The sequence below is a fragment of the Mauremys mutica genome, chromosome 8, assembly GCF_020497125.1.
Source record: "Mauremys mutica isolate MM-2020 ecotype Southern chromosome 8, ASM2049712v1, whole genome shotgun sequence".
NCBI lineage: Eukaryota > Metazoa > Chordata > Testudines > Geoemydidae > Mauremys > Mauremys mutica.
In genome coordinates this window covers 2,485,467-3,055,229 of record NC_059079.1, presented here as the reverse complement: position 1 = coordinate 3,055,229, position 569,763 = coordinate 2,485,467, and the positions used below count along the sequence as shown (strand labels likewise).

General features: G+C 50.9%; 8 protein-coding genes, 1 long non-coding RNA gene, 11 other non-coding genes and 1 pseudogene across 42 annotated transcripts in view; 11 read left to right on the top strand and 10 right to left on the bottom strand.

Annotated features, from left to right (window-relative positions):
• The window catches only part of PLK3 (polo like kinase 3), an 11,649-nt gene extending 1,156 nt beyond the window's left edge, over positions 1-10,493 (bottom strand). Inside the window, exons 1-15 of the mRNA XM_045028229.1 lie at positions 10,176-10,493; positions 8,579-8,686; positions 8,337-8,453; positions 7,302-7,431; positions 7,098-7,185; positions 6,457-6,552; positions 5,278-5,476; positions 4,610-4,736; positions 3,947-4,056; positions 3,625-3,742; positions 2,913-2,996; positions 2,272-2,434; positions 1,502-1,631; positions 1,072-1,182; positions 1-480 (exon numbers count right to left, since the gene is read on the bottom strand). The exon at positions 1-480 is cut by the window's left edge and continues 1,156 nt beyond it. Of these exons, the coding sequence (XP_044884164.1) occupies positions 286-480; positions 1,072-1,182; positions 1,502-1,631; positions 2,272-2,434; positions 2,913-2,996; positions 3,625-3,742; positions 3,947-4,056; positions 4,610-4,736; positions 5,278-5,476; positions 6,457-6,552; positions 7,098-7,185; positions 7,302-7,431; positions 8,337-8,453; positions 8,579-8,686; positions 10,176-10,403 (2,004 nt within the window). The 5' untranslated portion in view covers positions 10,404-10,493 and the 3' untranslated portion in view covers positions 1-285. The remainder of the gene's footprint in view (positions 481-1,071; positions 1,183-1,501; positions 1,632-2,271; positions 2,435-2,912; positions 2,997-3,624; positions 3,743-3,946; positions 4,057-4,609; positions 4,737-5,277; positions 5,477-6,456; positions 6,553-7,097; positions 7,186-7,301; positions 7,432-8,336; positions 8,454-8,578; positions 8,687-10,175) is intronic.
• A 9,586-nt stretch (positions 10,494-20,079) lies between these two features.
• LOC123375389 (SLIT and NTRK-like protein 6) lies at positions 20,080-33,953 on the top strand. The gene is made up of 3 exons (XM_045026219.1): positions 20,080-20,097; positions 22,200-22,348; positions 32,478-33,953. Exons 2-3 carry the CDS (start codon positions 22,330-22,332, stop codon positions 33,734-33,736), a joined length of 1,278 nt encoding a protein of 425 aa, XP_044882154.1. The 5' UTR covers positions 20,080-20,097; positions 22,200-22,329; the 3' UTR covers positions 33,737-33,953.
• A 4,240-nt stretch (positions 33,954-38,193) lies between these two features.
• BEST4 (bestrophin 4) lies at positions 38,194-54,336 on the top strand. 2 transcript variants are annotated; one of them, XM_045028897.1, is made up of 10 exons: positions 38,194-38,756; positions 42,430-42,607; positions 43,179-43,273; positions 45,760-45,993; positions 47,352-47,506; positions 47,662-47,739; positions 48,484-48,642; positions 50,582-50,662; positions 51,874-52,028; positions 52,868-54,336. In XM_045028897.1, exons 1-10 carry the CDS (start codon positions 38,654-38,656, stop codon positions 53,268-53,270), a joined length of 1,641 nt encoding a protein of 546 aa, XP_044884832.1. In that variant the 5' UTR covers positions 38,194-38,653; the 3' UTR covers positions 53,271-54,336. The 2 variants fall into 2 exon arrangements, with proteins under 2 accessions (XP_044884832.1, XP_044884833.1); XM_045028898.1 differs by lacking the exons at positions 42,430-42,607; positions 43,179-43,273.
• Positions 54,337-59,147: 4,811 nt separating this feature from the next.
• LOC123376785 lies at positions 59,148-59,279 on the bottom strand. The gene has a single exon (XR_006581955.1). It is a non-coding gene; the product is annotated as a small nucleolar RNA SNORA35 (small nucleolar RNA).
• A 957-nt stretch (positions 59,280-60,236) lies between these two features.
• RPS8 (ribosomal protein S8) lies at positions 60,237-66,203 on the bottom strand. Its single transcript, XM_045028734.1, has 6 exons — positions 65,939-66,203; positions 65,215-65,321; positions 64,697-64,796; positions 62,924-63,099; positions 61,717-61,846; positions 60,237-60,401 (listed from the first exon to the last, which is right to left on the bottom strand). Exons 1-6 carry the CDS (start codon positions 66,186-66,188, stop codon positions 60,292-60,294), a joined length of 873 nt encoding a protein of 290 aa, XP_044884669.1. The 5' UTR covers positions 66,189-66,203; the 3' UTR covers positions 60,237-60,291.
• On the bottom strand, positions 60,639-60,709 carry LOC123376771. The gene has a single exon (XR_006581942.1). It is a non-coding gene; the product is annotated as a small nucleolar RNA SNORD38 (small nucleolar RNA).
• On the bottom strand, positions 62,520-62,592 carry LOC123376770. The gene has a single exon (XR_006581941.1). It is a non-coding gene; the product is annotated as a small nucleolar RNA SNORD38 (small nucleolar RNA).
• LOC123376773 lies at positions 64,879-64,984 on the bottom strand. Its single transcript, XR_006581943.1, has one exon. It is a non-coding gene; the product is annotated as a small nucleolar RNA SNORD46 (small nucleolar RNA).
• Positions 65,392-65,476, bottom strand: LOC123376769. Its single transcript, XR_006581940.1, has one exon. It is a non-coding gene; the product is annotated as a small nucleolar RNA SNORD55/SNORD39 (small nucleolar RNA).
• A 3,065-nt stretch (positions 66,204-69,268) lies between the features above and the next one.
• On the top strand, positions 69,269-69,384 carry LOC123376759. The gene has a single exon (XR_006581930.1). It is a non-coding gene; the product is annotated as a U5 spliceosomal RNA (small nuclear RNA).
• A 2,708-nt stretch (positions 69,385-72,092) lies between these two features.
• Positions 72,093-72,256, top strand: LOC123376748. The gene has a single exon (XR_006581924.1). It is a non-coding gene; the product is annotated as a U1 spliceosomal RNA (small nuclear RNA).
• A 3,608-nt stretch (positions 72,257-75,864) lies between these two features.
• Positions 75,865-76,028, top strand: LOC123376747. Its single transcript, XR_006581923.1, has one exon. It is a non-coding gene; the product is annotated as a U1 spliceosomal RNA (small nuclear RNA).
• Positions 76,029-78,234: 2,206 nt separating this feature from the next.
• On the top strand, positions 78,235-78,398 carry LOC123376746. The gene has a single exon (XR_006581922.1). It is a non-coding gene; the product is annotated as a U1 spliceosomal RNA (small nuclear RNA).
• A 9,684-nt stretch (positions 78,399-88,082) lies between these two features.
• LOC123375673 lies at positions 88,083-90,756 on the top strand. Its single transcript, XR_006581554.1, has 3 exons — positions 88,083-88,929; positions 89,145-89,307; positions 90,054-90,756. It is a non-coding gene; the product is annotated as an uncharacterized LOC123375673 (long non-coding RNA).
• Positions 90,757-92,890: 2,134 nt separating this feature from the next.
• KIF2C (kinesin family member 2C) lies at positions 92,891-143,248 on the top strand. 5 transcript variants are annotated; one of them, XM_045026781.1, is made up of 22 exons: positions 92,891-93,050; positions 98,037-98,131; positions 101,121-101,228; positions 101,542-101,590; positions 104,116-104,163; positions 105,253-105,375; positions 108,940-109,053; positions 110,643-110,743; positions 111,956-112,051; positions 113,916-113,970; positions 114,065-114,227; positions 114,585-114,675; positions 119,157-119,220; positions 120,152-120,243; positions 120,482-120,624; positions 125,382-125,586; positions 130,239-130,349; positions 132,791-132,858; positions 138,173-138,284; positions 139,220-139,336; positions 139,716-139,836; positions 142,567-143,248. In XM_045026781.1, the coding sequence occupies exons 1-22, from the start codon at positions 92,987-92,989 to the stop codon at positions 142,644-142,646; spliced, it is 2,220 nt and encodes a 739-aa protein (XP_044882716.1). In that variant the 5' UTR covers positions 92,891-92,986; the 3' UTR covers positions 142,647-143,248. The 5 variants fall into 5 exon arrangements, with proteins under 5 accessions (XP_044882716.1, XP_044882715.1, XP_044882717.1 ...); XM_045026780.1 differs by having other exon boundaries at positions 92,892-93,050; positions 139,713-139,836; positions 142,567-143,246; XM_045026782.1 differs by lacking the exon at positions 104,116-104,163 and having other exon boundaries at positions 92,892-93,050; positions 139,713-139,836; positions 142,567-143,246.
• Positions 110,159-171,805, bottom strand: ARMH1 (armadillo like helical domain containing 1). 9 transcript variants are annotated; one of them, XR_006581553.1, is made up of 14 exons: positions 170,625-170,686; positions 164,525-164,746; positions 163,707-163,775; positions 162,669-162,835; positions 161,563-161,759; positions 159,788-159,872; positions 151,386-151,508; positions 149,578-149,650; positions 148,329-148,458; positions 147,501-147,578; positions 145,541-145,658; positions 144,059-144,130; positions 141,932-142,004; positions 110,159-110,211 (listed from the first exon to the last, which is right to left on the bottom strand). XR_006581553.1 is itself a non-coding variant. In XM_045026788.1 (13 exons), exons 2-12 carry the CDS (start codon positions 164,728-164,730, stop codon positions 144,081-144,083), a joined length of 1,296 nt encoding a protein of 431 aa, XP_044882723.1. In that variant the 5' UTR covers positions 164,731-164,746; positions 170,625-170,686; the 3' UTR covers positions 141,831-142,004; positions 144,059-144,080. The 9 variants fall into 9 exon arrangements, 8 of the variants coding, with proteins under 8 accessions (XP_044882723.1, XP_044882721.1, XP_044882720.1 ...); XM_045026788.1 differs by lacking the exon at positions 110,159-110,211 and having other exon boundaries at positions 141,831-142,004; XM_045026786.1 differs by lacking the exons at positions 110,159-110,211; positions 141,932-142,004; positions 170,625-170,686 and adding an exon at positions 171,677-171,805 and having other exon boundaries at positions 144,028-144,130.
• Positions 146,484-146,638, top strand: LOC123376753 (annotated as a pseudogene).
• On the top strand, positions 152,605-152,718 carry LOC123376761. The gene has a single exon (XR_006581932.1). It is a non-coding gene; the product is annotated as a U5 spliceosomal RNA (small nuclear RNA).
• On the bottom strand, positions 156,534-156,721 carry LOC123376755. Its single transcript, XR_006581928.1, has one exon. It is a non-coding gene; the product is annotated as a U2 spliceosomal RNA (small nuclear RNA).
• A 74-nt stretch (positions 171,806-171,879) lies between the features above and the next one.
• On the top strand, positions 171,880-184,434 carry TMEM53 (transmembrane protein 53). Of its 5 annotated transcripts, none has more exons than XM_045028340.1 (4): positions 171,924-172,024; positions 173,633-173,670; positions 174,626-174,738; positions 178,496-184,433. In XM_045028340.1, exons 3-4 carry the CDS (start codon positions 174,640-174,642, stop codon positions 179,150-179,152), a joined length of 756 nt encoding a protein of 251 aa, XP_044884275.1. In that variant the 5' UTR covers positions 171,924-172,024; positions 173,633-173,670; positions 174,626-174,639; the 3' UTR covers positions 179,153-184,433. The 5 variants fall into 5 exon arrangements, with proteins under 5 accessions (XP_044884273.1, XP_044884275.1, XP_044884274.1 ...); XM_045028339.1 differs by lacking the exon at positions 171,924-172,024 and adding an exon at positions 172,037-172,080; XM_045028338.1 differs by lacking the exon at positions 173,633-173,670 and having other exon boundaries at positions 171,880-172,024; positions 178,496-184,432.
• Positions 184,435-206,599: 22,165 nt separating this feature from the next.
• On the bottom strand, positions 206,600-534,222 carry RNF220 (ring finger protein 220). Of its 6 annotated transcripts, XM_045027125.1 has the most exons (17): positions 534,115-534,214; positions 526,699-526,796; positions 519,530-520,269; positions 392,389-392,463; positions 324,340-324,469; positions 303,416-303,461; positions 287,861-287,956; positions 279,354-279,396; positions 268,360-268,481; positions 267,207-267,339; positions 246,889-246,985; positions 245,665-245,751; positions 243,790-243,845; positions 241,663-241,741; positions 224,336-224,444; positions 222,917-222,991; positions 206,600-210,043 (listed from the first exon to the last, which is right to left on the bottom strand). In XM_045027125.1, the coding sequence occupies exons 3-17, from the start codon at positions 520,152-520,154 to the stop codon at positions 209,972-209,974; spliced, it is 1,845 nt and encodes a 614-aa protein (XP_044883060.1). In that variant the 5' UTR covers positions 520,155-520,269; positions 526,699-526,796; positions 534,115-534,214; the 3' UTR covers positions 206,600-209,971. The 6 variants fall into 6 exon arrangements, with proteins under 6 accessions (XP_044883060.1, XP_044883054.1, XP_044883056.1 ...); XM_045027119.1 differs by lacking the exon at positions 392,389-392,463 and having other exon boundaries at positions 534,115-534,209; XM_045027121.1 differs by lacking the exon at positions 392,389-392,463 and having other exon boundaries at positions 268,438-268,481; positions 534,115-534,206.
• Between the last annotated feature and the right edge of the window lie 35,541 nt (positions 534,223-569,763).

Genomic DNA, 569,763 nt, shown 5'->3' with positions numbered 1-569,763 from the left:
CCCCCCACACACCTCCCCTTCTCCTCCATGGATTGAAGCAGTCAGCTGACGAACGCCACGGCAATGATTTCAGTATAAACAGCTGGCAGGCATCAGAAGATGAAGGATGCTGAGGCCAGCTGCTGATAAGCCAAAATATCCAGAGGCCTCTATCTAAGTTCCTTCCGCCCAGCCATATTTAGCTGGGTAGGAAAGTTCTGGTGGGCAGCCAAAGCTGTCACTCATTCCACTGACACGACGGGGGAAGGCTTTCGAATCCAAGGAGGCTTCTCCCACGGCCCCAGCTTAGGTGTCAGCCCTCTCCTGGAGGAGCTTGAGGACGTACTTGAGCCGGTATTGGAGCTCTGGAGAGCAGCCCAGCTCCCTGATGCTGCTCAGCTTGTACGTGTAGGAGCTGCGGTCCTTGGTGACGTAGGTCAGGAGACAGGAATGGTCTGGCTTGCTGAGGATCACCTTGGTGTGATCATTGTAAAAGTTCACCTAGGAGAGACAGACGAGTTACTTCTCCAGCCTCAGGCCGCCCCTTCTCCCTGACCCGTGACGGAGCTTTGCCTGCTCCACACCCCATCCCATGATCAGGAGGGCAGCCCATGTGCCATGACTGGACCGAGCAGCAGGGGAGCCTCCAGGCTAATGAAAGCTGGGAGGGAGGCCCGTGGCTACGGGTCCCATGCTGGGAAGCCATGGGTTGGCTACTCAGCCAAGGAGCCCCCTTCCCCTTACAGAGGTTTCCAATCAAGAGGTTGGAAGAGACCAAGCGGATGTTGCACTGCGCCTGGTGTCTCTGGCTAGGAGCCCCAGAGCTCTGGGGGGAAGACTAAGAAATCCCCCATAACTAGAACTGGTTCCTAAGCCCTGGGGTGAAGACTCCAGCCCTGAAGCAGATTCTCTGGGTAAGCGAGGAAGCCCTGAAAGCAGCCGCTCCCTGCAGGTGAGGAAAGCAGCCATCAGCAGAGGGGTGGGGGCTAGCACTGTACAGCCAGCCTTGGGAACCCCACCCAGAGCTCTAGGGACTGGCAAGCCAGACAGACGCCATCTTCCCCCCCCGTCCACAGGACCCCACGCACGTACCTGGAGCGTTCCGTTGCTGAAGAGCATCAGCAAGGCCTGGTCAGTTTTCACCCACTGCAAGAGCAGCAGAGCAGGATGCTCAATCTCGTCTATGCTGGGCAGGTCTCCCCCCTAGGAGAAGAATCCGCATTAGCCACCGATTCCTGCCTGAGCAGCAGCCTCTCTGCAAGCTGGGTCAAGGGCAAAACCCAGCTAGCGTCTCAGCCACGCGCTGCGGCGAGGCTTTAGACAGTGCGCAGGCCAGGCACGAGCCACCAGCTGAGCTCCCCACTGAGCACGCCCACAGTGCATTCCCGGGGAGCACGCCCGGCTGTTTCTCTGGGTATTTATGCCATGCCGCCTGCTGAGCCAAGCCACAGGCTCCCCTTTCAGCAAGTGAGCTGGCTCTGCCAGGAAACCACCCCTCCAGGACAGCCCGGAGGCCACTCACCTTCATGAGATGCTGCTCCATGTAAGAGGCAAAGTACCGCAGGACGCTCGTCTGGCTCTGCAGCTGCTCTGGGATGGCCGACATGGGAAAGGCGAAGTGTTTGCTGTTGGTCAGGTTGTAATGTACCATCCTGGGAAGGGGGAGGAGACCAGGTGAGCTTCCATCTCCAGCAGCAAGTCCCTGCACTGCCACCCGTGCAACGTGCATGGGCTCCACCATCAGGTTCCAGACCGGGGGAGCCCAAGTCACCCTCAGCTGGTGGGGGGAGAAGTGTGTGTGTGGGGGGGGGGTTTCCAGTGTAAGCAGCAGAGCCAGCAGTAGTCTGGCAGCCCCGCTAGAGTCTGATCTTAGACCTGGGGAGAAGGGCATCAGCTCCCCTCGCCCAGCCAGGTCTCCGCTTGGAGACTAGGGACAAGGCTCACAGCCAGCCAGGTCTCTGGCAGCCACGAGACTCATGGGATGGAGCAGTCCTATCCCCTGGGACCTGAACCCGCTCCTTGGAGTTCACCCACTTCGGCACGTACAGTTACTGCCTCCCGCTCCCATCGGGCCTGTAGCCATGCTCGCCCTAGCCCCTGGGGAGGGGAAGGCTGCGGTTCTGCAGAGAAAGCCCTTCCAGGAGAGAGAGACAGCTCTCTCTTGACACAGACAGACACTTTCTCCTCCCCTTCTCACTTTGAGTTCTAAGTGCCCAGCAGCCAAAAGCCAGGAGACCCGTTCCCCCCCCCCACGGAGCAGAGACATCCAGGCAGCCCATGGCCTCCACTTACTTCCGATCGGCCGACAGAGCCATGTGCGTCCCGTCGTTGAAGAGGACCCCGATGCGGTGGTTGGACAGCTGGTAGCCGAAGCCGTATTTGTTAGAGTAGTCCACCCACTTGCTCACCCAGGCAAAGTGCTCCTGGCAAGCCAGAGAGGCAGGGTTCCGCTGGGCTGGTGGGGGCAAGAAGGGATTGTGAGTGGGGCGACACCCGGGATGTGCCTCACAAAGGAGGACAGTAGCAAGCACTGGGTGGCCTGAACCTCTGCTGGTCCCAGCAGGTGGATTTGGAGCCAGCCAGGTCTCCAAAGGCCCAGTCCTCTGCTCCAGTCACATTACCCACCCCAGCCACCTTCCTCCCTAAGCCTATTAGGCCAGGCAACACCCCCAGGCTTGAAGATGCACCGGAAGTAGCCAGTTCCCTACAGGAGGCACCAGTCTCCATTCTGAGTGTCTTACAGACACTGGAGTCCCACAAGTACCACTGGGCAGCCATGGGGACACATCCCCGCCTTAGGGTTCACACTCCAGAACCATGGAAGCCTTTTCTGGCCATGCCAACACCCGCCTCGAGGAGAAGCTACTGCCTGGCCCTCCTGTGCTGTCCCATATGCAGGGTTAGCAGGGGGATGCTCTGAGAATCTGCGTTACCTGGCGGCATGGAGGACAGGCAGCTCTTCAGAAGCCCGATGGCAGATTCAGTGACAGCAGAGGCTGTGACGCACTCTTCAAATGCTGCAGAGGAAGAAAAAGATCCATCAGTAACGCCTGAGCTCCGGAGGCAGCTCCTAGCCTGCAGAGAGCTGCCCATCAGCTCAGAGGCTGACGGACAGGTAGCCTGATCGGCTGCCGCCGAGGAGCGCGCTGTGTCTGAAGCCAAATGAGATTCCAAGACACAGGAGGACGTCCCCTCCCGACAAGGCAAGGGCGGGATTTTATGGAGCTGCCACAAAGCTACTGTTCTGTTTGAATTCACAGCTCTGAGGTCAACAGGGGAATAAGGGGTTCAGTTTAGGCCCCTGTTTTCACAGCAGGAAACCACATCAGCCGGAACCAGGGAGTCAAGCATGGGAGGAAGAGATCTGGGGTCTACAGTAACTTGTCATTCAAACCCCACACCCTCAGCTGGGCACAAAGCCTTCTCTAGACATGGTCCTCTCCTTGCTGGGAAGAGCAGTGTCAGCACCAACCCCCGTGGGGCAGACGGGGATCAGTGTCCCTCCCCCAGCCCAGTGCAGCTCCTGGGTCTCCCCGCCACTCCCACCCGGCAGGCCAGCGGCGGAGCTGCAAGGCGCTCGAGAACCTCCGCACAGGACGGCTCTACATACAGGGGCCGCTCGAGGCAGGCTTCCGCCTCGCTCACCTTCACAGCTGCTGGCTGCTGTCCCCCTAATGGACCTGGAGACGGACTTCCGCGAGCCCTCTTCTGCCAGCGTCTCCACAGGGCTGCAGCTGGCGCTCTGACATGTCAAGGGGGTCACCTGGAGAGAGGTTGTACATATTGACACCGTCCCACCTGGGGCCCCATTCCAGGAGCAGCCCCACCTCCTCCCACTTTGAGATTCCACCTCAACCTTGCTGCCCTGCCAGGACACTGACACTTAGGGAAGAGCATCCTTGTATCTCGGGGAGCCTCGCTGGCTCCTTGGACAAGGAGTTACTCCGTTCACAGCCTCCATTCTTACCTCATTCCCTTCCATGGTTTTGTAGCTCATCTGCCTGCAGATGGAGGTCTTCATGAGCCCAACCACCAACTTGGAGATGTCATCCTTCTCTTCAGAGGGGCCGTTCTTAACTAGAAGGAAGGAGGAGACGTTTAGTGGGCAGACCCAGCAGACGGTCAGGGAGGCCAGCAGAGTTGGTGGGTCAGAGGATAGAGATTTAGAGTCCTTCCGCTGGCCCTGGCCGAGAGCAGAAGCAGTTTGACATCTTGTTTACATTCTTCCACCCCCTGATTCCGTTCCAGTTTTGCACTTCACTCAGCTGGCCCAGCGAAACCAGGCTGGGCAGTTTTAGTCAGTTTCATTTCCTGGTTCTCATGCACCCGCTGACCTTGCAAAGTTGCAAGGGAACATTTCCATCCCCAGGGAGAGGGATTGGAATGAAAATTTCAGCTCCGAGCACGTTCTGCAGAACCTACAGAACGGGGCCTCGCCTGCTCGGAGCAGTGCTCTGTTCAGCAGAACGCTGGAATAAAAGCTTCCGGGGAAGATCAGACCCCAGATTTCCATAGAGAGCAACTGAGCTCCAGGCAGCTAGATGTCAGGTGTGCCATCCTCCATCAGGTTTAACTGGCTTCATGCTACCCAACAACAAAAGCCAAGGCAGATGAGAGGGAGAGAACTTACTTTTGGGTTTCTTTTTCCCAAATAGCGTCTTGGTGACTTTTGCAAACAGATTCTTTGCCGGGTTGGGAGGACTCAGCTCAGGCACCATCACACAGCTGCTGGGTGGGAGCTTATCAGGTGTGTACCCCTGGGGAGACAGAGAGCGTCACTGTCTGGTTCAATGGATCACACGTCATACAGCAAGACAACAGCCCCCTTGGTTTGCTGGCAGTGGCCACCTTCTCTCCTTTGACAGCCAGCGGCAGCTCACTTTTCTGGGGAGCTGCATTAAAAGGGCTACACTTGGGAATCGTCCAGCCCTGAGACGCAGCCTTCGCTTACGTGGCGCAGCCACATGGGCCAGGAGTGCAGAACAGCCAAGAGCGACGCAGCTCAAATGGATACAAGAGGATTTAGAAGGCACACAAAGGCTACAGAGCCAGTGATGTTAATGGCCAATGGGCCAGGCTCAGGGACAGCCGTCACTTGCAGGTTGGTGTCTCCAGCAGACTGGTGTCCGTTGCAGCCTGCAGGGACACTGGGTCATGGGAAGGGCACAGTGTACGGAGACATACACCCTGGGAGGTTTGCCACCCGAGCAGAGACCAGGCCCACTCTGCTTTCATTCTCCTCCGATTGGTCGGAGGGGGTGAGGGGGGAGGGTAGCTGCCCGCAGCAGAGCCACTCACTTTGGTGAAGAATTCGTGGTCCAGGATCTCCTCCAGCGTGAGGCGGTCGGGCGGGTTGCGTTTCAAGATGCCCATGATCAGCTGCTTCGCTGGCGTGGAGAGGAAGGCCGGGAGGGTGTATTCCACCTGCTTGATACACCTGTACGTCTCCTTGAGGTCTGAGGTCTCAAAAGGAGGGTTCCCGCACAACAAGGTATACCTGGAAAGAGAGGTGGTGGGAGTGAGAGCTGGGCACACGTCCCCTGGCCCCCTGACCGCGCCCCGGCCTGACTCACCCCCAGCCCAGCAATTACAAGACACAGAAGTTATTCAGGCGCTGACAAGAGGCTGCACCTGGCTTTAAGTGCCACCTATGCCAGCAAACACCACCCTCTGGAGAGCGAGAGGCTGCAGTCACATCCGGAACGTGCCTCCCTGCCATCCTTAACGCAGCAGAGATAAGGGAGCCTTGGGAACCAGGAATGTCGGTTGAGTCACTCTATATTTAGCAGGGGCGGAGCTAAACTCTGCCCAGGTCCCGCCCCCCCGCAGCTGAGCTCACTGCTCTGCGAGCCCACCTTCCGCCTGCATCTGTCCAAGCAGCAGAGTGAATGGAAAGTTCAACAGGAAGCCTGTGGCTTACCACGGTAAACAGCCGCGTGTGAGATGTTTACAATTTGCACTGCGGGGAGCAATAGCCGCCCATATAAATAGATCAGTGACCGCCCCCCGCGCCTGACATTTTCCATTGTTTCCACCTCTGAAGAGAGGTGTTGTCTGCAGCGACACGAGACTCTGTAGCACCCGGGGGTCCTGTGTCGCTGGGCTCATTGGATGACACCCCAAAAGCCAGCCATTTACAAGCACGGCAGTTCCCCCCTTAACTGCCAGCCCTGCAGACGTGCCAGGTTCAGTCCAGCTGGGCTTTGCTTCCAATCCATGAGCAGTACTAAAACCTCTGCAAGCTAAACTCGGCCCTCAGCAAGGCCTGAGCAGCTCCCATTGCTCTCCGTGGTGTCTGACCGGTACTGGTGCAAACCCTTCTGCTGCTGAGCCGCAGGCCAGAGCAGAGACCAGCTCGCTCACCTGTGCTGGGGAGCGGCTCTGGCTGATTACCCAGCCAGCTGCCCAGGACAGCATCATTCCAGCCCCTTTTCCCGCCAGCCCTGCCCTGCTTTGCAACGAGAGCTGGGAACTTACACGACACAGCCCAGAGACCACACGTCTGACTCCGGCCCGTGGCCCTGCCGGTGGAGCACTTCAGGAGCGAGGTAGTTGGGGGTGCCACATATCGTCCTATGGGGAGAGCAGACCACGGTCAGCAGCGCGGTAACCAACCAGAGCACAAGTCAGCTCTGCCCTGGCTGGCGTCCTCCTCCATGCAGCCCTCTGTCCGACGGGGAAGGAGAGCAAGCCCTGGGCTCCAGCATGTACCTTCTGCATCCAGAGCAGCAGGACTCCATCACTCCCATTCTCAAGGGAACGCACTAAGCACCTCGCCCCATCCCTTCAGGGTCCACTTTAACCCCCATGATCCCTCCCCCTGCATCCACAGACCACCACTCCCCCTCCCCACTCTACCGACCCAGCACCAAGCTCCCTCCAGCCTCTGATCCCCGACACAGCTTCCCTCACCGGCGCCTGAGTGTGGGGCCGGGACAAGGAGGCACCATCCTCCCTGTGCATTCCCCTCCCCTCTGGCCAGGCAGGGCCAGCAGCTGATTGCAGCAAGGTAAGAGATGGAGGGTGGTGGTCGATTTCCCAGGCAGGGTATGGGGCCGAGAGGAAGAATGAAGTATCGGGGAGGCGAGCAGGAAAGCCTGGCACATTAGGAGACTTACTTTTTCTTCTGGTCCATAGACTCACGCCGGGCAGCAAGGCCGAAGTCTCCAACTTTCAGTTCCATGTTGTCATTGACAAAAAAGTTGCCTACAAACAGAAGGGAGGCGTTAGGATCCCAGCGCAGGGACGGACCCTACCCAGGGTTCTCCTCCCCACCCCAGCCCCCCAAACAGGCGCTCAGGGTCTGAGGTCACTGTACACACCCAGTTTGAGGTCCCGGTGGAGGATGCCTTTGAGATGGAGGTACTTCAAGGCTGATATGATCTGTTTGAGGTAATACCGCACCTCCGGCTCCAGCAGCGTGTGCCGGGCTTTCCAGATGTGAGCCAGGGACTGTTAGAGAAAAGCAAAGCAGTTAGCGACGCTGGGCCAGAAAGGCACTGAGGACGTTCTCAGAGGCCTGAGACACTCTAGTGCAAGCAACAGTTTGCAGTGTGCAGACACCTGATTTTAATCTGGCTCTGGTACCACCAGGGCTGTGGGTTCGATTCCCGTATGTGAGTGTTTGTTCTCTGGCCAATGTTACATCGGAGGTCAGACTAGATCACCCCAGCGATTTCTTCTGGCCTCGGGCTCTAGAACCAAGAGGTGCCGCCTGCTCCTGGAGCACAATGTTTTGTCAGGCCGGAGGACCCTAAGTACCACCTCTGGTGAAGCCACGGCCGTGAGCTGCTCATTTTACACAGGGGCTGTTCTGAGAAGTCGCCAGCGTAACTGGCTGGTGAAAGCCTGAATTGGTCACCTTGGCAGCTTTGGGGTACTGAAGGATTTTGGGTCAGCCCCATTGGTGTTTACAGGCGAGTCCATGAAGGGAGTGAACTGCTGGCAAGAGAGCCGACTAGAACGGTTCAAGCAACGTACAGGATCTACGAACAGCCCAGTCACAGGGTTAGCGTGGTTATGCAAGACCGGCACGTGGCGTTTAGCTAACTGGTTACCCAGCCGATGACACATGAGCAAGGACTGGAAAATGAAAGGGGCACATCTGACAAGCAGCTGAGTCTGAATTCAAGCATCCGTTAGAAAGCGAGATCTGCATCCGTGCATGAGTGAGTCAAGAGGGGCTGCTGGGACTGAGGGAACGGAAACACAGCTACGGCCTTGTCTACGCTAGACAAATCAGAGAGATTTGCTGCACAGTCCCCCCTTAACACGACTGACACCTCAAATCCACACTCCGGTGATCCCAACAGCATCATGCCAGCCCTGCCGCCATACGGGGCGAGCCCACCACTTACCTTCCTGCTGCAGTGTTCCAGGAAGATGTAGATGTTCTCCGAATCCTCAAAGTGATGCGAGAACTTGACAATGTGCTTGTGATGCAGGTCTCTGTGCAGCTTGATCTCATTCATAATCTGAAAAGGAGGAAGGAGCCCATCAACCAGCAGCCCCATCACTATGCAAAGACCTTGCTCCAGGCAAGCTTGAAATCTCTGCCCTCCCCCAGAGCTGATCGCTCAGCCATCACCTCCATGCATACCTTCTCCCGCTGGTGTGGTTTAGCCACTCGGCTGTGAGGAATAACTTTCACTGCATAGGTTTTGTTGCTGTTGACGTCTGTCATTTCATAGCATCTCGCAAATCCGCCCTGCAAAGGAAGAGGCAGTCATTACCCATGGGTCACCCATTCGCCAATCCTCCCCTCTGCTCTCAGGGAAGTCACCAGAGCACTCAACACATGTCAGTGACTCACTTAGTCACAGCTCCACCCGGTCAGGATAGAACAATTGCCATCTGACTTCCTGGAGGTTTTCCCAGGAACACATGGGCTTTGAAGAAAGGCAAAATATCTGGTTTCCTGTCATACTAGAAGCCCCATTATTAAAACCTGGAGTGACAGCCCTGAGTCAGGCCAGTTTCTAAAATCAGTTCCTGTAAAGTCTGTATCATGCCTCGCCTCCCACCACACCATCAATACTGCGAGTCTTCTCCCTGAGAGCAACTGGAAAGTCCTGCACATGGGAGGGAAGTGAGAACAGGCCGAGATTTTAGACCACAGGGAGAGAAAGAACCATCCAGGCAGGTTTTTCTGCAATGATGCAAGGCATAAAGCCACAGAATCCCACACCATGCGCCCGCCTTGCCATTGGTGGAGCAATGCTCTGAAGGGTAAGGAGAAGGCAGGCATGAGGGATCAGCCTCTGCCCCATAGCACCAGCAGCCAACGGGCCCAACCATGAGGCACTGGCCAGGGTGAACAAAGAACTCAGCACTGTTCAGTACTTCCCCACCCCGCGGCTGTGAGGTCACTGGCAGGGCTTTGAAACAGAGGTGCTAAGAGGAGTTTGCAGAGCTATGCTGAAGGCAGCATTTCACCAGAAGCCTCCGATTGCTCCGCCCGGGGGAGGGGGGGGGTGTCTCTAAAAATAATGAGTTATGGAGTCCTAAGAGTGAGAGGATTGAGCCGGGGACACCTCCCTCCACAAGCCAACTGGGGTCACCCCAGGCAGTGGAACCTGGGTGTGTCTCAGCCAAACACCTGCTCCAGCCCCTGGATCCGGAGGAGGCTCCCGGAGCAATGAAACCGGCTCTCAGAAAGAGGCCAGGCACCGCAGGGGCTCCTCGGGGGCGGGGGAGACAGGGAAGGCCCGGGGGAGATTTGCGGGATCCCACCCCAGAGCAAATCCCTAAAGCTACCAGCGGGCAGCCGAGCCCGGGGAGAGCCCGAGTCTCCCGATGCCCAGTGCCGGGGGGGGGGGGGGGGGCCGGGAAGGAAGGGGTGACTCACCCGCTCACAGCCGCAGCACCCCCCCCCCGCAGGGCCGAGCACGCAGGTAACGGAGCCAGGCTGCCCACGGAGGGCTCCACCCCACACACACACACCCATCGGCCGGCAGCCCACGAGCAGCTCCTACTCGCGCGGGGGCTGGGGCGGGATCGGAGAGCAGAGCCCCGGCCAGGCCTCGGGGGTGGGTCCAAAGTTTCGCCCCGCGCCCGCACGGAGAGGCCAGGGGAAGGGCCCTCTGCCCCCACGGGCGCCGACCCGGCCACAGGCCCCCCCCCTCCAGCAGGCCCCCCGCCGCTGCGGGACCCCCTCCGCGCACGCCCCGCGCCGAGCGCCCCGGGACCGGCGGTACCTTGCCCAGCAGGCGCCCCTTGCAGTAAAGCCTGCCCTTGAGCGGGTCGGCGATCATCCGGGTGGGCTCGGCCGCCCTGGGCTGCGGCGGTGCCGGCTGCGGGGGCTCGGCTCTGGCCCGGCTCGGCTTGGGCTGGGCGGCCCCGGCAGCGGGGAAAGGCTGGTACGGCTCCGAGCCCATCAGGCTGCAGTGGAAGGGGTGATGCTGCGTGTAGCAGGCGAGCTCCATGGGGGGCGCCGACCGACCGACCGACCGCGCCGCCTCCAGCCCCTCACACGTGGCGAGCCGCCCTGGAACTTTCACACACTGTAGCCGCGCAGCCAGGGAACCCCGGAGTCTTTAATCAATGAAGGGACCTGACGTCACCCCCGTAACCCCGCCCTCCGGGTGGGGGCGGGGCTGGCTCTTAAAGAGACCGCTGCGCTCCCAGACAAGGGCCGAGGGGCCTGGCGGGCTTGTCTCGGGCCGGGAGAGGCGCTTCCATCGAATTCCGACCGAGTGAATTGTTCAGGGGACACGGGCAGCGTAGAAATCCCCCGCCCGCGCCCGCGATTATTACATCTGGGGGGAATTTTAACCGCTGAGATTTGAGTTTCCATTGGCTGTGCTGCCCCCTGCTTTCTTTTCCCGCTGGACCCGGCGGGGAGTGAAAATCAGACCAGCCGGTCCTGTGCTCAGGGTCTCCTGCCCTCACTGGTGCAATTGCTGCGGTGTTTGGGTGGCAAAAACCGCGGGGTATTTCCACTGCCATGCTAAAAAAAAGTGTTAAACCAAATAACCTCCAGGTGGGGATTAAATCTGACCTGACAACCCCCCTTTAAACCCAAAGGAGGAAAATTCAGTTCACAAGGGCAGGCCTAGAAACTGCTGAACCACTTCAAAGAAACCAGCACAAAAAAGGCTGCCGATCCATTCCCTGGCAAAGGGCTGCTTCGGGGGCCGGACTGCAGGATCCCCTCTGCTTCAGAATGAAGATGCCTCGGGGAGCTGACCCCACTGCGGCAGCATTCCACGGGGGTGCATTATGCTGTCACCCTGATCCAATCTTACAGAACGAGCCGCTTACATGGTGCTTGGCAGACTTAGCTCAGCTCCACCCCCGCTCCCACTCTTTCTCTGACCCGGTACTAGCGTAACGCTGGTGTCGCCAGACACTGGGGCACGAAGCTGTTCAAGGAGCCTGTCCAGGAAAGACAACACAGCGCTAATGACATCATGTCAGATCCCTGCCTTTATTCCCAATGACGCAGGGCCCAGCCTGCATGTCCGAAGAGTCTCAGAGGGCTCACCGCCAGCCATTGCACCGCAACGCCCAGCCCCCTCCCTATCTGTACCATGTCAGCCAGCAGGGCTCCCCTGCGGGGGAAATGCCAGACATCACCCAGGAGGGCACAAGGAAATCCGTGCAGAGAAGGGGACACCTGAGCATTCCATAGCGGATCCCGAGTTACTGACGGGCCCGGGCCTTGGCTGCCATCCCTGTGCTGACGGCTCAGTAACAGAATCACACATCTCTCGGCGGCATGAGCATTGGTGGCCTGCGGGCAGAGGATTCCTCGCCTCCTTCTCCAGCTAGGGAGTTGCTCCCGATGTACAAGATCCCCAGTGTACAAGATCTCTACCTGGCCCAAGATTTTGTCACCAGCAAAGCTAGAGGCCCAAGTGCACGGAGCTGCCGATGGTAAGCAGACGCTGCCCTCCAGTAGCGAGTCAAGGTATTCCCTCCCTGCTCTCAGGAGCTGCCTTTCCCAGGCAGGCTGGGTTTCCACCACTGCTGCTGCAGCTCGCCCCCTGGCTGGACTGCTAATTGCCACAGCTGGCTGCGAGATTAATTACCCTCCAGAAGGAATCAGAGCCGGGAAAGGGGGGGCAGGATGTAGAGGACACAAAAGGGGCTTAATTGGCTTCCCAGTCACGGATCAACACGAGGAGAGGGCAGGTGGGGTCCCAGGAACCTCTCTTCTAGGGTTCAAAGAAACAAGACTTCTCAAGGGAGCATCACTTACTTCACCCCCCTCTCCCCACTCCCACTGTTCTCCTCGCTTTCCTGGACCACCCCAAGTTTCCAGCCAAGGATCCCCTCCAAAGAAATTGACCCAATGTTGTGGCCTCCACAGCTCACCGGGCAACCGAGAAAGTGTCAATGGCCCTTAGTGCAAGTGAATGCGAAGAACCAATTCCTTTGCCTTTCCCAGGCTCTGCCCCTGACTCACTGTGTGATTCTGGGGCAGTCTCTTCCCTGCTCTGTGCCTCTGTTTCCCCACCTATCCACTAAGGGACCTCCCAGAGGGGACGGGAAAGGCTGCTCTTTGAGGCTGCAGAGAGCTACATACTAGAATGACTTTCTGCCTAGCTCCAGCATCCAAGGAGCTCAGCACTTCGCAAGCACAGACGCATTTGGCCTCACCCCCATTTTAAAGATGGAGAAAAGGAGACACTGAGCGTTAGCAATGATTCTTCGCCGTCTCTCCCCCTTGCTCTGTTTCTCTCACATTTCCAGCTGTCACACAGGAAACGAACATACCAGCCACCACCACAACAAATACGAGGGAGCCCCGCCCTCGGTGAGAACAGATGCCGAGGGGACCTTCACCACTTCACAGAAGCTAACCCTCTCCACCCAGCCGTAACCACCCCCAGCCCCTGTTTCCAGGCTCGGGAGGGGCAGGAGGCGTCACGGGGCAACCCTGCACTTTCCGATGGAAGCCCCAGCTGCGTGGAACGTTCTCCACAGGGAGCTGACTTGACAAGACAACAGAGCCCCAGCGCTGGAGGAGCCCCGGCAGAGCTTCATTGCCCATAAGGGGGCTGGAGCCTTTCACCCTTAAGATCAGGCTGGGCCTATATCCGTGGCTGCTCAGTGGCCTGTGGGGGATGGGAGTCCGGAGTCACAGGCCAGCTCCTAGGGGCAGCAGAAAGGCAGGCCCAGTGCTTAGGGCACTAAGCTAGGCCTGGGAAGACCTGAGCTGAAATCCCTGCCCTGCCGCAGCCTTCCTGCATGACCTTGGCCAAGTCACTTAAGCCCAGATCCTCCAAGGTAACTAGGTGCCCAGTTCCCATTGGGTTTTAGCCTCAGTTCCCCATCTGTCCCCTGGCAATGATAGCAGTGCCCTGCCTCACAGGGGTGTGAGAGGGTTAACAGCTGTCAGGTGCTCAGATGCCCCAGTAATGGGGGTACACGGATAAGTACCTAAGCCGGAGGCTTGATCGCCAATGTCCCTAGCAGAGAGGTCAAGGACTGAATGGGCCGTGGAGACTGAGCTTCCCTCCGGGGCAGGGGTGCAGCTCAGCAGGGCACTGGGCTCAGGTCAGAGCCCCGCAGGCCTAGGAAGGAGGCAGGAGGAGGGGGCCCCGCCAGCCTCGCATCGCAGCATTTGGGAAATGGAAAAGGGACCACTGGATCTCCCTGGATTGCCCCAGCCCAGGAACCTCCCCCCAGACAGGCCGGCCGGCCAGGCGCCTGCAGCCCCCAACGCCCCTGTCTGCTCTGCTCATCAATCGGCCTCTTGGCAGGAGGGGGTGACCCTGATACCACCCCCCGCCCCTGTTTGTTTCCTGGCCATGGCATAACTGGGCTGGGGTCTGAGTCACAGGCCTTGGGTGCCCTCTGCTGGCTGCTCAGAGCCCAGCACTGTGCTCTGGGTTCGCCTCCCCTTCTCCTAGTCACCCCGGGGGGGCTCGGGGCGGGCTCCTTCCTCCTGGGTGCGTGGACCCCAGAAACACCCCGCTCTGCTCTTTGACCCCCTTGCGTAGCCACTGGCCAGTCGGTGCTGATCCTGGCTTGCAATCGGGACGCTCCCCTTCTCCTCCCAGCCACGGCTGGGGAAGCAGTTCCTTAGCCCAGGGGACGGCAGAATTTCACACACCCAGTCGTCCCTGGAAACCACAAGCCTCGGCCAGAAGTGGGTGTCCAACCCCGGGGCCCAATCCTTTACGTCAATGGCAGCAGGACCGGGCCCCAGAACAGCATCTGTGACCGCCCGGCCCAATAACGCAGCCTGGTGTCAGCGATTTGCCATTGCCGCTGCACTCCTGCCCTTGGGGGTTGAAAGCTGGAGATGGTGCGTGAGTGTCACTGGGGCCCAGGCATGCGATTCCCCTGGGAGCACCCTGGACAGTGCTAGGATAGGAGAGCAGGTCTGGGGCCGCCTCCCAGGGCTGAGAAGTTCCAGCCCCCTAGCAGTGTGGCCTCCCCAGTTAAAAGACGCCAGCTGTGCCCAGAGGCCAGTGCTGGGTTCATTTAGGGTGGGCTAGTTCTTGACTGCAGAGGCCAGACCAGGACTTAGAGAGGGTGTGTGGTGCCGCCATGCAGCACAAGATGGGCTCCTCAGAGAGTGCCACAGGGTCGGCCTGTGTCCAGCAGCCTCAGGAAAGAACCCTTCTCGCATTCGCTCCACCTGCCTCCTGATGCCTTTCCTCCCCGAGGGACACTGCAGACACTAGCCAATGGATCACCTTGGCCTGGGAACCTGGCTGGAGGACAAGGGGTGGTTCGGGTGAGGATAACACTCCTGAGAGCAGGAGGCCAGAGCTCGGCTGGGAGCCCCAGGCCAATGGAGCTGTCACTGCACTGATCTCTGCCAGGATAGGACTGACCCAGGAGATAGGCAGCAAGCTCTGTGGAGTGGGGAGCAGCCCTGAAATCGGTGGTGCCTTTAAACATATGGCCTCTAGTTTATTCAATAGGTTTTTTTCTGTCCTAGGAGCCATTTTTCGTTCATTTTTAAGCCTCCCCTTAAACTGTTCCAATCCGTTCCCATTGACACGAGTTAGGGGGCCGTGTTGTTACCCACCCCACCAGCAGGGGGCGTGGCACAGCTGGCAGGGCACATGGCAGTGCTCATGTGTCAACGACACGACAGCAGTTTCATTCCCGACGAGGGTTTCCCCTGGGTTATGTTGAACCCTTTCATTCAGCACTTTTGCCCCCTTCTTCATTAGCTACATGCCAATGGGCATTAACGCTGTGAGGAAGGGTGGCCCAGCGGCTAGAACAGTCGCCTGTGACTCTAATGATCTTAGTTCAAGTCCTTGCTAGCCACAGACTCCCTTGGCTAAGTCCCCTGCCTGTGCAAAGGGGATAACAGCGCTGCCCTCCCTCCCTGGGGTGGTGGTAGGATAAATACATTAGAAGTGATGAGGCAATTGGCTGCTCTGGTGAGGGGACCACAGAGAGATTGAATTAACTGGTCACTGATTGAATCCCCCTCCTCAAAGGAATCCAAGCCAATGAAAACAGAGGATGGAGCTTGTATTATTATTGATACAAATGTTCAGTTCCTGAGGTTTTGATTAAGCTGGATGGAGGCTCCGATAAACCCGGGACCGTGTTACTCTCCACATGACAAAACATGGCTGAGCCAGGAGTCCTACGAGAACAGTAGACAAGAGTCTATAAAATCCAGGTACCAGCACGGAGCCTAGCACCTGCAAAGCACTTTCCATCTTCCCAGCACCGAACAAGTGTTACCTAGTTAAATCCCACAGCCGCCTAGGAGGTAAGTCTCAGTGTCTCCATTTTACAGAAGGGGAAAATGAGGCATGAATAGATGAAGTGATTTGCCCAGAGACAAAGTGGGAGCCAGTGCCAGGCCTGGGCTCCCATCACTAGGACTCACCTCCCCATACAGCTCAAGAGCAGAAGGTGTAAAGATCTGGTGATGTTTTAAGTGAACCCGGAACACAGAACCGGGAGATGACATCTGAGTGTTTGAAGGGTCACACGTAAATCCCCCCGAGGTCAGAGGTCACGCCATGGCTTCGGAGCAAGGTCTTTCCCCCAGAGTTGCCGTAAGGATTTGGATTTGACCCCTAGCCTGAGTGTTGGGTAACTATAAAATTCCACATTAGGAGGAAAGAAGGAATCATTTCCTTGGTGGGCTGACCTGGGGTGAGGGCACTTGGTTCTTTAAGGCTGCTCAGAGGCGTGGGGTGTTAGAGTAAGTCCCAGGGGAAATGGGAGGGTGGGCAGAGCGATGCAGAGGAGGTGGTCAAAAGCACCTGACTGCGATCTCCACTGCTACAGGGGTTTGCAATTTATCATATGGATAACACCATGTAGGTGACTGCATGCATGAGACAGCACATAGGCATCGTGCTGCCTGGTGCGGGGAGGAGTCTGCTCCTGTGTCCGCATGAGTGTGTTTGCTGTTGGCACCAGCTGGGAGGAATGAAACCAGATAGTGTGCAAGGCATTACTGTCCTCTGCTGGAAAGACTCAGACCTGCTGTGCCTGTGTACAGGAAGCACCCCTGCCGCCTTGCTTATGTTTTAGATTTGTGGGTACTGCTGCCCTCTGGTGGAGGGACATAGGTCTGATGTGTACACGCACACACGCACACCCACACACACACCCGCGCTGGATGGAATCTGACCTGCTGGGTGTATATGTTTGCAGAGCTGCTGGGGCCGTGTTGGTCCCAGGAAACGAAAGAAACCAGGTGGGTTGGGTCATATCTTTAATTGGCCCAACTTCTGGTAGGGAGAGAGACGAGCCTTCGAGCTCCGCAGAGCTCTTCTCCCGGCGAGTCCTGCTCCGGTGCCCCAGCAGCTGGGAGGGGAAGGCTGGGTTTGGTTTTCCACCCCCTAGCATCACACTGGGGCAGTGAGGTCTGTATTGATTCAGAGGGGCTACTGCCTCGTATTGCGTCACCCACCCCCTTCCCGTCAGCAGCCTGAATATTCTCCTGGTCATCTCCCATCCAAAGGCTGCCCCTGCCCAGGCCGGCTTAGCCTGCGAGAGCAGACAAGACCCCAGCGTGAGGTCGAGGGGCTGCACGTTACATCAGCAGGCCATGGCTATATTCAGACGTAGCAACAACCGGCTGGAAGGTGCCCTGGGGAGCAGGGGGGCTGGAACAACTTGTATCGTGAGGGTGCTGAGAGCCATTGAACTAAGCTGTAAACCCCGTATATGATGGAGACCACTTCCAGCCAGGGGGTGTGGCAGCCCCCCTCGTTCCAGCACCTGGGCCTGGGAGGGGCGTTTACAAAGTTGTATGCTGGACCTGGACTCTGGCCTGGTCGGCCCGGCCCCCATTTCATAACCCACCTTTGCTCTTGCTTCACCAGTTTCCACACATCAGTGCATCAGCCCCAGGGTCAGTGACCATTAGCTCCCTCTGCTGGACACGGTCCACCCCACCCCATGCAGGGCCCTTGTGGTTCATCGGCCCCCAGGGCGTGAGGGCAGAACCGTGTTACAATCAGTTTGTGGCGGGAGAGCTGGGACATAACACGGGGGCCGGGGGGGCCTCGCCTGAGCCACAAGCATCACCAGACCATGGGACTCAGGCGAAGCCAGCAACAGAAACAAGGGGGAGGGAGAAAGGAGGAGTGAGGCCCAGCTCCACCCTGTCAGCTTCTAGCAGGGCCCATGCAGGGGGCAGTTAAATATCCCAAGGCCCAGGTTGAAAGGAGGCAGGGACCAGCTTTTATTTTAGAGTCAGGGGAGATCAAGAAAACAGGAAAGGTGACGTGTCCGTGAGAGCAAGGGAGCGGGTAAGGGGGGGGTGCACCTCCTTGGCATGTCTGGGATCCACCCACAGCTGCACAAAGCACTACGCTGCCCGCACCTGGTGCATGCAGAATGGCAGCCGGGGCCATCACCAGGGAGACAGGATGTGGTTTCAGCCACTCTGAGCCCCCCGCCAGGCGCCTGATTTCCATGGGGAGGACACAGGGCATTCCAGACCAGGGCTGAGGTTTTCAGGAGGGAGTGCCCCTGTCCCAGTGCCCGGCTCTCATGGAGAGAGCAGCCCAGGAACCCCTCTGGGTGGGAGGGCAGCCTACAGAATGAGGGTAGTACCCTGACTCAGGCAGCGCTTTTCATTCCCGGAGCTCTGCATCCCTTGCAAAGCTGGGGCAGGATCACTATCGCCCTTGTACAGCTGGGGTGTGAGTTCTCCTGGGCCACCCAGCGACAGAGCTGGGAATGGCCGATCAGGTAGAGTAGAGGGGTGGGCATCACCCCTGGATACAGCATCAGCGAGGCCATTACTGGCTGCTGCGTCCAGCTCTGGTGTCCGCACTCCAGGAAGGATGGTAACCAGTTGGAGAGGGGTCAGGAAAGAGCTACAAGGACACTCTGAGTCTGGAAAACCTGCCTTCCAAGGGGGTCTGAAGAAACTCAATCTAATCCCCAAAAAAATCAAGCGGGGACTTGCTCATGATCTACAAGTACCTCAGAGGGGAGGCGATTTCCGAGACAGCCAAGGGCTCTTTAACCTCACAGGAAAAGGCAGAACGAGATCCAGTGGCTGGAAGCTGAAGCTAGGCAAATTCAGACTAGAAATAAGGCCTGATTTCTAACAGTGATGGTAATTAACCATCAGAACAGCTGACCTAGGGGTGGGGAGGAGTCTCTGTCATTTTAATTCTTTAAATCAGGCCCAGATATTGTTCGAAAAGAGCCGCGATAGCTCAGCCACACGTCGCTCGATGCAGGGATCGCCGGGCGAGGCTCTAAGCTCTGTGTTGTCAAGGAGGTCAGACGGGATGATCCGAATGGTCCCTTCTGGCCTTAAACTCTAGGAATACCCAGGATCTGGAGTCCCAGCCAGGCTCTAACCACTCGGCCGCATTTGCAGGGCTGTGAGGAAGGCCTCTCTGCTTCCAGCACTGAGTATTGCATAGCAAAAGCTGTCCATCGGCAGCCCTTGTCTGGTGCCCTTCTCCATAATATCGGAGCCCCCGGGAGGGAGGGCAGGGCTATGACCTCGTTGTACAGATGGAGAACAGAGACTGAGGGCTTGGCTACACTTACAAATTTGCAGCGCTGCAGCAGGGTGTGAAAACACACCCTCTGCAGCGCTGCAAATTGCGGCGCTACAAAGCGCCAGTGTAGTCAAAGCCCCAGCGCTGGGAGCCGCGCTCCCAGCACTGTCCGTTATTCCCCACAGGGTGGTGGAGTACGGACAGCGCTGGGAGAGCTCTCCCAGCGCTGGCACTTTGACTACACTTAGCGCTTCAAAGCACTGCCACGGCAGCGCTTTGAAATGCAAGTGTAGCCAAAGCCTAAGGGACATCCCCTGGGTCACACAGGGAGACTGTAGCAGAGCAGAGACTTGAAACCAGGTTTCCTACACTAGTGCTCTACCTAATGCACCACCCTTCCTCTCTGACCCTCTTCCTGTAACCTTCAAATGCCTGTTCCCTGCATCACACCCAATAAGGAACTGGGGCTGTTTCTGTTTCACCCGCCCTGAAATCCCCAGTCAAGAGAACGCTCGCTCGGCCTTTGGTTGCTATGGAGTTTGTTTTGTTTGCTGCCTGCTGCAGACAGAACCCGGCTGCCTTTTCGCAAGGCCTGTTGCTCATCTGCTACCATCAGCTCTTGCTGCTGACCCACCTGAGCTCACGAGGCGATAGAGCGGATGTGTCGGCAGTGTCTCGTGGGGACAGTCACGGGGTCATTCAGGCAACGGGAAGAGAAATAACACTGGACAGGCAGGTGGGGTCTAGTTACAGTAATGAAACCCAGTCACTTTTCAAACATGAGTTAAAAGCTGTTTCAAGACCAGGATCTCTCTGCCAATATCTGCAGCTTGACAACCACATTTTCCTGTTTTTTAAAGGTGTTTTTCTCTCCCTGGCTGCTGTGAAACAGAACCATGCAGACAAGACGGGAAACTGACAAACCACCTGCCTCTGCAAAGGAAACCGTGAAACTGATTAGACCCAACATGTAGCCAGTGCACAAAGCTAACGCACTGGAGAACTGAGAGATTCTGCCCCCCTTCCCCAACCTCTTTCAGTTATAGTGATCTTAGCTGTCACTTGTAACAGCAGTAAGGGGGAAGCCATGGGCCATGGCCCCACTGCGATAGGTGGTGCACACACAGAACAAAATCTCCAGGCACTGCACCTTTTTAAGGGTTACATTCCTTTAATCGTAAAAAGCTCAAAAGACGAACAAACCAGTGTAAGTGCTAAATACTATTACACTTGCAGGGGTACCTCACATACGTCAAATAAATAAACCCTTTAAAATATTGGCCCTCTAGCTACTTTTGTCTTAAATGATGAGCCATAACAACCTCTTAGCACAGTTTATTCCAGGCATGTACTGTGATCTCTGGAATGCTTATAGGTGCTTAGGAGGCAGAGCTCTTGGAGAAAAGGCCGCAGGAGCATTCAGCTCACACCAAGCCTCCTCAGGCTTCTGGAAACATTTAGCTTGCACTGAGCCTGCTCAGACACAGATCTCATGCTAGACCGGGTCTCCACTTAAAGTTTTGCCGGCATGCAGTGCTGGTTGGGTACCATTGTTTTTATGACGTAGCTGGGCTGGCAAAAGCCCTCGTGTAGATGCAGGTATATTGGCAAAAAACCGCTTTTGTCTGATTTCAAACTGGGATGAGCTGTGCCGACAAAAGCTCCTTTTTGCTGGTATAACTGTGTCTACACTAGCAGGATTTGGAAGGTGCAGACAAGGCCTGTGAGTACAGTCAGACCCACACCAGTATTATACGGGCTCCATCACACACTCACTCCCCTGCTAGTCAACTGAGGTCTGATTCCCTCCAGTCTTGCACAGTCACTTACATATGTGCAAAGTGGGTGTCAAACGCTCCTGGTTTGATGCACAAGCTTTGCACAGGTTTAAAGGATGGTTTAAAGGTTCAGGACGCTGGGGCACCCTGAGCCTCGGTTTACCTAGCTGTACAGTCATTTTTATCTGCCTCCACCCAGAGTCATGGTGGGAATCAACATTTTATTACTTGCTGGAGCAAGGATTTATTCGTTATTACGTAGTAATAATCTTCCTTATTGTTCTGCTTTGTTTCCTCAACCTGGGGTGCTTTTACCTCTCCAGTTCCAAGTGCCCCTGGGCTTTTGCTTGTACTGGGAAAAAGCACAGTCACAATAGACACAACGGGAGGGAAGAATCTTTGATCTATTTGGCCCCGATCCTGCAAGTGTTTACATTCACATTTAACTTTCCCCACAGGAGTTAGGCCCAGATCCTCACAAGGATTTAGATGCCTAACTCTCTTCGCTCAGCACCGAAATACCACTGAGGCCTTAGTCCCACTGAACTCAACAGAAATACTCGTGTGCACCAAGTTAAGCAAGTGGGTGTTTGCAGTATCAGGGCCACAGACAGAAGGACACCCCTTGGGTCAGCAGCCAGTCAGATCCCGCCCCCCCTGCATTTCCCAGAACCAGGAATGGAGGGAACTAGAGATGGAGAAACTCCCCTCAGAGCTCCTCCTGGCCCTACAGCGCAATTCCAAGTGCTCTGTCCAGCTGGTCTATCCCAAGTGATGGGGGCCCAGCCAGGCCCTCCCCCAGGGCCGCGACTGCCACACCCCAGAGCCCAGCGTAAGTTCCCCTGCTCAGTTCCCCTCTCCCCCATTGTTCCTAGTTACGGCCCTTTGCACAGGAGCACCAGTGTACACAGAGATGGCAGCAGTTCCCCAGGGTTTAATTAGCCTCCCCAGAGCAGATTCTCTCCAGGGCTCCGGTTTTTTACACACACACCCCTCAGTCACGGAGTTGTGCACGTTGCCTGGGCTGGTGTCCCCAGGCTCTGGGTGGGTTCCCACTGAAGGTGAAATAGACCCACAGAGACACACACAGCTGCTTCCCACCACCCACAGGGGGTGGGGGACTTCAGCCAGGTGCCTAGCAGGGCCGGGGTGCTGGAGGGAGAGAGGCTGGAGAGTTGGGGGGCTAGAGGCTGAAGCTGAGGAATTCCGGCGGAGGTTGGGGGCTGGGAGAGGAGAATGCTGGGGGCTGGGAAGAAAGAAGGTGCAGGATATCGGGGGGACTGAAAAAGGAGGGTGGTGGGGCTGTGGATTAGGGACGGGGCTGGATATTGAGGGGCTGGGGAATCAGAGGAAGAGTGCATACGGGGGGGGCTGGAAAAGGGGGTGCTGGGGAATGAGGGGTGGATATGGGGAGGCTGGATGGGAGAAGGGGAGTGCGGGGGGAGGCGGGGAAGGGGTCCAGGGGACTAGCTCTGGGGCACCGGCCCGGGAAATCCCGGAGGGCGGGGAGTTACTTGCCTCTGTTCCGCAGGCGGCCCGAGCCCAGGCGGAGCCACACCCCGGGAGGGCCGGCCCGACCCGAGCGAGCGCGGAGCGCAGCCCGGCATGGACACCTGAGACGGGGCCCCGCCGCTCGGCTCCCGGAGAGCCCCCGCGGGAGGATGGGACCCGCCGCGGGAGGTGAGTGAGGGCCGCCCGGGGGCTCTGTCCCGGGACCGGGGTCCGCCTCCCTCCAGCCCCTCTGCGCCGCCCGCCCCATCGCCCCGGCTGCCCGGGGACTGCGCGCCCCCCTGGGCTCCGCGGGCGCGGAGCGGACTGACCCGGCCCTGGCCCTGGCCCGCTGCCGGGGAGCGGGTGCGCTCGGGCTTGGCTGGGTCCGTGATCCGGGCTTGCCAGGGACAGGGGCCTGCGCGTTCCCTGGGCTCCATTCACAGGGGCCGCCTGGTCCCTCCAGCAGTCCGGCGCGGAGCCCCCTCTCCCCCGTGCCACCCTGGCCGGGACTCCGCTCCCCCGGCCAAAGCCGGGCACCAGCTGCCTTCTCAGCGCGGCCCTGCCTGGGGAGCTTGGGCTGGTGACTCAATAGGGGGCGCTCGTCCTCCGGGGTCCATACCGGCTTCAGGGTCCCAGTCTAGCCGGGGGCTGGGGGGGTATTTTGCTGCTAGGGAGGAGATGGGAAAAAATCCTTCCTGATCATCAGCAGGGTTTAATTTGTGCCAAGGCCTGGCAGGTCAGAGCCCCGGCACCTCCGGGCCTGGCGGTTCAGAGCCCTGGCACCGCTGGGCCTGGCGGTTCAGAGCCCGGCACCTCCGGGCCTGCCACATGAGTTATGAAAATAAAAAAATGGCTTGAGCCCCAGCACCTCTTTCATTACAAGTTAAGCACCATTCCCACTTCTGCCGCTGACTCATTTTGTAACTTTGAGCGAGTCTCCGTAACTGTTAATTTCCTACGTCACAGGCGGATTTGAAGCTACATTCGGGAATGTTTGTAAAGTGCCTTGAGACCCTTGGGTGGAAGGTGCTGGTGATGTGCAAAGTGCATCCTTGCTGAAAAGGGATGTAGGACTTTGGGGCTGCAAGAACGTAGCCGTCAGAGGCCAAGATTTTCAAAAGTGGCTAGTGATTTTGGGGGCCCAACCTGAAACACTTCAGGGGGCCTATTTAGAGTGACCAGACAGCAAATGTCAAAAATCGGGACAGGGGATGGGAGGGTAATAGGAGCCTATATAAGAAAAAGACCCAAAAATCAGGACTGTCCTTATAAAATCCGGACATCTGGTCACCCTAGGCCTATTTCTCAGGAAGTGCTGAGCACCCCCTTGTGAAAAACTGGCCTCTTCAAAAGAAATTGCAAGTTTGGCTGCCCAAATCACTAGTCCAGCAGTTCCCAAAGTGTGCCACCAGCAGATGGGGTGGCGGTGACCCCTCATGTATGTAGGATGCCATTTTGTGACCTCGCACGCACCATCCATGTGAGACCACAGTGCACGGAGGAGACCATTCTGCTCTACAAAATGGCGCCCTCCGTGCTGTCTGGGGTCTTGGGAGGAAATAATGAATTACAACAGGGTCGTGCTGGTAAAAAGTCTGGGCTGGCCTTACGGGTGGGTGACTGCCCAGGGCACTGTGGTCAAGAGGCAAGAAATAGGGCAGGCCTGGGGACCAAGGCCGCAGAAAGAAGCTCGGGGCAATGTGCGGGGAAGGCAGCAGAGCCTGGGGGTGATGGGGACCCCAGGGAGCCAGCAGGGGCCGGGGAGCCGGAGAGCCAGGGGCACCATTTCCCCTAAGGCCGGCTCTGAACCCCTGGCCTGGTCACTGCTGAAAATCTTGCCCAGTGTCTGTGAAATCTGACTCCAACCGGGTGACAGCCTTAATGATTTTTCATATATACCCATGCACGAGTCGGGCAAACGCTGCTCTCAGTTACTCTGGTGCAAACCCAGGATCCGTGTATTCTCTAGAGCCCTTGTGACAATGGCTGTGCGTCTGGGCGGGGAGGGGATGCAGTGAAAAGTGCTTTCCTCAGCTCAGAGACCAGGCCCCCCGGGATCCGAGAGAGGAGCAGCAGCGCAGCATGCTGTAACCAGCCAAGGGGAACGGGCTGCGGAAGGGGCCAGTTCTGCAGTTGCACATAGCGAGTGGGAGTTCCAGTTGGTGCTTCAGAGGCAGGAGGGAAGGTACCATGAGCTGGCTCCACTCCCCCTGCTCTGGCCATGCTGGCTGGCTGTGTCGGGGAGCGGTGGCACACAGCCCCATACGGGGCCTACAGAGCCAGAAGGGACCGTGAACAGAGCAGGAGTTGTGCTGATCACCATGAGCTGGGGTCCAGCTGCACTCGGGTTGGATACCCCGTTGCTGCTGCACTCTTCCCTGCTGTGTCAGCGAGCTGCTTGTAGCTGCTGCCATCCACGACCCTGCTGGGTGTGTGTGCCACTCTGTGCCACGCATAGGGGGAAGAGTTGAATTGGCAGGGGTGTCACTGGGCTCTAGCAGAGGGGACAGCACTTCCAGGCTTCTCATGGGCAGGGCTCAGAGAGGAACCAGAACTAGGTGTGGGGACTCGGTGAAAGCTGCTGAGCAGGCTGAGCTGCTGCTTGGCATCACAGAAGATTGGGTGAGGGCTGCCCAGATGGTCTGACCAGATCCTCAGTAACAAGCACCTTTCGCCCGTCCATTTCCCTGCGGTATCCGGTTCGTTCTAAAGCCTTCCTTCAGGAGGTCTGCTTTGTATCACCAGTGGAACGAGTTTGGAGGCCTCAGCTGAGCGATTCATGGGGGGAAACAGCTCCCCCGCCGTGTAACACAGTCTCCCTTGAGTGAATTGGGGATGGGGGGATGTGAGTTAAGGCTGAAGTTTGTTGGCGGTAACTGCTTGGAAAGCTGCAGCGGCAGCCTTGCCATTTGTTTGGGACAGTCACAGAAAACCAATGTTTCTAGGCGGGGCCGGTGCGCAGTTGGCATCCCAGGGGCCAGGCTTGGATCTGTCGGCTGAGTGGGGTGACCAGTCCACTGCCGGCACAGTGTCCCGTTCAGGTGATCAAAGCCAGTGCTTGGCCCTGGGCCGTTGCCAGGGGACAGGCCTCGCCAAAGCACAACAGTGTCACTATAGCAAACAGAAAGGGACCTGCCTCGTGGCTGAGAGGGATTCCAGCGCTGCCGCTGGCTCTCCCCTCCCGGGAAAGCTCCTCGCCTTGAAAAGCTGCTAACAGGCCGCCCAGGGCCCCCCGTTTCCTGGGAGAGCCTCAGTTTTGACAGATTTGTACCACAGCCTGCTAGATCCAGCCCAGAGAGGAAGAGAGCAGCGCTGGGCCATGGGGCCTGGTTCTCTTATGGGGCAGGACAGGGCAGGGAAACACACCAGGAAGGCAGCTCAGGGGCCCCTTTCAGAGCCCATCCCCACAGCTGCTTTCAGTGTGAATTTCCTGCCGGTGAAAGCGGCTCCGCTGGCAGCCCGGGGCTCTCGGTGTATCCATGGCCAGGTACAGCCAGGGCATCGGCAGTGGGCTCCCGCCAGCCGCGACAGCGTCGGTCGCTCTCCTTGGCCTTTTGCTGGGGCTACCAGCGCGGGGTGGGGGCGTTATTGCCAATTGGCTTGTGCTGGATTGGAACAAGCCACCTAGTGGTGAAAGACCCCTGGGGCCCCCGGCCTAAGTCCCATGTCCCCCAGCCTCGGGCTCGACTGGAGTTGGAGGTGAAGGTCTCTGCATCCCATCCTGGTCCCCTGAGCCATCCACCCGCCCAGGCACACACACAAACGCACACCCCTCGTGCACACTGCCTCTTAATTAGCAGAGGGAAAAGTTGCTGAGTAACACACGGTCCCTTGTGAGACCCCCTCACAAGAGTCCTTCCCACAGCTGGGACCAAAGCCCCGTTTTCCCACGTCGAACGACCGAGCACTCGCCACCCCGGCTTCCAGAACGGGCCTGCTCAGGGTTTCAGCCATAAGAGGTTCTTGGTTAAAAACCAGGCCTGGCCTTTAAGGAGAGCAGGGCGGGGAGGTAAAGCCGACTCATGAGCAGTGGCCAGGAAGGGCCCAGGGAGTGTCTGGCTGAGCAGCAGTTCCGCTGGGGATGGTGTGGCTGATAAGCAGAGATTGTTCATTGTTCCACCCCTGCTCAGACCAGCTGACGGTAACCGGAACACGGGCCAAAGTGCTGCCGTTTCCTGCCCCGCACAATGGCAGGGAACGGAGCCCGGGGCCCTGTAATGTCTCCAGCATACAGTATTATTCCAATGCATGGTACCGTAGCACCTAGGACTGGGACTCCATGGTGCTAGGAGCTGTACAGACGCAGAGCAAAGGGACGGCCCCTGCCCCAGAGAGCTTACAGTGTAAGACGAGAGATGTCAGGTGGGGTTGAGGTGAACAAAGGAAACACTGGCCAGTGTGACAGGCAGGGCTCCCTGCACACCAGCGAATTAGCTGTCGTCCGGAGGCATCATGGCAATGGTGAGCTGGGAGGGATCTAAAGGGGGAGAATGAGTTTGTTTTGCAGATGTTCCCAGGGAGCTCCTCCTAAGCACGGGGTCGGGGGCTGCCTGGGGGAAATCCCAGGTCCTCATTTGAACGCTAGCTTGTATGGGCTGGAGACACAGGCCGGGGTGTGTAGCAGAGACATTCTGTGTGGACCTGCCGTCATCCCTCCGCCTGTTGTGCCTTGGGGCTGCCAGGGTCTCTGAGCCTTGCCCATAGGCGCCGACTTATATGGGGCTCTGGGGCTTTAGCCCCAGGAATAAATCCCAAGCAGGGGCTCTGCCCCACCAATGTTTTTTCTCCCCTGCTTGGAGCGCCCCCCCGCCACCACCGCCGCCAGGGCTGGAGAGCTTCCCCCCTCCCCTCCCCGCCCGGCCCCAGAGAGCTTAACTGCCTGAACGCAGGCAGCTGCGTCTGCGTGTCTCAGTCTCCTCCTTGCCGCTCAGCTGCCTAGCATAACAGCAACAGCAGTCAGCAGTGAGTGCAAGCTGCTGCTGACTGTTGCTGACTGTACCGTCTCCGAGTGGAGGGGGAGGGGGGCCCGCCGTGCTGGTGGCAGCCCTCTCCTCTGCCCCACCCCGGAGGCTGGAGGCTTAAACGCAGGCATGTCTCTCTCCCTTGCCTTGCCTGTTGCCTCTGCTGCTGCCGGCTGCTGTTGCTTGCTGGAGCACCGGCCGGGGGAGGGGAGGGGGCTGTGCCATGTTTGGCATCCCTCCCCTCCCCCTACCTGGAGGAGATGCAAAGGGCACTTCCGGCCAGGACTCAGAGACTGGCCTCACCCACCTGAGCAGGTCCTGGGCTTCCGTGAGTGTTTGACCCTATGATTCCCCCCCAACCCCCACTCCTGCCCAACGCTGGGGAAGGGGCAGCCCCATGCCATCCCCTCCCACCGTCCCCCCCCCCCCCCCACTGAAGCTACGGTGAGGAGCTGCAGGCTGCAGCAGGGGTCAGGGAGGCAGGAAGCCATATGTGAAGGCAGTGCCCCTCCCCTCCAGCATTCATAGGGGGATTCATAGACCTACCTGAGCAGCTGGGGCTTGGGTGAATTTTATGACACCCTGCTCCCCTGCCCCATAGCCATCACCATGCAGACCCCACTTCTGCCCCATGCTGGGCAAGGGGCAGCCCCATCCACAGTGAAGTTATGGTGAGGGGCAGCAACATGGAAGGCCACCTGTGATGGCAACCCCCACCCTCTAGTACCCATCACAGGGGAGGTGAGTGGGCTTTCTGGACCTGAGGGGCCCTAGGAAGGAACATATGCAGTGACTGTGGTGCAGAGTGAGTGTGCTGTGGGGGGCAGGGGGGAGAGGAGGGGTCCCTCCCCTGGAGCTTGCTGCTGCCAGTGGTGGTGATGGGGAGTCCTCTCTGGCCCTAGCCCTGGGGCAGCCTGTCTGCACCCCAAGTTCCTCATCCTCAGCCCTGCCTCACCCCAAAGCCTGCACCCCCAGCACCGAGCACACTCCTGCACTGTGAACCCCTCATCCCCAGCCCCACCCCAGAACCCTCACCTGAGGGGAAAAACGTGCAACTTAAATTTGGTGGTCAGTTTGGAGTATCATTGTATTTAGCACAATATTTGATTATTTTACACCCTTCAAAGTATGTAACTGGTCGTATGCAGGTGTTTTCTCTGAATACTGTCTGTGTGCCTCAGTTTCCCCAATGCATTTCTTAAGGCTCTAGATGGTGGGATAAGGGGGTGTGATTGTTGTAAAGCCCTAGAGGGCCAGTGTGATGCTGTCTGCACAGAGAATGGCTGACACCCTGTCTCCAGGCAACTGATGGCCTGGGCCACTCTCCTGCAAGGTGCCAACTGAAGGTGTTGGAGAACAAAGAGATCAGGTGGCCTCCTAATGCTTGGAAAAGAGACAAAGGCCAGAGGAGGGAGTGTCAGTGCCTGTGCAGACTTCTGGGAAGCGCATGGTGTGGAAGGGGATGCTGGGATGCTTTGGAACAACTCCATACAAAGCCAGTCAGGACTCTGGGGGAGCCTCCTCTCTGAGCATACTGTCTCCAGGGCAAGAAGCTTACACCTTCCTGGGTCTGACCTCGGAGCATTCAGCATGCCCTTCCACACTGTGCACTTTCCGCAGCGAGTCTGCCCAGGCAGGTCCTGGGGCAACCAGAGGTCCCTGCACCCCAACTCCGCAGTCAGATGTGACTCTCAGCCAGACAGTAAAACAGAAGGTTTATTAGATGACAGGGATACAGTCTAAAACAGAGCTTGTATGTACAGAAAACAGGACCCCTCAGTCAGGTCCATCTTGGGGGGTGGGGAGCCCAGACCCAAGTTCTGGGCCTCTCCCGATTTCCCCAGCCAGCTCCAAACTGACACTCCCTCATCTGGCCTTTGTGTCTCTTCCGGACAAGGAGGCCACCTGATCTCTTTGTCCCCAACACCGTCAGTTGGCACTTTGCAGGGGAAACTGAGGCACCCACACAGTATTCAGAGAAAACATTAAGAACATTCCCACTTTGTCACAACAGGTGCAACAAAATTTAATACCGTATATTAGGTATTAATAGACAAGTGCTGCTTCTGACTTTCCACTTTTAATTGACCCTTGTAATCTTGTGGTGCTGACGCATTGTAGCTTCATTTTATATCAGTTTACAGGGTGAGAGCGTGGGGGGGGGCACCATTTTGGGCCCCACCAAAAATTATACGAACCTGCCGCCTATGGCCTTGCCATAAGGAGGCGTCATGGCAGAGAGTCAAGGGGGAGGGAATGAGAATGAGGGAGGGGCAACGGGAGAAGAGAAGCGCTGGGAGCGGACGGAGAGAAAGAAGGGGTGGAGGTGGGGGGAGAGGCAGGTGCGGAACCAGGACCGCCAGGTAGAATCACCGTCCCACCAGCCTAGGGAGTCATGGATTTGGGGGTGACGTAGTGGGGTCTCTGGTAACCCCACTGCTGAGGGCCATCCCGGTGTGGCCTGGCGGAGAGAGAGCCGGGGAGAGAGGAAACAGCGACCGTGGCTTGGGGCTCGTGTTACCTTCAGCACCGCGGCTGTGGCGGGTCTTTGTCTGCAGCCCTCGGACTGACACCCTGGCCCCAGCTGTGCTGCTGGCTCCGGAGAATGAGCCGATGCGCCGCAGGTCCTGCTGCCTGGGGCTTTGATTCCCAAGCATCTCCCGCCTCGCCCTCCAGCCGTTCGGCTCCTGAGCCTTTCCTGCATCTCGGGCATTGTAAAGCATTCGGACACACTCTCCCCCAGAGCCCAGCCTGACAGCCCAGGGAACTGAAGACCTGCTTCTCCCCAGGACATGGGTAGCGACAGGAGGAGCTTTCCACACACACCCCTCTGCCAGCCAACCTCAGCCCTGACCCGAGGCTCCTGGGCACTGGACTAACACCCACCAACCTGTTCTGCCCAAGCTCCTGACCAGACACCAGGAGGTACCAATGCCCAGGTGCTGGTGTCTGGGCAGGATTGATTGGAGCTGGAGGTGAAATCCTGAGTCACCCAAGCCCCCCGAATGCTTCCTCAGTAAACGTCTGACCCTTAAATGGGGAAACAGGCCAGGGCACGGGCCTCCCTAGCCCCACAGGTCTCTGCCGGTTACTCCAGACGAGGGGACCCAAGCAGCGCCCATATAACTCCAAGCACTGCATACAGCCGCCTCCTGGGTGGCTCGAACCCACTCTCCGGCAGAGACCTGTGGGACTGACCTTTTCTTACCCTGCCACAACGCTTGCATAGCTTGTCACGCCAGTAAAGCGTCGCTGAATTGATTTGTCCTGCATAAAGCCTGGCATCTAGATTTCAACACCCCGCTACCCCCGCTGCACTGCCGTGGCCCATCAGTACAAAGTCCTGCCCACTGAGTTGGCCGTTTGTCCGTAGCAGGGCGTTCTGGGATAGTTGGGATCCTAACAGGCTGTGGGGTGGAAGAGAAGGTAGGGTCAGACCTGTCTGCAGTGTTATCGGTCCCAGGATATTGGAGATTCAAGAGGGGTGAGGTCATTTCTTTCAAGGGACCAACTGCCTGGTAAGAGGGACAAGCTTTCGAGCTTACCCTAGACTCCTTGAAACCACAGGTTTCTCTCCCAGCAGGATCTAACTCAGCCTGGCATCTTTCTGCAATTTACTGTGTGTGTGTGGATGAGCCCTTTGAGTCCATGGTCCTGTCGGAGCAGCGTAGACGCCGACGACCCCAGGCCACTGGTCCTAGGAATCTGGATCACTCATTGGCCAAGTATTGCAGGGCCATGGGTATCCAGTCAATCTCTGTGCCCTAGGGAGGGTGATTCTCACACGCTGCCTTTGTGGTTTGAACAACACACGCCCCTTTCCAGTACGAGAGCTCACATTTGCCCAGCCGTTGCCTGGGGAACTGCTCTCCTCTGGAGCAGGTGTAATCAGGGTGTTCCCCAGTGCTCCTGAGCGCAGAGCTGAGTACCTGGTGCAGGTAACTCTTCGCAGAGCAGCAGGATCTGGCCAGGTCAGAGGCAAGGCTCCTACCCATGTTTGTTTGCGCCAGGGCTGGGCTGCTTCAGAAACTGTATTAGACGCTTGACATCAGCTGCCTGCCAGAACCAGCCCGGGTCTCATGCTCAGTCAGAGGGAGGTCTTAGATGGCCACAGCGTGCTGGGGGCAGGTGGTTTCATTCTTGGGAAGGGGCTAAAGCAGGTGGGTGAATTTAGTTAGTAGCTGAAAAAGGAAAGTCCCTCCCAATCAGCCAGTTCCCCCTCACCTCTTCCCCCCTTTCATGCCAGATGCACCTGGGAGATGCTAGTGGGTCACAGATATTTAGGGCTCAGAAGAAGGACAGGGGGTCACCCCAACCCTTTCCTCTCCCCTGCTGCAGGATGTTTTAATGTGAGATGCTAAAGGTGGCACAATTTGGAAGATGTGACCAATAGTGTATCCCTCAAATTATCTGTAAGTAGCGATAGTGGCTAAACATGCATTGCCAATAGGGGGCGGTGTGCTGCTGGGGGGGTGCCATCTTTCCAATGACATGTACAAAGGAGGCGCTGAACATTCATTGTTGTTAAAGATCCCACGGCACATTTCAGAAAAGCAGCAGGGTGGGTGGGCCTTTGCTAAGTTCTCATCTGGGTACCTGCACACTGTTTCCCTGTATTTCAGTTAGGATAGGAGTCTTTCTCACCTCCTAGCTTAAGTTGCTTTGCAGAATTGCTGTACGGTATGGGGTTCCACCCCAGAGACAACTACATTCCAGGGCTGGGTGAAGTGAACCTTGTACAGACCAAGTTTGGAAAGTTTTTGAAGGGAGAAACTGTTCTCCAGTAGTTAAATTGATCCATTAAATGCCAACCTGAGCCTGAGAAGGAGCCAGAATTTACCAATGTAGATTGCCAAAGAGCCACAGTAATACCTCAGCAGCCCCCCATCAGCTCCCCCTTCTTCCCTCGCCTCCCATCCACTGGCAGCCCCGCCAATCAGCACCTCCCTTTCCCTCCCCGCACCTCCCAATCAGCTGTTTTGGGGCATGCAGGAGGCTCTGGGGGGAGGAGCGAGGGCACGGCAGGCTCAGGGGAGGGGCGGGAAGGGGTGGAGTGGGGGCAGGGCCTGTGGCAGAGCCAGGGGTTGAGCAGTGAGCCCCCCCCCGGCACATTGGAAAGTTGACGCCTGTAGCTCCAGCCCCGGAGTCGGTGCCTGTACAAGGAGCCGCATATTAACTTCTGAAGAGCCGCATGTGGCTCCAGAGCACCAAGTTGGCCGCCCCGGCATTAAACGGGTCGACCTGCAGGCTTACTCGGTGATCGGTGTTTGCTGTACAAGAAATGTTATGAGTTAGTTACAGACCTCTTTGTACTCAGAAGAAATCACTAACCTGTTTTCCTCTCCTCTTTGCTGTAGGTTGCGAGCTATGGGCATTCATACTCTGGGCTTGGCTGTTGCTTGCCACGCAACTTGCTCTAGGAACTGTGGAAGAAGCCTGCAACTGCAGTACACCCATGGCCTTCTCTGAGCTTCAGGCAGCTCCAGCCCTCCGGACATGCTGCTTGAACTTCACCGGGACTGAAATTGACTCCCTGGACTGGAGCCTCTTTGGTGGAGTAACAGGCCTGAGAGAGATATACCTCTCGCACTGCGGCGTGTTGGACATTGTCAATGCATCCGCTGCGCCCGTCATGCTGGAGATCTTGCACTTGGATCACAATCAGTTGGAAAAGCTTCCAGAAAGTTTCCTAGAAGATGCCCCGCGATTGAGGGTCCTTCGTTTGGACAGCAACAAGCTTTGCAAGCTGCCCAAATCCTTCCTGAGAGCTTCCACTCAAATCCAAGAGATTAACCTTGGCTTCAATGACTTGGCCTCCCTTCCCTCCGGTGTCTTTAAGCCCTCTCTCACCAGGCTCAGCCTCACCAACAATAGCTGGGATTGCACCTGCGCCTTGTTCGGTGACCTGGAGAAGTATCCCCGAGAGCCATCCAGCGGGGCCATGCAGGGCCCTGCCGTGGTGTGCAGCACCCCAGAGCGTTACCGCAGCATGGACATCCGAGATATCCGTAAGCAGGAGCTCTGCCGGGCACAGAGCTTGACCGCCCTCTTCATCTGCCTGCCCCTGGTGGTCATTTTAGCCCTGGTCGCCTGGTGCTTTTGCAGGCAGAAGAGAAAGACGGGCTACACCCTCAGCCGCAGGCCGGAGTGCCACCTGGCCACGGTGGAGAGGAACGGTGCCAAGGGGCTGGCAGAGCCTCCCCACTACATCCAGGGTGAGCTGCCCACTGCCCCCACCGAGAGCGAGAAGAACATGCTGCTGAGGAACCAGATCCTGCTGAAGCCCTCCACCGCCCTGCTGGGGAGCAACAGGGACCTCTACGAAGAGGTGGAAATCAAGCTGGGGGCCTTGGACAATTCCTTTGTGCTGGTCAACGAAGGGAGCCTCAGCCAGGAGACGGGCCCCGAGGGGGCACCGCCGGTGGTGGCAGCAGCACAGGAGCTGGGGGGCAGCGACCCGGAAGCGGAGACGGTGAGCGTGACGGACGTGCTGAAGGACTCGGTGGACCGAGAGAAGCTCTACATGAGCCAGGCGGTGGATTATTACAACCTGGTGCCTGCCATTGAGCTGGAGGACTCCGACCACCAGGAGTACGAGAACATTGACCTGCACTGAGGCTTGGCGAGTGAGGGGTGTCCTGGGAACCTGGGGCCGTATCCTGCCCTTGCTGACACCCAGTGCGCTCCCGGGGGTGGGAGAGGGTGGGAGCTAGTGCAGGATGCAGCTGGAGGGCAGTGAATGGATAGCTTGTCACTCAAACAACCGTTGTCATGTCGATCCATTGGACTGGAGCGAGAGCAATTGTACATGAGGTATAAATGTCTGAAAATGACTTAGGCTGGCTCATTGCAGAGCGGGACGTGCTGCCTTCCGAATTCCCCCCCCCCCTTTGCCTGTCACGGTCCGGTCTTCCCACACACTCCCACCAGGCAGGAGTGTATAACACTGTCTGTCCCAAATGCGGAGCCTGAGTCTCAGCACCCCATCATAGGCTCCCTCGGCTGCCCACGACTGGCGGTCAGGGCCAGCCGTCCTTAGCAGGGCTTCGTGCTGCTCCCTGAATGCCCTGGAAAACCATCCGACCCTCTCAGGTGCGGCGCGGCTCCCCTCCTCCTGACGAGGGGGTCGGCACCATGGCGGCCGCTCCTGCCAGCCTGGGCACGCAGTGGAGGGAGCGTGTCGAGGAGCCGCAGCACCTCTTGCTCCACCGCGCGCGCACCAAGCAGGGGGCACGGAGCCGTCAGCGCGGCCCCGCGGGCAGGAGGCAGCCAGAGACAGGTCACGGGCATGGGGAGCGGGAAGCCCTTGGTCGGCCGAGCCCCAAGAACGAGGTGGTGGCATTGACGGGTTGGGTCAGGTTTTGGTCTCCCTCAGGCTTGAAAATTAGACCCAAGCAGGCCTCTGCCAGGTTCCCACCCCTGGCCTGGGGTCTGGGTAGAGGCCAGGGCACGGGTTCTGCTCCTGCCTTCGGGGTGCAGGTCGGGAATATCTCCATCAAAGCCACTGGGGTGACCCGGCAGCAAAACCGGCATGAGTGGGAGGAGAATCAGGCCCTGGAAATCCAAGGCTGCGCTGCTGGGGACAGAGCAGGGTCACTGGGGGAAGAGGAGGGACCCAACGGTGAGGTGTCTTCACAGCCCTTGCTGTCCAGAGACGGGCAGTGCTTCTCAGAGAGTCCCTGCAGGGCAGAGAGGGAACCGGCCACAGCTCCTGGTACCCCAACTCAACGGCACTAATCAAGAACAGTGCCCGGGGGCACGAGGGTGGCAGCAGACCTGAGCTCCCAGCTCCTGGCCCTTTAACATCTGGGAGGTGAGTCATTATTGTAAAACGCTGGAAAGACGCAAAGCAGGACAAGCCAGCTCCCCGCTCCCCTTGGCTCAGGCTAAGGAGCTCAGGATCTGGCCCTGCGTGTGTGGTTTATGGGGCAGCCGGTCACCACGCCCACCCTGCTGCCGCAAGAGTCGCTGACAACAGCCCCATGTCCTGTGGCTCCAGGGCTCCCTAGGCCTGAGCATGGCAGGGGTGTGGGCTAGTGGCCGGAGCACAGGAGTGGGAGCCAGGAACACCACATTCTAATTCCTCTTCTGCCACTTCCTGTCTGGGGGGCTGTGGGCACATCTGCTCCTCTCTGTGCCCCTTGCTGCTCTGTGGGGTGAAGCTGACACGGCCCCCGGGGGGCTTCATTCAGCGTGCAGAGCCGTGTGACGCTGAGAAGTGCCAAGCTAAGCAGGCTTTGCAGCTGGCCGGCCCTGCTGCTGGGCCACACGGGTGTCAGCCTCAGACAAGGGCCAGATCCAGCCACAACCACCCAGTCCCCAAACCCTTGCCTGGCCTCTCTGGCTCATGCTTCCAGGGGCCCCAGTGCAGAGCTGTGTCAGGGCCACAGGCTGTGTGGGGAGGCAGGCGGCTGGTGAGGGGCATTTTATCCTTGTTGGAGTAATGAGGATCTCCTGGTTTTCCTCCTTTGAACCCCAGCCGCGTGCCCACCCCTCCTCGCTGCCACTGCCTTCCCGCCAGCTGTTGGGGACGCAGTGGGATGGGATTCCCAGTGGAGGCACTCCAGGCTGCCCTGGAACCAGCCAGAGGCACGCCCAGAGCTCCTGCCCTGCCCCTGGCACTGAGCGTGGGCCGCAGGGTGCAGACCTCACCCACTGGGACAGCCATGAACCGGCCCTGCCTGCAGCCAGCTGCCATGCTGCTGGAGCCAGGGCAAGCCAGCAAAGGGGACCCCTCCCCGAGGGCCACAGGCAAAGCAGCTGAGGATGAAGGATGGTTTTATGAGCAGCCATAATAGCTTCAACCCGAAGCCAACTTTTCTTGGCGATTGACTCCACAGCTTATCTTTATGAGGCCTGTGACACTAACAGCCGCGGCCGCTGCTGGGATCCCGCCTCCTATCCCAGGGGACGTGCGGAGGAGCCCCGTTCCCACTCGGGCCAGCCCACGTCGCTCTGTGCAGGGCAGCGTCTTGAGCCAGGCCGATGCTTTCACAGGGGGTTCAGCCTCCCTGGGGACAGCGTCAGCAGTGTCTGTGTATCCCTCCCACCGCTGCGGGCTTCTCCTGGGCCGCCCAGCCCTGCAATGGGTGACTTGCACCCTTTGCACAGGGAAGCTGTCACCAGAGCAGGCCTGCTGTAAATAAGGGCTGTTTACCAACCTCCTCTCTGAACTGTGCTCCAGTGGGAAAGAGGAGATGGGAGCAGAGGGGTTGTAAATCATCCCCCACCCAGTGCAGGGCCAAGGCAGAGTTCAAGGGCTACGTCCACTGACCCCTGCAAGCGAAGGAAGACATGAGCATAGGCTGAACCCCCGAGCCCTTCACTCCAGCTGCCACGGCTCCTCCTTGGAAGAGTCGCTGCGGCCAGTGCAAAGAATCCGGGCACGCAAAGGCTCAAGGAGGCAGAGGATGAAATGAGACGGGAGGGAGCAAGGGTTGTGCAGGGGATGGAGCAGCAGGGCTGCCCAAAGGGGGGGGGGGCAAGTGGGGCAATTTGCCCCAGGCCCCACAGGGACCCCCACAAGAATATAGGATTCTATAGTATTGCAACTTTTTTTAATGGAAAGGGCCCCCCAAAATTGCTTTGCCCCAGACCCCCTCAATCCTCTGGGCAGCCCTGTGGAGCAGTGGGTGGCAGGGAGTTAATTCCTTCCTTTCTCCAAGGGCACCAGGCTCTGGGAACTGAGACGTCCCAGGACGCCAGGGAAAGGAGCGGACTAGGCTGGCGTTAACCCCTTGTGGAGAGACGTACTGGCCCCAGGAAGGAATGGGGGTGTTACGGGGAACGTTTCATTAACATTCACTCAGCCTCAGCACTGGAAGGCCAAGCAGGTTCACCCGACACACCCCAAACCTGCAGCCCTCTCCTGGGGAACTGACTAGCTCCCAAGGTGACCTGCTCCAGCGTGGCCTGGATCTCCCATAACCCTCAGGCCGGATTCTCCCCTAGCTCCCACAGCTTCAGCGGGTGCAAAGATCTGAGTGGGGACAGGGGGAAGAAAGGGGTGCAGGATGCTGACTCCAACTGGCCTTATCAGCCATACCAGCACCAGCACTAGAGGTAAGGCAGGGCTGTGAGATGAGAAAGATCCAAGGAACACGTGCTCAGAAATCTCCGCTTGGCAAGGAGCAGCTCCCACCCCATATGTTGTTGCTTTGTTTTGATTTGAGCATTTATTTATATCCCATCAGTGCTTTCCTCCAGGGGTTTACTTCAGGGTAAGTGCGAAACATGCAGCAGTGAGGGGGATTAGCACAGCGGAGATGCTCAGGCGATACACGGTTTCCTTCCAGAAGGGTCTGAGGAACGGAAGAGTCTTTTAAACCACAGCACCTGGATAGCTCAGCTTCTTCCCCGCCTCGCAGAAATAAAAAATGGTTCACAAGATAATGCATTTAGTTCTCTCAATGCCAGTTAAATATATTTAAGACCCACAGGGGCTGCAGAAAAATATACTTAATCTGCATATGTAAATTATACAAAGAAATTGCAAATCAGTCTTTAATGGGATCTAAGACGTTTCAAAATATCTTCATTAACATGCTCTGACTAGCAGGTCAGTACCCCGAGGGCGATCCCTGCGGATTCCAGCAGGAAATGCAGCTGGAGGACACATCCAGGCAGGAAGGTGAGAGCATTACCGGGACATGGATGCCACGCTAGAAAGCAAACCCCAGAAAGCTCCTGGGCTGGCCGGACATTCTTTGTGCATCTGCCTGCAGCTGCAGTGCTGGTCATCCTAGCTGGACATGTTAGGTTTCCATCACGCCTGCTTCATTACGTTGTGTTTTGTTATCCCCCGCCCCGGCGGAGGCAGGGCACTGTAACTAGTTTAGCAGTGTGGTAGCCTCAAGAGACTGGAAGCTATTTTACATTCCATGGCAGCTTTCCTTTTTAATCTCCAGGGGAGTTAGTTCAAATCCACCGTGCTGTGAGAAACTGGCTCCTCTCTAGCACTGAACAAACATGGTCACTTCCCCCCAAGGGCACCCAACTCAGTCATTCAATAAAGAGATGCTTGAGGGATGCCAAACTCATCAGAGTCTCAAAGCCCCAATGGGTGCCTGTGAACAGAGCAGCCAGCTCCTGGGCGGAGGTCACTCTGCTGGCACCCTGCCTTGGTTTCCCCACTTTCGGGGCTCCCTCACTCACTCAAGCTACCCAACAAACTCTTCTCTGGTTCAGCTACTGCCCTGCTCCCCAGGCGGGTTTTTTAAAAGAACAAAACCATTTCCTAAAACAAAGTTTCTTAAAATCCCCATCAAGTCTGCACTCCCCATCTTTCCTGTGATGACGGGGGTGGAGGGGTGTCACCCAGGCTGTCCCTGCCTGCAGCCTCTTTCTGAAGACTCAGGACTCCCTACGGGGAGCCTACTCACTACCCACCTCACCCTAGTTCTCTCTCCCTGGGCTGCCCCCTCCGTGCAGTTCCCTGCTGTTCTTTATCAGGGAACCAGCCCCTCCCGACTCAGCTGGTTCTACTGATTAATCGCCACACCCCATCCCAGGTGTGACAGGCAGGGCTAATTAGATGGGTCATACAGGCCTGGTCCAGCTCTTAAAAGGCCAGGCTGCCCCAGCACAGTGCAGAAGAATCCAATGCCTTCAGGGTTCCTGGGCAGAGAAGTGGAAAGGTTGGTTGGAGCTTTTCTTCTGTGCTCAGTGAAGTGAAGGGAGGTGAATCTGGCTCACCAAAAATCATGAGATTGGCTTTAAAATCATGAGATTATGTAAAAATAATCAATGTGGGCTTTGTTTTATTTGCCTTCAGCTTTTTGAGCCTTTAGGGTGTGCTGGGGGTCACATTTTGAAGCTTTCTCCTCAGCCATGAGGGCTAAAAAGTTACTTTTTCTTAAAGAATGGAGGTGGAAACCATCACAGATCCACCTGACTCCAGGCGCTGGGGCTTTAAGGAAAACAAGAATTGTCATGAGACTCCTGACAAAATCATGAGAGTTGGCAACGCTGAGGAAGAATACGCCCTAGTGCTTTAGCGCTAACGCTGTGGATGCTGCTAGCATGTTCTCTCTCGAGGGCCTTGTCGGTTTAGCTGAGCTCATTTTTAAGCCATGTGTGGACACAATTACTTCAGTATAAGAGGGACTTATTTTGCTTTTGCTTCTTCCTATTCGCACTTGAATTAAACTGATACAGCAGTTCTCCGGCTGTGGGTGGGGACCCCAAAGTGGGTCACTCACGACCCCATTTTAATGGGGGTGCCGGGGCTGACGTTAGACTTGCTGGGGCCCAGGGCCAAGCCCCACTGCCCGGGGCCAAAGCCCAGCCTGAGGACTTCAGCCCTTGGTGGGGGGCTCAGGGTTACAGGCCCCCTGCCTGAGGACTTCAGCCCTTGGTGGGGGGCTCAGGGTTACAGGCCCCCTGCCTGAGGACTTCAGCCCTTGGTGGGGGGCTCAGGGTTACAGGCCCCCTGCCTGAGGACTTCAGCCCTTGGTGGGGGGCTCAGGGTTACAGGCCCCCTGCCTGAGGACTTCAGCCCTTGGTGGGGGGCTCAGGGTTACAGGCCCCCTGCCTGAGGACTTCAGCCCTTGGTGGGGGGCTCAGGGTTACAGGCCCCCTGCCTGAGGACTTCAGCCCTTGGTGGGGGGCTCAGGGTTACAGGCCCCCAGCCTGGGGCTGAGGCCCTTGGTGGGGGGCTCAGGGTTACAGGCCCCTGCCTGGGGCTGAGGCCCAGGGGCTATGGCTTTGCCCCCACCCCCCAGCTGCGGTGGTGGGGCTTGGGCTTTGGCCCTGACCCCCTGCCCAGGGTGGGCTCAGGCTTCGGTCCCCACCTCCTGGGGTCAGGTAGTGATTTTTGTTGTCAGAAAGGGGGTGCGGTGCAGGGAAGTTTGAGAACCCCTGAGCTAACACAAAAACCAAACAGCAACAACCACAAGACGGTTGGTCTGGAATAAGAGGTTTGTAGTAGTTGAATGAAATCAATTGAAATGCTCAGTTTAGGTTAAACTGGCACAATTTTAAATCATTGCTTAAAACCAGGGCTCAGAGTAGGAGGGAAATTGGGCTGGTCACCTACTCCAGCTCTGCTCCTAACCCCAAAATCCACCACAGCCCCAGAGGAGCTGGATGCTTCGGCTGCAATAGTCAGCAATGAAAGTGTTAATGTTCCAATGTTCACTGTTGTCGTTAGGCTCCAGAATAAACCCACATTCACGCCCTTAGAACCATTGTCTCTGTCTCCTTGCAGACGGGAGGGGGTGTCAGGTTACCTTCACAAGGTTTCTTTGCAACAAGAAAGGCTAGAAACTTTAATTAAAAAAAACAATCCAAATCTTAAATTCTGCTGAATCTTATGGGAGCAAAGAGTGGCACAGAGCAGCAGCCTGATCTCTCTCTGCATGACCCTGCTTGGAAGTCTTGAGCATGCACTATCTGCACATCACGGCCTGCCACACGCAATCAAAACCAGGCATTTTCCAGGCCTGGGTTCCCTATAACCAGAGCCATCTGCCACGGTTTCCCTCCAGCGTGGATGGAAGCTACAAGCATTGCCTCTGCATTAGGGTCAGCTGGTCCTCCCAGCGCCATCCCACAGTGCAGCACTTCATGTGTGGAAATGACCCAGAGGTCCCTGCTCCTGGCAGCAATGCCTGGCGCTACTGGGGAGGTTGAGCCGGAAGCCCAGGATGCATCTGTGCATGGGTCTCTCCTGAATCTCTGCTACAAGGGGAGTTAGCAGGCAATGCCCATTTGATGTTAGTGGCCATGTGCCAGGCAGGCCTGCGTGAGGACAGCAGGACAATCTGGGACTGTTGTGAGGCAGAGTGCTGGCTATACCTCGCCAGAGGGGCTCAGTTAAATTCAGAACACAACTCTACAGCCGGAAGAGGCATGGCTGGTGTGACCCTCCCTGTGAGTTCCCTGTTCTCTGCCTGGCGATAACCCCCAATCCATCACCCTGAGGAATGCGGTTTATGAGCCATGGGGAGGTATTTAAAGGGAGAACGTAAAGGCTCTGTCGCTGCCTGGACGCTGGTGGGACAAAAAGGGACAGGCTGGACTCCTGGTGCAGGTAAGAGGTTCTCCCATCAAGGGGAGCAGCAACTGGTGTGGGTAGGAGCGGGGGGTCCGAGGGCCGTTCATTTGTGAATGTCACCCTTGAAGTAGTTCTGGACTAGCAGTGTCTTGTAGGGGAGCGTGTGGGAGAATCAGCTGTTACCACTAACCGGCTCTTGGAACAGAAACAAATCGTGTGTATTCTCCATGCTAGTGTCTGAGCCGAAGCTGCACTGTTTTCCTTAAATGGTTTTAAGAGGGACTCTGGGAAGCAAGGTGGGAAGGTGGAGGGATCACCACCTTGTTTGGGCTGCATTCCCTTTCCCTGGATACTGCTAAACCATCCCAGGCAGGGGCTGACTTTTACCCTGCCTGAAGAGCAGGTGTTCACCCAACTGCACCATACGGCATGGGTATTCCCCAGAGCGAGACCCCCCTGAGTAAGGGCTTCTGTGCCCGCCAGCCTCCCTCCAAACCAGGCCCTGCACCAGTTGTGGGTTTACATGTGAAGCAGGGAGAGTGTCACTTCAATAATGGCCAGGCTGCAGCCTAGAGCTATCTATTATAGCCGTGTTACATGGGGTGAGTGGCTGTAACTCCACTGAGCGCAGCCCAGTTGTATCTGATCACAGCTGGGCTGAATTGGAACCAATCTGTACTAATAAAACTGGCCTTATGAAGAGATGCATCTGCTCAGCTGGTACTGTCTGCTAACATCAGGTACTGCTGTGCAGGTGTGTGCACTCACCTGGGTATTGATCAGCTGGTGCCATCTAGTAACAGTTGTTGCTCTGGGTGTGCATGCTCTTGCACATGTACGGTTTCCCCACCAACATCATGGTGGGTCATCACCAGGGATGGAACACAGGACCCTCAGCATGAGCCTCTACCACCTGAGCTAAAAGATGTAGTAGATTCTTAGCCTCTTATGTGGAACAACCACTAGAGGGCGACAGAGACGTGTGCGCCTAGCGTGGCTTACACATGCGCCGCCCACTGTCTGGGGTGTGTCGCGTGGTGTGCATCGAGGCGCACGCCTGCCCCTTGGTGGCTGAACGAGCATGGCTCGCAGTTGGCTGACGAGTGTGGCGTCTGCGGCCAGGGATGATTATGAGGCCAGCACTGGAAATGCGTCTGGCCGCTGGACCCCAGCCTGATGGCCCGAAGTGGGCTCAGGCTCAGTCTCTGACCTCCAGCCAGGGCACTTGAGACAGCAGAGCTTCCTACTCACAAGTGGAGCTCCAGCGAGGCGGAGGGGGAATCTCACTCTAACGCCGTCTCTCCCCGCTGCAGCCCAGAGCGGGCGGAGGCAGGCAGCCATGACAGTCTCCTACACGCTGAAGGTGGCCAATGCCCAGTTCGGGGGCTTCTCCAAGCTGCTCTTCAGGTGGAAGGGGAGCATCTACAAACTGCTCTACAAGGAGTTCCTTGTCTTTGTCATGCTGTACGCGATGCTGAGCATCACTTACCGGTGAGTATGTGGAACGGCTTCCCCACATGGGCTGCCCACACTCCAGGGACAGAACCCAGGACCTGTGGAGAAGGATTGATTTCATGAGCCAGCAGCAGTAGTAGGCTGTTCCTTCTCGTGCAGCAGTCAGTCTGTTTCACTTGCACACGGACTTGCTGGAAATACCTGTGTCCTTTACCCACTTGTGGTTGCTGCGTCTCTTTTATTAACCCCGTTTCTGCTGATGGACAGTGCCTGCCATTAGAGTATCCATCCACTTAACTGGAAAACATCTGGAAATACTAGTCTCAGGGAAAACCTGTCACTGGAGAGATCCTGCAGGGCCCCATCAGTGAAAGATCCCTGGCTTGGCACGTGACAGCCGGAGTGGAAACTCTTTAAGAAATATACCACAGGGAGCCATCCATCACAGGGTCACTGGGGGAGCGAGAGAGCAGGGAGGAGGTAGCGCTCCTGTGAAGGGGCAGTGAGAGGAAGGGGAATCTGAAGATGAGCACAGAGGAGTTGGAGGACCCAGGCAATAACGCACACCGGGGTGAGCGCCTGATCCCGGCCCTTTGTGTCCCTGCAGGCGGCTGCTGACTGAAGAGCAGAAGCGGGTCTATGTGAAAGTGGCTCAGTACTGCAACCGCTCCACGGACCTCATCCCCATGTCCTTCGTCCTGGGTAAAGTGCCCCCTCCTGGGTCTCCCTCTTTCTTTTCCATCCTTAGTGCCCGGTTAAGGCTGGAGCGAATGGATCAGGTGGGCCAGGGCATGAGTCATGGAAGGGACCCTGATTCTTTGGCCCCAGAAACACATGGGCAGTTAGCCCAGTTCAGGTGACAATAATCATTTGCACCTTTCACCCCAGGATCTCAAAGCACCTGCCACAGGAGGGGCAGCACTATCATCCCCATTATATTACAGACGAGCAAACCGAGCGCCCGGCACAGCATATCAGAGGCAGACCCAGGGCTAGAACCCAGGCATCCTGCCTCCAGCCACTTGACCACACTTCCTCCCACTACAGTCCATTCGGCCTCTCTAGTCCCCCTGCAGCATTCTCCTTCACATGTTCTGCTGAGCTGTTATGTAGCACTGCTGTTCTGCCCCAGAGGTGGCTGCATTTCAGCGACCCCCGTGGATAAGTGCAGCACATTTAGGATCCTGCAAAAATGTGAGGGACGGTTGTATGTGTGAGCAGAGGGCACGGCTAGGAGGGCGGGGTGAGAGGGGGCCCCGAGCAGGAGTGGGGAGACTGGAGAACGGGAGCGAGGGGTTAATGATTAGACATTTCCCGGATAAAAGAAGCCCTCGCCCAGCCAAAGCTTCCCCTGCTGGGAGGTGTTTGTGGGAATGCAGTGGTGCCCCTGACCAGCTCTCCCCACCCCGCTGTGCCTTGGGAACGGGCTTATCTCTGACAGGTGACTGGCATGTTATTTAGTGCCCCCCTGCCCCTCCCTTGTGCAGGAGAAATGAGGAACTTCTTTGCTCCTTTCTGAGAGGTGACTCCTGCAGCAGCTAGCCTGATGAGCTCGGGTGGCTGCCTGCCCGCCCTCGGGCTGCCCCCTGGTGCCCAGGCCTGATATTCACCCCTGTGCAGAGAGCTAGCTGGCTGGCACAAGGTGTGCGCACCAACAGGGTGAATTAATTTCACCCTGTCTGAGCATCCCTGAAAGGGATCAGCTGATGGCTCTACCAGCTGTTCCCTCAGGGATTCCAGTCTTTTCACTGCTCTTTACAAAATCTCTTCTAAGGAATTCAGCCAGAGTCTGGCTAAATGCTTGAGCTGTTCATTCAAGCCCAGCTGTAGGTTATCGGATGTCAGTCCTGAGCCTTCCGCTATTGCCAGGGGAAATGAGTCAAAGGAAAAGCACAATGTCCCTCCAAACAGCTCAGCTCCTCTTTATCTCTCCTGCCACAGAGAAATCCGTCTCCCACAGAAACCAGACAAACATGGTGACCGGGTGTCTTCCCACTCCTGTCTCTTTTCTAGCCACGAACCGCTCGGAGCCCGTCTTCTGCTTACCTACCTTGTGCAATTTATGTACAGCGGTCTCCCCACCAACCTTACAAACTTGTGCAGCTCTGTACTTACAGCTGCATGCAACCCTTAGTGCACACAGCCCTGGAGGGGGGAGATAGAAGGTTTCTGAGAGGCAGAGGGCTCTGGCTCCGAGAGTGGGTAGGTGGGTGGGTCAGTCATGTTGCTTCTCTCTGCTCTAGTCTATCCCCCTGCTCTTCCTTCCCGTGCCTCTTCTACTTTCTGGGCTCATGAGTTAATTAGCCTTGTCGTGATCTCCTGCCCATCCCCCGTTAGGCCCAGCTTTGCCAGAGCGATGGAATTAATTGATGGTCCAGTGATCAGAGTCCTGGTACCGTTGTCACAGGCGGAAACTGACAGGTCTCCTGCCTGCCGAGGAGAAAATCTCTCTCTTCTTTACAGTGTGTGGAAAGGGTGGAGCATTCCTGGCCCTGCCCCCGCCCCCAAACGCCAGCTTTGTTTCTGCGTTGGGAATATGAGCTATGCGAGGTCTGCTTTGCCCTGGCTTCCGTGTGGACCTTTTGGTTCTTACGTGAAGGGGGAACAAAGAGTTTTCGCCCTGCTGTTGCTCAGGCTTGGCTTAGACTTGGATTCAAAGGGCTGATGTTAACATGCGGGCTAACACCTTCCAACTAATGCATTGGAGAAGGCTTCTAGGGTGAAGGCCTCAGACATGCTGAACGGGTCACGTTAAGGCTAGTGGAGGACGGATAGGTTTTCACTCACCCAGTTTAGCGGATGTTGAAGGCAATGGGCCAGATTTTCAAAGAGCTTGAGAGAGGGACCTAGTGGGATTTCCAGAAGCACTTGTCAGTCTCGCTAGGTGCCTAGATTCCTTTGGAAATGGGGCCCCATGAGCCTTGTCTGCACTTGTTTTTTCAAACCTGTCCGTTAGCACACGTGAGCTCACATCCCATCTAGACAAGGCAACACAGCAACGTCCGCCACTGCAGCTCTGCCAGGCCCTCACGCTCAGCACAACCTGCACGTCACCGGACGCCATCCCTAGTTAACGAACCCATTTGCTCCTGTCTCTCTCATTGCTGGGCCTCCGATGCTCAGCTGCAGCTGCCGGCGCTGCCTCCCCAGCTAGTAACCGTGCCCCCGTGGGCTGTCTCCTTGGGCAGGTTTTTACGTCACGCTGATCGTGAACCGGTGGTGGGCTCAGTACACCAGCATCCCGCTGCCTGACCAGCTGATGTGCGTCATCTCCAGCACCGTCCACGGGAAGGATGAAAAGGGGAGGATCCTGCGGCGCTCGCTCATCCGTTACGCCAACTTATCCTCCGTGCTCATCCTGCGCTCTGTCAGCACCAGGGTGCTCAAGAGGTTTCCAACCATGGACCATTTGGTAGAAGCAGGTAAGCTCATCTCAGGGCCTGAGCAGAGCACTGATGCGTTGGTTAGTTTCCAGGCTACAGCCAGCAACTATCTGCCTAAGGCGCAGCCAAGGCTGAAGTTAAGGTCAGTGTCCAGGGAAAGCCTAGCTTGGCAGGGTGTTTTCTTGCACGGACAATTTCCTGTCCCCCTCCCATCCCGAGGGACCCACTTCTCCCTCTGCTTTGTACCCTCATGAGGCCTGATTTTACTCCTGCCAGCAGCCTGGAGCAATGCAAGGCAGTCTCTGCGGCAGCTGCAGACTCGGAGCAAGCAGGGACTGGAAGCTGAACCCAGTGCCCCAGGTGGCTGAGCAGAATGCTAGCCACAGGGGCACCCCGCCCCTGCTAGCCCAGGGAGCAATGGGGAGGGGGTGGGGCCTGGCAGAAGTTAATGGCAAAACTCGCCTTGACTTCCACGGGGCCAGGATTTCAGGGTGGGATTGGAAATCTCGGTGCTCCTGCTGGGAATCAGCCTCCCCTGCTACAATCCCAGCTGAGGCCATGGTGCCTGTTCTCCACCAGGCATAAGAGCGCGGTCACTCCTGAGCCTATCCCAGCAGCAGGCCATGATGTGCTCAGTGGTGGCCTTGGAGTCTCCTACTCCTGCCACTGAACGTAGACTCTAGGGGCCATTTCTCCAGGGGTCTGGAATCTGTGACCCTGGAGCGACTCCTTCCTGGGCAACCAGGAGGCCAGGTTAGCAGTGAAACCACATCTAGTTCATCACCAGTTACTGAGGCAGAGGGATGGAACTGGTTCCAGAGGATCCCCATGGCTGGCTGAGTCACAGAAAGAGGGCTGGACAGCTCCGGGGGTGGTGCTGGGAGGCAGAGCTCAGATCCAGCCCAAGTCTGTAGTAACTGGGAGTTGCTATCAGCTGATGGCTGCCTGGTGGCCTGTGTGAAATGAGCTTTGGTCTCAATCCACTTCCTGATAAGAACAGGGGTGCCCATCACAAAACCCACCCCACACAACCAACTCCCTTGCTGGCAGAGAGATCAAGGTTTTTACGTCACGCTGATGGTGAACCGGTGGTGGGCCCTGTACACCAGCATCCCGCTGAGAGATCAAGCAGAGAGATCAAGGACTGAGTGGGTCATGGAGACTGATCTGCCTCCTGGAGAGGGTGTCCCCCATCTCAAGATGGGTGCACCTTGATGGGGCACCGTGTGGGGAGCTTGCCCTGCTGCTGCCCGCACCGTATCTGTTCTGAGGATTGAGGGCTGCTGCAACCAGGCCAGACAGCCTGGTCCCTCTCACCAGTGCTGAGCAGGGGCCAAGCAAGGGGTTGGAAAAGGGACCCTGAGTCTCTACCCTACCTGCCATCTCCCACGCTGCAGGCTTCATGACACAGGAAGAGCGCAAGAAGTTTGAGAGCCTCCACTCGGACTTTAACAAGTACTGGATCCCCTGCGTGTGGTTCACCAACCTGGCTGCCCAGGCGAGGCGAGACGGGCGGGTCAGGGACGACGTGGCCCTCCGCTTACTCATAGATGTAAGTTTGGGGGGGACTGGAAAGTCAAGGGATGGGAGGGGATGTGGCTCTGGGGGCTTGTTGCTGGGATCTGGGGTGTCAGCTGCTGGTGGGGGGAGCTTGTCCAAGGCTGCTGTCACCCAGGTGATAACCCCCCCATTCCCCGCTCTGCATAGGAGCTGAATCTGTACCGTGCCAAATGCAGCATGTTGTTCCACTACGACTGGATCAGCATCCCACTGGTGTACACACAGGTCAGTGAGCGCCCGGCCTTCGGCTCACCCTCCATTCCCAACCCTCCACTGGGATCCGGAGGTGGGAACCACATGGCCCATGGAAACTGACCCCTCCAGCCTGCCCCATCTCAGCAAGGGAATCAAAGCGACAGCTCCCTTCCCTGCCAACCAAACACCCTTCACATGTAAGCCGCTTCAGGCTAGTTCTACAGGGTTGAGATTACCTTTTACATGCAGCATCTTCAGAGCACTTGTGGGGCCCTGGGGGCTGACCCATGGTGAGGTAGATCCATGTCTTCCTAGATACAACTTGAATTTCTCTATTACTTTTCATCCCAAAGCATTTGGCGCTTCACCCACCACTACACTGCATCCACCTCTGGGGTGGGGTGCAGCAGCTATTTAACAGCACACAGCAACATTGGACAAGCGGGGGTTCAAACAGGGAGGGAAGAAGGATCCCGTTTCCTAATGAAACTGTAGGAAGAGTGTAGAGCGGCAGCATGGAATCACCCCGGGTCGGAATTTGGCCAGTATACCAACTTACACAGCACAGCTACTCTTGTGAGACGTGCCACAGACTCTTTCACGCTCACCAGTGGTGGGATCTCAGTGTTACTCTCATCTATCTCCGTCTGCCAAACTCTATCTAGTCTCATTTTCCAAAGCAGTAGTTCCCGCTTTAGGATTTCCCATGTGCACTGGGACTAGCCAGCGGCTCCTCCCCACCCGGCTCTGGCTAACGGAGTGCCTCTGCTGCAGGTAGTCACAATCGCTGTCTATTCCTTCTTCGCCTTCTGTGTGATCGGGCGGCAGTTTCTGGAGCCCCTGGACCCAGAGCAGGATCAGGACCGGGATCTGGATCTGTACGTCCCTCTGACCACCCTCCTGCAGTTCTTCTTCTATGCCGGCTGGCTGAAGGTGAGCACGTTCCTGGCGCAGGACCCTGCCGGGCACCAGCGTGGTGGGAGATCTGACCTTGCCCCTGGTTGTCAGACTTCCATGCAGCCCCTATCCCCCCTGTGAACACGACGTGGGGCATTGGGGGATGTCAGGGGAATCAATGAGGGGCCCTTCACTTCTAGGTCACTGTGATGCTCCCCAGGGGCACCCACTGCCTGCCCTTAGCATGAAGCAGCTTTGTCTGTCTCTGCCAGGGTTCAGCTCCCTGAAACCAACAACCTCTGGCCCCGCAAGCCCCTGCTTCTGGGTCTCTGCAGACTCACCCTCTCTGTGCAGGCTCGTGCTAAGTTACACACAGCCACCCCCAAGTCCTCACGGCGCTCCTCGCAGCGCGCAGCACCTGCCCCGGACGCTCCTAGGCACCAGGCTCGCTGTCCGGAAAGAGAACAGTGCGCACGTCACCTCGGTGAATCCAGTGAGGAGTCGCACTTCACTTGACACTACGAGTTATTTCTAACACAAATACGTTTATTGGCAAAGACCCGAGGTCCAAAGAGCCAAATGAGTCATGAGCAAGAATATTAGCAGCAGGACGTTTACGCGGAAAACAGCAGGATAACAGGCTTAGCAGAGTCAAAATTTAACTGTAACAGCTCACATCCTTGTCTAAAGTAGTTTCTCATCTTCAGCGATATTTCCCAGCGTGACCAGGTCAGATTTGCAGTATATAGGCACAATGATTAAAATCGCATCAGTATATGTATTTCACAGTGATATGAATGACCAACATGATCCTGGCTTTCACTGGAGCCCTTGCAAGGCCCCAGGGCCATCCTTAGGCATACGCAACTGCCTAGGGCACTATGAAATTTGGGGCACCAAATTGCCCCAAATTTCATGGTGCCCTAGGCAGCTGCATGCTGCATACGTGGCAGCACCAACCCCAGTGACCAGCCCTATCCCTTGGCCAGCGCCCCCCTGCAAGGGGCAGGGCTGTCCCTAGGGGGTTGTGGGGCCCTGGACAACTCCCTCCACCCTGCCTCTTACCTGCCCCCCCCCAGTCCTCCGGGCCACTCTGGGCCTGTGGGGCCCCCAAAAGTTGCCCCCACAGCTTCTGCCTCCCAGACCTTGGGGAGGGGGGGTGGGGGCTGCATAGGGCACCCAAATGGCTAGGGACGGCCCTGCAAGGCCCCGTCGTTTAGGGCTAAATCCTATGAAAGCGATCTGTTAGGCGCAGCGAGTGTTTCAGCCGTTAGGAGTTGCTGACACCGAGCTGTGAACCCTTTGCCAACTGGCAGCAATGAGCTTGTGTCTCGCAGTCACAGGTGTGGATGCAACCCAGGGGAGCGAGTCTTTCCGATCTGACGGACTCAGTGAGAGATGAATTGGGATCTTGGCCCAATACCTAGTGGGAGAAGTGTCCTCCTCACGCAACTTAGTTCTCTCTGACTGGCCCCCTCTTGTGGACCTTTGAGCAATGACAGAATGGGCCCCTGGGACTGAGCTCCCCTCTCTGCCCTGGAAGGGGTCTCTCCAGCTCAGGGCAGATGTGTCTCAGCATCAGGGAAGATTACAGCACCACTTCCCATCTGTACCTCTTCTGCGGGCAAGCAGAGGCCTCCAGGGCTGCAAATCCCTGCTTAAGAGGCTCCTTTTCGGTAAAGCCTTCAAGTGAAAATCCACCACCGAAATGAGGAGAAAGAGAAAAGATCAGAAAGCAAGTGCCCACATCTCTCAGACTGGTGTATTCAGATGCATAGTCCACATCCTCATCCACATTTGTACTATGATCTCCTTGGGGAAGGGACGGGTTATGTACACACTACGCAGCCCCTAATGCGCCAGTGGCCATCATAGTAACAGCTTGCAGTGCAGCGTGTTTCACAAGCATCAGAGACCCCTTAGCCTGGTGTCTGAGTGCGTGTGTCTCATGGGGTGTTCTGCCTTCATTCTCCAGGTCGCAGAACAGATCATTAACCCATTTGGAGAGGATGACGATGACTTTGAAACTAACAAGCTGATCGACAGGAACTTGCAGGTGCGTCCCGTCCCTCCAAAGGGGCTGTGGTGTAGACAGGTGTGCCGGCCGGGAGCACATCTTCGACGCCTCGGGGGCTGTTCCATCAAACTGGAATAATCAGGGCTGCACAGAGATGCTACAGGCCAGGATTAGGGGCAGGACAGGAAGCCTTTTGCCTCCAAGTCAGATTCAAATCCAGCCCTTGTATAGGCGTTCCGAGGTTCCTAGATCCAGTGAACTGGGGCTCTCAGCAGGCAGATGTCCACATCACAAAACTGACATCACAAGTGATCCTCATTGGCATTGCAGTGGAGAAGACACAGAATGAATGGGCTGTATCTGAACTTCAACTTTGGGGTCTCTCCAGAACAGGGGTGAAGCTGAGCCCCAGGGGATGGTGCCCGTGTGACAGGGAGAAGCTAGCGCTGCTAACACCCATGCGGTGGGTGGCAGACATCAGCCTCTGGGATTAAATAGGCTGCACCATGCACCAGCCATAAAAAAATCCACAGGAGAAATGGAAACAAATAAAGGAGAAACGCTAGGAAAGTGTGGAGCCGGAGGATTGTTCCATCACAGAATGCTTCTCCCTGGTGCCCAGTTCTGCCCCCACTGCCTTTGGCTGGAGTGGGTACAGGATGAGACCCTGTGCGAATGCAGCCTCCAGGTCTGACTCTATACTCAGGCAACATCCTCACTGGAGTGAGGGGGAGTTTTGCCTTCGATGCACAAAACGTGTCAGGGTCACCCTCGTGGCCTGCCTTCTCTCGCAGCACCCCCGCATGGGCACTGCTAACAAACAGACAATGGTCCCAAGGGATACGCAAAATAGAAGGGTCTCTGCCCCTCCTGCGATCCCCTTCCGCCTGCTGAGTGCTGACCCTCCCTGCTTCCTCCCGGGATGCCCAGCTCCTACCTGAGCTGCTGCTCCTCAGGGCTCCCTCCCTGGAGCCTTTCCCCCAATCTAGATCCTTATTCCCAGTCTCTCTCCAGGCCACCTGCCTAGGGTTTGGCCCACTCCCAGGCCTACCCCCTTAGCCCTTTCTGGAAATCAACCGATGCTTCCCCAGCTGGCTCTGATAACTGAATTGAAACCCCTGATGCCAGAGCATCAGATCAGCTGATCCCTCACAGGCAAGACTGCGCCCCACTCCCCTTAAAGACCCAACCAGCCTGTGGCATGCTCTGTTCCTCCTTTTGAAGCTGAGCCTGCCCTTTGCCGCCCTTAGGTGTCCCTGCTCTCCGTGGATGACATGTACCAGAACCTGCCTCTGACAGGGAAGGACAAATACTGGAATGAATCCACAGCTCAGCCGCCTTACACCATTGCCACAGCTGCCGAGACCTTGAAGCCCTCCTTCCTGGGATCCACCTTCGATATGCGGTAAGGGCAGCAGGATCATTCAGAACGAAAACAGCAGCTTTCCTGAAGCAGCAGCTATGGCCGAGAGCCTCTGGGATTGCTCTGAAGGGTGGTTTGGACCTGAAAAGCCACTCTAAAAAGGGCCCTGCGGGCTCCCCTTTCTTGCCTCTCAGTCACACCAGATCAGATTTACTCAGTTTACAAGTAGGAAAGTGATTTTTCTAATAACTACTTGTGTCACAAACTGAGCCTGGAATCTAAGAGGCAAGCTGGGGGGTGGGGAGTTCTAGCTTGTGCCTCATCCATTTATAAAGATCTGCAGGTCAAATTCTGCCCTTAGTTACACCTAAGTGAACCCCGTTGTCTGCAGGGGTAATTGAGGGCAGAACATGAAGACAATTGGGTGCACTAGAGTAAGTGAGGGAAGACTCTGGTCTGAATAATCTGAATTATTTACCAAGCTGCATGAACTAGGAAGAACCCAGCCTGCAGTGAGATTGCAGGGCTTGTAGTCAGGGAAAACATCTCTTACTTTACCAAGCAAATTTGGTGCAGAATCATCTGGCTCTGCACTGGGAGCGTGTCTCACTCTTGATGATGCATGAGCCAAAAGAGACTCCAGCTCCCTTGGCGTTGAGCTAACAGGAGTAAAAACCGCCGCCTAGGCAGCGGCTCTGGCTCCAGGATGCACAGGAGCAGGTCTGTGAGGGAGACGGGGCTACTTTGAGTAACAATTTTTCTTATGCTAACCCCGTTCAATTGCGTTTGGGAACTTGGTTTGTGAGGCGAGGGGCGACAGCAGCCCTCGCTCCAGTTGCCAAACACAGAGCTCGTGCCCTAATCCCACGCTCCTTCCCCAGGATGAGCGACGACCCGGAGCAGAGCCAGCAGGTGGAGGCCTCACCCAGCCTGCCCCGCATGCACACGCCCTTGCTCAACCGCTTCCTGACCGCAGCCGCCTCCCCCGCCGTCAGCCTGAAGAATTTCGGGAGGAGCAACCGGGCCCACCACCACCTTTTGCGTCTGAGGGGCGAGGGCGGCTTCCCCTCTCCCAACCCCCGCCGCGGCGAGGACCCCGAATTGGTGGGCCGCATCGAGGAGGAAGAGACGGAAGATGAGGCCAGCGAGCCCCCCACACCCGGCACCCGCCTCAAGGTACCCAGCCGGCTGGAAGCCTCACAGGGGCCTCGGAAGGAGAACCCCCAGATCCGAGTGAGGCAGCCCTCCGACGAGAGCATCGACATTGACCAGTCGGCTGCCTAGAGGCAGCAAGCTCAGCGTGCCTCGTCACTCCACTCTCAGTGCGAGCTGCGCCCCCGGCATCTGCCCTCTAGGCCTGGCAGCTCTTGGGATAGTGCCGCCAGCTAAGGGCCTGATCCAAAACCCACTGAAATAAAGGGAAAGACTCCCCCTGGCTCAGTGGGCATTGGAGCAGGTCCCTAGGGCCAGAAGCCAGACTGGAGTGATGAGCTCAAATGCAGCAAAGGGTTCGATAAGGATCATGCTCTACAGAAAGCCCCATCGCCAGTTCCCCATCACATCCCTCCGGTTGCCACAGCCCAACTGTTAGATTCAGTGGGTGACAAAGAACCAAACTGAGGGACACAGGAGAAATATTCATACCGGAAACTTAAAATGCTGCGAGACACTTCCCATGAGGGTAAATAAATCTCTCCCTAGCCTCAGCTGTGTGATCCTTTGTTGCGGATGTCAATCGTTTTCAACAATACAAACTCAGGGACATCAAATGTGTGTGGCACACAGGGATCAGTCAGGCTAAAATAAGACGGGCAAGAGGGATTCTTGTCTGAATCATTCAGTCTTTCAGCTGGAGCCATCATTTGACTGACTTGCGCCTCCCTCACGCCTGCCTAGGCATTTGTTAGGTTTGAGAGGGTAAGGTCAGAAGGGACCACTATCTAGCATGAGCACATGCACCCGCCCACTAGCCTCACAACCAAAACGAGACTAAACGATTACAGCCCACAGATCGTATTACATGATATTTAAAAACAAACTTTTTAACCTGGTTTAAGCGATTTGGCGTTTTTGTAATGGGATGATGTAGTGATCAGAACAAGTTCCATGAAAATCACACAGTGATCACGGATGAGAAATCAAGCCTTCAAAATTTGGAAATGCAAAGTTCAGGATGAAAATCCTCCCCTCCCCCCGAGCTTAAAATGGGCTATTTTTCTAGCATACAGCATGGAATACCCACCCCCCAAACCACATATCACTACACAGGTGATATGGCAGAGTCTTCTAATGGGATTTTGTAAAGTCTCAATGAAATCTACAAAAAACAAGCCATGTTTGAAGAAAACTGGCTCATACCTTTAAATGTTTGTAGCTTTTAAATGAAACAAGATAAAATATTTCCATTTGGCTCCTAGTATAGAGCATTTCAGGGCAGCTGTCTCTTTTCCCAGGCTTTGTGTACATGTATAGGGCTATTTCAAAGCTCTGTTATTAATAAACTAGCATCCCCTAGAGTTTGCAACAGGTTACACACATTGTGTGACTTTGGGGAACTGCAGAGGTAGTGTGCCCCCTACAGGCTGCTGCTGCAGTAGCTACACCAGCCTGGTCCCATTCCAGATTTCCAAGCCCCAGCCTCTTTGGGGACTTGTAAACCCACATCTTGGATCTGAGATGGTCTCTCCAGTATACCCTCCTGTCACAGAGTGGGGGGGAGTCAGGGCCCTGCACCCCCAGCTTCCTGCGATTCACCAGGACTCTTAGCCAGCCAGTAAAGCAGGTGGTTTATTTAGACGCCAGGAACACAGTCCAAATCAGGTATTGCCGGTACAGACAACAGGATCCTCCCCAGTTAGGTCCATCTTGGGGTCCCAGGAGCACCACAGCCCCCTTAGGGGGTCAGAGCCCTGTCTGGGCTTCCCTCCATTCCCCAGCCACCTCCTGAAACCCTCACTTTCCAGCGTCTCCTCCCCCAGCCTTTGTTCAGCTTCCTGGGCAGAGGTGTCACCTGGCCTCTAACCCCTTCCTGGGTTCTCACGTTACATGCTCAGGCATTTTCCCTCCAGCCAGTCTCCCATCCCCCCGTGCAGATCGTCCTCCCAGGCCAACACCCCCCACTCAGCATTCACAGACCACAGTAGGAACAGTCCCAGTTCGTCACACCTTCCATCTCAGTAAACGAAGAGACCACTTAATCAAGTGCCAACTTCACATTAATTCAGAGATTGCAAAGCCAGCAGGGACCATTGTGATCCTCTAGCACAGTGGTTCTCAAACTGTGGGTCAGGACCCCATTGTAATGGGAGTCACCAGGCCTGGCATTAGACTTGCTGGGACCCAGGAGCTTCAGCCCTGAGTGCCGGGCTTGGGTAAACCCTTGGTAAACTGTTCTAATGGTTTATTACTCTCACTTATCTCCAGTCTGAATTTGCCTAGCTTCAACTTCCAGCCATTGGACCATGATAGACCTTTCTCTGCTAGACTGAAAAGCCCATTAATATTTGCTCCCCATGGAGATAGAGAAGGTTAAGCAGTGACTTGATTACAACCTGTTAGGCTAAATAGATTGAGCTCTTTGAGTCTATTGCTACAAGGCAGGTTTTCTAACCCTTTAAACATTCTCATGGCTCTTCTCTGAACCCGCTCCAATTTAAAAGCATCATTCTTGAATTGTGGGCACCTGAACTGGACACAAGAGTCCAGCAGTGATCACACCAGTGCCAAATAGAGAGAAAACAACCTCTCTGCTCCTATTCAAGATTCCCATTTATACATCTCAGGATCACACTGGGAGTTCATGATCAGCTGACTACCCACAACTGTCAAAGCTTTTCCAGAGCCACTTCTTCCCAGCAGGCCTCCCATTCTGTAAACATCACCAACAATCAACTGAGCTGTGTGTGAGTGGAGCCCTCTCCAGCATGTTTCAGACCAGGAAATAAGCAGAAGAATGAAGTGAAGCGCTGTGGGGGTATTGTGGGCAGATGGATTAGGCATAATCCCAGTCAGCAAGAGACCCGGATTCTATTTCCTACTTCGCTACTGAATTGCTGTGTGATCTTAAACAAATCTTTGCCTCAGTTTCCCCATCTGTGCAATAGGGAATATCCCATGAATGTTCTGACCCATTTGCACTTGCATAGAAAAGAGATGGGGTACTGGCAATGACATTTTTCCAGGATGCCTTTTATTACCTTAAGTCCACCTCTGGCATTTCTTTGGTGGGGGAAGGTGATTCATGCAATATGGTGAAGAGTGCTTGTGTAAACTGTATGGCAAACATCCAGGCCAAGTTCAGGTCTGCTGTAGGCAGGCACAAGTCCCACTAACTTCACAGGAGAGGTACCCAGTTACCTTAACGGTAAATTTGAACCTCCAGTGCCTGCCACATCTCAGACAGCTGCAGCTAAGGGAAAGATGGCCAAATATGCTGTAGTACTAGAGTTTAGACACACCAAAACCAGCTGCACCTCTTATTCTCTCACATAGACAGTGGCGGGCTGGGTACGGAGGACACTGGCTGGGGGTTACATGAGACACAGCCACTTCTTTTGCACATACTCTAAAGTCAGAATCCTTTTTCCTTCCACACGACAGGACTTGGTTCTTGTGCACCTAAAAGGACTCTAGAGAAATAAGTTGTACAATCACCACTTTATACTGCATTAAAAAGCAACGTCTTAAGCACATACACAAACGTTTTTGGTTTAAAAATACAGGTGGTTTAAGCCCAGTGTATACATTTGCACCTATTCCAAAGAAAGATCTGTGTAGAGAGAATTAGTAGTTCTCTGAACTATTCAACCTTTGAAAGGGAAAATAATGTAACCAAGGACTAGTCTACTGAAAAACAAGCTGGGGTGTGAATTTAAAGGGCAATAGCTTTCCTAGGCTATTTCCCCATGTAGACAAGCCCTAATTTCTTGCGTGTATGCAAGTGGTTACTCCACTCTTCTCTGTCACTATTTTAGACTGGATTTGAGGACACTCTTCACTGCCGGCAGTTCCCTCTACAAGCTATCTGCATCCTCTGTTAGAACAGCTCAGCCCTGCTCGTGACTGTCTGCTCCCTCCTGGTTAACAGTATTACTTCTCATTTTGTGGATGGCCGAGCTACATTTGCAATCCTGACCTTCAGGGTTTAGCAAACATTAAGGACGTAAGTGCTCCATGCTATGGGGTGCTCCCAGTGCTAACAGAGGTTTGTACAAAGACCAAGGGCGTTGTTATAGTTTATAGGTAAAAAATAGGAAAGTGACGCCAGCAACTGTTTATATGGCCATGTTCACATGCAGTTATTCCTTCTGTGTACATATGTTACTGTAACTAGCTGCACAACTAACACGGGGGAGTTATATAAAGATCTGCGATGTCTGGTATCATACTGAGGCATAAAGATAAAATACCTCCTTGAGAGGAATAAAGCCAGAGCCCATCTTAGAGCTATTTCAGGTTGTCTGCAAGCAGGAAAACAATACAAGCAGGCTACACTGGTTTAGTAGCTTCTCTAGCCACAGGGGCTGTGACTTCTAGCACATGGGCTAAATAAAAGCTTTATGCAGCCCAGACATTTGAAACCAATTGTGCACCTTCTCCACTGTCCCCTAGTGGATGGAATAGCTCACCACCAAGAAGGCGGTGGTCACCTTGCTAGGACACAAGAGCAAACTCAAGAAATAAGGAGAAAGGAACCGACTTGCATAGCACAAAACACTTGTTGGGTGAATTCTAAGTTCTAAGAAGTCTGCACCTTTCTTCGATTCAAACACTGAGCTGCATTTCCAGCCTGATAACCTATAGGAGACTTAGACAAGCACGTTCAAGCAGACGACTTGTTTAGTTTGATGCAGATGAGAATCTTGCGTCTCACATGGTTTTCATTCCCTAATAGGGTAATTTCAGCTAAGAAAAAAACAAACAGGAAGGGGTGCATCTTTTCACCACGGAGAAGTGACACCAAGGTTCCCTGAGGATCTGTACTGGGACCAGTGCTGTTCAACATACTGACAAGTGATCTGGAAAAGGGGGTGAACTCTGAGATGGCAAAATTTGCAGACAATACGAAATTACTCAAGACAGTTAAGTTGAAAGCTGACTGCAAAGAATTACAAAGCAGTCTCACTAAACTTGGAGACTGGATAACAAAATGGCAGATGGAATTCAATGTGGTAAGTGCAAAGTAATGCACTTTGGAAAATATCCCAAGTATACATCAAAACGATGTGGCCTAAATTAGCTGTTTCCACTCAAGAAAGAGACCATGTGTGGATATCCACAAGTCATATTGTATATTTCTCTGAAAACATCCACTCAATGTGCAGCGGCACTGAAAAAAAGCTAACTATGTTAGGAACCACTAGGAAAGGAACAGATAAAACAGAAAATATCGTAATGCCAATATAGAAACCCATGATACGCCCAAGCCTTGGATACTTTGTCCAGTTCTGATAACCGATATCAGAAAAGATATTACAACTGAAACAGGTAAAGAAGGGCAACACAAGTGACTGGGGTAGGAACAGTTTCCATACAAGGAGAAATTAAAGGCTGGACCTTTACGTTTAGAAAAGAGACAGCTAAGGAAGGATACGATAGAAGTCTATAAAATCACTTTCTCTATGCCATTCATGAATAGGGGTGTGTTATTTACCCCTTCACATAACACAAGAAACAAGGGTCACCCAATGAAATGAATAGGCAGCACACACAAAGAAGTACTTCTTCACACAACACAGTCAAGCTTGTGGAAATCATTGCCTGGGGATGTTGTGAAGGCCAAAAGTAAAACCAGATTTTAAAAAGGTCACAGAGGATAGATCCCTCAATGGCTACAAGCCATGAGGTCAGGGATGCCACCCCATGCTCTGGGTGTCCCTAAGTTTCCAGATGTCCTTAAGCCTCCAACTGCCTGAAATGGGACTGGATGACAGGGGATAGTCACTTGAAATTGCCCTGTTCTGTTTATTCCCTCTGAATCATCTGGCATCAGCCACTGTCAGAAGACAGGCTACTGGGCTAGATGGACCTTTGGCCTGACTCAGTACAGACATTTGTACGTTGGAAAATAATTTTGTTCACCCATGTTCAGGGTCTGGCACCTCAGATGCGCAATTGACAGCAACCTCCTGTCCACTGGATGGTAGGTGAAGAGAAAGGGAAGTTTGTACCCAACTATCAAAAGAGACAGACCACTGAAATAGCCTGGCCCTTCTGCTAGAAGGGAGTTCATCTTGCACTGTAATGAGACTCAGGAGGTCAAGGAGGAGACCAACCAGCCACTCAGCAGTGCAGCACCAGTTCTACCCAAAGGCTAACTTGAAATAGAACCAACTGAAATTGTAGAGTAACTTCTCGACCAAGCAGGAAACTGTAAATGTTGGTTAAATGTACTAGTTCAAAATACGTACTGGGTGTGTGGCGTTCGGAGGAGCACTACAGAGCACTCACAGCTGCAGAATATTGAGTGAAACAGCTGAGTAAGATTTTAAAAGTTACATTTGAGAGTTAATAGCACACTGTACCTGCTACAATAGAAGTTACAGTGTCCAGATAACAGTGATGGGGCAGAGAAAAAAAAGATGCCTGGCTATCGATTCTCATGTCGCAGTGTCTAAGCTGTTCCACAAACGGATGTCTGAAAGGAAAACAAGTCAGCAGGTCTCTCTTAAATAAACCCTATTAGCCAAAGCTCTCTGTATAAAATGTAAATCAATGTACAGATCGGAACCAGTGTCCAAAACAGGAAATGTTTCCAAATGGAGATTTTCCCAGCACCCAGTAAAAAGACCCCATTGGTGCCGTATTGGGTTAGCAGCTACAGGTTATTAACACCTCCTGTAACGAATCAAGTACAGGAGACAGAACAGACTAGATAGACCACAGGTCTGCTCCAGTCTAGCAATCCCCATTTACAGCAAACATAGCCGTGTATCAGAAACACCCCTGTACATCGGCAATCTAGAACAGCTAGAATTACATCAATGGTGCAGACTACAAACTGCTGCACAAACCAAGCCACTAACAACCCCCCTTTCTCCACACTTGTGTTTGCCCCATTAAGTCGCTCCTACACATTTCCTGCTAGGTCCTATCTTAGCACTGGGGCTTGCAGCTTCAGCGCTTTCCTAGGGCTGAAAGCATGGAGCGAGCAGAAAGTCCTGATTATAGCCCCTTTGCTTTCAAGTCTTTGCAGGAGAAAGGAGCTTCCCAAGCCCTGCCTCACTCCCCAAACAAATAAGCACACTACCCTTTTATAACAAGACTCAGGGGTTTTTATTCGGTCTTTTAGTTGTGTATCGTACATTCATTTGCCTTTCCTGGCCCTGATCTTCCTCAGGTAGAATTCTAGTTCCTTGCCTTCCAGAATATAGCCGTCTGCTCGGCCACACTGTCCAGGTCTGGAGGCGATGCAAGCTGCAATGAGAAGTCAGTCATTAGGTCAGGGAAAAAGAAACAGGAGCTACATTGCTACGGACTCTCACATCACAGTGTCCATTCAAACAAGCTGGACTCTTTCTTGCCCTCTACGGTCAACCTTTCTTGGCCTATTCAAACAATCAATATGTTAGTGAGCATCTCCCTGAAAGGATCCTACTCAGGCACAGCTGTGGGGCTATGCAAGTGTGAGGGGAAGATATGCACTAGTGAAGTCCTCTTCAGATTTCCAATTTTCATCATTTAAATTCAGTAGCAGAACTGGACAGTGTTCTCATCACCAGAAGACTTCAGAATACCAGGCCACCCATGCACAACGGCAGATAGGCTTAACAAGTAACACCTTTCACCTAAGAAAGCTGCTCACCGCAGAGAGGATGCACAAGCAGCCTTCGGGCTTGTCTTCAGCACAGTACTGAAGACACTACTAAGCCAAAGGAGAGCTTCTCCCATTGACTTAGCGCTGTCTACCCCGGGGGTTATGTTGGTATAACTATGTTGTTCAGGGGTGTGGATTTTTCACACCCCTGAGCGACATAGTTAGAACGATACAGGTCTGTAGTGCAGACCTGGCCGTAGGCTTTTCACAACACTGGCAAGTCTTACCAGAGAAAGGTTTATAGAGAATGATCACTAGCCAGGGCTGAGCAATTCCAGGAGCTGAACAAACATGCCAGCTGTGACGTGGAAAATTTTTCCTTTTCACCAAGACCAAAACTGCTGGACCCTCCAGAATCCACATACATGAAAGGAAAGCTGTGGCTAATATCCAGTAAAACATTTACAGCTAGGCATGGAAGGATTTGTTTTTTTTTTAAATCGGTAGATGTCCATTTCACCATACAAGCACAAGCTGATTAAAAACATTTCCAGCGAGATTTCCAGCTAGCGCTATTTTAGAACTTCTTAACAATTTGATTTAAAGATATTTACTTGGTAGATTTTGACACAATGCTCATAATTTGGGTTTTAATTAATCTCAACATCTACGGTCATTAAATAATTACTAGGGGCTAACACCCCCATAATTTCCTGCAACTGTGAAAAATTTAAAATAGATAAAAATATTTAAAAACAAACACAGATAACTGTCAAAATTATAAAAATCAAGTTCTGCCAAGCCTATTTAAACCGATGAACTCTCCCATCACTTTCAATCTGCACCTCTGCATGGCTTTATCAGGTTGGCTAATTCAGACAGGATTTTAGAAACACTAAGAAGAATAGCTTCTGCTCTGGCACCTTCTCTTTGTGCCTGTATAGTCCACCGAGTTCTCCCTCCCTGGGGACTCACCAAGCAGCTTTCCCTGCTGGAATTGTTCCTCCAGGAGGCCGCTGATCTTGGCGTTCTTCTTCCGCTCATCATATTTCTTCTGGATCTTCTTTGAACGCTTTTTGTTTAAGATTTCCTCCTCTTCAGGAGTCTGAAACAAAGCCAAAGAAAGAACTGAGAATAGGCTGCGTTTAACTGTATAGCTGTCCACCTTTTTGTTACAGTCCTAGCCCAAAACATGCCTGATCGCATGTGGAGAACACAGGGTAGGAGAGGTGGCTACTGACAGTGAATGAGTGAAAGCAATTGCCCCCCCCCATCTCCCAGCAATGACTGCTGTTAGTCATTGTCCGTGCACATAGAATAGGCAACCTCTGCTAGCCAAAACCCTTAGATACGAGGCATGAATGCAACTACAAACTCCATCCAGCCTTTCCAGTTTGTTGACAGGGCCAGGGATCAGGCTCCGGAAGGGATATGCACTACACAGGCACATGAAACACTTTCTATGGTTTGTCCTTTTGGAAGTATGAACTACCCCCCTCCCCAAAAATCAACTTAATCTCCCTTCCCCCAATCACACAGACTGGAGTAATGATCTGAATGTGTCTCCAAACAATCAGACAATGAGAACAGGCCAACCTTCACCCACTATCCAACAATAAACTGAACAGTCCAAATACTAACCCCCCCACCCCCCCCAAAAAAAACCCACCATTGCAGGCAGGACCCAAATTCCTATGTAACTGACTAACATGCAGGAATCTGCTCTAGAAGCAGAAGCTTGTTCCCCGCAGTGAGGACCCAACTTGCCCCTGCAAAGTCTTCTTCAGCGTCACAAGTTGTCATCGCTCTCCATTCAGTAGCAGAACTGGACAAAGTTATCATCATCAGAAGACCAAGGAAGCTCTCGGGGCAGATCCCTCCACTAATCTAACTCTGCCGGGTGCAAAATCCACGGGGATGGCTCTGTGGAACAACGGTTTTAAGGAACCAACATTCCCTTTGGAACAGCCATGTGACTCCAAATGAGAACATCTCAAAAAGCTAGAATTGGTCTGGAATGCGATTCTGAGATACTTTGTTTAAAACTGCTAAGCAGAAGGGACAGCAGTGACTGGTATTAAGCAAGGCAGGGACACAGTGCAGACTCTGCAATCTCTGCCCAGCAGGCAGACTGGCATGATTCACATAGCATCAAGAACGAATTTCTCAGGCCAGCACATACCAGTTTAGCGCCCTTCTTGCGTCCAAGAGGCAAGGCATAGTGGGCTTCATACCACTGTCGGTATGGGGTACTGTCAACGAGAACGATGCAGTTCTTCACCAGGGTCTTTGTCCTCACTAGCTCATTGTTGGAAGCATTGTAGACCACATCAATGATTCTGGTCTTGCGGGTGCAGCCTTGGAAAACAAGGGAATTAAACAAACTCCACACAAGCCAGACAAGCTTTTACAATGGATGCATCATAAACATGCGAAGCAGACAACACAGCATCTTCAGTGCTCAATCCATGCTGGGAGCCACGCCTCCAACTACTTGGCAAGTTTATCCTCCAACTACTTGGCAAGTATTTTCAGTATATCCTTTCCTCTCCCAGTGTAGCCTATATGGGTTCAGGAAAGAGACCTGCAAATGGAAGGCTACACACGCTCTAAATAAAGCACTAGATGCACAGGACCATGCTGGAGTTTAATCCTCCTCCTCCCCGGTCTCATTTGTGGAAATCAAACTTCTCATCTGAAAGTTATTACCACACAAGTTGCATAAATGGCAAATGCAGAGAGTCAAGGCCCAATCCTGTGAATCCTTCCTACCATGGATAATCAACCCCATGGAAGTGAATGGGACTCCCCCCCTCAGAAAGCACTACACTCTGTTTGCAGGATCAAGACTTTATTTCAGAATTCGAGCAGCAAGCTAGGTTTCCCACCCTCCACAGGCCTCTAGAGATCACAGATCACTCCACAGTGGGGTAAATCACAATTTTATGGTAGTTGTCATTTTGCTTTAATAAGTTTGCCATCCCTGGGGACTCAAGTCTTTAATTTGTCCACAGGAGAAGCACAGCAGCAATGCTGGCTTTCCCCACACTGCTCAGCAGGGCTGGCTCATGCCTGTTGGTTAGGGCATTCAATTTTTGGCCTCCTTGCTGAGATTGCTAACAAGGGATGGGGATTTTCACAGTACGGATACTTCTCCACTAGTAACTGGAAAGAGACCATTTCCCCTCTATCTCATGTGAGACAAGCCACTTTTCAGTCATCATTAACCTGCACCAGATTTACTATTTATTATTTGTATTACAGAAGCATCCAAAGAGACAGCCAAGATTGGAGTCCACTAGTTTCAACATGGCACAAGCAAAAGACACTCTTTGCCTCCAGGAGTACTGATGACTGCAGTAGAAGGGTTGTATATCCCCCTCCTCTCACCTTAATGCCTTACTCCTTTTTAAAACCTCTTCTCCACCCTCCAACCCTGTTGCAGGGCATTCTCCTTCAAAACCACTTGTTCCAGCAAACCATCAAGGACCTCACACTCTCCTTTCTCCTTGACTGTTTTCTCTTACTTTATTTAGATAACAAACACTTGGGAACAGGGAGCACTTTCTGCTGAAAGCTGTAAATCATCACCAATGATTTGACAATCATCATTTGTTTTTAATGTGAAAACTCCATGGATAGCTGCTCCCCGCCTGAGAGGAGAGCGTCTGTGAGCAATGCACTCAGTGTAACTATGACATTCCTATCACTGTGAGCTTTACAGAGGCCTCCAAGACTTCTAATAAGCCCACCTAAGGTCAAAGTTATCATCATTATTCACACTGCTCCAGAACCAAACACTGTACAGACAACCACATTGCTGAAGATCAGCATCCAAGCTGTTTGCTTGTATCATTCCTCCAGTCCAGCAGTAGCACGGATGGCTGACACAGCAAGAAAAAGACACGGTCGCTTTCTAGATGCGAAAGGCCCGCATTCTCATCTTTCTACTTACATTCAGAGCCCCAAGAGAAGTTGCCAACATCCAAGCGCAGAGCACGATATTTCTTGTTACCACCACGAACCCTCACTGTGTGAATTCGGCGTGGGCCAATCTGTGACAACAACAAAAACAGAGCTGCTAACAAAACAATAGCCTCAGGGAAGGGCAGACAGTGAGTTTCAGGTTGAAAGGCAATATGGTCAGTGTAACTATGACAGATCCTAGCACTGGCAGGTGCCGTAATTGCGACCAAAACGGTCCATAGTACCCACCTAAGGTGAAGTTCTCATCATTCCAATTGCCGTCTAACCCACTAACACTCTGAACTGATGTAATGCTGAAATCCCACAGGCAGGGGGGAAGTGCCACTGCTCAGAGGAGCACAGGCAGAAATTAAGAGTACGGATTGAGAAAGCAGGGCATTTTCACAAGCCCTTATCACTGCCGTATGAAGCCAGAAAGTAACACAGCATTTTCAAAGCTGGCTAGGGCAGCAACATCCAGTTATCCCCAACGACCAAATCCCCCACCTTGGTGTTGGCAGGAGGTCGCCCCAACTCATACTTCCTCTTCTTGTGGTAGGGCTTCCTTTTGCCCCCAGTCTTGCGTCGCTTGTGCCAGTTGTCCCTAGAGATACCTGGGTTAAACCAAAAAGCACCAGGTCAGATAGGCAGACGAGCCCGCCCGACTGTACATCAGCAAGGCTCTGAGTACTCAGCTCTCCAAGGTTGATTTCCACATGGTGCATTCGGTCTAATGCAGCAATTAGAGAAGCTTCATCACGGATACTCAAGAGCCCCCCCCCCGAAGCGTTCAGCAAACCCAGCACACGGCAACAAAGGAAACTGTCCCCTCCCAGACTGGGGCCTTTGCGAGCACGAGCCCTGCACCCCAGCCCGCGCTCACACCCACCTGGGTGCAGGGCGAGTCCGGCTGCGCTGAGGCCTCACGCCCGCTGCAGGGCCCCCCAAGCCGGGGGGCGGGGGAAGGCGGCGGCGGCGACGGGGGGGCTCCAGACCCGCAAGGCCCCACAGCCGGAGGAAGCGGGAGGGGGGGAGCTCTGGGGCTGCAGCCCCACCCCCCGGAGGAGGCAGCGGGCCCGCCCCAGCCCCCGCCGCGCTGGACCCCAGCATCCTCCCTCCTCCCAGCCCGCAGGCCCGCGGCACCCCCCACGCCGCGCCCGGTCCCGCGCCGCCGGCCCTGCGGGCGGATGGCGGCGGATGGCGGCAGGCCCGGAGCCGCGGCCCTACTCACCCATCCCGAGCGGCGCCGGCTGCAAAGAGGGGCCGCAAAGGCTCACGGGGCGGTTTGTGGGGCCGAGATCTCGCGAGACGTATACGTCATCCCGCCGAGCCCGGGAGGGCCACTGACTTACGACATCCCCCGGCGACCCACGCACGTGCGGCTGACGTAATGGCTCGGGGACTACGTAGGTTCCGGAGGGGGGGGAAGCGCTGGTAGCGGTTACTTCCCGCCCCCCTCCTAGGCCCCGGGCACGGCTCATGTGGCGGGCGGGCCGCGCGCCCCTGCACCCTGGGCACAGACCCGCCCCCAGGCCGGGGGGATGGACCCGCCGAGACCCCCTGTCGCCCCGGGCCAGGGCGTGGGCCCTCGAATGATGGAGCTGGGCCTGCCCCTTGCCACAGTGCGGGCCACGGCTCCGCCCCGGGACCCCCCCCCGTCTCCAGTGACTGCCCCGTAGACAGGCACCCCCGCGTGCCCTGGGAACCCCCACCCCATCTCCAGTGACTGCCCCGTAGACAGGCACCCCCGCGTGCCCCGGGAACCCCCCCCCCCCGTCTCCAGTGACTGCCCCGTAGACAGGCACCCCCGGGAACAGCCCCCACCGAATAACTGCCCGATAGACAGACACCCTTGGGAACAGCCCCCCCTCCAATAACTGCCGCTTCGACAGACATCCCTGTGCACCCCGGGAGCACCCCCCCTCCAATAACTGCCCCTTTGACAGACACCCCCATGCCCCAGGAACACCCCCCCTCCAATAACTGCCCCTTTGACAGACATCCCTGCGTGCCCCAGGAACACCACCCTCTCCAGTAACTGCCCTTCAATAGACACCCCCGCGTGCCCGGAGAACAGCCCGGACTAGGCCCGGCTCCCCCCAAGGCAGCAAGAACAGCCCCATGCACAAACATTGTCCTCCAGGTCTTGGTAGCAACCCTGTGACGTGCCCCAGGAACAGTCCCACCTCGGGAATATCTTTACACACCCCAGGGAAACTCCTGCTAATAGCCTGCCACACTCCCTCCATGAGCAAAAATCTCACAGGAACGGTTGACAGCCCCAGATGCTAACAGCAGTAAAAGCCAGGACAGGTTCTAATCTCCAAGGCTGTGTGTGGCCCTTTCTCAGGGAGTGAGGGCTGAGCATGTGGCGGCACTGTCTGAAGAGTCACGGTTTCATCAGGATCTGTGTTGCTTTTAAACAAATTGAAGGTGAAATGTTCTTTATAGTCCCCCATCTTTTCTGGTCTAGCACTTTGCATGAGAGGCTCGTATGAAAGTGGCTAAGAGGCCTGTGTGACCTGGATTGTAGAATAGAGTGAAATAGGCTGAGGGAACTGGGATTATTTAGTCTGCAGAAGAGAAGAATGAGGGGGGAGTTGATCGCTGCTTTCAATATCTGAAAGGGGGTTCCAAAGAGGATGGATCTAGACTGTTCTCAGTGGTACCAGGTGTCAGAACAAGGAGCAATGGTCTCAAGTTGTGGTGGGGGAGGTTTAGGTTGGATATTAGGAAAACCCTTTTTCACTAGGAGGGCGGTGAAGCACTGGAATGGGTTACCTAGGGAGGTGGTAGAATCTCCTTCCTTAGAGGTTTTTAAGGTCAGGCTTGACAAAGCCCTGGCTGGTATGATTTAGTTGGGGATTGGTCCTGTTTTGAGCAGGTGGTTGGACAAGATGACCTCCTGAGGGCCCTGCCAACTCTGATATTCTATGATTCTATGCCCTGAAAGGCATGTCCTGGCTTCAGTTTATATGGAGGTGCCATATCCTTTTGATGTAAAAAGAAATCACGAATTAAACATCTGTCCTTTAGTGTTTCCATATTAGCTCCTAACCTTTGATTGTCCTGTATTTATTGGGAGAAATGGAGCAGTGATCCTCCAGCCCCATTCAAATTCTCTCCAGGCCTGGAAACACATACTTTCATCAACAATTCTAGCTGTAGGTTAGTTACCTAAACTAAAAACGGCTGAGCAGCAAAGAAAGGGCTGGGCAGCAAAAAAAGCACCAGCCCCCTGGTGGGATCTGGCACTTTGTAACCTGATTTAAATAACACTTCAGATTCTTGCATGCAGTATAGTTGTTGCCGGGTCCAGTCCCAGGAATCCAGGAGATTAGAGAGACAAGGCAGGGGAGGTAATATCTTGTGTTGTAGACCACCTTCTGCTAGGGAAAGAGTGCAGCTTGCATTTTGCTTCTCTCTCCCCACCAGAAGTTGGTCCAATACAAGAATGACCTCCCCTGCCTTGTCTCACGTCAGTTTCTCATCAGTGCAGGTCGGGTGTTGTCAGCCACTCCAGATATTAAACTGATAAGAACAGATTTACATTTTATTAGAGAATATTTATAATAAATGATACAAAGTGTTTGAAGCATCAGTTATTGTGTCATTGGGGGTAATATACAGGTTGTGGGGGCATGTTAATGTTTTGGTGTTAGGCAGCATATACATATACACAGTCTGTCATGTCCCCAATGCGGGGTATACGGTGGGTGAGCTCAAGGTAGAGCCAGTATACAGTGAGGGTACATCACTCATACAAACGGGTTACAGATAGTCATGGCCATGAATAAGCAGGCTGAATAATGGGGCTGGGATGACCCTCACATGGTGGAATACAGTTTGGTGGGTTCAGGGCTTAGGGGATAGAGTCCGACAAACTAGAAGGCCATTTGATCCCTTTTGTTACCTGCAAAGTGAGGCTGAGTGCACAGGCAGGCAGCGCCGTCTGAAGCTGTTCCCGTGTATCAAGGTGAGCTGCAGCTCAGCGAACCCCAAGGATCTGAGCGAGGCGAGCTACTTTGCAGCAGAAGCAGACCAAGCAGCAGGTACAACGCAGGGTCGCACCCTGGCCGGCAGATAGAATCTCGTGTCCGAGATCCCGGCTCCCGTTACTTTGCAAAGTGTGTGCGTTTGCTCCGGGCTTTAGCTGTGGGCCAAGTGCCCTCTGGCTTCTCGTCCGGGCTCCGTCCTCTATGCGCCTGGGCATCAGCGGGACTGTCTCAGGAGAGCAGCTGCCCCACCCCCCGCATCATCCCAATCTCCGCCTAGCTGGGGAACGAGCAGGGGCAGCCCGGAGAAAAAACTCCTTTCAGCGAGGACGGGCCGGAGCATCTTATTTGCATACCCACAGTGCATTGCGCTCACTTAAGCGAGTCCCTGGTCAAGGGGCTGGTTTTGCTCCCTGTGTCCCCGGTTCCGATGATCAAAGTCGGTCTGTAAATCGGTTCAATGCCATTTTCTCTAAAAGCTAGTGATTTAGCGGGCTATGAGGTAGTCACCCTGACCTTACAGGTTCTCGCGTTTGCCTCCACACCTCTTCAGCCAAGCGATAAGTATACTCTGGTTTCTCTTCATATCGTATAAATCTTTCGCCTTTTACTAAAGATTTCCGTGGAGAGGAACATTTATGAGTTTCTACTCAATTTTTTGAGGCTTCACTTCGGTGAAGCTACCCTTTGTTGTTAAAAACAGATTAATGTTTTATAAGAAAGTGGCTGTTTCTGTTTTCTTTCTGATAGCCAGCAGTGACTCGCTAGTAGTAAGAGCCGACCTTTTGGTCATAAGTTCACTGTGCTAGTAACTTTTGTTTGGTTTGTTATTATTGATAAGTAGAGCACAGACAGCTCTTTTTATTTATCTTTTTAGTTTCTAGTTATTTGTCCACACAAGATCTGTAAGGAGTTATTTTATGAAAGTTTTTCTGGCAGTTCTTTGAGTTTTGTCGGTTCTTTCCTGTATTCCTTCATTTTCAGATTCAGGACATTAACCAATCCCCAGTCGCGGTTCTTTTTTCGCACACTCTCTACCTTGATCTACAGATTTTCTGTTCATATTTTAGGATAGAAAATAGAGCACTCGTAGTATGGTTCTAAATGAGGTAAACCAAAGAATTCGCTTGCAACTAGTGGCATTTTTCCCCATGTTTTTTCTATATTTGTGGTAATTCATTCGTCATTTTAGATTTGTAACTCCAATTTGTAGCTGAAAAGATGTAAAATGGAAGCAGTCCTGCTATGATAAACGCTGCTTTTCCTTTTTAGGTCCTAACTTCCTTTTGATTATCTTGCGGCAGATTTTTGTGCTTGAAGCCGGACCTGATAGACTCCAGTTCCCTGATTCGCTCAGCACTATCTCGCGTCACCCTGCTTTCAAAACGTAGTGCTTTAGCCCTGGTGGTGTTTTTGGAGGCACCTTATTGATACTGTTTCGGGTACAAATATTTTGCTTTTTGTTAAAGTTTTCTGTAGAGAAAAATATTTTTGCGTTTCTTTCTGTTTTTTTTTCAAGCTTAATTTTGATGAAATTGCTCCTTGTTATGTGCAAAAAAAAAAAGTCGAATGTAACACATGCTAAATTTTTTTGTTATAATTTCTATCATCAAAATTGGTTGGCTTCTGTGTTAATTTTTTTCTGGGGAAGTTAGAATGAACATTGAGGTAGCTTTTCATTAGGGGTCTCTTTTTGCCTTCAGGAAGCTGAAGCCTAGAGGGGGTGGAGACTGAGATGAGGGGTTTGAACACACGAAGCAGCCGGGTGCAATGCCAGACTGCACCCCTACAGGGCTTTCCTCTGAGGTGGGAGGCTGCTCGGTGCTCCCCAGCTCTACCCCGGCTCTCCGCTGGTGGGTTAAGGAGCTGTGCGGTGGCTGCAGGCTAGCGAAGCCCAGCCGCGGGGGAAGCCGCCCGCTCTTTGCTGCCCCCGGGCAGGCTGCTCTAACCACAGGGGGTGGGGCGAGAGACCCCGCAGGCTCCGAGCAGTGGCCAATCCGGCCCCGACATCTGCCCAGGGCGGCTCAGCGGGCCTTGCAACGGCCCTTTCCGCGGGCACCCCGGAGTCGCCAGCGCCCCGAGCCCGCCTGCACCGCCCGAGGTGCAGAGCCCGGCACTAGCAGGCTCCGGGCCCGGGGTCGTCTCCTGCGTAGCCCCGGGTACCCAATGCGCGGAGCTGCTCCTGGAGCAGCTGCAGGGATCCCGGGAGCCGCGCCCCGCCCAGAGCTGCATTCCAGGGGCTGCAGCTGCAGCTCAGACGCCCGGGCTCCCCGGTGCTCTCAGACCTACAGTGGATGCTTATTTGAATACCCATAATGCATTGCGCATCGTGCCCTGCGTCCCTGGGCTGGATTTGCTCCCAGAGATCCTGGTTCCGATGGTAAAACTCGGGCTTCAAGCCGGCCCGTGCAATAGGCTGTGGAAGGGGGAGGATTTGCGGGCTGCCCCTCTGAGCTTATATTGTGAAAAAAACCAGAGCGCTGGTGATTCATGAATTGAAGTTGTGCTAATGGTTACATTGCTCAGACATCTCTACGGGTTCTTTACATGGAACCTCTCTCGAGAAGAAAAAATACTGTTTACCATTTATTTAGAGCTCAAAGTATTAGAGAGATGTTCTTCCAACGGGGGCTAGTGTGTGTCCTGTATTCATCTTGCTGTTTGGTTTCATATGTTTTTAGTACTAGTGATTTGCTGAGACCTTGCATACTGTAGAAAATAACTTTCAGGTATGTATTGAGCAATATTTTTATTCTCCTCCCTGGTCATTTGTCCAGTCTTCCACTTCTTCAAACAGCGCTGCCTGCCAGTGCACTCAGCCTCACTTGGCAGGTAACAAAAGGGATCGAGTGGCCGTCCAGTTTCTGGAGAGCGGCTGACAACACCCGACCTTCTGCCCTGAGGAGACACTGACGAGAGCCAAGGCAGGGGAGGTCATTCCTGTATGGGACCAACTTCCGGTGGGGAGAGAGAGAGAGAGCGAGAGAGAGAAGCGACACGCAAGCTGCGGTCTTTCCCCAGCAGCAGGTGGGCCCCGCCGTCTCGCTGATGGCCTGGCTTCCCCGGACGGGACCCGGCTACCACGACAGGGCACGCAAGAGCGGCGGCAGGGGGAGGGGCCCGAGCGGAGGGGCGGAGCCGCGGGAGCGGGTATGCAGATCTGTGTGCGAGCAGAGCATTGTGGGAGCGGACGCAGGCTGCCCAGCAGGGCCCGACTTTGGCGCCGGGAGCTCAGCGTGGAGAAGGGAGGGGCTCCGGAGCCGCGTCGGGGCAGCTGTCGGCAGTGGGGGCCGGTGTGGGCGAGGCCGGCGGTCGGGGCGCGGCGGTCCGCCCCGTGTGTTATAAGTGAGGGGCGAGCGAGGGCGGGCGGCGGCCGGGCGGCAGGAACTCATACTTACCTGGCAGGGGAGATACCATGATCACGAAGGTGGTTTTCCCAGGGTGAGGCTCATCCATTGCACTGCGGGTGTGCTGACCCCTGCGATTTCCCCAAATGCGGGAAACTCGACTGCATAATTTGTGGTAGTGGGGGACTGCGTTCGCGCTCTCCCCTGATGATTGGTTAAAAAACAGAAAACTGAAAGTGAGCTGGTTATGCTTTGTGCAATGCAGAGTTAACTTAAAGGACAGCAGTTTTTGTTCTGTGCCTTTGGGACTGTTCTTCTCCACAGGCTCTGTACTTCTGGGCACCTTTGTCGTTCTTCCTTGTGTGGCGGCAAACAGAGGAAAAGCAAAGTTCAGCTCTGAAACTTTACTTGGGTTTTGTAAGGCTCTCTGCTTTCTTTTACAGCTGATCTGCTCTCTAGTCTGCTTTTGGGGGGGGCTTGGACCGTTGTCTTCTTTGGCTCTAAGGGGAAGCTGCCTGTCTGCTCTGCTTCTTTCCCTGCTTGTAGCTTCTTGCCCAGCCCCTCCTTCTCGGGCTCTTCTTCCTTTGACGGGAGTACGGCCTGTCCAAAACGCCTGTCCCACCCGGTCCCCTTGTCCAACAGGCAGCCTCACCCCCTGCCCTGGGGCTGCTTTGGCTTTCGCTGTCTGTTCCTGTCTCTTGGTGGCCACCCTGTCTGTGCTACGGAGACTAGGCTGTCAAAACCCCGTGCTGGAGGTGGTCTTTCCGTCGCTTTAGGCCCACCCACCGCCTCCCCAAATGCCCTTAGCTACGCTGGGGGTTAGGGTGGCGTGGCCGCGTCGCCCAGGAGCGGGTTTTCCCTTTTGCACACCCCTGACGGACAGAGCTGTTTTGACTTAACTGTTCAGCACGCACCGACCCTCGGGCCTGGTCTGCACGGGGAACGTAAATCGTCGTTATAAGTGTGTCTTTTCTCCGGGCTGCCTCTGCTCCTTCCCCGGCTGGGCGGAGATTGGGATGCAGCAGCTGCTCTCCTGAGACAGTCCCGCTGATGCCCAGGCGCATGGAGGACGGAGCCCGGACGAGAAGCCAGAGGGCACTTGGCCCACAGCTAAAACCCGGAGCAAACGCACACACTTTGCAAAGTAACAGGAGCCGGGATCTCGGACATGAGATTCTATCTGCCGGCCGGGGTGCGACGCCGCGTTGTACCTGCTGTTTGGTCTGCCTCTGCTGCAAAGTAGCTCGCCTCGCTCAGATCCTTGGGTTTCGCTGAGCTGCAGCTCACCTTGATACACGGGAACAGCTTCAAATCATGGAATATCAGGGTTGGAAGGGACCTCAGGAGGTCATCTAGTCCAACCCAATCCCCAACTAAATCATCCCAGCCAGGGCTTTGTCAAGGCTGACCTTAAAACCCTCTAAGGAAGGAGATTCCACCACCTCCCTAGGGAACCCATTCCAGTGCTTCACCACCCTCCTAGTGAAAAAGGGTTTTCCTAATATCCAACCTAAACCTTCCCCACCGCAACTTGGGACCATTGCTCCTTGTTCTGTCATCTGGTGCCACTGAGAACAGTCTAGATCCATCCTCTTTGAAACCCCCTTTCAGGTAGTTGAAAGCAGCGATCAACTCCCCCCTCATTCTTCTCTTCTGAAGACTAAACAATCCCAGTTCCCTCAGCCTCTCCTCATAAGTCATGTCTTCCAACCCCCTGATCATTTTTGTTGCCCTATGCTGGACTCTTTTCAGTTTTTCCACATCCTTCTTGCAGTGTGGGGCCCAAAACTGGACACGGTACTCCAGATGAGGCCTCACCAACGTCGAAGAGAAGGGAACGACCACGTCCCTCGATCTGCTGGCAATGCCCCTACGTATACACTCCAAAATGCCATTAGCCTTCTTGGCAACAAGGGCACGCTGTCGACTCATATCCAGCTTCTCGTCCACTGTAACCCCTAGGTCCTTTTCTGCAGAACTGCTGCCCAGCCATTCAGTCCCTAGTCTGGAGCAGTGCACGGGATTCTTCCGTCCTTGTTGAACCTCATCAGGTTTCTTTCGGCGCAATCCTCTAATTTGTCTAGGTCCCTCTGTATCCTATCCCTACCCTCCAGCGTATCGACCGCTTCTCCCAGTTTAGCATCATCTGCAAACTTGTTGAGAGTGCAGTCCACGCCATCCTCCAGATCATTAACGAAGATATTGAACACAACCGGCCCCAGGACCGAGCCTTGGGGCACGCCGCTTGAGACCGGCTGCCAATTAGACGTGGAGCCATTGATCACTACCCGTTGAGCCCGACGACCTAGCCAGCTTTCTATCCACCTTATAGTCCATTCATCCAGCCCAAACTTCTTGAACTTGCCGACAAGAATACTGTGGGAGACCATATCAAAAGTTTTCCTAAATTCAAGGAATAACACATCCATTGCTTTCCCCTCATCCACAGAGCCAGTTATCTCCTCACAGAAGGCAATTAGGTTAGTCAGGCGTGACTTGCCCTTGCTGAATCCATGCTGACTTCTCCTGATCACTTGCCTCTCCTCTAAGTGCTTCAGAATTGATTCCTTGACGACCTGCTCCATGATTTTTCCAGGGATTGAGGTGAGGCTGACTGGCCTGTAGTTCCCCGGATCCTCCTTCTTTCTTCCCTCTTTTAAAGATGGGCACTACATTAGCCTTTTCCGTCATTTGGGACCTCCCCCAATGGCCATGAATTTTCAAAGATAATGGCCAATGGCTCTGCAATCACACCCGCCAACTCCTTTAGCCCCCTTGGATGCAGCGCATCCGGCCCCATGGATTTATGCTCATCCAGCTTTTCTAAATAGTCCCGAAGCACTTCTTTCTCCACAGAGGGCTGGTCACCTCCTCTCCATGCTGTGCTGCCCAGTGCAGCAGTCTGGGAGCTGATTTTGTTCGTGAAGACGGGGGGGGGGGGGGGGAAGCATTGAGTACATTAGCTTTTTCCACATCCTCTGTCCCTAGGTCACCTCCCTCATTCAGTAAGGGGCCCACACTTTCCTTGACTTTCTTCTTGTTGCTAACATCCCTGAAGAAACCCTTCTTGTTCTTACTCTTAACATCTCTTGCTAGCTGCAACTCCAAGCGTGAGTTGCCCTTCCTGATTTCACTCCTGCATGCCTGAGCAATATTTTTATTCTCCTCCCTGGTCATTTGTCCAGTCTTCCACTTCTTCAAACAGCGCTGCCTGCCAGTGCACTCAGCCTCACTTGGCAGGTAACAAAAGGGATCGAGTGGCCGTCCAGTTTCTGGAGAGTGGCTGACAACACCCGACCTTCTGCCCTGAGGAGACACTGACGAGAGCCAAGGCAGGGGAGGTCATTCTTGTATGGGACCAACTTCCGGTGGGGAGAGAGAGAGAGAGAGAGCGAGAGAGAGAGAAGCGACACGCAAGCTGCGCTCTTTCCCCAGCAGCAGGTGGGCCCCGCCGTCTCGCTGATGGCCTGGCTTCCCGGGATGGGACCCGGCTACCACGACAGGGCACGCGAGAGCGGCGGCCCCGGGCGGGCAGGGGGAGGGGCCCGAGCGGAGGGGCGGAGCCGCGGGAGCGGGTATGCAGATCTGTGTGCGAGCAGAGCATTGTGGGAGCGGACGCAGGCTGCCAGGCAGGGCCCGACTTTGGCGCCGGGAGCTCGGCGTGGAGAAGGGAGGGGCTCCGGGGCCGCGTCGGGGCAGCTGTCGGCAGTGGGGGCCGGTGTGGGCGAGGCCGGCGGTCGGGGCGCGGCGGTCCGCCCCGTGTGTTAGAAGTGCAGGGCGAGCGAGGGCGGGCGGCGGCCGGGCGGCAGGAACTCATACTTACCTGGCAGGGGAGATACCATGATCACGAAGGTGGTTTTCCCAGGGTGAGGCTCATCCATTGCACTGCGGGTGTGCTGACCCCTGCGATTTCCCCAAATGCGGGAAACTCGACTGCATAATTTGTGGTAGTGGGGGACTGCGTTCGCGCTCTCCCCTGGCGAGTGGTTAAAAAACAGGAAACTGAAAATGAGCTGGTTATGCTTTGTGCAATGCAGAGTTAACTTAAAGGAGAGCAGTTTTTGTTCTGTGCCTTTGGGACTGTTCTTTTCCACAGGCTCTGTGCTTCTGGGCACCTTTGTCGTTCCTCTTTACTTGGGTTTTGTAAGGCTCTCTGCTTTCTTTTACAGCTGATCTGCTCTCTAGTCTGCTTTTGGGGGGGGCTTGGACCGGTGTCTTCTTTGGCTCTAAGGGGAAGCTCCCTGCCTGCTCTGCTTCTTTCCCTGCTTGTAGCTTCTTGCCCAGCCCCTCCTTCTCGGGCTCTTCCTCCTTTGACGGGAGTACGGCCTGTCCAAAACGCCTGTCCCACCCGGTCCCCTTGTCCAACAGGCAGCCTCGCCCCCTGCCCTGGGGCTGCTTTGGCTGTCGCTGTCTGTTCCTGTCTCTTGGTGGCCACCCTGTCTGTGCTACGGAGACTAGGCTGTCAAAACCCCGTGCTGGAGGTGGTCTTTCCGTCGCTTTAGGCCCACCCACCGCCTCCCGGAATGTCCTTAGCTATGCTGGGGGTTAGGGTGGCGTGGCCGCGTCGCCCAGGAGCGGGTTTTCCCTTTTGCACATCCCTGACGGACGGAGCTGTTTTGACTTAACTGTTCAGCATGCACCGACCCTCAGGCCTGGTCTTTACGAGGAAAGTAAATCGGAGCGGCTATGTCAGTCCGCGCCTTGGTCGGAAGAATTCTTCCATCGACCTAGCTCCCGCCTTTCGGGGAGGTGGATGGCCTGCACCAAAGAGGAAAACTCTCTCCAGGACCCTTCTCCGGGAACAGTGCCCTTCTGTTTGGGGAGATTATGCTGCTTTAAAAAAGAGAAATTGTTTAACTGCCTTTCTCTGAGACAAGGTTGACTTTGTATTGCTTCCCTCGTGGCTCCTTATAGCAGTTGTGTTCTGAAATCTTTAGGGTTTGACTTCATTTATGATGAAATCTTGCTGTAACTTTATTCTAATTCTCAATGAGTAACTAGACCTGAGCTGTTTGGTGTGTGAGGATTGTTTAAAAACCTGGGATTCCACTTTCTGCTGCCTTTCCATTACATTTCCTCTGAAAGCCCACCGAAAGCCTCCACTTCCCACATAACTCTCAAACCTGCAGTCATCAGGCATACAGAAGATGCTTACAGTTTCACTCCATATGAGTCCAGTTCCTTGCTGTTTCCTGTCTAACCACTGCACACATATGGTATCCCCTCCCTACCCGGAGCTGCTTCCCGGCTTTTGTGCTCAGGACAGGAAAACGAGAATGGAGAGGTAAGCTGTGCAGGGAACTCTTCCTCAGCTCGCACTCCACCCCCAAGGGCCTTTCGAGGTCATCTACGGACTTCAGGTTTCATGTGAGTTCCAAGGTTTATGGTCTCATTAATTAGCCATCTCTCCTAATGCAGGGATCCTACGGGTCAGACCAAAGATTGATGGCCCAAAAGAGCTAAGAAACAGAACTAAAGCTGAGCGCTAGGCGTTACATTCAGATGAGCATCCAGGATCTGACGGTGCCCTGGCATGTTCAACGCTGCCGAAAAGAAGGAGCTCGTCAGGTCCCTCTGCTAGCACCCAAATCTGGTCACGTCCTCTCCTCTTGGCAGGTAACAAAAGGGATCGAGTGGCCGTCCAGTTTCTGGAGAGTGGCTGACAACACCCGACCTTCTGCCCTGAGGAGACACTGACGAGAGCCAAGGCAGGGGAGGTCATTCTTGTATTGGACCAACTTCCGGTGGGGAGAGAGCGAGAGAGCGAGAGAGAGAGAAGCGACACGCAAGCTGCGCTCTTTCCCCAGCAGCAGGTGGGCCCCGCCGTCTCGCTGATGGCCTGGCTTCCCGGGACGGGACCGGCTACACTACAGGGCACGCGAGAGCGGCGGCCCCGGGCGGGCAGGGGGAGGGGCCCGAGCGGAGGGGCGGAGCCGCGGGAGCGGGTATGCAGATCTGTGTGCGAGCAGAGCATTGTGGGAGTGGACGCAAGCTGCCAGGCAGGGCCCGACTTTGGCGCCGGGAGCTCGGCGTGGAGAAGGGAGGGGCTCCGGGGCCGCGTCGGGGCAGCTGTCGGCAGTGGGGGCCGGGGTGGGCGAGGCCGGCGGTCGGGGCGCGGCGGTCCGCCCCGTGTGTTAGAAGTGCGGGGCGAGCGAGGGCGGGCGGCGGCCGGGCGGCAGGAACTCATACTTACCTGGCAGGGGAGATACCATGATCACGAAGGTGGTTTTCCCAGGGTGAGGCTCATCCATTGCACTGCGGGTGTGCTGACCCCTGCGATTTCCCCAAATGCGGGAAACTCGACTGCATAATTTGTGGTAGTGGGGGACTGCGTTCGCGCTCTCCCCTGGCGAGTGGTTAAAAAACAGAAAATCAAAAAAGGGGTGGTTATGTTTGCTGCACTGCAAAAATGATTTTCAGGAGTGCAATTTTTTTCTGTGTCTTTAGAGCAGCTTTTTTTTTTTCCATTTCACTGTTTCGTAATCTCTTTTTGAACTAGTCAGTTTTCAAACAATACCTTTGAAAAACAGTGTGAAGTTTAAGTGAAATTGGCTTTTTCTATAGGGGGAAAAAAACCTATTTCTTTAGAATTTGCATAAATCCTTATGCCAAAAAAAACCCCTAATATTTGTTAATTAAAAGTATTTGTTTCAATGGCTTATAAAAACCAACTGTTTAACTCAGGGCTGTTATGAATTATTGTATAGCCATCAAATAAAAATGTACCTACTTTTTACAATAATTTGCCTCATTGAAATGAGGCTTCTAAAAATTACATATAACTCATAAAGGTTCAGCTCTATGGAAATCTTAAATAAAAGACAAAAGTTTCAGTCACTCTGAAAAACTCCCCCAACATAAACAGAAATTAGAATAGAAGCATTAACAGCACAGGTGGAGAAGAATGAGGAGTGTAGCCTAATGGTTTCGGATGCTATTCGGTGGTCCAGAGACATTTACACAGAGCACGTCACCGGCCACCGTCAATACTAAGAGTGAGCCAGCGTGACTTCACGCACCCACAAGGGGGAAGAGACCTGTAAACTTCCCCTGTTGGACTTTATTGCCTGAGCCCTGAACCAACCAAACTGAATTCTGCCCTGTGAGGGTCCTCCTATCATCATTACCCAGTCCGCTCATTTATTCATGCCCATGACTATCCATAACCTGTTTGTATGAGTGATGTACCCTCACTGCTTGCTGGCTGTACCACCCACCCACCCACCGTATACCCCACATTGGGGACATGACAGACTGTGTATATGTATATGCCATCCAATACCAAAATGCTAACATCCCCCTACAACCTGTATGTTACCCCCAATGGCACAATAACTGATGATTCAAACACTTTGTATCGTTTATTTTAAAATATTCTCTAATAAACTTTAAATCCTCTGGACTGTATAGAGATGCTGTTTCATTTGATGGTTCTTATCTAAAAATTGTTTCACCAGCATCCCTGATTACCAGGAGAGGAAGAACTTTTGCACAGAGTAAGATGACTTTATGGGGGGAATAAGGGGATCTTCTGAATTTTTTCATTTTAGGGATCCATGATTTGTGCAGCCTACTCCCCAGAAGAGCAGTTGAACAGAAATTGGTGCATCTTTCAATGGACACTGCAATGCTCAAAGAAAGGCTTTTTAATGCACAATGCATTGGGGGTTTGCAAATGAGCTGGTACTCCCAACCTGAGAAGCAGGGGTGTCTCCAGGCCCCAGCACGCCAAGCGCGTGCTTGGGGCAGCATGCCGGGGTGGGGGGGCGCTCTGCAGGTTGCTGGGAGGACGGCAGGCAGGGTGCCTTCGGCGGCTTGCCTGCGGAGGGGCCACTGGTCCCGCGGCTCAGGTGGACCTCCCACAGGCACACTTGCGGGAGGTCCACCAGAGCTGTGGGACTGGCGAGTGGCAGAGCACCCCCCACGGCATGATGCCGTGCTTGGGGCGGCGAAATGTCTAGAGCCGCCCCTGCTGAGAAGGGAAGAGAATCTCAGCAAGGTCCCCCCAGTCTACAAGCCTGTCTGTGCCCTGCTCCAGCTCTCCCTTCTGCTCTGAGCTGAGCTGAGCTGAGCCGTGCTCATGGGGAAGCTGCTTTTAGCCTCTCAGCAGCTGCCCTGTGGATGGTTGGCTCTACTGCCCAGCTGTTGGAGGCATCAGAGCAGGTGGCCGCAAGCTGAGGGGGACATTGAGTGTGGCACCTGCATATTTACTACATAACTGCACAAGAAATTATGACATAAATAAGGGACCGAAAAATAATCCGATGCCCTAAAATGATGGGAAAAGATGTACCAAGAGCAGGAGCGGCTCCAGGCCCCAGCATGCCAAGTGCGTGCTTGGTGCGGCATGCCGCGGGGGGCGCTCTGCCAGTCGCCGGGAGGGCGGCAGGCGGCTTCGGTGGAGCATCTGCAGGCACGCCTGCGGGAGCTCCACCGGAACCGCGGAACCGGCAGAGCGCCCCCCGTGGCGTGCCGCCGTGCTTGGGGCGGCGAAATGGCTAGACCCCTGACCAAGAGGTAATATTGCAAAAAATTACCCAGAAGATTAATATAATAAAAATACCGTAAAGGTGCATCTGTCTCCAACATATGTCTTAACCACAGAATACAGGTTGTGCATTAATGCTAATGAGAATAAAGGGAACTTGCACAGCCTATAGAAAATTGGAGTCCCTTAAGTTTCCAGGGGCCTGTGATAGGGTGGACTAGGTCCTGAGGCCCCCTGCTGGAGCCCTTGTGGCCCTGCACATCCTGCCTCAGAAAAGGGCAGTAGAGAGGTCCTCCGAGCTGCCTAGAGCGGCTGTGTGGGAAGCAGCCAACCAGGGCCCAGCAGGCTAGTATAAGAAGAGCTGCTGGGCCAGACTGAGAGAACAGTTCCTTTTCCTTACTAGAGCTGGTGAAGAGTTGAGGGTGTTCTAGGCTGGCTGCTGGGCGTCTATGAGAACAAGGCCCTGAGATAAGGGTGGAGCATGTGTGGGAGCCATGATGAAGTGACCCAGGGAATTATAGTAGTAATGTAGTTTATTTAAAGGGATGTTGCAGATGCTTGCTGTCTATAGGGTCTCTTTCCTAGGACCTGGAGTAGAGGTGGGCCTGGGTCCTGCCCTCACAGCTACTGAGAAAGTGGCCTGGACTGTGAGGAACCCCAGAAGGGGAACTGAACTGTAGTGACCCAGCTGAAGTGCTGAGGCCAGATAGACCCTGAGAGGCTAAAGATATTGCCTTCAGGGGAGGAGCCCTGGGGCACTGCTCTGTTCTGGAGCAAGGACAAACTGAGAGAAACATAACAGACGGCACTGAGAGAGGCTGTTGGATTTGTACCCTGAAAGGGTTTTGTGTTGCTTTTATCTCACAGACAGGCCCCGAAACATAAACTCTTGTATTAAAGGCCCCGTCTGAGGCCTGAAGCCTGAACCAAAGTACTTCCAGGCATTGCTAAGCAAAAGCTGGGCTGTGAGCCAGAGGCAGGCCCAACTCACAGAAATTGGCAAGAAGAGGGCTGCTAGAAGCAGGTGCATCCACACATAAGTTGCTAATAAGAGGAACTTGTGCCAAGATGGCATCAGAACACTCCACAGAGATAACAAGGAACAGGCAGGTGCATCTTAAAGACAGGGTCAAAAGACAGCATGATCGATAAGATCTGTTTGAAATAACATGATCAAAGGGGGAGACAGCACCCTAATGAGCCAAGGGGCTGTACCTCAATATGTCAGTAGGGATGAGTAATCTGTCCTGTAACTGTATAAAAATAAGTCCCAGAGTGCACATCTTTGGCCAGGCTAGGGGGCAGTGGAAAGTGCCGCCACTGACTGAGCTGTGTCCATTGCCGGGGGGCACATATTCGTAGTATGTCCTGTAGAGTCTATAGGAAAATTATTACTGTGCTTTGTTTGACCATAAACCTGGCTCAGGTTCCTTCGTACCTTACTAGAGTCTTGTGGTCTTTGGGGATTCTCTTGGGGTTTGCTGTGTCAGCGATCTGCGCAGAGCTGGGGCAGCACACAGAGGGAACATGCACACAGCCTACTGTTATCATCATCGAACAAGAGCAGAGCACCACACTGGTAGCTACTGACAACATGTCTGACTCAGCAGAAGGATTGAGTCAGTGAAGACCCACCACAAACAGGTAGCGAGACCGTGCAGGGACATGCACTCAGCCAGGGGAGCACTTGCAAGAGGTGAGTGCAACCCCATTACAGGGACACAGACCAATAAGAAAAAAGAGGGTTGACATGCACATAACGTAGGTGTAGACAGAATCACATTATAAAAAGGGAAAACTGAGCTCCCTCTTGGAGACTCCAGCAGAAACAATCCCTCTACAAATGATCGAGCCATGAGAGACCCATCAGACCTTAACGCTATTGTTAAAGATGTGAGCATAACTATATTTGTAACTGGTGCATAGGTCTTTATAGAGTTTCTATGTGCTTGGGTAACTTTAATTGTAACTTTAATAAAGCTTGTAAAACAGACTAGACCTTGTATGTATAAATGTCTATGTGGTCACTACCCTTGGGCTTTATGTGTTCCTAGAGATTCTAACTCTAAAACAAGTAGCAGAGGTGACTTTCACCCTGTTAAGCTTGAAACTGTAGCCGCCAGAGCCAAACCCACGGTGGTGTAATATCACATTACAGAATTAACTTTAAATAGAATACAAGGCTATATGGGTGAATCTCTGAGGTGCTCCAGAGTCCTGACTCTGCCCCCTGCAGGTGGAGGGCCTGGGAGTTCCCAGCAGGAGCTGTTGCCTCTGGGTTCCAGCACTTTCCAAATTCCCAAACTGAAACTCCTGAAAGGTGTGTGGGGAAGCTGCTCCTGCCCCTTCCAGCTGGAGCCTGCAGCACAGTGGGGCAGCGCTGCTCTCAGTGGTGCACATGTGTAAAGTGTATGTAACCCTCACATGTCCAGTACCCCGGCACCCTCCCGCTGTGTCCCAGAGAGTTCTATGCAACCAGAGGTCTGTGCCGTAATAGAAAGCCAGCCATGTTTGGTTGGGCTTTTTGCCATCCACATACTCTTGCTGGCCAGCTGATGGGGTACTATCTACGAGCCAGGAGGACGTGTTTCTGCTCTCAGATGCACAGAGCGTATCTTGGCCTCCTGTTCTGTTTCCGAGCAGCTTCCAGGCGGGAACAGAGCAGAATCCAGCCCTAGTCAAGGAGGTTTACTTTGAACAGGCGGAAGGAAAATACAGCTCGTTCAGACGCCAGCGTTCAGACCATTGTCTCTGACGTTTCACCTGCTGCTGGGATTGCTGTGCAGCCTTGTTAGCGCACCAAGGTGGCGCTTTGCCCTCTTTTCTTGTCTTCAGCCATTCAGCTGGTAAAGGATCTCACGGCCTATGAAGTCCGGCCAGCGCTGCTGAAGGGTCTGGTTGAATTACTTAAACCGCCAGGGAAAGAGACTGCTAGAGTGAAAGGCAAAGCCCTGGAAGGTAAGAGGTCACATGTCTGCTTGGAGGCTGCAGAGTGCTGCAAAGTGGGTTGCTCTTTCTCTGCTTGCTCAGTGACTCACCAGCCACTGATGGGCAACTTTGGTACCTTAGTCTCCTTGGGTGGAACCCAGGGGTTCGCAAACTGGGGGTCGTGACTCCTCTGGGGGTCACAAGCTGCCGGCCTCCAGCCCAAACGCTGCTTCGCTTCCAGCAGTTATAACAGTGTTAAATATTTTAAAAGTGTTTTTAATGTATAAGGGGGGGTCGCACTCAGCGGCTTGCCGTGTGAAAGGGGTCACCAGTACAAGAGTTTGAGACCCACTGGTGGAACTGGCCCTCGCTAATCCATCCCTGTGCTGCCTTGGCAGAGGTCAGATGCTGCAGCCAACCTTCCGGCTGATTTGAGATGGTGACGGCTATTCAGAAGAGGAGATGCAGAAGTCTCTTCCTAGTGGGCCTGGTACCCATTGCAGTGGGCCCCGTGTGCTCCTCTTGCAGCCTGACCCCCTCTCCAGGGAGCAGTGAGGTCACCTGCAGTGGTAGGCTACGGTGGGGCGGGAGGAGAACAACAGGCTGGTGCTGGGTCCTGCTGGGAGGCTGATGCCCACCGCCACAGGAAACAAGGGGTGAGGCGCCCCCATCCCCTTCCCAGGAGGACCTAGAAACCACGTGTCCCTTAAGCTCTGCCTTGCAAGAGGCCAAGGTAGAAGGGAATCTCCCCTTTTCTTCTCCCCCCTTCACCAGGACAGCTGAGCTCCATGGGTAGGCTGGTGCAGTCCCAGCAAGTGCGGTGTCTTTAGGGTTACCATATTTGAACATTCAAAAAAGAGGACACTCCACGGGGGGTGGGGTGGGGTGTATTTGCACCAGTATCTACCAACTCATGTTGTATTAATGTGTTATTATACTGTTATATATGCTGTGCGCTACATGTCGTCTATATTGAGTATATATAAGAAAAAGTGATATGGCCTCAAAAGTGAAGTTTAATGATTTAAACTTTACTGTATTTCTTTATATGTAGTGAGTCCTTTCCTTTTACCAGTTCTTCAGTTTTCTTTCTCCTCATGTGCCTGCACATAGATCGCATTTTTCTCAGCAGTGGTTGATTGCTCTTTAAGAAGGCATGAAAGTCTTTACAAGAAGTTTGTCTGCAGTTGTACTGTACAAGTAGAATTCCTTTCAGCGACTCAACATTCAAGTTGTTCCTTTCCTTTGTCCACTGGCTTTGCATCAGTGAAAAAATTCATTCTACATTTGCATTGTGAGAGGGAATAGCAAAGAAGAACTGTGCAATCTTTAACAGTTCTGAATGACACTCAATGTTTTTGGATTTCTCAAATTATTTGGTCCACTTCTGGTGTGCTAGCAAATAATTACTGAACTCTTCATCACTGTTGCAACTTTCCGTAAACTTCTTCAGGTTGCTGACCTGATCAAAACACTTCATGTCATCAATTTGCACCCCCTTATCGATTAGGTACTTGATACAAAGTTCCACATCACTCCAATTCGGTGTCTCACTCAGGGTAATCCACCTGAAACAAGAGAAGTCTTCCAGGGGTCTAAGCCACTTCTCCAAATATTCTAAGCATCTGCTGTACATATTATCTACTTCAGCACAGAATTTGTCACACTCTTCATCAATTCCTTCCATGCGCTTTTGTGCTAGTAGTCCCTTAACTTTCAGGGACATAAAGTTGTGAGTCTCGTGTTCAAGAAGGATAGTGCGAACCAAGTTCAAATTTGTCAGCACTTCCATGACAGAATTGCTTTCCCTGTCGATTTCTTGGATGTAAGTTTGGGATACACTCATGAGTGAATGCATGTGCCAGAGGTAAATCTCACTTAATTCATACTCAGAAAGTGTCTTCAGCACTGTGGGTGGTTTGTCCTGTGACAGAAAGAATGACTTCAAGGCCGGAAACATCTGTATCAGCCTTGTAATGCCTGGAAATAATGACAGCCATCGTGTCTTGCTATGAGAAAGCAGCTTTCTGTATTCAGCATCAACAAACTCACAGTGCTCCTTCAGCCGCTCAGTTTGGCCAGTGTAGATATGAAAGTACTGGTACATTTTAAAAATAATGTTCTCAGTGTCAACGTTCATTCTTTCTGCTGCATGGTGAACACAGTTGTTCAAAATGTGTGCTGGGCAACCCACACCAATTAATGTTCTCTTCTGCAGCAACTTCTTTCAGTTTGCAAACACATTCTTTCCATCTTCATCACGCCGGAGTCCTCCAAACACTGTATTGCAGTTGTCACCTGTAAATGCAATGCACTTCTCGAACAAACCATTTTTTTCAAGCGTTTCCTTTACGTAATGAGCAATCGTGTCGGCAGTCTCATTAGGTGTGTTCTGACCTCAAGCAATTTTGACTGCAAACCGCCATTCTTCCAGTTGAAATACTGAATAATTACTGGAAATATTTTCACTGAACCGTGATTGCTTCCATCTGTAGCAACTCCACAGTAAGCTATGTCATTTTCTTCAAATGTTTTCAGAACAACATCAACAGAATGCAGTGCATGTACAGAGATAACAATTGCTTCTGTCTTGGTGCTAGCACTTTAAAATTTCCATTCTACTTCAGAATCAGGGAATGTCTTCTTCAGGAAGACAGATGTGCAATCCATTGACTTAAAGCTATTATGACACATAACAGTGTGAAATGCAAAAGCACCCTCTGCTGCAGTAACAGCATCCTCTGATTCTCTGCCTGGTGTTACAAAATAATTTGTCCATTTTGTTGATGAGCTCTCTCCTCGAACTGCTTTTTTGTGCTTGTCTGAGTCCACATGAGTTTGTAAATCATTAGCGCCTTTATTTTTCACAGAGACTTAAGTACCAGGTCTACATACCAAGCACTCAGCTTCCCATTCTTCTCTACCACTTCGAAAACACGGGAATTTCATCTTTAGTTCTGCAGTGAAGTTACACTTTAGTTTTGGCATTGTGTTTGGGGGCAGTAAAATAAAATATCAAATAAAGAGCTCTTGAGGAAACACTACCGTGCACGGTACAAACTCAGAAAAGACACTGAAATTGTCGATGTTGCACTATCGCCACTATGGAAAAATGATCGTACCTGTCTGGGACCATAGGGCTAGGCGCCAACTTCCCCCCTGCCCAAACTCCACCCCTTCCCCGACCCCATTTCAACCCCTTTCCCAAAGTCCCCACCCCAACTCCACCCCCTCCCTGCCCCATTGGACTCCTTCCCCAAATCCCCCCCAGCCCCGCCTCTCCCCTGAGCACGCCGCATTCCCCCTCCTTCCCCCTAGCCACACGAAACAGCTGTTTTGCAGCACAAGCACTGGGAGTTAGGGGGGAAAAGTGGGCACTCTCTCAAGTGATCAACTTTCTTGAATGATCAACTCTTCTTTGGGGAAAAATAATAATGGCAAAATCCCGGATGTTTTTAGATATTTAAAAATTCCTCCCAAACAGCGATTTAAAAACCAAAAAACTGTACATGTCCTTGAAAATACGGACGTATGGTAACCCTAGTGTCTTTTATGGGATTGCGGCCGCCCTCTCTTTTCCCGTCCCCTTTCCTGCGACAGGTGAGAGGAGATGGCAAGCAGGGCCCCCATGGCAGCTGGAGGCCGGACCTGCACTCTCCAGGCCTCCGTATCCCCTGCCCCTGTCCCCACTGTAGACGTACCTCAATGTATGGGTGTCACAGCTTCCTCTGATGCTGCTTCCTTTGATGCAGGCTCCTGAGTCCTGTTCACAGTGACCCTCTGGCGAGTTGCAGAGATCAGCTTTGCCTGTTTTGGGTAATGGGAACTGCCAGGCAACAACAAACATCCAGCTTGTTGGAGCCCTCGGAGCAGGAATGGGAATGTTGATGCCATTTGTGACCTGTGTGGATTTGTTCAGTTAATGCAGCAAAGTTACTGGAGAGCAGGGGATGCGGCGCTGTCTTTCAGAGATCTTAGTCAATTCCCTTCTGCATGTGGCCAGAGAAAATTAAAGATCCCAGGACACCTTTTCAAGAGTCAGGGAAACCTTGGTTTTCTGACCCACATCCTGTCTCAATGAAACAGACTGTAAGGTCCCAGGCTGTTTGAGTTGCTGCATTAGCCTGACACAGTCGCTGAGCAGTGAGAGCTCCTTGTGAAGCACTGGGCTACAGTACATTTGTATGGAGATTCCCCTGGGGATGTTGCTCTAATCTCACAAATCCTCTTTTCTTCAGGTGCTACTGCTCTAATCACCCAGGTTATAAATAAAGCTTTCTGGCAGCAGTATGGCTCCATTCAGACCCAGCCACACTCCATCTTCCTGAGCCCTTGTCGGTGTAAGTACAGCAAGCGGCTGCAGCAAAAACCATTGGGTAAGAACATTCAGAGCAAACTACAAAGGGAGATTTATACAGGATTTAGAGAAGCTGCTTCCTTTAAGGAGAAAAGGCCAGTCGTTATACTTCAGAGGGAATCTTTAGTCCTCTGCCATTGCTGTCTGAGTATTTCCCTGGGGCTTTGCAACTCCTCCATATAGACTTTGGGGGCTTTCATCCATTCACAACAGTGCTCAGGAGCTTAGAGAGAAGCACTTCTGCTTGGGTAGCAAAATCCAGACCCTCCCCTGTTACTAACAACACCTGAAATTATTCAAAGCTTTTATTATAGGTGAAATATATCAACCTTTACTCTGGCCATTAATACAGAGTCAGAATGTTCCCTCTGTTTCCAGGCCAGCATAGAGAGGGACAGCGTTAGCACCTTGCCACATACCTGGACCAAACCATGCTACATGACAGTACAGAGCCTGTTGTATTCTCAGGGAAGGAGAGAGTCTCTTGTAGTGAAATGCCTCGACTTAACAATTTTACATCGACAGCGTAGTGCATGGAACCAAAGTCAGTGTCTGACCCAGTGAATCCCGAAACTCTCTCTGTCTCCATGCTTCTCTGTAGCTCACTTCCTGTTAGAGATCTGCAGAGTCCACAAGATGGTCCGATGCCAAATTGCTCCCTTTAAAAGCAGAAGACAACACTAACACCAGCCATGTTGCTTTCTCCAGTGATGTGCTCAATAATAAGATAATGCAATTTACTGTTCCACCCTGGATGCTGCAGTCTATGGGGTAACATGGTGGGTTCGCTAGGATGTAATATGTAAATCAGGTGTTTTTATTGTCAATCGTTAAAAGAATTGTAGAGCCCCAAACATAGATGTTAAAAAGTTCACATGCAGCCATGGGCTCCCTGTTCAGTTTAAGAATAGCACCCGTCCTTGTTCATTGGTGTTAGTCATTCGCTAGTGAACATGGAAAGATGGAGGCATCACTTTGCACTTGGATCAGCACCACACCTAAGGCAACAGGACTAGAATCTGTCCCTCCAAATTGCTAGATGTGGCTCTCTCATTTCATTCCCAGGAAGCTCCTGTTGTTGTGGGAGTCTTCTCCCAGGCAGAATAGGTAAAAAAAAAGGTAATAATTGGAGATATACCAATCTCCTAGAACTGGAAGGGACCTTGAAAGGTCATCAAGTCCAGCCCCCTGCCTTCACTAGCAGGACCAATTTTTGCCCCAGATCCCTAAGTGGCCCCCTCAAGGATGGAACTCACAACCCTGGGTTTAGCAGGCCAATGCTCAAACCACTGAGCTATCCCTCCCCCACCCTGTAAGAAGAGCCTTGGAGCCTGACTGTGCTGATTTCCTTGCAGCATCCTAGCCCAGGACTCCACCAAACTGGCTGAAGAGATGATCCAGCTGAGAGTGGTGCACGGCCTTATATGTGCTATGGGGAACCAGGATCATACCACCTGCCAGAGACAGGCCAGCATCTCTCTAGAGGTGAGTGTCTCTGTGGGGGGCAATGTGGATTTTAATGTGGATTCCTCCCCATAAGCTCCTGAGCAGTGGGCGCTATTCAGATAAAGGGGATCAGTCACACTGGGGCAAGGCTGGAAAAAACGGCCATTGATGATCCAGCAACGTACCTACGGTTTGTGTCCCCTCTGCTGTTAGTGCTTGAGGACGAGCTTATCCTTCCCAAGCCCAGTTCTCCTTCTGCTTAACAGTCACGATTCCCCGACAAACCCCTTCCCTGAGGTGGAGTTAAGGGCAGTCAGTAATTGAGAAGAAACCTTCATGGAATGGGTCGCAGTTCTGAATAATACAAAATCGGGAAATTCAACATAAAGACCATGCTTCAAACCCAACCCAAAGCCTCCAGCCTAGAGAAATCCAGAGTGAAGGTCGTCCATTCCGGTTCACAGGGGGCGTCGGCGCTAAAGCCCAGTGGTGCGATGGTTAACTAGACCCCTGCCAATCACAGAAGCTGAAATATCCAGCTGCTCTCGCAGTATGGGTGGGGCCTGGGTGTTGTACTGACCCTTTCCCCATCTATTTAACCCCGGCCCCCAGCAGCGTTGGCGCTCAAAGAGGTGAACAGCAGAGTGGGGGCAATGGACAGATAAATCCCAGGTGGGAAGGAGCACTGAACTGGAGCACTTTCCCATCCCGTGAGGGTGCTGCTTTTCAGTGCAGCCAGACACCCCCCTCCCTCCTTTTGCACTTATTGGGGTGTTTTGTTGCAGTATTTTGTCCGGACATTTCCCATTGTGGAGGAGCATGTGAGGAAGGCAACAGGAGAGACTCTGTTCCAGCTTTTTATGGTAAATGGGCTTCTCTACCTGCCAGGGCTTGTTACTGGTCTGGAACATGGGTCCATTTTGCAGGGATAATGGGGACTGGCTTTCATTCCTCTAAAGCCGCAGTGGAGCTCCAGTTCCTGATCTGACTCCAGAGACCACAGGGGTCAGATCACAATGTCCTCAGTTAAATGAATTGCTTTGGTTTTGGCCCAACACCCCCGAAGACCTCGCTCCATGCAGTGGGTATCAGTGTGCACTTGCACTATCCATCTGTACTAATGAGGTGGGACGATTGGTGCAAATCACAGCAGGGCCTGAGGTCTGAAGTCTGGGGGGAGGGGATGGTTCTTTTCTGACTTGGGGTCCATCGTTAGTGTAACTGGAGTAACGCTGAGGGACGTGTCTGGACTCACGTTTGCGTGGTGATGTTGGAAAAGTGGCGAGACATGCAGGGCTAGCAGGGTCCCAGAATGAGGAGTTAGGCCTGAGCCTCCATCCGAATCTGAGCTCTCCTGCCTTGAGGTGGCTCAGGACTGAACACCATGTAACTCAGCGGAAGCCCTGTCACATGGGCCCATTAAACCTGGGCAGGACAAAGCCATAGGAAATGTCCTGCAGGCAACAATCCTGGCTCGTGCTGGACTCAATGGGAGGGACTTGAACTAGGTTTCCTGCATCCTAGGTGTGTATCCTAACCACTAGGCTAAAAGTTGTTAGGGAGGGCCTCCTTCTCCTCTCCCCCCACAGCTGTGTCTGTGGAAGCTTGCTTATAGGGACCTACTCTGGTATGTGTGTACAGACCTTTGCCTACCAGATTGGGCCCTGTGGGTGTGTGAGGTGGAAGAATGTTTGTCTACCCTGGTTTGTGCATCACAGTGCGTGTTAGGAGTCCAGACGCCTGGTGTGGAGCTACAGTGAGGTCATGTACAGGCAGCAACATAGGCACCTAAGGAACTTCTGCTGCAAAAATGTGGCTGCCGAGTGAAATTAAACATCTACAAAGTTCAGCAGCAGCTGAGTAGGGGTTTTGGGAATCCCAGTGGGGCCTGATTCTGGGATTTAGGTGCCTAAGGTGACAATTAGGTGCATAAATCCTTTTGTGAACCTAGCCCCAAGTGATCATAGAACTAGGGTTACAGATGCACTGTGCCCAGGGGATAGTTGTGGGTAATGAATATGCTGCAGCCAAGGAAATGACTGAAATGTGTTTGTTTGTGTGCTGATTTTATTAGGAATTGATACTATGGGTTGATGTTACATAATTTGTGAGTTGGGCTGTACCTCAATGACATTTTTCAGCTGAGTTCTACCCCCAAAAATTCATTGAATGAACAAATAACATAGGGAATACATAACTACTTGATTAAAAAAACCCAGTGAACTAAGAACACAGTGCAAATCTGAGGCCAGTGAAACTGTGGCAAGGCCAAACTGAAGGCTCATAAACTCCTGTAGGTGATGTGTTTGAAGGGGTTCTCCTTCTCCATATCCTGGTAGGTGGATTGTTCTGGAAGGAGTTGTAAAGCTTGAATGAAATGGTGATCCCAGTCTGGTATGTTCCCTATAGTCTGCAGGACATTGCAAGGTTGGGGAGCAGTGCTTGACCTTTGTCCCAAAAGGTGCTCCAACAGCCTGTTTGAGTCTGTATCATGTCCCTTTCCAAGGCCATGCACTCTACTTTGATGCTTTGTGGTCGCACCAGGAAACCTTCCCTCCAAACTTCTTCAAGGCCCTCTGTTGGAATGCAGTCACTAGTTCCTGGAACATTTCCTCTCATCTTTTTTTTCCAGCCTCTCTGCAGGTGCTAACTTCCCTCTTCACACAGACCGTGGTGTTACAGGTGCTAAAGGAAACCAGAAAAAACACAAGGCCTTACTGTCCCCAATCCTAGTCTTCATGCATTTACCAGGAGGATGCCGCCAGCTGGGAGGGAAGCATGGGCACTCCTAAAAGAAATCAAGTGTATCAGAAATCAAGGCTGGCATGAGAGCCAGTCTCTGGGCAGCCTCAGGAACACAGCTGGCTTATAGTAGGCTGCCTGATTGCTACGCCACCTGCCTGGAGGGAAGAATCAGAAAACCCTCTCTGAAGCCCAAGTCATCATCACACGGGCAAGCAGTGGGAGCAGTACCAGAGACCCTGTTCTTGTTGTTCGTGTTCAGAGACTTCTGCCGGAGTTTCCTTTGCTCTGACTCGATGCTGGGACCAGCTCCGTGAGTGTCCCCTCACCGTCATTCCTCTGGCAGTGTCTTGCGGAGGCGTTTGTTCTGGTGACTCCTCTCCAGATGGGACTGGACACGCTGCTCCCTCTCCCAAGGGCACTTCGTGGCGTCTCTGCCTCCTCCTCTTTTAGAGTTAAAAACTGCTGGGGAAGGAAGGATTTTTCCTTTTGATTTTTTTACAGTAATTACCCTTTTCCCTCCATTTCCCCTCGCCTGCAGGCCCGGGGCCCGGACAGAACAGGACCCCTGCCTGGCGTGGCAGCACCACGTGTAGCCGGGCACTGTGAGCGCCCCGCCCCAGAAGGACTACATCTCCCAGCGTGCACCGCGCGCAGAGGCCCCGCAGCGCTCTGAGAGAGGGGCCCGCGGCATGATGGGAGTGGTAGTCCCCAGTGGGCGCGCTAGGCCGGAGTCCCTCGGCATGCTGGGAGATGGAGTTCCCTGTACACGCACAGCATGCTGGGGGTTGTGGTTCCGAGGCCGCGTTTCCCGGTAGGCCCTGCGGCACGCCGGCGCGCGGAGTTTAAATCGGCGGCGGTTGCGGGGGCCGCCATTCCCGGCTGCTGATTGGACGCGGTACCGCTGGGCCCACAGACCCCTTCACGCCTCCCCTCCTCTAGCGGCTCCGAGGACCCCCCCCCGCCCCCCAGCGCTATGGACGCCGCGGTCTGCAGCCGCCTCCAGCCCGGCCGGCTCATTAAGATTCAGCGGAGCAACGGTGAGTGCGGGGGGATCTGAGAGGACTGACCCCCGCCGCTTTCCGTACCGCCCCCTTCGGCGAGGGGGGGTCTGGCGGGAGGGGCGGGGGCCCCACAGCTCCCCTGCCGGCAGAGCCCCGCCCGGTCTGCTCGGGGGCTCCCCGCGGGGCTCGGCCGGATCGGCGCGGAGCGGAGCTGCTTCCGGGCTCGCTCGCACCCCCTGCTGCTGCGGCCCGGGGGAGGGGGGGTGGGGTGTGTTTGTGCCCCCCCCCCCCATGGGTGGTGCTCCGCCCTAGGCCGTTCCTGGCCCCTTTTATGTTTGTGCAACTGACCTTCGCCCTAGGCGTGCTGCTTGGCGTGTACCCTCGTTGCCGTTCATCCTCTGTATTTCAGAGCATGTCTCCAGCTTGTCAAGCTCATTCTGAATTCTAACCCTCTTCTCCAAAAAGCAGTTGCAACCCCTCCCCGCTTGGTATCATTTGCAAACTTTATACAAATAGAACCGGATCCCTGCAGGTCCTCACTCAATATCCCCTTCCAGCTTGACTGAGAACCATTGATAACTACCTATGAGTATGGTTTTCCAACCTTATAGTAGGTTCGTCTAGCACAGGGATGGGCAAACTATGGCCCGCGGGCCGGATCCGGCCCTTCAGGGCTTTGGATCCGGCCCGCGGGATTACCCCTGATGGTGCTGCGGGCCCAGCGCTGCTCTCAGAAGCAGCCCCCAGGCCGGGAGGCAAAGGGCTCCATGTGCACACGCAGAGCCCTCTGCCCCCGCCCCACCCAGGGCCCGCAGCACTTCCTGGAGTGGCGTGGGGACAGGGCAGGCATGCAGGGAGCCTGCCCTGGCCCTGGTGTGCGCCACTGCCACCCCGGAGCCACTTTAGGTAAGCGGCACCGGGCTGGAGCTCAAACCCCTCCTGCCCCCCGCCCCCCAACTCCCTGCCCTGAGCCCCATCCTGCACTCCGTACCCCTCCTGTACCCCAACCCCCTTCCCTGAGCCCCCTCTTACACTCTGCACCCCTTCTCTGCCCCAATCCCTTGTCCTGAGCCCCTTCCTCCACATCCTGCACTCCACCCCCCCCTGCCCTGGCCCTGCATACAATTTCCTCACCCAGATGTGGCCCTCACCCCAAAAAGTTTGCCCACCCCTGGTCTAGCATCTGCTTCCCCAGTTTGATTATGAGAAGGTCACATAAGACAGTATCAAAAGCCTTACTAAAGTTGAGAGACATCACATCTACTGCTTCCTCCTATCCTCCACAAGGCTTGTTACCCTCCTAAAGAAGGATACAGGAACTCCTCGCTCAATGTTCTAGTTATGATCCTGAAAAAGGCGAAATGATGTTAAGCTAATCCAATTTCCCCATAAAAATTAATGTAAATGAGAGGGTTAAGTTCCAAAGAATTTTTTTCACCAGACAAGATATACATATACATACAGTATAAGTCTTAAACAAACAATACTGGTACACAGTGGTGATGATTGTGAACCTTGGTTGAGGTGGAGGAGTCAGAGGGTGGGATATTTCCCGGGGAATGCCTTACCGCTAAATGAACTAGCAGTTGAGGCAGTTAACCCTTGAGGACTCAGTCAACACTCTAAAAGGCAGAAGAAAAGGAGGGAGGGCAGACAGAGACACACATCCTGTGTGTGTGAGAGAAAAAAATGCGCATTTCCCCTTTAAGTAGCTGACCCCAGGCTTAAGTAGACTGCCTTGTTAATTAAATCAGCTTGCTGAGATGGCAGCTACTGCCTAGAAGCTCCCTCCCTCCATCCATCAGGAGTCCCCCCTGTTGTATGGAAGATGGGGTAAGTGAGATGCAGGAGCAGGGGGGAAGGGGAGACACCCTGACATTAGCCCCCCTTTTCCCCCTCCCCCCCCATACAGCAAGCAGGAGTCTCTGGGAGTAGCTTCAAGGCAGAGGGCAGGAGCAGCACGTGGCAGTGGGGGGACTGCTGCACAGGGAGCTTGGGGGAGGAGGGAGCTGGTGGGGGGGAGGGGCTGCTGGTCCACCCTAGTTCCAACCACCCACCAGCTAGCTGCAATGGGCTGCTCTTCCTGCAGGCAGTGGACAAAACAGGCGGCTGCCAAACAATGTTAGAAGGGAGCTTTTCACAACTTGAACTAGCATGTTCCCTAATTGATCAGCAATTTAACATCGAAACAACGTTAACCGGGAGGACTTTAAGTGAGGAGTTCCTGTATTAGGTTGGTTTGACTTGATTTTTTTGTTCTTGCCAAATCTGTATTGACTATTACTTATTACCTTATCTTCCAGGTGCTTACAATTTGTTGTTTGTGCCATTATTTTTCCAGGTACCAGAGTTAAGATGACTGGTCTCTAATTCCATGGGTTATCCTTAGTCCTCTTTTTATTGATGGGTACAATATTTGTCCTTTTCCAGTGCTCTGGGATCTCTCTCTTCCTCCACAAATTCTCAAAGATAATTGTTAATGGCTCAGGGATCTCTTCAGCCAGTTCCTTAAAATATTCTAGGGCAATGGTCCCCAATCTTTTCGTCTGGCGGGCACCAGATGAAGGACCGTGGTGGCGGTCAAGCATCTGCCGAAATGCTACTGAATTTTGGTGGCAACGCCTCTCAATGACGCCGCTTGTCGGCGGCAAGCGGCATCATCGAGAGGTGTTGCCACCGAAATTGGGCGGCATTTTGGTGGCTGCTCGACCGCCTGCCAGGACGTAGGCGCACTTAGATGCCCCCCATGGTGCCCGCGGGCACTGCGTTGGGGTCCCCTGTTCTAGGGTGTATTTTGTCAGGGCCTGCTGGCTCGAAGACATCTAACTTGTCTAAGTAAGGCCTGGTCTAGAATAGGAAATTAGGACAGTGTAATGACATCTCCTCAGGGGTGTGAAAAATCCACACCCCTGAGCAGCACAGTTCCTGGTGTAGAGGGCCCTAGGTCAACTGAAAATTTTTTCTGTTTTCTCAGAGTGGTGGATTACCTATATCAACAGGAGAATCCTCCCGTTTCCATAGGTAGCGTCTATGCTGTAGTATTTTAAGTGCAGACATACCTTAATTCTTAACTTGTTCTTCACCTATTTTAACCTCCGCTCCTAATCCATGTACACTAATGTTAATAATGTTAGTCGTCCGATCACTGCTAATCTTTCTGGTGAAGACTGAAACAAAAAAGACATTTAATAATTTGGCCATTGCTGCATTTTCTGTTGTCTTTCCATCCTTATTGCGTAACGGGCCTACTCTGGCCTGGATATTTCTCTTGCTTCTAGTGTATTTGTAAACTGTTTTCTTGTCACCCTGTATGTCCCTAGCTAATTTAATCTATTTTATGCGCTGTCTTTTCTAACTTTGTCCCTACATGCTTGTTTGTTTTATATTCATCCTTTGTAATTTGATCTACTTTTTAGGGATGTAAAAGGTTAACCATTAACCCCGGTGGCCCCGCGTCGGCCTAGCGGGAGCGGCCCCAGCCCTGTCCCGGCCGGGGCAGGAGTCCCGGCCCCAGCCCCCACTATGTCCCCCCCAGCTACCTTGGTTAACAGTTAACTGGTTAAACAAAATAACTTTAATTTTTTTAACCAGTATTTACATCCCTACTACTTTCTTTTACCTTTGACTCTTTGAGTTTCAGGCCATTTAAAAAAAAATCTCCTCCTGGTTAAGCCAAGATGGTCTCTTATCATACTTCCTATCTTTCCTATGCATTCAGATAGTTTGCTTTTGTGCCCTTAATAATGTCTGTTTAAAACTGCCAACTCTTGAACTCTTTATTTTTTTCTCCTAAGACTTGCTTCCCATAGGATCCTATGTACTAGTTCTCAGAGTTTGCTAAAGTCTGCCTTCTTGAAGTCCATTGTCTTTGTTCTGCTATTTCTCCTTCTACCATTCCTTACCATGCCCCACTTCTGGGAAGTAGCCTCTCTTTTGGGGGTGAGGGGGAAGGAGGAGAGCCCCATCCACTCTGGGCTGCAACAGGGACAAGTCCCTTTCTCCCCTGTCCTGTCATCACTGGATATGCAGTGGGATTGTCGGAGCTCCATGCTGAAATAGGGCTGTCATATTCACTATGGATGTGTGCATGCTCCCTTCCCCCAATGTGTGTGTGTTCCCTCTGAAGCATCTGTTACTGGCCAGTATTGGAAACAGAATACTGGGTGACATGGGCCAGTGGTCTGACCCAGTATGGCCATGCTCACTCTTACCTTTGGTTGCCTCTGTGGGACTTGCTGCTTGTGATGCCCTCTAGGGGACTGGTCTTGTTACTGACTTGGCTTTTTTCCTTTCCATTATTGATGAAATCTTTCCAGTGACACAAAGCATATATGAGACTCTGTCCTTTCCAAAGGAGATTGAAAATGAAGGGATGCTGTAAACATGGAGTTTAGCAGATTTCAGTGCAATTTAAAAATTGGTTTCTGGTCCTAAACAGACCCTTGAACTCCCCCAGGCAATCTTTGTGTGTGGTTTTCTTTTTGATGGGACTGTTTTTTCCACTTTAAAAATTTTTTTCATCTTCCCTGCTTGCTGTGTAGGAAAACCCATATAAATGGGAAAACATATACAAAGTGCTGCCAAAATAAGCTAAGTAAGTCAGAAGTCTTTCAGTGTTTGGGCTCTAAAAATAGCACATCACATCCCTGCCAGAAAAGGTGTTGCCTTTAGTGCCACAGCAAAGGGACAATAATAGCTTAATTTCCTTTAGGCAGCTGTGTCCTCAAGGGTATTGGTACTCTGAGGAAATTGCTGGCTGACAGCAGAGTTAACAGCTTCATTGCTTTTTTTGTGTGTCTTGAATGTTTATCCAATATTTATAGTATGAAGGCCATTCCCAGATTTTAACAATGGCTCATAGCTTTGGATGCAGAATACTGGCAAATTCCTCTCTGAAAAACTAGCTTTCCAGTCTTGAATTGGTATTACAGAGCTGAATATGGGGACTTGTTCTCTTCAGCAGAAGTTAAGCATGTTGTGTTGAATGACCTGATGAAATGTGAATTTATCTTTAATCCTTAGGCTTAATTCACAGTGCAATTATAAAGACTGTAAACGTTGAAAGGCTGTCTGTCTCGGTAGAATGGTCAGAAGGGGAATCAACCAAAGGAAAAGAGGTAAGTGTGAGAGGTGTCCCCATGCTCACTCAATCTGGAGTAAATCAGCAACTTTGATTGCATAGTTATAAAGCATGGGGCTGAAATCCATGACTCTATTAAATAAAGATCCTCTGGGCTTAAAGCCATTTTTCTTACATGTGTTTCATAGAATTCTGTGGCTCATTAAACTGAGGGTTAAAAATATAATCTTAGTATTTCTGTCACCTAGGACAAGGAGAACAGCTTGGGCAGTTCACTTTTTGCCTGTAGTACAAATGAGGGTCAATCCATCCTCATCCTATCCACTTGTTATAGTCCACACCTGAACATAGCCACTTTCTGAACTTCATACCCTCCTATCTCAATGTCTGTACTTCGACCCATCAACCTTTTACCTGCATTCGGGGATATTGCAGATTATGTATTCCTTATGCCACCCGATCTTAAACCAAATTTTGTACCCTCGATAATCTGTATGTTATTTCCTGATAACCAGAAACTTCTATGCTTAAACTCTGTACCACTCACTTTTTTCTTAACATTTTAATAAATTTTTTAAACCTGTTCTAACTCTTCAGATTCAAATGCATAAAAGTTGTAATATTTGGTTTGGAAATGCTGCAGATGCATTACGTTCCCATGAAAATTAAGATTTTATTAGTTTTTGTAAGGCCAAGTCTGTTTTTACAAATCCTTAATTTTGGGCCATGTTTGTCTTTGGCTCTTTAGTTTGAGAGTAGGAAAGCTGTGAAAACCCCTTATCGCTCATTGCTGTAAACTGGACCCCTATAATCCAACTAATCACAAATAATTATTACAATAGTATTGCTGACACACAGTGCCTCTGATGGCAATGTGTTCTTTTTCTAGTAAGAATAGTTGATTCAGAATAAAACTAAATGCTTATGTATTTATATGCATAAACTTGTTTTACGACTCATAAGTGATGAGTTATGACTTCTTCATTAGTGCTGTACTGTCATGCTCTTAACAAAGCCCCAGCTTACACAATCTTGGCAGCTTTATATTGGTATTCAACACCTTTAATGATCTCTTAAAAATTTTCTGGAAGAATTCCTTAACATATGGGAAAATGTGAGATTAGTTGGATACTTTGCAGCAAAGAATCCTGTGGCACCTTATAGACTAACAGATGTTTTGCAGCATATAAGGTGCCACAAGATTCTTTGCTGCTTTTACAGATCCAGACTAACACGGCTCCCCCTCTGATACTTGGATACTTTGGGCATCCCCTACCCAGTTATGCATTAAAACTATACTTAAACTTGGTGTTCCAATAAAATATCTCCATTGTCTTTGAAAGACAAGTTGAGAAAGAACTGCAGGCATTTCTAATATTCTGCCAGACATCTTCCCACTCTATTGGCTGTAGAAAAGGGTTTTCCCCTGTTTCCCATTGTTTTGGAATCTGATTTTGTAAAGCTCCTCCCAGCTTGCACAATTTACCACATTCCATTCTTTAGTTCTGCTTTTTTATTTACGCTCAGGGAAACTTTTTTTTGCTTTTTCTGAAACTTAGTGTATGTTTATAGTGAGGAGTTGGCTCACAAAATCCCAGATGTCTTTGCAATAGATGGGGAATTAGCCGTGAGGTTTGGGCCAGAGGCCAACCACTAATTGCATTTTCTGAGACTTGAAACTCTTATCAGATCTATGCTAGTCAGAAGTCTGAATATGTACCGGCAGCTATAGGTAGATCTGAAAGATGAGGTGATGCTCTGACATTGAAGCTGGGTATGCTATGTCATGCATAATCACCATTGATAAAGGTTTTGTAGGCAAATTAGTTTGAGCTCTACCAGTGCAAACCCATGAGCTTATATAAGATCAATGAGGTTGCACAAGTATCATGGGGGGGCCTAGGTTTTTGACTTGCAGAACCTCCAAAGTCAGAGCCCAGGTGAGTTTGAGGGACTGTCATTTAACAAGATCTTACTTAGAAGTGAGTAAACTTGATGATTGTCCTGGGTTTCCATAATACTTGGAGAGAGAATCACAAATCTATTTTAAAAATCTGGTGAATACTGTAACTCTTTTGTATGAGAACAGTTAATATTGTATTTTTGCTCATTTTACAGAGGATTAAATAGCGTTTTTTACTAAACCCACTAAACGGTTAATATTTAATATATAAACTTAGCATCTATTCTGCACAAGAAAGTTATTTCAATATCAAAGGCACCTTAGTTTCGGTGGAGGATGAAGTGATAATTATACAACTCTGTGGCATACAAACTCTGTTTTATAGGGTTATCTTTACACAGTAAAAATAAGGGGGAGAGGCTCAGTTTGTGCCTATTTTCTCCTTCACAGCCCAACTCCTCACTACTGCATGCGACCCCCCCCCAACACATTTGTGACATCACACTTTCCCAGAGCTGCAGAATGTTGTAGATAAAGGATTATGACTTCACTACAGGGTAAACCAGGAGTTTGGAGGTTGAGGTGAAATCACTTATTTACTCCCACTTGCAAATAGCAGGAGGGTGAATATGGGGAAAATGCAGATGAATTTAATTGTTTTGGTTTAAATGTTGAATGCTTCATTTACCTCAGTGTGAGTAGTTTTTTAAAAATTATTTCAGTAAGCACAACTATATTGTAAACTCGTAATGCTCTCCTAGAGCAGAAATCATGGAGTGATTGAGAGCTGTACTAAGATTAGCCACAAGAGATTAAAACGGTGACAAATGTGCTTTGGGTGCTTCTGAAAACACTAGCAATGGCTCCTGCGGAACTGAGTGGTGGCTGGCAGACACTGGTAGATGGTCTAACTAGCAGATTTCTATTCTAGTCAGATTAGACTGCTCAAGTGGAATTTAAAATACTAAATTACTAATCAAGGCAACCCTAATTTTCCACATCAAACAAATTAATGGCTTATAGTTGGTTGTCTTTATTTAAGGTTTATGTCAAGCTATTTGTCTTCCATTGGAGTTAGAACAGAAATTGTCTGTCTAACTAAATCTTGTCTTTGCCTTTGTAGATTGAGATTGAAGATGTGATAACAATAAATCCAGAGATTTTAGAAGAAATTCCGTCTGCTTCTGATGTGAAAGAGAACCTGCCTCTGCAGGAGAATGTAACTGTACAGGTATGTAATCCTTAAACTCTTGTTATGGTACTAAAATTCAAACAGTAGCATGTCGGATCATAAATAACATTGCAAAATAAGTACAGATTATTTTAAAAACTGCTCTGATTCTTTCATTTATCTTCATTTTAAACTTTGAGGTCTCTGGGTATGCATGTTTTTGTTCCATTTGGATTTTTTTGGGCTTCCTGTGCTGTTTTTTATAAAAACAGGCACATTCTTGTATTTGTTACCATATCTTAATTATATAATGCAAAGAGCATGGTAGATGCTTCAGATACTTACTGCAATGGCTTTTTAACTTTTTTTGCAGAAACAAAAACGTAGAACAACCCTTTCAAAAATTCCTGCTCCACGAGAAGGTAAAAATAACTCTTAATTCTTGTCTATAGTCATAAGACAAAAATAAATTATGCTGTAGATTTACTCTAATTTAGGCATACCACTACAAAATGTACTAATTAAGCAACTGTACTTTATGCTGGTTCCTTATTGAAATTTGAGTCTTAAATCATAGTTATAAGGCATTCTGAGGTTTTTCTACATCTTGGAGGGTTCCTTCCTTGGGTACCCTAATACAGGCCTACTGCCAGCAGGCTGCTTTTGTGTGTTTATGAGCTGGCAAGTAGGTTATCACAACAGTGTTGTTTTTTTTTATTAATCTCTTCTAAGTTGTATAGTTCTACAGGCTTCAGGGGAATTCTTTCTACAACTAATACTAGTAAATTCCACTTTGCAAATTTCATAATCCAATGGAAAGTGAGTGCATAGAGAGGCTCCAGAATAGGGTCAATGGTTCTTGTATCAACAGAATAAAAGGTTTTGAACAAAGCTAGTTGAAGATTGGGGTGTTGCAAGGGAAGGTGGGGTCCATAAGAGGTTATTCTCCCTGGGCTGGCAGGTATGGGGCTAGCTGGGAAATAGTTCCCTCCCCATATCTAACTTCAACTTTCAGATTGTAGTTGACTAATTTATTCCTTGAGACTTTTTGTTAGTTTGGAGAGGAAAGATTACTAGTGTGTGTGCAGTTTGCCATGTCGATGCTAATGATCACAAATGTGACTAGCTCTCCATAGAATTAATTAGCATCCTATGCTATGTTCTCCTTGCCCCCTGCCACGTTGGCTCTGACTTCCTTCCCTCCAGAAGTGCAGCAAGCTTCCTGCTTGCTACCATTTGTCCTGTCCAGTACAGTAGTGCTAAGTTCTGGAACTGGAGGCTTCCACCCCAGCTGCTACTGGCTTTCTGAACTCTCTCCCTCTCTTGGTTCTCTGTGTGATGCTGGAGATGGAAGGCAATACAAACCTTTTTGCAGGGAGTGGCAAAGCTGATGGGAACAGCCCAGGCATCCCGAACTGACAAATCCACATCCCTGTCACTAATCCAGGGAACTTTCCATAAAACTGGTAGACTGGAAATTGTACTAGGAGTTAAGTAGTGATTGTCTCTAGGCTGGTCACTCCCTGGTAGTGAATGGCTAGCTGACCAATCAAGTGCTCGTAACCCAGCCAGTCACTGCCAAATGAGTAATGCACTCCCTAGAGGTCACTGTTGTAACTCTGAAGCATACAATATAACTGAATCTGCAGTGCATGTTGCCTGGCTATTGTCCCAGGGTTTTAGTGCAATGGTTCTCAACCAGGTACTTAGAGGTCTTCCAGGGGGTACATCAACTCATCTAGACGTTTGCCTAGTTTTACAACAGACTACATTAAAAAGCACTAGAGAAGTCAGTATAAACTAAAATTTCATACAGACAATGACTTGTTTATATTGCTCTACATCAGGGGTTGGCAGTCGGCGGCATGCATGCCAAAGGCAGCACGCGGGCTGATTTTTAGTGGCATGCTGCTGCCAGCTGGGGTCCCGGCTGCTGGCCTGAATTACAGAACCCCAGACCAGCAGCGGGATGAGCCGTTCAGCCCGCTGCCGGGCTGGGGTCCTGGCCATTGGCACCTTGCCAGCTGGGGTCCTGGCTGCCAGCCCCACTCAGCCTGCTGCCGGGCTGGATGGATGGAACCCAGGGCATCAGCAGGCTGAGCATCTCAACCCGCTGCCAGTCTGGGGTTCTGTCTGCCGGTCTGGCTTACGAAACCTTAAATTAATGAAGACTTGGCACACCCCTTTCCAAAGGTTGCTGACCCCCTGCTCTATATACTAGACACTGAAATGTAAATATATTTATATTTAATTTGATTTATTTTATAAATATCTGATAAAAATGAGAACAAGCAATTTTTTGCTCAAATTGTAAGTAAGTAGTTTTTTTAAGTGAGGTGAAACTGGGTGTGGGGGGGAATGCAAGACAAATCAGACTCCTGAAAGGGGTACAGTAGTCTGGAAAGATTGAGAACCACTGTCTTTGTGTATAAAGAGAGGCCAGCTCCGAATCCAGCAGGAAAGCAAAGTAGTCTGTGTTCCCTTTTGCTAAACATCTATGCTATAGCAGCAGGGAACAATATCCTCCTATTCTGAGTTCTGCATTACATTGGTTAGAAAGTTCAACACTTTTATGTGCTCAGCCTAAGAGGTCTGCAGGACCTGAAAGGAAGCAGAAAGTCCCCATCGGTATGTAATGTGTACTATTGTATCTGCGCCTGAGGGAAGCAAAAATAAATGGCAACTTTTTCAAAGTTAATTGTAAAACTGGCTCTGCCTAAACTAATCTTGCTAGTCTTCTGAAGTATGGTATTCTGTTCTGTTAGGGAGCAGTGGTGTCAACATACTGCATGCCATTTCTTTCCGTAATGAAGTGATCAGAGTGCTGGAGACACTGGGAGTGTTTCTGGTGAGCTCAGGTTTGGAAATTGTTACACTTCACAGAGGACATAGCATTTAATTCCATCTCCAAGCATAATGAAAGTACAATTCTTTTTTGTTCCTAAAGTGGCAACGGTGACACCTAATGTGTCTGCGCCCGAGCAGCAGCAACCAGGTAAAGAATTCTGGTGTGATCTGCACTGAGCTCCATGGGCACAATTACAACTCCTGTGCACAGGGTTTATCCACAATTCTAAGGAACATTTGGTGTGCAACGGGAATCTTGTCTTCACATGAGAATGCTCATTGCTGTATTCTGGATAAATTCCTACAATTGCTAGAGGTGATAATAGATCTAATTTTTATATTGCACTCCAAATTTTTCATGTCAGACTTGCTTTCTTCACAAAAAAGGCCTATTTTAAACTATTTGAATGGATGATACAGCATTGGCATAAAAGCGCTAAAAGAATTTCCAAGTAAGAAGCTGGCCATTATCTTAAAGTAATAGATACCTAAATGTGTGACTGCTAAGACATTAATTCCCTTGCAGCTTGCATGGTAAACCTTGAGAGTGCAGCTTTTATTAGACACATGCTGTAATCATAGCTTTTAAGTGAATTTAGCATTGGCAGAAGTTTCCACGCTGGTTCTAACTGTTCTTAGGTGCCATGGTGATGGGCATGATACCTCCTCAACCCTCACCTGGAGAGACAGTGATGACAAAGAAGCTGTCTCCACGCTTATGCTGTCTTTGGAAGTTTCCACAGATACTTTAATCAAGGTGCCAGTTTTGTGATGTGTGGACTGAGAGAGACCTTCCTGTCAAATAGTCACTGGATTTACAATACCTTCATCAAGATTAGTCGATCCAGTGACCAGGAGCATGAATATGAGCCTTCTGGTCCCTTTCAAGAATGGTAGTTCAGGAATCTCGGCATAAATTAATGAATCCTAATTTTTCTTTTTAATTAAAGTGGAATAGGAAAAGGAATACATTGCAATTGCAAATCTGGAGTGAACTATTTATCTTGCACTAGTGGCATTTTTCAAGAACATTCTTCACCAAACTGATAACTTTCTAGCACCCTGCCTCATCCTAAACTTCTCTAAAGGTTCTGAGATCCTGCTGTGAATGGTATCTTTTTAACCAGGCTGCTTTCCTTATTGTTCTGTACTTTCATGATCATACTGATCTTTTTTGAAGAAACTGGCCTGCTGTTGTCAGTGCTCAATACTGACCTTAAATTCTTTGTTTCCTAAGTATTACGTAGCCGTTCTACCAGGATGTCTGTCATCACAGAATCCCAGGGCAGCCTCCAAGATAATGAGATGGAGGTGGATCCCTCCACTTCTACACAAACAAGAAACCATTCAACAGTGCCTGGTGAGTGGCGACAAGCACAGTAAAACGTGATTTAAACTGAACGTCTTGTGTTTCAAAATGCTTATCTCATGGGTGTGCAAACTGTAGAAGCAGAAAGAGCTGACCAAAATCTCTTCCCCTTTTAAACAGAGAAGGGAAGAGACCACAATAGGTCTGTGATTGTGCATTTTACATAGAGCTTCTAATTAAGAGGGATCTCAAATCACTTTAGAAATTCTGCTGATGTTGAAAAAATAAATCACTTTAATCCACCACATAGATTCACCCCAAGACATACATCTCACATCTGTTTAACAGTGCACAATACCATACGTAAGGCTAGGATGGGAAGTGAAATAGCTGCTCTCTTGGAAGTGCAAAGTGTATTTTTACCCACATGGCAATTTGGTTTGAATGGCAGGGTTAATGGCCCTACTCTTGCTAAAAGAGCTGTTAATAGTGCACTTTATATCTTATCTGAAAGGCTTAGCAAGGATAACTTAAGATAGGGATCATATTTGGGGACAAAAAAGCTGGATTGCCTCTGAGCTGTACTGGGTTGACAGATTCCATTAATTGGGGATATGGATGTACTTGAATGTAACTAAAGTACTTCAAATTCTACATCAGTATTGATTACAGGTACAGTCACATTTATTTACACCTATTGGGTAAGGAAAGAATTTGAGCCCTGCTTTGTTCTTTTGGAAATGCAGACTTAATGCTTTATTGGTAGCTACTACTGTTAATTTTCCTACACCATACAGCAAAAGCATCTGTGATGCATGTTCCATATTGGCTTTCATGATGGGCCCTGAACTTTAGAGAGGTTGTTTGTTAAAACTCAGTCTGTTCCATGCAGACTTTGGACTGTGGCGTTGAAAAAGTAGTCCAAGTGTAAAAGTTAATTTTTTAAATTAATTTTTATTTATTTTTTATTTTTGTAAATTGCCTGTTGCGCATGTGTGACAAATATGGGAACTAGTAATTGGAGTCCTATATGTGCCTCAGTTTCCCTCTGTGTGCTTTGCATTGCTATGCACAGACACTGAAAGGTTAAATCTGCACTTGGGGCAGAGCAGGTAACATGAGGTGCATTGTATCACATAAGTCTGGGGTGAAATGAATGGGTGGTTAAAGGTCTGACTGAAACAACCCACTCAGTGGAGGATCCAGAAGGGCAACGAGAACCCCAACAACTGAACAATTGACAACTATCCACAGGAAACTCTGGCAGGCAGAACATGTGAATGCAGCATGAGTCTGCAGGAAGAAGGCAGTGTCCTGAGGCAACGGGAGGCTAGAGTAAAGGTTGGCCTTTGAAGAGACCCAGAAGCTCACCTGGGATAGAATCATAGAATATCAGGGTTGGAAGGGACCTCAGGAGGTATCTAGCCCAACCCCTTGCTCAAAGCACAGGACCAATCCCCAGTTTTTGCCCCAGATCCCTAAATGGCTCCCCCAAGGATTGAACTCACAACCCTGGGTTTAGTAGGCCAATGTTCTACATCTAAAACTTACACTGATATAACTGTTGCTCAGGGCTGTGAAATTTTGCACCCTGTGCTCTGTATTAGGTCAACCTAACGACCACTGTAGACACAGCTAGGTCAACGAAAAAAGTTTTTTGGTCAACCTAGTTACTGCTTCTTGGGGTGGGGGGGAGGTGGTGGATTTACTGCAGCACAGGAAAAAACCCTGCAATCACAGTAGTAAGTGCCTGCACTACGGCAGTGTAGCTGCAGCTGTGCTGCTGTAGCGCTTGTACTGTAGGCATAACCAGAGAGAGGAAATCAGTATGGGAGCTCTGGCTTGGCCAGTATGGACTGTCTTAACCTTTGCTTCTGAATGGTAACCAAAAGACTTCCCAATGCTGTGTTCCAGTTGACTAATAAACCCTACTCTGCTTTGGTGTCACTGCAAATACATGCTGAGGTTCATTGAGCCCTGAAGAGAGCAAAAAGTCTCTGAACGGGAGTCTTCCCCCGTTAGACTCACTGGGTGGAGTTCATGTTGTGAAACGAGTGCTGGAGCCCAGAGGCTCAGTTGTGGAAGAGTTGGACCCCTTGCTGGTCTGGTACATTGAGGGGTTCCTCCTAGGGACAGTGTGAAAAAGCTGGGGCATAGCACAGATCCTGTGGCTCTGAAACAGCATGTATCGCTAACTTCAAGGCTAGACATGCATCGTTATGCAGCTGCAAAGCATTTTCTTAAGCACAGTTCTCAACTAGTTTGCGTTAAAGTTACACTGCTTATAGTAGGCAAATGCCCTACTCTTCAGACTTGTATCAGTGAGATCTATAAACTGAAAAACTTAGCCAAGGCTGAAGATACTGCATAGATCTTGAAACTTGATTTCATTTAAATCTGACCTCCTAATATGAGTCAAGCTTGAGGGGGAAAATTAATAAAACTGCTAAAATTATTCACATTTTAAATCAAGACAACTGATCCTAAACTGTGGTGTGCATAATTGAGGTAGTCGTGAGCCTACAGCTCTTGCCAGTTTCCTCTTAATAGACACTTTTTCCCCCCAGCCAGCACTTTTTTGTAGCTTCCCAAAATCATCTTCTTAAGAAAAAATCTCAAGGTCCTACCCTATTCTCATTGAAATAATTGGCAAAGTGTCCCCATCTACTTCAGTGGGAGCAAGATCGGGTCCTAGGGCTACTCAAGCATCCATAAACTACTTTAAGGCTTAAGGGAGACACGGTGGGTGAGGCAATGTCTCTTTTGCCAACAGAAGTTAGTCCATTAAAAGATATTGCCTCACCCATTTTGTGTCTCATATTTAATCCTTTACATGAGTTTATGCTGCTTAAATCTCTTAAAGACCTCTTTCCGGTAGAGGAGAGGTTGGTATGGGGTGAGAAGCACTTGTGCCTCACTTAAAAAAACAAACAAAAAACCCCCCAAAACAAACCCTTGCACACTTTATGCATTTAAATAACCTTATGTGGAAATATGTACTTGGCCTGCAATTCTGACACCGGGAAACCTTGACTTTAAGAAATCAGTGCAAAAAATCTATCTGAATACAATGTTAAGGCTGTACAGTAAGTAATAAAGATAGGAAATACAGAAGATAAGGTACAGTGCATAGAGATCTTCACTGCAGTAATCTTCAGTTCCCATGTCAAGTATTTCAGTAACTTTATCTTGAATCAAATACATGCAAAGATGTGATCATATAATTGGCATTAGTGCACACAAATGAGAATTAAGCTAAGGCTGTGTATAGTATAACCTTACAGCAGAGTTCTGCAATATCCTAATAGTGTTATATGTTGGCCTATTAAAGGAAACACTTACAAATTGTGAACTACTATTGGATTGGCAGTTTTTTATACTAAATTTACTATGAAGTGGCCAGTGGGTGCCTGCATCCCATGCAAGTGCTGCACCTCATGGGTTAGCCCTGTCTCCCTCACCTGCCATAGAATTGGAGAGCAGGGCAACTCATGGCCTGATTTCTCTCCCTCCCCACCCTCTATGTTGTCTTGGGGCCCTACAAATCAGAAGGCTGTTCTCTCTCACTTCTGAGGTCTAACAGATACTCTTCCATTGACCTGCTTCCTTCAACAGCTGGCCGAGCCCGAACTACCAGGCCACATTGTGCTACAGAACCCGTACTGACAAATGTACATGAAGTTCTAGAAGAACATCCATCTATCAGAAGCAGCTCTTCAGCAAATCCAGGTAAATAAGGACTGGCTGGCTCATTAACCAGCATTGCATCTCTAAGCAATGTCGGTTAAGATTGTTTTTCCCATATGCTCATAGGTTTGATATGACTTCCTGGAATGTGGCTTAGCAGCCAAAGCAAACATCCTGGTGACTTTAAATTTAAATATGGTACAGTTTTGATATACAAATAGATCTGCTTAGAAGGACTGGCTCAACCCCAGAGTAGCAATACAATGGCTTTCTAACTAGTTTCAGTAGCTGGTAGCTATGCTCTGTGAAGACACCACTGGTCACTGATTTTTGTTGTGGAGAATCACCCATACCAGTAAGGTGACCTCCTACCTTTTAGCTGTAGGTGCCTTAATGCTGTGCTGCTATGGCTTGGAGCCCTGACACTAGTAGCCAGCCCACAAGCATAAAGTTCTCCCCTGGCTTCCACCAGCCTAGTTATTCATTGTTGGGTGACCCCAACAGCCCTTCTAGTCTCAAGTCTACTGTAAGTTCTGTAACTGCTGGGCACTCTGACTTCCTCTCTGCTTATCACCACCCCCCCCCACCCCCCCCCACCCCCCAAAAGGTATGAACAGCTCCCAGTCATCAGTTCACTTTGGCATGCACACTCCACACAGATTGCACAGCAGAGACATGCTTGAGGTAAAAATAAAGTTCATTTAATAGAAAAATCACAGATGAACTAGTAAGGAAAGGCAAACACAAGTCACACAAAATAAACATAGACACAACTTCAGGCTTTATACTTCTGTATTGGATAAATTCCCTTTGTTCTGATGCAGTGGGTCACTTTGTTCTGACGCCATGGTGGATGGGGATGGCGTCCGTCTCTCCGTCTGGCAGTTTTCCATCAAATTCCCTGTTGCAGAGGGGATCCAGTGTTTCATGGACTGCTTCCTGCGTAGAGGCTGCCCCTCAGTTTCTGAAGCCTTTGTCCTCAAATCCCTTCCATTTTTAACAGGGTTTACAGCCTTTTTTCTTTCTCTCAGATTATGGTTATTCATAGTATGGGGAATTCCCTCTCTGCTTGATAGCTGGGGCACCTCAGTGTCTTCCCATTAACTGTAATGGTTCTGTTTCTCTTCCTGGGCTATATTATGGATCATCACTTTTGTTTGGCTTTGTGTAAACACCTGGCTTGATAGGAGCTCCTGCCTGCTGTGAAATGTATTTGAAATTGTAGTACAGTGTATGAGCACAATACTCTATGTACATAGATTCATAACCACAATCTGTATAAACATCTCCTAATGACCGTCAAGTTCAGAACACTACAAGCTTTCATGAGACCTTACTTGATATATTTATTAACAACCTTGTATACAAAACCAGATGATTCAGTGGCTAACTCCTTGGGATTCAGACCTTTGTGGTGTCTGTACCTGGATTGTCACAACTACTGGACACAACTAATAAGGAACGCTCCTCTCCAGAACCAGACTCTAGGTCACGATATCCCAGTTTGTACAGAAGAGGGTTTTGTATGCCTGTGGGCAGGGGGAGGGTGTAGATAAGTTTCTTTTAAGCAGAATAATTTGTTTGTGGTAACAACTTTCTCATAAAAGTGATGTAAATGTCTGTCTTTCCAGTTCGGAGGAAATCTAATATTGTGAAAGAGATGGAGAAAATGAAAAGCAAGAGGGAAGAGAAGAGAGCCCAGATAAGTGAGATCAGAACAAAACGGGCACAGGTGCAGTATTTGTTCAGGGAATAACCCTTAGTTCTGCAGAATAAACTTGGATAAGAAAGAAATCTATAGGATAGCGTGTTTATAGTGGTCAAAGTAAAACACATTTTGGACTAATGTGCCCAGTGTTTGGTTTCGGTTTATACTCCGTGTGGATTTTGTTTTAAAGTGTCATGCATAAGGATGTAAACAGAACCTGTCTGATCTCTCCAGGCTGAATTTGTTTAGGGGTCTCCTGGGTAGCTGTTTCTGCAGTTGAAGGCTTTTAAACCCCAGACTTGCTCTTTCAGTTGCAGGTGGCATTTCTGAATCATAGAACTGGAGGGGGACCTTGGTAGGGCATCTAGTCCAGCTCCCTGCACTGAGACAGAACCAAGTATTATCCAGACTGGCATTTTTCAAACTGGGGCCTGTGGACCCCTGGGGGTCCCCGAGGGTACTCCAGAGGGTCTGCTGGCCCCACTGATCAACTCCTTCCCCTCTCTCCCAGCGCCTCCTGCACACTGGAGAACAGCTGTTCCCTGGTGTGCAGGAGGTGCTGGGAGGGAAGGAGAGGGAGCAGAATCATGTCCAGGGCTGCTGGCCCTGCTGATCAGCTAGGGTTCAACCCTCCTGGTTTCGCCAGGAGTCTCCTGGAATCAGGCTCTATCTCCCGGATACTGAAGGCAAATGGGGAGGTTTTAGGTACTAAAAATGTGGTAGGGCTAAGGCATGCTCCCTGCCTGTCCTGGCTCCGCATTGCTCCCAGAAGAATTTACCATGCTTAAAACTTAATGCTCTTCTTACTGTTCTGTGTTATCAAGTCTTGAAACTCATCAGTATGGCAGTCAGTGTAAACTTCCCAGCTTGACTGAAGTGCTACAATGCAGACACAGCACACAGATTTGGTACTATGGAGAGGAAAACTGGGTACAAATGGAGAAATACGTGTTTTATTTTGTTTTTGGTGGGAGAAGGCAATGGCTGGGTAGAGAGGTGGTGTGCTTTTCAGCAGTTAAAATGAGTACTGAAAACTCCTTCAGCTCTGTCCCTCCTGCGGTATAGGAAGATTCCCCCTTCCAAGCAAAATGCGGTTGGAGTCCTAATCATTCCATCGGGTTATTACTAGATCCAGAGTCTTTCACATGTCTTTGCCGCATGAGGACAGAGTAACAATATACTGAGCTCTTTAGCTGTGTCAGATCAAGTACACTAATGCCTGTCTTTGCCCGGCAGGAATTCGATAGCAGCTGTCCAAACTGGGAGTTTGCACGGATGATCAAGGAATTCAGAGCTACTTTAGACTGCCAGCCAATATCTATGAATGACCCAGTAAGTAAATATTGGAATCCTTGACTGCAACGTACCAATATTGCCTGTGATTTCCCCCCCCGCCCATTGAACACTAGTGCTTAGATAGTCATTATTGAAGACATAACCAGAAATACCTTAAGTATGGATAAGCAGGAACAGTGCTACATCATGGCTTAGTATTGAGTTCACACTACAACATGGAAAATGCAAGTTAAATATTAGGAGTAACTTCAAAATAGATCAGCAGAGCAAGCTGTAAATGTAGTGGTAGAAACTGCCACCACTGGAGTTAAGACAACATTAAATGCCAGAATAACTGAAGTATCATCCTACCCTCAGAAAAATATTACTCTGATCTGTTGGTGACAAAACTTGAGTCTGGAGAAGTAAAATGTAATTTGCTAGCTGTCAACCCGTGTTCCAAACTCTTGACATGTTGGTTAAGTGCTTCTAACATGAGGAGGCTGAAAACTAAGTGGTGATATAAATGCCACCAAACTACAGAATAGGGATTTGGTCAGTCCACAAATTCTTTAATACCTCTTCTGGCTCAGCTCAGCCAGTGACCTATGCAGAATGCGGTCTTTCCCAAACAAAATGATCCTATAGCTGGACTTCAGCGATTCCTAAACTTACTGCAGTGTTAATGAAGAGCTCAGATCTAGTGAGGTCACTATGTAGTTAACTTTGCAATATGCAAATCTGGTGGTTACAGACTAATGCATCCAAATTCAACCTTAGTGTCCCACTGAAATCAAGGGAGCTACCGGAGGGCTGAATTTGGCACATTGATTACAAACATTGCAAAATATCATGTCTGTTTGGATTTTTAATCTGTTTTGGACCAGGCTCTATTAGCCCAGCACACTATGTATAAATCTTATGATATTTGCAGCAGAGTGAGCTTCCTGCAATAATAGGATATGGTCTTAGATAACCTGCCAGCAATTGCTCTGCTCTGATCAGTAGTATTAGAATAAACTCTGGTGGTATTCACAGAATAGTGATGGGGAGGAAAGGTTGGTGATATTTAGCCATTTCTACACTATTGACTTAAGCTGACCTATGTTAGGTTGATTTACAGCCATGGCAGGAATTACTGTGGTGGTTCATGTTCACACGATCTTCCTTCTGTCTGTGGTGTGCGTCTTCACCTTGAGCACTTCCACTGACTTAAGGGGACAATGTGGGGGGCTGAGAGCCAGCTCCCTGCCAGGCTGCCCCTTTCCTCTTCCCCCCTGACTCCACGCCAGGAATGGGGGCAGTTGCACCAGGCCTCTCAGCTCCCTGCCAGGGGCATGGCAGCTAACTGGACACGAGGTGTGGAGCTTCTTGCTGGGCACAGCTGTGCTCCTGGTGAGGAGCAGGGGCCAAAACCCGGGAGGGCAGCCGGGCTCCAGCGGGGAGATCTGCACCTGGTGTCCAGTTGGTTGCCCCTTTCCCAGCAGGGAGCCGGGAAGCCCGCTGTGGCAGTAGGGTTCCCTGTGGGGAGCCCGGGCGGCAGCCCAGCTTGGAACAGAGACCAGGCAGCAGCCTGGCTGCATGGAGCCATGAAATTGACAGGAATGACAGCCAATAGATGCAAGTAACGCAGTTTTTATAGGGACACTGTGTCAGCCTCACTACACCGACATAAGCCCCTCACCTTTGTGTCGATGTAGTAGGGCACTTACATTGGCAGGAGAAATGTCAGCGTACACAATACAGCCTAATTAGGTCGACGTAAGCTGCCTTATGTCAACCTAACACTGTAGTGTTGACCAGCCCCTTGTATCCTTACAGCCTCCACTGCAACACTGATTCAGCACAGGTGTGGTTGGGGGTGGGGGGGAATAGTGATACTCTGTATTCAGTCCTTCTGTAACCTATCCTTCTCTTAAAGATAGAAGAGCGCAGGATCTGTGTGTGTGTAAGGAAGCGCCCTTTAAATAAACAAGGTAAGTGTGTATGTGTATTGGCAAAATTTAGCCTGGACTCTGATACCAGTTTGATATTACTCATTCATGTTACAAATATTTTTTCCATCAACAGAACTTCACAAGAAGGAATGTGATGTGATTACAGTTCCCAGCAAGTGTGTCCTGCTGGTGCATGAGCCGAAGTTGAAAGTGGACCTAACAAAATATCTCGAGACCCAGGCATTTAGATTTGATTTTTCATTTGATGAAACTGCTTCCAATGAAGTGGTTTATAGGTAATGCATCTTCTTACATAGTAGGTATGAGCAGCACAGGATTAGCATGGTCAGAATGAAAATGTAAAGGGTTACTACCTCAGATTGTCTTAGGTTAAAGGGATTGATATTTTACAATACAGCTAACCATATTGGTTTTGATAGAGACCAGTGGACTGTGAAACATCTAACAGGAGCCATTAGCTTAGTTTCTGTCTGATCTTAATGTTTACTACTGGATCCACATCCATTTGTTGGGATTCCTGGGAATTATTTGAAGATTCTAAAGTATAGTGATTGCTGAAGCCAAGTATGGGCTAGTCAGGAGTCTGCCTCCTTTCTTTGTGCCTTATTCTTTTTATACTTTTGAATTCCTAGGTTCACCGCCAGGCCTCTTGTACAGACCATTTTTGAGGGCGGAAAGGCTACGTGTTTTGCGTACGGCCAAACTGGCAGCGGCAAAACACATGTAAGTGACTGGCTGTCTTCTAAAGGTCTCAGATATCTCAGTTTAGATAAACTGATTAAAGCACTTTTGGATACTTAAGGTAAATAGCCTTTCATCCAGCATTTGGATCTTGGTTTTTGATCGTCCTTTTGAAATGATAATAGAGAGAGGTCACTTACCTTACCACGAGGTGAGTTAGTAACCATTAAAACGTCAGCAAGCGAATAGCTGCTTCCTTTCATATTGCAGAGAAAGTAATGAGGCTGACTCTGGCAATGTTATTTAGTGGCTGAAGACCAGGACCAGGCACTGCTGACTTGTAATCCTGGCTCTGTCACTAACCTCAGGCAAGTCTCAATCTGTCTCCGTTCCCCAGCCTGTGAAATGGGGTACTAGCCTACTCAAAAGGTGTAAGGATTGTTTGTTTGTATCCTATTTTGAAGATGTACACTTCAAAGGCTCTCTCAGCTCTTCCAGAAATACTTAAAAATAAGCCTTTTCTCATACATGGATACCCCCTGATCTAGATATTACTTGTGGAGTGGGCAGATCTTCATTGCTGTGAGTTAGGAATCTTAAGCTTTTCTCTTTCACTTCAGACTTTCTGCAGATGTTCTGTGGCATCACACTCTGGTCCTGGTTCACTGCCTCCATCACACTAGCTTTTAGGTTGGGGAGCCCTTGCTAGTGTGGACACTTTTTTTTTTTTTGTTTTGTTTTTTTTCCCTACAGGATACTCAACATTAGACTTTCAGTAACTGGAACCTGTTTCCTTCCCCTGTAGCTTTCCAGTTATTAGAAGCTAAATCTGAATTTCTTTCCCCTCAGGTCACCTGTCAGAGTAGCCTAATACAACGCCTTGTGTGGTTGGTTTTTTATTTTTTTTATTTTTTTGGTAATGACTTTCCCCAGGTCATGTAGCAGAGTCGTCTAGCTCAAACCTCTAATTGGTTAGTACTAGTTGATTAGACACATGACTAATCCTGGTATAAAAGATTAATGCTAAGGAAGATAAAGGTCCAAAAAATAGCCTAGGAATTGTCTTGTGGCTTGTTGCTTCCCATTGTTGTTACCCAGACATACAAAGAAAACAACTCCTTTTGCAACTTCTTTATTTCTCATAATGGAGGTGATCCCTGGTTGTGGCCACTCCCTAAATACCTTATTGATTGAATTCAGTGGGCTCATAAGTGTTTACACCTATAAAATATGAGGTTTATTTAGCTTCATCTAAAAACTTCCTGGTCATCGGTTTGGTGCTGCTACGGTCCAGTGGCAGAATCTGATTTCACAGGCAAAGAGCTTAGGCCACTTCAATTAGCGTGGAATGGGCAGGTCTGTCCCAGCAGTGATGTTCAGCTAAGTAGATTCTACTAGGAGATCTAGATACAAATTATAGGTAAGAAAACTACATATTTTTTTTTTCGTTTTTGATCACTGATCCAGGATCAGAACTAGTGCTGGAAAAAAATGGCTGCTTGTGGAAGAACTTGTACTGTACATTGAACCCTGGCAGACCAAGATACTGGATCTTGTTAGGCTAACGGTTTATATTAAATAACTTCAGTTCCAGGCTTTAGAGGGTGTAGTGTTAATAACTGTTACAGCAATTAACTTCAGCAGCTACCTTAGTTTTGTTGGAACTGAAAGTATCGTGGATGAATGAGGAAGACGGTAGTCACAGTGACACTAACATAAGGTTCTGCTGGGTTTGGAAACAAAGGGAAATCTGCCTTTTCAATGCCACATGGAAAATTTTGCTATCTTGGAGTGCAGTTTTTTTTTTTGCTCTCTGAACAGAGGATGTCAGGTTACATTGCTAAAATCCCAAATTCTTCCTTGTAGATAAATAGTTGGCTGGAACTCATGTGACTTCCCCTTACATTTCATAGCACCTAGAGGGTCCCTTTGTCCCAGGTCAGGGGTTCCCAAACTTCTTGCTGGTATGACCCCATTTTAATGAATTATTTCTTCCCGGGACCCCCAGACGGCATGGAGGACACCATTTAGTAGAGCAAAATGGTGCCTTCCACACAGCATGACCTCTCATGCATCATATATATGCACTACATACATGCTCTCCAAAATGGTGTCCTCTGCACAGTGACCTCACACACACTGTACATGTGAAGTGACTTTGTGCAGAGCAAATAGTGTCCTCCACACATTAGGGATTGCTATGACCCCATGTGCCGATGGCATGATTGCACTTGGAGTAGGGTTACCATATCCTAGAATATCAGGGTTGGAAGGGACCTCAGGAGGTCATCTAGTCCAGTGGTTCCCAAACTTTAACAACCTGTGAACCCCTTTCACTAAAATGTCAGGTCTCATGAATCCCCTTCTAAAAATGAATATTTCCAAGGATTTTCTTCTTTACCCAAGTATAAATTATAAAAGCAGTGATTTTTGGAAATACAATTTTTTGACATGCTTATTACACACTATTTATTATTATTCGCCATTACAGTATTTTATTACATTATGAAAATGGCAACACTCTTCCAAGATCTCACTTTTGTAGCTTGTATCACTTTGAATAAGCCTGTTATAAAACAAGGCTCCTATGTTTCATCAAGGAGTACTAGATGTGAAACAACATGAAGGTATTTAAGAAGCCAACTCAGAGTTCCTCTTACACAAGCATTCAGGTCTTGAGCAGTCCATGCAAACAACGCATGTTACAACAAAGCCTAAACTTACTATTTTTAATATTATGAAGAACACTAGCTGCCTGTTTAATTTTGAAAATAGCAAAAAATATCCACTTCCCTTTCTTATAAGGAGTCTTGAAGTTTAAATTTCCTCAGTGTGTTAGATCTGCTTGCTTTGATCTGCTTAGCTCTTGGAAGTCCAAGGGCTCTGGGTTGCTGGCTCTATGGGGTCCCTATGGACAGCTCTGTTCACCATTAGGGATTTTTTTCCCCCCGAGAATCCCCTGTAACATTTCGTGAACCCCCAGGTTTGGGAACCACTGATCTAGTCCAACCCCCTGCTCAAAGCAGGACCAATCCCCAACTAAATCATCCCAGCCAGGACTTTATAACGCCTGACCTTAAGAACCTCTAAGGAAGGAGATTCCACCACCTCCCTAGGGAACCCATTCCAGTGCTTCACCACCCTCCTAGTGAAAAAGGGTTTTCCTAATATCCTACCTAAATCTTCCCCACTGCAACTTGAGACCATTAATCTTTGTTCTGTCATCTGGTACCACTGAGAACAATCTAGATCCATCCTCTTTGGAACCCCCTTTCAGGTAGTTGAAAGCAGCTATCAAATCCCCCCTCATTCTTCTCTTCTGCAGACTAAACAATCCCAGTTCCCTCAGTTTCTCTTCATAGTCATGTACTCCACCCCCCTAATCATTTTTGTTGCCCTCTGCTGGACTTTTTCCAATTTTTCCACATCCTCCTTGTAGTGTGGGGCCCAAAACTGGACACAGGACTCCAGATGAGGCCTCACCAATGCCAAATAGAGGGGAATGATCACGTCCCTCTATCTGCTGGCAGTTCTCCTACTTATACAGCCCAAAATGCCGTTAGCCTTCTTGGCAACAAGGGCACACTGGCTCATATCCAGCTTCTCATCTACTGTAACCCCTAGGTCCTTTTCTGCAGAACTGCTGCCTAGCCATTAGCTCCCTAGTTTGGAGCAGTGCATGGGATTCTTCCGTCCTAAGTGCAGGACTCTGCACTTGTCCTTGTTGAATCTCATCAGATTTCTTTCAGCCTAATCCTCTAATTTGTCTAGGTCCCTCTGTATCCTGTCCCTACCCTCCAGCGTATCAACCACTCTTCCCAGTTTAGTGTCATCTGCAAACTTGCGGAGGGTTCAATCCATGCCATCCAGCGCATGTGTCTGGGTTTCCCCGACATTTCCTCTTTTGTCCAGGGAGATTCTCCCCCCTCCCCACCCCCAAATAAGAGGAGAAACATCCAGGATTTTTCCACAGTAGAGGTTGCAGCTCAAAGAGCTGGCTCTGCATCCCGAATGATTTCTCCTGCTGTGTCCGCAGCTGCCGGATACTACCCATCCTGGCTCTGGCTCCCAGCCCTGGGAAGGGGGAGATGCAGGGAGGCACTGACGGACAGCTGTCACTGCATCCCAGGCCTGCGTCAGCCACTGTGACCAAGAGCGACATTGCCCCCCACCTCGAGATTGAGGCCACAGGCATCCCCTCTACAGTGTCCTCTTTTTGGGAACCTGAAAGATAATCCTAATTTGGAGTCGCAAGACACAGTTTGGAAACTACTGTCCTAGGTGCTGGGAAAAATGTGGTTGTCACACTGACTAGTTCCAAACATTCAAAATGAGTTAACACAACTACATCAAGCTGTAGTTTTATCCTGATTTACATTACGTAGCATCGTGTCTAGATAGTCCATTGAGATCACAGACTGTTCATGTGGACTCTTTTCCTAGAATATTGTTGGAACTACAGTTGAGTGATAGCTTGATCTGCTTGGACTGCACCTCTATAATGGCTTTTTTTTTTTAAATAGACTATGGGAGGCGACTTCTCCGGGAAAACTCAGAATGTCTCAAAGGGGATATATGCTTTTGCATGTAAGCCAACTCTTTGTTTTCAAATCCAAATTGTGTGTAGTATTTTTCCTTCATAAGACTTCAATAACTTCTCACACATTTATATAAAATAAAGGCCTTATGGACTTCAGTAAAGTTCTTTATAGGAATTCTTTAAATATTTATTCATAAACCCTGATTATCATGTGTTGTCCCCAATAAGCAGTGATAAATTTATTTGCAATATTTATGTAAATCACCAACTATAGATATTACCCAATATATAGCTTCTGGATATAATGGTATTAACAGTAACTTTTTATTAGAGCAAAAAAAAATTCTGAGGCAGAGACCTATGTTCTTTGCTTAATGTATGTTTGTTTTTTTTAATGTGCATAGGGTATTGCTGGTTCCTAACAAATTTAGTGGTAGTAGCTTGGCCCTGAAGGAAAGTTTTTGGTGTGAGGGGTTTTTTTTGGGTGGGGGAGCAGAAGGGAGTGGTGGAAGGAGTTGGATTTACTTTTGAACTCTCCCTTTCAGAAAATAGAGGAAGATCCTAGTTTGAACTCTACCTGCAAGTCTCCTTGTCTAGGAATCCCAACTAATAACACTTTAAACAAGTGATTCAAAGCTATAGAGGATTGTAATGTTATGCCAACTTAAAACTTGTCTGTATTAACTAAGCCAGAAAATAAAATCACTGCTCACTGATAACTTCAGAAGTAGCAGCTCCAATAATCCCTTTCTTTTTTTCAGTCCTAATGAGGACACAGCTGAAATCAGATTCACTTGGAGGTGTCTTATTATTCAGATAACTCCACTACTCTGGTTGGGGCATTTGTCATTCCAGCTACTAGATACTATAACCGCCTTGCTGTGAAGCATTTTGGAAGCGCCAGAGTCCCAGAGGCAGCTGAAACTGTTGTTCTAAAATCTGGTTAGGTCATGTTTTTTTCCCTCCTTTCCCCATCAGCACGCGATGTCTTCGTCCTTCAAAGCCAACCCAGGTACAGGAATCAAGAACTGGAGGTCTATGTGACATTCTTTGAAATATATAATGGAAAGGTGAGATCTTGTGTCTTGAGTTTTTTGACTATGCATTTGATACATGGTATGATTTTATTTAGCTATCTGCATGTCATTGCTGGATCATGGGCCATTTGTGTCTCTGGTATTGAATTGGAAAGTCTGGGGTATGCATTTCTCATATGCATAATTCCATGCTATGTACCTGTCCTTTAAATGAGGAAACTGTGAAATAGATTCTTTACGTGTGCATCTCCATCTCCTTGCTCAAATACAGGTGTTTGATCTCTTGAATAAGAAGGCAAAACTCCGAGTGCTTGAGGATGGAAAGCAGCAGGTCCAAGTAGTTGGCCTCCAAGAAAGACAAGTCAGTTGTGCAGATGATGTGATCAGAATGATCGAGATGGGCAGTGCCTGCAGGTTTGTCTCCCTGGGCTTCTGCTTCCTTAATGTTTTTTAGCTTTCTAGTCTTTCTTTCCTATTACAAGTTTTTATAGGATATCTATAGCCAGGCTTAAAATAAGGGGTAATGAACATTGTCCCCCAATAACAAGCATGTGACTCAGCACCTTGAATCTAAGGGAGAGGAAGAAAATCAGCCAGTGGACCCTATCCCAGAGATAGGAAAGCATGGACATGAGTGTCTTGCAATAGGTTTTAAACATGACTAGCTCATGCATAATATTCAAAACCTATCAAGGTAACTGTCTGGTTAACAGTACCATGGGATGTGTCTGTGGGACAGCACCTGTGCACTACAGGGTTCTGAGTGGGAGGCAAGGACTGTCTGACGCTAATTGCTGGTCACGGAACAAATCCAAACTCTTGAAGGCTCTTCCTATACCAGGGTTGAAAAAAACAGTGGTGACAGCATGGCTGTGCACTGCTGATTCCACACAACATGGTGGCTTCTCTGTGAAGCTCCTCTCTGGTAGCTAGTTGAGTTTTTAGAGAAGCTTTTCCTCCAGCTTATAATAGTTCAGTAGCAAGCAATCTTGTCATGACTCTGAAGAGGCTGGAAGTGCAATACAAAACTTAGTTTAGAGAAGGCCTTGTGTATCACACTGAATATCTGCATTGATCTACCCTAACCTGTTCTTAGTCTAGAACAGGGGTTTCAAACTCAAATGATCACGAGGGCCACATGAGGACTAGCAAGCCGCGCTGCTTCTCTCTTCACGCAAACACTAGCTGTGGACATTCATCCCCCTGCCTGCCTCTGCTCGAGCAAACAGTAGCTATGTTTGTTTTTTAGATAAGCAGCTCTGGGAGCCCCGAGTTCACAGCAAAACAAAGAGTGTTATCTTTACTTAAAAAGCATTATGGGAAGGTTCCAGAGGTCAGTTACAGCGTAGTAAGATTAATCACTGTTTACAGAATCCGAAGAAGTGGGTATTCACCCACGAAAGCTCATGCTGCAAAACGTCTGTTAGTCTATAAGGTGCCACAGGATTCTTTGCTGCTTTTACAGAACCAGACTAACACGGCTACCCCTCTGATCACTGTTTACACTGGCACCCCAGCGCTGTTCTCTTTATTTCTCTTGTCGAGGTGGAGTACAACCAGCGCTGTAGCCAGGGAGATACAGCGCTGTATGTGCCTTGCCAGTGTGGACGGGGAGTAAGTTACAGCACTGTAAAGCCACCACCAGCGCTGTAACTCTCAAGTGTAGCCAAGCCCTTTGTCTCCCTAAAGGTGGGAGGGGAACTTGCCAGCCTTTTCAGAGCGTAGATGGTAATGGAGGTCAGGGGAGGGTGGGGTTATGAAGGTAGCTTATCTACCATCATGCTAAATGTCCACACCCATATGTGATTGTCTCTCAGCGTGCCCAGGATTGTATGTCACCTCTTTACCCCTCACCTCCAGCATGAGGGAGTTTCTTTGGTAGCTGGGTGTCAGCTCTTGTACACACCCAGCCTTTCAACCACTCACGCTCTCCTCAGGACTCTGCCAGTCCTGTTTTGCTTTGCAGGCTATTAGGTGCACCTCAGCAGTATCAGCCTGTAGTGTCCGGTCCCTGTCACTGGCCATGCACAGTAATTACCAAGTCGGCTGTCTCCCAAAGGGAATGGTTTGATTCAACATAGGAGTCACACTTTGCTTAATACCACAGCACTGAGATGTAGTTCTAAACTGATTCTTTTTTGTAGTATTAATACAAAACCCAGAGATTCAAATGAGTAGTTGAGTAATACTATTAAGATCAGGTTACAAATAAAATATCCAATGCAATCAAGTGTACACTGAATAGTGGTTACCTTTCCTACTCAATCAACTAGAGGTCCTCTCCAGAATTCAGTCTTTGACAGAGCTGCTGGGTTTTCAGTCCATAATCAGGGTCCAGATTTTCATTAATTCTCCTGTGTCCTACAAAGGGATTCTTTTCCCTTCTTCGATAGTCCAGTAAATCTTTGAAATGTGTTCTTTTGAAATGCACCCCTGAATCAGACTTCTTCCCAGTTGCTTGTTCTCTAGTATGCTAGTGCTATGTTGAGTTCACATCCCCTCCCCATCAACATGTTTTTCATGTTGACTCTGCATGCAAATGGGACTTCCTTTGTGTCAGCTTTACCATGCTTAATTTACATTGTACAGAGACTTGCCTTCCCTCCTGTCTGGAAGAGAATCTGTTTCTTTGTTTAGTTACAGACTTTAAAGCATAGTATTAGTAGGCACACACAATTCATCATATAGTGTCAATGCATACATTTCACAACAATAGTGACAACCAGTGTGTCAGATTTCATTTGATACTGCACAAGACACTTCATGGGTAAATACTTTGAAAGCAGTGTGTTAGGTGTAGTGGGTTTGTCAGGCCTGATAGGAGTTGCTGATAGAACAGAGAGCCCTTTGCCAACTGGCATTGAGCGATTCTTAGGATAAAATAGAATAAAAAATTAATGGAGATATACCTATCTTCTAGAACTGCAAGGGACCCTGAAGGGTCGTCGAGTCCAGCCTCCTGCCTTCACTAGCAGGACCAAGTACTGATTTTTGCCCCAGATCCCTAAGTGGCCACCTCCAAGGATTGAACTCACAACCCTGGGTTTTGCAGGCCAATGCACAAATCACTGAGCTATTCCTCCCTGCCTCCCTCCCTGATCACACCATATATTTGCTGAAAACCTGTATTGCTGCCATGCAGCAAACCAAATCTGGACCTGTCAACCCTCCAGGGGTTATTTAATTAACATATACTTAAAAAATCTTTTTAAGGCTTTGAGAGCATATACAGTGCATCAGATAGCATTAGGGTGACCAGACGTCCCGATTTTATCGGGACTGTCCCGATATTTGCTTGTTTGTCCCGCGTCCCGACCAATGTTAGGTCGGGACACTGGACAAACAAGCAAAGGCTCCGGAGCCTGGAAGGGCTCGCGCCCTCCCCTGCCCCGACTCCGCCCCCTCCTTCTCCAATTGGATCCCTCCCCAAATCCCCGCCTCTTGCCAAGCAAACCATGCCCAGGAGACGCAGGGGAGCACGGGGCCGGGGTGAGTGTGAGTCCAGCCTGGCCCCGAGCAGGCAGGACTCGGGCGCGGTACCTGGAGGGAGATTAGGGGGTGGCCTGCGGGGCCAGGCAGTGGCTGTTCTCCCCACCTGGGCAGCGGGACGTGGGAGCAACTGCTGCTGCAGCTCCCACTGCCGCGGGGGGAGGAAGCGGCCAAGCATGTGGTGCCTGGCCCGAACCCCCCGAGCCCGGACCTGCTGCGGGGACCCAGCAGCACACACGCTGCGCCCAGCCGCTGGCCAGTCGCGTCCGGGCTGGCTGCCCAGCTGGTGCAATCCCGCGGCGGAGGCATCGGCAGCCCAGCCCCGTTCGTTCCCCTGTGGGACCCGAGCGGGATGGGGGGGGCTGGGCCCTGCTGCCCCCACTCCAGGGCCGCCCGCGGGATTGCACCAGCTGGGCAGCTAGCCCAGACGCGACTGGCCAGGGGCTGGGCGCGCGCTGTGTGCGCGCTGGGTCCCCGCAGCAGGCCCGGCTCGGGGGGTTCGTGGGCACAAGAGCCGCAGCTGCCGAGCTTGGCCAGCGGCCGCTTCCTCCCCCCGCGGATGTGGGAGCTGCAGCAGCGGCTGCTCTCAAGTCCCGCTGCCCAGGTGGGGAGAACAGCCGCCGCCTGGCCCCGCAGGCCACTCCCTACTCTCCCTACAGGTACCGCGCCCGAGTCCTGCCTGCTCGGGGCCAGGCTGGACTCACACTCACCCCGGCCCCGTGCTCCCCTGAGTCTCCCGGGCCTCCCTCCAGCACTTGTGGAGGGAGGAGGAATCGGGGGTGGGGGATTTATTTATTTTTTGCTCTGCCGCCATTTTTTCCCCCTCTGCCCCCCCCCGCGTCCCGATATTTGACCTGGGTGATCTGGTCACCCTAGATAGCATTTTGGGAGTAGTTAACTGCTGGACTGGATAGGTGGCTGGGGTGTGGTACCCAAGTGTAAATGGTACTAAACAATGGGTAAACTGTACCAAAATAAGGAACTTGTCTCATCTTGCAGTGTAAACATGAAACATGATATGGCATGGTGTCTGGTCTATGGTAGGGAAACTGAATGAGGGTTATAAGGCTTCAGGAGAGGGTAGGTATCATTCTAGGCATTAAATACCTGGAAGGAATCTGAGTGTAGACAGTCAGAGGCATTCTGGCTAGGAAAGCTGTTTCTGTACCCTGAGAGATCTCTAATTGCTGGCAGTGCACACTCAAACGACAAAACATCAAGGTCAGACTTCTGAGGCACCGAGGCTGATGTATTTCCTGTTACTAGTTGGGATTGGTGGTAAATTGCTTTCTGAAGCATTTTTCTCCATGCAGTCTGGAAAAATGTTCCTTAGTAATAGTGACAACCTCCATATACAGCTTCAATGTCTCTGAGAGATGTTTGATTTCAGTCTCAAAGTGCAGCCAATAATGGGAGTATCTGCAAAGGAGTATAGCAGGGAAGGATTAGGGCTTGTTTAACTCAAGCTGTGGGGAATAATGAAATGACTTTTTTAAGTCAGTTGTACTAATGTCTGAAAGTTTGTTGTTGTTTGTTAAAACCGAGCAGATAAACTAGACTTTTTACTGACTTCATTTGTGAATAGCATATGAATGTTCTTGCTTAGTGCTGGGGACCTAGGCATGGAAGATGCTTTGTGACATCTAAAATTGTAATAAACTTCATCCATCTCTCCGCTGTAGGACATCTGGACAGACCTTTGCAAACTCTAGCTCCTCACGGTCACATGCCTGCTTCCAAATCATCCTACGCAGAAGAGGGAAATTACATGGCAAATTTTCCTTGGTAGATTTAGCTGGAAATGAGAGAGGTGCAGATACGTCTAGTGCTGATCGTCAGACACGCATGGAAGGGGCAGAAATAAACAAGAGCCTTCTGGCTTTGAAGGTAGAGTATAACTCCGAGCAATGTCAATGTTAATCAGCAAAGGTTGGATGGAAATGACCTATTGGATTATCTAATCCATTTTCTTGCAATGCAGGGCTATTCCTTATAGGATGCTTTTTAGTCCATATATTTTTAAAAAATGGACAGTCCTCAAAGGAGCCCAACTCTGTCCATTGAAAGTTATGCTGCATGTCTTTCCATTCAGAATCCTTTGGTCAGGAGTCTAACAGCAGTCCCTGGGCTGACAAGGTTTAAGCTATAACAATTCGCTGAAGCTCTACCCAAGTAGTGTATTTAAAAATCCAAGCAGTTAGACACTCACTCATAAGGCGTTCCTGTAAGAGTCCAATAGCTAGAAGCTCTGAGACAGGGGCCGTGTCTTCCTTTGTGTCTGTATAGCTCTCAGCAGAATTCAGCTTTGACCCTGCTTGAGTCCTCTAGGTGCTGCTACAGTAGCTTATTATTGACTAGTTCGTCGAGTGCTTGCTCTTGTCTATTCCATTCTAGGTGTGCGTGTGCCCACGTGCACTGCTGTCGAGATTTTTGCCGTAGGGTCGGCTGTGGCACTCTTGAGTGTCACGCTCATGCATCGGTATATTAGGTGTCCCCGGCCCTACTCCCCTTCAGTTCCTTCTTACCACCCATGGTGGCTAGTCAGAGCGCCTTTTCCTTGGCTAGAGGTTTTTCTTCCCTTCTGACTTCGAGCCTTAGGGCCTTGTAAATAACTTGTTTATAGTAGTTAGAGTCCCAGTGAGGATTTCTGCTTGGACTGCAACAGGCCTAAGCCTGTTAGTGACCCCCCAGAGCAGCTGCTTGAAGTGCGTGGGGGAGTCGCATGTGAAGGACAAGTGTTGCATTTGCAACAACTTTCAGCCCAGGACCAAGAAAGAGCACGTCATCCGTCTGAGGGCCCTCCTCATGGAGGCTGCTCTTCGCCTGGCTTCTGAGCCTTCCTGTCCAGACTCTACCCCTAGTACTTCGGTCTCCGTGTGTAGCGCACCCCTGGCACCGGGATCAGCCCAGCACCACTTTCCATCACCGGTGCCCAGAAAGAAGGCCAAGAAGCATGTCTCCCCGGCCCCAGGCAAGAAAGACCATGGGGTATCAGGCAAAGGACCCAGTTCAGGCTGCTTGCCCACACTGGAGCCACATGGACATGCCTCCCCAATTGGGACCTTAGCCCCCCCAAGGGATCCAGCACTGACTCCCAGGAGTGGCAGGGGACCCAGACTTGTGGCACTCCCGCTACTTCCTAATCCCCAAAGCAAAAGGGGGCCTCAGATCCATTCTGGACCTGCGATGCCTCAAGTCTCTCAGGAAGTTGAAGTTTTGTATGATCTCCCTGGCCCCCATCGTCCCCTCGCTGATGTAGTAGCAAGAGAGCCTGAGACATAACCCCTTGTATTGGAGGCCTGGTAGCAGGTCTTGCCTCGTCACAATCTGGCAAAAACAGGGCTGATATTGCAGAAATACACATTCCTAAGACGTGCTAGTCAGAGTATTCACGCAAACGGATATCAGGATGTTCTGGTACCACTTGATATCAACGATGGTACAAAAACATTACCCAAGGATAACAGGAACACGCTGACCACTCCTAAAAGATAAGGTCAGGATGACCGTATGTAAGAGAGAGGTTTTGATCGAAACAACATATACAAGATGATGGGTGATATCTAGTGATGTCAGGGGGCAGTAACTAACTTGTTTGTATTGGGGTATAAAGATGTATCTCAGAGGGAGTATTTTTGTCCGACCTTAAGGAGGAGCGGAAAGTCCCGCCGTTCACTGAGCTGGTCAGTTGTTATGGGCATACATGTATTAATGGTCCGGTAGAGTTTGTGGGATATTAGTACCATGCTTTGTCGACAATAAACCTGGCTTGATGCCTTTGTCCTTAACGGATCTTGTGGTCATTGGGCAGTTCGCTCATGGTCTGCCGTGCCAGCTATCTGCACAGAGCTGGGACCCCCCCCTCCCACACACACCTCCCCTAACCACACTGGTAACCCTCGACTACTGATCAGGTAAGTAAACGAGCAGTCATCTGTAGGAATCGTGATCTAACATTTAAAAAGAACACAAGCTAGGGAACCCCTTAACCCCTTCCTATAAATCCCCTGGTTTTTGAAAGGTCTGGAGTGCCTCTACGTGCATGTCAGGGATCCCATCCCTCCCTGGGACCTGAATCTTGTGCTGTTGTGGCTCATGGGTCCTCCCTTCAAGCCTCTAGCTTCCTGCTCCCTTCTCCTCTCCTGGAAAGTTTCTTTCTTGGTCGTGATAACATCTGCCCATTGGGTCTCTGAGATCAGGGTGCTTACTTCAGAGCCACCCTATACGGTGTTATACAAGGACAAGTCCAGCTGCGGCCGCACTCAGTGTTCCTGCCCAAGGTAGTTTCAGTTTCATACTGGCCAGGACATATACTTACCTGTCTTCTTCCAAAACCCTCATAAATTGGAACAGGAGTGTGGCATGCATGCTCTGGACGTCAGGAGGCACTTGTTTTCTACATCGTCAGGACTAAGCAGTTTCACAAGTCAATGCAGGTGTTCGTTGCAGTTACAGACAGGATGAAAGGTTGCCCAGCGGATTACATCCTCGATCATGGCCTGCATCCGCTCCTGCTACGAGCTGGCAAAAGTGCTGTGACGGGTTGGATCACAGAAACCCCCTGGGGGTTGCCACCTGATGTGCCAAGACTACTTCTGCCCCTGCTTTCCTGCCCTGCCAGCCTGGGACTTCAGTGCCCTGCCTGGTTTGAGCCAGACCCGCTAGCCTGCTGCAGACCCAGGTCTGAACCTCATCCCTTAACAGCTGCAGGCTTAATTGAAAGCAGCTTGCAGAAGTGGTCCTGTCTTTTGGACTCAGGTGTCCAACTCCCAATGGGGTCCAAACCCCAAATAAATCTGTTTTACCCTATATAAAGCTTATATGGGGTAAACTCCTAAATTGTTCACTCTCTATACATTGATTGTGCTCTCCCCCCCTCCCCCCCCCCCGTATTAATACATACTCTGGGTTATTTAATAAAATCACTTTTTACTACTTAATTACAGAAAGTAGGATTTAGTGGTTCCAAGTAGTAACAGACAGAACAAAGTGAATTACCAAGCAAAATAAAATAAAAAAATCTGCAAGTCTGTCTAATACAGTAAGAAACTGAATAGAGATAAAAACCTCACCAGTTCCAGTAAACTTCCTTTTACAGACTAATCTCCTTCTAGTCTGGGTCCAGCAGTCACTCACACTCCCTGTAGTTGTTGCCCTTTGTTCCAGTTTCTTTCAGGTATCTTTGGGGTTGGGGAGTCTCTTTAGCCAGCTGAAGACCAAATGGAGGGGTCTCCCATGGTTTTAAATGGACTTTTTTTCTCTTGTGGGTGGAGACTCTCTCCTATGCAAAGTCCAGCTCCAAGATGGAGTTTTGGAGTCACATGGGCAAGCCCCATGTCCATGCATGACTCAGAACTACATGTAGCAGCCATTGTTCACATGGTGCACCTCTACCTCAATATAATGGTGTCCTCGGGAGCCAAAAAATCCTACTGTTGTAGGTGAAACTGCGTTATATCGAACTTGATTTGATCCGCTGGAGCGTGCAGCCCCCCACTCCCCCAGCACTGCTTTACTACATTCTATCGGATTTCGTGTTATATCGGGTGGCATTATAAAAGGTAGAGATGTACCTTGAATGTCCTCAAGTAGACTTCTTGGGTGGAGTGGAGCATTCCAAGATCCATTGTTCCCTAAGTGCTTCTTGACTGGGCACTTAACTTTGCAAATTCCTTCCTAAAGAAGCTGACCAAATGCCTCACAAAGCTTACTTAGAAATCAAGCAAGTGTACAGCCAATGTTCGTAATTTCAAGTACAAAAATGATGTGTACAAATAGGATGAATAGATTCAGTAGACCGTAACCTTTGCAGAGATGTTATGTGGCACATGTAGCATAAAACATTCCAGTTATGTCATGTTCCCATAAAGCATTATGGGATATGTCGTCACAAGTGCCTCCACTAGTGACTGCTCACAAGACGAGGATGCAGGCTTCGGCGGCAGCCTTCCTAGCCCAAGTGCCGATTCAGGATATCTGCAGGGCCGCTACCTGGTCATCTCTCCACATGTTTACGTCTCATCATGCATTTACCCAGCAAGCCCGAGACGCTGCTGGCTTTGGCAGAGCAGTGTTGCAAACCGCATGACTGTGAACTCTGAGCCCACCTCAGGGATACTGCTTGTGAGTCACCTAGGATAAAATCGACATGAGCAAGCACCCAAAGAAAAAATGGTCACCTTTTGTAACTGTTCTTCAAGATGTGTTGCTCAGGTCCATTCCATTACCTGTCCTGCCCCTCTGTCGGAGTTGCTAGCAAGAAGGAATGGAGGGGGGGGCGTAGGGCTGGTGGCACCTAATATATTGACGCGTGAACGTGGCACTCAAGAGGCCGCCACAGCCAACCCTACGGAGACTGCTAAGGCAAAAAACTCCGGCTGCACACGTGGGCACACGCACACCTAGAATGGAATTGGCATGAGCAACACATGAGTTACAAAAGGTGGGTAAGTTCTCCCTGCCCCCTGGAATTATTCTGTGGAGACTTGTCAACCAAGATGGCAGACATTACATTAATGGGATCTATTTTGCCCCTCCAGGAATGTATCCGAGCACTAGGTCAGAACAAATCTCATACACCTTTCAGGGAAAGCAAGCTGACCCAGGTGCTGAGAGACTCCTTCATAGGAGCAAACTCCAGGACCTGTATGGTAAGTATAAATGCTTTATGGGCACCTTAAAATGCATGTTCTGATTCTCTAAGTATCAATTTATCATCTTTGAGGTTCATAATAACGTGCGGGCCAACTCTGACAAGTGACTTTCTAGGTGACGACTGTGTGGTTTCATATTTGTCTTGGCGACTTCAGGCCAAATTGGATAATTTCACGAGTGAAAAGATGTTTACCTTTTTTCCTTGCATCAGAAAGCTGGTTCTTGGCTGGTGGTGATGAGCCAGAAAGGCTGTGCATTTAGGGTTTAGATATTGATTTATAAATATGTGAAATCCGCTCCCCATCCCATAGCTTTACAGGAATAAAAGTTAGTGAACTTTCTTGAGTCAAATCTCTAATTCTGAAACCGCCATGAGCAGGGCCAGAATAAATTGCTGAGCAGATTTGCACTTACTACTGAATGCTGGCTGGCTGATGCAGCAATTTGCTCGTATAGAACGTATTAGTGCCCTTTCAAAGGCCCAAGTGAAGCAGTGGCAGAGCTGGGAATAGAACCCAAGTTCCCAGTTTTAAGACTTTCTGTAGCTGTCAAAACTTTGTGCAGTGTTCTAGGAATAGTTTTGCTTTCTAGAGAGCCTTTGTCTTAATCCATCTTTTGAACGGTTTGGATGAGGTCCTATTTGGTATCCAGGAAGTGGGTGGGCTTTAGGACCTCCCCCCAGCCTAGGGGGAGGATCCACAGGTCTGGGATACCAACTAAGTACGTGCAGGGCCGGCTTTAGGAAGTGCGGGGCCCAATTCGAACATTTTCGGCGGGGCCCCGGCAGAGATGACTAAAAAAAAAAACCATGTAAAAAAAAGCCTTTCATTTCTTAGCAACCGGTTCCCTGTAAAAAGTTCTGCTTTAAGGGATGTGCCACAGTATGTATTTTTTGTACCAATAGGGTTACCATACGTCCGTATTTTTAAAAATTCCTCCCAGATGGCGATTTAAGAACCAAAAAGCTGGACATGTCTGGGAAAATACGGATGTACGTTAACCCTACCTAAAGTTCTTTTTTTAAAAGATGGGCCTGAACTAGAAATGAGCTCTGTTTCACATGTGTGGGTCCCCGCCACTCCCTGGAGGTGTGCTAGGGTGACCAGATGTCCCGATTTTATACGGACAGTCCCGATTTGGGGGTCTTTTTCTTATATAGGATCCTACTACCCCCCACCCCTGTTCCAATTTTTCACACTTGCTGTCTGGTCACCCTAGGGTGTGCACATGTGTGGGTCCCAGCTGTTCTCTGCCCCTCTCATTGAAGCAGGTGTGCAGGGTTACTGCCCTGGGAACTGCAGGGCACCAGTGGACATGGGGCTGGCTGGAGGCAGGGCAGGGGCTGGCTGGAGATAGGGTCTGGCTGCAAGCAGGGCAAGGGGTGTGGGGCTGGCTGGAGACAGGGGGATGTGGGGTGGGCTGGCTGGCTTCAGGCAGGGCCGCAGGAGGGTGCGGCAAGGGTTGGCAGGCCTGGAGACAGAGGAGTGCGGGACTGGCTGGCTTCAGGCAGGGGCGTGTGGCAAGGGTTGTCTGGAGACAGGGCAGGGGGTGCGGGGCTGGCTGCAGGCAGGGGCTGGCTGCAGGCAGGGGGTGTGGGTACAGGGGGTACAGCTCACCCTGTACGGTAAGTGCCTCCTCCTCCTCCCTCTCCCACCGGGGTAGTAGCAGCAGCAGCCCGGGGCTCGGGGGCTATTTAAAGGGCCCAGGGTTCCCCTGCTTCCACCGCCCCAGCCCTTTAAATAGCCATGGGAGCCCTGGGGAAGCGGCAGGGCTCGGGGGGCTATTTAAAGGACTGGGGCAGCAGAGGCAGCTGGAGCCCCCCGCTACCCCAGGACTCTGGGGGTTATTAAAGGGCCTGGGGCTCCCCTGCTTCTACCACCCCGGCCCTTTAAATGGCCACGGGAGCCCTGGGGAAGCGGCGGGGTTCCAGGGGCTATTTAAAGGGCCGGGGCAGTAGAAGCAAGGGGAGCCCCAGACTTTTTAAATAGCCCCCAGGGCTCCAGCAGTGGGGCTCTGGTGGCAATTTAAAGGGCCTGAGGCTCCAGTCCCTGCTGGGAGCCCCAGGCCCTTTAAATTGCCCCCTGGGGAAGCTGGGCCACCCCGGTACAGCGCACTGGCAGGGCTTGGGTGCGGGGCCCTCTTAGGCGCGGGGCCCGATTCGGGGGAATTGGTTGAATTGGCCTAAAGCCGGCTCTGAGTACGTGGGACAACAAATGGAAAAAAAACAGGATCGGGAGTGAGGTCATAGGGCTAAACGAAGGGAACCTGATGGGGACACCGAGAAGAGAACCCCGGACAATGCCCACTGCCCCTCGAAGGCGTCAAGGGAGCCAGTGGACGCCGCCCAGAGGAACTCTGCCCGGATGAGGTGTCAGGCAAAGCATTTATCAGTAAGCAAAAGTTTGATGCATGCTTATTATCTTCCCTTTGTTTTCAGATAGCAATGATTTCCCCAGGCATGAGTTCGTGTGAGTACACCTTAAACACCCTGAGATATGCTGACAGGTAATGGCCTTTCTCACTTGTGAATTTCTTCTCCCATTGCAATGGGGATCATGACTCATTAACTCCTGAGCAAACATTTTTGTTCCCCACCTTCGGTCACTCTTCAGAGCATCTTGGTTTTCTATGTTTGTTCTGACTCCAGGTCAAATCTGTTCAATCAAAATGGGCTCTAAAAGCCAATTAGAGCCTTCCTGGTTAGGGTATAATTACCAATAAAGAGAATGCAGTGAAACTTTGGTTAATGCTACCTTTCAGGTTAGGATTGCACTTTAAAAATGGCCTGAGATGGGAAAACAGGATTTGTTCCCTCTTCTGCTTCTTGCAGTTGTATAGAAGTCAGAATAGGAGGGTGGAGGGGTTTTAAAAAAATCTGCCTGCCTTTACCTTAGAGGGATCAGGAATGTGAAGTCTTGCCTTCCCTGGCCTGCTATCAGCCTTGGAGAACTCGGAAATCCCCAGGCCATGTTTGACTAGTTTTTCTTCCAGCTGTTTGTCAGGTATTAGTAAAATGAGTGTTAATTTTAAGCTGCCTGGATCCAAATTGCTTCACTTCATATCCAATGTTGGTACCAACTAGCACTTCAGGCTATTTTCCAGGGAAAAGCAGTTTGGACAAGACCTGAATTTCTCTGGTGAGGAAAAAAGCAAACTCTTGGAAAAACCCAAACCGTTCAGGCCCTTTATACTTTGTCGAAAAGAAACAAAAGGGCACAAACTCTCGTGTTTCCTTGTTGCAGGTCATCAAAGGCAAACTGCAGAGTGACTATCTAATTTAAAATTGTATTAAATGTATGTACCAGTTGTGTTGGGGTACTCTTGCAAATAATGCCAAATCTCCTGAATGGTTCCTTTTCCCTACAAAGCTGGCTAAGGGGATGTGTAGCCCATAAATCTGTGTGGTAACTTGCCAAGCTGTCTGGAGGTTTTTAAAGTTTGTAATTGTTGGCTAAGGCATTAGGCAGTGTCTAATTTGGTTGGGAGATGTAGTTGGTAGAAGATCAGTAGTTAGTGACTGATCAGATGTGCCATCAACATTAAAGTACTTTAGGTCCTGAATGCTACTGACTTTTAAACAGATACTATCCTACAGACTTTAGTGTCAATCCGGCAGCACGAACGTAAATATTTACAGCCCTCATTACCATAGTATCTGAGTGCCTCACAATCTTTAATATAGTTGTCCTCACAATGCCCCATTCAGGTGGTAGTAGTCCCACTTCATGTGGTGGTGGGGGGGAAATGAGGCACAGAGACTGACTTGCCTGTGGCACAGCAGGGAATTCAACCCAGGTCTTTGTAGTCACAATCTAACCCTAGCCACTGGATTATCTTTCCTCTCTTCCACTCAGGTCAGTGACTTGTTGAGTTCTTATTTCTCTCTAGTCTGAGAAATGTAACAGGACTGCAGTCAGTCTCATAAAGTGAGCACTGTACACTCTGATTTCAATTGCAATACAGAATATAATCTATTTGGAAATGTAGAAAAACATCCAAAAATATTTATAATTTAAATTGGTATTCTATTCTTTAACAGTGCGATTAATCATGACTTTTAAATTCTAATTAATTTGTTTTGTGTTAATCGCTTGAGTTAACTGATTAATTGACAGCATATTCGGAGCCATTGGGAAAGGAATAAATAACAAGACAGAAAATATCATACCACCGCTACGTAAATACATGATGTGCCCACGCCTCAAGTACTGCATGTTGTGAAAGCCAAAAGTATAACTGGGTTCAAAAAAGAACTAGATACGTTCATGGAGGATAAGTCTGTCAGTGGCTATTAGCCAAAATGGTCAGGGGTGCAACCTCATGCTCTGGGTGTCCCTAAGCCTCTGGCTGCCAGATGCTGGGATCACTTGATAACTGGTCTGTTCTGTTGATTCCCTCTGAAGCATCTGGCACTGGCTGTTGTCAGAAGGTAGGAGAGTGGGCTGGATGGGTCATTGGTCTGACCCAGCTTGGCCATGCTGCTACGAAAGTTGGGTCCAAATAACCTGCAACAAGAGTTTGTTTCGGAGCTTGCTGGTCTGTTGTTTTTTTTTTTCAGTAAGTCTTGGGGCACTGGGGAAGTCCCAGAAATGGCAAAACGCTAATATTGTGCCAGTTTTTAAAAGGGTAAATGGGCTGACGTCGGTAGCGATAGACCTGTCAGACTGATGAGGTGGCTGATAGGGGACTCTATTCCTAAAGAATTAAAGGCAGGTAATATAACTAATGCAAATCAATGTGGGTTTATGGAAAATAGATCCTGTCAAACTCACTTAATTTTTTGCGATTACAGGTTTGATTGGTAAAGGTAATAGTGTTGATCTAATATACTTAGATTTCCATAAGGCTGTTTAAATGTCATGCAGTGTCAAGTAAGATTAAAAACCCAGAACAGTACACGTTAAATGGATTAAAAACTAGCTGACTGATGGCTCTCAATGTAATTGTAAATGGGGAATGGTCTCTAAGCAGGTGAGTTTCCAGCAGGTACCCGTTCTTGGCCCTATGCCATTTAACATTTTTATCAATGACCTGGAAGAAAAAATAACTGAATGTTTGCGGATGACCCAAAAATTGGGGAAGTGGTAAATAATGAAGAGAACAGATTACTAATTCAGAGTGATCAGAATCGCTTAGTTAACTGGGCACAAGCAAACAATGTGCATTTTTATTATGGCTAAATGTTACTGTATAAATCTTGGAACAGAGGATGTAGGCCATACTTACAGGGTGTGGGTGACTCTCTACTGGGAAGCAGTGATCCCGAAAAAGATTTGGGGGTCATGATGGGAATCAGCTGGACCTGACCTCCTAAGGTGACACTGGCCACAATTGCTCATGGGATGTTGGGATGCATAAACCGGAATCTCAGATAAGAACAGAGGTTTATTTTACTTCTGTATGTGGCACTGGTGTGACCACTGCTGGAATATTGTGTCCAGTTTCTGATGCCCACAATTCAAGAAGGCTGTTGATAAACTGAAAAAGTTCAGAGAAGAGCCTTTGGAATGATTAAGGCATTTTTTCTAATCCTTTGAGCTCCTTGAGTCTATCCCTTTAAACTATTTAGTTTAACAAAAGGAAGGTTAAAGGGTGACTTGATTAGACTGTAAATATCTATGGGTGAAAATGGGCTCTCCAATTTTTCATGGAAAAGTCTAACATGATCCAGTGGCTGGAAGTTGAAGCTAGACACATTCAGACTGAAAATAAGATGTGTATTTTTTTTATTGGTGAGAATAATTAATTAATCATTGGAACGATTTACCAAGGGCTGTGGTGGATTTCTCCATCACTGACTAATTTTAAATCAAAATTGGATTTTAAAAAAAAAATCTGCTCTAGGAATTATTTTGAGGAAGTTTTATGGCCTGTTATACAGGAGGTCAGACTAGATGATCAGAATGGTCTCTTCTGGCCTTGAAATCTGGGGGTGAGGGGAGAAATCCCACTGATGCAGAACTTGTCACTTTTGGATGATGCCTGATGTTAAAGATCAGGCACCTGCTCTCCACAGGTTTCTATTCCTCTGCAGCAACTTTCCCCAGTATCCCATGAAAGGCCATTAATTATCAGACGTTCTGAAGGGAGCTGTCTCTGGTTCATGGATGTAGATCTGCAATCATTTTCTGAGGTGTTAAATAGAATTTTCTTTTGTCTTGGATCATCTCTTCGGGTAGACTGTGACTATTGCTAATCTTGACATGTGTTCCTACGTACTTCCAAATCTGATGATCCACTTTTGGATCACTGATCGTGATACTTGCTTTTCCCAGTCTCTAAATTCCTGTTTTTCATATACGGGTGTTGGGAGGGGATAACAGCTGCAGCTGCTGAGGTGGAATCCTCTTTCACACTGACCTGACTTGGGCCTGGTCTACACTACAGAGTTAGGTCGCTGTAAGCTGCCTTATACTGACCTCATTACATCAGTGTCAACACTACAGCCTTGCTCCGACCGATGTAAGTGCCCAGCTACACTGACATAATAACTCTACCTCCATGAGCGGCGTAGGGCTTGTATCTCTGTAGTCAGGACGATCCAGTGTCTGGGTTACACCAGCCCATGTCAATTTCACAGCTCTGCTCTGCTGCAGGGGACTCACAGCTGGAGCCACGAAATTGACAAGAAAGGCTGGTGGGCTCCCTACTGTGAACCCTATGCTGTGCTCCAGCTCGGGCTGTCACCCTGAACTGGGGAGGGGGCTCCAGCTGGAGTCTGGCTACTGCCTGGGCTCTCAGCCTCCCTTTCTCCCCCTGCCTGTTCTTAAGTCAATGCAAGCGCTCCTAGTGAGGACGCACACCACCAACAGGAGGAGGATAGTGTGGACATGAAAAACTGCAATAATAACTGTATGTTAACTTAAATTAACTTAAGTTTGTAGTGTAGACATTCCGTTAGTCCAATTTCCTTATGCCAATGCCATTCAAACAACTTCTAGGTGTAACACTGGAGAAAGGTGTTAGTGCAGTGACCATCTAGTGCCTGCTGTGTGCCCAGCTGCGTACCGGGGGTGGGGAGGGGAGTGCAGTATATGAAATATACCATGGCAGGGTTAACTGCCATAAGTGGCTTTAAAGCTCTTTAAGGAAATACCTAGATCTGGATACTGACTGCATGGAGCTGAGAAGCAGAGTTATGATGCCTTTCAGCCTTCCGCCTCGGAGCCATAACATTTGAATAAATGGTTCCAATAATCACAAATGTCCCTTGCTCAGATCATTCATGGTTATCGGGAAAAGGAGCTGGTGGGTTGATTTGGTGACCATCCCCCCCCTTCCAGGTAGATTACAGCTAATTTAGTACTGAGTATTCAAGACACAGCTTCTGTCTAAAGCAGCTCATAAAGCAAATGTTTAAGCAGTCTTTGAGGTTAGCGGACCTCAATGCTAAAGTCCTAGTTGGCAATGAAACATCAGTTTGGTGACCTGTGAGAAGTTCATTTCCAGGTAAAGCTCAACTGACAGTTTTAAGTGTTGCTGACCACCTTGGCAGTTTGTCTCTGATAGAAACAGTGGCTTGATTAGATGCAAGTCCTAGAAGCCAGGTAGACCTACACTAATGAGGCACCTTGGGAGAAGCACCTCCCAATTGTTAAGGAATTTAACCTCCCAGCACCCCTAGGAGGGTGTTCGCTACCTGTGTGTCTGCTGTGTGGTGAGAGAACATTCAGGGCTGTCAACATGGCATCTGTCTCAGAACTGAACACTGGCTTGGAGAAGAGTCTAGATGTAGCAGTAGCTATTCAAGGTGACTCTTACCAAGTAACAGTTTGGGGCAAGGCAGACTTTGTCATAACGCAGTCTTCCTCCTATGCAGAGTGAAAGAGCTCAGTCCTTACAATGGTGGGAGTGGTGAGATGCAGAATTGTATGGAAACGGAGAATGAGGAACTGGATACCAGTGAAGAAGAGTCAAGTCTTCAGCATGACGTATGTTGATAAACTGTTTGTTTAATGGCTTTCCCACTCTTTGGTTTGTTATGAAATATACTTCAGAGACCAAATAACCAGTGCTAGGTATGTACTGTGCTACAAAATGCTAGTAATGCACATTTTAAAGCAATAACTAGATGCTTTTGCAATTTTGCATCAAGAGAATAAATAGGTATATTTGTGCTAAAAAATTGGAAAAATAAAAACAAACCATAGATTGTAGTAAATGATTTGGTCTCTTACACTATAAATAAATTAAGTTAATCTGTGTAAAAGTTTTTTAGTAACCCAAATTTAATCACGGGGGGCATCACACAAACAAACACCAGAAAAATATCAATGCTCAGCTTAACCCCCCCCAAAAAAAAATCCTTGGGCATCTAAAGGAAAAAAGTGGGTGTTTTAGAAATTATAAACTCGTCCGCTGCAAGCTACTTGCCCATATAGGGTAGATTGAAGTGCAGTCAACTATAGAGATGTTCTAAAGACTACTAGCCAAGCCAGGTCTACCAGTTATTAAACTGATTTTGCTTAATACACACCCGTGGTTTAAAATTTCCTATTAATATTTAGCTAAACTTGATTATTGTGTAAAAGCAAATCTATCATTATTGTATACTTTGTTAATATAATAGCATCTTATCAAGAATATGCGCAAAATTCAATGGATGGGCAAAAATCTATTTTGCAGTCTAGTATCTTTCACACTAAACTTCAAAGTCTAAAATTATTGGTTACATTTCAGAATTATTTAAATTTGCAATATCTATTTAAAGCCACCCACACTCTCTCTCTCTCTCTCCCTCCCTAAGCCTCAGACAGTGAACATAGCCCAGCAGCTAGAAGTAACCTGCTTTGGGAACAGAATTTGGAGGCTCAAAGAACAATTTCTCTCTACTTATCAGGGATTTGTTTCTTCCCATGAACACTAGCTCTCCAAGGAGGAGGAAGAGGAGTTGTCTCCCCATATGTCCAGTTTCCGTGAAGCCATGACTCAGATTAGTGAACTGGAGGAGAAGGCTGTAGAAGAACTTAGAGAAATGAGACAGGTATGTTTGAAGATTCAGGTGAGGCCAAGTTGTCTTCTGCATATTGATATCAACTTGCCATATTTGACTAAACTGTGTTGGGTGTTCTAGGAAACGAGGGATTGTGATGCACATGGGAATTAAATGTTAAAGAATGTTCACCTTCTGCTCATTGGTGACTTATTCTAGCTGTTTCTTTCCCAACCCTCAAGGTAAACTGGCTTGTGGTAATGCCTAGCCGCTACCAGTTACAACCTTCAGATGGTTGGGGCTGGCATTGGCAAGGGACTGTCTTCAGAAACTCTGATCTGCTTAACAGAAGCATAGGATGTGCCATGAAAACATTCCAAACTTGCACAAAGCCAGTTCCTAATCAATGTCACTTTTCTAAATCTAGAAGATGACTGAACTCAATGACCTGTTGGAAATGACAGAGCAACCAGACTATGATCTGGAGACATTTGTGAACAGAGCCAGATGCTTCATAAAGGAAGGATCAAGAAACTTCATCAGCCTGGGAGGTAAGCTGGGACTACTTCAGAGCTTGCTGTCAATGCATCCCTTCGAAACCCTGTTAGTGGGAATTCCTGTGCCCTTTGTAAAATATTCTGGGATCCTTCTGGATGCAAGTCATCCTCTTCCAATGCCTCCTGTGGTGGGGTTAGAGCTGAGGTGATTGTCTAAGCAAATGGTATGTCCTGTTGCCTGTTCTTTCCTAAGCAATAGTCTGGCTGGCGTCATCCACTCACTAACTGGTTAGTACAGAAAAATCCTTTCCAAGGGTACAGTGTAACTCGGTGAGCTACGGTACTCAGCAAAGCCTAGCCAAGGATGCTGATGGTATCTTGGCTTGTCTAAGACGTGATCATACATTTTCCCTTGTCTGAGGGACCAGTGACTGACTGTTTCAAGGTATAGGAATGGATGCTGTATACCCCTGGAAAGCTGGATCTCTGCCTTCCATTGATGTATACCAGTTATTTTGGTCACTCCCAGGAGAAGAAACATCAGTTTAGACTGGGTCTTAAGTCTGACTTGTAACAGTTGCTGATATGCAGGTTCTAAACATGGCTTGTGGCCGTCTACCACAAGGCAATATTTGTAGCCACTGCAGCGAAGCATGTCTTGCCAGCATGGTGTGCACACTTCTCCTTTTTTGTAAATCCAGGCCATAGCACTTGCTGTAGGGACTCAGTTCCCCCCAATATGCGCATATAACCCAGCTCGCAGGCCCTTCTTCCCAGATCTGTGCAGAATGAATTGCCTTGTACGCTTCTGATACTGTTCTGTACGTGTTCCCTAGGCGCTCTCAGCTACCTTGATTTTTCCCACAATGGACTAATAGCAACAGTGACGCAGGCAGCATAATGTGAATGTACACGGTTGGCTGGTTGACACGTGGTGATGTTGAGGAACTATTTACATTTTAGCCGTGTTGATACCCAGGCCAGACTAATGTCAGACTGGCTAAACAGTATTGGAATACTCTTGGCTTTTTGCCCCCACTTCGATATCAGCTTGGCTTTAATGGTCCCTGTTCGGAAGTACTGGGGGCTACACCAAACCCCGAATGCTTCTGAAGGGTGGAGGCATTAATATCTGCCCAGGAGCACATGGGAATACTAGCTGCTAAAATCATGAGGGACTTGAAGTGAAATGTTTGGGGAGCAAGGTGGTTTCTGTACATGAATATCCTCAATCTGCAACCCTGTGATGTATGGCAGGATCCTGTGAGTCAGCAAGTGGAGCTGATGATTTGGAAGAGGATCACCTCCAGCAGCTAAGACCTGCCCCTAGTCGGCCTCTCCAGGGGCTGGAGGAGGCTAGGAGAGGCATGGTGCTCCACGGGCTGCTTTGTGTGGCACAGGTAGAGGAAGTAATGTGGATTGCAGCTGGGAGATGGGAACAGAGAGCAGAATGAAGAAGCCCCTTGGGCCAGGCAGGGAGCCAAAGCAGGAACTGAGAGAGTAGGACATTTCATGGTGCAATCCAGACCAGTGAGGGCTGTCACCACTTGCCCTGTACCCTGGGGTGCCTTGCTGCTGTAGCTCCCACCTGGGTTCCTGCAGGTCACAGCCTGAGTGTCTGTCTGTAAAGCCTGTCAGCAAACACCAGCCACACTCTGGCTTCCACCAGCCTTGGTTACTATTTGCAGGGTGACCCAACACGTTCCTAGTCCCAGATTTCCCCCCAGAAATGTCTTGCACTGTACAGTCCTCTCCTTAACAGTACGGCTAGGCTAGGTCCATCGCCCTCTGTGGGGATCAGTACCCAACAGCTTGCCACCTTCAATGGAGTTACCTAAATGAGTCACTACACTAGATTAACTTTGATTAAAGAACCAAACAAGTTTAACTACAAAAAGACCGAGTACAAATAATGAGGCATAAAAGTTAGAAATAGTAACAAGAAAAATAAACAGAACCTTCTAAACTTGATTCAAGGTGACGTTCTTACTATAGGTTTTCAGTACATTGCTGACCAAACTCTCAGACCAGGGTCTGCTCCCGAAGTCCATAAGAGAGGCAGGGAGAGATCACTTGGTATTTTTGCCCTTTATTTTTCTAGTTCAGTCACCCTTTCAACAGCACTTTCCGGAGAGTGACCCCTACTTACATTGCTTGCCAGTTGAGAGCAAGGAGACATGGAGTCTGGTGGAGGCGGGAGGCTTCCTGCTGTTTCTTTTCACCTGTGTATATTGAAATGCAGATTTTCTTTGTCTGCTTTCTTCTCTTGTTTGTCTGAGGACTGTTTACCTCAGTTTGCATATTACCTATAAACACGCACCCCTTTGTTTGACAGGCCTGTTGGCCCAGTTAGGTAGAGCTGGTCAAGGTGAGTTTGAACATGTGCCCATAACATTACATAGCAATAGTATATGTACACTTCACCATGATATCATTGACCAGTGAGGAGGAGGAGTTCAAACAATACCTCACAGGGCATATTTTGTACAAAGATGATTACAATGGGGGGGTGTGTGTGAATACCGGGGTGCATTTCCTTGCAGGCAGGTACGGAGAGGAGTCAGGGACTCAAGGGTCTCATCAACCACCCAAGTTCCTGCTGTATTCTTACTTCCCCCACCTCCTCCCTGCTCAGCTCCTAGCTCTTCCTGTCCCCTTCAACCCCACAAAACCCAGATTCCAGTCTCTGCACCCAGAACAAACGGGACATTGAAACAGCCTCAAACGCTGAAATCGCCATGTGTCCAAGTCAGTCTGCCACCTAACTCCCAAACTTCATTGCAGATGTCGTGGAGTCCCTGGCTCTTGCCATGCAGCTGGAGGAGCAGGCCAGCAAGCAGATGAGTAAGAGGCGGCCTCAGTAAATATACCAAAACCTGATTCACAAACGCCATTTTTCTCTTCTCTGTATGTGTCTGTCGTATGTCAGTGGTTTCTATGTTAACTCGGCCTATTTTAAATGTGATACAATAAAGTATTCTTAAGTCAGGTCTACCTGAAGACAAGAGGTCAGAATAGCAGCCTTTGACCATGCAGGCCCCGGGATCTGTTGGGACTTGGCAGTAATTGTTCTAGAAATGCCCTCTTGACTGTGGGGGAGGGGAAACTTGTAGTTCTTCCCGTCATTAGCTACCTCGTCCCCTCATTAGTGACAGAATTATCTGCTCTGCTGTAACTAGATAAGCGTGTGTATTCTAGTGTACATAAACTTTTTTGCTTCTAGATATATTGTGAAATGGTTTAAAAACTGCAACTCTAGCTGCTTTACAAAGGAAATGGACTACACTTAATTGTAAAAAGAATAAAATAAAGTCTGGTATTTTTTTAAGAAGTTTGGCTGGCAGACAAATATTCCTGGATTTATTAACTGACTTGTAGAAAATTTCTTGTCAACTGTCAGTTCTTTAAGATATTCTCTGAAGACCTTCCCTCCAGAACAGACTGGCCGTTATGGCAGAGACTGGCTTTTGGGACTGGTTGGTCATGAAAATCTTTTGACGTTTGTAATGTTTGTATTTAAGTAAAAAAAAAAATCAATTAAAGTATCTTGTCTCTTGGTTTTTGGAAGGGGAACAGGGGATGAGTCTCCTAAGCAATAGGTGGCTACAGCCCAGAGTGCCTCAAATCCACTTCAGTACTGGGTCAACTGGTTGAAACTATAGTAAAGAACAGATTGTCAAACACATGGATTAACGTAATTTGTTGGAAGAGTCACCATGCATTTTCTAAAGGGAAATGCCAACCTACTAGAGTTCTTTGAGGGGGTTAACAAGCATGTGGACAAGGGGGACCCAGGGATATAGTGTACTTGGACTTTCAGGAAGCCTTTGACAGGGTCCCTCACCAAAGGCTCTTAAACAAAGTAAGCTGTCATGGGATAAGAGAGAAGGGCCTCTCATGGATTCGTAGCCGGTTAAAAGATAGGAAACAAAGGGTAGGACTAAATGGTCAGTCTTCAGCAGGGAGAGAGGTAAATAGTGGTGTCCCCCAGGGCTCTGTGTGGGGACCAGTGTTGTTCAACACATTCATAAATTATCTGGAAACGGGTGGGGGGGGGGGGGAAACAACAAAGTGGCAAAATTTGCAGATGATACAAAACTATTTAGGATAGTTAAGTCCCAGGCAGACTGCAAAGAGCTACAAAAGGATCTCTCAAAACTAGGTGACTGGGCAAAAAAAAGCAGATGAAATTCAATGTGCTTTTTTTGCATTTATCAACACTGGAAAACAATCCCAACTATACATATAAAATGATGGGGTCTAAATTAGCTGTTACCACTCAAGAAAGATCTTGGGAGTCATTGTGAATAGTTCTCTGAAAACACCCACTCAGTGCGCAGCAGCGGTCCTAAAAGCGAACAGTGATGAGAATCATTAAGAAAGGGATCGATAAGACAGACAATATCATGTTGCCAGTATAAACTCCTCATACACTCACATCTTGAATACTGCGTGCAGATGTGGCTGCCCCATCTCAAAAAAGATGTATTGGGATTCAAAACAGTTCAGAAAAGGGCAACAAAAATGATTAGGGGATTAGTTAGTATTTTAAATCCTTCATTTGGAAACAAAGAAAATGACATTTGAAAATGTCTCTGAAAGTTATTTTCAACAACCCTTTATTATATAAACATTGAATTGGCAAGTAACTCATGCTGATAAACATATTGAGCCAAACAGCAGGATTAATATCTGTGACAAAATGTACCACACTGGAAAAATACTCTCACCAACATAACGGGAGCTGAAAGCATTTCTAGGTTTAATTTGATGGTTTCACAAAGAGCAAAAAATAATCCCTCACTTTACATAAAATTTTTTAAATAAATCTAAATAATTTAAAAAGCTTTGAGTTTAAGAAAGAGACTTCCAGTTTCTCTTGGAATGTAGAACAATTTGACACTGATCCTGGGCAAGTGGCTGGGACCCTGGTCAGGGGGGTGCTTGGCTCCACACCTAGGGCAGCTGGAGGGTCCCCTGTGGCTCTCCACAACTGCCCACCCGGCTCTTTCTTACTCCTACAGCCCAGGCTGCGGCTCTGAGCTGCCCCCACCGGCCGGAGCCGGGTCAGGGAGAGCAATGCTGGTAGCTGTGAGGCGCTGTCAGACCCTCCACCTGCCCTGGGTGGAGGGCCCAAGCAGCCCCTGGCCTGTGTCCCTGCCCCCCAGCCTCCTGTCCCAGCCCCGCACCCAGGGCAGGTGGAGGATCTGTGCTGCAGTTCCTCACAGCTGCCCACCCAGCTCTTACCATCAGAGCCCTGCTATCTGCAGAAATGGTCCAAAGATGCGGCTATCAAGCAGATTTGCAGGGCTCTAGAGACGGGCATGGCCCGAGAGGGAGGCAGAGAGCATGGAAGGGGGGAAAGAGGCAGGCAGAGGAGCTGACCTCATTCTGTTGTAAGAAGTTTTCATTCCGTGCTTCCTTCCTCTGGAAGAACAAAGCAGAGCCCTGAATCGCAGGGGGGCAGTGACACCAAGGAGATCTGGCTGCCCCTGCTGTTAATGCTAGGCAGGGTTGTATGGGGAACCCTCTAGCAGCCAGACTCTTACATGGGACAGCACCTTAGCTCCATGCAGGGACCTGGGATTCACCCTCTGCTCTGGGCTCTTGCTCCCTGGGCTGGCCCCACCCCCATCTGAGGCTCGATTCTCCTCTCCCTTCCACTGGGGTATCCCCACTGACTCTTGATTTACACCTGTCTAAGCAAGAGGAAAATTGGGCCCTGGTATCAGTCTCCCTTTTCATGACCCCTACACACCTTCCATGGGCGGCATCCCTTCTGGGCTTGCTAAACTTCCTGGGATGTTCACTTTATTCGATGCCAGAATATCAACCTGTACTGCATCCATGTTCATGTACAAGGTCTTGGCATCTCTCTAGGGGAACCAGCAAAAAAGGCAAGAGGTTAGCAGCTTACAGGGACTTGAGCCAGCAAGGGCACGAGAAGGGCCAGCCAGAGGAGGAGGAAGGGTCCTGACAAGCGGCCTCAGATGGGCAGTCTTGGCAATGAGAAGTCAGTGGAGTCCTGGCAAAGTTTCCTTTTGCCAGTTTCCACATGTCATTGCACTGAGCATAGTCCTCAGCCCAGGGGCTGGCTGGTGTGACTGATTCCTGAGCAGAAAAACCAGCAGCGGGACTGGGAGCATGTTGGATAATCTTGGCTCTCCCTGGTAAATGACTCCGGCTCTCAATGTTCCCTCTTGTTTTTTACATCCATGTGTGGAATGAATTCTGTTATGTACCAATATGGAGGTGATGTGTGGCGGGGGTGGGTCCGAGGGGTTTGGCGTGTGGGAGGGGGCTCAGGGCTGGGGCAGAGGCTTAGGGTGGGGGCCCTGGGGGTGCAGGCTCTGGGGTGGGGCCAGGATGAGGGGTTTGGATTGTGGGAGGGGGCTCAGGGCTGGGGCAGAGGCTTGGGGTGCAGGGGTGGTGGTGAGGGCTCTGGCTGGGGCTGCAGGCTCTGGGGTGGGGCTGGGGATGAGGGGTTTGGGATGCTATGGGGCTGCGGTGGGGAGAGAGGACTCCCCCTAGCCCCCTCTCACCGCAGCAGCCTGAGGCTGGGGGAGAGGTGTCTCTGTGCAGCCTTAGAGGGAACTTAGCTCTCCACCGCTGCAAGGCAGAGGCTGTTGACATGAGAACAGTTTAAGGGCTAATTCCCTGGTGAGCGGCTGGCTGTCAGGGCAGGCCCGCTAATCAGGGTGTAACCTGTGCTGCAGGGGAGATACCAAGGTGGTTTTCCCAGGGTGAGGCTCATCCATTGCACTGCGGGTGTGCTGACCCCTGCGATTTCCCCAAATGCGGGAAACTCGACTGCATAATTTGTGGTAGTGGGGGACTGCGTTCGCGCTCTCCCCAGCGCTCAGTTAAGCAAAGGAAGATGAAGCTCAGCAGTCCCAGACTCTCTTCCCTCCATCCCCTCCTGAGCACTGTGCAATCAAACGTACAGAGCCAGACACCCAGATGGGGTAAATCAGCACAGCCCTGCTGAAGTTAACGGAACCAGCTGTGTCTCTTTTCACCAGCTGAGTTTGCCATCTACCACTTCCCCCAAAAGGAAATAAAAGGGAACTGGGAAAGTCTTATTAGGCCCCATTGAGTCCAGCACGAGCCAGGATTGTTGCCTGCAGGACATTTCCTATGGCTTTGTCCTGCTCAGGTTTAATGGGCCCATGTGACAGGGCTTCCGCTGAGTTACATGGCGTTCAGTCCTGAGCCACCTCAAGGCAGGAGAGCTCAGATTCGGATGGAGGCTCAGGCCTAACTCCTCATTCTGGGACCCTGCTAGCCCTGCATGTCTCGCCACTTTTCCAACATCACCACACAAACGTGAGTCCAGACACGTCCCTCAGCGTTACTCCAGTTACACTAACGACGGGCCCCAAGTCAGAAAAGAACCATCCCCTCCCCCCAGACTTCAGACCTCAGGCCCCGCTGTGATTTGCACCAGTCGTCCCACCTCATTAGTACAGATGGATAGTGCAAGTGCACACTGGTACCCACTGCATGGAGCGAGGTCTTCGGGGGTGTTGGGCCAAAACCAAAGCAATTCATTTAACTGAGGACATTGTGATCTGACCCCTGTGGTCTCTGGAGTCAGATCAGGAACTGGACCTCCACTGCGGCTTTAGAGGAATGAAAGCCAGTCCCCATTATCCCTGCAAAATGGACCCATGTTCCAGACCAGTAACAAGCCCTGGCAGGTAGAGAAGCCCATTTACCATAAAAAGCTGGAACAGAGTCTCTCCTGTTGCCTTCCTCACATGCTCCTCCACAATGGGAAATGTCCGGACAAAATACTGCAACAAAACACCCCAATAAGTGCAAAAGGAGGGAGGGGGGTGTCTGGCTGCACTGAAAAGCAGCACCCTCACGGGATGGGAAAGTGCTCCAGTTCAGTGCTCCTTCCCACCTGGGATTTATCTGTCCATTGCCCCCACTCTGCTGTTCACCTCGGTGAGCGCCAACGCTGCTGGGGGCCGGGGTTAAATAGATGGGGAAAGGGTCAGTACAACACCCAGGCCCCACCCATACTGCGAGAGCAGCTGGATATTTCAGCTCCTGTGATCGGCAGGGGTCTAGTTAACCATCGCACCACTGGGCTTTAGCGCCGACGCCCCCTGTGAACCGGAATGGACGACCTTCACTCTGGATTTCTCTAGGCTGGAGGCTTTGGGTTGGGTTTGAAGCATGGTCTTTATGTTGAATTTCCCGATTTTGTATTATTCAAAACTGCGATCCATTCCATGAAGGTTTCTTCTCAATTACTGACTGCCCTTAACTCCACCTCAGGGAAGGGGTTTGTCGGGGAATCGTGACTGTTAAGCAGAAGGAGAACTGGGCTTGGGAAGGATAAGCTCGTCCTCAAGCACTAACATCATAGGGGGGACACACAAACCGTAGGTACGTTGCTGTACCATCAATGGCCGTTTTTTCCAGCCTTGCCCCAGTGTGACTGATCCCCTTTATCTGAATAGTGCCCACTGCTCAGGAGCTTACGGGGAGGAATCCACATTAAAATCCACATTGCCCCCCACAGAGACACTCACCTCTAGAGAGATGCTGGCCTGTCTCTGGCAGGTGGTATGATCCTGGTTCCCCATAGCACACATAAGGCCATGCACCACTCTCAGCTGGATCATCTCTTCAGCCAGTTTGGTGGATTCCTGGGCTAGGATGCTGCAAGGAAATCAGCACAGTCAGGCTCCAAGGCTCTTCTGCCTGGGAGAAGACTCCCACAACAACAGGAGCTTTCTGGGAATGAAATGAAAGCCACATCTAGCAATTTGGAGGGACAGATTCTAGTCCTGTTGCCTTTGGTGTGGTGCTGATCCAAGTGCAAAGTGATGCCTCCATCTTTCCATGTTCACTAGCGAATGACTAACACCAATGAACAAGGACGGGTGCTATTCTTAAACTGAACAGGGAGCCCATGGCTGCATGTGAACTTTTTAACATCTATGTTTGGGGCTCTACAATTCTTTTAACGATTGACAATAAAAACACCTGATTTACATATTACATCCTAGCGAACCCACCATGTTACCCCATAGACTGCAGCATCCAGGGTGGAACAGTAAATTGCATTATCTTATTATTGAGCACATCACTGGAGAAAGCAACATGGCTGGTGTTAGTGTTGTCTTCTGCTTTTAAAGGGAGCAATTTGGCATCGGACCATCTTGTGGACTCTGCAGATCTCTAACAGGAAGTGAGCTACAGAGAAGCATGGAGACAGAGAGAGTTTCGGGATTCACTGGGTCAGACACTGACTTTGGTTCCACGCGCTACGCTGTCGATGTAAAATTGTTAAGTCGAGGCATTTCACTACAAGAGACTCTCTCCTTCCCTGAGAATACAACAGGCTCTGTACTGTCATGTAGCATGGTTTGGTCCAGGTATGTGGCAAGGTGCTAACGCTGTCCCTCTCTATGCTGGCCTGGAAACAGAGGGAACATTCTGACTCTGCATTAATGGCCAGAGTAAAGGTTGATATATTTCACTTATAATAAAAGCTTTGAATAATTTCAAGTGTTGTTAGTAACCGGGGAGGGTCTGGATTTTGCTACCCAAGCAGAAATGCTTCTCTCTAAGCTCCTGAGCACTGTTGTGAATGGATGAAAGCCCCCAAAGTCTATATGGAGGAGTTGCAGAGCCCCAGGGAAATACTCAGACAGCAATGGCAGAGGGCTAAAGATTCCCTCTGAAGTATAACGACTGGCCTTTTCTCCTTAAAGGAAGCAGCTTCTCTAAATCCTGTATAAATCTCCCTTTGTAGTTTGCTCTGAATGTTCTTACCCTATGGTTTTTGCTGCAGCGGCTTGCTGCACATACACCGACAAGGGCTCAGGAAGATGGAGTGTGGCTGGATCTGAATGGGGGAACATTAGACAGGATGAAAACTACGGCTGGAGCCATACTGCTGCCAGAAAGCTTTAGTTATAACCTGGGGGATTAGAGCAGTAGCACCTGAAGAAAAAAGGATTTGTGAGATTAGAGCAACATCCCCAGGGGAATCTCCATACAAATGTACTGTAGCCCAGTGCTTCACAAGGAGCTCTCACTGCTCAGCGACTGTGTCAGGCTAATGCAGCCTGGGACCTTACAGTCTGTTTCATTGAGACAGGATGTGGAGCAGAAAACCAAGGTTTCCCTGACTCTTGAAAAGGTGTCCTGGGATCTTTAATTTTCTCTGGCCACATGCAGAAGGGAATTGACTTTAAGATCTCTGAAAGATAGCGCCGCATCCCCTGCTCTCCAGTAACTTTGCTGCATTAACTGAACAAATCCACACAGGTCACAAATAGCATCAACATTCCCATTCCTGCTCCGAGGGCTCCAACAAGCTGGATGTTTGTTGTTGCCTGGCAGTTCCCATTACCAAAACAGGCAAAGCTGATCTCTGCAACTCGCCAGAGGGTCACTGTGAACAGGACTCAGGAGCCTGCATCAAAGGAAGCAGCATCAGAGGAAGCTGTGACACCCATACGTGGAGGTACGTCTGCAGTGGGGACAGGGGCAGGGGATACGGAGGCCTGGAGAGTGCAGGTCTGGCCTCCAGCTGCCATGGGGGCCCTGCTTGCCATCTCCTCTCACCTGTCGCAGGAAAGGGGACGGGAAAAGAGAGGGTGGCCGCAATCCCAGGAAGGACACCCCACGTGCTGGGACTGCACCCACCTACCCATGGAGCTCAGCTGTCCTGGTGAAGTGGGGAGGAGAAAAGAGGGAGATTCCCTTCTACCTTGGCCTCTTGCCAGGACCGGCTCTAGGCACCTGCAAACCAATACGTGCTTGGGGCGGCACAATGCCAGGGGCAGCACACCGGCCAGTCTTCTTCCTTTTTTTTTTGCTCAGGTAGTTGCTCTTTCGGAGCTTTTGGGGTGACAAAAAACCTAGAGCCGGCCCTGCCTCTTGCAAGGCAGAGCTTAAGGGACACGTGGTTTCTAGGTCCTGCTGGGAAGGGGATGGGGGCGCCTCGCCCCTTGTTTCCTGTGGCGGTGGGCATCAGCCTCCCAGCAGGACCCAGCACCAGCCTGTTGTTCTCCTCCCGCCCCACCGTAGCCTACCACTGCAGGTGACCTCACTGCTCCCTGGACAGGGGGGTCAGGCTGCAAGAGGAGCACACGGGGCCCACTGCAATGGGTACCAGGCCCACTAGGAAGAGACTTCTGCATCTCCTCTTCTGAATAGCCGTCACCATCTCAAATCAGCCAGAAGGTTGGCTGCAGCATCTGATTTCTGCCAAGGTAGCACAGGGATGGATTAGTGAGGGCCAGTTCCACCAGTGGGTCTCAAACTCTTGTACTGGTGACCCCTTTCACACGGCAAGCCGCTGAGTGCGACCCCCCCTTATACATTAAAAACACTTTTAAAATATTTAACACTGTTATAAGTGCTGGAAGCGAAGCAGCGTTTGGGGTGGAGGCCGGCAGCTTGTGACCCCCAGAGGGGTCACGACCCCCAGTTTGCGAACCTCTGGGTTCCACCCAAGGAGACTAAGGTACCAAAGTCGCCCATCAGTGGCTGGTGAGTCACTGAGCAAGCAGAGAAAGAGCAACCCACTTTGCAGCACTCTGCAGCCTCCAAGCAGACATGTGACCTCTTACCTTCCAGGGCTTTGCCTTTCACTCTAGCAGTCTCTTTCCCTGGTGGTTTAAGTAATTCAACCAGACCCTTCAGCAGCGCTGGCCGGACTTCATAGGCCGTGAGATCCTTTACCAGCTGAATGGCTGAAGACAAGAAAAGAGGGCAAAGCGCCACCTTGGTGCGCTAACAAGGCTGCACAGCAATCCCAGCAGCAGGTGAAACGTCAGAGACAATGGTCTGAACGCTGGCGTCTGAAAGAGCTGTATTTTCCTTCCGCCTGTTCAAAGTAAACCTCCTTGACTAGGGCTGGATTCTGCTCTGTTCCCGCCTGGAAGCTGCTCGGAAACAGAACAGGAGGCCAAGATACGCTCTGTGCATCTGAGAGCAGAAACACGTCCTCCTGGCTCGTAGATAGTACCCCATAGGCTGGCCAGCAAGAGTATGTGGATGGCAAAAAGCCCAACCAAAACATGGCTGGCTGGCTTTCTATTACGGCACAGACCTCTGGTTGCATAGAGCTCTCTGGGACACAGCGGGAGGGTGCTGGGTACTGGACATGTGAGGGTTACATACACTTTACACATGTGCACCACTGAGAGCAGCGCTGCCCCACTGTGCTGCAGGCTCCAGCTGGAAGGGGCAGGAGCAGCTTCCCCACACACCTTTCAGGCGTTTCAGTTTGGGAATTTGGAAAGTGCTGGAACCCAGAGGCAACAGCTCCTGCTGGGAACTCCCAGGCCCTCCACCTGCAGGGGGCAGAGTCAGGACTCTGGAGCGCCTCAGAGAGTCATCAAGCTTCAGGATTAGTGCAAATATTAAACCTTTACCCAGTTATGTAGTAAATATGCAGGTGCCACACTCAATGTCCCCTCAGCTTGCGGCCACCTGCTCTGATGCCTCCAACAGCTGGGCAGTAGAGCCAACCATCCCCAGGGCAGCTGCTGAGAGGCTAAAAGCAGCTTCCCCAGGAGCACGGCTCAGCTCAGCTCACAGCAGAAGGGAGAAGCTGGGTCTGGTCTGGGAGCAGGGCTCTGGGAGCACCAGCTCATTTGCATACTCATGATGCATTGCACATAGAAAAGCCTTTCTTTGAGCAGTTCAGTGTCCGTGGAAAGATGTGCCAATTTCTGGTCAACTTCCCTGATGAGGATTGGGCTATACAGAACACAGAGCTCTAAAATGAAAACATTTGTAAGAACCCTCAGCTCCCCTCCAAACGTCCTCCTACTTTTATATTTAGGATTTTTTTATCCTCAGAGAGAATAAATATTTTGCATTTTACTAAACATTTCTGTGGCAATAAGCTTTTCTGAGTTTACATGCAATTTTTTTGAAATGTTCTGTGAATGAGTCTAATTTTTGTGGAAAAGTAGATAACATTTTTATTTGATGTCTATAAAATAATTCATAAAAGCTATGAGTCAAACGCTTTGTTTTCATAAGCCATTGAAAGTTTAAGTAAAATTGTTTTTCCTAGGGGGGGGAAAAAAACCTAATTCTTTAGAAGTTGCATAAATCCCATTCTGTCAAGTATCAGAGGGGGAGCCGTGTTAGTCTGGATCTGTAAAAGCAGCAGAGAGTCCTGTGGCACCTTATAGACTAACAGACGTATTGGAGCATGAGCTTTCGTGGGTGAATACATCCGGCATCCGACGAAGTGGGTATTCACCCAGGAAAGCTCATGCTCCGATACGTCTGTTAGTCTATAAAGTGCCACTGGACTCTCTGCTGCTTTTACAAATCCCATTCTGTGTCCTTGCACCCCCTGTCCACGTGTCCCTTTGGCCCACTCAGACACCCATTCCCCCCATCCTCATGTGGCCCTGCACCCTCTCCCCCTGTCCCTTTGTAGCTCTGTACCCCCTCTGCCTATCCCGCTGTGTCTCTGTGCCCCCGCTCAGCCACTCCCCTGTCCCCATGTGTCCTTGTCTCCCCTCCCCCTATTCCCCCCACCCAGCCATTTCCCTGTCCCTATCCTCCCTCCCCCTGTCCCCATGTGTCCCTGTCTCCCCTCCCTCTGTTCCCCCCACCCAGCCATTTCCCTGTCCCTATCCTCCCTCCCCCTGTCCCCATGTGTCCCTGTCTCCCCTCCCCCTGTTCCCCCCACCCAGCCATTTCCCTGTCCCTATCCCCCCTCCCACTGTCCTCATGTGTCCCTGTCTCCCCTCCCCCTGTTCCCCCCACCCAGCCATTTCCCTGTCCCTATCCCCCCTCCCACTGTCCTCATGTGTCTCTGTGCCCCCACCTATCCCTATGTAGCTCTGCACCTCCTCCCTCATCACCATGTGGCCCTGCACCTCTCTCCCCCCTGTGGCTCTGTGCCTCCACTTCCATTCAGTCCCTCCCCCAGTCTGTCCTCCCCTACTAGCCCTTATGAGCCCATCTGACTGTAGAACTGATAAATGAAATTGTTTTTAATTGTTCACTTTATTCATGTAACTTCTGTTCACTATTCACTACACTTGTCTACATTGTAACTACATTTAGCTACATTTAGCTCATGCTAAAATAAATTTGTTAGTCTTTAAGGTGCCACAAGTACTCCTGTTTTTTTTGCGGATACAGACTAACACGGCTGCTACTCTGAAACCATTGTAACTTCTGTTCACTGTGTGCCATCCACTACACTTGTCTGTATTGTTACTTCTGTTCACTGTTTGCCATATTGTAATTCAAACCCCATTTGAAAACACTCACTCCATTTTGTAAAAGCTTCCTCCAACCTTCATTTTTGCAAACCCTGCTGTACTCTTATTAGTTTAGTTTAGACGTGTGACTGAGGTATGGATGGGTGATGGAATCAACCTCCAGCCCCAGCCTGTCCTGATTAAATAAAGTTCAACCACCACCGGCTGAAGATGCAGACAAGAGCCCTAACAAAGTAAGAAGTGTCCACCCTAAAAAGAAAAGGTACAATAAAAGAAAGATCAAAGCCAGGTCCCAGGCTGAAAGTCGCACCTGCAATTGATGGGTGATCAATCACCAAACCCAGAGGCAGCGTGACACAGCAAGACCTATAGACTCTGGATTCAAACTAAAGCCTACAAAAAGGATGGGTGAGATGGAAGACTTTGGAGGGTAACACTCTGCTGCCAACATGGAAGGGCATCGGTGCAGGCCCAACAGAGACCCAGCTCGTCCTTGTGCCCGGCTTTCCTGGCCAGTTACCGCCACAAGCTACAAACCCAAGCTGCAAAATCAAGCCACGAACTCAAGCTATGTCCAGGGCTGGTAACTATGCAGCAGCTGCAGAACATCTGATGGATGTGTGTGTGTGTGTGTGTGTGTGTGTGTGTGTATATACGTATTAGGTATAATGTGTGTATAAGGATTAAGATAGTAGTTATTGGTCATAAATCAAATTGTTATCATAATAAATGTGGCATCTTTGTCTTGCCCCCTGAAAAGATCCTGTGTAGTTTTGTCCGTATAACATGACTCCCCCAGCCCCCACGCTGTCCGTCTCCTGACCTGGCCTGACAGGCAATGCGAAGAAGTTAGGCTCTCTCTTAGCTGGCTGGGAGCTGCTGCTTTGTTCAATTACCACAGCACCCTCTGGTGGGAAAAAGGCGGAACTGCAGCAACATTTTGGCAGAAACTTTTTTCTGAGCAAAAATTTTAAAAATATGTGGGGCTCATTAATTAATTATGCATGCAGTAGTGCAGAATTCCCTCAGGAGTAAAAGAGAAATGGTGTAACTCTGGGCCTTCACAAAGTTGCTACACTAGGCAAGTAGATGAGCTGCTGTAGCTATTGCTTTGGCAGAAATTACTCTGCAATATCAGTGCTTCAGGCTGAATTCACCTGCCAAGCTGTTTGCCCAGAACTTCTCAGTCATGAATTCCAGAACTAATGTCACATATTATCTATAATGTATAATCACATTAAAAAATAAATAGTTTTTGAGCAAGGCCTTTCAGCATCATAAGAGTTGTGCTATGTAACTTCCCAAAAAGATCCACCACAAAACCCAACCGCCAACAAGTGAAACCTTCAAGCACAAACTTTGTTCCTTTCATTTTCTGCACAGACAATAAACCTCATTAAATTACAATAAAACTCCTGAAATCATTCTATTTTTTACATCAAAAAGCAACCTCAGTAAAATAAGACTTCCTTTGTGTATATGTTTACCTGCTTTAACCTGGTAAATAAGTTTCTTATGTCTTTTCCTAGTTAATAAATATTTAGTTTATTATAGGATTGCCTATGAGCACTGTCTTCCGTTTGAGATCTGAGGTGCAACTGACCCAGGTGAGTGACCAGGAATGACCTATCACAGAGACAGGCTCATCTGGGTGGCCAAGGGGGCTGTCTGCGACTCCATGTTAAGGCTGTTTTAGTGCCTGAGGAGTTCACACTTGATACTTGGTTGGTGAAATCAAAAGTATAGAACATACAACTGCCTGCCAGCCCCGGGCGCCCGGGGCTCCCGCTCTCTGGGGCTCTGGCTGTACTAGAAATAAAGGTACGTTTCTAGCTTGCCCAGTTGCAAAGGAAATGTTGAAAACAGGACCTGAGAGCACCTTAAAGGTTCAGAAACCGGAAGGGAAATAAAGAGACCCCATATGACATTAAAAACAAAAATCCTCATGATTTTTAAGCCAATCTCATGATTTTTGGGGATCTTACTCATGATTTTCCAATGGTGAGGGATGGCAACACTGATAAGGATTATTATTTAGAATTTACATTACAGTAGGTTGGAAGAAAAAAACCCAAATTGATCAGGACTGGGACCCCTGTGTGCTGGGTACAGCATGACACCGAGTGCCTTCACTTGATTTTACAAACCAAGATACATGGAACATATGCTGGGTGGGGAGAAGTCTATGTAACAGGCAGTTATTTATATAATTGAGACTTTCAATATTACAGAATTTTTTTTTTAAAAATCTCCTTCACAGACCCTCAAGTCTGGAAAGCATTAATTCCTCATATTGTCATAAGGATTCACAGCAGAAAATAAAACCCCAGCTTTTTAAACAATTCTCCAGGAAGACAAAGAAACTGACATCTATAGACTCACAGAAACTTTAACAATATTTCATTGTAAACAAACCAATGCATTTTAACTACTGTAAAGATCTACTTCAAATAAGACATACAAAACAATCTCCTTACGGTAAAATTCTTTCTATTTTTCTAACCAGAATTTTCTCCCCAAAGGAAAGGTACCATTCCTAGAAATACTACCATAGCATGTTGATACATGGGGTGGACAAAGCAAGCTCCTATTCCATCACCCTACTTCAAAAATCAATTTGATGTACAATGCTCAAATAAAACACATCAGACATTAAATTGAAAACATTAGACACTACACTTGATTTTAGCTGAGAACAGCAGAGATTTAAGGCAGTGTGCAGAGGCGGTCAAAAAAGCAAACAGGATGTTAGGAATCATTAAAAAGGGGATAGAGAATAAGACTGAGAATATATTATTGCCCTTATATAAATCCATGATACGCCCACATCTCGAATACTGTGTACAGATGTGGTCTCCTCACCTCAAAAAAGATATTCTAGCACTAGAAAAGGTTCAGAAAAGGGCAACTAAAATGATTAGGGGTTTAGAGAGGGTCCCATACGAGGAAAGATTAAAGAGACTAGGACTCTTCAGCTTGGAAAAGAGAAGACTAAGGGGGGATATGAAAATCATATAAAATCATGAGTGATGTTGAGAAAGTGGATAAGGAAAAGTTATTTACTTATTCCCATAATACAAGAACTAGGGGTCACCAAATGAAATTAATAGGCAGCAGGTTTAAAACAAATAAAAGGAAGTTCTTCTTCACGCAGCGCACAGTCAACTTATGGAACTCCTTACCTGAGGAGGTTGTGAAGGCTAGGACTATAACAATGTTTAAAAGGGGACTGGATAAATTCATGGTGGCTAAGTCCATAAATGGCTATTAGCCAGGATGGGTAAGAATGGTGTCCCTAGCCTCTGTTTGTCAGAGGATGGAGATGGATGGCAGGAGAGAGATCACTTGATCATTGCCTGTTAGATTCACTCCCTCTGGGGCACCTGGCATTGGCCACTGTCGGTAGACAGATACTGGGCTAGATGGACCTTTGGTCTGACCCGGTACGGCCTTTCTTATGTTCTTATGTAGAAGCCCTCAGATGCTACATAGTTCCCCTGCCAGAGACTTGATTTGAACCTGCAGTTTATTCTATCACTGCTACAAGCCTGAACCAAGAACTTTGCCATTACTGTAAGTAACTGATTCATTTAACCAATTCTAGCTCTCATCTATATCTTTTTCCTTTTATGAATAAGCCTTTAGATTTTCGATTCTAAAGGATTGGCAACAGCGTGATTTGTGGGTAAGATCGGATTTGTATATTGACCTGGGTCTGGAGCTTGGTTCTTTGGGATCAAGAGAACCCTTTTTCTTTTACTGGGGTGTTGGTTTTCATAACCATCTGTCCCCACAACGAGTGGTACTGATGGTGATACTGGGAGACTGGAGTGTCTAAGGGAATTGCTTGTGTGATTTGTGGTTAGCCAGTGGGATAAAAACAAAGTCCTCTCTGTCTGGCTGGTTTGGTTTGCCTTAGAGGTGGAAAAACCCCAGCCTAGGGCTGTAACTGCCCTGCTTGAAGCAATTTGTCCCAAATTGGCACTCTCAGTTGGGTCCCACCAGAACCAGCATCATTACAGGCTGTCCCAGGGGAAAGGATTGGGCCCAGACTAGGAAGGAGTCTAGTCTGTGAGGGTGAGATATTATCTGTAATCAGTTTCTTAATGTATTAGGCTTAGACTTGCGTGTTTTTGCTTTTTTTTTTTGCTTGGTGACTTACTTTGTTCTGTCTGTTATTACTTGAAACCACTTAAATCCTACTTTTATATTTAATAAAATCACTTTTGTTTATTAGTAAACCCAGAGTAAGTGATTAGTACCTGGGGGTGCAAACTACTGTGCATCTCTCTCTATCAGTGTTATAGAGGGCGGACAATTCATGAGTTTAACCTGTATGAGCTTTATACAGAGTAAAACAGATTTATTTGGGGTTTGGATCCCACTGGGAACTGGGTGTATGGGTGCTGGAAATAGGTAACCTGCTGAGCAGTTTTCACTTAAAGCCTGCAGCTTTGGGGGCGTGGTCCAGACCCAGGGTCTGTGTTGCAGCAGGCTAGCATGTCTGGCTCAACAAGGCAGGGTTCTGGAGTCCCAAGCTGGCAGGGAAAACAGGCTCAGAGGTAATTTCAGCACATCAGGTGACAGTCCCATGGGGTTTCTGTGACCAAACCCGTCACACCTCTGCTTCTACAGCCTATTGCTCTGGCCCAATTAAACCGTGAGTTTGCTCCTCGGAACCAGGGTCATGGACCAGGGAGTCAGGATGTGGGTCATGATGCGCAATGCATTATGGACATGCAAACAAGCATCCCGGGTAGGTCTGAGAGCACAGGGGAGCCCGGGCGTCTGAGCTGTGTCTGCAGCCCCTGGAATGTGGCTCTGGGCGGGGCGGTGGCTCCCGGGGTCCCCGCAGCTGCTCCAGGCACAGCCCCGTGCACTGGTTATCCGGGGGCACCCAGACCGCAGAGGAGATGCCCCGGGGATGGGAGCCTGCAGGTGCCAGGCTCTGTGCCTTGAGTGGTGCAGGCAGGCCTGGGTCGCTGGTCGCTCCCATTTGCCCATGGGGAAAGGGCTGGGGAAAGGGCCGCTGAGCCACCCCGGGTGAGCTGGGGGGGGCAGACTGGCCTTTGCCCGGAGCCTGCAGGGGATCCCGTCCCACCCCCTGCAGTCAGTACAGCCCACCTGGGGGCAGCAGAGAGAGGGCAGCTTGTCCCTAGCCCCTGCCGCCCCTGGGCTCTGCGCCAGGGCTGGGCTTGGTTGGCCTGCAGCCACTGCACAGCTTGTTAACCCGCCCGTGGAGACCCATGTCCCCAGCCCCGCTCCTGCAATCCAGTGCTGGGAGTCATCAGACCCCCTAGGTAGCAAGGGAAAAGCCGGAGACACGCACAGCCTTTGCACGAGCAACACCGCCCCTCTGGGCTGGGCATGGAGGCTGGAGCTGTGGAGCGGCGCGCTGCCAACACGCAGCTGGGTTACAAACCCCCCACCCCCCATCAGAAGGTAACCGCCAGGGGTGCAACCCCAGCTGCTTGGTCTGTGCAGTAACGGGCACTCTGCCTCTGGGCCTTGTGACTCACCTGTATTCCTTTCCTGTTGCCAGATCAGTTCAATTCCTTAGAGCTCAGTGAGCAGCCGAGCGGCAAATACACCCAGCCCAGTGCTCACACACTCAGCTTGAACTGAGCTCCGGGGACACTGCTGCCTGGAAGTGACTCTTGACAGGCTCACTGAGAACCTCCCCATGAATGACTCAGAAGTCTGCTTTCCTCCTCAGCAGACAGCACAAGGGATGTTTCCTACCTTCATACTGTGATACCAGTGATGGTTCCTACCTTCATACTGAACTTCCAAGTGCATTGAGCTGAGCACGCCCAGCACAGCGTCTACAATGCTGGGATGGGCTGATCCCACGATAGCCTGACAACGAAAGGAACAAGAGGGTGTTATTCCTCCCGGCTCTCACATCTGCAGCCCACTGAAATGTTCACACGTGTTGGATCCTCAGGATACAGAGAATTGCACAGCATTTCACTCAGGGAAATGGTCTCTTGGGGCTGATTCTGCAACCACTACTCAGGTTAGTGAGCACTTATTCTTAAATAGGACTCCTCATGTAAATGCTCACCAATGTAATGGTTGCCCAGTCTAGCCCTGTGGTTCTCAGACTAAGGACTGCAGTTATTGGGGCAGCAAACTATTAATTACTATTATTTCATATTTTTAATCTGGCAGCACCCAGAGGCTCCAATCAGGTTCAGGGCCCCACTGCTCTGGGGCTAGACAAAGAGGTAGAAAAGTCCCCTGCCCCAAAGAGCTTACAGTGAAAGAAGACAAGTGTTCTACAGAGTGTGGAGACAAAAAAATGGAGACAAAATCTCTCCTCCTCTCAAGACTCCTCAAACTTGAGCATGAGATTCATTGATGTCCAGCTAACTGAGGCACTAGAACAGCGTTACGATTTTAATAGTGCTTCATCTGGGAGCCTCTCTCTCGTGTGGTATGTAACAGAAGAGATAACGACATACATTTTATGTTCAAAGGTCAAGGATCCATGATCCTGCTGATCTGGGGGTGGTGGCAACCCCCACCCTTCCTTGATGACAAGGGACTGAAACTTCAAATGGCAGATTTTCAGAATTAAATTCAAGAGCATCAGAGCTGCTACCCACCTACCTCACTGCTTAGCTCTATCTTAGTCTGGGTGATTAACATATAGCTAGAATTTTTTATGTAAGTGCATATTTCCAGGCCAGGGAGAATTTAAGAGGGGTCAGAAGACCTCAACCCCATTCCCTCAATTAAAAAAACAGCACAACCAAAGTGCAGGATTTAAAACAGTAGCACTAAAGGCTGTATAGTTAATCCTGCATGCCATTCCCTTTGAAATTCCCTATGGAGTAAGGGCAGGATGTGTCTTTAGAGGCATATCCTCTCCTACAGCCGAGGTCATACGTTTTCATACCAGGCTTTCAGAATAAGTAACAGACCGGAGGAGAAGGGGAATTATAAAATATCTTTCATATTCAATTTATTTAAAAGCAGCATATTAGATGCTGATGGAGCAGGGACTATGTAGACAAAAGTAGCAGCCTTTATACACTCAGCACTTGCTCACACACAGCCTTGGAGTTTAGCATCTGTGTTAGTGAGAGGGAAAAGTTTAAGGGGGAAATTGTTCTTGATTTCATTATCCAAATCAGCCAGAAAACAGCTCTGTGCACCCCATTCCTTTTCAGTGTGTTCTCAAAGCTCAGACACAGGAACTGCTGGGAAACTTGAAGAGCATACTCTGTGCTGATGACATGCAACTGAGTGCAAAAGGATCCTGGCTTCAGACTTCTCTTATCCAGTACTACCTCAACAAGGCACCTTCAAATCGTGTTGGCTTATCCACACAGGGTATGCAGCCTTAGACATGTTAGGACACATCAGCTGAGTACATACTAGGTGTGCTTGTGGATGCAATAAGCTCTTCTCTGGGCTCGTTAATAAGGCAAGAATTGTAGCAGGATTTCCACTCACCTTTAGCCTCCAGATTATGATAGATTCATTATGAAACAGAGTGTTCTGATAAAACTAAAGTTTGATTACATCCCATTCTGCTCACCTGCACAGTTCTGAGTGTCTGCAGAGACAGCTGTTGGGCTTTGGGGGATGTGCATGGCAGCAAAGCAATCAGGCCTTTGTATACTTGGTTCTGATACTTGGGATTGCCGTGGCCTAAAGAATCCAACAGAATTTGCACTTGTTCTTGAGTCTCTTCTGACTTGGAATTGGCCAAGAACTCAGCTATTGATCTCACACCTGTGTATAAGAAGATTCACTGAGTTGCGTGGTTGGAAAGCCCAAGTGGTTACACATCTGAGGTTAGACAGCAACTCGGTAATTTTATTGAAATCCAGAAGGAATCAAAAACACTGTCCCATTTTAAGCACTGCTGCTGGAGAGATAGAGATGGGGAGTAACCTTTATCAGGAGCTATTACACTGATTTTAAAATATAATGGGCCAAATTCTCAGCTGGTCTAGAAGGGCAAAATGCTGCTGAAGTCAATTGAACAACATGCATTTACACCAATAAAGAATCTGGCCCCAGGAGGTAAATGGTGCATACTGAGTCTCACGTCACTGATTCCATCACACTCATCTCACTGCTGAGGAAGTTGTTCAAACCTTGAGCATCCGTCACTGATTGTAATGATGGGTTCCCTTTTACAATGGAAAAAGCATTTATTTTTTTCCAGTCTTCAAAAACATCTGAAGAGATCTAGCTTTCCCTTTTCAGACAAATTCCTGATTTTTCAATAGACACCAATCATAGACAATGTTAACCCCAAGAGGGAAGGTTTGGAGAGGTAGCAGTGGATGAACACAGCAGGTTATAATGGAAACTCTTTTGCAACCTTAGCCATAGCAGTTGCAACCAGCATGACTGCTGTAATACATCAAAGGAAAAATACTGTCCAAAAAGTAGGCTCATTAAAAATGAGAAGGGGGATGAAATGTAACCACTCAGCAATGGCTGAGACTCTGAACTCCTTTCAACAAGAAAAGTACTAAAATAATCTTCCATCACTAGGACTCTCATAGAGCGAAAGGAACAGGTTCAGTTCTGTAAGGAGCCCTTGACGCTTGGAGGTCAGAGAGTAGAGACTTGCCTAAATGGATGTAAGCCCATTCCATTGATAAAGAACATGGATGGCATGGAACTTACCATAACTTTCACAAATGAGCTCCTTATACTTCCTGCCAGCGTTTGCTACAAGTTGGAGTAGCTTTATCGACTCCCTTTTGTCCTCTTCCTTCAGTTGGTTCAGACCTAGTATTTCCAGGAGAGTCAGGACACCTCCAACCTCCAGAAATTCAATAAGATACCTGTGGCTACAGAGATGAGGGGAACAAAGCAGAAAATGTAACACTTTGAACAAAATCTTCCTTCCTCGGATCTCCATATTACTGGGAACCTTCTTCCTACCTCCTTGCCTCAGTTTGTGTCTAAGCTCCTGAACAGAGACGACAGGTACCAGAAGCTTGGCTTGGAACCCAAATGCGAATGCCTCACCTGGCACTATGATGTGCTCCCAATAGGCTACCAGGTGAGATATTTACCTCTGAGTGTCCACATCTGGATACTGACCTACATGCACAGAGAACTTGGGTCTCCATACACAGGGTGCTCAGCGGCTCCCTAACGAGTGTGTTAGCAATCAGACCGCTTCTGGGAAACATGAGGGACTCACTGAGCAATTGCATAGCATGGGTAACATCATAGAATATTTGCAGTATTCTTGGGAAGCACAAAGGGTCCTGGCTTTGCCCAGCCTTGTGTGAAGTAACATATGCAGCACCTCCCACCTGCCCATGACTGATTTATCTGTTTCTACAGAGTGCTCATCACCATGGTATCTGACCTCCCCAAACAGGGGACACAATTCAAAACTGGTCCAAATGCACAACCTACTAAGAGTGTGTGTGTGAGTCTCCAGGCATGAAGGAGGCTCACAGACTGTGGGGATCCAGGACCTGCAGAGGAGATAGGAGACGCTTGCCCAGTTATGCACATGCTGACAGCAGGGTGCTCAAAAGCACAGATCATGGACAGTTGCCTCTGTTGCCCTTTCCCAGATCATCCTTCTAGTAAAATATTAACACTGCCCCCGACCACCTCACAATCCCCACCCTGGGCTGGCATAACTCTGGGATGTTAAACCCCCCCAAACAATTCTTGTTGAAGTGACACAGGAGCACTCACCTACTTGCAGCTGACAGAAAGATGCCAATGGACTTTAGCTGCTGATCTAGGTACATTCCATACATGTAGCTGTTTGACAATGTTAAGGAGCAAATACTGAGGCAATTTTTCACATTAAACCTGGTCACTGCACCTGGTCTGGCTGGTAGCTTGGTGGCAATGTGTGGCACTGCACCTGGGGAACCTGTCTTTGGGAAAGGGCACAGGCTTTAATTTTCCAGGCCAGCTGGGTTGCAAGCCACTAAGGAGGCAGCATGCTCATCCCCAGAGTGGGTGTGAAGTGGGTGCCTGCGGCATTGATGGGCTTGGCAGGGAGCTTACATTTTATATAAATAAATAATAATTGGAGCTATACTGATCTCCTAGAACTGGAAGGGACCTCGAAAGGTCATCGAGTCCAGCCCCCTGCCTTCACTAGCAGGACCAAGTACTGATTTTTGCCCCAGATCCCTAAGTGGCCCCCTCAAGGATTGAACTCACAACCCTGGGTTTAGCAGGCCGATGCTCAAACCACTGAGCTAGCCCTCCCATTTTGTCCTCAGCTAGGAGGATGGGATGCCCTGAGGCAGGACCTATGAGAGGGGATGGAGAAAACAAGGGAAATCTTGCAGAGCAGCCCAATAATACCCTTGGTGTGGAACTTCCCTCAGATTCCAGCTTTCATGGGCTGAGCTTTTCTCCCTGAACAGCTTAGCTGGACTCAGGTATTTCCACAGAAAGGGGCTACCTTAAATTGTATTGGGGAAAAGAACATTTGGGAGAGAATCTTCCCCTCAATCGCCCCACCACCTCTGCTGGCATCCCGAGGAAGTAGATACGTCAGCCTCAGCCATGATGTTAGGCGGGCCAGAAACAAGCTGGCTCCCTGTGAGAATTCCAGCTCCAACTCTGGCCCTGTCTTTCCTTGATTTGCCTTAATGAAATTATCCAGCATGTGGCTACGAGCAGCTTTGCTAGCATTGTCCCATTCCTGCAAGAACCCCATCAGTCTGCTGATGGCTGCCTGCTCCTTTGTGGAAGTCATGATCAATACTGTCCTCCTATAGGGGAGAGAGAGAGGTTATAAAAACCCTTAAAGATAAATGTAGGCTGTACAAATGAGTAACACCAGCACTAATTATACTTTCCCCTTCATTAGTGCTTTCCAGCTAAGGATCACAAAGCACTTGACAAACATTGATTAATGTAATCTTATCTTCCTTTAGTCCCATTGCTAGCTCCATTTTACATCTGGAGAAACTGAGGCATAAAGAGATTAACTGATTTACCCAAGGCCACATGGTAAATCTGTGGCAGAGCTGGGATTAGAATCCAGATCTTCTGCTTGAACCACAAGATCATCTTCACAAGAGCAGTCTCCCTCCCAGATAGGAATAAAGCACTTTAACGTTGCAAATTTTCTTAATCTCAAGATTCTTGCTAGCTTCCCAGGATGGATACTTGATCCTATGACAGGCCCTGCCAGGGGGTAAGTAGGATGAAATAAGAGCAGAGATGCACAGGACCTTGACAATGTGGATTTGGGAAGCTTTTGCATTTTGAACCTTTTTGTCCTAGTTCATGTCTTATTATTTAATTTCTCTTCGAGTGCTGAGAGCTTTCAATGGCACATTTTTAAATAAACTCAGGGGGGAAATGACATAATAATCCAAGGAATAGGGCAGCTACAGAAAACCCCACTGACCCTGTGACCTTCAATACAGTGATCCCCATTTTGCTGAATTTCTTTGACATATTTGAGCACTGGCTGTCTCCCCCTCCCTCCTTTGTGGTATAATTAGTTCTGGTAAAAAGTGCAGATTGACAGCTCTGGAAGCTAAAGATGGTTTAATCACATAGGTCCCGATCTTGCAAACACACATGCTTAACTTTAAGCTTGTGAGTAGTCCCAATGTGGGGCTTAAAGTTAAGCACGTGCATGGGTGTTTGTAGAACCGGAGCCAAAGGAGGTACAACACAGGCAGCAATCCTGCAAGCGTCTCTCCACACAGCCCTGTCAACATGCTTCATCTGTGTGGGTGACAGAGAGTTCAGTCTGTGCTTCTTTCAGTCCTTGGCCCCTTTGCTGAGACTGAGGCCTTGTCTATGGGAGAAAGTTGCACTGGTTTAACTTAAGGTGTAATTTAAAAGCAAATTAGTTAAACCAATGCCACCCCCCTGTCTGGACACTTATTTCAGGCCTTCTCTCAGTTTAGTTTAAATCTACTAGGTCTGTTTGGGTCCATGCCCATTTCCTATCTGGAAAGGGCCTAGCACTTGTCTACTAGGAACTTGACTGAGATTCCAAATCCATTTCACAAAAGGCGTCAGGTGGCTGCCCAATGGTCACTTTCAGTCACTACTGCCTGGGCAGGATTGAAACCAATGACCTAAAGGTGAAATGCTCTGTAGTTAAGTGTATTTAAAAAAATTAAAAACCAAAAAATCCCACCACCCTAGAAAGTTGGATAAAGAAACAATTCTGTGGGGTTAAGAGGAGTTGGCATTTCATTAGGGAATTAACAGTGTGTGGTTTGTAGGAGTCTGTGTCCTTGGCAGAGTGTATTCAGGATCTCCTTTGAGGGAGGACAAGGTTTAAAATAAATCAGTTTTCCCAAAATAGTTGTGATAGAAAGTGTTATTAGCCATAACAAATGTTAGTGCTGATGGGAGACTGGCCTGTTAGGAGCCCTTTGTCGAAAGTCGTATTTCACAGTATCATGAGCTTTTTCAAGTGATTTACAGAATATTTGTGAAACATTACATGCAAGGCTCATGATTGATACTGAGAGAACAACTAGTGTGTTGAGGGAATGAGTATTTCACAGAGACCATTTCCATGAAATTTACAGTCCCATAAAGAGCTCCTATGTCCTCTACAGAAATCTAGTTAAAAGAACTTAACAGTCTGAAGCATCCCAAAATTGATTCTAAATTAATATTTCCATATTTATGTTTGTGAAGCTGATGCTTTGCTCTTATCCTGCTTTTATTAGGAAGCAGCAATAATCCTCACTGTTCAGAAACACCATCACCAACCTCTGGACAGGAGGATTTGAGGAATAAAGGGTGCTCTCCTATTATCCAGCCAGGGAGAACAGTTGGTCTGAAAATGATCACACCGTACAACTAACTGAGGATACAATGGTACCATACTCTGACTGTTATAATACTATGCACCTATACGATGCTCTTCATCCAAAGATCTCCAAGTGCCCTATAGATAGGGGTAACTATTCTTATTCTCCTTATTTTACAGATACAGAAACAAATTCACAGAGAGGGGAAAAGACTTGCCCCAAGCTCACACAGTAACCGAGTGGCAGAGTCAGAACAGAACCAAGTATCCTCACTCCAAATTGTCCATTCTAGCCACTCAGTGAGCTGCCTCACTCCTCTCGCTAGCTCTGATAAGCTTAGAGGGTTGGACACCAAGTCAGACTTTGTTGGGAGGATGCTAAGGAAAACCCAGGTGATTTAGGAACTGTTGTTGGCTATTCACTGGGTAGCACTTTTCCTTTTGAATCCCTTCTGAATCAAGGAGTTAAGGGCCCAGGAGCACTGTGCCGCCAGAGGTGCCAGCCTCAGTTGTGAGTGGAACCTTCAGTTTAGGAGGTGCAACCCCGGATGAGTTGGGAGATGGGAGGGAAAAGGTGGTTTTAAGATATCTTTGTACCCACCAGATTCCAAGCCTTGCCCAGCCCCTGGCACAAGTTAGAGCCTGCTTGGCCCATCCACTTTTCACCATGGCCCCCGCCCCTGCTCGTCCTCTTCCCCCCGAGGCCCTGCCCCCTGGCCAGGCCGGCAGCTGGAGCCTGGCCCTGGGAGCCTGGCAGCTGTGGAGAGCCGCGGATCCTCCACCTGCCCGGGGTGGGGGACACAGGAGGTGGGGACACAGGCCAGGGTCTGCTCTTGGGACCACCCCACCACGGGTAGGTAGAGGTTTCCAGGCACCCTGGCCCTGCTCCGGCTTGGCTGTGGGTGGGGCCTTTGGGGGAAGAGGTGGGGCAGGGGTGGGACCAAGGGGGGGCTGGCTTGGCCCCTCCACTTTTGGGAAGGCTCTGCTGCCCCCCCACCAAACCCACAATCCTCACTGATCCAGCAGGCCCCTTCCTTCCTCCCTTAAAGCTCTATGACCCTTGCTCCTTCTCCAGAACCCCTGCTCCAGCAGCCCCCTCCAGGCACCTACCATTCTCTCTCCTTGGTCCCACTGACTCTCCCAGCCCCCTTTTGCCCCAAAACCGGGTACCCCTACTCTCCCTCTAACCCAGTTAGCCCCCAAATCCATCTAATACTAGTTCCCTTGCCAGCTCTGTGAAACTCCATTTCCTCCAATGCTCACCCCACTCCAGCCGCGATGCCCCTACACCCTCTTCAGTTCCCCCATGGTTCCCAATAGCTCTCTGAGGAAGGGGCTGTGTGAGATACTGGTCATTCCCTCTACCTGTGGTTGTCTTCTGGGGGTGACTGGCTGGCTCTTGCACCATGCTCATTATTCCATGAGGCACTGTGTCTCCTCCAGTCCTAAAAAAATCTCTCTGCCTTACTCCTACACAGCCAGGCCAACAGCAAACTAAGGCAGCAGGGCTCCAGCTTACTGCAATGGTTTGGCAGCACTTCCTTCCCCAAAGGGAGGATGTCCCTGCACTGGGAGTCTGAGCATGGGCAGAGTTGCCAGACTCCTGTCACCCAGTCTGCCACGCACCCAGCCCTCATCCCACCCTCTCTCGCTGGCACCCAGCGAGCCCCAGCCCCATCCATCCACCCCGTCCTCATCCAACCCCCCCCGCCCACCTACCACCAACTCCTATTGACTCAGTCCTCCCCCCATCTGCCTGCACCCACCTACCCAACCCATCCTCACCTCCCCCACTCCATCCTGTCCTTACCCACACCTATCTATGAATAGAAATTCCTTGTTTGAATAATAAGAGTATAGCAGTAGGGATATATTACTGACCACCTGACCAGAATGGTGATGGTGATTGTGAAATGCTCAGGGAGATTAAATTACAATTAAAATGGAAAATTCACTAATAATGGGGGATTTCAACTATCCCCCTATTGACCGGGTACATGTCACCTCAGGGTGGGATGCGCAGTTAAAGTTTCTAGACACCATTAATGACTGCTTCTTGGAGCAGCTAGTTCTGGGACTCACAAGGGGAGAGGAAATTCTTGAGTTAGTCCTAAGTGGAGGATCTGGTCCAAGAGGTGAATACAGCTGAACCGCTTGGGAATAGCAACCATAACGTAATTAAATGTAACATCCTTGTGGAGGGGAAATACCAAAGAAGCCCACCACAGTAGCATTTAACTTCAGAAAGGGGTACTACCTAAAAATGAGGACACTAGTTAAATGGAAATGAAAAGCAACAGTCATAAGAGTGAAATGCCTGCAAGCTGCATCAAAACTTTTTAAAAAACCACCTCCATAATAGAGGCTCAAATTAAATGTATACCCTACATAACAAAATAGTAAGAGTATCAAAAATATACCAGCATGGTTTAACAACAGAGTAAAAGAGGCAGTTAGAGGCAAAAAAGCATCCTTTAAAAATCAGAAGTCAGATCCTACTGAGGAAAATAGAAAGGAGCATCAACTCTGGCAAGTCAAGTATAATTAGGCAGGCCAAAAAACAATTTGATGAGCAACTAGCAAAAGGCTAAAAAACTAACAGCAAACAATTTTTAAGTACATCAGAAGCAGGAAGCCTGCCAATCTGTGGATCATTGGACAATCAAGGTGCTAAAGGAGCACTCAAGGAAGGCAAGTGTTGACTCTTCCCAAACCTGACCCATTCTTTTTAGGTGACTAATCTGAGGAACCGTCCTAGATTGAGGTGTCAATAGAGGAGGTTCTGGAACAAATTGATAAATTCAGCAGTGAAAAGCCACCAGGACCAAATGATATCACCCAAGAGTTCTGAAGGAAATTGCAGAACTACTAACTGTGGTTGTAACATATCATTTAAATCAGCCTCTGTAACAGATCACTGAAAGGTAGGTAATATAATGCTGAGTTTTAAAGGGCTCCAGAGGCGATCCTGGCAATTACAGGCCAGTAAGCCTAACTTCAGCACCAGGCAAACTGGTTAAAACTATAGTAAATAATAGAATTATCAGAAACATAAATGAACACAATTTGTTGGGAAAGAGTCAACACTGCTTTTGTGAAGGGAAATCATGGCTTAACAATCCATTCGAATTCTTTGAGAGGGTCAACAAACATGTGGACAAGGGTGATCCACTGGATATAGTGTACTTGGACTTTCAGAAAGCGTTTGACAAGCTCCCTTGCCAAAGGCTTGTAAGCAAACTAAGCAGCCATTGGATAAGAGGAAAGGTTCTCTCATGGGTCTGTAACTGGTTAAAAGACAGGAAACAATGGGTAGCAATAAATCAGTGGTTCTCAAACTTTTGTACTGGTGACCCCTCACATAGCAAGCCTCTGAGTGCGATTCCCCTTATAAATTAAAAACACTTTAAAATACCGGTATATTTAATACCATTATAAATGCTGGAGGCAAAGCGGGGTTTGGGGTGGATGCTGACAACTCGCAACCCCCCATGTAATAACCTCACGACCCCCTAAGGGGTCCCGACACCCAGTTTGAGAACCCCTGGAATAAATGGTCAGTTTTCAGAATGGAGAGATGTAAATCGTGACAACAAAATGGCAGATGAAATTCAATGTTGATAAAAGCAAAGTAATGCACATTGGAAAACATAATCCCAATTATACCTATAAAATGATGGGGTCTAAATTAGCTGTTACCACTCAAGAAAGAGATCATTGTGGATAGTTCTCTGAAAACATCTGCTCAGTGTGCACCAGCAGTCAAAAAAGCAAACAGATTGCTAGAAACCATTAGGAAAGGGATAGCTAATAAGACAATAAATATCATAATGTCACTATATACATCCACAGTACCCCACCTTGAGAACTGTGTGCAGTGCTAGTTGCTCCATCTCAAAAAAGATATATTAGAAAGGGAAAAGGTACAGAGAAGAGCAACAAAATGAGACAGGATACTGGGCTAGATGGACCACTAATCTGACCCAGTATAGGAATATAATATAAGCATTGCTATGTACCAACCAACTCCTGCTGCCTGCATCCATGCCATCCTCGCCCTACTCCACCCCATCCTGCCACTCCCACCCCTACCTACCAACCACCCCTCAGCGCCCCCATCTGCCTGCACCCACCCACCCCACCTACCAACCCCCAGCCCTTCCCCCACTTACACCCTCCCCACCTACCAACCCCCCAGCCCCTCCCCCACCTACACCCACCTACCAACCCCCCAGTTCTGCCCCCTGCCTGCACTCACCCACCTACCAACTCCCAGCCCTTCCCCCACTTACACCCACCCCACCCACCAACCCCCCAGCCCCTCCCTCACCTACACCCACCTACCAACCCCCCAGTTCTGCCCCCTGCCTGCACTCACCCACCCACCAACCCCCAGCCCTTCCCCCACTTACACCCACCAACTCCCAGCCCTTCCCCCACCTACACCCACCCCACCCACCAACCCCCCAGCCCCTCCCCCACCTACACCCACCCACCAACCCCCCAGTTCTGCCCCCTGCCTGCACTCACCCACCCACCAACCCCCAGCCCTTCCCCCACTTACACCCACCAACTCCCAGCCCTTCCCCCACCTACACCCACCCCACCCACCAACCCCCCAGCCCCTCCCCCACCTACACCCACCCACCAACCCCCCAGTTCTGCCCCCTGCCTGCACTCACCCACCCACCAACCCCCAGCCCCTCCCCCACCTACACCCACCCACCAACCCCCCAGTTCTGCCCCCTGCCTGCACTCACCCACCAACCCCCAGCCCTTCCCCCACCTACACCCACCCCACCTACATCCTCCCCAACCTACCAACCCCCCAGTCCTGCACCCCCCAGCCCCTCCCCCGCCCAGCTCTGGGCCCCCATAGACGGGGTGTCGATTGGACGCGGCTCCCGCTCACCTCCCCGCCAGCTCCGCAGCTAGATTGACATCCCAGACGGACAGGCCACAGGCCTTCGACCAATGGGAAGCCTCGTTCCGACCCGGTGGGCGGGGCGCTGGAGAGACCGCAGTTGCTAGGGGCGCGGGTTCTGTTAGCTCCCGAGAGGCGCGTTGCTAGGATGTGAGGTCACAGGGCGTGGTTCTTGATCGCTCCTATTGGCTGGGGTCGCCGGAGGGGGCGGTCACTTCCGGTGTGGAGGGCGGGCGCTTCGGTCCGAGAGTGGGACTGTGATCTGCTCAGCGCGTCCGAGCATGGGGGGCCGCGAGCTGGACTATACCATCGAGCTGCCGCCGGGGGGCCGGCCGGGTACGGGCTCCCCGCAATCCCCGCGGGCCCAGCGACCCCGCGGGGGGCAGGGCGAGGTGGGGGGGTCTGATGCCCCGGGGGAAGGGGGGGCAGGGCGAGGTGGGGGGTCTGATATCCCGGGGGGAAGAGGTGTGGGGGGGTGGGTGTTTGATGCCCCTGGAGGAAGGGGAGACCCCTGGGGAAAGTGGGGGACAGGGTGAGGTGAGGGGGTGTCTGATGCCCCAGGGGAAGGGGGGGACAGGGTGAGGTGAGGGGGTGTCTGATGCCCCAGGGGAAGGGGGGGACAGGGTGAGGTGAGGGGGGTCTGATGCCCCAGGGGAAGGGGGGGCAGGGCGAGGTGGGGGGGGGCCTGATGCCCCGGGGGACGGGGGGGGACAGGGTGAGGTGAGGGGGTGTCTGATGCCCCAGGGGAAAGGGGGGGACAGGGTGAGGTGAGGGGGGTCTGATGCCCCAGGGGAAGGGGGGGGACAGGGTGAGGTGAGGGGGGTCTGATGCCCCAGGGGAAGGGGGGGGACAGGGTGAGGTGAGGGGGTGTCTGATGCCCCAGGGGAAGGGGGGGCAGGGCGAGGTGGGGGGGGCCTGATGCCCCAGGGGAAGGGGGGGCAGGGTGAGGTGAGGGGGGTCTGATGCCCCGGGGGAAGGGGGGGGACAGGGTGAGGTGAGGGGGAGTCTGATGCCCCAGGTGACAGGGGGGGACAGGGTGTGGTGAGGGGGTGTCTGATGCCCCAGGGGAAGGGGGGGGACAGGGTGAGGTGAGGGGGTCTGATGCCCCAGGGGAAGGGGGGGGACCGAGTGACGTGAGGGGGGACTGATGCCCCAGGGGAAGGGGGGGCAGGGCGAGGTGGGGGGGGCCTGATGCCCCGGGGGAAGGGGGGGCAGGGTGAGGTGGGGGGGGTCTGATGACCTGGGGGAAGCGGGGGGACAGGGTGAGGTGGGGGGTCTGATATCCCGGGGGGAAGAGGTGTTGGGGGGTGGGTGTTTGATGCCCCTGGAGGAAGGGGAGACCCCTGGGGAAAGGGGGGGACAGGGCGAGGTGGGGGGGGTCTGATGCCCCGGGGGAAGGGGGGGACAGGGTGAGGTGGGGGGGTGTCCGATGCCCCAGGGGAAGGGGGGGGACAGGGTGAGGTGAGGGGGGTCTGATGCCCCAGGGGAAGTGGGGGACAGGGTGAGGTGGGGGGGTGTCCGATACCCCGGGGGAAGAGGGGGGGACAGGGTGAGGTGAGGGGGGTCTGATGCCCCAGGGGAAGTGGGGGGACAGGGTGAGGTGGGGGGTCTAATATCCTGGGGGGAAGGGGGGTGTCTGATGCCCTGGGGGGAAGAGGTGTGGGGGGGTGGGTGTTTGATGCCCCTGGAGGAAGGGGAGACCCCTGGGGAAAGTGGGGGACAGGATGAGGTGAGGGGGTGTCTGATGCCCTGGGGGAAGAGGATGGGGAGACAGGCTGGGGGGGGTGAGTGTCTGATGCTCTGGGGGGAAGAGGCGAGGGGAGGCAAGTGCCTGATGCCCCCAGGGGCTGTGCAGTGTTGTCCCTAGTAGCCCAGAGGGGGCTTAGTGGCAGGGGTGTTGCTGTTGCAGGATTTGCCCTTAATCCTTTCTCACATTCCTGTTAGCAAAATAATCCTGTAGCTGTGCTTCCTGGTGGCTTCAGGTGAGCTGGGGATACACAGGGCTCCTGCCTCCTTTAAATCGCTTCCTCCATTGTGCCTGGGAGTGTTAATCAGAAACAGTTATTAGTGGCAGAATGGTCTGTGTATGGAAACAACACGCTGGGCAGGGCCAGACCGTCACCCTGTAAGGTTATTGCCGTGTCCCAGGTCCTTCGGCTGGTGTCTGTCGCTCTCATTCCACTGCATCTGATATTAGGTTGGAAAATCTTTGGGGCAACGACCACATCTTTTTATGTATTTTTAAAGAGCCAAGGGCACTATTGGGGTGGCTTAAAAACAAGACAAAACTAATATCTTGGGGCTTGCCTACACATGGCGTTATTCCTGATTAACTCCCCATGTGGACACTCTTATTTTGGAATAATGGTGCCTTGTTTCTGTTTAGCGTAACGCACTTTCAAAGGATCAGAGCTAACTCCATGTGTAGACAAGCCTTAAGTAACCAACTGAGCTGGAAACTTTTTTTAATGCGAATGTAAACTTCTCAAAAAATCAAGGAGATTTACCGTGATGGAAAAACTTGCTATTTGCCACTGGTAAATGGATTTTTTTGAAACCTGAATTTTAGAAACATTTATAATGTGAGCGTCTAGTTTTTAGCATCTTTACCCCCTTATTTGTGTCCTACCTTGGCCTGTAGCCTTTTGTCCTTCTTTACACTCTAAGTTGTTTGGGGCAAGATTTGTCATTTTATTTTTTGTACTGTGCCCATTACAGTTGGGCCCTAGTCTTGATTGTTTTGTAACACAAATAATATGGCAATAACAGCTAATTGATAGGTTACAGAAGGAATCCAGTTATAAGCACAATAGTTGCAGTCCAGGCTTGGGGTGGGGTTAAAACCATTATCCTTATTAAGTAGTTAGGTTGCAATTTCACTCTGACTCTAGTGGACTGAAGGGCAGTTTCATTTTTTAAAAATCTGGTTTATTTCAGACACTAGTCCAGAGATGGGAAACAAAAATAACTGGCCTGTGGTAATTCTGCTGGGGTGGGCTGGCTGCCGTGATAAACACCTGGTGAAATACAGCACCATCTACCATCAGAAGGTGAGTAAATCATTCATCTTTCTATGCCAATATAAAGCTATAGCAAGGTTCCCTGAGGAATTTTCTCCCCTGCACTCTGGTGAAAAGACCTTACCCCTTCTTACGACTTCAGAGAAGCCTAGAAGAAAGTGTTGGACTTAGTTTTGTGTGAAAGCTCCTTGCATTTTCAAATAGCATGTTAACACTCTCTGCACACTGCCTTTAAGACCCTGGCTATACTGTATGTACAGCGAAGCGGCAGGAAGTGCTTCCTAAAAGGAATTCTTCTTTTGCCTTTTTCAAAATTTCTGAAGTTTTAAAGATTTGAAAACCGGTGTAAATCTTTGTCCTCCATTTATCCACAGACTATGTATAACATGGGCAGTGAGAGTGCAAGCTGCATATGTCTGTACAGACCTGGCAGGGCCAACTTTAAGGGTCAAAGGCAAGTTCAACCATGGCTTGTTCAGCTTCTGGCCTTTCTTCTGAGACTAACAAGGGTGCTGGTTATTGGTGGCTTTTTGGATTAGGTTGCCTAGCTACTGGGAATTGATTTGATGCCCCTAAACTCATTTCACACAATGTATGGAACAGCCATCAGATGGTAACAATGTTCAGTCATTACCAACCTGGACAGGATTTGATATAGTGACCTAGAAGTGGAAGTTTCTGATAGTGTCTGTCTCATTATCAGTCCCCTTTTAAAATATCTTGCTTTGTTGGTCCATGGAATGATGGAAAGTGTGTGGCTTTTGGACCTACTGGAATTTAGGCCCATTATTTCTCACCTGTTTATCAATATGTGACAATGGACTTTGTTTTGGATCCAAATTGGTTGCAAAGATAGATGCCAAAGTTGTACTTTGAATACTACCCCGCATGACTGCCTCACATGGCAGCCTCTGAAGAGTTGATGTTTAACCTGACATGTGAGGGCCATAAATTAAAGTGCAACCAAGAGTCCTTTGGCACCTTATAGACTAACAGATGTATTGGAGCATGAGCTTTCGTGGGTGAATGCCCGTATTTAAGGTGCCACAGGACTCTTTGTTGTTGTTTACCAATCCAGACTAACAGGGCTACCCTTCTGATACATAAATTAAAGTGTGTTCTAGTACAGAATGACTTGTGACTCGATGTCTCAGGATTGGTAACAGCTGGGTTGCTACTGGCCACAGCATTCTGCAACTGCTCAGTATCCTGCATGAAATGCATTTGGTATCTCAATCCCGTTGCCAGAAAGACAGGTGTCTGCATTCTAAAATACACAGTTTCATTTAGTCCTAACTAGTTCCCTTTTAAGCAAGCCTAGCAGAGACTCTAAGGATGGAATGAGCCATGGAGAACGAACTTCCTTCTGACCCTTATATGATGAATATTTAGCACTTTACAAGGATTAAGCCACACAACTGTGTCTGGCAGAAAAATTTCCATTGCCATTTTAATGGAAAATTGGTTTTTTTTGACTAATTTTTTGCCAAAAGCATCTGCTTTCTGTGGACTTGTTGTTTATTACCTCAAACACCCAAAACCAGAACATTTGATTTTCTTGTGGGGTGCCCCGGTGCCTTATGTAGTTCTTTTATCTCATGTACCTGTTCTCCTCTGTGGGCTGAACACCCCAGCTAGGCTGCACCTGCCACATGCTGCTGTCCAGCTAGAAAAATGAAACAGTTCTTTGCCCCAAGGATTTTATTTCCTAAGGGCTTGATCACTGTAAATGCTAGGGGTGGGTGTGGTGCTTGCATAGTTTCAGTGTAACCACTGTCCCAGCTGTATTTATACAGACAATGAGTAACAGTTTCAAATCGTAAGGTGTTGGAGGGTTGACGAGATGCGGGAGACTCTTGGGAGGGTTTGTTTTTTGGTGTGCTTAGCTGCAGTTATTTGAGTGGTTATGGTACCTTGGCTTGGTTTTTATTATTGGAGGTTTTTATTTCCCTAATTCCGAGATCTCTTAAATGAACTTTTTGAATCTTTACAAATGAAGCTGAAGCCATAGAGTGGTTATGGACTCAGAAACTGAATGGGGAGGGTACACCTGATAATTTATCATGGCTTTGTGTTCTGCGATGCCATGTGGGAGACCCCAACTCCCCTGCCAGCCTCATGCTATGTGTGGGTGGCCATGCTCAGCCCATGGGAGAAGATGGGTAATGCAGTACTTTTTATTGCCCAGCGGCCATCAGTTACCCCTGCTGGTCAGATGAGCATTTTTGACATGCTGCCATGGGACTCTTGGCAAGTCTTCCTTGGCCAGAAGGATGATGGGCAGGGTGCAGACCCTCGAGGGTAGGAAATCCAGAGAAGTGAAGGGATGTGTAGGGTTCTAATAGGGAAGTGGGTGGACCTTCCTTCCTCTAGGAAGTAGTTAAAATCTATTAGAATAAGTGAAGATTTCTTCCTCGCTTCTCCCCAGTCCCCTCTGGACATAGCTGTTTTGATGCCTTTTCTCTTCATTTCTCAAATGGCTTCTATATAGAAGCTAATGTGAAAGATTCAGCGCTTATACAACTAGCTTCATCCACATTTATTTAGAAACTTCTGTGGGGGCCCATTGCTTCAGCACCTGGGTGCCTGACATCATTAAAACCTGCCATTAGTAAAGAGAATAGTCAGAGTAACACAAGGCATATATCTAAATGTGGGCTCTTAGCTATATAGCCAAGCGGCCCAAGCTCTTAGGTACGTGGTTCTGCTTAGGAACAGTTCCTCAGTTACCAGCAAAAGCTGCCATTATCCATCAGTTGGTAATAAGTGGAAAGCACATTTGCAGGGCTGCAGCCAGGGAATGAAACAGTGGGATAGACCTTCCCTGACTGCAAACCTGCATGCAGGCAGGGCAGCATCAGGGAGGGGGCTGCAGCCCAGATGCTGGGGCTTTCTACAGGGAGCGGGGCACTGGGGACCTGTGGGGTTGCATAGTGACTCTCCTTGACCTCCCTCTGGGTTGGGGCTCAGAATGTCCTAGTGCTTCCTTCCCAAGGTGCAGGGAGAGGTACTGTGCAGCTCTGACATCTGGGCTGCATCTCCCACTCCTTCCCTGCCCACAGCCCTGACCTCCTGAGCTGTCCCTGGGCACAGGCAGGTTTACAGCGCTACAGTCCTAGAAGGAAGCACAAGGGCAGGGTGAGTGCTGGCTGGAGGCAGGTTTGCCTGGCTGCAGTGAGGGAAGGTGTGTCCCAGCACCTCCTTCCCTGGCTGCAGCCTTGCAAACCTGCCTACAGTCGGGGTCTTTCTTCTAAAACATGTTGTTAATCAGCATGGTATTACCAAGATCCAGATCCCATTCACATTAAAGTCAATGGGACGGGATTGGTTCCCACCCAAATGTTGCTATTAACCAGAAGTTATCAATATCAAGGTGGCTATTAAGTGGAATCTACTGTGACCAAACCCCCCTCCCCCCATCTGATCAAATAGCTAGAGGTTAGCAAGCTTCAAAAAAGGATTAGGTGTAGGCCACCCATAAAAATGGCTTCTATATAGGATCTTGGCTGGGGTAGGTATTACCAGATCCTGATGCTACTGTGCCCAAATGATCACCAGCCAGGGACAGGAGGAAATTCCCCCTCCTTCACCAATGTTGTGGATGATGTTATACTAAAGATACACGAATGGTGAGCCAGCACTGGCCAATTCCTGATTCAGGAAGAGGGATCATTGCTCTGTCCTGTAGGGCAAATGCTATGAACACGGTGGCAGATTAGGATCCTGAAGGAGCTTGCCTTTCTATGTAACATGCAGCCCTCGATGGGTGTCTCTCTGTTCCTCCCAGGGGTGCACAGTTATCCGCTACACAGCTCCATGGGAGATGACGTTTTTTGCAGAATCCTTTGGCATCAGGTCCCTCCGGACCCCAGCTAGAAAGCTGCTGGAGCTGCTCTTTGACTATAAAATTGAAAAGAAACCCCTGCTGTTTCATGTGTTCAGCAATGGCGGGGTCATGCTTTACCGCTACATCCTAGAGCTCATCCACACGCACGGGCAATTCAGCAGCCTCAAGGTGGTGGGCACCATTTTTGATAGTGCCCCCGGCAGAAGAAACATGATGGGGAGTCTGCGTGCCTTGGCAGCTGTCTTGGGATCAACTAACGTGCTGCTCAAGTATTGCCTCCTGCTTGTCTTCACCGTCCTGGTGGTGGTGCTGCGGATCTTGCTGCATCCAGTGACTCGCTTCTTCCATGAGACCCATTATGATGCCCTGCTGAAGGGGCCTTCGAGGTGGCCCGAGCTCTACCTCTACTCCAAGGGTGACAGGATCATCTTGGCCAGTGACATAGAGCACATGATTGAGGCCCGGAGGCAGCACAATGTCGCAGTGAGAGCTGTGGACTTCTCAGACTCTGCTCATGTCAGTCACTTGCCGGCATATCCCTCCTATTACATGAGCCTCTGCACTTCTTTCATGTATGACTGCGTTGGATGCTCGTAGGTTCCACCCAGGCAGAGGTAGCAAGTGCCTGTGTAAAGACCCCCAGCAGATGCTCCCTCTTCACTGGGATCACACCAGAAACAAACTGTGCGTGCATGCGCGCTCTCTCTCTCTCTCTGTGCCTCTCTTTCTTCAGCATCTCTGCTTACAATAAAATCCTGATCCCAACATCCTTCCTCAGAGCCTGGAGGCACAGAATTGCTGATTTCTCGGCATCCAGTGCACAGCTGGGTGTCTGGAGCCTCCAAATCGGTTGTTGGGCTGGGCAGAGGTGATGGTGCTAAGTAGAGCCAAGAGAGTCTAAATGAACATAACTTACCTGATGGGGTAAAATCCTGACCCCACTGAAGTCAGTGGGAGGTTTGCCAGGGCTGGAATTTCACCATAGGAGGCCAGAGAAAGGAATGAATTACTGTGAGTGGGGGAGCACTGCACCCCCCTTTTTATACCCTCTTCCTCTCTCCCTGCTGCCCTCCACTATCGTAGTCCCTGGTGTATAACTTACATCTCCGTCCACATCCACTCTCCAGCTTGTTACACTGGAGCAATTCTGTGACCCAGGGCTCTCCAATTAGCCTAGGTTTTGGGGTTTATCTGCTACTTCCTCCGGCCCACTGTTGAGTCAGCTGAAGCTCTGCAGTGTCAGCTCATTCTCCCACTCCCCACCCCACCCTTCTATTTACACTCCTCTCGCTCAGCCCTGCGTATAGTCCCATTGAGGAGGACAGAATGAGACTCTTGGCAGAGTCTTTAATAGGGCAGATCAATGCAGGTCCCTCCCTATCCCTGCCTGCAAGGCACTGCACCTCAGCCCTACTCCTAGCTGGAGATCAGCTACAGCAGTCAAACACAGGATCTCCAAAAGGGCAGTGCAGGTAACTGCGAGCCAATGTGTCAGCCTGGTTCTGTTAATAGGGCTGGGGCAGAATGGCCAAGGGGCTGCTGCCTTGCTGGATGACTCAAGCCCCCATAGCTGAGTTAATTTAAAGCTTTATCTGTGAAATATCTAACATGTCTCAGGGTCTGGTCTTTGTTCCTCTCCCCTGCTGCTTCCCTCTCATTGCTGACAGCGTTGGGTGAACAGCTGTGCTTCGCTGGGTAGATTTACCAGTCTGCTAAGGTGTGTCTAGGAGTGCAGGGAGGTCACTTTGGGTATCTGTAACCCTGAGTTCTGTCTCCCCTCCTGGGCCCAAATTTCCTGGGTCTTTCAGAAAGTGCTTTCTCTCTGATCCTCTCTCATTACCAACTAGCATCATTTGTCACATTCCAGAAGACTTGTTGACTAATCTACACATGCAGACACTCCCTGTACAGACGTGTTTGATGGGATGAGCCAAGCTGGCAAACACACTGTTGTTTGGGTTTCCTCTGTGGAGGGGGAGTGAGGGGTTAAAGTAGGGGAAGGACTATACTACACTCTACCAAGGGTGAATTGGTTGCGTTCTCACTGATCTGACTTTCCGTGTGTTCATGGATCCTGATATTTTGGGAGGGTGGGGGAGGGGTAGATTGAATGATAACCCTGGAAAAGCCTGCTGCTTTCCAGCACAGCGTGATTTAATCTGGGGCCTCTGAAATGATGCTAGTCCCTCACGGGATCCAGTGCCTTGTGAACACCTGTACAGCTGGCTGAGGACACAGTTCGTCCCTGTGGTTTCCCTCCTGCATACAGCCGTCATGCTGACTAGAGGATGTTAATGAGTTGTTCCCCCAGCAAGAGCCACTTCGTAATGTCATCACTTTCCTCCTCTGCAACCCCACAAATGTGAATCAGAGCTGAGTAGTACAGTACCCTGTCACTTCCCTGCGGGGTCCAGTAGCAGGGTTGGGAGGAAATGCTTATTCAAATGCACTTGAAATGGGGATTTAGAAATGTATTCTTACTGTTTATAATCTATTTTACAATCTGCCTCAGTTTGCAAGCAGAAACAACAGTGCAACTGCAGCTTTTTTCAGCTTCCCAAACAGCTCAGAGAGGGGCCCTACCGCAGAACTGGGGAGTCCTTCTGCATCTTCTTTTGACACGTACATGACTGTCTTTGCTCTTAATAGAGCACAATGTTCTGCCTGTGGACGCTGAGGTTTGCACATCATGTTTCCTGAATCTCCTCTGTTAAACTGACCCCAAAAGCCTAACACTGTGCCAAGGAATTAAAGGTGAGAGGGGAAAATAAAATATCAAACTTACAATGACTTTAAAAAAAAAGTCGCCATTTCTGCCTGTCACCATGCTCTAGAGGCTGTCCAGTGAATCCAGTGTAACACAGACCCTGAAACGCACTCCTTCTACCCGATGGAGAAGCAGATTGTGGCATCTCCTTTCCAGCTGTTGAGCTTTTGGTGGAGATAAAAGCAGTGTCAGTACATTTCCCCCCTCCTCCTCACTTCTCCCCCCCCCCCCAGCATTGCAAACAAACTGCAGGTACAATGGGAGGGGAGAATGCAGGGTCCAGGAGCAATGGAAAGCTCTAACATCTCTCTGGAGAGAACAACTTGCACTTTTTAAAAAGGGTCAATATATCATGAGTTGTCACCAATCCCTGAGATTGCAGGAGGGACAATGAGGTTGCTTTTAGGGGAACTATGAAGGAAAAGAATAACAAACAATGTAGCAACACAACCCTGTCTTTACATGTTGTGTACAAGCGGCGTGTGTGAATTAACTGGAAAGATGACACTCAAGTGCTGACTTAATTGGGTTCATTTTAATGAACTCGTTACAATTTTTTTTAATTGGTAGTTTTCTCTCAGCACTGGGGACATTTTTCTGTGATTTGCGTTATCTTCTCCCCTTTCAGAAGTCTCCAATTCAGATTTTTCCTCCCATTCTGCTTGTGAAACAGACATAACTAAACCGTTCTGCCTGTATCCCAAACAGTGCCTTCAGAGCAGTGTACGGACAGGAATGTTGGTTTATGGTGCATTTTTAACTTTAGATGCCAAAAGCAGTCAAGAAGCCAATCTGGATACAGTGTTCTTTTGGGAGCAAGCTGCTTTCTCTAGCGTTCTTGTTCACCAGTGGAATCCACAGAGCCAAGGCTGTATTTTTGTTTCTGAACATCAAACCAAAGAGTTGCAGAAATGTAAAAGCTCCCTCTTAAGGAGCAGAGATACTAAAGAAAGGTTATTAAACTAACTAGCACTTGCCTCTGCACTGACTTCTGTAGGTGCAGCTTTTATAGCCGTGTTTAAGCGCATTCCACTGAACACACCTCATGAATTAATACAATCACAGTGAGTCGGAAATGTAGTTCTCAGATTTGTTGACTCAAGTACTGAACGTTGTGGAGCATCTATTTGTGTGGCTATTCCACAACGTGGCCAGCGGGTGGCAGCACTAAACCAATTATTCATCTGCTCTATTGTCTGTAGAGAAAACCGGCTGAAATCTGTTTACACGAATTTCCCTGATTAATGAACCCTGTTTAAAATTAAGGACTAATGTACACACCCAGATGTCCCCTTGAATATTAGGCAAATGCATATCAAGCCAACTGAGTTACAGAATAACTTGTAACCACAAAGCTTCAGCGGTGGGCTCATTTTTCCCCACCCCATGAGGGACCTATAGTTTTAATTGTGGTCAAGTGTGGTATATTATTTGGTATTATATATGGCTTAACATTGATTTTTGTCTCTTCCCCTCTTTTCTGCTATATAATACATGCCCCTTTTTTGTCCCCTTGTGTTCGCTATTGTTTGAAACCGTGGGTTAATACACCGGCTATTGGTGACTGGAGAGCTACGTTCAAATACTAATCAGATCACAAGTGAAAAATGTTTTTTGTGTGTGTAATCTCTTATTCCCCAGCAGGCATCTGTTCACTTTTCCAAGCTGCCATGCAGTGTGGCACAGCTGACCATCTGTGCGAGCAGGAATCCCAACATTAGAACAGGAGGCCCAGATGCAGGCGTGTTCGCAGGGCTGGAAGATCCAGGCACTAGACTAACGTGGGGTATTGCAGGTCAAGGCTAAGGGGTGGAGCCTTCACAGTAGGGGCTGTGGTCACAAGGGGGACGTAGGTGACCAACTATCTCTTTAAGGGCCTAAATACAACGGCTAGATGCCACTGGCATTCACAAAACCTCTGCTCAGCCACCGCCTAACCCTGTAGCCATCTAAATTCCCTATGCTGATAAAGTCCCCTAGGCCCCTACATTTCTACTAGTGGGCATGCATGCAGCCACTGGGGTCTTGTATGCAGCTGCCACTGTCCTGCACACAGCAGCAGTGCTCCTGACCCATGCCTAAGCCCCACTGGGATTCCCAAAGCACCAAGAGGAGAAGGTGGTGATGGCACCTAAATCTCCCTTGTGAAGCTGGCCCTAGCTGGTTTTACCGGATAAGGAGGAGTGAGTGGTATTAGCACCTTGCTGCCAAATTTACCAACAAACTAAAAAACAAAACAATTATTTTCACTAGACGAACCACCTGCAGATCCAACCCATCAAATCAGGTCTCTAGTAGCAAGTGAAGGAGCCTGGAGCCCTCTAGAGGTTCAGGACAGTAATGCAGATGGCCCAATTTTTATTAATTTCACAAGTGCACACCTGCAGGTACATAAATCACAACAAGCTTGTCTCTGTTAGGAGGTTGGCTGTCTATTCAGCCAGTCATCCCCTGTGTGGCTTTTCCTTTATAGCCAGTAATGAAGTTAGAAAACCTGTCAACAGGAGAAAGTTTAGTGTGGTAAAAATGGATATATAGTTCCATTGCAGTATGTAACCCACGGTGACTCGCTATATATACTCAACCCTTGACCAATGTATTGCAAATTCTGGTCCTAAAGAGGATTGCTATTGAGAGGATACTGACCATTAAAGCACTTTGAGGTTCTGGGGTGGTTATTCCTTTTATACTCTGCAGACCAGGGTGATATTTGGTTCAGCTTACCACCAAACGTCACTGCAGAATTTGGTACAAATGGCCAGTCCTGCCCCACCGAGCCACGGAACTGGAACAGTAGGGGGTGTGCAGAACAGACTGGAAATGCAATGGCAAGAGCTGTTCTCTGGGAATTACCTATGTAAAAGGTTCTCCTAATGTGTGCTTCTGGCCTTTCACATTTGACGACCACCACGTTCACCCAAGCTTTTGTGTGGGAGAGGTGGATGGGCGATTCGTTTACATTTCTTTAGTTGTTGAGATGATGCGACTCATAAATGTTAAAGCTCAACTGAAGTTGGACAAAGGGAATTTCCATGGATCTAACATAATATTCTACATTTACAATAATGGTATCATCCAGTAACGAACAGGCCCTGGAATTTATGACAATATATTGCATGCACAAACATTTCTTGAAATCACTGTTCTCATGCTTATCTTTGTTTTGATATAAGATCATGATCCAGCAAAACACGTGCTTAACTGTAGGCATGTGAAGTCAAGTTAAACACGTGCATAAGTACTTTACTTGATCAGAACCTAAATCTCTGTCCAGCAGAGCATGCGCTGTAGAGACTGTAGTAAGCATAAAAATTGATTAAGTTTTGAAGTGGTGGCAAGATTGTTAAAGAGGCAGGATTTAAAATAAGGCAAATAGGCAAGAGTTAAACTATGCACACAACTAGGAAAGGAATTTTGAAAGGTCTTCTGTTGCATTCCCTTCCTCTCCTCCAGACTGTCTCTTGTCTATTTATTTGGACAGTAAACTCTGGACTGGAGCCCTGTCTTCATATGTGCCTGGAAAGCTCCATCTATGCCAGTGGGGCTATATAAATAATTTAAAAAAGATAAATCATGGATGACCAAAAAACCTACATAACCTGCCCCCTCCCCAACAAAACAAAGCTCTCCCATGCACACACCATTTCCCCCATGGGAGAGGATTGGAGAAAGAAGGAGCCAAACATGGCAGATCATCCCGTTGCTTAACGCACAGCTGGAAGGTGCTCAGATACAATGGTGAAGGAGGTAGGAGAACCCATATCGGATAGAACTGTACTATAAATAATGGCAATTTATGAAAAAGATACCTGTCATTCCAAGAAATGAGCAACAGGTGGCAGCACTACACCTTCTATTTCTCCTGTCTTCTACAGTGTGATTGATGTTGATACTATAACCAATTTCTCTGCAAGTCCAACATAAAAAAAAAAGTTTGATAACATTCTTAAGGTGACTCTTGCGAGGTCATGTGCTTTCCTTTTGCATCTGAGTAGCTCCGTGGCAACAGAGCACTACAGATGTCATGTTTGCAGGGTGCCAAGTATCAGAGGGGTAGCCGTGTTAGCCTGTATCCACAAAAACAATGAGGAGTTCAGTGGCATGTTGAAACTGAAAAGGTTTATGAGAGGCAAATAAAACGTAAGAGGGCCTTCTCCAGGCCCCACACGCTACCCGCATGTCCTGGGGCCAACCACCTGCAGTGGGTGCTCGGTGCACTGCCTAGCAGGAACTGTGCACAGGTTGCAAATCTGGGTTCAAAAGGCTCTGAACTGCATGAGAGTTGGGAAGCTTTCACGTCACACAGGTGATTGGGCCTGCATAGCCACCACAGAGAATAAGGAAGGTGGGATTGTTCCGAAATAGGGGAGAAGACTGGGATTGTTTAACTTCGAGAAGAGATGAATACAAGGGGACAGGATAATAACGAATGGCCTGGAGATGGTCGATCAGGAGCTTGCATTCCCCCAGTCTCATAGCACCAGAACAAGGGGACACATTCATTGGAATTGAAATGTGGCAAATTTAAACTAATAAAAGGAAATACTTTTTCATGCAATGCATACTTAGCTTATGGAGCTTGCTGCCACCATCTCTCACTGGGGTCCAGAACTTGGGTGCTTTTAAAAAGGGCTGGACAGTTTAGATGGAGAACAAGAGTTATGATGATATGGCTTAATAATAACCAAGCGTCTTGGCAGGGCTCTAAACCCTCTCGGTTCAGGGCTCAAACCCACCTCTAACTATTGGGAGTTAGGATGAAGCTCTCCCTACAGGCAGGTTACTCCATAACTGCCTGACACTGGGTTTCTTGCGCCTTCTTCCGAGGCATCTGCTATTGATGATGTCAGAGACAGGATTCTGGACTAGGCAGATTGCTAGTCTGAGTCAGTCTGGGAATCCCTATGTTCCTAAGCGTATTCCTGTAAAAAGTGTCTTTTCAGAAATGCAAGGAGGGGGAAAACCATCACGAATTACAAGTGCTGCAAAAAAGGGAGATCCTGACTTAGTTGGAGTAGCTGGGATATTCTTAAGGCTTGTCTGCACTTGAAAGTCATTTCAGGGTGTGGTTTTCAACTTTAACTAATCAGGGATAACTTCCCACAGTCGGGCATCCACCCAGTGTTGTTTATGCCGGTTTAAGGCATTCCCTTTTAAATCATTGTGTCCACACAGCGCTGCACTATTTAAAAATAAATGCATAGTATTCTGAGCAGATAGACCAAAACTTGGGATAGCGGAAACACCAGGATTCTGCGCCCAGAGAGAATTTTATCTGCAACAAACCAACCCCAAAACATGCAGCATCTCAGAGGTTCCTAGGCCACCCAGTGCAATATTAGGCTGGACTCACCAGAGGGCGCTAAGAATCCTAGTTTGACAAGGTCTGGAGCTTTGGATGTGGGGTGTGTGTGTGTGTGGGGGGGGTGTTCTGTGCCTCGGTGAGGGGGCTGTGTTCAGAAGCAGTCGCAGTACATTTGGCTCCTTCCTGAGCCTCCCTGGTGAGAATCATTTCACAGGTGCAGAGCAAATCACCACAGCGCTGAGGGTCTCTGCAAAGACACAAGAGGTATTTAGGTGAGAGGCTGCGCTACGGGGAATCCTGCACTAGCCCAGGGGAGGGATATAACAGGTCTTCTCCATCTCTGTACATGTCAGTCATGTGTGGGTGCTTGTGTCCGTGTGTGGGGGTGTGTACATGGCCGTATTCTGCCTGCCTGCTTGCAGCGGTGCAAGTGAATGTGCCTGCGTGTGGCTGTGCAGGCGTTTGTGTGCGTGGGGGTTGGGGCCTGGATGTGTGCAGGCTTTTATTGGCGTGTAAGCAGCATACGTGTGCGTGGAAGTCACACAGGAGCTCACAGCTCATGGGGGGGATGGGGGAGACAGAAAACACACAGCTGCAGCCCCCTCCCCTGGTGATGTTCTGAGAGTCTCTAATGATCAAAGGTAATTTCAGTTTCATTTACATAAACAGTAACCGTCTAGCCCAGGCCTGGAATAGTCGAGGAGCCCGGAGGTGCCAGGGCAGAGCTGTGTGTATGGGGAAGGGCCCGGCAGGAGTGGGAATGGGCCTGCGGGTGGGGATTGAGCCGCATCAGCAGAGCTGGCGTGGGACGGCCAGGCCTGCACTAGCAGGGAGGCCGCAGGCTAGGATGGAGACACATCTAAACACTAGACATTGGCCATACCCCTCAGCAGACCATCGTACACGGGAAGGGCTGAGGTTCTCCACGTCCCCAAAGTCCTGCCATGCCATCATGCCTCAGCAGCCTCTGACCTCCTCCTTTGATTAACGAGCTGACAATAGCGTATTGATAAGGAATTAACCTTGAGCCCTTGCTGCCTGAGTGTCAATAGACCAGGAGCCAAGTACATGCATTGGATTGGAAATCTGTGTTTAGCCTCTCGGTGCCTCTGTGCACATTGATGCGTGAGCCCATGAAGCCGGGGTCTGGGGGCCAAGGGTTGGGGGGACGGGACGAATCCCAGTCTGGCGTGATGTGCATGTGAATGAAGTTGTTCTCCCCCAGCTGCCAGGGAGCTCCACAGACCCCGCACAGGTACCCCCCCCCCGCCGAAGGGCTTGAGCCATAGGGTTCCTTACCCGTCTGAGTGTAGCCATGGTCTGTGATTATAAAGCAGCTTCTGCCCCGGCAAATCCCCACGTGGAGACAAGCGAATACACAGAGACTGAAGTGGAGCCACCTCTGGGGGTGGGCCGCCGCAGCAGGTTAACAGTTGTGCAGAGATCAGAGCAGGAAGTGGTGACTCCCGTACTCAGGTAGAGGTGCAGGGGGATTTAGGGAGGCTGAAGGACGTGCCTGGGGCACGGGGGATCTCTCGCCTGGGCTGAGCTTTGGGGTCTGTAGTGAGTATGGCCTTGGGACTGCCTCACTCTGCAGGGTGCCAGAGGCTGGCTGGGAATCAGGCTTTTGGGTACGTCATCTACACTTTGTAGCTGGTTTCACCCCTCCCCACTCAGGGATCAGCACTATCCCTTATGAAGCACAAAGATGCGCCCCCATTTTAACCCCACATTAGAAACCTCAGCCCATCAGCCAATACGGGCGACATGGGGCACCCTTTGGAGTCAGGCTGTGCTGTCCCTGAATCAGCCAGAGGGGTCGCTATGGAGCACGCTGGACTGAGCTCACCCTGCAAAGCACCAAGTGTGGGCCAGACAGCGGGTCCCTTTGCCCCATCAGCTCCAGCACAAACCCCTCAGCGGTTCCCCCACAGAAGCCTCCTACTGGTCCCTGGTGGGTGCTGTGTGTGGGGTGCACGGGGTGGGTTCATACATGGTGTGGAGATATGTGGGTGCAGGGTTGTGTGCATGCTGGCTGGGGGATGCGTGTGTATGTACACAGCTGGGCAGCTATATGAGTGCTGAGCTATGATTATTGTTTATTGTTTATATTATGGTAGGTCCTACAGGCCCCCATGGGGGGTGGGGCTCTGCTGGGCATCATATGCACTGCTGGAGCACCAGGAAGATGAAGGCGTCTCCATGTGCCCCAGCGCTTGTTCTGAGAGACGGGCTGGGCCCCATCCAGCCCGTGACTCCACTTGGAGGCCGGTTTGTTTAATTAAGTGTTTTGCCTAATGGGACTGCCTTATTTCCATAACAAACTGGCGGGCTGTCGTCCGCCCAGCTCCCTCATTCATTACTGTTAATTAGATATGGATCCCCCAGAAGGCGGCGCGGGGTGATGGACGAGCCCCCTGACACGCACTATTACACATTAGCATTTTCTCAATACATTCAATACATCACTGCCCTCCACTTTTTAAAGATATTTTAAATAAAATATTAGCAGCCCATTGGGGAGAGTCCTGCCCGCAGACGGGCCTCACGGCCCCCGCCTGGCCTGCAAGCAGGTAGCCGCTCAGGTTGCCCTTCCCCTGCCTTTGCAGCCCTTCCCCTGCCTGCTTGTTTCAGACCCCCACACTCCCTTTCTGATGTCTCCTTCCTGCTTTGGAGTGACTCCCAGCAGGTACAGGGGGGAGACACTGGATTCCTCTGGCCACAAGTCTCAGGGCATCACCCCTGGGCCTGACTCCTGCCTTGGAAGGATCCACCTCTATGGGGCAGAGGAGAGCGCACGCTTGTGACCTCCCTTGATTCTTGCTCTCCGCTGAGGGGGTCTCCAGAGGGGACGTTCCTCCCGCCAGGAGCTGGACCGAGAACCCATCAACCTTCCAGTGCCTACCAACCCGTGCCATTGGCCTGGAGGTTCCCCTTGCTCCCGCTGTCATTCGCTCAGCTCATACCGGCCCCTGGCACATCCCGTACCACTCGGGGGAGCGGGGCCTGCTCTTGCCAGATGGAAACACAGAGCAATTTATAAGCCCAGACCAGAGGCAAGAGGGAAGGTTGCACCAGCTCGGTGCTACCAGCCAACCCCAGCTGATGCCCAGAGCAGCTGGCAGGTCAGCCAAGGCAGACAAGTCACTCGATGAACCACGGGAAGGAAGATGCCCAGACACCACAGTGATGGGGCTATTTAGTGCATTTCTTAAAGCCCCAGCTCCTGGAGTCCTGTGATGATGTGAGAATCTCAGCTTGTGGTTTTTTAAAAAGTGAGCCTCTAACCCTCCTACTTGTGGGGAAAAGCTTGAAAACATGACGCAAGTGACACCTCCGCCAACTGCCCAGAAATCAGGCAATAAAGAAAACGACCCAGTTTATTATTTTATGAGCGTCTCAAACCAATCTCATCAATTTGTGGGGCCTGGCTCCTGATTTCTGTGTGCTGGGGGGTGGGGGTGGCAATTCTGCAGGAGAAAAACCTGAAAAGGATGGACCGGACTCCAGCAGGCTGGCTGGAAGGGCAGGGGAACCTTTCATAATAATGTGAAGCAAATGCTGCTGACAGAGCCAGCGGAGGATATAAGGGAGAACAACTCAGAGCCATAATGGCCTTAGCTCTCCTCTATTGAGTCCCTTCCCCAGTGTCCCTCCACACCCCCTCAGTTAGCAACATGGGAAGGATTTGAATTACCCTAATCTGCTCCTCAGCTTTCTGGCCATTTGCTTTTGACCCAGAGGCTGGTTTTCCCTTCCTGTTTCTAGCCTGACGCACTGTCTAGTTTAAGCAGCAAAGAGTCCTGTGGCACCTTATAGACTAACAGACGTATTGGAGCATGAGCTTTCGGGGGTGAATGCCCACTTCTTCGGATGCATGTAGTCAAGTTTGCGCATTCCAGCCTCGTGCTGCTGCAAACACCACAGAGGCAAGTTTGAACAGGAACTGTAAAATTAATAAAACCAGCCTATTTCAACTGAAGTAAAAAGAGCCTGAAAATGTGTCTATTCATATTGCACTGGGTGTGTGTCTGCCCTCTACGGGATAGAGTCAGACCAACCATTTGTGTGTCATAAGCCCTGTACTGCAAATACCAACTGAAGATTCTCCTTGCCCCCAGGGCCTGTGCTTTTGGAACAGGCCTATCAGCATTCTTGTCCCTGCTGTCTGGGAAGTTCTGAGTGGGCACAGACTTCAGCATAGCCACAGCTGAGCCGTCCCGGTTGGCTATGGGATTGTGACAATACTGCTCATTCACACTGCAAGCGACAGAAAGCTGCTCCCTTCACATGGCTGGTCAGTGGCCCCTTGTGTGACATGAGTTGGAAGGTCTCAGCCCAGGTCCCAGGCGTGCTCATGCTGCTGCTCCTGTCCCAGCTCTGTGGAGAATGACAGCGCAACCTGGATCAGATATTTCATGACCCCCCAGTACCACGGCCTCTGAGCACATCCCGCCCCCCCCCAAGAGGCAGGCTGGGGCTGCTAGCCCCTTCGTGCAGATGGGGACCTGAGGCATCGAGAGGCTAAGTGACCCACCCAAGGCCACACAGAGAGGCTGTGCCTGAGCAGGGAATGGACCCCCACCCCCCAGAGCTCCTGAGTCCCAGGTTGGTGCCGACCCCCTGGGCATTTCCAGGCTCTCAGTCCAGCTCCTCTAAACACTCCCCACACTCAGCTATGGAGCCCCACGTTCTCCGGTCCCAGGGCTGGGCCTGCCGCTGCCCCTTCTCCCCAAGGACACGGACCGGCGCCGACACCCTCAGCTGCGCACTCACAGCGCCCCGCTGCCCCTCCATTACGCCTTCCAGACAGGGCTGGGCAAGCGCTTGGCAAACAGCCAGGCAATGCCTGAGGCAGGTTTTACAGCTGGGGAAACCGAGGCACAGCGCGGTTAAAGTGACTTGCTCAAGGGCACCTGGCAAGTCAGCATCAGGGCTGGGACTAGACTCCAGGAGTCCCGGCTTCTACTCCCCACTTGCCCTCCCGGAGCTGGGAACAGGACCCAGGAATCCTGCTTCCCAATCCCACCCTACACTAACCACTGGATTTCATGGACAGCCCCCACCTGTCAGGTGAGGCCCATGCACACTCGGGGTTTGACTCCTGGAGTGACACCAGCGCCTCCAGGCAGCAGCCGACTCCCCCGCTAGGCGAGGGAGCTGGGGGCGGGGATCCCCCCCAGATCCCTGCGTGGTGGGGCAGCGCTGTGCCTACTGGCTGGCAGCCTAGGCCAGGGCCGAGCTCGGACTCTGGCTTTCCCGCAGCTACCGGGGCTGCATCAGCGGCAGTGGGGAACGGGGGTGGGGGGGCTCGATCGACCCGTCTGCACAATGTTTGTAAACTAGCAACGCTGGCGCCACCTGCATCTGCCCAAGTCAGCAGAGCCAGTGACCTCCAGCCCCTGCCGCCCAGCCTGCTCCCCACGGCCCTGGCACTGAGCCCCGGGGCGGGGGGAACTCGACACCAGGGCCTGTGGTCGCCTAATGCAGGCGTATAGATCTGTTTGGGCTGCACCCCGCCCCCCCCCCCGCCCGGCGAGGGAAAAACGACACAATAATGCAGCTGCTCTGACTTCATTAGCAGGGCGTGTAACAAACCTGACACCCATCCTTGCCCTCCCCAGGCCCTAGCGACGGGTCAGAGGGCAGCCGGGACACGGACACGCTGGGGGCTGGGCTCTCGGCTGGGCTGTGGTGGTCAGACAGTGCCGGCGCGGGGAGGCTGGCCAGGCCCTGGTGCCCACTCCTGGGGGTGGCTGGTGCTGGCTGGGCCGTGAGCGGCACAGGGACTTGCCCACGCCACGGGGCAGAGGCTCCTGGCTGCAGCGAGGGCCAGCGGCGATGCTGCGTTAGCAGCTGGAGTCCTCCAGGCTGGGAGTTGCCACCCCACGTCCATCATCCCTCTTGGGGCTCCCTGGTGCCTCCACCTGCAGTGCCAGCCCCGCTGCCCCCCTCACAGTGCCCCCTGCCCGTGGGGCGAGGGAACAGCCAGCGCAGGTGTCAGGCTGAGAAGCAAGGAGGAGCTGATTGCCCTGCTGGGGCTCAAGCTGCCTGGGGACCCCACATCTCAGGGCCGCGGGGGGCTCCTGCAAACTGAGTCAGCACCAGCTGAGTGCCGCTGCGCTGCCAAGGATTGAGCACATGGGCTGTGGCTGCCATGGTCAGATGCCCACCTCCCCGCACTGGTACATGGGGTACCCACCTCCCCCCAATGCCACCCTGTGGGGAGCTCCCTCTCCCTACTGGGACTTCGGGTGCCCACCTCCCTCTGATCCAACCCCGTGGGGTGCCCACCTCCCTCCCTCCCTCACTGGGACACGGGGTGCCAACCTGCCCCCAATCCCTCCCTTGGGGTGCCCACCTCCCCCCCCACCGGGACATGGGGTGCCCACCTCCCCCCAATCCCTCCCTTGGGATGCCCACCTCCCCCCCCCACCGGGACATGGGGTGCCCACCTCCCCCCAATCCCTCCCTCGGGGTGCCCACCCCCCACCACTGGGACGTGGGGTGCCCACCTACCCCCAATCCCTCCCTCGGGGTGCCCACCTCTCCTGTCCTGGATGCTCCTGAAGACTCAGCCGGTTGGCTCAGTAGCACCCACGTCTGCCTCCACTGCTGATGTCACCCTAGCGTCAGCCCCACCCGCTCCCGGGAGAAGGTTCCTGTGTGTGTGGGTGCACTGTGACCCCCCAACACACACCCCCACGGCAGGGGGTGGCAGAGGGACCTACGATGTCATTTGCTGTGCAACAGCGAAAGGTGCCCGCTAGGACCAGCGCAAGCGAAGGCTGCCCTGGACTCCCCCCTCCCGCCCCCTCCCCCCAGCCCCGTGCAGGCTGAATCTGGCCAAGTCACTCGATGCCACAGGTTCAAGTACACGTGAGAGCGATTCCCTCAGTGCCCACTGGATTGGGGGCGCCCCCCGTGGGCGTCTGGGCACTAAGGGGCCCTGTGGAGAGCACGGCACCCCCCTCCCCCATGGGTGTCTCAGCGCTAAGGGGCCCGGTGGAGCGCACAGCACATTCCCCCCCCCACGTGGGCGTCTGGGCGCTAAGGGGCCCAACGGATCGGGGGGTGCCCCCGTGGGTGTCTGAGTGCTAACGGGGCCGGTGGAGAGCCCCCCCGTGGGCGTCTGGGCACTAAGGGGCCCTGTGGAGAGCACAGCACAGCCCCCCACCTCCGTGGGTGTCTCAGCGCTAAGGGGCCCAACGGCTCGGGGGTGCCCCCGTGGGTGTCTGAGTGCTAACGGGGCCGGTGGAGAGCCCCCCCGTGGGCGTCTCGGCGCTTTGCGTGTCGTCCCTGGCGCCCGCGTGGGAACGGTTTCAGCCAGCCGAGCCGTGTCCCTCAGGGCAGGGATCCGGCGCCGGGCTGGGAGCCCAGGAGCCACGACAGAGCAGAGGCCACGCCGAGCCCTTTCCTGCCCAGCCCCCGTTAGCAGTTCCTGGCCCTTTTTCTAGTTGGCGGCCTCGCCGCTGCGGCTCCAGTTCACCCACTGGAAAATCTCTCCAGACATTGGCACCAGTGACAGCCTCAGCACCACCCGCTCCCCTGCTTGCGGCTCACCGTCACCCCCTGCGGGACAGTCCTGCCTGGGGCAGCGCCGCCCCCGCACAGACACGCCACGCGCCTGTCGCTGCATGCGTGTGTCTGCGCCCAGGGCCGCCTGGGGAGCTGAGAGGGCTGCCAGCGCCCCTGGAGCCAGGGGTCAGTGTCTTTGGGACAAGGCTGGCTGCCAACATCAGCAGGACTGAGAGCCACTTCCAGCCACCCCGAGCTAGTGCAATGGTCGCTATAATGGGGGGGTGAGGAGGGGTCTGCAGAGGCAGAGCCTGGGATCTCCTGGGTATTGGTGGTGGGGGGGTAATTTATTGTCTAGGCTTTAGGTTATGCTGCGCTTCCTGCAGCTGAGCCTTATGCCCTAAGCCACCCAGGAGCTGCCAATGCTACGCCCCTGTTCCCCTGGCAACTTCCCTCCCCCTCAGCCCCCAACGCGGAACAGCCCTCCTCCACCCCACCCCACATCCCAGGGGCTGGTCTGTCATAGCCACAACTGCTCCAGGGCCAGCCACTAAAGCCGCCAGCACGCTGGCCTTAGCAACGCAGCAGGGTCATTGCGGGGGCCTGGGAGGCAGGATGCCTGGGTTCCTTCCCAAGCTTTGGGGAGGGGAGGGAGGGATGCTGGCTGCAATCAGCACAGGAACTCGGAGCGCTAAGCCTGACTCTGACACCCTCCCTCTCTGTGCCTCAATTTCTCTGCCTGTAAAGGGCACAGGCCTCTGGGCAGCTTCTACCTGAGAGGGGACTGGCTCAGTATCGGGCTCTGAGCAGTTACTAAAAGCGATGTACCAAATTCTGGTGCTAAAGTCCCTCGCCCCAGGCCACTGAAAGGCGAAATGAAAGTGTCGTATATTTACAAGACAACTAACACCACAACATCCTGTCCCCATGGTCCCCGCTTGCTTCTGTGCCATTTTCAGTAATACCCGCTCCCCCCAGGAGGTGTCAGCACCCCCCCACCTGCTGGCAGCAGCTCTGCGCAGAACCCCACACTCTGTCCCTGGTGAAGGGCTGCAAAGGCTGCGGCTCACTGCAAGGGGCACCCGTGGCCTGGCGGCACCTGGTCCTCGGGCTGGCTGGTGAGGAGGGGCCGCTGCATGCCGCTAGGGACGAGGCAGCAGCCGTCCCCTGCCCCACAAGCCCCTCAGCTCCGGTACCATGGCGAAGTTTCCTTCACCGTCTCTGCCGAGCTTTGGCTGTGAACAATCAAGTCGTGCTAAGGAGCCAGTGTTGGGTCGCAGCTGCGGACCCCACCCCAGGCACAGGCCACCCGTGCAGCCAGAGGTGATACACAGGCACCTCCTCCCGCCCCAGCAAGCTCTGGTCCCTGCCCGCTTGGACTCAGACCCCAGATCAGGGTCTCTCCCCGAAAGCACATGGGAGAAAGTGGTGTTCAGCTGCTCAGGGAGGGGGCTCTGGGAGGAGTCCGGACTCCTGGGTTCCATTCCCCAGCTGGCCACTTGTCTATCATGCTTCACTCGTAAGCTCTTTGGAGCAAGGATCAGCTTCTTCTGAATGTACAGGCCTAGGTACCGGGGGCCTGGTCCCTGACTGTGCTCCTAGCCACTACCCTACTAGATGTTGCAACATCTAGGGCACCCAGCACTGTGCTACCTATGCACCAGACCACACACTGTCTCAGTGTCTCCACCTGCGAAATGGGGACAATGATCCTGACACATCTCTCGGCGTGCTTTGTGAAATGCCCAGTGAGTGCTAATTATCTGCAAGGGGGCCGGGAACCACGTGGCTGCCGCCCCCGTTAGCCATGAGGTCTGTCCTCTAGCACGTTGGGAAGGGGAGGAAAACAACCTTGTGCCTCCCCAGGCAGCTGGGCTATCAAGGCGGCTCACGCTAGAATTAGCACAGTGCAGGGGTGTAATGGACCGTCAGCCATAGGGAACTACATATTGACATTGAGCATATGAATGTGAATGGGAAAGATGGGGTCTTTTTATGACTCGATACAGTTTTTATTACAGGGAATTAGGTCTTTGAGATTAAACTCCCTGTCCTGCAATACCAGGGGCTTAGGGGGAAATAGATCATCTCAGCCTGGAGCAGGTGCCGCAGAACTCGCAATGCAGCTGCAGGGAGCCAAGGGCGGGGGCAGAGGTACCACGCTCAAACCCCTACGTCGAGGGCATTGGGGGGCTTGGCTTAGCCCCAGCCTGAGCCCTCTTGGCAGGTGAGGGGTCAGCCCAGGAATGAGCCTGACCCCTCTGGGCTGCGGTTTGTAGGGCTGTGCTCTGCGGACGCGCCCACGCAGCTTTGGTGGCTACGGCAGAGATCTAACCACCAGCAGCGCCAGGGGTGAGAGCTCTCCGGGGCATCCCTGGCTCAGTGAGCGATTTCCTGCGCACAGAGGGATGCACCGGCTGGCATTAGAGGGTGGGTACGTCCAAAGCGATGTCCCAGGGAGACACCCCCCTTCCCACCCCATGGGCTCTATCACACCCCCTTGCAAACGGCTTGTCCTAAGCCCTGATCAGCGGCCCGGGGCAATAGCCCACCCTCAGCCACATCCCAGTCACGCTCCTCTGGCCTCACACTGCCACCCCAAGGCCCCGTCCCCAGGGACAGGCTCCCGTCTCAGCTCTCCCTTGGGCCCAGGCACAGCCCCCGACTTGCCACTTCCGCAGCCGCTCTGCTACGCCCCGGTCGTTACGACCCCTGCAGCGCGGCGATCCCACACAGCGAGGGAGGCCTGTGCGGGACAAGGCTAACGGCCCTGGAGACGGCTGGAAGGGGGCAGCACTTTCGGTGCCCTCCAGTGGTGGCTCTGAGGCTGCTCCTTAGCACAGGAAATCTGACCCCGCTCAGCAGCCCTCTCACTTGGGTAGCCAGGCGTCGGCCAGTCGGTGCCCAGGTGTCACGCGGGCTCGGGACCACGAGGAAACAGCAGCAGAGAAGAACGGCTGAGACGCAGCTGCCTGGAGTGTCTCTCCTGCTCGCTACAGCGGGATGGGGATGTGTGGGCAGGAGCGATGGGGTTCAGTGAGGTACAGCTCCTTGGGGAAATTGTAGGGAAGGGGCTGCTGTTCCCAGGGGAGACGTCCCTAGCGAGACCCACCCCGCTTTCCTCTCCCCCCTTGGAGTCGAATGGGAGCGGGACCAGGCTCGTGGCTGAATGGCTGCCCCGGTTCCCAAGGGAACTCAGCCCCACATGGCTCCTCTAAGGCGAAGCCGGCCACGCCAGGCATTACCCCACAGCTGTGTGCTGGGGGGGGAGGAGTGCATGCGGCTGGCACCTCCCACCCCCCAGAAACACCAGCCAACCCCACAGCCCCTGCCCTGCTGAATGAACACGTCACTCACCCAGCAGCCAAACGGCCCCCAGACAGCAGCAGCTGCCACCTCCCCCAGCTTTAAGGGCTAGCTACCGAAGCGCTGCAGGCCGGGACAGGCCCCTGGGCGTTAGAAGGGGGCGGGGGGGGGAAGCGCTGCAGGCCGGGACAGGCCCCTGGGTGTTAGAAGGGGGCGGGGGGGAAGCGCTGCAGGCTGGGACAGGCCCCTGGGCGTTAGAAGGGGGCGGGGGGGGGCGCTGCAGCCTGGGACAGGCCCCTGGGCGTTAGAATGGGGGGGGGGGGGGTGAAGCGCTGCCGGCCGGGACAGGCCCCTGGGCGTTAGAAGGGGGCGGGGGGGGGAAGCGCTGCAGGCCGGGACAGGCCCCTGGGCGTTAGAAGGGGGGGGGGGGGGGAAGCGCTGCAGGCTGGGACAGGCCCCTGGGCGTTAGAAGGGGGCGGGGGGGGAAGCGCTGCAGGCCGGGACAGGCCCCTGGGTGTTAGAAGGGGGCGGGGGGGGGGGGGGAAGCGCTGCCGGCCGGGACAGGCCCCTGGGTGGTAAAAGGGGGTGGGGGGGGGAAGCGCTGCAGGCCGGGACAGGCCCCTGGGCGTTAGAAGGGGGCGGGGGGGGGGGAAGCGCAGCAGGCCGCGACAGGCCCCTGGGCGTTAGAAGGGGGCGGGGGGGGGGGAAGCGCTGCAGGCCGGGACAGGCCCCTGGGCGTTAGAAGGGGGCGGGGGGGGGGGGAAGCGCTGCAGGCCGGGACAGGCCCCTGGGCGTTAGAAGGGGGCGGGGGGGGGAAGCGCTGCAGGCCGGGACAGGCCCCTGGGCGTTAGAAGGGGGCGGGGGGGGGAAGCGCTGCAGGCCGGGACAGGCCCCTGGGCGTTAGGAGGGGGCGGGGGGGGGAAGCGCAGCAGGCCGGGACAGGCCCCTGGGCGTTAGAAGGGGGCGGGGGGGGAAAGCGCTGCAGGCCGGGACAGGCCCCTGGGCGTTAGAAGGGGGCGGGGGGGGCGCTGCAGGCCGGGACAGGCCCCTGGGCGTTAGAAGGGGGCGGGGGGGGGGAAGCGCTGCAGGCCGGGACAGGCCCCTGGGCGTTAGAAGGGGGCGGGGGGGGGGAAGCGCTGCAGGCCGGGACAGGCCCCTGGGTGTTAGAAGGGGGCGGGGGGGAAGCGCTGCAGGCTGGGACAGGCCCCTGGGGGTTAGAATGGGGCGGGGGGGGGCGCGGCATGCTGGGACCGGCACCAGCGCGTTGGAAGGGGGCGGGGGGGGGGGTGGCGCTGCAGGCCGGGACAGGCCCCTGGGCGTTAGAATGGGGCGGGGGGGGGGGAAGCGCTGCAGGCCGGGACAGGCCCCTGGGTGTTAGAAGGGGGCGGGGGGGAAGCGCTGCAGGCTGGGACAGGCCCCTGGGCGTTAGAAGGGGGCGGGGGGGGGAAGCGCTGCAGGCCGGGACAGGCCCCTGGGCGTTAGAAGGGGGCAGGGGGGGGAAGCGCTGCAGGCCGGGACAGGCCCCTGGGCGTTAGAAGGGGGCGGGGGGGGGAAGCGCGGCAGGCCGGGACAGGCCCCTGGGCGTTAGAAGGGGGCGGGGGGGGGGGAAGCGCTGCAGGCCGGGACAGGCCCCGGGGCGGTAGAAGGGGGCGGGGGACAAGCGCTGCTGCCCGGGACAGGCCCCTGGGGGGTAGAAGGGGGGGGGGGGGGGAAGCGCTGCAGGCCGGGACAGGCCCCTGGGTGTTAGAAGGGGGCGGGGGGGGGAAGCGCTGCAGGCCGGGACAGGCCCCTGGGTGTTAGAAGGGGGTGGGGGGGGAAGCGCTGCAGGCCGGGACAGGCCCCTGGGCGTTAGAAGGGGGCGGGGGGGGGAAGCGCTGCAGGCTGGGACAGGCCCCTGGGCGTTAGAAGGGGGCGGGGGGGGGGACGCGCTGCAGGCCGGGACAGGCCCCGGGGCGTTAGAAGGGGGCGGGGGGGGGGAAGCGCTGCAGGCCGGGACAGGCCCCTGGGCGTTAGAAGGGGGCGGGGGGGGAAGCGCTGCAGGCCGGGACAGGCCCCTGGGTGTTAGGAGGGGCGGGGGGGGGAAGCGCTGCAGGCCGGGACAGGCCCCTGGGCGTTAGAAGGGGGCGGGGGGGGAAGCGCTGCAGGCCGGGACAGGCCCCTGGGTGTTAGAAGGGGGCGGGGGGGGGGGAAGCGCTGCAGGCCGGGACTGGCCCCTGGGTGTTAGAACGGGGCGGGGGGGGCGCTGCAGGCTGGGACAGGCCCCTGGGTGTTAGAAGGGGGCGGGGGGGGGGAAGCGCTGCAGGCTGGGACAGGCCCCTGGGTGGTAAAAGGGGGGCGGGGGGGGGGGGAAGCGCTGCAGGCTGGGACAGGCCCCTGGGCGTTAGAAGGGGGCGGGGGGGGGAAGCGCTGCAGGCTGGGACAGGCCCCTGGGTGTTAGAAGGGGGGCGGGGGGGGGAGAACTGGTGGCCGCTGATGTTGGCCTCGCTGGGCGACGCGAAGGGCTCCCCAGGCTCCTTAGGTGCCTCGTTCTGTTTTTAAGGAGAGGGACGTTTTTGCCGACGATGCTGTAAAATGCCATGAAGGGATCTCTGCAGGCCGGAACCCAGCCCCAGCGCCCCCCAGCCCCGAGCCCTCTTCACCCCCAGCTCTCATTCTCCCGGGCCCCGCAGATGGTACCTGTCTCTGGGTCCGTCTCTTGATTCTGCCTCAGCAGCTCCCCTCCAGCCCCAGCATCCTGCCTCGCTGCAGCAGCCTCTCGGCAGGAAGAGCAACAGGCTGATGCTGCAAGGGCACCGGTGTCTCCTGCAGGTGCTGCGGCCTGGCGTCTCCATGGCCTGGACGTTGCTCGGCCCCCTCCGCTGCGCTGGCCGTACAGGATGGGGATTGTTGTTGTGGACACTTGTCCACCCAAGGCCTCTGTTTAATGTCACACGGGGCTGATGAACAGCTGCTGGATGGTAACAATGATCAGTCACTGTCAGCCTGGGGCCGAGTTGAACCAGGGATCAGTGAAGGGATTCGGGCCCCGGTCCCACTCCTACAAGCTCTCCGACGGATGGGCTCTCAAACGGCGCCATTGGCTGGCCAGCTCCGCCATGGCCTAAGCATGTTTAAACCCTGCCGCAGCCCCCAGGAGCTGTTCTTTTAAATATACCCAGGGAGCATCGTCTGGAGGCAGTGAGGCCTAGCGAGCGTCAGGCCAGCTGGGTTCAGGGCCCTACGCTCTCCTGCAGCGTGACCTGGGGCCCGTCACCTCCCTTTCCTACTTTCTGTCTATTTCGACTGGAAGCTCTCTGGGGCAGGGACTGTCTCCCCCGTGCAGCGCTGGGCCTGAGCTGAGCTGGGGCTGCTACGGCAATGGTTCTAAAGGCCCAGAGCACACCACGAGGCGGCTGAGCCAGCTGCGGGATTTGCCTTTGCCTAGAACGTGCCTTGAAGCTCAGTTCTGCGGTGTCTCTGGACGGGCGGAAAGCCAGCGCGGCGTCTCGCTGCACCAAGCGCCCCTTGTGCAGTGACGTCCCGGCACGGCGCACGGGATCAAAGGAAAAGCTATTCACCGTTACCCTGCCTGGGCACTGCAGGGCCCTAAAAACAGGAGTCACGTTAACCTGCATGAGGCCAACCACCCCCTCCCCCTGCTCGCTCTCTGTATCGATCAAGCTCCCAAAGGTGCTCCTGCTCACGGCATGGCAACAGGAGCCATCGCTGGCTCCCTCCGCCTGGCTAGTTCACGTCCCTCGTAGCAACAAATACATAAATAAAGGAGCTGCCTGGAACGCTGAGGCAACTAGGAGTTTTAAAATCTTGTTTGCTTGCAAAATAAAGTGCCCAGGTCATTGCCTGCCACTGGAGGCCCTGCCATGGGAGACGCGTCGCCCTTATTTCTGGGGTGGGCGCGCCAGGCGTGCTGCACATTTATGATCTGGCGAGTCAGTGGCGGGGTTTTTTTCTCTCAGTGTGGGAGGATTCTGGCAGCGGCTGCCTGCTTGCATGAGGCTGGACTGAGAATGCCGGCGGTTGTGTGACAGGCCATTGCAGGGGTTTCTGCACAGGGGCAGTGCCCAGGCAGACGCAGGTCTCCTGCCGACACCAGCCTGGGCACAGTGGCTGACAGGCTCTGCCACCAGAGGGCAGGGCACCTCCCAGCCGTGCCGGGCACCTCCCAGCCGTGCCGAGCACGTCTCTTCTTGCAGGACGGCGCAGCGTACGCGCTCCTGGAGAATGTGTTCAGCTCCCACTTCACCTGGTCTTGTATGTTGTGACAGGTGCCCGGAGGCTATGGTGATGGGCACACTGGAAATGCAAATAGATAGCCAGCTTGTCTGCACAGCAGCAAAGGTGGCTGCCCCGGTGTCACCCTGGGGCTCTGATTCCTGCACTGGCTCCTTACCAAATATAGAGTCCCAGCCCACAGTCCGTGTTATTCTACTGCCACGGCATCCTAGCAGAGCAGTGCTCCACCGCGATGCTGACACGGGCCACCAGGTTTGGGGAGACAGGCGTGTCAGGCTGGGGGGTTGACTGTGGAACTCACTGCCACAAGAGAGAAGTGACCACATGCCTCACTGCAGCTGACCTAGCTGCGAAACTCAGCTCTGAGACCTAGCAGCCCCCGAATAGAGCTACGTACACACATTAGCACCCACAGCATGAATACTAACCTAGTAGAGCTCTGTTCCTCTGTGAGCATCCCCGGGCCAGAAGGCAAAGGGCTCCCTGGTACCTAGCAATGCAACTGGCCTCAGCAGCTCAGCGTAACCCCACTCCCTGATGTATGTAAAAGGTGCCATGTAAGGTATCATTGGGAACTGGTAACACACGGGGGCCAGGATGAGGTCAGGCTCCTGGCCCCAGGGCACTCAGCCAACACTGCCTAGCAAGACACACCCAGGGTTACAGGGCTAGTGGTGACAGATCCCCTTTCCTGCTTGGCTGAACCCCCAAAGCGTCACCCTGGCCGCCCGCAGGCAGAGCAGACAGAGCACGAGCGACTGTTGCTGTAACTTGACAACCACCTAGATGCCCCAGGGATGGGCTGTTTAAGCCCTCGCTTGGCTGCTAACCCCCATGCCCGGCACTCCAAAGGGGAGCCTGGCATGGCCCTTTCTCTTCGTGAGCCGACACCGTCAACGCTGGCTGGCATCCAGTGAAATATACACAGCCGCAAACCGGTTCTCGCTCCCTCTCCGGTATCCTGGAAAGCCGCTGCCGTGCCGTGGCCAGGCAGCACAAGCACCAAAGCCCGTGACGGCAGTGGCCATATTTAGGAACCGGCCCATGCTTCCCTGACCTTGGCCGTGGCTCATTCGTTGCTTGGTGCTGAGATGGTGGCTCTGAAACGGGCATCAATGTCGCTGGTCCCTGCGATGCTGATGGCTGAGGTCGGTGTCCCGGCGTTTGACTCTAGAGCCATTAATGGACACGAGCACATGCGGTGCAGGCCCTGTATTTGTCCGACGTGGCCTCTGTCCTGCTCACACGCTACGGGCCTGATCCTGTGAGGTGCTGAGGTGGCGCTTGAGATCAGTGATTTGAGAGCACGCGCCCCGAGTGCAGCCATGTTGCAAACACGTGTTTCTTGCCCCCTTATTCTTTCCAGCGTGCGGTTTAATAGCCATAATGAGTGGTCTAGCCTGGCTGTGTCACCCCTGCCCTCTACTGCCTGGAATCAGAACTGACTGCGTCTGTGTGTCCTGTGCCCCATACTGCTACCCGCTCACAGCGCCAGGCCTTCAGTCTGCCAGTGAGGCAGGGGCCTCTGCTGCTGGCTCTGACATGCGGTCACTACTGGTGCTGTGATGTGGCCAGTGTCCATGAGGCGCTGGAAGGTGACGTGTGACGTCGAGGTTACATGTCATGTTGTTACTACACAGCCCGTGCAAGGGACTGAGCGAACGTTATGTCAAGACTCCCGCCATTCGGCTTCTAAGCGTTTGCTCCGTAACCCCGATAGTCAACTTGGTTTTCTAATGTGCCATTGTTTGGTCACGTTCCCCCAGCCCAGTGGCTTCGAGCAACCCTACAATAACAAACCAGCATGCGCAGCTCGGTGTTGGTGAGCGATCAGGGGCTGGGTGGGAGCGATCTTCGGTGTGGCAAAATCCCAGCTTCGGGGGGTTATTAGTAACAGTGTGATTGAACTCCCTCGCTAACAGCCTTTCAGCACGTGGAGCAATGACAGGGTTCAGGCCTGTGTGTTCTCTCCTTGGCAGGTTGAATCCTTCCTGCTTGTGTCCCCCACCCCCACCCCATCGCTCCTAACTAACCAACACGGCAGCTTTATTTTCTCTCGCCTTTTGTTCCTTTCATAGTGACATAAGTCTCCCCATGACACGGGGCCATTCTTCATCCCCACAGGACATGATTGATCTCGGCCGATTACCATTTTCCATTTATCTGCGCAGGAGTTAACCTCGTTTTCTTGGTAACCGCATTAGACATTTCATGAATCCTGACTTCTCGGGGAGTTTCTGGGAACGGGTGGGGAGCACAGGGAGGGATTCGATTCCAGGGGAAGGGGGAGGGGAGGAAGAGAGCTAATTGGCAGGAATTGACGACAGGATGAAAGGATCAGATTGGTGTCCTGGCAGCTCTTCCCAGAAACCACCCCACTGAGAAATCCCATGTTCACATTAGCTGCCTCCCAGCACCGCCCCTGGAGTTCTGGGCTGGGGGGGGGGGGGCGCTGCCTCTGCCAGCCTTTCGTTCCAGGTGGCCTCCCAGTTCAGAAGGCGGGCGACAGCCCAGAATGCAGGGCTCCGTCTTCCTGACCAGTGGTAACAAGCCTGCGACATTTTAAACCACATTCCAATGGCAACCATTTAGTCCCTGTGGTTTGGTATCACGGCCCCAGAGCGGGTGTGGACTCCCAGCACCGTTGGCACCAAAGCCAGAGAGCCGGGCGCTAGCCTGGTACCCCTGAGACCTGGGTGTGGCGCCCTATTCAGCCACAGGCACGGGGCAAGTCACTTAGGCCCATCCCCAAAGGTATGCAGGTGCCGAACTCCTGCTGATTTCAATGGAACGGAGGAGCTGGCCTTGGCCTCCCTGGGCCTCATTCCCCCAGCTCGATGACAGGGCTCAGAGCTGTGCTGAGGATACATGCGTTACAGCGTGCGAGGGGCTCAGATCTTACAGTAAAAGAGGCTAAATCAGTACCTCAGGTAGCCCCCGATAGCGTGAGCTAAAAGGAGCGCACTATCTGCTAGCACTAGTAGGCCATTACCCCTGCGTGAGATATCGACTGGAAAGGGGACACAGTGCATGTTACAAGCGTGGTCTATTTGCAACCCCCCCAAAATGAGTTAAAGTGCAATTCTGCCCCAAGCCAGTCCCTGCACCTCTGTGCTGCTTCCAGAGGTATACAACTGGCTGGCCTCCTGGGGATCAGGTCGATCACGTGCGCACAGTTCGGAGACCCTCCAGTGCGCTGAGCCAGCATTATCCCCACACATTGTGGCCTCATGCTGCTGCATGAGAGCCGGAACATGAAACTCACTCGGATACTTTTCAGTGTTTGCTTTTTTGCATCTCAAAGTTCGTATATGAAACGTTTCAGTGGTGATAATAAAAGTGGTAGGAAAAGTCTGACCTGGCTCAGGAGAGAGGGACAGTTCTCACGGGAGATGCTGTCTCATCTCAGGCAGGTCAGGGATTGTATTTTTCTCATGTTTGCCCAGCACTTTGCAGACCGGGGTCAGATCCGGCCGCCTAGTCCTACCTACCGTACTAGAAATAAAAGGTCAGTGCTTGAGCTGGGCAAAAACTGGACCTTAATTTTCAAAACTAGATTGATTTTCTTAAATACACACAGACCCTTGCTTTCCCCAGCTCCAGTTCTTCATTACTGGGATATGGAGGTTCTGAGCATCTGCACACCACAGTATATTTTGCTGTGGAAAATCCCATTAGCACAAGCCTAGGTGTCATGCATCCGACGAAGTGGGTATTCACCCATGAAAGCTCATGCTCCAAAACGTCTGTTAGTCTGTAAGGTGCCACAGGACTCTCTGCTGCTTTTACAGATCCAGACTGACACGGCTCCCCCTCTGATACTTGATGCCTAGGTACGTTACCTGGAGCACAGAACTTTGTTAGGGAAAAGATCACAACTGGACTGAATATGCCTCTTCTGCACGGGGGGGTGTTTGGAATGAGAATTTCTTTTCTTCCCCTTTGAGCAGCTGGGAAATCTTACCAATTAAAAAGCAATTTTTCCAATCTGAAACTTCCGCATGGGGACACACACACACACACACACACACAAATATTCAGGACTCAAGAACTAAAAAAGTAGTTTAAAAAAAAAAAAGATCAATGAAGTAGTCAAGCAAAGAGCAACTGCCAGCTCCACTCGCAGGATCTGAATATATAATGTGGATTTTGCACTGTTGGCAAATCTAAGGGGAACTGGTGCATTGTGCGCGGGGATGAGCTAAGGAGGAGAATGCCCACTTAGTGGTATGTCCTGATTCCTCCGGTGCAGAGGGCCTGGATGTATGTGGGGAACAGATATTTAACAATAGGCTCTTCAATCTAGCAGAGACAGTCTCACACGATCCAATGGCTGGAAGTTGAAGCCAGACGAATTCAGACTGGAAATAAGGCGTATGGTTTTGATGGAGAAAACGACTGGAGCAATTCACCAGGGTCGGGGGGGATTCTCCATCACTGACAACTTTCAAATCAAGGTTGGATCTGCTCTGGGAATTATTTTGGGGCTGGCCTGCGCGCTACAAGACGAGCTCATCACAATGGTTCCTCCTGGCCTGGGAATCTATCAGTGCCTCAGAGGTTTGAATGGGAAGCTGTCTGCTTAGGATCAGCTCCGTTCTGATTAGTGCTGAAAAGAGACAGGAGGTGGCTGGAGAAGTGTCCATCTCCCACTGCACTGCTGACACCCATTTTCTCCCACCAAGGTCACCTCCCATTCCAACTGAGGGGTGGCCACCTCTAGACTCTGCAGTATACTACCAACATCCTCCGACCCACAACTAGTGTGTGCCTGGGCCTAGGAGCAGCAGCTGTCTCAGTGCTCAAAGCCCTTGGCCACAGGCCAATACCGGGGGCAGGAGCAAAGGTGCATCATAGTCACATCCCCACCCGCTCCAGAGCGCCGAGCCAGAGGGAGGGAAGGAAGGAGACTGGGAAGATTTATACTCGTTTAATTAATGTCAAATGTCGTTTACAAACGGGAATGACAAGTACCTTTTTATAGAATATACATTGACACACAATCATTGACACAACTGGAATATCACCTTGTGCAACTGGGATTCTTTGGGCAAAGAGTTAATTCCTTTTTTCCATTTTTTTCTGTTTAAGCTCATTGTGGAAGAGGAGAAAACGCGGCTGGCTCCTGAGAAGGCCAGAACGAGACTCTTCTCTCTCCATTCTCCCATCAGATCCCCACCCTTCCTAAAAACAGGGACGGCTTTACATTAAAAAAAACATTACTGGTTACATATGGTTTTACAGCTACGTACACAGCACACTGCTGCTCCACAACACACGAGAGACCCTGGCTCTCAGTGGCTCGTTGCAAGGCAGAGCTCAGGCAATGGGGAACCTGCCCCCCCACTTCCCCATTCCCAACTGCCTTTAAAAAAAAAAATCACTGCGCATTCTCCAATTCCATTGACAGAGATCACAGCTCTGGGCACCGTCCGGCCAGTGCTGGGCCTGGCTGCCCCACCACGCGGCGCTGATTATTCCAATTTAAAAACCAAACCCACCGAGTGCCTTTCCCAGGGCTTAAAATGCGACAGGCAGGGCTACCTCCCAGCACGCCAAACGGCACTCAAAGGGTTAACTGCACGTGCAGCCCTTCTCTCTGCTCTCACAGGTCTGTCTCGTCAGGGGAGAAAGGTCCCAGCTCGGGATGTCAGAACAGTTTTCTCCAGCTCCCAAGCACTGCCCAGGAAGGTACATGTGCACAGCACGTCGGCTACCAGGGAACGGCCACAGACCCACATGGGCCACAACTGGACTGTGGGCAGAGGTTGCTGCTTGGAGAGCGTAAGGACCCAGGGAGCTCTGACTTAAGTGATATCGGCTTTGGTGGGGGATGGGGAAGGGGGAATATAATTCCAGCAGGAGAGAGATTTATTTTGTGCAACAGGGTCCTTTACAAATCAAGCAGCAAGACGACACACACTCCGGCAGGGAAGCTGTGATAGAAATATCACCACTGAGACAAGCTGCCTCATCAAATCTTCTGTTACTGCAAAACACAAGCCACCTTTGCAGTGCTGGGGAGGAGTCCGGCTTCCTAAGTAGTAAACCCTCTTGGTATCAGCCCACCCTGGTGGCCAGGTGTCCTGCACCAAGAAATCCAGCAAACAGGAGTGACCTTGGCTTCCAAACAGCCTCCAAATAACCACTGACGTGCAACAGTCCTGTGTCTAGCTTGTTCTGGTCTCTCCCCCAGGTTCACCAAGCGAGACAGCTAGTGAGAGAGGGCAGCCTGGCGAACAGCAACACAAGGTTACCTCCTCCCACATTTCAGCCCTGGGCTACTGCCCTGCAAGGTCACCACCCTGGCAACAGGAGCCACTGGTGAGCGCCTTTCAGCAACACTCACGCAGCCTTGCAAAACTCAACTGGCTGGAGAGGCGAACGTTGCTTGTTGGTAGGTAAAAGCACATTCGTTTCTTTGTTCCCGAGGTAACGGGGGAGTAGATGGCAACCCTCGGCCGGTGACTGTGTGCGGCTGTGCACCTGGAAGCTAAGGACAAGCAAGAGCAGCTCTAGGTGCCGCTGTGGAAGAAGCTAGGAGAAATCTCCCGGGAGGAGGTCATTGGGGATCACTGCCACTGACTGGAAGTATCTGAATCTTTGCTCATCTTAGTCAGCTCAGTGAGGCTGGGTTCTCCTTGCCAACCCACTGGCCTGAGAGAGGGGCCCTACCATCACCCTTTACTTGGAGGTGGAAGTTACTTTGCATTGTTTTAAGAGGAGGAACGTGCACCATGTCCTAGGAACCCCGGCTCAGGCAGGCTCCGGAAGAGATCGGCGATCTAAAGCAACCTTCCACTCTAGCAAAGAGCTCGTACCAGAAAGTCAGTGCAATTCTGACGCCTCTCCCGGCCAGCACTGGCAAAGCGGCAGAACAAGAGAGCAAGATGGACGGAGATGGCAAAGGCAGCAGCACAGCAGCCTCCCCAGAGAAAACCTGGAGCAAGAACCTTCCTTCCCCGCGCTGTAGTCACCTCCTGCTGCTCAGCCCGTAACGGTCTCAGCCAGAAGGGAGAACACAAACGGACGCCTTGGCCCTGAGCCTGTGCCACGGCCCCACCTCTCCTGTGGGCAGAGGCGGCGCTCCAGAGCAGAGAGAACACCCTGGGCCATTGGGCAGGGAACTCCTTTCCAGTGGGAACAAACCAAGCCAGTGGCACACGTTTGCTTGGACAGGGGCATGGCCTTTGGTTTTCGTGGGCAATGGCTGGGTTAACTGAAGCTTTGAAGTGCAGATTCCCAACCACTGGAGACAGCTGCCCTTGGCAATATTCATCCCTGTCTCCTATCTAATCTCAACTCCTGCCCCTGCCCCATAGGGAAAAGCGGCGACAGCGCCTGAGCCAGACCTTTCCAACCGCCGCCCTTCCCGCTGGCTTCCTGTGGGATAAAGATTCTATTAGAAATAGCCCCATTAGCTACGACTAATGACAAAAACCCATCTCCCCTACTCCCCATAAGTCTTGTAAGTTATGGGCGATGCTACAGCCATTACTAAAAAGCTGTTAACTTCATATCTGACTGAGGAAATATACACCACAGAACATTAAACCATTTATATTATAGATATGTATATATATACTTTTTTTAAACTAATGACTTTAATGCCAAAACTTTGCAGAACCAAGAAAAATATGGGTTTAATGTTCTCTGCTCATTTTTTTTCTTCTTTAAAAAAAATACAACCAAAAAAAAGGGCAACTTATTAGTATGTAATGTTTGTGTCTATCCCATTTATACACAACATTGTAAACATATATAATCTATATTACATGTGCTTCATTTTCTGCCTGTGTGTTTTTCTTTAAACTTTTTTTTTAAATCACTAGAACACCACCAAAAAAACCCAAAAACAACAACAAAAAATAAAACAAACCCAAAAAAAACAAAAACAAAAAGCCCAACCAACCAAACTGAACAAAGAACACAAGTTACAGGGTATTTAACATCTTTCTGTCAAGGGTCCCTTCCCAGTCTTCTGGGGTTGGAGGAGTGACCAGCACAGTCCAAAGGAGGACTCACAAGCCAGCCGCAATGCAAAGCAGCTCTAGGGAGAGGGGAACACTGCTTTTAAAAAAGGGTTTGGTTTTGCTCGCTGTAGAGTTGTCAGAGGAGGTCCCAACACGAGAGACACGGAGGCTGAGGCTTCCCCGCGGCTCCTCTATCCTCGAGTCCACGTCTGGAGTCGATTTGTTTGAAACGTCTTTGTTTGTCGTGGTTCTTTCCCCCCCGCGGTGTGATGAGCTGATCCGGTTGGCTGTGTCCCGCCCTGCGGCTGCGTCCTTCATAAGTAGATGCGCCGGAGGTCTCCGGGAGATGTGATGGTGTTACACTGAGGGCAGAGCTTCTTAGCACCCTGCAGCCAGCGGAGGGAACAAAGAGAGAAATGTCACCTAGGAGGACGCAGGACGACGGCGCGAGATTCCCCTTGGCTGTGATGACAATATGGAAGCAGGAGAGGCCAAGGCCCCCCAATACCCAGGACCCCCTGCCATAAAGGAAACAGAGCAGAGGCAACACCTCTGAGCAGCAGGTCTGAGCCCTTCGAGGGGAATCAGGCGCTCCCTTCCCCAACACAGCCCCTGCCAACAAAATGCACCTAGGAGCTCCCTGGCCACGGGCACAAGGGAGAGGACAACCCACCCAGGGCCATTCATTCTGCATCCTTTTAACCCCCCACCCCGCCCATCTCGAGGGTCCCCATGTAAGACTGTGCTGGAGCAGCCCCTGCTCCGAGGAAACAGCCGGGAGGCTTGGAGCCGGATTAGTGCTTGGCAGAAAACTGGAATGCAGTGCAACAATTAGCCGATTCGTCCCCACCCCCTTCTTTGCAGCACCCACTTTGGCTCCAGCTGTCCCTCTCCATCCTTCCCACCAGACCCAGCTGTGTGCGCCGGCCCCTGGGTGTCAGATGTAGCCCACACCTGGTGTAGCTCTGTCTTCCACTGCCGGCTGGCTCAACTGCTTACAGCCTTTGCGCTAACGGAGCAGGAGAGGTGCATGCTTTTAGCACCAGAGCTCCTGGGTCTGACCCGCACATCTGCCAAGCCAGCAAGGGGCGCTGTGTTACCCAGAGGGACGCTTTCATGGCAGCTGTGGCATTCACAGAACAGGAGCCAGGGAGCATGGGGAAAGACACTGCTCCTAAGGCTTCAGTGCTGCTCCTCTAAGCAGAGGGAGCAGCACGGGGAGTGCCAGCCCCATGGAGAGTTCTTGCTTTTTCCGTGACCCTGGAGAAGCCCCTTCATGGGATCAGGAGGGGATGGAGTGGCTGCCTGCAGATACGTCCCTAGGTCAGGGCTGCTCCAAGAAGAGTCAATGCAGCCTCCACCATTGCCCCCTGCTGTGCAATGCTCCTGTGGGTGCTGTTACACCTGCTAGCTCAGCATCATGCAGCCCCCCAGTGCCCTGTGGGGCTGGATGTTCTCTCCCTGATGCTGTGGCTCGGGGGCCTTTGGAGGCTGCACTCTTGCTTCCGAGGAGCCACCCAGTAAGGAAGATTGAGGCAACATGAGGGCTCAGCTACCTGCACCCCAAACCCCGTGTCCAGAGCACAACACGATCCACGACTCGAAGCCCCATAACTGTACAGACTGAGGGCCTGCCTCAAGCAGCCAGTGGGAACGGGGATCCCCAGCCCTCTGCACCACACTACAGAGGAGTCTGCATCCGCTGCCAAGGTGAACGGAAACAAGCAAACTCCCAACCCAGGCGAGGGAACGGGATGACACAAGCGCTGCATGAAATGAACCAATGGCTGGTGCCATCTGTCATGGATCCTGACAGGTACAGGGTGTTCATAAGCCTCAGATTCGGGGTCAACCTACGCTGGTGATCATTAGATTGGCAGGTGTGACAGGCAGCTGATGAGAAAAATGACAACGATGGCTCTGCAGCAACTGACCCTCCGCTCCAAGCAAGCAGGGCAGCAGTGCCGCAGCAGAGCTGGAAATCAGGCAGTGCTGGCTGTAAACACTAACAGATGGCACCAGAACGCAACCTCCTGACTCCTGCGTCAAAGCAGCAAGCACAGGCTCCACCTGAGCACCCCGACTCTTCTGCTTGCTGCTGTCAACCTGCCTCCCAGCCGTTCCTTTCCAGCCCAGCTCCCCAGGCAGCATGCACGGCGACAGGCCCCGTGGAATCAGCCAGGCCCCCAGGGCTGTACGAAGCGGGGAATGCCAGCCGGCTGCTACGGCTCGCGCAGACTGATGCAGAGGGGGCAGAGTCTCTCGGGAAGAGGAGCAGTGCTCCCAAGAGAGGCTTGGTTTGATCTCTGCAGCCAGGGCAGAAAGTGGGCGTTAGAGCAGTGGGCTCAGCAGGTTTGCAGGATCTGGGCTCAGTGGAAGGGCAGGTTCGGCTCCGGCCATGCTGCACTGATTACTGCCAGTGGCAGCTCGGATTACGAGAGAAGAGATGGATGCTGTCTCTGACGCGACAATTAGCTTCAGCTCTGCTCTGTGAAGATATCTGCACAATGAGCACACGGGGCAGGGAAACTCAAACCCAAGCAGGAAACTCCTCCGACTTCCAGGACAAATTCAGGCTACGTCTACACTGGTTTGTAGCCACTGGTGCAAACCCCTTAGTGAGGACAAATTACTTCAGAGCAGGGGAATTTGGACCATTTCAGCTGATCCCAGCATCAAACAGGTGTAAGATGTGTCTGCCCTAGGGGCTTGCACCTGTGCCACTAAGAACTCAGTGCAGACAAGGCCAAGTCAGTTCTCCTCTCCCTCCTGGCGCAAGCTGCCACTGACAGGCCTCCAACCTCGTTCTCTGCAGTGTAGCAGTAGCCGTGTTGGCCCCAGTACACTAGAGACAAGGCGGGTGAGGGAGTACTGCTCTCGCTCCCCAGCAGAAGTTGGTGCAATAACATATCACCTCACCCGCCTGCCTCGTTTCAAGGGATCATTTCAGAGGGGCTGAACACTCCCCAGGCCTCGCACGGGAGGTGGAAATGCTCGGTGCCTCCAAGGCAGACCTAAGGCATCACCAGCCCCCACAACCTGCCTTGGAGGCGAATAAAGCCACTAACCCCCCTCAAATCACTCGGCGAACACGGGAGACTGTGGGTCCTTGTGGCTTGGGCAGGAGACTGGGAGTCAGGAGAGCTTGGTTCTATTCCTAGCTCTGCGGTGACCTCAGGCAAGTCCTTTCCCCGCTCTCAGCCTCTCTCTCGTCTCTGTAGATTTTAAGCACTTCAGGGCAGGGCCGGTCTCTTATTATGCCTGTGGAGAGCCTGGCACCAGGGGGTCCACAATGCAAGGACCCTCACAGAGCCTAGCTGATCTCTAGGCACTGCTACCACCACCCCACTATGGTGGGTAGACTTAGAAATCAGTATGTGCACTTTAAAAAGCCCAGGTTATAATCCAGCCTTTCGCATCTCTCTCCAGACCTGTGTTCTGGATTTTCTAAAGGTGCCAAGAGCAGCACGTTCCTTGGGCTGAATGCTCGTCTCCAAAGCAGATCCCTGTTCTTGGGGGTCATGGCAGGTCGGTACGAAGAGGAAGAGTGACCAATTTTTAAAGCTATTCTCTGTCATTTCAGGCTGGGACCTGTCGCACTGCTGCTGAGGTTCAGAAATCTGGGGGTTCACACTGTGAGCATCAATACAATGTACACCTCTACCTCGATACAACGCTGTCCTCGGGAGCCAAAAAATCTTACTGCGTGATAGGTGAAACCGTGTTCTATCGAACTTGCTTTGATCCGCCGGAGTGCGCAGCCCCGCCCCCCCCCGGAGCGCTGCTTCACCGCGTTATATCCGAATTTGTGTTATATCGGGGTAGAGGTGTATTTCAATTCACATCCGACAGAACCACTGGCACTGGCAGATTCTCTGCAGCCTCATGGCTCCTGGGCTCCCCACTGTTAACAGGAGGGCAGCGTCTCCGGAGGTGCCAGAGGAGCAGAGAGGTTTGTGCGCAGCAATCAGTGTTACACAGGGTGGTGGCTGGCAAGTTCTCAACTCCGGATTGCAGTGTGCCCCAGCAAGTTTAAGGATTCCCGATGTGGCTAGCTCTTGCACATCTGTCTTGACTCTTTCCTTCCCAAGAGGCACTCCAGAGAATGGGAGCAGTTAGTTAAGGAAGAGCCAGTGAAATATTTGTCCAACCACACCTCACCGCTGATGACACAAGGGAAGCGGATTCTTTCTGCAGCTCCCACCCCCTGGAATGGCTTGGTGCTGTCACTCTGCTGGGCGGGTGGAGAAAGCAGGGAGAGAGGACAGTGCTCCCTGCTCCACAGACGCTCGGTGCTCTCATGGAGTGCTGACGAGTGCCTCCAGATACGCCCTGCGGCCTCACTGCAGGCAGCGAGGGGAAGAACTTTAATGGCACTTTTCCTCCTCGGTTCGCCCCATTAGAGAGGACCCATTGCCTCCCCGCATGTCCCGAGAGATGGGGGACCAGCACACCCTCCTGGAATACAGAGACAGGCCCCAGCGGGGGGCAGGATTCTCTGAGTGACAGAGCATTGTCTGAGCAACACCTGCACATACAACTCCTAGGAAAGGGGATTAGCAGCTGGGGGGCCCCACCTGAGAAAGGCAAGGGAAACCCTTTCCATCAAGTGCACCTTGTATAACGGAGGACTTCCCACCACGCAGCCAGGCCCGGCCCTCGCTCGGCCACCCACTTCGCTGAACTCCAGAGCTTGTGGAGAAGACAGACGAGGAGGGAAAAAGCAATTAAACCCCAAGATCACTTTGCTGCCCCAGCCTGAGCACGGAGACGTCTCCCAGCTCCCTGCTCTTCTCCGGGATAGCTGCACTACCTACAGATCAGACACCTGAATGCTGGGAGCTTGAGAGGGACAGCGAAAACATTCCCATCTGAAAGCAATTTGCGTATCGTGTGTGCGCCATTCAGCTCTCTCCACACACTGGACCCAGTATGCAGAGGGCCCAGCGTGCCTGTCGGCAGAACTCGTCCTTCAGGCGGTGCCATTCCACCACTCAACGCCCACCAGAGCACAGGACGGAGCAAGGGCCAGGAGTCTCTAGGAATCCTTTGGGGACAGTTCTCTGGCCAGACTGGAGCATAGTGGCCCCTCCTGGGGTTGGAATCTGTCCTCTCTCTACTTAGAAAAAGCAGCAAAGAATCCTGTGGCACCTTATAGACTAACAGACGTTTTGGAGCATGAGCTTTTGTGGGTGAATTCACCCCCGAAAGCTCATGCTCCAAAACGTCTGTTAGTCTATAAGGTGCCACAGGACTCTTTGCTGCTTTTACAGATCCAGACTAACACGGCTCCCCCTCTGATACTTAGAAAAAGGATCTCAAACTCAATATCCTGCAAACTGAGGGGGGCTGATTGGAATCGCTGGCTCCAAACAGGCCCCTCAGTTCTGGTTCCTTGGGGGATCCCAACCCAAAAGGGTTTGTGCTTTCTGCTTTCCACGCAGCTGGGAGCTTGTGGGAACTGCCCTCCGCGCACGAGATTTCAAGAATTTAATGAAAACAACTTTCAGCCACATAAGCTGGTAGAAATCCAACCACAGGCGGTTCCTGCCATTTTGACAGTCTCTTATTCAAAGATCCAGCCCTGATTAGCCCTTGATCTGAACCCTACTCTGGATCTGAACAGAGCCTCAAAGTGACCCACACCAGAGAGATGGGAACAGCCATTCTAGTGCCCCAAGGAAGGCTCAGACCACAGACACGAGAATCCAGCCCTTCCAGGCAGGGTTAGTAGTTCTCTCGTTCTCACTTCAGGAACGTTCCTGTGTCAAGGCACATAGGTACTGCCTACGCTGCTGCAGAGTCCGAACCAGCAAGCTGGGTCCCACCGAGAGAAACACCCTGGTGTGGATCATTTTATCATGGGGGAGAATGTTGTTTCGCTGCGCTCGGACAGGACAGGGCGGGGTGTGTCGGAGTGTGAACAATGCCATCTTAGCTACCTTCTGCAGCTCACACTCTAAGCAGGCTGGCTGCACACACAGCTGGAAGGCCCAGGGTCTCTGGGTCCCCCTAGTATTTACGTTTGGTGTTAAACAGTCCAGGGAAAAATAATGACGTTAGTCTCCTGGGAAGAACTTGTGTTTTCTAAGCCAAGGTCCCTGCACACATCAGCACGTGCGCTACATTCAGAACTCCACGTTCTAAGCGTGGAGTTGTTTTTTAAAGCACTAAAATCACTTACAACCTTGTTCCTTGCATTTGACCACATTTTTGGTGGTGTACAGTATTTATTACTATAAGCAATTAAACTATTCTCACACACACATGCCCTGGCACAGGGACAATGGGAAAGTATTCGTTCCCCCGCTCCTCACCTGCCAGCTGGGGTTACTAAACTTTTCCCTTGAAATAAAAATGGTGTGAATAATAAGTCACACCTGTTGGCCAGTTCCCCCCACCCCCAGCCCTTCTGCTCCTTTCATCATTGCTCCATGGAAAAGCCTTGATGTGTTATAGCAGCGTGTGCTACAGTAAAGGCCATCTCAGCTTTTCCGTTATAAACCTCAGTTTTCAGCGGTTTATAAAACTCTGCGGCAAGAAGTTTGCTCCGGGGCTGAAACATGGTAGAGAACAGGGGCTGGGACCAGGATGGGATTTATTTTTTCCCTCCCGTCTTAATTAAAATTTGGCAAGTGATTGATCCACAATATGGGCTAATCACTTCGGGTAGTCTGAAAAATAAATTAACCAGAGCTGCAACATTGTGAAGCTGTTCCTGGCACTTGGTGCCAGGAAAGACTGGAGCTTTTTGTCTTAAAGCTACCTCTTAAAAAAGAATTACACTACATTTGTTTTCAACCAGCTAAAGGCAGCAAACTCCAAGTGAGGGCTTAGGCCGTTCCTGCTATTCTGTTAGTCTGTGAACAGTGATCAGTCTCCAAAGAGAATGCACTATCTAGACGCAAAGGAGATGAAGGCAAATAGGACTTACACAGCCACCCACAGCATTCAAAGCGCCTCACCACAGTGCGGATTAGTACCCCTATTTTACAGATGGTCAAACTGAGGCAGAGAGGGCTGCAGGGAGACACCCAATGTTATAAAGAGCCCTGAACTAGACCATACTTCTGCTCCTATGCATGGTGTGTGTGTGTGTGTGTGTGTGTGTAAAATGTGCCCACACACTGTATGCCATATTCAAAGCGTACCATTCATCTGTGCTGGTGTTTTTTCATTTATTTCCACAGCAGTAGAGGGATGCATGTTGCTTTGCGGACAGATATAAAGCAAGGTCCATGCCCCAAAGAGGATGGAAGTGGGGAGAGTTGCTGCCCCATGAGGCTTCAGGAAAAATCCATAAAGGATTTGGCGCAAGCCAGTGAAAGGCAGGAATGAGTTACAGCTTTCTGACTGTTACGGCAGCTTTGCAAACAGCCACCCGCAATACGTGGGCTGTATTTTGGGACACGTACTAGTTACCTGAGGAAGGTTACCAGGCTCAGTATTAACTAGTACCATCTATAAGAAAAATATGTCTCAATCAGTGAACAAGGCTTTCCTGACAGATCAGTTCACAAGGCACTGCTGAGGGGAGTTCCAGGAATCTGAAGATTTTTTTAAAAGCTCATTTTTGGTCTTGCAGTGCCATCATTTACTTACATTCAAATATGCCTTAGTCTGAGAATTGCTAACCAGATGATGAGTGAATATGCAAAGGAGGTGCTGGGTCTAGATGCACAGAACCCAGGATAAAAACGCAATTCCATCCAGAATTACAACACAGCTACACCTCGCAGAGTGCTCATGTTCTGAGAGACAGACAGCAGTCTTGGAGCTGTAACTCATGTGAATGATAACTGGAAATTATTTAAGAACACCTAATTAGATGTTGAAAAAAGTCACAATTCCGCAACTGAGGAAGGAGCGGATGGTTAAAGGGGGGAAGTGAAGGCAGCACTAAAGAAAGAAAGGAAGCTGAGAGTAATGAATATAAATCGGAAGTTAGAAATTTGATAAAGGAAGCAAAGGGGCACTAAGAGAAATATATGGCCAGCCGAATTAAGGACAATGGGAGTTTTAAAAATATATTAGGAACAAGAAGAACAAAAGGAACATTAGGAACAAAAAGAATCCTGACAATGGGATTGGTCCATTACTAGATGGAAATATTAGAATTATCAATAATAATGCAGAAAAGGCAGAAGTGTTCAATAAATATTTCAGATCTATGTTTGGGGGAAAAACAGGTGATATAGTCTCATCTTATGGTGATAACAGTCTTTCCATTCCACTAGTATCTCTGGAGGTGTTAAACAGAAGCTACTAAAGTAAAACATTTTATAATCAGTAGCTCCAAGTAACTTGCATCCAAGAGTTTTAAAAGAGCGGGCTGAGGAGTTCACTAGACTGGTAATGCTGATTTTCAGTAAGTGTTGGAGCACTAAGGAACTTCCCGAAAGCTAATGTTGTTCCAATTTTTAAAAAGGGTAAATGGGCTGACCCAGGTAATTAGTCCTGGGCAAGAAAATGGAGCAGCTGATATGGAACTCAATTAATACAAAACTAAAGGAGGGTAACATCATTAATGCAAATCAACATGGGTTTATGGAAAATAGATCCTGTCGAATTAGCTTGATACTTTTTTTGATGAGATTACAAGTTTGGTTGATAAAGATAATAATATTGATGTAATATACTTAGACTTCTGTAAGGCGTTTGACTTGATGCCTCATGACATTTTGATTAAAAAACTAGAATGACATAAAATTAACATGGCACACATTAAATGGATTAAAAGCTAACTGATAGCTCTCAAAATAAAACTGTGAATGGGGAATTGTCCTCGCGTGGGCCTGTTTCTAGTGAGGTCCTACAGAGATCGGGTCTTGGCCCTACACTACTTAATATTTGTATCAATGACCTGGACGAAAACATAAAATCAATGATAAAGTTTGCAGATGACACAAAAATTGGGGGAGTGGTAAATAATGAAGAGGACAGGTCACTGATTCAGAGCAATCTGGATCACTTGGTAAGCTGCTACATGTAAATGTATACATCTAGGAACAAATAATGCAGGCCACACACATACGATGGGGGATTCTATTCCAGGAAGCAGTGACTCTGAAAAAGATTTGAGGGTCATGGTGGATAATCAGCTGAACAGGAGCTCCCAGTGTGATGCTGTGGCCAAAAGGTCTAATGCAATCGTGGGATGCATAAACAGGGGAATCTCGAGTAGGAGCAGAGAGGTTATTTTACCTCTTTCTTTGGCACTGGTGTGACCGCTGCTGGAATGCTGCGTCCAGTGCTGGTGCCCACAATTCAAGAAGGATGTTGATAAATTGGAGAGGGTTCAGAGAAGAGCCTTGAGAACGACTAATAGATCAGACAACCTGCCTTCTAGCGATAGACTCAAGGAGCTCAGTCTATTTAGCTTAACAAAGAGAAGGTTAAGGGATGACTTGATCACTGTTTCTAAGTACCTTCATGTGGAACACATATTGAATATTGGGCTTTTCAATATAGCTTGAGGATGGTCTAAAACGATCCAATGGCTGGAAGTTGAAGCCAGACAAATTCAGACTGGAAATCAGGTGTAAATTTTTACCAGCGAGGGTAATTAACCATTGGAACAACTTACCAAGGGTCGTGGTGGATTCTCCATCACTGACAATTTCCAACTCAAGTTTGGATGCCTTTCTAAAAGATCTGCTTGAAGAATTCTTTTGTGACGTTCTCTGTCCTGTGCTACACAGGAAGTCCCGTCTGGCTTTAGACTACAGGAATACTTTACCTGGAAATTCTCGGGCTAGGATTTGCGAGATCCTGGACAGGCTTCCAGTGTGACTTTGGGAAAAATCACTTAATGTTTGTACCTTGGTTTTCCTGTCTGTAAACTGGGGACAACGATACCTCTTCCTTCCCTGACTCGTGGGCATTGCAATTCAAACACTGCAGTGATGAGCCCCACAGAAAAGCCTACAAGTAAAAACTAGCCCACAAATGTGGTCTGAAAAAACAAAAAAAAACCCCAAAAACTGCAGACAAATTAAGCCAGTAAAGGTTAGACTGATTACACTGGAAATCCAGGCAGGACCGTACTGGACACATGTCACTGGCAATCTCCCATGTACTCAGAACCACACAAGGGCATGACAGCGGAGAAAACTCAGACCCAGAAGCATGCAAACTGCTGCCTCTTGGGCCCCGGTTGGTTTGGTTATGCGCAGGAAGTGGGATGAACAGTTAAGATGGTCACTTGTTTAAAGTGCTCTGACTGTTCATCTATGCACAGATGGTTTCTCCCCAACTCAGAGAGGCCTCTGCAAAGCAGCATCTAGCTGGGCATCTCCCATTAGCGTTAAGAGGCACTGACCAAATTCTTGAGTTTCTCAAACGTAGGATGCACCCGTAAAGTACAGCTCTATTCTGGTGAGTAAGTAGGAAGGGCTCTTCTTACTAACCAGGCCTGCATCCTGTGTGTATGCAATCAGATCTGCTGGCTTGAATCACTAATGCAAGCTAACACAGCAATGGGATGGAGAGCTGGAGCTTGCGCTGGCTCAGGTCTCATTCACAGAACTGTTAGCTATGTTCCAAATGCAGAACATTTGTGTCAATGACGACTCTCTGACCCCGGGGGAGTCTGTGGGATCAGCTGGTAGAAAGCCATACCCAGGTTTTAACTTATAAACTCAGCAGATCTGATCCGAAGTCACACACACACACACACAGAGCATGAAGCCCCATGAAGCCATTTTCAAAGTGCCTCTTTTTCAGAGCAGGACATATTAAGGGCCCAATCCTGAGGACTGCCCGGGACACAAATGGAGTCAGTGCGTGCTCAGCCCAGGACAATCTGGCTCTAGAAAATCTTCAGAGCCTATAAGTTTTTTAAATTATTTCACCCTCCCTGCTCCACGGAGACTGATGTGGGCAGCAAGTGCTCTCCTGCGTGATGTTAGAAGCTTTGTCTCCCACTTTGATCCCTTGTTTCTAAGGCCTTAATATATAACATAAGAAAATCTAATCTAACATTAGGTCTCAGCTGTGCATATTAAAACACAGGCATAGAAAATCTGGACTTTTCACTAAGGGGGATGGCAGATCTCCAGACTGTTCAGAAGCGGCCGGAAGCCCAACACAACTCACCCCCCCATAACTCCTATTAACTCCAACAAATTGTTTATTGCACAACAGAAGAAAAATGGTGCCCCTCTCCCCACATCAAATCTTTCCATGTGTGCTGCACGCGCAGGCGATTTCTACTTTCCCTGCCACCCCCACGGGGAGCTGGCTTTATATCCAGGGAAAGGTAACAGCAGCAATTATTACACACACTATCCCACAGCTCCTCGCTTGTTAAAGAAAACAAGAGTCTCTTTTGTGCCCGAAATAAAAGGAGATACCTTAATTAGAACAGTGCAGGTTGGTGAGTATTAAACAGTGAGCCCAGCTGCTGTATGCCATTAAATTCATAAAAAAAAGGGGGGTGGGGTGGGGGAGGGCAGTCTTAACGAGATTACACACATTGACTTTGATCAAGACACAAAAGCACCAACGCGTTCCAGGGTTTTTATTGCTGTCTTCGGGCTACATTTTAATGGTTACATTAGAAACATGCGAATGCAGGCTGGGCGATTTGGGAGCAGGGACAGAGCCCAAGCACGCCTCGTGAAAGGCCCTGGTTTAATCAACTGCGGGCTGCAGGAAGAGGGTAGGGCTGGGGAACAGATGAGCGGCCACTTATTAATTGCTTCCCCCACATAAGTGCCAGCACCTAACCCTACGTCCTGCTGGAATATTCCCTTCCCTCCTGCCTGGTCAGAGCCAGGCTCAGGGCATGGCCAATACACAGCAAACCCAGTCCCCATCTACCCCACCACACGGTGAGACCAAATCTAAACACTCCTCTCCTTGGAGAAGTGAATGTTAACCCCTTAATGCTAGGAGCGCAATCTTCTAGGGGTTCAGTCTTCTTGCAGGCCGCAGGATGCTGTCAATGGAACAAAGGGGCTTGACAGACGTTGAAGTGTGCCTGAGCCTCAGAAGGGCTCACAGTAGGTGCTGCTGGCCTAAAAGACCATCTTGGGATGGCGGGGAGCAGAGGGGTGAAGGACATGGAGGAATCAAATCCAACATGGAACAGAAATGCTCTACTCTGCGTTTGCAGCCAGCACTGCAGAACTGGATTATACCTAGAAGCAGCGGCGCATACATTCATCTGAACACCTTACTGCTACGTAGCTGGGCAGGAGTCTTTTGCAATGTGCTGCTAAATGCCTAAAAAAGCCTGTGTAATCTAAAGAGCGACAGGGGTGTAGCTGAATAGCTAGAAAATACAGCCCGGGGACAGTCAAGTTACGGAGGTTGCTATTAATACCCAATGCTGCAGGCATTTCACCATCCCAGTAACTTTTCTCAGCCAAGGTATTTAACAGGCAGTATCTGGAGGCCCATTGCCAGATTAGCTGAAGCTCCAAGTTTACAGTGTGTTCTGTAAAAATACGATGTTGCAGGACCTACCACCAGCAGCTTTCAGAAGAGTGTGAGTCCCCGTACATCATTTGCATCCCAACCCTGCAGCAGCCTGCTAATGCCTGAGCAGCAAAGTGACAGTGACTAGCTCAAATCTCCATTGCCCAGGCTGAGTTAAATGAAAATGTTGTGGTCAGCATCACTGGGGAAAATAAAAGCCGACGAAAACCCAGGAAGTCAGGGTTAGGAAAGGAAAGGGCATCGCTTTGTTTAACAAAATATTAATTTTAACACAAGCCTCATTTTTTTGAAACGAACAAAAATGCAAATCCTGGGGGCACTGGGCCACCTCTTCTACACTTCCAATAGTGCCCAATTTTCCAGACAACCAACCGCACTAGTTCAAAACTGCATGACGCTGTTTCAGTTATTCAGAAGAGGGGAAGGAAACAGCACTGACGGGTGCTGCCCAGGTCAGCGGATCCCAGCGAAGTGGATCTAAGCTGGGCTCCAAGCTGCAGTGCACAGTGCACGGAACTGCTTTGGAAGTCGACAGGAATTCCACGTGCGGTGCCGTTCCAGCACTGAGCCCTCCCGGCAGTGAGTAGAGTGACCACTCTTCAGCGAGGGTAACTCAAACCCAGCTCCGCCCAGTGAAATCAAACTGGAAGGACTCCAGTCTGACGGGGGTGGTTAATAAAAGGTTGGGCACCCCACAAACAAGAACCCCACTTAGCCCACCTCATATCAAGCAAGAACCTCTCCTCTAATGTAAGTACAGGTCTGTGGAGAGGGAGACGTCTACGCATCAGTGAGAAAGTAGCCAAGTGCCTCACCAGAGTCCGCAGCCAGCATTCTTCACAGTGCACGTGCCAGCACTGAATGGAAGTCAGGGGCATCGTGTAAGAGTCCTGAAGAGAAAAAGCAAAGACATTCCTGTCACATAAAAGGCTGGCGGATTCCCAGCCTACAATTATGTCACCAGGGAATTGGAGTTGGGGAGGGGGCAGGAGAAGAGGGCAGTTACCCAGAGTCAACACTCCCCATTATTCCCATCTTCAGAAGAACACAGCTCGGGAGCTGCTTCTTACACAGTGGGCCAGGTGCGATGCATCCGACAGAAACAAAGCACAGAAATGGGGCAAACGCTCCCTGACTTCAGGACTGAGTGAAAACTAAGCCGGGATCTAAACTTTAGCTCCAGAGTAACAGAGGTAAAAAGTCTCCTGTAGGCCATTGCTTTGCCTGACAGAAGCCCATAACCCACCTGGTGGGGACACAACCTGGTTAGCTAGAGAGGTACGTCTACACTGCAATTTTAGAGCCCCCTGAGTCTGAGTCAGTTGCCCTGGGCCAGCCACGGTTATTCCCTGGGTCTTTTATCGCAGGGAAGTTGTGCCCACGTATCATTAGTCCAATGGAAAGGTCACCAGATTGCGCAAGGGCAGAGATAAGGGATAAAATTAACTCTCATCACAATTGCCCACTCTGCTGGAATAGCGTAGCTATGTACCGAGAATATTGCTGTCATTTCAGCAGGCACGTACTGGCGCTCTAGTCTTTTCAAGTGATTTATTAGTGAGGGTAGCAATCAACAACAGACTGTACGTCTTGCCTAGTCTCAGAGATGGGAGTCTGTCTGATCCAGCTGTTCCACTGGCAGCTCCATCATCCCAGCAACATTTTCTTCTTCTATTGAACCATGGGACAAACAGAGCTCGGAAATAAAACCAAACGCGAGGCAAAAAGCTGCAGGTTCTGAGCCATTAGAGGGAGCTGCAGCCCTTCTTTAGCGAAGCCAAAGCGGCACCACACACATAACACAAGCAACTTTTAAACGCACAGGCAAAATTCTTGCCTTCAAGCCACATGGTGGGTCTCAAATCAGGCAGTCTCCTCTCCTTACGCATGTGCAACTCTGCACATGCAGGAGGAGGAGAACGTGGTCACTTGGGAGCGCTGCATGGTCAGTCTGAAAGGGGAATGCTGTCCTATAAGTTAGAAATTTCTGCTCCTAATGCAGACTGCTACAAACACCAACGAAATGTTATAACTGATAAACACACACAGAAACTGGAAAGAAACTTGCGACACATTTGCCCAGAGAAAGGAAGAGATTTTTAACTTGTGTAAGGACAGGGATGCATTCACCTTACCAGAGTAGCAGGATTCACCCCTTTCCCCACCTCAGCAAAGACAAGTCAAAGGTACCGAGACATTTTCTGACTCATTGCCACAACTGGAGTGCTACTCACCATGCAAATGAGACATTTATAGCGGTCTCCACGGGAAAGCTGCCTTTCTAACTCCCGGACACGAGCCTTTAACGCTTCAAATGTTGTCACTGCAGAGTCTTCTGTAATTCTGCAAGAGATGATGAAAGTCAGGGCTACTGGGTAGGCTTTACAAAAGTTAAATTTATGATCCTTTTGGTAGGTGCAAAAGATGCAGTGACAAGGCCCAAAGAAACAAATTCAGCATATGCAAAGATCTATTTGAAATGGAGGGTTATTAAGAAGCCCATGGTTTGCATTCTTTCAGCCAGGAGCTCTGGCAAACACACAGTCATGTAAAGCCTCTGCAGAGATCTGAAAAAGAGAAGGATTGTGGGTGGGTAACATTATACAGAATGTGTTTCAGCAGAAACTAAACGGTGGAAACAGGAGTCATGCCCCTTTACTCCCTTCTTTCCCCATGTCAACGCCATTCCAACAAAGCTCGAAGAGCTGCTTAGAGCTGCGAAGGTGTGTTTCTCTCAAGAGCAACAGTCGTCATATCGCATGGTGATGACGGCACTCTTTCCTTTCCACTAGTACCTACGGAGGATGTTATACAGAAGCTATTAAAGTCAGACATTTTGAAATAAGCAGCCCAGATAACTTGCATCCAAGAGTTTTAAAAGAGCTGGCTGAGGAGATCTCTAGACAGCTAATGCTGATTTTCAATATATCTTGGAACACTGGAGAAGTTCCAGAAGACTGGAAGAAAGCCAATGATGTGCCAATAGTTAAAAAGGGTAAACGGGCTGACCTGGGTAATTATAGGCCTGTCAGTCTGACATCGATCCTGAGCAAGATAATGGAGCAGGTCACAAAGAACTTGATTAATAAAGAATTAAAGGACTTGACTAGAGGTGATTATAATTAATGCCAATCAATGTGGATTTATGGAAAACAGATCCTGCCAAATTAACTGGATACCTTTTTTTGACGAGATTACAAGTTTGGTTGATAGTGTTGATGTAATATATTTAGACTTTTGTATGACGTTTGACCTGGTGCCACGTGACATTTTGATTAAAAAATTAGAAAGATAAAATTAACAGGACACATGTTAAATGGATTAAAAGCTGGCTAACAGATAGATCTCAAAATGTAATTGTAAATGTACATCCAGTAGGTGTGTTTCTGGTGAAGTCCTGCAGGGATCAGTTCTTGGCCCTACGCTATTTAACATTTTTATCAGTGACCTGGAAGAAAACATAAAATCATCCCTGATAAAGTCTGCAGATGACACAACAACCTGGGGAGTGGTAAATAATGAAGAGGACAGTTTACTGATACACAGCGATCTGGATTGCTTGGTAAACTGGGCACAAGCAAACTGTACATTTTAATATGGCTAATGTAAATATACACATCTAGGAGCAAAGAACATAGGCCATGCTTACAGGATGGGGGACTCTGTCCTGGGAAGCCGTGACTCTGAAAAAGATTTGGGGGTCGTGGTGGATAATCAGCTGAACATGAGCTCCCAGTGTGCCGTTGTGGCCGAAAGGGCTAATATGATCCTGGGATGCATAAATAGGGGAATCTCAAATAGGAGTAGAGAGATTATTTGACCTCTGTATTTGGCACTGGTGGAATACTGTGTCCAGTTCTGGGACCACAACTGAAAAAGGAGGTTGATAAATTGGAGAGGGTTCACAGAAGAGCCCAGAGGATGATGAAAGGATTCGAAAACCTGCCTTCCAGCCACAGAACCAAGGAGCTCAGTCTATTTAGCTTAACAAAGAGAAGGTTAAGGGGTGACTTGATCACAGTTTATAACAGAGGTGGGCAAACTATGGCCTGGGGGTGACATCCTGGGAACAGGGGGGTTGAATGGGGGCAGGGGTCCCCAGGGGACAGTCAGGAAGGGGGAGAGGTTGGATGGGCAGTCGGGGCAGAGGTTCTGGGGGCAATCAGGAGATAGGGAACAGGGGGGTTGGATGGGACAGGAGTCCCAGGGGGCCGTCAGGGGGCGAGAAGCAGGAGGGGTCAGATGGCGGCGGGGGCCGGGCCATGCCTCACTATTTTGGCACAATTTCGGAAACCTGATGTGTCTCTCAGGCCAAAAAGTCTGCCTGCCCCGGTCTATAAGTACCTATATGGGGAACATATTTGATAATGGGCTCTTCTACCTAGCAGAGAAAGGCAGAACCCGATGCTATGGCTACACGTTGAAGCTAGACACATTTAGACCGGAAATAAGGAATAATTTTTTAACCTTGACAGTAACCAACCACTGGAACAGTGTCCCAAGGGTCGGGGCCGATTCTCCACCATCGTCAATGTTTTAAATCAGGGTTGGATGTTTTTCTAACAGACCTGCTCCGGGAGTTATTTGGGGAAGTTCCATGGCCTGTTTTATGCAGGACATCGGATTAGTGTCTCGGGGGTTCTCAAACTTCATTGCACCGCGACCCTCTTCTGGCAACAAAAATTACTGTGTGACCCCAGGAGGGGGGTGGGGGGAAAGCCTGAGCCCGCCCAAGCCCTGCCACCCTGGGTGGGGGGCCGGGGTCAAAGCCCGAGCCCCACGGCCCCGGCCGGGGGTCTGTAACCTGAGCCCTGCCACTCAGGACTGAAGCCCTCAGACTTCGGCCCCAGGCGAAGGGGCTCAGGCTTTGGCTTCGGCCCTGGGCCCAGCAAGCCTTAAGCCAGCCCTGGCGACCCCATTAAAATGGGGCCATGACCCACTCTGGGGTTCCGACCCACAGTTTGAGAACCCCTGGGCTAGATGATCATAATGGTCTCGTCTGGCCTTGGAACGTCTGCATCTAAAATCAGGCGCTCTGCCCCTGCTGGGATACTGGCCCTGGTAGCTCGGGACACGAATGCCACCTGTTGCACCAGGACAGACAGGACGCAATGGTGTTCTGCTAAATGAAGTCTCGCTTTTCAGCCGACTGGCGCTGGAGAAAAGGAGAGGGGATGGAGCGGAAAGCCCAAGCTGCAGACGCCGTATCAAGGGGCTTTGCAAGCCCGGCTTGCCCGTTTGCCTAGGGTCACTTTTGACAGGCAGCATTATATTGTCACACGGGCACCGTCCTACGGACAGGCGAGGACACGTTCATGATTCCGCCAGGCTGACAGAAAGAGTTAGCTGGCAACCGCGGCAACAGCAACACTGAGAAAATGGGATGCATGCTGAGAGCTACCGAGAAGGGTGTCTCACTCCAGAGGAAGAGGAGAAACACTGGCCTTTCCACCGTGTAGACATAACTAAGTGCCCTTCGACTTTCCTCTTAAAACCCCTTACAGGATATTGCAGTGGGGCTGTAGCTAGAAAAGGAGTTCGCAGCTGAGGAACAGCGGAGCAGTTTACAAGTCATTCCAAGTTAATTTCAGGTCAAATCTATGCAGCTTCCACGTCAGAAGAACGGCAAGAAAAACCCACGATCTGAGAATGTAGAATTTATTCTATGTACCCTAGTAACACCAGTAACAGACGCCAGTGCCTGTGCTAAAGAACTTATTTAGCAAATCGTGAGCTAACCGGTGGACACAACAAGTGGTTTGAGGCAGGGGCCAGTGAAACCATCATGACTGGGGTAAGCAGCAGCAGTCCCAGCACACCCACGTACTTGCTGCTTTGTGTATTAGTAATCACCACCTCTAGTCAAGGCTCTGGAAACATAACTCCAGAGCCGTTCTGCTGGCTCTTCATAAGCAGAATGGAGTCTAGCTAGTTTCTCCCACTGCCATGTTGGCTGGGCAGAGCCAACGTGATGAAAAGCCCGGGGTGTGGCAGTAAAGCAAGCAGCTAGGAGTTGCAGTGGAAATGGATCTGGGTAGCAAAGGTGCTTCAGAGTCACTTTTCTGAGCAAAAACCAGCGCTCAAGAGGATGCAGATGGAAGGGGCGCTGCAGGCCTACGTGGGGTTAGGAACAATCAGTACAGAGCATCCTTCGGACACAATCCGTGCAGAGCTCACGCGGCTCCAATTCTAGCCTGCGACGCAGGACGAGCCACCAACAGCCTTCTCACTTGCCCACCTGACCTGGGCGCTGCTGCACTTGAACTCTGAAGGATACAGTGAGACGACGTTGGAGGCGAATTCTCCCCTCTGTCTCATGAAAGGCGTAAGGAGATTTCTGATGGCATTCGAGCTCTGCCAGAAACCAGAGTCTCGCCAGGTAACCAAGCAGAGGTGGGTGACAAGGAAAACTTCAGTGCTAATTGAACTCTTCCATGTTCACATTAAAACAGAGTGTTTCTAGCTCAGTCCCAGTCCGATCAGGGTCAGAGTTTGAAAGGGAAATTTACCAGTGCAACTGGAGGGGATAGCAACTAGCTTGTTGGCAGAAGTTTGAAGGGCTGATCTCATTGGCGCTGAGATAATTGCGCCTGTCCAGTAATAAATGAATGAAATCAGAAAAGGACGCTGAATAGAGGTATAAGCAATAGCGCTCAGAGCCTGCCTGATACAATGGCCAATCAATAGGAGGGCTGTAGATCAGGGCGCTAGTTAGCTGGAAAATTACCGCATGGCTGTGTGCGTCACGCTGTAGGGATCCTGGACAATCAATGTGGGAGCTATCGATTTAGTTATTATCACTTCATACGCTCCAGACATTGTTAAATATACATTTATTAACAAGGCTGGGGTGCATTCGGTAGATGGAGTTTTAACAAGTGCAACCTCTCCTAGCTCTGATCAAAGCTCAGCCACTAGAGTCTGTAACCTCCCTGTTCCTCCCCGTCAAGCTTGACCCCAGAACAAATCCTAAGGAGCTAGTCAGTGGATAAGACCCTGCCCCATCTTGTGATTCGAGAGAAAGTATTTGCCCATAAGTGCCCGCCTTGTGGTTGCAATTTCGGGAAAGCCTCCTGGGGGAGCAGCAGAAACAAAGGACAGGAGGCTCGGGGTCCAAACAAAACGAGAGCTACTCACGCCGCTGCTTCCAAAGAGAGGGAGGAAATGAGGTCCAGGGGAGAACCTTAGTACACAGGAAACTGAAGCGTTTTCCAAGGAGGGGTAAAGAGAGGAGTCGCTTCCCACGTGCCTGGCTCCAGCAGTGGCCATGCCACTCAGAACACCAGCTGTTCCACTGACATATTTTACCATCAACCGGCTGCTTGTATCCTAAAGCTAAGCATCACTCAACAGCCATTCTTCCTGCAACAGGCAAACTGGGAGCTCCACCAGACATCCCCCACCCCGACACTTCTTTGTCTGGAGCAGGCTGGGAGTGGCTTGTGCAGTGCTTAAGAAGCAAGTAATACCAGGGTTAGGGAGTCAGCCACTGAAGAGGCACTGCTGGGTGAAAGCAGGTCATGTACAATTGTCTTGCTGGCCAGGGGAAGCAGAATAACTAGCAGACAGTGCACAGGGTGGGAGGTCAGGACTCCTGGGTATTAGCCACAGCTCTATTGCTGACTTCCTGTGTGACGTTGGGAGAGTCACCTGACCCGTCTGCATGCCAGTTCCACCTTTTCACACACGTGGACAACCACGTTCCTCAGCTTTAGTAAACTACTTAGAGATCTAGGACGTACTATTGCTACTGCAGCTGTGAGGGCATGTCTGGTACGGCCTCTGGCACCAGCATTTCACCTAGTCATCACTACATATGCAAGCTGCTTAGCTGCTGCATCTCCCAGTGGTAGGTATCCAGAACACACTTGTCTCTTGCATTCTGTAGCCAATAGAGGCTAGGAGCACTATGAAGTTGGCTCACGCAGTTTCAAGATGGAGGGTCCTATGCTCACAGTGTTTACAGGTGCACAGTATCTGCCCTTTGGCTGGAGAACCATAGCAATGTGACCTGTACAGGGGAAAGAGGCATCTGAAAGCTTCCTTGAAGATGAAGCTTTGACCAATGCCATTCATGGTCTAGTCACTGGATTTCGTGGTCAGCCATGCAGCCACCCACGGCTGAGGCGACTGTGTCTGTTGCGAGACAGGAAGCAGTTCCATGGAACTGGGGATACAGAATTTGGGAGACTAACTAAAAACAGCATCAGAAGTATATTCCTGGAGTTGTTCACAGCAGTTTTCTTTCTACACTGAAAAAGAGACACACTCCTCCCCACTACTATCTAGCAAACCCCAACTGAACACCCGCTCTGTCCTCTTGCTCTCCAGTACCTGAACACAGATGCACTATGCAATGATCCATGTGTAAGTCAATTAGCATCATTATTCAGCTATGATGGGTTAGGAGAGTCAAGTTCCCCCCCACCCACCACGCCCCTTGGTCATCGTCAAACATTTGCAGGCGTGCAATCTTTGTTTCTTCACATTAAACTGAGCAATTCCCACCTGATGTCCCAGTGGGCAATCACAAGCAATTCCGTTAATTAAATTATCTCTGATTCTGCAACCCTGGAATCTCTCAATATACTGAGGATTGTGCTTTCTCAACAAAATACCTGACCAAAAGAAAACGAATGCTGATGTCAGCGCGACTCACTTCTGTTAACCCTTCGCAACAGGTTACTACAGACTGCCCTTTGGGAAAAGCGGCAAGAGATGTCAGATCAAGAGGGGCTCAGGAATCAGAGCTGTGTGTAGGGAGAAAAGCCTTCCTCCCTGCAGGATGCCTATTGCAGCAGTTCATCAGGGATTCATTGCACAGGACAGTTACACAGAACAGACAGAGAAGAATGCCACTGCATTCAACTCCCTGTGTATTCAGGGTGTGATGCAAACCACAACAACACGAGGGCCAGGGAAGCCTTCGGCATGGCAGGCTCTGAAAGAGGGCCCCACCTCCCTTGGATTTCATTCAAGGAACTTTGTCACCGAGTGCGCTCCATAAAACATCCCTCTGGTTTGTTTATTTCAGCTGGGTATAAATTTCCCCTTCTTCATAAATGGTCACACTGTACATAACATTCCATCAATTTTTACAGCTCCGGTTTGTATGCACCTTGTACAAAACATTTAGCGCTGATTAAATGCACCAGCAATAAAATTTCATGAACTACTTTTGACACTTGATATTCTGACCTTCCCTTCTCTTCCTTACACATTTATTTGTGTTTTCATTGAGGGCAGGTGGGAGAATTTACCGTACTTCAAACAAACTCGTGGGCAATTGTTTTTTAAACAGACTATTCATTCTTCTCCTCAAGAAGCTGATAGGGACAGAAAACACACTCCATTTTCTCTCGCTAAGGGCAGGGGTCAGGTCACTAGCCTACAATGGAATAATTTTGGGGGAAGGGAATGGATTTGATTCAATAGAATCATGATGCACCCAAGAAAACAATGCAAATCCACAAGCACATCGTTGTGACCTTCCTTCCCTGCCCCACCCCCGTCTTTCCTACCACTCAATTTACGTCTGAACTCGAGTGCAAGTCCTGTGGAGCAGGCACGGGGTTTTATTAGTCCGTAAAGTCCCTGCATAGCTCTAGCGCTGTGTAAATAGTAAGGGAGGTATTTATTCAGAATCGAGGAATGGCACGGCATGAGGAGGTAGCTTTGCCTCTCACTCCCACAGTCCTGCACATCTAAAGGGCACAGCCTACTTCATCTTGCTAAGGGTGACGCTCAGTTCTTGGGGACCAAAGAGTTGAAAACATTTCAGCTGACAGGCCAGCCTGTCACCCGCTTTCAACGTTACTGGAGAGTGTGAACAAAGGCCCTGATCCTGCACCGATCCAGTTGGGCAGCCCGATGCAGAGTCCTGCTGAAGTCTCTGGTGCTCCGCACACTCGCGTGGACAGGACTGCGGGATTGGACACAAAGGTGAACCAGCGTGTGACCAACAGCAATGCAAAGAAGAACCTTCTACATTCACAAATACCTTTTTAGCCAGAGAGTTTTAAAAGGGGACAAACATGATACAAGCGCACAGTTCAAGAGCCTCAGGACTTTGCAGGAACTCTGTGGCAGACTGATCACATGCCACCCCAGAAGGTGCGGGCTACCGGTGTGGCAGATAAGCTGGGATTTTATTTCACTGGATGAGCAGCCAAGATAGAAGGGGCCAGATCCGTAGCAGGTATAAATTTTCCTAGCGATGCTGAAATCAATGGAGCAACGCTGACTTGCACCACCTCAGGATCCAGCCTATTGTCTCTGGGAGTGCCAGCGTGCAAGTGACTCTTCCGGCAAGACATCAATATCTGAGACGCTAGCTTCCCCATCCCCAAACTGAAAATCGCACTTATTGGGTTTGTTTATAAACTAGCCTCCCTTAAAAAGGCTGATTTATAATCCTGTAAAGGACTGTCACATGTATTGGCACGGATGTTAATTTATTGTCTTCTAGGGAAAAAAAAAAGCCCTCTTGCCTTGATTAATGTGTGTTTTTGTATTGTAAGATATTAAAGAATGCTGCTTCACCTGTAATTATAGGGAATAGTTTATTTTGGCGAAGTGCCCTGGCTCCTGGTTGCCAAGTTATGAATAATACAATGTTTCGCCTTCTAATTTCTGTGTTTGAAGTTGTGGATTCGGAGAGGGGTGCATGCAAGGGCACACACATGTAGGGCGGAGGCTCTAGGAGTCACGAGCGCCTCTATTTTATACTTGCTTGCACAACTTGTTAATGCCAGCAGCTGCTTGCCAAGCTTGGAGTTCGCTTCTGACTAATTTCATCTTGATGCAAACCAAAAACATTGTCTCTTTTCTCCCCGCAAAGGAATTATTTCTCTTACACTTGGATGCACCATCGCAATAGCACTGAGGGGGGCTTACCATTGTGGGGAGGCTTTCTAAGCCGTACTTAGTTGGGACCTGGGTATAGATTCCCCAAACAATTAAACTTCAGAAGAATTAATTACACTTTCACACTTTCCCTGCACACAGAGCCCAACAAATGGCTTTCCACAAGCAGGGAGTAAATTCAGGCACTGGCTCATTTTTTTTGGCTTGCATTTTATCAGGACACATGCCCAGCCCCAAATCAAAACGGAACCACATGGCACTACTGAACATTCAGAACGTAAGAAGCCTCCGAGTCAGCATGTTTAGAGGCATCTGTAGGGCTACATAGTATCCACTGGCCACCGAGAATGATTTAAACAGGAGGTTAGAGAACCGCTGAACTTACGCCAAAATTCTAAGTGTGCCATTTGAGTGATTATGGTTCTACATGAAATCTGGGAGATAGACTCCAAGGGTCATCCTTATTCAGATATACAGACTAGTCCCCCGCTCCAAAGAGAAAAGAAATGCAGTCGCATTGCTCTACTGAAGAAGCTGCGGCTATCAAAGAAAGGTCTTACACCAGACGACTATTCTGGTGCAGTAAGAGTCTCTACTGAAGCAGCAATGGCCGTTTTACGAAATAATTTTCTAGGCAAAATTCCCAAACATAGCTACTGTTATATCTGATACTTTAATATGTCAGGTCGTAGCGGTGCTGCTAAAAGTATTTCTAGCGGGGTTCGTGCACAGGCGTCAAGCTCCCTGTTGCAGCACAGGGGAAGCCTCCAAGGACAGCCTGTGCAGTCTGAAAATGCAGCCTTCCTCTTCAATGTGGAGCCGTGGCACACGGAGACGACAGGCTGCAGCAGACACCATTCCATCTTGTTCTAAGGGTATAGATAACTTTGGAGCTGGAGGAGTAACTTCCAGCCTGGGTAGACAGACATGTGCTAGTTCTGATTGAGCTAAAATAGCATAAAAATAGCAGTGTCACTGTGATGGTGTGAGCGGTGGGATGAGCTAGCTGCCATGCGCATGTACCTGGTGTTTCTGACAGGATTGCACTTGGTGTAGCGGCCCCGTCTCATTGCCCAGACATGCCTCTTTTTAGCGCACTAGAATGTGGGTCTATCTGCCAGAGTTGGAAATTGCACAACCAGCTCCAGTGTAGACGTACCCTAAGGATGAACCTATTTGGATTACGACGGGGCACGTCACGCAGAGATCTGTAGTCTAAACAGGCCGCGCTTCTATCTTAAAAAAGGAAGGTGGCCCTAATCTACACCTGTATGTAGACTGGATGGTTGGCCCTGTTGAGATGAAGCATGGATGCCCCAAAGTAAAATAGTGATGGCGAGTTCCTGGGGCTAAGAGAGGTTCTTCAGAACATGGGGCACTTGGCAGAGTCTCGTGTCCACTCTCTGCACAATGAAATTCTTCTGACAGAAATTCTTCTCCGGGGACAGAATCCAACAGCTGAAGGAAACAAGAATTTTCCAGGCTACTACCGTAGCATCGTGAATTGAAAGCTCTGCAGCTTTCTAAGGGCTTTAGCCTGTAGTTGATACATTTTGCAGAACTTCCAATTAATGATAATTGATTGGGAGTTACCAGGGCGTCACGATAACAACATCTCCCCAAGGTAGTTTCCTGGAATCACACCGCCGGCCCTGGAACTTTTACACTTAAGTTATTCAATGTCTCCTTGTGTGCTGAACGAATGGACCAGAATTGGTGGCATTTAAGCCAGCCAGCCAGCTCCCTTGCTGTGAAAAGAAGGCAGCGTAAAGTCACTGAAGGGGCCAACTGTATTTACATGATGTTTCCTTATACTGCATTTTAGCCCAGTGTTAGGCAGAAAGAAACCAGAAACCATCAGAAAGAGACAAAGCTGAGGAGCAATAATGGGCTACCCACAGGGCCATTTCCCCATCTGCCCCAACTACTCACTTCCCATTTGGGTTAACATAGATTGTACCAGTTAGAAATGTGTTACATGGTAAACTCCCCGGCTCAGGGACTCTCTTTATGAGTCTGTACAGCACCTAGCACAATGGGGAGCCTGACCGTGACCTCTGAACACGACCATGGTAGCCATTAAACAGCTCAGAGGGCCAGAAATCCATATTCCAAGCCCCTTATTTAGTGGCGTTAGTACAGACGAAACTAAAGCACTATTTTATAGAGTGGCCATGTAAAAAATTGGTACATAACAGGTAAGCACAGCCAGGTCCGCTAATGAAGCAGGGCCTAGCTGACAATGCATTGCCCAGGACAGGGTGTTTGGTCACACCCTGCTGAAACCTCCATCCTCCAGCGAGCTGAATGAATATGGGAACGTATGATCAAACTCAGAATTCAGCCTATGATTAATAATTCTTATTTATTATTTGTATTACCGTAGGGCCCAGGCGCCCCAGTGTGTGAGGCACCACACAAACCCTCCCAAAGAAGGCAGTCCTGCCCCATCAAGCTTACAATCTAGGAGAAAACATTCAATCAAATCCTTGAAATACGACAAACAGTGCAATGGGGTCAAGAGGCCCTCATCAGAGGCATCATTAAGAGGAAAAGGCTGATTTTAGGGTCAGCTTCCCTCTCTGACAAGCTGCTCACACATCCGAGGGCAGAATTAAACGGCAAGAAGGCAGCTGTTTGTGTTTTATAAGCTAAAGTTTCTCTTACCTATGGAATAACCCCAATATTTCACAGGGAATCATCATCCATCTAACTGAAATACCCTCTAACGGCCCATCAGCCTCAGATCCCTTTTGAAATAGCACAGCTGTGGCTTGCTGGGCCACGATTTATTTTTTACCTTCTCAGACATCTTGCTAACTCTATAGCTCAACAGTGACAGTCGAATTTCACACTGTGATAGCCCCCCATCGATTTTTCACTCTCGAGAAGCAACTCCGCAAATTAAAGTTAACAGCATTTCTGAAACTTTAAAAGAAAGGGGAGAGAGGCTTGAAGGGCAAAGATGCCTGAACTGCACCTCTGACACAAAAACATCCTTCCTTGATTAGTTGTGGCAGGAGGAATACAAGTGTCCCAGAGCCAGGCACTGGACTCAGTGGAACCTGCAGCTCTGGCCCCAGACTTACAGCCTGAGGCCTTTAGGATCTAAGCAGGGCTCGGCAGCCTTTCAGAAGTGCTGGGCCGAGTCTTCATTTAGTCACTCTGATTTAAGGTTCCGTGTGCCAGTCATACATGTTAACGTTTTTAGAAGGTCTCTTTCTATAAGTCTATAATATATAACTAAACTATTGTTGTATACAAAGGAAATAAGATTTTTAAAATGTTTAAGAAGCTTCATTTAAAATTAAATTAAAATGCAGAGCCCCCCGGACCGGTGGCCAGGACCCGGGCAGTGTGAGTGCCACTGAAAATCAGCTCGCGTGCCGCCTTTGGCACATGAGCCGCCATAGGTCGCCTACCCCTGAGCTAAAGCATTATATAGTTCCTCCACTATGGGCAGCTGCAGAACGTGGGTATACAGAGGAAGCGTTACCAGGGAAGCAGATTCCCCGTGTTCCTGGGGGCACCTAAAGTAAAGGGAGATACCAGGCTCACTGACAGCTCGGAGTTCCCCTGGTTATTTGCCTGGCAGAGTTATCCCCTGCCAGGCTGCAGATGAATTGCTATCTAAGACTAACCAGGATTTAGACAGAGCTAGGTTGGCATGGTGATATTATTGTTTTAAACTATTGCCTGTACAGGCAATTTCTCTTCATAGCTCGAAGACAAGGGGCTGAGTTAAGAATCTCAGCCCGGCTCTCTCCTCCCTGGCAAACTCATTCTGAACTTCAGCCCCATGGGATCCGCTAACACAGATTAACGACCTTACACGAACCCTGAAACCTATTCACCAGCCTTTCTGAAGAGCAACGTTACACAGTGGCATCAGTTCTGTGCACTTATTACGTACTGGCGATGGCATTTCAAAGGAGAGCCATAACCTTTAAAAAATCCACGCACAACCCCCCGAGACAGGTGCAGCCCTCCGCCCAGTGACTGCATGATTCAGCCTCAACCCAGCCCCACACTGGGCACTGCTCTGGTGTGTGTCTTAACTTGGGTTTTAATCCTGCATTTGGCTCAGTGCCGGCAAATCCCTGGGGACCCAACCGCAGGATCAGGCCCTCCGATGGTACATTCTCCCAGGCAGGGACCCTACCTCTATTTTGTAGAGCCCATGTGCACTTGTAGCACCACCTCAATATTATTTTTACTCTTCTCGATCTGCTTTTCTGCATTGGCATCCAAAACCCATTAATGGTTCGGTATCTACGGAGACGGGGCTGGGAGAGATTATCCTGATGTGTGAATTCATGGCATCTTCTCTCCAGCCCCCTCCAACATGCTGATTTAAGGGTAGATCTGTCCTTTTAGGCCAGCGATAATCCTCTGGCTTCACAGCCCCCCTGCTCCCATCTCCAGCGCCGGGTCTGAGCAGGAGAGAAGTCCCCTGAAGAGAGACACTGCTACTTCATGTGCTGCTCTCAGCGATGACTCGCCAGTCCACACCAAGCCAACCCAGCAGCTTAGCTTGCTTCAATATTAACCAATTCCATTAGTTTTGCCAGGGCTGCTGAGCTCCCCTGGAATTGGTGTTTTTCAAAAGCTGCTTCAGAAAGGTGTGTGTGTCGGGGGGGAGGGAATGAAAATGAACCAAACGCAACGGCTTTTCTTCTCTAAAATCCTCTCCTTAGCCCAACAAGCAGCTCGTCCAGCGGAGCGTGATGAGCATGAAGTGTTATAGAAAGAAGATAATTATAAAGGGATTTAATGCTTGGTGGGCTTAAATCACAAGCTTTATAGCAAAGGTAGCGCACTTGCTTAAACAGCCTGGTGCTCCGGTTTGCTATTATGCGAGCAGCACTGATGGCGCTAACTGGAATCCAAAACAAGATTTGTTTTATGAAAAAAAAAAGAGCACAGCCCCTTCCCACCACGGATGGCAGCTCGAGTCCCACCTCCTTCCAGTTCTGTTCCATCCCTGATTAATGAGGTTGTCTGCCTGATTTATGACCCACCCCAACAGATTAGAGTTTCCCCCTTCAACCTCCCCTCCGCTTCCCCCCCCAAAAGGCACAGCCACACTCCGCTGGAAATATTAGAGAATTATTAAATAAACATTCATACGTCATGTCTCTTCCCATACTGAGCTCATCGCAGTCAACACTCAGCAGCCTGGGCCTGTTTGCTTTCATGCTGACACCAAACAGCTGGAGTGATTCATGGAGAGGCTGGCTACAATGTTTCATGTCATATATCATGCTAGCAGCGCTCCCTGCCCTGACTGAGATAAACTGATCAACCACAACGGACTGGAATGAATTTATGACAACACAAAATTGAGGAAAACAAATGGGAGGTGACCCAGTGGGCCACTAACCCAGACTCTTTCGCTGGCCTGCAATCTAGTTTGGTGGCAGAAAGCAAAATTGAACATTGGCACTCTGAATTAAGATGCTGGCTTTTAACCCCTGGGAACCTTGATTTCAAAATGGCGCCAGGTTACTTGGGTAACGTCTTGGGAGGGAGGGGGAAGGGAGAAAAGAGGTTACAGCTTCTGCAGCTCATAGCTAGTCATGACACACAACTGCAAGAGCCAGCAGAATGTCACTGCTAGTGGAAGACACTGGGCACATGTCTGAACAGTTACAGGAATCGATTACTCTCCCCAAGCCCCACACAAATCCGCGTCTCCAGTCCAGAGGTGTGTTTCACGTCTGGAGATCTGCCCATCTGCGAGGGCTTCAGCCACCCTTCTCCCTACCCAATCCCCCTTTAGCCCCCTCTACTGACCCTTTAGAACTAAACAGCGTTGGTTCAGAAAGTTAATGGAGTCAAGACTGGAAAGTCGCACTAGATCCCGCCGTCCCGAGTGTAGAGGGATTTGTCCCCAGACCAATCCTAGTTCCATCTTGTCAACCAGGGCGACCATCTGACGTTCAAACACAGATGATGCCAGGGGCTAGGGCACCGGTATGGGAGACATGGAGGTAGGGAATCAGTGTGGACTTTCCTTGCATCTCCAGGCTTGTCAATTTGCTTGCAAGAGAGTCTTCTAAGGAAGCCTGAAGTGCAAATTCCATTAACTTTCAAGCAAAGTACATTAGCGGCGTGCCAAAACAAGGACAGTGTACTGTATCGTATTAGCTAATTAAAAAAATACTCTCCATGCCTAGACTTATTTTTGGAAAGGGGGGAAGGAATGTCATTCTTATAACAGTAGGATCAATAAATGGAATCGCTACTAACTCTATTACCCATTGTTCTAAATGGAGAGCACAGCTGACACAGGTGATAAACCATGTGCTTCTAAACTTTTTAAAATGCTAATCAGATGCTACATGGAGCTTAACACACCAATCAATAACCTCCAGATTTAAAAGCAAAAATTAAAGTTATGAACAACGGAGCAAAGTGCTTCAGCCTAGAACTTGCTGCAAGCGCCATCCAAAACAAGAAAAATGAAACCAATTTAGCTCCAGATTAAGAAACAGGAACTGGAGATGAATCAATTTAGCCTGTTGGGCTGGGTCACCATATATCATGGCTCCTCAGCAGAGTGGGAAGCAGCCAGACAGTATGAAACACCTCCCCCGCTTTCTGTAGGATTCTAGGTCTGATCGCTGTTAGCCATTAATTTAACACCAACCCCCCTACGCAGACAAACATGCAGAGCATCCAGGCTCCCTAAACAGCAGGACAGAAACTATTTATCACACACAGATCTCACGGGGAAAAGGCAAAGGTGGGAATCCACCTCCAACACCATCTTACTTTCTGACCCTGATGGAAATAAAGGCCTTTAAATAAAAGCATCTCAGCTCTCCTCGTTCCTTTAAACAAAGCATTTCTTGGGAAGAGTCAATAAGCCAGTAATTACCTGTCATTTCTAAGGAGTTTTCCCTGCCTTCCTGCAGCTCCAGCAGGACTGGGAGTTGAACTGGGGCAAGGTTATGATGGGACAGGACGGATACACATATTTCACAATGTAGTTATTCTACGCGTCATCTGAAAGCGCTTGGGGCTCCTTCCAGGGACTCTAGATCCAGCTTTAATAACCTGGTCAAGGAGGCAAGGTCAATTTATCACTTGAGCTCAAGTGTTCTGGAAACGGTCAAACCCTTTCAGCTTTTCAACAGGAGTGGATTTGGGAAGGTAGAGAGTCACTGACTCTAAGGAGAACTTGGGAGGCCCTACGAAGGGATTCAACACCTCTGACTAAAGTGACCATACGTACTGGCTTTACCACTACAGTACTGGTGTTTTTGAACATTGGTCTGGTTAGTCGTGAGATGTAACCAGTACAGTTTAGGACTACAAAATAAAAAATTATTCATTTATTAAAAGATGGAGTACATCAAATCAATCCTCGATAAACCAGCCTAAATCAATTTTATTAATTTATCCTAGTTTTAGTTTTATTTTACACGACGGTTCTCGTCGTTGGATCTCGGCAATACTCGGCATTCAGCACACGCACTCTCACTATATTGTGGCCGCAGCGACTCTTCGATAATACTCCCGCGCATTACATAGAGCCCGACCGTGGGAACTCGATGATGACATCATCACACAGAGCCCACCAAAATCGACCAATTTTAAATGTCCTGGTTTTAAATTTGAAAAAAATGGTCACCTTACCTCTGACACAAAACACAAGAGTGGCTACTCTGAAAGATAGGCCTCCTATTGCTGTGTGGTCAAATCCCAAAATTCTATGGGCTAGCTTTCAACCCACTGATTGATAAGTATGAAATCAGAAGATATATGTAGAGTATGAGCAGTGCAGACCACCCATGTCTGGGACTCATGGGTAGAGAGGCTTTAAAACAGAAAAAAAGGTCCAAAGACCCGAGGTCAGGGGCAGCAGGGAATTACCTCAGCTAACACCTACCCATGCACTAGCGCGTCTTAAAGCTGCTTTAGCTGTTAGAAGTCTCCAGTCTGCAGGGGGGACAGAACCCTGAAGTCAGGCCTGGGCAGGCCAATGAGGAGAAGGAACTGGATTTCAAACTAATCCAAGATAAAGTTATTTGGAATCTTCAAGCACAGAGATTCTCCCCCCTGCTTCTGTCTCATTCAGAGCCATTCTATTCCTTACCCAATCACTGTAGATTTTAGGCAATAATCAACTCTCTCTTTTTAAAAAGGGAATTAAAATGATCCACAACAGCAATGGAGGATCTTGAAAGTACTAGGCTGGGATTTCCAGAGGCACCCATGCAGCTGGGCGTCCAGCAGCCAGGGTTTCCCCACAAGCCTTTAGGAAGAGGGTGTGAAGGGGCAAGCCACTCTCGGGGGAGGGGGACATCCCCACAAGAGAGAAATCTGAAACGAACAGTGCCAAGGGCATGACATGGCTCCGTCTTAGGTCATGCGTACATGAACTAGCGGGAGAAGGAGATGGTGACAACCCCCCGTTAGCAGCAGCACAATGGCCTATCACATAGCTTAAACACTGGGTTGCAGGCTCCTGAATCAGGGATAGAAGGGTGCAGATGAAACATGCTCAGATCCTGGGAGCTGGAGGCTCAGGGTGTCTCATATTTAGTTTGGGACGGAAGTCGCTTATTTCAGGGATAACTGCTTCAGTGGTCAAGGGTGCCAAAATACGCCCGTGTGCGCCTCTGAGTTACCCTGACGCTCAGAGAGCTGGGGGCAGTTGCTTCACGGGGCTGTGCGCTTTACTCACTTTTCGATGTCACTGTTCTTACAGGTCTTTTGCAGAGCCTCCTGTTTACTGCTCTCCCCATTACTCGTCGAGGGCATTTCTGTGGAGGGAAGGTACAGGGCACTTAGTGAAAGGAAAGTGTCTAAACGTGTAACGGGCGCAGGAACAAAGGACCCAGGAGTCACTTTCGCAGAACCGACGCTGCCTGCTCCTGGCTGTCTGAAAGGCCTGTGCCCAGGACAGAGCGCTCCTAAGATCCGAGAGGGAAAATGAAAATTCCACCCTCGCCTCCCTTCCGACGGATGCCCAGTGGGCAGCTAAGATTTATTTCAGAAAAGGTTTGCTCCAGCAGCCATGCAGAGCGGGTTTCCAGCAAGGCAGGACTGGACGAAATTCACCCCACGAGAGGAAAATAAAATAAAAAGCCAAGATTTTCCAGTGATTGAGGGATTTTGGGTACCCAGCCAGAGATGCCTTAAAGGGGCCAGACTGAAATTGCTGAGCACCTGCCCTCCGCAAATCTGTCTCCTTCAAGGTATCTTTAAAGGGGCCCCCAAAGTCACTAGCCACCATCTTGGCCGAAGAGTCTATGCAGAGCAGCTTGTGATGTATCTGGCTGTTATGACCCTTGGAGTCTATCCACACTGTGCAGTTTGGTGCTGTGCCGTTGGCCAAGCCCCTGGTTGTGGACTCTTATGAGGCTTGAGTGTCAGGTGACCAGCATTCTATTCCCAGTTCAGCTCCTGCGCTCCCTGGTGACTGAGGGCAAGTCTCCTAACTTGGTTCTGCCTCAGTTCCCTCTTCTGGAAAGCAGGGACGACAGCACTTGCCTAATGCTGTGATGTGCTTGGGGCTCCACAGTGGGAACATGTGAAGTTTTATTACTGGGGGGCTGCTCACACTTCCAACTAGTTTGTTATTGTAGGGACGGGTATGTGCCCAGGGGCTGCTGGCATTTAAAAATACCCCCCCCATGGGTTTAAAAAACCTCAAAGAACGACACATGCTCTCAAATGAGCATCAACGTAAGTCACAGCTCAAACCCTTTTCTTTGTCGCAGATCATTATTGTGGGCAGCCTCCACCATGTATCCTCAGCTGGGACAGAAGCCAGGACACTCCATGCTAAAAGCACAGGCCTCTGCCACTTGGGCTAAAGGAAGAAGTCCATGAGAACAGCAATCGGAGGCACTATTCTCTTATGCTGACACCACAGAGCTCAAGATCTACTTCGGAGACTGCATTAATCTCATATATCCTTTAAAACACGGGATGGCAAAAAAGAAGGGCAGCACTAACATGCGTCTGGGTCAAGCCACCAACACCCGAACAGCAGCACTGGGAGCGAAGCTCTAACAGCTGCTTCGGTGAACGGAGGAGGAGGATGACCCAAGGCGGTGTGGTTTCTGCTGGGAAGGGAGAACTTCCATTACCATGTCCATTATTGCACAGAGGCCTCCTGACCAGCCTCCTCAGATACCCTGCTCCTAGACACTTTGACCACAGAGGGCAGTGCCCCCAGGTCACCACTCTCACCATTTGACTGCTGGCCTGAAAAACTCCCTGTTCTCTACAGATGGGATCCCACTCCGACCCTCAATGCCAAGAGACAAGATATGGCTCCCACCACAAGAGACCTCACTGGTTACCAACTGGCTTCCTGTGTCACCAGGCCAAGCAGTCACCAGCTGGTTTTTTCCCTTTCATTCAGATGCTATTTTATGACATTATTCAGCTCAACAGGAAGTTGGTGCGGCCTAATGGTCAGAGCCCAGGAGTGGGAGCCCAAAATGCCAGAGTTCTAATCCTGTCTCTGACGGACAAGTCTCCACCTTGGGGTCAGCCCCTCAAAGGCCCATGATGAGGAATATGTGTGGGGCCCGCTGAGATCCTCAGAAGAAAGGTGTTCTGCTGGTGACGAGTATTGTTAATGATACTGTTTGGGGGTCAAAGGGCTATCTATACACATGATCACTGCCTGCTTTTACTGACATGCAGCTACCATGACCACTACACAGGCAAGTGACTGCAACTCAAAACAGGTGGAAGATCACCCTGCTCCCCCTGTCCCCCACACCCTCCAGCTAAACCTGCAAGAGAAAATCTGCCTGTTCAGGATGGAACAGTAATTTATGGATCCAACACTCACCATCGCTGGCCCATTTGGAAAACTCTGGCGTTATTCGGGTACTGGGCGTGCCACCACTAAAAACAGAGAAGAGAGACAATGCTGAAAGCGGGTCACGGGGAGTCCGTGGCCCCTACAGCACACACAAGCCTCACTGGTTTTTGTAAGTTTCAACAGCTTAAATACAAACGTTCCCTCCCACTTAAATCTGGGCATCTAAGCAAGGGACTAGCCTTCTCCAGAACCGGGCTTTGTGCTGGCAAGTGACGTACAAGGTTCCCCGCACAGCTCTCCCTATGCTCCCAACTGCTGCTGTGCTCAACCACTCAGTGGTTGTGATGTTGACTGAAGCCTTGTAACCTAAGGCTGAGTTTTGCACCCAGGATTCCAGAGGCTAAAGGCTTCTCTCTATGTACAACAAACACTCCCTCGAAGAATAAAAGGCCCCGCCGTGAGAAGGGGCAGTTAACGCTTCAAATTTGGGACACCCATTGCACTAAAGCATATAGAACTGGCAATCGTGACCAGTCACTTGTGAGCCAACAGAATAAAGGAGGCAACAGCACAAGAGAATCTTTAAAGGCGCCTAGGTAATTATGAGCACTAAGTGACATTTTCAGCTCTGCGAGCTAAGAGGGTTACATTAAAAGGGTAATCTAGCCTCCTGCTTCAGGGCATGAGCTAATAATTACACTCTGCATTTCACCAGAGCCTTCGGCCAGAATTTCAAAGCACTTTGCGAATATGAAGTATAATCACCCCCATTTTACAGATGGGGCAAATGAGTCGGAGAGGGGGTCAAGGACTGCAAGGCAAGAGTGTTTGAGTGACAGAGCCACATATGGGAACGTGACGTGGTAGGTTCCAGGCTCCTGCTGTAATCCCCACACCGCACCTCCCCAATACTGTCTGCAGGCACTGGCGAGGGATTCCCCCACATCACAATGTGCTCATCTGGCGAGGGGAACGGCTCTACCTCACTCCAAAGCATAGGGATTGGCCACTGCTGAAGGCCCAACAGTCTGATCCAGCGTGGCAAATCCCATGTTTCTACAGAGTGGAACCTAATTCTGAGCCACTGTTTGTGACAGGCTAAGCAGTAAGAAAGCTTCATTACACACTTCAACCGTGACCTCACAGGATCACTCAGTCCAAGAGAGAGAGGGGAAATGGAAACCCTATTTTCATACAGGGCAGAGGGCTAGAAAAACAATCCTAGGTCCCTGTTCACAGTCATTTTGTTATTTGCCTGAAGTACTTCCCCCAGCGCCTGGCTCCCATGGTGCCCTGGCTGCCTGCATTTCACAACCTGGAGCAAGCGAGGCAGGGCTCTCGGTTCCCAGTGCAAAGGCCTGCCACACGAGGGAGCGGCACAGAGCTGCCTCTACTCAGTGCAGCATGCGGAGGGGTCCACTGGCCTGTTCTCCCCCACCCCGGGCAGCCCCCCGCACGGTGCTAGCTGACACATACTGCACACAGCGCTACGGCATGCAAGCGGCAGCTGCAGATCTACCCAACTCTAGTCCGCTCTGGGGAGTGGCTGAGAGTAGGGCCCCTGACTGTGAAAGGGCTGCCCAGAGGGGGATTGCAGCACCCGTCTCTTCTCCACCAGAAGTTAGCAGCTGGCCAATGTTGCTCTCGGAGTAGGCGGCACTGCTGGGGAGTGGGTGTGGCCAGAGTAGCTGGGGAATGTGCTTCTACGACCCCCTAACCATACCCTTATTTGCCCCTTCCTACACCCTGAGTGGGGAATTCAGCCCGCGCCACACGACTGTTTCCTCGGGTGGCTTTGCCTCTCTCTTGCCATGTCTCACACACACACAGCTGAACAGGGGTTTCCCCCTCAACTCACAGCCAGCCAGTTTGGTGAAAACACTCCAAAGCCCGGGCGCTTACTTTAAGACGGCACCGCGGAGTGCCTCCCGCTCTTTGGCTTCGCCCGGCTCTTCCCCGGTGCAAGGGATGATATCTGCCTCTGTGTACCTGAGCACAGAGGGTTAAGGAGCAATACAGCCTTGTCGAGGGGGAGGAGTGGGTGCTCTGCTGGACCCCTATTTCAGCCAGCCAACTTAGCTACAAAGGACACGCAGCGAGTTCATTTGGACAATCTACCTCAGCAGCTAGCTTCCCGGAGCTTTGATTTCAAAGGCAACATGCAACATGGTAACCAACTTAGACAGGAAGGTAACACCCTGTGCCATGTGGAGAGATTCCTTTGATAGTAACATGCGGGAAGAGCTGTTACCAACCTTGGCTTACAGACACTTTAGGGCCGGCTCCTCTGCAGGCATCAGCCAGCACAGTGCCACTGCCTCTCTTAGAGAGATGCTGACTCACACCAGCTGGTGCAGGTTTAATTAAATCCCAGAATAGAGACGATAAGTCTCACCACCCCCGAATGTCAGCGTGTAAACACGGCCTTCAGGGAATTCGGATCGCCTGGCTGCTCCCCCTCCTGCTAGATGCCTGCATTAAACAGCTACTAGAGCTGCTCGGTACAGTCCAGTTGCTCTGGCCCAAATTTCTGGATGGAGAAGTTCCAGCCCTAACCAAATAGTTGGAGCAGAGCAAGTGCACCGGAACAGGGGGTTGGGGGGGCTATGGCCCCATTACTTTTTACTGGCCTTAAGGGTGAGCAACGGGAGGGTGGGGGCAGAGAGGAGAGAGCAGGTGGTGGGATCTTGGGAGGGAAGGGGGCTTGGGAACAGGCAGTGCAGGGGTGGGGCCTCGGGGGAACGGAAAGGGCCACAGTTCGGCTTTTAGGGAGCTTCGGACACTCCTGGAGCAGAGTGCATTCTGGGAAAATCTGAGTATGAAAAAAGGAGACAGAGAATGATTCACTTTCGGTGACATACAAAAAGGTGGTGTGGACGAAGGAGGCACATGCCAGGATGGGGTATAGGAACTAACAAGGACAAGGAAGTGTTGTGGCAGAGACATTAGGGAAATAACCCAAAAGGATCAAGTGTATGATATGCAGTGTGGGGAGCTGCTGGCATTTCTCACGGGCGCTGAGCCTGGTTCACTCAACGTTACACAGGGCAACGCCGTATCACGGTGTCAGAAGCATCAGGCACACGGCTCTGGTTCCACTGAGTAAGAATCTCTCAAAAACGATACTGTGGTTTCCCGTATTCCAGTGTGTCATCTCCATCCACGTCGAGATCAGCGTCGCTATCCGGATTCTCCTTGCCACTGCACATAATGAATCCGGAGCCTGGAGGGAATAAAACGGGTGGACTAGTATCACGAAACAGTGCGCTGTAGCAAAACATCTCACAGAGCAACATAAGGAGATCCCTTGAAAGAAATCCTAGGCCAGAGGCTGGGCTGCGTGGGCTCTCCTTCAGAGCTCAGTCATGTATTTTGAACAGATTAGCAGCAGGAACCAGTGCCAATCAAAGAATGAAACAGTTTAATTTTCAATTATGAAGGGAATTTTAGAGATTTCCATCACCCTCATCATAACTTTACTTTTTGTAGCAAGGAAAAAGGGGAGCTTGAGGGTTATAGGGGGTGGTTCAGAAACTGGGACTGTGTCTCACTCATGGCTGAAAGCTCAAGCATCAAAATAAATTAATGGGTGTAGCTAAGTTTGTTCATCACATGGTTTCTCAGCCAAACACGATTACATAAGGCCACTGGGAAACAGTGAATTGAATCTTCATCATGAGGACTATCAATGCGGGCAAACAGACACCAGGACAATAAAACACCTATTTTTGTAACGAGCGTTGGCCTCTGCTTAATTTTGTCCAATATTAAATGTTCATGAATGAGAATAAAACTACTTCTGGGAAGCAGATAAGGGCACACTGGTGTTAAGGGCCCTAACGAGCACTTCTTACCCAGGCAGAATCCCTGCTGAAGTATGAAGTGCTGCATAGCCCAGATCCTGTGAAGTACTGAGCACCCCTGATTAACTCCCAGGGGAGCTGAGGGTGCCCAGGCTCTCACAGGATTGAGTGCCCCCAAATACTTAGTAGAAAGTATTTAGGAAGCCACATCAGAAGTGCTAATCTTTAGGACAGAGCCAACATAGGCAAGAAGCATCTTCGAGCGCTGTTGTTATCGCTTGCTGGGCTTGCCAGCCAGGATCAGGTTCTGTTGAGCCAAATGTTGTACAAACACAGCAAGAGGGGTTACACCGAACAGTTACAATTCAACAGCTCCGTTGACCGAGGGGGAAACTGAGGCACTGAATAATTAAGTGACTTGCCTAGGGTCACACAAGGTGTCTGTTGCAGAGCTGGGACATGAACCCAGATGTCCTGAGTCCCAAGCCAATGCATTAATCACAAGGCCATCCTCCCTCCGTGCTGAAGGGCTGTAGCAGAGTCAAAACATTTTGGTACCAGATCACTAACCCTGGCTCATGTCAGGTTTAACTGGGCTTTGAGAGCAAAGGCTTCTTGTGCAGCGTGAATGCGCCCAGGAAGGGAAGAGATGGTGAGTTTCAGTTAGGGATACTAATTTGGGGAAGGATTATTAATTGCTCCTCATAAAAACAGAACTCCCCCCATCCCCCAAGTCACCCTCTTGACAACACAAGGACCTGACTCTTCTCCCAGTCCACTGTGCTCTCAACCCAGTTTATGCTGTCAATACCGGATCTGCGTCCCCCTCCCTGACCCCCCCATGTTGGTGGAGCAGTATTTCTTGCTGGCTATATCCCCAGTGGGAGCTAGACAGGATACAGATCTCTTTCCAAGGACACCACTCGAATGCAGTGTGTCACTGTCAGTCTCTGAGAACGTACACGTTATCAGTTAAGCTGCTAATAAAATTTGTTTATAAAGACTTGATATTTCTCTTCCCCCGTATAAAACGAGGGCCTTTAAAGAGTGGCACTTTCAGCACTCCATCAGTTTTCAGGATCACCTCTCCAGATTAACTCAGCCAGCCCCTGCTCCCAAAGCGACGACCAGCTTTCGATTTTCACCAGAGCTACCAAACTGCAATTATTGACACCTATGGAAGTGCAGCACCCAACACCGGGTTCTGAAAGCAAGGCACAGCTTTGCGATAAGTGGCACGGCCTTCAGAAGCATACAGGGCAGCGCCTTTGCCAGCCGAGCCCATCAGAAGCATTTCAAGTACAGGCTGAGTCATGCTATATGCTGGCGGCCAAAGTACATCCTGAGTTTCCTTCTCTCACAGCAATGGTTCATCCACTAAATCTTGACTCTTTCAGTTCATCACAATGTTTGGGAGAAGATTTAAAGTAATACGAGAGACCTGTCAGAAGAGCTGGATGTTCTTTCAATGCTGCCGGAGAACTGGCAGCAAGAGATGTAGTGGTAATTTACAAGCATGACATTAAACCTCCAGTAACACCATCTTCTGCACCTGGCATTACTGTAGCCCATCACTTCTCAAAGGCCATAAGCTTTGGACGTACAGGTCTTCATTTTTCTTTCCAAGAGGTGGGGAACACAAATCATGCAAAGCTGGGGCAGAGACTTGGCCAGTCCCAGAAGTGATTTGAATGTTAGCCAGATACTTGGAACAAGTGCCTGAGGGAGGTGGTGGTGTCGTCGAGGGTCAATTGAGTGTAAAAGGGATTTCTCCTTTGGTTCCTCTATCTGCCCGTCCCTCTGAAAGATGCCAGGCACAGGGGAAACAAGCATGTTTTCGTCCATTTGGTTTCTAAATCGTCCAAGCCAAAGAGTCTAGTGGCTCAGGGTCAGAGTTTAAGAGTATGTAGCCTGGCTTCGGTGGTGTAGCTTACCTACATTAAGGCATCTGATTTCAGAATCCTAACCCCCATCCTCACTGAACTCTCATTTGTGCATGGGGTGTGCGTGTCATTTTGGCAGGTTTTTCAGTTATGGGAGCTGCTGATGGAGAACTGGAGGAATCATGGTGATATTGAACACCCGCGATACCGCTAGGTCTGGGAACTTCCATTCTGACCTCGGAGATCTCAGTTTGGCCCCCATCTCAGCCCCTGGAATAAGCCGCTTGCTCAGTCAGTACTGAGTTACTAGCCTTGGGAGGAGTTTTGTAAAGTGCAATGTCAGAGCAATAAAGGAAGGTGGACAATTCAGACCATAGGACAAAAAGCTTTCCTGAGATGTTTGATGGATGCACACAATCCACTCATCCTCCCTGTTATATAACCTCACTCCCTTCCCACCAGAGCCTCCTACTACCTCAACATCACGTGCAAAAGAGCATGAAAGCAGGTCTCTTCTTTGATCACCAGTAGGGAAACAACATCTGTCTGACACTGCAATAAGAATGTAAGAATGAGCACACTGGGTCAGACCAATGGTCCATCTAGCCCAGTATCCTGTCTTCTGACAGTGGCCAATGCCAACTGCTTCAGAGGGAATCATCAAGTGATCCATCCCATTGCCCATTCCCAACTTCTGGCAGTCAGAGTCTAGGGGACACTATCCCTGCCCATCCTGGCTAATAGATAAATGTATTTAAGGAATTTATCTACTTCTTTTTTGAACCGTGTTATAGTCTTGGCCTTCACAACATCCTCTGGCAAGGAGTTCCCCAGGTTGACTGTGCATTGTGAGAATACTTCCTTTTGTTTGTTTTAAACCTGCTGCCTATTAATTTCATTGGGTGACCCCTAGTTCGTGTGTTACAAGAAGGTGTAAATAACACGTCCTTATTTACTTTCTCCACACCAGCCATGATTTTATAGAGCTCTATCATATCTCCCCTTGGTCGTCTCTTTAGTGCTAGTTGAGACCAGACTAACCCCAAGAGACTAGTGATTTTGGATGCCTCAGTTTAGGGGCAGGTACTCAGCGCTTCCTGCAAGTCCGGCCCTTTAAGCCACATCAAATTTGGGTACCCAAAATTGCTAGTCACTTTTGAAAACCTTGGCTTAATGATACTAATGGGAGCAGTGCTGGCCAGATGAGGTGACGGGTAGCAGGGGCCGGCCAGCACCAGCCGGCCTCGTGGGGAGGGGAGGAGGAGGAGGATGTGTGTGGGAAGCCATGAAGGTGTGTTACAAAAGAAGATACTTTATTACGATCTGACGTTGCTAGAAAGCCATGTCAAGCAGGGCAGCCTCCTCAAACAAAGTGCACGGTTTAAACATTCAGCTGCGTTGCAGCACAGGGACATTCAGCGAAGAGGCTGGAGGCCATGCTTTCCAGACGGATCAGCTGAGGACTCCCAGTTCTGGGCCTGGAGGGGCAGCACTTAGAGGTTAATCCCCGGTAACCCTGCCCTACGTGTTTCTCCAACACACAGTCCTGACTTCACCTAACTTTACCAAATAAGAGACAGGATTTTTGTAACAAGAATGTGAGCTGTTATAGATTATGCGTTGTCAACAAAATTGAGTCAGGAACTGTATTTCTCGGTCTGTGGAACAAAAGCAAACCCCCTACCTAGTGGGCAAGTCAAAATGTAAGTTTTAGAAATTTACAGGTTCCTGTTCTCTGAAGGAAAAACAGGTTTCTGAGAGGTGTCAAGATTGAACAACAAGACCATCGATCCTGGAATTGCCACTACATAGAGGAGAACACTAGAGAATAGAAGGCAACGCACAACCTGACCAGAGATCAGCTTGTGAAACCGATGGCCCATCACACACACTTTCAAACATGTTTCACCCAAGGGAAGGTTAGTTTTAAGGCCAGTTCCGATAGGTCAGGGTTTGAAGCCAGAGTTTTAACTTGTCCCTCCTGATGTAACTTTTCTGGTGTTGCCTCCCTGCACAAAGCCAGTGAAAACACCCAAGCAGCTGTTCAAATATTTGACGTCTGAACCGCTTGACATTAATTATTCATCTCAGGCTCATTCAAACCAGATTTCTGGACAAGTGCTGTTATAAATGGATTAAGAGGACCACTAAATGCAAGGAAGGCCTGACAGGATCACACCTGCTTCTAACTCACTCCAAGTGTAAAAAGGACTCAGAACTCCCACCTCCTGCTTACCCTTTGTCATGGGCATGCTGCCATCCAGACACAGGGAAAATCTGAAACGGAGCGCTGGGATGGCTGCAGAGCATAGCTTGTACTTGGTGGTACTTGGAAGTGAGGCTGTTGTACTAGAACAAAATGTGAATCTCCAGGAGACATCACATCACATTGTTTCACCCAGCTGATTTATGGCTCATTACAATGCGATGGAACATGAGAGGGGTTATTCTGGGCTGGCTTAGTTGTCTGAAAGCGACACAGTAATTCACTATTATCGGCAAAGCCACCTACAGAGGAGGTTTAACACCAATGCCTCCCTCCTCTTCACAAAGAGGACGGTTCTGAGGACTGAACTTTATGCCAACATGCGAATAAAGTCACAGCTTTCACCTGAAAGTTAAGGTGTAAGTCTGATCTGGGAATTCGTAAGAGGCCCGATCCTGCAGCCATTACTCACATGAGAAGCCATGGATTATACAAGGAAGGAGAGTAGGATAAGGCCCAAAGTGCATTGAAATTACACTGCTTTTGGATTAAAAAGGAACCCTGACATCATTCCATTTTCTAGCTGCAGCATTCTTCTGCTTATGCTGTGTTCTGTCTGCAGCAGACACGTCATATGCTGCCCTGTGTGATAACACTAACCTTCCCGGTGCTCAAGCGGTGCAAATCTCTGACAGTCTTAATCCCAGCTGCCTCTTTAAGGGCCAGACAAACAAGAGCGGGCAGGCAGGTCAGACACTGGGGCCATTAAGCCAAGAAAAAACAAAGTTACAGCTCTGTCTCCTATCCCCATTGCTCTTGTAGCCAGGTGCGCTGACAAGCAATTCCAGCACTGCTGTTGAGTGGCACCTTTATAAACCATGTGACAGTTTGGGAGACAAACTCTCCCATCAATCAGAATGTACCTATCAAGATCACTTACCTAGAGTGTCTGCAGCCCTCCGGAATGGTGCATACAGCGTTAACCGCCCTTAGCACAAGATCCAGTTACTTCTGACTATTCTAGGAGCTCAGAATAACCAACACTGCCACTGCAAAGCTTCACATCCATATTTCAATGTGAAAACAAGGAGGCCTATTTCATACGCCTCTTGGCCACCATGCAGGCCGCAGGCTCGAAGGAGAATGGAAATGCTTCCCATGGCCTCCTATACGTGGAGATGAGAAATGGATGGAGATGGCTATCCTGGCAGAAAGTGCTCTTTTCTCCTCACACAAGTTTCCACAGCACCCCTGTGCCTTCTCCCAAGCCCGGGGGCTGTTCCTTATATCTAGAATGACTTTTCCGACCTTGCATGTCACAGGGCCTTCCTCAAATCCCACCTCCCTCTACACGCCCTCAGAGGGCAGCTCACCTAGCATTTTCAGTGTATACAACTCAAGCTGGCTAAGACTCCGTCATTAACTGAATATCTGATTTCGATTATAGATTTAGAGAATAAAGAGATTTTTTACAAGGGACCTGAATTCAGCTTGTGTGTTTCTCCTGTAGGGGCTGATAACAGATGGCCAAAGTGACAGTCTACGCTGCTTCACTTGTTTGCAGTATCGGCAGCAGCTCTTGCAGGGAGGAACCCTGAATCTACGTGGAGGCTGGAAACAGAAAGGCAAGAACGAAGCACAGTTGCGCAGACTGAGACGACCACAGCCCAGCAGGGCAGGCAAAGCCCTCATTGGCCCAGGCTCCACTGCTCAACTCCGTCCTGGCGGGTGAGCTCGTTTTTTTCAGTTTTAAGTAGGTGTGTTTGGTGTGTGCTGCAAATGCAAACCCAACAGGAGACGCTAACCCTTCAGTGCTGTGCTCCGTGCCACACTGTAGTTATTAGTTGTGTTCCTGTAATGCCTAGCGGTCCTACCCAGGGACCAGGACCTCACTCCGCAAGGCGCCGTACGCAAACAGAACAGAGACTGGACTCGTAAGGACCAAATCCCTCCGGGCATTATTCCTGCTTCCTGAAGGGTCCCACTTTTCACCTCCATTGCTCAGACCCTCAGCAAGCTGAGCTGATGGGGACTGCACCACCCAATTCTTATCCGAGCAGAGGGACCGGGAAAGACAACAGCCCACAGCATGAAAACTGGTCTGCAGGCTGGGGTCGAGCTGGTGAGCGCTTGGGACACCCTCTTGAAGCAGATCCGAGTTCTAGCTGCTGGGCTCCAAGGAGGGAGGGCTTGAACGCTGGTCAGGAACATTATAAAATTCTCAATGCCGCCTTCAAAAACAATCCATGTGACTCCAAACACAACTCCGCAGTGCGCAGGCCTGATGGGGGCTGAGTTGGCTGGAAGAGAAGCTTCTGTGCTGCTCACAGGTAATTTACACATGTTCAGGAAGAAAAAGCCTCCCGTAAGTTTCCAAGACTGCAGGTTTTGCTAATCACCCCCCCCCCAACACCCACTGCAATAACTTGCCTCAGCACAGCCTCTCCTTCTAGCACAGGCCGTGCATGTTCTTAAAGAAATGTCACTCACTGGCTTCTTGGAGAGCGAAACCAAAGGCGGCAATACAAGCATTTTATGCAGAGACCCTACCAGGCCGTCAAGGCTTCCTAAGAACAGCGCTACCACCCCAGCTGCTGAAACAGCCCAAACTAGTGCTAAGAGGACAAGGTGGCACAGATGTGGCTTGATTTTTAGGAAGCGCCTTGGAAGGAAAGAGAAAGCTTTTTCTTTCTCTTTTTACAGAGGGGAACAGAAGAAGAGCCCATCCTAATCAGCCATCTTTCTCCAGATCAATAATGTTTCAGCGGATCTGATTATCAGACAGTGAAGTGGTTCCTCTACTCCCGTGTACCATAGGACTTAACATACAGGAATTTGGCTAGCAACTTTCACCAGGGGAAATGTACATTCCGAGATCATGGAAAGCTGTTTGCAGGACAGAACTGTATTTCCAAGTGATGTCAGGAACCCAAATCCAGTTCACATGGAATTGCAATTTATCAGGGAAATGGACACAGAAGAGCACATCTGCACAGGCCTGTCCAGTAAATGTGTCGCTCCCAGGTTACCCCTGGGCTGGTAGGTAAAAGTGTGCAGTTTGGTCACTAGACTGAACAATCAGTGTCCTAGACACCTGGAGTGATCTTTACTAACAACCAGAAGAACAGTTGGCTTTAAAGAAAGGGTCGCATGGCATTATGACCACTAATAACATTTGGTAGCAACACATGCCAATATAAAGGGAAATCAAACATATGGTTCAGGACATGAGCTGGTCACTGCAGGGGTCGGGAAGGATTTGGTTTCTCCCGCACACCACATTGTGGCATTGGCTAGGAATATTGCAGGGATTTCTTTCATGCCTCCCTGTGAAGCAGCGAAGTGGACACTCAGCCCAGTGGTCTGATCCAACATGGCAATTCCTACCTAGCTTCCTGGAGCTTTGTGCCTGTGTAATGCACTGAGGGACGAGCCTGCAGCTCTTTGGAAGGCTGCAATTCAAACCCCACTGCTGCAATACAAAAGAAGAATCAGAACCACGGTCTTAGCAGCCATTGGCTTGATTTCCATGATCGAAGAAGGGTGGCTCTGAAAGCTTTAGTTCCCGTAGAGAGAGGGTGGAAACAAAAAAGGGACGAGGAGAATTAAAGTAATCTTGAGTCACTAAGCAGATTCACATCACTGGATCAATAAGCACCGCTGACAGGGATCACAGGAATGTCGCAGCTTTGCCAATAATAAAGCAGTGCAGAGAATGCCTTTTCGAAAGCAGCCGAGCATGAAGCAGCGAGGCTGGTGAACAGCTGAAAGTGACACCCCGGCTTACCGAGGCCATCGCCAGCGGCAGGCCCCATTGTCATTCGCTTGAAGTAATGATAGGCAGAGAGATTTTATTTGTGGGTAGAGGAGGAAGAGTGGGTGGAAATGGTCACGGGCTGATATAACAAGGCCTAAATTTCATAAGCCAAACCCACATGCGCTACTCCAAACTAATTCTTTTCTAGGCCAGGAAGAAGAAAGAAAATCAGTGTTAATTTAATCAATTGATCAGCCTATTGATTGCGAAACTGGAGCTGCTAGTTAGCCATGTGCAGTAATGCCCTCAAATCTGAAACCACAAAACATACCATTGATTGCTTCACTTGCTGCTCCAAAAGGAAAAAAGAAAAAAAAACCAAGATGCACTTTCAAAGGAAGAAGCAACTTCCCAGGCCAGGGAGAGGATGCAAGTGAATCAGAACACAAGCCAGGGAACAGGGATAGCAGTGTCTTGCGAGTTTCAAACTGAAATTAGTTACAGATGCAGTCACGGTGTCTTGTGTAAACTCTATCGATTGGGTGGCTGACAGCCTTAGGAGCCTCGATGCTAGGACAATCAATCGGGCTGCAGTGTCACCTGCCACTTTGCTGAACAGTTGACAATGCAATTATCCAGTGTGGAGGCAGGGAGTTGGCGTGTGTCAAACGCAGTTAGCCACTTTCCGGGCACTACTCGATAATGCGTTTCACCGCCTAGTGTAAGAGACGACATGCAGAGACAGGAGCTGTTTAGAGCCATCGAGACCTGCAAGCGCTTTTCCTTTAGAAAAATCTCACTGCCCCAGACTTAACAACTGTATTCTAAAACGCTATTAAAATCACGTCAATCAGCGACTTGGTGGGTAAGGCTGAAGTTTGACCTGAGAGCCCAAGAGGTAGGCTGCAGTTCTAGCAAAACTGCAGACGGTTTGAAAAATTATCAAATGACTGTCTTAAAGCCTGGGAATTTCAAAGCTGGACTGGACAAAGCACTAGAAAAATGGATTGGAGGGAGCAACTCTGTGTGTGCAGCAGATGGGACCGGATGATCTTATACTGTATGTCTAACATCTAGGAAAATAGAAGTTTAAAGGGATGCTGTCAACTTGAAATCTAGTCAATTTCAACAAGTGAGTAGTTTCAGGTGCTAGGCCTGCCCCTTGACTCTCCCTGCCAATATTGGTAGTTTTACAACCACTTTTCCTTTTTATTTTTAATTAATTTTTCTCCCTCCCTTGTTGCTGTGTGACAGACCCACTCACACACACCAGGGGAACCAACTGCACTCAAAACACTGTCCAATGAGCCAAGCAAGTTGAAGGAGAGAATATTCCCCCTCCAGATCTCTTCCCAGCTACGGCGATCTTAGGTGTTACACACGGCAGGTAAATCATTGGACATTAGTGTCTAGTTGATCACCTCCCTTTAAACAAACACTGTACAGCAGTCTGAGCACAAAATTTAGGTTCTCTTAAATTTCAATAAAGGCTAATATTAAACTGAAACTTGTAAAAAAAAAAAAAAAAAAAGGTCCAACACCATCACAGTAGAAACAGTCTACTGAGATGTAAACCTTCCCTATGCATTGGGTCATTGACCGAGAACCCCCAAATGAAGCTGACTAGTCTAGTTTCATTATAAAAATTGATGTAAACACACTGCATCAAATGCTGAAGAGTACACAGGACTTTAATATTTTAGGATATGCTTCACCTTTGTTAGAAGAATTGGACAAAAGAGATTTTTAACTTTGCAGTGTCCCATTAAAAAAGTATCTAAAGGTAATAATTGGAGATATACCAAGCTCCTAGAACTGGAAGGGACCTTGACCTTGAAAGGTCGTTGAGTCCAGCCCCCTGCCTTCACTAGCAGGACCAATTTTTGCCCCAGATCCCTAAGTGGCCCCCTCAAGGATTGAACTCACAACGCTGGGTTTAGCAGGCCAATGCTCAAACCACTGCGCTATCCCTCCCCCTAAGCAGAGCCAGCGCACTGATCTCACCCTTTTTGCTTAGCATGTTCCACAATGAGTGTTACTAATGTTTGTGAAGTGCTACGTGAGACCTGTTATCGACATGATGATATATCAATTACTGGGTGTTATACAATGCTACGACTTCGGACAATTCCTAAGCCCCTCCCCTTATCTCTTTGTCCTCCTCATTAAACCCAACCCTTTTAATACTGCTGCCTGGCTACTTTATGGCAGAAAAGGTTCAAATGCCACTGAACAGACCTCTCCCTCAATTCCCACACACTAATAAAACCCTTCCGGAAAGCTTAACTCTTGCTTGTTAATTACACTCCTACAACAAGGGTTCCCAACAAACCGGTCCTTTTCTGCATTCTGAGATCAAGAACCACCTCATGGACACAGATCTGCCTTTCCCACTCAAGAGCAGATGTCAATGCAAGCAAGACTGAGACTATCCTATCACTTGGAGCAGTGCAAAGAGAAATGTCATTTTACACATCAAAGCTGGAGCTGCGGTGTGAAGCTGTGTTAAGAACTGCGTCCCTGGAAAGAGCGCTCGCTGGGGATGGGCACCAGTGGGGCGCACAGAACTATACAACAGATCCTTGCCCAGAAGAGTCTGAGACAAAAGCAAAGATGACAAAAGGAGTTTGGGAGGGCAAGGGTTGTAAGAGTGAAAGATCATGAGAGTTGCTTCCATGTACATACTGTGGGAAACGTTTTAACTGAGGGGCAAAGCCAAGAGGGAGGCTGGCAATGAAAAAAGTGAGGGACAGAGAAGGACATTTCAAGCCAGGATCTGGAGGGAAGGGGAGACTAAAGACGTCAGACCCCTCCCTGCACTCTTCTGCTGGTGACTCCTGCATCCGACTTCAAGCTCACTCTACTCTCTCAGCGGGTACCTGTTTAGTCAGTGCAGAAACAGGGATAACGATATTGGTTACTAATTCATTCATCCAGAGGGCTCTGAAGACACTACAGACACCTTCCATTTCCTGGCCAGTCTCCTGGGAAATTTCACTCTCTCGCCACTCACGCACTAGCAACGTCACTGCCACGTCTCTCTAAATGTATTGCCCTGCTTCCTCTCTCTTTGGCTTGACCTTAACTGCAACTTTAACTCGTTGGGACAGATGGAGGGAGGCAGGGTTTTATCATCTTTGCAGGCTCTCTTGTATGCCGACTTTGGTTTCGGTTGAGACACAAGAAGCTGCTGATTGCTGGATGGGGTGTAGAGGTCAGGAATTGGAGGTGCTAACCCCAGCTCTGCCACTGACTCTGCAGGCATGACACGGGGCAGTCACTGCTGTGTGCCTCAGTTTACTCATCTGTAAAACAGGAACAATAAGCACTTCAGTGAGATGTTGTGAAACTGAAAGTTTTGAGATCTTGGGGTAAAAAATGCTTTGGAAGGGCAAGAGATCCGTATTTCCTCCTCAATTTTGGAGCCTGCCCTCAGACTCCATTCTAATTGAAAACCATCAGCTATGGAGCTACCAGACAGGTGCTGAGTGTTGTTCAATCATCTGCTTTCTGGTTCACCTCAGCCCCCATGTCCGTTTGCAGTGCAATAGGATTTGGGCGGAGACCTCGTCTTGCTGGCACTCTTCAAGTACAACGCACGTTTAAATAAAGCACAGGCTGTGGAGGAGCCCACAGTAACTGCACTTCCCCTCATTTCCAGACAAGCAGAGCGGCATTTGTTGCAGAAAGACTGTCCTAACGACATTTGCTGAAGCACGTCTTGGTACTGCGAGGATTGACCGAGAGCTGACAGCGGGACTACAGCCATCTGCTGGAAACTTTCAGGCATTTGTATTTTAATAAGTTCCACTTTTCAAGCAGCTGCACTGATTGCATGCGACACAAGAACCAAAGCAAATGAGCACCCCGGAGTGACTTTGGTTTGTCACAGTGTATCAGGCTTCATCAAGCCCCCTGCATACACTAACTGCTGCTGTACTCCGGGAGGAGACCCGGAGCGCCTGTGGGGGCGGGCTCCTCTCTTCTTAAGGCCATTACTGGAGCTGGCTATAAATCCTGTGCCACCTCACAAGGGGGGAAACAAAGAGAAACTCAAGAATTAAATACTCCCTATGGGTTTCCCTCAGAGTCTTGCAATCTGTCTTAGTCAGGTTCCTGTCTGGTTGATCTTCGTTAGGAAGTGTCCTTCCCTGAGAATGCCTTGTTTACCGTCTTAATGAATTCAAAGGCTTCCCCTCTACCTTCTTTCCTAGGCATCTGATCTGCTTGAGGAAAAGAAATCCATAAAAGCACTGGGTGAGCGGCTCACTACTGTGCCCACCGGAAGGGCGGGGGGAAATGGGCAGGTTGAGAGAACTTCGCTGCAATTCTTCAATTCTTTCATATCTAAAGAGGACAGCAATCTCTGTTCCATCAGCCAGGGCGGTTCGGAGTTTAAATGGTACTTGCTGCTAGCTTGCTTTTCCTGTCTCTGTCTCTCTCTCTTTGAAGTTGACTGGACAGCTTCCTCAAGCTGGCGTTATCACTCCCTCTAACCACTCTTGGCAGGCAATCTAATTCCCCCTGAAAAGGTCACCGCCATTTTAACTGCCTTTCAATCACATTAAGCACGCTGCCGCTCCTGCTCAGAGCACTGCGCCTGCAGCTCTCCTGGCTGAGGTGCGATCGATAAACTGACATACCGTCCCCCCTCCCTGGCCGGCATCCCCAATCGCTCCCCACCTTCCGCCCCGTCTTTCCCCTCTCAGACAAACCCCTTGTGCTGAAGCAATGACAAGAGATGCCAATGGATCAAAATCCCCCCGAAAATGTGATGCAGACGGGAGCTGCTAACCCATCACTCCCTGATCTACTTGGCCCATCTGCTAAGAAAAGGGCGGTCGTACATCCCTCTCCCACAGAGTTACAGGAACGGTGACTTCCAGAGGACAGTTTGCTCAAGGATCAGTCCAGGCACCTTTGAAGCTGCTACAAAGAACCAGCCTCCCTCAATGCAATCATTACTGTTCTCTCTCCCTCGCTCTCTTTTTCCTCCAGTTACCAGTTGTGTGTTCCACCATCGATCCCTGTGTAAGACACTGTTTTAAGTCTGCTTGCCTTTTGACTGCGTTAAGCCGTTTAAGAGACGACAGCGGCTTCTATCAGTGCGAAGCTGATGCGATTCTTTTCAGATAAAGCCCTTTTTTCCTCTCCCCCCTCCTCCTTTCAAGTAACAGACACACACACGCAAAAAGAGACACTGAATGTTTCAAAGAAAAAACCCCTTTTGAGCTTCTCTTAGGAATTCTTTCAAGGGATAACTTGGCCGTGTAAACACGTGGGGTAATGTGCATCCATTCTGGAGAGGAACAAGAACTGGTACAAATATGCTGAGAGTTAAAAATCAGAGAGGGGAACGCTCAATGCTTTCGCTGGCTGAGCTTTGGCTGCTGCCTAAATACAGCCTGGCTCGAAGCTTATTAGACACAGATTGCATGAAATAATCCCTTGTAACAAAGAGCAACAGAAATGGAAGATGTAAATGACTAATGCAAGCATCTTTCCCCATTGATCAGAGTTATGTAAATGGATGGGTAGTCAATACTAAGATATTTCAAAACAAGTTTTCGTCCCACGACACTAGGGATGAGATCTCTTGATATTGGGCAAAACCTCTTCCCACAGTATCACACACTGCACTTCAGGAACACGTGTTCAGACACCATTATTGCTGGGGGGAGGCGGTGTTACACCTCTTCAACAGTTTCACTGAGATGATTTCTATTTAAGCTTTCGCTTACAACAAGGACCTGATTAAAAGCAGCATCTGGCAGATGTTGCACATTTCCCCCACTACTCTGAGGCTGCAGAGGGAGGGGACAAAGGAGAAAGAAGATTGCCCTTCCTGTCCAAGGCGGATGCCTAGTTTAAACAAAGATCTCTCCCTGAAAGCAGCGGGAGAAGAAAAAGAACTAGAATCCTATGTAGTTGTTAACGTTCTAGATTCACACAAGACGACAGTACCGGGTTTTAGCAAACAGATTTAGTGATGACAATTGCCAGTGTTTTAAAAAAATGTGAAGGCAGTTAAAAATGCCAGCGAATCCCTATATGAAATGCCCACTCCACCCTCCAAGGCCAGAGAGCCATCGTGCTGATTGTAACACCTAACAATCACGTCACTGTTACCTTCTCCTGGGCTTCTGTTTGTTTTTTCCACCTGTTGTTTCTGGACACATGCTCAGCTCTCTGGGGCAGGGATGGTCTTTATTCCATGTGTGCCCAGTGTCTAGTGCAATGGGACCTGATTGGGATCCCCGGGCACTACAATACTAGTAATGTACAACCTACAGGAGTCCGATTCTCAAGGACAGCCTCGCCAATCACAGATGAGACGATTCCCAGTCAGGTTTTAGAGAGCACAAGAGCTCTGGCCCAGGAAACAGCACAGACAATAAGAATATCTGAAGACGCTACAGCTAAGTACTCAGCTTCTGGACAGAAAAGCTGTGCAGGCCGGCACTGGGGGGGCGGGGGGGGTTCAGTCACACTTGCTTTTTGGTATTTTCTGCAAAAAGCAGAAAAATCTGGCATAGGAACACAAGATCGGCCATTCTGGGTCAAACCAAGGGTCCATCTAGCCCAGTTTCCTGTCTTCCAACAGTGGCCAATGCCAGGTGCCCCAGAGGGAATGAACAGAACAGGGCAGTTATCAAGTGATCCATCCCCTGGCGCCCAGTCCCAGCTTCTGGCAGTCAGAGGTTTAGGGACACCCGGGGCATGGTTTTGCATCCCTGACCTTCTTGGCTACTGATGGACCTGTCCTCCATGAACTTATCAAATGCCTTTTTTGAACCCCATTATAGTTTTGCCCTTCACAACATCCCCGAGCAACGAGCTCCACAAGCTGACTGACTGCACTGGGTGCAGTAATACTTGCTTTTATTTTAAACCTGCTGCCTATTCATTTCATCGGGTGACCCCTGTCTTGGGTTATGTAAAGGGGTAAATAACATTTCCCTAGTCAACTTTCTCCACACCAGTCGTGATTTCAGACCCGTCTCATCCTCTCTTACTCTCTCTCTTTCCAAAGCTGAACAGTCCCAGTCTTTGTAAACGCTGCTCATATGAGAGTTCCATGCCTGTCGTCATTTTCGTTGCCCTTCTCTGCACCTTCCCCAATTCTAACGCGCCTTTTGGGAGATGGGGCGAGCAGTAGTCAGGGGGTGGGTGTACCATGGATTACGAGATATTCAGTCTTGTCTCTCCCTTTCCTAATGGCTCCTAACATTCATTAGCATTTTTGGCTGCCACTGCCCATTGCGCTGATCTTTTCAGAGAATTATCCACGATGACTCCCAGGATCCTTTTCTTGAAAGGTAACAGCTAATTTAGACCCCATCACTTCGTATAAAATAGTTGGGTTTATGTTTTCCATTGCACATTACTTGACATTTATCAACATTGAATTTCATCTGCCATTTTGCTGCCCAGTCACCCAGTTTTGGGAGAGTCATTTGTAACTCTTTCCCGTCAGTTGTGGACTTAACTATCTTGAGTAATTTTATCCCATGTGCAAATTTTGCCACCTCACTGTTCGCCCCATTTCCAGATCATTTATGACTACGTTGAACAGCGCAGGTCCCAGTACAGCGCCCTGGGGGGCCCCACTACTTACCTCTCTCCATTGTGAAAACAGGCGGCTTACTCCTATCCTTTGTTTCTTATCTTTTAATCGGTTACTGTTCTATAGAAGGATCTTCCCTCTTATCCCATGACTCCTACTTTGTGTGAGAACCCCTGATGAAAGCCCTTGTCAAAGGCTTGCTGAAAGTCCAAGTACTCTGTATCCACTGGATCCCCCTTGTCCACATGCTTGTTGACCCCCCAAAGAATTCAAATAGATTTGTAAAGGGAAATCATGCCTCACCATGCAGTGTTGACTCTTCTCCAACATAGTGTGTTCATCTATGTGTCTGATCATTTTGTTCTTTACTATAGTTTCAACCAATCTGCCTGGTAGTGAAGTTAGGCTTACTGGCTTGCAATTGCCAGGATTGTCTCTGGAGCTTTTTTTAAAAATACATGTTACATTAGCTACCCTCCAGTCATTTGGTCCAGAGGCTGATTTAAGTGATAGTTTATATATCACAGTTATTAGTTCTGCAATTTCATATTTGAGTTTCTTCAGAACTCTTGGGTGATACCATCTGGCTCTGGTGACTTGTTACTTTTTAATTTATCAGTTTGGTCCAAACCCTCCTCTAATGACACCTCAATCTGGGACAGTTCCTCAGATGTGTCACCTAAAAAGAATGGCTCGGATGTGGGAATCTCCCTCCTATCCTATGCAGTGACGGCTGATGCAAAGAATTCATTTAGCTTCTCTGCAATGGCCTTGTCTTCCTTGACTGCTCCATTAGCACCCTGATCATCCAGTAGCCCCACTGACTGCTTAGCAGGATTCCTGCTTCTGAGGTACTCAAACAATTTTTTTGCTGTTATATTTTTGTCCTTAGCTAGTTGCTCTTCTAATTCTTTTTTGGCCTGCCTTGTTATACTTTTATACTTGACTTGCCAGCGTTTATGCTCCTGTACGTGTGAAAAGCGTGATCACTGATGTGATTTTTGTACATTCAGACCAAAAAAACTAATAAAAGGCTACGAATTGTTCCCAGTTTGGGGACAGTATTGCAATACTGCCTGCTAGATCTGAGCTGGAACTGCGCAATAAATGCTGGCCACAATCTCCTATCCCCCCGGGCTGTGACATCTCCTCAGAGCAACACACACTATTAAAAGGGAAATTGATGAGACACATGGACATCTATTCTCCCTCCAGTTTTATGCATTTCTCCATGTCATCGCTCTAGACACTAGTGACGTCCACGTAGCCTAGCAAGGTCTGTTTGGCATTAAAAAGGCCTTTGATTTCCACATCACTGCTCCTTCTCAGCCAAGGGAATTGGGCCAAATATGGGGGCTGGAGTGGGAAGGGGTAATAATGGTACCACCAATCCTGCATGAAGCAGGTTTTATCATTGCAGGGCATCTCCAAAATGCTGCACCACACGGCTGGGATACAAATTAAGACCCCTCTGTCCCAGAAAGGAGCAGTCAACATTAATAAAAGGAGAGGGCGAGTTGCATTTAGTTCCCCTGAAAGCACACAGAGCAGGTCTATCAAAGGAAGCCTCACCGCGCTGGGAGTCAGAGGACAGACATGCAAGAGGAGCTTGGGGCCCAGACAGGAGGGAAAGGCTTGCATCACTTGTAACCTGTTTCAGGCTAAGAACCCCCCAACCCTTTCCAAATTCAGGGACTGGTCCAAGCCAGGAGCTCCCATTGTCTAAAACAGGAATCTCCAGCTGGCAGGCTGCAGGCATGTTCTGGGGAAGCCTACGCAGGATTCTAGGGAGTCTAGGCAGAGAAGTGGTGGTAAAACATTCCCCTGCTGAGCAGAGAACACATCTCCCTAGGGGAGTGGCCCACTGGTGCTTGGCTTGCCCTGACTAGTGCACGCAGAGAGACCTGAGCACTTTTCACGAGACGCGCAGAGAAGAGAGACCCTAGGTGGGAACTGCCGAGTCCGATGAGAGAGGGAGTATGTTGCGTTGTAGGGATCCCCTCCCCTCTGTGACTGGGGAATTCTTTCAGCCATGAAAGAACAGGGGTTTCTCCTTCTCCAAGTGCAGAGAGAGGAGACATCAGAATGGAAAGCCTCTTGTACTCAGCCTGGCCTTTTGGTAAGAACTAGATCCGTCTGATGGCTGGCCGGACTATCAGGGACACGGAGTCCACAATCGATAGGTCCATTGGTGACTACTGCGATCCTGTGAAATATTCCCAGCTTGATTCCCCCCACCTCATCTAGTGACAATCCCCCAGCCACCTTCTGCGCTCTTTTGCCAACCAGCATTCGCCACCCCCCTCTAAGACATGTGGCGAGGTTCTCCAGAGAGCAGAAGGAAACCCTGCACTCACTCGGAGGATGACCTGCAACATGGGACGTTACGATGAGATCTGTGTTGGATACTTGTGTTTGGAAGTGTCCATGCACGGTAGGAGCAGCCCTCTACAGGGATAAGAGCATGGCCCTCGTTGCCGCTATAAGTTGGCTAACCTCTAACCAATTCACTCAATGGAGCTATTGCATTTTCAAGACTCCTGTGCAGCTGACCCCTTTCAAAAGAGAACAATGAGCAAGGACCCTGCATGTTCATGAAGTTTAATCATATGGGCTGTAGAGCTCTCTCTCGACCTGCAGCGTCATTTGAAATACTGTCCCCGCGACTGGGGTGGGACTGAAAGGTTAAGACGACACTCCAGTTAATTAGCTAGAAAGGACTGGGAATATTATCGGAGTGAGGCGACCCAGCGATAGCGTCAGGGGCCGAGCGACGGAGTCTACCCTGCTCACCAGAAGAGCCCATAGGAGAGGTCACACAAGCACAGAGGGGCAGGAAATAGGGCAGACTGGTCATTGTTCATTTAACGTAAGAGGATAATCAATACTGGAGCACTGATTGTACCACAGGAACAGACCAGCATCCCGTGCCCCATACTACCAATGCCAATGGTTATGTTAATGAACAAAGTCTAACAGTCTGCACCGCATTTCTAGAGCATCATGTGTAGGCCTGTGAGTAAGCAGATGAAGCTGTGGGGTTGCAACAATTATTTCCGGGAGTCAGGAGCACGCAGCATTGCCTTCGCTAGAAACGCCGAGAAGCTGCCCCGTGTTCCGGAGCGTCTGCTGCCCTATTCCCGAGTTACAACTGAATTCCACAGGAAGGCAAGAGTCGCTCAGGAGGGCCAGGGCGTCACTTAACAGACAGTAGGTGCTTGGGCATGGAAATCTGACTGGTTCCCTTGGGAGTCTCTCCCCTTGAGACATTTTCCATTAAAATCCAAGCTGACGTACGAAGAGATCGCATCCCCTCCTCTTTATCGAATGGCCAGAGCCGGCATTTCTACTCTCATTAGGGCTGTGTGAGAGACTCTCTCCTTAGCGCTAGCAGGTCACACCAGAGAAGAGTTTAGTAAATCCTGCTGTTGGAGGCCAAAGGGCTGAGTGTAAGAAAGAGGCCAGGGTCCCAGCTACAATTACATTCACCAGTAAAGCTCACACGAGGTCAAATTTTGCTATAACTCTCTCTCTCCTCTGTAACTGGTTTCCCTGCCACTGGGGAAGGAACAGAAGAAGGAGGGAAAATAAAATGTGTTTGTCTGGGAGCCCTGAGGGCCTGCAGCGCTGGAGGTACACAGCAGGTTGCTGGATTCTCATTTATCAACCTTAAAAGGGATGGAGTGATAAATGCATAACCGGCCCTTTAATATTTTATGCAGGTGTTAAAGCGACTCCGCTGTCACCTTCAATACATCACCAGCGGCTGATAAACCAGCTTTCGTCACTCCAGGCTGGGAATTTTTACAATTTCATTTCTCTCTCCCCCCAACCTTCAAATATATCCATGTATTTCTTAATGTGTGCAAACAAGGAATTGATTCCTTCCCAAATGATCTCCCCTCTACCTGCTCCCAATCTCTCCCCCTATGCAGCTACGTTTCCCGAATACTAAGTAAAGCAATTCTTCTGTATTTAAGATCAGTACAGAATGTTACCCTTATTTTCCCAGGTGTGGTAAGATCTGAAATCATCCCTGTGTAGTGCTGGCAAAACTTGACGTTCCCACCCATCTTGAAAGGCAACACTGTGGATGTTTACACAGCTTGAACCCTTCCCTGTGAAGAGAAGTGACTGACTCAAGACTCTTTTTTAAAGCACAGCAGAACTGTCCTCTCTGCATCTCAGATGTGCCTCAAGTCAGGGCCCCCCGAAACGCCATCCGTACCTCGGAATCCCCCCTCCAGGAGGGTGGTGGCACGTATCCTCTTCTGCCCACACCACTCGTATTCCTCGAAGCGATTGCCATTCTCGTTCTCGATGTCCACGGAGTCATCCTCGGTCATGCACGAGCCTTCTCTCTGTGCCGGGCAGAGGGTGCAGAGAATAAGACACCCTAAATTCCCTTAGGGGTCAGGACTGCTCCCACTGGGAGCTCTATCAGGAGTGGGTAGCAGCATCTGCTTCCGCACAACGAGCCTGATCCTGAGAGTCAATGGGAGCTGAGTGCGCTCAGGACCAAGAAAATGAGCAGCAGTGGGCCCATTTTACATAGGGGCACTTCAGCTTTCGTTCCCAGGACAATCCTGGCATGTGTCCAAATGCAACCTGTCTGGCACCATCCCAGCTCGTGAGTTGCTGCCCATGCACTGAAGCCAGCAGCTCCCTTGGTCCAGGAGCATAGGGTGGCTCCCTCAGCAGGGCAGGAAGCGGAAGGATTTCTCAGGACACCTGGCTCAGGAAGGCTGGTCAGAAAACAGTTCTTTTAAAACACGCTTCACTTGGGACGTTCTTGCTGGGAGTCTGTAAAGCGCCCATGACTGGCAGAAACAGGAAACTACAGAAAGCCCAAAGCGCCCACTCTCCCCCTTGCAGCACATCTCTGGAGTTTACCCCTCAGCCTTGGGGAAGGCTAATGAAGAGACAGGGCTTACAGTTCCATGGGAAGGTGGCGGAGGAGTTTTTAGAGACCCTAACTCCTGGTGTGCAATGCTCAAGTGGTATTTTTAACAAATCTATTTTAAAAGGGCAACATCAAAATGGCTGTTAAAGCAGAACAGAAAAGAACTCTTGCTGTGCTAGGCAGGAATCTGAACACATTCCACAAGGCTTCAGATGGCCAAAGACCTGCAGAGTTTGGTCTCTTAAGCTGGAGTTCATTATTAGGGCTTAGGGGACATGAAAAAACAAAGCTTCTAGCATGAGGCAGGAACCTATATGGAGCAGTCTTCCAGGCACGAGGTGACTGCAGCTCCCAGCCAGCGCACCCTGTGCCCTGGCCTTTAACCCAGCAGGGTTGGTTTCTGCCCTGGGTGGGAAGGGCAACTGCAGAGAGAGTAGGGAGAAGGGAATGGCAGCAGAAGGTCCCACTGCGCCTCTACCTTTGCAAGGCATTGTTCCACATGTCTACTCATCTCCTCCTCGGATCCCGACAGAGGCCGGCTGCAGAGGGGACATACCTGCCCTTCGTCTTGCTTCCTCCGTTTCATTTTCCCAATCCGAGCTGCATGGAGAGACCGGGGAGAGAAGAAAAACACAACACCTTTATACCTGCCAGAGCGAGCCTCTCTCACCTGCCTGCTCCCCCAACAACAAACTCCTTAGCAGAGGCTGTGTGGACACAGGAACACGGATTCACTGACTTTAACAAGGCCAGAAGGGACGATTGTGATCACTCAGCTTGACTTCCTGAATAGCACAGAGCAGAGAGTTTCCCCCCCACACTTCCTGCATCAAGCCCATATCCAGGAGCTGAGCTAGAGCATGTTTTTTAGAAAGACATCCAGACTTGCTGGAATGACCATGCGCCTAGTTCTCCCAGTGGCAATCACCCTGACTCACGTGAGAGAATTAAAGCACTGACGGGTCACATCAGAAACCAGGTATACAGAAGTTGTGTGAGTAGCCTGCTATGTATAGATAACAGCATGGAAAAAACAAGGGAGTGAGGGTGACGGGTAAAATGGACAAGGCTGCAACGACAGATAGAACTGAGGAAAAAACAACAAGGGAACACCTAGGCTGAAGTAGTAAGCCATGTAGAGAACAATAGGAGTGAAGAGATGCGTGATCAAGACGTGCCAGGAAAACGTAACCCACTCAGGAAAAGGAGTGGTGTGTGACGATGCAGCATGTATATGGCATGGAATACATCAAATACGGATAAGGGTGAGAAGTGATCGGTTAGGTAACACGAGGACGGCGTATGCGCGAGAAGTGATCGGTTAGGTAACACGAGGACGGCGTATGCGCGAGAAGTGATCGGTTAGGTAACACGAGGACGGCGTATGCGCGAGAAGTGATCGGTTAGGTAACACGAGGACGGCGTATGCGCGAGAAGTGATCGGTTAGGTAACACGAGGACGGCGTATGCGCGAGAAGTGATCGGTTAGGTAACACGAGGACGGCGTATGCGCGAGAAGTGATCGGTTAGGTAACACGAGGACGGCGTATGCGCGAGAAGTGATCGGTTAGGTAACACGAGGACGGCGTATGCGCGAGAAGTGATCGGTTAGGTAACACGAGGACGGCGTATGCGCGAGAAGTGATCGGTTAGGTAACACGAGGACGGCGTATGCGCGAGAAGTGATCGGTTAGGTAACACGAGGACGGCATATGCGCGAGAAGTGATCGGTTAGGTAACACGAGGACGGCGTATGCGTGAGAAGTGATCGGTTAGGTAACATGAGGACGGCATATGCGCGATGGTAAGCAAGCATAAAAGAGTAGAAAAGAATGTGGACTGTTGAGCACAGATGGCGAACTGCAGGACCTCCACACGTTGGACCAGCATGCACCCGATGATGACAGCAACATTCTACCAGTGTCCCTTGATGGGGTAACTGATCACTGCCCTAGCCTGCTCTGCTTTACTTATGCTTGACTGAGGTGGGGACAGTATCCCCAAAATTCTTTTAATAAAGCTTTAAAACTGATGAATGTAATAACTGGGTGTGGACTGTGCCTTTTGCCCAACAGTTACAAATTCACACCTTGTTTTCTAGCCTGGACTATCCGGTGGTTGGACCTTGTTCTGCCTTTTTTCTGATGGCTCAAAGAGCCCTCTGCTATCAGAAATTTCCTCTTCATGTAGGCTCTTGCTCAGAGCCCTGCAAGACTTGAGGTTAAGTTGCCTGAGGTGTCCTGTTTAAGTTACACAACAGTCACTATCAACCTCTCACGCTCCCAATCATGCCTGAATATTCCCTTCCTAGACTGTCAGATACAGTTAGGCGCAACATGCGCAGGGTAGGCAGGTTGGTTTTGGATGAAAGAAAGGTATTCTGCATCCCAGGATAGGGCTTTTAGTCTCCCTGGTTCTTAATCTGATTTGCATTTGTGTTATTTTTATTTAAAGTACATCCAAGCCACGTAGTGAAAAATTGGAAGCTGCACTGTGCGCACAAGAGAGCAATCTGGGGAAAAGACACAGAGTCATGCTGATTAGGAAAAGCAGCCGAGACAGCCTGTTACTTAATCCAATCTCTGGTTAATTTGAGCCATCGTTAAACGTGATCAAAACATCTGGAACCAAATCATTTGCATTAAAAAGAACTTCTGTCCTTTATGATGATGGCTTTAGGCAGGTATTACTGGATAGCTCAATCACTGGCTGGAGAAAAGTCTCTGTTTAATTAACAAGGAAGGTCAAAATTCTGAACATGAGACAAGTAAGAGCCTAAGGAAAGCCCATGTGGTAATGAGAGATGACACCACTGAAAAGTTGGGCTAGTCAGAGATTGGTATTGACATTGTAAGCACTACCACGTGCTCCAAAAGCGGCGACGTTCATGCCAGCATCTGGATGGATAGCAATATCAAAGAGAGAAGGGGAAGGTGCTGCTGAACTAGCTAGGTGACGGACAACAAAGCAGGGAGACAACAGACCTAGAATTGTCCCCCGTCCAGCGTATCCATCTCACAGAATGAGCTAAACTAAGATAGCCGTACTGGGGATGCAAGATTCCTGATCGTTCTAGTAGAGCTTTCTTGGTTTGTCTGGTCAAACTTATCCCTGTATCTGGGTGCCCGACTTACAGAGTTCTGGGCCAGAATACTCACTGCACTCCATGCGTTAGGACAGAATCAGAGTCCCTCAAACCTATTCCCTGGGAAAAACTACTTCCCAAAGATACTCTCCTTGCTCCTGGCACTGCTAGAGGAGATTGTGCAAAGGCAGCTACTGCTCCTAGAGTACAGATAGCAGCCTGGAAACGACAATGGAAGGCCTCCAGGGACCAGATCCTGTTTACAACAAGGATGTTCCCTAAGCTAATACACACTGGCGTCAGCAAACCCCTAAAATCCATCCACCCTGCCTGCTCCAGAATCCTATCCATCTGCTCCAGTGGGGTGTATCTCACGTTGGCGAAGGGTTATCGACAGGCTAACAACATGCCTGCCTCCCAATATAAGCCTCAGATGCTTCAACATTTCTGGGGGGAAGCGCTCCTCGAGTTTCAGCATCTGTTTTGTCTGCTCTAAACCAGATGTTTCACTCACTGTTATCACCTCCTTCCTTCCAAGGGAAACTAGTATTTTAAAGTCAGCTTTGCCCAGAGAAGTGACTCTAATAAGGCACCACAGGGCCTTATTTATGATCTCAATAAGTCCAGATCAACTCTGCTCCATTCCTAAATAAATCAGAGTTTTTTCTAACTGCCTGCTAAGCAAACTCCACCTGGGGTCTGAGAGTCAAGTGGAGCACGCTCTAGCTCACACTTCATCACCCACAAGAGCGATTTTTGCAATCCTGGTTAGGCTTTTTGGGATGATATTCCATGCAGATTAGAATCCAGCTCCCTCTCCCATAGCTCTGCAGAGGCAAACCAGTTAACAGGCATAGTAAGAAATAACATGAACTTAGTATAGTCAGAAGATGTGACTACACATGCAGATTAGTTAAGGGAAAAGCTAATCAGCAGTCAGATATAAAGAAATTCACTCCAATGAGATCCCCAGATCTCAAAGCACTGTGTACATACTGCTGTCATTCCTCTGTGCCAGCCACCTTCACTTTTTTAAAACCAGTCGGGAAACAGAGGCACGGAAGAGTTAAAAGCAGCCTTGCAAGTATCCCCTTGCCCAATCCCCTAGGGAAACAAACCTGTTTGCTGGGCACATTAAAAGTTATTAAATATCTTTTTTTTTTTCTCCCATTGCCACCATTATCCAACCGAGGCACTAACAACATACCTAACAGGCAGGCAGTTTGTGTGTCTGGGCTGGTAAATTAACCCACCCTCGCAAAGCGGTCATGAGACAGTGACTTGGGGCAGGTGGAGTCAGCAACAAGATTGGGAACTGAATCCAGGTCTCTCCCAGCGCCATGCTAGATCCAGCAGACTGCCCCCACCCCAGTCTGCCTCACTTCCTAGCAGAGACAAGCACTCTTTCCCTTTACATTATAGTGCCAGGAGTGAAACAGCCACTGGAGGAAAGAGGTGTTGAAACCAAATTCCTCTGCCATTTCCATTCTGTGGTCATTAGCGGCGGCGTGGTGCTGTTGGAAGCGAACGGTGCCCCTGGTGAGGGTTGAGAGCAAAAGGGAATGCTGCATCCTAGAAAGCACATACCAGGCAGCATTTCCTATACACGCCACGGAGCTCAGCTATCACTTCCAATCAGCGCAGAAGGGCCAGAGCGGCCCCAAAGGCAGGGGGTGATTGTGGAGCTGTCCCGAAGGGGAACGGCTCAAAAGAACACGCAAGTGAGACCACAGTATTGTTAATTAGTGCTGATAGATGCGATCATTTCTAATTAGCTCACTAATCCCTCTCCCCTGTGCTCCTGTCGCAAGAACAAAAAGGGGGGCCGGGGTTTTTTCCTGTCCTTAAGCCAGTAAGATAAAAGCACCGAAATCCTGCGGTAAGCAAGAGGAGAATGGAGGATTTCACTCGAGAGCCCCTGAGTGCTATCGAGAAGGTGTGTTCTAGACAAGAAGCGGCCTCATTTCAATCTCTGATTGAACAAACCCTCTCCAGTTATTATTCAAGACTTCTGCCAAGAAGTGAGGAGTTCACAGATTTTTATTAGTATTAATAATTATTATTAGGCCATCAGAGGGCTTCTCAGCACCACCGTGGCCTCAATTTTAACTGATGTGCTTGATTAGCGGTACCCCAGACTATACCACACGTGCTCTCACCTGTGCGGCGCCAAATAACCCGGTTTGCCCTTTCACGGCGGGTGTAAGTGGCACCTCAGTACTGCCACTCTCGCAAGGGAGCCAATGGGCACATCCAGGAGCAGAGACAAGGGCACGTTTGCCATTTGTTCTCAGGTGAACTAGGATTGCTCAGCTGCTAGCCTGGGAGCCTGTCCCAAGAAGACAATTCCTTCCCAGAAGTGAGAGCTTCAGCAGTTTGGGGGTTAGCAGCCCACAGCACACGGACAAGCAAGTGGAATAGTGAAGGAACTGAAGCCTCAGCCCTCTGCTAGACAGGGGGCGAGGTCAGGCCTTTGGATCAGCCCCCAGAGGCAACATAGGCAGGTGAAGTTGCTTCTCTCTTCTGCTACTGGTCACCCTGGACTGGACAAGCCGAGATGCTGCTGCCAGTGTGGAAAGGAGAACCAAAGACCACTGCTTGTTAGTATCGGCTCTGGGCACTGACAGAGTGCTGGATTCAAAACTGCTGTTGCTATTATTGCTCAGTTCACGCCCTCCCACACGTACAGCGGACCCCCATCCACTTCAAGCTACTGGAGCATGCCCTCCGGCACCTCTTTCAAAACTGCTTGCACCTTGGCGATCAATGGTAGCGAGGGATGCTGGGCAGGTGAATTGCCATCTTTCTGTAACAGGGTCTCCCAGATCAGTGGCTGCTCCCTTCCTGGCCTAAACATTTCTAGTCACTTCTGCTCACATCTCCCACAAAGCATCTCAGCTGCAGGGTGAAGTGAGTGACCTGGTTTTAATTTTCACTACCACCTTTGTAAGATCCTCAGTATCAGAGAACTTCCTGTAACCATGGCGTGCGCGCACGTGTGTGTGTATATATGCCCATCATATATATATCACATCAGAGAGATATATATGTGTGTGTGTATATATATATATATATATCTCACCACATACATTAATAACCATTAAACACAAAATATCAACATAACATTATATCGTATATGTATTTCTACTGGTTACATGGCCTGAACTGGCCTATGTCTTTCCATATCCTGTTCACTTATGCTAAATACCCCATAACACTTTGCAAAGCTGATGCCAGCTTTGGCATTAGAAATAGAAAAGTTGTCAAAGGCAAAATACATTAACCTTCTGTGCCAATACTAGCTGGGGAGGGGCTTTCACAGACCAGCACCTGGAATGCTAGTATTCAAAATAAAGATGAGGAAGGTACAGAACAACAAGTTAAGGAACCCAGATGAACTGGTGGGATGGATTTTAGTGATGCGTAAAGAGTTTTGTAACTCCTATAAATACTACCAGCTGAAACGTGTAACTTTGGGAGCACACCTGCCTAAGGTGAATCTCACAATGCTGCATGAGATAGCTCCCCAGAAGCTGGTATTGTATTGAATCTTTCTTCCTGTACTCTACTATTATTGACTTTTAGCAATAAACCCGAGGATACTGGTTATTTGGGTTCCTGTATATATTCCATAACGAATCGAAGTGCAATCAAGCAATTGAGTACAGAATTTATCAACAACCAGGGGAAGATCTAGCCTACCTGAGAAGCCAAAGTGACGAGCACTACGTAAAACACTAAAATACAAAGTGCCAAAAAAGATCAATGGTACTTTGGGCGGTTCATTGAGTGCAGACCTAATTAGCGGCAGTTACTTAGGACACACTACTACTGCCCAAACAAAGTACAGATACTGTCATTTTTAAAGAAATCCTATATTCTCTCCCTTAGTTTTACTGGGCTGTCATTTTTTGCCCTAACTATGGAAGCAAAAACTGCTAATGGCAGCTTCAGTCCAGCAACAGACACTGTTCAGTGGCGCGCCATGCAGGTGCACAGGACCATGCACACAAAGCCCAACTGGCTTAGACAGGCATCCATCGGCACAGAGTCAACAACAGGTTTTGGGTCAGTGTCAGCATAGGACTCAGCCAGACTCTCAGAGGAGAGGGAACTGTACATACGACACCTTTTCCAGCTCTACTGAGGTTTTTACCAAGATCATAGAATCATAGGGCAGGAAAGGACCCCAAGAGGTCATCTAGCCCAGCCCCCTGAACTGAGGCAAGACCAAGTCAACCTAGGCCAGTCCTGACAGGTGTTTGTCCAACCTTAAACACCTCCAACGATAGAGATTCCATAACCTCCTCTAAAAAGAACAGGAGTACTTGTGGCACCTTAAAGACTAACAAATTTATTTTAGCATGAGCTTTCGTGAGCTGCAGCTCACTTCTTCGGATGCATAGAATGGAACACACAGACAGGAGATATTTATCGTCATCAGGAGGAAAAAAAACTTTTTGAAGTGATAATTAGTTTGCTAGATACAATTAACTGTGGCCTAAACATAGACTGGGAATGGTTGGGTCATTACACTAATTGAATCTATTTCCCTATGTTAAGTTCTCCTCACACCTTCTATGGGCCATCTTAATTATCACTTCAAAAGGTTTTTTTTCCTCCTGCTGACGATAGCTCATCTCAATTGATTAGACTCTTCCTGTTGGTATGCATACTTCCACCTTTTCATGTTCTCTGTATGTATAAATATCTCCTGTCTGTGTGTTCCATTCTATGCATCCGAAGAAGTGAGCTGCAGCTCACGAAAGCTCATGCTAAAATAAATTTGTTAGTCTTTAAGGTGCCACAAGTACTCCTGTTCTTTTTGTGGATACAGACTAACACGGCTGCTACTCTATAACCTCCTCTGGAAGCCTATATCTATCCTTATCACTAGGAAGGTTTTCCTAATATCTAATCTTAATCTCTCTTATTGCAGGTAAAACCCATTATTTCTTGTTCTACCTTCGTGTTCAATAGCAGTAAAAAACCAAAAACACATTTAAAATATTTTGGTGTATTAGCTGGCACCAGGGCTGGAAACACTTTGGTGAGACTCACACAACCTTCTGGGGCCCAGAGCAGCCACTGGGAAGAATGCTTGATCCAGGAGAACATGGACAGCTATGGTAGTGGTAAAGCCAGCTCAAGAACAGGAAAGCGCAAGAGAATGGAGAGTTCTCCAGATGGTCAGAATTTAAACTGTTTGGGATCTTGTATACATTCTAAAGGACACATAATCCCATCTCCAAAAAGTGCGCACAAGACCCTCCTGAACAACACAACATGAGCTTATCACAGGTGAAAGGTGCTGGACTAATGCACAAAAACCAATTGGAAACTCTAGTACAGAATGTAGATTTCCACTTGGTGTCTCCCACATGAAACATGTTAAACTTGGATTCCAGAACCTGCATCAGCTTCCATCCTGCTTGCAATTCAAAGGGTTTGCCCTATAGAATTAAACTCCTGGACTATCAGGAGTTTTAGGTTAGGCCCCAATCTCCTTTAACAGAAATTTCATCAGGGATCAACTATGCTGCTACCAGGTCTATAGTTGCAGTCTACGTTTACCCCTAGGAGCCATGTTTCTCTCTTGTTACTCTTCTTTGACAGCTGATATTATAACAGACTGATTAAAGAGCAGTAAGTCACCAGAACCGGATATGTATCTAAGAGTTCTGAAGGGATGTAGGAATTAGATGTCTGAGCCATGAACAGAAATAAATGCTCATTAAAATCAGCTACTATGCTGGAGGACAGCAAATCTTCTATCCCCCTCTGTAAGAGAAAGCCACTATAGATGATCCTGGAATTAGATCAGTGAGTTTTACCTCAGCGCCAAGGTACAAACTGGTTGCAATAACAATTAAAAATAATTTAAAAACATCTAGATGAATAGGGACAATAGGGACACATTAGTACGGTTTCTGCAAAGGAAACCTCGGACTCTCTAATCTATTAGAATTCTTTGAAGTGTCAGCAAAATGATGGAGAGAGGAAAACCAGATGACAATATATTTGGATTTTCAAAAATCTTCTGACCAAGTCCCACATAAGAAGCTAATAAGGAAACTAACTTGGAGTTTGGATGCTAAATTGCCATATGGTGAGAAGTTAAATTCTCTTATGGATTAGAAATTGGCCAAGAGATGGAAAACAAAGATTAATAAATGGTAAACGTTCAGCGTGTTTAAAGGTTCTCTATTCATCAATTATCTGGAAAAAGGAATGAATTGTAAGGTGGTAAAATATCACAAAGACATTTATTAATACAAGAGAAGACTGAGAAACTCTAGAGGGAAATATGATAGCAGGTGACATTCAGTGTTGACAAATGCAAGGTAACGCCCAGTGGAAGGAATAAACTGAACTACTCATGTGCACAGCTGGGTTCTAAGCTAACCAACTACTTGGAAAAAGGACCTAGGCATCACTGTAAACCTCTGCTCAGTCCCCAGCGATGGTTAAAGCAAACAGTATTAGGATGTATAAAGAATGACTAGGATGTACCAAAATGATGATATCATTATATAAATCAACAGGACACCCTCACGCGGAATACTGTGTTCAGTTCTAGTCACCATGCCCCAAAAAGGATATCGCAGAAATAAAGGAGATTCAGAAAAAAAGTGACAAAAGTGATCTACAAGTCTAACAACCCCCTTTTACATGATCAGCCCTAGTTCATATAACTAGCCAGTAGCAGAGCCCACTAGAATTTAAAAGCTCCAGGTTCCTTATCCTATACTTAGATAATACTGCAGCCCTACCTTGGGGTAAAATCCTGGCTCTACTGAAGTCAGCAGCGTAATTCTTGTTTTGTCAGTAGTCTTTTGCTAGAGATAATGTCGTCATAACCACGTAGCTTGGTTCAAAAATTCTGAGTACTTCTAAGATGCAAAATTTAGGGGTGTTAAAATCTCTCTCTTAGCAAAAATTTCCAATGCTTATTCTCAGTCCAAAGGTGATTTGTGTGGCAAGAAGGGTTGATGGAATTCCATCTGAGATTCCCATGCATGGGAAAGAGGTATTTTCCATCACTGAACACTTATCAGATTTCTTTTTTGTGCTGAATTTTTTTTTTAAATGTTCATGCTTCTTGCCCTGGATTCAGTTGACAATGAGAGCCAGTACACAGGATTTTTTTTTTTTTAAATAAAGACTCTGGGTTTAGAAATAAAGTTTTAAGATTTTGAGATTTTGCTTAACACGTTTTTCATTTCTTTAGCACAATGCTAAGGTCCAATACTCCAGATTATACATGTATACTAGTATCCAAAATAGAGTTTCAGTTAGGATCTTCTGTTATTTTGTTTAAATCCTCTATTTGCTTAGAAGCAGCACAAGGAAATTCAATGTAAGAACTACATCAATGCAGCTTTGTGGGTGTATTTCTGAACCATCAAAAGTCAGGAAATTCCAAGTTAAAAATCTCCCAGGAACTGTAAATTGGCTTCATCATCTATATTTAAGCAAGTTTAACAGTAAACATAAATATAAAATTAGACAAATATTACTATTGCTACATGAATAACTTTTGAATTTTCTGATCTTAGTGAGTTCAAAGTTTCACCATGAGGTTGTATTGAATTGGCTTTGGTTGAATTAAACAGAACAAAGAATGTTCTATTGACTTATTTTCATGTACTGAGATGGAAATTTGTCATTTAAAGAAAATTGATCGCAATATTTGATTTTTAAATGTAAACTTTTTCACTAAGTAAAAATATTTATTATTTTCCAATACACACTCAGGTGTACAATGAAACAGGTGGATCAACATCGCTAGAGGGTCGAGGGGAGGAAATCAGAGGATGTGTATTGCCACCATAGACTCAAGTACACTGAAAATTGCTAGTATCAACGTTTATTGTTAAGGCCTTGACCCGGAAACGTGGACCATACAGCTAAGTGACATGTCATAGCTAAGACCCTAAACCTGGAAGATGTTCTATGCACGCAGACTATAGAAGAACTTGTAGGAGCGCAGCCTAAGTGATATACCCCAATATTAAATGCTACTTTCAATTATTTACAAAGCAAATACATAAAAATATATAGAAACAACTTAGTGCTCAGCAAAAGTTAGATTACTGTTCATACCTGCATTTCTTCATTGTAAGAATGAAAATGGAGTTAAAGGAATCAGAAATTATTCTGTATCCTCTGGTTTTTAGGGAGGGGGGTGGGAGGAAAGTGACAGGGCTGTAAAGCTGGCACAATTTGACTGAGGGAGATGAGGGAAACACGGCTTTTAAACAGCAAGGTGAAAGGAACCAATTAATGCTTCAAAGTAACACGGAGGGAGAGAGAAAAAGGGGAAGGTTGAAAGGCCCTGGCTGTGCCAGTGAAAGACACAGGTGCACCGTCCCCGCTGCACTCACCATTCAGCCTGGTCTGCCTGTTCGCTCTCACTCTCAGGAAGGTCTGCAAAGGGAACAAGAGCAGAGCAGTGTCAGGGCCCGGCGGGGGAGGAAGCTGGGCAGCGGTGCCCCCATCCCGGGGCGACCCGCAGCCTTAGCCCACCTCAGTGGCCGGGGAGCGGGAAGGGGAGGGCAGGCCAAGGACAGCGCCCCAGGGAGAGGGAGACGCGCTCTTTGGGTCACCCCCCCCCATGTAAACACCCTGCTCGCTCCCCGCCCCCGCAGCCCCGATGTAAACAAACCCGCCCCGCCCCCGCCCGCAGGCCCCGCACCCACCTCCTCCCGGCCCCCGCCGCAGGGCCCCCTCCTCCCGCTCTGCATAGCCGCAGGCGCCGCGGCCGGCACGCGGCGGGGCGGGGATCCGGGCCCCGGAGCGGAGCCCCCCGGGCGGCCGGGGATGCCGGCGGATGCGGAGCGGCCCAGCCGGCGCCTCCGATCAGCTCCCAGCGGCCGCCGCCATGTTGGGCCCGGTCATGTGACCCGCCGCCGCGCGGGGTGAAAGTTCACGGGGAGGGGAGGGGAGGCGGGGGTTCCCATAGCAACCGGCAGGCGGCGGAAGGCCGGCCAGTGAGGCCAGGGGCTGCGCGGCCCAGGGACCCCCCCTCCCCCTATCTAGGGGGGCAGCCCCCCAGCGGGGCCCCCTGCAGACTGGCTCCCCAGCGACCCAAAGCCCCTGCCCAGATCACGGGATCAAAACAGATCCGCGAAGCGGGCTGCAGCTCACCCCGGGGCACGTGTGTCCCACCAGGGCCAGAGCTCAGATGCCCATGGAAGGACCTGACTCTGTGAGCTGGGGCTGGACGGAAACCACCAAGGGATCTTGAAACTCCCAGTAAAATTGCACGTGCCCTGCACACGCTCACAGTGATGATACATCTCCGCAGACCTGCCCAGCACAGAGAAGGGCCTCCTGCCTATTGTTCAATGTACTCATACTGCTCATCACTTGTGTGCGCACGGAAACCCACAGCCACAACACCTATAGCCCTAGTCCAGCAAAACACTCACACAGACCGTGTATTTCGGTCGGCTCTGCTCCATCAGAATAATTTCAGGGCATGACTAACGATTTTACCAACTAAGTCCTTCGCAATTAATAAAATGGTTCTTATTCTGTTTCCTTGCTTGGAAGTCCCAATTAATGGTTGCAAAAAAGACTAATGCAAACAGGTCTTCTTTAGTCCGCTGTGTAAGGCCCTGATCCTGAAAACACTTCTGTACATAATTAACTTTACTCACAGGAGTACTCCTGTTAAAGTCAGTAGGAGTCGACTTTTATGCTTAAAGTTAAGTAAAGTGAAAGTGTTTGCAGGATGAAGACCTAAATTGCTGAAGAGATGCTGGAAAAAACAGGTTAACCAATGCAAGAAAACCCCTTTTAAATCTTTAAGACCCTCCAAATGTTCTCCTAAAATCCAGATTTTTTGAATTGCTGGAATATAATGGAATCTCCCCCACTGTGTTCCCAATGCACCCACTGTAACAGTGGGAGAGTAGCAACATTTTGCAGCATTTTAAAATACACTATATAGTAAGCTGGAGCCAGGATACAGGATAAAATGGCAGGTCACTACACTGCAGAGTGTCTAAAGAGTCCTGAAATAATTGACCCTTTGTATATCTTTCCTCCCTTGCTTGAGGTGAGATTACTCACAAATAGGAAGAGGAAAAAATAAAAGGAAACATTTGGCATTCAACTGAAGTTTATTTTCATGTTTGTACGTAGAGCAGTTTTATGCCAGTAACCCCAGTACAGACAGGTAAGAGAGGTGAACACACCCTGAATTCCAATTCCATTAGCATTTACGCCCATGCTATCCCACTGAAGTCAATTGGGTTGGAGAGGTGTAACAGGGACACAGAAGTGGGATCAGCCTAGATTTGTGTGGGAGGAATTTTTTCAAACCCCTTTCAGATTTCTACCCTCTATGGCAGCCACCAACCATCCTAAGCAATGGCTGCCTTGCCTGTTCTGTTCTGATTAATGAGACAACCAACAAATGACATAAGAATGTCTCTTGAGTGTGGTTGCACCCACCACAAACTGCAAAATGAATGAAATTCTCTATAGTTCATAGATTGGAAGACACTGGTTTGGGAGGTAAAACAGTTGTAAAATGCATATTATTGGGTTTTTGAAAAAGGGTAATTCTTGCTTCAAGCAAAGCCTCAGCTGCCAGATTCATTCTAGTACAGCAAGCCTCCTGCGGGTGTGTTTTATTGGTGTCTTGTTAGAAGCTTTATCCATATTATCTGATGCACACAGGTCGTCGGTGGAATCTCTCTTAGCAACTAATGCCAGAACCCAGAGCATCACAATTAGCTAATATTTGTCCTTCTGTGTATAGAAACCTCTAACACAACTTGGAGTTTAGTGGGCACCAAAGGGAAGTCATTCACACTCTACCATTCAAACACACATCTGCTAGGAGGGTTTATGTGTTATCCTCGAGTAGGAAGAGAGAAGACCATGGCCTATAAAAACTAGACGGGTTGGACCAATGGAGCTGGGGAGAGGAAAGTGGAAAGGAAGCTCTGCAATAATAATACAGGATTCCTTGATCTCTTTGTCAGAGGCCATCAAAGCAATATTAGTAGTTGTGGCTATTGGAACATCAAAGGGGCTGTTAGAATATCAAAGCAGCTCATATGAAGGCAGAGGGAGTTTGGCTTTTTAGTTTTTTATGCAGATGTACCCCACTCAGATGCCACCCCATTTTGCTCTGTTTGTGAATGTACTGTGCAAATCCCTGGTTTAGCATATTAGGACCTGGACCTGTGAAGTGCTGAGCACCACATGTGAGGTGTTAAGCATTCTCAAACTATCACCGATCTCAACAGGATCTGGGGTCACTGCGGCCCAGATTAGATTCCTAACTTCCATTGAAATCAATGGACATCAGGAGTCTAATATCTTGGAGGTGTTGGGCCTCAGTGATGAACAGGATCAGGCTCCTAGCTGGTTTGTGTGTGACAGAGATGTCAACAAAAACATTAACTGGCACATTTCCAACCATCTGTCAAGGCAGATATACAGACACGCAACTACCCCCTACTGAAATGCACAGGGTTAGGCATAAAGGGCACAGATTAAAAATCCCATTTGAAAGCAATATTTCTTTCCCTGAGTTGCTAACAACACCTCAGATTACTGAAACCCAAACAACTGCAATCATCTGATTTCATTTTCTGCTTTTTTTCTTTTCTTTTTTGCATTGGGCTCAACTTGGACAGTTTCCTTCCTCTTTCTAGTCAGTTTCACCTGGAGGCTCTGGTAGACCCGCCAAAGGCTGCAATATGTGGGTGCCCAATGAAGCTGTGGGAGGCTTCAACCTAAACAAAATCTGCTTCCTACCCCAACCCCTTAACTTCGAAAACAGTCACATTAGCGTCTCTAAAAGCAGCTGCTCTTCGTTTGTTTAAACCCAACCTACATTTTGTGCCCACTCGATGCTACATTTCTGCCTTTAACTTTTTCTAGGTAATTTTTTTTTTATATTTTTGCCACAGGGAGAGTTAGCAACGTAGCTTACATCTTGCATGGTGCTAACGCCTAAAGCTTGGATTTGAAATGCAGTGGCCATGTTTTCACAGCGCACTCAGTTACCGAATCAGAGTTGCTGATTCTTGTTTCTACATCTTTATTGAATTAAGCTACAGCCTGTTTCTGGGTAGAGGCTCACTCTTGCGGTTCAAATAGCAGAGAGAGGTGAGGCTTTGCTGGACAAGGATTTCAGCCACTCATTTTTACTTACTTCACGTATTATTCAGCCACAAATATTCCACAGCAGGCTTCCCTAACCCATTCAGGGTGTTCTCTCCCCCCAGAGAAGGTGCCTGAAATGTTATCCTTAAGACAGGGGGAGTGTTTCACTCTAGAGGTTTTTTTTCTTTTTGTTATTCTCCCTTGGCAATGCCGGTAGATAGATACTAGCAAGGAAACTGGCAAGGCCTGATGCCTACTCACTATGCAGGCAAAACTCCCATTGAATTCAGTGGTGTGGGATTTGAGTGAAAAAAGGGAATTGGATTGGGTCCAAAGCAAATGAACAGGGCTGAAATGCCTGTGACAATGGAAGGAATGAGACAGCTGGGAAGAGATTTGAAGCCGCGATCATCATCTCAAAGTCATGCATGAACCTTCCCTCTCAGGGGCAGCAGCAAGAAGCTTCTTCCTTCATCTGCCCATGCTTCTCCTCTGACCGCTCCCTTTAGCTCCTTCATTCACTCCCGGCTTTGCACCTTCTGCACACCACCTCCCTACCCAACTGCTGTGCTTGGAAAAGCCTCCTGGTTCGTGCTTTCACTCTCCCCTCCTCCAGGAAACACCCAGAGAGCCACCTGTTCACAGAAGCATGCTATCTAGAAAGACTGTATGGCAACGTCCTGTACTACACCAACTTGCAACAGCACGGTTAATCAATGGGCTTGGCACAGGGGGATTCTGTGCTGGGCAGCGTCTGGGGCCAAATCCAATCCTCAGACCTTGGAGCCACTCCGTAGCCACTAGCGCCTTTGCGGCCGCTCTCCCCAGACATGTCTTCACTAGCAACGTTAAAGCGCTCCCAGCGCTGGTGCACTGTCTACACTGCCACTATACAGCGCTGAAACATGCAGTGCTCAAGGGGGTGTTTTTTCACACCCCCGAGGGAGAAAGTGCAGCGCTGTAAAGTGGCAGTGTAGACAAGGCCCCATTCAACAGAGGAGAGTGCATGAAAGGCTGGGTGGTGTCTGGGAGTGTATGTGTGAGAGGAGCTGAGAGTGAATTTCCCGAGGACTGTTTATCCTTGGGGTCTCCATGCATAATCTTCCCAAGGTAAAGCCTTTCCCAGATACGTGATCCTAGAATCAACAACTTTCTTTGACTCAAACCTGTTCCCTTTTAGTTCAAGTTCCAATTAACTGCATTCAGAGTTAGTCTATTTTCCTGTCTTGGTTTGGCTAGGGTGGGGGGTTCATTTTAGCAGGGGTCAGGTCTACAGGCATCGGCTCAGAGGAGGAATATTTTTAATAGTTATGGGCCAAACCTTAATCTTAAATCCAAACCCTTTAGCTTTCCAGGGTGATTCAGGTTTGGATTTGGTTCTGGGTGCATTTTCCAGGTCAGATGCTGCTGAAATCTCACAAGAGAATAGCTGATCCCACAAGATTTGCATGGCAGAAATCTGATGATTAGGATCATTTGCTGAGTGCTGACGTTCTCAGCACGGCATAAAACACAAGAGGAGATTGCTCCCGTCCCAAGGAGCTTAGAGTCTAAAAGATCTCATGAGATTTCCACCATTTGGAGCCAAAACCCTATGAGTTTTCACTGCCATGAACCTGAACCTTCGAACCCAGCTTCCTAAACCAGCTCCAGATCCAACCACTGCCTCAGTGGCCCATCTCTAGTCCACGGTAACATCTCTCTCTCCAGTCGGAATGAGAGGGTACTCATGGTTACTCCTAAGGTAGGCTTCTCACCTATGCGCCAGGCAGGATCCTGACATGTTCTATCTGCCAAAGGCCAGCGGCTCAGTGGCTGTAGGCTGAGGTTATATCAAGGAGCACAAAGGAAGGTCTCAGACAACACCAGGGCCCCAATTCAGTGGTGTCACAAAGATGATGCAAGTTACACACTGGGTATTAATTGCTTGGCAAATGGATGTAAGAAGGAAAGCAAGACAAACTGCACTGACTGGCCATTCAGCGGTGACCAAATTCAGCTTTTGGCAAAAGAGGGTGCAACTTACATTCAAATCAACAGATGTGCCTGTTTACACTACTGCTGAATTTGGCCCTGTGTAGCTGAGCGGGGGAAGAAGGGGGCACGGTTTGAACCTCTGTGTCACTGTCATGTTAGTTGCTTTACCAGCTGCACTCCCGTTCAGTGTGTAAGTCACGCGCATTCTTCACACCCACTGAATGCCAAACTGGTTCAAGTTACACCACCTTGCTGCTTACTCCTGTTTTCTGATCTGCTCACCCGTGCTGTGGATTGCACCTTACCATGTGCATCCCGGCTGAACTCGAGCCACACACTCTCATGGGAACTGCATTTGCTCCCTTCAGATTCTATCTGGAAGAAATGGGTCCTCCATGGAAGTAATCAGCTCAATCTCCCCCCCCCCCACCACAATATTTCTTTAACCTTCCTATTCCCAAATCTCCATCTCCACTAAAAATTTGCTTGTAAAAAGGACCAGAGGGCTATTAAGGCTAAACCTTAGGAATTCACCTCTGAAAATCCATAGAGCAGCAGTCTGTGCTCCAGCATTTTACTAATACATCGTATATTCTCTATTACATCATAAATAACGCAAGGAACTTGCAATGCAAAATTACTGGCACTGCAGCTCTAAGCAACACATATCATCACAGCACACGTCTGCACATGAAAAGCTCAGTTCTGCAGCCCTTCAAGTCACCGGGAGACTCTTCTGCACAAGGGTCGGTAGATCAGGCTTCACCATTCTTTGACTCCTGAGCATTTTACTTGTTAATGCAGAGGGGCCAAATTCTCATTTACACAAAGGATTTACACCGCTCTGGCATCCACTGGAAGGTCCCTTTACGCTGCCAGAGTGGCATGCTGCAGTGCAAATGAAAATCAGGCCCCGAGGTCTTTTCTCCCTGCAGCGCAGAGTTATAATTCTCATTATGCATGTGTATTAAGGGGCTGCAACCCCTCATAAAACACACTCACAAACTTCATATGTGTCAGGCAAGCTAGACTCAGCACATGGAGGAGGGGTGCAATGCGAATCCTTGTACTGACGGATGGGAGAATAAAAAATTACGTTGACAAATTTCATAGAGCCTAAAACTTCTGAGAAGCTGAGAGCGTAGGGTGCTCCACATCCCCCAGGACCAAGTTTATATAGCACAAAAAGGACCACTGAGAAAATTTCATCCAAGCTCTGTTTGAAAGTTCACTATTTATTTTAATAGAAAGAAGTATTGTGACAGGAGAGAGGGCAGCATATTTTGGTCAAACATTTCTCGTTCATACCCAGGGCCTGCCAATGAATATTAAATGATAAATAATAATAATAATTTGCACAGTCATGATGTGTGCATGCTGTGGGCCCTAATCCTAAAACAGATTCCTGCATGACGCTTCATTCAGTGGGGATCTGCCCACGCGGAGTAACCTCGCGATCGTATTGTCACCATCCCTTGTCCTTCCTCTCTCCTGCCCACCCCCATCACCCTTGACATTTACTTGTTGCGTAATATCAAACCAAGGCATCTACTCCTGCAGGCAGGGCGTCTGTCCTTGCATGTCTGTGACGTGCACAAGGACTTTTCTGGATGCTCAAGAAATAACTATCTTATGACTCAGAAGCCAGAGGTGAGTTCTGCAGGTCAGCCCAGAACAGTGGCACTGAGCCACTCCATGCGGGCATGTGTTCTATGTGTGCCAAATTCCGGCTCTTACAGAGAAATCTCTTTAAAATGATTTAGAAAGTTAAAAAAAATGTTATTGGAACTAATTTTTGTCTCTCTTCACATACAGGATCCTTGCAAGTGGTGAGCCCAACCGTACAGGGCTCAGAGGGAGAGGGAAGATATGACAAATATGATTTTAGAAACCACTACAAATGAGCTAAGCTAGATTTTTCCCATGCAACACGGTAATGTTAAAGTCAGATTCCTCTGGACCTTCCGCAGCGAGAAGCAGGTGCTATTTATCTCATCAGGGTGCTGGACTTCTCCACTTCCTAATGAGGTAGAGCTCCCATTCCTAGAGCCCTGACGGGGTGTGAGTTACTGGATCTTAAAGAGACCATTGATACATGGCTGAATGTTACCTCTCTTGAGCCTTTGATCAGTGTCATTTTGCAGGGAAATTGTAAATCAGGGAGGCAGAAGGAAACATTTTCCTTGACTCTACCATGCGTATATGGCTATACATTTGTCATATGTGCATGATTCAGGCCTGGCTATATATTAGGCATAGAGGCCACAAATTACCCTCAGTCCACATCAATGAAACACACAACCGGGGGTACAATATGTCTCTTAACTTGCACTGTATTGCACTGTCCCCGTAGGGTTGTGTTCTGTTGCATTCTGAGCTGTATGCTCACGCACCATGATGCAATGCAGCCAGAAGTCCCAGACAGTTCTATGGGGCGTAATCATGCTTTGGGGGCATCCCGGAGGCCTGGCTCTTTGCTAATAGTAATAAATAATATTTCTTAGATGACTTACTTTTTCTAATAATTTGCATGTCTATTGCCCTTTCTATGGAAGGATCTCAAAGTGCAATGCACTGTAATGTGTTACGCCTCACAGCTCTTCAGTGAGGGAGGGAAGTATTAATACCCCCATTATACACACAGAGAAACAGGGGCAGGGAGGTTAAGGAACTAGGCCAAGGTCACAGAGGGACCTGGGAGTAGCTCTGAGGAGTTCCTGGCTCCTAGTCCTGCGCTAAGACCAAGGGATTGCGCTGCCTGGCTGTTTCCAGGCTGCTCTCTCACCTGGTATCTGTCTGAGTGATGGATATCATCTGAGGAGTGAGGCGATGCTGTCCGAGAGTCTCCTTCCCGCTTGATTGAGGCTGACAACAAAATTGACTGCAAGAGAAAGAGAGGAAAGGAGAAATTTACACTGTGAGCAAGGCAGAGCAATGATACATCACAGGCAGTGTCAAGGTCTTTCCCATTCCCAGCAGGAATGTATTGGCTCTGGCCAATAAATACTGTAACAGGCCCAGAGGGGGCATGTTAGCACCGGCTGACAGCCTGATGGTTTGGCCTCTCGGGTGAGGGAGAGCAGCAACTGCCGAATCCCAGTCCCTATACACAGCCCGTTCACACAGGAGCTACTCTGCCCTGGGGAGGACTGGGATCCTCCTCCCCATCCTGGGGCCAAGGAGCAGAACATCCCCGCAGCCCTTCTGCGACCATCTCTGCAGCCTCAGGGCACGCATGACCTGCATGCAGACCCTACCCGTAGGACAATGTCCCTGCAGACCCAGCTGTTACGCTGAGACCGTCACCCATCCTGCCCTCAAATCCCCTCTTTGTGGGCCTGCTGCGGAGGCTGCTGTGGAGCAGGGCCCTATGACCCCTTGCCCGACTTCTCCACACCCTCCTTCTCATGGAGCTGCGCTGATTCCGGTGTTCAGGGCCTTGCATGTGGGGCGGGCATGGGGCTGGCAGTGCTGCAGAGGTAATGCTCGAGCTCTCCAGCAGGGGCAGCAATGGGCCCATTGCTTTCCCACTACCTGCTAGTGAGTGTGCGAAGATGTAAGCGGCACCTCAAGGCGCTGGGTGGGAGGAGAGGAAAGGGAAAAGGCTAGCCTAGCATGATATGCACCATCCTAGCCTGGAGTCCTGTCTCATAGCCTCCTAGCTGATGACCTGTTTACAGAGAAAACACATCCACATGCATTCATGTAACGTGAAGGTTGTACAGTGGACACGGTCAAATGTGAGAGTTAAGTCAGCAAGTGCAACCTTAACTCTGCCCCCTAGTGCACTGGGAGAAAGTCTTTCATTTTAAGGTCAGAACAGATGATCAGGTAGTTTATCTAAGGTTGTAAAAAACATGGTTGTAGCATTTTGTAGCACTGAATAGACATAGAATGCATGAAACCCAAAACCCACACCAGAAAACATCCTCGAACAGGATACTACAGATGAAAGCATAACAATGCACTGCAACAATAAAAAGCATTGTGTGTTAGCGTACACTTAAATTACACTAAATGTCTCAATAATGACATATCACTAACAAAGATGCTTCATTAATACACATTACATTGTAATTTACTATTACTCTTGAATACATAGCATCTGGAAAAACACAGATTTTTTGCACAAGGATATGGAAAAAATCAGAAAATTATTTTTATTGCGACTTAAGAAATATATTGACAGCCTTCAAATCAACAGTGGGGAAGTATAAATTCAGTGCACCCAACGCTTATGGGAAATCACAGGACTAGGCTGACAGGACTTACATCCAGTAATAATTTAACTTTAGTAGTAGGAGAGTTTGAGGGGAAAGTCTATGAAAAATACACATTAGCTAAGGGTTGGTCAACACTAGAAAGTTACGCTGACCCAACTACGTTGCTCACGGGTGTGAAAAATTCATCCCTTTGAGAGACGTAGATTAGTTGACGTAAGCCCCGGCGTAGACAGTGCTAGGTTGATGGAAGAATTCTTCTGTCAACATAGCTACTACCTCTCGGGGTGGTGGATTTACTACAGTTGTGGGAGAACCCCTTCTGTCGCTGTAGTAAGTGTCTCCACTACAGGCCTGAAGCAGTGCAGCCGCAGCTGTTCTGCTGTAGCATTTCTAATGTAGACCCAGCCTGAACTTCTGCATAAGAGACATAGTAAAGCAAGCAATCTTAAAAAATATCCCCTGAAAATCCAGCTCGCCAAGTGTTTGTGTCTGAGGAACATCCAGTAGGATGCAATAATAAGAAATGATTGCTCAGAGGCAGGGGAGTCTGCAAAGGGATAGAAGAATATCATCTGAAATGTCCAGGCCAACTGTTAAAAGACACAATTCCTTAGAGGGAGGAGAACTTTCCTGAAACATTTGCTTTTGGGCTGACATTAAACATGGAAAAAACTGAACCCAAAATGTGACTTTTTTGGAAAGTTATAAGCAGCTGGAAACAGCATGTAAAATGACTCAGCAGAAAAAGATGGCCAGTTGGCAAGATGTGATCCTCAAGGGCCTTATGGGGCCCTGATCTCGTTTGGGGCATGTCTACACTGCATTATAAGCCTGGGTCTGGGGGACCTGGGCTTGTGGACTCAGTGTTTCTAAGCCCATGTCTGAGCGTCCACACTGCTTTATCAATTGGGTTTATAATTGCTGGATCCAGTTCTCACAGCCATGCTAATGCGTCCACACGATGCAGAACTTCTGACTTGAGCTGCGTTCACACTGAAAAATGACAGGGCTTGGACTGGGCTCTTTCAAGGGTCTTTTAGGACCTGGGTCCTGGGTGCTCGCTGACCCGAGTCAGACTGATTTGGGTGTGGATGGAAGGGGGGCTTGGGCTCAAACCTGAGTTAGAGCCTGGGTGTAGTGTAGACATAGCCTGAGTGATCAACCTAGGGGGATTCTGCTCTTGCCAGGGGAGAGGGAAGCTGAGCTGGAGTTAACCCCTTGTTCATCAGGGAGCAGGGAATCACCCTGACCCAAGCAGGGTTTACTGGATAGCCCTGATGTAACCTTAATTCCACTGGGAGTCTGCGTGGATATGGCTGCCCTGAATGAGGGATGTTTGTTCATTTCAGGTGAGCCTGTGACTGGGGAAAGCGGGGCAGGCTTGGCATATGGAGGGTCTCTAGGCTCCTGCCTCCTGCTGTGTTTGCCACAATGCATTGCCTTGTCTTGGGCTGCTAACGTAGCTGTATAAGGCTGGATTTCCCTATCTCCTTCTTAGTGCCGAGGTTAATTATTTCTGCAGCAGCTCTTTAATATTTCTCAGGAGCTGCAGGGGGAATTCTGTTGAAAAACACTGAGTTCCTGTTAGAAAAAAAAGGAACCCCATTCCCCCCCCCCCCGCCAAAAGGGGACAAGGAGGAATTTGAAAAGCCTGAGACTGCAAATGGCGCTTTAAAATGAAGGGCTGGGGTCTCGGCCTGCCGCTGAGAGCTCCAAGTCCGAGTCAGCCCAGCGATTCAGAAGCAAGGGAGCCTCCCGTTGCAGTGGAACACCCCATCCCTCCTGAAATAAACTGACCGTCCTGGTGCTGGGGGCGTTAAACAAGTCCTCCTCCAGGCGAGAAAAATACATCGCACCCCCCCCGCCTCCCCCGCCCCTGCAGACCAATCCCTGCCGCCCCCCACTCCGCCCACAGCCGCCGGTAGCTCTAATCCAATATGATTATGTGAAAAATGGCTGGGCTAGCTCTGGAGACAGTAAATTAAACGTTATGTATTAGTTTTTAGCGTGCGGGAAGCACACCGGCCCCATTTATTCCACAGCCCTCCTGAGCACCATGGCGATGACCTCTGGAAAAACGCAGGGCTAAACTAATCCCAAAGATGTCAATCTCGAGGCCTCTTCTACATACACTTGCTGTTTAGATTAATAAACTGTCTATTTTTAAATTGTGTGCAAGCACTTCAATTCTAAACCCCTCGCCGGCATGTTAAACACGGCGCTCGCGATGCCAAGTCACACTTCCCCTTTGCTGGTAGCAAACTTGACTTCATTTGGTTTTCTCATTTCCCCGAGACGGCGAAAGCTTTGCCTTCCCGGCCGTGTAGGCAGGACTGTCACCGCTGCAGACAGGGGAAAGCAGGCGCAGGGCCTGAGGATTAGGAACCCGCGTGGTCTGAGGCCAACCTTATTTCTGCATTAGGCCGACCTCGCTGCCATCCCAGTTTTGGCCTCTCTTTCCTAACCAGTCATTTCAGGACTGTCTCCTGGCATTTGAGGGGCGGGGGCTGGGGGCACTGTCATGGCACCAGTCCCCAGGGGCATCCGCCCTCTGCAGGCAGAGCTCATGCCTGCCCCTCTAGCCCAGCTAGTATGGAGGGGAATTGTAACCCTGATCCCCCCCCTTGCAATGCCTGGTGGTGCTAACGCTGCCCCAGATTTTGTGCTCAGGGGGCAGGACTGTGGCTCCTTTGTGCTCTCTCTCCCCAGCCCTTGGACATCGCCATCATCTGGCCTCTGGGAATTTCAGTGCAGAACGACCAGCCTCAGGGCGACTCAAGACAGCCATGTAGGGAAGATGAAGCAATTGCTTGTCCTCCATGTCTTGGGCCAAACCACTGGACTGTGATGCAAATTCTGGTTCGGGCTTTCCATGGAGAAAACAACCAGAAACTCTGAAGTTGAATCTCCTCATGTTAAAAGCCTATCAGCACCCAGACTGGAGGTCCCAGAATCACTGGCTCCACCGAGGGGCCCAGAGACAATGGGACAGGTTCATGGCAGTGACTCTGAGGGCGGGGGATGCGATCCTGATTCACTAGGAGATCAGTAACAGACAGAAAGGCCCAATCCAGAATGCTGAATCCAGGTCCCTTTGAATGTCAGGGATCGGGGCGGGGGATGCTAAGGAATCAAATCCTTGGGTCCATCCTTATGGGTTTGGTTCTAGCTCTGATCAAGAGCTGGAAGGGACCTGTTGCCTGGTTTAGATGTGGCTACAATCTCACACAAATTCCTTGTGAGTTTTTCACTATTCAAGACGGTAGGAAACGGCTCTAGTAAAAAATGATACTTTACATCAGAGGGCTGACAAGGTGCTAACAATCATTAGAAAACTCCCAGCTCCACCCACCCAGATCGGAGCTTGTCCCCAGGAGCTGTCTCTAGAAACACCTAGTTTCTGCGACAGTCACCGAGTCACCACAGGATGCAGCCAATTGCACAAGCCGTGTTTTCCTGTAGCTACTGAAATCCTGCCGCTATTGCTAGAACCATTCGTTATTTTATCTGCTTCACCCGAGTGATGCCTGCGTTTTACAGTGCAGGAACTATCATGCTGGGGGGCTATAACTGAGATCAACACGGTTCTGTCTTGCAGTGCCACCTGGGTCACGCCACATTTCATCTGTCTCCCCGACTCGCACTACAGCCACGCACTTTTGCCTGGCAGGCGCACTGCTTTGGTAACACGGATGAACTGTGTTTCAATCCTGCCAGTGGCCGATCTGTGTTGTAACTGCATTCCTTCACTATGGTGCAGATGGGACTATAATTCGTGAGAGAAATCTGTCTTTTTAGGAGGGCAATCCCCTTATCCCTGATCTAATCCCTCACACATGACTCATATATGCCTGGTTTAGTTCTCCGGCTCTGTGGCACGCATGACCATGGTGTGTTTGTACATGTGAAACAGGCAAAGGCGATGCAGACATGGCTCAAAGATGTCGGATGTTTCCAGCAGGGACAGTAACACGTCACATTTCACCCCCATCACTCTCTGCCCATCACCCCAACTACAATGATTCCTTGCCTCTGAGGCACTCTGTGCCAGCGGTACAGACTGGAGCCGCTCCCCTTCCCATATGATAGGGCAGGTATATATGTCCATGCACTTCCCAGCAGGATTCCTTGCTGTGTGGACAATGGACCTACACACTGAATTGTTCCTTTTCTTCCAGGGGAAATGGGTACCGGAGAGCTCAGCCCTGTCCCCATCCCCCAGGTACTGGCCGGTAACTCAGAGCCAGAGCCTGATCAGATGGTGTTTGGCCAGGCTTCATCTCCCTGGGCCCAGGTCTCGGGGCGAGCTCCTCCCCCACTTTCCCAAGGCAAGCCAAGCCCCCCTTTGGGTGTTGAAAGACACAGCAAGGGCCTTGTGCGAACACCAGCCCAGCCTCATATTTCTCCCTCCCCTTTAAATCATCTCTCCGCTGGGTAAAGGCGCTCTCTGTAGAGGTTAGCAACCCGAAGAGGATCAGCCGCAGCATTACACCTGGGGCAAGCGAAATAAAAAAAGGTCACCGGCGCTTTTTAAACATGGACAAAAAAGCCGTAAAATGTGTTTGGAAAAAAAAAATCTGGCATTAAATCATGACTTTTTGCCTGGCTCGCCTCATTAAAAGTGGCCTTTTGGAAGGTAAAATTATCATTGTAAGCGATAAGATCTTTAAGAAAATAATTCACGGCTTCTTCACCCTTTAATATGATAGCCGCCATCGGCTAATTTTTTTCTTAATGGCAACGAGGCCATCAATCTTGTCCAAGCCGTGTGCTCACCCTCTCCTCCCTCCCTCCTGCCGGGCTGGGCAGCCATGTCTCCGGCGTGGCTCCCAGGAGCCATCTTTTACCACCTTCTGCCTTCCCCTCAAATGCTTTGCCTCCTGCCGCCTCCTTCTGCAGGACACTGACTTCCGGGCGCCGGAGTGCATGGGTGACGGGTATCACAGGCCTCTCCCAAAGCCCGGCGTGGCCCCACTCCTGCTCCACCCACAGGCCCTCTCCTGTCTGCTTCCAGTTCCCGCTCTTCCACTGTGGCCCAGGCTGCGGCTGGCCGACCTGTGGCCGGGACTCGGGGCGTCTGGAGCCAGTGCTTGCGCTGCCAGCGCTCAGGGGCTGGGGGGGCTGGGGGCTGTGCCGCCAGCTGCTTTCGGGCTGGGGGCCACAGTGGGGGTGCTCTGGGCTCCGTCAGGAGAGGGGGGTGGAACGGGTGGGGGAGGGTCCTCGGGCAGAAGAGGAGGGGCCAGGACCTAGCCTCCCCCAACAGCCAGTTCATGTGCTGTCCGTACGGAGTGGGAAGAGGGTTTGTGTGTGTTTGGGGGAGCGGGCGCAGGCAGGACTTCATGGGCATACGTGAACATGTATGCATGCATGGAGATGGCCGCTGTATCTGTTCGTGTTCATCGGGTAGAATTCAATCCCTGGGCAGAGGGCTGAGCACAAGGCCTGGGTACCACGTAAGTCCCAGAGAGTGTCTTGACCGTGTGCTGGCCCTCTGCCCAGGGCTGAATTTCACCTTCTGTGTGTGTGGACCTGACCTCTCCAGGGACTGTGCAATTCTGCAGAGCTCTGGGGCAGTGACTGGAAAGGTGACAGCAGCTTTGTTTCAATTAAAAAATGCATGCGCTCAATTACTTAAAAATGATACCACCATCAGCACAGAAGCCCCATGCGTTTAAAACTCAATGCTCTCCCGATCCTACGGCAAGGCTGGGCACAGCGGCTCCCCCATGCCGAATTAGAGCAGCCCGAGGGGAGCTCTAATTTACACTGCCCGAGGGACCAAAATGTAGCCAGTCATCAGTGTGTTCTGGCCACGCCCCTGCTACACCAGCAGTGGGAGGAGGGGAAAGGGAGTGTCGTGTAACAGCCCTTATTTCAGCCCCGAACAGATCACTCCTGCAGGGATCTCCCTGGGCTAGCGTTAGGGCCGCATTGCAGGAGCTGTGCCAAGCAGCCAGATTACATGAGAGGGCCAGGCCCTTTGTTCGAGGAAATGAAACCTGAATCCCCAGCGTTCCAGGAGGGGTGACTTCTTCCATGGGTGGCTCTGGGTGTTCACGTGTATGCCACCTGCGGGAGAATGGGTGTACCTGCTCGCGTGTGAGTGACTGTGCCTGCGTGTTTACACAAATATGTGTTCCCGTGTCCGGGCATACCTGTGTGTGCAGCGGGGAGAGCTGCATGTGAGCAGTGCATGGTGCCGGCAGGTGCAAACCGATCTCTGGGGGCCTGCTGCGTGTGTCTATGCGCCTCGCCTGGCCCGCGTGTGACTCTGGCCCTGCGAGAGGGAGGGAGCGGTGTACGTATGGGAGAGAGCAGGAGCTGGTTCCTGTCAGGGTGCAGCCCTCTGCACCAAGGAAACGGATTGAAATTCCCAGCGTCGCCTCCCCCTCCCTTAACTACCTTCTCCCTGTGCCGCAGACGGGTCAGGTGTCAACGCAGGGAGAGGCTGGCGGATGCCTTTGACATTCCCTCTCCTTTCAAGGCAGCCATTTGAGACGATTAAGTGCTGGACTCTTGCTTTCTGATAGCCCCAGAAAAACACAGGGAGTCTATTTTTCTTAAACAATCTGTCCCAGTGGCTGTCAGCAGAACAAATACCCCAGCCCTTCGGTTTCTATGTCTCTGTGGCCTTTTTTTAGTTTGGCACAAAGTGTTTCCTGCTTGATGCATTCAGCCTTAACTCTGCCGTCTAAATAGGTACTTATCACTTAGCAGGGAGGTGAGAGCTTGACATGGTTGCTGTCTCCTGCCCTCCCCTCCGTGGTAGGGAAGCAGGGGAAGTGTTGCTAATAGCTGTCATCACTTGGGAACTGTCACCCGAAAGCAACCACTGATACCAGGCCTGGGCTCCACTTCCTCCCCCGCCCTCCCGCAGGCTGGGGGGGATGTTAGTGCTGGAGGATCGTGGACACAAAGATGCCAACGAACGCCAGAGCGTTTAGTCCTAGAACGAGGGGGACCAGACCTCCCATGTGGCCGGGCACAGGCCCGTTTTTAAGCTCTGTCCCGGTTGTCCCGACTTTTCTTTTTTTTTACAGCAATGGGCATTTGTCCCGTTCGCTCCTCCCAGCTGGTCAGTTGGCAAGAGAAACAAATGCCCAGTTTACCAAGGCAGTCGGGTGCGGGCGTGGGCGGCAGGGCGAGGGGCTGGCAATGGAGCCCAGGCACAGCCCAGCCCCGGCCGGCGGGATCTGCAGGGGGGCAGCCCCAGCTGCAGTGTGGAGGTTGGGGGTGGGGTTAAGCCCCAGCCCCACCCGCGGCACCATGGGGTATGGAGCTTGCGGCGGGGGCAGCCCCAGCTCTGGTTGGGGAGGGGGTCAGCCCTAGCCACCGGGTGTGTGGCTCTGGCAAGCTCTGCAGGGGTGTGTGTGTGGTAAGCCCTGCTGGGGGGTGTGTGTGTGGCTCTGGCAAGCTCTGCAGGGGTGTGTGTGTGTGTGTGGCGAGCTCTGCGGGGGTGTGTGTGTGTGTGTGTGTGTGGTGAGCCCTGCTGGTGTGTGTGTGTGTGGTAAGCCCTGCTGGGGTGTGTGTGTGTGTGTGTTTGTGTGTGGCTCTGGCAAGCTCTGCAGGGGTGTGTGTGTGGTGAGCCCTGCTGGGGTGTGTGTGGGTGTGTGTGTGGCTCTGGCGAGCTCTGCAGGGGTGTGTGTGTGTGTGTGTGTGTGTGGTAAGCCCTGCTGGTGTGTGTGTGTTTGTGTGTGTGTGTGTGTGTGTGTGTGGCTCTGGCAAGTTCTGCAGGTGTGTGTGTGTGTGTGTTGCTCTGGCAAGCCCTGTGGGCAGTGTGTGTGTGTGTGTTGCTCTGGTGAGCCCTGCTGGTGTGTGTGTGTGTGTGTGTGTGTGTGTGTGTCTCTGGCGAGCCCTGCTGGTGTGTGTGTGTGTGTCTCTGGCGAGCCCTGCTGGGGTGTGTGTGTGTGTGTGTGTGTGTCTCTGGCGAGCCCTGCTGGGGTGTGTGTGTGTCTCTGGCAAGCCCTGCTGGGGGTGTGTGTCTCTGGTGAGCCCTGCTGGGGTGTGTGTGTGTGTGTGTGTGTGTCTCTGGTGAGCCCTGCTGGGTGTGTGTATGTGTGTGTGTGTGTGTGTGTGTGTGTGTGTCTCTGGCGAGCCCCAGCCATCCCATTTTTACCTTAGGAAATATGGTCACCCTATGTAGAAACTTCCTTACAGGCCTGATCCTGCTGCCAGGAAAGCCAAGGGGAAAAACTCCGACTGGTTCAGCAGAGGGGCAAGGCAGGGGCCTTGGCTGTGCGGTGGAGTTGGGAGTGAAATGTGGAACACGGTGACAGTGTAAGAGCCCCACCCCGTAGCCAGGGCTTAGTCATGACAGACAGATTTCGCTTGCAAGCGTTCCTCATAAGCCAGTGCTGCAGCCGGGGGAGATGTGGCCCAGCTCTGTTCAATGGCCTCCCCCAGTGACACGGCAGAGTTAGGACTAAGAACCCAGGAGTCCTGCCCCCAGTCTCCTGTTCCTACCACTAGAGCGTGCTCCAGAGGAGATCACGGGCTGTGCTGGCCATTGCATTCAGAGGGAGGCAGCTGGGAAGGGTTTAAAACAGAGATTTTGTCAAGGTTTAAGGCTTCACATCTTGTCGGCCTTCAAAGCTCTTTTTCCTTGGAGGGCTTTAGCGGTCAGATTTCCCAATAGGGGCGGTAATTCTTCTTCAATCTGCTCTAGGAGGCTGTAAAAGAATGGGAGGGGTGGGGGGGGGGAATCAAAGCGATCTGGCCCTGTAGATGGGTTCCCAGCGCAGCCGGGCTCTGGGCAGGGCTTTCACTGAGGCTGGGCACAGACCTAAACAAATCAGCCACGAACATTCTTGGGAATAAGAAATGGAAGTTGCTTCTAGTCCTTCTCCTTTGCCGTCAGGTTGCAACGACAGCCAGTTTACAGGCTGGAACATTCATGCAAAGAGTAACTTTAAAGTCAATATTAGAAAATGCGGCCGGGAAATAAACTGTGAACTCCCAGAGCAGATCAGCCCAGCTCAGCCCAGGCTCCGGCAGCGGTCAGGACCAGCTGCTCCACAGGAAGGTGCACGAAAACCCTAGGGAGCAACCATGGAATGATGTGCCCATAGGGGATGTTTCTTCCCAGCCCTCATCATTTAGACACTGGCTAATACCTTGAATCCAGACAGGTGAGATCATTTCTATTTACCTGTACCCGCAGATGTTCTCATTATCCATATAAATGCCTAATCCCTCTTGCCCTACATGATATCCAGTGGCAGGGAGTTCCCTAGGCAAATTATGCAGTGTGTAAGAAGCAGCGCTTTCACCGGGATTCACACCAGCAACCTGCTCCGCAGAGTTACGCTCATCCAATCACGGAACAGCAGTAATACCGTGTGACTTATGTGCCCAATAAAAACTAACCAACGTGGGGCTGATTTGGGGATATCACATACTCCGAGCGAACTGCCCATGGACAAGCCCTTCCCCCGGAAGGAACTAGTCCCAGAGAGGATTCAGTGGAGAATTACAAATGGGGGAAATGTGAAAAATCAGGCCTACAAACCAAGAGACGCGGAGTCTCTGTGCAGGCGATTGGTGACCCAAAGGAGCGACTAGTCGATTACTGGCTGAAGAGCCGCCCATCCACAGCTCACATGCGTGTGGACTTCGGGGCTCAGTGTCTCCTCTCTCGTTGCTCGAGGCAGCACTCTGAAAAGAAGCAGCTAACGGAGCACAGGCGCCGGCAGCCCCGGAGTGTATTTGCCTGTTGTTAGCCTGTCGTTTCTATTAGGGTAGTGCCAGGAAGTCCAGTCACGCATCGGGGCCCCCTTGGGACGGGTGCTCAGGAGCCAAGCCCCACAGAAGCTAGTCCCCACAGGGACTATAGAAGGGGCCTTCCTCCTCCTGCCCCTTCTCTGTGCCACCGTTCCCTCCAGGGTCACTCCTCCTCGTGAAGGGTGCTGTGCTCCCCGTGCTCAGGAGAGTCGGCTGCTTCCTCCGAGGCCGGCAGTGCTGCCCCAGGACGGGTGGGAGGAAAGGGCCACCGGTCGCCTCTAGCTAAGAGCACGTGGAGCCAGAGCAGCACCATGAAACATTCTGGCCTTTAACACGGAGCCAGTGAGAGCCACCTCCCTCCCTTCCTCCGTGTCCGATGGGTCCGTTCCATCACCGCTGCAATATCCCCTGTTCAAAGGCTTTTCCTCCAGCCAAGTTGTCCTCCTGTTCTCGGGACAGCGCACCCAGAAAAACTGCTCCTCGGGAGGAGACACCTGGTAAGAACCTACGACCGTGTGCTGCTGTGTCACCAGGGAGTGAGGGTGTGGGGCGCCGGGGGACTCCTCAAAGCCCCCTGCTCCTGAGGAAGATCCGTCCTCAGATGCAGGGCAGATGTGGGGGGAAGGGGCTTCAGATCTGCCTGCAGAGGAGACTTGCATCAGCAAGTCCTTTCCTGGCCCATATAGACTCAGCAGGTGGGCTGAGCTCTGGGAACAAGACCTCAAGGGACATCACAGGCAGGGTGGGCTTGAGGGAGAGCAACAGAACCAAGGCCAGCAGGGGCCGAAACGGCATCAGTTCAGGACCAGGAACAGCGCCAGGTGCAGAAGGGAGGAGACCAGGACAGTGAAGAGCTCCCATAGGCTTGGAGCCTGTAGGCATGTGCCAGGGAAGATCTGCTCTGAAACAGAAACAGCTGTTTGGGGCTCCGCTGAAGGAGCCGCCACTGCCAGAGGCTAAGCAGCAGCAGCTGCTACTGTCAAGCCCACCTCCCACTCACCTGCTGGTCTACTCTGAGCAGCAGTCCCAGGCTTGGTAGAAAAGTGCCCCCCCGTGGCTTGTCCTACAGGACAGCGCTCGCGGATAGATCAGTGCTGGTCTCCCAGAGAAGGAACGCAGGGAATCCGAGCTGTGAAGAACCATCTGGTTCTCAACACCGCCCTTCGCTGCAGCTGAACGGTGGGGAGGGAGAGTGAATCTGCTGCCTGGAGCCCTAGCCCGGCCGTCGCTGTCTCTGCCAGCTCCAATAATAGAAGAATCCGATATAATAATCTTGGATTCATCACATACCATGTTGAGTGATTGGATTTTCTTTGACATGTTGCCATGAAAATTGACCCAGTGCGGTGAGTGACAGCTCTTAAGGGGCAGGGAGCCAGTGAATGAAAAACACGTGTTTACACCAGGGATTTTATTTCCAGGCGAGGTCTTTGCCGGGGGAATGGGGCAATTCTGGGGGAGTGCAGGGCGAGAAGGAAGCACACAGAAAGGTTCTGAATAAACAACAGACTATTGGAGACGGTCTGGGGTTAAAATAACCCACCCCCGCCTGTCATGACAGGCCGGTCCCTGCCCCACCCGCCTCAGGACAGGAGAGCATCAACTCTGGTTCTCGACGGTCTACTCAGAGCTCCCACAGCACTTTCCAAAGCTGCAGGTCTGGTGCTAATGAGTGGGTAGGTAATGCACACCCAGTGCATGCCCACCACTAGTGCATACGGCCTTGGGTGAGACCCTCTTTTGTGGAGAAGGCGACCAGCAGTCAGGACACTGGGGTTATATTTCCTACAGGTTATCAATGCGCACAGCAGAGACCGGCAGCAGGGACCCTGGTTTAGCATCTCATCCCCAGCCTGGCCCCTCCATCGCTGTAACAAGGCCCAGGACTGCCGAGCCAGCACTCCGTAGAAGCCCACGGTAGGACGTAGGGCCAAGATCTTCTGGCCGAGGGGGAAGATTGTTGCTAAGTGAGTCAGACTAACATTGAATCCATCCCCTATTGGCTCATCGCACGCCTGAGAGCGGACACTTGGAAAAGGCCTGGCACCGCGCCCCCCCTCCGGGCTGTGATCCTGTTACATCGCACAGTGCTCCTCAGCTTGGATCCAGCCCGCTGGCCTTATTCCCCGCAACGCAGGTGTATCAGACTGCGCTCCTGCGGCAGGCCCGGCCCTGTTCTGACAGGGTGCACCAGGCCAGGAAAGCAATATCTCAGCCAGCCACAAAGAGACGGAGCAGCTTCATCCCACAGCCGCCTCCTGCTCAACTCCAGCACCATTACAAAGGGGCCTTTAATACCAAGCTAACATGAACTGAGAGCACTGGGCCTTTCCACCCCACACAAGACTTGTCTCCCAGCAAAAGCCACCTAGAAATAATGAATCCTCCAGGGCCAAGGAGCTTGCAGGCTTTCTGAGAGCGGAATGAAAGATTTCCAGATTTCACCCTCTCCCCCCCCACTCCCAAGGCTTCTTGAAGTTAATGTTCTTAGGCCTGGACGTGACGGGCAAAGGAAAAAGATCCATGTGGTGACAGGAGGCGACTGATCTCTTTTACATAGAACAACTCTCCAGTCCCAGTTTAATCCCCTCTCTCAAGGCAAATGGGATTCTTTGTCAACAGAAACTTCAAAAGCCCGGCCCTGCCGAGAGATGGACCCTTCTTCTTTATCTGGTGTCTGTCACTGACTCGGTGTATTTACCTCCAAACAGCTAATCTGTCTCTCTAGCCCTCACTCCCCCTCTTGGGCTCTGCAGTGGGGACCACTGAGTTATCAGCATTCAAACCTGACAACTAGTGAGAGGGGACCCTGCAAAGCACAGGTGCTTTCATTTCACCTGCTCCCTTTCCTGCTCCTTTGTGATGTCAAAAGACAGCCTCAAAGCTTCTTGAGTTTCAAACACACTTTGGAGTTTTTTCAATGCTTGTTTTTCACATCAGAAATCTCAGGGCCTGCCTTAGCCGAGAGATGCTGAGACAGCCACGTCTCACTCTCAGCATGTAAGCTGGGAACTCCCGAGTTCTAGTCCTGGCTGTGTCACTGACTTACTTTTGTCCTCAGGCAAGTCACTTACCCCCCCATCCATCAGTTGCCCCGGGGTAAAACATGGGCCGTGCCCCAGGCCTGTGAGAGTTAGTAAGTGCTACCGGAGGAATGCGTTTTGCAGACGCCAAGTGCTATCAGAGTACGAAGTAGTATTATGATCTCTTTTCCTGGAGGTCTTGGGAAATTGTTGGAGGATCTGGAAGGTAACTGCACTGCAGCTCTCCCAGCCCCATCTCGTGTGGGTGTGTGACGGGTAAACTGATGCGCAGAGAAGAGAAACGACTCCTTAATGTCACAGTGCTAGTCAATGACAAAGTCGGGCCCAGGAGCTCCGACACCCAGTTCCATGTGATTGTCTTACCCGATAACATGGAAACAAGTGTGATTAAATGTTGAACAGGGCACGTCTAAAACCCAACTGAGACCTTTTCAGCTCTGGGTTCCAATCTTGCTGAATTGTCCAACTACACAACGGCGCCGCTGCTGCCTAGTGGATGGAGGTTGGCAGCCTGGCCTCAGTTCTGCCCCTGCCTCTGCCACTTAATCTCTGTGACCTTGGGCAGGTCACTTGACTTCCCTTTGCCTCAGTTTCCTAATCAATTAAAAGGGGAATAGCGCTGCTCAGTGGCTCCTGCAGGTTTCCTGGAGATGTAGCTATCTGTCTAGGTACACGCTGGGCCCCCTTCACTGGAGTATTAATAGTAACAGAGATGCTGCTGCTGCCTTTTGTGGGTGATAGATGTGGCTCTCAGAACTCTGTGCTGGGCTGAGGGGGTGGCAGGTCACTGCCAAGGGAGAGGTCTACAGTACCTTGGTACCATTTCAACATGGGGCAGTGGCTCTTCTTCCTGGTCTCTTTCATTTCCCCAGGATGTTCTGACTCCCACCTTTACAGAGTCAGAATGCAGCTCGGACTCCACGAACTCCAGTGCACGGCTTTGTGCTTTGAGCTCCGGCAGCACGATCAACGCTCGTCAGCTGTCATGAGACAGAACCTGGGGTCCTGGTGACCTGCCCACTCTTCGGCTGCATGGCCCCTTTGGCGCAAGGAGGAGTGGCCCAGTTTGTGCTGGGAGCTAGCCACAATGGAGCAGCAGGCAACCTCCTGGCAACTGGCCAAGTAGGAGCAGCTTCCTCCGATCCCCTGGTTAGACTGGTGCTTGAAAATGAGCCCAGAAACTACACAGCATTTCACCTCTGGGGGAGAGTCACAACAGACGACCCCATTCAAGAGACACCCATTATCCCGGGGACTGGTGCGCGAACCTCACCACATGGGACGCGTGTATGTGAGGAGGGAGCAGGTGTGAATCAGGGAGCGTGACAACAGGTGTGACTTTTCCTCACTTACCTTGGGGGTGCCAGGTGCCATGGAATCCTTCAGTATGGAGTTCTTACTGCCAAGAGAGAAAAGCAGAGAGTGAGCAGCCTGGCCACTGCCTGACAGCAAGGGGCAGGGGCGGGAAGTGGGGAGAGATCGTGCAGGGGAAATAAAGGAGGTTAAATACCAGGGGGCCAGGGACCCTAGTTCTGATCAGAGACGGGGCAGTTTAACCAAACTCTCCCGAACTGGAAGGGTTTGGATCAAATGGGGCCTAGGGTGGAGCCAGTCCTGGCTTCGCAAAACCCAAATCCAGCTGATGAGATTTTGCAAAGTGAAATCCATTCCCTCCTCCTGCGGCTGCTGCCCACCTCTGCCTGTGACCGCGCCGAGGGGCCCGATCCTGCGAGATGCCGAGTGCCTTCTGAAAGGAATGGAGGGTGCTCAGCGCTGCGTGGGAACGGGCTTGAGGGAGAGCAGAACAAGAGGAAGCGAGCGAGCTTAACCCCTAAAAAGAAGGAGATGAAGAAAACTCCCCCTCTTCCAACCAGTGCCAAGGAGGCAGCAGTTCTACCACCGGCCGGTGTAATTTGTTAATTCCGCTTGTTTCCCATTTAGCGGCGGGGACGAGATCACTGTCAGGGCCCTCCTCCCCGCCTCCCCTCCCTGGCGTGAGATGCTGCAGATTTAATAACGCCTTCCCCCCTCCAGACAGGTTCAACTTGAAACAATTCCATATCAAAGCCGACATGGTGGGGAGGCCCGCACGGCAATTTTTTGGTTATTAAAGTAATCTCTCTCATGTAAATTCTCCTGCTAACACGCTGCAAACAGCATTAGGAAATAAATTATTTCCCCATGATTCGATTTGTCAATGCAAAGCACCTGCAGCAGGCAAAAGGATCTTGAAATATGTTGCCAACCTGATGCCTGCACTTGTAAGTACATTGTGGCGGGGCGGCTGGCTCCCACCTCTCCATAGCCCCGGGGAGATGATGGATGGATGGATGGATGGGTGGGTGGAGGGGGGAGGTTAGCGGGTGGAGGCGGAGGTTGGGGGGGGGAATGGAATTGTGTTTAATAACAAAATTTGTATGCAAGCCTGCATCCCAGGCTAAGGATGAGTGATCGGCAGCCAGAAAGTATTAAAAAGCCTCGCTAAACAGCTGCTGACAATAGAACAAGACATATCAAATCAGATCTACTTCAGAAACATTAATATACACACCATACAGACACACACACAGACCCGCACACACACTCTCCTTTCTTCCCAATCACAGCAATATGGGAGACATCAATACATTTTTATGAGACTTTTAGAAGATCAACATGGTACTAGATGTGACAAAAAAGCAATGTGGCTGTCATGTTCGCTTTGTCGGGGACACTCTAGCCCCAGATGCTGCGCTGCAGTGGCAGTGGGGAGAAATTGAATTTGGCTGGCTTTAATCTGCCTTGATTTGGCAGATGGCTGGGTGTTATGAAATGAGAAGGGATGGAGGAAGGTGTTTTCTCCTCAGGCTACAAACCTCCACAATCCCACCACACCCGCCCGTACCCCTCTGTGGGCCTCAGAAGGGGTGAGATAAGGAATTATTTGTCATGATCGGGTCACCAAAGCGCAAGAGATCAAGGCTTTGCTTCCTCTCCGTTCCCATCCCCAACGCACAGAAGTCAACGAGGCACTTTTAAAACATGATTCTTAGCCAAACAGCTGCAGTTACTTGGATTCTTTGATGGACATGAACATGGATGAGCGTCTCAGTCATCGTCTCCCTCCCATCTATCCCTCTCTAGGATTCCTGATTGTAGCAGCCTTGGTAATGGGGGTGCTTTGCCTTCCAGAACCACTTTCACAGCCCAGCCTGCCCGTGCCAGCTCTGATTGCAGTGGCACCAGCCAGCTGAACAGGGGAACATGCTGGAAGCTGTTTCTCTCTGTTCTCTCATGCGGAGATTTCAGCAGCACAGGGCCTGGACCACCCAGCTCCACTGGGACATATTCTACCCACACTCTGTGCAGAACAGATGCAGGTTTGCGGCACAGGGTTGAAATGCAGGGGGAGCCCACACAATGGCTTTGCAACCCGTGCACGTCCTGGAGCACAGCTCTGTGGGTCGTCAAAGGGTTGGTTTAGGGGGAAGGCTGGAGCTGACAGATTTGGAACCACAGGGTAGCTACTGCAGGCGCTGCTGTCACTCCACAATCTGGGGGGAAGGGGGGTCCTTTCCCAATCAGACCCAGCAGATTTCCCCTTTGCACAAGCCAGTTACTGGGGCTGAAGCTCAGAACATTGCTTACCCAGTGTCTCCAGCAAATCCATGGTGTGTGTATTCCCTACCACAGGCACACTCTGTGTGTGTTGGGGGAAATAGGGAAGGAGTGTGGGGGGGACGGGGACACAGGCAGGACAGTGTAGGGTACTGTCTGTGCTGTACCCGTCCTGCCCATGGGGTAGGTAGGGGACATTAGTCTCCAGGGCTGTGAATATGGCACCTTGGAGCAATGCAGGATTCACAGAGGAGTTGTGAAGTTGATTCCACCTTTTTTTCTCTGCTCATTCATTCCAATCCGGTGCAAGCAGAATCTGGCCCTAGATATTATGCAATCGGCTTGATTCCTGCTTTTCAATGTTATCTTTTTATTTAAATCATTCTGCCAGGTGTGAAGCAACTTCTTTCCCTTTTAGGCAAAATATTATATTTAAAAAATAACAAGTTTCATTCCCTCTGTTGTTAATGGTGCTTGAAATGATTCAACTTAAAAGCAACACTGAGAATCTCATTTATTTTTCACCAATGATACCCTTGTTTGTCTCCTCCAAAGCCTTCCACCTTCCACAAGGAAAGATTAGTTAGTTTCACACTTTTTCTAGCCAGTTTCATTTGCTGGTTCCCCTCCTCTAAGGCTGCAGCTTTGAGTTGCAAACACTACTGAACAGGGGGTGGGAGGAGGAATAAATCTTTGTTTTAAAAAGTTGTTTCGGTAACCACTGGCTCAGTGTGTCGCACATGCCCCTCTCGTGGACAGGCCACAAAGGAGAGCAGCCTACGGTTGATAGTTACTCAGCCCTCAACGCAGTTGACCCAAAGGCCACTGAAGTCACTGGACAGTCTTCCGTGGACTTCACCGGGATTTGGCTCAAACCCATGCAGCTGAAAATCTGACGGTCAAGCCCTAGGGATAACTGGGGGCTTGGAACATTTTCACTGGATTTGGGTTTAAATTTCATGGAAAGGTTTCTATTATTCCTAGTTTTTGTAATTTTTCAAAGTAAAACCCTACGTTTGGGGCCAAATTTAGTCCTGTTACATCAGTCCTTTTAATATTAAAAATGAAAAAGAAAAAAGAAAGGGAGGGAGCGTGAGAGAGAGATTTGGAACGGACATAAACTCTCATGCCTCTGGGCATAGGCCAATCTCCAGCTCTTGGGGCTTAGGAAAAAACTTTTTCTGGAACAGATTGTTGCAAATGTGCCTGCTGTGGGGTTTCTTGTACCCGCCTCTGAAGCATCCCGTGCCGGCCTCTGTTGGAGGCAGCCACCGGAGCAGATGGACCTTGGGTCTGATTTAGTCTGGCAATTCCTTTGCCCCTCTAAATAATAATCTCCCATAAAGGCTTAGCAGCACTCTCCTTCGTGGGAGGCTGTGCACTTCCAGGCAGTGAACTGTTAAGAGAAGCTAGCAATGGGCTGAGAATCGAAAGGCCATCAGCAAAGAGAAACCTTCCATTCCATAAACACCGCAGACAAATTAAAAATGGTAAAAGGGAAATCAAGACCTTTAAAGTTCAAACACTTTTCGGTGCCTTTTAAAGTTTTTCGCTCTAGGCTCTTGTGGAGAGCACAATCTTTGGAGACCTTGGAATTCTCTTTAATCACTAAGCAAGTCTGCAGTGGTCTGAAATGATCACACATTTACATAGTAATAACCCCGACACTCCCCACATTATTTCATGGCGAGCGTATTTCCACTCGGCGAGTGAGCCATGTGTTTTAAATTATTACCTGTACATAGGAAATTAGTTACTAAGTATGATATTCACAGGCTCCTCTGACACTTCTAATTAAGGTGATTTACACAGAATTATCCTTTGAAATAAAAAAATGGTGTTTTGCTAGCTAATAAAATATAATTACTACCCGTTTTTATAAGTTACAGTTAGTTTTAATCTATTTGGGGAATTGTTTATCTAGTTCATTACAACAAAACAACTTCTTTCTCTTTTACACAACAAAATTATGAAGGAGAGAGAAAGGGCATATGGGGGGCGGGGACACCCCACTAATGCCCAGGGATTCGGGGGAGACCCTAATTTTTCATCGTTGTGGCTTTTCGTTTTGATCAGCTACATGGACGCTTCTATGTTAATCCATTTTTCGGGGATATGCACTTGTACCGCACAGAGAGTGTGTGTGTGTGTGTTGGGTTGTGATGGTCTCAGACTCCAGGATGGAAAGTCACTGACTCAGATGGCTGGAGCTAAAACCTCATCAGGGGGCCTATGCCCTGAGATCATTGTGAAGGGATTCAGCTGGTCACCCGTATTAGTGTTAATGGGAGTCAGGTGGCCGGATACCCATGTGCTGCCGGGAACCCATATCAGTGATTTCTACCTCTCCATTTATTATTTCACACCAGCTGTTAAGAGGAGCATTCCCTTTCAGCAAAGCTTAAAGAAACAGGCAATAAGGCATGGATGGGCAGGAGCCTTTTAAAAACAGGCTCTGACTTCCTGAGAAAAATCCCCAGTTAATGCTAAACAACACCCAGATGTCCCCAGGGCCGCTGCTCTATTACCCAGAAGTCCAAGGGGTGGTTATCCACATCCAACACCGCACGCCCTGCAGTCCCAGGGGCGTCGGTCCAGAGCCAGCGCCACATTCGCTGTCACGTATAGTGACCTTTGCCAGTTTTCCTTCCAAGGAACCCCCTCCGTACAAAAACAGGGGATGCCATCTCAGGGAGTGGCTGTCCTCCAGCTGCCAACAGACACCGCACACCTCCTGATTCCCCGAGATCACAATGCTCGTGCAATGGAAATGAAGAAGACGCAGCTCTGGGAATCTGGCAGGATGAAAACGTGTATGCGGATGTGGCATGTGTTTCTGACAGAGCATCTCTGGGGCACATCGTGCTGACCCGAGTGCAGGGGCAAGCTATGGCCAGCCTGCCTGCAATCGCAGGAGGTTGGATTCCATGACCCCGGCGGCCCCTTTGAGTCCTATGACCTATGTTCCTATGATTCCAGCCTATGGAAGATGAGCATGGGGACAGTGGGCTCAGGACAACTGTTCAAACCCCTGAGTCCCTAAAATTAGACACATCTATAGTTAGGCACCTAAATAAATGTGGCATCATTTTCAGAAGTGCTGATCCCCTCAAGCTTCCATGGATTTCAAGCTGGTCAGGGATGCAACCCCAGGCTCTGGGTGTCCACAGCCACTGACTGCCAGAAGCTGGGAATGGGCGACAGGGGATGGATCACCTGACGATTCCCTGTTCTGTTCATTCCCTCTGGGGCACCTGGCATTGGCCACTGTCGGAAAACAGGAGACTGGGCTAGATGGGTCATTAGTCTGACCCAGTGTGGCCGGATACTATCAATGTTTATTTTTAAAACATTTTTTAATGTTTATTGATTTAAATTTTCATAGTTGCAGGAAATAATGTGGGAGGAGGTCAGACAATTATTAAACATAGTAGATGTTGAGCTTTGAAAAGTTAGAGCTTTATAGCCATTAAAGCACAAATTGTCAATATCATATGGCAAAATATACAAAGTAAACAACTTTCAGTCAAACTCTAATAAGTTCTCAAGCAGCATTTGTCTTACTTTGCCTAGCTGTAAATTTCAATTATTATCAATGGAAATATTTGTAGTCTGTTTGTGTGTGTGTGGTGAAACCAATGTTTCCTGACATTTACCCATAAAAATCGAATCTTCCAAGCCTTCCAATAACTGACAAAATAGAGGGAGATTTGCTTTTGCTCACTTGTTTCAGCCCAAGTCCCTTTTTCCGGTGCAGCTTGTAACTCTAGCAGGTACCATGTTTCCAGACACAAGTAGGGGGCAGGGGGAAGGAGGGATGCAGGTTGAGCATCATGGGTGACTTTCCTTGGGAAGCAGAGTGGAAGCTGCAGGGCTCCACCCGTGGCTGACTCATAGAGCACCACCTAAGGACCTTTATGGAGAGAACTGTTTGCTCAACACGTTGGCTTGAGCTCTGGAGGATGAACTGACAGTCTGGTTATGGGCCTTAAGAACAGATATGGGTTGATAATTAAATCGAATCAACAGGCTTAAGAAGGCTGGGCTTGGGCTAAGGTACCAGGCTAGGACTTTGGTGGTGGGGGTTGTTCAGTTCTCATCTCTTTCTGTGTGACCTTGGGCAAATCATCTAATCTCTGTCTCCCTCAGTCCTCCATCTGTAAAATGGGGATAATGTTCCTTTCTCTGTCTATTTAGAGTGTCAGCTCTCTGGGACCGGGATGTCTCTCATTATACACAAACAATGGACAGCACAATGGAACCCTGACCTTGATTGGCTTCTATTGTAAGACAAAGTGTTCTGCTCTCACCACTAGTCCATGCTGCTGTCTAAAAATCTTTAAATGCTTTGCAAACATCAACTGACTCTCAGGAAAGTGTATTCAAGTGAGACCATGAAGTACCCCCAAAAGCAGGTTAAGCATAAATGGTCGTGAAGAACGCTGGTCACGGCAAGGTCTAAGATCATTAGTGCTTAGTGCAATGGGTCTGGAGCCCTGGGCACAACCACTGTGCAAATAATTATAAATAATCACGTTGATGGAAGAAGTTCCTTGTGCTCGGGCAGTTAAGATCATTTGTGTTTATTGCTTGATATAAAATTTCAATGAGAAGATATTTAAGGAGATGGGTGAGGATGCGGTCAACAACTGCTGATTGCCACATACCTGTTATTCTTCTCCTATGAAACCATTCCATAAAATAATTCTCATCAGGGCTTTGGCTGGAAAGAGACCCTGCCAGCTCGCATTTGGCTCCCAAATTAGATTTTGTAAAAAGAAACTTTAAATATAAACTTGAATGGAAACAATTTATTTTTAAAGCAAATTCATGGCCCCGGCAGCAGGATTTGCAACACAAACACCTCAGCCCTTGGGCAGAAGCACCTGAAAATGAAATTTGTCAGAACCCAAAACAAAATGGGCCTCTCAGTTTGCATTGCCCAAGCTGGGAGAAATGCAAAAAGGAAATAAGTGGTGGTGGAGGAAAGTGAATTGAATTTTTTTTAATGTCAGTTTAAATACATGGAGGTGTCATTTAAAACCTAAATAGAGAAATTAGGGTTTTTAAAAAACTACATAGGGCCAGATCCTCAGCTGGTGTCAACTGGCATAACTCCAATAGCCTTTAAAGGAGCTACAGTACATCAGCTGAGTGACTGGCCCGTGATTTTTAATTTGACAAGGCCCTGTCAACATCACCTGCTCCATACTCCAGTTAAAGGATCGCCCAGCACCTGATCTGCGGGGCCAGATTCCCCAAGGCTCAGTGCCTACAGTCACCACTCAGCAGTGACCATGGTGCCCCTCCTGGCTAGATTTTCACAAGAGCTCAGCCCCCCCCGTGGCTTGCGGAACGCTTGAAAACGTGGCGTGTGGGGACTGAAATCCTTCTCCCTGCTCCCCAAAATAAATGGAACCCCAGCAGGATTGTGGCATCATCCGGACGGCATAAAACCCTGCCAAGGAGTCACCTGACCCCACTCCAATCCTGACGTCTCTCCGTAACCTCACCCCCACGGCCCTGTGACTGCGACACCCACCAGGAACTTGCAAGCCAAGTGCTCAGGGCTGAGCCTCAGCCTGCATCCATCAACTGGTGAGCCCAGGGTGCTGCCTCCCTAGCTCTGGTTAAACAGGGCAGCGTCTCTGCCTGGAACCTCCTCCCTGAGCGCACCCTGGTTTCAATAGGGGCTGAATGATGGAGTGGAGGTTGGGGCGGGGAGGGTTTCTCTCTACTAGGGTTTTATTTTCATCTCAGTCCTAGCTTTGTGTTTGTCACACACGCTGCTTAAAACCCAGGCAAAAAAGGAGGCTACAGAAAAAACCCATAAAGGGAAGATAAAAGTCAGAGGGAGAAGCAGGATGTGAGATTGATCTTGGGGGCTCTTTGTTACTGCTGGGGTAATGAGTGGATAATTATCCCCCGTTGGTGGTACTAGTGCACAAAAAGGCTCCAGTATCAGATGTACACTGCTTAGGGGGGGAAATGGACCCAAGATTTATTCCCCAGCTCTGTTTTTTCTAGGTGTTCCTTCCCTTTCCCCTCTCATGCACAGAACCAGGCTATCTGAAGGTGTGCTAGGATCGTCCCTCTAGTACATACATGGCCCCCTGTTGACAGAGTATCGGAGCCCCTCCCATCAATGGCTTTATTGTGTGAGGTAGGGAAGTACTAGCCCCATTTTACAGGTGCAGAACTGAGGCATGAACCATTAAGGGACTTGCCCAGGGTCACACAGGGAAACTGTGGCAGAGCCAGGCATCAATCCCAGGTCTCTGAAGGCCCAGACCAGGGCCTGAACAAGACCATCCCACAAATTTGGAAGACTTACTTTAGGCACCAAAAGTTTTGAACACGGTGGCTAATTTAAAGAGGAAATGGACTTCAGGAGAGAGCCACTACTGCAAAAATTCCCCACCCACCCCCAGCAAGGTGTTTAGAGGTCAGTGGGAGCAGCTTCGGCTTTAGCAGGAGTAAAGCTGGGAGCCAGCCTGCTTCCCCCGGGGTCCCAGAGTTTGTCAGGGGCGGAGAGGAAAGGGGCGTTTTTCTCTGGGCCAGGTGGCTGCATTTCTCATCCTTCCCTCTGCACTGGAGAAAGCGTCCAGGGCCGTTACGGTTGTCACCCTCTCTTCTCTTCCTCTCCCTCCGGGGTTAATCTGCCACGGCGAGGGGCAGATGATGGTCTGTCTGGGCAGATGGCTCTTTGCGTCCGAGGGCTCAGATCCCGAGACAACTCACGCACGTGCTCAGCTGAGAGTACACAATGCGTCCGGCTGGGCTCAGCGGGATCACTCCCCCGCATAAGCCTTTGCAGGATTGGGGCCCTCGGTGCAGCCGGCCAGCACAAAACCCGCACATCATCTACCCTGCACTGACGCCTACAGGGGGTGTGTTTGTTATCTAGTAAATGTGCCTCTGCTGTTGCCTTCCACTCCAGCGCAGGATGTATTTCAGTGGTGCAGGAAGTGATTCCAGCTGTTAAAGAGCCTTGGGATCCTTCAGGATGGAGGGAGCTCGGTAATTTAATTACGTTTCCACTCCCCATCCTCCCCCATGGCTTCCACCACTACCTGCCCTATCCCCCCGAGCTTCATCTCCTGCACCTCGCTTCTCCTGCTCGCCGGAAACATGTGCCCCAGATCTCCCTGCACCCTGGTTTGGCATCACTGAGAAGTTCTCACTTCCCGGCTGGCCCCCTAGTTCGCACACTGTGGGTCTAGATTAAATCTAGTCTGAACCAGGCTGGTAAGGAAAAAGCTGGCGAGTGCAAAGGGCAGGTTCCCCAGGCAACTGGAGAGCCAGACATGGGCCTGAGTCAAACTCCCCAATCCAGACACCTTTGAATTTTGGATGCTGAAATCCAGGGCTGAGGAAACAGTGCAAGAGCTCAGGACTGGCAAGGCCAGAGCAGTCAACCTCAACCCTCCTCGTTCTGACCCGTCAGAGCGAGAGCCGATGTGCTGATACTGCTAGCGAGGGGGCTCTTGGAGCCAGCCTGTGCCCGCTGCTGTCACAACTGGGTCTACAAACAAACCCAAACTGTGAGCTCAACTGCAGACGGGATGTAAAAGTTCATAGGACGTCCCAGTAACTTCTCATAACAAACGTTGATGAGAAACGGTGCGAAAGGGAGACGGAAACGTCCTATTGGGTACAGGGAAAAGGCCTCCTGGGATGATTCAAGGACTGTGTCGAAATTACGCTTGTTAAAACCAGGGGATGTGGAGCCAGAAGTTAATGAGCCAAAATGAGCATGTTGGCTATTAAGCCTCATTGGTGAACCAAATAACGAGGGGATGGGCTAGTCCACTCACCACGCCCTTTTGGGGCCTAAAGAGACAGAGATTTTGTGGCGAAAGAAAGAACAAAGCCAGGAACAGACGGGAAGAACAGCCAGAAGCTACTGGAGAGAGCCAGCCCGCCCGGGTCTCCTGGGACCCCAGGCCTTTCTCATCCTCATCCATAAGGTGTCCTGACCAGAACGGGCTGGAGACAGAGAGACCCAGAGGACATCACCACCCCTGCCGGCTCCAGCTGAATCCCAAGCCCCAGCGGGGGTGATGGTCATTACCAGTTTTGATACCAACGAAGCGACTGCCAAACAAGATGGGGGGTGGCGGGTTCCTTCTAGCCACCAGATAAAGGGAAAGGGAACAAGGGATGGTGTTAAAATGAAACAATTATTTAGTGCTTTACCTTTCAAAGGCTTTAACTGATTTTCCTTCTTTTCTGTTTTTTAATAAAAAGTTAAAAGCATTTTTAATGATGTGTTTGCCGTGGTGCTAGGCAGGTTCAGGTCTCTGTACACCCTATTCACCACGGTTTAATATTGGACAGTGACTGGGTTATGTTAACACCTTTGGCCCATTTATTCCAGCTCAATTAACACATCACCGTCTACTGGGAGGACACCACAGTTATCACTAAGCTGCATGCCAGCGTTGCTTGGAGTTTCTCTAAGACAGCAGGGAAAGAACCCAGCTCCCTGCCATTTGATTAAAAGGGGATGGGAATCTCCACTAGTGTTTTGTAGAGCAAGGTATATGACACATGGTCAAGCAATTCTGACTCTATACACTAGAGGGTGGTGATGCCCATAGACACCAGCCAGTTCCTTGCAACTTTTTGCAGAGGTTTCCATTTACTGCCTTGCAAACAGCCCAGAATCGCTTCATGCAAACGTAACTGGGCTTTGAGGGTACTGGTGTGCTTCCTATGAGGCTGTCTTGGAACAGAAATGCCTGGGCCGATTACTCACAGGGCAGATCCCGACAAACAGGCAGATAATCCACTGTAGGGCTTGGGAACTGGCCACCAGACAAAGCCGGAACTCAGCAAAGATCCTGCCCTCTGGCTCATTCAGGTCAGCGCTCGAAAGCCGCAGGGCAAAGCAAGCGGCAGGGATGTGGCCGTCCCTTCACGATGCTACCAGAGGACAGCAAATAGCCTCGTTAGGGACTTGTCCTATTCTATGGGAGCTGAGCAGAGGCGGGGACAGAGAACGCAGGCGTGTGCCCATGACTGCGCGAGCAGCAGAGGCAGCGAGCACGTGTGGATCTGTGAGCCTGTGTCATGTATGACAGCATGTGAAAAGGGATGTATAAGTGCACAGGAGGATACGTGGGATGTGCACGTGTGGGTGTAAGGGCAAGCACAAGTGAGTGTGAAGCCATGTCTACGCTCAGGGGCCATAGTGATGCTGCTGTCGCCCCACAGTGCAGACACAGCCCACAAGGATGAAGGAGCTTTTCCGTTACCGTAGGAACACCGCCTCCCCGAGTGACGGTACCTAGGTCAACGGCAGCCTTCGTTCGTCGATGTGGCGTAGCTACAGAGGTGTGGATTTGTTGACCTCAGTTTCAAGTGTAGGCCAGGTTTGTGTGGATGTCTCACAGAATGTGTGTGTGTGTGTGTGTGTGTGTGAGAGAGAGAGAGAGAGAGAGAGAGAGAGAGAGAGAGAGAGCCCATGGGTGACAGGTTGAGTGCATGTGTCAGGGGGTGAACACGTGTGTTTCCATGTACATGTGACTCCATGTGAGCGTGTGACCACAGGACCCACTGGGCGTCCATCTGAGTGTGGCCGCGTGTGGCGGTATGAGTGAGTGTGTCTGTGTACAGATGTGTGAGGGCTGTGAGCACACCAGCAAATGTGTGTGTGACGGGGACGGAGTGAGGCAGTTGGTGTCTTTCCTTTGGCACAGGGACGGCGCCAGCCCTTCCACAAGACCCCAGCTGCCTACATGCCGAGCTCACGCTGGAAACCCGTCTGTCTCGTTCAGGTCTGTTCCACTGACGACGGGGCAGGAGGGAAGCACGACAGGGAAATCGAGTCGGGTGCCTCTGACGGTGATGTCTGCTGCCCCACAAACACACAGCGCTGCCACTGGGGCAGGCGAGCTCCTAGGAGCTGTCTAAGGGAGCCAAGGGGTGAGACCGCAGACGGGCGCAGTACAAGGCGTCCATCCCTCGTCCCTTGGTCGTGAGTCTGGACATGTAGGGACCCCAGGGGACCCGGAAACAGCAGCAGCCCAGGGCTGAGACAGTTACAGCTAGACGGGACATAGGCCTGGATAACTGCCCCGGGTGGGGGGGGACACAGCCCTGCCTTGCCCGCAGCGACGGCCCAAGGGAGCGCTAAGCGATCTCTCCCCACCCCACCTCCATTTTGAACTCGGGTTCTGACGTGGAAGCCAAGGAGATGCCAGTCACAATCCATGAGAGCCCTGAGTGAGGGCCAGATCCTGAGCCAGCAGCCTCCACTCCCACCGACCCCACTGAGAGCTGAGCACCCGGCAGGATGTGGCCCTAAATTTCAAGCCCTTTTGCTAGGGGAAGTTTCAGGAAGCTCCCCCGGCCCGGCTGCCTGCGTCAGCTGCTTGGCTCCAAGCTTTGGGCCTGGCCGAGCCACCTTACACAGGCTGTCGGGCAAGCTTCTGCGAAGATCAATCAGGAGATGGGGAGGGCGTCCTCGGCTGCCTGGCAGAAAGTACTGTGAGGCACTTAATAGTACCTGTCCCCAGGATCTCCCAGGCGTGGATTTATGCCTTGCGAGGTCACTTCTGTTGAGACTCTAATAACATGACTTTATTAGCTTTCTTGTTCCTTCTTTAAGATACAGTAGGGGGGGGGCGGTCATACCTGGGAGGGGGGATTAGATAGGAAGCATCTGCCTGCCCGAATCCCCTTCTCGCTGACAAGAGCGAGAGGGAGAAAAATGATGCGCCTTCAAAATTTATCATGCACCCAATTACAATGTTAATTGGCAAGTCCCAGAAATCAATTAATTCGCAAATTTTTTTCAATTAAAAATTAAGATAAATCATAAAAACGTTATTAAGCAAAGGCCAAACTCCATGAACTTTTTTTTTTTGTAGGCATCTGGATTTTTTTTTAATTTAAATAAAAAAAAAGAAAAGAGCTGTGTTGCCAAAGCCCGATGCCCTTGAGTGTCTTTGCTGAAGCGCAGGGGGCTGTCATCAGCAGGACTGGGCTGAAGACAGATAAAAAAATATCGACCGGTCGGACACACTGCTTCTGTTTTATTGATCAGGCGGGAATTTAACTTGCTGTGCATATCCACCGTGTCAGCAAGGGCCACAGGCGAAATTAAAAGTACTTGGCTTGGAGATGTCGCCTTGATATGGCGGAAGGGAGGGGCGGGGGGACGAAGGGGAGAAAGGGAAGAAGCGATGAAAGAAACAAGCAGATGGGGAAAAAATAAGATGAAAAAAGAGGGAAAGAGCCTGGAAAGAAAGAAAGAAAGAAAGAAAGAAAGAAAGAAAGAAAGAAAGAAAGAAAGAAAGAAAGAAAAGTTAGCCCACAAGGGAGCGAGAAGGCCAGGTTTAGATGTCTAGTTCTCCCTCTGTGACAATCATTCAGTCCCCCCCCCCGGAGCTATGTTCACCTGTGTCACTGCTTTTAAGGGGAGATTTACTATGTATTTCAATGGAGCTTTGTAAAAAAAAAATCTCACTCATAAATGTCTCTAATCTCACTCATTCAAAGGCTGGGAAGTCCGAGGCACTGGCTGCTCGGGAGTGCAGAGGCAGCGCCTGCGTGCTGGCTGATGGGTTTATGTCCCTGGGCATAAATCTGGGAGGCCGGAGGCGAGAGCCATGACCCTGACATGACATGTGCCAACAGAACTAATTGGGGTTTTACACACTCTGTTTATCCTGTTGGGGCTTGGGAGTGCGCCTCGGCTTGGTGGGATTCTTTTGGGCAGCTGAAGGGAGGGGCAGGGCTGCCAGTCAAGTTTTGCATCATTCAGGCCTCTCCCTGGTCCATGCTAGGAGCCGAGTGACATAAAGCCCAGGAACTCCCTCTGGAATTAAACCAGCCCTGTGCACGCGGGGATCCGAGCTGGGCAAGCGGCAGCCTGGTTTAAATGCTGTTGTAGGAGCAGGATTCCCCGGAGCAGGGTGGATGGTGGTGTGACACCGCGCTGCAGGTCCCATCTGCACTACACATTCGTACCAGCGGTAGGCCCCACTTACAACACAGCGGCCCCCCAAGATAACTGAGGCTGGCAGTAAGGGTGGGACTGGGCCGTATTTGAAGCATGTTCCCAGACTCCGGTGTTCTGGTCCCACCGGGGACAGGGCCCCATTTCCAACTTCTGGAGAGTGTGGAGATCTGTAGCTATCTCCTTCTTTCCCAGCAGCCCTGAGAGACAGCCCTCTCGGCATGAGCGAGGGCGGAGGAAGCGCTGCCAGGAGCCGAGGCAGCAGTTTCTGCTCCCAGCTTGCCTGCCAAAGGAGGGAAGATAGCAAGAAAGGGAAAAGATTGCCCACCATAAGGGGAATGAGGAGGGAAGATTTAAATCCTGGCAGGATTCACTGATGCCTCCGTAGGCGCGGAAGCCACTGAAGTCCTTGTGTCTGGCTTTCCCTCCCTCCCCATGAATCAAAGCTGGCACAACGGGATGAGCTGTGCTTCCCCCACGAGCACCTACCCTGCTTTGAACGGGTCCTTCCTGCCGCCCCACTGCATCCTGCTCCACTTCCCTCGCCCCGGCAGCGTTGGCTCTCCGCTTCCTGCCAACTGGAAAACCATTGGGAGCATTTTCCCTTTGCACCCAGCTCGAAGGAGCTGAAGGAGCCGGCCTCAGCTGTATTTCGGGAAATGCCTTGCAAGCAGCTAGGACGTAAGAGAGCTTGTGTGCTGGCTCTGGGCACAAGACAGGTCTGGCTCAATGGGGCCCCCCGTTAACGCCTGAAATGCTGTGCACACAGAGACCTCACCCCCACTCTCTTCATGTGGGCAACAAACCGGAGCCCGTTAACCAGGGAAGGTACCAGCTAACGGAGGGATTTTAAAATACGTATTTATTCAAATAGCTTGAACAAAGAGGACCTGTGTTTGCTCCATAGGTGCTACTGTTTCCTGTGCACAGAGATACTCCAATGATGGGTACAAGAAAGACAGAAGCATTGTAGCTTCTTTAAGTATCCTCGTTCATAACCTTTTATCCCAGGCAAATATCCCTGCGCCTCATGCAGCAAACGGTGCTCTGGGAAAGCTACGTCGCCCTTTTTGTCCAGTGTCCCACGTACGTCCCTGTAACTAAAGGCACCTGTTGAGCAGCCCTGACAAGGTGTTAAGAGCTGCTTGTGATCAGCGGTTTCACGGTAAAGCTAAAGAGGCTCCATGTAGATCTATGAGCCCTTCGAATAAGAAATCCAGCAAGTCTCCTGCTGAATTATCCCAAAAGGCTGAGGCCACTGACACTGAAATAATATGACTAAAGCACCATTAGCAAGACTCCACATTAAACCAAAGCAAACCACATGAGACACAATATAGCCCTGAGACCAGGGCAGTGCCTGAGGGCTTGATATTACCAGGATGCCAGGGCACAGAGAGACCTGATGGACACAGCTGGTTACAGTGCGGCACCAGAGACGTCAAAAGCCAGTGCACACCTAGTGAGAGAGTCGCTATCCCCAAGAGCTAAATGCAGGCAAAACAAAGGATGGGAGGGGAGAAGTGACCCGTTTTAGCTTAAATTTCCCCCCAAAATTCAGTTTGAGACAGACACTCAGCATGGGAAATTTCAGCCCATGTGATTTAAGTTCGGGAAGTGATAAGCAACTAAAAAGAAGGGTGTTATAATGGAAAGTGTTAGGCATCCTTAATTATAGGCGTGTCATGACCAGCTCCACCCATAATATTCACCCAGACACACAATTCATACATGTGCATCGGGGCATGTTTATGTACAAGGAGCCACCACCTCAATGGGCTGGCTGCACAGGGAACAAACTGATGGTCATGCTGAGGGCCCAGTGCCCAGCTGGCTCCGTCAGGAACCATGTGGACGGGAGGTGGTGGAGGCTGGGATATTTAGCCAATGGCACATGGTGAGGGTGTGCTGTAACGTGCCCCACACGGTCCGGTGACCCCAGATTCACAAATGGCAGTCAAAGAGTGGGCTGCCCTTCACCCCTTTCCCTACACCACTTCCTCCCGCGCCCTCCCGGGGCCACACGTTCCAGGCCGATCACGCGAGGCGTGCGCTCTTCAGGTGGAGGGATGGGGAGCACTCGCAGCTCCCACTGACATCAGCAGGAGCATGAGGCTGCATGCAGGGGATGGGATTGTGGGAATCTGGACCTTACCGAGATGCTTTTGATTCCTCAAACGACCCCCACCTCCTGGACATGAGATGGAGATGCAACTCACGCTGCTCCGAGAGACACTCAGATCAGCTTCGGGATATTACTGACGGCTGAAATTTCACAATAGACCTGATTGCTGCTTCCTGGCTACTCCAGAGCTGGTGTCAATAAATACAGAACTATGGGCAAGACAGACGGGGCAGGGCCCGATCCATGTATTCAGTACAGGCTCAGTGGGGCCGGGGGCATAAATACGTGCCGTGCATATAGGTCTGACGCGGCGCTGGGATCATTTATTATTTCTATTGTGCGAATGCCTAGAGGCCCAATCGAGGGTTGGGTCTCCATGGGGCTGGGTGCTGCACATAGATCAAGTGAGCAGAGGGCCCCTCCCCTAAAGAGTGTCTGGGACTGGTTCTACACCCAAATCCTATTCGTCACAACTGGCCTTTGGCTCCTTGGAACGGGGACTTTCCACAGATAAGCTCCTACTTCATCTCTCTGCAGAGGGAGAGCAGGAATTTTCCGGCACTGAAGGAGTTAATCCCAGAACGCTGAGGCTTGTAGTTTTGTTTACTTTCAATTTATACCCTTCGCTTAAAGAAGGGAAAAAAAGAAAAGGGGGGGGAGCCAGGTGACATATTCTAAGAGGGAGCACCGAAAACGTGTTAAACACTTCAAAAACTCATACATTCAATCGGCCTCTGGCAAGACATCTGCCTAATGTTAGCGCTTAAATATCCTTCTCCATTTTACATGCATTCAAGTCTCATTTGAGCGAAATGAAACGGTATTATTAAAGGGAGATTTCGCACAAATGGCCTGAATTTGACATGTCAGGTTCAATGAGGCTGTTACATATGTAACGCCGAGAAGGGCTCTGAGGCTGCTGGCTCTAGAAACAGCGCCAGTGGCTCAGAAATGAAATTTGCATGCAGCCCTCTCCCTCCTTCCCTCCCTCCCTCCCTCGAAAGGCTGAGCTGGGGCTGGCGGGGCGGGTCTCAGGCCCCAGCCACTTTAAGGGGGGGTTGGACCCAGATCCAGTGGACCCATCTCAGCTCAAACCCATTCAACATTTCAAGAGGCTTCTGGTAAATTCCACTTCACTACGTGCTCTGTTTCAATGACTGGCCCCAATGCTGTTTCTCCCACCCCTGGTCTCTTCTCAACGCAGGTGATTGCAGTCACGGCTGGTTGCCAGCCCCTTGGGACGGCATCTTCTGCCTGCCCTGGCCACACTGGCTGTCGTGCCCCTCCTTGCCTGAGAGTGGCTTCTTTTCTGCAAGGCTCCAGCGCTGAGCGCGCTGCCAGTCTGCGGGAGTGTGGCTGGCAGACCTTGAAAAGCCCCTGCCGACATCGCCACTGGCTATGAGACAGGAAGCTACGGAACATGCTGGGGCTGCCCCTGTGGTACATTGATGAGCGCTTTGTCCAGCCTGCTTCCCAAAGGTCCCAGAGGACGGGGCTCCCGCCCCTCCCTGTGGAGATGGTTCCACAGCCCGAATCATCTGGCCTGCAAGGAGCCTTTTTCTGCAGTTCAGCCTGCACTCCATCCCATCCCTCCTGTGCACAGCCTGGGAATGCCTCCTCTTGCCACTGCTTCCCACGCTCCCTCCAGGAGGTCACTAGCTTCCTGCTGAGAAGGTGCCTAACCTGAAACCCAGCGTGCCAGGCAAGGTCGCCCCATACCCAGCGGTCTGCTCCTTCCAGCCCAGTATCCTCCTCCGGCCCGGGCGCTTGCTGAGCCTGGGGGACGATGCCTGCAGAGTGGGCCTGAGGGGATCCGCCTTGCCGCACCGCCAGCGCTGCCCATTTGTTTTTGTTACTGCAAAATGATTCAGGTTTATTAAAACGTCACCACACGAACCAGGACTGGCCGTGTCCTCTGTTAAAAACCGACCCCCCTGGAAAGCAACCCCTCGGCACGTTTCTCCCCCTCAGCCTGATAAGTAACAGCTGCGCAGCTATTTCCATAATGTCTCGGCATTGGCAGGGGTGGGCTGGGCTCCTGCCCCGATCCCCATCCCGTTTAGAGCCCGGCCTTTATTTGCATGTTTATTGGATTAGTTGAGATCATCCTGAGTTTCTCGCTCCGCTCGGTGATGTGTTTCAGAGCGGCAGCCGGGTTAGTCTGTATCAGCAAAAAGACTGAGGAGTCCTTGTGGCACCTTAGAGACTCACACATTTATTTGGGCATAAGCTTTCGTGGGCGAGCCACGTGCCACGAGGACGCCTGGGCTTTTTTCTCGGTGATGTGTTGTTCTCTTGCTCCCGGCTCTTCCTGTGGCCAGGCCTCCAGGGCAGGGAGCGGAGGAGGAGCCACGCGGATTGCTACAGCCAATCGGCCCTGCATGGCTGGGAGAGGTTCCAGGTAAGGAGCCACATTTGTGTCCTGCTCCCTGCCCTGGCAGGAGTTTCGGTGGCTCCCTCCCCAGCGAGGGCGGCCACGGCCAGGAGGCGGGGAGAGAGCAGCAGGGCGATGAGCGGCTTTGTTGCAGATTAGCCTCTCTTGCCTGAATCCATAGAGTAGATTGACTGTTATCTGTCATGGCACGGTGGGAGTAGTTATTTAATAATTAATAAAGACCTCTGATGCTTCTTCAGCGTGTGCGGGGCCGACCAGCCGGCCGGGGAAGAGAGGGAGAGCCACAGCGAGCCGGCTGCTCTTTAACTGCCGCTCGCGTTTAAAGGAATAAGGCCATTCTTTTTCATTTGTCAGCTGGCCCACAATGGCCCTTGTCACGCTGTATGATTTAGGGTTTCCTTTCCTTCCCCATTAAACGCCACCTTCCCATCACTGCGCGCACCGACCAGAGGCTGCTCAGCAGTTTCAGTTTCACTCTGAGATTGGCCCAACTTCCTTGATGGGCTGCTCTGACCACTAATTGCTTCTGTTCATTTAAACCTGTTCACTAATTTGCAGTGGCCCTTTATTAAGTTGGATGCAGCCCAAATTACACCATAAATTACGCACACAAGGGGACTGGGTGTCGCATGGGATAAATGGATTGGCTGTTCGCTTCCCCTCCCCACTGTCTCTCTTTTAACGAGCCATGGATCTGCATTGCACCCGGGTGATGAATCTGGGAGGTCTCCATCCAGCCCACATTCAGGAGGTCTCTGCTGAGGTTCCCTCCATTCCCCCCTCCTCTGCAGCCAATCACAGTCACTGCTTGGCTGGAAAATAGCCCAGACCGAGCTGAGTCTGCAGTGGGTTCTCTCCAAACCTCAGCGGTGGTCTGACCAGGTGCTATGGGGCAATTAATCTGCGCCACTCCCCCGCTGCCGCCAACTCCCTTCCCGATCCCTCGGTGATGTAACTTAGCTTCCAGTCGGCAGTTTGATTCTTTTTCTCACCTTTTAATAACCGGGGAATTCATTAATAATTGAAATAAACACGCTCTTTCCAAGGCTGCTGAGTTTTATGAAGGCAGGGGCAGGGATCTGCCAACCCTTGGCTACAGTCATTCCCTAAATAACTGCTAGCAGTTCAGCTGCAATTCATTTCTTTTTAACTAGGGGACTTTGCTGTGCTGGGGAAAGCGGCAGGCAGTGGGAGCTGAAAGGCAGCCCAGGGCAGCAGGCTCTCTGCTAAATACCTGCTGCCTTGGGCGGGGCGGGGGGGGGTTGGTTTTGCCCCCTTGAGCCCCAAAGCTGCTGAAGCAAAGTACCAGGGATGCCTCGAGCTGACAGCTCTAAGTACCTGCTCGCCCGAAAGCTGCATCGCAGCGGGAAGCAGCATGTCCCTGGGTTTTAGTGGGGCTGGAGGAACATAAGAACGGCCAGGCTGGGTCAGACCAAGGGCCCGTCTAGCCCAGCCTCCTGTCTGCCGACAGTGGCCAATGCCAGGTGCCCAGAGGGAATGAACACAACAGGGAATCACCAAGTGATCCAGCCCCTGTCGCCCATTCCCAGCTTCTGGCAAACAGAGGCTAGAGACACCATCCCTGCCCAGCCTGGCTACCAGCCATTGATGGACCGATCCATTAGTTTATGTCTAAGGAGTGCTTCTGAATCCAACTGCAATGAACATCAGGGAGACATTACGCGGTGGAGTGTATTGAACGGCCGCGGGAAGCAGGACGACGGGCCAAGGGCTGGGGGAAGGAGGGTCTCAGCCCCGTGCAGGAAGGCGGGTGAAGAGCAGCTCTGAGGCCCTGAGGTGCAGGGAGCGTTGCTGGGGACTCAGCAGGTGAACGCACTGGCCCTTTGTTCTCTGGATGCCTGGCTTTTCTAGTGGGCCCTGCGCTCCTCTCCCTGGGAGAGGGGAGCTCCCAGTCCAGCCAATGGAGAGACTCCTGCTGACCTCCACGGGGGCTGGATCAGGCCCTGGGCTCCCATGTGAAAATGAGTTTGCTGGTTTTAGCCCAGTCCCCATGGCGCTTCACGCCCACAACACCCACCCCCCACGCACACACACCTCGTTCACTATCCCTGGCAGGGCCTGCTTGGAAAGTGCCCACGGTTGGCCAGCCCTGGGGAGGCGCCTGGATTTTAAGCTTTGGCCAATTGGCCGCTCTGGCGGAGAGAGGATGGAAAAACAGGGCAGCCCCTTACCTGACGTTCAGCTGAGTGAGTTTCTCCAGCTCCTGCTCCATGTGCTCCTGCAGCTCGCCGGGGCGCAGAAGGACCTGGCAGATGGGGCAGATCGGAGCCTGGCTGTCAAACAAGGTTGCTTTCTTCTTGCCTGTGGGGAGAGGAGTGGAGACAGCATGAACCCTCGTGCCTGCGTAAGCCCAGGCTGGGTTGCCACTGACATTACCCCAGCCATGTTTCTCTGCTGGCCCAAGGCAGGTTTAGGCAGCGCATGGACCCGAGAGAGACCCCAGGACAGATGCTCACAGGGAGGTGGTGGGCGCCCTGCCCTGCCCTGCCCTGCCCCACGGCACAGCAACCCCGAGGGAGCAGAAAGGAAAGGTGCAGCTTTGCCATTTGGCTTCTACCGAGGCAGCTCCAAGCTTTTCCCATGGACCTGTTGGTCCTGTGGAGCTGCCAGCCCTCCCAGCCGGGTCAGACACAGCCTCCAGGTCCTATTCCCTCGTAGGGACTGAGACGGGGTGTTTGGGGACAGGGCTGGGTGAGTGACACGCTCCCACGTGAGGCTGGCTGAATTTCAGCGTGACGATCTGAACACGACTAATAGAATATGGGCTAATGGAACAAGCTATTCCATAGCGTATTTCTAATGAATTTCACTCCCTGGCAGCAGACCCAGAGAGAGCACGAACGCCCCTGCAGATTGAAGGCTCTTCGGCCAGGCACGTTGTACACATCAGCACCAGCGGGAGGCAGCGGGTTCTAGTTCTTTGTACTCCTCCATCTGTCTGTCTGTATCCATCCCTTGTCTGACGCAGGGCCTGGCTTTGCTCTCTTTGCACAGCACCTCGCACGCCGGGCTCCTAAATAACATTCCTGGTTCTGCCACTGCTTCCCTGGGTGGCCTAGGGCAGGACCTTTTCCCCGCTCTGTGCCTCAGTCTCCCCAGCTACAAAACGTGGAACGACACTATTGCTCTGCCCCTTGGAGATGGACGGCCGATAAAGTGCTAATTATTGTTGTTAAGCCCGACGGCCCCTGTGTGAGGTGGGCCGGGATAATTATCCCCCGTGTACAGAGAGGGGAATTCCCCCAGCCCACGCAGTGAGGCAGTGGCAGAGCGGTCGACAATCCAGGGCACACCCACCTCCTCCCACCCCGCTCAGGGATGAGTAAGTCCCACTGAAGGCCATGGGAATTCCTCATTTCCTGCGGTGAGCGGAGAGGAACCCCCGGAGCTCCTGGCTTGCTCCAGCTCCGGACTCAGAGCACACGCCTCTCCCTCCGGCCCAGCCCCACACGGCCAGTAACAGGACGTATAAAAGGAGGGCTCAGCGCCATGTGGGAGCCTAGCGGGGGCTCCCTACTGCTCTGCAGCAGCTTCCCATTACCAAATCCCACCCTGTGCTCCCTGGGGCTCTGCACCGTGGCCACGGCCACACGCCTCGCCTGGCTTCCTGACAGCAGCTCCACTCAGGCCGCTCCCCAGCGCTCCAAGACGAAGGCTGGCAGCCCACCCGAAAGGTCAGGGGCCAGATCCTGGCTTCGCTGCGCTGAAGTTGACGGAGTCACACCAGGGATCGATTCGATCTCATGTGGTTCGTCTCCCCATAGGCTGTAGTTATCAGGGGGCCGATCCTGAGAGGTGCTGAGTGTCTCTGACTTCCCTGGGAGTTGAGGGCGCTTAGAAGCCTGCAGGATCAGCCTGGGGAGAGCACAGGAAAACTCCTGCGGCTCGCCCCAGGCCTGAGAACGCTGCCTTTCTATTTTCACTGCACAACCAGATTTCTCTGTTTAAGTCCCTGTTCCTAAGCCAATTTCCTCCAGCTCGGAAACTTTATTGGCCCTCCGTTAGGAATATACAGCGCCTATTTAACATAAAATAAAACTCTAAAGCAAACAATGAAGCTACAATAAAGGAGAAACACCCCCCGGCCTCCAAATCCCTGTTTCCCAGCTGTATTAGCGCCTGTGCTCATCAGGGGGCGTGCGGAGCCCAGGTCTGAGCACTCCTGCAAGGGGAAGCATGCTTTATGGCTGCCCGTTGTCATCTAATGTGAACCCTCCCGCTGGATTATTTATTTAGGTGTTAGACACGGATCAGGTTGGTGCAATCCAAGCGAGAGGCAGTAATGCACAAGGAAGCAGTCTGCGCTGGCTACAAGGGGCTGCATGCAATGTGGCCTTCCAACCACAAGCCCAAAGGTGCCATTTTATGGCGCCTGAGAACGGCGGAGCCCAGCTCAGGGAATCCCCGTTAAAGGAAGAGGCCTTCTCAAAGGATGAAATGTTGGTGCCGGCAGCTTTCCGGGGTGCCTGCTGCTCACCGTATACAGGGCCCGTGCACACATTTAACGAGAGGCAAGGTCTGAAATAGGTGTGTGACTAACCTTGGCTCCTCCTTGCCTTCCAAGGGCACAAGTAGCCCGTGATGGTGCTTCTGTGGGGCTCGCAAAGCACTTTAGGCAAAGCCGTTAATTAGCTCCCAGCCCCCAGAGGCGTGCGCTCTGAGTCCGGAGCTGGAGCAAGCCAGGAGCTCCGGGGGTTCCTCTCCGCTCACCACAGGAAATGAGGAATTCCCATGTGGAAATGGCGACAGTGAGAGGGAAGGCACTTGCCCAAGGTCAGAGCCAGAGATGAATCGACTCTCTTTACAGCCCCTCCTGCTCTAACCACTAGCTCAAAGCCAGGCAGGGAGCTCAGGAGTCCTGACTCGCAGCCCCCTCTAGCCACGAGACACAATTTCTGCCTCCAGCCCAGAACTGACCCCAAGAGTTATGACCCCTCTCCCACGCCTCCCTGCTCCATCCACTGGACCCCACTTCCCTCCCGGCAGATTTGCAGACATGCAGCGTCGCTATCCTGGGATGTCTCCCCCGCCCTCTGACACAAGCTCTCTCCTCAGTCTCTCGTGTTTAAATAACGCCCCGAAACCAAACCAGAGCCAAGAGCCAGCGCGCGCTGACCCCAGCGGCAAAGGCCGGCATTTGAGCAATTCCAGCTTCCTGTTGGAGCCTTTCCACTTTTGTGTGGCGGGGGCTTGAAATAGCCCAGGAGGGACCCCCCACCGCCTGCTATTTATAACGTTAGCCCCAGCAACCAAACAATGGCGCTGTCTGAGTCTCCCTCCCAAAATAAACAGGCCGTCTTCGAGCGCACGGGAAATCCTGCTGGGTCCCCGCTGGGTAAACACGCTGCCCTCCTGGATCCCCGCCTCATCCGCCTGCGCTGGGCGTGCACCCTCTGAGCCCCAGGCTGCCTGCCACGTGGAACAGGAGCGGCTGCGCTGCGCTGGGGCGGGCTCCCTTTCCTGCCATCGCCTCTAGGGGCGCTCTGGAGCCACCGTCTCCAGCCGTGCTCTCAGGGCCGAGCCCGGGGGCCGTAGGACGAAGGAGGGAAACTCCCCCGGGGCCATGCAGCAGCGGCACTGCTCCAGAGGGCGACGGTGCAGCCGCCTCAAGAAACCAGAGCAAAACTCGCCCATCAAGTGCTAGGGGGGCCCCAACCGAATGGTCTGTTTCACCCGCTCGGTGCCGGCACATTGGCTGCACGCGGGGCACACGCGGACATGGCCCTGCAATCAGCTCCCAGGGGCTGCAGCTACGGGTGAAATCGGCTCCGTTTCCCTGGCACAGAGCAGAGCTGTAGGCTGCAGGATCCTTCCTCGAACGCTGGGGGCCCTGAAATGGAACCTGCCTGGCCTCCAAGGGGCCACGTGGCTTCCCCACCGCCAGGAGACCCCCCCTCCTCTCCCAGGGCCTGAGCCAAGCGCCGCTGCCGTTAGCGGAAAGACTCTCACCGACTTTGCTGGGCGCTGGATCGGGCCCGGCGCCCCCAAGCCCAGCCTCCCCGTCCAGGGTCCAGTAGCCCCCTCAGGCCAGTCTAGCAGGAGGAATGAGCAGTGCTCCCCTAAGCTGCCAGCTGCACTCACTGTATTGTAACAAATCTGTGCCAGCCAAGCACGGGACAGCTGCCCTACGCGCACCGTGGTGGGGACAGCGGGGCAAGAGCTCCCACCCCCACAGGCGCCTTCCACGGGAGCTGTCGGGGGCATCCTCCGTCAGGGCTCAGCAGCGCGGGGCCTGTGACACACAGCTGCGCGGGGGTGTTACTGATCTTCATGGCAGAGAGGGAAAGACACGGCACTGCCCAGGGGAGCTGCCAGTCTCTCTATGAGCAGCAGGGAGGGGACCCGTTCTGACTCCTACACATGGCTCCCTGGCCTGCAGGACTAACGGTAAATAGGGAGCGCTCCTGAGGCCACAGATGTGTTGTCTGTGTGCAAGGCCAACTGAGAACACGCCCCGGACCGTATTCCCTGGCATCAGGGCCCAGCCAGACTCCCACCCTTTGATCTCTTCTGTTGTGTGGGGATGACACCCGGGCATTGTGCAATGCTGGAGAAGGGTGCAGCGAACCCTGAGTGCAACAGCAAAGGAGGCCGAGACATCCTCAGCTTGGCATCGGCAGAGGCTGGCAGGGCACTCACCACCACGAAGGAGGGAGTCCGGCTCTGGGATCTCGAGCAGGTCACTGACCCAGCCCACGCCACTGAACAGCAGAAGCCATCTCTGAACTGAGCGAGGGGGGTAAATCTATTCCGCTGGGTACCTGGGACAGGAGCTGCCCAGAGTTCCCATCCTGGGTCAGACCTGCCTGCCCATGCGGACGCAGCCGGTGCCCCCAGCTCCGCTCTCCGTACCTTTGCCAAGCTGGCTCCTGGGAGACCCTGAACGGCTCCGTTCAGGGTTTGTTTTTGGCAGCTGTGTTTTTGTTTCCCTTGCCGCTCTCTCCCCCGCCGTCGGTCCCTTGTAATGCTGTCGGGCTCTGCTCCAGTGTTTACCTTCCTCGACTCCGCTGCATTTCCCCCTCGCTGGCTAGTGCCAGGGAGATGAAAAGGCAGCGCCTGGGCGCTCCCGCTGTTTGCAGGGTCTCTGAGGCTCTGAGGAAATGTTTAACTGTAAGTGTTGAAACTGAATATTTCCTGCCCTGAACGCAGAGTTCTTGATACACAAATGAACCACTGCGCTGTGGAATTTTTCCACCGGCCCCTTCCGAGGGAGCTTGCAAATGGATCACAACCCAGGCGGCTACTGAATTAATAGTAACGCACCCACCGCTCCCTTCTGGAGACTGGGCGCTAGATCCTTGTCTTGTTACATCAATGCAAATCCAGAGCAACTCCACTGATCTCCAGGGTGCGACCCCAGATTGACACCAGCATGACTGAAAGCAGGATCGGGCCCCTGGGCTCTGAACATAGCTTAGCTATCCCTGAAATGAGTCTGGCAGTCGCAGCTCAGTCCCTGACAAGCTCCGTTGTTAGAAAACAGACACACATGCAGCCTGTGCCCACCTATTACATCTGAAATTGCATAGAGGGTTGTGAGTCAGGACTGAGGGGCATCGGCAGAGCTGCATGGTGGTGGTGGGGGGTGGGATCAGGATTAGGATACCAGGGGGCTGCGGGTCGGAATTGAGGGGCATCAACAGAACTGCATGGTGGTGGTGGTGGATCAGGTTTGGGATACTGGGGGCTGCGGGTCGGGATTGAGGGGCATCGGCAGAGCTGTTGTGGGGGGAGGGGTTGAGGGCTGGGTACCAGGGGGCTGCGGGTCGGGATTGAGGGGCATCGGCAGAGCTTGGGCCGGGGGATGGGGTGGGAGGATACCAGGGCTGGAATACTAGGGGGTTGCAGGTCAGGAGTGAGGGGCATCAATAGACCTGTGTAAGTACGTTGCTGAAATGACTCTAAAAAGAACAACCGAAGGGAAACTCCTTCACTTCAAACAGCAAGAGAAACGCAAAGGCGGCAACTCCTCCTCTCAGAGACTTTGGGCAGTGAAGTTCTCAGCCTCCTTCAGCTCCCTCTGAGCTGTAAATCGCCCCCGAACGCCAAGTGAAAGTTCCTCCGCTCAGCTTTACAAAAAGGCGAGATCCCGGCGAATGCCACGGACCGGACCGGAGGGTAATGGGGGGTCCGACGGCTCCCCAATAGCTCATATCAGGCAGCTGAGACCCACGGCTGAATTCCCACCGGCCCTTTCCATTGCCCATGGTGAAGGATGAGCTGGGTTCCTAGGGCAGCGTTATTACCAGAGCCCAAAGAGCAGGAGTAGCAACTGGGATCGCACCGGACCAGGGAGCTCAGAGCTAGGCCGGATCGGCACCAGCTCTAGCAACCAGCTAAAAACACAAGGCAGCCACCATCCCTCGCATGTCATGATGGGCACTAGGCAACCTCGAGAAGTTCTGGAGCACCATTCTGGGTCACAGAGCGCTTTGCAAGGGTGGGTCAGTGTCACTATCTCCGCTGCAGATGGAAAAACCGAGGCATGCGGCGGTGAAATGAATCCCGCAGTGAGGCAATGCCTGACCCCCAGCCTCCTGCTCCAAGCACCAGATCTCACTCTCTCCTTGATCTGGAAAGAGAACCCAGGAGTCCTGACTCCCAGCCCTTCCCCCCACTGCTCTAGCCACTAAACCACACCCGCCTTCCCAGGGCCAGGAATCCTGAATATTATAAATGTCCATATCCTATAAACGGACAACTAGAGCCCCTCAGCTCCTGGAGCCACAGGCGGATCAGATCTCCCGAAGCTCTAGCTGGAGGGGAGAAGAGATGTGGCTGCTATGGCACTATAGAAAACCCTACACTAGTTGAGACGCACAGAGAAGAGCCACAGACCCCACTAATCCCCTAGGAACTCTGCTATTTCTATGGTACTTTATGTGGGAGCGGCTCAGATCCCGCCGTGATGGCCAACAGCACAAAACCCTAAAATAGAAAGATCAGCAAAAGGAGAGCTGGGAACAGCCCCGTTAGGAAGAGTTGGGAGAACACTGCAAACGATGCCCTAGAAACATCGGCTAGATCCTCACATCAATTTGCTCTGGCGGACTCTGCCCCCTTTGGTGTCTGTGAATGCTGGTGGGTCACGTGTTATTTAGCACCGGCACCAAGGAAAGTCAACTTCAAACTCGCCCTCCCCCAGTGCACGCAGAAAGCAAACCCGGGAATTCGTTTTCGGTGAGCGTTAGACCAGAACGACCGTCGTCCAGTCACCAAACAGAAACGATTCCATGGGACTTACGGAACAAGTCAGCCGCTGGGTAAGAGAAATTCACACGCAACTTTGAATCAACAAAGTTGAGAAGAATCATGTGTCGGTTCATTCCGGGAACTCAATAAGATGCAAAATTAGTTGAATACATTGTTTGTAATTGGATTATTTGTTTGGAATGAGCACCCGCTCATCTAGCCCTGCCCCAGCCAATGCGTCTCTCCGGCTCTCCCTGGCTAGGGATGTAAGTGAGGGCCCAGGTGGGCGGGACAGCGAGGAGGAAAAGCAGGGTTCTTTGCTACAGGCTATTTGCTAGTGTTTCGCCCATTCTACTTTGAAGCGTCCCAGCAATGGGGCTGCAAGCCCCTCCCCAGAGATCGCCCCACCAGGACGGCTTTCCTTGTGCTCAGCTGCTTTTCTCCCTGTCTTTGTCTCATCGCACTGAAACGTCTTAATGATCAGAAAACTCCTTCCCCCCATTTCATTGTTGTGGCCCAAGTCATGCTGCAGGCGTGTGAGTGCAACTGAGGCCACTCTTCCATGTCCTCGTCTTATTTTCGCCTTCTTTTTTTCTAAATGCCTCTATCACTTAAAATCAATCCAAATCATTTGACCTGAAATGCCTCTGAACAAAACCAACCCCATGCTGGGACCTGAGGCCCAACAGTTTAGGCTGCGCCTGTCGGGCTGCACTGAAACCGGTGGGTGGGAAGGGTCACGCTGACACAGCCTCCCTGGGGCTGTCACCGCTGCCAGCGCCGATGATACACCCCCCACGCACGCCTACACACGTTTCCGCAGCAATTCGCTTCTGGTCTGTGATGGGCCTGCTGTTATTTGTGTCCTGATAGCAGGTATCTTGCGTGACAGGCCTCCTTTCCTTCCAGCTCACAAAACAATCATTCAAAGCAAGCCCCATATTAGCTCTGAAGCAGCCAAACGCTCGCTCTCCTCCCCGTGAACTGGGCAATGCCGTCCCTGGCAAACCGCTCGGCAGTGACAGTAAGTGGTGGGGCGGGGGCTGTGGTGGGCTGATGGGCGGAGGAGACGCACACAGCGATTAAAGGGAGACGGTGTATGTGTCAGCGCAGAGTATCTGCAAACAGGCAGAAAGACGTGGGGAAGCAGAAACTATTTGGTAATAAAGTGACAGAACATGAATAATGTTGATCTTTGCCTTCCGTATTTATTCTCTAATCAGCATATCCTTGTCTGTGGATGTGGATCATACCGGGCTATTTACTGTCCTGCTTTAGGGACGGAGCACTGCCTCCGTGGGGTTTCCAGTGCTCTCCCTAGGGCCCGACGCTGGGGGGTGGTGAACGTTCACGGCATCCGCTGGCTTCAGCCCATCGCAGGATCAGGACGCTCAGCTGTGGGTCAGTTTCAGAGCAGTGAATCTGAAAACCCGGGGCTCTGCGACCCCCAAGCCACCTCTCAGACCCGGGCAGGCGAAGGAAACGTGGCCCGAGAGGCCGGGAGGCCGGCTGCTGCCGGCGGTCGCTGACTGAGTCTGGAGGGAGGGCATGGGAAGGCTGTTGTGGCGACAGCTCTCTCAGGGCCCGGAGGGCAGGGCTGTCACAGGGCAGGGCCCTCAGAGATGGGCCCACGGTTCTTTGTCCTGCCTGAGCTGAGCCCTGCGCAGCGGCAGTTCCTCTGGGACACTCATGACGGCTTCCATCCCCGGAGGGGGAGAGCTGAGTCTTCACCCACAGGCCCAGGCTGCCCAGAAGACACCTTGACTTCTCCACCATCTGTGCTCGCCCCTGCTCCCACCTCCCCTGCATGAGGCCGTTGGGGGGACACCAGCACGTCCCCCGGGGGCCTCTGCAGAAAGGCATCACCCACCTGACTGAGCCCCATAGGGCCGCCAACTTTCTGCTCTGCCCCGCCTCTTCCCCTGGCCCCACCCCCTGCTCCGCCTCTTCCCCTGGCCCCACCCCCTGCTCCGCCTCTCCCCCCGGTCCCACCCCCTGCTCCGCCTCTTCCCCCGGCCCCACCCCCTGCTCCGCCTCTTCCCCAGACTCCACCCCCTGCCCCGCCTCTTCCCCCGGCCCCACCCCCTGCTCCGCCTCTTCCCCAGACTCCACCCCCTGCCCCGCCTCTTCCCCCGGCCCCACCCCCTGCTCCGCCTCTTCCCCTGGCCCCACCCCCTGCTCCGCCTCTCCCCCCGGCCCCACCCCCTGCTCCGCCTCCTCCCCCGGCCCCACCCCCTGCTCTGCCTCTTCCCCAGACTCCACCCCCTGCCCCGCCTCTTCCCCAGGCCCCACCCCCTGCTCCGCCTCTTCCCCCGGCCCCACCCCCTGCTCCGCCTCTTCCCCCGGCCCCACCCCCTGCTCCGCCTCTCCCCCCAGCCCCACCCCCTGCCCCGCCTCTTCCCCCGGCCCCACCCCCTGCTCCGCCTCTTCCCCCGGCCCCACCCCCTGCTCCGCCTCTTCCCCAGACTCCACCCCCTGCCCCGCCTCTTCCCCAGGCCCCACCCCCTGCTCCGCCTCTTCCCCAGGCCCCACCCCCTGCCCTGCCTCTTCCCCTGGCCCCCCTGCCCCGCCTCCCCTGCATGAGGCCGTTGGGGGGACACCAGCACGTCCCCCGGGGGCCTCTGCAGAAAGGCATCACCCACCTGACTGAGCACCATAGGGCCGCCAACTTTCTGCTCTGCCCCGCCTCTTCCCCTGGCCCCACCCCCTGCTCCGCCTCTTCCCCTGGCCCCACCCCCTGCTCCGCCTCTCCCCCCGGCCCCACCCCTGCTCCGCCTCTTCCCCCGGCCCCACCCCCTGCTCCGCCTCTTCCCCCGGCCCCACCCCCCGCTCCGCCTCTTCCCCTGGCCCCACCCCCTGCTCTGCCTCTTCCCCCGGCCCCACCCTCTGCTCCGCCTCTTCCCCTGGCCCCACCCCCTGCTCCGCCTCTCCCCCCGGCCCCACCCCTGCTCCGCCTCTTCCCCCGGCCCCACCCCCTGCTCCGCCTCTTCCCCAGACTCCACCCCCTACCCCGCCTCTTCCCCCGGCCCCACCCCCTGCTCTGCCTCTTCCCCAGACTCCACCCCCTGCTCCGCCTCTCCCCCCGGCCCCACCCCCAGCCCCGCCTCTTCCCCCGGCCCCACCCCCTGCTCCGCCTCTTCCCCCTCCTCCACCCCCTGCCCCGCCTCTTCCCCCCGCCCCACCCCCTGCCCCGCCTCTTCCCCCGGCCCCACCCCCAGGTCCGCCTCTTCCCCAGGCCCCACCCCCAGGTCCGCCTCTTCCCCCGGCCCCACCCCCTGCTCCGCCTCTTCCCCAGGCCCCACCCCCAGCTCCGCCTCCTCCCCCGGCCCCACCCCCTGCTAGCTCCTCTCCTTCCTCCCCCTGGAACCAGCTGGGTTCCCTCTGCACCCGGGCTGGGATGGCAGCTGCAGCCTGATGTGGAGCCTGCTGCTTGCTGACAGGGGGAGGCGTCCCAGGCTGACCCGGGGCTGATGTGGGTTGATGACCCGGTGCCTCGCCCCACGCATGGTAACCAGACTTCTGGTGTCCGGTCAGTACGTCTGCCAGGTCCCCGTTCTGACCGTACTTTCCAGTTGTGAACCGGACACCTGGCAACCCTGCCCTGAGACCAGCTGCCTCTTCTCCTGGTCCCCAGACAGTCCGTGCGCTGAGCTCCATCGGGTTCAGAGCCCTCTGAGGTTCACCCCAGCCAACGGGCACAGCCTGGCAAGGCGGCAACACCAAAGGGGCGGTTTCAATGACCATCGACATCGGTGGATGCTGGATCAGGAGCAGAAAGACCAAGGGCCTGATTCTCCACATTAATTCTGGGGAGCTGGGAGAGTTGGTTTTGATTTACAAAATCTTTTGAGGAGTCACTTGTTAGTATTAATTATTTCGTTACTGGAGCAGTGAGAAGGCCCCAGCAGAAACTGTCTTGACTATGAAGGTAGAAGACAGCAAGGGTGGGTGAAAGGAGGCATTCTTTCCCTTTTACAGATGGGGGAATTGAGCCCCAGAGAAATTAAATGATTTGCCTAAAGTCCCACAGAGCTGAACGTTTAATCCAGGTCTCCTGAGGCCCAGTGCAGTGCTGCAACCATAACCCTATCCTCCCTTTGTAGCTCATCTAGCTACAGCTCTGATTTCTTGAGACAGGAGGGCTATGGAGGGCTCCAATGGGGAGAAGATTGCTAAAATACTGATTTTATTACTGCACTAGTTTGGTTCCATCTTCCTGTACTTCACAGGTGGGTTCCCAGCGCAGCTGCTGCTCTGGATAAACGGGGTCGTTTAACTGGAAGGCCCCAATACTTAGCTGGGGTAAACCCAATTAGCACCAGATGAGGAACTGGTCCAAAGTGACTATATGTGACGACTATAAATCATAATAACGCTTGGTACTTCTGTAGAGTGGTCTGAGGAACGCAGGAACTGCCCAAGCGGATCAGACCCCAGGTCCAGCTAGGTGGCCAGTACCAGATGCTGCAGAGGAAGGCGCAAGAAACCCCCCGGTGGGGAGGAGAACCCTGTGCTCAATCTGCAGAGAGCACAGCTGCCCATCGCAGGAGAGAGGAAGATGGATTGCGCTGGGCAATAATTTAAGAAACGGAGTGAGTCTGTACATCCAATCACTTTACAAATCAGGGAAAAGGGAGAGGGGAGGGGTGTGGGGGGGGGGAAGAAGTGAAAAGGCCGCGCAGGGAAATGCATCACAATTACTGTCTGAGCTCTAATGAGGAGCCTGTCATGAGGCTGTCATCCTGCGGAAAGCCACCTACTCAGAAAGATTCAATAAAAAAGTAGCAGAGAGATAAAAAAGAGATATATTTCAGCCCTTGCTAATATTCTTTTCATTTGTCCCAGCACAAAATAAGATACTGCACTTAACTGGCTCGGTTAAAATGAAAAGGGGGGGGCCCACGTTGATCAATACCACTAAAAGCCGGGCGACACGGTGATGGAGTGCAATTTTTTTGTCTGTGCTGAAGCAGAGCAGAAAGGCCCGGGCGGTGTAATTTATGATTCGCACGCACGCCGGCTAACTAGAGGCTGACAAGACAATGAATTCTCGATGAGAGGAACGCAGGCCTTGGAAAGAAAAGAGAGGAGGAAAGGGAGAGTGTGGCAGGGATGGGAAGGAGAAGAGAGGAAAAGTCCACAGGCGCTGGGACAGCCTGCCGCCCCATCTCACCAGTGCTGCTTTGATACTTGGCACACAGAGCATCTTAGCACCGGAGCGGATCAGCAACGCGTCCCCTAGATTTACAGGCAAGAAAGAGAAATGTTAAGAAGAAACTTGGAGCCTGTCCTAGTTTCCCCTGGTTATTGGCTTGTCCAGCTTTTCCCCTGCCAGACCCCTGAGGCCAGACTGTGTTGTGTGGGTGGCACCCTTGGTGCCGTGTTCTGTCAATGGCCGGCAGTGAACTCCCCGTGGGCAGGTGAACTCTCCACTGGTGTAAAACTGGAGGAGGCGCCTCTTGCCTGTAGATGACTTCTCCCCTCTTCTGCACTGAGCAGAGCTCAGACGCTAGGGAAAATGGAGCTCCCCCCCACCGCCTTCTCTAACTAGCTGCCTCAGCACCAAAATATTTACACACCCCGAGCAAAGTCTTGGCTCCACTGAAGTCAGTGGGAGTTCTGCTATGAATGTCAGTGGGGCTAGGATCTCATGTCCAGATGGGCTTGCCAGGAGAAATGGGGGAACTGGCTTCTCAGTGAAGTTAGAAACGTTGGATTCCTCCCGCAACCTGGCTTGCCAGGTGTATTCTGCTCACAGGGGGCCTCTGATTCTATTCCGCTTGACCGCAGCACGTCTGGCTAGGACACATGGGGAGTGCCTCGCTGAGTCAGGGGTTGGTTGTCGAGTTCAGGCTGGAGATCTTCAGCAGGGCAAAATACAGGAGAGTCCAGGGCAATAATTAAAGCTGACAGCTGGGGTGCTGAGCACCCATATGCTGGGTGTCTCAGGGGGTCAGGAATGGGATGTGGATCCTTCTACCTCTAGGGCTGCTGTTTCCAGCCTGGCTCCAGAACATCGGTGACTAAAAGTTGTTGCTGTCGGAAGCCGTTTTCGTGGCCCCATGTGAAGCGAGCTGGGGCTCAGGCCACTTCCCAGGGGGCAGGTGTCCTTGCTGGCAGTTCCCCCCATGAGGCTAAGGATTAATGCCACCTGTCCTCCTTCACATTCCAGCTGGGGTAGGTAGAGGCAGCTACAACTATCACGTGAAGGGGGGAATTTTAGTCTCCAGGGATGTCAGCCAGGCAACCATCACAAGCCGGCTTGTTTTTTGATCGTGAAGAGCCACAGGCCACAGAAGAACCTTAAAAGGTAATAACTGGAGATATACACCAATCTCCTAGAACTGGAAGGGACCTTGAAAGGTCATTGAGTCCAGCCCCCTGCCTTCACTAGCAGGACCAATTTTTGCCCCAGATCCCTAAGTGGTCTCCTCAAGGATTGAACTCACAACCCTGGTTTTAGCAGGCCAATGCTCAAACCACTGAGCTATCCCCCCAAGGTTATTCCCCCCTTCACTCATCACCAAGGTTACTTCCATGACTTCGTCTGCCACACCATTGAACAATGGCACCTGCAGAACCAGCTGGGGGTTGGGTGGGTCTGCTCAGCTACGCTGCCCAGGCGGGAGGATCCAGTTTAATTTTCTGTGTTTGGTCTCTTGTTCTTGGGCCAAGGTTAGATGGTTATGGACCAAAATTCCTCTGTCCGTTCCATAAAGGCAATGGCAGTAGGAGCTAGAGGCAGGAGGTGGAAGTGTAATGTGGAGACCGCGCCTGGCCAGGAAGCACTCTCAGAGGCTGGAATGAAGGACAAGAAGGTGCCTTGCAGAGTAGGAAGGCAGGCGTTGGGAGCAATGCTAAGGTCACAGATGTATGGAGCCTCTGAGCAAACAGGATCTCAGACTCTTGGTTCAGGGCTGTCATCTTTCTGGGAACCCATTTTCTGACTGGTGCTGGCACTTCCCCATGCACGGGATAGCTGTCTCTTGGGTCCTCGGCTGGCGCGCATTACCTCAGTATGGATATCCCGTCCCTTTCTGGGCAGTAGCTTGTGAGACTGTCATTCTCAGAGCCGGCTGAACAACTCAACAGTGCGTTTGTGGCCACTCCTTCCAATCCTGGACAGTTGTTGGGTTCTCTGGGGCTCACACCCCTTATTATTCAGGGTGTGCTGATCCAGGGAGGCCTGGGGAAAGCCCAGATCTGGGATCCAGGAGCTCCTGCTCTGATGCTGACTCTGTGGCCTTGAGCAATTCACGTAGGCCCTCATTTTCCAAAGTGCCCACTAGCTTTGAGTGCTTCCATTTTGGGGTGTCCCATATTTGGGGGTCGGGAAGGAATTTTCCTCCAGGGCAGATTGGCAGAGGCCCTGGAGGTTTTTTGCCTTCCTCTGCAGCATGGGGCACGGGTCACTTGCTGGAGGATTCTCTGCACCTTGAGGTCTTCAAACCACAATTTGAGGACTTCAGTAACTCAGACATAGGTCAGGGGGTTGTTACAGGAGTGGGTGGGTGAGATTCGGTGGCCTGCATTGTGCAGGAGGTCAGACTCGATGATCATAATGGTCCCTTCTGACCTTAGAGTCTATGAGTCTATGAATCTATGAGACCTCTGGGGCTGAAAGAGGTGCCGAGCACCTGCAATTCCAGCCGAAGTCCGTGCTTAGCACCTTTGAACACCAGGCTCGAGAGGACTCAAGACACCCAGACTGTGAAAACGTTGGCTGTCCCCTCTGACTCCCCATCTGTCCAGCGGCGCTAATGAGATTTTGCAGGAGGCTCAGTGAGGCCAAAACCATCCAGGGGCCACAGTATCACTTTGCCACGGAAACAGTGGCACAGGTGCCCCTTCAAATGACAGTGACACCGGTCCATGAGCTAAGGGAATTGAGGCAAATTAACCAGCACCTAGATGGGTGCTGGTCTCCATGTCAGTTGCTTGATAGAAGGAGGAAACCCTATTTTAGAAACTACCCAGGATGCAGCCACTAGCAAAACGTCCTGTAGGGGAACGACCCTGCATCGGCTCCAGGGAGGGACCAGACGGGAACTTTTCCATCTCCATCTCGTTACTTCCAGCAGGCGTCTCACTGCGGCGCTATCGGAGCTCTTCTCTAGAGCCCACGGGGCAGATTTTAAATGAATCATCAGGTGCCCAGCTGTTGTGCCATTGAGGTCCGCGTAGCCGAGGCCTGGTCTCCCCACTGCCCACTAAAGGAATCGAGCGCACCCGCGGAGACAGAAACAGCCTGCAAATGGGGACTCTCTGGTCTTCCTTTGATTTTCAAATGAGGGCCCAGGAAAAGTCCTGCCCCCCCTTCGGGAAGGGGTGATTAGCACCCGCTCTCCTTCCCTGTGCCTGCGTGCAGCCTGGAACCGTGCAAGTGCTGCCAAGGTGCCGGCACCTTTCACCACAAGCCCACCCCTCTCCGTGCAGGCAGGCTGGCAGCGCCCGTGTCCTTGCCGCGGAGGGCAGCCCGTTCGGTCGTTATGCCTATCATCTGAAAGGGTGACGGGGCAGAGTCTTTTCCTGCCTCCCCTCCCCTCCTCCCCACTTTCCTGCTCTGCGCCCTCCTCCCTCGGGCGCGTGGGGGGAGGGGGGCACATATCAGAAACACAGATATTGAACTGTCAAAACTGTTTCCTACAAGAAAATAGATTCATCAGCTTGCAGCAGGCAGGGTCAATGCCACGTTCTCCCCCCGCGCCAGCACCCGCACATGCCGGCGCATACCCAATGCCTCTTCGCGGCACCGGCACTTAGCTTGTAGCTCAGGGCCCTTAAGTGACTTTGAGAAATGGATAATCGATTATAATTCCATGGGCCTCTCTGCAGATTTATCCGGAGAATGTATAAAAGCCAGGGCTTGGGAGAAGCGGGTCCTTCTGGCCAGCACGTCAATTGCCTGCACTCTCTTTCGCTGGCTCGGAAAATCGCATCCCAAGCACGACTCTGTTTAATCCATCAGTACACAATCAATGCACTCTGTAATCAACTCTTGATCACTTAATTTTACACATGTTGGCTGAATCCCTTTGTTTAATCACTAGATCAGGCTGCATTGTTCCGCTGCACCCTCCCTGCTGTCCCCTCCCCAACCCCCCCACCGCGGCACCAAACACAACCCAGCGCCTTCATTTCACCTTGAGGAAGAGCTACTGTGAATTTAGAGAGCCTTTAGATCAGCTGCAAGGGGAGAAAGAGAGAAAGAAAGAAAGAAAGAAAGAAAGAAAGAATTTTTTTTCTCAATGTCATATTTTTCCTAGAACTTGCCCAACCATTTTTACTTGGATATACAAAAATATCCACTGAGATTTAAAAATAGAAAAAGACCCCAGTTGTTGGGCCTGAAAAACAAAGGACCGACGGCTCCAGGAGACAAAAGGGCGGCTGCTCCCTGTGTGGATCTGGGCATGACACACAACCAGGTGATGGCCAATTTCATGTGGACTTCCATGGCTTAGCACTGACACAGCCAGCTTCCCTGCTCATTCTTTGCATTGTGTTAGTAGCCAAGCAGCGGCAGATGCTCTCCAAACCCAGGTCCCTGCCCCATGGAGTTCACTGTCATAACCGGCGTACGGCAGGCGTGGTTCTCAATCCGTCCCCCACTGCAGCAGCCTCAGAACCCCGCTGGTCCCTGTGCCATTTAGCAGGAAGGGAAGAGCGGGAGGTCCTGACCGCCAGGTTGAGAACCCAGGTAATGCAGCTAAGCAGCAGGTTTGCGTTAGTTGTACCTCCAGGCTGACCCCTAAATGCATCCTGACAAATGCACACCAGAGTCAGTCTCCAGGAGGATGCTAATGGGCTGAGGTGCCTGATTACTGCCACTGAAATGGGTTGGGTTTATTTCTTTAACATCCTGGAGGTCACATAATCATTTCAGGGGGTGTCTGTGACAAACATTTTTAAAACACGATTTAACGAGCACCTGAAATCTTAGCAGAAGGCAGACCAAGTATCTGCTATTCAAAATTGGAGGTGTTTTGATTGGCTAGGTAGATCACATGGCAAGTTTCTGATGCCTAATTGGATGAGTGATGACACTTACAAGCTTATTGCCAGGTCAAAATCCACCTTTTTAAAATGACCTCAACTCTGCCTCTAGGTTTTGCATGTGGAATTGCTGCTCACACTCATACGCAAGCACAAACGACAGACTCTACATGAGCAAATAGGATCTGTGAGCACAAATGCCAAGTGCATGTGCAAACGTTAGCTTTGCATGGGAAACTCACACACAACACAAGAGCGTGTTTACAAGGAGAGGCCATGGCCTGAAAAAGCAGGTCCACATGTTTAAAGAGAATCCCAGTTACTGTTCGACAGCAAAAGGCCTTCAAAGAGCCCCTGCAGTTACTCATTCCCAGCATGGGAAGTTTGTACAAGATGGAACACCAATAAATAATTGACGGTACAAAAGATCATGTGATGCCAAGAGTGAGATGCAAAATTTAAATCTCACATTAGCCAGCTGTGCTTTTATTGGTCCCTAAGTATAAACTATAAATAAAACAAGCCCAACCTGTTTATTGTCAAACTGCATTTAAAAAAAAAATACTGAATTGGATTCAGCACACCAAGGGAAAAACCAGTACGTGGTACAGTTCACATCAGCCCAATGGTCAGTTAGTCGAATATAAAGCGGATTGCTGGACAAGTGGAGTTTTACCTTGGGATTCTGCTGACAGGGACAAACTACTCACACTTTGCCTTTGTGGCTTATATCCTCACCAGAAACTCTTAACAAAGACATAAGTCATAGATCAAACAGGGCACTCTGGGATGCTCACATGGGAAGAGAGGGAGGATGGTGTATTGGTTAGCAACTCTGGAGACAGGTGCAGTTCCCTCATGCACCACAGACTCTCTCTATGTGCCCCATCTCCGGGGGGCAGGGGGGGTTTAACAGTACTGCCCCAGATCACAGGAGTGTTGTGTGCACTGAAGACTGTGGTGAGGTGCTCGGATACAACCCTGACAGGAGGGGTGGCTTAGAATAAAAGGCAAAATCTCCATTTACTTAAACGGGAGCAGAGTCAGGCGCGCTGATCTTCTCTGCTTCATTGTCCAACCCCTTTCCATTACATCGGATGAGTTCGTTCTCTCTACTGAGAGTTTCTAGGTTCTGTATCTACACCATCACGCCCAGCGGAAGGGCTTGAAGTGCTGCTCTCACCTGAGAATCCACACTGGTCTTTCAGCTCGGTTCGCCATGGTCACTTCTGCCCACCACACCGGGGTTGTGCCACGTACACACGAGGACTCCAGCCCTTAGCTTTTAATAGTACATTGATGTTGTTGTTTCCCAAGCCCAGCCTCTGCTTCCTGGTAGGAGACAGGGTCGAGCTCTGACAATGCCCATGTCAGGGCGCAAAGACCACAGCGGCTGGTAGGATCCCAGGCTTGGGATCCTTGTGCACAAAACCCTGTTTGCAGGGCTCAGGCCCCATGACCTGTTTGGGGTCCATGATAAGTGAAACTCCATCACGCTGGCCTGGTTTCCACCCGGAATCAGACACTGGCCCAGGCTGGTTCCAGATGGGTGCACCTGGCCCGTGTTCGGGCAACTTTCACCTGCTTTGGGTTCAGGGCCAAGTTATGGCTGCCCCACGGCAACTGAGGCCCCTTCCCCATCCCTCGCCTGCTCCGCTTCCTGACTGGAGACCACCTGGATGTAGTGTCTCTGCTCCTAGAGCGTCGGTGTGGCCAGGCAGGCTGGGGGCAGGGCCCCTGGCTCCACTCGTGCAGGGACGGCACTGGCTACGTACACCTTCCTGACCAGTGCAGCCCAGGCTGCTGGGGCCTGGACGCACGCACCGCCCTGGAGGGGTCGCGTCTGCTCCCTGGCATGCCTCCCTCCAGCGCCACTCTGCCCGCCGGGGCCTCCAATGGCCAGATAGGTGACTTTGGGAGGCTCCTGGCATGGAACAGAAACACCAAACAGTGTCAGGTGAATACCCAGCACGGCCCATGTTTAGTGCCTAGAGACCCCAGCCCAGGTCAGGGCCCCACCCTGCTGGGCACTGCACAGACCCATAGCGAGAGTCCCTGCCCCAGAGAACTTACCGTCTCCACAAACAAAGAGCGAGTGGGGAAACTGAGGCACAGAGTGGGGGCGGGACACAGTAGGTCAGTGGCAGAGCTGTAAATAGAACCCAGGTCTTGTGACTCTCAGTCCCCTGGGCCCAAGTGACCCCATTCCCGATAAGGACAGAAATGACCAGGGCCAGCAACAAACGATGGCCACAGGGCAGAGAATCGACTGCGGCCAAGGGGCAAGTCTTTCTCGCAACCCACAGCCGCATTCCCATCAGAGCCTTCCATTGTTTTCTAGTGGGGGGGGGGAGTAAGGAAAAAAACAACCTGCCAAGGGCTAATTAATATTTAATTTACTGCAAAATGTACTTATTATTCCCAAGTAATTGGCCGACTGCACAGCTGTGACCACTAATGAATACAGAGAGAGGGAGGCCAGAAATCAGGTGGAAGGGGGGGAAGGGCAGATAGGCAGCACAAGGGTGTTGCTATCTTTGATCAGACCACACTGCACAACTTTAATGTGCATAATAAGAAAACTTAAATGACTTTGATGGGGGTTTTTTAGATCTAAAATGGCTGCATCCCCGCTAATGGCTTGCGTTTAGCTTATTGCACTGTAATCGCCTATTACCGCGGCAGCTCTAACGAGGGGAAAGGGGGGGGGGGAAAGGCCTTTGGAAATAGATGTCATTTGCAAATAGGTTGTTGAATAACACTGCGAGGCGGCCCAACGCTGAGAAAACAGGCAATGCCTGCTTGTGATTCCCGCATAGATTCCCAATAACCAAGGCACGCAGTGGCCCTGTCCTCATTCCATGATCGAGCTATCCGCTCATTTAACTCTGAGGATGGGAAATATTGTTTTAGCTGCTAATCGAGGAGCGGCTCGCTTGTGACACTGTGTGGGTTTTAGATCGGTTCTTCTTGACTTATTCTGCAGGGAGGGTTCATTCCCCCTCCCGTGCTGAGTGTCTCAGCCGGATGTAGGTGGTGCACCAGCCTTTTGCTGGCTCTCTCCACGGGGGAGAGTTTCAGAGCCCCGATCCTGCCAATCCTCTGAGCTGTGATGCACACGAAGGACGTGCCCTGGTGTCGGTGCCTTCCAGCTAGCTGGTGAGTTTTGCTCCCTATGGATGCCATCACCTAACACACAGCCCAGTCCTGTGCATATCTGACCAGGCTTTTTGGCACAGAAGGCTGCTCTCACCGGATGTGTTCTGGGCCCGCCTGGCTCGAGGGAGCTCGGCCCAGTGCACGATGGAGGGGATGGAGAAATGCACCGTCCCTGGTGGAAGGACTTGTGGAGATGCTTGGAGAGGGGTGCGCAAGTTCGGTTAGGTTCTCATTCCCTGCAGCAGCTCACATTCCACATCCCTGATCTGCCTGTCCGTCCCCTGCTGCTAGCTCACACGGGCAGCAGTGAGGGTGGCCTTGGCGTGCAGGAGGAAGAGAACATGACTGGGGCTATTTTCCTCTCTCTCTGCCCCAAGTGTGAAGCCAGTTCTCTTTCCTAACACAATCCACAGCCTGGCTTTGCGTCCTAAGGCTCCTGCAGGTTTACAATGACACGGAAACCTCAGGGCAAATTCCCAGCTCGGGGTAAAGCTGGAAAAACTCCATTGGCCCCAATGAAGTGACGCCCAGTGTGAGCCAGTCCAGCACTTGGCACTTTCGTGCTTCTCGGCATCCAAGCGTGGTGAGTGTTCCTGTCTGGAGACACCCCATCACGGCGGCCCCGCTTCACACGCATCGTGCTCGCTCGGGGGACTTTGCTTCTTTGGCTAAAACAAATAACTACTCAGACGCTGTCCCGGGAAGATCGACGTGGTGGCGAGGCTCCATGGTACCCACAAAAGGGGGCTAAAAACACGGGTGGGGGGGGAGTTATTCAGTGCTAATCATACAAGTAAAGACCCCTCGACTGCATTCATCCCCGAAAGCGAGCGAGCGACAGACTGGAGGGGAGTCAAAGAAACACAAACAAAATGATCCCGGGAATGGAGGGCGAAAAGAGCTAACGCGAGCTGGCTGCGTGATGGCTTCGGTCCCAACCCTGTAAGGCCTGTCTGCGCGGAGCTCCCTGAGCGTGAGGTTAAACAGGTCTTTGGTCGGTGTTTGTGTGGTGTCTAGCACCGTGGGGCCCTGGGCCTCTCCGTGGCACCGCAGCACAGAGAATAACGAGGAGGAGGAGACAAGGCTGCTGACTACGACGCTAAGGGGTTGTACGGGGGCTCTGGGGCAGAGAGCTTGGAGCAGAGAGCTTTAGTTTGATAAACTAAAGAAAAGCAAAAGGTTGGGTGAATACTGGGGAACGTTTCCCAACGGTGAATCCTATTAGGCAGCTGCACGGCCTCTCTGAGAGTGGGAGCCCCACTGCTGGGAGCTTTTCAAACGTAGCCTGAGATGTATGGCCGGTAACGCAACTCTGTGCCGCTCCTCAGTGAGACTACAGCTGTGCATAGGGTTGCCTGTGTATGTGTTTGCAGGATCATGTCCCCAGAGTGAAACTCCCCCCGGATATGCGTTGCAGGCAATGCGGACCGTGCATTCGCACCCTGGAGAGGGCTCCCGGCTAGATCCTGGCTAGGTCTGAAGGGGATGCAGGTATGGAAAAGGTCGAGAACCACTGGTGCAGACTAGTGGAATACATTTTAAACGCCAGCCCTTGGCGGTCTCTGAATAGTTTGGAAGGCAACTCTTCCTCTACTTTTTGACTACACGTTGTGTATTATACCCATAGTAAACCTGTAATGGCAGCAGAAAATGCCACACGAACTCCATAAACAGTAACAGGCCCCCCTGGAGGCATCACAGGGGAATGCGTCAGCACAGAGTGGTGCTAACACTGAGGAAAATACACAACGCTGCACAGTCAAAAGACACATTTCTCGGCTTATTTCTTTTCTGTACGAATTAACTGAAACCTCCCTTCCTGCAGACCTGAGGGGGGCAAGGGGGAATGAGCTGAATGTGGAGCAAGGGAGTGGGTAGAAATCAGTGGTTTGGGAGAAGGACAAGGTCAAACGGATTCACTCTGTTACCCACCACGTTCTGCTCATGCCCTGGATGTAACAATGGGAGCTGAGCATTTTGGGAACCGGCCCCAGTCGCGTGTGCTGAGCCCTTGAACATGTGGCCAGTAGGGTGAATGACGTGAAGTTGAGCTGCTCTTATCAGATCCAGTGAGGATAGGTGGGGAGGCAGGCGGACAGACAGAGCTGTTCCTCGCACACACACACCCAGACAGCCTCCTGCCAACACCACAGCTAAACCGCAGGATTTGTGAGCACCAGAGCTCCCTGGCTGAGACACACGTTAGTCACCCGCTCTGCAGATGGAAAGAAAGACCATGATTAATAGCCACTGGTACCCCCTCGACGGATCTGGGGGAGAAGAATGACTCATATGGCAGCGGTACAACGTGTCAACGACAACCGCTCCAAACAGAGAGGAGGGTCAGGTGGGACCGCAGCAGCCCCCAGTTCCCAGCATGTATGCTCTCTTCTCCCAGGCAAAGAACTTGTTCCTTCCTCTCTCTTCCCCCTCTACTTCTCTTGCTGGCTGGCCCAGAACAGCAGGCGCTACCAAACCCCCCCGCCCCCACGCCACATTTCTATGTTGTTACCAACGAGGGGATCTTGCAAAGGATAAATCTTCCTCTGATGCAGAAGGGGAAAAACAATTTTGGTTTGGGTCTTGGCGGACTGAGCTGGCATTTTGCTGTCTCAATTAGATTTTCTTTGCTGTCTATTACTCCCTCCCCCTCAACCTGCATTTTATTTTATTTTTTATTAACGCCGATCAGAGTTTGTTCTACCTCAAGGCAGCAATGAGCCAAAATAATACTGACTTTGCACTTGATTAGCTCTTTACATGCGGGGAGCCCAATGTGCTTTGCAATCAGGAATCACACCTGACAGCATCCCTGGGCAGGCAGGTCGATACTGTCTCCATTTTACAGATGGGGAAGCAGAGGCACCGGGAGGGGCATGATGGCTCTGGCCTGGACTCAGGAGAGCCGGGTTAGATTACTGGCTCCACCAAAGCCTCTGTTAAGCTCTTTGTGCTCTGGTTCCCTACCTGTCAATGGGGCGCATAATCCTTCTTTTCTGCCACTCTTTTTTTTTGTCTTGTCTTTGTGGACTGGAAACTCTTTGAGGCAGGAGCCAGCTCTCACTATGTGTGTGCACAGGGCCCCAGCACAAAGGGGCCTTGGATCACAACTGGGGCTTCTGTCTGCTCTTGTCAGACAAATACTAATGTCCTCAAGGCCACAAGTCAACTGGGAATAGAACCCAGGAGTCCTGCCCTCCAGTACTCTGCTCTCTTGATCAAACCATCTCCCTCCAGAGTTACCCAAGTCACTCTGTACCGCTGCCAGGGACAGAGGCAAGACACAGCTGGGTATTCCAAGCCACGCGTTGTACCTGCGTAGCAGCCGGGAGGTGGGGAGGGGAGATACTTGTTTCTCGTTCACACCCCCTGCACCTCCTTCTCTCAACCACCTGCCCTCCCCCTCCAAAACTAAACAAAATCCTAACACAGCCTCCCCTCAGAAAAATCACCCCCATAGACATTAAACATCTGATGAGACCGGCACTATTGATGTAGAAATATAACTGTTTCTATCTCGGTGGCGGCTTCCAGGGCCCTAAACCTGAACTGATTGTTGGGTTCGATTTGTCAAAATCAAAAGCTGGCAAGTTTGGGCAGCTTCATAGACTGTGTTTTATAGAACCTTTCAGCAACCCTCAATAAAAAATGTATTAGATTAGTAATTTGAGTCCCAAATGACCAATTTGAAACGATTGCTTTCTTATGATTTTTCTGAAAGTGCCTGTTTCATGAGAAATTGCTGGAAAACTCAGACACAGTTTTTAAGAGACAATTGTAGCAGCGCACGTTAGGGGTTGAGGACAATGGGTTATGGGATTGTGTTTGTTTAATTGTAAGAAAAAATCCACACTTCTTTGCCTTCCCCTTACCCCCCCCGCCCCCGCATGATAACATTGCCATGATAATAATGCCTCGCTCGTAGACAGGACCGTTCATGCGCAGATCTCAAAGTGCCTTGCAAAGGACAGTAAGAACCATTATCCCAACTCTACAGAAAGCGGAACTCCAGCTCAGAGACTGGCCCAAGATCATGCGTAGTGTCACTGGTTTGGCGTGACTACCAGCTGGCACCCCGACGTGACTGCATTTGCCGCAAGGGGTGTGTGAATGAGCTCTGTATAGGTTTATAGTCCATAAACATAAGATAAGATATTATAATACATCTACGGAAAAGCCAGCCCCAAGTATTAAAAAATCATACTATTGGCATGAGATGGTTTGATAAATTATATGTACACGTTGGAAGCTTTTTCTTTGCCTTCTGGTTTCCAAGCCATTGGGGTGCACTCAGGGCAGGTTTCCAAACGTTCCTCCCCCAAGGCTAAATGGGAGATAAGATTCTCACCTAATCTCAGGACTCCAGGGTCTGGGGCTTTAAGAAAAATACCAGATATTGTGAGGCTCGGGATAAAATTGCGAAAGTTGGCAACACTGATTAAATCGCCTGGAGATCCTGCGGAATGAAAGATAGTCAATGGCCCCTAGTCATTGTTATTAGCTAGGGGACAGGTCTGGTCTGGATGGGAAAAGACGGACAGAATAAGAGCTGAGCGACCCAACTTTAATGCCTCTGCCCTCCATGCACCTGTATCTTTTCCACCTGAAATCTTTGCCTTCCTAGGCCCTATTATTTTGTTGTCTTCCAACCTCGTGGAGCTACCCCCCACAACAGTCCTCACTCACCTCACCCTTCCTCCCGTGAAATAGATCAATGAATACATTTTACGCCATGTAGTAACAGGACGTTTGCCACCCATCACCCCGATCCCTCTGCTTGGATGTTGCCCCATTCTTTGTCTGTCTTGTCCATTTAGATTGTAAATTCACCAGGACATGGGCCGTGTTCGCATAGCGCCCTGGGTCCCCAGTTCTGACTGGGCACTGCTGCACTGCTGCCGTATGCAATAAAACCATCTGGGCAATTAAAGTCGCAAAGTCATTATTATTGCAAAACATGCAAACCGTTTACATTTCCACCGTGGGCTCCAATTCTGCAGACATTTATGCACATGCTTCACTTTAAGCACATGAACAGGACCCTTACTACTCGTGTGTTTACGCTGAAGCATCAGCACAATGAGTCACAGGATCGGGGCCACAGTAGGCAGCTCCTGCGTGGGGAAGGCAAAGAGACAAACCCAGAATATTTTTATTTTTCAGGTTAGCATCTTCATTAGTAATAACGACGCATAAACTGACTAGTCAAATATTATTCCCATTCCCATTCATTGCTCCTATTGAACCAATATTTTATTAAAAGAGCAATTTTTTGTAAAGCTAGAAAAAATACGTCAGTAGGTTTTGCATAAATGGCAATTTGCAAAATTTAAAAGGTGACATTTTGACATGAACATTTAACAAAAAATTAATATTTTGTCCCTTTAATAAATGGGTATTTGCAAGAGAGAATCCATTATAAAAAAAGGGAGCTAGCGGGAGGTTCTTTCAGCCATTTCCATCAGTTGCTATAAGATTTATATGTAAATATGTTAATGGTGCTGTTAATAATTTAATGGGGGCAAGGCAAGCTGTGTTTACATAATAAATATGATTAAGTGTTTCCCTCGAATGAAGTTGCTGAACTGTCATGCTACCCCAGGTTATTATCAACATGGCTTTAAAATGTTAATCAGACAATCAGAAGGAAATATTTCCACATCCCCGCTGGCCTGGACAAGTTCTGTTAAAACTCTGCTCACAGTTCCTGTGACAGAAAGCTGCCTGTAGGAAAACTCTGCAGATTATCACAGTGTAACTGCGGGGGATTAGAAATTTGCTCTAGAATATGGGTGAATTTATTAAGGGTGGAGCAACACCATTGAGTTGGATGGTCTGAGTCCAGATTTACACCAGTGCTGCTAAGAGTAAAATCTGGCCCAAGGTAATTAAATCACTGACTATCCCCCCTGCTTCTTACGTACACTCTGAAGGACACTCTGCGCAGAGCAGCACAACTGCAAAAAGAGAATTAAACCTCCGTTGCACAGTGTGAACCCAGAGGTGTATGCAACAAACAGGAAGGCCACTCAAGGTTAAATGCTAAGGCCCTGGTTCTGCAAACTCTTACACACTTGCTTAACTTTACCGACCTGGATTTCAAGGGGATACTCGCATGCTGAAAGTTAATACATAATTATGGGTTTGCAGGACTGGAGTTTTAAGATACTGAAGAGATGGGTGCTACAGAAAACCCTAAGTTAAAAGAAGCGGGAGCTAGACCAGCAGGGATTTATTCCTGCCTCTGCCACTGATTCGTTGAATGACCTTGGGCAAGTCATTGCTCTGCTCAGTGCCTCAGTTTTCCGAGCTGTAAAATGGGGTTAATCAGACTGAGCTTCCGCAGTGCAGGGTTGATCTGCTGTACTTGTAAAGGCCTTCGAGAACCTCAGATGAAAAGAGGACAGTGGAGGGGACATTGTCATGATGACTGAGACTAAACCCTCCCCAACTCCCAGGGGAGTTGCAAATAAGCCTAGCAAATACATAGCTAAACAAAATCGAAGAGCAGCCAACTGGCTCGCCCATCCTGGGGCTTCAACTTATATTAGCCCATTTGTAGCTGTCTCTCCCGAGATACCCCACTCTGACCAAGCCACCTCAGCACGGGGGAGTCGACTGCACATCACCCACAGATAGGTTGCTGCTGCTTCGGAATGGTTCACACGACTGAGGAGACAGGATTCCAATCAATCCTGTCGCAGGCCTTCCTCCAGAGAGATGTCAAACAGCCCAGGTCGGCACCTCCAGCAGAGGCCTTTATCTCAGGCAGGCAAGGGAGAGAAAGGGTTAATTTAAACCCAAGGCAAGGCCAATCATGTGGAGGAGTCAAGCCATAATTTTATATTCGGCCCTGTAATAGTTACTAGAGTTTTACTACAATAACTACATGTCCAAGCAGAGTTTAATGAGAAAATCTATAGTTTTCCTATGGTATTTTCTCTTAGTTTGCATAATTCCCTGAATGCAACTCAGTAAAGCTTTTGACCCAAGGTAATAAAAAGGTGATAAAAATGGGCTGTAAAAAATGGCTTATGTATATATATTTTAACGGCCACTACAAAATTATGGATCCTTTCCACAAGATAAAAGAAAACAAAAAAGCCTCTCCAGACTGGAATAATGCCGAGGGGAATATATATATAGATACATTTATTCAAGAGAAAAGAAAACTGGAGACTGGAGGTCTAAGGACCTGATCCTGCCCCACAGAAATCACGGAGAGTTTTGCCACTGATGTCAGTAGGAATGGGATCAGGCCTTCACAGGGGGGGAGGGTTTTGCTTGTGGACAGGCTTTGAAAGGTTTTATTGGTGAGAGTAATTAACCACTGGAACAATTTAACAAGGGTCCTGGTGGATTCGCCATCACTGTTTTTCTAAAAGCTCTGCGCTAGGAATTATTCTGGCCTGTGTTATACAGGGGGTCAGACTAGATGAGCACAATGGTCCCTGCTGGCTTTGGGATCTAGGGATCCATGAATCAGCCTGAATGGGTCGCTGGAAGGGTCTGAAGCTAAGGATTAGGTGGCGGACAGGCAGAGATCTGTAACCCAGAATCTTCGAGAAAGCAGAACCAACCGCCCAGGAGCGCAGATGAGCATGGCCACAGGTTGAGAATTGTATGTGTTAGGCTCGCGGGAGTGTGATAAACTGTGTGTGTGAGCAGAGTAGATGTGTGTATCTGACAGTGAGCATGGTCTGTATGTCAGGGTTCTGTATGGAGAAGCAGAGCATGTATGGGGCGGGACTGGTACAATACGTTCCCCTCCCTTGAAGTTCTGCGAGAACTGTTATTTGTGAGGGGCAGGGCTGTGGAAGGAAAGAGGAGGGCTGCTCTGTGTGTAGGTGTGTAGGGAGGTCTGTTGTCGGAGGGAGCGGACTGTTGTGGGTATACGGGGGTGGGCCATTGTAGGGGTGTGTGTGACCAACCAGCTACAGTCTGGAAGTCACAAAGAATCCTCCTCCCTTTTGTTCTGCTGCCTGGCATGCCGTGTATCCCAGAGGGGAATGATCGAGGAGATCAGACCTAGTCCCTCCCCTGGGGTGGTAGGCCATGGTTGCTCCTTGTTAGCCATGGTGAACAAGGCTGGCAATTTTGAAGGTTTTCAAACAACTTCCGTTCTCCGGGGGTTGAAAAGCAAACGTTGCAATTTCACTGAGAATGTTTGGACCTGTAACAATTTTCAAATTTTTGTTGCTGTTTCCCCTTCCTGTCATTCCTTTGTGCCCCGTTTCCAGTTCCCCCCTTTCTCCAGCTTCTCTCCTTTTGCCACTGAAAAAAGGGAAAAGGGAGGGACAAAACCAACAACATTTCACCCCCCCCACCCCAATTTCCATTAATTGAAAAATGGGAAAATTTAGAAAAAACAAAGAAAAAATTGCAAAAATGGTTTTGAAAAAAGGCTCTTTTTTGTTTTTTTTTAAAATGTGTTGAACAATTTGCCCAGTTCTCTGTATGTTTCCTGGGGCTCCATCCACCCAAAGCTTCCCAAGCAACACGACTTCACCGTCCCCGCACAGTCCCGCCGCTCAGGGTAGGGGCCTTGCCTGACACTCAGCCTAGACTGCTTTGCTCAAAGCCATTCCAATCCCCTGATTATACCCTCTGGGCACAATTCCCCTGCCTCTGTGGTGTCTTCACCTCTCAGACACTTACAGACAGGCACAACATCCTTTCCCCGTAGCCATCCATTAACCAAGCCACCGCATCCAGCTATTGTACATACTAACAGGGACTGTTTCTTCCCTGAGATGCGTACAGCTGTCAGCGCTCAATAAACAATCGACATACACGTAATCCTTCTTCAGGAGTCAGACCCTTGTGAACACGACAACAGATCTGGGAGGTGGGTAAATGTGCGTTCGCCAAACTCCTTCCATTTGTGAGCCAAGGCAAGAGTTGAACCCACGTCTGTACTGACCCACTGACCCAGGACCTGCCAATCCCAGAGCGTTATTTTTGACCGTTTTTGTTTTAGAGACAAACCATGAAGTGAGGTGAGGCCTAAATGCAAATACTAGCTGGTGTCGCCACCCATGGAGCTGGAAGGGAAGCTATGTGTGCTGCATGGAAGAACCATTTGCCTTCCTAGAGCACCTTATCCTCTGAACCCCAAAAGCCCCGTGCAAAGTCAGGTTGAGATCAATATACCCATCTTACAAGAGGGAAGCGACTCGCTCACGGCCACACAGAGAGTCAGCAGAAGTGCTAGCAACAGAACCCAGGAATCCTGGGATCCAGGATCTAGCTCAGGGGTAGGCAACCTATGGCACGGGTGCCGAAGGCGATACGCAAGCTCATTTTCAGTGGCACTCACACTGCCTGGGTCCTGGCCACCGGTCCGGGGGGCTCTGCATTTTAATTTAATTTTAAATGAAGCTTCTTAAACATTTTAAAAACCTTATTTACTTTACATACAACAATAGTTTAGTTCTATATTATAGACTTATAGAAAGAGCCCTTCGAAGAACGTTAAAATGTATGACTGGCATGCGGAACCTTGAATCAGAGTGACTAAATGAAGACTCGGCCCAGCACTTCGGAAAGGCTGCCGAGCCCTGATCTAGCTACTTGATCATGTGTCCTCCAGGGACGTGATCCCCACGGGGAACAGTGAATGTCGTGGAGCATTGTGCAGAATCACAGCTGCGTGGACGGTGGCAAGCGGATCCTTCTTGATCTTTAGTGACACCTGTAGTGACAGACAGTCGTCCACCAAAGTGACAGCATCAGCTCTGCCAAGGAGTTAATGTCATTGTCAGTTTCCTAGGCGAGTACCTCTGATCTCTCTGTCTTGGGGCAGGCTGTGCACATTTGCCTTACTGGTTTTTTCCCCAAAAAAAGTTTTATTAACAAAAACCCAAGCGATTGCCAGGAGAGCGGAGATGCCAGCGCGGATTATGACCCTGCAGTCATTTCAAGTGACCACTGCAGTGAGAGCTACTTGTAATCACCTTTCATAAAACCCAAGTGGGACAGATGGGTGAAGGGGAGAGGCAGCACGCAGGAAGGTGTGGAGACATAAATCCTCGCGGCGGCTGCTACAGGGCAAATTGGAAGCAGACTTGGCTGTGTCCGATGCAGCGTGTGTCCATGGGCACTTTGGGGGTAGCTGTTCCGCTGTTCTGGGTGGGCCTGGGTGCTGGAGGGATCCATGCAGCACAGAAAGATTTATTCCATCATTATTCCTAGGAGTACTAGTCCTTACGCACATTTCGTAAGGGGTGCAAATGCTCCAGCGACAGAGAGATGCAGGAACCTACAGAGCGGTGCCAGATAGAATTTAGCGCTTCTCTAGGCCGTTTCTTCTCCCTTTAACACACACCAAGTGTGTAATTTACACTAGTAATTCAGATTCTCACCTGAACCGGTCACACCGCAGTATCTAGATGTCACTCTTGCGTATTTCTGATTGCAACCCCTATGGCACCATATGAATGATATAAATTACAATGAACCCTCATAGTCCCCTGTGTCGTTATTGCCATTGGTAAAGATGGGGAAAGTGAGGCACGGCAACGGGCTGTGACTTGCCCAAGGCCTCATTACACCATCACCTCTTTATAAGGTTCACAGACTGAACATCACCCCACACAAGGCCTAGGATCTACTTAAGTCAAAAATATATATCGCTGAAAGCCTCATCAAGGGAGGAAACAGGATCTGGGACCCAGGACTTCTGGATTCTATTCTCGCCTCGGCCCCTGACTCCTTGTGTGATCTTGAGTAAGTCACATACCCGTGCTGTGCCTCAGTTTACCCCTCTGTAAAATGGGGGTGATATGATTGATCTACATCACCGAGGGCTGGCAGCCTGACTTGGTTAATGTTTGTGGAGTAGGAGGAGATCCTCAGATAGAAGATGCTAGAGAAGGACCCGCTATGATTAAATCATCACACACTCTTCTCTGCATTTCCTTCCCACCCTGCTGCTGGTTACGAGGCTGTCTGGACTGTAAATACAGCAGTAACTTTCTCCATAAAATCCACCTCCTCTTTCTGCCAGAGCCATCAAGGGATACCACAATCCGGTGCCTATCATCTAATCACAAGAGTTATCTTTCAGTTCTATAGCAACTCCCATCCTCAAGTCTTCCAAGGCCCTTTACAAACATACCCTCTGTGGTTGGATCTCATCACCTCCCACTGAAATGCACCCACCTCTAGGATGGAGAGCAGCAACTGTTTAACAGCCAACAGCAACACTGTACGATGGTGGGGGGATATATTTATCCAAAAGAAACTGTAAGGGGAATTCAAGGAAGCAGAATGGAATTACCGGGAGTGGAATTTGTTCAGGATTAACATCAAAAGCGCCTTGGGATTTTGAATAAGCAAAAGTGGGGATGCCCTTGGGGTTTGGTGTCATTTTTAACGACACCTCTAGCAGCCCAGGGTCCCCGAGCCTCACTCCGACAGCAGGAGTGAAAAGTGCCCCCCGTTGAACCATCCCTTCCTGCCACCCCAGCACCTTCCTCGGAGTGCTCCCATCCAACCCAGGTCACAGCCGACTGACATGGGGGCTAGACCGTGGACGCCGAAGGAGCAGGCTGAGCAGAATGGAGGGCTCGTGGGTTAACATTTGGCAAGCAGGCGGCACGAGTGCACTGCAGGTAAATGGTACCAGGGGAGATGAGCAAGGCAGGGTGAGTTTGCCCATCTCCATGTGCCCTAACCAGTGGCCCCTGGGGTCCATCTCCATTGGGTCTGTCTCTCTGGCAGGCTCTGGGCTCTCTGTCACCAGCCAGCATGGGGCTGTCCCTCTCCTGTTGTCCCATCAATCAGCCACAACGGGGATGATGTGTTAATGTTTTTCCTATAGACAGACACATTATGTTTCCACACTGCCTCTGCACACACCGTGTTTACGCCCCTTTTCCCTCCGGGGAGTAAATCAACCAAATTGATGCGAGCCATGATTAATTGTGTATCTCGGACCAATCTTTTACCGAGTCCCTCACACGGGCAGGATTCCCCCCCCTCTCCCTTCCCGACCGACAGAGGAGAGGAGCCCTGCTCCGTTTGCTCCCTCTCACGCAGTTTGACGGATAGAGCCTGCCCGGGACACGGCGAGATAAATTTGAAAGGCCTGCGCTGGGCTGTCAGCGTTAAAGATGATGAATGGGGGAGGTGAGGCGGGAGGGACCCGGAGAGCTCGGCGTAATGGATAAGGTTCCTCGGGAATGGATGCTCGCCCGGTGATTCGGCGGTAATCTCCGGGCGCCGGCGAGGGGCCGCCGACTGATAACAAGGAAATAGGAATGACAACAATTTTTAGCTGAAAGATTCTTCACAAAAATGCTGGGCTGCCGGAGGTCTGACAGGCCCTGATTGAATGGGAGCGGGGACGAGGGAGCCTGCGGACGCCTCCTGCCTAACATGCAAAAGATGGATCATTTCATTCCCCCGCCTGACCATCTACATTTATTATCATTCCCCCTAATTCCGCCTCGCTTAGCTACTTGTCACCACCGTTTCTCTTCTGCTGGCCGGCTGATGGGACCTGAGCTGGGCGCCAGCTCTCCACGCCGCCTGCCCTTACCGAGAAGCAGAACCGTGAGCGGGGGGGCAGGGGGAGTGTCTCCCACCGGGAGTCACAGAGCAGCATCTCGGCTGTGTGGGTCTCACCCCTAGAGGGGAAGAGAGCTGGCATGTAGCTGCACCTACAAGGTTTAAGTGGGACATAAGTGGTCCAGACCTTGTGCTGGCCCCCTGCCCGGGGTGATTTCGCACTAACAGCTCTGAGATGGCCTCCCCTCCCGCCACGGGCCTGTTTCCTCCTGCTGCTGTCTGCTCCCCCCGTCCGAATGAGGCTCTTTCACCGGCCGGGGGGTGGAGCAGGAGGCACAGCTAGAGCCTGAGCTCCCGCCTTCTGCACAGAGCTGGCTACGGGGCCGGTGCCTCCACCGGAGGCCTCCCCGGCTACCCAACAGACCGGGTCGTGATCGGTCAGACCGGGAGCTTTCGCAGAGAGGCCGTAACCGCGAGACTCCTTCCCTGGGGTCTCCTGAGCTGCTCCTGTGCTCGGACTGCGCAGTCTGACAGTGCTCTGAGCGCCAGGGGCCGTTCTTCAGGACACCCCAAACTGGGGAAAGCTGCCTGGCCCTGGCAGACCTGGCCCGTGGCCCTGGCAGACCCGGCCCGTGGCCCTGGCAGACCTGGCCCGTGGCCCTGGCAGACCTGGCCCGTGGCCCACGTCAGCCTAGGGCTGCCACCCTTCTAATTGCTGGCCCCGCCCCCTGCCCCGCCTCTTTCCCCAAGGCCCCGCCCCTTCCCCTCCTCTTCCCCCCAAGACCCCACCCCTGCCCCACCTCTTCATCTCAAGGCTCCGCCCCTGCCCCACCTCTTTCCCTTGTCGGGGGAGAGGGATCCAGAGCCCTGGGTTTAAACTTATTCCCGATTATAAACAAAATGCATGTGGCTCTCTCCACAGAGACCCCAGCAATGGCTCAGAGTGAGGGACATCAGCAGAGCTGCATGGAAGGATAATACCAGGGGGGCGTATGACAGACCGGGCCTGGGGTGGCTTTTGCAGAGCTGTGATTGCACGATGCTTCGGCAGCATGTCTCGAGCTCTAGCGCAGGGCTCGGCAGCCTTTCCGAAGTGCTGGGCCGAGTCTTCGTTTAGTCACTCTGACTTAAGGTTTCGCGTGCCAGTCATACATGTTAACGTTTTCGGAAGGTCTCTTTCTCTAAATCTATACTATAGAACTAAACTATTGCTGTATGCAAAGTAAATAAGGTTTTCAAAACATTTAAGAAGCTTCATTTAAAATTAAATTAAAATGCAGAGCCCCCCAGACCACTGCCAGGACCCGGGCAGTGTGAGTGCCGCTGAAAATCAGCTCGCGTGCCGCCTTCGGCACCCGTGCCACAGGTTGCCTACCCCTGATCTAGCGGGTGCTATCTGGCGGCTGTCGGCCCTGGAATTCACCACCCCTCTATGTAGGCCGTACATTGCTAGCCATTCCTAACGGCAGCCTGCCTCCACGCAGGGCCAGCTTATTGGGAAGGATTCCCGTTCTACACTGAAACAAGATCCACGGATAAGACACCTACCTGGAAATCAACAGACTTCCTAGGGAATGTTGGTTAAGACCAAATTCCGGATCTGAACATTGTGATGCTAGCAAATTGGAGTAGGAACTTCCCCCAGGTTTGGGGGGGGACTGGATCACACCTGTTCTTTCCCCGAGCCCTCCCCCACTAATTACCCCCTTTTCTACTGGGCTCGACTCACACCATCTCCTACCTTTGCCAGCTTTCCGATGTCTCAAGTCAATTTCCCATCACTAGCCTTTGGGCAAGTGTTGGGTCAGGCTCACGTTGGCTCCTGGACTAGTCCACATCCCCCTCACCTGCATGCACCCTCCCTCTCCACTCCTTGTGCCTCTCCCACTCCACAAACAGCAGCGTTCCCTTAATCACCCTGATCATGCAACTGTTTTCTGGCCACACATAGCCACTTCTATCCCTCCCCCTGCCCCCCTCCTGCCGGCGCTGTATTAAAAAGCAACCCGCTGCTGGGAATATATTAGTGACTTGCAGCCGATCCTTCTCCACAAGGATAATTACAAAAAATAGAGGGACAATAACTATTAATATTTTATTGCAGCATTTAATGAGCTCAAGCAAATCGCCTTGCACGCCACTGGAACGACATGCTTTGCCATTCTTACATTCCCTCCACCACGGTCCCCAGCCCTCCCTACTTCCCACTCTCCTCACAATTTATATTTCCTTTCAGCTGCCTTCCCCCACCTTGAAAACATGACCTGGCTGCTTTCCGAGGCCTGTTTGCTCCCCACACTCTGCCCCCAGTTCCACAGGCGGTTTGGCCTCCTTGCTGAAATGAGCTCTGGGTAAGGAGCAGTCGCCTTGATTTTGAACAGAGGATAATGCCCTTTCATCCCAAGTGGTTATTGTCTCCCTTTCACATGCAGGGAGACTGAGGCACAGGGAGGTGCTGGATGCGATTTGCAGAAGTGCATTGAAAGTCACCGGGACTGGTGTTCCGAAATTCCTCTGAAGATTGCACTTGCCAGACAGTGAGCCAGAAACAGACCCACCCCTAATTCCTGCTCCAGCACCACGTGCAATGGACTGGGCAGCCTCTAACCAACTATCTGCCCTGGAGAATGTCTGGTGACAGGTTCTTCGAGACAGCAAAGGCCAAATCCGGCTCAGCGCACTCAGCTAAAGAGATACACTCACTAGCGAGAGCAGGGCTAGCTCCCAAACCAGCTCATCATGCATGCGCCACATGACTTTAGAGGAGCCACAAACGCAGGAGGTTCTGGGACAGTGACGTCAGGCCCAAGGAGAACAGGAGCGGCCAGGTGCCTAAGCAAGGGGTCTGAGTGCTATTCCGCATCATTTAGCTCCAAATCAGCAAGAGGGGTCCCCTCTCATTTTGGATGCCTCCATTTTTGGATACCCAACTCAAGACCGTTGGGGCCAGTTTTCGGTAGCGCTGAACACCTGCCGATCCCACTGATTGCAGCTGGAGTTCTGGGCAATCAGGCCTGAGCACTTAAATTAGGCACCCAAACATGGAGGAGCCCAAAATTGGGCGACACTTTTGCACACATTGGCCTGAGCTGCCGTGCCTCAGTTTCCCCCCCGTAAAATGGAGACAAGGATACAGACGCAGGTTTCTAGGACCTTTTTTCCGGGGGGGTGGGGCTGAATAATATCAGTCTCTTATTATTACTGTTATGTTTTTCTAGCTTTTCATCTCCTCTGACTCCTACTCTCTGTACTGAAATGTAATATATGTTTATATAGTCCATCCACAGCCACCTGCATTTATTAACATAAAGTCCCCGTGGGCTCATGCTGAGCAGCGTTGGGCCCTGAGTGGGCCCATCATTCCATGCGAGCAAGGCCCCCACACCCACCTCGAGCCTCCTTGACATTGGCTTTATTAATTGTAAAGTGCTACATGGCTTTGTGCTGGCTCCATTCTCCTCTGTGCCCCCAGTGCCCGGTGTCTGGCCTGTCCTGATACTGGTACGGCAAGGGGCCAGGTCGCCTCCAGCTCTGCGCAGCGCTGAGCATGCCGCCGGCTCTCAGGATAAGACTTAGGCAACACGGAAGTGTTGCTTAAGCCCCCTACCTATGCATACAGGGCTGAATTGTACCCACTGAGATCAGGAGCTGCCAGAGCGAATCGGATTGTTCAAACAGAAGAGGACAATGTGGAGATGACGGATTCATCTATTTTGCTATCACTCATTGTGTGTGTAACAGATATTTATTACAGTACATACAACACGGCATAACATGGAGAACAAATTAAAGGGCAGTTGATCTAGGAATACAAGCAGCCTTTTTTTAACACCCATAAATAAAGTTATTTAATTTAAAAGGACATTGTCAGCTCTAAACAAGCCCTGAATTCAAGTTTGTGTTAAAGCCATGACCTCTGACAATAAATACATCAATAAAAAGACTAACAGAAACACTTTTCTGAGAGTATTTTTATTTTGTTAAAATAAAATAAAAAATAATTATTCTAAAAAATGTCCCTGGAAACAAGTCCCTTTTAAGCTACAGTTCTGTTGTGTTTACCCAAAGCCATCGATGTGGGGGGGTACTGCCTCAAAAAGCAAAACTGACAAGAAACATAACAAAAAAAGTCTGATTGGCCAACCTGGTTTCATTGTGCAGAGTGACGTGCACAAAAGCCAAGAGCCAGCGTCAGTGGAGAAAAGTCCAGGAGCGGGTTACAAGGCTTTCAGCTGTCGTTGGTTGTGATGCCATTATTAACCCCGCAGGTCAGACATGTGGGACCAGATCCTCAGCTGGTGTAGCTTCGATGCAGCTTCCGCGGAGCCGAGCCCATTCGCTCTAGCTGAGGAGCTGGTCCTGATGGGACCCCTTTAAAATTTATTTCTGCTAGTTGTTATTGTTGCTAAGTGACCAAGTAAGCAAGAGGGTTAAAACCACTTTCGCCAACTCCCCCGCACACACGTGCAGTCAGGTGGCTGAGCTAACAGGAATCCGGGGGCAGTTTGCTCACAGCCCAGAAATAAATAATCACCCCCTCCCCAGCCTCTGAGAGTGGAGGAGAGATTTAATGTGCTGACAGGCTGCATTTTTTACCTTTAGTCAATATGAGAAAGGCCCCAAGACTATGATTCCAAACAGCTGGATTCCATCAATATGTGATCTGTCATCATGTATCGGCATTCCCCCATTCCCCGATTGAGCAATGCGGCTGGTTTTATTAATACGTCAAATACATTATCCGTGTAATACACTTGTCTGGCTCTGCCCCCCTGCTGCTCCTGCGCAGCGGATTTGAATGTATGATGAATCAGTTTGTATTACACGTCTGTACGTCATAATTTGTCAGGATTAATAGAAGTGCGTGCATTGGGGAAGGGAACGAGGACGAGGGAGCTGCATCATGTGTGTTTAACACCGGGATGCCTGTTTCACTTATTTATCTCTACCCAGCACTCTCAGTTCCCGGAAACCAGCAAGTGCAGCACATCTCGGAATCGCTGAATGACCCAGGCTGGTTTCACACACGCATCCCCGTCCCCCAGTAACTCTCCACGCACAGACCCAGGCTACAGGAGAGGCTGTTCTTTTTCGGACGTTGTGACACCCCAGGTTTACATCCCCTTGCCTGACAATGTAAGGTCACTACACGAGGCACCAGGCACAACAGAACGCCAGGATGGGGTGCTGGGGCTGTAGACTGCACTTGTTAGCAGATCTGCAGGCCTACGAGGGGATAAAAGTGAAGAGCAGGTAATTCCTTCCCTATTTCAAGACACTTTAGCCCCAGGGTGAAATTTGTCACTATGCAGAGGGCCGTATTTTGAGGGCTTAAGTGAAACTAAATGGTAACTCGAGCTCATACTGTCCCACAGCACAGGTGGCATTTCACCCCCGGGACTATTCCACTATCTCTTGTTCTTTACACTTCAGCGTCCCATGCAGAGACAACGCAGGATGAGAGAGGCTCCTGGACTGTCCTGCTCTTCCTGAGTCAGGGCTCCTGGGCACTACTGCAGGCTCAGCGGATGTGTGACCTGTGGGCAGAGCCATTTCACCTTTCAGGCTGTTCCACCCTAGTTACTATTGCCTCTGCCTCTGCCACTGATTTCCTATGTGACCATGGGCACACCACTGACACTCAGTGCCTCAGTTTCCTTGTGCGTAAAACAAAGATAATCAAACTTCCTGGCCTCGCGGGGGCTGTGAGGTTTAACCCAGCCTGGTGTGATGAGTGGTTTTGGATTTGTAGATAAGAGATGCCAGAGAAAGGCTTAGGGTTCTCGTTACTCTCGTATGTGAGACATTGCTACGGAGCGGAAGTTGCATGAGACACTGACTGGGCTCTCGATCTCCAGCGTTGGCGGGGACCAGATGTAGTGCGCCGTGTGTTTGTTTGCAGCTGGACTCTGCCTCGCCCAAGCAGAGCGCTGGTTTCAGCTATTTACAGTATTGTACAGGGGACGGAATGGGAATCATAAAGCCCACAGGATAGAACTAACCTGCAGTTACCGAAAACTCCTGCTTCAGCCGGCCACCAGCAGGGATTCTGATAGGCTATTCCCCCCCCCAATGTATTCTGGGAGGCCTTTTTATCTGCTTCCAGGGATAGCCATGGCTGGAGATGGGCCACTGGGCGGGGAGGGCCAGGACTCTGAGGTGGCACGGAGCATTCATGGTTCATGCTCACAGGCTCAGGGTCTAACTGGTCTTTAAACCACGATTTGAGGACTTCAATAACTCAGACATAGGTTAGGGGGTTGTTCCAGGAGTGGGTGGGTGAAATTCTGTGGCCTGCGTTGTGCAGGAGGTCAGACTAGGTGATCATAATGGTCCCTTCTGACCTTAAGTCTATGAGTCTATGAATCTATGGTCGCCATGTGTGGGGTCGGGAAGGAATTTCCCCCAGGTCAGATTGGCAGTAGCGTGACTAGATGTCCCAATTTTATAGGGACAGTTCTGATATTTGGGGCTTTGTCTTATACAGGCACCTATTACCCTCCACCAGCGTCCCAATTTTTCACACTTGCTGTCTGGTCACCCTAATTGGCAGGGACCTTGGGGGTTTTCCGCCCTTCTCTGCAGCGTGTGGGTGCGGGTCACTGGCCAGGATTATCTGGGTTTCTCTCACTTAATCATTCCCTGGGGCCCTGGGACCCTCCTGCTTTCTGGCTGTGGCATGCAGCTATCTAGTCTCCTATGGCCTGGGATACTTTGGTCTATTTTTGGTGACTAGGTTTAGTGTGCAGATGCTGGGTGGTGCTGGTGGCCGGTGCTGTATGGGACGACTGGATGGTCTGGGGGCCCCTTCTAGCTTTAACCTCTCTGACTGCACTGCTGTCCCACCCCTCACCCCGCCCACGACACGGGTACACCCGTTACAGCTGCACTGTAGCCAAAGAATCCTGCGGGAGCTCTGACACCCACCTGTGGGCTGAGGCAGTGTCTCCAGTGCTGGACGCTTGCACATGGGTTCTTTACAGGGTACCTGATAATGCCAAGGCCCCACGGTCATTTAGGCAAAGGCCCCTGTGTGGGGCTCGAGGAAGGCTGCTGCATGCTTTGGTGCTCAGGAGAATCAGACAGTTGAATAGCCGTTGTCATGCGAGCTTCCCTCTCACGCAGCCCTGCTGATGCATCTCACTCCTGACCTGATGCATCTCTGCCTAGATTCTTATATGACCCTTATCACTAGGCAGTGAGTACCCCCTCTGCCCCCATTTTCCCAGCCCCCCCACACTCAGCTCTGGGGATGGCCCTCCGTCCTGACCCCTCCCGCAATGTACACTACCAGTCCCAACCCTTGATTGGGGGAGCAGAGAGGCTGCTAATCACAACGAGTGCAGAGCAGTGATTTCAGGATGTGGGAGCAGGCGGCTCATCTTCCTTCTCATTTCAGCATAGGTCTCAAAGGGAAAGGCTAGAGCGCTAATCCCACTGCAACAAGAAGCCCCTCCCACTTCTCCCTGTAGCACTGGCAAGCCCCGCCCCTTCCGTGAGAAGCCCCTCCCCTTCTGCTTCTTGAATTAGAAGGTGGCAAAGCTCAGCCCTGAAGACTTTTAAAAACTCATCATCATTATTATTAGTTTGCTTGGAGGGAGCATCAGGAAAGCAGAGACCTGAGTTCAACACACTCATCACACTGGTGATCTGTCATCTCTGAAGAGAAGCCACATGGCTGAACAGCCAAGTCACTGATACAGTGTGGATCTCTATTTCCACGTCACTTAGGAGACCACAGCTCCCGCAGAACCGGAGAGTAGCCACGATACTGGTCACGAGGGCTGTCGTATTATTTATTATATGTCTTATGGTAGCACCTAGAGGTCCCACCCCCTCTTCCAGTGGGAGAGAAAGGGGAAAAACCCCTGAAAGGACTAACTCTTTCTGATGTCCAAAAACGGAACCGTTTTGTCCAAAGGACTGAAAGTTAAAAACCCTGTTATCTTCTGGGTGGGTGGAATCCCCCCTCCCCCTTTTTGTTTGACCAGCCTTACTCAGAATCTTCCTAGGAGATGGGGGAGAATCATTATCCCCATTTCACAGAGAGGGAAACTGAGGCACGGTGGGGCGAAGTGACTTGCCTCAGCTGCCCAGGGAACAAGGCTGGAGGAGAACTGGGAACAGATCCCAGGTCTCCCAGCTCCCTGGCTTAAGGTCCTGTTCCCAGCAGCCGGGAAGGTGCTTCTCAGAGTGGAGGCAGACATGCTAAGAACAGCAATGTGGCTGGGGCAGCCCAGGCGGTGGTGTGGGCGGGCCACCCACATACCTTCCCAGGGGGTCAGACTGGCTTGTGCGCACACTGCTAGCCCAAGCCGCTGTCCGGGCTATCAGAGCCGCACTGCTGTTTTAGCAGCTTAGCTCCAGCAGCGCTAACCCACCTGTGCACCCACACTGGGAAGCGCCCTCCCGAATGACTGTGTAGCCATCCCCTTAGCTGCTAGGCCAGCCTCCCTCCCTGCCTTCAGGCAGCTTACTGCACAGTGCTATTATCTATCCTCTGTCTTACCGGAACACTCCGGAGCCCGAGCCCTAGGCCGGGACCATGTGCTAGGTGCTGTCCAAACAGACTGCCTGCCACAGTATAACTGCAGCTCGTAACAGATTTCCCTCCCTCCTACTCCAGTTTTACAACACGGCCACGCCACTGACTTGAGTGGAGTTACCAGCCCGGCGGGAGTGCAATCGAATGCGTTCCGCACCGGCTGGGCCAGTGTTTTGCTGGGTCACTTCCCAAGGCCTGTGTCCCTTCTGAGCCTACAGTGGATGCCCAGTCCAGCCCCCGGTCCACCCCCTGGGGGGTTCTCCACACCGGACAGCCCAGCTACCTGCATCCCTCGCCACTCCACGCTATTTCTAGAGCGGGGCTGGAGGAAGTGACGTCATTTTCCCTTAATGGGCAACAGTCACGTCGCCTTAATAACGGCTCCCAGAAACCATTGTACATTTACAACCGAGCGAGGGAGGTTGGCACGCTCAGCCCATTCCCCTTCCAAGGCTTAATTTGATTTTGACGTATTGGCTCGAGATTAAAGGGCTCTCGTAAAAAAAAAAAAAATCCAAACACACACACACACATCCAGCCCCCCCACTGCCCCCTCTTCAGGTCTCAAGCAAAACTGCTAACACTGTAATATTTTAAGTAGAGAAAATCCAAGTGTGCTTTACCCCCTGCTGGTTCTTATGCTGGGCTTATAAAAATTAAGTGGAAACCTACACAGCTGTAGGCTATAAATCCTTTGTCGCTAACTCAGCCAGGCCTGGTACCTGCTTTCAGAAAAACAACCCAGAACTCAGAGCTAGAGAGCCACACATGGTTGGTCGGGGATGGAAGGGCCTGCTTTGAGGTGGAAATCACAGCCCCTGGGGACGTCAGACGCTCCTCGCGCGCTGTGCCCGTCGTGCAGCCGGTTTCCAACTCACGGCCCACGTGTGCGGGGCTGGACGTGAAGAGAGAGCGGGGCTGCCAGGGAGATCTCACGCTGCACAGGAAGGAGGAGAGAGAGAGCAGGGGGGAAAGTGCTGAAAAGATGGGTAGTAAGAACCCTCTCAGCTGAAGATCAATTAGCATCAATTACCGACTTCATTTAATTGTCGTAGAAGATGAATTTGTCATTTTTAGTCTTGAATTAATGGGAGACCTTCAACTTTCCCTTGGCAGCACCAGCCGGTCATTGGATTTTTTTTTCTCTTCTTGCATGGGGGGAAAGCTTTTGGCGTGGGAACGAAAAGTGAAAGCAGCCCCGGTGCCATATTGACAACACAGCCGCGAGCACAGGAGAGGGGGCAGGCGGGGATTGTGGAGACTGGGCTGAGGGAAACATGACACCAAATCCAGCAGGAGGCAGGAGCGCTGGCTGTGAAGCGAGCTGATGGCTACTCCAGTCCTGGCCTCTCCCAGCAGGGGGTGCTCTAAGGAGCGGGTTCAGATGGCGGACTGTGGGGGAAGCTCAGAGGCGCTGCAGTCCCGTTCTCCCCCAGCAGGGGGTGCTCTAAGGAGCGGGTTCAGATGGCGGACTGTGGGGGAAGCTCAGAGGCGCTGCAGTCCCGTTCTCCCCCAGCAGGGGGTGCTCTAAGGAACGGGTTCAGATGGCGGACTGTGGGGGAAGCTCAGAGGCGCTGCAGTCCCGTTCTCCCCCAGCAGGGGGTGCTCTAAGGAGCGGGTTCAGATGGCGGACTGTGGGGGAAGCTCAGAGGCGCTGCAGTCCCGTTCTCCCCCAGCAGGGGGTGCTCTAAGGAACGGTTTCAGATGGCGGACTGTGGGGGAAGCTCAGAGGCGCTGCAGTCCCGTTCTCCCCCAGCAGGGGGTGCTCTAAGGAGCGGGTTCAGATGGCGGACTGTGGGGGAAGCTCAGAGGCGCTGCAGTCCCGTTCTCCCCCAGCAGGGGGTGCTCTAAGGAGCGGGTTCAGATGGCAGGGGGTGCTCTAAGGAGCGGGTTCAGATGGCGGACTGTGGGGGAAGCTCAGAGGCGCTGCAGTCCCGTTCTCCCCCGGCAGGGGGTGCTCTAAGGAGCGGGTTCAGATGGCGGACTGTGGGGGAAGCTCAGAGGCGCTGCAGTCCCGTTCTCCCCCAGCAGGGGGTGCTGCAGGAAGCAGAGCAGGAGAGCTGGGTGAGAGGAGCTCACGGGGACGCCGGTCCCCGCCTGTCTCAGCAGCAGACACTACAGTGAATGATTTCATCCTGCAAGCTACGGGGAAGCTCCCAGCTACACCACCCCCGGTTCCCAGCTGGAAGGAGAGAGGCAGGGGCACTGCAGGGACAGCTTCCAGCTACTCCAGTCCTGGCCCATCCCAGCAGCAGCAGCAGTGTCATTATTCCATTGCCTACAAACACCTACCTAGGTACTTCTACAGCCTTCAGCATAACAGTGTCTGCGTGCCACGGGCTGCTTCCTCTAGCCAACGCCAGAATTACACTGGAGCCCAGCAAATACGCCAGCCTGCGTCCTAGGACAGCAGCAAACCTAGCTACAGTTACAGGCCAGGGGAGAGTCTAGAATAGAACCAAGCTTCAGGGCCAGCCCCGAGTCCCTGCCAAACACAAGCCACTTTGCGTTCTTTGTTTTCTCCTTCTTTCCATCTTACACTTTTCCTCCCCGTTCCTGTTTTCAGCCAGAAATTAATTTTGCAGCCGAGGGCTGCAAAGTGTTTACATTTTCCGGGCAAACAGGCGACAGTAAACAATGAATGCTCGCAGACGAAATTGAATTTATAACTGCATTACGGCGTCAGATAACGCCCTAAAATAATACAACGATAAGGAAATTCGATTTGATTGCCGCCGCGAATCAGCTTGGGCCCATCTGCGGCCGGGCCTCCTGTAATAATTTTAAATTGGGTTTGTAAACCTTATTTGTCCTTAAATATTTCTGTCATTTTTCATTGCCAGCGACAGATACTTGGGCACGTGGCTGAGGACCGGCCCTCTTTAGGGTCTGCTCTTTATGGCTGTGAGTGTGTGCGTTCACGCAGGAGGCTGAGGGTGCATCTCAGTGAGTGTGTGTATGTGGGGGGGTGGAATTCAGAGCAGGCGGTGACAGCTGTTCGTCCAATCAATCACATTGTCGACAGTTAGGGAGGAACGGTGCGCAGAAATTGAGTTTGCCTCACAGGGGACAATTGAACAAATTAATAGACCATTAGCCAAGCAGTGACCTGAGAAATGAGGGTGCTCTGGCTCACTCTAGGTTTAGGGGGAGGGAGATTGGGACAAGAGGTTTAAAATGCGCAGCCCCTCAAATAGAGTTGGATCCGTATATACGCCAATGGTTCCCCCACTCCCACCACACCATTCATGTTTCTGAGCTGGGCTGATACAATTCACGCGTGGGGCTTGGGGGAGCCACTGAACACCCATCTCGGCTTGCAAGCCACACAGCACAGCCTCCTCCAAACCCAGCTCTGATGACTTCCTGGAATGCAGATTTTACAGCAGTCGGGAGGGGCTGGGACACAGAGCTCATGAGGTTTGGGAAACCTACCACATGGCAATAGTACTTACAGAGATGATCCAGAATAATAGAAAGGGTCATTCAGATAACAGTAAAAAACAGGGTTAAAAAAAATTCTGAGCTCTTGTTTCGGAGAATTCCCACAGAGCAACAGACAGTGTGAGAAAGTCCCGGACACCCTGGGTGTGTTTTAGCGTCAGCATGGTAGTCCGGGGCCATTAATAAGGGAACTCTATTAAAAGGAAGGGAACGATGGTGGTTACGGCACCACGCAGGGAGTCAGGAGACCTGGGTTTAGTGCCGGCTCTCAGAGGGAATGCGATTGAATGGTTAGAACAGGCGGCCTGGAGTCAGAACTCTTGGATTCTATTTCCACCGCTGCCACCAGCTTGCTGTGTGACCTCACGCCAGTCATGTTGCCTCAGTTTCCCCACCTCTAGCGGGGGCATAGGAAGATGATCTACTTCAAGGGGGAATTGGGAAGTTTAACCCATCTTCATTGGCCAGGGGTTAGAAAGTGCTTCAACAGCTGCACAAGGAAGGGGCTACGGAAGGAAAAAATCAGATTCCTTTTGAATATGAAATAATAAGCCAGTGCCCTTCACTGGCACCTCTCCTTGGAGACTCGGCATGATTTGCTCCCATTGTTTCCCACCTGCGCACCCCTGTGGAGGAAGAACATTATTATCCGAATCATTGTGTTTAGAACACGACCCCTACTGAGGCATTATCCAGGGATCTGTAACAGATACTAAAAAGACAATAAAAATCACAATGTGATTTAACCGCCCCACCTTCCCCACAATATAATCAGTCTAACCTTTCGCTATTGAAACAAACAGGCTGTAGGAGTCAGTGATTAATTCACAATTACCGTTTCTCTGATGAATTTCAAATTTATTCCATATTTTAAGTGATTCAGTATTGCTTTAAATCAGGCCTGACTCCTGAAAACATTTACACTCATACTCAGTTTTACTCACGCGAGCAATCTGTTGTCTTGAGAGAGATTGCTCGTGTCTGTAAAGTTAAGCCCGGGTAAATGTTTGCAGGATTGGGGGTTTAGACCGTAAGCTCTCTGGGGTCTGGACAATATTCTGCTAGGTATTTGTACAGCTCCGAGCACAAACAGTCCCCAATCTCAGTCGGGGCGCTACATCCTACAGTGAACCTTCCTTTCCACGTTTATTGTTAACGAGGGATTGATCGTGAATCGTTCCCTGCGCGTGTCGATATGCACGAGCCGAGCTGCTGTTCAGCTGAGATTGGCCAGGTAGGTGACACAGCATCTTTCTGTCCCCTGATTGGCTGAGCACACAAGCAGAGTTTAAAATCTGTTCACATTCATGCCAGTACAACAGGACCAGGTGAAAAGCGAACACCAGAGGGCGATGGAGAGTGGCTGGAGCAAAGAGAATATTAGCAGAAAAAGTCCTTGAAGAATTTGCCCGACAAGGTAAGAAGGCTGCAGGAGTGTAATACCGCTCCTAGACATTTATCGGGCACAGATTGCTCTCAGCACCAAAGCAACTGCATCCCAAGGGGCTGCTGCAAACCCCATTGGCAGGGTGCTCCCCGGGTCACACGACTGCTCAACTATCATTTTAAAGATGTTATTTTAATTGTATGAAATGTGGTATTTTCATTTGAGGAACTGGGATCCCTTTGCCTCCACTAGAGATACTCAGGTCCGGATATCATGTGTATTGTATAAAAATACACACACACTAGTTACCTTTTTTTCTGAGAGCTGTAAGGGTTTCAATTACCGGATTCTGGGATTCGGTGCCCAGGGCTTTGTGGTGTGTGTTAGATTTATTAGAAGGTTTAGTATCAGTGGAGAATTCACGCATTTACTCCCAGGAGCCCAGCTTCCGTTCAGAGACCCTAAATCAAGACCTAAGATGGGCTATTGTCACTTACAGCATTAGCATCGTTAGCGCACTCGGGGGATGATTAATCACAACACACACGCAGACACCCAGCCTCACCCCCCCCAACGCACGCACGCTGCTGCCACCCCTGCCCGGATCCTGATCTGCCACAGCCACAGCGGGAGTCCCAAGTAGGAGCCTGATCCTGAGCGGTGCTCAGCTCCCGCAGCTCTCGCTGACTTCAAGCACTTTCCAGGATCAGCCGGGAGGGGCTGGAACAGCTCCGCCACCTTGTTAATGGGCAGACTTTTATAAAATGAGCTGTTTCAAAGACTGGATGCTGGGAAGGGCTGAAGGCTTTCTCCCCAGGCTGTGCACTGATGGGAGCCTTCCCCCACTTGCTGCCTTGAGCCAGGGCAAAGAATTCTTGTCCTAGGAATAACCATAACCTCCCCTAGCAGGACAAAGCTGGCCACAGGAATCCCTCGGAAGTCTCCTCCTTCCCAAAGGGAGCGTCAGGTTGCATTTGCCACCAGACGAAAGAGCCCAGGAAAGAGCCTTTATCAAACAGGGAGACGGCTACACCAGGGAGCCCCTGAGAAGAACGCTCCCCTGGAAGAAACGCCGAGCTTAGAAAAGCCCCGTTAGGTCATCCAGTCCCCCCCTGGCCTGGCGGGACTGATCCAAGCAGCTGGGAGATGCATCTTGCAATTACATCCTTCCCCTCTTATAACCAACTTCCTCTCAAGGATGCAATTGAGGCTGCAACCTCATCACAGGCGTGATTTGCACTGGCCTCTGGAATACGGCTGGCTGGCTACTACCCTGGTATGGCTCTGTACCTCCGATTTCTGGGAGCCTGAGTAGCTGAGGCTCGGGGGCAAACCTTTTCCTTTGACGCATTCCAGAGGAGACAGACCCACGCTCCTAATGAGTGAGATCCCAATGGCCTTTGTCTTTTTTCCAATACACTGTTACTTCCATTCTTTCTTTTTTAATTAAAACATCCCCAGCTGATTTTACAAGCTTGCTGCTGCTTCTCTCCCCGTCTCCATGTCTCTCATATGCTTGAGTGCTAGTATTAATTATTAGAGCCAATTTACTGTTTATACTCTGATGTTTTAACTAATTACCACTAATGGCAGACACCAGTGGGCAATCAACTTCATTTAGTTCCCACTGCAAACCACTCATTACCATCTGAGAGAGGGGGAGAGAGCCTGGGAGGGAGGCTTGGAGGGATAAATAAAGACACAGTGACAGGGGCGGGTGCCTAAGACTTGTTAGGAGCTACAGCAGCAGGAGATATTGTTGCTTCGCATTGAATTTCCTGCTGGCAACATCCTTCTGGAAGAGCCCAAAATTCAGTAGGTGCAGATGGAGGGAAAGGAAGAGAAATCGGCAGGCGAGCTCTGTACTTAGGAACACTAGACCATTTGTATGAGAGCAGCCACAGAGGCCTCCGTGAGGACTGTGGCCCCACTCTGCTCAGTGCTGAGGGAGGGACGGTTCTCTCCCCCCGCCCCCCGTTTACAAGTGAAGGGCCAGCTGGTGCCCCTTGCTCACCATGGGGAGCAGTCACTCACGTGAGCGATGGGCTCACAATCGATCCCAAAGCCTTTTGCATCCCCCCCCACACACACACGCACACGCACAGGGGTCTCAGCCTGCGGATTCTCCCCCCTGCGCTTGATGCCGGCGTCAGCATTCCCAGCCCGCGCTCCGCACAGAGTCGCTGGGACCATGCAAGACACAGGCACGCACCACATACTCTGAGGGCCTCCAGCATGAAAGCTGCTGTCTGGGAGGAGGACGGTACAGTCGGCAGTGCAAGCAAAGACTAACGGGGATCGGAAGGCCCAGAGCAGGCCTGCATCGCATCTAGAGCAGAAATCCGGCTGTTGTTTTACCCACACCTGGAGCTCGGAGTCGGTGCCATCCTTTCCTTCCCCTGGAGCCAGCACCGACCCTTCGCCCAGCCCACATCCAGTTCTTCTAATTCCGTCTGGAAACCCAGGAACCCCACTCAGGAGCCGACAGTCAACACAGCCCAGACAGGATGATCCAACATCAACACGGGAGCCCGCGATGCACATGCCCTGTAGATGATACAATGGCCCTGGCCGGGCTCCTACATTCCTTTCTGTTTTGGCCAAAGAAACAAATGCAGCCCGCAGAGCAAGGCCTGAGAGGAGGAATGTTGGCAGCAGAAGACAGGACGCTGCCTCCGAGCGCGTGAACAGGTGCTGCAGGGTGGAATTGCCTGGCCAGCTCTGCCAGGCTCAAGCCCGCTACTGGCCAGCCCAGGGCTAGGCTGCGAGGAAAAGCTCTGCCCGAGGTGTTCGCTTCGCCTGCTCTGGGGTGCCTACGGGAGAGAACTTTGTGGGGCTAGCTCAGAACGGAGCATGCGGGACTCTGCTTTCCTGTCCCTGCCCCGCAGTGGGATCGCGCTGCCCGGTTTGGTTCCCAGGAACGGTGCAGTCAGGCCCCAACCTCCATGCCCAAGTCCATCCACTCACAGCCTTTGGCAGCCCAAGTCTCTGGCAACGTGTACTAATCCAGTGCCTGGGAACGCACTGCTGGGGGGCGGATGTCCTGGCCAGGGGCAGCTATGGCTCTAATGACCTGCCTGCTCGTTACCAGTAATCAGAGTCCTACGCTAACAAAAGGGACTGTCCTGTCCTACAAGTTAATATTGCTCTGACGTGTGATCTCAGCGTGGTTCCACCACAATGCCTCAGCTGGGGATCTTCAAGGAGGCCAAGCACCCAGCTGGTGGGTCTGAGCGAGGGGAATGCAGAGCTCTCTCTCTCGGAGCTGCTTGGCTGAAACCATAGAAGTTGCCTTGCTTTGGAAGGAAGGGGGAACCCCTCTGCCGTGGTGGGGATGCGGCTGGCCGTCTCCCGGGGTGTGTGTTATAATCGTGCACACATCTGAAATGTAATTGCTGTCAGCTCTCTCCATTCTTGCGGTGCGAGGCCTTTAATCTCTCCCACCAGACCCATCGGCCCTGATATTGCAGCTCCAGAAAGGCTGGTTTTATGTACTTTAACCCCACGACCTTTACAAATCCCATCATTCCAATCAATACGTCTCATTAGCGCTAGGTAAATGTATGGGACGGATGGGGAGCCAGGCTGGGAGGAGCCCCCGGAGGGTGGGGTGGAGAGAGATCCAGCTTGCCCACCCTGCTGGCCAATAGGGCTGGCTACTGCCACCCTCCCAGGTTGGGGTCCTGCTCCCCAATATCCACATGGCCTGAGTGCCTGGGCCCATCCAGCGAAGGGCGGCAGCTAATGCAGAGCACGAACCAAGCTCCCTGCCAAGCGAACAGCAGAGTCAAGGGCCCAAGCTGTTAACCGGACCAAGCTGTTAAAGTCGTTTTCCCCTCTCCTTGGGAAGCAGACATGTGTTTTACAGTTTTCCACTATGTCAACTAAATGAAAACATACCGGGTCCTGTAGCAGGTGATGGGAATACAAGGCCAGCTGCATCGCAGCCCCCCAGCCCCAGGCAGCCTGCACCCCCTTCCCCTTGGGGAGGGAGGGTGGAAGGTGGCCTTGGAATGGAAGGTGCTGGCTAAGATGGCTACCAGAAATGGGGAGACAAAGCAGTGGAGTTAAAAAATGACGAGCTGTCCCCTGGAAACAAAGATCTCAGTCCCTGGCTGGTGTAAATCAGCAGCTTGCTGATGTCAATGGAGCAATGCTGGTTTCCACCAGCCGAGGATCTGGCCCAGAGATTTCCATGTGGTGCATGCAGCCTAATATGGCACCTTAGACCAAACATCAACAAAGCCAGTGCGTGCCACTGCCACACGGCGCAGCGGGAACCCGGGATGCCCACACACATCTGAGCCCTGGGAACGCCGGATCGAACCACTGGTCCATGGGGCACTGGTCAATATTTGATGCTTCAAAGGAAGGAAGGAGCCCATAATGCAGCTGGGCAGATGTGCAGCATGGTGAGGGGCAGTGGGAATTGCGACCCCTGCAGGCGATCGGTTCACACCCCGAAGCAGGGGGTTCACTGGCTCTTGCATCATTGACTCAGCTCAGCCTCCCTCCGGCTCCTGCTCAAGCATTTGACTCCGCGACCCTCCTGCAGCGGTGAATTCCACCGAGGCGAAGGAGCAAACGGTCACAAGGGTGCATCCCACATGTGGCTGCCACCTTCTGTGCCAGTCAGAGCACGGCCCTGGCTGCTGAGAGAGGCCAGTGCTAGAGGGACTGGGTTCCCCTTTCCCACCTCCACCAGGCGTGACACCGATCCAAAGGCCAGGACACTGTCCGCCCTGAGCCTGCTTATTACACGACATCTCTTGGCTCTGGCAGAGAGCACTGTGCCCTCTGGAGTTCCCCCGGATGCTGGCGGGCAGCATGGCAGGCACTCCCTCCCCCAGGCTGGCATTAAGCACCTGGCACCCCTGCACCCTGCTCCCCCGCCCCTCAGGAGCACACACAGCTCAAACACCCACCACTTACCAACTCCACCCTTCCCGCCCACCAGCATCCGCGAGCTGCACTGGCATCATGGCAACGGGTGATTCTCGAGCTAGGTACCAGAGGGTTGCGTGAACAGCTGGACACTCCACGCAAAACCCTCCCCGACAAGTTCGGCACCCGATGAGGAAACAAACCAGGGGCAAGCGTTCCTCCTCCCTGTCCTCAGTGAACTGAGTGACTGGCCTGGCGCATCTAGTGGTGTGTGCTTTGCTCTGAGATCAGCAGGCAGATCATCCCCCAAAGCTACGCCAGGAAATCCCACCCCAGCCTCATCACGGAACAGGGCTACTCTTTCAAGTGGGGCTTGGGACCCAGGTAGGGTGACCGGAGGTCCCGACTGTATAGGAACAGTCCCGATATTTGGGACTTTATCTTATATAAGTGCCTATTACCCCCCACTGTCCTGATTTTTCACGCTTGCTGTCTGGTCACTCTAGACACAGGAGACCCTCTGGCCTCCGTCCCCATTCGCCCCATTTGCAGCCCCAGTGCAAGGTGGGAATGTGCGTTACCTTACAGGTTAGCTAGGTGGTGCTAGCATCTACACGTGGGTGCAGCACAGCCCCGGTTGTGGGTTAGAAATTCCTGGAATCAAAACACTACGCACCATGGCCCAGGTGCCCCGGCCTTATCGGTTATTAAACAGCGCCAGCACGCTCAGCACTGGGCAAGTCCGGGCGGCCCTTGCCCCCGAGCGCAGGCAGTGTAGCAGCCGGCTAATTATCACAGCACATAACATTCACCGGAGGTGTGGGGGAGCCCAAAACTACGGCTGCAGGGGCTGCAAAAACAACAGCTTCAAATATACGGGAGGGCTCTGGTTCTTAAACCAAAGATCAGCACCTCTGAGAGAATTCCTCTGGGCCTGGCTACACTGCCTCTTTCCTCGGTATCAATTATGCCGCTCGGGGGGGTGATCCCCGTCCCCCGGGCGACACTAGGTTACACTGACAGAAGTGCCGGTGTGGCTGGCGCTGTGTCGGCAGGAGAGCTTCTCCCACCAACACTGCTCCTGCCCCTCCTGGAGGTGGTTTTATGATGTCGAGGGGAGAGCTCCCTCCCGTCGGCACAGAGCAGCGACACGAGCGGCCTCACAGCAGGGCAGCTGGAAGCTCGCTAGTGTAGACGAGCCCTCAGACTCTAACAGGTTTAAACTAGCTCAGATTTGGGGCTAAATCACCCTTTAAACCCAGAGGGCAGCAGCCGAATCTGGTCTCCCCTGGCATGGGTAAGCGATGCCCCATGTGGATTCTGACACCACCTTCTGCCACAGCCCTGTCTCTCCACTGCACTGATGCCGGCAACTCTCCTCTCCCCGCTGCTCTGTTTGTCTAGGAGCTTCGGTGAGATCTCAGGCTGTTGACAAGCACTAAACTCCACAGCGGCCAGAAAACCATTTAAGCCTTAAGCCCCCTCGGCTTTAGCGAGATGACTGTGCAGCGCGGGCTCTTAGCACAACACCTGTCGGACGGCAGAGGGAAGGAAAAATTAATAAATCCACTAGCCGGCCAATTTCATTCGACCTGACACGCTGCTCCTCCTGGAATTAGATGAACAGCTCCCGAGGCGCCTCTCCAGAGGGGCAGGCTACTCAGACATGCTGCACCAAGATGTCATCCCACCGCCTCCACTAAGACCAAGCTGAGAGCAAGCATCAAGCCTCTGCCTGGACTAGGCTCTGCCCTTGGCCTGCAGGGAGGAGAAGTTAAGCCCCAGCTTCAGAATCACCCCCTCCGGCGAAATACGGAAAGCTACACAGCTTCACAACGTTCTGCGCAGCCAGACCAATCTGCTGTGTAGGGCCATTGCCTCCCGATCTGGTGTCTCAACCGTAATGTGCCCGTCTCAGCACCAGGTGTGTCCAGGGGCGGGACAGCACCCTGCTGGATTCGGGTGAGCTGGGTTCCTTCTGGCTGGTATCTCACCCCCAGCAATAAAGGCGCTTCAGGAAGGATTTGGGTCTGCAACTAGCATGCGGATGATCATTCTGATGCTGGTGCATCAATCCAAAGAGAATCCAGCTCCTCCTCCCAGTGCCGTGCTGGCTGCACGTGGCTAACAGGAGCAAGGCGGGGTCAATACTTGTTTTTGACACACAAGTCAGCAGTGACACCAGGTGCAAATTACTGACTAAATCACTCTTCAGAGTGGCACGGCTCTGATCAGCACAACTGGTCCCTCGCTGGCGGGCTCTGCACAGAGCCCAGAACTAGGAACCCAGGGGCACCAGCAGCCGGGCTTGTCCCTGTCTTAGTGTCCGGGGAGCTGGTGTGTGTGTTGCGGGGAGAAAGGAGGAAATGTGGATCCCCACCCAGATGACTCTGTCCATCCAGCCGGTCCACTTGGACGGGTGCAGATCTCAAAGGAACAGATCCATGAGACTCAAGGGCCAATCCGCTGCCTTGTTAGTATTCAGAAGCCAGCCAGGCATCACAAGAGCACAGCTTTGCTCTGGAATGACGGATTTAAGCCCAGCAGGGCTGGAGAGACTTGGCAACCTCGCTATTAATAAACAGGGTCTGTTCTCCCTCTCTAGCACCCACACGTCTACGTTCTCATGGAGCAGGTGGGCACACATGGCCTACGTAATATCCAGCACACTCTGTCCCACAGGCGTGCTTTGTCTGCGCTAGCATCACTGGTGCCACTCCACCAGTGACAGCCACATTGGGTGCGCTAGTGGAGACAGAACGCTGGCGTTTTGCCCACCATGTCGCGTAGCCCTGCTCTGAGCAGGGGCATCAGCGCGCCAGGGGTTGGTCTGTGCTACCCCTGGCAACGCCTCAGTGCCACCAATAGTGTGAGGCTTTTCGAGTAAAAGGTCTCATGGACCCAGCCCCATGCCCATCGCAGACAGTTGTATCCATTTCACATGTGGAAGGGTGATCGTTTACAGCCATGGTTTCCCCCGGGCAACAATGCAAGAGTGCAGAGCATTAAGGAGCCCTGCCCGTGTCCCATTGTTATCTTTGACGAACGATGGGATTGCTACAGTATCGTAGTTAACCCTCCGGGACTCATCCGATTGAAATAAACTTAGCAGAAGGAAAGATTCTGTAGACAGGCAGAGATAGACGGACCCAGCTAGATAGATACAGTGGAACAATAACGTTGCTGGATATTATCCATGGACCTGTGTTGTCAGATGACCTTGGAATCCCAATCAACAATTGCTAACAAACTATCCGATGGTGACAACTAGGGTTAAACAACCGCTATCTAGTTATACGGGAAGAGAATGATCGTCTGAAAAGACCAGACAGGCCTGTTGTGACCCTCTCGTCTGACATCCTGCAGAACGCAGGCCTGGGGATCTCACCCAGCCACTGCTGCAGTGGAGGGAATTGTTTCTCAGGACACTCACAGACTCTCTTCTTTTGCCAGGAGCAGTGGGCCCCCACAGCGGCCTTTAATCTGGGAGCTCGGGTTCCTGAGCCAGCCAGAGCTGGAAATCACCTCTGGACGCCTGTGGTGGGTGTGATAACTCCCACACCCCCCGAGAAGTGAAAGGGCTGTCTGTCTAGCTAGGTTTGCACACTGTGCCCATCACCATGATATCTGGGCAGCTGAAGATCCAGCTTTCCTCCCTGCATTTTCCAGAGCCTTGGCCAGGCCAGATTTAAAAGCCCCCAAGGGATGGGGCTTCCAGCCCTGCCCCAGGGAGAGGATTTGGAAGCCTGACATATCTCACTATCAGGAAGCTTTTTCCTCTGCTTAGTTTCATCCCACCCACTCCTGGCTCTCTCCCCACCCCCTCCCCTAAATAGCACCTTTGGGGCGACCCTTCAGGGCACACTCACCTCAGAGGGCCATGGGGAGGTGACAATACCAAGGCCTGTAAGCTGGATGACTTGCATCTCTCGTTTCCTTTTTCTGCAGCCATCCTTCCCCCCAGCAGCTGCTCCACCCCAGGACGCAGCGAAGGGGAGACTATCACCCCTAGGCTCAGCCCCCGGCTGGGAGGTGATGGGTCATTACCGGAGAGAAGAGTCTGATGGTCCCAGTCCCAGAGCAATCTCCACGTGGGTTTGTCCCTGGCGCAGCCCCCCCCCGCCTCGCCTCAGCGCCCCTTGGCGGAGCTCAGACCCCAGCCCAGCATTTCAGTCCCAGCCATTCCACTGACAATGGGGATAAGAGCTCCTTAGCACTCCTGCTGGAGATGGATTTGAAGCTGAACCCCTCCCCACCCTCGCTCCCACTGCTCAGGACTCCTGAATGGGACCTGGGTCATGCCCCTGGTTCTGATCCGTTCAGAGCTAGTTTCTGCAACCTCCCTAACAAGCAGCTTCGGATCCACCCCTCTCGGTCCAGCCAAATCACGGGGCTAGGAGTCAGGACTCTTGGGTTCTACTCCCAACACTGCTACTCACTCGCTGGGTAAGGCACGTCCCGGCCCCATGCCTCAGTTTCCCAGGGAATCCTGATCCCTGCTGGGGGTGGGGTGGTGACGGTTAATTCCTTAGTGTTTGTCCAGCAGATGGTGGGGCAAAGGATCATCACCGTCAGAGCATGTTACAAACTCATTAGCCTCCACGTGAGGCAGGCACCATCCTCCCTGGTGTTTGCCACTGGGGGACCAGAGGCACAGAGAGAGAAGGCAGGAGACATCTCCAAGGTCCCTCCAGGAGTGAGTGGAGAGCTGGCACCTGCAGGGACCCGTCCCCGTGCTCATTCGCTAGCCCAGCCCTCTTGGGAGCTGTGTGCGTTCGGTAGTTCAACATGGCGGGCCTCTGTTTTCAATTCCCCTGAGCCCATTCTACCTCCTGGACATCCCTGGCTTGAGCATGGGCGTAGGGCACATTGATTCGACATGGCTGCGGGTCCAGCGTGGCCGGCTGCAGCAGACACTTCCAAACAGCAGTGCCGGGTGGCCTTCCTCTAGGAAGTTTATGTCTGTGGCCCCCAACTGTGCCATATTAGATCAGGGGAGAGCATGTCAGAATTCCCTCCCCGCCGTCTCTCCAAATTACCACCCGCCCTTTGAAGCCAAGTTATCGCTCCTCGCGGGGAGCTGTTTGGTTTCTCTTATGAGGAAGCAGATACTGTACAAAAGTTTCACTGAGGTTAGGAGTGAAATTAACAAAGCCTTCCAGTGTCTCAGACTCCCCTCCCTCCCCCCACCCACGGCCGAGATTCACAAGGAGAACTCAGTTCCCCCAGCCACCAGCCTCAAGACATGTCTGATTCCCTGCTCGGACCAGCCCTCAGAAACCCAGGCAAGGCAAGACTTCCATCTTTCACTTCCCTGTTCCCCATCCCCATGATGGGCAGAGGGGTGTTCTGCGTGGGCGGGGGGGGGGTGACAGCTGAGGTAGGCGAGTGTACTGTGCCAATCAAAAGGTAGAGAAAATTGCCCGCTCAAAGTTGACCTGGCCACCAGGGTGTCATTACAGCTCAGCAGACTCTTGTCTTTAGCCGCTTAGCACGAATACTACACACTTGCATAGGATTTCCGTCCAGATATCTCAAAGCACTTGGCAAAGGGGGAGGGTGGGCAGGATCATTAGACCCATTTTACAGATGTGGAAGTTGAGGCACAGAGCAATTGCAAGTCGCCCAGGATCACATGACAGGACAGGTAAAAGACCCCAGGAGTCAGAGGCGATGTGTGTGTGTGGCGGGGGAGGCAATGCAGGGTCACATCCCCACCCCCAGATTTGCAGCTTGGCTTGTACCGAGCATGCTCAGTAATGCGGCATGAAGCCGGCTGCCCTCACTCTACTCCCAGCCCCCAACCAGCAGGCACAGGTCATCTCTGCCGGGAGTCATGACGCGCAAGCCACTAGAGCACGGCTGGCTCCTTTAAAATTGTCACCCAAGCCCAATGAAATCCAAAGGGCTCTTGACACGCCGAAGTCGAAAGTTCTCTCTTTGTTTCTGGTTAATAAAAGAAACACAAGGCGGCGGCAGGGAAAGTGTCTGAACAATCAGCACTTGTGTGCCAGCAAAGAAAGGCAGCTTTGTGCTGGCTGGTGCGTTCAGGGCAAGCTCAGGGGTGCCTCGGGATGGTACTGCAGGTACCCCAGCTGTGCCAGTCGGGACAGGGTCACAGAGACAGGCCCAGCCCCTGGCACAGCGTGTTACTGCCTGCATTTATTAATGGAATTGCTGCCTATGTCCTTGTGGGTGTTGGTTTCTGCTCTGCTGACCCACCTCGCGCCTGCTATCACGCCATCCATCGGCACCGCCAGCCCCAGCAATTCCAGGGCTCTGAGCCTTGGTTCCCAGGGGGGCAGGACTTTTCACGGGGAGGGATAAGTGCCTTCCCTTCCGGCAAGCTGTTAGACTCTCCATTCTCTCTGCCTCCCCAGCTCAGCTGGTGGCTCTCTGCCGCAAACCTCCACCCAGCGGGAAGGCACAGCCCACGCTGTCTGGGCACAGCTCTCCGGAGGGTGGAGCCACCACAGGGATTTAACGTGAGCCCATCTCCGTGGCCTCTGGGCACGGAGGTCAAGTTAGGCAGGGAGGGGCAGCCCCATTTGAATTGTATGTAGAGAGGAGTCAAACTGGGCGAGTAGGCCCAGCTCCAAATCTCCCCCAGATAAAGGGGTGTTTGGTCCAGAGTTCTGATTTGGCCCAGCCTAGAGCGAGAAGTTGATCACAAACCCTGAGCTTTCCCTGAGGCAGGGGCCACTGCTGAGGGTAACAGAGGTCCTGGTTCTGCAGCTAAGGGAGAGATGCCCCTGTTCCTTTCCAGTAAGTCTGCTCAGCTCGGTGTCCCATAGGCTGACCCCTCACCATTCCTACACTCCAGGGTGTCACCCCGGCTGCCGAGATCCCAGGCGCTGCACGGGGTCTGGGACTGCCCAGAAGAGTCAGGAGAGGTGAGCAGCTGCAGGTCCCCATGCCCAGGCTGCAGACGCCCTGCAGTTCTCGGAGCCAGGTGCATTATTACATCATCTCTTATACAGCCTGGCATGTTCACAGGAAGTACAGTAAGCCCAGCTAATAATAATACTGGGCACGTATGCTGCACTATTCACCCATTGGCCTGGATGCACTTTACAAAGGTGGGCAAGTATTACTGTGCCCATTACACAGACGGGGAAACTAAGGCTCAGAAAGGGGCCATTGCACTGTGAGTCAGTGGCAGCGCTTGGAATAGGACACAGTAATCCCCACTCCCAGCCCCTGTTCTAACCACTAGGCCCTGCAAGCAGGATAAGGAAGGGAAAGATTGTGCGGGGTGGGGGAGTCGTGATTTTAAACAGCTTTTCTAGGAGGTGGTGCCCTTTGAGGAATTTATGTGAGCGCCAGGTCCCCGAGCACAGGGAGGCCCAGAACTGATGCCCTCTGACCCGGCACCAGTGGAAAGGTCAAGAGCTCTGGCGGATCACGCACCTGGCTGGAGAGCGACCTGGGGTGAAGTCACACCCCAGGCTTGTGCCTGGATTCCAGCGGGTCGGGTGTCCTGTGCAGGAATCCAGAGGCGGGTGTATTGCAAACAGGATGGAGATACCGCTTCACCCTCCCAAGAGAAAGGAGGAGCCTGGGGCTCCCAGGGTCGGGCTCCCCCGAACTACCCCCTTGCCAGGGCCAGGTTGCACTGCCAGTGCTGATGGTTACCCACGGTCCCTGCAGGCCTAGGCTAAGGTGGGGGTTGGTGGGGATAGGTTGGCAATCACAAGAGGTGTCCGGCCCCCTCCCAACCAGAGCCAACTTCCACTCGCTCTCAGGAGCTCCACAGCTCTGCTCCCCGCACAGACTTGTACCGGGCAGGGGGTGGGGGTAGGGCTAAGGGGCAGCTGTAGGAGCCCACAGGAGACACCGTGGGGCAGGGACCCCCAGGAGGTCCCTTCCTTGGCATCTCTTCCTCCTCCTCTCCCCTGGCCTCTGCAATCCCAATCCAATAACAGAGACATCTGCCTCACCTCTTCAATCAATACCCAGCTCTTAATAGTCCTGACGAGCCTCCAAAAACCACGGGCATTAAATGTTAATTATATCTATTTGGATTCAAAAAATTTTATTACTCACGTTAATTATAGCCGGAGTCGTAAAAAGGTGCAGAGCAAAAGGCCTGAGAGACGCAGCAGGAGGGGGCTACAAAGGGAGCTGCTCAAAGCCCCTCTCGGCCGGCTCGGCCGCCGACTGGTGGGGTACGGGGAGGCCGGGCGTGGGGGGTGTTTTTCCAGCACAACATGCCGGGTGCGAAGGAAGCGAGCCCGGCCCAGAGAGAGCAGGGGAGAGCCCATGGGGGCAGCATGGACTCAGTGGGCGAGGAGTGCTTTTCCCTCCCCGACTACCAGCCGCTCAGAAAAGGCTGCTAGGCCTGTGCCCCTCCTCGGTGGGAGCCGCACAGCTGGCCAGCGTGCTCAGCGCTGGGGGCAGCAGGGCAGGTACCCAGGCAGCCGAGGCTGGGTCTGCACCAAGCCCGGGGGCCTCTCATTTACTGCTTTCCTTTTCCCGTAAAACTGAAAGGGGAAGGTGCACCCTTTAATCGCTGCCCCCAGGGCCCCGCCCGAAACCACCCAGCGCCTGAGCGAAGGCTAGGGGTTAATGCTCCTTCCGACACCTCTTTATGATTCATGGGCCTGACCTTGAGCTATAAACTGCTCAACCTCCCTGCCACGCCGGCAGTATTTACAGCCCGCAGGGGCCGGCACACACACGGCTGCAGAGACGGGCGCACGCCGCCATGCACATACACACAAACACCCACGGGCACACACGCAGAGAGGCATGTCCACACCCATACACCCCGGGACATACAAACACCCAGATGTGAACATACAAACACACGTGCACACATGCTGCAGTGCCAGTAGCAGAGCCGTGGGAGCCAGGCTGGACAAGGGGAGGGTAACGCAGAGATCGCCCCCTGCCTGCTGCTATGGGGGGAACCCAGCAGGCCAGAGGGGCAGGGGCTCTGGCCACGGGCAAAGCAGTGACGCTGCCAACTTGGGGCAGGGAACAGCCCCCCTTAACTCCCTAACTAGGGTTTGACACTACGGCCATCAACATGGGAGCTGACCCCCTTGCTCGGGGTCTCTCCTGTCCCCAAGCTAACTGGCCCCCGCTCTCTGAAACCCAGTGCCCTCTCACTTCTCTCCGCAAGCCCACTGTGCAGGCGCTGCTCTGATTACCGGGCTGGGGGCAAAGTCCGTATACCCAATGCCCTCAAGTCTCTTTCGTTCAGCTCTCAGCACCACCATGCCAGCGGCCACGGAGTTCATCCGGCTGCGTTCCCAGCAGGGACTTTACTCGTTGGGACGGAACTGAAACCTCCTCTGCATTCAGATCTGCAGGTATCAAAGGCTGGTGACACATCACCCGGCTGGGTACAGCTGGGGAGGGCGTGTTAGCGTGCCTGCCAGGAGCGGCGCTCAGGTAACTAGAACCCTAACTAACCTCGCTGCTCCATCTCGGACACTAGGGCTGTGCTACTGCACTCGAACTGAACAACCTCTGTCCCCTTGGAGTTCCCTCTGGTGTGTCCACCTAGGACTTCTCATGGGCATTCCAGCCGCTGGGAGGGAGGCCAGCTTCACAGAGCCCCAGGCATACTCAAGGTATCTTCAAAACAGGACAGGAGTGTTGTCTAGTGGTTCGAGCAGCCAGGAGACCTAGGCTCTATTCCCAGCTCTGCCAGTGATTCATTACATGATCTTGGGCAGGTTACGTCCTCTCTTTATGCCTCAGTTTTCCCATCAATATAATGGGGAGAATAAACCCGACCCACCTCGCATTAGGGGGGGTCAGGAGGCTAGGAACAATAATTGTAATTATTAATATTAGATCTTGTGTTAGTGAGTTAGGGAACGTTGGCCAGGTTCAAAAAGTGCCTGGGGTACTTTCACTTCCGCTGCCCACAGTGCCCCCGGCAGGGCCACACCAACTCAGAACTTCCCAGCGGAGAGGTGATCACCTGGGATCAGCGTGAGAGGTAACAGCCAGCCACTCCAGCCAAAAGCCCATTAAACTGGGTGACGTATTGCTAAGAAAATCATCCCTCACTTTTTGTGTGACGTTTCCAGGTTGTTGGAGGTGATTTTTTGGTTGGTTTTGTTTTGTTTTCCCCTCCTTACAAAACAAAAGAGGGAAAACCCGCCCTTATCTCGGAAAGCAGAGTTCAGGAAAAAGCTACTGGTCTTTTGGACTCAGTAAGTCCCCTCGGTAGCCTTGCTTGTCATCTAGGATTTATCAGCCCAACACAGATCGGGTATAATGTGCCATATAACTAGTGCATAAACAAACTTCAGCATGATAAATGCCTTGCTTTGAAGCCATAAAGTTATTAGCTAGTGGCTGTTAGCTACTGCTTAGCATGGGGCACGTTCTTTCCGTTAACCCCTGACTGCCCACCCTGCCGGCCCTGAGGAGGTCTCGGAGTCTGGAGCGGGGGCGGGGGCCCGCTGTGAGACTAAATGTGGTGAAAAGACCCTCGCTTGGCCATGCAAACCTGCTGCCAGGTTTGGCTGGGACAGATGCCCTGGGCAGAGACTTATCGGTGCACTTTGTACCTGCCGAGGGAAAAGGCTGAAGACTGAAAGGAGGAAAGCACTGCCGGGAAGTGAAGCCCTGGAGAAGCTGACGTCCCGCTGCGCCTCTCACCTTTCTCCCGCAGCCCCAAGGGAGCTGGTGGAGAGGCGAGGCCTGGGCTGTAACTGAGCTCTGGGCTGGAATCCAAACCGACCCACGCTCGGAGAACAGGTGGCTTTTCAGGTGCCTCTGTCCGGGTTTAATCCCCACTACTCCCAGCCAAACAACGGTGACCTCCCGACACTCAGGGCCTTCTGCTTCCGAAGCGCATCACAGACATGAACCAGCAGAGCCCAGAAAACCGCAGCTCAGACAGAGACACCCTCACACCGACTCCCCGGCAGCCAACCCTTTGGTGAGCTCGCTGTGTCTCCCCGCAGGCGAGGGGGAGGCGCAGACAGGAGACACAAGGACGAAGGGACAGCGGCGGGGGGCAAGGAGGCCAGGTTCTCTCTCCAGCTCTACCATGGATTTCCATTAAGAGAAGCGCTGATGAGGTCTCTTAAGCAGAAGGGCCCTAAATCACGGCTCTTCTTCTTTGGATCAGCTGGAAATGGCCACGAGACTTTAAAAATCCCCACGGTTAGCAGCACCAGGGCAGCGCCCCCAGGAGGGATGCTGGTACACAGCAGCACAGGCCTAGATGGTTAACATGCCTGCGGCCCCTGGGGGTGTAGTGGAAACAGCTGCATTCGGTGAACCTGCATGCTCAGCCCTCGAGTCACTCCATGGCCGCGGACACCCTGAGGCTGGCCAGGAACTGCTCCTCTGGCCTTCCCTCCCTCGCTGGCTGCTTAATGCAAGGGCGAATGAACTGCAGAGTGAGGATGTGGGTGGCAGCCACTTGTGGGGATCCCTTGTCAAATGGGAACTCCTCAACTCCCAGGCCACTTCTTGAGCCCCGTGGCTGGGCGTGGGGAGGGAGATACCCTAGCTGCTCTCTGGAGCGAGTTCTCCGTTGGGCCCAATGCGGCTCTGCAAAGCACAGAGAGCGGAGGTACTGGTCTGGGCACCCTGCTAGCTGACCGCAGACCCATGCGTCCAGAGCACGGCTCACAGTCTGGATGGGAGTCACCACTGGGCAGTTCCTGACACGCAGCGGTCAGGTCGCCCAACCCAGGCTCAAGCCACCACTGTAAAGGAATGGGCGGGTGGGGGTGGGGGGAGAATCCCATTCAAGGGACTTCCTGTCCCATCCCGCACCCAGACCCTGCCCCACTATTGAAGAGCATCAACATCTAGTAGCTAGGGCACTTCACTGGGCATCAGGACACCTGGGTTCTAGTCGTTGGTCTACCACCGACTGCCACATTCCCTTTGCCCTGGTCTGTTTCGACGGTAAGTTCTTTGGGGCAGGGACTCTGCCTTACTGTGCACGTAGCCAGTGAGGTCCCAGATCTTGGTTTGGGGCTTTCAGGTGCTATTGTAATACAAAGAGCAGCCATGGAGCTACAGCAGCAAGGCATTAAAAAAACCCGAACTTTTCAGACTCCCTAGTAACTGACCAACTGCTCCCTGGTTGCATTTTTTTTTCTTTTCTGCTGGAGCAATAAAAAAGGAAAAATCAACATCCAAATGATCTTGTTTATGGTGACTAAATAAGCTGCATGTGCTTAATCCGTTAGAGTTTAATGAATTTACGACTTGCTTTGGAATTTGACAAGGGCCGTAAAAGAGTAATTAACATTTATCAGTGTGTTTTTTACACACATCCCCACCTTCCTCCCCGACTCGAAGCGGCATTGGGTATCGGGGGGGATATAAAAGAGATCAATTAATTTTTAATAATCTCGGGGAAAGATTGTAGAGTTGAGGTATGAACTCAGGGAGTGTCAATAAATGTGCCAAAGGTTGGCCTGGTATCTGGGCTTTCCACCCGCCCCTTCTTCACATGCTGTTCAGAGGGCTGTAGGTGGCAGTGGGGGCAGGGAGTGGGGAGACAGACTGCGACTTCTATCACCACGTCTGGGCTTGGTTCCCCGCTCCTTCGCCATTTATCATACTGCGCAGAGGCCCATTTATCATCTCATTCAACACATGCTCCCTACCCCAGCTGCTCCAGGGACAAACCTCTGTGCCCCCAGGATGTGATGGGAGAACACAAAGGGTCTCACTGCCTTTGCTCATTTAATGCAGCAAGGGAGGCAGTTTGAAGGGAAAACACAAACTCCACCCACAATCCCAAACTCCGCCCACAGTCTCAGAGGAGTTGAACATTTCTGCTAAAATGATCAGAGTTGTTAAAAATGTCAGTGCTGCTACAGTCTTCATGATCGTTAACTGTAGAAATATTCCACAACATACGCATTATTACACAGCCATCATTAGGGTTCAGAGTTAACAACGTTGAGCTGACTGGGAGATGTTTACACCTCACTTCTGATCCAATCCTTGGCAGTGCTGAGCATCCTCAGCTTCCCTGGGACTGTTCTGCTACAGCAGAGGTGGGGTGCCAGACTAGATGGGCGACTGCTCTGTTCCTGTGCAGCAAGGGGCAAGATAGTGGAGGAGATGGACCATTGGTCTGCTGTGGGCTACTCTGACCTTCTGATACCCAAATATCCCACCTCGAACAGGGCAAGCCCTGCACTACAATCCTCTCCGCCCCAGGCTGGAGGGCTGCTCGGCGCACCCAGGACATCCTGGTGGAAGCTGCTGCTCAGAGCAGGGTGGTGATTGAGGAGCTGCTCCAGGGGCCATCAGGACTCCATTCCCACACCCGCTTCCTGCACCAAGCCCGGGCCAAGCCAGGGAATCTGCAATCCAGACAGCCTTCGGAGCAGCTCGGCCTTGAGCCCGAAGCACAAGCCGTGTGTGTGTGTGTGTGTGTGTGTGTGTGTGTGTGCTAGTCCCCCCACCCTCCCCGTGTGGCGGGGGAGTGGAACGGCCTCTTTGTGTTTGCGGGGGAGAGAGAGAGAAAAGGGCCTGTGGCTGGTCTGTGGGGCAGAGGGTCCTGGAGACCCACAAACAACTGCTCGGGATGATGAATTCCCAAGAGGCCTGAGACTGTCCGGGCATCTGCTCTGGACAGAAACAAATTTTCCCTGTCGAACGTAATGACCCAGAAATAAGCAATGAAGTGGGGTCTGGAGCCAGGGGGTCTGGAGCATCTCTCCCCTGGCTGCACCCGGCCCGAGCCCGGAGCTGCATGAGCAGCCTCACCCCCTTCCCGCTGCTTGGGCTCCTCAGTGCCAGGAACCGCACCCACGGGCCGCTCCATGGCGTAGAGGAGCACTTGGGACGTGATGCTGGGCAGGTGTGTCTCTCCCGTCTAGAGGGACGGGCGTGGGACGGGAGGGCTGGGCGGGAAGGAAGGCCAGGCAAAGTGGAAGATAAAAACCGCCCCCCTGGCCCGACCCCTTTCCTAAGGCCAACTGGGGGTCTGCTCAGCCCCTCTCTGCCTGCGGGGCCCCTGCGGTGGGAGGCTGAGACGACTGAAGCCTGCCCAGGTTCACAGGAGAGACAAGGAGCGAATCTCCTTGATTGGACCGGTTTCTGCCGGGGAGCGAGACACGCTTGCGAGCGACACAGAGCTCCCCTCCAGGTCTCTCTCACCAACCAAAGCTGCTCCGGTAAAAGAGATCACCTCACCCAGCTTGTCTCGCCAATATCCTGCCCCCACCACGGCTCCAACAACCCTGCAAACAACGGCTTGACACTGGACGGCCCTGCCAGCCCCGGTAGGGTTCCCGGCTTGGGAAGTGCTGGCAAAGCTCCTGGTCCTAGCGCAGTGACCCGACAGTGTGCAGCAGCCTCGGCCGCTCGCAGGGAGCAGAGCAGAGACACCGCGCAGGGGAGAGGGAGCTCGGCTGGGAGGAGGCCCCCTCGATGCGTCAAAGCTCTTGGGGAGCAGCGGCAGAAAGCCCTGGCTCCTTGGCTTCCTGATGGGAGAGCGCCAGCCCCCAGCAGCCTCTCAGGGCCAGGCTCTCAGCAGTGCTGCTCTCAGGCCTGCCTCAGACAAGGTGGCTGGGCCTTGCTCACCAGGGGACGTGCCCGCTGTGGTAGGCAGCCGACCCCACTCATCGCGGGCGGGAAGGGATGATAAAGATGGCCGCTCAGGCTCCCAGGGTGAAAAGGGAGTCAGGTTCCGGAGGATGGTTTCCTGAGCAGGGCCCAGAGAAGGGGCGAGAGACTGCCTGGCTCTGGGGAGGAGACATTAACAGCTCAGCACCACGCTGTGCCCTACCCTAGGGCCTTCCTTGTGCAGAGCTCCAAGCGCTCTAGGGAACCTGATGATCCCATTTCACAGAGGGGGAAACTGAGGCACGGAGGGATGACGGGATTTGCTCAAGGGTCATACAGGGAGTCAGTGGCAGAGACAGGAATAGCCCCAGTAGACCTGACACTGGCTCCATTGCTCTTATCTCTAGAGACCCCTGCCTCCCAGCATGGGGTTCTCTCTGCTGCATTAGCCCAGCTTTTATTAGTGGGAGTTGCTGGCTAAGATGTCCCTGGCGGCACCCAAAGCCCACCTGGTGGAAGGGTCAGCACAGCTTTCGTTCCTGTTCATTGCTCAGTGGCTACTTGAGGATGGAGAGCGCTTGTCTAGTGATTAGCACACAGCACTGGCTGCACTTATGTGAGCAGGTCACGGCCCCGCTCTGTGCCTCAGTTTCCCCATCTGTAAAATGGAGATAATGGTACTGATCCATTCCCCAGAGGTGCGTTGTGAGGCTATTATCTGACCCATCAGGGGCTGTGTGACTGGCTAAACGGGGCACGACAGGGCCACTCGCCACTGCTACACCTCTGGCTGCAGCTACGTCCTGGCAACGGCTGCTGTTAGCAAGGAGAATCTGCTCACTCCTGCCTGCAAGGGCTCAGCTGTTTCTGTGTCAGTCTGTTTAAACTTCGTCTCCTCCCTCGGAGACCCCAGAGACCTTGAGCTGGTGGGTGGGATCCCAGTGTCTCTGGGATTCATCACTGCATCTCCAGAGCTTATCGAAACACACTTTGGACAAGGCACCCAAAGGAGAGGAAGCCTGATGGAGTGGATTAGAGCAGGGAACCGGGAGCCAGGACTCCTACTCTCATCTTGGGAAGGGAGTGGGTTCCAGTGGTTAGAGCGGGGGGAGAGGGCTGGGAGCCAGGACTTCTGAGCTCCATCCCCAGCTCAAGGAAGAGCGTCAGTCTAGTGATAATCGCAGGTGGGGCCAGGAGCCACAACTCGTGGATTCTAGTCCTGATGTGCAGCCTTGGCCACCTCACGTCCCCTCTTTGTGCCTCAGTTTCTCCCATCAGGACTATGGAGATAATGATACTGCCCCAGCTAGCCAACGGCCAGTTGAGGCTCCCCACTGTGAGCGCTCCACTCAGGACACGTGAGTTTAAAAGGCCACAGACAACCCCGTGAGCAGGGGGAAACTGTTGAGTCACGCTGAGCACTGGCCATGTTCTTAGGGTTTCAACTGGAACAGTGGAGTCACGGAGCCAGGAAGAGGACAGGTGTTTTGCTGCTGGGGTTGGGAGCACGGTCTGCCCTCCCGCAGACTGCGAAGAGCCCCCCTGATCTCTCCTGCCTGATCCCTCCTGCTGCAGGCTCCTGGCTGACACCTCAGGGCGGGGGAGGCGGGGGCGTGTGGACTGCACCAGGAGCGAGAACCCCAAGGGAGCTGGAAGGGGGGATTTGGGGGAACCCTTTGTGCTCACTGGAGGGAACAGAAGCGACGAGGAAGGTGGCGTTCCCTGGGGAGCAGGCGCGGGTGGTGCTCCCAGGGGGAAAGTGCAGAGACGGGAAATAGAACAAGGACGCCAGCATTCCGGGCACAAAGGGTGGCTCATGGCCCTGGCACTGGCTCGGGTCAGAGGAGAGCTGGGCTCTGTTCCTGGCGCTGCTGCAGATGCCACGATGGCCTGGGGCAAACCGTGTCCACCCATGAAATAGGGCTGCCTTCCTGCCTGGCCTCACGGCTGGGGGCCGGGGGTCAGACTCTGTTCCTTGATGGCGGAGGAGTGGTTAGATGCTACAGGAATTCCCAAGATTTAAGAGGATTCGGATACTATAAAATGAACAGAAGTGGTGCGATGAACCCTCTGTGTCTGTCCTTGCACACGGTAACAGAGAACACTATTCAGATGTATTTTTAGTTTGGTCTCTTTCTGTTTCCCGTGTCTACCAGGCAACTAAGACAATGTTAAAACTAATAACAAACTCCTGCCCAGCCATTTTGTAGGGTTCTTTGACTCCAGACATATTAGGATTTTGGTCATGCTTTAATTATGGTACCCTTTAAAGTCGTTTACAAAGGGTGAATAGATGATATTACAGGCGTGTTACAGATAGGAGCAGTATGTGTGATACGTGGCTATAAGCATCTGAGCAGAAGCTGCCATAGTGAGTGATAAGCTATGATTATAATAAACCTGTGACCTCTTGGACTCTCTAACGACAGATTAACCATTAATTAAAACGGCTATTAATCATTATTAACCCCTTGTAAGCTAGTTATAAACGGAAGTACGACCAGGAAGTGTCTCTTTCTTTCTTACTTTTTTCAAGTTTCTCTAAATAACAACAACAACAAGAAGAATAAAATAATGAAAACTTACAGAGGGGCAGAGTTAAAACCATACGGTGGGTGGTGGTCGCAGACGCTTGTGGCCCTCTTTGGCTGTCGCTTCTATCTGGCAATCAATTGACAAGAAATTGAGATTATGAAATATTGCGACTGTGACCGGAGGAGGAGGGTTTAGTTCCCAAGTTCAAGGAGGAATTGCCACTCCCATGTTGGAATAATTAACAATTAACATCAGCTATTTTGAAAAGGAGAGAAAGGGTTCCCTAGCTATTAACTGTGCCTGCCGGGGAGCCAGTGTCCACTGCACATATGGGACTTCTGGGAAACATTTCCCCAATGCACAAATCCCATTGACTTTCACAGGTGCTCAGCCAGCATTTGTGGCTGCAAAAATCTGTGCGAATCCTTCCGAGATTAAAGAGATGTCCCAGCCTTAGGCACCTTAGCAATGTCATCAGACAGCTGGCTGGACACAGAGCTAGGGGAGAGATGGGGGCGAGAGCCAGGCAGACACAGATCTAATGAAACTCGGAGGAGAGCAGACGTGTGGGGTTAGGGTGGTTGGGGTTACCTCTCTCTCCCTGTTGGGCTAAGGGGGGTCAGACCCTCAGACCCCTCATCTCCATCCATTTCTGGGTGGGCTGGGCCCTGCTTGAGTGTGGGGCATGGAACTGGAAGCATGGCCGTGCGTGGTGGCAGGAGTGCAGCATGCGTGTGACCCTGTGTGCGAAGCCTGTTGCGTAACAGCCTCGGGGGGCTCACTTCCTGAGCCCTTGAGCCGTTGAAGCCTCAGAAACCACCAAGTCCCAGTTGGGTTAGGAACTGCCGTGGGGCCTGTGCTTCCTGCAGGTGCCCTGGGCCCATGAATCACACCTTGTCAGGGATCTGGGCCAGGGGCCGTGCAACCGCCAGCTGGAGCGAAGAGGAACAGAGCTGTGTGCAGCCGCCCAGCACGCGGCCCATTGCTCCGAGGCCGGCTCTGCAGCCAGGCCAGGGAAGGGTTAAGCAGGCATTAATCACGCTCTCAGAGACGTTTCAAAGCCTCTTCCAAATATTATAAAAAATGTCTTTAATCATCTAATTGCGCGAACTCCACTGGTGATGGATGGGGAGATTTCTCCTCTCTCCTCCTGATCCGAACAGATGAGGCTGAAGAGCCCCTGCTCTGGGGGCGGGGGCTCTGGGGGGGGGGAGAAAAGGACGTTTCTCAACCTCCCACCAGAGCAGTTATAAATATGAGGTCATACAGCGAGAGATGATAACGCATTAAGGGCTCTTGAGATATTAGTCTGTCAGCCTCGTTAGACAGAGCTATTTGGGGCTGACTGCATAATTAGAGGCTGGGGTACCCATAACTCACTGGTGTTTATATGGCAGGAAGGGGCTTCGCTTACCATCACCCTTTGCACACTAAGTCATCTTGCAGCAGGCATCAAACTCCTCTCCCCTCCGCAAAAACCATCAGATTCTCTGCTCCCCTGGAACAGCCACTCCTCTGCCCCCCGCCCCGAGGAAGACGCACTCCTCCATCAGACTTTGCCCTTCCAGTAATCGCCTGGGGCTCCGCATCTTCAGTGCAGGGCACAAACATTCCTTCTCACAACTCACCCATCTACAGGTGGGGAAACCAAGGCCCAAGGAGGGGCAGGGCCCACTCTTACCCAGGGAGTTTGTATCAGAGCCGGGAGGAGAACCCAGGACTCCTGAGGCCAAGCCCCTGTGGCTCACCCACCAGGTGACCTGTCAGGAGGACACATGGGAACGGCGAGGAAATCCCCAGCAGTACATAAGAGAAATTCCCCACCTCAGCTCTGGATGACACGACCCACTAGGAAAATGTACCCCCCGCTCCAGGCCTCAAACAGAGGCCTGAAGTCACCATCTCCAAAGGCCTCACAAAGTGGGCTGATTTGCCTCGCTGCCCCATGTGTGTGACCTGAAGGCAGCTTCAGACTGCGACCCACAGCGATTCCCTGGGAACGGCTGGGCAGGGTAGCGCAGGGACTAGCTGGAGGGGTGGGCACTCAGATCCCACAACGATGGGCATCGTATGGGAACCGGCACAGAAGAGAAGGAACTCACTGAGCACGGAGCCGATGGCTCTCAGTCCTTACCCGGAGCCCCCTGCTATCCCAGCCCTGAGCACCACACCCGCCCCGCTTTGCCAGTGCCCCTCAGTCCCGACCTGCCCCTTTCCCCCACCCTCAGCCACGCTCGGCTGCCCAGGATGCTCACTTGTGGGGACAAGGCTCTCTGAGGAGCTGGGTTGAGACTAATCAAACTCACTGTAACCACAGCGAAGTTCAACCGCAGCTCTGCAGAAGTGAAAGCCTGGTGTGTGCAGCACAGCACAGCACCGAGGGTCTCCCACCCAGAGCAGGGATGAGGCCTAGAGGACTCAGTGCCCCCAGCTGACAGGCCCAAGTGCTAAGAGGAGCCGGCCAGGCAGGCCACGCGAGGGAGGGGGACCGTGGAGGAGCTGGGCGTCCAGAACTTGCCCAGGTTTCTCCTCTCCACTCTCGCCGGGCAGCAGAGCTCCCCGCAGGATCAGCCCAAGGGACGCTTCAAAACCAGCGCAGTGGGAAATAAAGCCAGTGAAACAGGGAAGAGGTGCGTTTTCGTTCTAGGTCCATGCAGAGGCAGGAACAGAGACTGCAAAGCACACGGGCAGAGAGGACTGTCCCAGCCTAACCCTAACCTGCCCCCACCCCGGGGATAACGCACAGACATTCACACCGCCAGGCTCCCGACAGGAGCCGTACGCACAGAGAAGGAAGCTAGGGCGCAGGGAGGTGAAGTGACGTGGCCAGGGTCACTGGTCTCCAGCGGCAGGGCTGGGATGAGAGCTCTCACAGCTCCTCTCATCAGCTAGGCCGCGGAGGGGCCGGCCTGGCCGTTTCACAGGTCTGGGCTGAAGAATGGAAGACACTTGATGTCTCTTGGGAGCTGCTGGATGGACAAACCAGGAGGAAACCACAGGGGCCAAACACACGCGTGATCTCACTTTGCTGGCGTCACTGAGCCAGTTTTCCACTTGCAGTGACCTCTCTGAAGTCAACAGAGTGACCCAGCACAGCCGCTCAGGAGACGGGGGCAGGCTGGGGATAGAACTCCCACCCGGCCCCAGGCCAATCCGCCGCTTTGTAGGCACAGCTACATAGCGCTGACGTCACCCAGCGGAGGGCAGTCGGACCTGCCTGTGAACTCAACATGAAGAGGCAACGTTCCCCTGGGACTGCTGAGCTGGAGTGGGAGATGGGGCCAGCACTTGCCCTCTTTCAATCGGAACACGGCCCAGCCGTTACCCTCCCGTCCCCGCCTGAGGCCTCTGGCACTACTGTCGCGGAAATGATAAGCGAGGCGCGTGACAGCACCCTCTAGTGGCTGCTCCACGGAGAGGATACAGGACCTGCTACTAGTGCCGGCAGAGGGAGATCCCTGTTACCTGGAGAAGCCGCAGCCTGTGCTTTTGGAGCTGCAGGGACCACGCTGACACTGCTCCATTTCCAGCCCTACCCAGGAAGCCTCCTCATCCCCGCTCTCAGCTTTCCAAATGCCTCATGGGAGGGGGCAAGGGGTCTGGTAACCCTGTGGCTTCCTGGGCTGAAGCAGGATAATGAATCCTGATGGGAGAAGTGACCTTTTCCAAATGCCACATGCCATTGGATTTTATATCACACCCGGACAATGTGCCATGGGTATTAAAATCGTTTTTCCAATAGAGGTTTGTGTGTGTGAGAGAGAGAGAAAGCGAGAGGGAGAGATGTGGGAAAAATAAAATGAAGACATGAAAATTAGGATGCCTCTAACGCACAGCCTTCAGCGCAGACCAGGTCCTCGCAAAGCAGAATTTACCCAAACGCTTAACGCATTTGACTCTTGAGACCTAGGATGATCTCGTGGTTAGAGCACAGGGCTGGGTGTCAGGATTCCTGGGTTTTTTTTCCTAGTTCTGCCACAGACTTTAGGCAACTCGCTTCCCCCTCTCTGTATGGGGGAAAGCCTTGCAAAGCGTTCCAACTCCATAAGCTTTCCCTGTCCTTAAGAGATGCATATGCAGTGTGCAGGTCTGCACGCATGCACAAACGTACCGACTGTAACCTATACGCACGTATGCACAAGCACGTGCATACACGAGCATTATTGTGTGCTGCACGTGCTCAGGAAAAGCAGAATCTTCCACAGTAGCAAAATCCAACATATTTTGACTCACCTGGGTTTTAAGAAAGTAAATCTACTCCTCCTCAGTATAAATATATTTATATAGACTATTTGCTGTCTATACACATACACACAGATACACACACACACAGAGGCAAGGACAAATTCCCATGAGAAAACACAATACGAAAGGGAGGCACTGGGAGCCAGCTTGTTCCCTCGATCTGCAGAGCAATTGTCCGGCTGAAATAACAACACTGGGATGGAAAAAGAAAAGAAAAAGGGACAAGCTGTGTTTGTTTACTCCGCTTCTTTCTCTCCTCTCCCTCGACAATGCCCTGACACCGTGTCCTGCCGCGCCGGGGCTGCAACCCCACCAGGCTACATTTCCCCCAGCTGGAGCGCTGTTTACAAGCCTTGTCCTGTTTCCATCCTGCCCACAACCAAGCGCAGGCGTTTACAGGACACGCGGTCTGTTCCCCCCTGGCTCTGGCTCTGACGTCCCAGGAGGGGTGGAGGGACAAGGCCGAAATGCAGTGCTGCTGGGCTTGCGAAGGGAGCCCGAGGCACAGCTCGCTACGTGAACAGCAGGCACCGCGCAAGCAACGGCAGCTAACCTGGCCTGCGGAGGGGACCCAGGTGTCCTGTTCTTAAGTGATGCTGGAGCATTCCAGCCTTAATGTTTCTGTCTTTACCCTCTTTGTTCGGTATCAGATTCTGCTCTCTCCGCGTGACAAGGTGCAAGCAGACTGCCCCGGAAGGCCTCTCTCTGCCTGGCCGACGCGGCGCTCTGCCAAATGAGCCTCACCATTTGCCTGGCTGAGCCACCCAACGGGGGGTGCTGCCACGGCCCGTTCAATCCCCTGCGGAGAGGGGTGGCTGTGCCTGTGCACACCCTGACGCCCTTCGCTGGGAAAGTCCCCGACCGCTCCTCTCGTGTGGGGCAGAAACGTGGGTGCAAACCGTTGGTTTGCCGGGAATCCCCTGCCATGGTCGGCAAGAGGCACGGCAAAGTCGCTGGCCCCTAGGACGCACCGCAGAGCCAGTGAAGGGCTAAGGATCCAGACGGTCTGCGCCTGTCCCCATGGCCCTGACGCCCTGGGGGAAGGGAAATCCCGGCACGTAGCCTTGATCTCCCTGTGCTGGATTATGGCTCCATTGGGCCCTTTCTCCGGCAGCCACCTCCCCTGCGATGGGCCAGCGTCCAGACGCTAACCCCAGGGGGCCAGGGGCTCCCCAGAGGCCGATGCTGCCTGCCTGCCTCCGGCTCCTCCACAGAAGGGGCGGGGGGAGCTAGCTAAGGAGCCAGAAGAAAGAGGGTTGCCGCCCTGCGGGGGCTCTGCCCGAGGTCCCACGTGCCCTGACGCACAGAAGTTACATGGGAGGGGATTCAATTGCCAAGCTCAGCAACGCCTGCTCGCTTTATTTCTTCCTGACGGGCGGCGGGAGGCTTGGAGGGGTGGATCGAGGGGATCTTAGCCCGTTCCCACTTTCTCACTCTCATGCCGGTTGCAGCCAGCCTGGGGCTGTCTGGAGGGGATCAAAGACAGGTGCTAGGTCCCTTGGCTGGCAGCTCCTGTGGCCACCCCACAGGGCAGGACAGGCAGGGCCGCCCATCCTGCCATCGCCTGGGCTCCCTCCTGCGCAGATGGGCCTTCCGAAGGGTCGGGCGTTATTTCATGAATCCCAGCTAACGAATTCTGACGCACAAAAAATCTTCTCTTTGGTTCCCTCTGCAGTGGCCTTTGCCACGTGATCCACAGCACCTTTTAATCGCTTCTGCAATGCTAGCGAACAGGAGGGCAGGGTTCTCCCAGCCTGGACCTCTGGGCAGGTTCTGCTCTCACATGGGTCCCACGCACACGGCTGGCAATCAGCATCTCAACATATGCCGTGCCAGGTTGCAGCTGGCAACAGCTAGGTGCCACTTCCCGGCTTCTGCCCGTCTCAAAGAGGATCCAAGAGCTGCTGAGGACACTCCGAAGGGAGCAGCTCCGAGTGCAGCAGCTGGGTCCTGTGCTCTCTCTCAGCCGGGGCAGCTGGCCTTTGCTCGGCGATGGTGGACCCTCTGCACCCACGCACGGGCTGCATGGGCTTATGCCTGATCAGCCAACAACCCTCCTCCTGTTCAGACGACGCAGTAGGACCTGGCGTCCTCCACCCGGTGTGGGCCAGGAACCGAGGTCTGTTATAGTCCAGGGACAGCCTCCCACCGACTCCTACGAGCTTTGGATCAGACCCTTGGCCTGATACCACACACGGATGGTGTGCACGTAGGAAGGAGGGTCTCGTGGGAAGGGACGACTGGAAGACAGGGGGCTGTGTTCTACTCTGGCCATCTTACCGTAGGCAAGTTACTGAAGTCTCTGCCTCAGTTTCCCTATTTGTAAAAGGGCGGCAGTGCAGGGTGAGACAATGTTCATTGTTTGAGGTTGCTGGTTGGAGCAGGGGAAAAGATTATTACACCGTAGGGGTGGGAAGTGTGTATATGCTACACAGAGATGTGTATACACACAGTCTATATACACACTCTGTGCCTTATGGATTCTATTCACACACATTCCTTTGTTTAACACTCTTGAGAGATGCTGTTCTCGTTACAACTTCTAAGTACAAATTACAGTAACTTTTGCAATCAGAATCTGAGGCCCAATGAGCTGTAATTACGAATGTTTTCACGATAGCCATGTTCTCTCATTCTGCCTTTCCAAGGTCCCCTCTCCTGCACCAATCCCGCTCCCAGGTAGCTTTCTTTAGCCTTCTGCTTCTTCCCCACCTAAGCTGTCTTGGGGCTCAGCTCCTTTGAGACAAGGAGATCGTCCAGAAGGAGGGTCAACATGGTGTTCCAGGTGGAGGCAAATCACATTCAGGACATTCAGAAACACCCTCTCCAAGGAGCTGGTGAATGCGCTATCACTCTCCAGTCTTATCTCCCCTGCCTGTTCCCTTTGACCCAACACACGTTTCAGATACTCTGGCATCCGGGGCTGGCTGGAAGTTCTTCAACACTGCAGAGCATGACCGGCCCTAGATCTCAGACAAAGACACCCAAAGTCGCAAACAGTAACTGATCCGGGAGAACAGAAGAACAGAGAGCACCCGCCCAGGCCAGCTCCCCCCCGGCGTCTCCCAACAGAGGGGGCACCAGATCAGCATGTGGTGATGGGGATGGCTGTAGTGGGGCGACGAATCTGAGCTTTAAGAAGAAGAGGTAAGCGAGAAGAGGTGAGCATGTGTGTGTAATTCACAGGGGTGGCTCCTCATCTCCGGAAGCGGATCCTCCAGTCAGGAAGTCATGGCCCTGATTACTTTGTCTTCCACATTTAAGAACATCCCTAACTGCTCCTTGGATAGCTCAATTAGTAAAGTGAATATATTATATAAAGTCTAAAAGATTAAACTCTCATAGGCAGCCCATAATTTCATGAAGAAGTCAGGGGAGCATATCCCTCTTATTAACTCTATAACAAATGTGATGAAAATGTTCAAATAGAATGTTAATGCAATGTTACGTGTAATTTTCCCAGGCGATTTTCTGCTGAAATATTTCTTTATTAATAGTAATTGAGGGTATAAATTATGAATGAGGCGATTTTCTCCTTTCACTGGGAAAGACATACTAATGGCAATAATTCTTTATAATAATTTTGGGGGGGAGAGTGGGAGGGAGCTGGGGCAAGGGGTTTAAAGAAAAAAAACCTTTAAAGGGATTACAAAATATATAGACTAGATGTGAGTGTTTTATTGCCGTGCAGAGGATTTTACACCTGGATAGGCTGAGTGCTGTGTGGTGGGCACGCAGCAGGTCTGTGCGGTGTCTGAGTGTGAAGAACAAAATCCACTGCCACTTCTCTTCATCGGTCTCTAGGCCCACGGCGAATGGAGGGGTTTTCCTGACATTCCCTTTGCAGCCTGTGGTCCTGACTCAGCCAAAACTCCCCCTGACTTTCATGGGCCTGAGGACCTCCTGAGTAAAGGATATTTGTATCCTGTGGGTTTAGTTCTTCAGGCGAGGCCTGATTCCGCTCACCTTCCTTTGTGAGTAAGTCTCGTTGAAATCAATGGGAGTCTGGTAGCACTCGTGAGGAGCAAGAGAGGGCAGAATTGAGCCCTCGGCACTTGGAATGGGCTGGGGTTCGGAAGGACTGAGTTCTCATTACCCCTTTTTCTTTGGAGGAGAGGGGGTCATCCAGCTGTTTGCTGCAGGCAAGCGTGTCTGTCTGCCCGCGTGGGGCTGCGCGCTCCCAGCTGTTGTGTGCAGATGTGCCCTGTCAGGCAGAGGCTACAGGAATTCACTCACTCTGACACAGCCTGCCAAGACAGCGGGGCTATCACTAGGCAGCACCCAAGGCCATTCAGGACTCGATAGCACAGCTGGTCAAAACAGATTTGTCTATATAGTTTTTCAGTGATAAATAGCTGTTAGACAGAAACAGACATGGCAGGTAAATCAATCAATCACTTTCTGCTGAGATTTTTCTATTTTTTGACTAAAATTTTTCAAAAATTTTCATTTCATTTCCATTCGAAATGCTTATTTTGGTTTGATTTTTCACTTTTCCCTCCCTTTGCTCTTTTGGAAAGGAAGCAGAAAGTCTGGGTGTGTGCGGGGCGGAGGGACGGGGACACAACACACAAGGTGGTTCTTTTTCATTTCATTTCAATTTGTTGAAAAATCTGTGAAAAATTTTAACCAAAACTAAATGTTTCCATTTTGCTTGAAAGTTCACAGAAACCACCTGACTCAGAAAGACCGGGAACAGCCCCAGCCCGTCCTGCTCCCAACCCACAAATTCTTGCCACTTGAGCTAAAGCAGAATCCCCATAAATTCTAAGCATCGGAGGGTCTATGACACACAGCTGAGTGGCTCTGATTCCATCCTGTAGGGGCAGGGCTGTCACACCACTAGCCGGGGTATAACAATAAATCATATTCATGGCCAAGACTCCTAAGGGTCAAAGGTAACTGGGGAGAGAGGGGCGGGGGGAACAGCAGCCAGTGTCAGAGGGATAAGTGGGAAGAGCATCCACTGCCAGCTCGGGATGCTGCAGCGAGCCCTGGCGCAGAGGTCTGTTTGGAAAGGGATGCGCCTGCTGCATTCCCCCAGCCCCGGGGCTGCCCATGGGGCTCCTGTATCCACTGGGGAGCCACTGCCACCAGGGACAGATCCTGGCTGTGCCTGGCCCCCTGCCCTCGTGGTTAGCAAGGCGGCTGTTCAAACTGAAAACAAATTTGAGCTCATGCTCAAAGAAAGACGGGGGGGAAGAAGGGAAGAAATGCACAGGGCAGGCACATAATCAGCTTCCCGGGACCTCACGAGCTGCTCAGGACACCCATAAAACAGGCCAGCGGCCACCCCTTGACCACCAAGCAGCTGCACTGACCCCACTGGAGCTGCTCCAGCCCCCAGGCCCGTGCCGAGCAGCTGAGGCGGAGGCTGCACAATGGCTGACGAGACCAGCACGAGCCGTCACCGACCCTCCTCAAAATTAGGTTAATAATTTATGATGTTAAATGGGACAGTTAACAGCTGGGCCAGACACTTCTTCAGCTCATATAGAGCACAACCCGAGTCCTTGGAGAGTTCATTACACGCCACAGCCCGAGCACGAGGCCTCTGGCTCCAGAGAGGCTTTGGCTGGTGCCGCTGGCAACCCGCCTTAGACCTGCCCCTCATCAATTAAAAAACAAGAAAGAAATCATCAGGAAAATGGATTGGAAGAGAGACAATGTCTGGGACACCTTCATGGCGCTCAGAAACCCCTGGGCTTACTCGTGAGCCTTGGGAAGCAGAGGGAGGCTTGTTTCTGGCGTAGGTGGGAGATCACTGTTGCAGGAAGGGGAGTGGAAGATTGAACAGGGAGTGGATGATTGAACAGGGGCACTCTTGCTTCTCGTTGGTAGGGGTGCTGTACTGGCTTTTGACTGAGATGCAAAACAAAGATCCCTGATGGCCAGTGCTCACTAAAGATCCTTTGGCAACCCCAGCATCCTGGCTAAATTCCAACTCAGCGTATCATTGTCTCCCCGCCCACATTTCCCCCACAGGTTTAAAGAGAAACAATAAGCCTTTGTCACTTCGTGTTACGGTACAGCTTCCATATTCCACCCCAGAAGTAGCTGCATTTCAGGAAAGTGGTCCTGTCTATTTTAAGTTTATAAAGTGATATTGCCATACAAAATCAGGGTACTATTAATAGGGCATAATTCTTCCTCTGTACTGGGTATGGGGAAGATCTTTAAAAGATGACAGCCCTGTAACAGGATAAAGGCATTATTGCTACAGCTGTAAGGAATCCCAGGGCCGGAATAGCAGGGGGGCTGCAGGTCGGGATTGAGGGGCACTGGCAGAGCGTGTGTCTGGGTAGCTCAATGCTGGATCAGCCAGGAGGGATTGAGGGGTCACAGCAGTGTTGGTGGGGGGTCCCACAACTAGAAGAGATGGAGATTGGGTAGCAGATGCACAGTGAGGTCCACTAGAAAATCTAGGAAAGAGAAGCAGCACCTACATTAAAATTCACAACGATCAGCCCCAAATTAAACACACACAGCTCCTCGGCTGGGCAAATCATACACCCAGGGAGTCGGGGAGCGTGTTGGAAGGGACAAGGCGGTAAACGCTCTGAGCTTACGCTGCTACCCAAGGAATGTCCAGTGGATGTTTCACTAGCACATCAACGTGTCTTTTCCATCACGTCCTGTCCAGGAGCCAGAGCAGGATCCATCACGCACACCAAGGAGCTTTGACTGGCCAGAGCTTCTCCGGCTCAGTTCCAGTCCAAGAGGAGACCAAGCTCCGAGTCTGAGGGAGCAGAGTTCACTGGGGATGAAAACAGAGCTCCCCTTTGGAACCTGTCCATGATTTCTCGCCATCTCGTCTATCCACCCCCCTTCGGGATCTACCGCCGACTCCGGCATCCCCCTCCAGCACCCAGTTGCCACACACACAATGAGCGAGCAGGGGAACAGAGCAGAAGCAAACTCCTAGAAGAAGACAACGAACAAGAGGTCCCAGGCGCTGGCAGTGACTGACTCTTAAAACCCCTCTCACCGTTCCCCACCCCGTGCCATGCAGTGACGGGCCCCCCATACCTGGTGGCGCCCTCCAAGCCCCTCCCTCTTCCTCTGAGCAAAGCATCTGGGTGTCACTTTGTTACTGCAGACAAGCTGGGATGGCTGGAGATGCCGTGTGACTTGAGCCTGGGAGAAACCCAGGATGCAAAGCAAGGGTCACAGCCCTGCCACAGATGGGCTCTGGGCTCTCTTGGGAGCAGGACTGTCCCTGCACAGAGCTCTCCTCTTAGATTGTCCAGTTCATCCTTTTACCCACTTTAAGGGGACTTCTCTGCACTTTGCTTTTTAAAACAAATGCCGTCGGATTTCCCAGCGCTGGTGAAAGAAGCCAGAGTCGCGGCTCCACAGATGGCAAGGCCAGAAGGGAGCACTGTGCTCTCTAGTCTGATCCCCTGCATAACACAGGCTGGAGAACTGCCCCAGTGATTCCTGCACTGAGTCCAGGCCTGGTGTCTGGGCTGGAGCAGAGCTTTTAGGAAGCGGCAGCCAGTCTTGATTTAAAGCCCGTCCGTGATGATGCATCCATCACACCCCTGGGTAAGTTGGTCCGATGGTTAATGACTCTCACTGGTAAAAAATTGTGCCCTGTTTCTAGTCTGAACTTGTCTAGCTTCAGCGTCCAGCCATGGGATCATGCTCTCCCTTCTCCTGCTAGATGAAAGAACCCGCTGCTATCAGGTATCAGAGTCTGGATCTGTGAAAGCAGCAGAGAGTCCTGTGGCACCTTATAGACTAACAGACGTATTGGAGCATGAGCTTTCGTGGGTGAATCCCCACTTCGTCGGATGGATGTGTCGTGTGTCAAATACGTCTGTTAGTCCATAAGGTGCCACAGGACACTTTGCTGCTTCTGCTGTCAGAAATCTCTCCTCCACGTACGTACTTGTAGACTGTGAGCAAGTCACTGCTTAACCTTCCCTTTGATAAGCTACATCCTAGACCTAAGCTAGTCACTGACCCACAGACTGATGTTCAAACAGGTGCAGTTTGTGCCACAGGTGAGCTCCTGATCTGCCCCGGAATGACCCATGTTCACTGACTGAAGGACACGCCATGTACGGCACCCTGCTCCCACCTGCACATGCCGGCAGAGATCAGCCCTCGAGCTCCAGACATGCTCTGCGGAGCACCTCATTAGAGAGCTGAGTGGCACGACACCACCTCTGGTTCATATCAGGAGGAGTCTGATCACATCACCCCGCTTGTTGAAAGGGTAAATCAGACCCTGCACTTACACAGAGGATCTCAAAGCGTTTTGCATGGGGTGGGGGGGAGAGGAGCATTATCCACCCCATTTTACAGATGGGGAAACCGAGGCACAAAGAAACCACATGTCTGGCCCAAGGTCACACGGCGAGTCAGCAGCAGATTTGGGAACAGAACCCAGGACTCCCAACTCCTAACCTCTGCCACCTCTAAGCTCTAGCCCGCACTGCCCCATCGCCCTGTGGCTCCGAAAGTGTCACGCTGCTAGGTTATCCTGGCGCACTGGGCTTGGTCCTGCTTTGAGCAGGGGGTTGGACTAGATACCTCCTGAGGTCCCTTCCAACCCTGAGATTCTAGGATTCTATGACTGTGATGCAAACAGGAGGCCCGTCCTCCAAACAAACCTAGTTCTGCATTTTCCAGCTCATCTGGGCAGGGTCAGGCCAAAGGAATAACGAGTGTGGTGTCAGCCCAACGTCCCCTGGGGGTGGGGGTGGGGGTGGGGTGGCTGTGCCCATCCTTACTACACTTGGTGCGGCAACGGTTTTTTCCATCTCCACTCGCTACGGGAGCTTCCAATCCCAGCGCTGGAGCCAGATGTGCACTGATGACTCATGCAGATGTTGGCCCCTCCGAGGGTCTGGTCAGTATTTCCCCTTCTCCCTTTCACATTCCTGTTGTGCCAAATTCAAACCATGCGCAGTGAGAAGGGATTACCCATAATTACAGCTTTCACGCGCCGGCCTGTTTCACACGACTGGGGAGGGGACGGCTGGCAGGAACGACAGCCAGATGGCTGTGCCTCTGTAGCCAGTCCCCTCTGCCATATTTGGAGCCATCTGGTTTGTCCCTGTCCCCCGTACACCCCCCCGGCACATGCCGAAACCACCTCCTTGCCTTGCTCTTGTAAGGCAGGAACACAGGAGGGTGGGAGCCCCAGCACGAAGCTGATCGGGAGACAAGGTCACTTCCACTTCCAGCCCCTGCCCAAGAGCACGCAGGAGAAATGACAATTAGGGGGACAACAAATGGGCCTCTGGGCCCCAGGGAGAGAGGAAGACTCAGGGCCGGGAGGGGGGATGACACGTGTGTGCAGTAACTGGAGGCTGAAGCGGAAATAGCTCCAGTCGGCCCATTTAGAAAATCATCATTACTGTAAAATTTATGGCCGACGTGAGCTCGCCTGATAGATATGACTATTTAAAGGCAGCCAGAGCCTCCATTTATAACCGCGTGGAAGCCTGGGGGGAGGGGGAGGCGCACACCGGGGAAGGAGGTAGGAGGCCAGAGAGGAGGCAGGGGGGGGAGGGAGGGGCTGTGGCTGGCATCTCTATGCGCCGGAGCCCAGGTGGATGCCAGGTGGGCCAGCAGGGTGTGGGATCAGGGGGTTTGGCACTAGGGGGGCTAGAAGGGTTGTAGGCTTGTGATGGAAGGAGACTCCCCCAAAGCACGTGGCCTTGTCCAGCTCATTCCTTAGCATGTGGTTCGCCAGGCCTGATCTGGAAAAGGGGTGAGAGACCCCGGGGGTGGGAGTGTCAGGGGAAAGGTGCCTGGCCCGCCGCAGCCCTTCAGCCCCCCGGGCATCCCTTTCTCCTGAGCCCACCAGAGTCAGTGGCCTCGGCATGCCTAGCCCCTAAGACAGAGCAGAATCCTGCCATTTCCTCCCCAAATAAGGAGAGGAGAGAGGCCACGTGGGAGGGGACGCAGCATAGGCATCACAGACTTGAGTCGGGCCTCCTGGAGTCTATTGTAGGCTGCTAATGACTCACCGAGTGACCTTGGGCAAGTCCCTTCTCCTCTCGGGGCAAACCATTGTCACTCTGCTAACAAATCTGCAGCCAGCTGGGATTTTAGGGTTCTTCTGCTGTGTCTGTTATGGCGCACCTGAACATCTCTGTGCTGAACATTTTAAACTTCTTTACAGCAGGGAACAAACACCCACCCTCTTGGTCCAAAAGCTAAGGCCCCTTTCCACTTGAACTAAAGGAAACTCTCCCTGTTAGATGTGAGCAGTATATGGCCCATGACACACATCTGCGTAGCTGTGGATTCCATCCTATGAGGAAGCAGCAGTGCACAGACAGCAGCCCCGGTCTTTACGTTATTATGTATTAACTAGGAGTTATGTTTTAACTTGGTTTAAAAGATGATGCCATTAAAAATGAGACACCAAAAATAACTTCTGGAGGGTGACATATCACTCCTTGTGGCTTTAGACTTGATTGATTGGTTTGTTTGTATAATGGGTGAGAAAAATGGGAGTCTTTTTTGCACTGGCTTAGACAAACGGCTGGGAAATGGGGCTAGGTAGCATCAGTTGTATCATCCATGCATGCTGTGCCCTTGCTGCTGCACGCAGAGATAATCATCATATCCGGCTCTTACATCGCACGCTCCAGGAGATCTACGGCTGGCCATAATGAGGGACAGGGAGGAGAAGCGACTTTCCTAAGGTCACCCAGGTGGTGAAGCCAGGAATAGAACCCAGGACCCTGCTCGCTAGCCTGCATTCCTGGGCCCACCTCTCAGGTACCCTGCTTTGGGGGGTTTGCTCACCATGGCTATCGTTTGGAAAGGGTTTCGTTTCAGGCGTGTCGAGGAGGACACAGAATTAGGGTAATAAAAAAGAAACGAATAATAATAATACTGGAGACACCAGCTATATGTTGGAGAGGTTTTCTAAGGGTGGGGGTGGAAGGGGAGACGTGTCTACCCCTGTAAGTAGGAGCTCTCATTAATAACCAGTACAAAGCTATTCACAAACATGAATTCCCACCGCTCGCTCAGGTGGAGACACTGGAACTGGAAGGAGACTGGATGGGCGTCAGGACTCCTGGGGCCTATTCCCAGCTCTGGGAAGGCAGTGATGTCTAGTGGTTTGAGCAGGTGGGCCTTGGCCGCAGGACCACTGAGCTCTGAACTGGGAGGAGAGGAGGGTCCAGTGATTAGAGCAGGGGGCACTGTGAGCCAGGATGCCTGGGCTCCATCCCCGACATTGCCACAGATACACTGTGTGGCCTTGAGCAAGTCACTTTCCATAGGGGTACAGAGAGGTGACTAATGCGATATAAATACGCAGCGATGCAGGGCAGGCGGCCAGTGCCAAGCGCTCTGAGGGGCAGCCGGCAGGTTGGGGGCATGTTATGGGCAGGGGACAGGGTAGGGTCCTTTGTGGCGCTTTAAAAGCTGACCAACACCCTCTGAGCAAGGCGTGACCAAGCGGTGGGCTAAGGGGGGCGCTCTCCCCATGGCGGGAGCAAGACAAACACTCCCCTCCGGTTCCCATCCTGGCTCTCCCGCTTCCCCCACCACTACCACTGCCGGCACACGGAGCATCCAGCCGATGGGAACATCTGTGTCTTTGGGGACCACGGCAGCCTCCTCACCTGATTGAATTTCCAGGCTCTCGCTTGCTCTCCCTGCAGCTGCGAGGCACGATCGGCCTCCCGGCAACCCCATGCTCACCCCGTTGAAGGAGGGGCTAATTCAGTTAGCCCGGTGGCATTAGCTGCCATGAAGGATAACCCGCCACTGCGGCCCTGCGAGCCTGACACAATATTAAAGACCCCGCTGCCCTTGCTCGGGGCAGATTAAGCTGTGCTCATTGGTTTAATGCTGCACTCCTCACCCGGGCTCCCTCCCAGGCTCGGCACCTTAACTCTATTACCCCAGCGCTGAGGTGCTTGACCTGCCAATATTGCTCCCACTGATAATTCACCTCCCAGGAAACTTTGCCTTTTTGACCTCCTCCCCGAGCAGGCTCTGTCCCCACCCGCAGGTCCGCTCTGTGCACCCCCAGCACGTGGGGGGCCTTTGCCCTCTGCTTGCCTTCCAGACAGGGCTTCCCCCATGCTCAAGCTTGGGAAGCTGGCAAGGGAGCCTATCACCCCAAGCTTCCCATCCGCTTCTGCCACAAGGCCTCCCAGCAAAACTCTGGCACTAGGGTGATTCTAGCGACCTGGCCACCCTGCATGGGACGGGCAGACATTCCCACTGCAGGGACGGGGGGACATTCCCACTGCAGGGACGGGGGGACATTCCCACTGCAGGGAACGGTGCACAGAAAGGCCCGGTGATCCCAGGACAGGGCAGCAGGGACGGGGGGACATTCCCACTGCAGGGAGCGGTGCACGGAAAGGCCCGGTGATCCCGGGACAGGGCAGCAGGGACGGGGGGACATTCCCACTGCAGGGAACGGTGCACGGAAAGGCCCGGTGATCCCGGGACAGGGCAGCAGGGACGGGGGGACATTCCCACTGCAGGGAACGGTGCACAGAAAGGCCCGGTGATCCCAGGACAGGGCAGCAGGGACGGGGGGACATTCCCACTGCAGGGAGCGGTGCACGGAAAGGCCCGGTGATCCCGGGACAGGGCAGCAGGGACGGGGGGACATTCCCACTGCAGGGAACGGTGCACGGAAAGGCCCGGTGATCCCGGGACAGGGCAGCAGGGACGGGGGGACATTCCCACTGCAGGGAACGGTGCACGGAAAGGCCCGGTGATCCCGGGACAGGGAAGCAGGGAAGGACGGACATTCCCACTGCAGGGAACGGTGCACGGAAAGGCCCGGTGATCCCGGGACAGGGCAGCAGGGAGGACGGACATTCCCACCGCAGGGGCATGACCAGCACTGGCACCTCTCTCTGCCCTGACATCCCACTCTACCCAAATGAGCTTTCGGCATCTCCTGCTTGTTCCACTTGCTGCTGCACCCCACTGCTTGGAACTGTCAGAGGATCAGTGACTTGCGACAGGCAGGGCCTCTTAGAGGTGTTAGAAAAAAACAGAGTTTTCCTTCTATGCAAACATTTCAGAAGTGCTTTCTCCTCTGAATTGGTAGAAAAGGTCACAACAGGGACAATTTCTGCAAAACGAAAATTTCTGAAACATTTCTAATCAGAAATGTCAAAATGGAAAATGTCAACATTTTTGATCGAAAGGAAACAATTCAACACAACAAAACCAAATTATTCGTTTCTCTTCTCCCAATTGGAAAATCAAAATATTTAGTTGAAATTGATGTTTTCCTGCCAAAAATGTCAATTTTTGATGAAATCACATTTTTCAGTCAAGAAATGTCCCTTGGCTCTCGTGTCCATCCAGTCAGGTCACTGCAGACATAGCGGGAGAAACAGAGACCTGTAGTCTGAGCACAGCTATGGATGGTAGCAAGCTGTAATTCCGGCTCCTCTCAACTCCCACTGTGACCTTGAGGAAGTCCGGACCTTTCCGTCTTAGCTTCCCCGTCTGTAAAACGGAGGCACTAATACCTGTCTCACAGGCTCAGTGTTTGCACCGCGCACTGAAGATGAAACACACTATGTGAACCTGAACTAAGATTATTGTTATTGGGGTGGTGAACTGCTCGCAATAAGCTATGAAGCAGACACTTAGTCCAATTTTGTTTTCTTATTTTTTGCTTTTATTGTTCTAAGGGCTTTTTGGGGGGGTGGAGGGAAGGGGAGTTTAAATAAAACAAAACCCAAAAAGGAAACCCGCCCGAACTTCCACCCAAAACTCAGCCCCAAGCTTTACTAGAAGCGTTGGTCACCTTCTCCTGTTTGGTTCCACATGCCCTAGGCTGGGACAGGAAACGGAAATACCGCCCAAAAGGAGATTGGCAGAGCATCTGAGGGGCACCGTGGTCCAGTGGCCAGGCCATGGGACCAGGCGGGCAGGGAACCTGGTTCCACCGCTGACCTGCTGTGAGACATTGAGCAGGTTACTTCTCCTCCCATCTGTTCCTTGGCTTCTCCTCCCACTTTGTCTATCTCGTGGGGCAGGCACTGTCTGTTGCTACCTTAGTACCGTACTTCACAGAATGGGACTCTGATCTTTGCTGGGGCCGCCACACACTACCATAACAAACAACCACCAGATCTGCTTGAATCTAGGAAGCCAGAGACATCTCTCCCAAGGGCTTGCATTCACACAAGCCAGCTCTATTTCCAGCGGATAGGCTCTGGCTCTGCACTGGAAGTGGTGTGCTTTGGGGGGATTATCACTGATGTTCAACACAGAAACTGGCTGGATTTGGGTCTTTTCCTAAAGAGTTTGGCTGGGTTAAAATCAAAGGCAGAAGTGTTCACAGATGAAGCATTACAGCAGAGCACAGCCCTGGTACAGTTAAGGTTATTCAAATAGGAATGGGGCTTGGATGTGTAATCACAGAGGAAACGCGATGGTTTATTCTTTATAACTTATTCCAGCTTCTGAAAGAGGTATTCTAGCTTTCATGCATATTGCTGAGCTGGGACTAAATTCTGTTCTCACTTGCCCTCCACTGACGCTATCAGAGTCAATGGAGTCCCTCCAGATTCACTCTGCAGTAACCAAGAGCAGAATATGCCCTCGGTGCAGATCCAGTCACGCAGAAAGCCGGGAGGGGATGTATGATTTTATGGGGTTTTGGTTTTCTTAATTCTTTTTCTTTTAAGAGGGAAATTGTGTTGGGGCAAATTTTGGCCCAAAATTTAGGTGTTGGGAAAAGCAAAGGTCCATGGAAATATCCCTGTTTTGCACTGCAATGAAATCCAAGTAAAAATGTATCCTGCAGGCTTTGCAACCCGAACCCGGCAGCGCGGTGCGAACACACGCCGCCTGAGTGACAGCGATTGCTCCCTTTGCACTGCCCACCCGCAGTGAGATGCAGAAAGCGGACAGGCAGCAGAGAACGGGGCGAGTGCATTAGATGGCAGCAATCTGGGGCATTGCTGGTAACTAGGGGGGACCGTTTTATCCTCGCCGGGTCCCTTCAGAGCGTGCCAGCGAACGGCCAGTTGCTTAGGTGCCCAATCTCACCGGGTGAGCCACACTAGCCCACAGGAAGTGCTCTGGCAGGCAGCGGCTCAGGAAGGAGCCAAACAAGTAACTGAACAAACCAATGAGATCAGGGCAAAGAGGAGTAGCCCATCCGGACTGGGTATTTCCTCAGCCACCTCTCCCAGCCCCTGGCCTCCCTACACTCGGCTCCCGTGTCTCGGCCCCTCCTGCGAGGGGGAGATGGAAGGCACTCCTATATCTCCCCGCCGTAAATGGCCTCATAAAAGTGACAGAAAGACGCTCCTAGGGATGCTTGTTAAAATTTTATTACTAATCACCTCCAAAGTCGGCCACTCTATTTAACCTGGGCATGGGGGGAGGGGGCCCCCCCCGGGCAGGATGGGGAGATCGTACCTGGAACGCCAAGGGGACGGGGGGCGGCTGGCCCAGAGCTGCAGCAGCTGATTCATAAAGCCCGGGGCCTGTCGGTATTGAGACAAACAAAACCATCCACCTTGGAGTGACAATCACAGCCTGCCCTCTACATGCTGCAGTGTGCTCTTGTGGTAAAGCACTGGGCTGAGAACCCACCTCTGCCACGGACTCCCTGCACGGCTCCAGGCCTCAATTCCTCATGCGTAAAACGGGGCTCATAATCCTTCCCTTCCCTCTTGTCTACATAGACCATCAGCTCATCAGAGCAGGGACTGCCTCTCTGTGCGTAACCGACCACCATGGGGCCCGTCGCAGGTGCTACTGGAATACGAATAACAATCACATGTAAAAACAAGTTCCTGTCCCATGGAAATGCCTAGCCAGCTCCTGCACTCCTGGTAGGGTGAAAGAGAAGGGGAACTCCAGAGGGACCTTTGCAAACTAGAGAAACCGGCAAGGCAATGGCAGGAGAAATGCAGTTGCAGCAAACGCAAAGCAATGCGCATTGCAGCGTTCGGGGGAAAGACCTGCGCCTCAGTGAGGAACGCGCAGTGACGACCGCTGCTCTACACACAACGCGGGTCAAGAACAGCGAGCAAAACGTTAGCCGCAGGAAGGGATGGGATGGTGAACAACGTGGAGACTGTTCCCATGCCATTATACAAACCAGCGAGGCCACCTTTTCTGGAGCACTGTTCAGTTCTGCTCTCCCCATCCCAGGACTGAGCAGAAAACAGGGGTTCAGATGGGTGAGGAGAATGACTCGAAGCGCAGAGAGACTGAAAAGACAGGGACTGGTTAGTTCAGAGAGGAGATGAACACAAGAAATACAAACTAATGAATGGGACAGAGAAGGCCCATCAGTGGCTGTTAGCCAGGCTGGGCAGGGATGGTGTCTCTAGTCTCTGTTTGCCAGAATGGGCGACAGGGGATGGATCACGTGATGATTCCCTGCTCTGTTCATTCCCTCTGGGGCACCTGGCATTGGCCGCTGTTGGAAGACAGGAGACTGAGCTAGATGGATCTTTGGTCTGACCCAGTGTGGCCGCTCTTATGTTCTTATTTCAGGCCAGCTGGGGGCTCCTCTTTACTCATAATCCAGGAGCAAGGAGCACTCCGGTGCGAGGTTAAGGCACTAGGCTGGGACTCAGGAGAGGTGGGTTCGGTTCCCAGCCCCACCACACCTCAAGCACCTGGGCACCTCCTTAGAGTTAACCTGTGACTCGGTCTGTGTGAGGCGATCATTCCCATCCCGTAACAAGCTGACTTGTCTCTAGGCACCCACAATTCAGCAGACAAGAGGGGCCGGGGTGAAGAGAACAGACCCTCTGAACCTGCAGGGGGATTAGCCAAACAACAGGGAGCTTCGATGAGACGTTAGCACAGGGGCCCTTCTGCGCTTTGATAATAGAAAGGCCCGTGACGGCTCGTCCGCTTTGCTGTTTGTCCTGAGCAGCCAGTGGTAGGAAAATATTTGATCGACACAGCGAGGAAGGGAACAGAGGGAGAACAGCTCTGTAGTGAAAATAAACAGATTGGAGCTGTCTCTTCTCACTCGATAATGGCATCCAGGTGACTGCAAGTCTCAGCAGCCCAGAGGGACCTTCCAGTGCCCCACACTGGCCACAGCCCCCGGCGCCCTCGCCAGAGCAAGGGGCGGATATAATACTGCCCTGCCCCCCCGCTCGGGACCGCGGAGGGGAGAAAGGAGACGAACAGCTGATCTCTCTCGGAGGACGTGTTTGAGCAATAGTTGGCCTGTCTATAGCACTTCCCGCCTGCGCCGGCCTTTCACCCTATTATTTCCCCTGGAGCATGAACCTGACACCTTCACCGTCGAGCCACACTCCCCTGCCCGAGACAGGCTGGAGAGGAGACTAACCCGAGCTTGTCCTTCCCTGACTGATTTCTGACAGACTCTCTCCCAGTCACTGCCAGCAGCTGGCAACGCTGGGGGCCGCCCCGCCCCTCACACCAGAGCACCTGCTGCCCCCCAAGTTAGGACAAAGGCCCCCACCCAGCCACTCCTTTGCTGGCACCAGACATGGCAGGGGGCTCTGGCAGCTGCTCAGAGCGTCTGTCCATCCATCTTTGAGGCCCCCATATAAATCTGTTAGAAGCCTCTCTGCTCCTGATAGATCTGTCTAATTAATGTTACTGTAAGCGAAGTGCAGCCTTTTCCCCTTAATAAGCAGAGTGCTGCCTTTATTACAGGTTTTCTTTTCACTTATCGCTTCGGCGCTTTAAATCATGCTCAGGAAAGCGCTTACCAAGGCAAACGCTGCCCCTGGCCCACGCGCCGCGCTCGGCTGGGGGAGAGGGCAGGTGGCGGAAACGCAACAGGACGTGTTCCAAGCGGCGCAAAGAGCCCCGAGCTGCCAGGCGAGCCTGGGTCAGGGGAAAGGTCAAAGGCCACCGATGTGTTGTCTGGCTGGAGTCAGAGCCCAAGCAAAACAAGGTGTTAAATGTCTGCTAATTAGATGTGTCAAAATATGGCAGGCAAAGGAAGCCAGCCGGGGGGGGGGGGGGGGAGGGAGGGAGGCGTAAACGGGCACTGGCAAAGGCCAGCAGGGATTCCTGGGGTTCCAGGTGCGCTCAGGGAAACAGGGGCTGGCACAGGAGCTGGCAACATGCAGCCAGAACCACTGACGTCAGCTCCTCCTTTTCCAGCAGTCAAGAGGCGCGGGGGCAAGAGGGAGAGGAGGGTTGCACGGACGCTGCCATGGAGTTTGGGGCTTATCTGAGAGGTTTTGATTGGTTGCAAAAAGTCCTGAAGGGGAGACCCGAAGAAGATGCCTACAGCATGGCTCTGTGAGGACAGGCTCCCTGCACACACAGCACTGCCACTGCCCCTCAATCCCGACTCACAGCCCCACTGCTGTCCCAGCCCGGGGTCCCCACCACAGCTCTAACCTCAACCCGGATCTCAGGCTCTTCTGCACAGAGACCAACGCGCCAGGTGAACTGGCCATGTCTGTGAGGACAAACACCCTCTGGACACCAGGATGAAATGAACAAACTCCTCTGCCTGGTGTTCTGAGCCCTCATTCCATCCCCCCAGATCTGCCAGTCCTGGTCCCATCTTCCCAGCTCCCGAAGGAGGCTTCTGTCAAGTGTCCCACATCCCTAGGCATGGGGGGCAGGAACATGGACACTTCCACCTCCCGGACAAACAGCTAAAACTTGAACCCTCCCCAAACCGTAACCCTCCCCACACTACAGCCCCCTCGTAGCCCTCCAGAGCCACTGCCTTCCCCGTCACGTTCACCAGCCAGGTGAGCTTTGCACGGCCCCGCACAGCTAGGTTAACCCTTTCCCCCTCCCCACCAGCCGAGGGCCGCAGGGTTAACTGCCATTCGGCTGGCAGCCTAAGTTCTCCAAGGGGCCGGGGACCGTGGCCCAAACGCCAGAGAAACCGGAGAGAGTAGCTGTGCCACGGTTACTTGGGACGCCACATCACAGCAGGTGTTAGGCAAAGTTTCACCCAAACATGAATGTTTCCCTGTTAAAAAAAAACAAAACTCACAGAGCATTTCCCATCCTTACAGGGACGGCAGCGCCCCAGAGCACTTTCCTTCTCTCTCTGCAGAAGTTAAACCTCTGGGCCTGAGTGATGTGTGCACCACTGGCACGTCCCACGGCCCAGGGACTGAGCCTTCATGAACACGCTTCTCAGATGAAGTGACTCACCCGCGGTCACGCGACACGGGCAGGGCCGGTGCAACTATTTAGGTGACCTAGGCGGTCGCCCAGGGCGCTGGCATTTGGGGGGCACCATTTTCTTCGGCAGCGACCGCAGCGGCCGGATCTTCGGCTGCCCTGGTCGCCGCCAGCATTTAGGCGGAGGGAGCTGGGGCAGGGGAGCACGGGGAGGGCCGCCTGCAGCAAGTGGGGGGTGGGGGCGGCACGCAGGGGAACTCCCCCCCAGCTCACCCCTGCCCCGCCTCCTCCCCGAGCACGCCGCGGCTGCTTCACTTCTCCCGCCTCCCAGGCTTGCAGCGCCAATCAGCTGAGGCACCGCAAGCCTGGGAGGTGGGAGAAGTGAAGCAGCGACGAGGTGGAAACGGAGCAAAGGTGAGCTGGGGCGGGAGGGGTGCCTCAGGGTGGGGGGTGGGGAGCTGCCGCAAGGGGGGCGCCTCAGGGTGGAGGGGGGGAGCTGCCACGGGGGGGGCCTCAGGGCGGAGGGGGAGAGCGCCTCAAGGCGGGGGCGGATGCGGGGAGGGCGCAAGGTGGAAGTTTCGCCTAGGGCACGAAACTCCCTTGCACCGGCCCTGAACACGGGAGTGGCAGAGAATAGAACTGGGGAGTCCCGACCCACAGGCCTGCTCTGAAGCATGACGCAGTTGTCCTGTGACTCCGAATCTCTCCGCTAAACTGGATGGGAGGAGGCGGATTGGGCTCCTTTCAGCACCCGCTCTCCATCTGCTCTCTGCGAAGGGGATCCTAGTACAGCACAACCATGATCTGTCTCTGCCTCTTGCACTCACCCCCTCCGGAGCCTGCTCAGGTACGTAACCCAGGAGCAAAGGCCTTGCCTCCCACACCGCAGGGAGGCTTAAAGCTCCTGGCTTTGCAAACCTTATCCCAGACCAAGGAGGGCACGGAGGCAAATGGTTCTGGTGCTGGGCCCCCACCACCAGCATTGCTGGGGTGGGCCATAATTGGCCAGGTTTTCCACCAGGGCTGGAGTCAGAGGCCTGCCCTGAGAGGGTTAATCTTCCCCGTGCGCTGGGTGTTAAGGTGAAAGGGTTAGCCGTGTTGTGCTCGATCCTTGGGCCGTAATGTGATTTCTTGGCTCTCACGTCTATATTTATTCGGTTTTGTCAACACTCCCATCCACTCCCCTTGGCCTCCCCCCCATACGATGGCTATTGATCAGCCTAATGGAAGGGATCCAATTCCACACGGTCTGACGTGCTTCTGCATCGCCTCTCTGATTCTGGCCCAGCCAATCAATGCTGCGGTGCCCCCGAAAATTTGCCATAATCGGATTTGAAAATGTGTTATCACTTAATAAAATCCACGTTCACCCTTCCTCGTCCTCCTCCTCCCACGCTCTTAAAGGCACCTGCACAAGAACTCAGACCAGCTCCCATCACCCATCTACTGCACTGGCCTCAAAAGGAGGAAGGCAGAATGGCCAGGAGACAAGTGTTAAAAACGCGATGTGTGGTGCATGTGGGTTTCTTAGAAAGAGAGACAACACTGGCCCATCCTGGATAAAATCAGAACTGCCCTGCTGTGTGTCATAGACCCTCTATTGTTAAAAGCTCCTTTAGCTCAAAAGGTGGGGCAGTAGGTTTGGAATCCAAGTTCTACCCCAACAGAACAAGGAGCAATGGTCTCAAGTTGCAGTGGGGGAGGTTTAGGTTGGATATTAGGAAAACCCTTTTTCACTAGGAGGGTGGTGAAGCACTGGAATGGGTTCCCTAGGGAGGTGGTGGAATCTCCATCCTCAGAGGCTTTTAAGGTCAGGCTGGACAAAGCCCTGGCTGGGATGATTTAGTTGGGGTTGGTCCTGCTTTGAGCAGGGGGTTGGACTAGATACCTCCTGAGGTCCCTTCCAACCCTGATAGTCTATGAGTCTATGAAATAGCCATAAAGCTGGTTGTGATTTTTTAATGAAAAACATTTTTATCGAAAACACGATTGGGGTTTCAGTAAACATAACACCTCACTAATCATTTCTATCACATTTGGGGGGGGGGAATCGCAAACATTTTTTAAAACAATGGCGGTATTTTTGTGAAAAGATGTTTTCATTTTTTAATCGGCTCTCACCTCAGTAGCAATAGGAAAGCCCGAGCTGGCCACAGACAAGAAGCCAGCAGAGCCTCACACTGGATTCCCCCTTCTCTTAATCTAGCAACGTCCCCTCTACTGGGGAAACACAAGCTTTGTTTCGCCAGTAGCTCGGGCAAGCCACAGGTTTTCAGCACTGCAAGAATTCAGAATACCTCTTCGTCCATTTCTAGCACCTCCCAGCAGAGAATCTTACAGCACTTTACACATGTGAATTCACTCAGGCCCACAATGCCCTGGGAGGCCAGGTTCATGACCCCCATTTCACAGAAGGGGAAACTGAGGGACAGATAGAGGAAAAGGGGCTTGGCCAAGGTCACGGTGAGTCAGCGGCACAGCCAGAAAGGGAATCCCAAACTCCTGACTCCCAGTGCCTCTCTCTAACCACAGCCATCTAATTAACAGGCGGGATAGGAGCTGAAACAGCAGAGCAATGAGGCCACACAAGCCCATAGACAGATGAGAATTAACTCCTCCCATGCCTCATTCTGACGCTCCCAGGCTTGCCAAAGGCAGCACTGCCTATGCAACGTGTAGCCACTGGGTCTCAGCGAGCCCTGGAAGCTGCTAGGGCCGGGGGGGCGGGGGAGCCTTGGACATTATCTTTTCCCTACAATCCTTCTCTCCCCCTGTTTTTTCCTTAGTGTTTTCTGTACTAGCCACTGCTGGGCCATCCTGTCCTCCCCTCCCCCCGGAGCTGGGACACTCCACCACCCCGCCCATCACTTGCTTTAGTGGGGGGGTTCCTCCCCCCCTAAAATACAGTGGGGCCCAGCCCGTCCATGTGGCATTCGGTCTGAGGCCTGCACAGATGCAGGGAGTTTAAGGCCGGATGGGACCATTGGATAATCTCATCTGGCCTCCTGTTTATCACAGGCCAGAGAACCTCACCCCTGTACTGAGCCCGATGACTTGGGTTTGCCTGTAGTATAACCTGTGTTTGGCTAAAAAACTACAACAGATCTTGGGGAGCAGCCCCCCACCCACACTTCCACTCTGCCTCCAGGTTTCTCTGTCCCCCTTTCCTTCCCTCGCCAATCCCCCTCCCCTCCACTGGGGATTCGGCATATCAAGGAACAGCAGCAAGTAAGTCCATGGTGACTAACTCATTCAGTTCCCACAGAGTATCTATTGGGTTTCCGGGAAACAGGGCGGGTGGAAGCCCGCCCCATGCTAACGGAACCCCCCCCTCAGCCTAAGGGGAGGATCTACAGGACCTCAGAAACCCACTAATTGCGGGGGACAACTAATAAAAGAACAGGGACAGGAGTGCGGTGAAAGGGTCATAAGAAGGGAGCCTGACGGGGACACCGAGCAGAGAACCCCGGACAGCGCCCACTGCTCGGTAGGGGGGTGATGGTGTTGCCAGGGAGGCTCCACCCCCAGCCCGGCCCCACAGGGAGCACCCACAGGGCAGGGGAAAGAGGTGAACAACCCTGCGGAGGCACCAGAGGCAACCCCCCAACCCTGGCAGCTTTTCCCCCCCTCCCCCCCAAAGAGCCGGGGTCTGTGCATTCCTGCAGACCGCAATGCGCGTGGGGAGCTGGGATCATGCCAGCAGCAAGATGAACCTGAGCCCTGTGAATCAATGGTGCTCCTCACAGCCCCGTGAGCGTCAGGGCCGCTCCGCTGGGGCCGAAACCCAATGCTGAGGTTCAATAATTCAGAGGGAGAACTATCAATGGCTTCTCAGCTCTTCAGAGGGGAGAGCAAATTGAAAGGCTTGTCAGGAGTCAAAACAGAGCAGGGCAGAGCTGGGCTGAATGTCAGAGAGGTTAAACAGCCAGCAGCCACAGACAGGGGGACAGGCAGAATCACAGCCGGCCACTGCCCAGCACATTTCACCAGCGTTTCCCCTGTGGGAAATTGCCCAGAGCACCAACAAGCAGGCTGGGACTCTGAGCCATGAGCTCCCACGCGGCTGGAGCTGTGAAACCATCCCCTACGGTGCCTCCTTCTGGGAGAAGCTAGGACCACAGCAGCTGGGATCTCCCTCATGGTCCCGTCCCATCCCGGGCTCCGACTAGGAGAAGCTAGAACCAAAGTGGCTGCAAGCGCCTTACACCTAATACTCCCATGTCATTCGCCTCCTGCTGGAAAAGGCGGGCTCAGAATTTGCCTATAGCCAGCGCTGTAATATTCCCTCTCCAAAACACCGCCTGTGAAGATGGGCTTGCAGGAGCCGCTAGTCCCCACAGCACCTCCTGCTGGGAGAGGCTGAGATGCAATGAGCGGCGACTCGTTTTCTGCAGCACCTCCTGCTGCGAGGATAGGACTAGACTGGCACAAAATAAGCCCTCTCGTCCCAGGCGGGACTCTGCGCCAGCTGTAGGTGATGGATAATGGTGATATTTCAATAGACACAGGTATGCTCATGAAGAGCTATCCTTCTTTTGCAACCATCACTTGTGGAATTAAATATTTATAAATGATATTTAGACGCCCAACCCTATAAATGCCTTTTTTTACCCAGATAATATATGTTGACTTGTTGGAGAACCAAACTCGTTTGATATGATTAAATACAGAGCCAAGTGACATGATTCATGCCCCTTCTTCCTCACTCTCCAGCCTGTAGCACAAGCAACACTCTCTCCATATATTTCCACAGACATCCACTGAAAAAAAAATAAATCCCCTACCATCCCCGCTGCAAACCGCCCTGAAACCCTGCCAATGCTGCTATGACGCGTGCAGGGTCTGGCTTGGAACATGGAATATTTCACCCTATACCACTCTGGGGTTTTTTATGGATGGAGTTTAATTCGGGTGTTAAATGGAGCTTCCTGTGGGGACCCAGGGACTGAACTGGCAGAGATTGGGGGGGACAAGGAGTGGCTCTAGCCCAGACTCCACCCACAAACCAAGCCCTGCCCGCTTTAGATGCCAAAAAAAGAGAGACATCACTCACAGGAGATTGTGCCAGCCCCGTCTCCTTCCTCGGTGCTTGGGGGAAAGAGTTAAACACTGTCGACATTTAAATTGTCATTAGGCTTCCGAGTGAAGTGAATGGGGCACTTCCCCCTCTCTTGGTGTCACTGTCCCAGGCTGTCTGCAGACTCCACACGTCGCTGCATTGGTTGCACTTGGATCCCAACTGGAAGGCATTCTTCCCAGCCATATTGGCTAGCAGAGACGTCATACGAAAGCAAGCAAGCTGGCAGCTGGTGAGCAAGCTGAGATCCTGGGGAACAAGATGGCAGCCACTGAGCTAAGCTGGAAGGAGTCAGCACAGCGGGACAGCGCAAGCCCGCCTGACTTCAGCAAGCAGCAAGATGGCAGAATCAGACCCTTATTTCACAGTGTCTTTCATGCAAAGCAGATCCAGAATGGGGAGAGAGGCGGAGGCAAGGCAGGGAAGCCATTTCAGCCTGGTTTGCGAAGGGAACAGAAGGAGAGTCCACGAGGCGGGGAGGGAATGAGATGATGCTGAGCACTGCAGAGGGGAAACGCTGTTGTGCCCACGTGAAGCGAGTGATAGGTTAGTGGAGGGAAAGAGCCAGTGAGACCATCCTGAAGCAAATTTTATCCGCGAGGAGAGAGATTTGAACTGTCTCCCCTGACGGCGGGAGGGGCCAGCTCTAGGATGGCCGCAGGGAGGAGTGTTAGGCTGTGCGGACCTAGGAAAAGAGAAAAGGAACACGGAAGCTTTCATTGCTGAGTGCCGGGGCTGAGAGGGGACTAGCCATGCTCCCAGCCTCGGACTCTGCAGCCAGAAGGGTTAAAAGGCACAAGCGGCGCGACTGGAAGGAGAACTTTCTGTTAACTTGCAGGTGTCGGAGGGGAAGCCAGGTGCTTTTTGGAAGTACCCCCCTCAGCCTGCCCCCCCAGCCAGTTTCCATCGTTTTGCAGATGTCCCACGCGGCTCTGCCAAGGGGGTTAACAGACCCAGGAACACGCTGAGTGACGGCAGACACCTTATAAAACGCCTTGCAGAGCGGGCCTGGTGCCCTGCAGGGAACAGCCGCGGCTAGCCCCCGCGTGCAGGTAACGAAGGCGGGAGGCACACATCAAAGGCTCTGGTTTTGCAGGGCACAGCACGCAGGAGGGCGTGAATTATGGACTTTGATGTCTCCGCAGTGGCGGAGGAATCGGCGTGAAGATCGTTTGTAAGTCGCCATTAAACGCCAGGCAGGCCCTTAGAGTAAGGGATCAGGTTTAACTGACGGCTGCTGGGGAGAGGCTGCCGCTGCTGCTGGAAAGCCAGCCGTGCCTCTGGCTGGGCTGTGGGGAGAGGGACATTTTTCAGGTGCATTCTCTTCCTCGGCGGTGGGCAGCCCGCAGATCCTCTTGGGGTCCAGTCTCCTAATCTCAGCCACTCTTCCCCTGCATTGCTCACAATGCCCCTGGGATCAGAGCTCCTCCAGCTAGTCACCACAAATCCAGCCACTGGAAACTCCAGGGGAGCCTCAGCAACAGAGGCCTGCCCTCTGCAACTTGAGGGGCTCCCCGGCTGCTGCTTCTGGAGGCTGCTGTGGGGTAGGGGTGGAGGAATCTCCTGACCCAGCCTCTGTTCCTAGCGGGTCCTTCTGATTCAGCCTTGTTCTTGATTCAGCTGGATGCGTCCTGCCTCCCTACTTACCGTATGTTCCCCTTTTGCCCTCACCCGTCCCCACCAGGCTCTGAGGGCCATGTTCCTCCCAAAGCAGGGGCCATGCCACAAACAGACCAGCATCGCTGGCCTGCCATGCTCACGGACAGACCACGTACCAGAGACCTCCCTCGCCATCCCAGTGAGGAGAGAGGCGCCGGCTGCTACAGGAGGCAGAGGACCGGTGGATTATACGCCGCATGTCTGGGATTCACTCTCTACACTGTACAGCTATTGAGGCAAACCTGCGGTCACCTAGGACTTCACAGACGTCACTATGCTGCACACCAGGGCCACTTGGCACCTAATGACAGCAGAAAGGAGAGAACTCAGATCCTCCCGCTCCAATGGCACAAGGACTCTGGTCTGTGAGCTACAACTGAGTCTCTGCAAGGTTAGCTGAACACGATGCGGTCGAGCAGTTCCGGTTCCATCTTGTGGAGGGGAGGGCGGTGCACCCACTGTTCCTTTTGCTGCATGCAGCGTCCGTGTGCACAGATACTGGAGATGCACCAGAACTTAAGCTTCAAATCTGAACCCCTCACAATTCTGTGGTCATGAGAGGCTCTGATTCAAACCCCTTGATCCTAAACCACCTATCCCACAAAGGCCTGGGTCTGAATTGGATCCGAACTTGGAAGGGATCTGATTCCAGATCAGACGTAACCTGTGAACAGCTAATTTGGTGAGATGTCCACCACACACAATAGATTTTAGAACCATAGAATATCAGGGTTGGAGGGGACCTCAGGAGGTCTCTAGTCCAACCGCCTGCTCAAAGCAGGACCAATCCCCAGACAGATTTTTTCCCCTGATCCCTAAATGGCCCCCGTAAGGATTGAACTCACAACCCTGGGTTTAGCAGGCCAGTGCTTAAAAATAGCAGAAACTTTGCAGCCAGCCGATCCATCAGAGCAGCTGCACACACTACCACAGTGGCATCCTTACATCTCAGATCATTTCTTGAGTGGGCAGCCTGCTTTACGCAAGCATCAAGCGATCAAACACATCCACATTAGCTCTGAGGGCAATAATAGCACAATATCGCACAAGGAGATGGCCAGTTCATCTTTGTGCTGCTTCTCTTTCACGTCACAGAGGCACATTTTCACCACTAGAGTAAGGGGCATTGCCCTGATATTGACGGTAGTGAAACCATGCGTCTGGGAAGACCATAACCTGGACACCTGGGCTCTTCAGCGACACGCTGTGATGCCCACAGATCCAGTGTGGACTTTTAGACTAGGTCCTTAGCACACAACAGAACCAGGTGTCCAGAAAGCGAAGAGCAAAAAGCAGGATGGAAATGCCCACACCCCGCACAGGAACCTCTGCCTGATCGAATTGCTCTAGGGTTTCAATGGCCTCGGACGACACGGCTGACCTGCGAGTGAGCTTCATGCTGCTGAGGGGTGCCTGTATTGACAGCCCGGGAGCCCAAAGCGCTCTGTCTCGCCCCAGAACCAGCACAGCAGCAGTGCAACCTCCTGCCTGCCCTGCCCTGCTAATGTACCTTCAACCCTGCACTCGGGAATCAGGGTTTAGCAGCTGAGGGATCTAACTGAGGCTGCCAATGAATTGGTGCTGGGGGGAGTTGTAATGCGGATACCTGACTGATATGACCAGAACAATGCCCAGCCAGCTGATGGTAATGATGACCCCTCGCTATTAGCCTGGTCCAAACCTGATACAGCACAGATCAGAACCCATATTCCAACGTGCAATGGACAGATGGGGCGGGGATGGGAGAGAAAGACAGACGGACACAGCGCCTCTATGTCTGCAGCCCCACTGCACTGGTCGGCTTTGCTGCCACATCTTGTTGCAAACTTCTGCCCCATGCCCCTCTCGGCCGCTCCTGTTTCCCGAGATCCTGCCTCCCAGTGAGGATCTGGCTTTCGGATTAAACCTCATTTTGCTATTTCCTGCCTATGCCTCCCTCTATTATATCATTTCTCTGTCCTCACTGGTGCTCGCAGCTCCTCGCAATTCCATATCGCCAGCAAACTCCAGCCACATGGCCTTCACTCCCTCTTCCAGATCATAACAAAGATGGTGAATGAAACCGGACTTAATGCTGATCCCTGCCTTCCCCTGCTAGACACCTCCTGAATGCACAGGGCAGCATTCACAGCCCTGGGCTATGAGTGAAGTCTGTCTCCTTTATTACCATTTAAACACCATGAAACACAACTGCCTTTATCCTGTATCTTCTCCAGTGCACAATCACACAACGAACAGTCAACCTGTGGAACTGCTTGCCAGGAGATGTTGTGAAAGGCCAAGCCTATAACAGGGTTCAAAAAAGAACTAGAGAAATTCATGGAGGATAGGTCCATCAATGGCTATTAGCCAGCGGTGTCCCTAGCTAGTCTCTGTTTGCCAGAAGCTGGGAATGGGTGACAGGATGGATCACTTGATGATTCCCTGTTCTGTTCATTCCCTCTGGGGCACCTGGCATTGGCCACTGTCAGAAAACAGGAGACTGGGCTGGATGGACCTTTGGTCTGACCCAGTACGGCCGTTCTTATGCTGAACAGCATTGGTATTTAGGCCACATTTTTCAGGAGCAGCCACTTCATTTTGGGTGTCCAACATAAGACACTTAGGGCCAGATTTGCTGAGAGCTCCTAACTCCAGTGAAAGTCAGCGGGAGCTCCCCTTTCAGAGGTTGGCATCTCTGAAAACCAGGTCCACCGTGTCATCTCAGGATGGGAACTCAAAAATTAGAGTGCCCAAAATCAGTGGCCACTTTTGAAAATTTGGCCAGAAAATAAGAGTAGAAGAAAGGATTTTCAATCCATGTTTCAGTTTTGCACTGTCCTTGCCTTGTGGCATCTGGCAGAAGCCATCCATGTTGGGTCCTGCACATCCCTCACGCACCCACATGCAAACCCCAGTCAAGGGGAGCCGCCTGAGCATTTCTCAGGGCTGATCCTGGCCCCACTATCCCAGCTGCTCGCCAATGTGCAGCCCCCGCCATCCCAACTCAAGACACGGTGAACGGGGGACAAGGCCCCACGTTACCCAGCATTCGCAGGCCAACCTACCCATTCCTCAGACACAGTCACTTTTATGTCTGGGAATATTTATATACTTTTCCCAACTGTTGTTTGCAGAATCTCTCTTGGCGGCTTCCACACTTCACCGCAGCCCCAGTTTGAAGTTGGACCAGATGGGAGCCTGGACCAAGGATAAATAAACCAATCAAATCTGAGAAAACAATCCCCCGACCATCCTGCCCCCTGCCCAAGCCCAGTGTGAAGATACAAGTCTGGGTGGGGGGCAGGGTGCTGCTCCTATGCTAGGACTATTCCCCTCCATCCACTCGTGAAGCCCCTTCCTCTGGGCAGAGTTCAGTATGTGCTGTTTGCAGGGGGCTTGTTTTTCTAACATGGTGAACACATGCTCTCTCCTGAGAACCATTTATTTTACATCAAAGATCCTGGGGCTCTTGACCCAGGGTTTTGCAAGATGGTTTTGTGCTCTCTCTCTCTCTCAAGGAAGGAAGAGGCATTCCTCCAGCTACCACTGCACCAAAGTCAGGTCCCGGACATATCCTCCAAAGCCAGACTGCGCCTCATTTCCCTCCCAAGCGGGAGGTTACAAATTACGCGCTGTGCTTTGAGCATCTCCTCTTTTTCTTTTGCTTCTGATTGTCTTCTGCAGCTGTGGGGCCTGAGGATAGGGTCTGGCTGGATCAGGCCGAAGGGATACGTTGGGAAATGTGGAGTGGCTCAGATGTGTAGTCCATCTACTCCAGTATCCTGTCTCTAGTAGTGGCCAGCAGCACCGGATGCTTCAGAGGAAGGTGCAAGAAACCCCTCAGTTGATCGATGAGATAATCTGCCTGCCATGAAGGTCTTTTCCTAGGCCCTAATAGTTACAGCCTGCAGCCAGAGCACCCTCAGATCTCAGCCACCCAAGCAGGGCCGGGCCAGGCCAGTACTTGGATGAGAGGCCCCCAGGGAACAACACAGGATGTGCTGAAAGTGGTACTGGCGATTCCGAAGATGCTGCTCTTCTCCCTGCTGAGTGCAGCACCTGGTGCCACAATACAGAGCTGGGACAGAGGCCACCCAACTGGAATTGTCCCCTTTTAGAGGACAGGTCCCAGTCACACCTTCATAGCCCCATGGAACATCCCTTTCCCCTTCATTCCAACAGCAAGAGCCACCATGGGCAGGGAGCCGTCTTCTCCCACCGCATGAATTCCACCGTCCGCCCGCTCTCCTCCCGGGTATGTGTGAAACAATAGCACAGGAGAGCAATGCATCTTTGAGTAACCCGATCCGTTAACACGCAGCTCCTCTGATGTGGGCAGCTTGTGCTTTACAGCATTAGGGGAGCAACATTTCATGGAAAATTCAATAAATACCCCTGTACAGCCAGACGTCTGTAAACAAAGGCTTCCAAATTCAATCAGGCTGTGGGCTCGGAGCAGCATTTATGGGCTATAGCATGGAATATTATATAGGAGAGCAAAGGCTACGGGGGAGGGGGTGGATTCCTGGAAAACGAACGACCTCATAGCCCTCTTCCTTACCTCCCCGATCCTCGTGCGATAATAACCCTTTCTGTGCCACGTCCATGCCACGTCGCAGTGCCCGGTGCGGCCGGTCTCCCCTCTCCAGCACACGACGCTGTTCTCAGGCTCACAGCATGCAGGCTGCCATGTGGAACCTGCTTCCAGCACCTAGAGACAGCGACGGGCACTACAGAAAAAACAGGGACAGGTGGACCGGCCATGGGGCAGCCGCTGCCGGCAAGCACCGGACTGGAGCACGTGGATTCCATCTATGGTGCAGGATCTCTGGCACTGCAGGGAGCTTGGCCTGAAGCACAAAGCTCAGATCTGGCTCTAACTGGGAGGTCCATGGAGCTGGGGCCTTACCCAACCTATTTTGGGAGCATGGGATTGTACTTCCACCTGTTCTTTGTGGCTTTGCTCACCAGTGGTCTCAGGGAAGGGAATCTTCCAGCAGGTGCCACTGTCAAGAATGACGGTTTTGTCACTAGGTCAAACTGGCCGCGTGCCCTGTTTGTCGGTCGGCAAAGCTGCTGAGCTGGAGAAGGGGATTTGCTAACAACAGGATAACGTAACAAACACCGGACTATGTTGCACCCTATGGAACTTCGTAGCACTAGCAGGGACAGAACGCAGCTCCTCCTGCTCCAACAGCCCAGGCCCTTACCGCCTGCTCTAAGGGAGACTCTCTGTTAGCTGAGAGGAGTATAAGGCCTATGATACACAGTTAAGCAGTCCTGAGTCCACCCAGTAGAGGGCAGGGGCAACCTAAATCGCTCCCTTCCGATCTGTACTGGACGTGACTAGCTGAGATTCCTCCCAGGGCACAGGAGATTAACACATGGAAACTCCAGAGAGGTGGATGTTCCAGGGAGACCAAGCACCCCGGAAAGAGGAGTAGCCCAAATGCTCACACCTCCGCAGCTCACGGCAGGGGCCTGAAGGGGGGATGGGGAAGGAGCAAAGGGGCGAGAGCAAAGGACAAGTGTGGACGCTGATCGCTGCTACCTTCCATAACCGGTAAAACAGGCCGGTGCTGGCAGAAATCTGGGAGCTCATCCTCACCGCAGTGACCTGTGTGTCTGGCCACAGGCAGAGGCAGAGCTGAAACATGGTTTGGTGTGGACTCGTCAGAGCCTCCGCTACAGATGCTTCACCCATATTCTCCTACAGCTGCACCATCACAACGGCTCTGAACCCCCTCTCCCTGACCCCAGTTGGCGCCGGCCCACCTGCTCCTTGGCGATCCCTAAGTTGCACACGTTTTGTAACCCCCCCCTCCACACACAAACACACACACTTGCTGGGGTCTCTGTACTTGTCTAGGCAACACAGTGAGACTGAGGGGAGAGCCACACGGGGCAGGCCAGAGGCCCAGACGGAGGCAGTAGCTGCATTTCCACACTCTTGGAGATGTGACTAAGGCTGTGGCTACACTTAGCGCTTCAAAGCGCTGCCGTGGCAGCGCTTTGAAGCGCTAAGTGTAGTCAAAGCGCCAGCGCTGGGAGAGAGCTCTCCCAGCGCTGTCCGTACTCCACCTCCCTGTGGGGAATAACGTACAGCGCTGGGAGCCGTGCTTCCAGCGCTGGGGCTTTGACCACACTGGCGCTTTGCAGCGCCGCAATTTGCAGCGCTGGAGAGGGTGTGTTTTCACACCCTGCTGCAGCGCTGCAAATTTGTAAGTGTAGCCAAGCCCTGAGTGTAAACCCACCCCCTTGCTCCACTGCTTGAGATCTCTGGGCCAGCCAGAGGGAACGGGAGAGGCAGGCAGAACCTGGGATATCACGGGAGGTACCCGGGAAAGCCCCACTCAAAGCAGCACGGGAGCAGGAAGTTGAGTGGTGAGGAGGAGCTGTCTGGTTCTGGTTACAGTTTGGTTGAATCTCCATGAGCAGCCTGAAACCCCAAGGGTCAGGCCCTCGGCAGCACTAGCAGGGGTTACGCCCATGTAGTACCAGCATTCATCTCCTCCTTCCCCTCGAGTGCACTTTCCCCTACAGCTCAATCAGGCTTTATGGACACACAGACACACACACAGGCCAGCCTATGTAATAAATAGTGCCTACCGCTGAGGGCAGCAGTGGTAAGATATTGCCCAGGGGACAGGAAGGTTAGTGGGATTGTGATCTAATACCAGAGGCTGGGAGCTCTGAGCTCCCAGGGGAGAGATTTGCACAGCTATTGCAGGGACAACAATCACCGTTTTGGTTATTACACTTCATTTACTGGCTTGGTCAAAAAACATGGTCAGGGAGGCCCCTAACTCAGGGACCACCGGAAACCTTGCTCCAGCACTCGGGAGAGACGGGGGTGGGAGAAGGCTGCCAAGGAGGGGGTTGACACCAATGAATGTAAAGCCTGGTACCAAAGGGTGAAGAAATAAATAGCCCAGACCCAGACTGGGGAGTTGTGACAAAGCAGCCGGCCCTGTCACACTGGTGCAAGGGGATCTGCTTCCTTAAGCCTGTTCTAAGAGGCCTTCTTCACGTAACCAGGTTCTTGAGCTGCCGGGGAAGGCCTGAGAATGGGACTGGAGGCGTCCATGCTGCTGTGTGCTGAGACACTCACCGGCTGGCTCCTTCCACCATCCCAGCTGAGCAAAGCACAGTCAGGAAACGTAGGTGGGAGGTGCTGCAGAGTTTGCCCCTCCTCCCGTTTGACTAACCCCCAGGGTCCTTACCAACACAGGGAGGTCTCCACACAGGGAGGTCTCTGGAATGGGATGGTCGGTGCTGCTCGGGGTTTGGTGTCGGAGCACGGGCAGGAGTAGTGAGCCCCATTCCCGAGAGAGTAACGCAAAACTAGAAGCGATCAGGCGGTTTGAGCCAGGCACACCCCTCGGTCCTACAGCAAAGCAGCCGCTGTCCCTGTAGCCCGGGGAGATGAGCACTGGTTTGCGGATGGGACTCAAGACGCAAGGGGGCACTTTCGCCCCTCCCCCATGCCAGCTGTCCTGGAAGTGTTCCTATAAACTCCTATTCATTAGTTGACACGCGGGCTGTCCAACCAGCCTGCCCCCTCCCGCAAGGAAGCAGAGCTGGAGCAGGGAAGCTTACGCTGGAAGTCTTGGGCACACCCTTCCAGTTAACAGCCCCTTCCTCCGCTCCCCTCCCAAATCACCAGTGCTAAGTAGACAACCAGGTTACTGTCTCCCCATCCCCTTGCAAGTACCTGTGTGGGAGCCAGGAGCGTAGATCCTCCCTCCCCACAACCATGGGCCATGGCTCGGCTGTAACCATGCTAGCGGCTGGTCAGCGTGTGTGTCTCTGTGCCCAATACACAGAAGCTATGGGTCTGTTACAGCTCTCCCCTAGACCAGAGCTGAGCTTGTTTCTTCTGCTCCTGCTTTTAGCTCCAGAGATCTCCCATTCAGCCCCAGGTATGTCAGCCAAGATAGCGCCCATCACACAACTAGGAGCTCATCCTGGATTCAAAAGGCTGCAGGCCTCTGGTCCTGAGGTCTGATGGCACCCGAACAATTTCCATTGAGCTCATGGAGTTACTCCAGTGTAAACTGGGTCTGGGTAAGATCGGGGCCAGGCTCAATGGAGTTGCTCAGGATTTTGATGGGTACCACAGAGCGGTGTCCAGCCAAAAAAGTCAGGAGTCCAGCTGTCTTTGCAAGAAACCGCCACCTGCCTTTTCTAGAGAATGAATCAACCCAAAGCTTCAGCAAAGTCACTGTGGTGACCTAAAAGTCTCTCTAGAAACCTGGGTTCAAATCTGTATTGGGGCCCTGATTAAATAAATTTGGCTCCTGGATGTGCTTCTGTATCACACCAGCACCCAACTTAGCCCATTTCAGCATGATCGGCCATTGATGCTCACAAGAGGCCCATGGTTAGATTAACAGGAGGGGATGGAGGTCAAAACTGAGGCGCATTGGCCTGGCTGTGTGGAGGAGCAGGAATCCAACAGCATGGGGGATTTTCAGATCAGGACTGAGGCCCGTGAGAAGAGCTGTGTGTCGGGCATGCAGAATGGAATAGCGGGGGGTCAGAGTAGGAGGGGTTACAGAGAACAGACTGAGGGGACAGGGACCCCATCGCTGGAATAGGAGGGGAGCTGCAGGTCGGGACTGAGGGGTATTCGCAAAGCTGTGTCGAGAAGGGGACAATCTTTCAAAACACAACAGCCCACACAAAGATGTGTCAGCCTCTAGCCAGCACTGACAGCCCTTCATGTCCACCCACATCACATTTAGCCACACTCGCCACACACAGAAAGGAAAGGCACTCAGGTCTCATTCTCCTTCTCATTTTAAAAAGGAAACCCTGGAGCCTGGTCCTAGATAACTGTTTCTGATCGCGTCAAAATCAAACCAAGCCCTATCCCCCAAATACAAACAAATGCACAACGCTGGGCCCACTAGCAACACTGGAGCCATTTTCTCTTTGTTTAACCTATTTTCTATTAAACCCAAGACAAGGGGGGAAGATTCCAGGATGAGCCATAAAGCATCACCCCTTTAGGCAAACTGGAGTGGTTGTGGAGGGGGAAGTGGGTGGACTGAACGTGCAGATTGGAGGCAAGTTCATAATTCTCCACGGATCCATTATTTGATTAATTATCTTTCTTTCCCTGCTTGTGAATTCCCAATTTCGTTAGCCATCAAAAATCACCTCCCTGCCTCAAGTGGGTGAAAGGCTCCCGGGCCACAGAACAACCACAAAGTGTTCACTGCCTGGACCCGATGGTCAAATACAGACCGGCGTGGGTTACCTCTGGGGGCCTCCGCACCATTTCTTCCCATTCCAAGTCAATGAGAATCAGGTTTGTGGGGTGAATGCTCGTGCTTACATCTCAGAATTCCTTTCGGAGAATAACCCCCAAGAGTTGCTTAAGATCAGTTACTTCTGCAAATGAGCTGGTGGGTGAGCTGGAGCACGGAGTGGGGTGGAGAACGAGCCATACGGGCCGTGACATGGGGCACACCAAAGTCACTTCAAAAGTTAAACGGATATTTGCAAAAAATCTCTCCCTCTCTCCCCTCCTTCAGCCAGCTCCCCTTCCCTTCCCCCTCCCTCGCTCTCACACACAGAGCTGTTAGGATCAGCCCCCACAGAAAAATGCCCAATTTGTCATGTCATGTCCAGCTGTTAACCTCCCGTTGCTGAGCCATAGGGAAGATTTGCTTTCTCCTATTTATTTATTTGCCACTTGGACAATGGAAGGCCCCAGGCCTGCTGAGCTCTACATAATAAAGCCACCAACGATCTCTTCTCCCCGTCCTCCGCCCCATCCCTCCCTCCCCACCATGTCAACAGCACCAGCCAAGCTGCAGGTGTCCCTGGGTATTAACCCCTGCTTAGCTACCAGCTCCATTGAAAGGCCAGCAGGCCCTGTTGAGGAAGCAGCCGGAGAGGGAGGGGCAGGGCTGGGAGGTCTCCGGGCTTGGCTCACGGGGAAGGCTCAGTACAAAGAGGAAGCGGAGGAAAAGGCCAGCCGATAACCATCGCTCCGGAAAGCTTATTGCTCCGCTTTGGGGATGCTTAGCAAGGGAGCAACCAGGAAAAGAATGGGACCGTCCAGCCACCCAAAGAGTTTCCTGGGGGAGGACCAGGGCCTGGCGTGCTCACCGCAGCTCTGGGGACACTTAGCAACGGTGTCCAGGAGCTGGGAGCCTGCCAGCAACTAGCAAAACCAGGGTGTGGTGTGGGGCAGCACCTTGCAGGCCAGTCAGGGTCCCCAGGGACTAGCCCAGCCCACGCCGCTCTGCCTCCGTCGCCTTGGGAGGCTCCTGCTCGCCCACGCACCCAGCTTTGTGTGACTGGGGCCCCGGGAGGGCAGTGACGCAGCCAGGCCCAGGGCAGCAGAGGTGAAAGGGGTGATGCTATGTGCTAGCCTCTCAGGGTACGGCCACGCTGCAATGAGACCCCCGCAGCGGGCTCCTTCCAGCCGACTCGGGCTTGCGGAGCTCACGCTAAGGGGCTGTTGCGCCGCTGGGCAGACGTTCGGGCTCGGCCTGGAGCCTGGGCTCTAGGGCCTTAGCATAAGCCCAGAGCACCAGTCAGCTGACACAGGCCAGCCATGGGATGTCTAAATGCAGCGTAGACGTGCCCTAAAATGGGGGAGGAGGGGCAGAATGGGACTCCGTTACAAAGCCAATCTAGGACTTTATACCACAGCAGAATAAACGTTCCCCTCACCTCGCCTTCAATTCTCACTCCCCGTCACCCTCCATCCCCACTTCTCGCCCTCGTTCTCAATCAGCACAGCCCCACCAAACGCTGCTTTCACCTCCCCACCCCCTTACTGCCGGCTCAAGCACACACTCCCCTCAGGCCTAGGGTGTGACGGACCCGGGCCAGCCCCTGTTCAGACACATGGGGCGACGGAGACAACCCAGGCCTAACCTCTCAGGTAGGCCTCCCCTCTCCAGACAGATAGACAGTGACTGTGTTTCATATGGCACCTGGCAGAGCCCAGGGCAGGGAGCGTGGAGGCCCCAGGCCCGGGGATATTTGTTATGTTTGGAGAAAGCTCCTAAACACACGTACGTTCCACCTTTCCTGTTTGGGGACTCAGTCGTTTTCCCCCCAATATTTACTCAGAGCAGCTACTGGAGCATGAACACAGAGGCCTCAGAGGGGTCGATGGAGGGAAGGGAAGAGCTTGTGCTGGGTGCACCGCGTGGGCCGTTAACCCTTGCGGGAGGTTCAGAGACACTTCACGAGGAGCCGGCTGGACAAGGACGGCCTAGCCAAGCTCCAGCTCGTTTTCTTGGCTCCCCAGTCGGTCTCCAGGGTCCTTTCACTGCTGCTGCTGTCTGGGCTTACATAAGACCCTCTCTCCCATGCAGCCATCAGATTTCAGAGTGCTCCACCAAGGTTGGCCAAGGTCTCTCTCCATTTTTACAGACAGGGAGACTGAGGCAGGGAGTGGGGAGGAGTATCATTTTCAATGGGTCCGGAACACAGCCGTTCAGTTTGCACGGAGTTAAGCACACAGAGCAGGACTTCCAGAGGTGCTGAGTCACAGTTCAGCTGCCCTAAACCCCAGTATAGACACTGCTACGTCAACGGAATAACTCTAACGTCGACTTAGCTATGGCCTCTCGTGGGGGTGGATTTGCTGTAGTGACAGAAAACCCCTTCCATCGCTCAAGCAAGTGTCTACGCTGCAGCGCTTGAAGTGCAGACATACCCTCAGACGCCACAATGATAAACTCAGTATAAACAACCTAGATAGGTACATGTAACAATTACAACTGTGGTGCAAATAAATGGCCAGGGAGACGTCCACTTGTCCACTGAGGTGCCCAGTCAGGGAATTTGTACCTGTGAACTTTGGGAAAAGCAATCCATGGTCACTTGCCCAAGGTCATAGCGCAAGTATGGTCCAGAGCAGGCAGGGATGAGGTGTGTGTGGAATCTGGTTCTGAACTCTGATCATCGGGGATGACTAGAACGCTGGCAAGAAAAACACTTCTGCTACAGAAGTCTCCTCTTAACACATTCAATAACAACGAATTTCCACCTCTAGAGCATGCCCTGTGCAGAGTCAAGCACCCGGCTGGCACTCAGAAAATAGTAACAACATTTGGATTCTGAAGGATCGCAAATCACTGTGCAAGCTTTAGATGTAGGGTGAAATGCAGCCACTTCTGGAGTGGAGTGCACACAGTGCAGTGCACAACAGAGAGGTGACATTTCTGGCAAGGGACTTCAAGCAACTCCCTTGTCCACCCCCGCCCCGCCCCGCCCCGCCCATCAAGGAAAGTGCTCTGGAATCATTAATCTCTGCTCTGCATGGATACAGACTCCAATTTTAAAGCCTTGTGCCCATGACTCAGTGCAGGGAACTCAGTTCTTTGATGGCAGGAGGAGTGTGAGCTCTGTCGGGATTCGAACCCTTGTTTCTGGGGCACCTACCTGATTCCAGCTCAATACCTCAGCTGAAAATAAACAGGAAGCTGGAACCAGGATTTTTTTTATTTTTTTTTTTTGCATTTGCTCCTCTGACAATAAAATGCCTCTCCAGTTACTGCAAAGGTAACGGCGCCGCACAGACGAGAGAGGAGCACACACGGGCCAGTAACTCCTTCCTGTCTGCCTGGCTGGCTCTCGGGCCTCCCTCCCTGTGTCAATGGCACTTTATTTGCTGCTGGGGTGGTGGGGCGATTACCACTAAAGGCACAAGTAGCAGACGTTAAAAGGCATTTCAGTGAGGTCGGGATAATAAAGGGGGCGGGGGGTGAAAAGAAGGAAGTTTTAAGTCACTAATAAAAATCAAATGCAGGCAGTTTGCAGGGAGTGAGCAGCTCGGAGCTTCACCATTCTCTTGTTAAGGGCCCGCAGCCATAAATAACTTCCCTGAACGAAGCAGAGGAGAGCGGGAGAGCAAAGATGCAACAACACAAAATTTTTCATTTTTCTCCATAAATCATCTCAGCATGCGATAATATTTGTTTTTTCTAATGAGTCTCCTGTGATCCATTCCGGGAGCTAACATCAGGGCCTGTCAGGGGCTGATGTGTGGTGTACTTCAACGCTTTACAAAAACTGCCGGCTACACAGATTTTTTTTCCCCCTCTTCCTTATGCTAAGTATGAATGTAGCCAATTTTTTTTTTTAGGGGCTCGTGGATCTTTCTACTTGGGCACTGAGCACTTCAGTATCCAGGCGTGAAAGATCCCCTCTAAGAGCCACGTTAGGATCTCTCTCTTTCCAGTCTTGTTTATTGACACCACTTTGATCCCCTTCTGGTCACTCCAGTTTTCCCTTTCCCCTTTGGAACAGCAGGTGCCCCAGATGGGTCAGCTCAAAGTGCCAAACACAAGTGATAACGCCGGACACAAAAAGAAATGATCAGAAGAAAATTGAAAAGGCAGGTGCCTCGGTAGGAAGGCGCTGGGAGACTGGAAGGACTCAGACTGCCCAAGGACCCATCAGCTCCCCCTCGCGGTGACATGCACCCTGCCCCAGCAGCCCCAACAAGGTAGAATTCAGCTTCAATTCATGTAGATCTCTTCCCACTCTGTACGCCAGCTGCCTTCCCAATGCCAGCAGCAAAGAATCCCAATACCTTCCCAATACCAGGCTACGAATTCCCAGGTTCCTCCAGAAACACTAGGAAGACCAGGGGCACATTTTTATTCGTGGGACGCCCTGTTTGCAATGTTGATAGAAACGGGCAGTTCTGGGCACGCTACACTTCTGTGTTGATGGCCCTCAATCCCAACCCACAACCCCGCCTGCTTATTCCAGTCTTGCGGCCCCTCACGGCCACAGAGTGAGTCAGTGGCACCGCCCCATCCTGGCTCTCAGCCACCCGATCCATCTGCCGCAGCAGGGTGTCCTGAAACTTCTTCAGAGCTCAGATCACGTCTTCATAATCAAGAGACTGTACAGTGGCCACGTCCCCTCCCGCGGACGCTCACAGGGCACCCATGTGTCACCTGCAGCCATGGCCTGCACAGCACAGGAACATGAGGAAAGGATTTCATGTGTTTGGTGTTGATCACACTCTCTGCCTTTTGCGCCTCAATTCATCTCCCCTTCCCAAAGGGAGCTGGCGCCATGAGACCAGACAGCTTTCTGGGGACCACCAGCAAGTGCTGCAGCCACCCAGTGGTCCCAGAGCCACAGGTTGGGAACCCCAGTGTTAAACTATAGGGCCTCTCAGCTTAAATCCCAGAGCTTCTGTGCTGGCATGTGTGGATGAGAAGGAGACAAATTAGTTGTACACAAGCGCACTGGGGAAGAAGGAAGAAGGGCTTGATTCTAACTTGCCATCTTCATTAAGGTTGCATCTCCCTTTGAAACTGAACGCTGCCATCACCTGCAAATCTGCCTCCTTCCCCCTCTGCTGTGTAACAGCCACAAAGTCCTACACCCTGAGCGAAACCATTCAAGCAACCTAACACGTCCCAGGGGCCAATTTCCACTAGTGTGTGACACCTCCAAAGGAAAGAGACGGAGAGCAGGGAAGGCGGGGTGGGCCCAGGGAAAAGGGACATGGCACCTTTCAGCCGCTGGGCCACCAGATCTATTCCAGCCTGGCTCCTGGTGACTAGAAGTCAGCTCTTCAGTGTCCTAGATACCAGGAGCTGATGGTTCAGTCCTTGTGGACATGTAACATCCCATCGTCGAAATATCGCAACAACGGTCATCTCTGCAGGCGGTCCGAGCAGGGAGGTCAGCACACCAGGGAGGCTGAATTCCGCTCTCACCCGTAGCTAAGCTGCCTCTGGGACAGCACCTGGCCAGGGCAGTACGGGAGATGCTCCCACTGCCATGACTGCCCTGCGGATAAGCCAAGGATTCCAGTCTCCATGGCGCTCAGGCCAACACCAAACGCACGTTAGAAAAGAGAGGCCATCCCGGTGCCCTTGTGTTTGAGAAAGGGAGAAAGGATGCATGAAGTATGCACGTATTTGCGACATGAAGTATGCAATACAGCGAACGGGAGGAAAGATGGATGGTGTCAGAAGCAAACTGGAGCCGAGATCTGTCCTCTCAATAGCTTGGAAATTTCTAAAGGGCCCAAGAATGCTCTGTGCTCAACCAAGCCCATCTGGATTCCTGACCCTGAAAGAACAGGAAACACATTGCCCCTTGGGCTGGACACCTCCAGAAGAAGGATGCCCCAGCTAGGTCTGGAAACCAGGGCCAACCTGGGAGCAGCCAAAGTGCTGCCTACGCGGGGACTAACCGTAGCGGTTTTGCTCTGGTCTCTCGCCTTGTTACTCTAATCACTGCCACTGCTGCCAGAGCCAAGGCTGCTCCCCGCATCATCACCATCAGCGTTATTATTATTATTAACATCACTGTTACGGCGCATCCAGGCGGAGGCTCTGAACGCCGGTCGCGGGATAAAGGCGAGCTGGGGGGATCTTCAGGGAGCCGTAACATGGCAGGACCCAGCTCTGTGTGTGTTTACTCTTTGCCAACGTATGTGAGTGAGAGAGAAAGAGAGGTAGTGAGATAAACACTGTCATGGGCCGTTTCCATCATCTACTCACAAGAGCATAATAAAGCCCTTGTAATATACTAGAACTTGTGTGGTCCCGGGGTCTAATTTGCATACTAATTACTCAGTGCAAATGGGAACGAGGGGTGGGGGGGAGGGCATGCGGGCGAGGGGGACTGGACTGTTTGCTCTGCCATTTCATATCATGCTAACAAGCTAATCCGGCGTGCAGTTAGCTCCTGATATATAACTGCTCATTAGTATTATAATAAAGTACATGAAACAACCATAAAACGTTATATACTGCACAAGTGTTGTTTTCTTGCCAATTATCTGCGGGCGGATTTATCACCGCAGTTGTTGCAAATTCCCCGTGGTGAGGTTTGGGTCGAATAAAGAAAGGTGTTGCGGGGGGAGTAGGGGGATTGCTTTCAAGGGGGAGAACATGTGTTTTCTTAAGTAGCACTTACCGATGCGCCATTTCATATGAGAGAGGGAGGGAGAATATTGCATCCTTAGGAAACTGAGAGGGGAAAGTGCTCTGAACTCAAACCAAAAACTTCTGTCCAATAGGGCAGCAGGATACAAAATCCTCCAGCAGGGACCAGATCCTGCTTTCATTTCTAGCAGACAAAAATCTGAAGCATTTCTGTGAACTCCAGTGCAGTTACTCCAGATTGCAGTCCAGGATCCAGGGCAGAATTTGGATCCATGTTATCATATGCTCCATAAAATAATGCTTAACCTGTTTTAATTAACCCACTTAGCTCTAACCATGATGGGTGCTAGACCAAACTCTAACACAGACACAAGGCCTTGTGAGGGAGCAGGGATTCTTACAGGTGGAGAACAAAGGTGCAGTGAGGGCAGAAATCTGTTCAAGGTCATAGAATCAGATAGTGAACCCAGTAGTCCTGACTCCTGTGCTCAGACAGCACCTCTCAGGCATGGTTGCAGTTCTCACTGACAGATATTGTGTCTAGTATTACTCATTAAGCACTGATGGCTACAGTCAAAGACCAAGGACACCGTGCCTGTTCCAAGGGGCTTCAATCTAAGGGTTGGATCCATCCCTCACTGAAGTCAATGGACAAATGCCATCAACTTTAATGCAAGTAGGATAACCAGACAGCAAATGTGAAAAATCAGGATGGGGGGGAATAGGAGCCTATATAAGAAAAAGACCCAAAAATCGGGACATCTGGTCACCCTAAATGCAAGGTGGACTGGGTGCTAACATAGTCTGCGTTTGACAGATACCAGTGCTCAGGACACAGTGGATTGGCTTTAATCCTTATAACAACAGGAGAGGATGACTCGCAGTGTGGGGAGCGAGGAGGTGAAGCTGGGGGTTCCCTGTCATTCTCTTTAACGAAAATTACCGTTGATTATTTTTTTACACCATATTTAAAGTCACACCCGCCCTGACACACAAACTGCAGGCATTTGGATACGTTACCGCAAAGGTTCCCTAGATCCCCGGAGCTTCTGTTTGGTGTCTCCCTGTCCTCAGTCTCCAAACACTGGGTTGTAACGTGAGAACAACACAGCTCCTTTAATCACCACAAATACATCTACACCGCCTCCAGCACACATTACACCGGAGAAGTGATTTTCCCATTTCCTGATTCACAGAAAGCTGCGCTAAAATCAGAGCCACTGGCTGCTTTCTAGACTCCTACAGACTCCATCCGTACGTAAAGCTGAAGTATTTGTTAATAATGATTTGCCATCCTTTGTGCTCAAATTGCTTCCTAAAGGTGGGTCAGCATTATTATCCCTATGTCCCAGAGGGGGAAACTGAGGCAGAGAGAGAAGCAGTTACTTGTTCAAGGTCACACTGCCAGTCAGCAGCAGAGCCAGGAGATCTGAACCCAGTGCTTGATCCCTTTCCAAGCTGTCTGCAGCCACGTCCTCAGAGGCTCATATGGTGAAATCTGTAGCCGAGGCCGCTCTCCCTTCTTCAGAGGCCAGCCCCAGAGCATCCCCAAACACACCACGCAGGATTCTGCTGCAGCGTATGAGGAGCCCCACCTCTGCTCAGCAGCTGAGTCATGTGGGTCACCTGAGCTCTTGTTGAGGAACGTTTCTCTTTCTCACGTGGCCTTAGAATTCGCCCACCTTGCCCAGCACGACGGTGAGGTTTGCCTTCCCGCTTCGTTTTCGTTCGCTGAGAAGTGCAGACACTGGGGGACAGCTCCTCGCAGCCAGCACACGGCTGGTACCAAGCGTGGGGACTGGTATGGGGAATCAGAGAAAACAGGCACTTCCCAGTCAGGCCAGGGAGCAATCTCATGCCACGCGGAATGAAGCATCGTGAAGGGCCAAGGGCCTGGGGAAATGTTCCCTCTCCGCTGCAGTGTTATCTTCACACTCTCCACCCCTCTGGATGTCATGGCTGGCTCAGGTCCCCTACACCTGTCCCAACCTGGGGGTGGCGTCCAGGATGGTGGCAGGCCTGTCATATGAGAATGATCAGCAGCTCCATTCAGGGTAGCAACAGGGTGCTTCAGGATTGTTCCCCAAATCTATTCCTCATTCCGCCCCCCAGCAACATAGACTCTGATCTGCAAGCTGCCGGGACTTGATGCTGAGAGGTGCTGAGCCCGTACGCTTCCCCCAGACTGCAAGGAGCAGCACCTCCCGGGGTCACGCCATTACTGCCTGCATGCATGCTGCTGATTCTGCCCTTCCAGGTGACCCAACGCTATGTGACTTGCTGACGAGCTCTGTACCAAAATCCATTTCTAACCCACTCTACCCTGCGGCAGGACCACAGTCACTAGCCAAGAACCCCCCGCCCCAGGCACGAGTGCTAGACACGAGCTACACAGAGAGGTCAGTTGATTGATGTCTACCTAGTGGGTTGCAAAACGTATCCAGCTAAGGGAGGGCAGGGGAAGTCAACAGGCCCCAAGGGTCAGCGGCACCAGAGGCAGCCAGCAGAGACAGGGTGCTGTGCGTCAACCCCTGGTTCGCTCTGAAAGTGAACGGTGACAGATCCATCCCACAGCTTCCCCGGCACTGCCCTATCAGGGCTGGGGCACTTCACGCTTACTGACAACGGCTCAGAAAGACTGTGACAGGGTCAAGAACCCTCCCCACCCATTACAACCCACTGGGAGCCCAGATTCCTGCCAATGGCTGCTTCGAAAGGATGGACACGCTGGAGACCTTCACAGGCTCTCAGAAAACTTGCTGACCGTTCACAGACACACCCCCTGTCTCTGAGATCAGCTCTCCTCTGCAACCTCCATGCAACACCCAAAGTCATTGCCACTTTCTTAGCATTGCTGCTTTTCCTCCTCAGTCCCAACACACACACACACACACGTCAGATCCACAGATATCTCCTGTAGTTATTTCTAAGGCTCCGACCGCCTTGCTGTATCACCACCTATTCGCTCTCAGATTTACACACACAGATACACAGAATCCCACACATACCTACACTTGTTTACCAACATACCCTCGCTCACACAGTTCCACACACACACTTATACACACCCGTCACTAAACAGTCCCATCCATATACCCAGTTTTGCACACGTAACACACACACACACAAGGTTACATTCTCACACTCACACAGATTCTCTCTCTCCCTCTCACACACACATGCACCTTTGCTGTGAAGCATTTGCTTATTTATGGCTTCTTCTTTTTTTTCTCAGCGAGAAGCCGGCCTGAGAGCTCTCGGCGATGGGGCTCTGTCCGTCTAACTCTCTAAGAAGGGGCATGATATCCATTCTGCTGCCAGCAGGGAGCGAATCACAGAGACACAGTCACCCCCTCCCCAGCACTGAGAGAGGAGTGCTTTCGCGTTCACGAACTCCACTGCCTGTTAGCATCACAATATCGGGAGCAAAGGGTGACCCCAGCACCATCCCCCAGCCTGAAAGGAGACACACGCACAAGCGGGAGGCTCACATCCCCACTGGGGTTTTATAGGACTTGAAACCATTTTAATAAACTCATTAGGGGGGCAGATTAGAGAGACCCCCCCCCCCCGGCTCGCCCTCCCTCTGGGAGATGGATAGAAAGCCGTCGCCACGCACCAAACCTCAGCACTTACTGTGTCAGACTGGGTGCCCGGCAGGTCGGAGCTGTTCTGAGGGGGGAATGGATCTCGGGAAAGGGGCACCAGCTTCCCTTCTAAGCTCTGTCTTGTAGGGCTGGCTCAAAAGGGTGCCCTGTACCCCCGTCTCTCTGTGCTTCACTGGGCGCGCCAGGGAAGAGTCCCAGAGTGGCCCACGATTCAAGCACCCTTGGCTGAGCCGGGGGCGAAAAGCAGCATGCTGAAGTCAGCACGAAGCCCTGGAAGTCCAGCAGGAACTGGAGCGCTGGTTCTGCTGAGCTTATTGACCCTGAAGTCCCAGAACTTCCCAGCAGGAGTCACTGCCGAGAGCGATGCCGGGCCACTGGGCTACTGTAGCCCCAACCTTTCCTGCCTGCAGCCCCCAGTACGGCCGCTGACCGGTAGGGGAGCTGCTAGTCAGTGTTTTCCCCAGGAGATAAATAGAGGGCAATAAAAAGACTGCAACATCCTTTCAATAAAGATTTTTCCCCCTTTCCCAGACAGCTTGTGAAATGTTTTAAAAGCTTCTCACATTTCCAGTGAAAGCCACAGAGAAGAATTTTGCTTGTTATCAGCCCTGGAAACCCCTGATAGACGGATGACATTTTCCCCCCTCCTTTTTCTCGCTCTCTCTCTCTCTTCTTCTTCTTTTTTTTTTTTTACAAGCTGAAAAGAGAGTCTCAGTGTGTTTTATAACCGGCTCTCTGCATTTCAAAAGCTCAACAAGAGCTCTCTGCTAACCCCGATAAGCCCAGGGCTCTTAGAGTCTTAAATACCTTTGACAAGCTATACATTACAGCGCTAATAATTTGCCAAATTTGCGCCCATAATATGATATCTGTAAAACGTCAAGGGCGGTAATGCGATTAGCGGCCTCAAATGAAATATCGAACATTCAGCATTTAGGCCCTGAATAGGGGAGAAAGGAAAGGAAATCAATTTCAAAAGCAGGAGGGAAAGAGGCGATAAGCGTGTAATAAAAAGGGAGAGGGGAGAACAGGCGGACGGAGAGAAAGAGCATCTTGTTTTCCATTCTTCCCTGTTTGGCATGCAACGCCTTAAAAAAAAAACTTTTACAAATGAGTCAATTGCAAAGCTGCGAAATAACATTTGGTCACCGTAACAATCCCAGGATTCGGTTGAGGGAGGGGTGGCCATTTACTCTTTGACCCCCTTCCCACACACTCAACTCCCCCCCCCAAACAGTTTGGGTCCATAAAACACAGGATGTGAAATTACAAGGAGTCTGAGGGTGGGCTGCCCCCTCCCCTCTCCCCCGCACAAGGTGGGGGAATCATAATGTACTAATTATCTGAAACCACTCCCAGTAGAAAAGAAACTGTCACATACCAGGCCGTAGACTAAATAACAACATCCCACACCTGTGGCTTTATGAGCCGTCGCTGAGCAGGAGGGAGGGGGGAACTCCCTGCTTCCCTGTGACACGCCGGACAGTCTCCAGCAAGCAAACGCCAAAGCATGGTGTGACCCATCACTGCACAGGAGCCATGGCCTCCCGAGCATCAATCTGCATATGCAAATCCCATTGCATCTGGGGTGATTGCCTTACATTTGGATCAAGGTGGAAATCCAGCTCTCTCCAGGCCTGGGATCTCCATGTGACCTATGAGCCTAGAAGAAGGTGGAGTCGAGGGGAGAAGGTACAGGAGGAGTCATCACAGTACCAGGGAGAACATGGGGACTTTTGACCAACAGAGCCAAATTTGGCCTCTGGATACATCTGAGTCATCCCAAGACCCAACTACTCCAAGACTGCCCCCTGCTGGCCACGCTCAGCACAGTGATCACTAGGACGGTCACTACGGGTCAGGGTTGGCTAGAAGGCTCAAAGGTAACAAACAGGCAGGTATCCGCCCCCAATCCCGTGACTGAAACAGGGTGCAACTCTGCTGACGTCAGCATCTGAATCTGACCCATGGCATCAAAGGGGATGGGGGGAAGGAAACCTCCCTTCCCTTCTCTGAAGAAGACCAGAGGTTCTGCTTGATGCCCAGCTCCTCAGATCTCCCAGCCTGCCTGCCTATCCCTCCATATCCAGGCCCTCTTGCAAACTCTGCAAGCCCAAGAGTGAGCTGCTGCCTCCTGAATCTGCAGCACTCCAATGACACGTCTGCCCCTTGCGGAAAGCCACATATACACCCATCTCCAGGGCAAGGAGTTGCAGAGGAGACCTTGTGCCAACAAGGAAGGGAGAGTTCTTAGATTCAGAGAGTTTAAGGCCACAAGGAACCAACCGATCATCTAGCGTGACCTCCTATAAATCACAGGGCTTTTAATTTCACCCAGCTACCTCTCTGCCACCCACCCTCACGTGCCCAGCCCTGAGACCCTGAAGAAAAAACGTGATCTCCCTGTGCTATACCTGGGGCACTGAACCCATCTTGGAAACCTGTGCAGTGGGGTCTTGTGACTCCTGTAGCGTATGGCTTCATGAATGCCCAGCTGTGGCACGCTCCTCAGTGACACCAGCGCTATGTCTACACTCCGACTGGCGGTGTGACTGCAGCATGTGTAGACATATAGCACGAGTACCAATAGCAATGAAACTACGGCAGCACAGACTTCAGCACAAGCTAGCCACCTGAGTCAGTATCCAGGGTCCCAGGTGGGCCTGCCCCGCCCACGCCAAAGCCTGTACTGCCACAGCTTCACTGCTATTGGTACTCACTGGAGCTAGCTCAGGTATGTCTACACATGCGGCCATCACCCATTGCGGTTTAGCTCGTAAGTGCAGTGTGACCAGTCAGCCAATGGGAGGAAAAACACACGGTGGGAATACAGTGCTAGTGACGGTGGCAGTTGCCCACCTCCGGCCACGGAATGGATAAAGCCCAGGAGGCTGCAATGTCAGAACCTGAATCCTGAACCCAGAAGTGTCACTTCTGGGGGTTAGAATTCAGTCTCCAACACCCTTTTTGGTCTTTGGGTTCTCTGTCCAGGCTGCCAACAAGGGGGCAAATTGTGCTAGCGGGTTTTTGCAGCATGGACACACCAGTCCACTAGGAACTGGGCTGAGACCCACCAACCTCATTTTGCAGAAGATTAATATGGCACTTTGAAGATATAAAGGGCAACAGAAGCAGAGCTGTTATTAGACACCACTGACTTGCCATCAGAAGACAGTAACTTCAGGGCTTAATGTGTAATGAAAGAGGCGCATTCAGCACTGATGAAGCAAGCCCAGCGGTGCTGGGGCTCTGAACTGCCAAGCCCAGAGGTGGCACAGCTTGGCCTGGCAAGCCCTGGCATAGGTGCTGACTCCGCGGGTGCTCCAACCCTGGAGCACTCACGGAAAAAAATTAGTGAGTGCTTAGCACCCACTGGCAGCCAGTTCTCCCTTCCTCCCCAGTGCCTCCCCTCTGCCAGCGGCCCCACTGATCAACTCCTCCCCTTCCCTCCCAGCGCCTCCCACCCGCTGCGATCAGCTGTTTTGCAGCATGCAGGAGGCTCTGGGGCTGGGGGAGGAGTGGGGATGGGGCACGCTGGGTGTACGGGGGCATAACTGGGTGGGAAGAGGCAGGGCGGGGCCTGGGGGTGCAGTGGGGGTGGGAAGAGGCAGAACGGGGTGGGGGCAGGATCTGGGGCGGAGCAGGGGGTTGAGCACCCCCTGGGCCCAGAGGAAGCTGGCGCCTATGAGCCCTGGTACAAATTAAGCACTAGTAACTTTCAGAAACTGCTGACTTGGTTTGAACCTAGGAGGTGAAACACTCCACAATCCATTTACCACCAGCTGATAAAACGGCCACATAACACTCCGCAGCTACTCGAGGTGCTGACTTTCAGAGAGAAGCTTCCAGGTTTAAGTCAATTTCTAACTATTCTAGATCTGGAGGAGGCCGACACACCTGCCTACACTGGGGGGTCTTACACCATTCTCTGGAGCATTCGGTGCTGGTCCCTGTCAGAGACACGGACTAGATGGACCTGATCCGGAACGACAATTCCTATGAGGGGATTTTACATTAAAAACAAACTGAACTAACATCTACAGACCAATCGGTTAGAATAACGTCACCTGCCTGGGTGAAGCGGTCTGGCCAGGTGACCCACTGGTCAGTCAGGGATCTCTGGGAGCAGAGGCACCAGGAGGTGAGTTCTGAACCTAGGGGAAGTTCAGCCCTGGCGTAAGTGAGCTCAGACCCACTGAAGTCAAAGCAGGTAAGCCCAGCACATGCACACTGTGAGCTACAAGGATGTAGCTAGCACTATCAAACCTGTACCCACATGCACCAGTGGCCCATTGCCTTCCCCATCCATAGTAAACCCCTTACCCATCGTGAGCACTAATGGTGACATTCACCCCCGTGCAGAGGCCTTATGCACTACTTATGTCAGCCTAACAACGCAGGTGTGGGAGAAACCCATCGCTGCATTAATACAAGGCCAAGAACCTGCCAGTGCCTCTCGGAAATATTCCTTCCCCTTCTCAGGGAAATCCAGCATTAGGCCCCGTGCGGTACATAAGCAGCGCTAACCTCCATGACTGCATGTTTGGCTCTGGGCTTTGGATCCAGATCTGGAATTTGGGCACCCCCAAGTTCAGAGCCATTTATTCATAATAAATAACGGTCATGGTTGGAAACGTCATTCTAAAGAATGTGGTTGGTTTGAGAGAGACAAGGTGGGTGAGGCTCTGCTGGTGAAAGAGCCAAGCTTTTGAGCTCCACGGAGCTCTTCTTCGGGTCTCTGTCTCTAACAGAAGTTGATCCAGTAAAAGATATTACCTCACCCTACCCTGTCTCTCTATCATGCTGGGATCAGCACAGCTCCAGCAACAGTGCAAACAACACTGGTTTGAGAGATTGGGGAGCTGGTCCTCTCTCTACACTGGGAAAGGACTTGTTAAACGAAACACCTTTGACATTACGCGGAATTTCATTCATAGATGTCAAAGCTTTGTGCAAGAAGGGGACCAGTTTTATTTTATTGCACAGGTGGGAAACCGTAGCCCAGACAAGGAGACGTGACCAGCCTGAGCGCACACCCATAGCTGGTGGCAGAGCAAGGACTGACTCCAGAAAGCCTGACTCCTAGTCTGGTATCCTGCCCACTCAATCTGCCCGGCATCAGCCCCTGATAGAGAAATAAATCCTTTGCAAAGCTCAGCTCCAGCTCCAGATGCGAATTTCACAGTTTGGGGGGTTGATTTCCAACCCAACTGCAGGACTCTAACCAGCTGACCAGCCATTTCACAGCCTCTCTCTCCAGGGTTAATGATTCTTCCCTTCCCCTCATTTCGGACGGCAGGTTCATGCTCTGACTTGTCAATATCTCCTGCTGGCACCCCCAGTCCGTATCCCATTAGACTGCTTAGCCAGCTCCTAGGAACCAGCGCAGTAGGGAGAGCTCACTCTGGCATGGTAATGGTGGGCGTAGCAGACACCAGGTGACTGTCCCTTAAGTAAAACACTCCCACACCCTGCACACACTTGCCATACAAGGGGCACCTCACTGCAAACTGTAAATCCCTGGGACCCCTCAGAGAAGAAGCTGGAGTCTCCAGGCTGCCTAGCCCAGGGCAGTCCGACAGCGGAAAGTGCCGATTCCCCAGCGGGGATGAGAAAACATGCCTGCTCCCGGGCAGAGCCTGCTCTACTCCCTTGGCCAAGCATGGAATGGCCATTACAGGACCACTTCTTGCGGCATCACGAGTCATTAAAGCCAAGAATGCTCGGGGAGCCATCAGTGCAGGCCAAACGACTTCCCCAGATGTGGCTGGTTCTCAGGATGCGGGAGTCCCCACAGACACCCACCTCCGATCCCAGCTCCTCCAGACAAAACATTCCCAGCGTTCGATCCTCCACCCAGGACCCCACTGGCAGGAGATTTCTAGCCCATTTAGCAGGAGGCAGTGTTTGGTTTTGAACAGATGTTTCTTCCCCCCAAATCCCTAGCAGCCCTGCTGCCTTTGAGCCGAGAAGGCAAACGACTTTCCCACATGTTTACGGTCAGGCAGGTGTGCACACAGACAAACAGACAGCGCACCAATAACATACAGACACTGGCTCTACAACATGGCTGTACGTGTACTTGCACACCACAAAACAACTGCAAATAAGCATGAGTATCACGGACACACAAACCGCCAACGCTGAGAAGTCTGTCTTTGCCGATCCTTACCACAGAGGCTCGTTAGGATGATCCCCTGGTTAGGGTACTAGCCTAGGACTTGGGAGACATCTGCCACTTGCTTACTCAAGTGACTCGCGCTGTGTGAGCCTGGGCACCTCACTTAGCCTCTCTGTGCCTCAGTTTCCCATGTGTACACTAGGGATAACAGCACTGCCCTGCCTCACAGGAGTGTGTGAGGCTCTCAGTCTGCTAATATATTAAACAACAGTCATGGGGGCCATTGAGGTACCTTAGACCAGGAGTGCGCAAACTTTTCCAGTCACCCCTCCACCCCGTTACCATTCACGGAATTTGCCCCCCCACGTCCCCCATTACTTGTCATTCGAAGTAATCCCTTACTTCTGTGCCGCTGCTGGCGGGGACGCTGCCGTCAGAGCGGGACGGCTGGAGAGCAGCGGCTGCTGGCTGGGGCGCCAATGTTGTTTGCGGTGAGAGAACGGTTTTTTAAATCCTGCTCCTGTTCCACCCTGCAATACCCACTCTATTTTCATCCCGCTATTATGGCAGCAGGTTCTGTGGGACACACGGGACCCCAGTTTCTTCATGCCCCCACCTCAGAGAACCTCTTGCACCCCCCAAGTTTGTACACCAGTGGTATGTGAGGTACTGGGACTGGACAACAGGGGATAGATCACTTGATATGGCCCTATTCTGTTCATTCCCTCTGAAGCACCTGGCACTGGCCACTGCCTGACCCAGTATCACCATTCTTATGTTCTGACACCACCGTTTTGTCCTATACTTAGAATAGGAAATAGCTACATGGGATCTGCTGGTGAGGGCTGAACTTCTAAGTAGGTCTTAGCAAGGAGAACGTGCACTGACTGCAACAGGAGGCACCTTTTGTGTGCCGCAGGCTAAAAAGCATCCCCCACGTAAAGCCATATCAGGGTGGGTTACTCATATTTTGCATGCTCCCTGCTTACTGTATTGCAGGGGTCGGCAACCTTTCAGAAGTGCTGGGCCGAGTCTTCATTTAGTCACTCTGATTTAAGGTTCCGCGTGCCAGTCATACATTTTAACGTTCTTCGAAGGGCTCTTTCTATAAGTCTATAATATAGAACTAAACTATTTTGTATGTAAAGTAAATAAGGTTTTTAAAATGTTTAAGAAGCTTCATTTAAAATTAAATTAAAATGCAGAGCCCCCCGGACCGGTGGCCAGGACCCAGGCAGTGTGAGAGCCACTGAAAATCAGCTTGTGTGTTGCCTTTGGCATGCGTGCCATAGGTTGCCTACCCCTGCTGTATTGTGTCACTTACATCAGGTTTTGATCAGTTGGTGCATGTGGACCCATTCTCTGACCACTAGCTCAATTTGGCCCGCACAGCTGTTGAGGCGCAGTAAAAGAACAAGAGCACTGTCATAAGAACCCCTGTTTTCAGGTGCTCATCATTTTCAACCCACATCGTATTAATTATGAATTTTTATGTCTGCTTAGGGTGACCAGATGTTCCGATTTTATAGGGACAGTCCCGATATTTGGGGCTTTTTCTTATATAGGCTCCTATTACCTCCCACCCCGTCCTGATTTTTCACACTTGCTGTCTGGTCACCCTATGTCTGCTCTTGGCCCAAATGTGGATTTTTGTGGGTCAGAGACAGAAAGTTTAGGAGAGCTCCATTCTGGCATTCCTGAGAGATCCAGATGAAACATCCTTACACAGTATGTGTCCGCACCTCCTGCTAGCGGCAGATCCAGAGAGGATAACAGCCTACTTCTGCTACTAGCTGATGGGATTGGGGAGTCCTGAGCTGGCTGATTGGCCAGGTTTAAAGCCCCTTTGCATCAGCAGAATGACGGAGAATCTCAACCTATTTTTATTTTCTTTTAAACGGATACTATTAATTCACCTCTCTCCACCCTTACGGCCGGTGTCCCTTAGTGCTACGAGTCCAGCTGGATGGCACCCAAAGAGAGAAGGAAGTTGTCATTCAGCACACTTTAGAAACATCGAAATATTTCCTGAAACAACTTTGCCATCTATTATGATGTCAACAACTTTTTTTTTTTTTTTTTTTTAAATAGCTCCATGTAGCTGCTAGTTTTGGGCGCAGGAAATAGTCCTGAGGGTGTCAGATTAGTGGGCAGAGTGCAGGGCAGGAGGCCAAAGGTAAGTAATAAATGTAATTTGTCACTTGGAAGTCCCCACCATGTGTGCGCACGCACACACACACACACACACACAAAACTATTGAACCTATTGTGCCAAGTGCTTACAAAATATTAAGAGGCAGTTTCTGCCTTAAGAAGCTCATAATCTAAACTACACACGCCCATGGATACAGATACAGACTCCTGTTAAAGTGACAGCAACAAGCACCCCATGACTCCTAGGGAAAAGTAATCTGACCTACAGGTAACGAGGAAGAAACATACGAAGCAGCAATGGCTGAGAAGGAATGAGGCATGGTAGGAGACAGCCTGTTAGACGTGACCATGCAGCATGACACGGCAGCACACGAGGTCGGTGTCATGCCGGGGTGCACACACAGCAACATCGCTGCTCGGAGCACAGAGTGGGCAGACTCTTTCTGCGGGGACACCTAGATGTGGACCAGGGTGTTCTGCACTGGACACTTCAATACCGGAGAGAGGCAGACAGACAAACCAGAGGGGGATGAGGGAAGAGCAACAAAAACGATCCAGGATCTGCGTTACGAGGAAAGACTCCAGGAGCTATGTCCAGGGGATCTAAATGACCACCCGGTCCAGGGATGTACAACAACAGAGGAATACTCTGCACACGTACAGCCCCTTGAGCCAAGGGCCCGGCAGACAATAAGGGTTATACTGTGCTTTTAGGACACTGGGGCCCAGTGCAGAATCACTAGGGCCTCTGTGCCACCCTTTACAAGGATTCAGGATCCACTCCCTTCCCTGGCCCCTTTGGAGTGCAGGGACTTCCTCTTGCATGGTGACTCAAGCAGCCTGGTCAGGGTGGAGGGAAGCAGGGCTGCCCCGCATGGGAACTCAAGGAAGTGGGGGTGGGATCGGGTGGGAAGCGTCCTGGTGGTGTGCATGGCACCCTCTCTCCCAGATGCATCCTGCACACAAGTCACCTCCTAGTCCTGGGCTTCATTCCTGCAGCCTGGCCCCAAGCTGAGCGCCTCTCCTCCGCTCTTGGCCCACCTGGAAATAACTTTGCACACTCCCCATTTCTCTCCCAAAGGGAAGTTCAACAGCACTGGTTTTCAGCACCTGACCCGGCACTTTAATCACCAGCACTGAGCTGCAGGTTCTCTTGTTAGGGGAACTCGAGTTTTGGCGTTGATGAAGTGACGGACATGAAAACACACACAGACACAAACACGTTGCCAGGGCCCATCCCTGGAGGAAAGAAGAAAAAGAGAGAGAGAGAAAACAAACAGCCGTTTCACCCCCCAAACCGTATAATTTTGTGTAAATTTTTACTTTAAACATCTCTTTTTTCCCTGAGCCGTGATATAGGCCCTGTCAAAACCAGGGCCAATTACTGCCATTAGGTTCCCATTATGTCACTGCTTCTCCCCCCATTATGAAGGTCTTCAGCACACAGAGCTATAATCTTCACTCACTCTCGCTCCATCACTCCCAGAAGGAACAAAATTGTTTAAAAAAAAATAAAGCCTTTATTTTGCCCCTGTCAACTCTGAAAAGGAAGGGGGGGGAGAGGGAGGAAAGAAGGAAACTGGTAAAGTTTTTAACTGTGAGGTTGCCAAAAGGACCAAGAGGAAGCAGAGGGTGAGACTCGGGTACGTTAGGAGCGGAGCAGGGCGGGCTGGCAGTGGAGCACCTGGAAGAGTTTTGCTCTTTTTCACTCACTACAGAGACAATTGCTTCCCTTCTTCCCAAACTAAGCCTGAGCCCAGTGCGATGGAGAGAGAACCCAGGAAGCATCTCCTAGCAAACACGCTGGAAGCTGCGTGGCTCATGAGAACCTTGCTGACGTTCTACCTGCTACTTGATGCCATGGCCTCCACCTACCCAACGCAATCACACAGAGGCGGATCCACAGCCAGCCCCATCACCTGGCGCCAGGACGGAGGCTACGGGAGGTTTTGAAGGTAGAAGGAACTGCGATCTGCCATCTCTCGCTGCCAAGATACCATCCGTGTGACTCTAGGCTCAGGAAGAGTGAACAGCCACGGAGCGTGTGTGAGGGTGGGAACGACCCAGGGCCTGACGTGGCAGAATGAAGCTGAACTGGGACAGCGAGCAGGCTGGCCTCCTGTGTAGTGACACCCAGGGCACGAGAGGCTCCCTGGGACTTGAAAGAGATGCACCACACCCGTCTGCACACCTGGGCAGGGCTGGCCCACAATCAAACCGGGCCCTCTATAAACATCAGAAGAGGTGCTTCTAGGACCCTCCTCAAAAGCCATTCTGTCGTCACCAGCTTGAAGGCCTCTTTCCACGGCGGGACCTTGGGAAGTGGGGTGCCCCATGCCAGCAGGTAACTGAAGCCAGCCCCACATCTGTCTGTTCAGAGCTGAGCTGGAAGGTGAAATGGAGGCAGATGCAAGCAGCCAATAGCGCTACTTACAGGGGACCCATCACCCTGGGGCCCGTCCGGGTGCTATCTAGCCCCCTAACTGCTGTGTTTGCTGCTTGGCACAGACAACAGCGGCAGCTCCACCTCGGCCCAGGGCAGCACAAGCACTAGAGATGGTGAGCCGGCATCAGGGCAAGAGACCAGGCCAAACGGCAAAGCTCAACCCTGATCCCAATTCCCCAGAGCCTGCCTAGCTCAGATCCACAGCTTTGGTGCAGGCTGGGACAGGAGGCAGAAACCCTGTGGAAAAAAGCGATAAACCTCCCACCTAGCGTTAATAGCGCTTCCCCTTGCATTGCTTCTAGGTCCATGGCCATGCATCTCGAGCCCAATGAAAACAAAGGCTCACATATCCTGGCCCAGGACACAGCCAGAGTGTGCACTGGGGTTCATGGCCGCAATGGGGAAAGGCCACCATAACAAATCCTTGAGCTCCTGTGCTGCTGCTCCAGACCTGCCCTCACTCCTCTCCAGTACCCCTACTCCCTCCCCGAAGCACGGCCTGTGAAACTGGAGCAGGCACACCCCCCTCCCGCATGGCGCCCCCAAACCACGGCAGATACCAGCATCTGAGGCTGTGGGCTTGCAGAAAAGGTCCCTCAATAAAGAAACGTCATCTCAGCTAAAGTAACTTCCCTCCCTCCCCCCTCGGACCGCACAGAACCACCCCTGCTTTGAATGCAAAGGTCTCGCCCACTCCTCCGCGAAGAGAGGGCGAGAAAGAAAGAGAAAAGAAAAGAAAACGTGACAGACACTTTGGCTTCCCCGAGCGATGGGCTGAGCCAGGGGAATGAAAGTGCTTAACGGCAGCCCAGTGAGCTGTCACTTATGTGAGCCTGTGTGTGCGAGACACAGAGAGGGGCCTGGGCTGCCAGTCGCCAGCTTTCCACCAAACCCCCTTTTGTTTTTGTTTAAATCAAATCAAGGGTCGCTTTAAGTTGCGCAGCAAAGCAATTTGCTGAGTATTCTCTCTCTCCGTCATGCCAGCAGCAACCCCTGGTAACTGGAGGCGCCGCATGTGAAGCGGGGGGGGATCAACCCACTCACTCAAAGGACAACAAGGGATCCAAGAAGGGGAGGGGGGGCAGGGGAACTGCTCCAGGAACACCCTGGGGAAGCCGCTCAGCTGGGCGGGGGGAAGCTGCTCGGATCCCACCTTGGCTGAACTGCAGGCAGCTCCTGTCCCCGGTCCTTTGCTAATCCCCGGATGCTGAGAATTGAACCTCCACCTGACGGACGAATTACCCTGACCGGAGGATCTGGGGGGGCAGGAGTGCTCTGCACATGGTTGGCTTTCTACCCTTGCCACCCAGACGTTCCTGCGAGGGAGACGGTGCTGATGGACGCAACCCAGAGCAGGACTGGGCCGTTGCCTTCCCTGGGAGGGCCAGCACCCGGCTCGGCCTGGCCACAGCCAGCCTCTGTGGCTTGGGTCAGAAGCAGCAGCGCACGGCCTGTGATGGAGCTGGTTACCCATGTGGGAAACTGCTCCCCTGCCCCAGCTGCGGCTGGTGGAGTAGGGAGGTCTGTGTCTGGGGAAAGCCGAGGCCCTTTGCAGAGCCCAGGGCTGCTTCACAGCACCCACTTCTGGCCAGCAGGAAGCTGTTCTGCCAGGGAATCACAAGGCGGGTCGAGGGACTGAGTGCCAGAGGTGCCTTGCAGCAGCAGGAGTTGGGATGCCCCAAGGAGCCCTGGGGAGCACAGAGTGGAACGGGAGCGGCATGTCCCTTGTGCTGCTTGGCTCTGCCAGCCAAGTCAGAAGAGAAGGGTCACAATCTCGTCTGCAGCCCACGGTGCTGCTGGAGATGCTAGTCTGCCCGTCAGGGACAGCGACCCCACAAGTGAAAGGCCCCCTGTGTCCTAGCCCCCTTCCCCACTGCCCACTCCCAGTGCGGGGCCAGGCCCAATCTGGGCAGGAGGAGATAGGGATGGGGAAAGCCTAATAGCACATCACATCCATTTCCCATGCGGGATCATCGTGAAGGCCTGAAGAAGGGAGCTAAAGGAGAGTGAAGGATGGGGAAGAGTGGGGTTGGAGAACTACCCAAAGGACGGCTGGACTGCTGGGGAGCAACGGCGGAAGATAAGGACGTTGCCGAGAGGCAAAATGATTCCTTTGCCACACAGGACGTTACCCTTTGCAGGCAATGGAGATGAGGGACTCTCAGGGGCTGAGGTGTAAAAAAAGAGGCGGTGCTGGGACAAGCTGGTGAATGAAAGGGCAGCAAGTCCCCGGGCCCAAATGGAGGGATGTTAGAATGGAAGAGCTGAGTTGCTACCACAAATATCCCCTCTCTCATTAAAATCAGCTACCGCACCAGAGGGCGGGAGCGTAGCAAATACTGGAAGGGCATTTGAGCAAGGTCCTACGGGTGATCTTGGGAACTGCAAATCAGGGAGCCATCGCTCAGGAGCAGGTAAATGCTTTGAAGCAATGAAAGAATTAAACATCTAGACAGATGACTGTGATACCAAGCAGCATGGCTTCTGCAAAGGAAAACTGTATCTCACGTATCTGTTGGAATTCTTTGAGCAAGTCAGCAAAACAGTGGATAAAGGAGAACCAAAGATTACATAATTTATTTGACTTTCAAAAAGCCTTTGAGAAAGTCCCTCACAAGAGGCGCCGAAGAAAACTGAAGCCTGGTCTACACTAGACAATTAGGTTAGCTTAACTCGGTCACTCAGAGGTGTGAAAAATTCACATCCTTGAGTAGCATAGTTAAGTCAACCTAAGTCTCCCCATAGACAGCGCTAGCGAATTCTTCCATCAAGCTGGCTACCGCCTCTCAGGCAGGTGGATTAACTACAGCGATGGGAGAACCCGTCCCATTGGCGTGGGTTGTGTCTACACTTGAGCACGACAGCAGTGCAGCTTTAACGTTCCAAGTTTAGACAAGCCCTGAGTCACCACGGGGTAAGAGGCAAAGTTCTGTTGTGGATTAAAAATTGGGTAAGAAACCGAAATGGAATAGGAACAAAAGTTAAGAGGTGTTAATTATCTGCCCTGATTAAAAATGAGATGCTCCCTAAATGCCACACAACTATTTCAGAGGGACCTAACCAAGCTAGGGGGATGGGCAGCACGATGAGAGATGAAATTAAATGTTAACAAATGCACGGTAACGCACATTGGAAGGAATAATTTGCATTCCTAATTCCCATTTCCGGGTTCTAAATTAACAGTAGCCACTCAGGAAAAAGACCTGGGAGTCACTCTGGCAGTCACGAGAGTGCTCAGCTCAATATGCAGCAGCCGGCAAAACAAGTAAAGAAAATGTCGGGCTGCATAAGAGGAGGGACGGAGAACAACATGGAAAATATTGTAAACCAGTTGTGTAAAGCAATAGCACGCCCTTGGCTAGGATATTGTGTTCAGCTCTGGTCACCCCGTTTCAAAAAGAAACCAAGGGCTTCTGAGAGGGAAGACCAAAGATGTTCGAAGCCTGGGCAGGATCACTGTGTACAAGGAGATGGAAAAGACAGAGTTTAGAGAGAAGGGGACTACGAGTGCCCATGATGGATGTACCAAAATACTGACTGGGACGGAGCAGGTAAATTGGGCACTCCTCCTTCACACATTTCCCCTGCGAGAAGAGTAAGGGGACAGTCGATGGAACTGAAAGATAACAAATTTAAAACGGATCAAAAGGCAACACTTGTAAACACAAGATACAGTTAGCCTGTGGAACTCACTGCCTCAAGGTATCATTCGAGGCCAAGATCGTAGGAGGATTTTTAAAAATGACTAGACGGGTATATGGAGAATGAGATCATCCACCGTGACATTAGTTAGGCTAAAAACTATTTTTGTTTTTTAGACTCTTCTGCTTCAGGGTCTGAGCCAATCACTTATCCGTGGGGTGTAGGAAGAAATTCTTCCTAAAGCCAGCTTATTCCAGAATCCTATGGCATGGATTTTCTTGAACCCTCCTCTGAAGCATCTGGTTCTGGCCACTGTCACAGCCAGGGGACTGGACTTGATGGACTGCTAATCTGATCCAGTGTCTCAATTCCTACATTCCTATGACCTCCCCGCCCCCACTGAACCCAACCCCTGAGCCATCCTCCTCCTAACCCAGTGGCTTTAAAAGGGTTAAAATAAAACTTCCACACAACAGGAAAAAAGAGCCTGAGAGAGAAAGTTAATTGAAAATGCTGTTTAATTTTTCAGCTCCACTGGATTACACCCCAGCACAGATGGTTCATCAAGACAGTCTCTGTCTGTATCGCTGTCCATCCCAGGCTTTCCCCCACCATATATAAGGGAGGGGGAAGGGGAAAAAAACACAGCAGGCAGTAGCTCAAAAAAAAAAAAGGCAACTTAACACAAAAGCGCATTCTGTGCAGCTCTTTTCAAGGCGCTGGGACAATGCTCCCAACTTGATCCTTTCATAAAGAGAACGTTTCGGGGTCAGAAAACAGGACACATTAAGCCTGGAGAGGCAGCGCTGGCCATTTTACTGCTGACTTTGGTGGCCGGTGAACGGTTGGTAGGAGAGTTGGATTGTTTGAGTTATTTTTATAAGGACCATCTCCTTTAGGAATACTCCAGTTTGGGGGTTCCTAGGGCCTGAGTTCTAACCCCCCCTCCCCCCTCCATACCACCAGCTTTCTCAGCTGAGAAGAGAGCAGCTAACCAAGATGAAAGGGAACCCCTGTAACTGGATTGTCCCAGCAAGCCACCACACTAGAGACCAGCAAACATCTAATTAAAGCTGTTCAGAGACACAGAGCAAATCCTTCCCCCCCCCCCCCCACTTCATTCCTATTTACACTCATGGCTTTTTATTAAATACTCTGTCGTCGTTCGGGGAGCGGAGGGGGCGAAAGGGGACCAAACCTGTTCAGGGCTCTGATTTTCAGCATCAGTTTGCTCTGTGCCAGGACTGTGACCGTTGATTCGTGAGCTGAATTTGATGAGTAGCACTTTCTGATTAAAATAACCCTTTGCCCCTTGCAAAAAAACACCACCACCCTCTGTTGTATAATAATTTTGCTCCACTAATCATGCCATTTCCCAAAGAGACTCAGGTAAGGCAGAAACCCTCCTCCTTCTAGTTTCCAGTAAGTTTTGTGCCTTGAGGGTGAGGTGAAAAGCTGGATTTTTGTGCAAATCAAACTTCTCAGCCTGGTCGCTGTTCGGATTGGATGGTGCACTTCTGATAAAGGCTAGATCCAAACCTTTGGCCAAAACTCAAACCAAAGGTATTTCAAAACTAACATGTTCTGGGGGTTATTTTTATTCCTGGGCACTTCCTGGCGTTGGGTGGGAAGAGAGGCGCAAGGGTCCAAATAGAAAGGCCAGGTCTAAAACCAGGAAAACGCCTGGAGAACTCGAGACAGAGACCAAAGGAGGCTGGGAGAAGCTTGAGAATGCCTTTATAAATCAAATCCATCATTGACACTCCTTTTCCACCAGCAAAGCACTCATGGCCTCAGCCACTGCTCAACTGCAAATCATGCCATGAAAAGATCCTGAATGCAAACAGAGTGGGAACAGGACCTTGCGCGGTCACACACAGTGGCACTTATTGGACCCAAGAGGTATTCATTTGTTCTGAAGCAGATAAAACCCCAGATAAACATGCTGCAAGCACAGGAAGTTGGTGATTTGCCAACCAACACAGATTTTTTTTCCCTGATCCAGAGGACAGCTGAATCTTATGTAGAAATTCATACAGCTGCTGTGGATGAGCAATCCACAGGTAACCAGTGACTAGAGATTAGCCCAAACATTGCATTTCCTATTTTCCATAGCCACTGGCTCATCCATTTGCTTGATTTTAAATAAATCATTGACCTTCTACAACTTGGCTCTGATTTATTATAAGACTCCATTGCCGGCCTGCGTTCCTCTATTAAAGCCATTTACAGATGTTTATTAAATGAACCCTCAGAGCCCCAGACCTGCCAGGCAGGTAGGTGGTAATATTCCCCAATATTATTCCCATTTACAAACGGAGAAACTGAGACACCAGAGAGGCAATGTGACTTACTCAAGGTCATAGAGAGCAGATGGCAGAGTTGTAAATGGAACCCAGGAGTCCGGGGCCTGTGCACTTAGAAGACCCCTTTTCTTTCCATCAGACCTAAGCTGCACAGAATCCCCTTTGCTGAAAGTAAATCTGACCCGAAAACAGGACCGAACTGCTGCAGTTTTGGCTGCTCAGCGTTGCAGGTTCCTGACGGGGAGGAGAGGGAAAAGGCAAAGACCTAGGGTAACTAACAGGAGCGTGGAATGACTGAGATACCACTGGGTTTGCTCCTGCTGCAGGGACCATCCATGGGGTGTAGGTCATTGGGGGAAGCTGCGTTTTATGATTCAGGGGCGGGAAGGGAAGCTTTGCATTAAAAGGATCCGAAATCCACATTGAATTACTCCTAACAAGGCAAATATCGTGCGTGTCAGGACGTCACAAACCCTCACAAGGAGTCAGCACCTAACGATCGTTGCTTCAAAAGACACCTGCCAGCGTGACCCACTCCTCGCCGGTCCCTGGTGACATGGGCTCAGAGTCCAGGCAGGGGCCATGCCACTGATGGGGGCTGAAGACACTTGGGAGCATCCCAAGCTTTGTGCACACAAACGTTGCCAGAAATGCAGGAAAGGAATCATCACCCTTGGGTTGGGACAGGCCTTTGGAGCTCAGCCTGAAACACACATTTCGCTCTAAGGTGGCACTTTCCACCTTTATTTTTTCTTTGCTTTAGAACAGGACCTGCCGGCTTCAGTCTCCAATCTCACCTGCCCTGACCAGGATGCAGAGAAGCCAGCAGCAGCGTGATAACCAGAGAGGCCAAGAGGCAGAAGAGGGTAGTGGGGGGAGGGGGAGCAGAGATGACTGGAGGGAGGTCGAGAGAGGAACGAAGAAAGAGAAAAGAAAAGAAAAACCCAGCAGTGCACCATGTTGCATTGTTCACGCTCAGACCTTCAATTTGCTCTCTGCATTCTCCTGCAGCGGGGAGAATGTTACGCTGGCTTAAGAGACAAATCGGACACAAAATAAAGACCAAGCACTCAGCAGTAAAGCAATTATCGCAACATTTTATGCCGGGCCTGTTCCTTTTGAAGGCAGCCTGGTGCTGCCCGCATGTACCTTAACCCGTTCCTAATAACCATAAAGTCACCATTATTTACGGTACAAGACATTAAATAAATAATGAAAAAGCTGCCGGCGACGGAGCGAGGCAAGTGGGGGTGGCAGGGGAATCTCCTGAGACCAGAGCCGGCACTGGCTGAATCTGCCCTACAGGAAGCAAACAAAAGCAACTTTACCGAACCTGTGGGGGCTTTTTCTTTGGAGGGGTCCAAGACGTGGGAATCAGGTCAGTCCAGGAGGCACAGAGTAAAAAATAATATTCTTTTTAAAAGGCAACAAGCAAAACAAAGTTGCAGGAGAGACCCAAAGCTAAACACCAATCAAACAGGCCCTGGGCTTCAAACCCACTGGCAATCACACCAAGCAGATCAAAGGCTGTGGGGCCAGATTCTGATCTCTGTTATGCTGGTGTAAATCCAGAGTAACGGCACTGAAGTCAATGGCATTTCTGCAGATTGACACCCTGGCATAACACGGACCAGAACTAAGCCCATGACAGGTGGCCGTTCATTCACACCTCAGTTAAATTCAGAGACTAGATCAAAAGTCAACTGTGAATATAAATACAGGTGTCGAGAGGAGTCCCTCCCTCCCCTTCTTAAATAAAACAGACACCCACTTCCAGCTGACAAACGGCCCTTCTTGACTCACCGCCTGGCCCCTGTCCCAATGAGAAAAAGTTTTGATTAAAGAAGGAAAACACCCCAAAACCCAAAACAAAGCAACACTTTGCAGCATGTTCAGGATAAAGTCCCAGCCAAGGTTCTCAGTAAATTATCCAGGTTCCTGTTCACTTGATCACGCAAGGAAACATTCTGGTACGCCTCAATCCTGCAACCGGATCAGCCTGGGCTGACCCACACATCCACGCAGCATCCCATTGGAATCAAGTGTCTCTGCAAGCGGGTCTGATTGCAAGTGTGGGACCCTAGTATCCAGGTTTTTATCACACAACATTTTCCCCCCTCAGAGCCTGTTTTTTTAAACCTCCCTTGTTGTAAATCTTCCCCCACGCCCTCCACCCTGCCCACGGTGGATTTTACTGTGGAAATCCAAACGCCACCCAAAATCATCATCAGCTTGGATTTGTGCAGGTGGTTCCTGGTGCCATAGGGATGGTCCTGCTTTGAGCAGGGGGTTGAACTAGATACCTCCTGAGGTCCCTTCCAACCCTGATATTCTATGATTCTATGATACGCTACCTTTGCAGATTGACCGACTGACATAACTAAGAGAATTTATTCGGCTACAGCCAGCAGCAAAGCGATCAGAGCAGCTGCAGGGCTATGCCCCTTCTTCCTCCACTGCTCATGTATTTGGTGACACCAGATCTCAGTGGCAGGCTTCCCATCTCAGCCATTGTGACACTCCCTAGCGCTCTGCTGCTGAACTAGCTGCATAGGACACCCATCCTTGGTGGCTTCTGGCAGGACAAACCCACCATATAAACTGGATTTTCCCCATCCTTATTGCCCTGGCTTCTACACACAGTGAGAGACCTGTTGCTGCAGCATATGACAAAGATTTTGCCCCAAACAGCCTCAAGTGAAGGTGTGTGAAGCACATGCAGCATGGGAAAGGTTCGCCTGACCAGAGAGTGGACTGTTTTCCTTTTAATCATATATTTGGACAGCAGGTCTTCCCCGCCCAGCTCCCTCATCCCTTCTTTTAATCACTGAGCACTAAACACCGGCTCAGTGGTGGACACGGATACCTTAGTGGCAGTGAGTGACTGGAAACATTGGGATCCTGTCCACACCTGGGAACAGGAGAAAAAGAAACTCAATTAAGTGAGTCTACACTGAGCTTTGCGGTGACTTTGCAAAGCCATGTGAATTCAATTGGAAGGGAATCAGTGTGATCTCAATGCTGTCTAAGAAACCCCACATCAGGTGGAAACACCAATGTGGTCACCCATAGACATGGTATACTCTGTACAACGTTCCCTGTATAGCCATGTAGAATGGCAGACGTATCTATCTTTAGAAATGTACAAAGGCAGTCTAGAAGCACATAGCCCGATCCCTCTCCCACGTGCATGGTGTACTGTGGCTACACTTAAAGGATAAGTGGTATTTTTTACTCTGCTCCTTTGGATGTCTCACTTTCACTCCACTCCTCATCTCTGCTGGGATTACATCAAACCACCCAAATCCCTGAACAGCCTCAAACAGCTGCCTTCTCAAAAAGAAAAGTTCAACCCCATAATAAGAACTGCCTCCTCCTATCCCTCTAGTGTGGAATCTTCTCCCAGGTCATACTGACACAAGGTCCAGAACGTCCCGCCCCCTAGTATGATGAGCGAACTGGGGTCACCTTTAGACGTTTCTAAAATCTAATGATTATTTTTGTCTCTCTCTCTTTCTGAACACTTGGACCCATGACAGCTAAGTTGTCTGATGGGAGGAGGAGTACAACAAATAGTACTAATTTCTAGTACTCTCTAAAACATTTCTAGAGTAGTTCCTTGGTAAAACGTGTGTTATATACAGACAACAGGGTGGTGCAGGGGTTTTGTTGGTAATTGGTTGGAATGATCTTCATAACTTGCTCGTGACCGTTCTCCAATAATGGTTTTGCCAACTCTATGGACCTCCACTGGCACAGGACTGAATATACCATCACCTGGATCTTGGGCCAGTGATTCCTGCTGTGATTCAACCCAGTTTAAGAAAAGGCAGATAGAGGAGCCCATTGGTAACTTCGTTGTATTTGGTTTATTTAAAAAAATGGAAGGTGGTTGCAGCTGGTTGGGCTTTAGTTAAATATGGAGATACCTATTCATAGAACTGGAAGGGATCTTGAAAGGTCATGAGGTCCAGTCCCCTGCCTTCACTAGCAGGACCAAGTACTGTCCCTGACAGTTTCCCCCCACCAATGGCCCCCTCAAGGATTGAGCTCACAACCCTGGGTTTAGCAGGCCATGCTCCCCCTTTAGATGGTTGGAAGCATCGGCATGAATAGGCAGAGCGGAGAAGCGGCCAGCCGCAAAGGCAGGTAATGCCATGGTGCTGCTGTTTATAGAAGGGCAGAGGAAATAAAGAAGGTATTCCATCGGTTTCAGCAGCACATACACGTACTGCAGAGACAGACACAGGATATATTCACAGCATACTTTATGCACACATAGACCGTATAGACAGTTGATGTCTTAGTCAGGAATGTACTGCCCGTTCTATGCAGGACCCAGAATCAAGGATTTCTATCAGTTTCTCATCCAGTTTGAATAATACCCACCCTGGGAGACTGTTTTGTTCCTCTTAATCTTCTCCATTAACCCTTCTTCATTTTAAACTCCGTGCTGGTCCCAGTGCCTTACAGTAGCGAGTAAATGAGTGGCATTAGGATTGCGGCTCAGCATATGAGCGTGAGTGAACGTGGTGTGTGTCTGAACACACTGGGTTTGGAGAGCTAAGAGGATGACTTTGGTTTTTTCTTTTTTTTTTTTTTGAACAAGTCTACACAAAACAAAAGGAAAGTAATGTCTCCTGCCGCTGAATGGAAGAGTCAAACGCAGACACACACAAAAGGAGAGAGGGCCATCTGCACTGTGCATCTGATACAGCCCTTGGCTGGTCCTGCTTTCATAGACTCTGAGGCAGGCGAACAGGAAATGGAATGTTTACAGCCTTGCAATGTACAGCCGAGTGAATGTTATTAGACGCGTATGCCTGAGCGTGAATGACAAAAGTTACACATTAAGCGGCACCTCCTTCCTGCATCCCATGCCCCTCCCCAAGCCACCCTAGAACAAACTCTGGCTAGGGAGAGCGGGCGCCGGGTTTTCCACTTTGTCTCTGCGCTGGAAAGGGAGCTAGTGAGGCAGAGTGAACTGGCACATGAAGGGCCTCCTCTTGGATCTGGGCTCCCATGTCACAGAGACTGGTGCCCGCCCAAGGGTTTTTGAGTGTCAGATCAAACAAGCCCTTCTCACGCCTGCTCCGTGGTGGTAGCCGTGTCCTCACGGCAGGGGGCTACACACTTCACTACCCTCCACCCCAATGGAAGAGGAGGAACACACACAGCAGTGCGACCTGCATGCTGGAGAACCAGGCATCCCCGGAGAGGTGCACCGCAAGGCGGACGTCACCCTACAGCCTCGCATGTGTTAATTCTCCAAGCTGTTGGGGGGGTAGAGTGTACCAGACCTGAACTCTGAACCTGCCTGACACCCGATGCCCCCCTTTCACCCAGAGGTTATAAAACAGAGCACCAGGCCAGGCAGCCAGCAAGGAACAGGCAGCTGCTCTCTCTAAGATCTGCCCCGTTTCATTTCTCAATAAAGAGGAGAAGGGGTGGGAGGCCAGGGAGGAGGCGGATTTCTAGGCATGGGTGGGTTCATTCTTCACCAGCTTACGCAAGTCAAAGCTGCCATGGAGGGGAGTGGGAGAGGAAGTCTGGTGCTTTGAGCGGGACAGGCCATTCAGAAAGGCCGGGATTTCATACACGATGCTTTACATCTACCCGCCTCCCGTTAAAGTCACGAAGGAAGCAAATGAGGCACCGCCCAGCCCCCATGTCTGCCCAGTAACCAGGAGCCATGTCTCCAAAGATGACACTTTTTTTTGGATGACTAGCCACAGAGCCACACTGAGTGTCATTAAAGCCACTGCAAAAAAACCCTCCCCACCCCCTCCCCAGCACCCGCCCGCCAGGCTCAGCTGAAATGTAACCCCCCACCACCACGCACACACACACAACAAAAGCCAAACTCTTTCAAAGCCAAATCTGATTGAAATTCAAAAACTTCTCAGCCCCGTCCCTCCTCCTCACCTTGAAAAGAGAGTGTATAAAACAGTCGGACAAAGGGCCCCCCTGCAGCCCACCCCCTGGCATTGTGTCACTCAGCCTGCTCAGGGACAGCGCCAAGGAAAACCCAGCCTTGGCCTCGCCCCACTGTTCTTTCCCCCATGGCCTCTGCAGGCCTGGATGGAGCAGAGGCTTCAGCGAGCCAACACACACCCCACACGCACCAAAACCACAACACTTTGCGCCTTTGTGAGGAGCACAAAGACGGGCCCTGCCATGATAGAGCCAGGCTGCGAGATTTACTCACCTGCCTCTCGGGAGCCAGCAGGGAGCCCTATGGCCAGGGCGGGCAAGCGGCCATTGGTTTTACACCCGGGGCTATTCTTGCTGTGATCTGCCTCCGTCCCCCCCTCTCGGAGTCAGCATCTTCAGGGGGATCCTTTAACCTTTAGCTAACTGACGTTCCTCTCCTCAGGCCCCCCAGTGCCCCCCAGTGCCATGCAGCACAGCACCTCTCCCTTCAGTCGGAGACGCTTGAGCATCTTCCTCTTGAACTGTGCTCCCCTCTGCGCATCGCTCTTCTTTCAGGCAGAGCAGTCACGCTGCTCTCCGATGTCTGTGCACTTAAGGGGGTCCCTGTCTAAGCTTCCTGCCTGAGCTTCTGGTTCCCTGGGTGGCTGCTTCCCGTCCCATCCCTGCTCCATCTAGGGAGCGCTGCCTCTTTTAGGAACGTCACCACCTTCACGAACAACCGCCACCCTCAACACTTCTACAGCCCTGCTCCTCTTCAAAGCCCTTTGCAAATATGAAATCAATCCTCACAGCCTCCTCCAGCCCTCCCAAGAGGCAAGTCCCCAAATGGCGGCTGGGAAAACTTAGGTTAGGGATTAATGGATTTGTCCAAGACCACAGAGGGAGTCCATGTCAGATCCAGCATTAGAAAGCAAAAGCTGCTGGCTCCTGATCCTGAACTCTGACTTCTAACCCATGTCTCCCTGCGTCTGCCTTCTCTGAGCGTCTTTCTCCGTGCAGCCAGTCTCTGGGCAGCCTGCCAGATATCACCCACAAATCACAGGCGGGAAAGCTAGCTGGTGCAGGACCAACAGCAGTCTACCCATGTCTGTGCCTCACTGGTCATGAGATTCCCCCAGCTCCAGTTAAATACCCTAGGCAATGTGGTGAAACAGGAAAGCTGTAGCTTCTGGTCTGTCTCCTCCACAGTTCTGGAGACTCAGGAAATCTTGGGGTAATCCTGGAGGTAACTTTGTTTTTACCAGCATCTCTCATCTACACCTGGTGGGAGTGGGCTTGAACACCACGGTGGTAAACACAGTGAGGCCAGGCCTCCAAGGAAAAGAGGCTCCTCAAGAGCCTGGCAAGAAAGGGATGATTCCTACTAACACCCAGCTTGAAAGAAAATGAACAGAGAGCACAGACTATACAACAGCCCCCAGGATGTCTCTACTAAAGAGTGTATGGAAAAGCTACAGTGACTTCTGCCTGGAGAGTTTCCATGCTCGTCTGAGACTGTGAAAAGGGCTGTCCTCCAAGAAGGGAGGCTGTATGGGCTAGTGCGCAGGGCACTGGACTAACAATGCAGAGTCCTAGGTGCTAGTCTCCGCATTGCTGCTAGCCAGCTGTGGCACCTTGAGCAAGTCACTTCACACCTCCTTTTTTTCCTTCCGCTTTCAGTCAGTCTTTTCGACTGAGATTGTAAACTCTCTGGGACAGGGACTCTCTTACACTACGTCCCTGTAAACTCTGCTACGCTGGAGCCTTGATCTCAGCTAGTTGCTCTGGTAATTCAAATACTTAATCAGCACCTAGCGCTGAGTGGACGCAGCACAGATCCAGGAGTCTGGACTCTCAGCTTCTAGTCCCGGTTCTGACACTCACTTGAGGCAGCTCCTTCCTCGCTGTGCACCCCATTTCTAAAATGGTGATAATGATTCTGACCCACCCTTTAACCACCTGGAGATCTATGGCAAGATGCACTGTATGAAGTGCAAAGCGATTGTTCTGGAAGCAGAGTTCATACACACTGCAGCTGAATTCTGCGAAACCTCCAAGCAACCACACACTTAATTGAGTTTTAATTTTAGTCAATTAAAAGCGTGGGAGAGGTGAGGTCTGCAAACATTCACTCCCGCCTCTTGGATATTTATTTGGAAACAGGACACCTCCTTATGCAGTGACTCCCGTAAGCTGATCTACTCAGCAAAGGAGAACGGGGGCAGCAGGGGATCAACAGAGGAGAGGAGCTAGGCCAGCACAAGGAAGGCCTGGTTAAGCAATCGACCCGAACATAAAGATGGGAGGGCTGTCCCTACCGCCTCCTCCAGTCCTCCACCCTGGGAATGTCACATGGGTACTCTTAAAACTATACTCCAGTAACAGCCCCAGCCTTGCAGCATCGATACTGGCAGCTTCAATTCTCCAGACCTTTGCCATGGGTTGTGCCTTTGTGGGACATGTAGAGATCTAGGGTCTCCTTCATGAAGTGTCCTCCTACCCCCTTGCAGTCTCCATCCTTAAGGCAGGGAGGTGTAAACAGGCTGGACCCCTCTGAAGAGTACCGGCTTGTTCTTTCACTGCCAGAGGGGCCATTGCTGAGCACTCTGGAAGCAACATCATCAACCACAGAGCAGCCTGGGGCTTGGTATGGCTCTGTAGCCAGCACTCCAAACGATCAGTGAGCTCTCAGATAGAGGGCTGGGGTCCTGAATGCAAGGAGTGCAGCCCTGCTAAACCCTAAAACCAGGATTTCACCCTTCAAGAACAGGCCCCATCCCCAGGGGGATGTAAACTGAAGATGGAATAATTTCCTCTGTCATGAGAGCACCTTCCACAGCGATTATTATTATATGCACTGCACGTTCCACCATTTCCATTAACTGTGATCCACAGGCTCCAGACCATCAAAAAGCTGGATGCTGAGCCATCCATAAACCAACAGGGGGAGGGATAGCTCAGTGGTTTGAGCATTGGCCTGCTAAACCCAGGGTTGTGAGTTCAATCCTTGAGGAGGCCATTTAGGGAACAGGGGTAAAATTCTGTCTGGGGATTGGTCCTGCTTTGAGCAGGGGGTTGGACTAGATACCTCCTGAGCAGGGGCAGCTCCAGGCCCCAGCACGCCAAGCGCGTGCTTGGGGCGGCACGCCGTGGGGGGCGCTCTGCCGGTCACCAGGAGGGCGGCAGGCGGCTCTGGTGGATCTCCCGCAGATGTGCCTGGGGAGGGTCCGCTGGTCCTGTGGCTTTGGTGGAGCAGCCGCAGGCACGCCTGCGGGAGGTCCACCGGAGCTGCGGGACCGGTGACTGGCACAGCGCCCCCCGCGGCATGACGCCGTGCTTGGGGTGGCGAAATGGCTAGAGCCGCCCCTGCTCCTGAGGTCCCTTCCAACCCTGATATTCTATGAAATTTGAAAAGGCAATTCCCTTCCTAGCACTAGGAAGGCCTCAAGGAGAGATGGGGTTCCAGCTGACGTACCAAAACGAGGAGGACAGCTTGCGTTAAACATCTGCATGATGTCTGCTGGAGGGAGCGGGAGACAGGAAGGTCGCCACCATCATAATGTTGTATAAAAACAGAGGTGACCAGAGTGACTGCAACAACCACAGAGGAATTTCTCTCCTTCGTGCTGCTGGCAAGGCATTCGCATGGGTCACCCTCAAAAGACTGCAAGTTACTGCTGATCTTGAACCTCCAGGGAGTCAGTGCAGCTTCCTTGCCAGTACGTTTACCATCGACACGGTCTTTGCACTAAGGCAACTGCAAGAAAAGTGTCAAGAACAAGGAAAACCTCTCTACGTGGCCTGCACATCTCTTACAAAGGCTTTTGTGCTGGTCAACAGAAAGGGCTTTTTTCAGTTGCTTGGTAGATCTGTTTGCCCCCTACCCAATCGTCCTCAGTCTAATTGGACCCTTGCCCAGCATAGCATGGAGGCTGCAGTCCGGTATGGTGGTGAGCAATCCGACAGCTTTCAAATCCACAGGGGTGTGAAACAGGGTGTGTTTTGGAACAAACACTCTTTGGTATATTCTTGTCTCTGCTGTTTCATCATAACATAAGAACAGCCAGACTGGGTCAGACCAAAGGCCCATCTAACTCAGTATCCTGACTTCCGACAGTGGGCAATGCCAGATGCCCCAGAGGGAATGAACAGGGCAGGGTAATAATAAAATGATGCATCCCGTGTTGTCCAGTTTCAGCTTCTGGCAGTCAAAGGTTTAGGGACACCCAGAGCATGGGGCTGTGTCCCTGAATGTCTTGGCTAATAGCCGTCAATGGACCTGTCCTCCATGAAGGTATCTAGTTCTCCTTTGAACTCAGTTATACTTTTGGCCTTCATAACATCCCCTGGCAATGGGGGACTGAGTGTTGTGTGAAGAAATACTTCCCTTTGTTTGTTTTAAACCTGCTGCCTATTAATTTCATTGGGATACCCATGGTTCTTGTGTTATATGAAGGGGTAAATAACACTTTCCTATCCACTCTCTCCATACCATTCATGATTTTATAGACCTTTATCGTATCTTCCCTTAGTCGCCTCTTTTCTAAGCTGAGCAGTCCCAGTCTGTTTAATCTCGCCGTGTGTGGAAGCTGTTCCATACCACTAATCATTTTTGTTGCTCTTCTCTGTACCTTTTCCAATTGTAATACATCTTTTTTGAGATGAGGCGACCAGAACTACATGCAGTATTCCAGGTGTGGGTGTACCATGGATTTACATAGTGGCACTACGATATTTACTGTCTCATGATCTATCCGAACATTCTGTTCGCCTTTTTGACTTTCGCTGCACAGTGAGTGGATGTTTTCAGAGAATTATCCACAATGACTCCAAGTTCTCTTTCTTGAGTGGTAACAGCTAATTTTGTATGCATAGTTGAGACTGTTTTCCAATGTCCATTACTTTGCACTTATCAACACTGAATTTCACCTGCCATTTTCTTGCCTAGTCACCCAATTTAGCAAGATCCTTTGTAACTCTTCACAGTCAGCTTTAGACTTAACTATCTTGAGTAATTTTGGATCATCTCCAATTTTGCCACCTCACTGTTTACGCCTTTTTCCAGTTCATTCATGAATACGTTGAATAGGACTGGGCCCAGTACAGACCCTGGGGGACACCACTATTTATCTCTATATATTCTGAGAACTGACCATTTATTCCTACCCTTTGTTTCCTACCATTTAACCAGTTACCGATCCATGAGAGAACCTTCCCTCTTATCCCATGACACTTACTTTGCTTAAGAGCCTTTGGTGAGGGACCTTGTCAAAGGCTTTCTGAAAGTCTAAGTACACTATATCCACTGGATCCCCCTCGTCCACATGTTTATTTGATCCCTTCAAAGAACTCTAGTAGATTGGTGAGGCATGATTCCCTTTACAAAAGCTGCTTTGACTTCCCCAGCAAATCATGTTCAATTATATGTGTCTGATAACTCCGCTCTTTACTATATTTTCAACCAGTTCGCCTGGTACTGAAGTTAGGCTTACTGGCCTGTAATTTCCAGGATCTCCTCTGGAGGCTTTTTTAAAACTCAGCGTTACATTACCTACCTTTCAGTCATCTGGTACAGAGGCTGATTTAAGTGATAGGTTACATACCACAGTCAGTAGTTCTGCCATTTCATATTTGAGTTCCTTCAGAACTCTGGAGTGAATACCATCTGGTCCTGGCGACTTGCTGATGTTTAATTTATTATTTTTTTCCAGAACCTTCTTGACATCTCAATCTAGGACAGTTCCTCAGATTTGTCACCTGGAAAGAATGGCTCAGATTCGAGACTTCCCCTCACATCCTCTGCAGTGAAGACCAATGCAAAGGATGTATTTAGCTTCTCTGCAATGGCCTTGTCTTCCTCGAATGCTTCTTCAGCATCTCATTCCTCCATTGGCTCCACGGACTGTTTGGCAGGCTGCCTGCTTCTGATGTACTTTAAACATTTTGCTTTTTCTATCCTTTGCTATTTGATCTTCACATTCTTTTCTGGCCTGCCTAATTATACTTTTACACTCGACTTGGCAGAGTTTATGCGCCTTTCTATTTTCCTCAGCAGGATTTGACTTCCCATTTTTAAAGGATGCTTTTTGGCCTCTAACTGCCTCTTTTACTCTGTTGTTTAGCTACGGTGGCTTTTGGGTTTTTTTTTAATTTGGGGTACACAGTTAGTTTGAGCCTCTATTGTGGTGTTTTAAATTAGTTTCCATGCAGCTTGCAGGCATTTCACTGTTGTGACGGCTCCTTTTTACTTTTCATTTAACTAGTTTCCTCATTTTGGTGTAGTTCCCCTTTTGGAAGTTAAATGCTATTGCAGTGGGTTTCTTTGGTATCTTCCCCCCACAAACATGTTAAATTTCATTACATTATGGTCACTATTACCAAGCAGTTCAGGTGTATTCACCCGATTACAGTGTTCCACTTAGGACTAAATCAAGAATTGCCTCTCCCCTTATGGGTTCCAGGACTAGCTGCTCCAAGAAGCAGACATTAATGGTGTCTAGAAATTTTATCTCTGCATCACATCTTGAGATGGCATGTACCCAGTCAATACGAGTTAAAATCTCCCATTATTATTGGGTTTTCTGTTTTTGTAGCCTCGCTAATCTCCCTGAGCATTTCACAGTCACTGTCACCATCCTGGTCAGGTGGTCGTTAGTATATTCCTACTGCTAGACTCTTATTATTCAAGGATGGAATTTCTATCCACAGAGATTCTATGGCACAGTTTGATCCACTTAATTTTTACTGTGTTTGACTCTATGCTGTTTTTCACATATAGCGCCACTCCCCCCTCAGCATGACCCACTCTGTCATCCATATATATTTTGTGCCCTAGTGTTACTGTGTCCCATTGATTAACATTGTTCCACCAAGCTTCTGAGATACCTACTGTATCATCATCTTCATTTAATACCAGGCACTCAAGTTCACCCATTTTAGGATTTAGACTTCAAGTATTTGCATACAAGCACTTATACAATTTGTCAATATTCAGTTGTCTGCCTTCATGTCATGTAACTGAATGGGACTCTTTTTCATTCGACTGTTTCTCTTCACTTCCTGCCTGTACTTTATCAGCTTTGTCATGCTCTCTCACCTAGCACTGAGTGTACATCTCCACACAAGCAGATGAAAAAACTCCTCAGCATTGAGCGTCTAAGAGCAAAAAGCAAAGTCAAACACCTGCTGATGAGAACTCTTTTCACTGACAACACAGTGCTCATCACACACACTTAAGAGGAGCTTCAGCAACTTTTCAATAGCTTTGCACTAGCTTGTGATGAATTTCAACTAACCATCAGTCTAAAGAAGTCTAAAGAAGGCAATGATTGGGGCACAAGGTGTGCTGACTGCACCAGAGGTTTCAGTAGCTAACACCATTCTAGCAGCTGTGCACAGGTTCCGCTATCTAAGATCAACTGCATTGGATAACTTATCTTTAGAAGACGAGATTAATTCTTACATCTGAAAGGGAGCTACCGCATTCGGCCAACCGATCAAGTGCATTTGGAATAACAGGAAACTAACACTGAACACCAAGATATGTGTGTACCTGATGCGTGTTTTGAGCACGCTGATGTATGGTGGCAAGACCTGAACCTCCTATAGAAGGCAGAAGAGAAGGCTAGACGCCATCCATACGCGCTGTCTTCATTGTATTCTAAAAATCCAGTAGGAAACCAAAATTATTGACACCAAATGACTTGAGAAAGCAAAACTGACAATTCTAATCCCCCACTTTCAAACACAGACGTATCCCTTGTGTTGCTGGATGGAGGATGGATGAATTACAAAGGATCTCCTGTATGGAGAACTTGCAGATGCTTCAAGGCCACTGGGCTGACCGAAACTCAGGTTCATGGACATTTGCAAGACGGAGTTGAAAACTTTCAGCATCAACTTCGCAAGCTGGGAAGATGCAGCTGGCAACAGGCCACGCTGGAGGGCTGCATCCACGGAGACAAAGAGCCAGAAGAGAGGTGATTGAGAGAGAGGAAATGCTCCAGTTTCATCCTCCAGCCCTGTGACTAAGACGGTTGTTCAAGGATTGGACTTTTTAGCCACTCACGATGCTGCAGGAGGACACACAGTAATTGAACTGCTTTGGTGTCTACACCAGAGGTTCTCAGACTGTGGTCCGTGGACTACCAGTGGTCTGTGAGCTCCATTCAGGTGGTCTGCAGGCGTGGCTCCACTAATTAGTGCCTGGACCCTGGAGAAGACGCACATGTAAGCTGAGGTGGTGGCCTTGGGAGGAATACGGGGTAGGTGGGAGGGGACAGTGGGGTGAGAAGGAGGGGTGGGGGGAATTTGGGACATGCAGGGCTGTGGATTTTCCCCAGCTCCAGGGCTGCAGCTGCTGTGGAGAGACGGCCCTCCTTCCCAGCCTCAGCTCTGTGGCAGGGGAGAGACCCCCTCCTTCGCAGCCCCACTTGGGGGCTGCCGCGGCGGGGGAGAGAGGGCACATCCATCGCATTAGAAAGGTAAGACTACTGATATTAAAATATGAGTTGTGTGCTTTTATTTGTAGAACAAAAAAAAACATTAATAGTTATTAAGGATTTTTTTATATAGCGCTTTTATCCAAAGTGTTTTACAATAGTTTGCTAACGGTACAAACAACATCTAGAAAGATCATTAAGTGGTCCGCTGAGACCCTCAGCAATTTTCAAGTGGTCCGCGGAAAAAAAAGTTTGAGAACCACTGGTCTTCACCATTGTCTTTCAAGATGGGTGGTTGCCACCACACATATCGCAGCAGCGCCTAGGAGCCCAAGTCATGGCCCAGACCCCATCGCGCAAGGCGCTGTATAACTAGAACAAAAAGAGGATCCATGGCTCAGAGTTCATAAGCTACCTAATGGCCACTCAATTTGTGGCTGAAGCAGAGGCCAAGGAGTCAGACCTCCCTGGTTCTGAGGCCAACATGGCTCCATGCTGAAGAGCAGGCCCACTACGCAGAGCCGCCATGCGGGAAGAGGAAGGCGAGCGGCCTGCTTGTGTGAGTGTCTGTCGTCGTTCCAGTCTGACCCTGTGCGCCTCCTTGCAGAGGGTCTCCTTTAGTAACAGACGAGCCAACAAAGAACATAAACAAAACTTTCACCCCCATGTCCTCGGGAGGAGACTAGGCCAATCTTAGTCCAACTCCCTCACCTCAGTCCAATGCTCATCTCTGCTCAGGCTCTTCTCCTGGGGGGGACTCTTCATTTCAAGCTCTGCCCCTGAGATTAGGCCTCTTGACCAGAGTAACGGCCTTCATTGGAATCCGGGGAGATTCTCCCACTGCAACTCTTCCCCAGGGACAGCGGCTGAGACCAGGCTCTCTGGGACGCCTGCTGACTGCAGCCCTCCATCTAGCAGGCTCCCCATCCTACTGGGTGCTCCAGAGAGCTCATATTCTGGGCTCCCTCCTCAGCCCTCTGGCTCAAGCTTCTCCCGGGAGCTCCCCTCCACAGGAGCCTCCTGTCCCCCTTCGGAGTCCCCCTCTAGCCGAGTTTGGGTGACTTTGATTAGGTCCAACTGCTTGCTTACCAATCAGCCACCTGGGGAAGCCAGTTACCCCCAGGTGGGGCCTTCTTAAAGAGCTGCCCATAAAGAGCAGCTGCCCCTGACGTATCTCCCCCAAGGTCCCCGTCCCCCCCGTCTTTTCACCTTGCTCTTCTCCATGCAGATTCTGCAGGAAAGGGCGGGATTAGCCAACACTGACATGTTGACACAGAGCTTGGGAAGTTCCAAGCCACCACTGGTAACTTCCACATTGCAGTAGGTGTGGCAGCCGGCCTCTCTGCCCTGCCACGCCGCTGGGTTACTTTCAAGTCTGTATTCTGTCACGGCCCACCAGCATCTGGAGCTGACATACCAATAATTGAACCTTACAGTTCTCAGTCGCTGCTTGGCAAATGTGTCCACTTTGCATTTAACAATAGCGTGTATGTTTGTATTCAACAAATCGCAGTCTTTCTTACGGGGCCCCCAGGTGTCGCATCGAAGGTCGGCGAGCACTGTGCTCCCTAGGGGCTGCACACCCAGAGCTTTAGCCTTACATGGATTTCCATAATGCAGTCTTGGTCTGCTATTTCTCTGCCTGATTGCTTCTGGGGACTTACACTGGGCTGGTCTTGTATGCCTCCATCTTCCTCAGTGAAGACTAAGTCGTGTCCCCTAGAGTCACATGTGGCCACATGCTGACTACAGTCTCTCATATTCTTCAGAATATTCTAATTCAGGATCATACGTATGCCCTGTAAGTTAAGCCTCCTAGGGGTGATCCACAAGATCAGACTTTCCCCCTTGGTGAACTGATGGAAGGCTGCCCCGTGGAGCCTTCAGGAGCACCCTTCTTGAACACACTCAGACAAACACCCTGCTGAGTCAAGGTCGTGTTTCAGCCAGCCTATCTTTTTGTTAGTATCTCCAGTTACAAGGGCTCAGAGCTTACTCCCTGTCATTGTCAATATAGAAGATCTGAGATCCAGTTTCTGATCTTCCTGTAGGCACATACGTCAGAGAACCCTCCAGTCCTTGGGAGCTATTCTCTTCCATTTGGGTGGGTCTTTCCACCAACTCAGCCCAGTGAGGGTCCTCCACTGCCGTCTCTGCCTCTCCAGCCATGGAGCAGGATCCAGCCTCTCGCTTTTCCAGTACAGTATCAGGGGGTAGCAGTGTTAATCTGTATCCACAGGAACAACAAGGAGTCCAGTGGCACCTTAAAGACTAACAGATTTTTCCAGTACAGCTTCACCTTGGTTGGACATTTCTATACCACTAACACAGGAGGTCTCCCTTTCAGAAAGCTGGGGTACTGCTTCTCTAGGATAATCCACAGTGGTTGGTCTCCCGTCCAACAGAACCCAGAAGTCTTTACATCCAGTCTCCCTCTCTGACTACTAGGCATTACTGCCTTCTTTTTTACCAACCGCCCCCCCCCCCAAATGGTTTCATTCTCAAACATTTGTTTAAACAGTTTCCCTTAGACTCAGTAGAAAATGGCAGCAGGACTGGGATGGTTTTCTGAAAAGTTTATTCCAAAATATCAGATAGGCCTAATTTTACACTTAAAAAAAAATCCCTGGTTAGTCAACTCAATTGCTGCAGCATTAAGTAGTTTACGGCTTAAACATTCATGGGGAGAAAAGAAAGATTTTGGTCCTTTTATAAATCAGATCTTAACAGCCGAATTTAAAAATATCTAGCCAGTCTATAAATCTCTCTCTCTCTCTTTCTCTCTATAGCCAATCTTACTAATTCTTAGGTGTATTCTCCACTGCTGTGAAAAAATCAGAAGTCTAGCTCCATATGCCAAAGGTCTGGATAGGAGATGGGTGGGTGAGACCGAGCTGATCAGATTCTTGTTTTTCCTTTAAAAAAAACAACTATTTGGAGTCACCTAAACCCTCCAGTGTGAACAGCTTTAAAAAGCCACAGTTGCAAACCCCTGGTTTTGCTCAATTTGGCAGCTGACTTCCACCCTCACTGGTACCCCTGAGGGAAATCCAAGAGATGATACTGTTATTCTTTCAAATCTATTCCATCGCCTCTCAAATTAAAAAAAAGTTAAAATAAAAGTCAGCGCTGTATCCTTAGGGCTCCAAAATAATAAATAAATAAATAAATAAACCAAGCGCTTACAGCCCACAAAGTCTGACAGCTTAAAGTGTGTGTAAAAGGGGGGAAAAAAACCACCAGTGAAAGAGCCAAAGCCATCCTTTGAACTTCGGCACCCGAGAGCTCTCAGAGACGACGGATTTATGCTGCTCCAGCAAGCCAGTTCAGAGAGCCCCTTTCTCCACATCTTGCCCTGATCTGATTCTCAGAAGTTGCTTCCTTTCCCCCCCAGCTTTTTGCTTTTATTGTTTAAACTTTCACTGTTTACTTCCAGAGGAGGAGGAAGAGAAAAAAGGGGAGGGTGGGGTGGAAAGGGGAACCAACTTAAACTGTTACTGTTATTCACCACCAAAAAAGGAAAATCTATTTTTGTCTCCAGAAAGAAATGTTTTCATATTATTTTGGGGTGTTTTTTTTAAAATAACCTGACTTTGAAGGAACTGGGCCCACTAGCTCCCTTGATGATCTTCAGATTTTTCTCCCCTGTTGCGTTCAGGAAAGGTGAAGAGGAACAACTTGTGTTAGGCTGAGGAGAACAAATCTCTCCGTTTGTTCTCTGGGAAAGGCTTTGCTAATTGCTATTGGCCACACTCTGCGTTCTCTCTGATCACTCCGAGAGGGGGAGGGCAACAGCAGGTTCAAAAAAGGGAAAAGGGAAAACATTTTTCTTCTTTCTCCGTGTGGCTGGAGAGATGGAGAAACACCAAGAACGGAGAGAGAGGAGAAAGAGCGCGAGCGGCCAAAAAATAAATAAATGACCCACAGCTGCTTTGGCGACCCCCGTTCTCTCCTATCAGCTTTTACAGGGGGCAATACATTTTATTCATTGCCAGGTCTGACTTATCGCAGCCTTGTTTTTAATGAGGTATAATAAGGGGAACATTTTGTAACAACACGGTTCCTCTATTTTATCCGACAAACAGCTGTGTCATGGCCGTCGCTGAGAGAATGAATCATATCTCCCTGCCTGCATATGCTAACTCCCATGTAATTACCCTCGCATCTTAAATAAAGCAGGCCCTAAACCTGTCGCTCAGATTACAAGCAAACGGTGCAGACCTCGTAACTGGGGCCTCTATCATTACAATTAATTTATCACAGGAGCCGCTGAGATTAGAGACTAGAATTAAAACACAGAGCAGGAAGGGTGCTGCAGCTCTGACAGCAAGAGAGAGGGACAGGAGCTTTACTGCTATGGCTAGGCAGGATGAATCCTGAACTGGAGCAATACAAGGGTTTTTTTCTCTTTAAATTATTCACTCAGATATTTACTGAGGGTATGTGAAGATATCTTTCTCCCTGAAATGTCAGGGAGTAGAAAGTGAAGGGAACTTTGCCCCATATTGTGCCCATTCATGAACCATAACTGTAAAAGGGACTCCATTCGGGAATATATATTTTCTCACATATGTAGTTTGTGTGCGTGCACGTGTATTACAAACACTGTGTGTATAATTATATATACGCAGTGCGTATACATACATAGATGTATATACGTACACACACACACACACACACACACACACACACACACACACACACAGAAGCTGGAAACTGAACTCTTGTGCCCATCTACACGTTTCCTTTCCTCCACTACACATGAATGGTCAGACCCATGGTCCATCTAGCCCGGTATCTTGCCTCTGGCAGTGACCAGCACGAGATGCTTCAGAGGAAGGTAGAAGAAACCCCCAGAAAGCAGATATAAATCTGCCCCCGGCCAAGGTCTCATTGTAATCCCTACCAGAGACTGGTTTAAGCCTTGAAGCATGAAGTTTTTATCCCTTCCAGTGCTCTTTGTTTGCATTAACTATAGCAACTCTGGATAGTCTTGTTATCCATATAAACAGCCAATTCTTCTTTGACTCTTGGCCTCAGCAACACACCATGGCAATGAGTTCAGTCTAATCAGCCACTGAGCGAAAAAATATTTCCTCTTCTCTGTTCTGAATTTGCCACTGTACGATTTCATTGAGCGTCTCCTTGTTCTTGCGATCTCCTCTTGGTGAGTCATTATTTTACAAACCGCTCTCCTGTCCCCTCTTGGTCGTCTCCTTTGGAAGGTAACGGTCCCGATTTTTTCAGCCTCTCTTCCTATGCAAGACAGGCTCACAATTCGGTTTCCTGTTATGCTTCCCTGCACCGGCTGGTTCGGTACTGCAGGGTTTCGTCTGAGCACAGGGCTGCCACACTGGGTTGCATTCACAGGGCTGCTCTCGAGTGCCTGAGCGCACATGCTCATTTGAATGCTGCCCTTCACACATTGGTTTGTTGTTCTAGGTTCTTGGGGGCTCTGGCACTGACACTTACCCCCCTCCCCCGAAAGGAAAAAAAAAGGAGCACTGAAGCCGATTCAAACCTAGGCCTAGTCTACAAACAGTTTTTGTACTGGTGTAACTACTTTGGCTAAGAGGGTGACAGGTTACTGAACAGAAAGGTGCCTGATACCAGTATGGTTTACTGTTCCTCCCATACATATGTTAAGCATCTTTATACCAGTATAACTGCCTCCATACTGCGGGGGGGAGGGGAAGGAGGCTTTCCCACTTTTGCTATGCCCGTGTAGTTAAAGCAGCACAAGTGCTGTGTGCGTAGACAAGACCATATACGATATAAAGATTTGCAATGACACAGCAAACAGATAGGAGCTGAAGAACAAACAACCGTGGGCTTCCTAATGCTGACCCTACCCTTTCCACGTCTTCAGAATGACACAAAAACCCCCAAACCCCAGTCGCAGAGATTTCATTCTAACCAACACCACTGCCTAAGGCGAGTCCAGCTGTTTACTGCTCAATATGACAATCATACCCGTTTAAGGCCAAATCCTGAGACACTTAACTCAGCCCTAAAGCAGGGAACAAAAATCCCACTGAAGTCAAGGGTTATTTTACATGAATGTAGAACACAGAATTTTGTGCTTGGCTTTAAAATATCAGATGTGATGCATGTGGATATCCCAGGGCCCTTCTTGTCAGCATGGCCTAGAGCTGAGACAATCACTGGACACTATCTATCATTCATGTATTTATTACATCCATTACAAAAAACCTGCACAGAGATTGCTCGTAGCAGCAGTCCTTGAGCTCCTCCACCAGCACTAGAATTGCCAGAAAATGTGTAGATCCGTGACTTCCGCTAGGGCAGTGCACAATACCCCCTCATTGGGGGAAAGGGGCATCCTTGTGCCAGCACAGACCCCCACTGGGATTCTTCTCATGCAAGGGTCTGCTTGTAAAGATCTTATTGCAGGCACAAAGCCTCGGTGAGTAAAATAATAGAATATAGGGCAGGCTTAAAGGGACACAGTCGGGTTAAAAAAAAAAATCTCCTCACCTCTGTTCCTAGTAATGTCTGAGTTTACGGCACCTGAAAGATTTTTGAAAATTTATGTTTCTTTACATTACTAATGCTGCTGAGTTTGGGGGTTTGGGGGGGAAGGGTGGGCTGAGAGGGGTGCATGTTTTTGGTTTTTGCATTTTTCTCAGTATGGACACTGAAAATAATTTAGTTGGTTTCACTTTCTTTCAAGTCACTTTCTAGTCAATTTGACTTTGCAGAGGGTTAAGGCTGTAGTGTTTGAATTCCTTACATTGTAGGGATTCAGGGAAGGGTTCTTTAAAAAAATAATAAAAAAGTGGATTTCTATAGGACTTATTTATGCATTTATTTTAAATTACAGAATTCTCTCTCTTCTCGGGTTTTGTAAACATTTTATTTATTTATTTATTTTTACAAAACCAACATCTGGAAATGAATCTGACCTTGCTGTGTCTTGGAACTTCATAGAAATAGTTACAAACACCTAACTCAGAGCAGGCAGTGCTGAGAGAGGCCGCCCTGCTAGGGAGGCCACCACTTTGGAATATAAGAATTGCTGGACTGGGTCAGACCTGAAGTCCATTTAGCCCAGTATCCTCTTTGTGCCACTGGCCAGTGCCAGAAGCTTCAGAGAAAGATTAAACAAAAGTGAAACAAAAAAACCCCCCAAAAATCACACCAATCCACTATAATGGAAAACTATAGAGTAACTCGCCCATTGGGGAAGTTTCGTGCTAAACGCTGTCAGTTATTGGTTTATTTTGTGCTGCTGAAGAAGGAGTTTGAGGGGAGTATAGGCTTGGAGGCAGCAAACACGCCTTTTTTATTTTCTGTCTCACAACTGGCAGAGTTCTCCCCCCACCCAAACAGACTCTGCAATGTTTTTAAAATGCAGTCAGCAGCTGGAAACTAAGGAGACTTCTGTCTCCTATTGAAAGTCTCCCAGCAAAGCTGCAGCCTTCCCCGGACCACCCTGGGTCATGTAAATTCAGCAGATTATCCATCTAACTCTCCTCATCTATCACCCGCCTCTGCTATCGATCCGTTCCTCTGAGTAAGTGGGGACCGGGCTGTCCACAGCTGAGTCCTGCAAATCCAGCCAGACGCATGTGTGACTGCCCAGGAGAGCCAGAAGGACAGGTTCAATAATGCCGGGTTACTGTCACTGCCCAGGCTGAGCCAAGCTGATCTGCAGTCTCTGCAAGGGGAGGATATGAAACCAGGAACGTGACATGGCCACAAGAGTCACTATAACCCAATATTACCCAAACTTCAGGTTTGCCAGCCACCAGCTAGGGCAGGGAAGTCACTTTCATTTCAGGATACAGCATCACACAACTGGCTAAGTGCATTAGGAGCGGCAGATGGCACTGATCACTGCCAAACACAGCCCCCTACCCCCAACTAGGGGAACAAAATTCTATTCCACCATAGTAATTCTTGGGATTATGGTCATGGAACTCCCTACTCCCCGACTATGGGATTTATTATTTATTCGGGATTAACCACAGGCTATCAGCTACCATGCTCACTAGATCCCAGGACTCACACTCAGTGCTGTGAAATTCACCAGTTCTCGACTAGACTAAATCCTGCCCTCAGTTGCACGGCACCCATGCAAACCCAACGACTTCAATAAAGTTGCACTGGAGAACTCAGCAGAACATAGCTCCCTGAGAACTCCACAGACAGACTTCGCCACAGAGTTCACCTCTTGCCACAGAATTATCCCATAGGCCCTTAGCTTTCATTAAAAATAAGTTTCTAGACCATCATTTTACACAGAGAACTTTGAAAATTGAACCAAGTGTAACCAGAGCAGCGTCATCTTCCAGAGCCTATGGACAGCCTGAAACAGCAGCTCAGGGAGGTCTGAACTGATCCGTTTACCCTAATGGAGTGTTGACGCTAAAACCTAAAGATGATATTTGAAACGGCAACATTGTTAACTATTTCGCAGGGGTAGTCAATTATTTTTTGTCAAGGTCCAAAGTTCTTGGTCAAGGTACAGTCTAGGTCCAGACTCCAGAGTAAATAATAAAAATAACAACAGCAATGATAATAATAAGTACATAAAAGATTTGGGGGTCCATTCAAAAGCGTCTGGCGGTCCGGATTTGGCCCACGGTCTGCCTATTGACTACTCCAGTTCTAAATATTGTATGTAAGCATTTATTATGTGCTCCTCGTAGTTATAGCTGAGCCTAAATTTCTCCTGACTCCATCCCATTGCTATACCCTCTGGTGCGCACTAATCCCTCTCCCCTTTGGTATTTACAAGAGTCACAGTTGCAAATGCCTAATGGTTCCCCAATCTCTGGTTTCAAGAGAGAAACAGCCATCGCCAGAGCAGGGTGGGACACTCCCTCCCATGCATACACTGCCTTGTGCACCATACAAATGCACGCACAGAAGAGTTCCCTTCTCCATCCATCTGAGTGAAATCTGAACTTTTGGAAGAAAAGGCCCCAAAACGCAGGAAGGTGCCCACAGCCTGGAGCAAAGAAACTGGCAGGGCTGAAGGTGTAAAATAAAAATTAAGCAAACATCAAGTTATTGTAACAGCCCACAACAGAAGCTCCAAATCTCTGGCTGGGAAGGGTTGAAAAGAGGAAGCTCTGAGGCATCCCTAGCCCGTCTCAGGGAACGTGAATAACAAGGGCGAGGAGGAGGAGGAAGGTCTGACTTTAATTACAAAGACACACACTCACCAAATGCCACTGAAACCAAAACAAACCAGGCAGCCCCATATGTCATAAGGATTAAAGGCACCGTTCCCACTTTCTAATGATGCTTTTACAGAAACCGTTCCACTGTAAAACTTTATGATTTGAATCTTTATAGCCGCCAGCAGAGCACATGTTCACTGCCTTAAATTATAACTTAATCTCAATAGAATTTATTCTTTCCAGCCCTCTTTATCTGAAGAGAAAGAGAAGAAGTAGAACTTCCTGCCCCACTGCCCACCTGTTCCCCCGGACCGCAGCCTCGGGAGGTGCCACACATTGAGGACGGAATTGCAGGCCTTCCGACCAGCACACATCTGGAGATGCTCTCAAGCACGGGCACTGGAACGGCACCTAAAAGCGGAGGGATAGTGGTGCCTGCAGGGCACCGTTCTGGCTCTGTTTATCACTGTGATTGCTAAAAAACACTGAAACGCTAATAGAACAATGAGGATATCAACAAACATGGCAAAAGGGTGAGCAGAGGCAGCTGTGGCAGGTGCCAGCTCACCCTCCCTATAACTGCACAAGTGCACCCCAGGTGGGAAGGATTTAGGGATCTGAACACTCAGGGACGGCTGGAAGGGAGAAGGATGATGCCTTCAAGGTAGAAAACCTGGTGCGTGCCACAGGGCACCAAGGAATCCCCCAGCTAAGGTCACGGAGCTGCTGCTATTGCAGTCTTGGTGTTTAATATCCCTGACAGCTGCTGGACTCTTCCACCTCCTCACAGGGTGGGGTGTATGGCCAGTGGACGTACATACTCATGTGTCCATTAGCTCACCCCCATGCCCTACTGGGGCACAGGCAGCCCCCTGCAGAGCTGCGCTTTGTGGTACGCCAGAGATACTGATCCTGCTGGAGTCCCCTGACCACCTCGCACCCTGCACAGTGGAACTGCACTGACAATGATGCCATTCGAGGCTAGCGTACCCACATCTGGGATGCAAGATTTGACCCAGCATGATTAAAGCAGACAAGGCTATTTGATTTGTAAATCAGTACAATTTCTCACCCAAGTAAGCTTTTCAATAAAAACTCATGTAGGCAACACAATACCCTGGGAGAAGTAGACAGAGCCAGGCTATCCATTGACAGGGTGCTCGCCCTGCTCTGGTACAGTATGAGGGAGTGTGTTTGTATGCCCATCTGGGATTGTATTACACATGGGGCCCGTTGGTAGACGTACAAACAACCATGTATCCACACAATCCATAGGTGCTCAGTATTACATTTTATTCAGCAAAAAGGACCCTTCCAAAAGTGTTTAAAGGGAACTCTATTCCCGCGCTTCATCGTAAAATTGCACCTCTTGGAAGACCAAGCGTGTGATGCTTTAAAAGTCTGGCAGCCTTCTCCTCCCTCCAACTGATGGCCCACTCACACCACAGCTGTTCATTGAAGTGGCAATTTCAAGGTCTCTGGCTCTCCTAGGCTACCTGAAGCCAGGATGCTGGCTTCTCCTGGCCTCCCCAGTGGCTAAAAGGCAAGTGTGACAGGGATGAAGGACTGCAGCATCCCCGGGCAGACACAATGAGTCTCCATGCGGCAGACAGGCCCACCTGCACAGCTCCCAGGGCAGGGACAGAGCCAAAGTCATTACTCATTGGCATGTACGCCCCCAGATCTCTAGTTGTACGATTTAACCCCGTACCACTCCCACTCTACGCACTCTACAGTCGTGCTCTTCTTTTTTTTCCTCCTCTTTCTGGTGAGCTGCCTCCCCTCGTCTTTGATTTGACCATATGCCTGTGTACTGACCTAAATCCAGATAAAAACTTCTGGGATACTGACTGCTGGTCCTGCCTTTAAATTTCTAAACTCGTTTAGAAAAGCAGCACGGCATCTGAGTGGGCTGTTGAGCCATTTGGTTCTCACAGATTCCGACTTGTTATTTCACAGTTCTTAAAGTTAACCCGACACTCTAGATTCTGTGTCTGTGAAACAGCAAGACCTTGACACACGGAGAAATGGAAAGGTCCAAAGGAGACCACACAGGCAAGGGGCGGAGGGGGACTAAATCCAGACTCTGAAAGCTGGAGGCCTTTGTTTAAACCTGACCTAAACCTCTCAGTCTTACTTATGGTTTGGGTGCCCAGGCACCACTGTAACAATGCACAGCACAAGAGTCTCGACAGTCGGGTAAGGAACGGAGACTGCATTGGGTACACACTGGCTGATTATTTCCTCTTGGCAGTGGATAAGGATGAAGCATCACGCTGATCCTTTAGATCAGTCAGCATCCTTTGATACCACAGCCCACGAGGAACTGTTGACTTGACTGCAGACCCTGGAATAGGTACACAAGACCACTTGACAGATTAAAACTTTTTCACCCTAAAGAGACCTCAGAGATGGCACGGAGCAGTTACTCATTATCCCAGAGGGCTCTCCTTTTTCAGGCTTCTATTCTCTCCTCCCTCCGGTTCAATGGACACGGCAGGACTTCATGGAGACAGTGAGGCTGTTTGGCGGCTGTACCATCACTCTGCGGGTGGCCTGCAGCTCTGACCCTTTTCGAAGAACCCAGACAGTGCAAGGTTTCTCCTTTTCCAGTGCCTGGTCCAGATTGGACCTAGCTGAGGCTCAGGCCTGACAAATATAGAGGTGATGCTTCTCAATGGGGCAAAGCATGCAGTGGGGCTGGCAGATTCATGTCTACTCCCTTATGGAGAGGATTTTCCCATCCTTTGTTAAGGGGTTTCGCAGTTATGCAAGTGATTTTGTATCCTTAACTGCTCCTGAATTCTCCGATAGGCTCAGAGGCCAAAGCACCTTTTTCCACCTGAACATCCACTCTGTAATGTCTGAGATTGTACCCACTGAAGACCAAGACTCCACTTTGCAGATTTCCTCATAGGCAGTGAACGGCTCCTCTGCTCACAAAGTGCCTGTATTCTCAGTCTGATGAGCCTTTATTCAAGCAGGAGAACCCTGTGCTTCTGCCTTGTGCTCTTCCTTTACACAGATCGTACTAGAGAAAATGCTGGTCCTCTTTTGCCTTTGACCGTAGAAGCTGTGCAAAAGCTTTTCTCAGTGACTTTGCTGTATTCATTAGGCTTAGACCGGGACATCCATGTGGGTTTCCAGAGGATACTGCATGTCCCAATCCATAACAGTCTCTGTATATGAAAGCAAAAGGGAATGTCTTCTGGTGGTGTTCAGCCCAGCAACATCTGCTGCTGGGTGTGAGATGTGTATGCAAAGTGTGTGGTCTTTTAATCAAAAGGCTAATTTGCTGGGGAAAAACATGACTAAATTTGGCTGACCTGGTCTTTATTTTCTTCTCGCCATATGGATACCTGAATCATCTCAACTCCATCTGCACTCACAGGTTGGGGATTTTTTCTGAGAGCCGGTAGAAAGCCTATTTCTGGAGAGGAATAGTCTTGTTACAGTAGCAGTCTCTTCTTAACTTCCAGGCCATAAGCCAGTCTCCTTGAGTCCAGGTGGCTCAGGGACCCTTGTTGGGTCTTTCAATTCAGTAGGCAGAGAGGAGGTTGGGAGGCCACGGTAATCAGGCCAAAGAATTGGGGCTTCTGTGATCAGGATGGGGCTAGTGGGATTAGGAGCATCTTCTCCTGTCTGACTGCTTGAGAGAGCACAGAAAAAAAAAGAAAAAACATAGAGCTCTGGGTGGGATGGGGAGGAGGAGGTCAGGGTGGAGACAGGAAACCCCAGGCCAGAGCTCCCTGATTTTTGTGTCTGAAGAAAAAACAGCTGACCCCACCGTTCCTCTTTGTTACAAAGAAGCCTACCATGGAAGGTCTGAAATCCAGGATCAATGGTCCCACTCCCTCTGCTAGATGCTGATCTTGTCTGCTCAGCCAATCTGAAGTCGAGTCAAGCTTTCTCTTGACATGAAGTACCCAAATGAAAGCCAAGTTCTTTTCCACCCAGCTCAGGAGAGACATGGCCTCTGGGTTGCTGTAGCCTGTAGCTGAAGTGTCCATCATCAGGAGGAAGCCACCAGAAAGGATGACAGGCTGTCTTCAATTCCAGGACTGCTCAGAGCAAGTCTGGAGAGCCCTTTACTTACTGAGTCAGGCTTCCCCAGTGATTTTATCACGTTCCCCGGGGTATGATGGGGGTACCAAGCTCTTCTGTGGAGAATGACATAAGACGCTTTTGGAGGATCCTGCTAAGCTTCCGCTCCTGACTCTCCTCATCTGGTTCAAGCTGGACACCTAGAATCTGCCAGACCTTACCTTTCATGGTGTCACGTTTAACTGTAGGATAAAGCCACTCCTGAGTTTCTGCTTCTGGTTCCTCTAGGCTGGAGTCCAATAACTTTACTTCTTCAGAGGAAGTTGAACATGATCTTTATTTCCTGGTTTTTGCAGCGCTTTTCCTGCTCTCTTTTTGATGTATGTTGAATTAGATGTCTCTGGAGAGGAGGGTGAATGTCTCCCCTTGCCGTTTGGTTCCTGGACTGCCAGGATTTGATTCTTTGATATTATTTTTTGTGCAGTGTAATCAGATAGACAGAATCTAACACAGACTCTAACATGGAACCCTTTTTAGGCCTAGGAAGAGAGGTGTTTCTCTAGGTCTCCGAGGGCATATGATCTGTGTCCAATTCCATGAGCCACCATTTAAGAGATCAGGGTCCTCCAGAGAATCTCTTGTAGACAGGTGTTTGAACGTCCGTTTTTCCAGAGAAGGATCCAGTTGAGAGGGGCTCCTGGCATCTTGCTGTGAGCCACAGATGTGGGGGGAGAAGTTGTGGGTATTTGGTCAGAGTGCTGAAGCCCATCAGGAGAGATCTGATAGGCCCTGGGACAGTTGTCTAGCCATTAATGATCCCTGCTGGCCCCATCCACAGAAGAAAGGCGAAGGAGGTTAGGGACTCACTGGGGCCCCAAGAGGGCATCTCCAGTGTCGGGGTTCAGTCTGGGAATTCCCTCGGGTGAGTGGAAGACGGAAGGGCTGGACGTTGCTGCTTCCAGGTCTGCGGCCCTGGCTCTTCATGGCAGGCTTTGTCACCACGGGGGCCAGCCTGGGGCAGGGAGGGCCAGCCACAGAGAGCACAGCAAGGAACCCTCTCCCGGGCCCCTCGCTGCAGGCCTGGCGTGCTAGACGGAAACGGCCCCGTTGGGAATTCAAAAGCATGAGCGGAAAAAACACCGTTATTCTGAAACTATGCTCTGAGGAAAAGTGACCCCCAGGTGGGAGGAGCCTGGTTGACAGGCCTGGCCTGCCGTCCTATGCAGCTGCAAATGGGAGAAAATCCATCGTCAGGCTGATGAGGAGTTGGGATCAGCTGGGATGCTCACGCTAACAGGCCCTCGATCTGAATGCCAGGTGTCTCCAGGTCTGATGTTCGGGTCCTGCCAAGTGGATTGATGCAGCCCAAGTCTGTGGGCACTCAGGACATGGCGACAGGCTGATCTCGGCGCTCAGGCTTTTGCCCAAGTTAAAGGGTGTGGGTTATGTTTACAGCTTAACCCAGGATTTGAACTCTTCCCTGAGGACCAATACCTGGCTGCACTGAAGTCAACGGCAAAACAAAGCTTTATTTGGATGTGAGTGAATAGTGTGTATTTTACTATGTTGTTTTATGTGCAGCCAGATATTACATGATGGGGATCTTTTACAGATGAAGAAACTGAGCCACAGAGAAATTAAATGACCCACCAAAGGCCACAAGGAGAGTCGGTGTTAGAGGTGGGATAACAACTCAGGAATCCATCATGCCCAACTCTGTGCTCAGACAGCACCTCTCTAGGTATGTACTGAAACATGCAGGCGTTTATTCTGTCTCCGCGTGTTCTATAGGGCTAACATGGTGCTAACCAATGAGGTCTCATTTTATATTAAGAATGATCACATGGTTTTATTTAAACTATTGTGACAGGGTTTGTATGTCTATATAATGTTAGGGTAAATATGGAAGATTGTTACCCTGATTTGAAGCAAACATTACTTTAAGACAATCAGCAGTGCAGCAGGCATTTTGCAGACATGAATGAAGACGAAGGAGCGGTTCTGAAATTAATCTAAGGCACCATCTACACTTAAACCGCTACAGCCACACAGCTGCGACCGAACCTCTGTAGTGCTTCAGTGTAGACGCTCGCCAGTGATGGGAGGGGTTCTCCTATCGCACCTCCCTGGGAGGCGGTAGCCAGTTCAGCAGAAGAATTCTGTCTACAAAGGGGGCTTAACAACGTCGCTCAGGGGTATGTAATTTTTTACACTGCTGAGCAGTGGCTGGGTCAACCTAACAGTTTACTGTAGAGCTGGCCTCACTTGGTGCAATTTACACCTTCGACAGCTGCTGGTAAATCAGGGCTGGTCTACATGGGAAAGTTACATCAGCGTAGCTACCTTTCTGAGGGATGTGAAAAATCCACACCCAGCGCGATGCAGTTAAGCCAACCTAACCCCCGGCATAGCCAGCGCTAGGCCCACAGGAGAATTCTTCCTTCAACCTAGCTACCACCCGTCAGGCAGGGGGAGTACCTACCGCGACAGGAGAACCCCTCCTGTCGCTGTAGCAAGTGTCTACACTGAAGCATTACAGTGGCACAGCTGGGCCACTGTAGCATTTTAAGTGTAGACACCAACCTAGACTCCTCTGTAAGTGAGCAAAACTTCACCCAAAGACCCTGCCCCAAAGTGCTTATGCTCTAAACAGACTGGGGCCTAGAGAGAGCCAGAAAGGCCTCACAGAGCCTGCAGGCAGCTAGATGTTAGACCATCATTTGCTTCTATCTTCTTTTTTTTTTTAGTGTTTCTGCTGAGACTTTGAGTGGAAGAACTAGAGGAAGTTTGGGAGATGGTATCATTGGTTCCGATCAAGGACTCACTTTCACTCTCCCTGTGTTCCCATAACTCCCTGTACCCGTCAACGACAGCTACACCCACACAGGGAGATAGCTGGCCCCCAGAGACACACACACAAAAAGGAGGCTGAAATTAATCTCTGTGCTGGGGCAGGAACAGAACATGTGGGCGGGCTTGGAGACACCTTTGCGTTCCTTGTACTCTGGGGCAGCTAAGACCCTAGTTTAACTATGAACAGCCCCGAGGTTGCTCTGTTCCCCATGGGAAGCAGAGACTAGTGACTGTGCAGTGCCCTCTGGCCACACTCCTGCAGTGCCGGGGGACTGGGAATGCTACAGCTGGGACCTCCACACTGGCCAGGGAGGGACCTATGCACAGAGGGCATTTTCAATTGGGCTGTTTCAGCCCATTTTAACGTCTATTTCCATTGCCAGAGTGGTGCAAAGGGGTCTTAGTTTAAATGAGAATTGGCCCCTAAATGTTTAAACACGGTACTCTGATCTTTCAGCCTCCAACAATCTTGAATCCTCTCTTTGTGCTTCTGTGTATCTGGAAGCGAATCTAGGCAAGAAAACCTGTCTACAGAACTATGTTCATTTCATGTTAAAGACCTTTTTTAGGGTATTATCTTTCTTTGTTGTCAGGAATTTGTATAAATGTGGGACTTGCACCAGTCAGCCTCATCGCTCTCTGCATCCAGGCAGTTTGGAAGGCGAGCTCATTTATTGACAATCCATGGGATTGTCTGGTAACAAGTAAAGAGCAGACAAATTATAAATTGCATATAATTAGCTGGTAATACAGATACCGGAGTCAAGCCACATTACCCCAGAGCACAGCCAAGGCGAGAAGGAGGAGTTAAAGCACAAATATAAATGATTTTAAGTATGTTGACAACTGTGGTCTCTGAGCTCAGCCCATAAAGAGAAGGGAAGGGGCAAGGTATTGGGCCATGCCCAATGTGCCCAGTAGGTACCTGAGATGTGCACACTACAGTGACGCTGGGAAGCCTAGAAATACCTAGGACAGGTAGATCCGTTACTCTGGTAGCGATAACCGTGGGGTAATATTTGCCTGTCGTAACCTCACAGTGACCAACTATGCATTTAGGGCCTAATCCAGGGCTAGTCAATTATTTTTTGTCAAGGTCCAAATTTCTTGCTCGAGGGATAGTCAAGGTCCAGACTCTAGAGAAAATAATATAAAAAAGTAACAACAATAATGATAATAATAATAAGTAAATAAAAAGATTTCAGGGTCTGTTCAAAAGCCTCTGGTGGTTTGTCTATTGACTACCCCTGGCCTAATCTAATGCCCACTGAAGTCAATGAGACTCTTAGCATTTACTTCAGTGGCTGCAGGATCAGGTTGTTAGGGACTGCAAAATACCACAGAGCTCTTGATGTCAATGGAAGTTACACATGTGCAAAGAACAGAATGAAGAACTGCCAGACTGAATTTTTCCCTTGATTTAATAATTAACAAAAACACATCCCCTGGAGTCTAAAAGGGGTTAATACTGTTCAGAAAGGGATCTAGAGAGTGAGGAATGAGTTTGTGCATACACGCAGTTCCTGGCACAGCATGAGCATGCAGGCCATGTGGGAATGAGAGTAGCAGGGAGCCAGAAGTACAGGGAAGCTTTCACCCACAATATATGTAAGCAGGTGTATATATAACGTGGTAGAGAGTCACAAGTTGGAACATGATACTAACATGCATGCTCATGTATGCGTGTGGCCAAGTTCTCCTCTCATTTACATGGGTGCAAATCCAAAGTCACGTAGCTGGCTTCTCTGGAGTTATTCTCAGTTTACACTGGTGTAAAAGAGCAGAATTTGCTTGTGTGTTTGTGGAAGTATCGCAGCAGAACTCCGTGAGTCCACCTATTTCTGAATGACGATGGGTATTTACAGGAGGTTCTTCTCACTGGTAAATAATTCAAAACAAACAAATCTAGGTCTGATTGCATAAGAACAAAGTACTTTTTTTAACATGAGGTGGTTAAGCACAGGAGTGGGAGATGACAGCTGGTGTCTGTAGCTTCTGATGAGTCACCTTCAGGCTGCCAGGGCCCTGTCTCTAGGAAGTACGGTCTTTTCTCTTTTCTTGTCTTTTTTTTAACCCTTTGAGATTCCCAGGAATGATCTGTCAGCAGGGTTATTAGCATTTCTCCCTAGATATCGACAGCTTGTCTTGCCTCCTTCCAACCAGTGAGTGATTTCTTCACACGCTCGCCAAATATAGCCAAATCACCATGGGAAACGTATCGACAGAATCATATTAACAGCTGCCGAGCATTTACAGAGCCGTAAGTTATAAAAAAAGAAAAAAAGAGAGAGAGGCACTGAGGAAAACAAGCATGGAAATAAACTAACTCTGATCAGCAGTGACAAGCATTTATTTAGGAGTCACTGGTTGGAACTATTTTTTACGCTTTAATTGCTAATTATAGGCTCCCACAAAAGGACAGCCTTGGATCAAATTATCTACCACTTTTCCTTAAACCCAGGCATGAATGTTTTAAGATACCTGGCTCTGAGTATGACATACCTGGACGTATCTCAAAGAAGGAAGAAGAGAAGGAATGATCTTTTCAAAATGTAGAGGTGGACATCTGGCCCAGAGTTCAGAATTCCAACGCAAGGCACCTCTGCCTGACAAGGCAGAGATCTGTCTCCATCTGGGATCCAAGTCTAACCTGGAATCACTCATTTTTAAAAGCAGGGAATGACCTTTTTGTAAACTTAGTCAAGGTATCACATAATCGTAAAGGTTAGAGACAAAAGCCAACCTGCCAGTAAATCCATGTTCTAGCTAGTGCAGAACTGTTCTCTTCAAGAAATTTTCCAGTACTTTGTCCGGTCTGGTTTTACAATATCTCCAGAGATGACGCTTTCACCGCATGAGAAGCCACAGCAGTGTTAAACATCTCAGCCGCCAGGAAGATTTCCCTCAGATTAAGCCTCGTTTTCTTCCTCTTAATTCCAGCCCATCACTCCTAATTATATCCCATTGCCACAGCCCTACACAATCTCCATCCTTTTTAGGGTCTTGCACCCTTCAGGTAAACAACTGTGCCCTGCATTAGTAGTTACTTTGCCAAGCTGTACGCACTGAGCTCTTGTAATCTTCCCCTACCTCCTGGATCACTCTTTTTCTTCTCTAAACTCCCTCCAGTCTGGTCGTTTCTTCTGGTAGAAAAGATCTGTCTTGTGCAGCATAAGAAGAGTTTGCTCAGTGTTTCTCACCCCCTTGCCACAAATATGAGACACACTCACCTTAGAATCATAGGGTTAGAAAGGACTGCAAGGGTCATCTAGTCTAACCCCTTCACATTATATGTTCCTACATGAAGCACTATGGAGTCACTATCATAAGTCGGTATTTTTCTAGGATTTTCTCTCTTTTATATACACTTAAAATAAAAAAGATCACACCCCTGCTACAAGAAATGTCCATCAACTCCTCAACAGCCAGTGAAGATGCACGAAACAAACATCCCAGAGTTTTAAGTACTTTTGAAGCAGCAAAGAATCCTGTGGCACCTTATAGACTAACAGATGTTTTGGAGCATGAGCTTTCATGGGTGAATACCCACTTTGTTGTCTTGCATCCGACGAAGTGGGCATTCACCCCCAAAAGCTCATGCTCCAAAACGTCTGTTAGTCTATAAGGTGCCACAGGATTCTTTGCTGCTTTTACAGATCCAGACTAACACGGCTCCCCCTCTGATACTAAGTATTTTTGATTGGCTGATCAGGGAGGGGCGGGAGCAAGGAAGCTCAGATGTTTTATGATCCAAATTGTCAATTTCATCATTACACCAGTATGGTTCACTCCACACAGTATACAGCACGTATCCCTGCTTCCTAACCCAGCAAGTCCCGCAGGACCTGTCGCAAGGGAATTTTGGCCAGCACCTTTGGGCTTGCTCCACACCACAGGGAGCCCTGCCCAGTTCTCTGGACAAGCTAGAGACCCACCAGTGTTTCTGAAAGCTTCTGTACAAGGCCAAAACCACCAGGGGGGATATTCTGTATCAGGCAGAGAAGGGCAACCCCCATGGAACACAGCCGACTCAGGGCACTTGGGTGTATATTAAAAGGAAGGTTGCCTCAGAACTGGAGACTTTCAAACAGCACACGTCTGGAGAACCTCGAACTCAGAACTGAGACACAAATGCAGGGAGAAAGCAGGCAGCATTTCCCCCACATTTCCTCACCAGTTGTAGAGGACAGCTGACCCTACAATACCACACCTCAGTATAATCAGCCAGGCCCAATCACGGCCACAACCTTGGGTTCATTCATCAACCCAACCAATCGGAGCTTTACTGAAAGGCGCCACGGACACCACAATTTTAGGATATTTGTACAGTTGGCCACCAGTAGAAGTATGGCCCAGGTAGTACTTTGGGCTTCGGAAATGCCCAGTGAGAGTGCACAGGACGCAGCTCCAAACAGCCAGTGATATATTATGGTTTGCTGGAGTTATTGGATGCTTGTAAAACCAACCAATCGAGTTATGGGTTGTTTATTAAACCCCAATTGGGAAGGTTCTTGCAGCGCTGAATTTCATGCTACTTGTATCCAACCCCATGGCATTTTCTTAGGGAGAAAAAGGAACGGGAGAATGGGGGAGGAAGAAAGGGGGAGGCTGCATTATTAATCAACAGGGATGTTCGCTGCATCCCAAAATCCAGGTACAGCTGATCACTCTGCTGGTCCTTCAACAGTCATCTGGCCCCTTTAGAAGTACAGGTAACATGCCCTTGCAAGGAGTTTCCCCTAGCATCTCCCTCCCAAACTCCACAACGAAGGGGGAGGAGGGGAATTAACGGGGAGGATGAAGAAGTGATTTGCCAGCATGGAACGGAGAAGACTGCTCCAGCTCGATGGACTAGGGGGTGGAATTGGCTTTATCTGGTTCACTACCAGGTGGGTGATTTGAGACCAAAAGAACCAGCCCTGGGGAAAGGTTCTGCTGGTCTCAGCTCTCAGAGGCTGTTCCTATTCCAACACCCAGACGTTTTCTTCTGTTGTTTTTTCATGCCAAACTGGACACTGGCATTTCAAAACCTCTGGGTGCTCAATTAACAATCCTCTCACCCCATTCCCCCATTCCACAACACAACTTGGAGGGATGAAAATAAATCCTGCAGTATGTTTCTTTAAAAATTGTGTTTTAGTTCTTTACGCTTCCTCCCTCCGTCTCTTTTCCCTACTCACCTTCTTATCCTCCCTCATGTTCCTTCTCTCCCACATCCCTCTCTTCAGTTTTCAAACTGAAGGAAAAAGCTGCCACAGGAAAATATCCTCTGTCATTCTCCATCTCTCTCCCGCTCCCCTTAGTCCCTTTCCCCAGCCTCACCCACCTCACACTCTCTTTTAAAGAAGCCCGCACGGTGGAGGGCAGCAGAGCTAACAGGGTCACTCAAAAAGCCATAAAGAGCGGTCAGGGTATCAGGATGAATGAATTCAGTAATTCCACTATAAAAACTCTCCACGGGGGCTCTGTCAGCCTCCGACGTCTTTCTGTTACGGAAACGTTGGTCTTTCTGTTTTTCTCACCCTCCTGGCAAATCAGTCGATTTTTTTTACTCTGAGCCATGATTTTGTGTTGGGGGCGGGGGAGAGAGTATATAGGGGACAGGACAGAAACTTAATTAAGCAAAATCCAGTTGTCCACGCAGGGAGAGAGAAATGAGGAAAGAGCAGTGTCCAAAGAGCAGGGCCGAAGGGGCAGCAATTCCAATGGCCTCCTTGTCATTCCTCTCCCCTGTTCCCTGAGAAGTGTTTCCAGGGAACTCGGTCACTCATAAGGCTTGTGGTCTTAACAAATAACATTGCAAAAGCCAGGGCAAGGGACCACTCCCCCTCCTCCGACTCCTTCGCCACTCCACCCCATGCTCCTCTCAATCAACTGGAATCAGCTTAATACAATAAACTCCTTAGGGCCCAGGGCTGTGTGAGGGAGAGCAAAACCCCCGCAATCTCCCTGACTATTAAGCCTCTTAGAAGTTAGAAAGCTGCTAAAGAAAGTGAGACTGTGCCAAGCGGCTTAGAAAAGACCTAAGGAAGGGTGAGCTGGGGAGGGTTAGACATAAGCAGCAGCTTTGGTTTAAACTGTGGTGGAAGTCACTGTAACAGGGTAGCTGGCCCGTTCAATGAGTCAGTCAGTTGGATGGGGAGAGGGAAAGGCAGAGGGTTGATGGTGGTGGTGGTTCCTGGGAGAAGGCTGATGGCAGGAGAGCTGCTGGAGGAGTTTGCCGGGTGCCCCAGCCAGAGAGGCAGGGCTGGAGACAGGGGCGGCTCCAGGCACCAGCGCAGCAAGCCGCGGGGGGGGGGGGGGGGGGGGGGGGGGCCTGCCGGTTGCTGTGAGGGCAGCAGGCAGGCAGCCTTCGGCGGTGTTTCTGCGGGAGGCTCGCCGGTCCCGCGCTGTTTCAGCAGCAGGTATGATGAACACGCGGGACTGGCAGATCACCGCAGAACCACCGCCGAATCCGCGGGACTGGTGGACCTCCCGCAGAAACGCCGCCGAAGGCTGCCTGACTGCCGTGCTTGGGGCAGCAAAAAACATTGAGCCGCCCCTGGCTGGAGAGGGCTGAAAGCAGCAGCAGAAGCTGGGGGAGTTGGTTGCAGGCTCTCAGCTGGAGAGCCAGAGCCAACGGTCAAAGGCGGCTGAAGGAAGGGGGAGCAGGAGAGGGGCCGACCAGCTGATGTCTCCTTGCTGGAGAGCCGGAGCGGGAGGAACAGTGAAAGAGGCTGTGGGGGTTCCCAGCAGGCAGAGCAGGAGTGCACCCCAGGAGGAAAGGCTGGGGGGCTGTCCTGGCAGAAGGACTGAGGAGGACTGACACAGTCTGGGTGCGGTGGACGATGCTGGAATGGGGTATGTGTTATGTTAATGCCCAAGATGATATGCGATTTTAAGGACTATTTGCACTGGGGTCAGAGGGACTCTATTTTGGGACTTTTGTTATGGACTGACTGCATAATCATAGAATAGAACAGAATCTCAGGGTTGGAAGGGACCTCAGGAGGTATCTAGTCCAACCCCCTGCTCAAAGCAGGACCAAACCCAGCTAAATCATCCCAGCCAGGGCTTTGTCAAGCCTGACCTTAAAAACCTCTAAGGAAGGAGATTCCACCACCTCCCTAGGTAACCTATTCCAGTGCTTCACCTCCCTCCTAGGGAAATAGTTTTTCCTAATATCCAGCCTAAACCTCCCCCTCTGCAACTTGAGACCATTACTCCTTGTTCTGTCGTCTTCTACCACTGAGAACAGTCTAGATCCATCCTCTTTGGAACCCCCTTTCAGGTAGTTGAAAGCAGCTATCAAATCCCCCCCTCATTCTTCTCTTCTGCAGACTAAACAATCGCAGTTCCCTCAGCCTCTCCTCATAAGTCATGTGCTCCAGCCCCCTAATCATTTTTGTTGCCCTCCACTGGACTCTCTCCAATTTGTCCACATCCTTCTTGTAGTGTGGGGCCCAAAACTGGACACAGTGCTCCAGATGAGGCCTCACCAGTGCTGAGTAGAGGGGAATGATCACATCCCTCGATCTGCTGGAAATGCCCCTACTTATACAACCCAAAATGCCATTAGCCTTCTTGGCAACAAGGGCACACTGTTGCCAAGTGTGCAACATGTTTGTTAATAATGTTTGTTAATAACCATTAACATAATTATTAACATGTTTGTTAATAATGTTTGTTAATAAACTGCTGTTGGACAAGAGGGCAAGATTCCATGGAGTCACTGTGGACCTAAGAGGGAAACTGAGGCAAGGGGCCACTTTCAGGGCTGCCGCACGGGGGCACTTGAGAGGCGGCCACACATTTACAGGTACCAGCAAGAGTGTGAGGCTTCGGCCAGGCCTAAGGAAGGCCTGTTTGCTCAGAGGGCTTTCACGATTTGAGATCATGATCCCAGAATCCTGGTGGGTCGACAGCGTGCGGCAAAGCCCCTGGTGATGCGACGCAGGGTGCTGCATAGGGAGAAAGGGGCTGGCAACATCCGCGCCCACACATGGCCCAGCGGTATCAAGAATTCCAGGCATTCTGCCACCCCCTGCCATTTCCTAGGAGTAACAGCCAGGCCCCGAACTCTCACTACCCCACTGGGGTTGGACAGAAGAAGATTCAAGAGCTCACAGGGTGGGGCGGGAGGGGGAATCCCAGCCCTCACAATTTACCCTAACCTGCAGGCATGGGCAGTGACTTCTACGGGCCTGTGGTGCCCGGGCACCAGGAATATTCCTGCCCCTCCCTGCACGTCCCCCGGCCCCAAAACAGCCAGAGGGCTCCTGCTGCCAACCGGCAGCGCAGCGGGGCTGAGCGGCTTCCTGTGTGCTCGTTCCATGTGGCTGCCGGCACGTCCTTGCAACACGCGTCGGGGGGGGGGGGGGCTGTGCCGCTGCGCGCTGCCCCTGCCCTGAACACCCCTGCAGCCATTGGGAAGATGCGGGGGGGGGGTGTGTGCCTGGGGACAGCAGTGCGCAGAGACCCCGTGGCCTGCCCCGCCTAGGAGCCGCTGCCGGAGGGGGTGCCCCAGGTAACACCAAACCCCCCATCCACATCCAGAGCCTGCAACCACACCCCCTCCCCACACACCCCCTCTGGCCCCCAAATTTCCTCCTGCACCCCCACCACCCTCTCTCCCCCCAAACTCCCTCCCAGAGCCTGCACCCCACCCCCTCCTGCACCCCCACCCCCTGCCCAGACCCTCTCCCCCACCCAAACTCCCTCCCAGAGCCTGCACCCCCACCCCTGGCCCCAGCCCAGAGCCTGCACCCAGCACACAAACCCCCTCCCAGAGCCTGCACCCCACCCCCTCCTGCACCCCCACCCCCTGCCCCAGCCCAGACCCTCTCCTCTACCCAAACTCCACCCCAGAGCCTGTACCCCAGACCACCTCCCCCACCAAACTCCCTCCCAGAGCCTGACCCCTCACACCTCCTGCACCCAAACTCCCTCTCAGAGTCTGCACCTTGCACCCCTCCTGCACCCCGATCCCCTGCCCCAGCCCAGAGCCTGCATCCAAACTCCATCCCAGAGCCTGCACCCCAGACCCACTCCCCCACCCAAATGCCCTCCCAGAGCCTTAGGCTGGTGCAAGGGGAGTTTGCGGGGGAGGGAGAGTTCTGGGGACCACCAAAACTTCTACAAACCTGCTGCCCCTGCCTGCAATGCCATCCCAGCTGGTACATTATTCAGGGTAGGGCGCTTTATGGGCCTACAGAAATAATTCAGGCCCCTTTAAGGGCAAGAATGTTCTGTTAAATGCCACCTCAATCCCCTACCCCCAGCCTCTTCTGTCTGAACTTGGGGTGAAGGTGCAGTGCTGAATTCACAGCCTGTGGAGACAGAACTTTAATCTACCCACAGCACAGGTGGCCTCCTCTCATCTCCCACACGCCTCCCGCTAATATCTCACGCAGTTTAGACTCTGTCTTCCCCGAGGCCGAAGAAGGTTAGGGCTGAGGTTCCGATTTAGCTCTTCAGAAAGAGAGGAGCCAACTGTGGCTTTCAGATCCAGATCCAAACTTTCTTGAAGAGCTAAGCTGAGGGTTTGGATCAGACCCATCTCTGCCTCTGAGGCCTTTCTCATGCCTTCGGTGAGCCCATCAGCCCTAACACCCACCCTGGGATGCCACCCAGCCCCCAGGAAAGGAAGCATCTGTTCCTTTTAACAGACTCAGAACTGGCAGGTAAGGTTCCCATGAGAAGAAAATCTAATGGATCAAGGAGTGAGGAGAGCTGGCAGTTCCTTAAGGGGACAGTGTTAAAGGCACAACTGCAAACTACCCCAATGAGAAGGAAAGATAAGAAGAATGGTCAGAGGCCAATTTGGCTGTCAGAAGCCCTTTCATGACCTGAAAATCAGAAAGGAAGCCTATAAAAAGTGTAAACATGGACCAATTGCTAGAGAAGAGCACAAAAGAATAGCACGAGCATGTAGAGACAAGATCAGAACGGCTGAGGCACAGAATGCACCTAGCAAGGGACACAAAAGGGAATAAAAAGAGGTTCTTTAAATACATTAGGACAGGGGTAGGCAACCTATGGCACGGGTGCCGAAGGCGGCACGCGAGCTGATTTTCAGGGGCACTCACACTGCCCGGGTCCTGGCCACCGGTCCGGGGGGCTCTGCATTTTAATTTAATTTTGAATGAAGCTTCTTAAACATTTTATAAACCTTATTTACTTTACATACAACAATAGTTCAGTTATATATTATAGAGTTATAGAAAGAAACCGTCTAAAAACATTAAAATGTATGACTGGCACGCGAAACCTTAACTTAGAGTGAATAAATGAAGACTTGGCACACCACTTCTGAAAGGTTACCAACCCCTGCATTAGGAGCAAGAGAAAAATGAAGGAAAGTGTAGGTCCTCTACTTAGTGAGGAAGGAGAGCTAATAACTGATGACATCATAGAATATCAGGGTTGGAAGGGACCTCGGGAGGTCATCTAATCCAATCCCCTGCTCAAAGCAGGACCATCCCCAGACAGATTTTTGCCCCAGACCCCTAAATGGCCCCCTCAAGAATTAAACTCACACCCCTGGGTTTAGCAGGCCAATGCTCAAACCCCTGAGCTATCCCTCCCCCGTTTTTGCTTATTTTGCTTCAGTCTTCACAAAAAAGGTTAATGGAGACCAGATACTCAACACAATCTGAACAAGGGGGAAGGAATGCAAGTCAAAATAGGAAATTAGATGTATTCAGGTTGTCAGGGTCTGATGAAATTCAACCTAGGCTACGTAAGGAACTAGCTGAAGCAACCTTGGAACCATTAGCAACTATCTCTGAGAACTCCTGGTGAGGTCCCAGAGGCCTGGAGAAGGGAAAACACAGCACCTGTCTTTAAAAAGAGGAACAAAGAGGATCTGCGGAATTATAGATTAATCAGCCTAATTCAATACCTGGAAAAATACTGGAATAAATTATTAAACCATCAGTTTGTAAGCACCTGGAGGATAATACAGCTACAAGGAATAGACAGCAGGGATTTGTCAAGAACAAATCGTGCCAAACCAACTTAATTTCCTCCTTTGACAAGTTTACTGCCATAATGAATGGGGGAAAGCGATAGACGTGATAGATCTTGATTTTACCAAGGCCATTGACACAATCCGACATGACATTCTCATAAGCAAACTAGGGAAATATGGTCTAGATGAAATAACCCTAAGGTGGGCGCAAAACTGGTTGAAAGACCCTACTCAGAGAGTAGCTATCAACGGTTCGCGGTCAACTGGGAGGACATATCTAGTGGGGCTCTGCAGGGGTCAGTCCTGGCTCCAGCATTAGCCATTATTTTCAGTAATGACATTGATAACGGAGTGGAGAGTATGCTTACAAAACTGACAGCTGACACCAAGGTGGGAGGTGTTTCAAGCACTTTGAAGGACAGGACTGGAGTTCAAAACAACCTTGGCAACCTGGAGCATTGGTCTGAATTCAACAACATGAAACCCAATAAAGACATGTGCAAAGTAGCTCACTTAGGAAGGAAAAACTCAAATGCATAACTACAAAACGGGGAATAATTGGCTAGGAGGCAGTAGTGCTGCAAACGATCTGGGGGCTATTGTTGATGCATATTCAATTTGTGATCCACTATGCAATGCAGCTGCAAAAGAGGCTAATATAATTCTGGGTGTATTAAGCGGAGTGGTGTATGTAAAATGCGGGAGGTAACTGTCCCACTCTACTCGGCACTGGCGAGGCCTCAGCTGGAGCACTGAGTGCCAGGCTTCAGGAAAGATGTGGACAAACTGGAGAGAGTCCAGAGCAGAGCAATGGAAATGATGAAAAGTTTAGAAAACCTGACCTACGAGGAAAGGTTAAAAAAACTGGAAACGTTTAGTCTTGAGAAAAGAAGATGGAGAGGGGTCTGATAACAGTCTTCAAATATTTGAAGGGCTGTTATAAAGAGGGGGGTGATCTTTTGTTCTCTGCTGTCCACTGAAGGTAGCACAAGAAGTGATGGGCCTAATCTGCAGCAAGCGAGATTTAGGTTAGATACTAGGAAAAACTCTCTTACTCGGGGTGGTTAAGCACTGAAATAGGCTTCCAAGGGAGGCTGCAAAATCCTTGTAAGGACAGGTGGGACAAACACCTGTCAGGGATAGGGTAGGTTTATGTGGCCCTGCCACAGAGCAAGGGGGCTGGACTTGATGATTTCTCAAGGTCCCTTCCAGCCTACACTTCTACGATTTACACCTGAAACATCTTTGCTTGGAATTTATGAGGCTGGATCTACGGACATATGAGGACATACCCGGGGCATTCAAGAGAAGAAAACCCAAAGGGGGCTGCTCATGGTATGTCTACACTGGAGCTGGAGGCATAATTCCCAACTCATTAAACATCCCTGGGCTAACTCTGAGCTGGCTAGAGCACTAAAATAGAAGTGTCGTCTCAGCGGCACAAACAGACGGTTGGGCTAGCCACCCGAGCACGTTCCCAGGGCCTCAGATGGGTGCATGCTTGCGACGGCTTGCCCATCCCACCACCTGCACCACCATGGCTATGCGTCAATGTTTAGCAAGCTCTCTCAATCGGAGCTAGCCCCATTATGTCTCCTTAAACTGGAAATTACATCTGCCAGCTCCAACATAGACATTCCCCGAACAGGGGGACCAGGGTATTAACATCTTCTTAACGAATCAGCATGTTAATGGCTTGGTCAATAACCAACAAGAATGTCTTCCAGAGAGGAGAAGCCCTTCCTCCTGCCAGTCCCACACGGACTGGGATTTAGCACCTGCTCTCCAGTCAGGGTTTCCCCAGAACAGAGGAACGGGGAACAGTGTCTGGCATCTCAACAGATGTGACTCATCTGGGAGGGGAGGCTTTATCGGGCACCTGCAAAACATGTCATTAAAAAATCCACTTCACCTTCCCCCCCAGGAACCTCATGAGGCCAGGCTGCGATGCCCCCTCGTGACGTTCTGTGGGCATTCCGTACCCCCACGGGAAGCAGGGACACACTCGGAAGCAGCTTGCTGAAAGCACACAAAGAATGTAAAGAGTAAAAGCTGTGTAGGCAGGCTGAGCCACCGAGCTCATTCTTCATGTAAGAGAGCTCCCTCTAGGTTAAACACGTGGGTATTTCAGAAGCCGTTGCTCAGTCTAGAGTCCACATTGTGCCTCCTGTTTCTATAGCTGCCGGGGAGGGCGCGTCATTCGGGAAGCTGGGAGGAAACCCCTGAAAATAGTGTTTGTTTTCTGCTTCACAAGGGCCCTGCCGGCTACACACACTGTGCCGTACAGAACTCCCTCCTCCTGCTCCACACACAGGCACGCAGGCCCTGTTTGAGAGCTCACTGATACAAGTGCAATGAGATTTACACTAGCGTACTAGGGATCATAATCTGGCTCGTGATATACACGTACGTCTCTCTCCCCTACAGGCCATGCACAGGCAGCATTTTACCAGAAGAGTCTTTGGATTCTCTGGCCAAAGGAGTCACGTCAGGGATGAAAGCTTGGCCCCCCTCTGTCCCCAGTCATCAGCTCGGCCCTTTGCCCTGCTTTGAAGAGCCCTAAACCTCTGACTACCAGAAGCTGGGAGTGGGAGCCAGGGGTGGATCGTTCCGTAACTTCCCTGTTCTGTACACTCTCCCTGAAGCTCTGGTATGGGCCGCTGTCCGAGACAGGATACTGGGCCAGAGAGACTATGGTCTGACCCAGTACGGCAGCTCTTAGGTTCCAAACCTACAAGAAGCAACACTGCACTGACTGAGGGGTGACAGACAGCCCTGCGGAGTCCTGTAAGTTAATAGAATCACAGAAGCCACAGTAGGGGAAGTTCACCCCTCTAGCCACTACAGGACTGTTCCCCACAAATATGTTCCTAGGAGCTTTGACCAAACTCGTTTGCAACACCTCAGCCTTTCGCCACTACTTCCCGTTTTATTTGTATTGTACCTAGACTGGTATTTACTGATAAATATGCAGCTCACTATATTCAGAACAGTAGGGAGCTCCCATTTACAGATGTATAGGACGGACTGGGATGCTTAATACCCTTACTCGGCTATGCAATATAATGCTTACAGTAAAATACACACCAGATTCACAATTGCATCCACTGTTACTATTCCCCTACATGATACCGATTAAGGGAATTAATCCAGAACCACAGAAAAAAGAGTTTACCAGTTACACAAAAATATGTATTGTGCTTTTCAGCTGAGATCAAGAATAGTATAGTAGTGTTTTCATATCTGATACTTTTCTTTTTCTGCGCTTCTGGTCTCACTGATTCACTAGGTCTTTTCCCTCTGTTACTAACAGCCTAGACATTGTATGTGGATTTCCTTATTCGTAATGTGCTGCTTTGTTGAAATTTCACCATAGAATCCTAGGAAGTGGCAGACTGGATCAGATCCACAGTCCCTCTAGTCGGTATCCTGTCTCCAACAGCAGCCAGTATTTGGACTTGACATGAATTCAGCAAGGAGTATCATTTACTACAGTCTTCCTTAGGTACAGAACTGGGTCAGCAATCATAATAGTTTGCGTTTACACTGTGTCTTTAACAGGAGGTTCCCAAAGGACTGTGCAAAGGTAGGCAAGCAGTGTCCATTTTACAGATGGAGAAAACAGAGGCACAGGGAGGGGCGGTGACCTGCCTGTCAGTGGCAGAACAAAACCAGGAGGTCTAGCCCTGGGACCCCTCCTCTAAGCACCAGACCTTGCATCCTCCTCTATAGCTCATCCATGGACAGGCATCCCAGGAACGACAAACCTCACGGAAGCTGCTCTCTGAAGAGAGAGGAGGGAACTCTGCAGGTGTCCAAGATCAGTTCTCTGTTGCTCTTCTCCCAACCAGCGTGAGGGATTTTCACCTACAAGTGAGTGTTTAGCATAAGAAGGAGGGGAGCGGGCGGAGGGGGGAGCTGCAGGGACACAGGGCAGGCCCTCTCAGGGAGCAGTGAAAAGGCAGCTGGCTGGAGCCCAGCGAGTGAGCCAGGACTGGGACAAGCCTTTTCACGTCTGGTTAAGTACTGTTAAACCCTCCAACCAGCCACCTAATTATTACAACTCTTCTGCTGAAACCTGAACGCGCCCCTGTGGCCGTGCTGGGGCAGAAAGGGGAGGAAAGCAGCAGTCAGGACATGGGCAGGGACAGGAGCACCGAGGAAAGGGGCTTGCAATGCAGACTCTGGAACAAGCAGGAGAGAACGGCAGCAGACAGAGGCCTCGCCGCTCTGCCTGCCTGTGAGCTGCTGGGAAGCGAGCCTCTTCCCTGCTGGTCTCCCCAGTGCTCCCCCCTGGTATTAGGAGCAGCGTCTTGTCAACAGTGTTATCAGCCTGGCCTAGGCATCTCCAAGAGGAGCCAGCCAGAGACTCCAGTCAGCAGGGGCAGAAGTTGGGACCTTCTGACCAGGGGCGGCTCTAGGTATTTTGCCGCCCCAAGCACGGCAGGCAGGCTGCCTTCGGCGGCTTGCCTGCGGGAGGTCCCCGGTCCCGCGAATTCAGCAGCAGCCTGCAGGAGGTCTGCCGAAGCCGCGGGACCAGCGGACCCTCCGCAGGCACGCCAGCGAAGGCAGCCTGCCTGCCGCCCTTGCGGCGACCGGCAGAGAGCCCCCCGTGGCTTGTCGCCCCAGGCATGCGCTTGGCGTGCTGCTGCCTTGAGCCGCCCCTGCTTCTGACATTCAGAGAGATTTGTACAGTTCTGACTGGATTTTCTCTGCACTGTGCTGACTGGCTGTTTTCTCCCACCCTCGGCCTCCCAGTCTCCACCTCAGCTTCACACCACAATGCCTTTTACTCTCTTCTCCCCGCCCCATTCACCTCATCCCTCTTCCCTTCCCTCTTCTTCCCAGTTAGCTTAGGACACCCTCCCACCCACCCCAATAAACCCTGGAGCTCATGTGACGTCCACAGCCACCGCATAGTTCATGCTACTTGTGGGTTACCTCCCTTTCCCGTGTGTCTGTCTTGTCTATTTAGACTGCAAGCTCTTTGAGACAGAGAGCATCTGCTACTCTGTATTAGCAGAGTGCCTGGCACAACGGGGCCCCTCTCTTGGCTGTCCCGTAGGCCCTGCCGTAGTAAACGTATTAAATAACCTGCTTCAGCACCTGCGGAGCAGGAATACAAATGAGTAGACTGGATTCTGAGGAGCAGTGCCAGTTTCTTGAAGTGAAACTCTGCCTGTGAGCTTATCACACAGGACGCAAGCAGAGTTCAAACAGCTGCAGCAAACCGGACATCCTCCGACATCCACCTCCTGCGTGAATTCCGTGTCTTGCTTATGGACGCAAAGACACCTCTGAGCTGAGACAAGGCTCAGGATCTATCCAACCCCTGTGTTCTGCTTGTATTGCTATACAGGTCTGAAACCCAGACCCTCTGACGGGCAGACTTGGAGTGGGGAGCAGTGTTCCACATGTGCTTTCAGCACCAAATCCTGAGCCCAAAGTGGCTCCACGTGCGAAATGCCATAATCTCTCAGAGGCCTGGTCTTCCTCCCATTGCTCATTACTTTCACAAGTGGGGTTGCATTCTCTTCTGCCACACCACCAGGGTGGACAATAACACCCCGGCACTTTGTGTTCTCAAACTGACCAGTTCTGACCCTACCTGGCATCACCAGCGGTACCACTCTGGACTTTCACAGATTTGCACCGGATCTTACAATTTCAGTCTACGATACCTGGTGGTAGACTATCAACCTTGCACTATCAACCGTGCACTACCTTGCACTATCAACCGTGGTCGCTTGGGCGGGTGCAAGGGTCCTCAGCAGACTGTACACGTTTGACGATGATGTTGATGGTTACCCCACACATTGTAGGGGGCAGGTCTGAGTCCCTCAGGGAATTGTGGTGTTTTGACTTGTTCAGATTCATTTACAAATATAAATAGCAGCTGTCTGAGTATCTCTCATTCAGCAGACAGGCAGAAATTTGTGAACTCTTGAATCAGTGTGGACCAGGGCATGGTAAGACTGAAGGACGGGAGAAACAGGAATAGCAACAACGTCAACCTTTGGATTTGTCCCTTTGAAAGTCTCTGGCAAATGTCAAGTTTCTTGCTCTATTCAGCACAGGGATGACTGTCTCCCAGCTATCTGTTGAGTATCTGTTGGCAGGTCAGAGGAGAGGGAAAGTCATTCCACTGAAGCTGTTAGTGAAAAAACTTAGCTCCAGCCAGGGCCCCCAACTCCACTTCAAATTATAATATTTTAAGTACTTGAAAATAAATATTTTGCCAGCTGTGGAGAATTAAGAAGCGGCTTCAGACTTGCCGAGAGTGGAACCCTGCAGAGAGCGGCCAGCCATAGAGAGCCAGCTTCAGAGCGAGCTTCCGCAAACGTCCCCACCCACTCACCCCATCTAGCACATTCAGGAGATCTGCACTGGTCTCCTCCCAGCAGCGCTCGCCAGTACACCAGAGTACTCCTGAATCTAGGGGAGAAGGGTGTATATTTCACACCTAGCAGGTCTTTCGCATCTCTAACGCCTAGGCCAAACAAGGGTTCTGGAAAAGCAATTGTTAACTGTATGTCACAGCTAAAATGAGCAGCTGCGCAATAGCAGTGTTTGCATTTCAACACTCGTTATTAGGATTCAGAGTTAATCTACCAATGTGTTTTTCATCCACCACTTACAGCTGTTAGTTCACACTGCACTGGGCAATGTTCAGAGGGTCTTCTTCACAAACAAAAGAACTAGAAATGGAATTTTGGGTCTTTTTAAATGAAAGCATAAATTCTAATGAAACAGAGAGGCTCCTAAATACCATTCTGGAGGCCACCAGTGAAGCACGCAAACCGTGGCCCAGGGAATTGGAGAGGTTCTCAAGTTCCAATGTTCCATGTGGGGAGAATAATCCCAAATGACCGGAAAGTGGAATTAATTTTTATAGCCTTTAGAGTGGAGTCTGCAGCAAAAACACAGAAAGGGGGTCTTTCCCCAAAAGCTCAGTGGGAAGAATGTTAAAATAAAGAACTGAACCAAGAGGAGCAGCAGAAACCTAAAGCCACATGGACCTTTACTATCAGGTGCCCAGGTACTACAGTGATGAGAGTAGAACAGATAGAGAGATGTTGGTCACTCACGCACCAGAAATGGAGGAAAACACAAATAAAGTGGGAGAGGTCAGTTTTGCAGCAGAGCTTCTACTTGTCCATCAAAGAGTTAAATCCACCCATCTGGCTCCCTTGGCTTGTAAATCAGCCCTCCTTGCAGATGAGGACACACCGAAATGCCACGAGGCTGGGCCTGTCAGGAAGGAAACCAGCGCGTCCAGGGTTTTGTTGTTCTAGAGCCTTTTTTTTTTTAATTATTATTATTTTACTTTACAGCTCAGGAAGGAAGCTGGAGCCTGCACTTCGACTCCAAGAATGTCGATTACTCATCCTTCCCTGCATTATTTCTTTTATCTCTCACTTTTATTTACCTTACTCAAAATTGTTCTCCGGTTTCTTTCCCTACTGTTCTTTAGCCACCGTTTTCAACTGTTCATCCAAGTTAAAAAAAAAAATTGTCAACCGCTCTTTAAAGTAAATAATAATGCCAGTATTTGCTAAACGAGCCTCCAGCTCTCTCCCACCCATGGCCAATTTCAGTCCTTGCATAACTATCGAGGTACTTCTGTGGCAACCATTATCATCGTCCCTGAACACCTCCCAAACATAGATGAACTTTTCCTCCCCAACCCGGTACGGCAGAAAAGTATTGCAATCCCTGCTGAGCAGGCAGGCACTGAGAAAGTAACTGATTTGCCCAGGGTGTCACAGAGGGGCAATGGCACAGCTAGGAAGTGAACCCAGATCTTCCGAGCGCATGGCCACTGCCTTACCTGCCGCGCCAGCCTTCCTGCCAGCAGTGAGTTAACAGGAGCTGTGCTCACTTACGCCAAGAATGAATTTGTCCTGCACTGTTAAAATCACTGTGATGGGCAGGTGAGAAATGTGCAATAAAAATAAAGTTAATAATAAAAAATTTCCTCAGACTGTGAGCCATTTGGGGCTGGGCCTGTACCTTCTTGGATATCAGTGAAGTGCCGAGCACATGGTGGCGGCTAGCAAAAAACTCACAACAATCTTCTCTTAGAAGCCTATCCAAAGAAAAACAGCCCCCAAACACACCATGCGACTACCCTGGGATTTCCCTTACTCCTCCCCTGGTGGAGCCAATGCCCCCATCTGGGCACGTGAGTGGAATCAGACCCTCCCTTCATGAGCGTTACAATCCAGCAATTCTGTGACTTCCCCAAACACAGCCCGGGCACTGAGCTGGCACTGGCTGAACTGGGGCAGGAACTCCAGGAAGCGATACCCACACGCTGCAGGGCAGGTCTGGGGCCTTTGAGTGTTTCTAAAGGAGGTGAGCTAATAAGGAGAACATATCTTTATTTTATGGCTCCGGTCTTCCCGGGTGTGCAGTATAAACTCTGGGCCTGATCCCGACTACACGTACATCAGATTTACGCCCGTGTAACGCTACTGACATCACCTCTGATTTACACAGGTTCTCTCTGTATTGCCCTGTAGCTTCCACATGCAGGAGTGGGTGGGACGCAGTGTGACGTTTAGAACTCACACGGACTATTCATTAATGCAGGCACGAGCTGCGCAAACTTCCGCTCAGCAGTTTTGCCTACACACCTGTCCTGACCCACCAGCCCTTCGCCCCTACGTAGCTCCTGGGCCCCCTACATAGCTCTGCCAACTTACCTAGGAACGGACCTGCAGCCCCGTTACTCCAGTGCTGTCCCACACAACTTCCAGCCATACAGACAGAACTCCGCTAACACATCAGTCCCGACCTTCAGCCTCCCTGCTATGTCCGTCCTGCCCCATCCCTCAGTTCTGCCAATACCCTGATCTGCAGGGACTGTCCCCAACTATGCCACTCGAGGCACCCCCCCCCCCCCAAGCCAGTTCTGTCAACATCCCTTTGCCCTCTCTGGCCTGCTAGCCCTTCTGCCACTGCCGTCCCAATTCCTGAATGAACAGAGACTGTCGGACAGGCCACGGGTTTGTAATTGGGACCAGGATGATAGTACGAGATCTAATGCACTGCAGGGCCTGAACTCAAATATCAAGCGAGAAAAGCACAGCCCGGTGCTACCTGGGCTTCTGGTTAATTTACTACTAGTAGCAGCAGCACTTAGAGTCCTGTGTATCCAGGCCTAGGGTGGAGACAGTGATGGGAATAAGGGGCGAGGGGCACAGCAGCGGTGTGGGTGCCGACGCTCCCTGTCTTCCCCACGCTCCTCTCCGCTGAGCGGGCCATCCCAGTGTAAGACCTCACCCAGGCTGGCACCATGAACCCGATCGGCCGGCTCCCCTCTCTTCACCCAGAGCTACCGAGGTCACCGATGCCTCCTCCAGCTCCCCGTTCAGGAAGCCCGATGAGCAGAAGCTAACAACCCCCCTGGAAGGGTTAAAAACAGCCTGCCAGCCAGCCTCACAACTCATCACAGCCCTGGTGACTGGCAGTGAAACTGGTCTGCAGGCCGGCTCGTCACTGGCCTGGGAGCTGTGGCACCCTCAGCGGCATTACGCTGGTGTGGAGCAGCCTCCCCTGCACTCTCCAGCCACGGCAGCGGAGAACATCCGGCACCGGGCAGGATCGGGCCCCTGCAGACACAAGACAAGGCTGGCCGGTGTGTGCAGTGGTGGCGCAAGCTGCCGTATGGCCGGGCTGCTGCGAAGCGTCTGTCACTCAGTCACTCCCTCAGCCCCCAGCTGTGGCCTCCAGGACGCCTGGGCAGCAGGTGGCTCTTTGATGAGGATTCTCGGTTCCCAAGGAGCCCTCTCCCCAATATCTGTGTTTTATACTGTTTGTATAACAGTCCCACCCGCCCGGTGAGACAGTCCCTGCCCCAAAGACCTTGCAATGTAAATAGAAAAGAGGCACAGAGAGGAGACGTGACTTGCCAAAGGTGTCACGCCCGGCATTACAACCCCACCCTCTGAGCCACACAGCCACCAGCCGAGGACTGCGACAGAGCCGTCTAAAAACACTTGTAAAGTGTAAAGGTGAGGACAGAGGAATAGTCTAGTTCCCAGACGCTCCTTCCACCAGTGTTACTGACCAAACCGCCTCTTTGCTGAAGCTCTACCTTGTGGCTCCCTATAGCAGAGGATTCTGCAGGTCAGACAATTTCACACCCCAAGCAGCATTTGATCTGTGGGTTTTAGAGATGGGTGAAATAAAAAAATGTATCAAAATGGAGAGTCATTTTTAAGGAGGATTGGTTTGGGGGAGAGAGAGAGAGAGAGACACACACAGAGGAGTTAAATTTTATTGATTAGGATCAAAATGATTCACACTGAAAAGTCCAACAAACTGAAATGTAACTTTCTGCTCATTTCAAGTTTCCTGATCGACTTCTCATTCTATTTACAAGACCTGGTGCCGCTGGGAGTCGATGCTACAATGAGCAGGGCCGACGAGGGGGGGAGGGCGGAAGCCGGTACAAATTACCGGGGCCCGGCAGTCCAAAGGGGGCCCAGGGCCCGGCTTTCCCGGCTTCATCCCTGTTTAGCCGGTCCACCCTTGCTGGGGGGCCTGAAAAAATTCTCTCACCAGGGCCTAAACCCGCCCTCGGCAGCCCTGACAATGAGCCTTTGTCCCATAAATGCATTGTTTTCCTACTAATTGACGTCCGATCACTTTTTGCTTAATTTTTCAAGAGAGAACTCTGAAGGGCAGACTCATTCTGCGGCAGCCCTGCCACACCAGTGAAACCACAGATTAAAGTAAGGTTGTGCATGTAGCTGAAGCGTATTGCTGGCCTGACCGCTTTCCTTTCCAGCAGTGTAAATCAGCAACAAGCCAGCAGGGTTACACCAGCATGTCTTTGCAAAGCAAGAACTTTGGTTTTGGTCTTCTGACAAGAACAAGTCCATAAGGATCTATGACACCACAAGCAGACAAACAGACAAACTGATAATGTCTTTTGCATCTGTACAAAACCCTTGTATAAGTTTTTATGTTTTCCCTCCAAAAGAAAGGTTTTAGTGTCTTTATTTTCTCTCATGAAAATGAATATATACCATAAAGCGAACACTCACAGGCAACCCACAAGAATAAAGTATATTTGTGTAGCAGAGGGAAGAGATGCTGGTAAGAAAGCAGATTTCTGTTTCAAGTTTCCAGGACAGAGGGCATTTAAACAAAGGTGATTTTAATAGTGTCCTAAAATGATGAAAAATACCATGATGCTGTCCCCAAACTTTAACTCTAAGAATCGCTTCACCCTAATGAAAGAGACAAGAAACATGGACAGCAAGAGACTCTCCTTTTTCCTCTGAGCTACCAGCACTTAGAGCACGAAATCTTTCTCTATCCCACCCTTTCCCAACCCTACTTTTCCCCTTTCCTGTAGCTCGGTGCATTGCCGCAGCACAAAATGACTGCAACCAGTTGCAGGAGCAGAGAGCGTTACCCTGATCTTTGGAGAATGATTGTGGTTTTGTAAACCAGTCAATGTTTTAAAGAGGAAAAACAAAAACCCACCACCACACACACAAGATGACAGATGCAGATAGGACTTCAAAGGACTAGACCCTGCAAAGCTTTACGCATTTATTCCTCCCTGACCTGGAAAATCCTACACAAGCCAGTGAGCCAGATTCTCCTCTCAAACCAGTTTTGCACCGTTGTAAATCAAATTGACCTTAATGGCATCATTCCTGATTTACACCAGTGTAAGTAAAAGGAGACCACCACCCAGTAGGTCAATTCCTGTGGGTACGGTGCTGCAGGATTGAGCCCTAAATAAGGACTGCAAGATTTGACCCATACGGCCGTAAAATACTTCACCACTTGGAAGCAAGGGGGGTGGGGGAGCGCGGTAATCCAACTCATCTCAGTAAATTATTCCCGTTAGTTAATTGGAAGGTCTGCAGATCACATGTTGATATACACAAACATGATATACCATGCTTATCACATGTCAATAGAGCTTCATTTACAGACAGTGACAGGAGACAGACCAGACATGTAAATCCAGAAAAAAAGAGAGATGCCCTTTTCAGGGGGGCAGTGCATAAGGACATACTCTCACGTTACAGGAGTTGATGTCCCAATTAGAAATACATTTTTAGAAAGAATTTCATTTCCTCTGCACAGCAGCAAAATGTCCTCAAAAGTCCCCAAATCTGCCGTTCTCTCTTGAAGAAGAGTGGAAAAATTCATAGGCCATCAAACAAACAGACATGGAGGACGACCGTTAGGGACATGAATTGCTGGATAAAAATGGTTACAGTTCGCTTTCAGTGTCTGGTTTCGGTTGATGCACAAATATTAAAAGAAAACTTTACCCTTGGTGTATATTTACATCAGAAATCCTCAATAAAAATAGACTAATAGTATACAGATGGGTATAGTGTATTCTCTATACAGCTACTCATACGCAGTGCTCCTTATGCAGATTAGGGTTAGGCAGATTTTAGATGGCGGTTATTTACCTTAATCAAGTATTATACAAGTATACACAGAATACATTTTATTCCTACAGATATTAACCAAATAAGGATGGGAGGTGAATCATAAAATCTAGAATAAATCATAATTCTACCATTTTTCAGCTTCCCTGAGAGGCGAATGAAGGAGGAAAAAATAATTTTTGCTGTTCTGATGTGATGTGTCCAAAAGACATCAACCAACCAACCCAACCAAGGGGCACTAATCAGCTCAAAGACGGCCTCAGAAAATTTCTCCCAGGAAGAGTTCCAGAAACGACCAGACGTTAAATATACCGCATCCGTTGTAGGCTTTCAATCTTAGGGAGCAGGATCGGGCCCTTGGACTTCTGTTAGTCTGCACGTCTGAGAATTTTCTTTTCCCTCAAGACAGTTAATATCCAAGAAATGCCCAGGAAAGTTTCTGAGACCAGCAAAGCTTAGAGAAAAAAAATAATGAAGGCAAAAATACTTATTCTTTCTTTTTTCAGTCTCTCACGCTTACACGCACACACAGAGCAGAACCCTACTAATTCCTTACACCGTCGATGCAGAACAAGTAGGACACTCCACTGCTAATTCCTAAATTCTGCAAGTTAGCAAATAAAATAATAGATCAATGTTTTAACTATCAGGGATACTGGCTCATTAAGTGCGCTTTGGCCATTGCCTTTAGTAAATGAAGTTTAGCTGTAATGGATAATATTAAATATTCTAACCTACTATATTAATAATAACAACACATAGTGCCTTTTATCAGGGGATCTCAAAGCACCGTACAAGCTGCTGAGAGGTAGGTAGGTATTATCCCCATTTTATAGATGGGGAAACTGAGGTTCAAAGACTTGCCCAAGATCACTGCAAGTCTGGGGACTTCTAACACCCAATTCAATGCTCTAACCACATGGTCAGCTTCCCCCTTCCTTTGTATAATTCTGTGAAAGCAGTTAAATCTTATTAATGAGACTTCAGTCCAACTCAGCCTCTGGTATAATCTTTGTTGAGAAGCAGGATTTGGCCACCAGCGTTTTTTTTGGTTTTTTTTTTGTGGTTTTTTTTTTAGAAACATTTGGTTTGCCAATTAATTCAGAGTTTCAGAGATTCAGAGTTTGCCTTGTAACTGTATAATTAATACACATGCATATACACACGCACAGAGCAAAAGAGGCTGATCAATATTTACTGTATGTGTGCCCATTTCTGCAGTTGTAGACAGATGAATATGTCATTTACATTTTGCTCAGAGCTCACAGAGCTGCTGTCATAAACCCTTTGGAGTGCCACATAAGCCAGCTATCAGACGGCCGAAAGGAAGACCAGGGCACAAGAAATTGCTGGCTGTTCTGAGCTCACAGGAAATATGGCCGGGTGGCCGAGGCTGTGTGGGGAAACATTTTGGAGGAGAAAACAGCCCCGGCCCTCCCACCCAAATGATCAATTAAAAGCCATCCTTCTGCCCAGAGCCAGGCGAAGACGGCAAATGATGGCTGCCAGTAAAACGGTCACTTGGATCGGTTCTGCATGACAATTGATGGCAAGGGAAGCGGGGGGGAGGGTTTGGAAGAGGCAGCAGTGTCCGTTTTCTCACCATGGTGATTAGACATTCCAAGTGCGCGAGATAGCCCCGAATAACAGAAAGAGAAATATAAACTGGAGACCGACGGATCCAAGCCAGGCCAGATGGCCCTGCAGCCGGCAGGGGCTGCTCCCATCCAGCCCTTCCCCACTTTAGCTGTTCAAACATTTCTTTATCCCAACAAGACAATTAAACCAAACAGCATGAAAAGGAGTCTCGGCAACAGTTTGCTGAGGGCACAGAAAGGTTGTTGCCAAAAAAACAAAAAGAAGGAGATTGCTGTATACTCCACGGCTAACGCAGGGCCAGGGTCTGACCTCCATCCTACCCAGTGGAAAATCCAGAGCAACTCCACTGAATTCACTGCATTTTCACTAGTGTAGCAGAGATAGAAATGTGGCCTTCTCTATATCTACCCACACACACAATGGAAATGTAATTGTTTCACTTGTTTTATTGTATTATTTCATGAGCTGTAGTATTAAGCACTCGATCTCACCTGGTCATGGATGATTATTAACAACAATCTGTCACTTTGTTTTAGGTCCCTATTCTAAGCTACCTGGAAAGTGGTGATTAGAGTAGGAACAGCTCTGCTCCTTCAGCAGTGAATATTCCCCCTCAAATCCACTGCTGTGCCAGAGAATAATTCAAAGAGGAGACACCCCGTCCACCCACACACTCCTCCACAAAACTCACCAATTAGTGTAGGTCCTACTATGTAAACACAAACACAGACAGGCACATGCCCTAAGAGGGCAGATCATATTGTGTATTCCTGGACTTATGCTTGAGACCTGTTCTAAAATCCATCTTTGTTCCATTTAGAACAATTATTCAGAAATGAAAACTCTGATAATAGAAGTAATGCTTAGCACCTAAACAGAGATTTACATTTTCACAGCACTTTGTAGATATTAAATCATTAGTTTAAAAAGCTCAAACTAACTACACTTTAGAGATTTAAAAAAATAATAATCCTAAATTGGAATGAGAACCTCCCTTCCATACTGAGGCACATCTATAATCGCAGGGCGGAGAAGCAGGACCTTGATCAAATTGACAGCGTCCCAATAATCCAAGTTATTTTTTTATTTATTGTAATGTAACAGCAAAAATAATATGAATAAATACCATCACTACTTTGGATGAAAGTCGCTGGAGAGGAGCAAAGATCTCAAAGTACTGGCAAATTAACTAATTACTTCTTAGAACAACGTCAGCCGTTAGGTATTATCATGTTACAGATGTCAAAACTGAGGCAAAAAAAAAGAGCCAGTGGCAGAGCTGGAAGAAAAGAACCCTGGTCTCCTGGCTCATGTTCACTAGCGTTCACTAACACAGACCAGGCTTCTCCACAACATATCAAAGAAAACACATTATCAAGAATAAGTGAACAATCACCAAAAAAAGGTTGCTGTTGCAGTCTTGAAATGCGGACTGTGGCGCGTTTGGCCTAGGGTGACCAGATGTCCCGATTTTATAGGGACAGTCCCAATTTTGGGGTCTTTTGCTTATATAGGTTCCTATTACCCCCCCACCCCAGTCCCAATTTTTCACATTTGCTCTCTAGTCACCCTAGTTTGGAAGCATCTCAAGGTGCGGTGGAGACAGTCGTTTCTGGGGAGGCTAGACAGGAAGCTCTGTGCCGCAACAGGCGGAGAGATCTCTGCCAAACCAGCCAGGCTCTGGCGTGGATGTTGCCTGCCGGCTTGCTCTGCTGGAGGGGGGTGATGCCGTGGTGTTTGCAAGGCGCAATCATGACAATTTTTTATTAGAAAGCCCAAAATAAAACTGGGGCTCATTTTCACGGAAGATCATAGGTGTCTATCACACAGGGGAACGTAGCATTTACTTCCACTGCTGCTGGAAACCTACATTAATAAAGATACATATATTTAAAGAGCCCCGTGAAATGTGTTTGTCAGTGTCTGTAACGCACACTGTACAAGAAGCGCCTAAACTGTTCTATAAATATCATTATCTTTCCCAGCGAGCATCTAACCAGAACGCCCCGTCCAAAGCATGTGTCTAAACAAACAGTTACATCTCCTCCCTGGATGGAGTCTGTCGTTTACATGCGCTTCCTATGGCACGCACAGTCTCTCTCGACATCCCGAGAGCAGCATCCTACAGTCACAGGCAACTTGCCCAAACACAGAAAAACTCGAACAGATTTACAAAATGACTATTAACACAAACACGCTCCATCCATGCCTCGGTCATTCATTAGCAGTCTGACCTGGGGCTCCAACATACACACAGAATTTGAAAGCAACCTCCTGACTTAAAAATAAAACGGTGGTTCTCGCTGAGAAATACGTGATCTTTCCTAACCCACATACATGCATCAAGGGACCAGATCCTGATTATAGTGATGTAATTAGAATGAGAATGTGGTCATAAGAGTACGTGTGTGCGCGTGCGCACACACACACACACACACACACACACACAATCTCTAGCTGCATATGGATACAGCGCTGCATAGAGTGGGCTCCGTCTGTGCTACTATACATTTATGGCTTGACAGACTATTATATATTTTTTGGGTTCTTTTTTTTTTAAGAAAGGAAAATTTCTCAGAAAATCATCTCTAAAGTTAGAACAGAATAAAAATATTTTAAAACCATTTGAAAATATTTGTTTGTGATGGTACAAGGGACGTGTGTAATGCAATGAAGTCATTCACCCATCGCATGGTCTAATCCCTTGCAGGATTTTGAAAAATACAAATAAACAATTGAATCCTGCAATTCTGAAGAGCCTCTATTGAATACATAAAGACTTTGCTGATCTGCTGGAGCTTCATTACGCCCGTCTATCCACTTTTGCTTGTCCACAGAACCATTTCCCTGCAATGGACCCTACACTATGACCCTTCTTTCCCACAAGGAACCCAATGATGGGTCAATGATGAGAAATTTTAAAGGCCCTTAAATATATTTTTGTGTACAAGCATAAAGAACCCTGCAAATATGTATGCACATCTCAGAACATGACAGGTTCCGTGGTGCAGCCAGTCAGCCGTGTCATCCCTCAAGTTTTTCCTTTCTAAAAACTGCCATATAAAGATAATTAAGACACATTTTTAAAATCCCATCCCCACAGTAAATAAACCCACTGTGGTAATGTATTTAAGATTCTGACATACACAGAAAACATGCTCTTTGGTGCAATAGCTAAATACGATGGGAAGGAGGAAAGGTCAAATTTACCTTAAATTTTACAACTTTAAGATGACTAAAACATGAATGGATGTTGTGCTAATATGCATCCACAGTGTTATGCAGGCAGTGTTATAAATGGTTATGTTAGCAATTGTGTCTAAAACCTGGAATGATATTAAAACAAATTTTAAAAGCCAGAAGAGATAAAATTAATCCAGTCATTAGAAATGAAAATAAAACCAGTTTCTCTCTAACATTTTAGTCAGCACTCTATCCCGCTGGTTGCAATGCCTGCATTCATTTTGCCCTAGTGCAAAGGCTAATCACTTTAACCAGTTTCTATTTCTCTTCTAAGGAAAGGGGGAAAAAACTTTTTACATGTTCACAAGTTTTTGAAGCAACTTGCAAAGCTGTGATTCTGCCTCTCTCGTTATAATCCCGCTGTCTAATCATTCCCAGTGGGCGTGGGGAAGCCAATGCCTCGGTGTGCATTCCGTTAGCAGCCTTACTCCTCTGTGAAGTACTTATTTATTTTTCAGGAGTACAGCGCCCACATAGAGCACACAGTCCTGGTGAAGACAAGATTTATCCCTTCCACACAGGAGCATGTGCCTGTATCTGCTGCTCTGGCCACTGCTGTGCTACATGTGGTCTAATTCATTTACCAGATTTACTCCTTTAAATCAGCTATCTGACAGGATTTTGCTAGCAAGATACACAGAAACTGATGCGCTTTAAATTCATTTTGCTAGCAGACCTGCTCTTCCGCCGTTATCTCCCCAAGTATTCATTTGAGCAAGCTTCATTTCCACACCCAGATTATATTGATAAGGGGGAGAGATCCATAAAACATCAACACAGGATATCTTTAGACATTGTGATCCCACCTTCCTTCCCACCCCCCTCAAAATGAAAGCTCTGCCCCACCTACATGCTTCCACCTCCAACAGCTGTACCTACATATTAACAACACTGCTGAGGAGACACGGAACAATGAAAGCAGTTCTAATGCACAGAAAGTAATATAGGGAGAAAGAGAGATCACATTTGTGCTGTGAGAAGCACAAGGCTTCTGTCTTCAGTGGGAATCGTCCCACACTTGCAAACGCTGACATAAAAGACACACTGGCAGCATATTTCAAAACCAAAGAGCGATGGATTTACAAGGCAGGTTGATTTTATGATGACTTTTATTGAAAAAGTACGCTGGGTGTAGGCAGATACCTTTTAGTGCTGGTAAGTTAACACAGTGCCTAATTCAAGGAGACAGCCTGAGGAAGCAGTGCCGACAGGGGAGAGAGAGCCGCAACGTCTCTATTACTCTCCTCGGCATCATAAAGGGGAAAAGAAAAATCGTATCTGAAGGGGAGTGGGGGAGCTGGGCTACAGTTTTCTTTACAAAATAATAATAATTTTTTAAAAAGAAGAAAATCCACAAGAATGTACAAAGGGGCCCATGTGAAAACAAAACCACTTTGGCATCTGAACCAAGCGTTTGCGTTTAAAGGAGATCACACCGGCTAAATGTTGCCACATCTTATTGCTCTGAAGTCGGGGACTGCAGGCTCTGCTCTCCCGAGACAGCTCCCCAGAATGGTGTTCCCCCACTGACTGGTTCAGCTTTCCATGCGAGGAGGGGACTGGGGTAGCCTGCCCTCCTCCAGCAGAGATACTGCGAGGGAAAAGGTGACTGAAGAACAGGGAGTTGTTACAGTAGCGTATGTTAGGCAGGATTCATTTGCTGATCCTTGAAGGGACAGATCGCCTTTCAGTGGCCATGCAAAGGCGGGCTCCAGAGAAAGTATACAGCCTACTTTGGGGGTCACTTATTGAGTCATACGAGCGTAATCAGCTTTATGTCTCTAGGAAAGAGCTCGAGTGCCCAGAATACTAGTACGTGAAATACTGCATAAGGGATCTTTGTCCTGTTCTGAGGAGCAAAGCATGAAGGCTGATATCCTAGGTACAAGAACTGAGCATGTGACCAAGAGGTCAGAGGAAAAATATCAAAGGGAGCAGTGTGTGCAGTTTTAACTGATAAGCTCCCTGAAAAAAGTTCTAGTTGTATACTACAGATGCACCCTTCTGTGTACACACACACACACACACACACACGCACCAGAGTATATCTCCCTGCTTTGAGGCACGGACATCTTTCTGTGCTTAGCAGCCCCAGTTTCAAGCAGAGAGACCGGTGTCTCTCCCACAGGTGCATTTGAAAATGGGTTTCCTTCCAATACACCTTACCGTGAAATCCATCAATGTCCATTTAAGAAAAACAAGGCACCATTTTATCATGTAACTCAGCGCGAAGGAAAGGACATTGTGCCCATTCCTTCAGCAGGAACCGCAGCACAACAAAACGACACACCTGTTGAGCATCTCAACGAGGCACAGCAAAGTAAAGCCGAGAGGGGTACCGGAGGTACTTACATCTGTCGTTTCGGTCTTCGGGACTGGACGAGGTCTCCCGGTCAGAAATGAGGCCGGAGACCGCAAAGATCTTTTTCCCTGTGTCATCGAGTTTGAGTGAGCCAGGGGAGCTGGAAGGGAGCTGGGTTCCAAACTCATACTCCTTGCCATCAGCGTCCGAGAAGCGCAGGTGGGGTGAGTCCGTGTCATGGCAGTTTTTCAGGCGTTTGGCCGGCGTAAAGGCCGACTGATAGCTCTCCCTGTCTTCAGTGGAGGCAAAGGGGCGGAAAGCCCCAACGCCGCTGTGGTTCAACATACTTATTGGCGTGCAGTCCAAGTTGGGGGGTGCAAACTGGGGGTGGAGGTGCAGCAAGGATGGGGGAAAGTCACGGTTCGCGAATGCCCCTGGCACCCCACCTTGCCGGTGATACATGGAGGCAAAAGTATACGAGCCATTGGTAAAGGGGATATGCACGTCCTTATCCACTGATACCGGGACTCCGAAGGGTCTTGGCTGCTGACAGGGGATGGAAGCGTCCCGGCTGGCTTCAGCAGTGGAGGCGAGAACCATCAGGGCCGGAGATGCCAGCGGGTTGGGAAGATAGGATGAGTTTTCCATCTTGAAGGCTGCCCGGTGTAAGTCCATCGGAGTCTCTTTCCTCAGCAGGGTCACAAGGGGAACAATCTTCCCTGGAAGGAAAGTCAAGCGAGGCCTAGTTTTGGAGCAGGGAGATCACTGAGGCATCATCGCCGTCCCGAAGCTGCAGAGAAACAGAAGGGAAGAGAAAACACAAGTGGTGAGGCTTCTGCACTTGCTTCTTCGGGACGCTCCATGCAGTGGGAAGGCCACATGCGTTAGAACCAACTGCCCAGCAACGCGCCAATGTTCTCATTCACGAAAATCAACAGACAACTTCACACACGGGTGGAACCAACTTTGGCCCACTCCACAGGACAGAGGGAAAAATCCTACCAAAGGCATTAGCATAAAGGATTTATTTGTAATATAAATATCCCCACATGTCAATAATCTCGGTGTGGTCTAAAATTAAGAGACATTCCCCTCAACTGACCATCACAATTTAATATATGTAAAACATATCATATCTATTGAACATAATTACATGAACAGAAATAAACATTTATACAGTTGTTTATACTGCCTATGATGCATATGGAATGTCTGTAATATGTGTCTATTTTTCTCACACATTATGTATGTGTAGGTACATGCACATATGCAGGTATACATTTTACATAATCATATCACACACACACACACACACACACACACACACACAGAGTGCGCACACACTTTCTTTTTTTTTTTAAAGGCACGGAGACTTCATCAATAAAATGCCTGGCGTCTCTGACAATATTTAAAATCATAATGGGTGCCTCTGCCATGTGATCTCTGCAAATGTCTGCCTTTCGGGTCGGGGACAGCGGAGAACGGATCAGTAATTTTAGTTCCTAATGCACTAGCTCTTAAGTAGATTTGTAAACTGCTCTGTATGTGCCATTAACATTTAGAGGAAAATGTTAACAAAATTTCTGGCTTGCATTTTGCTGAGCCTCCTAGCTCGGCCAGATCCATTCGCCCAGCCACAAACCACCTCGGAACGAGAGGCAGAAAAATCCTTCCTTCTGTATCTCTCTGCGTTTTCTGTTTTAATGGTTTGGTTTGGTATTTTCTTTCCCGATCAGCCTAGTGCCTTTTCTTTCAAGGTTCCGCTGCCTACCATTCAGGCCCCAAGACCTGTCTTAAAATACAAGAACTATAACTTTGAAACAATATACTAGCCTGCCAGAGCTCAAAGGGCTAAGAAAATCATATAATAATAAAAAGCTGTTACAAATTGTCTCTCTTAAATCCAGAGGGTCAAACATCTCAAATAAAACTTACTGAAAGAGTCTCTTCCTAATGGAGTGCCTTTTGTATTCCATGAATGAGGGAGCCTCGGTTAACAAACTGTATGAAATCCAGTCTGTGACTTTAATGTAGTCCAATGATAACATTTCCTTTCTCCCATCCTGTACCCAAATGCTTCAGTGACGGTTATTAATTGTAAAGATGAGTGGACATCATCTCTCGGCTTCCTCATTTGGCACTCTCCCTTATAGACATCATTGCTAAATTACCAGATTATGTATCTCACATTAACAGGTTTGCTCTCTTCCAAATTTTAAATAACTTTCCTGTCAAGTTCTAGCCATGGAGAGGGAGAGAGAGATGCCAAAGGCAGCGTGTAAAAGCACAGAAAGCCTGGACACACTTGTTTTGCTGCTTTCAGGAAAGCTGATCAACACACACACAGACACACACACAAAATCACGAGCACAAAACTGTATCCACTAGTGAATTTTGGGTTACTGTTTTTTTTTCAGGCTGCTATAATAAAAATTAACACGCACATACAAAGAAATAAGCACTCGCACAGAAATGAACAGTCATTAATATGTAAGTGGGGCTAAGAGATCATTGGAAAATATGGTTTCAAAAAAAAAAAAAAAAAGGAGCACCATTGCTGCCTCGTTGCCTCTTTTTCTATTTTTACTTGTTCCATCACCTCACGACATTAAATGTATTTAATAAATTAGTATTCTGGCCGCAACACTTGACACTCCTGTAGGATATTGTGAATCACTCCGGCCGCCTTATTCGTTTGCAAACTTCATTATGCCGGGAATAAATCAACACATTACAATATCTCACCCAGCCAAATTTAATTTTTTTTTAAACTCCCACTTCCCTTTTCGCTCTCTCTCTCTCTCCCCCCGCCCCCCATTAGCAACATGTACAGATGAGACTGCGGCAGACCAGTCATTATGAAAATCTATAGTTAATACACTCCCAATGTCAGAATGTCATGGGTTTAAATACAGAACCCAAAATAAGAAAACTAACCGACCTTCTTAATTAAAAAAATATGGATTGCAGGATAATCAGCTTGATGGACCATTTGGGCGACTGTAAGGTAGTGGGCACAAGGCAGAGTAACTAACTGTTACCTTTCTGCCTCTATGCTGATTTTTTTTAATTTAGCACCCCGTGCAAATCCAGATTAAAATAACTCCAGCTATTGATCTGAGCAGTGGAATTGACATTAATTTTAGTTCACTTCTCACTTTGCAAAGGGATCAATAGGAAGTAATAACAGCTGACATCCCCACTGAAAGGAGGAAAAAAGACGGGCTGGAGACAGAAATCGAAAAGCAACCAAATAAATCAGCAGCTACTTTTCCACGGCATCAGACAAACTCCAAACAGATTGCAAAAAGTCTTTGTTGAATTAACTAAACAAGGAGTAGAGGGAGCAGGGGGTAGAGATCAATCTATGAAGCTACATAAACTGTCTACCAGGCATCGAGGTAAAATGGACAGACCAAAAAATATTGTGACTTTTCATTTTTTAAATGATTGCTCTGATAGACAAGAATTTTTTTTAAAACACTTTGTTTAAGGTGTGTACAAATTGCCAGATTACTATATGTTACTAATTGCAAGGTTAAATATGTCAAAACCAAGACACATTGAATCAACAGCCTTAACTTTGATCCGTTAAAAAATATCTCACCAAGGGACAACTTCTTATCAGTAATCTCTAGCTCAAATCTGATTCTTCTGTTTATAAAAGATTGTAACACTGGTTTGAATTAGGTAAAGAGAAAGACAGACGAAAGTCAGTCAATCTATGACGGGTTGGATTTAGCAGGCATCACAAACATTGTGTGAGTGGAGAAAATAGAGCTGACCACTGTTATAAGCATAAAAACCTCTTTGCTAATCAGCCTGGAAAGAAAGAATAAAAAACGTGCCTGTCTTTTTAAGCATTACCAGTTTCAATCAACAAATCACTTCTCTGCTATCAATTAAAATAAATAAAACACACCCCTTTGTTTATTACAACAGGTTGCATTTTTGTGATCTCTCAACCATTTCCAAACACCAGGAATTAAAATAAAGGGACAAATTAACATTTTTCTCCTTCCAGGAACAAACTTCTTAAAATTAATTAGCACACTATTTAAGAAGCTTAGAAACATTAGCAAAAACAGAGACTAAATTAGGACTGTTTTTTTTAAATCATATCATACATTTACATTAAAGTTTCCCCCTATAAATGTCAAGTAGGAATTTATAAATATGTCCTGTGTAGAAAAGTCAATGATTATAAAACAAAATAATGCCAGCTGTTCGGGGATTTAAGTGCCCAAATGGATTATATATTTGAACTAAACTGGATTTCCTCGTAAAAAATAAAACAAATGCAAGCTAGAAAGCCAACACAGAAGAGATCTCTTCAGTGGATTAAGATACAAAGGAAAAATAGTTCATTTTTTAATTTGTGCAAAATACGCCAATTGCAGGCACCCGCAGGAGCAGCTGGTATGAAACCCGCTTTAGAAAAAAAATCGGAGGGCCATACACCGAGCAGAGGCGGCAGGTTCGGTTGGAAATGGAAAAGGATCGGTGCAATTTTAGGGACCAGAAATCACCCCATCAGGTTCGATCGGCTGCCTTACTGCAGAACCAGGGTCGCCTCGTTTCTCCTCGCTGGGGAAGAGGCGGCCCCCGATTTTGTTTTGCAAGAAACTTCTTGCAAAAATTTAGTCCCGCTACCAACACGATCAGCAGGCGGCAAACGAGCAAAAACAGCAGCTGGCGGAAGAAGGGGATTTTAAAAAAATAAATGAAAAGACTGGTCCTTCCTCCCCCCCCACACACACACCCCAGTGTTTCAAAATTAAATGGAAAATCCGAGGGAGAACTCGCAGGGGCGAAGAAGGGTTTAGTTTGTCAAGCGCCCAGGGCGGCAAACACCCACTGGGGCTTACAAGGGGGAAAGTGAGGAGGGGGGGGAACTCCCACCAGGGGCATGGGCACAACAGAAATTAACCAGGGTCTTTTCCCATTAACGCTCCGATCCGACCTGCGACTATGAGGGGCTATTCCTCCCCTGCCAGACGCATCTCTCCAAAGTACAATCTGGGGGTTGGTTTCTCTGCTCTGTGCCTCAAGCTCCGCTCACTGCACACTATCAATACAGATATTCCGCCCGGGCTTCCCTGCTTGCTGTGAATTTGGTTATTTGCTTTCCAGTTCACCTTTTCCTCCCCCGCAAACTCCCAGCCTGCCCCCCAGCCCCTCCAAGGAGGCGTGCCAAGGGCGAGACGAGAAACACAACAAAAAGCGCGCAGCCATCGGACTTTCTCCAGCTGCAAATTAAACAGGTGTTCGCCTTCCCCGTTTGGGGGCGAGGGGCTGCAGGGGACAAGCCTGGTCCTTTCGTTTGGCCAGGAACAACCCGTTCCCCCCAAACAGAGCGCGGGAATTAATCTGCAGACATTCGCTGTCCGCTCCCCTCTCTCTGCCTTTGCTACAGTCTCCGGACACGCCGCACACTGGATCGTGCACCGAAGAGTGTTGCAAAGTGGGGACAAGAGGGGTCGGGGACGGAGACGGGATTTTCTGGTCTCCGTCGGAACCGCTCGCTCTTTTCATAGGGGTGGGAGGGGGCCGCTTTTCCATCCCCATTTCTACCAGGCCAGTAAGTGCAGTTTTTTTTCCACTTTAAAAAGAAAATAAGAGTCAGAAACACCAATGTGAGGGTGCCTGGAGCTGTTTGACTTTATGGCAACAATCACTCGCCACCCACATTTCCTGTGTGGAAGGAGGAGCCGCGCTCGACACAACCCGGCAAGGAGACCGCTCCGAATGATTTCATTGTGCCAAACCAGATGGGGTTTTTATGTATTTAGAGCTGAAGGTGAAGAATTATTTTCCACGCTCCCAACCTATTTACAGACTTCCCTGCTTCCATTTTTTTTTGGCGGGGGGGGGGGAGGTTTTCTGACAAGGATTCGGCTCCTGTGATCTTCGGAGCGCACTCGCGGCTGGCGCAGAAAGTTTTCTCTGGGACACACACCAGGGAAAACACGCTCACTTCATCTCGCCTCCTCTGGCCGAAGGATTTGCAACCCTGCATTTCACATGCGGAGCGGGTTCCGCCGCTGCTGCTATTTACACGGACCCGAGTCCTTTATCGTATTTTCAAGAATAAAGCGAGAACGAGTATTCTGGGTCCCGTCGAGATTCGTGAATTCGATTCCCCTCTGAGAGGGGCTCGGGGCGAGTCTCTCGGGGCAGGGGTGGGGGGGGGAGTTTTACAAACTTCCACCGCCCCCAGAATCACGACAAGTGGCAATTTGCGAAGAACGTTTAGAAACCCCCAATCCGATCCCCCACCGCGGCTGGGTGTTTTCTGCTACGGATTCAAACCGGAGTTCACACGGGCACCGCGCGATTGCAAAAAGGAAACCGCGTTTGATTCAAGCTTCTCCGAGCCGGCCGGGGCTGCCGGCGCTTCTAGCGCACCGAAATGAGTCTGAGGAGCTTTTACACGAGAGAAACGCGATGTGGACGGGGGACGGGGGGCGCGGAGCGAAGATTTGTTTGTTTCCTTTCAAAAAGTTTTTTTGTTTTGTTTTGTTTTGTTTTGTTTGGCAGCCTCTGGGAAATGAAATTGTCGCTGCTCAGAGCAAGGGCAGTCCGAGCTCCTGCGGGCAGCGAGGAAATAACTCCCCTGCTTGCAACAAAAATAAAATAAAAAGTAAACGCGCTTTAAATGAACCGTCTTGGAATTAAATCCGATCCGCACCATTTTCGGTTGCGTTTGGAAACCTTCTGCCCCGGCACCTGATCCCCCCTTGTGCCTACTGGTCCGCCCCCCCCCCCCCGCCAGCACCCCCGCAAAATAAACAGGGGGATGGTCCCAGAGACTCCGCCACGCTCGGGTTGCAGAAGGATGAAGGGGGGATGATCCTCTCTTTTTATCGGACTTTAACCCATTATCATGATGATCCCCACCCACCCGGCCTCCCCCCGCCACTCGACCCCCCCCTTTCCCGTCCCGGACCCCCCTAACCAGCTGCCTTTGCTGGGGGAATTCAGGAGCTCGCGGCAATTCTTGCATGGAAAAATAAAACTTGCCATGCAAAGTTTGACTCTGCAGCGAGTCCGGATTTGCAGGGAAATCCAAAGGCACCGGCCTCAGTGACATGGCTCAGGGTCCCTGCAGCCCTGGGAGAGCCACCACTCGAAAGTTAGCCCCGGTTCCTGCCCAGCACCAGCTCCCCCCGCCCCCAAACACACACACACACACACCTTTGTGATCTCCAGTACTCACCGTGGAAATTCCTCTGGAGGTGGCTGCACTTTTCCAGGCTCAGGGAAGCAGGAGCAGAGTGTGGTGCTTGGGAAGTCCTGGGCGTGTTTGCAGGCTGTCTTGGATTGCATGTAACAGATCAAGAGACTCAATTGGTGTGAGAGAAGGAGCAGTGCTGCCTCTCAGTGCTGGCTCTAATCAGTGAATGAACCTCCACTCTCCGAGGGACTGGCGCTGCACACACACACACACACACACACAGCCGGGCTGAGCACGGAATACATTAGCACCCTAAGGGAGTATGGGAAATGGAGTCCATGACTGGGGCACAGAGCTGGCCGGCCCATCTTGCCCACGGACAGGCCTCCTGGCTCAGGGTTTGTGGCTGGCAGTCAGATTTGTTGCACACCATTTTCAATGTTTTATTATTTCCCTATAGGAGTTGATTTAGTTCTTGCGAAAGAGGAGAATTAATAGTCCTAGTCTAGGTCCCCCAAATTTCCCTCCCTCTCTGCAACTGCCCCTTGGTCCTTCCATGCAGCCTATCCAATCCTACCCTATCCTGTAGGATAAAATCAGACCCTATATTTACAGAACACCTTTTACCCTGAAGGTTCCCAGTGCACCATACAACTTAAGGGTCAGTCCCACCAGCAACCTGTGCACAGAACCACTTTGCAGCCGTTCAGAACTCATAATAACAAAACCCAGACACCACAGAGGCTATCATATATTATTTTCTCGTGTCTAATAATAGACACACACTTTTTTTTGTTGTTTACACACATTTCTATGGCACTCAACGTAGTGCCACCTGACCACTTCAGAAACATTTAACCTCACAACACCAGGGGGAGGTAGGGGAGTGTTAAAAACATTGTTCAAGTGGGGGAAGACAGGCAGAGAGAGCATAAGTGACTTGCCCAAACTCATACAAGACATCAGTGGCAGAGCCAAAAAGAAAATGCAGGTCTTCTGACTCTCAGACTGTTTCGTATGCACACACACACACACACAGGTATTTTAAGTGCGTCCGTGAGGAAAATGATTCCTCTATCTACACGCACACTCGTCCCTGTACACAAAGGAATTATTTAATTCGCCTAAATCAGGAACTGACATCAGAGACATTTATTCAGTGATGGAGGGAATCATTTTTTAACATGAAAAAATGTCAGTTCTTTCCTTTTTAAAAATAAATAATATAGTGGCTGATTTTTTGGTTCCCTCTTCTCTGATTGTGCATGGACACTGAGGTATAATGGGACTACATTTGCTATAAACAAGGGAAGGAGGTCAGCTCCTTACTGTAACAATTTGGGTTGTTCTCTCTGTGTGTGTGTATTCCTGGCATCCTCACTCTTTCATGAAGAATAGCAACAGCTTTTGTTTAAGGTGTGGCTCATTACTAAAGTTATCTAATCTTCAGTTTGGTCTGACTATCCCAGTGTTAAATACGAGCCCAAAGCCAATGGGAGTTTTGGGTGGTTAAGAAATGCAGGTTCAGACCCTACCTCACACTTAGAAGACCATAAAGGTTTGCTTCTCTTGTGGATTGAAATTTACCCACCCTTTTTACATCACCTCAGACAGACCAGTTTTTTCTTAGGTAGTCAGCATGGTTGCATGCCCAATGCAAATATTAAACCTTAAAAGGATAAAAGTAGCCAGACAAACTTTCCTCCTTTTTACACTGAATACTGTATCTCAAAATAAAAACAACCTTGACATTCCAAGCCTCTGAAATCAGCAATCGTCTATGTCTAAAGATGCTTCAAGTGCTTTAATTTGCACTTTGTAACATCAGGTTTCAGAGTAGCAGCCGTGTTAGTCTGTATCCGCAAAAAAAACAGGAGTACTTGTGGCACCTTAAAGACTAACAAATTTATTTTAGCATGAGCTTTCGTGAGCTAAAGCTCACTTCTTCGGATGCATAGAATGGAACACACAGACAGGAGATATTTATACATACAGAGAACATGAAAAGGTAGAAGTATGCATACCAACAGGCAGAGTCTAATCAATTGAGATGAGCTATCGTTAGCAGGAGGCAAAAAAACTTTTTGAAGTGATAATTAAGATGGCCCATAGAAGGTGTGAGGAGAACTTAACATAGGGAAATAGATTCAATTGGTGTAATTGGTGTAATGACCCAATTGTAACATCAGTTGCTCCACAACCTGTTGGCCATGTCATGGTGGAGCAATACAGATGTTGGTACTCAAGGAAATGTGTATGCGATTGTTTGGAGATGCACGCTACACAGTTTGTTATAGTATGTCGTGTGTATATACCAGAGTAAGAATGCTCCGTGGGCAGACAGCCAACTGCCTTTTCCATGGATTAGCCAGGACATCATGGTCCATCCACAGGACACCAGGCAGGGATTATTCCTGGTTTCAGAGTATTCCTGGCTCTGTTACACTCTCACCGTGTGATTCTGGGTAACTGTGCCTCTGTTTTCCAGGTACTTCTAAGCATCAGCTCTTAGATCCCAACAAGATAAGTGCCTTAGGTCATAGAGAATTTTAATGTGTACCACAATTCACAGTATTCTCTCCTCTCTTGTTCAATGTTTTCTTGCCAGGATTCCTTGTGGAACCTGACTGGCAGCTTCCCAAGTGAGTGAGTGAATGCCTCATGCTGTGGCAAAGCTCCCACTGAAGTCAACAGCAGCCAGATTCTCAGAACTGGCCACTGATTTTTGGGTGCTGCATCCCTAGGGTGCTCCACTTCAGAGACATGGGTCTGGAGAGCATGCAACACCCATTAACTTATTGGAAGCATGGGCGATTGACCTTTCGGCAAATCAGAACCTAGGTTTCTCAAGTTAGACAGCCAAAATATTAGATTCCCAAATTCAGAGGCCACTTAAAAGAAAATTAACCTAGGTGTTTTACCTAAGTAAGGACTGAGTCGTTAGCAAGGGGGCTATTGACAACTGACAGTCACCATTCTGTGTGCCTGTGAAAGAGTCAAATACTCAATCTCAAAGAAATGTGTCAAAGTTTTGGTGTCTCAAACTTTGAGGGAAATAACTGAATTTAAGGATATTGGTTTCCTACTCGTTGATCATATCATATGATACATACAATATCATGTAAAGTAGTGTGTAATTAGACATAGGAAATCACGTTCCAAACACAGAGGGCAGTGAGAGAATTTTTCAAACTCTGACCCCAGTCCAACATGTGTTTAAGTACAGTGCAACTTTACACACAGGAGTGGTCCTATGTGAGTAAAGGTATATACTTGATTAAGTGTTTGCGGGATCAAGGCCACTGATTGGTATAATAGAGTAAAGACAACGGATCTTTGCAAATAATTAAACATTGTAATTCTGGACTCACTAATTACTGAAGAGGAAGGACTGATAGCTCCAAAGCCCTGGGATATTGTTCTACTATTATGTAAAAATGGGTCTTAAACCATTCCAGCTGAAGATCTTTTGTCCTCATATCTCACGGGTGAGTTCTCTATACACTGAATCTAGCTATCTGTAATAGGCACCAATTACCCCTGATTATAATTGAATTTCTCAGACTGAAATATAGATTTAGAACAATGTCGGATTTTTAAAAATAAAAGTAGTGCTTTTCATCTTGCTCACTTCTAACATCTTTTTTGCAAACCTAAGTAGCTGCCAAAAAGCTGCATATGCAGACACACACAAATACAACAGCACAATATATAAGGCACTGATCTCGCAACAAGCCCCAACAATTGACTCCTTAGATAAATATTCCTCTGTACTCATATATATTAGCCATATTTTAAATAACATTAGGGCTTCGACACAGACAAAGGAAATCAAGTTAAAAATCAACACATCTCTTCCAGAAACCTTTAAAAATATTCTATTTGAGAACAATGTTACTAATCACATTTACATTACAGCTCATGATAGCAATTATCAAATTCTGGTTTAAGAAAGTACTTTGATGATAAGGTCATTTTTTCAGGTAGGTATAACATTCTGAAAAAATGACCCTTTGGATTTAAATTTCTTACCCTTGTTCTCAGCCAAAAAGCAATTAAAACAGTTTATTTTTTAAGTTTATAGAAAACCTTTCAGAGTTTCTTAGTATGGAAAAAAACCAAAAGTACAGTCCCTCCCCCAAAGAGCTTATATCATCAAAGGCCCTGATCCTGATGTCTTACCCATGTGCTTAACTTTACACACCCTGAGTAGTCCCATTGACGTCAATGTGCATAAAGTTAAGCACGTGCATAAATCTTTGTAGGATCAGGGCCTACATATGCTAATTTAATTTGGATTTTAGCATCCTGTGCGCTGTGTTTGCAATCCAAACATTGCAGCACTATGCTAGGGCATGAGCATCTGAAAGCTATCTCTGACTTGAAAGTGAACAAAAGTGACACTGGCAAGTTTAGATTGATTGCCAATGCTGTAGGATATTAACTTGGCCCAAACTTCACTTGGAGTTTTGCCTGTGGACCTTTCTGCCAACGGGACTGCACATTGGTTCAGGGTCCTTGCTCATGGATCTGATTGCAGGATTAGGACCTTCATTGGTAACACAGATAAGAAATTAAAAATAATGGATTATATTAATTCAATAATTTTCTCAAGTTTACCTTTGCAGATACTTCTCACAGAAGACAACTAAATGCCAAGTTTATATTTTTGACTTTAAGTGTTTTAACTAATTATGTGCAACCTCAAAACAAACAAAACCCCCCACTTTTTTTAAAAGCAACGTTCTGAAAGCCTAAAACAGATGGCAAGATCTTCAGCTGGTCTAAACTGTATCTGAGGTGAGGGATTGGCCCCTTTATGTCTGTGTACCAATGTTTACATAATTTTAAAAAAGAATTTTAAAGTTTGTTCCTAAACTACTGGATAGCGTTCTATAAAGAAACAAAGAAGTTATAAGTGAGTGAAAACAACATACAAGGATGTGGAGGCTCTCTACACAAACATCCCACACACAGATGGAATACAAGCTGTCAGGAACAGTATCCCTGATGATGCCACAGCACAACTGGTTGCTGAGCTCTGTGACTATCCTCATGCACAATTATTTCAAATTTGGTGACAATATATACCTCCAGACCAGTGGCACCACTATGGGCACCTGCATGGCCCCACAATATGCCAACATTTGTATGGCTGACCTGGAACAACACTTCCTCAGCTCTCGTCCACTCATGACCCTTCTCTACCTACGCTACATTGATGACATCTTCATCGTCTGGACCCATGGGAAGGAGACTCTGGAAGAATCCACCACGATTTCAACAGCTTCCACTCCACCACCAACCTCAGCATGGACCAATCTACATGAGAGGTCCACTTCCTAGACACCACGGTGCAAATAAGTGACGGTCACATTAACACCACCCTATACCGAAAACCCACCGACTGCTATGCCTACCTTCATGCCTCCAGCTTCTATCCCGGACACGCCACATGATCCATCGTCTACAACCAAGCGCTGAGGTACAACCGCATCTGCTCTAACCCCTCAGACAGAGACCAACACCTACAAGATCTTCACCAAGCATTCTCAAAACTACGATACCCACACGAGGAAATAAGGAAACAGATCAACAGAGCCAGACGTGTACCCAGAAGCCTCCTACTGCAAGACAAGCCCAAGAAAGAAACCAACAGGACTCCACTGGCCATCACATACAGTCCTCAGCTAAAACCCCTCCAACGCATTATCAGGGATCTACAACTCATCCTGGACAATGATCCCTCGCTTTCACAGGCCTAGGGTGGCAGGCCAGTCCTCGCCCACAGACAACCCGCCAACCTGAAGCATATTCTCACCAGTAACTACACACCGCACCATAGTAACTCTAACTCAGGAACCAATCCATGCAACAAACCTTGATGCCAACTCTGCCCACATATTTACACCAGCGACACCATCACAGGACCTAACCAGATCAGCCACACCATTACCGGTTCATTCACCTGCACATCCACCAATGTAATATATGCCATCATGTGCCAGCAATGCCCCTCTGCTATGTACATCGGCCAAACTGGACAGTCTCTACGGAAAAGGATAAATGGACACAAGTCAGATATAAGGAATGGCAATATACAAAAACCTGTAGGAGAACACTTCAGCCTCCCTGGACACACCTTAGCAGATCTTAAGGTGGCCATCCTGCAGCAAAAAAACTTCAGGACCAGACTTCAGAGAGAAACTGCTGAGCTTCAGTTCATTTGCAAATTTGACACCATCAGCTCAGGATTAAACAAAGACTGTGAATGGCTAGCCAACTACAAAACCAGTTTATCCTCTCTTGGTGTTCACACCTCATCTGCTAGAAGAGGGCCTCATCCTCCCTGATTGAACTAACCTCATTATCTCCAGCCTGCTTCTTGCTTGCATATATATACCTGCCCCTGGAAATTTCCACTACTTGCATCTCATGAAGTGGGTATTCACCCACGAAAGCTCATGCTCCCAAACGTCTGTTAGTCTATAAGGTGCCACAGGATTCTTTGTTGCTTTTTACAGATCCAGATTAACATGGCTACCCCTCTGCTACTTAACATACAAGGGATGCCCTATTTTCTGCTTCAATGTAAGTGCATGGAGGGAGTGGCTATCCGGACAGACATCCACCTGGATGTGTCAAGATCTGTACACAGATTGAGGCCACTACCTGCCTACCCAAACCCTGTAATTCTCCCTGCCTACTTTAGAGTGGCGTTATTGTCAGAAAAGTGACAATGTCAAAATGGCACCTGCTTACTCATCAGGTGTCATCCAGTTTTTCTTCTCATGTATTTTTATCACAGCTGAGTCCCTGGTTTATGTTTGGATGAGACTGCAGCTGTATTCCACAGTTAAAGACAAGAGCTTTTGGAAGCCACTTTGATTTGTCATGTCGCAGCCTCAGACCGGTTCAGCAAGAACGTTGAAGATGAAGATTTACCCCTAAGGTTGGGAACATTATTCTGGGACACCAATACTAGCGCCATAGGGAATAGGATCAGCAGCTTCGGAGAGTCACCCTGTCGCTGCACAGGAGTTACAGCCCAGATAGAAGATCACCGACAGGTAACTGGACCAATGATAGCTTGGATCCAGCCTGCAACTGCACATCAGCCTTAAAGGCTGTCTAATCAGTTCTAACTTACTGAGGTCAGGTACGGATAGTGCTCAGAACCAGGCATGCTAGGGGCAGATGTGGTAGCAATTACAGAATTGTCAGACTAGAAGGGACCTGAAGAAGTCATCAAGGCCAGCCCCTGGAATAACCTGCCCTTAAGCAAAGTTCCCTCCTAACTCCCAACGGTTAGATGTGGGCTCAAGCCCTGAGGCATGAGAGTTTATATCCCTTCCAAACCATTTGTTTATTTTAAAAAATATTTGCTAGTCTAACTCTGGATATTCTTGTTCGCCATATATGTCCAATCCTTTTTTTAAATTTCTGCTACACTCTTACCTCAAAATATCCAGTAGCAATGAGTTCCACAGGCTAATGGTTCAGTGAGCAAAAAAGGGTTTCCTTTTGCCAGTTCTGAGTTTGCCAGCTTCTGGTTTCATTGCTGGTCTTTTCTTTTATAAGAAAAAGGATGAACAGAAATGTCCAACCTACTTGATTTATACCATTCATTATTGTATGTATTTTCACAGGGGAAGGGAGGGAGGCAGATAAGTAGCCTGGGATGAGATTTAGAACGGGAATAGCTATAAATGCAAAGCATGTGTGTTTATTCCCTTTGTCATTTACGGGGCCACTGCACACAACCTTCACAACCAAACCATGGGAGATGGGCTTCAAAAAGATCAAGGAAGTTGGAAAAAAATCTGCTTAAAGCAGAGGTCCCCAAACTGTGAGGTGTGCCCCCCTTGGGCGGTGCGGCTGGGACCCAGGCCAGCCCCCACAGGGGTGGGGAGGGAATGCCACCCAGCCCCTGCCTTGGCCCCTTACTCCTGTCCACCCCTCCCCCACAAGCTTCAGCCCCACTCTGGGCCCGGGGAGGGGGACGACAGGGGGAGACAGGGTAAGGGGAGTGTAACCCTGAAAAGTTTGGGGGCCACTGGCTTAAAGGATACCCTTAAATGGTGCTTCAAGCAGGCCGGACTTATGGGCTCCTGCCGCCTGGGGTCCTGCTTCTGGGTTTCACAAGCATGGGGCTGGCATAGGAGAATGGTCTCCTCAGAAGCCTGACGCCCTGCCACCAGCTTCCTGCGGATGGGAGTCCCCACGGTTCTGCCCCTCTGTGCCGGATGGGGTCCGCATGGCTCTGCGTCCCCCCGGGAAGCCCTACCCTGGGATATCAGTGCCGAGCCCGTGGGAGCCAGGCTCGAGATGTGGCAGTGCTGTGTCCCCACCCACAGCGGCTGCTGGTTCGGGCTCGAGCGACGTCGGTGTGACTCTCCCTCTGGCGCCGTTCCCCTCCCCTCTGGTTACACGGCGGGAAACCGCTTCTGCCTGTCGAGGGCCGAGCTCCCCACGGGACAGCCGCCGGGGGCAGAGCGGGCGACACAGACCCTCCCTCCGGCCTCGGCCTTGCGGGGCCTACCTCGCGCTGCAAACGCCTCAGCCAAGGGGACAGAGGGGAAAGCAGCCCCGGGCCACAGCTGGGACGCAGAGGGACAAACGCTGGGGCCCCGCTCCCAGGCCCAGGCTGGCGGCGAGCGCCGACTGAGCCGCTCTCCTGCCCAGCGCTGGGAGGCTCGGCCAATTTGGCGGGAACTCTAGTGGGTGCCCATGTCTGCCCCGGCGCAGCTCTGCCTAGAAGTACCTAGGAAATAAGGCACCGGCGGCCGGTGCTGGGGTCCCATTGCAGTGGATCTGTGGCCCCCAGCGCGCTGAACATGGCGAGCGCCTGACTGGAGGCCAGCGGGAGAAGGCTGGCAAGGCCAGGAGCCCCCGGGGTGGGCTGGGAGGAGGAGGGAGGGTAAATACAGCAACAGGCATTCTACCCCCAACGAGACACTGCCAGCAGCTCCCCCAAGCTGCAGGAGAGGCAGCCACCTAGAAATGTAGGGCTGGGAGGGACCTGGAGAATATGTCTGCCCGGCAGTTAGACATCCTCCCACCTCGCAGGGTCCTAGAGCCCGGGCTCCCGCCTGACCCCAAATGTCTGCAGCCCCTCAGCCTGAGCCCCACGGGCCTGTCAGCTGGCCAGGCCCGGGTGTTTAATTGCACTGTAGACATACCTGGGGAGGTCGTCTAGTCCAGCACCCTGTGCGGAGGCAGGACCAAGGAAACGTAGGTTCCTGACAGGTGTCTGTCCAGCCTGTTCTTGAAAACCTGAATTGACGGGGATCCCACAGCCTCCCTGGGAAGCCTGTTCCAGAGCTTAACAACCCTGAGAACTAGAAAGTTTTTCCTAATATCTGACCTAAATCTCTCTCGCTGCCCATTACTTCTTGTCCTACCTTCAGTGAACATGGAAAACAATTGATCACCGTCCTCTTTATCACAGCCCTTCAAGACTGTTATCAGGTTCTCCCTTAATCTTCTTTTCTCAAGACTAAGCAGGCCCCATGTTTTTAACCTTTCCTCCAAGGTCACGTTTGCTAAACCTTTGATCATTTTTGTTGCTCTCCTCCGGACTCTCTCCAATTTGTCCACATTTTTCCTAAAGTGCAGGGCTCAGAACTGGACACAATACTCCAGCTGAGGCCTCATCAGTATCGAATAGAGCAGGACAGTTACCTCCTAGGTCTGTTACCCCACAGTGATATCAGCATTTTTTGCAACTCTGTCCCATTGTTGGCTCATTTCCGTGTGTGATCCAAATCATCCCCAGATCCTGTTCAGCAGTACTGCTATCAAGACTGTTATTCTCCGTTTTGTAGCTGTGGATTTTATTTTTTCCTCCTTTATTTTTTTCTTGCACTTAGCTTTATTTAATGTCATCTTGCTGAATTAAGACCAATTTTCCAATTTGTCAAGGTCGTTTTGAATTCTAATCCTGTCCGCCAAAGTGCTTACAACCCCTCCTATCTTGGTGTAATTCACAAATTGTGTAAGAGTACTGTGCACTTCATTACACAAGTCATTCAGAAAAACGTTGAATAGCACGAGGCCCAGGATTGACTCCACTGGGTACGTCCTTCCAGTTTGACAGCAAAGTATGGATAGCTACTCTTTGTAGGTTAATCATGCGGAATAATTACTGGAGCTGGACAGGATTGATGAATAAAAACTTTCATATTTTTTTCTAATTATTTGCTGACATTCAGATATTTCTGGGTTTTTTTAAATGTTAATGGACGTTTTTAATTAAAAATACCCTTTATTTCTCTATTTCCACCCCCACCACTCCCAATTTGCAGCGAGAGAGAGGAATATTTTATTGCCAATTTTGATTGATCATCTTAGGCAGATGCTGTGATTTCTTTCAAAAAACTGGAAGAAATGGAAAAAATTGGCCATTACGAAAAAACAGAACAAAAATATATTTTTCTATTTGCAAACATTTTTGCAATTCTTTCCTTCAATCCTTGAGCCAGCTGTAATCCTGACACGGTGGCAAAAAGCTTTTCAACTGGTTATTATTGTTATTTTAAGACAGTTATTATTGGTATTTTATTTTTGGAGAGCTATGAGCATACACAGCAATGCACAGCACATACCAGAGGGCCTGATCCTGTGAAGTGCTGAGTTCCCTCATCCCCCACTGACTTCACTGAGAAAGGAGAGTGCTCAGTTCCTCTCAGGATTGGGCCCAGGGTCTCTGCTCTGAAAAGCTTATGCCCTAACACAGACAAATTTGATACACAGGACAGCAATTGAGAGAGGAGTAAGGGCTGAGAACTCACTGAGGAGATTACGTGGCTTTGAAGGAGGAGAGCGGGCAGCCAGCCACACAGGACTGGGGGGCTGTTCCAGGCATAAGGGGTGGGGTGGAAGAACTGGAAGAGCCAAGAATAGCGGGAAGCCAAAGGAGACGCTGGGAGGGAGCATGCTGAGGGATACAGAGAGAGAAGGCTGTGTGCCAGGTATCCTGCGGGATAGCGAGAGAGGTCCTGCGGAGGAGAGGATACAATCCAGGATAAAGGAACAGAGATTTGGGAGGGGTCAGACCAGTGCAGGTGTGCTGTTTGAAGCAGAGAGGAAGAGAGCGCAGGGACTTGAGGAGGAAGTGACAGGGCTGGAGCTGCAGGAGAGGAAGCAGATGTGAGCAGTGGTATTTTGGAGGGATGAGCAGTGGGATGCAGAAAGGAGGAGGCTCTCACAAGCTATCCACAATACAGAACACAAGGCCACCAGAATTGGGAATCACTGTCCTACTCTCAGCAAGTCACTTCACCGCCTTGGCCAGTCTGTCTTCCTACACCTCACTGCCCCATGGGGAGGCTGGACGTACCAGATCCATGGTGGCCCCCGTCCCCTCGGAATTCCAGCCTCAGTCAGGTAATGTCCGCTATTGCAGCCAGCCATCAGCGCTGCCTTGCAGTGCCTGGCAGAACCAGTCAGGGTTCCTGCTAATTTTTCCCACCCGTGTGTGGAATGAATTTTGTTATGTGCACCAATATGGAGTTGACGTGTGACACGACCCTGTGTGACACGTCACCTTCATATCAGTGCACAGAACAAAATTCATGGGATGGGGGTGGGGCCGAGGGCTTCGGAGTGTGGGAGGGGGCTCAGGGCTGGGGCAGAAGGTTGGGTGCAGGTGGAGTGAGGGCTCTGGCTGGGGGAGCCGGGGATGAGGGGTTTGGGGTGCAGGCTGCCCTGGGACTACGGCGAGGAGAGAGGACTCCTCCCAGCCCTCTCTCACCGCAGCAGCACCTGGGCTGGGGGGGGAGGGGCGCCTCTTCTCCGGCCACAGCAGGTCCAGGCCAGGCTAGGTTGGGCACCCGTCCCCTGGCGGCGGAAGGTCTGGGGCTGGGCTGGATTGGGGCAGGGGCACCTCTCCCCCAGTTGTGGCAGGTCTGGGGCTGGGGGAGAGGCATCTCTCCCCATCATAGCCCTGAGCATCTGTGTGGTGCTTAATAGGCTGCTGCACAGCCACATGGCTGTGCAGCTTAGAGGGAGCTTAGGAACCAATCATCACCGACCACATCCCAGGTCTCAAGTATCAGAGGGGGAGCCGTGTTAGTCTGGATCTGTAAAAGCAGCAGAGAGTCCTGTGGCACCTTATAGACTAACAGACATATTGGAGCATGAGCTTTCGTGGGTGAATACCCACTTCGTCGGATGCATGCTATCCCAGGTCTCGGGACTCACCAGGAAAAAGGGAAGGGCCATTCTGCTGGGAGCTGGAAACTTTTAAAGATTGGTGGCACGGTATTTCCTTGTAGCTCAGCCCACCAAACTACAGCCGGGTAGACCTAGCAAGCTTTTATGGTGGCTCTCCCTTGTGGTTAGCTAGGGTATAACATGAGATCACTCAGCGAGGGTAGAACCAATGGGACAACTAGTGTGAGGAAGGGCTAGTCTCCTGAATGAGATTTTGCAGGACCAGGCGCAATATCATTATTAATAATATTTGTGTGGATCTATCAGGTTTGATGTTGCTTTACCATCAAACAAAAAAAACCCAAACCACCACAGGATGCTTATTCCAAAGAGTGTACAGGCTAAGGACCTAATTCAGGGAGGTACGAGGCAGCCTCAGCCATTACAGTAATAAGAAGTGACTGCTGAGGATGTGGAAATGGGCCGTGTTTAGACAGAAATATTCTAGCCTTTCGCTAAAGGTGTTTTTCATGCTGCAGCGGAATACAAAGGGATTCCATTTTGGGATTCTGACCGCAGAGTGTTCGTGGCCACATTCACCCAGAGTGAAATCAGGTCTGAGTGTGGCATCCATGGTGTACGTGGAAGTGACTGAAGTGGTGCCACCGCTTTTGCTGGCCCTCTGCCCGGAGGTGAATTTCACCTTACTGGAGTGATAGTCCTGTAAGTCCAGCCTGAACTATAGTGCTCACTGCTGCGGCTGCTTGGATAATAGTGCTGCAGTGCCAGTGAGATAGCACCAGAAACCCCCCCCCACACACACACACCTTCGCCACGTTGACTGACCAGGGCTCGCACAATGGTCCAATGCACTGGTGCGGTGCTAATGAGCCAGCGTTCATGGTAGCCCACAGCGCTGTTGTCATGCCAACAAAATGGTATTCATCCCTGGGAAAAAAAATAACCAACTAAATAAATAAATACTTTCTTTCTCTGGACAGATGTTTGTTTAATAAGAGTTGGAGGTTAAACCTGAAGGGGGGTGGTGGTGGTGGGGGAACCCAGTCTGAAAAAGACAAACTGATCTCTGTTCCTGTGTGAGCAAAATAAAATGTGTGGTTCACCCTCTCAGATGCTCCTGGGCCTTTCGGGAGATTCTGTACAAAGCCCTCTTTCCAAATACCCGGCTGGGTCAACCTTTCTGTACCAAAGCTCAGAGGAAGCAGCTGAGGGGAGGAGTTCCTGCCCAATTATTCCCCATGGGGCCCACACTCAAATTCTGTGGATCATCTGAGAGTCACCTGAGGCCTAGGACATCCATGCAGACAGCTGGGCCATTACACTGGAGGTGATCTCTGTGAGAGGGACAATATGCATCTCCCAAGCTCTGCCCCCACCCAACACAGGGCTGCCTCCTCCCCATCCCTGGTGCATCCCATCCCCTCACAGATCCCCGGACCATGAGCTACCCTCATGGGGACTGGGTGCTGCAGCAGAGCCACCGGACCCCTTCCTCCACCAGAGAACATCCTATTCCCGGGGTAGAGTCTGCCATGCGTCAGCATCTCAGCTGTTCATGGTGATGGAACCTGGAGCTCTGGCTTTGGAGACAGCTGGCATGATTTATTCTTAAAAAGTTAGAATGTTGCTGTTCTTTGTAGAGTGCATCTGATAACTCTGTGATGAAGGCAGGCTCTGAACAGCGGCATCAGCCAATGAGGGCCTGATCCGGCTCCCAATAACATCAGTGGAAAGACATGGGAGCTGGATTCAAAGCACTGCATTACAGAGCACTGTGTAAGTGCTAAAGACTACAGTGCGAGTCTCAAGATGAGGTGTGAATGGGTCAAGCCAGAATTTATATTACATTTAGCATCTATCAGTCCATGTAGGTTCTTGTATGTCCATCACCTTAGTATCTGAGCACGTGTTTTCTTAAGAGATACAAATATCATCCCAAGGCCATGTGGCAGAACTTTCATATTGAAATAGATTCCCTTCATTGCTTCACGTGCAGCGACTCTGCCTTTTCCTGACTGCTCAGTACCTGAAGTAGTCACTCTCCTCTAGTGGTTCTCAACCTTTCCAGACTACTGTACCCCTTTCAGGAGTCTGATTCGTTTTGTGTACAACTCCCCTCCCCCCCAAGTTTCACCTCACTTTAAAACTACTTGCCTAAAATCAGACCTAAAAATACTGAAGCATCCGGAACATTATTACTGAAAAATTGCTGACTTTTTCATTTTGTCTGTATGAAATTCAGTTTGCACTGACTTCGCTAGTGATTTGGATGTAGCCTGTTGTAAAACTATCTAGATGAGTTGATGTACCCCCTGGAAGACCTTTATGTACCCCCAGGGGTACGTGTACCCCTGGTGGAGAACTGTTGCTCTAGCACACCAGCCAGCCCCACTGGTTTCCTGCTAGCCTCTCCAGAAACTCTCTGCTTCTTTTTGTTAGTCTTCTGCTAAGAGCCTCTCCTCTCCCTGCACACACTCACTCTCTTGCCTCACCTCAGTCCTTTAGTCTAGCTTGCATTGCACTCCCAATAAATTATTCACAACACAAACAAATGTGGAACTAACGAGCTGCATGCCAGACATTAACGACCCAGTCACAATGACCCACATTTCCATATTGCCCACTACCTTTGGGTGCCTAGTTTGAGTGTCAGAGGAAATACTTTTTCACACAATGCACAACTGGCCTGTGGAACTCATTGCCACAAGATAGCACTGAGACCAAGAACGTGCAGGATTCAGAAAGGGATTCAACATGTATATGGTGTGACAAAGTTCCTCCTCTACCTTTGTGGGTCCTGTGCTTATTGGTGGATTTGCTCACCTCACAGATTCACCCTGTGGGTCGGGAAACAGCCCAGAGACCTTCCCCTCTGGTAGAAGCCACAGTCCAGGTCAATTCCTCCTGTGTTGGATCAGGAGTTGGGAGGTTTGGGGGGAACCCGGGCCTGCCCTCTACTCTGCGTTCCAGCCCAGGGCCCTGTGGACTGCAGCTGTCTAGAGTGCCTCCGGGTACAGCTGCGCGACAGCTACAACTCCCTGGGCTACTTCCCCATGGCCTCCTCCCAACACCTTCTTTATCCTCACCACCGGACCTTCCTCCTGATGTCTGATGACACTTGTACTTCTCAGTGCTCCAGCAGGATGCCGACTCACTCTCAGCTCCTTGTGCCTCTTGCTCCCAGTTCCTCGCACGCACTTCATCTCCTCTGGCTCCCTCTGGCCTGACTGGAGTGAGCCCTTTTATAGCATCAGAGGGGCCTTAATTAGAGTCAGGTGCTTAACAGCCTCACCTGACTCTTAGCAGGTTCATTGGAGTCAGGTGTTCTCATTAGCCTGGAGCAGCCCCTGCTCTGGTCACTCAGGGAACAGAAAACTGCTGATCCGGTGGCCAGTATCTCTCCCTTCTACTACTCTGCTGTTCCCAGCTGGCCTGGGTCTATCACAATGGATAACAAGAATATCCAGAATTATAATAGTAAATACTAAAAAACAAAAATCCACTGAGATTTTTGGAAGGGACATAAACTCTCCTCTGCACGGGAAATCAGTAGCTCTTTGGCGTGAAGAGGAAATTTACCCTGAGGGCAGGCTAGCCCTGCAGTGTAGCTGAATCCTGCAAGATTTCTTGCATCTCCTTTGGACCATCTGGTGCTGGTCACTGTCAGTGACCAGCTATCGGTCAGGATGGACCACAGGTCTGATCCAGTCTAAAAATTCATATGTTCCTGCCCGCAGCTCCATGAGAAATCAATGGGAACTGCAAGCATTCAGCATTCCTGAGAATCAGGCCTCCATTGTCCCAGGTTGGGCACCCAAAAGGAGAGAACCCTTGAAAGCTGTTACCTTTACATACCAGCCTTACCCCTCTCCTTTGTCTGTACTGAGTTTGTAAACTTATTGAGGGAGGTACCTGTCTTCACACGTGTCTAGGAAGCACTATGCTCAACTAATGAGGCTACGCACAAATACATCTTAATATTTTACAAATGTCCAGCCTTGCGTTTGCAGGTTTTCTACTGCCTCTCTAACCCAACGGTGGTAGTGCTATCTTGGAGGGCTTTGGGTGGGACCCGAAGCTTTTTGCAGGTCAGGTCATAGGGGAACCATGTGTCCTGTGGAGAAACACCAAAACCAGGAGCTGGGAACAAATCCCTTTGTCACAGAACTGCCGCTTAACTGCTTTACTTGGAGGGTCTTTGGGAAGATGGGTGGTGGCGATGCCTTCTGTCCTCGTGTGTATGAACTGCTGGATGAAGTCAGTAGTTTGTTAACAGATTTTTTTTCTTCTTTAGTTTCTCATGGAGACGACTTCAGGGCTGGACAGTTTGATCCTTGGCAGTCTACACCTTCTCCTCTGTACGCTGGCGGCATGAGGCTGTGACTGTCTACTACTGTACCTATTTTCCACAGACAAATGGAGACCGTTGTTTATGTATTTTTTGCTCTTTCCCTTTTTATGAGATGGAGTCGTGAGAATTATAAAAGAGAAGCAAAAAGGACCCATTCCCGCCATGGGATCTGCATGGCTGAAGTTCCATTGACATCATGGGGCTCCCCTGGGGTGCAAGAGTCTGGCTCCAAGAATCCAGCTGGAGGAGTTGGAACCTAAAGGGTTAAATCCATCACGGTTTTATGTACCTGTTATTTTCCATTCACTAATTGTTATTAGATCCTAAATGACTGGCAGTGGCAACGTACAGGTGACTGGATAGATGGCAAAGACAACAGGTAAGGCAGAATGATTGAAATGATATGAACATTTGAAAATCAATTACATATTATTTTTTAAAAACCTCACCAGGTGTCTGTGACGTGTTTTTAGAGTTACTGAGACAGGGACGCTTCCCTGGCCTTGCTTATAGTTCAACCCTTCGGGCCAAATTTTCTGCTGGCGTAACTCCAGTGAACTGGAATTGCATCTGACCTCTAGTGGCAGTGGAGCTGAATTATCAAATGGTCTTGCTAAGATACACTGTTCCTACAGTAACCAGTTTTTGTATTTCGCTTGTGAACTCATCAGCAATTGTGCAAGACCCATCATGATTTGTAAAACACCAGGCGATTTATTAGATGTGTATACGGAGAGACAAACTGCTTCTAGGCTTCAAGAGTGTTCCATCCATCCCCCATCCAGATACTTATCATACCCACCAGAGTCTATGAGCACCTCCATGGAAGAAATAACATTGCTCTCTCTCTGCATTCCCTGTCATAGAATCATAGAATATCAGGGTTGGAAGGGACCTCAGGAGGTATCTAGTCCAACCCCCTGCTCAAAGCAGGACCAATCCCCAACTAAATCATCCCAGCCAGGGCTTTGTCAAGCCTGACCTTAAAAACCTCTCAGGAAGGAGATTCCACCACCTCCCTAGGGAACCCATTCCAGTGCTTCGCCACATTCCTAGTGAAAAAGTTTTTCCTAATATCCAACCTAAACCTCCCCCACTGCGACTTGAGACCATTGCTCCTTGTTCTGTCATCTGCCACCACTGAGAACAGTCTAGATCCATCCTCTTTGGAACCCCCTTTTCAGGTAGTTGAAAGCAGCTATCAAATCCCCCTTCATTCTTCTCTTCTGCAGACTAAACAATCCCAGTTCCCTCAGCCTCTCCTCATAAGTCATGTGCTCCAGCCCCCTAATCATTTTTGTTGCCCTCCACTGGACTATTTCCAATTTTTCCACACCCTTCTCGTAGTGTGGGGCCCAAAACTGGACACAGGACTCCAGATGAGGCCTCACCAATGTCGAATAGAGGGGAATGATCACGTCCCTCGATCTGCTGGCAATGCCCCTACTTATACAGCCCAAAATGCCGTTAGCCTTCTTGGCAACAAGGGCACGCTGTCAACTCATATCCAGCTTCTCGTCCACTGTAACCCCTAGGTCCTTTTCTGCAGAACTGCTGCCCAGCCATTCGGTCCCTAGTCTGGAGCACTGCATGGGATTCTTCCATCCTAAGTGCAGGACTCTGCACTTGTCCTTGTTGAACCTCATCAGGTTTCTTTTGGCCCAATCCTCTAATTTGTCTAGGTCCCCCTGTATCCTATCCCTACCCTCCAGTGCATCGACTGCTCCTCCCAGTGTCACCAAGAAGCAGGCTTAGGTTTGGTGGTGGGGGCGTTAATTAAGATGTGAAAATGAGGGTGCTATTTTAGGAAACTTGAGCTAATGCAGGGTCTAATCCTGCTCCCGCTGACATGAAAAGGAGCAAGGTCAGGCTACTGTTGTCTTGGTGGTGAAAGCTTCCCTGGTTACTCCCTGCCACTGGGGAGGTGACGCTGTTGAAAAGCTGTGAGCCGCAGAAGCAGGACCATTGACACAGACACGAATTGCGCCCAGTCTGGAGTGATTGGTTGGAAACCAGGTCTCATTTGCTCCTTCTTCTGCACATCCCGTCAGTACAAACCACTCAGCTGGTGTGCCACACAGACATATTTCAATGGGCTAATTACAAATTCCATCCATCTTGCATTAACTGGATATGAGTGCAGCAAGCCCGATGGCATCAGCCTCATCTCCTTCATTCATGCCACGCGCCGTTCTCTCTTGCTGCAGGCAAAAGTAATTTCCCCAGCCTGGAAATGTGATTTAATTTGACCTTGTTCACACAGGTTCCTGCCTTTTTACAGTTCCCACCCCCCGTTTAGCATGGTATTGAAGGAAATTACTTTGATTCACAACAACGTTCTCCCAAACCTCAGCTCCGCTCTTCCCTCCTCCATGTGCCTATCCAGTGAGGCTGAAAGCTCTGCCTCGCTAGGAGACGTCTGGGTAAAGTGGGGGCAGGTGTGAAGGGGGGGATGTGGCATTGCAGGCTCATTTCTCACCTGGCAGTGTCAGGCGAGCTAACGGACAGGGCTTTTCATACAAGCGGGGTCGGGAGCTGAACGGTAAGAAGTGGAGAACGAGGAGGACAAGAGGTGGCGTTACCAGAAACACGAAGAGAGCATTAGCAGATGCACAGATATCCAGCTCGGGGGAGGGAGGAGGCTGGGGAGAAGGTGATCTTCACCCCATCAAGAGGCTCAGCACAAGAGCCGGGCACTGCTTAAGTCCTGATTCTGGCACTAGCGGGACTTCAGTGGCAAGGCCCTTTGCCCAGAAGTGAGTTTCACCCAAAGACAGCAAATGGGAAAGTGATGGCCCGCTGTTGGGGACCGAGGGAGCGGTTCCCGCGGTCTGAGCTGGGAGAAAGCATTAACACCTGGATCAGAGGGAGTCTTTAACGGGTGTTTCGCCCAGCACGACCATTGCAGGAGCCCCACACCTGGCCCCACACATAGCCTCCCTGGGGCCGAGTGGTACAACAGGCAGTGAGGAGCGTGTCTCACAGGTCGCCCTCAGTGCCCCATACACGGAGGATTTCAGATGTAACAGCCCCAGCTACAGAGGCTTCGCTCGTTAGCACAAGCTGTAGTTATGAACGTTTTTCACTCTGGAGGTCCGCAGTTCAGCCCCCGGTGTGTCGGCCAAGAGGATGGCCGTCACACTAGGCGTCAGCTCCCCTAGCACGCCAGAGTACAGGGAGACTCTAATTCTCTCTCTCTCCTAGCTGGCTGTGCTGGGAAGGGCTCCTTGCAAACTGACCCCGCTCCAGTCCACCCGAGCGGGGCACACATCATCTCAAAGGGGAGAGCAATGGAGGGCAAAGTGACAGAATAACCTAGATCCCACTGGAGTCAACGGGAGCTCGTCACCTTCTGTTAGGGGGTGGAAATTGGGACCCTGACAAGGACAAGCGGGGGAAAGGAGAAATCAATAAGGAGGGCGGGAAAGAGAGGACATGCAAGGGAAAGCCAGGAATGGAAATAAGAATGACCGTGCAAGACAGATAGGTTAAAGAGAGCAGCAGAGCAACAGAGAGAGATGAAAACTCACCCAACACACAGATTAATTGACTTATAATTACGCAAAAGATCATACAGAGGCCTGGCCAGCCCCTGTTCAATCCGCGCATCTGGCTACATGAAACGGATCTGTAATTTAGTTGTGATTTCTATCACCCAAAAGTGCATTAGATGCTTTGGAGATGCACAGGCTGACAGTCTCCTCAGTAAAACAAGACATGGGGCTGGCAAGCCATTTGGCACCTCCTCGTCCCCAGAAGCCGTACGCCATAACAGGAAACATTGGTGACCTGAAGTAATAAACTGCAGAGATGCACGGAAACACACCTGCAATATTTTTCCAATAATGGGGATGCTAGCAACTGTCACCAAGCCAGACAATCTGGCAGCACATGTGTCACTGACTTGTTAACACTGATGCTTCTAGTCTACTGGTTTTCCCTTCTCTGCTGAATTATTCCTACAGACTTGCAAAATCTGCCAGAAATTTTGCCAAGTTGTGTTGCTTCTTTTCCTCCGAATTCAGAGGGATTTTCAATTAATTTCTTTCTTTTTTTAAGTATGTGTGTGTGCGCGCGCGTTTTTTAAAGCAGACCTACTCAGAAACAGCTGCAGTCCCTAATAAAGAGGTTACTGGATCTCTGACTAGTTTAAATCTAGATGACAGAACAAAACTTTAATATCTGATTTTTCACACTCTGCTCTGGTGATTGAGATAAAATGGAACTTGGATCAGAACAGGGGCAAACCCAAAACCAGATTAATACATTATAAGGCCAGAGGGACACATGGTCATCTCATCTCATCTGACCGCCTGCCTTACAGAGGCTCTAGAATTTCGGCCAGTGATTCCTGCATCAAACTCATAACCTTCAGTTGAGCTAGTGCATTTATATTAGCAAGATCGCTGCCCTCCAGTTACAGACTCCATGTGATGGCAAATCCATCCTGGGCCTAGGCGAGTTGTTCCAATGGTTAATTACCCTCCCTGTTCAAAAGCTGAGCCTCATTTCTATCCTGAATTTGTCTAGCTTCAGACTCCAGCTATTGGATTTTGAAATGGGCCTGAACCAAACCCCTACTCCAAACACCTTCCAGATTTGGGAAAATTGGATTTGGGTCCTAGATTCGCAGCTCAGGCCTATCTCTAAGCAAACCAACAGCAAAGGCTCCATAGCCCATCAAAAGTCCTAAATAAAACTGATTTATTTCACTCAAGTCGTCTTTCAAAACATTCTCCCCATACCTCCATTACAGATGATCAACAGATGCCTTATGCTTCAGCGATCCACAGGAGATTACCTTGTGCATGTTGGTACCACTGACAACCCACCCTGGCTTTGTGACCTCAGAGGTCAGTGGTTACAAGCAATAAGACTCTTTTCTATCCATACAGAATCACCCAACTTAGACCTAGTTATGACAGTTCTGATTCTCCACTCGGTTATACCGGTTTTATGCTGGGGTAGGCATACTGAAGCCAATGCCAGCTGGTCACTACCTGGGGATTCCCTTGTGCCTGGAAACATTCTCATTCCTGGAGGATAGGTCCATCAGTGGCTATTAGCCAGGATGGGCAGGGATGGTGTCCCTGGCCTCTGTTTGCCAGAAGCTGGGAATGGGCGACAGGGGATGGATCACTTGATGATTCCCTGTTCTGTTCATTCCCTTTGGGGCACATGGCATTTGCCACTGTTGGCAGACAGGGTACTGGGCTAGATGGACCATTGGTCTGACCCAGTATGGCCCTTCTTTTGTTCTTATGACCAATCTCTTAAGAAGAGGCCCTAGAGAAGCAGCAGGTAGCCGTAGTGTGTGACCCCAGTTCCCCGGGGGTGACTGGAAGCCCATAGCATGTTGTCCCAGGTGGCTTACCAGGGACTGCCAAAGAGAGGAACAAACAGAGTGTAAGCCACTCGTAGCATCTTCATGTGATGCATCTCCTTGGCTCAAGCAGCGGAGCTTTTCAAGAGCTGGAGCACTTGGCAACCACTGCCATCCATGACCAGCAGGGGCAAGATCCAGAAACGCTCTGTCCTGGCATCACAAGCCAGGGTGACCAAATGTGACTGACAGCTGAGGATGCTGGGGATGATTCAATGCACTAGGGCATAGCACTTTATTGCAATTACCAGCTAAGCTAGCTCTTCACTTTGGCGTTATCTGTTTATTCCTAGCAAGCCCTGTTGTTTTTCAGAACCTGCTGCCAGCCTACTCGTGTTTCTTCAGGAAGACCCAAGCATGTCCCACCAAGGAAGGATGGTCCTGGAATACAGCACTAGACTGCAACGGGAGAGACCGGGCTTCGGTTTCCAGCTTTGTCCCATACTTCCTGTGTGACCTTGGGTAAATCACTTAATCTTTCTGTGCCTCGGTTCTCCCTTTCTCCCACCCTGTCTGTCTTGTCTGGATTGTAAGCCCTTTGGAGCGGAGACACGGTCTGTTATTATGTTTTTGTACAGCCCCTAGCACAAGCCATGATCTTGATCGAGGCCGGTGTTATATACAGGAGGTCAGACTAGATAATCACAAGGGTCCTTACTAGTCTTGGAATCTATGAACAAATACCCCAATTATGTATCTTTTAAATGTCTGACTCTTGCTGGGACTACACGTGGGGGAGATTTTTGGAAGGTGCCTGTGCATGCCTTATAGGACCTCAGGACAGCCAGTTGGGGACACACAACATCCCAACAGGGCAGAATTAAGAAGGGGAGGTCTTTGCGGGGATCCCTTAAAATGACAAGTCATCTGGAAAGCAGCAACCAAGGAGCTGGCCTCTCTCGTGCAAACTTTGTAGGAAGAAAAATTCCTTTATCAGTCTCTCTGTCCCTGTTCCACTGTTGTTGTTTTTTAAAGGAGACCTGTCAAGATTTGCCAGGGCTTTCAGGGGAGAATGCTTATTCACAGGTTTATCAGAGGTGACTTTATAACAGCATCTTGTTTTGGCAGATGGCTGTATGTTGTTTTAAATTTAAAGAGAAAGGCATAAATATCAGTAAAGAAAGAGGGTAATAAGAAAAATATTAAACTGCACAGTGCAAATCCCAAGGGAATTTCTATTGCAATAACTGACCTCCCATATAGCACCATTTATTTCAGACACTGGCAGCTTTATAGGTGCTTGTATGGCTGCAGAAGAACACCAATTTGCCACTGCAGTTTGTTTTGATAACTGAAACTTTCAATAAATCTATATTAAAATCAAAGGGAAAATTAAATAGACCAAAGTCAGTGACACTCGAGATAAGGTAGCACATTACTACACTGGCCTCTTCAGCGGGGGGGACCTGTCTCTTAGTTCAGACCTGGGTCACAAGTGTGATGAATTTTTGTGGACTCAGCTATGTTCCTGGATGGCAGCCAGCATCTCCAGAGTGACAGTGTTTAGGGGAGGTCTGGCATTTCATACAGGACTTCTTCAAGAACGTAAGCCAGGGTCCTTCACAGGGAGAAGGGCCAGCTTTACGCAGAGAGCCAGCCAGGCCGGAGAGGATGGCTCTCTCGCCATTGCCCACTTATTCTCTTCTTGGTTTTAGAGGGACACTCAGCTTGATTCAGGCCAGACTCTTCCAGCCTTAGGGGCAGCCCCCCTGGGGCGGTGGCGAGAACCTGCCTCACTGAGGTCCCAGCTACACTTGACTGTGGGCACCACTAAACCTGCAAACCTGGTGTTGGGAGCAGTGTGGGGGGGTTGTTAAAAAAATCCAAGGGAGCTTTGGGCAGGCAGAAAAGAGTGTCCCTTCCCCATCTCTGGTCTGTGCCCAGGAGAGAGGGAGGGAGAGGAGTGGCTGGAGCACCAAGAGGCACCAGCAGAGGTTGGAGGGAAGGAGCAGTGAAGTTGCCACAAGTATGGCCCGATACTGAAGCACTCCCTCATGGGGGCTGAAGCTGGAGAGGAGCTGGGAGCTCCTTTTAAGACCCCCACCCTGATTCTTTCCCTGTTCTCTTGAAGCAGCAGCCTCCCTACCAATAGGTGCCGCGGCTCTGCTTTCACAGGTGCACGGGAGCCACACAGAGGGACCAGCCAGACCCTCCCAATGCAGGTCCTTCTGGTAAGTGCCGGGGGGGTGGGCAGGGAAGGGCAGATGCCGGGGTGGAGTGCAGAAGAGACAGAGCAAAATCCAGGGAGGGGGCTGAAGGGGAGATGGGGAGTGTGATGGGGCATCTGCCCCACACTGGCAGAGAAGGGGTTAAAAGCAGCCTAGGGAGGCTGCGCACGGAGCAGCCAATCTGAGAGAGGCTGTGAGACACAACCAATCAGGGCCCAGTAACCCCTATAAAAAGAGCTGCCGGGGCAGAGGCTGTCAGTTGCTGCAGGGAGCCCTAGCGGGAGGACTGGGTTCCTAGAGGGCTCAGCTCAGACAGGACAGCTGGGAGCAAGGACTGGGGGGCTAGAGAGTGTGCGAGCTCCTGGCTGGCTGCTGGGACGTGCAGTCTTGAGGCCCTGAGGAGAGGGCGAAGAAGGGGTTGGGGCCCAGGGGAAATGGCCCAGGGAATGGAAGCAGCACTGGTGAGAAGTTAAGGAGAGGTAGCAGGTGGTGTATCCTTGGGGGCAGCCGGTGTAGGAAGAAATCACTTGAGGCCAGAGAGCAGACAGCTAACAAAACCTCCATTTTATTTACAGACACAGAGCTCACCCACCCGGCCGAAACCGGCTGGGCTATCCCCTAATAATCTAACGCTGTTGCCATAGGAACAAAAACCATGACAACCAAATAGACAACAGCAGGAGGCTGCTAGCTACAGGATCCCTGGGCCGGGACCCAGAGTAGAGGGTGGGCCCAGGTCTCCCACTCACCACTGGGGAAGTGTCTAGACTCTAGAACTGAGATACTTCCTGCCCCACACAGCCCTGGAAGGGGGAAAACACAAACAGTGACACGGCCGTGGGCAGAGGACACTGCAGCAGCTGGACTGAGGTGCGTCTGCAGATGGTGATGACGACGGGCGAGGCACCACCAGGAGAGGGCGCACTGGCTAGCGGAGCTAATTCCCGTGACAGCCAGCAGGAGGTGCTGCAGCAGTGAGTGAAACCCGTGACAGGGAGAAAGAAAAGGGAAAAGAGGGCGGAGAGAGAGAGCGAGAGAGGAAATGGGAGAGTGCTGACGCTGGGGGAGAAAGACAGAGGCAGAAAAAGAGAGAATAAAAACGAGGTTGAAAACCGGGAAAGCAAATAAGAATAGATAAGATGGGGGGGCAGAGCAAGGAGGAGACGGAGGCAGGGAGGAACTGATTCTCATCCCCTTTGCACCAGCATGAATCAGGAGTAACTCCACTGACGTCAGTGTCTCCTGTTCTCCCTCTCTCATCCCAAGGGGATGTTCGACTTCATGGAGAGGTGTCACATTCAAAACTGATAAAAGGAACTATTTCTTCACACAGTGAGTAATGAGACTGAGGAACTCATTGCCACAGGATGTCATTGAGACCAATCATTTAGGAAAGACCCAAAAGGAGATTGGATCTTTATATGGATAAAAAATATCGCCAGAGTTATAGTAGCTAATGTTAACCAAAACATTGGAAGGGATAAACCAACTTAGTCAGTATCTAACTCTTAGAGATGCAGCGGAGACCTTCAAGGGGACTAGCTGATCCCACATCTACTGCTGTGGATTTCTTGCACCTTACACTGAACCAAGTGGAGTTGGTCACTGTCAGAGACAGGATACTGGACTCCCTGGGATATGGACCTGACCCCAGCCTGGCAATTCATTGCAACATAGCACATTGGCCTTTGTTTGCCCTGCAATTCCTTTGTTCTTGTGGTATAAGTGGAAAGCAGTTCAGACCCTGTGTTCTGTGGAGCACTGAGCACACTGTCTGAACCAGAACAAATCATGAATCCCAAAGATTCCATATTAAAGCTGGCTGAAAATTTTCCAGTGGAACAGTTTTCCCATCAGAAAATGCAGATTCAACAAAATAAAACATGTCTTGAACATATTGCTTGTCAAATGTTTTAACAGACAATTATCAGAACATGTAGTTTTGGTAACATCAATATGTTTCCTCATGACTTCATTTTGACTTTAAAATGCAACGTTTAAACAAAACATTTCAACTTTATGAAAACGAAATATTTCATTTTGCAAAACAGTCTTAGATTTTGACTTTTTATTCTGATTCAGGATGAAAGCACATTTAAAAATCTCAGCATTTCCTGTAGGACTGAAGTTCCATTTTTCAGCCAGCTCCATTCTATATGATTTCACGCCAAAGGTATTTTAAGTTAAAATCCTACATGCAAAACTGACCCTCCACCTTCCAACAGGTGTGGTTGTGCTTGGGGAGACTTGCTGTATCAGAAGTTTGTTCCTCCAGGAGAAACACTTTATTGTAGATGTTTTTTCCATTTACACTTAGAAGTTCAAGACACGTGTGGAGTCGCTCAGTATTGGGTGGCCTGACGAGGCGTCAGAGCCAGTGCTTTATATGCCGAAAGCCTATTAGTTAAAATACTGGCAAAGAGATTTTGGTGGGGTGGGTTTTTTTACACTTTAAAAAGTCCCATTTCAGAGCCGATGATACCCTCACTTTGAAACACAGCTTTCCTATGACAACATAGCTGTAAAAAGTATTCAACTTTTTTTTTACTTAAGCAGTATTTTTGCTATAGCCATTAAAATATAAAGAATAAACTACACCCAACGGTATAATATTTTTTTTACTAGGATTCATGGTGAAAATATAAACCATAAGGGTTAATCTTTTTTTTTTTCCTGGATGGTATTAGAATGTCAAGATAAAAAGGTAGCCTGGAATGTACAATATGAATAAAGGGTTTTTATTTTATATACTGCAGATTAAAAAGGGCTTTATTTTATTTTTTTTAATCAGTAGAAATCACTGATTGTCTCCCTCTAGGGCCTTGTCTACACTACAGGACTATTTCGAATCTACTTAAGTCGAATTTGTGGATTCGACCTTATGAAGTCGAATTTGTGTATCCATACTAAATACACAAATTCGAACTTCTGAGTCCACATTCACCGGGCCAGCGTCAACTTTGGAAGCGGTGCACTGTGGGAAGCTATCCCACAGTTCCCGCAGTCCCCGCTGCCCATTGGAATGCTGGGTAGAGCTCGCAATGCCTGCTGGGTGAAAAAATGTGTTGAGGGTGGTTTTGGGTAACTGTCATCATTGAACCGTCAATCACGCCCTCCCTCCATGAAAGCGCCGGCGGGAAATCTGTTCGCGCCCTTGTCTGGTCGGTTACAGCGCGGACGCCACATCACTGCGAGCATGGAGCCCGCTGCGATCATCGCTGCACTTATGGCCGTTGTCAACTCCTCGCACCTTATCGTCCACCTCTTCCACAGCCAGCTGATGAGAAACCGGGCGAGGAGGCTCCGGCAGCGCGGTGAGGAGAGTGGCGCAGGCCTCTCACAAAGCAGGGTACACCGGGCAGTGGAGATCATGGTGGCAATGGGTCACGTTCATGGTGTGGAACGGCGATTCTGGGCCCGGGAAACAAGCACAGACTGGTGGGACCGCATAGTGCTGCAGGTCTGGGATGACACAGAGTGGCTGCGAAACTTCAGGATGCGTAAGGGCACTTTCCTTGAACTGTGTGACTTGCTGTCCCCTGCCCTGAAGCGCCAGGACACACGCATGCGAGCAGCCCTGAGTGTGCATAAGCGAGTGGCCATTGCTCTCTGGAAACTAGCAACGCCAGACAGCTACCGGTCAGTAGCGAACCACTTTGGCGTGGGCAAATCTACCGTGGGGATTGCTGTCATTCAAGTAGCCCACGCAATCGTTGAGCAACTGCTCTCAAAGGTAGTGACTCTCGGAAATGTCCAGGTCATCATAGATGGCTTCTCCGCGATGGGATTCCCAAACTGCGGTGGGGCTATAGATGGGACTCACATCCCTATCCTGGCACCAGCCCACCAGGCCAGCGAGTACATTAACCGAAAGGGCTACTTTTCAATGGTGCTGCAAGCTGTGGTGGACCATAGGGGACGTTTTACCAACATCAACGTCGGGTGGGCGGGCAAGGTTCATGACGCGCGTGTGTTCAGGAACTCTGGTCTGTTTAGACGACTCCAGGCAGGTACTTTCTTCCCGGACCACAAAATAACGGTTGGGGATGTGCAGATGCCTACAGTGATCCTCGGGGACCCGGCCTACCCGCTAATGCCCTGGCTCATGAAGCCTTATACAGGCGCCCTGGACAGTGCGAAGGAACTCTTCAACTACCGGCTGAGCAAGTGCAGAATGGTGGTGGAGTGTGCTTTCGGACGTCTCAAGGGGAGATGGCGGAGCTTACTGACTCGCTCGGACATCAGCGAAAAGAATATCCCAGTTGTTATTGCTGCTTGCTGTGTGCTCCACAATCTATGTGAGAGCAAGGGCGAGACCTTTTTGGCCGCTTGGGAGGTTGAGGCAAATCGCCTGGCTGCTGTTTACGATCAGCCAGACACCCGTGCCGAGAGAATATCCCAGCGGGAAGCGCTGTGCATCAGGGAGGCTTTGAAAGCGAGTTTCCTCGCAGAGCAGGGTAACCTGTGACTGTCTACTTGATTTTAAGAGAGCCTGATCATGGGCCTGTGTCTGTATGTGTCCAGTTAGATCTGAGCTCACAAACCCGGTTCTCCAAGTTTCCCCCACTTCCAAAGCACGTTTTAAAACTAATGAAACGTAACAGTACTTAATAATAAATCTTTCGTTGACTTTGCATTTCTGTTTCTTGGTTGAAACATGTAAGCATTCTGTGCTGGGTAAGGTGTGCACTGATGTACAGACCGCTTGTCCAAAACAGGACGGACAGCCTCCTGCTCCTACATAGGTCTGTGGGGTGGGGGACGGTTTACGGTGGTTCTGCATGTAGGGGGAGGGTTGCAGGAATGGGTGGGTTTGCAGGAAGGGGCAAGGGGTGCCGTCTTTGGATAGGGGTTTACATGACGGCTGTGGGCTGTGGGTTTGGGCGTTGGAAGGGGTGAGGGGTGTGGGGGAAGGGTGAGTATCTGCCCCTGGATGAAGGCTCTTTTTGGGGCTCAGGGCACCGGGGAGGATCGTGGCTACGGTCGAAGTGCATGTGAAGGGAAGCCTGCCTTTACATTCAGGGATGGCAGGCACCAGGATCCTGGACAAGCATACACATCAACGAAAGACCCGGGCAGCATACACCACACAGACTGACCCTGGTGCCTAGTGACTGCAGTCTGTGTGTGCCCTGCAGTTGACCCTGCACCCAAGTCTGTACCATGGTACTGTGGGCTATGCACTGCAATTACAATCCCCCCCCCCACACCCACAGAAAGTCTTCTGACACAAGAAACGTGACGGAAACAGTGAGTAACACCAAACCGCTGTTAATAATGTAGTACACAGTGGGGGGTTTAAACTTGGAGTTGGGACTGGTTGATGCTGTAAGGAAAGAACTTGTACAAATTTACAGCGCGAGAGGTGTCTCGAACATTAGCGGTCTGCTGCGGTGCAGGGACAGTTCTCACGGCCCCTACCGCCCCTCCTTCTTGTAACTTTGGGTGAGGGGGGGACAGGACTTCTTGCCGTTGGAGGGCGGTTGCAGATGCACTGCAGGGGGGCTCTCTCCTCCTGCCTGCGGTCTTGCAGAACATCTACAAGGCGCCGGAGCGTGTCCGTTTGCTCCCTCATTAGACCAAGCAGCGTTTGAGTCGCCTGCTGGTCTTCCTGCCGCCACCTATCCTCCCGTTCCATGTGTGTGCGATGCTGCTGACACAGGGTGTCCCTCCACTGTCTCTGCTCTGCCGCCTCCGCTCTGGAGCAGGCCATCAGTTCCTGGAACATGTCGTCCCTAGTCTTTTTCTTTCGGCGTCTAATCTGAGCCAGCCTCTGCGAGGGGGATGCCGGGGCAGTCCGGGAAAGAGCCGAAGCTGTGTGATGCGAAAAAGTAGGTGATTTCCTTGAACACATACATGTTTGCCAACAGTAAACACAGTCTAGTCAGTTTCAGTTAACAAGACCAAAGAGGGAACCAAGTCTCAGGAGATCTCAGAACTAGTCCGAGATTTCGGAATACGCTCTCATTGGCGGAGCCATTGCACTGGACAGCACACAAGCGAGGAGACAGCTGCATCCCTCTTGCACAAAGTCCTGGTAAGCCTTACAGTACATACTGCTTATCAGTTAGTGGTTAGCTGTGCTCTCCTGCTAAAGGAAATGTGCAAAGCAGAAAGGATGAGCCTTTTGCAGCCCCTCCCGCCAGTGCACGGGAACGATCAATGGATGCTTGTTCTCTGTGGCCTCTCGCACGTGGCTGTTAGTCGAGGGTCATTGTTATGCAACCTAATTGTAAACCATTAACAATAGTAACACTACACTAATTGCCCTACTTAGATGCAGTATTTGCAGAACGAGATCACCCTGAGGCGGGTCACTCGTGCCCAGAAAGACAGGATGTTACGGGACGCACTGCACAGACCAGGACCATATGCAGCAATGCTAGTCGAGGCAATGGTTCCACTCTATATTCGGATGTCCTGGCGTGGAAGAGTCTGCTTCCACGGAGCGCCCAACAAGGCACCTCTTCCGACGAACCTCATGCGGAGGCTTTGCGAGGAACTGAGTGACACCTTCGTGGAAATGTCGCTAGAGGATTATTTTTCTATCCCCATTTGTGTGGACCTTCTCTTTATATAGTTTAATATTTAGAATTTTGTAAATACAGTTTCTATTTTTTCTATAACAATGTTACAAAAAATAAATGTTTATACGTGTGTAGCACTTACCGCCTGATCCTTCCCCTGATTCCGAGTCCGGGTTAACGGCAGGGGAGGGTTGGTAGGGGATCTCTGTGAGGGTGATGAAGAGATCCTGGCTGTCAGGGAAAGCGGGAGTGTGTTCGCTGTCACCTGCGCCGTCCTCAAAAGACCCTTCCTCAGCTTCCCCATCGGCGAACATCGAGGAGGAACTGTCCCGGTACACTATTCCGTCCTCGGAGTCCACCGTCACTGGTGGGGCAGTGGTGGCAGACCCACCTAGAATGGCATGCAGTGCCTCGTAGAAGCGGCATGTCTGGGGCTGTGCTCCCGAGCGTCCGTTTGCCGCTCTGACTTTTTGATACCCTTGTCTTAGGTCCTTGACTTTCACGCGGCACTGCATCGCATCCCGGCTGTATCCTTTCTCTTTCATGGCTTTCGAGACCTTCTCGAAGGTCTTCGCATTCCGCTTGCTGGAGCGCAGCTCCGAGAGCACAGACTCCTCGCCCCACACAGCGATCAGATCCATGACTTCCCTGTCAGTCCATGCTGGGGACCTCTTTCTATTCTGGGATTGCCCGGACTCCTCTGCTGGAGAGCTCTGCATCGTGGCAGGTGCTGCGGAGCTCGCCCCGATGTGCAACCAGAACGTCAGATTCAAAGTGCCCAGACAGGAAAATGAATTCAAATTTTCGCGGGTCATTTCCTGTGTGGCTGGGCAGAGAATCCAAGCTCGGACTGCTGTCCAGAGCGTCAACAGAGTGGTGCAGTGTGGGATAGGTCCCGGAGCTACTAAGTTCGATTTGCATCCACACCTAGCCTAATTCGAGCTAGCCATGTCGAATTTAGCGTTACTCCACCTGCCGGGGTGGAGTACCAAATTCGAACTAAAGAGCCCTCTAGTTCGAATTAAATGGCTTCCTGGTGTGGACGGTTGAGCGGTTAGTTCGAATTAACGCTGATAAATTCGAATTAAAGTCCTAGTGTAGACCAGGCCTAGGGCCTGATTCACAGGAGTTAGAGTGGGAGAAGACATAGCAGAACCTCAACCTCTAATCTAGCTTGCTTGGCCCAATATAGGATTGGCCCTGACAGGACATTTCATTGTGCTTTATTCAGTCTAGTTTTAAAAGTATCAAGCCATAGGGCTCTGACACTTCTCTGGGGAGACAATCCCACAATCGAAGACATCGCACTGTTAAGAAGTTTCCCCAGATATTCATCCTAAATTTTCCTTTGCTCAGATTTATCCTGTTCCTTTTAGCTATGCCTCAGTGTGTCACCCTAATCTTTCCTCTCCCTCTTCTGTGCTTACACCCTCCATACATAATGGGAAGCTTTTGTGTTCATGCAGAGGCATCCCTTACCCAAAGTAGACAGAGGTAGCTCCTTTAATCTTTTCTAATCCCTCCAACTCGCCAGCCCCTGATCGCTTGGGCTGCTCTTCTCTGAACTACTTGCCACAGGTCAGTACCTTGCAGCTAATGTGGTGCCCATCCTTGACTGCAATCTACCAGCTGTGGTCTCTCCATTGCCATGCAAGGCGGGACGCTCGGCCCTGCTCCACGACATGATGCTTCTGCGTCTGCAGCCCCCAAATCACATTGGTCTTAAAGAAACAGACCAACAAATAAAAAGGAGCTAAGTGCTAAATACACCCAGTTTTGCTAAGAGAGGAGGAGGAAGTAACAAGGAAACCATCTACAGATACGGAAGGTGCAAACCCTGAAAAGGGACAGGAATTATGTTGTGGGATCCAGGGAGTGTAACTAGGAGTAATGGGGTAAAATTAAGGAAAAGAAAAATCATGTTGCCATCGCAAAACATTTCCTCACGGAGAGATGTACGTGTCTGTGGAATGGCCTCCCAATGAGAATGGGGGAAGCCCTGTTACTTGGGACTCTCCGAAATAAACGAGATTGGACACTAGAAAATATTAGGTACTGGTCCCTGGGTGATGGCCTGGACAAGCCAATGTGTCTCTTCCATCAGCCACCTGTATATTTTCATCATTGTTCGTATGCTGGGGTTTACCAGTGTACTGTGTGCGCCTCCTAAGTGCGATAGTCCATAAAACCACCAACCACACCGTTAGTTCTGTATTGTTTTGCATTTCATTGTACCCTTTAGTACTGGTAGACACTGGACTTTTTGAAGCAAGGGCCTGTTGGTTTGACAGATTTTGTAGCGCACAATGTACATTCAGGGGAGATTGTTATGCTCACCTAGTCTGGCATAGGCTTCCTGCATAGCACAGGAATTTCACCCAATGATTCCTGAATTGAACCCAAAAATCTGCAGATGAACTAGAGCAGATATTTTACCAAGACTCCTCGTCTTGATTTAAACACTTAGCTACGTACATTCTCTCCTAGTGCAAAGCACCACAGAGTCCCGTCACAATGAACAGTAAGCTCAGCACATGAGTCATTGGCCAGAAATCTTCCTGCACATTTTGTGGTCCTCACACAGCCTTAAGAAGTGCACCATCCTGCATCCCAGCCAGGCAGCCATTTTGCTGAACCGCATTCACTGTGGGGTGCCCTCTACCCCTGGCACCAGTCTCTGCCAAGCTTGCTTCGGCAATCTTCCTCCACTCATCCAACCCATGTGTCCCACACATTCAAGTTGTCTTTGTCTGATTGTCTCAATAACAGGTATCACTCCAGTTATGCAGTAAATTTGTGTGAACTATAACTAACGGGCAGCAATTGCCTGGAGCATTTCAATTCGAAGGCAAAAAGCTTCCTAGTGTCCTGTTTCTTTAACGTCTGTGTCTCTGAGGCATATAGCAAGAAGCTGAAGACAAGAGACTGCAGCAATTTCATTTTACACTTGCTGGTAATACTGTTGCTTCTCTAAATGTGTCTGGGTGTCACGAGTCCCTTTCTATGCCTGATCTCTAAATGTTATTTAGCATACCTGGTAGTCATACTGCCCTGGTATTTGAAGCACTCAACACACTCCAGTGCCTTTTCAGATCTGTGCAGGAATACCTTTGCCTTTTCAACGGTCTTAAACATGATCATGGTCTGCTTTTTCGTGTGATGCCTTTTGACCTGACTTCTTTGCTTCCACCACTACTCTCTCTAGAAATTGTTGCAGCTCTTCTTGCAATGATCCAGTCAGGTCAGAATCATTGGCGAAGCACAGATGAATAATTGTTCGTCCATTGACAGGTACACACCTTCATGTAGGCTTCCATCAGCATCTCTTCTTAGGATGCCTTCAAGATAACAATTGAAGAGGGTTAGTGAGAGCAAGCAGCCCTGTCTGACACCTACCCTAAAGTCAAACCAACTGTGCTCACCCCCCAACCCCCAAAGCTATCGCACTCCCATAGAGATGTTCAGCCTTATTACAGTTACACCATCTACTGCCTGCTGCAGGATTGCCTAACGAGATTTGTGCCATATGCTGTCAAATGCTTTCACAAAATCCACGACGACATGGAGCACCTCCTATTGTTCTCCAGCACCTTCGTGCATAGCACCTGCAGACTGAATTATTCCTCCACTGTCCCTCTTGTGGGTCTAAACCCAGTTTGTTCTTCGGTCAGAAAGTTCTCTATCTTGGGAACAATTCGCTTGAGGGTGACGGGTGACAGTATTTTGCTACGATGTGTCAATGAGATTGAGTGGTAATTTCCAGAAATAGACACTTTCTTAGAGTCCAAGGCCAGAAGGGACCATTGTGATCATCTAGTCTGACCTCACATATAACACAGGCCATAGAATTCCCCAAAATAATTCCTAGAGCGTATCTTATTTTTATATTCTATGAAAGAGGAACCATCAGGGATTATGTCCAGGTCTTGAGCCATCTTCCAGACTCCCAAATCACATTGACAAAGTTTGCGGTATGCCGAGATGAGTGCCTTGCCACCACTTTTAATTAGCTCTGCGGGTGTGTTGCCCACTCTGGGAGGTTTATTGCTCTTCAGTGTCTTCACCGCATCCTCAACTTCCTCAGTCCTAGGAGGGAATTCATCGGGATAAGCTGAGCTTCTTGTGTTGATCTTCTCTGCCTCTTCCACTTCCAACTTAGAATTCATTTCACTCACATTATTCAGTTCCTGGCAACACCTACCCTGAGTGTTGGGTGAAATGGTATTTTTTCTGACAGAGAAACCTTGCAGTGCCATAGAAACCTAGTCATGGTAGCAGCCATTGCTGTACCCACTCAAGTCTCCCCATACATGGTCTTTCTCATAGTACCACAAGCTGCCTCCTCACTTCGACTGGAAACATGGTTCTGATTCCGGCTCTCAAGTACCCACTGAACTGATTGTTTTTGAACTGAGTCAGCACATGGGTAGTTAAAACGAATCCCCGCTGAGTCTGTACATTTTGATTACCGGGCAAGGAGAGCCTAGAAAAACAGAGGGGGTGAGAAAGTTCTCAGACCAGACCACCCTGATGAAGAGGAGGGGAAAAAGATAATGATGTTTATTGGGTTGTCTGACAAATATCTTTCAATTAGGAATGGGCGACAGGGGATGGATCACTCAGTGATTCCCTGTTCTGTTCATTCCCTCTGGGGCACCTGGCATTGGCCGCTGTCAGCAGACAGGATACTGGGCTAGATGGACCTTTTGGTCTGACCCAGTATGGCCGCTCTTATGTTATGTTCAATTGCTTTTGGGATTTCTTGTCTTTTTTTTTTCTGGGGTGATTGTACTCACTGGGCCAGAGAAACTCTATACCATTTAAAACCTCTGTACTATTTCACCCACTACCCCCGTAGCCATGTGTTGCAGGCAGCCCCCAAACTTCTGGCCAAAGAGAACTGGGTGGGAATCATTAGTGTTACTCCTGAAGGGGTCACTGTTGAGCAACATGAGGCACTCAGGAGGGCTGAGTGTGTTGCTTTCCCTTCAAAACAGCCCTCCGCTGACAGCCAGAAGTAGCTGTGCATGATGACAAGCCATCATTAGCATTACCAGGGTGCTACTCTGGTGATGTGCACAGTATAAATCTTTAGAGAAAGAGAAAATCATCTGCCAGCAAATGTTTAAACCAATATATTAACTGAGTCATGGATACAAGAAACACCAACATGAATATAAAAATGTATATTGTGAATATTAGTATTCCCCTAGTATGTGTTCAAGTTGGTTAATGAGTCCCTCCAGTGGTGTTAGTAACTGAAGGATTTGGGCTGGCACATTATTAACTTGTTAAATAGAAAATAGTGATACAAGATTACTCAACATGTGTATTATAAGACATTCAGCATAAGCAGCTTTAAAGACCTTGCTTTTTAAAATGAGGTCATACGGTGTTATGCTGTGAGCCTGTAAGATCTCAAAGCTTAATTAGAGTTGGGTAGGTCAGTCCCTGGATGAGAGACTGTGACACAGGGATGTCCAGAGGTGCCCAGCAGGCACATTACACGTATGTCTCACCAGTTTCTCGATACCTCACCGTAGCGGAGGGTCAAGTGTGGTCTCTGCCAAAAGCTAAGAACTAGCAGATTGTCATGGTTATGGGAAGCTGTTTGCATGGGAAATATTTTACGAGACATGTGGAAAATTCTGTTCCAAAGCTGCTGGAGATGAAGCGTGTCACGTGAGGCGGATCAGGTCTCAGAGTTAACTTCACGAAGAGTAAGAACAATCCAGATCTTTTGACCCAGCCCAACCCTGTGTTTACAGTCTGGACCAGATGCAGGCCTGAGCGAGCATCTTCAGGCAGAGAAGCCCAAGGAAAGGCGCTGAATAGCCTCGGGGCTGAGCCGAAGTTAACGAAATGCCCTGGTGATGAAAAGAGACGCAGAGCCTGGGATTGCCTGAGAGAAGAGGAGAAGGCACAAGATGTTATCCATTACAGAGGCAATGCCCTGCCAAGGGAGTGTTTTGCGAAAAGTGGATCCCAGCTCTCTGGACTGGATCAATCAGTGGGTGAGAAATACTTTATTAGGCTAGAATGGAACTTCTTAAGTACAGGCTCTAGATTGCATTTTAGGTTTTTCTTTTACCTGCAACATTGTCTCCAAATCCTTTTACTGGCTTCTTTTTGAAGCTTTAGCTCAGGCTTTGTCAAATAAATTTCTGTTCGGTTTGATGGTAGATGTGTCCAAGAGCCTTGTGCGAAGGAGAGTGCTGAACAGAGGTGAAGACAGTAAACAGAGGTGCACTGCTTCCACACAGGCAGCGGATCGATGCCCAGAAGACAAGGGACTGGGCACTTGAGTGTAAATTGCTAGCCTGCAGTGGGAAAGAGCAGGGCTTGTGTTGGCCCCGTGTGGAGCGCGTGTGTTAGCTGCAGCTGGTAGCTTCAGGAGAGTTTTCCCCAGTGGGCACAGACGAGACTCCCTCATGTCATAAGCAGGTAACAGTGATTCACCTCAGGACACCTTGGTCAACCCCCAAAAGTGCACAGAGACCCAGGGAAGAACAGCATGAAGCAGAGCTGATCCTTGGTAGGCAGCACTGTTCCTTCCGGATCAGTGCTGAGTCAATTTCCCAGCCAGCGGTAGGCAACTCTGTGCTACTGCAGGCTCCATCTTCTGGATAACGAGCTCCCAGCCTCTTCTTGTCATTAAAGATTCCCTGAGACAGGGTGACTTCTGACCAGTGTGACATACTGTACCTCAGGGGAGTGTCTTGTAGCCCCCCCGTCCTTATCCGTCTATAATTGTGATCTTCCATATAAAGCCGGCCAGGTGAGGTATCAGGGGAAAGGTTATGAACTGCCAAAACCCCCTGTTCTATCTAAATATGTGACTCATTAATGCATATCAAGTTATGAGGATTGTGTTGTAGGGTTGTCATTAAAACATGCTGTAAGTTGGGGAATCAGCCAGATACTAGCGCCCCAGAGACAACAGCAAGGAAAGTAACCAACACCCGGCATCCTTACAGGTTTTTAAGGCCCGGCTTGACAAAGCCCTGGCTGGGATGATTTTAGCTGGGGTTGGTCCTGCTTTGAGCAGGGGGTTGGACTAGATACCCCCTGAGGTCCCTTCCAACCCTGATAGTCTCTGATTTTTTTGATTAGCATTAGGGTCAGTGTTACTCAGTTCTAGTTTCTGATGTGAGTCTTACAGGGCATTCAAAATGGCACCCATGTATATTTCCATATTATCCGCAGTCTCTGGAGAATCTGGGCAATTAACAGGACTCTTCCAAACTACCCTTTCATTGGGGGAGGGCATACCACATATCTGCGTAGCCACGACCCTGTACTCCTCGAGATCCACTGCTATGGTGGTGCCCAGGGTAACTGCCTTATGGTAACGGCTAGGAAGATCACTGGTTAATGATTTATTCAGAGGTGTTATTAGTAAACAAAAGACAAATAAAATTAAACCGCCAAATTGTGTCGTTAGCAAGAATAGTCAGCAGAGTAGGGGCTCACCCAATGCAGCATCCTCCTCTTTAATCAAGACGCCACTCAACACGTGCCTTCAAGATATTTTCCCCTTCCTAGAGCCAGTTTATTAACCTAATGAGCAGTTTCTCAAAAGCAAGTTCCCTGCAGCCAGGTCACAGCCCCTGGTGTCAGGTCTCCACAGTCCTCCTTGAAGATCGCACCTAATAGCTCTTCAGTCCAGGCCCTGGGTCACGTTGTCCTTCCTCCTTTGGTGCAGTTCCCCCCCAGGCCGTCTTCGTTGGCTGTTCCTAGCAGCCTAGTACAGCCCTTGGTTCCAAGTGAGACTTGCCAGGAGCAGGCTCCTGCTCAGTGCGGGCATCCCTGCCTGGGAGCTCTCCCTTTAGCCTCCCTGAACTAACGTCCCCTCATACTTCGTGAGTCAATCGGGGGGCTGCCACCTGGGAAGCAGCTAGGGGAGGCTGAGCCCAGCACCCTTAAAGGGCCAGCCTTAGAATAGGTGCACTGGGAGGAATGTGCACCCTGGGATCAGTGCCATGTTCCAGTCAACGTGGTGTCCCTTGTCTCTTGCATTGCAAACTCTTTGGGGCAGGGACTGTCTCAAGTTCTCTTTGTCCAACACCCAGAATAATGGGGCCTTAACTCTGACTGGGCCTCTGGTAATACAAATTACTAGTAATCCACAAGGTGTCACCCACCAGAAAGGTCTTCCCTGGTCCATGCTCTACAACGGCTTAACTAATCAGGCACATGAGCTGTCTGGCATCTGAGGAGGCCCTGGTGTGGGTCTTCACTATATTACCAGTGCCTTGTGATTTGCTACAAGCTTGTAATTACCAAGACCCTACAAATATCTGGTGAACCTCCTGCACTTTTATATGCTCACCAACAGCTCTCTCTCAGCCACCTGAACGAGGCGCACCCAGGCAGAACAGTGTCCGCACTGGCACACTACAAGGTTTCAATCACCTCTAACTGAAAGAGCACCCCACCCAAATCACAGCTCTTGGCATTTGCTGAAATGGTTGTGGCCTTTACGTCACAAAAGCTAGTTCTTGGGGGGAGGCGGGTCAATACATGTGGGGCTTTTTTTAGATCCCTGTCCACTTCTCTCCATCCCATCCCCTCTGCTCCATAGGCCAGGCCAGAGATGTGCACCTAAAATGGCACCACAAGAGGCCAGGGGAGAATTTGTCTGCCTGGCGCTGCTCCCACACAGTGCTTGATGCAGGTGGCAGGGCCAGCACATGTCAGGGGCATGTGGGGCTTGTCCATCGCTCCCACTGCGGTGGAGATCTTGGGACGTGACACAGCTCATAGGCAGACCACAGCAAGCTGCCAATCAGAACGACCTTCACAACTGCTACGTTCTCGATGCAGCCACCAGGGTAAATTAGGAGTGGCAAAAGGTGACTTAAAGCTTCCCTCGTCCCCCTCGTTCACTCCTTGTGCTGCACCTCCAAGAGGCACATTAGTGAACTGGATACACTAATCCAGTTAGAAGGAGTTAACCTTAACATGTTATCAACACCGTGCGTTTACCTAACAGCCTCACGTCTTGTATTACAGGAATCGCTTTACTCAGCACAGTTTAGGACAGGAAATACAGAATAAAGTTTTCAGTTGCAAGAGCAGTGAGTTTCTGGTTGTGATGGGATCCCTGGGGTGCAGCCTGGGACTGTGGGACTGCTGTGCCTCCTGAACTCTCTCCAGCCTGGGCTGTCTCTCACAATGCCTTGCTAGTGACCAGCAGCAAACCCCTCCCGGTGCTGTGATCACTCAGCACAACCGCATGTGGAGACCCACACCCAGCTGGATTGCATGAATGCTGCCAGAGCCACTCATGAATCATTGGGAAAGGCACCAGCCCAATTCCCCCCAGCTCCCAGCACTGTACCCCAGGAATATACCATCTTGCATTGCTCAAGACAAGCAGTGCGATTATTAATTGGTTCACCACTACACCAGCCTTTGCAAAACCTGAGCAGATTTGCCACACATTTCAGGCAAACTCGCTGCTAAAGATAAACAGTAAAACAAATTTTTGACTACAAAAGATAGATTTTAAGTGATTATAAGTGATAGGCAAAAAGTCAGAGTTAGTTACCAAAATAAAATAAAATATAAACACACAGTCTAAACTCTCAACCCTGTTAGACCGGGCAACAACTAGACTAAACTGTTTCTCACCCCACTGGATATTGCAGTTTCTCACTGCACTGGATATTGCAGTTTCTCACCGCACTGGATATTGCAGTTTCTCACTGCACTGGATATTGCAGTTTCTCACCGCACTGGATATTGCAATTTCTCACTCCACTGGATATTGCAGTTCATAGTACACAGATTTCACCCTTGAAATCTGGGCCAGTCCCCTCAGTTGGAGTCTTCAAAGTGTCCTTGTTGCTTGCAGAGTAGGTGGGTGAAGGAGAAAGGCCAAGCCTGGGCCCCTGTGTTCAGTTTTATACTCTCAGTCTCATGTGCTTGGGGAGCACAAGTCCAGGTCTGTCTGATGGGCATTGCTGAGTCTCCAGGCAGGACTGAGCAATTCCCCTGGTGCGGCCTCATGCAGGTGAGTCGTCGCATTGTAGCTCCCTTGCTGGACAATGGCTGTTGATGGTTGTTTGACACCCGCCAGCTCTGAACTCCAAACTCTGGAATATGTTCTGATTCCAAGTATGTTACTGTCAGGCCTCACCACATCCGTGGGAATGGACTGGCGGCGAACAGTACAACTTGCTACAAGAAATAGACTCCATCTCAGCTCTGCTGAGCTATTGGCCAACTCACTTGTCAGTCACTGGAGTAAGCCCAGCTCCACTGTCTCTGAGCTGATGGACTGGAACAAACAATGCTGCCAACCTTGGAGGGAAATCTTCATTTTAAATATCTTTGCTTCAATAGGTATGAGGCTGAGAGCCTTATGTTTGATATCTATGTCCACACTAGCCCTTTTGTCAATCAGGGGTGTGAAAAAAACACCCCCTGACCAACAGCAGTTTCATGAACAGGAGCGCCAGGGTGGACAGCGCTACATCAGTGGGAGATGATCTCCCATCGCCATGGCTACTGTCGCTCATTGGGGACAGTTACCAGTGCCGCTGTAAGGTCCGTAGTGTAGACCAGTGGTCTCCAAAGTGGGGTGTGTGCACTCCAGGGGGTGCGCAAGAGGATCCTTGGTGGTGCGCGGCAGGAGGGTTTGGGGTTTTTTTTGCTTTGGCAGTTCAGGTGAGAGTTCGAGTGGCTTTTTTTTTTTGCTTCGGCAAAAATGGTAGAGCCGGCGCACCAGGGGGTGAGTGCTCAACATTTTTTACTGATAGAGGTGCGCGATCAAAAACATTTGGAGACCACTGGTGTAGACATAGCCAACGAGGTCTTAAGCTTTCTTCTTTCATCATCAAAATGATTCTTTGTATTGTGATAGTGCCTAGAAACGACATTCATGGATCAGGCCCCCATTTTGCTAGATGCGTACAAACAGAGCGAAAAAATGGTCCCTCCTCCAAAGAGTTTACAGTCTAAGCACCAGACAAGAGGCAACCGGTGGGGACAGAGAGACAGAGGAGCACAGTGAGACAGTATTGGTCAGCATGACAGGCAGGGGGGGAGAGCTCACCCGATTCCCAACCTTTGTCATGTTTTCGAAGGCATTACAGCAAAGGAGAGTCTGGAGGAGCCCTTGCGGATACTTGTGGGGAGCACCTTCCACGAGGAAGGAAGCACAATTGTTTGTCCCCACTTTAAAACAGACACCCCCCGGCTGTTGGGATTGAACCTGGGACCTCTGGAGGTAAATGCATGAGCCTCTACTGCATGAGCTAAAAGCCACATAGCCCTTAGCTAAGGGTGTAGAGCAGACTCATTAATTTTTCTCTCGGTGCCACTAGATGGGACAGAGCACCATACCCAGGAGGTGTGTGGGTTACATTTGAAACATTTAACAAGTAGGTGGTGAAGGCTGGTATTTTTGGCTGATTGGAGGCAGGAGTTGACATCTCAATAGTGTCTGAGAGATGACGGGCAGGGTGAAGGACCCTGAATGTGAAGACAACTAGCTTATACTTTATGTGATGGAGCAGCAGGAGCCTGTGGAAGAAGGCAAAGAGTGGAATGAAATGGTCAGTGATTAGCTAGGAAAATGGGTTTTTGCACCAGCATTTTGAATGGATCTGAGCCAGGCAATACTGCATTTGTCAAGGGCAAAGAAGACGAGATTGTGGTAGTCAAGTTGTGAGACGATGAAGGCCTGGGTGAGAGTTTTAACAGTGTGTATGGATAGCAAAGGCTGGATGAGTATTAGCCAGGGCTTCTCAAACTGGGGGTCGGGACCCCACAGGGGGTTGTGAGGTTATTACATGGGGGGTCATGAGCTGTCAGCCTCCACCCCAAACCCTGCTTTGCCTCCAGCATTTATACTGGTGTTAAATATATAAAAAAGTGTTTTAATTTATAAGGGGACTTCACACTCAGAGGCTTGCTGTGTGAAAGGGGTCACCAGTACAAAAGTTTGAGACTCACTGGTATTAGCAGTGTGGCTGAGTTGGAAAGGCTGTATCTTAGAAGCATAATGCAGAAAGAATTGGCATGATTTAGATCTACAGAGGGGGCCAGATCAAAAATGATACCCACATTATGGGTAGGGCTGTACTAAATTCACGGCCATTAAAAATACGTCACGGATCGTGAAATCTGGTGTCCCACAGTTAAATCTGGTCTTTTGTGTGCTTTTACAATATAATATACAGATTTCATGGGGGTGACCACCGATTCTCAAATTGGGGGTCCTGACCCGAAAGGGATTTTCAGGGGCGTCACAAGGTTATTTTAGGGGGTCACAGTATTGCCACCCTGACTTCAGTGCTGCCTTCCGAGCTTGGCGGCTGGCCAACAGCCACTGATCTCCAGGCACCCAGCTCGGAAGGCAGCACCTCGCCAGCAGCAGCACAGAAGTCAAGGTGGCAATACCATACCATGCTACCCTTACTTCTGTGCGGCTGCCTTCAGGGATGGGCAGCTGGAGCGTGGCGGCTGCTGACTGAGGGCCCAGCTCTGCAG

What these genes read in the sequence shown, in the direction of transcription:
- BEST4 (XM_045028897.1), top strand. Translation starts at nt 38,654, where the DNA reads ATGGGTCATACAGGCCTGGTCCAGCTCTTAAAAGGCCAGGCTGCCCCA. An exon ending in TCCCACTGGTGTACACACAG is followed by an intron (nt 47,740 to 48,483) that starts GTCAGTGAGCGC and finishes CCTCTGCTGCAG; the next exon opens with GTAGTCACAATCGCTGTCTA. An exon ending in TCTATGCCGGCTGGCTGAAG is followed by an intron (nt 48,643 to 50,581) that starts GTGAGCACGTTC and finishes TTCATTCTCCAG; the next exon opens with GTCGCAGAACAGATCATTAA.
- RPS8 (XM_045028734.1), bottom strand. Translation starts at nt 66,188, where the DNA reads ATGAGCCGTGCCCGGGGCCTAGGAGGGGGGCGGGAAGTAACCGCTACC. An exon ending in CTTCTCTTGGGGCTCTGAAT is followed by an intron (nt 63,100 to 64,696) that starts GTAAGTAGAAAG and finishes TTGTTTTCCAAG; the next exon opens with GCTGCACCCGCAAGACCAGA. An exon ending in GCAAGAAGGGCGCTAAACTG is followed by an intron (nt 61,847 to 62,923) that starts GTATGTGCTGGC and finishes GCTTTGTTTCAG; the next exon opens with ACTCCTGAAGAGGAGGAAAT.
- KIF2C (XM_045026780.1), top strand. Translation starts at nt 92,987, where the DNA reads ATGGACGCCGCGGTCTGCAGCCGCCTCCAGCCCGGCCGGCTCATTAAG. An exon ending in AGAGCCTTCTGGCTTTGAAG is followed by an intron (nt 125,587 to 130,238) that starts GTAGAGTATAAC and finishes TTGCCCCTCCAG; the next exon opens with GAATGTATCCGAGCACTAGG. An exon ending in CAAACTCCAGGACCTGTATG is followed by an intron (nt 130,350 to 132,790) that starts GTAAGTATAAAT and finishes CTTTGTTTTCAG; the next exon opens with ATAGCAATGATTTCCCCAGG.
- ARMH1 (XM_045026786.1), bottom strand. Translation starts at nt 164,730, where the DNA reads ATGACTTCCACAAAGGAGCAGGCAGCCATCAGCAGACTGATGGGGTTC. An exon ending in ACATCATGGCTGAGGCTGAC is followed by an intron (nt 163,776 to 164,524) that starts GTATCTACTTCC and finishes ATTGTCAAACAG; the next exon opens with CTACATGTATGGAATGTACC. An exon ending in TTTCTGTCAGCTGCAAGTAG is followed by an intron (nt 162,836 to 163,706) that starts GTGAGTGCTCCT and finishes TCATCTCTGTAG; the next exon opens with CCACAGGTATCTTATTGAAT.
- TMEM53 (XM_045028338.1), top strand. Translation starts at nt 171,970, where the DNA reads ATGGGGGGCCGCGAGCTGGACTATACCATCGAGCTGCCGCCGGGGGGC. An exon ending in GCCGCCGGGGGGCCGGCCGG is followed by an intron (nt 172,025 to 174,625) that starts GTACGGGCTCCC and finishes GGTTTATTTCAG; the next exon opens with ACACTAGTCCAGAGATGGGA. An exon ending in GCACCATCTACCATCAGAAG is followed by an intron (nt 174,739 to 178,495) that starts GTGAGTAAATCA and finishes TGTTCCTCCCAG; the next exon opens with GGGTGCACAGTTATCCGCTA.
- RNF220 (XM_045027125.1), bottom strand. Translation starts at nt 520,154, where the DNA reads ATGGACTTACACCGGGCAGCCTTCAAGATGGAAAACTCATCCTATCTT. An exon ending in CCTGGAGGGGGGATTCCGAG is followed by an intron (nt 246,986 to 267,206) that starts GTACGGATGGCG and finishes TATTCCCTCCAG; the next exon opens with GCTCCGGATTCATTATGTGC. An exon ending in AATGCTGGCTGCGGACTCTG is followed by an intron (nt 210,044 to 222,916) that starts GTGAGGCACTTG and finishes CGCTGGCTGCAG; the next exon opens with GGTGCTAAGAAGCTCTGCCC.